Source organism: Ranitomeya variabilis, chromosome 5 (assembly GCF_051348905.1).
Source record: "Ranitomeya variabilis isolate aRanVar5 chromosome 5, aRanVar5.hap1, whole genome shotgun sequence".
Lineage (NCBI taxonomy): Eukaryota > Metazoa > Chordata > Amphibia > Anura > Dendrobatidae > Ranitomeya > Ranitomeya variabilis.
In genome coordinates, this window is record NC_135236.1 from 223,463,986 (window position 1) to 223,918,783 (window position 454,798).

At 44.0% G+C, this 454,798-nt stretch overlaps 1 protein-coding gene across 1 annotated transcript; it reads left to right on the forward strand.

The window, feature by feature from the left end:
- Positions 1-37,056: 37,056 nt before the first annotated feature.
- Positions 37,057-407,294, forward strand: LIPC (lipase C, hepatic type). The gene is made up of 11 exons (XM_077263828.1): positions 37,057-37,102; positions 37,649-37,775; positions 176,681-176,749; positions 294,078-294,268; positions 310,386-310,565; positions 328,456-328,573; positions 374,774-375,007; positions 376,082-376,324; positions 403,376-403,496; positions 404,141-404,350; positions 406,928-407,294. The coding sequence occupies exons 2-11, from the start codon at positions 37,697-37,699 to the stop codon at positions 407,040-407,042; spliced, it is 1,560 nt and encodes a 519-aa protein (XP_077119943.1). The 5' UTR covers positions 37,057-37,102; positions 37,649-37,696; the 3' UTR covers positions 407,043-407,294.
- Positions 407,295-454,798: the final 47,504 nt, after the last annotated feature.

A 454,798-nucleotide genomic window follows, 5' to 3' on the forward strand; every position in this document is an offset into this window, starting at 1 on the left:
AGCGCACTTAGGTTATGCAGCAGGACAATGATCCAAAATACACAGCAAGTCTACGTCTAAGTTGCTTAATAAAAACAACATTAATACTGGCCTAGTCAAAGTCCTGACCAATTGAGATGCTGTGGTATAACATTAAAAAGCGGCTCATGCTTGGAAACCCTCCAATATGGCTGAATTACAACAATTCTGCAAAGATGAGTGGGCCAAAATTCCTCTAGAGCATTGTGAAAGACTCATTGCCAGTTTTCACAAATGTTTGATTGCAGTTGTTGCCACTAAGGGTGACCCAACCAGTTATTAAGTTTAGGGGGCAATCACTTTTTCACACAGTGCCCTGTAAGTTTGGATTTATTTTTCCCTTAATAATAAAGACCTTCATTTAAAAACTGCATTTTGTGTTTACTTGTGTTATCTTTGTCTAATACTTAAATTTGTGATCTGAAACATTTAAGTGTAACAAACATGCAAAAGAATAGGAAATCAGGAAGAGGGCAAACACTTTTTCATACAACTATATATACTCTGTCCAGTATCTTCCCTGTCGGTCACCAATATACAGATTGGTCACCAATATACAGATTGGTCACCATAGCCGGTATTTTTACTCCATAACGTGGCTGAAAATGTGAGGATTCTTAGGCAGCCTGTCTATGTATGTCTGCATTGAACAAGTACACACATCAAGAACTTTGACAGTGTCAACTCAGCTGCTCATTTTGCCCTTCTACTCAAGTAAATCATCTGTTTTCTCTGCAATATGTAGAAACAGAAAGTCTCTTTTGCCTGCATTTATCATTCCTGTCTTCAACTCCTAACCCAGCTGCTCCCCCTCCCACCTACAGGGGACTTTTGCAGTGTCTCATGAGTCATGTATGGAAAATTGACCTCCTGTTTCTACTTTTTAATCACGTGATGTCATAGACCTCATGAATAACAGAAGAATTAACTGGGTAGAAGGGCAAAATTAGCAATTTTAAGTACACAATGCTATATAATATGATGATTGCTGTAAATTAAGAGGATAAAGACTATGAAGGGAGGAGGAGTGCATCTTTAATCAGGGATGTACAGATGAAGAACATGAAACAATGGTGGTTGGCATAATACTAACTAAATACAAGAAGAACGGTTACTTGCACCACATTGAATAGTAGTATGACAGAAATAATACAATCATAATACAATACTGTATAATTCCAAAATTGTAGGCTAAACTAGTCCGATGCCGCCCCCTGCCTGCTCTACCCTGTGCAGATACAGGTGATTGACAGGTCTATGTGCACACAACGTTTGGGCAGTATGAACCAGATAACAGGTTCCCTTTACTATTTTACTAAAATAAAGTTATGGATTGTATTTAAGCCAAAAATATAGAAATAGAAATACAAATCATTACGCTTTTAAAAATTCACTATGTTAAACATAAAAAAATTTTTAAAAAATTATTTTTGCAGGTTTAGATTTAGATGTATCTGTTAAGCAGTAACTTTTAGTAGTTATTCCTGGAAATAATGTTAGTATATTGGTACCTGTCCCAAAGTGGTGTTTACCCAACCGGGACAAAATGAAGAATCATTTGGCAAGTAAAGAAAGCGGTTTATCAGCCATCACAGTGCAGCGTGTTATAACGTTATTTTAAATTACGCAAGTACTTGTATCCTTATTTGAACTTTGAAACTTTATGCGACGGTGGAATGAAAGAGCATTTTGTATGTGCGTGTCCTTGTCTGCTTACACATAAAACATTATTCTGCTTAGAAGCTTCTTCACAGAGCTCTCATACGGGAACAGCTTGAAACATGCTCATTATTTGATTGTCTTTATGAAAGTGCACAAATAAAGCAGGTAAAGCCTTTGAACCCCTGTGGCTATGGTTACCTCCAGTGAAAGATTTTAACAGCGATAAGAGAGATGAAATGCAAATGCTTGCCGCTGTTTGCAAAGGAATGCAGAACATTTGCATCATATGAATATTGCACGCTCAGGCTCCAGGATTTCTATATCATGGCATGGCAGATCTATTTCACACATACATAAATAAGAACTGAAAACTGATTCCGCCTCACGTATATCTTAGCTCTAGTCTTCAAATATCAAGACCAAAAAGGAACTGATTCATCATTTGTGTATTTTAAGTTACTTTTCTTATTCTGTCTTGTGGTATTGGCCGATGATAATTGCACCAAATTCATCAAAAAGGTGCACACAGTTCATTAATCAAGTCAAAAATTTACTTTTTTTCTGTTTAAGCATTTTTGAGACTTATAGAGCAAAAAGTCACATCTTGTTCAACATGTGCAAACGTTTCTGGCATACATATAATCAATAATACCTATAAAGACATGTACATTGCTCAGAATCATCAATAAAGAATATGTTTTTTATTGGATAACATAATAACTAAAAACTTAAAAGTAGACATACAAAAGTCAGACATATAAAATACTAAAGGTAGGCAAGTGATGGTAACAAATTCAATAAAGAATATGTTTTTAGTTCATTTTTAGCCTTGAAAATTTCTATATAGGTATTCTTGAATTTATTGGGGCATTTTGGCCCCTCGTATATAGTGCCTTATACTCATGTAGGGCTTCATGCATATAATCACTCTAGGACTGGGAAGAACTGGAGAACATTTGTGACAAATCTTTCTGGGAATTTGCAAATGATGAATCAGGCGAAAACATCTGGAAAGCTCTAAACCGGACTTACAGTGGTGACCTAAAGAAGGAAAAACAGGCGACCACATATAAAATAGACTTCAAAAAAGGTGCAAATAGAAAGATAAATTTTGTGCAACTAATAAAAAAAATGCAAAACACCAAAAACTGGACACAGGTGCAAATGCAATAATGAATCGGGCCCAAAATGTAGATCTGAAATGGACTATTCTGTGTACATGTTCCAGCTATGTGTACATAGACCAAACATCTTTGCACAACTGAGCTTCTTGATGGAATATTACAAGACATATTCACATACATGAATGAATGCATTATCATGCTATTAAGGCATATATGAAGTGAATGGTACACATGGTTTACTGCAGAGCGATAATAGAGAGGTTTTCTTTATCTTACTACAGTATACTAATTTTCATAGCTAATTTTAAGAATAAGTGGGATTGTTGTACCAATCGAATTCCTTAATATTACATGTATAATTACATGTAAATTAGTCATGGGTGCTTTCCAGGAATGACATACATGGCTGCATGGCATCAGATGTCTACAAAGTTCTGTAGTCTGTGAATGAATTGCAGACATAGGTATTTCATTAAACAAACTGCTGAATCTTCAGGTCAAAGGATTGACAAATGACAGTTATTGCTAGAGTTGAGCAAAAAGATTAACATGACCCTGGTCCTACAGCCACGTCAGTAGGCTGTGGCCACCAGACCAGAACCCAGCAAACCTCTTCTAAACTGCAGGAATCTTTTTGATCACTTGTTTTTTTTTTTACATTTTGAACCAAAATGTTCATGTAATAGTTAATCAGAGGTACAGTATGTTTGTTTAGCAATTATTATTTATTTTATTATAAGAGGGGTGATCTGAGAGGTACTGACCACACCCAGGCTCGGACTGGCCCACCGGAGAACCGGAGGATTCTCCGGTGGGCCCAGGCACTGACACCTGCTGGCATACTAGCCAGCAGCTGCCTAGGGCCCCCACTGCTCCAGGGCCCCCCCCGGCCGCCCGCCTCCCACCCACCCTCCTTGAAGACGATACTCACCCTGCTCCAGCGATGCCTGTCTCGGCGTCTGCAGCTCGTCCTGAATGAGCGGTCACGTGGTACCGCTCATTACGGTCATGAATATGCGCATATTCATGACCTTAATGAGCGGTATCACCTGACCGCTCATGCAGGAAGACGGTGCTGCGCCGGGAGTTGGGACAGAGCCAGAGGGATGTCGCCATGGCCGTGCGGTGAGGGACAGGTGAGTATGAGGGATGGGGATGGGGGGATGAAGGGGGACATAAGCCGGCGCGCCATGCAAGATGGGAGCAGGAGCAGGAGCGGGGGAGGGGGTGGAGAGATAAGCCATGCATACGGAGGATATGAGCCATGCATACGGGGGGGATATCAGCCATGCATACGGGGGGATATGAGCCATGCATACGGGGGGAATATGAGCCATGCATACAGGGGGGAATATGAGCCATGCATACAGGGGGGGAATATGAGCCATGCATACAGGGGGGATATGAGCCATGCATACAGGAGGGGGAATATGAGCCATGCATACAGGGGGGTATATGAGCCATGCATACAGGAGGGGGGGATATGAGCCATGCATATGGGATGGGAGGGAGATGAGCCATGCATACAGGAGGGGGGGTCATTATACAGTATTGAGCATCAGTTGGGATTATTATACAGTATGGAGAACTGTGTGTGGCCATTATACAGTATTGAGCATCATGTGTAGCCGCTATACAGTATGGAGCATCATGTGTGGCCAATAGACATTATACAGTATGGAGCATCATGTGTGGCCATTATACAGTATGGAGCATCATTTGTGGCCATTATACAGTATTGAGCATCATGTGGGATCATTATACAGTATGGAGAACTGTGTGTGGCCGTTATACAGTATGGAGCACTATGTGTGGCCATTATACAGTATGGAGCACTGTGTGGCCATTAGACAGTATGGAGCACTGTGTGGCCATTATACAGTATGGAGCACTGTGTGGCCATTATACATTATGGAGCATCATGTGTGGCCATTATACACTATGGAGCATCATGTGTGGCCATTATACAGTATTGAGCATCATGTGTGGCCATTATACAGTATGGAGAACTGTGTGTGGCCATTATACAGTATGGAGCATCATGTGTGGTGGCCGTTATACAGTATTGAGCATCATGTGTGGCCATTATACAGTATGGAGCACTGTGTGGCCATATTTTTTTTTGTTTATAATTATTGAATATAAAACAGTGTGATCAGCAGTGCTAAATGGCTGTGGTTGGGACGTGGATATGGCTGTGACTAGTTGTGAAATGGGTGTGGTCAGAGGTGTGGCCTAAAATTTGCCGCGGCGCACTACGCGCACCGCAAACTTTATACCTCCTTCCCTTCTTCAAAAGTTGGGAGGTATGGTACCGCATTTGCCAGATCACGGCAAGTGCCGCAAATCCCATAGGGAATGAATGAGGCCGAACGCAGTGTTGCTGTAAGTGATCCGTTACGCGGCAGATGCAGAAAAACTGCTGGATCTGCTGCAAAAGGCGACTTTCACATCAGCGATTCTTGCCATAGTCACTGCCGATAGTGTCATACTCACCAAAGTTGAGGCAGCACTAAAAGTGCCTAGGGCAGCAGAAACTCTAAATACGGCCCTGGGGGGCTACATTATATTCTGTGGGGGGACTGCATTTATACTCAGGGTACTACATTATATTATGGGGGACTGCATCATACTATATGAGGGGTTACAGTATACTCTTTGGGGGGCTGCATTATATTCTGTGGTGGGGCTGCATTATTCTCTCAGGGGACTACATTATATTATGGGGGGCTACATCATACTATATGAGGGGGCTACATTATACTCTATGGGGGGGCTGCATTATATTCTGTGGTGGAACTGCATCTCTCAAGGGACTACATTATATTCTGTGGTGGGTTGCATTATACTATATGAGGGGGGCTACATTATACCCTATGGGGGTGCTACATTATATTCTATGGTGGGGACTGTGTCATACCTGAGGGGGTTGCATTATATTTTGTGGGGTGCTGCATTATATTCTATGAGAGGGGACCGCATTATATTTTATGAGGGGGCTACATTATATTCTGTGAGGGGGCTACCCCAACCCTTGCTATGTAATTAAGACGTGAACTACCTTATATTATACCCTGATATTAGCGCTTTTTACCGCACAATTGGTGGTCTTGTATCTATTTCTATGTAGCTACATAGTGGGCCTCAAGAATGATTTTCTCTGGTGGGCCCAAGGTGCTCCAGTCCGACGCTGACCACACCTTATTTATGTTTATGTATTGTTACATTTGCTTATATATTGCACACATATTCCACAGCGATTTACAGACATTGTCATCACTCATTGTTCCCAGGAAGGGTTCACAATCTACATTTCATATAACTATGTTTTAGGATTGTAGGAAGAAATCCACACAAACATGGAGAGAACATATAAACTATAACTATAAGCAGATGACCTTGGTGAGATTTAATCCTAGGACACCAGCTGCAAAGCAAACCTCGGCGCTGAGATGAACCTGTGAAATAACTGACTAATCTGAGATATGTTGTGAAATGTTATATTATTATTATAAGATTGATGATTTTTCTAAATATGTTATTGATAAAGAAGCGTTTATAAGAAACCATACTGCTCCCCTCCATGGGGGCCTGACTTTCAATGAGAGCAGGAGCGATTGATGGGAGTATTCATCAGCCGGAGCCTGCGCTGTAACAAATAATTTAAAAAATCCTGCATGGGTTTCCTTGTATTTTTCATAACCAGCCAGGCAAAACTCACAGAATAGAGGGATCTCCAAGCGTTTTTTTTAATTATTTAAATAAATAATTTAAAAAACGACTTGGGATCCCCCAATTTTTGACAACCAGCCTTGCTAAAGCAAGCAGGTATTCTCAGGCTGGTAAGGGTCCATGAATATTGCCCCCCATAGTCGAAAAATATCAGCCCTATTCTGGCAATTTTCTTGGCTCTTTCCACTTCCCTTTAGCAGTGGCAGGTGGGGTTCATATTTGCAGGGTTGATGTCATCTTTGTATTGTCCGGTGACATCAAGCCCACACCTATCCAATACTGATCCTACAGTTATATTTGAAATAAATACACAGCCAGAATAAACAGTCTTTTATTTGAAATAAAAAAACACTTTTTATTTAAAAATAACAAACACAGTTATACTCACCTAACACCTATTCCTTTGAATCCTTTGTCTCCTGTAATAAAATAAATGTAAAAAACAACAATATCCCTCACCTGTCCGACATTCTGTCCAATGCCATAATCCATGTCTGGGGAATAATAGTTTTCAACCTGGACGGTGCTAAGATGCAACCGTTCAGCCTGAAAACCACTGATGAATGAGCTGCTGCAAGCGCAGCATCAGTGAGCAGCGGTGACGTCATTGAGGTTACCGTAGGTCACTGAGGCTGCGTTCCCAGTCAGGCCAATGAACTGCGGTGACCTCAGTACCGTGAGAAAAAGTCTCACGGTGCAGAGGCGAGTTCACCGCAGTTCACCAGAATTTCAGTGCCATGAATTTGAACTGCGATGAAATTGCCACTACACCGTGAGACTTTTACTCACTGTGGTGGCTGTGATCTCACCAGAGAGAGGTCACCACAGTACAGCCCGGCTTGGACATAGCCTACGCTAACAGACTCCGCAAACCTTCTTGCCACAGCTCACATTGATGTGCCATCCTGGATGAGCTGCACTACCTGACCCACTTGTATGGGTTGTAGAGTCTATGTCATGCTACCACGAGTGTGAAAGCACAACCAACATTCAAAAGTGACCAAAACATCAGCCAGAAAGCATTGGCACTGAGATGTGGACTGTGATCCCCACCTGCAGACCCGCTACTTTATTGAGTGTGTCTTGATAATTGCATTGAAGGCATACTAAACCGGCATGGCTACCACAGCATCTTGCAGCGGTATGCTATTCCATCCGGTTTGCACTTAGTTGGACCATCATTTATTTTTCAACAGGACAATGACCCCAAACACACTTACAGGCTGTGTAAGGGCTATTTGACCAAGAAGGAGAGTGATGGGGTGCTACGCCAGATGACCTGGGCTCCACAGTCACCAGACCTGAACCCAATCGAGATGGTTTGGGGTGAGCTGGACCACAGAGTGAAGGCAAAAGGGCCAACAAGTGCGAAGCATCTCTGGGAACTCCTTCAAGATTGTTGGAAGACCATTCCCGGTGACTACCTCTTAAAGCTCATCAAGAGAATGCCAAGAGTGTGCAAAGCAGTCATTAAAGCAAAAGGTGGCTACTTTGAAGAACCTAGCATATAAGACATAATTTCAATTGTTTCACACTTTTTTGTTAAGTATATAATTCCACATGTGTTAATTCATAATTTTGATGCCTTCAATGTGAATGTACAATTTCCATAGTCATGAAAATACAGAAAAATCTTTAAATGAGAAGGTGTGTCCAAACTTTTGGTCTGTACTGTATATTAGCCTAAAGTACAAAGGAAATATGTCATCTTCAAGTTTAACCCTTTTAGACATCATTTAATCTCCAACTTGCATAACTATTCACCATAGCAGTAATTTTTACCAGGTTGCCCAAACTTTTGCAAGTCATTGTACCTGCCAGAGTATTGGTTGTGTTGAGTCCTCATCCGTCCCTGGCTTTCTGGAGGTAAGCTTCCAGGTAAATGACACGCAAACAAAGTATTGTGTGATCATAACAGGGAAAGCTCAGGAGCCCGTCTCTGACTCACTGGGCTCACCCCTCCTGTTTATATAGGAATGAGATAAGCATTACAGACATGCGTACAAGCGCTCATATTCTCTAACAAAAGAGTATCTATTCTACTGATAACGTTCACTTCTGGAATGCAGGTTACAATATGGCAAAGGAATGCGTCCATAAAAGGAAATATGTCTACCTTGCTCAAGTTTCTTCATATACGTCTCTGAGTAGAGGAAGACAAAATGGATTCTTCAATCTGATCTCTACAATTCCCCCCTTTGACATATTCCTTTTATAATCTATCACAAATCCCCTTTAACATATCCATATTTTAGATTACCACAGGGCCAAAGACAAAGCCTTTATTTTTGGTATTACACATGTACACGCTTGTATTCAATAAGAGAATCAAATCTAGTATCAATTCTTCCGTTTAACTCTCACAACCTTTTCTTTGTTCTGCAATAAGTATACTAGAATATAAAAACAAAAATTAGTACGGTAATATTAATTAGAATCACTAGAGGATAACATAAGAATAAAGAAGAAAATTTATACTCTTGCATCTATTACACAAAATTTATCTGTGCATACTGAGATACTCTTGAGCACAATCTGGAATAGTACGTATATGACTACAATAATCATAACTATATGTATTATGCTCTGCATAATCCCAGCAACCCACCCGCCGATTCCTCTGAACCAGTTGGCTGGGTTGAGAAAAGAGAAAGTATCAGACCACCAGCTATCCTTATTCTGGTCATTGTCTTTATCATACTGATCTCTGAGTCGTTGTACGTCCTTTAATTTAAATGTCATGTACTAATTTTCTATGATGTTGTACGAATCTATTGTTCAAAGGGGTTAAAGAATTTAGTCTATCCCATGCCTCCGTTGAGGTTAATACTATTAACATCAATGTTATGAGTTTTATACTGCTCTTTTGCAATGGCTTGCATGTATCCATGATGCCTTTCCTTCAAGCTTGACTGATGTAGGTGTTGTCAACAGGACTTGGAAGGGTCCGTCAAATCTTGGTTCAAGAGCCTTTCTGGTGTGTCTTTTTACATAGACTTGATCACCTGGTTCCAACTTGTGACTTCCTTCAATGTTGTCAGGATCTGGAAGGGAAGCAAAAACTTGTGCATGCACCTTAGTTAATTGTTTCTGAAGATTTTGCACATAAGAAGTCAATGACTCAATATTTAACACAAGTTGCTGTGGAAAATAACATCCTAAATTGGTAGTCCTGCCAAACAAAATTTCATATGGAGACAGTTTAGTCTTACCCCTTGGGGTATTGCGTATTAAGTAAAGGGCCAGTGGAAGGCATTCTGTCCAAGGCTTTCCTGTTTCAGCCATGGCTTTCTGTATTTTTAATTTTAAAGTTCCATTCATGCGTTCCACCTTACCAGAACTTTGAGGATGGTACGGAGTGTGTAACTGACTTTCAACACCCAACATTTTCAGTACATTTTGAAATATTTCTCCAGTGAAATGAGTACCCCTATCTGACTCGATCACTTCAGGGAGACCGTAACGGGGTATCAGTTCGGCAACTAGCTTTACAGCAGTGTTTTTAGCTGAAGCCTTCCGAACTGGATAGGCCTCTGGCCACCCCGAGAACATGTCCACACATACCAACACATACTCATACCCATTACTTTTTGGCAGCTGGATAAAGTCTATTTGTAATCGCTGAAACGGATAGAGAGGTCGGACGTGATGCTTCATAGGGGTCTTTGTTGTCTGTCCGGGATTATGTGCCAGGCATATAGCGCATGTTGCACAATAGTCTCTTGCGTAGTTGCCAAAACCTGGAGCCAACCAGACTTGCTTTGCCAGTAGTGTCATTGCATTTGCAGACACATGAGTAGGGTGGTGCAGTCCACCAACTACAATCGGGTACCAGGCTCTAGGTAGACATATTAGTCCATCTTTCTTCCAAATTCCTGCTTGTTCTTCTGCCCCTTCCTTTTTCCACCTGTCCCTCTCCTCTTCTCCTGCATCTTCCTGTGCTTGTCTCAGTCTATCTTCAGTATTTTCTGTGGGGTTTACAGTATGAACCTGCTGTAAGGGTTTGACCGCTGCTGCCTTGGCTGCTTTATCAGCCCTATCATTTCCCCTAGATTCCCTAGTGTCGAGTCTCACATGTGCAGCTACCTTAATTACTGCTACTTCTTTTGTTTCTTGTGCAGCCTCTAAGATCTGTTTGATCAGAGAAGCATGTTTTACAGGTTGGCCTGACGCTGTCATGTAACCTCTAGCTCTCCAGATTACTCCAAAGTCAAACACAATACCATGTGCATACCTAGAATCAGTGTATATATTAGCTGTCTGATTCTCAGCTATTTTTAGCGCTTCAATCAATGCTGTTAGTTCTGCTTCTTGTGCAGACTGTTTCGGTGGAAGAGGTTCTGCTTTGAGAGTTTCAGATTCTGACACAACTGCATACCCTGTATGGAAGTTACCTGTGTCATCTGCAAACCTACTACCATCTATAAACAGCTCTAAATCTGGATTTTGAAGTGGTGTTTCGGATACATTGGGTAAGCCTACCGTTTCTTGTAAAATGAGCTCTGTACAATCATGTGTGTCTGTAGGGAAAAAATTTGCGTGTGGATCAGTGTCCTTATTCCCCCCTTCAGACTCGAGAGGTAGCAGTGTTGCTAAATTAAGAGTCTGAAGCCTAGCAAATGTGATAGTCTGGTAGCCCTAACGCTGGAGCTGAAACAAGGGCATCTTTTAATTGTTGGAACGAAATCTGACCTTCTTTTGTCAACAAATAAGGTTCACTTTTTACACAGTCATACAGTGATTGCATTAGTTGACTGGCATGTATAATCCATTGTCTACAATGAGACACTATTCCTAAAAATGCTCGTAGCTGTTTATGATTTCTAGGCTCATTCATCTGTCTTATTGCTTCAGTTCTTTGAGGTGTAAGATGCTTTTTACCTTGAGAAATGCAATGACCTAGAAAGACCACTTTGATCTGACAAACTTGTAGCTTTTGTCTATTCACTTTACACCCTTCTTTTCCTAGAAAACATAGTAAACTCACAGTGGACCTTTCTGCAGTTTCTAGATCTGGGCAGCAAAGTAGTAGGTCATCCACATACTGCAAAATTACTACCTGTGATTCGGGTTCAAACCTCTGAAGGACTGTTTGTAGGGCATTTGAATAAAGAGTAGGGGAGTGTATCATTCCCTGTGGAAGGCGTGTCCACGCCAACTGTTTGCCCTTAAATGTAAATGCAAATAAATGCCAACTATCTTGGTGTAAAGGAACCGAGAAAAATGCATTTGAAAGATCTATTACAGTAAACACTTGAGAACTGGCTGGTATCTGTGATAGTAACGTATGAGGATTGGGTACAACTGGGGTGATTGGATCTAGAACTTTGTTTATTTCTCTTAGATCATGTACCATACGATATTTGGGCATAGAACTCTTATCAAGAGTTCTCTTTTTGACTGGATACAGAGGGGTGTTAGCAGGTGATTGTATCTCTACCAAAACTCCTTTCTCTCTATATCCCTCTATCTGTTTTGTAATTGCTAATTCCTGCTGGGCACTCACAGGGTATTGTCTGAGCTGTGGGAGAACAGTTCCTGGTTGCACAGATAATTTTACAGGAGAGATATGTAATAATCCCACATCAGTGTCACCCTGTGCCCACAGTGTTTCTGGGACCATTGAGAGGTCTAGATCTATGGTGTACTCTTTTTCTTCAGCATAATCCTCAAAAGCCTGAATTCTGACATATTGTTCTAATGTTTCTGCATCATCAGGGATAGTCAACATAACTGTGCCATCTTCCCTAAAATTGATGTTAGCTTCTAATTTCTTTAGGACATCAGTTCCTAACAGACATGTTGGGGCACCTCTGGCATACAAAAATCTGGATGCAAAACATTTAGGTCCTAATGAGACCTCTAGGGGCACAGTATATGGCAGTGTTCGAATTACCCCATCATAACCCTCAGCAAAAGTTGTTTGTTCTGAAATATCTTCCGGATTTGGAAGAAAATCTTGATTCAAAATTGAGGAAGTTGCACCTGTATCTATCAAAAATGGAATCTCTCTCCCCCCCCACATTCACCTGTATCATAGGTCTCCTAGCTGGTAGGGAAGTTTGTAACACATCGAGTCAATCTGAATCTGGTATGGGACCATCTATGATGGTAGATTTCTGCTGGTTGTCCGTTTGGGGAGGGTTATTTCTGGGAACAAATTTGCCTGACTTTATATCTGCCAACTTCTTCCTGCACTCTCTTTGGAAATGACCTGGCTTTTTACAGTAGTGGCAAAGAAAATTGTGTCTCACTCTTCCTCCTGTATTAGCTTGTGCTATTCTAACAGGCTTACGATTCTCTCTCATATCCATGGCTATTCCTAAACATCGTTGTTTCACAATATTTGGTTGTTCAATTGTTCTCCAATCTGGAGTAGAGGATTTAAATTTTTCTCTGATTTTCGGATCTAGCCCCTCTATTAATTGTTTTGTAAAAAGTCTCCTTACTGAAGCATCAGTCATATCTAATCCTTCATCCCTAAAGCTATTTTCTAGTTCTTGACTATATTCTTCAATACTTTGCCCAAATTTCTGCATAATCACACCTGTAGACCCCCTTTCCCTCTGTTTTCCTCTCATGAAAATTATTAATGCCTCTGTGAACTGGGTGCCTGATGCTTCTGTCTGTAAGGCACCCCCTTCTGCCACTGGTCTATTGGGCTGTAAGTGTGTCAATAATTCCTGAAAAAGTCCGGGGGACATTTTCATTCTACATAATTCTTCCCCGTCCGCCCAGACCCCAGCATGAGTCTGCATGATTTGTTGTATATACTGCGCAAATCTAACTGGAAACTGGACAGGATCTGGTGCGTTATGTAAGAGGGACATACCCTCGGCAGGGGACCAAGGGAAGTATTGCCGTGTGTTATGGTAGTGGGTTGCCATTACTCCATTAGCACCAACTTCTCTAAAAGGTCTAGGTACTACCCTAACAGGGGCAAGTACAGCGCCATATCTAGGTGTACCACAGGCTAGGCAATCATTTCTCCCATCTGGATTTTGTTGTCCACAGTGTGAACATTCCCATCCTCCTACCCCACCAAGATTGGGATACAAGGCTGGAAATTGTTTTCCTCCTTCTGCTCTTCCAGATGGTACAAATGATTGGGCTTTTGGATCTAGGTAAGGTGGCGGGATTATGTCACAACTTTTTCCCTTTCCCATGATCCATTTGGAAGTGTCTGGATCATACTTCCAATTCTCCTCTTTAGCTGTTTTTGAGACCTCTATCATACAATGTATGATTTCTTCCCACCCATTATCTTTGATAATTCCACCTCGTTCTTTACTCAGTCTTTCCCATTCTGTACTGAACATAAGTGCTTCTGAAATTTCCAATTTTCCTCTCACTCTTCTAATCTGACTTCTGACTGCCTTTCCACATCTTTCCTGTATGATATCTGCTGCTTCCACTTGTCCTAAGACGGTTTTGGTCTGTTTATTTCTCATTTTAGCTATTTCTACCCCAGGTGACGTTTGGACAATCACTGTGGTGATGTCTCGTTGCCTTCTCTCCTAGGGAGCTAAAATATCCTTTCAATATTTGCTATTTCTACCCCAGGTGACGTTTGGACAACCACTTCCTCTGTTGGTGGCGTCTCGTTGCCTTCTCTCCTAGGGAGCTAAAATATTGAAGGGCTTGTCTGCTCTGTTTCTTCTAATATGCAGGACGTACTTAAGTGCTATTATGCACACAGACCCAGCAACACCATACAGATCACAAAACTTTCTGTGTCAGTTAGCATACTTGTCCCAGGCTCATGAAAACCGCGTCCTGGGCTCATTCTATCACACCTTATCCAGGGAATGTAGAAACAAGTTCTATAGGAGAGTCAAGCATGGGCGGAGGTCTCCCAGAAGGACGCTACCTCATAACCCAGTTAGGCTGACTTCACCAATAACCTTGTTCTAACAATCGTGGCTTATTGTTCTACGTACTTCTATTCTTCTTTCACAACATGTCACAACCTTCACACTGTTCACACACTGTTCACACACTGTTCACACACTGTTCACACACTGCCAGGGACAGGACTCATAAGTCTATACAATATGGTAACCCGAGTTTTATAGGTATCTACTCACTACTAGACTAACCCAGCGTGACACGGCTCATAGAGATCTTTCGGATAATACAGGGCAGATAAAAGAGAACTAATAATGTCTCTTACCTGGCCAGGTTTTTTTCATTTGCCGTCCATTATCCCAGATCTCCGTTGTCCGTATCCGCAGGTAAATCTCGAGCAAACACTCTCTCCTCAGGTCCCTGTTCAGGCGCCAGAATTGTTGAGTCCTCATCCGTCCCTGGCTTTCTGGAGGTAAGCTTCCAGGTAAATGACACGCAAACAAAGTATTGTGTGATCATAACAGGGAAAGCTCAGGAGCCCGTCTCTGACTCACTGGGCTCACCCCTCCTGTTTATATAGGAATGAGATAAGCATTACAGACATGCGTACAAGCGCTCATATTCTCTAACAAAAGAGTATCTATTCTACTGATAACGTTCACTTCTGGAATGCAGGTTACAATATGGCAAAGGAATGCGTCCATAAAAGGAAATATGTCTACCTTGCTCAAGTTTCTTCATATACGTCTCTGAGTAGAGGAAGACAAAATGGATTCTTCAATCTGATCTCTACAGTTGTATACCTGCCAGAGTGTTGGACGTATACCTGCCGTAGTATTGGATGGATACCTGCTGGATTATTGGATGTATACCTGCCAGAGTTTTGAAAGAATACCTGTCAAAGTATTGACCTGCCGTATGTATTGTACTTTTCTGCTATTTACCGTTGCATCTTAGCATGGCTGTTTTGTATTAAAGTCCCTCTGGGGCTTATGGAGCTAATAAACCTTGCCTTGTTGGGCTAAAAACATTACCTGTGTGAACACTGCCTAATGCTTACCTGAGTGAATCCCTGCAGTATATATACACTAGCCTCAGGGCCTCCTATGTGGTGTACAGTATATGCATCAGTCTTAGTGTCCCCTATATGATGTATACAATATAATTAAATATATAGTGTAGACCTGTGTATATAATATATAGTAAGGTGCTGTGTGTGTATATATAGTGTAGATATGTTTATTTAATATTGTGCTGTGCTTATAGTAAAAAGTGTGGAAAACACACTACATACTACATTCACCGGTACATCTGCACTCTGTATAGTGTATACACAGCTCCATACAATATTCTTTAACACAGCATAGATTGTGGAGCTTTGTATATACTAAATAGTATATAGTGTGTACTCCCCACTACAAATTATATACACAGGCACAATGCTATATACATTACTCCACTGTAAATACTACAACATAGTTCACATATTAGTATTCTCCTGTCCTGTATAATGGGTGTAATTTTCCATATCTGTATTACTCTGTAGATATACACTGCACAGCACCACTTCTCCTGTCCTGTATACTGGGTGTAATTCTCAGTATCTGTATTATTTTGTATATATATACTGCACAGTACCATTTCTCCTGTCCTGTATACTGGGTGTAATTTTCAATATCTGTATTATTCTTTATATAAGTGCAGCGCCCCAGAGTCCTGGTCGTTGCAGTAATGTCGTTCTTCCACCAGGGGGAGTGATATTACATCTGATGGCAATAAAGGAGATCTTCCTACCAGGTATCACAAACCATACACCACACTTCACACTCCAGTCCACCAGGGGGAGCCTTGCTCCTATCTACTAGGGCACTCCTCACAATAGGGTAAAACTGGTGGGTTGGATAGAAAGTTAGTGAGAAGCTGACTGGGCTTTGCCCAGGCAACACCTGTCAGGCAGACAGGGAAAGGAGGAACATGTGAACTGCAGACAGAGGGTCCCTGACGGGTGGGATCCTGTCAGAGGCCAAGACAAAAAGCTACAGAGCTGCACCTGCCCCACGTGCGGCAGCATCCTAAGAAAGGACACGAAGGGAATTGTATTGTAGCGGGTGAGAAACGAAGTCACAGCACAAGGAGATAAAACCAGAAGGAGTTCTGCCCTGTAGAAGGTTGCCTCCTTCTGAGGCGCAGAAGCCGGTGGCCGGAATACCGAGGGAGCAACCGTCTCCAAGCCTTGCTCCAGAGACCGGCAGGACAGTCAGTTCCACGTTGGCTGCCCGACCTTATACCCAGAAGGCACGGTGGCAACTTGTGGGGGCCGGGGCATCTCTAGGGTCCCTGTAAAAAGCCTCAGGCCATCAGTCATATGGATTTGTCCTATCCATACCATCTGGGGGACAGAGAGGAAGACATAACATCTAGAACATCTACAAGAGTTGTGAGGACCTTACCGAGAAGCTCAGCAGGGAGGTACTACAACACACAGGCGCTAGAGGAAGGCTACTGATTTCCACCTGGATAAGGGGACTCTGGATTTGCCTTCAGACTGGCTGAACTCTGCCTACCCTGAGGTCTGTACCCTGGACTGTGGTTACTGAAGTCTTCAGTAAAAGGTAAAGAGACTGCAACCTTGTGTCCTCGTTATTCCCTGCGCTTTACATCATCCACCATCACCATCTACACTTCTGGGAAGCCCTGGGGATACACTTCACCTGTGGGAAGGTATACCATCTAGCTGCCATCACATCTCCCCAGCGGACCCCTAAGCAGCATCGGTCACCCTGACCGAATACCACAGGTGGCATCACGAACATTTCCCCTTTAAAGACCTTTCCCAAAACCATAAAAACTCTTTTCTTTATTGGACGTCCCTCAAAGGGCCACGGAACGTGTCGGGCCACCGTGACATCCCCCGAACAGAAGGACCCGGTACCGAGTACCCCATTGCCCTTACGTGGGGGCGATCCATATATACTCCACAGCACCACTTCTTGTGTCCTGTATACTGGGTGTAATTCTCAGTTTCTGTATTATTCTGTATATACTGCACAGTACCATTTCTCCTGTCCTGTATACTGGGTGTAATTTTCAATATCTGTATTATTCTTTATATATATACTCCACAGCACCACTTCTTGTGTCCTGTATACTGGGTGTAATTCTCAGTTTCTGTATTATTCTGTATATATATACTGCACAGTACCATTTCTTCTATCCTGTTGTTGCAGAGGCGGCATTGGACTTTGGACGTGTTAGCATTGGCTTCTTATTTTCTGTATTCCTATTAGCAAATAAAAATAAAACTTGGAAAACTTGTTTAAATGGGTGATCCCAAATTTAGAATGTATGCCCTATCCTATAGATAGGGGATAACCTTCCAATTGTTTGGTATCTGATCTCTGGAACTACCCACAATCTAGAGAACCAGAGCACTGAAGAGCACCATGTAAGTCATACATATCAAACTCTGGCTCATGCACCAGATCTGACCCGCAGTGTGGTGATATTTGGCCCATGACACCATAATCGCCACCCTTAAGTGGGGCCATTATACTGTATGGAGGACTCTGTGGGGCCCATTATTCTGTATGGAGGACTGTATGGGGCCTATTATTCTGTATGGTGGACTATTTGGGGCCCATTATACTGTATGGAGGACTATGTGGGGCCCATTATACTGCATGGAGGACTATATAGGGGCCGTTATACTGTATGGAGGACTGTGTGGGACCTATTATTCTGAATGGAGGACTATGTGGGGCCCATTATACTGTATAGCGCTTGGTCAACGACTTTGTTCAAGTTTTTCATTTTGGCCCTCTGTGTGTTTGAGTTTGACATCCTTGATGTAAATGGAACTATGGCTGATCATGCCACTACTGCTCCATTTACATGTGGCTCTTCAAATAACTGATTGGGCGGTGGGGAGTGTTATAGTATGTGGGCTGGAAGGGTTTGTGTGACAGGGTATTTTTTTACCAGTCTGACACTGCCTGTGGCCAGTTAATGCATTGTGGTCTGATTTCGGACTTATTTGTATGGATGTCTGAATGAGCCCTTATTGTAAATAATTGAAGATTGGAGTGTGCTGTATTCTCAAAGGATTATTTCAAGCAGCTAGTTCAGCGAGAAGTCTGGAAACCTGCTCTGGACAGTTCTAAGTATATACTGCTAAGGGAGAAGCACACAGAGGGGGTAAAGAGGCTCTAAACAAAGCAGGTGGGTTTGGACCATTGCTGACCGTTAACAGTAAGATTACTTCTGAAGTAGTAGAACACAATGACCTAAATAATTGACTCTGGACACAGACAATGTGTAACACATTAAAATGACCTTCAGTGATTGCCTGTGGCAGCCTACCTACCCTGCAACCACCAGTGCTGAGAATAGTACTGCCTGAATCAGCAAGAGGGACTATGGCCTGTAATAGAATTGTGTTTACGGCAAAAGACATTAATAGCAGCTGTGGCCTATAATGCTGTAATATGGTGAGACATCCATGGCTTAAAACAATAAAGAAGACTGTGGCCTGCTCCTGGAGTCCAGAACATTGTGCAAGTTTGATTTCTGTTCTTGGGCATCTGTAAGCACATATCTAACAAAGGTTACTTTGACTCAGATGATACTGCACTGGGTTATCACTGCACAAAAAAATGTAATTTGACATTGTACAATATTAAGTTATCTTAATCCTCTTAAGTGAGATAACCTCCGGTGACATGTTATCAAGATAATACATTGTGAATAGTGTTGAGCATTCCGATACCGCAAGTATCGGGTATCGGCCGATACTTGCGGTATCGGAATTCCGATACCGAGATCTGATACTTTTGTGGTATCGGGAATCGGTATCGGGATTAATATCAATGTGTAAAATAAAGAATTAAAATAAAAAATAGGGATATACTCACCTCTCCGGCGGCCCCTGGACTTTACCGCCGTAACCGGGAGCCGTTGTACCTAAGAATGCGCGCTTGAAAGACCTTAGGTGACGTCACGGCTTTGTGATTGGTCGCGTAGTGGTCACGCGACCGCTACGGACCAATCAGAGCGCAGTGACGTCATCTAAGGCCCTTCAAGCGCGCATTCTTAGGTACAACGGCTCCCGGTTACGGCGGTAAAGTCCAGGGGCCGCCGGAGAGGTGAGTATATCCCTATTTTTTATTTTAATTCTTTATTTTACACATTGATATGGATCCCAGGGCCTGAAGGAGAGTTTCCTCTCCTTCAGACCCTGGGAACCATACAGGATACCGTCCGATACTTGAGTCCCATTGACTTGTATTGGTATCGGGTATCGTATCGGATTAGATCCGATACTTTGCCGGTATCAGCCGATACTTTCCGATACCGATACTTTCAAGTATCGGACGGTATCGCTCAACACTAGTTGTGAATCATGATAATCTTGCTACATCTCTAATATTATAATATTATCGATTGCTCCTGTGACTCATCCATGAGTAATAAACTGCAAGCTGTTCCATAATAACCGGTCTATACACAATGGTTTTGTGCAACGATTATGCTTTTACCCTCACTGAGAGATTGTAATAATTACAGCAAAACCAAAGAAATGAGACCTTTTTACCACCGGTCACAGCTGCTGGCTCACACGCTGTCATCTGACAACATGGGAACCGCAGCGCCCTAACCGGCAGTAACAATCTTACAGCAGAATAGAGCCGCCAAGGTTTCTTGTGCTGTCACAGATAACAGCATGGGAAACAGCTGATGCTCAGGGTGCAGAACTTGAACAGTAACATAAACTTCCTGGAGAAGCCTGTGTTCGGGGTCTATGCACAGACGCTAGGTGTCCAGTATGAACATCGGATTTTACTCTTCGGGTTTGCCCATCACTATCTGTAATCTTGTAACGAGGAAGACCGGGCTGCGGGTACCTGCATTATGCCGGGTCCGGAATTGTCGAGGCTGCGTCCAGTGTTGCCGGGAAGAAAGAATGAGGGACTGGACAGGTCTCATGACTCGGGGGGCATGGCTAAGACGGGCAGTGAGCAGGAAGTGCGGGAAAGTGCTCTCAGTTCCCCGAAGGCGGTGAGAGCAGAGAGAGGTGTGCGGCGTGCTCCACAGTTACAGAGGCAGTGCGGAGATGGGCTCCGGCAGAGCTTAGGTGAACACTCCAGTGAGCCAGCGAGGGTTCAGAGCACCACACGCCTGGTCAAGCAGAGTACAGAGCTCATGTGGAGGAGCGGATGCCAGTGGCAGGACCCTGAGGTGCGGACCCCATTGTTGTTATATGCATAGCAGCGCACATGTGGAACTACTGCAGTGCTCCCCACTTTGGCTGCACAGATTTATGGACTAGGGGCTCAGCAGACAAAACGGGTGACCGCCAGTTGCCATCAGGACCTGGACCATTATTTGTTGGGATCCATCTGAGGACAACACGGCAGCTGTTGCTGGTACTCCAACTCCCATCAGACTGTAGATGAGGATCAGAGAAGACTACAATAAGTGCCGTTTAACTATAAGACTGTTACATTAACTATTTACTTCCCTTGATTCCTGTTTATTGTTTATTAACTCCCTGCGAGGAGATCATTTTCATACTTTTGTTGAAAATTAAATAATATTGTTAAACAGCATTGTTCTGCAAATCTAACAGTATATTTTGCTTTGACCCAGTTAGATTGAGCTCTTTTTCAGAGTTATTGACATGTGGTCAGGGGGGAAGTAGTTTGTTAGAGAAATAAAAAGATTTCTCCAATAAGATATTGGTGCTTCTCAATATCATCAAAAAGTTAATGTATTTCAGTGCTTCAATTCAAGCAGTGAAATGCATATATTATTTAGAATCACTACAAGCAGAGTGATCTATTTCAAGTGTTTATTTCTGTTAATGTTGATGATTATTGCTTATAGCCAATGAAAATCACAAAGTCATTCTCTCATTAAATTAGGGTAATTAAAAACACCTGCAAAGGTTTCCTAAGCATTTAAAAAGGTCCCTTAGTCTGTTTCAGTAGGCTCCACAATCATGGGGAAAACTGTTGACCTGACAGATGCCCATAAGGCAGTCATCGACACACTCCACAAGGAGGGTAAGCCACAAAAGGTCATTGCTAAAGAAGCTGGATGTTTTAAGAGTGCTGTATGCAAGTATATTAATGGAAAGTTGAGTGGAAGGAAAAAGTGTGGTAGAAAAAGGTGCACAATCAACCTTGATAACCACATCCTTGAAAGGATTGTTAAGAAAAGACAATTCCAAAATTGGGGGGAATTCACAAGGAGTGGACTGCTGCTGGCTGGAGTAATTGCTTCAAGAGCCACCACACACAGCCGTATCTAGGACATGGGCTACAAGTGTCACATTCCTTGTGTCAAGCCGCTCATGACCAATAGACAACACCAGAAGCATCTTACCTGGGCCAAGAAGAAAAAGAACCGGACTGCTGCTCAGTGGTCCAAGGTGTTGTTTTCAGATTAAAGTAAATTTTTCATTTCATTTGGTAATCAAGGTTCCAGGATCTGGAGGAAGAGTGGAGAGGCACACAATCCAAGCTACTTGTGGTCTAGTGTAAAGTTTCCACAATCAGTCAGGGATTGGGGAGCCATGTCATCTGCTGGTGTAGGTCCGCTATGTTTTATCAAGACCAATGTCAGCGCAGCCATCTACCTGGAAATTTTACAGCACTTCATGCTTCCTTCTGCCAACAAGCATTTTGGAGATGGAAATTTCATTCTCCAGCAGGGCTTGGCACCTGTCCACAGTGTCAAAAGTACCAATACCTGGTTTGAAAACAACAGTATCACTGTGCTTAATTGGCCAGCAAACTCACCTGACCTTAACCCCATGGGGTATTGTCAAGAGGAAGATGAGAGACACCAGACCCAACAATGCAGATGAGCTGAAGGCTGCTATCAAAGCAACCTAGGCTTAAATAACACCTCAACAGTGCCACAGACTGATCGCCTCCATGCCAAGTCGCATTGATGCAGTAATTGATGCAAAAGGAGCCCCGACCAAGTATTGAGTGCATTTGCTGAACATACATTTCAGTAGGCCAACATTTCTGATTTTAAAATCATTTTTCAAGTTGATGTGATAAAGTACTCTAATTTACTGAGATAATGACTTTTGGGATTTCATTGACTGTAAGCCATAATCATCAACATTAACAGAAATAAACACTTGAAATAGATCACTCTTGTTTGTAATGACTCTATGTATGCGTTTCACTGTTTGTTTTGAAGAACTGAAATAAATTAACTATTTGATGATATTCTAATTTTGTGGGAAGTACCTATATGTCAAAAAGTGTCTTATATTCGCCTGTGCTATAGACTTATACAAAATTTGTTGAAATAATAGTGACCATTTAATGAACTTTATAATTGATATTTAATGTATTATATTGTTTAAACTTTAAAGTGACTAGAAGGGTTGAGCTTATATGAAAGAAATTCCATTATTTTAGCAGTATCTATCTTCAGTGCTATATTTTTTCTGTATCTCTCCCAAAGGCACACATTTCACACAAATAATCATTACATGCAAATTATGGAACTGTCTCTCAGCATTACGATGATAATTGCTGCCTAGCAATGGGAAAACAAATTTCTAACTGAATACACAGAAAAACCTCATCAGTTAATCGCTTATTAAGTAGTATAGCTAAAGTTAATTTCTCAGAGATGGGCTATTAAAGCGAACATGTCATCAGGTATGGCCGATATAATATACGGCCACCACCTTTCAGGGCTTATCTATAATACTGTAGAAAAGCCCCCGATCTGACCTGAAAGATAAGAAAAATAAGTTTTATTATACTCACCCGGGGGGGCTGTCCAGTCCTATGGGTGTTGATGGTCTGGGTCCAGCACCTCCCAACTTCTTATGATAGCCATCCTCCTGCTTGCTTCATGGCTCCCCAACTTCGCGCTTCTGCGCAGGTGTACTTTTGCGCCCTGTTAAGGGCAGAGGAAAGTACTGCAGTTCTCAGGCACAGGGAAAGGTCAGAGAGGCCCAGCACCTACATACTGCAGTACTTGCAATACGCTGGGACACTCAGTGTTAAAACAGATGTCCATTTGGTTTATTGATGCACAGCATAAACCGAATCTCAGGTACTTGGAACATGCAGCACCCCATGCACTGTCCGGCTTTACAGTACCCATGGTCCTCGCTGGGCCTAAGTGTGCCTAACACGGATTAATGTCCATTAACTGTCCGTGATGACCACACAGGTTCCCGGATAACTCTTATCCTCAGAGGCGTCCTCTCCGGAGGTATACCACAGGCCTCCTCTCTCTGGCTGAACCCACCCATCTCTCCTAGTCACCTGGAAGCCTTCCCAATGTATAGCAACCCTCAGCAGTAGATCTGCTGAGCAAAACAAGCCCAGGCCTCCATTGCAGTGCCACCCACCTTTGTGATACATACCGCCCATTAACCACATGGCCACCCACTATACCACACATATCTGCCAAACCTGATGACAGGTTCCCTTTAAAGCTATGAAAGGGTCAGTCTTAAATGACCAAGAGAATGATAGGTCCTTAATTTTCTAGGATCGTAACCAGTAATCAGTATTTTATTATCATTGGCTATTAGATTGTGATATTCAGCACAGCATTTAAAAATAATGAAATCCTAAAGTTTACTTGCATCGGAAAAGCTAAAAGAACACACTTTTACCCTCCATCTGGTTGGGATGGTGTAATTTTTTTTTAATGGGAAAGAGATAGGTACAGTCAGTTTCAGACTGAGGTGGCAAGACTCCAGCAGTAACATTAGCTTTTGGGGATCATTGTTCAGCTACATGCAAATATTACATTAGCATCTTTCACAAATTTACCTATCTTCTAAATAATAAATTAACTTGGAGAATGAATGATGAGATGCTGTTTTTGTGTACATTGTGAATACTTTTTATATTTTCACAGTAGGCTAATTTAGAAATGTCCCCAATTAATAATTATTTCTTTTCACTGTCAAATCCAATATAAAATATAACTTTTAATATTTATTTATACTAAAAACAAGACACAGAGAAACAGCAAAATAAACATTTTCTCATGGGGTCAGATAAGTAGAAAATACAGCAACAATAATTATTGCAGGTAGTAAGTGATGGGCGAACCCTTGGATGCTCGGGTGCGGCGTGATCGGCTGAACAGTTAAAAAAAAGTCATACTGGTAGTACGATTATTGTCGGCGATTAGAGAGCTACAGTTTCCATGCCATCAGATGCTGTCAGTGTGAGCCAACAGCTGTGACCAGGGGTAAAAAGTTTACCTCTGGTCACAGAGGCGTCGGCTGATAAGAGAATACTACTCCCACCAGCCTACGCCTGCTGCCACTAATAACAGCTAGAGCAGGCATGGCTGATGGGAGTATTCAACAGCCAGCACCTGCGCTATAAATAATTTTTGTTTTAAATTACATGGTGTCTTCCTATTTTTGATAACCAGCATGGCAAAACTGACAGCTGCGGGCTGCAACCCTCAGCTGTCAGCTTTATCATGGCTGGTTATTAAGAATAGAGGGGTGTCCCCATTTTTTACAGCCAGCAAAGCTAACGTAGAAAGCTGGTGGCTGTTATTCTCAGGCAGGTAAGGGGACATGGATATTGCACACCCAGCCTAAAAATAGCAGCCTGCAGCCACCCCAGAAAAGGCACATCTATTAGATACACCAATTTTGGTGCTTTGCCTGGCTCACTTACCCTGTGGAGGCGGCATGTGTGGTCAAGTGCATCAAATGTATCAAGTCCAGCAAATAGTAATAGAAAGGTGTCTATAAGAAGCTTACTAACCCCGTAGTCATATTGTCAGTAAAAAACACCCAGAATAAAGTCCTTTATTTGAAATATAAATACACACCATTTTACAAATGTATTTAATAATAACAGACACAGTTATACTCACCTTACGCCCATTCCATTGAAGCCTTGGTCCCTTGTAAATAAAATAGAAAATAATAAACAACAAAAATACTCACCGAACTCCTGTTCCATTGAAACCCTGGTCTCCTGTAAAAAAAAAAAAAAAGAAAACAACAATATCCCTCACCTATCTGTTGTTCTGTCCCATGCAGTAATCAATGTGTGTGATAATTGACCAAACAAAAGATAATATACTCGGGATCTGTGGAAGCGCATGTAGCGCGAAACAGCTGTCATCCCTGGACACCGCACGGTGGCGCAGTGGTTAGCACAGCAGCCTTGCAGCGCTGGAGTCCTGGGTTCAAACCTCACCAAGGACAACATCTGCAAAGAGTTTGTATGTTCTCTCCATGTTTGCATGGGTTTCTTTTGGGTACTCCGGTTTCCTCCCACATTCCAAAGACATACTGATAGGGAATTTAGATTGTGAGCCCCAACGGGGACAGCGATGATAATGTATGCAACCTGTAAAGCGCTGCGGAATATGTTAGCGCTATATAAAAATAAAGATTATTATTATTATCTCAGCATAGGGAGAGGTTGCTGCAGCTTCGTCAGAAGCAGGGATATAGTTAGGGAGGGAAGATTAACCCCCAAACTGCTTGTGCTGTAGCGATTTCCACTGTCCAACACCACCTTTTTTTTGCAGGGACAGTGGAGGCTATATCTTTGTGCATCAGCTCTGTAGCTTGTTAGGCTGCCTTATAAGGCTCTCTGATAGCTGCATTGCTGTTTGCACCGCTGCTGTGCAAACCAACTGCTTTTTTTAAAAGCAAAAATCCTGTTGCTCCTTTCTGCAGTTATCTTGTTTATTTGTCCACACTTTTGTGTGCAGCAGTCCTTTTTGTTGCTGCCATACTTGTCCTGAGATCATTGTAGGGAGATAGAAATTGTACTACAGTCCTTGGATTTTTTCAGATATCTTCCAGCCACTTGCTGCCACTTATATTGCATTGTGTTACACACTGGGCCTGAGTTGTGGTGCTGTCTCCCCCCCAAAAAAAAAGGGAGATTCAAATTCTCACAAAGTGGATATACGTCAGTTCTGCTAGTTTGTCGTATATCAGCCAGCCACGTTCTGCCACTTACATTGTGTTGTAAAATAAAGTGGGCCTGAGTTTGGGTTCAGTCTCCCCCCAAAAAAAGTGAGATTGAAATTCTCACAAAGTGGATATACCTCAGTTCTCTTAGTTAGTGGTGTATCAGCCAACCACTTGCTGCCACTCACATTGCGTTGTAAAATACACTGGGCCTGAGTTTGGGTTCTGTGTCCAAAAAAAATAAGTGAGATTCAAATTCTCACAAAGTGGATATACTTCAGTCCTCCTAGTTAGTGGTGTATCAGCCAACCACTTGCTGCCACTCACATTGCGTTGTAAAATACACTGGGCCTGAGTTTGGGTTCTGTGTCCAAAAAAAAAAGTGAGATTGAAATTTTCACAAAGTGGATATACCTCAGTCCTCTTAGTTAGTGGTGTATCAGCCAGCCACGTTCTGCCACTCGCATTGCATTGTAAAATACACTGGGTCTGAGTTGTGGTGCAGTCTCCCCAAAAGAAAAGGGAGATTCAAGTTGTCACACACTGGATATACGTCAGTTCTGTTAGTTTGCCGTATATCTGCCAGCCACTTTCTGCCACTTACATTGTGTTGTGTTATACACTGGGGCTGAGTTGTGGTGCAGTCTCCCCAAAATAAAAGGGAGATTCTAATTGTCACACACTGGATATACGTCAGTTCTGTTAGTTTGTCGTATATCAGCCAGCCACGTTCTGCCACTTACATTGTGTTGTAAAATACAGTGGGCCTGAGTTTGGGTTCAGTCTCCCCCCAAAAAAGTGAGATTAAAATTCTCACAAAGTGGATATACCTCAGTCCTCTTAGTTTGTGGTGTATCAGCCAGCCACTTGCTGCCACTCACATTGCGTTGTAAAATACACTGGGCCTGAGTTTGGGTTCTGTGTCCAAAAAAAAAAGTGAGATTGAAATTCTCACAAAGTGGATATACCTCAGTCCTCTTAGTTAGTGGTGTATCAGCCAGCCACTTGCTGCCACTCGCATTGCATTGTAAAATACACTGGGTCTGAGTTGTGGTGCAGTCTCCCCAAAAGAAAAGGGAGATTCAAGTTGTCACACACTGGATATACGTCAGTTCTGTTAGTTTGCCGTATATCTGCCAGCCACTTTCTGCCACTTACATTGTGTTGTGTTATACACTGGGGCTGAGTTGTGGTGCAGTCTCCCCAAAATAAAAGGGAGATTCTAATTGTCACACACTGGATATACGTCAGTTCTGTTAGTTTGTCGTATATCAGCCAGCCACTTTCTCCACTTACATTGTGTTGTGTTATACACTGGGCCTGAGTTTTGCTGCAGTCTCCTCCCCAAAAAAGGGAGATTTAAATTGGCACTAAGTGGATCTATGTCAGTTCTGTTTGTCGTATATCTGCCAGCCACGTTCTGTCACTTACATTGTGTAGTGTAATACACAGTGCCTGAGTTTTGCTGCAGTCTCCCCCCCCAAAAAAAGGGAGATTTAAATTCTCAACAAGTTTAGATACACCTTCTACCTTGTTTTACAGTACCATATAATGGTTGTTATTTTGGTTACATTTTCCCAAAAATGAGGAAGTCTGGTGGAAGAGGCCGTGGGCAGTCGTTGCCAGCTGGTAATGATGGTGGTGGTGGTGGTGGTGGAGCATCTGGTGGTAGTGGGAAAAGCAAAATAGCAGCTAAGGCTCGAGTTGTTGAGCCAGCGTCATCTTCTGGCTACACAAGGCCTTGAAGGCTCCCTTATCTGGGAGTAGGAAAACCACTGTTAAAGCCGGAGCAGCAGGAACAAGTTTTGGCTTTCCTTGCGGACTCAGCCTCTAGCTCTTTCGCCTCCTCTGCAGAAACTTCCAAATTTAAAAGCAGCGTGTCGTCAGTGGATGCTCCCGGTCAGGAACAAGTCGCTTCCTTGTGTCCTTCACCCAAACCAAAAGTGAAGGATGCGTCAGGCGACACTACAGGTTACTCCATGGAGCTCTTTACACATACCGTGCCTGGGTTAGAAAGGGAAATTGTTAACAGCCCATTACAAGATGAATCGGACATGGAGTGCACTGATGCACAGCCACAGCTAGAATATTATGCTGTTCCATTGACTCAGATCACTACATTGCCCTGGCAATGTACTGAGGCAGAATCTGACCCTGATGAGACTATGGTGCCCCGTCCCGAACGCTATAGCACCTTACACGGTGACACAGAGAAAGGTGCACATGACATTGAAGAGGAGGTGATAGATGACCCAGTTGTTGACCCAGATTGGCAGCCAATGGGGGAAGAGGGTGCCGCTGACAGTAGCTCAGAAGCGGAGGAGGATGATCCGCAGCAGCCATCTACATCGCAACAGCTTTTATCTGGCAGGCCTGTCTCAAGCCAAAAACAATTGTCAACCAAAAAAACAGTTTTAGGACAGCATGGCCATCCGGTGAAAGTAGCACAGAGTACAATGCCTGAAAAGGTATTCCATAGTAGGAATAGTGGAGTGTGGCAATTCTTTAACCAAGATCCGAATGATCAGTGCAAAGTTATCTGTAGGAAATGCTCAAAGACCTTAAGCAGAGGGAAGAATCCCCAAAATTTAAATACAACGTGCATGCGTAGACATTTAACCAGCATGCACTTGCAAGCCTGGACTAACTACCAAACATCCCGTACCGTTGGTGCACCTGCTCAGAATGAAGGTAGTCAGCAACGCTATCTTGCTTCCCTCACTGTAAGCCCACCGGTTAGTACACCACCAGCAGCAAATGTGGAGGTATCATCGCAAGGCCAAAGCAGTCAGGGAATCACAAGGTTTTTGGTAGGAAACACTGTATGTAGGTCAACCTCAAGAATACCATCACCAACCCTCTCTCAATCCGTCATGTCCACCACCACCACCGCTTGTTCCACCATATGCAGCTCTCCAGTCCAGCTCACCCTACAAGAGACTCTCATTAGGAAAAGAAAGTACTCATCCTCTCATCCGCGTACACAGGGTTTGAACGCCCACATTGCAAAACTAATCTCGTTAGAGATGTTGCCCTACCGGTTGGTTGAAAGCGAAGCTTTCAAAGCCCTGATGGCCTACGCAGTACCATGCTATGACCTACCCAGTTGACACTTCTTTGCGAGAAAAGCCATCCAAGCCCTCCTCCAGCATGTGAAAGACCACATTGTCCATGTACTGAGGCGATCAGTAAGTAGAAAGGTGCACCTCACAACAGATGCATGGACCAGTAGGCATGGCCAGGGACGTTACGTGTCCATCAGGGCACACTGGGTTAATGTGGTGGATGCAGGGTCCACAGGGGACAGCCATAGTGGGATAGTTCTGTCTAGCCCACGGTCTAGGAAACAGTTGGCTGTAGGCGTTCGCCACCCCTCCTCCTCCTCCTCCAGAAGCAAAAGCTCGTCCACAGAGCGCAGTCGCATGACCACTCCATCCGCAGCTGCCAGTGTTGCACACGAGGTGTCCCATTATGGAACAGCTAGTGGTAAGCATCAGCAGGCTGTGTTGGAAATGAAGTGTTTGGGCTACAACAGACACACCGCGGATGTACTGGCCGAGGACTTGCAGCAAGAAACTCAGTCATGGCTGGGCAGTGTACATCTTGAGGCAGGCAAGGTAGTCAGTGATAACGGAAGGAATTTTATGGCTGCCATAGCCCTTTCAGAACTGAAACACATACCTTGCCTGGCTCACACCTTGAACCTGGTGGTGCAGTGCTTCCTGAAAAATTATCCGGGGTTACCAGCCCTGCTCCTGAAGGTGCGAAGACTTTGCTCGCACATCCGCTGGTCGCCCGTACACTCCAGCCGTATGCTGAACCATCAGCGATTGCTGAAGCTTCCCCAACATCGCCTAATAATCGACATTGCAACAAGGTGGAACTCCACACTGCACATGCTTCAGAGGCTGTGCGAACAGAGGCATGCTGTATTGTATTTGTGGGAGGATACACATACACGGGCAGGCAGATGGATGGCAGACATGGAGTTGTCAGGTGTGCAGTGGTCAAAGCTACAAGACCTCTGTCAAGTCCTTCAGTGTTTTGAGGAATGCACACAGCTGGTAAGTGCAGATGACGCCATCATAAGCATGAGCATCCCACTAATGCGTCTGCTGATGCAAAGTTTGATGCACATTAAGGAGCAGGCGTCTGAGGATGAGGGAAGCCTTGATGACAGTCAGCCATTGTCTGCTCAGGGAACTCTCCTGGGCGAGGTGGTGGATGAAGAGGAGGAGGAGGAGGATGATGGGGATGAATATTTATGGGAGGAGGATGCTTCTCAGGGGGCAATAGAAACTGGTGACATTGCAAGGTCAGGTACAGGGTTTTTGCGGGAGACAGGTGATGTTGATTTGCAAGACAGTGCTCCTCAACCCAGCACAAGCAGTGAATTGACACCTGGAACATTGGACCACATGGCTGAGTATGCCTTGCGTATCCTAAAAAGGGACCCCTGCATTATCAAAATGATGACCAATGACGATTACTGGTTGGCCTGCCTCCTGGATCCACGATATAAAGGAAAATTACAAAATATCATGCCACATGAGAACCTTGAGAAAATATTGGCTACCAAACAAGCAACTCTTGTAGACCGTTTGGTTCAGGCATTCCCAGCACACAGCGGCGGTGATGGTTCTCACACGAGCTGTAGGGGGCAACATGGCAGAGGTGTTAGAGGTGCACAAATCAGAAGTAGCGTTGGACAGAGGGGTTTTATGACCAGGTTGTGGAGTGATTTCGCAATGACCGCAGACACGACAGGTACTGCTGCATCGATTCAAAGCGACAGGAGACTGCATTTGTCCAGTTACGAACTATTTTTCCTCCCTTATCGATGTTCTCCCTCGCAGGTCATTCCCCTTTGATTACTGGGCATCTAAAATAGACACCTGGCCTGAATTGGCAGAATATGCATTACAGGAGCTCGCTTGCCCTGCTGCTAGTGTGCTATCAGAAAGAGTCTTCAGTGATGCTGGTTCAAGACTGACCAAAAAAGGACACGTCTGGCTACCCGAAATGTTGATGATCTAACCTTCATTAAAATGAACCAATCATGGATTTCAAATTATTTTTCCCCACCTTCCCCTGCTGACACGTAGCTTACTTAAAAAATTTCTTGCTTTTGGCCTCCTCTTACTGACTGCTCCAATTCCTCCTCCATTTGCAGCTGCTGAATGTCCACCATAGGCCATATTTTTACCTCCCTAAATGGGCTGACTCCCCCCACAGGGCCGTGGTCACCACGTAGCGCAAGCACCCGTGTGAGTGCCGTTTGCCTGAACAGGTAGGTGTGCCCACTCTTGGGCGACGGCACTGGCACAGGGTCCCTCATACTACAATGAAGTGTCTCTGACGGTGGTGGTGCACAACCAACGTGAGACACACCATCGTAATATGAGGGGCCGTGAGCCAGTACCGCCGCCCACGAGAGAGTGTTCCCCCCTGGTCGAACAGTGCTCTACCGCTTGCAATACTTACCTCTCCCTGCTCCACCACAGTGTAGTCTGTGCTGATAAATCCTTCAATGGCACTGCCAATACAAATTTGTTGAAATGATAGATGATAGTAAAAATATACAGGGGCCCTAGCCTCCATTTAGACCAGTTAATACTTTGCGCCAACTACCACTGTCTGCTACTCAGCAGAGGAGCCCACCCCTGTACCTAGCTATGCCACCTGTTCATTTATGAACTTTTTTTGGCAGACATTTACCTCACTTTATTATTTTGGCCTACTAACTGTGTAAACCACTCCTTACAGTTGTCCTCCACTGAACAAAGCTATGCTGCCTGTGTACTCCTGTTACTAGTTTTGAACTGCATTGAGCCTACTTTTTTATTTTAGGTCTACTAAGTCTGTCTGCGCCACTCCTTACAATTGACCTCCACTGAACAAACCAATGCCGCCTGTGTACTCCTGTTACCAGTTTTGAACTGCATTTAGCCTACTTTTTTATTTTAGGCCTACTAAGTCTGTCTGCGCCACTCCTTACAGTTGTCCTCCACTGAACAAACCAATGCCGCCTGTTTACTCCTGTTACCAGTTTTGAACTGCATTTAGCCGACTTATTTGGGCCTACTAACTGTGTCTGCCTCTCATTACAGTTGTCTTCCAATGCGCAAAGCTGAGCCACCAGTTTACTCCTGTTTCGAATATTAAACTGCATTTGGCCTACTTGTTTGGTTGGGCCTACTAACGGTGTCTGCCGCTGCTTGTTGTTCTCCTCCACTGAACAAAGCTGAGACGCCAGTTTACTCCTGTTTCGAATATTAAACTGCATTTGGCCTACTTGTTTGGTTGGGCCTACTAACGGTGTCTGCCGCTCCTTGCTTTTCTCCTCCACTGAACAAAGCTGAGCCGCCAGTTTACTCCTGTTTCGAATATTAAACTGCATTTGGCCTACTTGTTTGGTTGGGCCTACTAACGGTGTCTGCCGCTGCTTGTTGTTCTCCACTGAACAAAGCTGAGCCGCCAGTTTACTCCTGTTTCGAATATTAAACTGCATTTGGCCTACTTGTTTGGTTGGGCCTACTACTGGTGTCTGCCGCTCCTTGCTTTTCTCCTCCACTGAACAAAGCTGAGCCGCCAGTTTACTCCTGTTTTCAATATTAAACTGCATTTGGCTTACTTGTTTGGTTGGGCCTACTAACGGTGTCTGCCGCTGCTTGTTGTTCTCCTCCACTGAACAAAGCTGAGCCGCCAGTTTACTCCTGTTTCGAATATTAAACTGCATTTGGCCTACTTGTTTGGTTGGGCCTACCAATGGTGTCTGCCACTGCTTGTTGTTCTCCTCCACTGAACAAAGCTGAGCCACCTGTTTACTCCTGTTACCAATTTTGAACTGCATTTAGCCTACTGTAATATTTAGGCCTACTAACTGTGTCTGCCGCTCATTATAGTTGTCCTCCACTGCACAAAGCTATGCTGCCTGTTTAGTCCTTTTACCAGTTTTGAACTGCATTTAGCCTACTTTTTTATTTTAGGCCTACTAAGTCTGTCTGCGCCACTCATTACAGCTGTCCTCCATTGAACAAAGCTATGCCGCCTGTTTACTCCTGATACCATTTTTGAACTGCTTGGAGCCTACTTTTTAAATGTGGGCCTACAAACTGTGTCTGCGCCAGTCATTACAGCTGTCCTCCATTGAACAAAGCTATGCTGCCTGTTTACTCCTGTTACCAGTTTTGAACTGCATTTAGCCTACTTACTTTTTTGGGCCTACTAACTGTTTCTGCCACTCCTTACAATTGTCCTCTGCTGAACAAAGCTATGCCGCCTGTGTACTCCTGTAACCAATTTTGAACTGCATTGAGCCTACTTTTTTATTTTAGGCCTACTAAGTCTGTCTGCACCACTCCTTACAATTGTCCTCCGCTGAACAAAGCTATGCCGCCAGTTCACTCCTGTTACCAGTTTTGAACTGCATTTAGCCTACTTACTTTTTTGGGCCTACTAATTGTCAGCCTCTCATTACAGTTGTCCGCTGAACAAAGCTATGCCGCCTGTTTAGTCCTGTTACCAGTTTTGAACTGCATTTAGCCTACTTTATTATTTGGGCATATATCTGTGTTTCCTCGTCATCCTGCCCATTGCCCAGCCACTGCTAGATGACTCTGCTGGTACATTGACCCAGACCACTACATTCCCCTTGCACTACACAGCCAGAATTTGACCCTGCTGAAAGTCAGGTTCCCCTTCCCGCATACTATACCACCTTACACGGGGACAAAGAGGAAGGTGCAGATGAAAGTGCAGGTTCCTTCATCAGGTGGGGGGGCATACTCATTGGCAACGTCACTGGCACAGGGCCCCTCATAGTATGCAAAAGTGTCTCTGCCAGTGGGAGGCGCCCCCGCCGTCATAAACACTGCTGTACTTTGAGGGGCCCTGTTCCCGTGCCAATGCGAATGAGTGGGCCCCCCCTGCTTGCTCAGGATCACAGCACTTGCAAAGTTTAAATGCTTACCTCTCCCTGCTCCACCGCTGTGACGTATTCCGCGTTTCCTGGGCCAACGAAAAACTTGAGCCAGCCCTACCCCCCACAAATTTAGCCAAATGACCCCAAGTTTTCAATGCCTAACTATTATTATAAAGTAAATTAAGATCGACAAGCTTCAGTAATAAGAATTGATGTTTTTGGCATTAAAATGGGCACTGTAGGTGTTTTCCTGTCCTCCACTCTCTGCCGACTTTGATTCCCCATTGACTTGCATTGGGTTTCGTGTTTCAGTCGGCCCCCGACTTTACGCAATAATTGGCCGATTTCACCCGACCCGACTTTTGAGAAAGTCAGGTTTCGCGAAACCCGACTCGATCCTAAAAAAGTAAAAGTCGCTCAACTCTAATGTTTGACAATCGTTTCTGAACATATTCGCTCATCTGTACTCCTATTGACTCCAATGGCATTCGGCTATGTTCAGCGAATATTGCAAATATGGTAATTGTAATCCGAACCGAATATTGAAATATTCGCTTATCTCTAGTCATGTCTGCCCAATAATCTTTTATCGATGATTCCCTAGTCTCCTAATTTTGACAACTTTCAGCAGCTTCTACCATAGGTATCCCATAAGGTTTACTGAGTTCCTGTTGGAAACCCTCTTTTATTGCATGAATTTGTATCTCGGTAAACAGCCCCAATCTTTGGGTACCAAACAAACCTAACACGTGATTTGTTATATTACTCAACCTTTATCATTGATTCACTGTGTTGTTGAATATGGATTGACTACATCGGTATTGTATCTTCCCAGCTGTCTCCTTAAGAAGCATTGTATGATCTGTTGTTCATTAACATAATTATAAATTACATACTCATAGACATGAGCACTTTAGCGAAGTTGAGAAAAAGTGGTTATATTAACATCATATGATTACTGTGAATTCATCACTGGTTACTATTAAGAATAAAATTTTGAACACCGATTATTTCATGTGGTGGAAAAGAGGCTGGCCTCATTACCTTTTTAATTGTTAACTATGTTTAAGCTACATTTATCCCTGCTGTTGTCAACTACAATGGTAAGATGTTACAGAAGTGGCTAACTGCACAAGTTATAGAATTCTCCTCTCTAAGACATGAAGGAATGGCTGAATGAAATTTATGCTGCTTCAGACAAGATGCAGCTGGCCATACTTACATCAGTAAGGATGAAATTAATCCCTTCATGAACATTCAATCGGCATTGACTGCATCTTCGTGTAGTGGCTTCCATGGCATATATAATCTGAAACAATTATTGACCATAAATTAAAGATTGACATCTTCCATAACTTCCTAAGCAATTATAGGAAATTACACAAGATATAGAAATTGTCTAGAGTTTAAAGCTATTTTATGGGAAAGGTTGAACTCTTTTAATGCCAAAGCCAGGGATATCAGAATGCTGTTAAATAGACAATTGCATTCATTACTGTCCATCTCCCTCCTTTCTACTAATCTATAGTGTTTTATTTATAATGCGTACTGACAATTTCATGTTCCCTCTTTGCAAGCACAAATGTGAATGAAGAGCAAAGTAGCCACCCTACCACATAACTAGCCTACTAGCTTCTGCAACTTCTCTCCCGGTTCCTAGATCCTTCACATATTCTAAGTTTTCATTTTAAAACCTTAAATTGCACCCCTCTCATTGATTCCTCTGCAGCTCCCTATTTTGATGACACCAAGCTCTGCATACTTATGTCTTTGGTCTGTTTTTAAAGAATCCATTAAACGTTATTCCCTTCTCAGCATTTCATGTCTGAAACAAGAATAACTCCATCCAGGAGCCAGTATGGTGGGGCTATGGAAACAAGTGATTTATAGAAGCAATATAGCAAAGCCAAACATATCATGGCACCTAGTGACAGTTATTCCAGTGTCAACCATGAAAAGCTGAGACGGGAATAACTCTTCCAAGAATAACCATCTCTTTAATTTTTTTTTCATAAAGCAATTGTACACATGAAAATAAGAAACCTTGTAATGTATCTTATCAGAGAAAACTGCTTCTTTCTCCTCCTATACTGATCATTCTTTCTCAAAATTCTCAATTCACGATAAAATCTGTATTCAGTGAAGATAGATTCCTTAGGTAGGAAATGACAGTTTTAATTGATAAGATTCTATACAGAAGGGAGAAAGAGGAGAGGAAAATAACTCTGCCTCTTACTACTTCCCATCATCATAGAATTGTCCCAGTAGTAACTGTCATCTCGTATCTCAGTGCTGTAACAATTTTGTCTACACTGAATACTGATTTTTTTAACTCTAGAATTGAGAATTTTGAAAATAAATAAAAATCAGTCTAGGAGGAGAAAGAAGCAGATTTCTCTGACAAAATATATTACCAAGTTTCTTATTTCCACATATACTAATGATTTATTAAATAAAAATGAAAACCACAGTTTCGCTTTAAGAATTCAATTTGATTGGTTTTAAATTGTTCTGCACAGTCAAAATAAGTTAAGAAAAATATGCGCAAACTGCTGCAGTGTTAAGAGTATTTTTTTTTTTTTTTTTTTTTTTAATGCTTAAATTATTCTCTTTATGCTGTGGTGTTTAACACATCTATCAAAGCCTGTTTATTTAACTTGTAGGTGAAAGTAGTATGTGAACTTTTGTTTGTGTCTAGGTTATGGCCGTTTCCCAAGGTAAATGGATTGAACAAACTATTTATCATCCAGCCTGTTTCACGTGACCTATTGCAAGCTTTTAAAATGTGTGACACATTTCATTCTATTTCTCTTCAAAACCAACTGTAGCGTATCCTCCAAGAATCAGGTATTCACGATAGATAGATAGATAGATAGATAGATAGATAGATAGATAGATGATAGATATGAGATAGATATGAGATAGATAGATAGATAGATAGATAGATAGATAGATAGATAGATAGATAGATAGATAGATAGATAGATAGATATGAGATAGATAGAGAGATAGATAGATAGATAGATAGATAGATAGATGATAGATATGAGATAGATAGATAGATAGATAGCTATAGATAGATATAAAGATATAGATAGAGAGATAGATAGATAGATAGATAGATAGATAGATAGATAGATAGATAGATAGATGATAGATATGAGATAGATAGATAGATAGATAGATAGATAGATAGATAGATAGATAGATAGCTATAGATAGATATAAAGATATAGATAGAGAGATAGATAGAGAGATAGATAGATAGATAGATAGATAGATAGATAGATAGATAGATAGATGCAGATTTGTGTTCTTTTTACCTTTTTAAATGAAGTTCAAAGCTGTGTGGTAAATATTTAATAATTAACATGTCTTCTGCCTCCTGTGTAGGTACATAGAGTACAGATATCTCGTGTCAGCAAACTCTTCTCAGTCACTATGGGGAGAATTCAAATCCTCTGGCTCTTTTTGATTTTTCTAGTCCATAAACAGACTGTTGCGAAAAAGCGATGCAAATGTAAGTAACATGCAATTATATCCATTTTACTGTTAATTCAAAATACTAGTACCATTGATATCAACCTACAGAAATGTACATTTTGAAAACATATACTATAGGATTAGCATTAAGATTCACAAACTGCATAGAGTAGGTGACAAAGTAAGAAGTAAGAATAAATATTGTCTATTGCCTGTTTTTAATAATTAACAAAATGTTGTTAAATGAAAATTGCTTGGTAAGTAAATAAATCACCACAAAGAATGTCAGAATATAATGTGAATGTGATAATGATCATAAAAATCGAAATTTCGGCCTATGAAAACCTGTGAAGTCTAAAATTGCTTCAATTAAAATTATATCAAATACTAAACTACTACTACTAGGATCAGCCCTTTTTACATGTGGGCATTATACTCCGTTTTATAATTATCGGAATATTAATAATCACCAAGGAGTAAAGTAAACATATAAAACCATAAAAACAAATGCTGTGGAATTCCTAGGTGATATAGTTAAAGTTAAAGGTACATTTTGTTTCACGCACAACTCAGTTGTTACAGAACTGGGACATAACATGAAAGCTTTTGTCAATTACTTATTGGATTACTTGAAACATTGGTTTGTTTCTTCTTCCAAATAATTATCTGCAGCATTAAGGTATGTAATAAAGTTCCAGTGAAGTGTATCTGACATATAGTGCCAGTTATGATGTCCATGTCTTCACACGGTTCCTGGCAGTTCAACACCACACAAAATGTCAGCCAGAAATAAGAGTGAAGTATACATATTTACACATGCAGCACTGTGCAAAAGTTTTGTAAAGGTGTGGAAAAAAATGCTGTAATGTAAGAATGCTATCATAAAATACAAGTGTTAATTGTATTTTGTCCAATGATAAAAAAAATGAATGACAAAAACAGAAATTTAAATCACATCAATATTGTGACCACTTAAAAACAGCATAAATTTTAGGTATGCATGCACAAAGTTTTTGAAGGTACTCGGCAAGAAGGTTGTTCCAAACATAATGGAAAACTATTTATAGATCTTCCTTGGAAGTAGGGTGGTGCAATTCCTTCCATCTCTTCATGGAATCCTACAGAATCAATGATGTTGAGATAAGGGCTCTTTGGGGCCATATTATCATTTCCAGGACTTCTTCTTCTTTTTTACACTAAAGATAGTTTTAAAGGGACACTGTCACCTGAATTTGGAGGGAACAATTTTCAGCCATAGGGGCAGGGTTTTCGGGTGTTTGATTCACCCTTTCCTTACCCGCTGGCTGTGTGCTGGCTGCAGTATTGGATTGAAGTTCATTCTCTGTCCTCCATAGTACACGCGTGCGTAAGGCAAGATTGCCTTGTGCAGGCATGTACTAGGGAGGACAGAGAATGAACTTCAATCCAATATTGCAGCCAGCACACAGCCAGCGGTGAATCAAACACCCGAAAACCCCGCCCCTATGGCTGAAAATTGTTCCCTCCAAATTCAGGTGACAGAGTCCCTTTAATTAAATTGGCTGTTCATTTATGATCATAGCGCTGCTGCAGAATAAATATGGAGCCAATCAGATGTTCCCCTGATAGTATTGCATGATGGATTAGTATCTGCCTGTATCATTCATCATTGAAAAAAAACAACATTAGTCGACAAAATTCCCAACTCCATTTGCTGAAATGCACTCCCAAGCTTGCAAGAAACCTTATCACTCTTCAGCTCTTTGGAAAACAAAGCGTGTTCTGTTACAACCAATTCACATTTTGATTCATTAGTATAGACCATCTACTGCCATTTTTCTGCACCCAAATTCCTATGTATTTGTGCATAGTTCAGGCACCTGGTCTCGTTTCCATATTTTGCCCACAATTCTTCCATGAAGACCACTTCTGACCAGACTTCTCTGAGCAGTAGATGAGAGTAGCTGGGTCCAACTGATTGCTGCCATTTCTGACCTGATGACCCTGCTGGACATCTTCCGATTTTGAGGGGAAGTAAGCATGGTACGTATTTCATCACCTGCAAGTTTTCTTGGCTGAACACTGCATCTATGGTCCTCAATATTGCCCGTTTCTTGGTGTCCTCAATACTGATGCATTGTTGTGGATTCTGTTTGTGGGCTCCCTCTGGTGGTTACTGCTGGTACTGGGTGACTTTGGTGGGTTGCGGCCTTTGGTTTCCACCTGTCCATCAGAGGCTGGGTGTTTCCTATTTTACCTGGCCTTTCTGTCATTCCCTTGCCGGCTATCAATGTATTCAGATGTGCTCTGTTTGGTTCCTGCCTACCTGCTCCCAGATCTTTCAGGATAAGCTAAGTGCTGATTTTCAGTTGTTTGGTTTTTTGTCCAGCTTGCTTATTATGTCTCTATGCTAGCTGGTAGCTCTAGTGGACTGAGGTTCTCCCCATGTGCCATGAGTTGGCACATGGGTTCTTGTAATCTCAGGATGGTTTTTTTGATTAGGGTTTTTTGCTGACCGCTCAGTCCCCTTTTGTATCGTTCTGCTTTCTAGTTTACAGCGGGCCTCAATTTGCTAAAACTATATATATATCATCTCTGTCATGATCTCTGCAGGCAGAGATCATAGCAAGCCTATAGAGGGACAAGCTCTCGGAAGATGGAACTATACTGACCATGAACTAAGCCTGCCGCGCAACTAGAAATAGCCAGGTAGCATTTCCTATTTATCGCTAGATGCCCAGCTCTGGCCTAAGACCTAAATAGCTAGCAGAGGGAAATATAAGACCTGGCTCACCTCTAGAGAAATATTCCAAAGAAGACAGTAGCCCCCCACATATAATGGCGGTGAGTTCAGATGAAACAACAAACGCAGCAGGAAAATAGTCTTAGCAAATTTGAGGTCCGCTTACTAGATAGCAGAAGACAGATAGTATACTTTCATGGTCAGCAGAAAAACACTAACAAAACACCATCCAGAGATTACCTTAAACTCTGGCATTAACTCATAACGCCAGAGTAGCAATCCCTGATCAACGAGAGCTTTCCAGACACAGTAACAAAACTTCAGCTGTGAACTGGAACAAATAGGCAAAACAAAACATGGACAAAGTCCAACTTATCTAGTAGTAGTCTAGAAGCAGGAACAAGCACTGAGAGGCATCAGATAACATTGTTGACCGGCAAGAAACCACCAGAGAAATGAGCTTAAATAGCGACACCCACTACTGATGGAACCAGGTGAAACAGGAAAGAGGATGACAAGTCCAATTCCACAAGCGGCCACCGGGGGAGCCCAGAATCCAAATTCACAACAGTACCCCCCCCTCAAGGAGGGGGCACCGAACCCTCACCAGATCCACCAGGGCGACCAGGATGAGCCCTATGGAAGGCACGAACAAGATCAGAAGCATGAACATCCGATGCATTGACCCAAGAATTATCCTCCTGGCCGTAACCCTTCCAGTTGACCAGATACTGGAGTCTCCGTCTGGAAACACGAGAATCCAAAATTTTCTCCACAACGTACTCCAACTCACCCTCAACCAACACCGGAGCAGGAGGCTCAACTGAAGGTACCACAGGTACCTCATACCTGCGCAATAACGACCGATGAAAAACGTTATGAATGGAAAAGGACGCAGGGAGGTCCAAACGGAAAGAAACAGGATTAAGAATCTCCAATATTCTATAAGGGCCGATGAACCGAGGTTTAAACTTAGGAGAAGAGACCCTCATAGGGACAAAACGAGAAGACAACCACACCAAATCTCCAACACAAAGCCGAGAACCAACACGACGATGACGGTTGGCAAAACGCTGAGTCTTCTCCTGGGACAACTTCAAATTGTCCATAACCTGCCCCCAGATGTGATGCAATCTCTCCACCACCGCATCCACTCCAGGACAATCCGAGGATTCCACCTGACCGGAGGAAAATCGAGGGTGAAACCCCGAATTACAGAAAAACGGGGACACCAAGGTGGAAGAGCTGGCCCGATTATTGAGGGCGAACTCTGCCAATGGCAAAAAAGCAACCCAATCAGCCTGGTCAGCAGAGACAAAACACCTCAGATATGTCTCCAGGGTCTGATTAGTCCGCTCGGTCTGGCCATTAGTCTGAGGGTGAAAAGCAGATGAAAAAGACAAATCTATGCCCATCCTAGCACAGAATGCCCGCCAAAATCTAGACACAAATTGGGTACCTCTGTCAGAAACAATATTCTCAGGAATACCGTGCAATCGGACAACATTCTGAAAAAACAGAGGAACCAACTCAGAAGAAGAAGGCAACTTGGGCAGAGGAACCAAATGGACCATTTTAGAGAAACGGTCACAGACCACCCAGATGACAGACATCTTCTGGGAAACAGGCAGATCTGAAATAAAATCCATCGAGATGTGTGTCCAAGGCCTCTTAGGAATAGGCAAGGGCAACAGCAGTCCGCTAGCCCGAGAACTACAAGACTTGGCCCGAGCACAAACGTCACATGACTGCACAAAGACTCGCACATCTCGTGACAGGGAAGGCCACCAGAAGGATCTTGCCACCAAATCCCTGGTACCAAAAATTCCGGGATGACCTGCCAATGCAGAAGAATGTACCTCAGAGATGACTCTGCTGGTCCAATCATCCGGAACAAACAGTCTATCAGGCGGACAACGATCCGGTCTATCCGCCTGAAACTCTTGCAAGGACCGCCGCAGATCAGGAGAAACGGCCGACAAAATTACTCCCTCCCTAAGGATACCTGTGGGTTCCGAATTACCAGGAGAGTCCGGGTCAAAACTCCTAGAAAGGGCATCTGCCTTAACATTCTTAGAACCCGGTAGGTATGACACCACAAAATTAAAGCGAGAAAAAAATAAAGACCAGCGCGCCTGTCTAGGATTCAGGCGTCTGGCAGTCTCAAGATAAATCAAATTTTTGTGGTCAGTCAATACCACCACCTGATGCCTAGCCCCCTCGAGCCAATGGCGCCACTCCTCAAACGCCCACTTCATGGCCAAAAGCTCCCGATTCCCAACATCATAATTCCGCTCTGCGGGCGAAAATTTGCGAGAAAAGAAGGCACAAGGCCTAATGACGGAGCAGTCGGAACCTTTCTGCGACAACACTGCCCCAGCTCCGATCTCCGAAGCGTCGACCTCAACCTGAAAAGGCAGATTCACATCAGGCTGACGCAACACAGGGGCAGAGGCAAAACGGCGCTTAAGCTCCTGAAAGGCCTCTACAGCATGAGGGGACCATTTAGCAACATCAGCGCCTTGTCTGGTCAAATCAGTCAGTGGTTTAACGACATCCGAAAAACCAGCAATAAATCGGCGGTAAAAGTTGGCAAAGCCCAAAAATCTCTGAAGACCCTTAAGAGAGGAGGGCTGAGTCCAGTCACAAATAGCTTGCACCTTGACGGGATCCATCTCAATAGAAGAGGGAGAAAAAATATACCCCAAAAAGGAAATTTTCTGGACCCCAAAAACGCACTTAGACCCCTTCACACATAAAGAATTAGACCGCAGAACCTGAAAAACTCTCCTGACCTGCTGGACATGAGAGTCCCAGTCATCAGAAAAAATCAGAATATCATCCAGATATATTATCATAAATTTATCCAGAAAATCGCGGAAAATATCATGCATAAAAGACTGGAAAACTGAAGGGGCATTAGAAAGACCGAAAGGCATGACCAAATACTCAAAGTGGCCCTCGGGCGTATTAAATGCGGTCTTCCACTCATCCCCCTGCCTGATCCGCACCAAATTATACGCCCCACGAAGATCAATTTTAGAGAACCACTTAGCACCCTCTATACGAGCAAACAAATCAGTAAGCAATGGCAATGGGTATTGATACTTAACAGTGATCTTATTCAGAAGCCGATAATCAATACATGGTCTCAAAGAGCCGTCTTTTTTTGAGACAAAGAAAAACCCAGCTCCCAAGGGAGAAGAAGATGGACGAATATGTCCCTTTTCCAAAGACTCCTTTATATATTCCCGCATAGCAGCATGTTCCGGCACAGACAGATTAAACAAACGACCCTTGGGATATTTACAACCCGGTATCAAATCTATGGCACAATCGCACTCACGGTGCGGAGGTAACGACCCAAGCTTGGGTTCGTCAAAGACATCTTGATAATCAGAGAGGAACTCAGGGACTTCAGAGGGAATGGACGACGAAATAGAAACCAAAGGTAAATCCCCATGAATACCCTTACATCCCCAGCTCAACACAGACATTGCTCTCCAGTCCAAGACTGGGTTGTGAGACTGCAACCATGGCAATCCCAGTACCAAATCGTCATGTAAATTATACAGCACCAGGAAACGAATAATCTCCTGGTGATCCGGATTGATACGCATGGTTACTTGTGTCCAGTATTGTGGTTTATTATTAGCCAATGGGGTGGAGTCAATCCCCTTCAGAGGAATAAGAGTCTCCAAAGGCTCTAAATCAAAACCACAACGATTGGCAAAGGACCAATCCATAAGACTCAGAGCGGCGCCAGAGTCAACATAGGCGTCCGTGGCAATGGATGACAAAGAGCAAATCAGGGTTACAGACAAAATAAACTTAGACTGAATGGTGCCAATGGAAACAGACTTATCAAGCTTCTTTGTACGCCTAGAGCATGCTGATATAACATGAGTAGAATCCCCACAATAGAAACACAATCCATTCTTCCGTCTAAAATTCTGTCGCTCGCCCCTGGACAGAATTCTATCACACTGCATACTTTCTGGCGTCTTTTCCATAGACACCGCCAGATGGTGCACCGGTCTGCGCTCCCGCAGACGCCTATCAATCTGAATAGCCATTGTCATGGACTCATTCAGACCTGCAGGCACAGGGAACCCCACCATAACATCCTTAACGGCATCAGAGAGACCTTCTCTGAAAGTTGCCGCCAAGGCGCACTCATTCCACTGAGTAAGCACAGACCATTTACGGAATTTTTGGCAGAAAACTTCAGCTTCGTCTTGCCCCTGAGATAGTGCCATCAAAGTTTTTTCTGCCTGAAGTTCCAAATGAGGTTCCTCATAAAGCAAGCCCAAGGCCAGAAAAAACGCATCCACATCGCGTAACGCAGGATCCCCTGCTGGCAATGAGAAGGCCCAATCTTGAGGGTCACCCCTGAGCAAGGAAATCACAATCCTAACCTGCTGAGCAGGGTCTCCAGCTGAACGAGACTTCAGGGACAAATAAAGCTTACAATTATTTCGGAAATTCTGGAAGCTAGCTCTATTCCCTGTGAAGAACTCCGGCAAAGGAATTCTCGGCTCAGATACCGGAGCATGTACCACAGAATCTTGTAAATTTTGTACTTTCGTGATGAGATTATTCAAACCCGCAGTTACACTCTGGAGATCCATTAGTGTCAGGTGTACACAGAGCCATACAGAGATTAGGAGGAGAGAGAGAAAAAAGACTGCAGCAAGGCAGACTGGAGGAAAAAAAAAAAAAAAAAAAAAAATTCCAGCAGACTTCTTATAACTCTCCTTTCTCAACCTGGGTCTTTAACACTTTATTGGCCGGTCAAACTGTCATGATCTCTGCAGGCAGAGATCATAGCAAGCCTATAGAGGGACAAGCTCTCGGAAGATGGAACTATACTGACCATGAACTAAGCCTGCCGCGCAACTAGAAATAGCCAGGTAGCATTTCCTATTTATCGCTAGATGCCCAGCTCTGGCCTAAGACCTAAATAGCTAGCAGAGGGAAATATAAGACCTGGCTCACCTCTAGAGAAATATTCCAAAGAAGACAGTAGCCCCCCACATATAATGGCGGTGAGTTCAGATGAAACAACAAACGCAGCAGGAAAATAGTCTTAGCAAATTTGAGGTCCGCTTACTAGATAGCAGAAGACAGATAGTATACTTTCATGGTCAGCAGAAAAACACTAACAAAACACCATCCAGAGATTACCTTAAACTCTGGCATTAACTCATAACGCCAGAGTAGCAATCCCTGATCAACGAGAGCTTTCCAGACACAGTAACAAAACTTCAGCTGTGAACTGGAACAAATAGGCAAAACAAAACATGGACAAAGTCCAACTTATCTAGTAGTAGTCTAGAAGCAGGAACAAGCACTGAGAGGCATCAGATAACATTGTTGACCGGCAAGAAACCACCAGAGAAATGAGCTTAAATAGCGACACCCACTACTGATGGAACCAGGTGAAACAGGAAAGAGGATGACAAGTCCAATTCCACAAGCGGCCACCGGGGGAGCCCAGAATCCAAATTCACAACACATCTCTATGTGTGTGCCTTCCTCTCATTTCACCGTCAATACATGTGAGGGGGCAACTATATCTTTTGGGGTTCATTCCTCTGGAGGCAAGTGAGGTCTTTATTTTCTCTGCAGTACTAGTTAGCTCTTAGGCTGGTGCGTGGCGTCTAGAACCAACGTAGGCACGCTCCCTGGCTATCTCTAGTTGCGTTCGTCAGGCGTAGGGCAGCGGTCAGCCCAGGTTCCATCACCCTAGAGCTCGTCCGTTATCTATTTGTACTTTGCTTGTCCTGTGCTATCCCTAGCCATTGGGGATTCATGACAGTATAGCCGGCCCACAAAGTGTTAATTGTTTGGGCTGAAGCAGGAGAAAAAGAAGTGTTTAAGGGAAAATTTATTTATTTTTTTTCTTCCCTTCAGAGTTTTGCTGCCTAGCCCTTAATTGCTGTCTAGCTGCTTCTTACCTCCTCTTAACCCTTGAATGGCTCTGATCTTAGCTGTTTAACATGGATGTCCAGAGTTTGGCTTCCAGCCTGAGTAATCTCGCGGCAAAAGTTCAAAACATACAGGATTTTGTTGTTCACACTCCCATGTCTGAACCTAGAATTCCTATTCCAGAGTTCTTTTCTGGAGATAGATCTACCTTCCTGAATTTCAGGAACAATTGTAAATTGTTTCTTTCTTTAAAATCTCGCTCCTCTGGAGACCCTGCTCAACAGGTCAAGATTGTAATATCTTTCCTGCGGGGCGACCCTCAGAATTGGGCATTTGCATTGGCACCAGGGGATCCTGCATTGCTCAGTGTGGATGCGTTTTTTCTGGCATTGGGATTGCTCTATGAGGAACCTAACCTAGAGATTCAGGCTGAAAAGGCTTTATTAGCCCTCTCTCAGGGGCATGATGAAGCGGAAATATATAGTCAAAAATTTCGGAAATGGTCGGTGCTTACTCAGTGGAATGAGTGCGCCCTGGCTGCAAACTTCAGAAATGGTCTTTCTGAGGCCATTAAGGATATTATGGTGGGGTTCCCTACGCCTACAGGTCTGAATGAGTCTATGGCTATGGCCATTCAGATTGATCGGCGTTTACGGGAGCGCAAACCCGTGCACCAGTTGGCGGTGTCTTCTGAACAGGCACCTGAGACTATGCAATGTGATAGAATTCAGTCCAGAAGTGAACGGCAAAATTATAGGCGGAAAAATGGATTGTGTTTTTATTGTGGTGATTCAGCTCATGTTATATCAGCATGCTCTAAACGCACAAAAAGGGTTGATAAATCTTTTGCCATTGGTACTCTGCAGCCTAAGTTCATTTTGTCTGTGACTCTGATTTTTTCACTGTCTTCCATTTCCGTCGATGCCTATGTGGATTCGGGCGCTGCCCTGAGTCTTATGGATTGGTCATTTGCTAAACGCTGCGGTTTTAGTCTGGAGCCTCTGGAAGTTCCTATTCCTCTGAAGGGAATTGACTCTACACCATTGGCTATGAATAAACCGCAGTATTGGACACAAGTGACCATGCGCATGACTCCCGTTCATCAGGAGGTGATTCGCTTCCTTGTACTGTATAATTTACATGATGTACTAGTGCTTGGTCTGCCATGGTTACAAACTCATAATCCTGTCCTGGACTGGAAAACAATGTCTGTGTTAAGCTGGGGATGTCAGGGGGTTCATGATGATGCACCTCCGATTTCAATCGCTTCATCTACTCCTTCTGAGATCCCTGCGTTTTTGTCTGACTATAGGGATGTTTTTGAGGAGCCTAAGCTCAATTCGCTCCCTCCTCATAGAGAGTGTGACTGTGCTATAGAATTGATTCCTGGCAGTAAGTTCCCTAAGGGTCGTTTATTTAATCTGTCACTGCCAGAGCATACTGCTATGCGGAATTATATTAAGGAGTCCTTGGAAAAGGGACATATTCGTCCATCTTCGTCCCCTCTGGGAGCAGGTTTCTTTTTCGTGGCTAAAAAAGATGGTTCCCTGAGGCCTTTTATAGATTATCGCCTTCTGAATAAGATTACAGTCAAATACCAGTATCCATTGCCATTATTAACTGATTTGTTTGCTCGCATTAAGGGGGCTAGGTGGTTCACTAAGATAGATCTTCGCGGTGCGTATAATCTGGTGCGGATAAAACAGGGTGATGAGTGGAAAACCGCATTTAATACGCCTGAGGGCCATTTTGAGTATTTGGTAATGCCTTTTGGACTCTCCAATGCTCCGTCAGTCTTTCAGTCCTTTATGCACAATATGTTCCGTGAATATCTGGATAAGTTTATGATTGTGTATTTGGATGATATTTTGGTGTTTTCTGATGACTGGGAGTCTCATGTTCTACAGGTCAGGAAGGTGTTTCAGGTTCTGCGGGCCAATTCTCTGTTTGTGAAGGGTTCAAAGTGTCTCTTCGGAGTCCAGAAGATTTCTTTTTTGGGGTACATTTTTTCTCCTTCTACTATTGAGATGGATCCCGTCAAGGTTCAGGCTATTTGTGACTGGACACAACCTACATCTGTTAAGAGCCTTCAGAAGTTCTTGGGGTTTGCTAATTTTTATCGTCGGTTCATTGCTAATTTTTCCAGTATTGTCAAACCTTTGACTGATTTGACTAAAAAGGGTGCTGATGTTGCTGATTGGTCTCCTGCGGCCATGGAGGCCTTTCAGGAACTTAAGCGCCGGTTTTCTTCTGCTCCTGTGTTGTGTCAACCAGATGTTTCACTTCCTTTTCAGGTTGAGGTTGATGCTTCCGAGATTGGAGCGGGGGCGGTTTTGTCACAGAGAAGTTCTAATGGCTCGGTGATGAAACCATGTGCATTCTTCTCTAGAAAATTCTCGCCCGCCGAGCGCAATTATGATGTGGGTAATCGGGAGCTTTTGGCCATGAAGTGGGCATTTGAGGAGTGGCGTCATTGGCTTGAGGGTGCTAAACATCGTGTGGTGGTCTTGACTGATCACAAGAATCTCATTTACCTTGAGTCTGCCAGGCGTTTGAATCCTAGACAGGCTCGTTGGTCGTTGTTTTTTTCTCGTTTCAATTTCGTGGTTTCATACCTGCCAGGTTCAAAGAATGTGAAGGCAGATGCTCTTTCCAGGAGTTTTGTGCCTGACTCTCCTGGAGACTCTGGGCCTACTGGTATCCTTAGGGATGGGGTAATATTGTCCGCCGTATCCCCAGACTTGCGACGTGCATTGCAGGAGTTTCAGGTGGATCGTTGTCCACCAGAAAGACTGTTTGTTCCGGATGATTGGACCAGTAGAGTCATCTCCGAGGTCCATTCTTCTGTGTTGGCTGGTCATCCTGGAATATTTGGTACTAGAGACTTGGTGGCCAGGTCTTTTTGGTGGCCTTCCTTGTCTAGGGATGTGCGTACCTTTGTGCAGTCTTGTGAAGTGTGTGCTCGAGCTAAGCCTTGCTGTTCTCAGGCCAGTGGGTTGTTGTTGTCCTTGCCCATCCCGAAGAGGCCTTGGACGCACATTTCCATGGATTTTATTTCTGATCTTCCGGTTTCACAGAAAATGTCCGTTATCTGGGTTGTGTGTGACCGCTTTTCTAAGATGGTTCATTTGGTGCCCTTGCCTAAGTTGCCCTCCTCCTCTGAGTTGGTCCCTTTATTTTTTCAGAACGTGGTCCGTTTGCATGGGATTCCGGAGAATATCGTTTCTGACAGGGGATCCCAGTTTGTGTCTAGATTTTGGCGGACGTTTTGTGCCAAGATGGGCATTGATTTGTCTTTCTCGTCTGCATTCCATCCTCAGACGAATGGCCAGACGGAGCGAACTAATCAGACCTTGGAAACTTATTTGAGGTGTTTTGTTTCTGCTGATCAAGATGACTGGGTTGCTTTTTTGCCACTGGCTGAATTTGCTCTTAATAATCGGGCTAGTTCGGCCACGTTGGTCTCTCCTTTTTTTTGTAATTCGGGGTTTCATCCTCGTTTTTCCTCTGGTCAGGTGGAGCCTTCGGATTGTCCTGGAGTGGACGTGGTGGTGGACAGGCTACATCAGATTTGGAATCAGGTGGTGGACAATTTGAAGTTATCTCAGGAGAAGACTCAGCAGTTTGCTAATCGCCGTCGCCGCGTGGGTCCCCGACTTCTTGTTGGGGATTTGGTGTGGTTGTCTTCTCGTTTTGTCCCTATGAAGGTCTCTTCTCCTAAGTTCAAGCCTCGGTTCATCGGTCCTTATAGGATCTCGGAGATTCTTAACCCTGTATCTTTTCGTTTGGATCTCCCAGCATCGTTTGCTATTCATAATGTGTTCCATCGGTCATTGTTGCGGAGGTATGAGGTGCCCGTTGTTCCTTCGGTTGAGCCTCCTGCTCCGGTGCTGGTGGAGGGAGAATTGGAGTATGTTGTTGAGAAGATCTTGGATTCTCGTGTTTCCAGACGCAAACTCCAGTATTTGGTTAAGTGGAAGGGTTATGGTCAGGAGGATAATTCCTGGGTGGTCGCCTCCGATGTTCATGCGACTGATTTGGTCCGCGCCTTCCATAGAGCTCACCCTGATCGCCCTGGGGGTTCTCGTGAGGGTTCGGTGACCCCTCCTCAGGGGGGGGGTACTGTTGTGGATTCTGTTTGTGGGCTCCCTCTGGTGGTTACTGCTGGTACTGGGTGACTTTGGTGGGTTGCGGCCTTTGGTTTCCACCTGTCCATCTGAGGCTGGGTGTTTCCTATTTTACCTGGCCTTTCTGTCATTCCCTTGCCGGCTATCAATGTATTCAGATGTGCTCTGTTTGGTTCCTGCCTACCTGCTCCCAGATCTTTCAGGATAAGCTAAGTGCTGATTTTCAGTTGTTTGGTTTTTTGTCCAGCTTGCTTATTATGTCTCTATGCTAGCTGGTAGCTCTAGTGGACTGAGGTTCTCCCCATGTGCCATGAGTTGGCACATGGGTTCTTGTAATCTCAGGATGGTTTTTTTGATTAGGGTTTTTTGCTGACCGCTCAGTCCCCTTTTGTATCGTTCTGCTTTCTAGTTTACAGCGGGCCTCAATTTGCTAAAACTATATATATCATCTCTATGTGTGTGCCTTCCTCTCATTTCACCGTCAATACATGTGAGGGGGCAACTATATCTTTTGGGGTTCATTCCTCTGGAGGCAAGTAGGTCTTTATTTTCTCTGCAGTACTAGTTAGCTCTTAGGCTGGTGCGTGGCGTCTAGAACCAACGTAGGCACGCTCCCTGGCTATCTCTAGTTGCGTTTGTCAGGCGTAGGGCAGCGGTCAGCCCAGGTTCCATCACCCTAGAGCTCGTCCGTTATCTATTTGTACTTTGCTTGTCCTGTGCTATCCCTAGCCATTGGGGATTCATGACATGCATACAGGGAGATCTATCATGCAGTACTATCAGGGATGAATCTGATTGGCTCTCATTCTACAATGAGAGAATGACCCAAAATATACAGTAAATGTCATTAAAAACTTTTTCAGGATTAAAAGAACAAGAAGTCCTAGAAGTGATTTTATGGTCCCTACATAGCCCTGGTGTCAACATCAACTAGTCAGTTTGGGATTACATGAAGAGACAGAAGGATTTGCAAAAGCTGACATGCCCAGAAGATCTGTGGTTAGTTCTCCAAGAACTTTGGAATATCTTCCCTACCAAGTTCCTTTAAAAACTATGTGCACCTAGAAGAATTGATGCTTGATACTATGCTGGAGACAAGGGTGGTCACACCAAATGTTGATTTGATATAGGTTCACTTTGCATTTTGGTAATAGATAAAAATAAACTGTAACACTTCAAGTTATGAAAGCATTCTCACTTTCCACACCTGACTAAATTTTTTGTACATTACTTCACATCTGTATAAACAATAAAATAAGAACAATTTAAATAACTTAACTGACAAAAGTAATTCAACATATAGTGCCACTTTCACTAGAGTCTCTTAATTATTCAACCACCCACCCAACCCCTTGCTCGTTCAAAGTTCATGGTTTCAGGTTATACACACATTCTGCACATATTTTTGTGCATTTTTTATTTATTAATGTTTGTATTTTGCATACATAGGAAAGGTAAAGGGTTGTGCATAGGCTATCCTTTGATAGCAGTATTTTTATTTGCATTTGGTAGCAGCTTACTGCAGAGATGTCCTTCTAAAATATCTTTGAACGTCATAGATAGCATATGACCTATGTGCCACCTATATGACCTAGTTAGTTAAACATTTCTTTCCTCAAAATTAATGACCTCTAGTTATAAAATGACATTCATTCGCTTCTGATGGGATTAAGTAGTACTTTTAAGGGGGTTCCAAGCCCTTCCTCAATTTGTATGATTTTTTAATCAGCATAAAATAGCTAAAATACAAATATAAGGTAGATATAAAAAGTCTGTACACCCCTGTTCAGCTGCTTGGTTTTTGTCATGTAAAAAAACTCATAGCAAGAAGAATCATTTCAAAACTCCTTCCACCTTTAACATCACCCAAGATCTGTAAAAATCCATTGGAAAACAAGCAAATCATTTTGAAAGAGAAAATAAAAATAACAAAATTAAAAGTGTGAAAACCTTCTTATAATTGGGGATGGGGAAATTGTGTTCAAAATTATCCAATCACATGTATATTAAATATTCAGTACACAGATACCATCATTTAAAGTGATTCTGATTAACTCCAGTAAAGTTTACTTTTTCCAGTAGGATTTTCCTGACATTTTTTACTTGCATTTTACAGCAAAAGCCAGGCTTGGATGTTTTTCTTTGTAAGATTGGGCTTTCGTGTAGCCACCCAACCCCACAGGCTAGACATATGAAGAATACGGGAGATTGTTGTCACATGCAGTACCTACTAAAAATTCCTGTAGCTCTTTTAAGGTTACTGTTGTCCTCTCTGTAGCCATCTGAACCAATTTTCTTCTTGTCATTTCATCAATTTTGAGGGATGTCCAGTTCCAGATAATGCCAATGTTGTGCCAAATTTAAGTCACTTCCTGATGACAGTCTTCACAGCGTTTCATGGTACATCTAATGACGGAGATTTTTAATACCTTTCTCCTGCTCCTTGCTGGTATCTTTTAACAATAAGATACCTTTGCTGTGTTGTAAGCCGTTTACAGATCGTGTCTTTTGCTGAAAAATACAACTAAGAAAATGTCAGGAAAATCCTGCTAGAACATGTACACTTTACATGGGGTTAATCAGAATCACTGTAAATAATGGTGGCTGTGTACTGATGACTATTTTACCATGAGGTGAAATGTGATTGGCTGATTCTAAAAACAACCAAATCTCCAATTATAAGAGGCTGTTCACACTTAGGCAACAACATTATTTTAGTTTTGTTATTTTTATTTTCCCCATCAAAATTATTTTAGTCAGCTTCTCAATGGATTTGTACAGATTATGGGTGGCATTAAAATTGCACAAGGTTCTTGGTGTGATTTTTTTACATGACAAAAATCTAGTATCTAGTATTTTAAAAGGATGGTGTAGACTTTTTATTCCCATTATAAGTAACATTAAAGCTGGATAAAGTTTGAAAATGTTTCTTCTTCTAATCATTTTGCTGACTCATTACTGCAGATCTGAGCTTACAAGAGAGTGGAGTGCACAGTGTTCAGCACGGGGAAAGGTCAGGGACCAGCCCAGCACCTTAAATGACCGTCACTGATGACACTTCGTTTTCAGGGAGTACTGTGACACTGACCTCAGCCTCTGCGTCCTGTTCAGATGACAAATCATAATTAGACAGGAAGTGAAAAAAAATTGACTAGCAATCAGTAGTAGTGTAGTTAGGGAATGATAGGAAATTTTTAAAGGAAGTATATTAGAAAATAGCTCAATGATGATGGCATCAAATAAATAGGGATTTAGATAAAATTCAGTTTCACCTTCAAACCACCCCTTTAATATCAACTAAAAATGGAATTAGAAAAAGCAAAATGGAAGCTATGTGCCATAAAATAATTCCAATTTTATTTGTATTTGATTAAATCAATGAAGGCAGATTAAAAATGTGGAAAAAAGGGACAACAGTGCAAAAAAAGCAACCACTTTAGGGAACACAGTAACACAATGGGGGGACAAGCCTCCCCTGGAAAAAGATAAAAGTGAAACGTGCGTCGGGGTATCAGCGCCACTTAAAGGTACAGTACCCATTTACTACAAATGATCTTTTTTCACTCAGCTTTCTTTGCCTAAATCCTCCAATACCAGTAAGGTTTTCCTTAAGGGATAATAACCTCAGACACTTTAATTGCTGCTACTTACATCGACCCTAGACATAAGAATATTTATATTTGTTAAACTACTGCATGTGAGCAAAATAACTCCATTATTGTTGGATTGGGGATATATGGATAACTTTTTTTGGAAGCCGGTTTGCTCCTTAATGATTTTGATGTGTGTGTACTTCCTCCCTGCATTGTAGAACTTTACATGATTTTCTGTATTTAACATATGTTACACCATTGTGTTACTGTGTTCCCTAAAGTGGTTGCTTTTTTTGCACTGTTGTCCCTTTTTTCCACATTTTTAATCTACCGTCATTGTTTTAATCAAATACTAAGAAAACTGGAATTATTTTATGGCACATAGCTTCCGTTTTGCTTTGTTTGATGTATGACTTTTTTGGAAGCGCCGTTTAGGCAGCATAATACTTTTTGATAAAAATTGGGATTAGGACAGAATAGATCTTGGTCTTCTCTACCAGATGTTTTCTTGTTTTGTTTTATGAGCTTGAGGAAGGTTTTGTTAACCAGATAAATAACTATATGCTTGTTAACATGGATCTATCAGATTCTTTCACTTTTTTCATATTTTGCTACATTACAGGCTTTCTTTAATGAGTAATATACATGTTTTTTTCACTATCGAAATGTGAGGGTTGTTAAGTAATTGTAAGGTGTGGTATTAAGTAGCAGCCATTGGATGTAGAGCAGGGCACAACTTTATGATAGCAGAAGGAATACAGCTATACATCACAGTTCAAAAACTTAATTCACAAGGAGGCATCAAGCTTAGTGGTTACAGAGACATAAATGAGGCAACGTGCTTGATGGCTAGTTTGTCAATTTCAATAGTCTAACAGGAGGCAAACACTTCCTAGAACAGAGGTAGGCAATTCTGTGTATGACATTTTACTGACACTTGTATCAACCTGCTGATAATCTCTTCTGCAGCTTTCCCTCCAGTCTGACAGTCTCTTTGCACACACTCACAGTGCTTGTCAGATTTGCTCACTCTGTCACCTCTCTTGGCAGCAATGCCTTGTAGTCACTCTAAAGTTCTGTACAGGTAACGCATTTCATCACACACTAACCATCTCCTTGCCGTCTGCAGCCTGGCACTTCTCTTCCCACATAGTTATGCTCTTTCAGTCTTCCTCTGATGTGGCTGCGTCCTTGCTCTTTTTCTGTGAGATGTTTCTTGAATTTATGTCCAATGAGAGCCATGTTTGAATTTAGTGTAGGGGGCTTGCAAGTATGAAGACCCTTGATGTGTGTTGCGTATTTTGGGCAAAATATTATATCAATACCCCATATATTTTATACATCAATCTTCATATTATTATTTGCACACTTTTTCTATTTTCATGAAGGATGCAACCAGGCCCTTTAATGTTGATTGTGTGAACTGGGGTGTCTGTCAATGAGGGGGTGCACTTGTATGATGCTGGGCAGCCAGCCTGATCTAGTAGTATGGGTGTCATCAATAGGCTGTAAGCCAGATATTTTGCATCACATGTATCATACCGCTGCTGCTGCCTCCCCAGTCCTGTCCGTCTCTCCCTCCGCGCTCGCTCCTGGCTTTTGCTTCTCATGCGCGCGCGCATACCAGGTTCAGTGCTGCGCGTGTGCACTTCTGTTCTTCTGTCGGCACTCCTCTTTGTCTCCTCTATGGTTCTGGAGGACTAGTACCCGGGAGTCGGTCCTCCTTATTGTCCTCTCTATGGTTCTGGAGGTCTGTTACCTGGAACTGCTACCCTGCCTTTAGGTATTTAAACTGCTTCCTGCCGTCCCTCTGTGCCTGGTTATCATTTGTTCCTTCAGGTGTTCCTGGCCGCTCTTAGTCTCTGTGAAGTTCGTTTTCCCTCTGACTTTGGGTTTATCCTGTATCCTGCTAGCCTCTGCGTTCCCTCAGTTCCTCCGCCAGTCTCTGCACTGCTGCAGTTTACCCATCAGTCCTGTGTCTCTGCAGTACTCACCTATCCTGTGGTCCTACTATCTCCGCCTCGTCTTGGTCTTCTCCCAGCCTGGTCCTCCAGCTTCCGTGGCGATAGTCCCTCACGGGCCTGCCCCTAACTCACCCTGTATAGGGGGCGGTCTATCTGGTCAGCTTGTCCGTGAGGGGTTCGTCGTCGTGGTCTAGAGGGTCCACTTTCCGTTTTTCCCTGTTTGAATCATCACACTCACAATAGGACTGCACTCGGATGACATCTGAGTGCAGCCTGATTCTTACAGCATAACAACATGTAACTGTGTGATTGGCTCCCTAAACAAGCCTCATCTGTGGGCATTTTTAATATTACGCAACCACCCCCCCTTCATGAATTTGTAGGTTTGTGAGTGGTTGCTCCATCAGTCTTTTGCACCTGTGCTGTCCCTGCCTATATCATGTGGGTCTACTGCATCCTGCTAGTGCATTGGTAATCTACCCAAGTAAGGCTGTTTCTTTTTCTGTGAGATTTTTCTTGAATTTAAGAATCACTATAAGGACATAATGCTGTCATGCAAAATTTAGTGGAGAATATTGTGTATTTACCTTAAAAACTGCATATGAAAATATCGCCATGCACACACAAGGAAGTTGTTTCATTGCCTTTCCAAATTGTTGAGAAAAAATAATAATAATTAGATTTTAAACATAATTACTAGTGATGAGCGAATATACTCGTTACTCGAGATTCCTCGAGCATGCTTGGGGGTCCTCCGAGTATTTTTTAGTGCTCGGAGATTTAGTTTTTCTTGCCATATTCCCAGAGTCCACCGCACATGCACAGGGAACTGTGGAATTACCGGGGCTCTGGCCTGTCGCAAAATTTCAGGGGAGCCCCGGGCAGCGCCGGACACCTATGCAGCACCGCTGGGCACCAGAGACACCCGCAGCACAGACCAGCAACCGCCGGGCTTGAAAAAGGCTCATTTGAGCCGAAATGTTGCCACAGCATGTGAGTTTGAAATAAAACCACATTTTTTTCACCTTTAAGCTATGGAGTGCTGCCTGCATTTTTCCTATATATCTATAGATAGATAGATAGATAGTTAGATATATCTATAGACAGATCTATAGATAGATAGATTTATCTATCTATTTATAGATCTATCTATCTTTCTATCTATAGATCTATCTATCTATCTACCTATCTATCTTAATAGAAAAATGGAACAGCACAATATCCATCCACAGGTGCACAGGCCTCCACAGCAATCTATCCAGTTTGCTAACATCCAGCAAGATGAAAAGAAGAAGGCAGCACTCCTCAAATAAAGTGAAAAAATGTGGTTTAATTCAGACCCACATGGCAGGCTAAAGTGAAAAAATGTGGTTTAATTCAGACCCACATAGCAGGCGACGTTTCGGCTCGTTCTGAGCCTTTCTCAAGCAATGAATCCAATACAATAGTGAGTATAAATACGTTCATTAATTGCTCGTAATTACTTCATAAGGTGCAAAAAGTAGCTGAATAGCTTTCTATATAGAATTTACTTTTACATCATTTCAATGTGCAATATATTGGAACAATCCATAAAAAGTGCCCTGTGCATACAGTGCTCAAAAATTCAGTGCCAAAAACAATAATTTGCTTTATCATCATTAAATGAATACAGCTGTGTTCAAATCTACTATATAATTGTCTAAGGGTCACTTCCGTCTTTCTGTCTGTCCTTCTGTCTGTCTGTCTTTCTTTCTTTCTGTCACGGATATACATTGGTCGCGGCCTCTGTCTGTCATGAAACCCAAGTCGCTGATTGGTCGTGGCAAAACAGCCATGACCAATCAGTGACGGGCACAGTCCGGCGGAAAAATGGCCGCTCCTTCCTCCCCGCAGTCAGTGTCCGCTCCGTACTCCCCTCCAGTCTGCCCTCACACAGGGTTAATGGCAGCGGTAACGGACCACGTTATGCCGTGGTGTAATGCACTCCGTTACCGCTGCTATTAACCCTGTGTGACCAACTTTTTACTATTCTTGCTGCCTATGCAGCATGAATAGTAAAACGATCTAATGTTAAAAATAATAAAAAATCATTGTATACTCACCGTCCGTCGGCCCCCGGATCGACAACAGGCCTTTCCCGCTCGCGACGCTCCGGTAACCGGTCCATGCTGCGATCTCGCGAGATGATGTTGCAGTCTCGCGAGACCGCTACGTCATCATCTCGCGAGTCCGCAATGCACTCTTGAGACCGGAGCGCACGAGCAGCATCGGTAACCACTTCGCTTGGATCCGGGGGCTCTGGAAGGTGAGTATATAACTATTTTTTATTTTATTTTTTTTTTTTAACAGGGATATGATGCCCACATTGCTATATACTATGTGGGCTGGGCAATATACTACATGGGCTGGGCAATATACTACGTGGCTGGGCAATATACTACGTGGCTGGGCAATATACTAGGTGGGCTGTGCAATATACAACATGGGCTGCGCAATATACAATGTGGCTGCGCAATATACTACATGGGCTGTGCTATATACTACGTGGCTGGGCAATATACTACGTGGCTGGGCAATATACAACGTGGGCTGCGCAATATACAACGTGGGCTGGGCAATATACTACGTGGCTGGGCAATATACTACATGGGCTGTGCTATATACTACGTGGCTGGGCAATATACTACATGGACTGGGCAATATACTACATGGGCTGTGCTATATACTACGTGGCTGTGCAATATACTACGTGGGCTGCGCAATATACAACTTGGGCTGCGCAATATACAATGTGGGCTGCGCAATATACAACGTGGGCTGCACAATATACAATGTGGGCTGCGCAATATACAACGTGGGCTGCGCAATGTACAACGTGGGCTGTGCAATGTACAAAGTGGGCTGCGCAATATACTACGTGGGCTGCGAATATACTACGTGGGCTGCTCAATATACTACGTGGGCTGCGCAATATACTACGTGGGCTGCGCAATATACTACGTGGGCTGCGCAATGTACAACGTGGGCTGCGCAATGTACAACGTGGGCTGCGCAATGTACTACGTGGGCTGTGCAATATACAATATGGGCTGCGCAATATACTACGTGGGCTGCGCAATGTACTACGTGGGCTTCGCAATGTACTAAGTTGGCTGCGCAATGTACTATGTGGGCTGCGCAATGTACTGCGTGGGCTGCGCAATGTCCTGCGTTGGCTGCGCAATGTACTGCATTGGCTTTGCAATGTACTGCGTTGGCTGCGCAATGTACTGCGTTGGCTGCGCAATGTACTGCGTGGGCTGCGCAATGTACTGCGTGGGCTGCGCAATGTACTGCGTTGGCTGCGCAATGTACTGCGTGGGCTGCGCAATGTACTGCATGGGCTGCGCAATGTACTGCGTGGGCTGCGCAATGTACTGCGTGGCTGTGCAATATACTACATGGGCTGTGCTATACACTACGCATACATATTCTAGAATACCCGATGCATTAGAATCGTGCCACCATCTAGTACATATATAAAAACTCACCCTGTAAGGGTTACAGCAAATCACATGGAGGACTCCAATTTTGCCATGTTTGGCGTGTAAAGAAATCTACTGAGCATGCGTTAGTGTCTCATTGCGTCAAGAAATGCTTCTGGACAATGTTATTAAGTGCATGTCATTTTCACATCCACCACATGCGCACTTCCTCACTTCAGAAGTGTCAGCGCCATCTTGGATAAGGTATATCCTTTTCTCTTCCAGCGCATGCGCACATCATAGCTTGAGATGTATCAGCGCCATTTTGGATGAGGCATATAACAGAAACTCATCTTAATACCGCTCACTATTATTCGTTCTTAAAGTAATAACCTTCCAAGCTATCGCAAAATAAGTTCTCTGCGGGTATAAAAGGGTTCCATATACAGTTAGGTCCATATATATTTGGACAGAGACAACATTTTTCTAATTTTGGTTATAGACATTACCACAATGAATTTTAAACAAAGCAATTCAGATGCAGTTAAAGTTCAGACTTTCAGCTTTCATTTGAGGGTATCTACATTAAAATTGGATGAAGGGTTTAGGAGTTTCAACTCCTTAACATGTGCCACCCTGTTTTTAAAGGGACCAAAAGTAATTGGACAGATTCAATAATTTTAAATAAAATGTTCATTTTTAGTACTTGGTTAAAAACCCTTTGTTGGCAATGACTGTCTGCAGTCTTGAACTGATGGACATCACCAGACGCTGTGTTTCCTCCTTTTTGATGCTCTGCCAGGCTTTCACTGCGGTGGTTTTCAGTTGCTGTTTGTTTGAGGGCCTTTCTGTCTGAAGTTTAGTCTTTAACTAGTGAAATGCATGCTCAATTGGGTTGAAATTAGGTGACTGACTTGGCCATTCAAGAATATTCCAGTTCTTTGCTTTAATAAACTCCTAGGTTGCTTTGGCTTTATGTTTTGGGTCATTGTCCATCTGTAGTATGAAATGACGACCAATCAGTTTGGTTGCATTTGGCTGGATCTGAGCACACAGTATGGCTCTGAATACCTCAGAATTCATTCAGCTGTTTCTGTCCTGTGCCACATCATCAATAAACACTAGTGACCCAGTGCCACAGGCAGCCATGCATGCCCAAGCCATCATACTGCCTCCGCCATGTTTTACAGATGATTTGGTATGCTGTGGATCATGATCTATACCACGCCTTCGCCAGACTTTTCTCTTTCCATCATTCTGGTAGAGGTTGATCTTGGTTTCATCTGTCCAAAGAATGTTCTTCCAGAACTGTGCTGGCTTTTTTAGATGTTTTTTAGCAAAGTCCAGTCTAGCCTTTTTATTCTTGATGCTTATGAGTGGCTTGCACCGTGCAGTGAACCCTCTGTATCTACTTTCATGCAGTCTTCTCTTTATGGTAGATTTGGATATTGATATGCCTACCTCCTGGAGAGTGTTGTTCACTTGGTTGGCTGTTGTGAAGGGGTTTCTCTTCACCATGGAGATTATTCTGCGATCATCCACCACTGTTGTCTTCCATGGGCGCCCAGGACTTTTTGCATTGATGAGTTCACCAGTGCTTTCTTTCTTTCTCAGGATGTACCAAACTGCAGATTTTGCCACTCCTAATATTGTAGCAATTTCTCGGATGGGTTTTTTCTGTTTTCGCAGCGTAAGGATGGCTTGTTTCACCTGCATGGAGAGCTCCTTTGACCACATGTGTACTTCACAGCAAAACTTTCCAAATGCAAGCACCACACTTCAAATCAACTCCAGGCCTTTTATCTGCTTAATTGAGAATTACATAACGAAGGGATTGCCCACACCTGTCCATGAAATAGCCTTGGAGTCAATTGTCCAATTACTTCTGATCCCTTTAAAAACAGGGTGGCACATGTTAAGGAGCTGAAACTCCTAAACCCTTCATCCAATTTTAATGTGGGTACCCTCAAATGAAAGCTGAAAGTCTGAACTTCAACTGCATCTGAATTGCTTTGTTTAAAATTCATTGTGGTAATGTCTATAACCAAAATTAGAAAAATGTTGTCTCTGTCCAAATATATATGGACCTAACTGTATGAGCCTTAGGACAAATTTTATTCAAACACCCTGGTATAAATGACGATGCCTTTTCAGGCCACCTCCTGCAACCACTGGTATCCTCGGGAGGCACCTCAGTCTGCCAGTATCCTCACCCAGCCCTTGTAGATTGTGGGGGTCCTCTCTCCTCCTGCACCAGTAGGTGACTTGTATTGTTCAAGATTATTGTACTTGTTTTTTATTATATATACCTCTTTTCAGATGTAAAGTGTCATGGAATAAATGGCGCTATAATAATAAATCTTAAGATATACTTACCTTGTAATGTCTTCACATCCTGTTCCGTCCAGGTGTGTCCGGATCCCAGAATTCCAAGAGGCGGAAGTTCACCGATCGCCATACTGGGACACCCAAGTGATGGGTGTCTCAATATAGAAACTGCTGGTGGTTCCAGCCTCTTGCGCAGTACCACCAGTGGAACACCGTCGCACCACACACACACGCTGTATACGCCGTACGCACCACACACACACGCACACACACTGTATACGCCATACGCAACACACACACTGTATACGCCGTACGTAGCCTCTTGCGCAGTACCACCAGCGGAACTTCGTCGCAAATAAACCACCGCCGGGATCAGTCGCATGATTCACTGACCGCCGCCATCTTTGTACAGGAGGAGCGCATGCGCAGTTTTAATATGACCGCCGCTATCTGTCTGCACAAAGATGGCGGCGTTCTGATTTACTGTGCCTGCACGAATTCTGAATCATTCGGCTGATCCCGGTGGCAGATACGTAACGTGTCTACAGGCAGAGGAAGCCAGTCACATTTAAGGGATTTTCCCATGAATGAAAGTTCATTTTAAAAATTGTCTGTGTCTGACTGTGTACGGAGCATACCACATCTCCTGGGCAGGGGAGGAAGCAAAAGACAATACTGACATTACAGCAGGGGTTCACAGAGGATTCATGTTGTCAGGTAAAATATTTCACTGACTGCTTTTAAACAATATTTTACCTCACAAAATGTATCCTCTGCTATCTCCTGCTGTAATGTCAGTATTGTCTTTTGCTTCCTCCCCTGCCCAGGAGCTGAGGTCTGTTCTGTACATGGTCAGACACAGACAATTTTTAAAATTAACTTTTGTTCATCGGAAAACCCCCTTAAAAAGCAAATATCAGCACCAACATGGCTCCTTCTAAAAAGTACGGCAATGACAATGAAAGGAAAGCAGTAAAGGCACAATGTCGAAGACAACAAAGGGCAAATGAGATTCTTGAAGAGAAATTCTCAACACTGCAAGGCCTGCCCTCAACGTGACATTACTGCCCTCCCGATGTGATAGTATTGGGCCTCCATCTAGTAATAATATAAATGTACAGGGCCATGAAGACTAGGAATCTGTAACTACATCTTTAGCATTTAATTCCTATTTGCACAAAATATCCACAGAAAAACCTGCATAGAAATAATACGGGGTAACTACATTTATTATGTGCTAAGTCAACAGATAGCAAAAAGTAAAGGTGTTTGCATGTAGATCATCACCGGTATCAGGCCCTGAGACATCCTGAACTGTCCTGTATTCTGGGCACTGAAAGGAGAAAGACTGACAAGTAATCCCTCCACCTTGGTGCATTATAGTTTCCACAGCTATTTTACACATTTTATTAATTACATCTATTTCTAGAGAGCAATTTACATATAATTTTGGTTGCAGAAAATAGGTACCTAACTACTGTTGAGAAATGCTTTTAGATAGTCTGTGCAATTGAAGTTGGTGATAACTGCCTGCTGTGTGGTGCTGTTTTTAACAGAAAGCAGCAAGAACTATCCAGTAATTTCCTCTATAATTGGTTTCTAGCTGTGTGCCAATGGAAAAGTAACACGCAGCTTGGCATTGTTAGCCAATTTACAGTAATGCGAGTGGCCCTTATTGATAGCATACTGGTGCTTTGTAGACTGCAGTGAATATGCATTGACTTGAGTTCAGTCTATCGTGGTAGATATTCAGTGTATAAGGCAGACTTTACTTACCGTTCACCTCTCAATCAAGTATTTATTTATCGGAATATGTGCCTGAGCTTTTCATTCACATGCAGGTATACCATGATAGAATGCGAATATTCAAAGCCTAGCAAAACAAAACTTTTGTAACTACAAAAGTCATAATTACAGCCCCATTCAGACATCCGTGTTTTTCACCGATAGAACACAGATCCATTATAATCTATGGAACTGTTCACATGTCTGTGAAGTGTCCACAAGAAAATCTGTCCATTTCATAACCTGAAGCTTTCACATTTTTCTTCACAAGAGCTTAAGCCAACCCCTGAGAAACAATCCATAGCATTATACCTCCTCCACCAAACTGTAAAAATGGCACAAGGCAGTAAGGCACACAACATTCTCCTGGCATACCCCAAACCCAGACTTGTCAGACTGACAAACAAAAAAGTGTAACTCATCACTCCAGAGAACACGTTTTTATGTTTCATACTCCAGTGGCACCGTGCTTTTCACCACGCTATCCAACAATGTGCACTGTGCTTGGTGTGAAGTTTACATGCAGCTGGTTGGCCAAGAAACCTCATGCCATGAAGCTCTCAGTGCACAGTTTTTGTACTGATATTATTACCAGAGGAGGTTTGGAGCCCTACAGTTATTGAGTCAGGAGAGACATTTAGGCACTATACTCCTCAGCACTTGGCGACCAGCTCTGTAATGTTACATGGTTTGCTACCCTTACAGCTGCGTTGCTGTGGTTCCTAACAGCCTTCAATTTTCAATAATGCCACTCACAGCTACATTATATGAACTGAGATAGTGACATCCTCTTTCAGTATTACACTTGAATTCAGTGAACTCTTTAAAATGACCTGTTCTTTCACAAATTTTTATTAATAAAGTCTGCAAAGCTGGGGGTTGGACTTTATACATATATAATAATGTGACTGAATGAAAAATCTGAATTCAATAATTAAGATGTGTGTCCCTATACTATTGTCCATATATTGTATCTCCCATGAGAAAAAAAACGATCAGACGTTGAAATTCTGCATGCCTTATCTTTCTTTCTGTTGACATAATGTTTGGGGAGAGTCCGAAGGCCCCCAGCTGCCCAGCACCTTTAGGTCAGCTACATGGCTATAGGTATATCGCAATGGACTATTTTAAAGAGCAGAACATTTTCTACTCCCGTTAGCCAAGACTAGGCATCCTACACATGTCTGTATCTCCTGAAGTAAGGAATTATTTATGCAGTCCATGGTATGGCTTTTTGAAGACTAAGGAACTTATTTTTAGCTGTTTGCCTTTCATCTTACCTGTAGTCGAATGTTAACGAACCATTCTATTGGTTGTCTTTAAAGAAAATGGATTAAATCCCTACACAATATTTTAATTGGTAATCTACCTTGATTTAGGCACATTAAAATTAGAATGTGAAACAATTAATATACCATGACAAACAAAAAAGCTTATTTTCCAAAACACATAGATTATTGGTTCACCTGCTCCATCGACACCGCCATACCTTTGGGAATTGAGTGCACACATGTGGAGACCATGAACACTACTGGGTGGAAAGCCACAATATGAAGAGTGTGCCCACTCATTCACAGTGGCATTCCTACTACTATCTAGATTTGGATACATTGGAGCTGTTGGATTCTCACAGTGGAACGAGCTGTGTCTCTTGTGGACATTGTCTCAGACATCAATATTCACAGTGAAAGCTGCCCATGTGTGTATTGTATACATGCCGTTTTAGTTTAGTTTCAGCTGCCATTAAAATCTGCTCTGGGACTGACTATTGTTTTGAACTACTATATTGGACCTGTTGATAGTGTTTAATTGTTTTCTGGACTTATAGTATCCTCTTTAATAATTTGCAAAAAGTAACATGATTTTATCTGTCATTTGGGGACTAATAAATGTTTCCAAGCTACTTGATTTACCCTTACTCAGTATTTTATCCAGGGCATTATTCATTGTAAAGCATTGAGTGCTGAGATTTTTTATTTCTATTTGTGGTCTACCATTATGCAACCCTTACAATATCAGGCAATGAATTTGCTTTCTTGTTTGGGGATTGCATCTTTATGAATTCAAGAGGAGTGAAAGGAGTGATAGGCTGCGATTTAACATTCATTTAAATATAATGTGGTAAATAGTGTTGAGCGATACCTTCCGATATCGGAAAGTATCGGTATCGGAAAGTATCGGCCGATACCGTCAAAGTATCGGATCTAATCCGATACCGATACCTGATCCCAATGCAAGTCAATGGGACGAAAATATCAGAATTAAAATAAACCCTTTCTTTCCTTGTAGGTTAATTCTACATGAAGGAAAACAACTAAGAATAATGTAGGATGTATTGGGGGAGGTGGCGGAGACATTAAAGGCACAGAGGTTTAGCCCAATCAAATAGAATAGCAGGATTTTTATTTTTTTTTATGACGTTCGGCGTTAGAAAGATTTTGAGTATGTTATTTTTTATTTTTTTTTGTCAGATATTGATGTTTCACTACTTCCACGCCCTTCACCTTCTTTTTAACTTCTCCCACACTTTCTTCTTCATTATCCTCATCATCAGCTTCTTTGACATCAACTTCTTCACCTTATTCATCTTCTTCTTCATCTTCTACCTATTATTTTTTTTGTTACATTGTTCATATTCTTTTTATTTTACTATTATCTTCTTCATATTCAACTTTTTCATCATATTCTTATTTGTGACAGGCATTCCCGTAGTTGTTATCTATAAAAGTTTGAAGATTACACCTTCCGTTCTGCCTGTAACAACACAGTTACATTTGTCCGCGTTCAGTTTGGCCTGCAGCATCAGGCTTTATCCAGGGGCACCACGAGGAGGAACGGATTCACCCCCATACACTGCTTAGTCTTCTTCTGCTTATAATTTAGATAATATCTTTTGCTCTGATATTTAGTCTTATGCTTAATGTTCTTCTGCTCTTTGTTCTGCAGCCTCTTGTTCTTCTGCTTCTCGGTCTTCCAGGTCGTCGTCGTCTCCAGGGTCGTCGTCTCCGGGGTCGTCGTCATCGGGGTGGTCTTCAGGGTCATCGTCTCCAGGGTCGTCGTCATCTCACTGGTTGTTGTCTCTGGTGTCGTCGTCATCTTAGGGGTGGTCTTCCGGGTCGTCGTCTTTAGGGTCTTGAACTTGGAAATGTAGCAGAAGGTACAAGTAGGCTGAGAAAATGCAGAGAAACAGCTGATGGAACTGGAACTCGGATGGCTACCCGAAGGTCCAAGAGCCAATGGAACTACCGAGGACCAGCTGACGTTACTGGAACCCGGTTACTAAGCAGGAGGTACCCGTGCTGAAAGCACTACCAAGGACCACCTGACGTTGGTGAAACTCAGATACCCAGAGGGAGGCACCTAAGCCAAAGGCTCTGCCCGGAACCAGCTGACGGTACTGGAACCAGGATGGGGAGCAGAAGGTACAAGAGCAAAAGACACTGCCGAGAACCAGCTGACGGTACTGGAACCCGGATGGGTAGCCGAAGGTCCAAGAGCCAATGGAACTACCAAGGACCAGCTGACATTACTGGAACCCAGTTACTAAGCAGGAGGTACCCGTGCCTGAAAGCACTACCAAGGACCACCTGACGTTGGTGGAACTCGGATACCCAGAGGGAGGCACCTAAGCCAAAGGCTCTGCCCGGAAACAGCTGACGGTGCTGGAACCAGGATGGGGACCTATTCAAGCTTGTCTTCCTAGAGCCCCAACTAGCGGTGTTGGAGCAAAGGGTCAGCAGGGGGAGCAGAGTGTAGGCCGAAGCCTGCACTGGAGGCATTTGTAGGTCTGTTGTGTCTGCATGGCATTTGCAGGACACGTTGCCGGCTACACAGCAGGGGAACAGCTGGCGGTGCTGAACCCCACTGACACATTGGCTGGTGTTTTTCTCTGTGCAGCTAGCAGTACCGGGCCCCAACTGGCGGTGTTAGAGCCCAGGGTCAGCAGGAGGAGGAGAGGGAGCAGAGTGTAGGCCGAAGCCTGCACTGGCGGCAGCTTTGTGTCTGCGTGGCTGTTGCAGGACACGTTGCCGGCTACACAGCAGGGGAACAGCTGGCGGTGCTGAACCCCACTGACACATTGGCGAGGTGTTTTTCTCTGTGCAGCCAGCACTTCGGGGCACCAGCTGGCGGTGTTAGAGCCCAGGATCTGCAGGGGGAGCAGAGTGTAGGCCGAAGCCTAATTGAACCAATTTTAAAGGTAACCTTTAACCCCCCCTCAGGGGTTACAAACTAGAAGAGCCACGCCTTATGCAGCAGTAGTGCTGCACAAGTCAAAGGTTGCTCTTTTAATTTTTCTCCTTGCACACGCTGAATTAAACAAGTATAACATTTAGCCCTTTATACAGTCAAACTGTGTTGGAGGCGAGAGTTCCCTTCGTAATGAGACGCAGCACAGATGTCAAAAATCCCACCTTGGTGCTGGGCGCAGCCTCCTGAGAGTTGTTATTTGCTGTACAGGAGTCTGCGCTGTCGTGTTATCCCTTGGCCTTGCGCTGTTAGCGCTGCCCATCTTCTGACATCATTTAATGTCGGCCGTTGCGGTTCGCGATGACCATGAATCCCACCCCCGCAGTGTCTTTACATAGTTAAAACACTGCGGGGCTGGGATTCATGGCCTGGCGCAGTACATAGGTTCGCCTCTCGATCGTGTCCTTACACCTGCTACAGACTGTGCAGCGTCAGCTGATCCCTTATCGCATGCCACGGCCATGAAGCCGCACAGTCTGAAGAAGGCGGAAGGAGATGAGGGACAGGCGAACATATGCACTGCTCATGCCCATCAATCACACCCTCGCAGTCAAAATAAATAAGACACCAAGGGGCGTTGTGTGGGTCAGGGCGGCCGCAGAGGCGCAGCCAGCCAAACAATGATGCCAGAAGACGGGCAGCGCTACCAAGGGGGTTGCAGCGTGTCATTACAAAGGAAAGTCACACCTCTGGGACGGTTAAATGGTCACAGAGGACACATTTTTGACGTGTTCAGTTCCACATGTTCAAGGAGAATAAGTTTATGAGCCACCTTGCACACATGCAGCATTACCGCTGTACAAGGTGGCTGTAAAACATACAAACGCCTGGGGGAGGGGGGACAGGTTCCCTTCAATTTCAGTTCTTGTGTCTGCGTGGCTGTTGCAGGACACATTGCCGGCTACACAGCAGGGGAACAGCTGGCGGTGCTGAACCCCACTGACACATTGGCTGGTGTTTTTCTCTGTGCAGCTAGCAGTACCGGGCGCCAACTGGCTGTGTTAGAGCCCAGGGTCAGCAGGAGGAGGAGAGGGAGCAGAGTGTAGGCCGAAGTCTGCACTGGCGGCAGCTTTGTGTCTGCGTGGCTGTTGCAGGACACGTTGCCTGCTACACAGCAGGGGAACAGCTGGCGGTGCTGAACCCCACTGACACATTGGCGAGGTGTTTTTCTCTGTGCAGCCAGCACTTCGGGGCACCAACTGGCGGTGTTAGAGCCCAGGATCTGCAGGGGGAGCAGAGTGTAGGCCGAAGCCTAATTGACCCAATTTTAAAGGTAACCTTTAACCCCCCCTCAGGGGTTACAAACTAGAAGAGCCACGCCTTATGCAGCAGTAGTGCTGCACAAGTCAAAGGTTGCTCTTTTAATTTTTCTCCTTGCACACGCTGAATGAAACATGTATAACATTTAGCCCTTTATACAGTCAAACTGTGTTGGAGGCGAGAGTTCCCTTCATAATGAGACGCAGCACAGATGTCAAAAATCCCACCTTGGTGCTGGGCGCAGCCTCCTGAGAGTTGTTATTTGCTGTACAGGAGTCTGCGCTGTCGTGTTATCCCTTGGCCTTGCGCTGTTAGCGCTGCCCATCTTCTGACATCATTTAATGTCGGCCGTTGCGGTTCGCGATGACCATGAATCCCACCCCCGCAGTGTCTTTACATAGTTAAAACACTGCGGGGCTGGGATTCATGGCCTGGCGCAGTACATAGGTTCGCCTCTCGCTCGTGTCCTTACACCTGCTACAGACTGTGCGGCGTCAGCTGATCCCTTATCGCATGCCACGGCCATGAAACCGCACAGTCTGAAGAAGGCGGAAGGAGATGAGGGACAGGCGAACATATGCACTGCTCATGCCCATCAATCACACCCTCGCAGTCAAAATAAATAAGACACCGAGGGGCGTTGTGTGGGTCAGGGCGGCCGCAGAGGCGCAGCCAGCCAAACAATGATGCCAGAAGACGGGCAGCACTACCAAGGGGGTTGCAGCGTGTCATTACAAAGGAAAGTCACACCTCCGGGACGGTTAAATGGTCACAGAGGACACATTTTTGACGTGTTCAGTTCCACATGTGCAAGGAGAATAAGTTTATGAGCCACCTTGCACACATGCAGTATTACCGCTGTACAAGGTGGCTGTAAAACATACAAATGCCTGGGGGAGGGGGGACAGGTTCCCTTCAATTTCAGTTCTTGTGTCTGCGTGGCTGTTGCAGGACACGTTGCCGGCTACACAGCAGGGGAACAGCTGGCGGTGCTGAACCCCACTGACACATTGGCTGGTGTTTTTCTCTGTGCAGCTAGCAGTACCGGGCGCCAACTGGCTGTGTTAGAGCCCAGGGTCAGCAGGAGAAGGAGAGGGAGCAGAGTGTAGGCCGAAGCCTGCACTGGCGGCAGCTTTGTGTCTTTGTGGCTGTTGCAGGACACGTTGCCGGCTACACAGCAGGGGAACAGCTGGCGGTGCTGAACCCCACTGACACATTGGCGAGGTGTTTTTCTCTGTGCAGCCAGCACTTCGGAGCACCAACTGGCGGTGTTAGAGCCCAGGATCTGCAGGGGGAGCAGAGTGTAGGCCGAAGCCTAATTGAACCAATTTTAAAGGTAACCTTTAACCCCCCCTCAGGGGTTACAAACTAGAAGAGCCACGCTTTATGCAGCAGTAGTGCTGCACAAGTCAAAGGTTGCTCTTTTAATTTATCTCCTTGCACACGCTGAATGAAACACGTATAACATTTAGCCCTTTATACAGTCAAACTGTGTTAGAGGCGAGAGTTCCCTTCGTAATGAGACGCAGCACAGATGTCAAAAATCCCACCTTGGTGCTTTGCGCAGCCTCCTGAGAGTTGTTATTTGCTGTACAGGAGTCTGCGCTGTCGTGTTATCCCTTGGCCTTGCGCTGTTAGCGCTGCCCATCTTCTGACATCATTTAATGTCGGCCGTTGCGGTTCGCGATGACCATGAATCCCACCCCCGCAGTGTCTTTACATAGTTAAAACACTGCGGGGCTGGGATTCATGGCCTGGCGCAGTACATAGGTTCGCCTCTCGCTCGTGTCCTTACACCTGCTACAGACTTTGCGGCGTCAGCTGATCCATTATCGCATGCCACGGCCATGAAGCCGCACAGTCTGAAGAAGGCGGAAGGAGATGAGGGACAGGCGAACATATGCACTGCTCATGCCCATCAATCACACCCTCGCAGTCAAAATAAATAAGACACCGAGGGGCGTTGTGTGGGTCAGGGCGGCCGCAGAGGCGCAGCCAGCCAAACAATGATGCCAGAAGACGGGCAGCGCTACCAAGGGGGTTGCAGCGTGTCATTACAAAGGAAAGTCACACCTCCGGGACGGTTAAATGGTCACAGAGGACACATTTTTGACGTGTTCAGTTCCACATGTGCAAGGAGAATAAGTTTATGAGCCACCTTGCACACATGCAGCATTACCACTGTACAAGGTGGCTGTAAAACATACAAATGCCTGGGGGAGGTGAGACAGGTTCCCTTCAATTTCAGTTCTTGTGTCTGCGTGGCTGTTGCAGGACACGTTGCCGGCTACACAGCAGGGGAACAGCTGGCGGTGCTGAACCCCACTGACACATTGGCTGGTGTTTTTCTCTGTGCAGCTAGCAGTACCGGGCGCCAACTGGCTGTGTTAGAGCCCAGGGTCAGCAGGAGGAGTAGAGGGAGCAGAGTGTAGGCCGAAGCCTGCACTGGTGGCAGCTTTGTGTCTGCGTGGCTGTTGCAGGACACGATGCCGGCTACACAGCAGGGGAACAGCTGGCGGTTCTGAACCCCACTGACACATTGGCGAGGTGTTTTTCTCTGTGCAGCCAGCACTTCGGGGCACCAACTGGCGGTGTTAGAGCCCAGGATCAGCAGGGGGAGCAGAGTGTAGGCTGAAGCCTAATTGAACCAATTTTAAAGGTAACCTTTAACCCCCCCTCAGGGGTTACAAACTAGAAGAGCCACGCCTTATGCAGCAGTAGTGCTGCACAAGTCAAAGGTTGCTCTTTTAATTTTTCTCCTTGCACACGCTGAATGAAACATGTATAACATTTAGCCCTTTATACAGTCAAACTGTGTTGGAGGCGAGAGTTCCCTTCGTAATGAGACGCAGCACAGATGTCAAAAATCCCACCTTGGTGCTGGGCGCAGCCTCCTGAGAGTTGTTATTTGCTGTACAGGAGTCTGCGCTGTCGTGTTATCCCTTGGCCTTGCGCTGTTAGCGCTGCCCATCTTCTGACATCATTTAATGTCGGCCGTTGCGGTTCGCGATGACCATGAATCCCACCCCCGCAGTGTCTTTACATAGTTAAAACACTGCGGGGCTGGGATTCATGGCCTGGCGCAGTACATAGGTTCGCCTCTCGCTCGTGTCCTTACACCTGCTACAGACTGTGCGGCGTCAGCTGATCCCTTATCGCATGCCACGGCCATGAAACCACACAGTCTGAAGAAGGCGGAAGGAGATGAGGGACAGGCGAACATATGCACTGCTCATGCCCATCAATCACACCCTCGCAGTCAAAATAAATAAGACACCGAGGGGCGTTGTGTGGGTCAGGGCAGCCGCAGAGGCGCAGCCAGCCAAACAATGATGCCAGAAGACGGGCAGCGCTACCAAGGGGGTTGCAGCGTGTCATTACAAAGGAAAGTCACACCTCCGGGACGGTTAAATGGTCACAGAGGACACATTTTTGACGTGTTCAGTTCCACATGTGCAAGGAGAATAAGTTTATGAGCCACCTTGCACACATGCAGCATTACCGCTGTACAAGGTGGCTGTAAAACATACAAACGCCTGGGGGAGGGGGGACAGGTTCCCTTCAATTTCAGTTCTTGTGTCTGCGTGGCTGTTGCAGGACACGTTGCCGGCTACACAGCAGGGGAACAGCTGGCGGTGCTGAACCCCACTGACACATTGGCTGGTGTTTTTCTCTGTGCAGCTAGCAGTACCGGGCGCCAACTGGCTGTGTTAGAGCCCAGGGTCAGCAGGAGGAGGAGAGGGAGCAGAGTGTAGGCCGAAGCCTGCACTGGCGGCAGCTTTGTGTCTGCGTGGCTGTTGCAGGACACGTTGCCTGCTACACAGCAGGGGAACAGCTGGCGGTGCTGAACCCCACTGACACATTGGCGAGGTGTTTTTCTCTGTGCAGCCAGCACTTCGGGGCACCAACTGGCGGTGTTAGAGCCCAGGATCTGCAGGGGGAGCAGAGTGTAGGCCGAAGCCTAATTGAACCAATTTTAAAGGTAACCTTTAACCCCCCCCTCAGGGGTTACAAAGTAGAAGAGCCACGCCTTATGCAGCAGTAGTGCTGCACAAGTCAAAGGTTGCTCTTTTAATTTTTCTCCTTGCACACGCTGAATGAAACACGTATAACATTTAGCCCTTTATACAGTCAAACTGTGTTGGAGGCGAGAGTTCCCTTCGTAATGAGACGCAGCACAGATGTCAAAAATCCCACCTTGGTGCTGGGCGCAGCCTCCTGAGAGTTGTTATTTGCTGTACAGGAGTCTGCGCTGTCGTGTTATCCCTTGGCCTTGCGCTGTTAGCGCTGCCCATCTTCTGACATCAGTTAATGTCGGCCGTTGCGGTTCGCGATGACCATGAATCCCACCCCCGCAGTGTCTTTACATAGTTAAAACACTGCGGGGCTGGGATTCATGGCCGGGCGCAGTACATAGGTTCGCCTCTCGCCCGTGTCCTTACACCTGCTACAGACTGTGCGGCGTCAGCTGATCCCTTATCGCATGCCACGGCCATGAAGCCGCACAGTCTGAAGAAGGCGGAAGGAGATGAGGGACAGGCGAACATATGCACTGCTCATGCCCATCAATCACACCCTCGCAGTCAAAATAAATAAGACACCGAGGGGCGTTGTGTGGGTCAGGGCGGCCGCAGAGGCGCAGCCAGCCAAACAATGATGCCAGAAGACGGGCAGCGCTACCAAGGGGGTTGCAGCGTGTCATTACAAAGGAAAGTCACACCTCCGGGACGGTTAAATGGTCACAGAGGACACATTTTTGACGTGTTCAGTTCCACATGTGCAAGGAGCATAAGTTTATGAGCCACCTTGCACACATGCAGCATTACCGCTGTACAAGGTGGCTGTAAAACATACAAACGCCTGGGGGAGGGGAGACAGGTTCCCTTCAATTTCAGTTCTTGTGTCTGCGTGGCTGTTGCAGGACACGTTGCCGGCTACACAGCAGGGGAACAGCTGGCGGTGCTGAACCCCACTGACACATTGGCTGGTGTTTTTCTCTGTGCAGCTAGCAGTACCGGGCGCCAACTGGCTGTGTTAGAGCCCAGGGTCAGCAGGAGGAGTAGAGGGAGCAGAGTGTAGGCCGAAGCCTGCACTGGTGGCAGCTTTGTGTCTGCGTGGCTGTTGCTGGACACGATGCCGGCTACACAGCAGGGGAACAGCTGGCGGTGCTGAACCCCACTGACACATTGGCGAGGTGTTTTTCTCTGTGCAGCCAGCACTTCCGGACAGCAACTAGCGGTGTTGGAGCCCGGGCTCTGCAGGTGGAGCAGAGTGTAGGCCGCAGCCTGCACTGGAGCAAGTTGAAAGGGAACCTTTAACCCCCCCTCAGGGGTTACAAACTACAAGAGCCACAGCTTGGGCAGCAGTAATGCTGCACAAGTCAAAGGTTGCTCTTTTAATTTTGCTCCTTGCACACGCAGAAAGAAACACGTATAACATTTAGGCCCTTAAGCAGTCAAACTGTTTTGGAGGCGTGAGTTCCCTTTGTAATGAGACGCAGCACAGCTGTCAAAAATCCCACCTTGGTGCTGGGCGCGACCTCCTGAGCGTCGTTATTTGCTGCACAGGAGTCTGCGCTGTCGTGTTATCCCTTGGCCTTGCGCTGTTAGCGCTGCCCATCTTCTGACATCATTTAATGTTGGCCGGTGCGGTTCGCGATGACCATGAATCCCAGCCCCGCAGTGTCTTTACATTGTTAAAACACTGCGGGGCTGGGATTCATGGCCTGGCGCAGTACATATGTTCGCCTCTCACACTCGGGTCCTTACACCTGCTTCAGACTGTGCGGCGCCAGCTAATCCCTTATGGCATGCCACGGCCATGATGCCGCACAGTGTGAAGAAGGCGGAAGGAGATAAGTGCCAGGCGAAGATAGGCACTGCTCATGCCCATCAATCACACCCTCGCAGTCTAAAGAAATTAGACACCGAGGGGCGTTGTGTCGGGCAGGGCTGCCGCAGAGGCGCAGCCAGCCAAACAATGATGCCAGAAGACGGGCAGCGCTACCAAGGGGGTTGCAGCGTGTCATTACAAAGGAAAGTCACACCTCCGGGACGGTTAAATGGTCACAGAGGACACATTTTAGACGTGTTCATTTCCACGTGTGCAAGGGGAATAAGTTTCTGAGCCACCTTGCACACATGCAGCATTACCGCTGTACAAGGTGGCTGTAAAACATACAAACGCCTGGGGGAGGGGGGACAGGTTCCCTTCAATTTCAGTTCTTGTGTCTGCGTGGCTGTTGCAGGACACGTTGCCGGCTACACAGCAGGGGAACAGCTGGCGGTGCTGAACCCCACTGACACATTGGTGAGGTGTTTGGCTCTGTGCAGCTAGCAGTACCGGGCACCAACAGGCGGTGTTAGAGCCCAGGGTCAGCAGGAGGAGAGGGAGCAGAGTGCAGGCCGAAGCCTGCACTGGCGGCAGCTTTGTGTCTGCGTGGCTGTTGCAGGACACATTGCGGGCTACACAGCAGGGGAACAGCTGGCGTTGCTGAACCCCACTGACACATTGGCAAGGTGTTTTTCTCTGTGCAGCCAGCACTTCCGGACAGCAACTAGCGGTGTTGGAGCCCGGGCTCTGCAGGTGGAGCAGAGTGTAGGCCGCAGCCTGCACTGGAGCAAGTTGAAAGGGAACCTTTAACCCCCCCCCAGGCGTTTGTAGCTGAAAGAGCCATCTTGTACAGCACTAATGCTGGAAAAGGTAAACTTAGCTCTTTTAATTATGGTCCTTGCACATGCTGAACCCAACACTTTTGAAATGTGTCCCCTCACACGGTTAAACCGTCCGGTCCGTGGAACTTTCCTTTGTCATGTGACGCAGCACAGCCGTCATTCCTACCCCCTTGGCGCCGTGCGCCTCCTCCTCAGCGTTGTTTGAATCTGTCCCGGAGTCTGCGCTGTTATGTTATCCCTTGGCCAGGCACACTTAGCGCTGCCCGTCTTCTGACATCATTTGGTGTCAGGATGGCTGCGCCTGTGCGGCCGCGCTGGAGGAGATCCCGCCTCGCTGTGTCATCTAATGTAATCACTCTGCGGACCTGTGATCCATGGGCATGAGCAGTGCATATCCTCGCCTCTCACTCCCCTCCCTACGGCTTCTTCAGACTGTGCGGCGTCACGGCCGTGGCATGCTATTAGGGATCAGCTGACAGCGCACAGTCTGAAGAAGGCGTAGGGAGATGAGTGAGAGGCGGAGGTTCAGATATGCACTGCTAATGTCCATTGGATCACAGGTCCGCAGTGGGATTAAATCAGAAGACACTACGAGGCGGGATCTCGTCCAGCGCAGCCGCACAGGCGCAGCCATCCTGACACCAAATGATGTCAGAAGACGGGCAGCGCTAAGTGTGCCTGGCCAAGGGATAACATAATAGCGCAGACTCCGGGACAGATTCAAACAACGCTGAGGAGGAGGCGCACGGCGCCAAGGGGGTAATAATGACGGCTGTGCTGCGTCACATGACAAAGGAAAGTTCCACCGACCGGACGGTTTAACCGTGTGAGGGGACACATTTCAAAAGTGTTAGGTTCAGCATGTGCAAGGAGCACGACGAAAAGAGGCACTTTTTCCCTTTGCATCATTACTGCTGCACAAGGTGTCTCCTTCAGTAACAAACGCCTGGGGGGGGGGGACAGGTTCCCTTAAATTGTTGTGCCTGCGTGGCGGTCGCAGGACACGTTGCCGTATACACAGCAGGGGAGCAGCAGGCATTACTGAACCCCACTAACACATTGGCGAGGTGTTTGGCTCTGTGCGGACAGCACTTCTGGACGGCAACTAGCGGTGTTGGAGCCCAGGGACAGGAGGAGGAGGAGGTGGAGGAGATAGGAGGGATTGACACACACACAGCTGGGGAACAGCTGATGTTACTGAACCCCAATAACAGAGGAGGGACTGTTGGGACTGGCGGGCAGCACTTCTGGACGGCAACTAGCGGTGTTGGAGCCCAGGGACAGGAGGAGGAGGAGGTGGAGGAGATAGGAGGGATTGCCACACACACAGCTGGGGAACAGCTGACGTTACTGAACCCCAATAACAGAGGAGCGACTGTTGACTGTGCGTACAGCACTACCAGGCAACAACTAGCGGTGTTGGAGCCCAGGGACAGCAGGAGAAGCAGAGGAACACAATGTAGGCCGAAGCCTGATTGGAGAAAGTCGAAAGGGAACCTTTAACCCCCCCCCAAGGCGTTTGTAGCTGAAAGATCCAGCTTGTGCAGCACAAAAGATGCAAAAGGAAAAGGTGGCTCTTTTCATTATGCTCCTTGCAAACACAGAACTAAACACTTATAAAATGTGTCCCCTGAAACCGTGAGACCGTCCCGGAGGTCGGACTTTCCTTCGTAATATGACGCAGCACAGCCGTCTGTTGTGAATTTGCTTTTTGCTCCCTCTAGTGGTTACTAGTTTTTTGACTCTGGTTTTTCTGTCATTCCTTTTATCCGCACCTGGGTCGTTACTTAGGGGTGTTGCTATATAAGCTCCCTGGACCTTCAGTTCAATGCCTGGCAACGTAGTTATCAGAGCTAGTCTGCTGTGCTCTTGTCTACTGATCCTGGTTCCAGTTATATCAGCTAAGTCTGCCTTTTGCTTTTTGCTATTTGTTTTGGTTTTGTATTTTTGTCCAGCTTGTTCCAAATCTTTATCCTGACCTTTGCTGGAAGCTCTAGGGGGGCTGGTGTTCTCCCCCCGGACCGTTAGACGGTTCGGGGGTTCTTGAATTTCCAGTGTGGATTTTAATAGGGTTTTTGTTGACCATATAAGTTACCTTTCTTTATTCTGCTATCAGTAAGCGGGCCTCTCTGTGCTAAACCTGGTTCATTTCTGTGTTTGTCATTTCCTCTTACCTCACCGTCATTATTTGTGGGGGGCTTCTATCCAGCTTTGGGGTCCCCTTCTCTGGAGGCAAGAAAGGTCTTTGTTTTCCTCTACTAGGGGTAGCTAGATTCTCCGGCTGGCGCGTGTCATCTAGAATCAACGTAGGAATGATCCCCGGCTACTTCTAGTGTTGGCGTTAGGAGTAGATATATGGTCAACCCAGTTACCACTGCCCTATGAGCTGGATTTTTGTATTCTGCAGATTTCCACGTTCCTCTGAGACCCTCGCCATTGGGGTCATAACAGTTTGCCAGGCCAGTATTAAATGTTTAATGCATTGCAGAAGAGGGATTATAAGAAAGAAGATTCTGAGTTTTTTTTTTTTTTCTTCTTCCCCTTTACCTCAGAGTGGCTATGCTTGCTGCAGACATGAATGTCCAGACCTTGATTACAAGTGTGGACCAGCTGGCTACTCGTGTGCAGGGCATACAAGACTATGTTATCAGAAATCCTAGGTCAGAACCTAAAATACCGATTCCTGAACTGTTTTCCGGAGACAGGTTTAAGTTTAGGAATTTCGTGAATAATTGTAAATTGTTTTTGTCCCTGAGACCCTGTTCATCTGGAGATTCTGCTCAGCAAGTAAAAATTGTTATTTCGTTCTTACGGGGCGACCCTCAGGATTGGGCTTTTTCGCTGGCGCCAGGAGATCCGGCATTGGCTGATCTTGATGCGTTTTTTCTGGCGCTCGGTTTACTTTATGAGGAACCCAATCTTGAGATTCAGGCAGAAAAGGCCTTGCTGGCTATGTCTCAGGGGCAGGACGAGGCTGAAGTGTATTGCCAAAAATTTCGGAAATGGTCCGTGCTGACACATTGGAACGAGTGTGCACTGGCCGCTAATTTTAGAAATGGCCTTTCTGAAGCCATTAAGAATGTTATGGTGGGTTTTCCCATTCCCACAGGTCTGAATGATACTATGGCACTGGCTATTCAAATTGACCGGCGGTTGCGGGAGCAAAAAACCGCAAATTCCCTCATGGTGTTGTCTGAACAGACACCTGATTTAATGCAATGTGATAGAATCCTGACTAGAAATGAGCGGAAAATTCATAGACGCCGGAATGGCTTGTGCTACTACTGTGGTGATTCTACACATGTTATCTCAGCATGCTCTAAACGTATAGCTAAGGTTGTTAGTCCTGTCACCGTTGGTAATTTGCAACCTAAATTTATTCTGTCTGTAACTTTGATTTGCTCACTGTCATCTTATCCTGTCATGGCGTTTGTAGATTCAGGTGCTGCCCTGAGTCTCATGGATCTCTCATTTGCTAAGCGCTGTGGTTTTACTCTTGAACCATTAGAAAATCCTATTCCTCTTAGGGGTATTGATGCTACACCATTGGCAGCAAATAAACCGCAGTATTGGACACAGGTTACCATGTGCATGACTCCTGAACACCGCGAGGTGATACGTTTCCTGGTTTTACATAAAATGCATGATTTGGTTGTTTTAGGGCTGCCATGGTTACAGACCCATAATCCAGTCCTGGACTGGAAGGCTATGTCAGTCTCAAGTTGGGGCTGTCGTGGTATTCATGGGGATTCCCTGCCTGTGTCTATTGCTTCTTCTACGCCTTCGGAAGTTCCGGAGTATTTGTCTGATTATCAGGATGTCTTCAGTGAGTCTGAGTCCAGTGCACTGCCTCCTCATAGGGACTGTGACTGTGCTATAGATTTGATCCCAGGCAGTAAATTTCCTAAGGGAAGACTGTTTAATCTGTCGGTACCTGAACATACCGCTATGCGTTCATATATCAAGGAGTCTCTGGAGAAAGGACATATTCGTCCGTCTTCTTCCCCTCTTGGTGCGGGATTCTTTTTTGTGGCAAAAAAGGACGGATCTTTGAGACCTTGTATTGATTATCGACTTTTAAATAAGATCACTGTCAAATTTCAGTATCCTTTACCGCTGTTGTCTGACTTGTTTGCCCGGATTAAGGGTGCCAAGTGGTTCACCAAGATAGACCTTCGTGGTGCGTACAACCTTGTGCGCATTAAGCAAGGTGATGAATGGAAAACCGCATTCAATACGCCCGAAGGTCATTTTGAGTACTTGGTGATGCCTTTTGGGCTCTCCAATGCGCCTTCAGTTTTTCAGTCCTTTATGCATGACATTTTCCGGAAGTATCTGGATAAATTTTTGATTGTTTATCTGGATGATATTTTGGTTTTTTCTGACAATTGGGATTCGCATGTGGAGCAGGTCAGGTTGGTCTTTAAAATTTTGCGTGAAAATTCTTTGTTTGTCAAGGGCTCAAAGTGTCTCTTTGGTGTGCAGAAGGTTCCCTTTTTGGGGTTCATTTTTTCCCCTTCTGCTGTGGAGATGGACCCAGTCAAGGTCCGAGCTATTCTTGATTGGACTCAGCCCTCGTCAGTTAAGAGTCTTCAGAAGTTCTTGGGCTTCGCTAACTTCTACCGTCGTTTTATCGCTAATTTTTCTAGCATTGTGAAACCTTTGACGGATATGACCAAGAAGGGCTCCGATGTAGCTAACTGGGCTCCTGCTGCCGTGGAGGCTTTCCAGGAGTTGAAACGCCGGTTTACTTCGGCGCCTGTTTTGTGCCAGCCTGACGTCTCACTTCCCTTTCAGGTTGAGGTGGATGCTTCGGAGATTGGGGCAGGGGCCGTTTTGTCGCAGAGAGGCCCTGGTTGCTCTGTTATGAAACCTTGTGCCTTTTTCTCTAGGAAGTTTTCGCCTGCCGAGCGAAATTATGATGTGGGCAATCGGGAGTTGTTGGCCATGAAATGGGCATTTGAGGAGTGGCGTCATTGGCTCGAGGGTGCTAAGCATCGTGTGGTGGTCTTGACTGATCACAAAAATCTGATGTATCTCGAGTCTGCTAAACGCCTTAATCCGAGACAGGCCCGCTGGTCATTGTTTTTCTCCCGCTTTGATTTTGTTGTCTCGTATTTACCAGGTTCAAAGAATGTGAAGGCCGATGCTCTTTCTAGGAGCTTTGTGCCTGATGCTCCTGGAGTCGCTGATCCTGTTGGTATTCTTAAAGATGGAGTTATCTTGTCAACTATTTCTCCGGATCTGCGACGTGTGTTGCAGAGATTTCAGGCTGATAGGCCTGAGTCTTGTCCACCTGACAGACTGTTTGTCCCGGATAAGTGGACCAGCAGAGTCATTTCCGAGGTTCATTCCTCGGTGTTGGCAGGTCACCCGGGAATTTTTGGCACCAGAGATCTGGTGGCCAGGTCCTTTTGGTGGCCTTCCTTGTCAAGGGATGTGCGGTCATTTGTGCAGTCCTGTGGGACTTGTGCTCGAGCTAAGCCTTGCTGTTCTCGTGCCAGCGGTTTGCTCTTGCCCTTGCCTGTCCCGAAGAGACCTTGGACACATATCTCCATGGATTTCATTTCTGATCTTCCGCTATCTCAGGGCATGTCTGTTATCTGGGTGATATGTGATCGCTTCTCCAAGATGGTCCATTTGGTTCCTTTGCCTAAGCTGCCTTCCTCTTCCGATCTGGTTCCTGTGTTTTTCCAGAACGTGGTTCGTTTGCACGGCATCCCTGAGAATATTGTGTCAGACAGAGGATCCCAGTTCGTTTCCAGGTTCTGGCGATCCTTTTGTAGTAGGATGGGCATTGATTTGTCGTTTTCGTCTGCTTTCCATCCTCAGACTAATGGACAGACGGAGCGAACCAATCAGACTTTGGAGGCTTATTTGAGGTGTTTTGTCTCTGCTGATCAGGACGATTGGGTGACATTCTTGCCGTTGGCTGAGTTTGCCCTTAATAATCGGGCTAGTTCCGCCACCTTGGTTTCGCCTTTTTTCTGCAACTCTGGTTTCCATCCTCGCTTTTCTTCGGGTCATGTGGAGCCTTCTGACTGTCCTGGGGTGGATTCTGTGGTGGATAGGTTGCAGCAGATCTGGAATCATGTGGTGGACAACTTGAAGTTGTCACAGGAGAAGGCTCAGCGCTTTGCCAACCGCCGCCGCGGTGTGGGTCCCCGACTACGCGTTGGGGATTTGGTATGGCTTTCTTCCCGCTTTGTTCCTATGAAGGTCTCCTCTCCCAAATTTAAACCTCGTTTTATTGGGCCTTACAAGATATTGGAAATCCTTAATCCTGTATCTTTTCGTCTGGATCTTCCTGTGTCGTTTGCTATTCACAATGTATTTCATAGGTCCTTGTTGCGGCGGTACATTGTGCCTGTAGTTTCTTCTGCTGAGCCTCCTGCTCCGGTGTTGGTTGAGGGCGAGTTGGAGTACGTGGTGGAGAAGATCTTGGATTCTCGCCTCTCCAGGCGGAGGCTTCAGTACCTGGTCAAGTGGAAGGGCTATGGTCAGGAGGATAATTCCTGGGTGGTCGCCTCTGATGTTCATGCGGCCGATTTAGTTCGTGCCTTTCATGCCGCTCATCCTGATCGCCCTGGTGGTCGTGGTGAGGGTTCGGTGACCCCTCACTAAGGGGGGGGTACTGTTGTGAATTTGCTTTTTGCTCCCTCTAGTGGTTACTAGTTTTTTGACTCTGGTTTTTCTGTCATTCCTTTTATCCGCACCTGGGTCGTTACTTAGGGGTGTTGCTATATAAGCTCCCTGGACCTTCAGTTCAATGCCTGGCAACGTAGTTATCAGAGCTAGTCTGCTGTGCTCTTGTCTACTGATCCTGGTTCCAGTTATATCAGCTAAGTCTGCCTTTTGCTTTTTGCTATTTGTTTTGGTTTTGTATTTTTGTCCAGCTTGTTCCAAATCTTTATCCTGACCTTTGCTGGAAGCTCTAGGGGGGCTGGTGTTCTCCCCCCGGACCGTTAGACGGTTCGGGGGTTCTTGAATTTCCAGTGTGGATTTTAATAGGGTTTTTGTTGACCATATAAGTTACCTTTCTTTATTCTGCTATCAGTAAGCGGGCCTCTCTGTGCTAAACCTGGTTCATTTCTGTGTTTGTCATTTCCTCTTACCTCACCGTCATTATTTGTGGGGGGCTTCTATCCAGCTTTGGGGTCCCCTTCTCTGGAGGCAAGAAAGGTCTTTGTTTTCCTCTACTAGGGGTAGCTAGATTCTCTGGCTGGCGCGTGTCATCTAGAATCAACGTAGGAATGATCCCCGGCTACTTCTAGTGTTGGCGTTAGGAGTAGATATATGGTCAACCCAGTTACCACTGCCCTATGAGCTGGATTTTTGTATTCTGCAGATTTCCACGTTCCTCTGAGACCCTCGCCATTGGGGTCATAACAGCCGTCATTCTTACCCCCCCGGCGCCGTGCCCCGGCTCCTCAGCGTTGTTTGATTCTGTCCCGGAGCCTGCGCTGTTATGTTATCCCTTGGCCAGGCACACTTAGCGCTGCCCATCTTCTGACATCATTTGGTGTCAGGCTGGCTGCGCCTGTGCGGCCTCGCTGGCCGAGAGCCCGCCTAGCAGTGTCGTCTAATGTAATCCCACCGCGGGCCTGGGATCCGAGGCCATGCGCAGTGCATATCCTCGCCTCTCACTCCCCTCCCTACGGCTTCTTCAGACTGTGCGACGTCACGGCCGTGGCATGCTATTAGGGATCAGCTGACGGCGCACAGTCTGAAGAAGGCGTAGGGAGATGAGTGAGAGGCGGAGGTTCAGATATGCACTGCGCATGTCCATGGATCTCAGGCCCCCAGTGGGATTAAATCAGAAGACAATGCGAGGCGGGCTCTCGGCCAGCGCGGCCGCACAGGCGCAGCCAGCCTGACACCAAATGATGTCAGAAGATGGGCAGCGCTAAGTGTGCCTGGCCAAGGGATAACATAACAGCGCAGGCTCCGGGATGGAATCAAACAACGCTGAGGAGCCGGGGCACGGTGCCAAGGGGGTAGGAATGACAGCTGTGCTGCGTCATATTACGAAGGAAAGTCCCACCACCGGGACGGTTTTATGGTATCAGTGGACACATTTTATAAGTGTTAAGTTCTGCGTGTGCAAGGAGCTAAACAAAAATAGCTACCTTTTCCCGGCTCCTCAGCGTTGTTTGATTCCGTCCCGGAGCCTGCGCTGTTATGTTATCCCTTGGCCAGGCACACTTAGCGCTGCCCATCTTCTGACATCATTTGGTGTCAGGCTGGCTGCGCCTGTGCGGCCTCGCTGGCCGAGAGCCCGCCTAGCAGTGTCGTCTAATGTAATCCCACCGCGGGCCTGGGATCCGAGGCCATGCGCAGTGCATATCCTCGCCTCTCACTCCCCTCCCTACGGCTTCTTCAGACTGTGCGACGTCACGGCCGTGGCATGCTATTAGGGATCAGCTGACGGCGCACAGTCTGAAGAAGGCGTAGGGAGATGAGTGAGAGGCGGAGGTTCAGATATGCACTGCGCATGTCCATGGATCTCAGGCCCCCAGTGGGATTAAATCAGAAGACAATGCGAGGCGGGCTCTCGGCCAGCGCGGCCGCACAGGCGCAGCCAGCCTGACACCAAATGATGTCAGAAGATGGGCAGCGCTAAGTGTGCCTGGCCAAGGGATAACATAACAGCGCAGGCTCCGGGATGGAATCAAACAATGCTGAGGAGCCGGGGCACGGTGCCAAGGGGGTAGGAATGACAGCTGTGCTGCGTCATATTACGAAGGAAAGTCCCACCACCGGGACGGTTTTATGGTATCAGTGGACACATTTTATAAGTGTTAAGTTCTGAGTGTGCAAGGAGCTAAACAAAAATAGCTACCTTTTCCTTGTGCAGCATTACTGCTGCACAAGGTGGCTCTTTCAGTAACAAACGCCTTGGGGGGGGGGGACAGGTTCCCTTACATTTCAGTTGTTGTGTCAGCGTGGCGGTCGCAGGACACATTGCCGGCTACACAGCTGGGGATCAGCTGACGTTACTGAAACCCAATAACACTGGGTCGTATGTTTTGACTGTGCAGACGGCACTTCAGAGCCTCAACTGGCGGTGTTGGAGCCCAGGAATTTAAGTTCAGGTGGTAGAAAGATGAACACAACAGGAGACCTGGATAACGTAGACAGTCACCTAATTATTTAATCAGGAAGAGGAGTGGCAAATTCCTGCGAGATCCAGGCCTTGTTCATTTTCAGGAAAGTAAGCCGGTCAACGTTATCGGAGGATAGTTGCATGCGACGGTCAGTTAGTACACCACCTGCAGCACTAAAGACGCGTTCCGATAATACACTAGCCGCAGGGCAAGCCAGCACCTCCAATGCATACTGGCTTAGCTCTGGCCATGTATCCAGCTTTGAGACCCAAAACTTGAAAGGTGAAGAGCCGTCTGGGAGTACAGCAAGAGGGCAAGACATGTAGTCTGTCACCATCTGACGGAACCGTTGCCTCCTGCTGACTGGAGCCGTCTGTGATGGTGTAGACTTTTGTGGCGGGCACAGAAAACTGTGCCACAGTTGGGCCATACTGGTCTTGCCTTGGGCAGAGGCACTGCTTCTGCTCCCTCTTTGTGCAGAGCCTCCACCACTGCCTGGACGCACTGAGCTGCTTTGTAATGCACTAGCAGCACTTCTCTCACTTGGAATGGAGAAGATGATGGAATTCACCAGTGTGTCTTGGTACTCCCGCATTTTTCGCTCCCGGTTCAACGGTGTGATGAGGCTTTCTACGTTGTCCCGGTAGCGAGGATCGAGGAGGGTGAACACCCAATAATCAGACATGTTGAGAATGTGGGCGATGCGACGGTTGTTTCTCAGGCACTGCAGCATGTAATCCACCATGTGCTTCAGACTGCCAACTGCCCAAGAAATGCTGTCCCCTGCTGGAGGCGTGATCTCTGCCCGCTCGTCATCACCCCACCCTCGCTGTACACACTGAGTACTGGACAATTGTGTAACTCCCTCCTCTGGACGGATGTCTTCCTCCTCCATTGACTCCTCCTCATCCTCCTCACAAACTGTCCCCTGCCTACGCGTTTGTGAGGAACCACGTGGCGCTGACTGTTCAGAAGATGATGGAAATGGTGAATCCTCATCCTCCACCTCTTCCACAACATCATCCCTTAGCGCTTGCAGTGATTTTTCAAGCAGGCAGATAAGGGGGACAGTCATGCTGACTAGTGCATCATCTGCACTCGCCATCCGCGTGGAATAATCGAAGGGACGCAAAACCTGGCAGACGTCATTCATAGTGGCCCACTCTGTGGTTGTGAAGTCTGAACGGCGCTGAGTGCGACTTCTTTGCGCCTGAAGCAGCTGGTACTCCATTACAGCTTGCTGCTGCTCACACAACCGCTCCAACATATGTAACGTGGAATTCCATCTGGTAGGTAGGTCACATATGATGCAATGTTCCGGCAGGCGGTGTCGGCGCTGCAGCGCCGCAATGCGCGCTTTTGCCGTGCTGGAACGCCGCAAGTGAGCACACTCTAGGCGGACCTTGTGCAGCAGTGCATCAAGATCCGGATAGTCCCTCAAAAAACTCTGCACGACCAAATTGAGCACATGTGCCAGACATGGGATGTGAGTGAGGTTGCCGAGGCCCAGAGCTGCCACCAGATTTCGGCCATTATCACACACTACCATGCCTGGCTGGAGATTCGCTGGCACAAACCACACATCGCTCTCCTGCTTGATGGCATTCCAGAGCTCCTGCGCTGTGTGGCTTCGATTCCCCAAAGAAATTAATTTCAAGACGGCCTGTTGACGTTTGGCCACGGCTGTGCTCATGTCGGTCATAACAGGTAAACGTTCATCACGGGTCCATGTGGAGGTGGACTGTGACGGCTCCTGCAGCGATGATTCTGAGGAACTGGTGTAAGAGGAGGAGTCAATGCGTACAGAATGGATTCCTGCAATCCTTGGAGTGGGCAGGACACGTCCTGCGCCACTCGCACGATCTGTACCCGGCTCAACGACATTAACCCAATGGGCAGTGAGGGAAAGGTATCGCCCCTGTCCATGTTGACTGGTCCATGCATCGGTGGTGAGGTGGACCTTGCTACTGATGGCATTCAGTAGTGCGTGTTTTATGTGTCCCTCCACATGCTTGTGCAGGGCAGGGACGGCTTGCCTGCTGAAGTAAAAGCGGCTGGGCACATTGTACTGTGGGACTGCCAATGACATCAAGTCACGGAAGCTGTCAGTCTCCACCAGCCTGAATGACAGCATTTCCAGTGACAGAAGTTTGGCAATGCCTGCAGTCAGAGCCTGTGCTCGTGGGTGGTTTGATGAGAAAGGCCGCCTTTTCTCCCATGCCTGTACTACCGATGGCTGTACACTGGGCTGGGAGTGTGTGGATGACTGGGAAAGTGGTGCTGCGGGTGGAATTACAGCGGGTCTCTGGACAACAGGGCCAGAGGTTCTTCCACGGCAATCCTGGGAGGAAGCCGAACCAGCTGCGTGTGAGCTGGAGGAAGAGGCAACACGAGCTGAAGAGGTGGTAGCTGCCGCTGTTGGTTGGCCTAGCTCTTCAGTGTGTCTTTCTAACTCCGCCGCGTGCCTGGTGCGCACATGTTTCCACATGTTGGAGGTATTGAGGTTGCTGACATTTCGACCTCTTTTGACTTTGTGATGACACACCTTGCATTTGACATAGCAAATGTCATCTGCAACTGTGTCAAAAAAGGACCAGGCACTGCAAGTCTTGGGAGCGCCCTTTTTGGCTTTTGGAAGAGACATGCTCCTAACGGGTGCCAAAGCGGAGGCTGCAGGATCCGCAGTCTTCCCCCTCCCTCTCCCTCTTTGGGCCGTACGGGGAATCTCTTCCTCAGAGCTGCTCCCACCACCTTCCTGTCCCTCATGCCAAGATGGGTCAAGGACCTCATCATCTACACTACCCTCTGCCCCCAACTGCTCCTCCTGGGTAGTCTCAGCAGCAGAGCACGCACCAGAAAGTGGCACCTGAGTGTCATCAGCGGATGCGTCCTGCGATGTGGTGACCGGAGCCACTGGCCCACCCGCCTCTTCAGAGGAAGAGAGAAAAAGCTGTTGGGCATCACTGCACCCTGCCTCTTCTTCCATTTCTCCAATGCTGCTTGGCTGGCCCCCTGTTTCCAAGCCAAGAGATTCAGAGAACAGAAGTAGAGACGGCTCCTGTCCTGGGATCTCTGTCTGCCTGGGCAATTTGGCAGGTGGTGAAGAGACAGATGGCTGCTCTCCTGTGCTCTGTGTCTGAGAGGATGTGGCACTAATTGAAGTTGATGCATTAGCTGCCATCCATCCGACAACGGCTTCAATTTGTTCTTCACGCAGCAGCGGTGTACGGCGCTCTGCGACAAAGCTGCGCATGAAGGACTGTTCCCTGGTGAAAGTGGGTGCTGATGAGTCACCGGTGCCCGCAGCAGGCACAGAATCCCCACGTCCTCTCCCTGCTCCGCGCCCATGCCCACGCCCACGTGCCTTACTCACTGCCTTCTTCATCTTGGTTGACTGATAAAGATAAGCAGAAAAGTACTAACGGCTTTGTGTGCTTATTCCTGAACAACTAACAGGTATAAGAAACACTAATTTTCTAAAGTGTGGACTAGACTTTAATATGAGCTAATGTGGCCTACACAAATGTAAAGTGGTGTCACTGGTGTGTTTGGTGAACTTTATTATTTATTTATTTTTTTGGGGCTGAACTGACAACAGAGAGAGCTGCAGTCACACAGAGACCGTGCAGACAGCCATAAACGGCGCTGCAAGGCCCAAAAACCCTCCTCTACGTTATCCTATGTAGTGTTTTTCCACAAGTTAGCTGGAGACGGGTGGAAAGACACTAATAGGAATTTTTTGAAAAAATGTGCAGCAGCCTGCACTACTTAAAACAAAAGGAAAATTGATTTTACGGTATGACGCAGTGAAGAACCCTGAGCTGGAGACAACCAGGCTATGGCTGCTCACAGACTACAGGGCGAGCTGCAGTCACACGGAGACCGTGCAGACAGCCGTAAACGGCGTTGCAAGGCCCAAAAACCCTCCTCTACGTTATCCTATGTAGTGTTTTTCCACAAGTTAGCTGGAGACGGGTGGAAAGACACTAGTAGGAATTTTTTGAAAAAATGTGCAGCAGCCTGCACTACTTAAAACAAAAGGAAAATTGATTTTACGGTATGACGCAGTGAAGAACCCTGAGCTGGAGACAACCAGGCTATGGCTGCTCACAGACTACAGGGCGAGCTGCAGTCACACGGAGACCGTGCAGACAGCCGTAAACGGCGCTGCAAGGCCCAAAAACCCTCCTCTACGTTATCCTATGTAGTGTTTTTCCACAAGTTAGCTGGAGACGGGTGGAAAGACACTAATAGGAATTTTTTGAAAAAATGAGCAGCAGACTACACTACTTGAAAAAAAAAAAAAAAGAACAGTATGAGGCAATGAACCACCCTCCCTGTACTGAATACAACCAGCTATGGATGGCCTATGGCTGCACTCAGACTAGAGAGTGGGCTGCACTCACACACACACACACACACACAGACCTTGCAGATCGCTGTGAAAACAGCGCTACAAGGCAAAAGCAAGGTGATTAGTAGGTGAACACAGCGGTTGCTAAATTAGCCTTTGAAAAGCACAAAGAAGCAAATCGCTATCTCTAAACTGGCCCTCAGTCAGCAAACAGCGTCCTGTCACTAACTGAATTCACAGCAGAGTGAGCGCAAAATGGCGCCAGCGACTTTTTAACTGCATCATGACATCATTTCAGCAGCCAATCACAGCCTTGCCAGTAGTTTCAGGCCCTCCATGCTGAACAGGATGTGCCCACACTTGGAATCATTCTCATTGGCTGATTTCGTACAAATTTGTGCAGTTTGAATCCTGGGAACTTCCGATTCCGGTATCCGATACGCGGCAAGTATCGGATCTCGGTATCGGAATTCCGATACCGCTAAGTATCCGCCGATACCCGATACTTGCGGTATCGGAATGCTCAACACTAGTGGTAAAGGGATCACTTTTTCTGCTATCTCACTAGCAATCAAGCAGTGAAGACTAGGGTTGAGCGAAACGGGTCGGCAATTTTCAGAAGTCGCCGACTTTTGGCAAAGTCGGGTTTCATGAAACCGGACCCGACCCCTGTGTGGGGTCGGCCATGAGGTCGGCGATCTTCTGAATCTGGAATCGGAATTCCGATACCGATTCCCGATATGTTTAAGATATCGGGAATTGGTATCGGAATTCAGATTTAAGTGTAAAATAAAGAATTAAAATAAAAAATATCGCCATACTTACCATCTGACGGGCCCTGGTACTAACCGGGAACCTTCCTTCCTTAGAATCAGCCTTCCAAGACCTTGCGGTGACGTCGCGGTGACGTCGCGGCTTGTGATTGGTCGCGCGGCCCCCATGTGACCGCTCGCGCGACCAATCACAAGCCGCGACGTCACCGTGACGTCACCGTGACGTCACCGAAGGCCCTGGAAGGGCTGATTCTTAGGAAGGAAGGCTGTCGGAAAGAAGCAGGGCGTGTCCGAGGGTGAGTATATACCTAATAGGAATATACTCACCCTCGGCTTCGTTCTGGCAGCCTTCCTTCCTAAGAATCAGCCCTTCCAGGACCTTCGGTGACGTCACCGAAGGTCCTGGAAGGGCTGATTCTTAGGAAGGAAGGCTGCCGGAAAGAAGCAGGGCGTGTCCGAGGGTGAGTATATACCTAATAGGAATATACTCACCCTCGGCTTCATTCCGGCAGCCTTCCTTCCTAAGAATCAGCCCTTCCAGGGCCTTCGGTGATGTCACGGTGACGTCGCGGCTTGTGATTGGTCGCGCGAGCAGTCACATGGGGGCCGCGCGACCAATCACAAGCCGCGACGTCACCGCGACGTCACCGCAAGGTCTTGGAAGGCTGATTCTAAGGAAGGAAGGTTCCCGGTTAGTACCAGGGCCCGTCAGAGTGTAAGTATAGCGATATTTTTTATTTTAATTCTTTATTTTACACTTAAATATGGATCCCAGGGCCTGAAGGAGAGTTTCCGCTCCTTCAGACCCTGGGAACCATTGGAAACCCAATGCACTGCATTGGGTTTCGAGTTTCGGCCGACCCCGACCCCGACTTTTTTATAGGATCGGCCGATTTCACTCGACTGGACTTTTGAAAAAGTCGGGTTTCGTGAAACCCGACCCGATCCTATAAAAGTAAAGGTCGCTCAACCCTAGTGAAGACCATACTGTGCACCACCAAAAATTCACAAATTAGCTTATGTTCAACAAATGCAATCACTTATTTACTGAAACAGCTCACTCATCTCTAGTAATTTCATCACCTCTCTCTCACTGACATGCTTGTAAGAAAAAATGTAATGTTTGTTTACATGTTTTCAATGACTTTGAAGACCTTATTTCATTCAGGCTGTTATCACTTATCCGGGAAATAAATGAGGATTCTACTTTTATACCTGTGCGTTGAATAAGTATTGTCCCATCAAAAGGAAAAGTTATTGTTGAGCTGTCTACTTCTGTTAGGGTGTTAATATTTTTATTCAGTCACACAGGTTTATAATCTCAGTGTTATATAAATTCAGAATTGCGCAAATTCCTAGATTTCTAGTAACTTGCGTTTGGTGATTTCGTCCTTCATATTGGATTGACTTGACATTCTGCTTATACTGGGTGACCCTCCTTTTCAAAGCTTATATTGTCCATATTGGCTGTAAAGCATAGTTACTTTACATATAATTACAGGCTTAGTGGATTGAAAAAAATCTAACAAGTTTCATCTATTTATACTGACAAACCCCAGTTGACCCAGAAAAGGGTAAAAAAAAATTACTATTAACCCTTGTGACAAAATCACTGGCAAAGTTCTGGAGAGGAGATATGTTTCATTGACACTATTAGCTTCAGTGATTTGAAACACAGAAGTTTGCTCAGGGACACTATGTGTTGAGAGGAGTTAATTGGCCATTTTAAGGGCTGGGTTTTTGTGGATAACGATAGAGCAGGTGGAAGGTTGTCTATCTTATCTCCACCCCAGAGTGTTGTCTGGGGTTTAAATAGTTGGCATTTCCAGACATCCAGTATTCAGTAGGCCTGGAGAGGGGAACTCCAATGCTATGTGTCCTGACAAGAAAGACAAACCTGTGGATATTGATTTTTCCTGAATGGGCAGAACTCCGCAACCACACGGACTGTGCTGTATGTTATGTTTTGTTTTTCCTTAGGCCAGGAAGGCCTTGCTTATTTTTGCTAACTCTACACGGTCTTATACAGCAACTATAATAAACCAGTGAGAGAATTAAAGAGACAGTGTTCCTTTATCTACCTCTGTGTGCAGCTGAGTGAGCTGATCTACCACAGTTGGTGGAGAATGAGGGCAATTTCCCCAGGAAACACGTGTGATGGCAGTGGACAAACTGAATGTCCAGGGTGAAGATGGCCATAAACCAGGAAGCAATGTCAGACAGCATGGAGGACCTGATTAAGCACCTTGTGAAAGCACAGCAGGAGGCATGTCAGCTGTTTATGTGACATATTCAGCAACAGCAGCTTCAACAACAGCAGCAGCAACAAGACCAGTTCTGACAACATCAGTAGCAGATTGAGTTGCTCACAGAGGGCATTCGTGGGAGACCGTCAGCCCCTCCCCAAGTCCAGATAACGACACATACCTCTGGAAGGTGGTATGGTGAGCAATGCAAAAGATGACCCCAGGGGATGATGTGGAAGCACTTTCAACTGTTTTTGAGTGAAGTAGGTAGCAGAGCGTGAGAAACTACTGCCAGAGCTTTGGGTGGAGGTGCCCCCTATCTAAATGATGAGCCCCGGAAGGCTTATTATGACCTGGCCTTACAAGATACCCAGGAATATGCCACAAAAAACTGAGATGCATGTGGTTATTTCCTGAGGAAGAAGTCATATAGACTTCAAAACGCGAAGAATAAAACCACCATTCCTTGTCTTCAGTATGTCTGGATTCCTATTTATGCAGCAGTGCAGATGATATCCACAAATTTCCTATTTCACTGTTCCTGACATGGTCAGCTGATAATTTGATTGCATGTATATGCCTTAATGAAAAGAAGCACCAGGTGAGCACTATCTAAGAAATAGATCTTGAATGTATATCGAATAAGACCCTATTTGTGCTTCTTTCTCCTGCAGTTTCTTTTGTTGAGTGGGCATCTGGGAGTAGACAAAACTCAAGAATGGATCATTTAGAGGTTCTACTGGCCTGGATGTCACAGAGAGAATGTTAACTACTGCAGGTCCTGCCCTACCTGTCAGCTAACTACTCTTGTATCCTACTTCTTGCGTCCCATAGTGCCATTGCACATTATAGAGATCCTATTTGACATGATTGCCACAGAGCTTTTAGGGCCTCTAGTTAAGTCTGCCAGGGGGCACCAATACATCCTAGTGGTGATGGACTTTGCAACACGGTATGCAGCGGTGGTACCGCTGAGAAACTCCTCCACCAGGAGTATTGTCCGAGAGCTATACTTTCTATATTTTCTCCCGGACGGGCCTGCCAAAGGAGATACTGGTGGACTAAGGAACTCTTATTATGTCCAAAGTGAAGAGTGAGTTGTTTAAGGCTCTACAGATTTCACAACTCTGGACTTTGGTATGCCATCTGCAGAAGGACAGCTGGGTGGAAAGGTTCAACAAGACCTTGAAATCCATGCTTAAGAGGGCTGTGGAGAAAGATGGCCTGGACTAGGATTGCCTACAGCCATACCTGTTGTTCTTTGTCAGGGAAGTCCCACGGGCCTCTATGGCACTCTCACTGTTTGAGCTACTATACGGACTGCACACTTGGGGACTTCTGGATATTGAGAAGGAGACCTGGGAAGAAGAGGTTACACCACACCGGAGCATCATAGTGCATCTTGCCCAGATGCAGGACCAGATCCTAAATGTGATACCGATTGTGAAGGAGAGCCTCCTTCAAGCTCATGAAACCCAGGCAAGGGTCTTTAATCGGGCAGCGAGGCTGAGACAGTTTAACCCTGGAGACCAAGTATTGGTGTTGATATCCACTGTCAAAAGTTAATTTCTGGCCAAGTGGCAGAGGCCTTACGAGGTGATCAAAAAATTAAGTGACGTAAACTACAAGGTCCATCAGCCAGGGAGAAAAAAGCCATACTAAGTGTACCACATCAACATGCTCAAGCTGTGGCGAGACAGAGAACCGGTGGAAGCTACATGCCTGGGGCCAGTCCTGAATCTAGGGTCGAGGATGTCACAGTGACATAAACCTTGTCACCGGCCCAGAAACAACAGTGCCAAGAACTGCTTCACAGAATCGAGACCTGTTTTCCGAGTGGCCAGGATGTACGCAGGTTGTTGAACATGATATTTTGACAGAATCACTTGTTCGGTTTAAACAAAAGCTATATCGGATTCCTGAAGCCGCGAGGTGATCTCCAAGGAGGTGAGGAGATTGTTGAGCCTGGACGTCATCGAGGAATCAAAGAGCAGCTGGTCCAGCTCCACTGTCCTTGTGCCGAAGCTGGATGGAAAGTGGCATTTCTGTAACAACTACAGGAAGTTAAATGGGGTGTCCAAGTGTGACGCATATCCGAAGTCCCGAGTCGATGAGCTCATTGAGATGCTAGGGTTAGCCAGATATATCACCACCCTTCACCTAACAAAAGGGGGCTGTCAAATTTGCCTGTCCCCATCGTAATGCAGATGCCCTGTCCAGACTTCCTTGATTAGTGAGTGAAGGTGCCAAAAAACCTGGCTTTGGGCAGAGGTGGGGGATATGTGACAAAGTCACTGACAAAGTCCTGGAGGGGAGATACATTTCACTGAGACCATTAGCTTCAGTGATTTGAAACCCAGAAATTTGATCCAGCATACTATGTGTTGAGAGGTGTTAATCAGGTATTTTAAGGGCTGGGTTTTTGTGGATAACCATAGACCAGGTGGGAGATTGTCCATCTTATCTCCAATCCAGGGTGTTGTCTGGGGTTTAAATAGTCTGCCTTCTGAGACATTTGGTGTTCAGTAGGCCTGGAGAGGGGAACTCCAGTACTATTTGTCCTGACAAGGAAGCCGAACCTGTGGATACTGATTTTTCCTGAATGGGTGGATCCCCGCAACCACACAGACTGTGCTGTATGTTATGTTTTGTTTTTCCTTAGGCCAGGAAGACCTTGTTTATTTTTGCTAACTCTGTTCTGGCTAATGTAGCAACCCTAATAAACCAATGACAGACTAAGGCTACTTTCACACATCAGGTTTTCAGTGTCAGGCTAAATCCGGCGAATGTTGGAAAAACTGGATCCGGCGCAGATTTTGAAAAACTGATGCGACGGATCCGTTTTTTTGACGGATCCAGCTAGCCTATCTAGATTATTGGATAAAAAAAAATGTGGAGCATGCTCAGTTTAAAAAAACGGATCAGGCTGCCGGATCCGCCTTTTTCCGGATTCGGCACCTTTCAGCTCCCATAGGCTTTCATTGTAGCAAAGAGCCAGAAGCGCCGGATCCGGTGCTTCAGGCTTTTTCGCCAGAGACAAAAAATGTTGCTATGGACGTTTTTTCAAGAAACCAGAAGTGGCAGATTTGCTGGATCCGGCAAAAACCGGACGAAACGCAATGTCATCCGGTGCAATCCGGCTCTAATACAAGTCTATGGGGAAAAAACCTGATCCGGCGGCAACATTCGCCTGATCCGGTTTTTTGAAAATTAGCCGGATTTAGCCTGACACTGAAAACCTGATATGTGAAAGTAGCCTTACCGAGTCAGTGTTCCTTTGTCTACCTCCGTGTGCAGCTGAGTGAGCTGATCTACCACACCCTGTACATTTATGTTGTGTTTTACAAGGAAGATATCTATATCCTGTATTTAAACATGTTCCTTAGCTTTACAGTAGTCAGTAAAGTATTACTTTTGAACTTTGTGATCACATTTACCTGTAAATAGCGATCCTATGTTCCCTGTTGATTCTACCTTTAAACTAGAGCAATATGGGATGGTAAATATACTGCCAGGATGAAATATGCAGCTAATTAATTCTTTTGAGACCCTGCTATTAGAAGTGGAAAGAAAAAAAGAAAACAAAACTCTGAATGAAAATAGAGGAGCAAGAGAAAAAGACTGCAACCTAAAATGTGTCTATACAAACTCCCAGAGCATGGGAAACAAACAAGGAGAATTGGAGCTGCTAACACAGGATGAGAGATATAATGTCATAGGCATCACTGAAACTTGGTGGGATGATTCACATGCTTGGAATACAAGCCTTGAAGGCTACAACTTATTTATTAGAAACAGGATTAACAAGAAGGGAGGAGGTGTTGCATTGTATGTTAGGAAAACTTACAGTATATATCCACCCAGATCCAAGCTTCAGAGACTGGTAGCTCTGTAGAAACTGTTTGGGCAAGAATTCAAGGAGAGAAAAACAAAGGACACTAATGTAGGTGTTTGCTATAGGCCACTCCGACTGTTGTGAATCCGCTTTTTGGGCTCCCCTGGTGGTTGCTGGTGGTACTGGTGACTTGTGTGTGTTTTGCTGTCTCAGTTCACCTGCTCCCATCAGTGTTTGGGAGTTTCCTATTTAGCCTTGCTCTCCAGTCATTTCCTTGCCGGTCATCATTGTAACCAGAGCCTTCGGTTGCATGTTCCTGCTACTAGTCTGCTGATCAGCTAAGTGGACTTTGTCCTTTTGTTTTGAATCTTTTGTCCAGTTTGCAGTTTTTGTTATTCTCTGTAGCTGGAAGCTCTTGCGGGCTGAAATTGCCACTCCTGTGTCATGAGTTGACACAGGAGTCTTAAAGTAATTTCAGGATGGTTTTTGAAAGGGTTTTCAGTTGACCGTGAAGTCCTCTTTTGTATCCTTCTGCTATCTAGTAAGTGGACCTCTCTTTGCTAAATCTACTTTCATACTGTGTATGTCTTTTCCTCTTAAACTCACCGTTATTACATGTGGGGGGCTGCTATCATCTTTTGGGGTATTTCCCTAGAGGTAAGCCAGGTCTGTTCCTTCCTCTACCAGGCGTAGTTAGTCCTCCGGCTGGCGCGTGGCATTTAGGAAGTCGTAGGTATGCTCCCTGGCTACTATTAGTTGTGTGGTAGATTTAGCTCACGGTCAGCTCGAGATTCCATCACACAGAGCTCGTCCGTTATTTTTGTGTTTTGATGTTTCCCTGCCATTGGGAATCATGACATCCGACAGACTGAAGATATGGATGAACTCTTTTTATATCAGATGTCTCTGTTCTCAAAAACGTATGACAGTGTGGCATCATCTTCAGGCACTTCCAAACCCTTGTCCCAGCACAGCATTCTGCTGTCCATACCCCAAGCCTTGGAATGAAAAAGAAAGTTCACAGCTACCCACCCAATGCCTCAGCAAAGTGGCAACAGACTCTGCTGAGTTATTGAAAGTAATAACAGACCAGACAGATCTGTGGCTCTTGCCACTGAACCTACAACCAGGCAGGGTCATGAGTGATAACGGCCGTAACCTGGTGGTGGCTGTGAAGCTTGACAAGCTCACATACATACCATGCTTGACCCACGTGCTCAACTTGGTAGCTCAGCAGTTTCTGAAAACCTATCCAGATTTGCCTGAGCTTCTGGTGAAGGTACGTCATGTCAGCTGCCATTTCAGCAAGTCCCTTACAGGTGCTGCCACTCTGGCACTGTTTCAGCAGAGTATGCAAATGCCAGCTCACCAACTGGTATGCAACGTGATCACGCACAGTTGGCAAGGCTTTGTGAGCAACAGAGGGAAGAAGTTGAATATTAGCTACAACATGTCTGTCGGTATTCTGGTCAGCCTCCGCACAAAACAATCAACTAGTGAACATGGATGTCTGACATCTGTGAGTTTCTCCAAAACTTTGAGGAATCAACCAATATGTTGAGCGGCGATGATGCCATAATCAGCATAACTATCCTTCTTCTTTGTCTACTCAAACACTCACTGCTCACAATTAAAGCTGAAGCTTTGCATGTGAACCAGGTGGAGATGAAGGATGAAAGTTCACAGGCTGATACTACCCAGGACTGCCTTATCTCATCTTCTCAGCACATATTGGGTGATAATTAAGAGGAGGAGGAGGAACATTAGATGGTTGCATGTGCTACAGAGGGTACTACCCACACCAGCTTGAACCCATCTGTTCAGCATGGCTGGGCGGAAGAGAAGGAAGAGGAGGAGGAGGAGGCTAATTGAAAGTCGTCTTCTTGGTGGGGTCAGGGGAGTCTTGCCTGTTGGGAGTCTGATACACATGATTGACTTTATGTCCTGCTGCCTTTCCCATTACCCTTGCGTCATATGCATTTTGTCCAACACTGATTTCTGGCTGTTCACCCTTCTCGACCCACACTGCAAGGAAAACTTTGCATCTCTCCTTCATGTAGTGGAGAGGGCAAGTAAAACGGTGCAATGCCAGAAGACCCTAGTGGAACAAATTAGTACAAAATTTCCCATCTGACAATGCTGACAGCACAAGTCATAGATCTTTAGGCATTTGACCCTCCCAGTGCCCAGGCTCTGATGTGTGGGGTAGTCTGACAAGGGAGGGAAAGTTTTTTAAGAAGGTGAAGGGGAATCTAGCCAAACGTATTAGCATCCTCCTTGATTCCTCTCTACTGTACAACTATTGGGTATTCAAGCTGGTCATGTGGCATGAACCGTCCCACTATGCCTTGGAGGTGCTGGCCTGCCCTGCCTTTAGTGTTTTATCAGAGGGGGTTGTTAATGCTGCTGGGGCCACAATAACAGAAAGGCACATTGGCCTGTCAACTTAACACCCAGAGATAAATGTTTTTCTGCCCTTGCACTTAAAATTGGAAAAAATGTTTTTTGAGAGCTTCCTCTAAGTGTCTTCCAGAGTGTATTGCAGTCCCTCCTAATTTTTGGCAGCCCTTGCACTTACTGCAGGGGCTTTATGAGTCTAGGAGTCCCACTGCCTAACAATTTTAACAAAATGTGTCCTTTTTGTCACATACTGGGTGTATCGGATTCCTTCTTCCATCTAATTTTGGCAGTTCTTGCATTGTCCCCATAGGCTTTTGTGGGTTTCAGAGTACCTCCTTCATAAATAAAGGGGAATCTGTTAGGTCCCCCATGCCCTCCAATCTTGCAGCATTCACTTATTTATGAGTATATTCCCTGCCTAACCATCCTTGTATTACATTTTCCTGTAAAAATGAGGTTTAAAAAAAGAATTTATATTGTCCCCGTTTCCTATGCTAATTATGGCTTTGACTAGTCGATGGGGTGTATAGTTTCCCCAGACTAGTCAGCCATCTTTCCAATCCTCTTTTAATTTGCAGATTTGCAGGAGCTGTTGTCATCACCAGCTCGTGCAAATCTTGCTCACATGTGCTACAGAGGTGCACTGCGCATGACCAGAAGTTCAGAAAATGGCTTCTGGTCATATGCAGTGCGCTTTTGTAGCCGGGAAGTGTACACCTGGCTGCAGAGGTGCAGTGGCGCTGCTGAAATGTGCAGCATGTGTGTGCAAGATTTGCAGAAGTTGACGATGATAATAGCTCCTGCAAATTATGTTATCATGCCCACAGGGGTGCACGCACGATCGCCAACGGGTATCAGCTGATTCTGACACCTGACACCTGGTGGTCCCGTTGCTTTAACCTCTTAAATGCTGAGATCAAACTTGATCGCAGCATTCTGGAAGCAGGCATATGGAAGACAGTCCCTCTGCCCTTGCTCGGAGACCCATCGTTGCCATGGTGACCTGATGTTGGCATGACAACATCCGGGTCAACAGAGCTAGCAAAGTTGCATGATCAGCAATTTTGTCTGTCAGTGCAGTGCTGACAGTTTGCATAGCATAGGAATGCTGCTGCATCCCCATGCAATACAAGCGATCAGCCTGCAAAAGATGATAGTCCCATACTGGGACAAAGTAAAAAAGTTTTTAAAAAAAGTAAGAAAAATTAATTTAAAAAAAAATAATAATAATAATAATAACAATACAATCTAAATATATTGTACCCATAAAAAATATTTGCATGAAAAAAAAAATATAAACAATAAAAGTACATATATTTAGGATTGTCGCATCCAGAACGACCAGACCTATGAAACCGTCCCAATAGTTAACCCTTTTCCTGAATACCATTAAAAAAAGCAAAAAACAATGCTTTATCATTATGCCACTGAACAAAAAGTGGAATAAAACGCAATTGAAAGGACGAATATAAATAAACATGATACCGCTGAAAACGGCATCCTGTCTTGCAAAAAACAAGCCTCCATACAGTTCCATCAGCAGAAAAATAAAAACGTTATAGCTGCCAGAATAAAGCGATGCAAAAATAGTTTTTTCTATAAAATAGTTTTCATTGTGTAAAAGCGCCAAAACATAAAAAAATATAACTGTGGTATCACTGTAATCGTACTGACTCGAAGAATAAAACTACCTTATAAATTTTACCACATGTGGAGCGAACATAACCCCCCCAAAAAATTACCGAATTGCTGATTTTTGTTCATTCTGTTTCCCAAAAATCAGAATAAAAAGCAATCAAAAAAACAACTTGTGTCTGAATGTAGTACCATTATAAACATCAACTTGTCCTGCAAAAAAAAAACCCTCACATGACCCTGAGGGCCAAAATATGGTAAAATTATAGCTCTCAAAATACGGCGATGCTAAAAGCAATGAAAAGCGTTTTTAGTGTGTGACAGCAGCCAAACATAAAAACCCGATATAAACCTGGTATCGCTGTAATTGCACGACCTGAAGAATAAAGTCGCCTAATCACTTTTACCGCATTAGGAATGGCTCGCAGGAAGGCTTGATTCAAATTCATCCTGCGCTCTGCGCTGAACGCTTTCACCAGAATTTCCGTGTAAATCTCTGAAATATGTTCAGATGGGACCCCCAGCAGAAGATTCCCTATAATGAGGCATATAACTAGGATTGCATAAAAGTGCCATTGGCCAGTTTTGTGAACCTCTGAAAAGAAGAACTACTCCAGACGGAGTCCAGAGTAATTCTGCTGCCTCATTATAGTGAATGGATCACTCGTGGGTTTCATCTGAATCATGTCACTCAGAGATTTAGATGGAAAACCCAAAGTAAGTGCTCAGCATAGAGCGCCGGATAAACGTGATCCCACACATTATGGAAAATGTTCCCAATTAAAGCTTCAGATCAATCCTCGAAAAAACAAGCCCCTACTCAAGTCTATCATCTTTTAATGAAAATATAGGGGGTTTCCTAGTTACTGGTAGTACAAAGGCTCTGGAAAAGCAAAATAGCTCCTCGCCCTCCAAATAAAAATTCAGCCAATTCTGCGCTCCAAAATCAAAATACCCCCTCCCTTCTGAGCCCCACAGTGTACCTAAATCACATTTAGCGTCCACATGTTTGGCATTTCCAAAGCGATGAGAGCCCACCTAACTTACAAGAAGCACGAGCTGAGCAGAACGTACTGGTGACTGTAACGTACTTGGCACTGCAACGTATGGGCCACTATGGTGTACTGGTCACTTCAAGGGCAATTAGCAATTTTCATTCAGCAGCATTCATTGCTACACTCGTGGAGTCAAAATCATCACTACACCTGTAGATGAATTCCCAAAGGGGTATAATTTCCAAAATGGGGTCACCTGAGGGGGGATTCTGCTCTTCTAGCAATTAGGGGCTTTATATATGGAGTCTGCAAAATATTCTAGGAAAATCTGCACTCCAGGAGGCAAATAGCCCTCTGTCCCTCCCGATTCTGTCCCTATGGCTAAGCAGTACTATACAGCCACATATGGGGTATTGCAACGTTCAGTAGAAATTGTGGGAGAAATTATGGTGTCATTTTTAACCACTTATTGTGTGGAAATGTAAAATCTGGGGCTAAAACTAAATTTTGGTGGTAAAAATGTAGATATTTTTTTCTTCACTGACCAATGGTATAAAATTCTGTGACACACCAGTGGTGGCAATATAATATAATCACTAAACCCTTCGATGAATTAGTTGAGGGATGTAGTTTGTAAAATAGGGTCACTTATGAGGGGTTCTGCTGTTCTGGCAACTCAGAGGCTCTCCCAGTGGGTTATGGCATGGTAAAATCTGCGCTATAGTATGGCACTGCTTCCTTTCTGAGATTTGCACCGTGCCTGAAAAATATTTCCCGATTACATGGAGGGTATTGGCACACTCATGAAAAAATGGACCTCAGTTTGTTGTAAAAAAAATTCCTATCAGCCCCTAGAAAAACTAAAAACTTGGAGCTAAAACATTTTACTGGTAAAAATTTAATTTATTTTTTCTTCACCGCTCAATGGTATAAAATTCTGTGAGGCATATGTGGTGTTAATATGATCACTGCACCATTAGATGAAGTGAAGTTTAAAAAATTAGTTCACATATAGGTGGTTTCTGTTGGTCTGGCACCTCAGGGGCTCTGCCAATGTGACATGGCACCCTCAAACCATTCCAACAAAATCTAAACTTCAATATGGTGCCTCTTTCCTTCTGAGCTTTGCACTGTGCCTCAAACATCGCATTCTCCCTCATATGGAATATCGGTGTACTCTGGAGAAATTGCACAATAAATTGTATGGTGCAATTTCTCCTCTTACCCTTATGAAAATGCAACATATAGGGCTAAAATAACATTTTTGTGGGGAAAATGTTTTTTTTTTCTTTAAGGCAAAATGTTAGAAGCATCTTTGAAGCACATGATGGTTCAAGGTGCTCATTACACATCTAATACAGTCCTTGAGGGGTCTAGTTTCCTAAATGGGGTCACTTATGGGGGGTTTCCACTGTTTAGGCACATCAGGGCCTCTCCAAATGAGACATGGTGTCCGCTCAGACGCTCCCCCAGCTCCCCCCGCCTTCCAGCGTTGTTATTTGCGGCTGCTTCATTCCAAACGCTGGCAAGGAAACCTGTATATTATGGCAACGCTGGAAGGCGGGGGACCGGGGGAGCGTCTGAACAGCGCAGTGCGCATGCCCAGGAACCCCAGCCCCGCACTGTGCATAATGAATAACACAGTGCGGGGCTGGGATTCAGCAACAGGGTGGCCGCACTGCCGGCACAGGTGCAGTCAGGCACCCTGCATCTGAGCTGTGACTTGACAATGAAGACTGCGCCTGCCCCAGGCAGGCACGCACAGCGCAGGTGCCGGATTTAAGAAGAAACAGCACTCAGGGGGCGGCGACCATCGCCCCTGAAGAGAAGAGTGACGGCTGTTGGGAGATTCATAGAGGAGGCTTCGGACCGCCTCCAGGTACATTATCAGGTTTTTGTGGCAAACTTTAAAACGCTTTATTGAGGGATTAACTGAATCAAAGACTAAAAGAGCCACCTTGTTAGACTGCAGCATTACTGCTGCACAAGGTGGCTCTTTTAGTTTATAACGGCTGGAGGGGGTGACAGTGGCCCTTTAATACACTTCTCAAATGTGGTTTTCAGCACCATAAGGGGTGCAGTGCTTATATTGGTGTCACTTTTGGGCATATATCTTTTAACCCCTTAACCCTCAAGGGTGGTTTGCACGTTAATGACCGGGCCAATTTTTACAATTCTGACCACTGTCCCTTTATGATGTTATAACTCTGGAACACTTCAATGGATCCTGATGATTCTCAGATTATTTTCTCGTGACATATTGTACTTCATGATAGTGGTAAAATTTCTTTGATATTACCTGCATTTATTTGTGAAAAAAATGGAAATTTGGCGAAGATAATGAAAATGTCGCATAAAATACTTAATAAGTAACATTTCACACATGTCTACTTTACATCAGCACAATATTGGAACCAACATTTTTTTTTTGTTTTATTTTACCAAGGGTAACTGGAGAAATTGGACCCCAAAAGTTGTTTTACAATTTGTTCTGAGTATGCGGATACCCCATATGTGGGGGTAAACCACTGTTTGGGCGCAAGGCAGTGCTCGGAAGAGAAGGAGCTCAGTTTGACTTTTCAATGCAAAAGTGACAGGAATTGAGATGGGATGCCATGTCGCGTTTGGAGAGTCCCTGATGTGCCTAAACATTGAAACCCCCCACAAGTGACACCATTTTGGAAAGTAGACCCCCTAAGGAACTTATCTAGATGTGTGGTGAGCACTTTGACCCACCAAATACTTCACAGAAGTTTATAATGTAGAGCCGTAAAAATAAAAAATAATATTTTTTCACAAAAATTATCTCTTCGCCCCCAATTTCATATTTTCCCAAGGGTAATAGGAGAAATTGGATGCCAAAAGTTGTTGTCCAATTTGTTCTGAGTACACTAATGCCCCATATGTGAGGAGAACCACCGTTTGGGTGCATGGCAGAGCCCGGAAGGGAAGGAGCGCCGTTTGGAAGCAGATGGATTGGTCTGCAGGCGTCACATTGCATTTGCAGAGCCCCTGTTGTACCTAAACAGTAGAAACCCCCCACAAGTGATTCCATATTGGAAACTAGACCCCCCAAGGAATTTATCTAGATGTGTTGTGAGAACTTTGAACCCCCAAGTGTTTCACTACAGTTTATAACGCAGAGCTGTGAAAATAAAAAATAATTTTTTTCCCACAAAAATGATTTTTTTAGCCCCCCAAATTTTTATTTTACCAAGGGTAACCAGAGAAATTGGACCCCAAAAGTTGTCCAATTTGTCCCGAGTATGCTGATACCCCATATGTTGGTGTAAATGAAGCGCCCCCAGACGCAGGGCAATGGGGTACTCGGTACCGGGTCCCTCTGTCTCGGTTCTGGGGGATGTCACGGTGGCCCGACCCGGCCTGTGGCCCTGCTAAGGGGCGTCCAATTAAAGGTGTAGGTGGTGGTGGTTTAGGTCGCGGAAAATAACGAGGACACAATGTTGCAGTCTCTTTACCTTTTACTGTAGACTTCGGCATCCACAATCCAGAGCACTGCTAACAGGGCTTGCTGAGACCGGCCGGTCCGAAGGCACATCCAGAGTTCCCTTTGCAGGTGGAAATCAGTAGCCTTCCTACTTGCGCCTGTGTGTTGTAGTACCTCCCTGCTGAGCACCACGGGATAGTCCTCACAACTCTTGTATCTGTTTCTGATGTTCTCTCTCTCTCCGTCCCCCAGTTTGGATTGGATGCACCCGTATGACGGGGGTAGGCCTGGAGCTATTTTATAGGGACCCTAGAGACGCCCCTCTCCGACAATTTGCCTCCGTTGTCTGCTTAGGTGAAAAGGTGAGACAACCAACCTAAAGTCAACTGCCCTGCCATGATTGAAGAAAAGCGTAGAGCCAGTACTCCCTCGGTGTTCCGGCCACCGGCTACGCGCCTCAGAAGGATGTTGCCACGATCTTAGGGCACGACTCCTCCTGGTATTATCCCCTTTGTTGCTGTGATCTCCTTTCTCACTTCTCCACAATATACTTCGCTTCTTGTCCTTTCTTAAGATACCGCCGCAATGAAGTGCAGGTGCGGCTCCGTAACGATCTGTCTCTTGCTAGGCCTCTGTCAGGATCCCACCCCTGACAGGGACCCCCCTGAATCTTTCCCCGCAACACCCTCTCTCACTGGATGTTGCCTGGGCAAAACCCAGTCAGCTTTCTCCTCTAACTTCCTATCCAACCCCCAGTTTTACCAGAGTGTGAGGAGTGGCCTAATACATAGAACCTTTTGCTCCCCCTGGTGGCCGGATTGTGAAGTGTAATGTGTGACTGTGATACCTGGTCAGGTGAACTCCTTTAGTACAATCAGACATACCATCACTCCCCTTAGCGGCAGAGCGACAATACTGCACGACCAGGACTCTGGGGCGCTGCATAATCCCCTGTTTTGGCGCACGGGAGAGCTCGGACGATAAAGAGCACTGTTGTACTTTTTCAACGCAGAATTGGTTGGAATTGAGATAGGATACCATGTCGCGTTTGGAGAGCCCCTGATGTGCCTAAACAGCGGAAACCCCCCAATTCTAACTGAAACCCTAACCCAAACACACCCCTAACCCTAATCTCAACCCTAACCATAACCCTAACCACACCCCTAACCCGAACATGCCCCTACCCTAACCCTAATCCCAACCACACCCCTAACCCCAACACACCCCTAACCCTAATCCCAACCCTAACCACACCCCTAACTCAAACACACCCCTAACCCTAATCCCAACCATAACACTAACCACACCTCTAACCCTGACACACCCCTAACCCTAATCCCAACCCTAATCCAAACCGTAAATGTAATTCAAACCCTAACCCTAACTTTATCCGCTACCGTAACTCTAACCCCAACCTAACCCTAACTTTAGCCCCAACTCTATCCCTAAATTTAGCCCCAACCCTAACCTTAACTTTAGCCTCAACCCTAACTGTAGCCCCAACCCTAACTGTAGCCCTAACCCTAACTTTAGTCCCAACCCGAACCCTACCTTTAGCCCCAACCCTAACCCTAACTTTAGCCCCTACCTGAACCCTAACTTTAGCCCCAACCCTAACTGTAGCCCTAACCCTAACTTTAGCCCCAACCCCAACCTAATGGGAAAATGGAAATAAATACATTTTTTTAATTTTATTATTTTTCCCTAACTAAGGGGGTGATGAAGGGGGTTTGATTTACTTTTATAGTGGGTTTTTTAGCTGATTTTTATGATTGACAGCTGTGACACACTAAAAGACGCTTTTTATTGCAAAAAAATAGTTTTTGCCTCTCCACATTTTGAAAGCTATAATTTTTCCATATTTTGGTCCACAGAGTCATGTGAGGTCTTGTTTTTTGCGGGACGAGTTGACATTTTTATTGGTACCGTTTTTGGGCACGTGACATTTTTTGATCGCTTTTTATTCCAATTTTTGTGAGGCAGAATGACCAAAAACCAGCTATTCATGAATTTCTTTTGGGAGGGGAGTTTATACCATTCCACATTTGATAAAATTGATAAAGCAGTTTTATTCTTCAGGTCAGTACGATTACAGCGATACCTCGTTTATTTTTTTTATGTTTTGGCGCTTTTGTACGATAAAAACTATTTTATATAAAAAATAATTATTTTTGCATTGCTTTATTCTGAGGACTATAACTTTTTTATTTTTTCGCTAATGATGCTGTATGGCAGCATGTTTTTTGTGGGACAAGATGACGTTTTCAGCGGTACCATGGTTATTTATATCCGTCTTTTTGATCGCATATTATTCCACCTTTTGTCCGGCGGTATGATAACAAACCGTTGTTTTTTGCCTCGTTTTTTTTTTTTACAGTGTTCACTGAAGGGGTTAACTAGAGAACAGTTTTATAGGTCGGGTCGTTACAGACGTGGCAAAAGTAAATATGTGTACTTGTATTTTTTTTTATTTAAAGAAATTTATTTATTGGAACAATATTTCTTTTTTTATACACATGTAAATATTTTTTTTTTACTTTGTCCCTGTTTGGTTTTGAGTTCCCGCCGCTGCACAGGGGGAATCTTGAACCACCTACACTGCGGTCTCCCATTCTTCTCCAGCTGCAGTGGAGCCTGCTCAGCGGAGACTTCAGTCCCAGCGTCTGGCTCAGGCAGACTGTGTGCTTGGTTACTGCTGCCCTTCCAGGCTCAGCCATTGTAGCCAGTACTGGTCAGCAGCGAGCAGACGCTTCTGGGACTAAAGGTACCTTAACACTAAACGATATCGCTAGCGATCCATGACGTTGCAGCGTCCTGGCTAGCGATATCGTTTAGTTTGACACGCAGCAGCGATCAGGATCCTGCTGTGATGTCGCTGGTCGTTGAACAAAGTTCAGAACTTTATTTGGTCGTCAGATCGGCGTCTATCGTCGTGTTTGACACCAAAAGCAACGATATCAGCGATGTTTTACACTGGTAACCAGGGTAAACATCGGGTTACTAAGCGCAGGGCCGCGCTTAGTAACCCGATGTTTACCCTGGTTACCAGTGTAAAATGTAAAAAAACAAACAGTACATACTCACCTTCGCGTCCCCCGGCGTCCGCTTCCCACACTGACTGAGCGCCGTAAAGTGAAAGTGAAACTACAGCACAGCGGTGATGTCACCGCTCTGCTGTTAGGGCCGGCGCTCAGTCAGTGCAGGAAGCGGACGCCGGGGGACGCGAATGTAAGTATGTACTGTTTGTTTTTTTTACATTTAACGCTGGTAACCAGGGTAAACATCGGGTTACTAAGCGCGGCCCTGCGCTTAGTAACCCGATGTTTACCCTGGTTACCCGGGGACCTCGGCATCGTTGGTCGCTGGAGAGCGGTCTGTGTGACAGCTCTCCAGCGATCAAACAGCGTCGCTGCAGCAATCGGCATCGTTGTCGCTATCGCTGCAGCGTCGCTTAATGTGAAGGTACCTTAAGTCCTGCTTTTCTCCTTCTGCGCATGCCCAAAGGAAGATCTCTCATTGGAGGTCAGGGGGTCACATGCTCAGGTCCTGTTGCAGCTCCTATTGGTCCACTAGGAATGTCCTGAAGAAGCTACAACTATAAAAGGTTTGCATGGCCGCACGGCCATGTGCTAGTATCAATTGTGTTTGGCTGTTACCAGTGGATACTCAAGCACTCAGTCATATGTGGAGAGTCTGTTTAGCTCTGGGGCTGTACACTCAGGCAGGCAGCTAGCATCAGTGGGGGCAATTAGCCTTGTCTTAGCATCTGGTTCCTTCATGTGTGCGGTTAGCACAGAAGAGTTCCAGAGCAAGCACAACCCTAGTTAGGGTAATAGTTTTCTGTGTACAGCGCGACTCTGTGAAGAAACAGAGGTTGCTTACATTTCACACGGGGTGAGGTTAACCCACGTGTGAGGTCAGTGTCCATCTGCCATTACTTAGCAGCTGGTATCTCTGCACGGTGGACCCCAGGCTACGAACGCACCTCATATTTATCTCTCATTACTCGGTGCGTTCCGCTAGCTAGACTTTTTTATGTAAAATCCATTTTATCTTAGGTTTTCTATGTTTTATTGTCAGTCCATAAAAGTGGCATAATACTCTGAAAACATTGTTCCCAGCAGCAACCTGATAGTCAGAGATGCATCCAGGCAGCTATTCTGTTTCCATTTTATTTGAGTGCTGTTTCCATGCATTTTAGTGACCCTACTAGAGTTTTAAGGAAAAATGGTCAAGTTGTCCATTGACTTCCATTATACTCAGCACTCGAGTCAAGTCTGTCCAAGTATCCGACCTACTTGACTCGAGAACCAAGCACTAGAGCATTTTAGGGCTTGATCATCACTATTTATCACAGATGGCAATTGTTTACTGATAGAGCAGTGATACTATGGAACTCTCTGCCAGATGATGTTGTAATGGTTGATTCACTACCAGTAGTGTAGCTACACGGGGGGCAGAGGGGGCGGTCGCCCAGCACGCCGCGCTCTGAGGGGGTCCACCCGGAGCTACGCTACTATAACTGTATCTGTGCACACAGGGCACCTATACAGTTCCATTCTGCAGCAGAGAAGGGAGAATCGATCTCACTGCTCTGCCGCCGGCCGCTATGGGGCCCCTGAGCAGGCGGGGGGGCCCGGTGCCAGCAGTGGGCCGCCCGCCCATCATCGGAAAGGTCAGCTGTACCGGCATTTAGTCGATACAGCTGATCGCATTGATGGGAGAAGGAGCGCTACGTTCCTTCTCCCATCATCCCCCTCTCAGCGTCTGACGTCACTGACGCAGACACTGACAGGGGGCACCATGACGTCACTAGCCGGCGCCCGCTGTCAGGAGATGAGCGGGCACTCAGAGCTGCGGAGGAAGAGAGGTGAGTATTTATTCATTTATTTTTTATGGGTGCTGCCTTATACTACAAGTGCTGCCTTGTACTACAGGATCTGCCTATGGGGGTGCTGCCTTATATTACAGGATCTGCCTATGGGGGTGCTGCCTTATAATACAGGGTCTGCATATAGGGGTGCTGCCTTATATTACTGGATCTGCCTATAGGGGTCCTGCCTTATATTACAGGGTCTGCCTATAGGGGTGCTGCCTTATATTACAGGGTCAGCCTATAGGGGTGCTGCCTTATATTACAGGGTCTGCCTATGGGGGTGCTGCTTTATACTACAGGGAGTGCTGCTTTAAACTACAGGATCTGCCTAAAGGGGTGCTGCCTTATATTACAGAGTCTGCATATGGGGGTGCTGTCTTATTCTATAGGATCTGCCTATGGGGGTGCTGCCTTATACTACATAGTCTGCCTATAGGGGTGTTGCCTTATACTACAGGGTCTGCCTATGGGGGTGCTGCCTTATACTACTGGGTCTGCCTATAGGGGTGTTGCCTTATACTGCAGAATCTGCCTATGGGGTGCTACCTTATATTACAGGGTCTGCCTATAGGGGTGCTGCCTTATATTACAGGGTCTGCCTATTGGGGTGCTGCCTTATATTACAGGGTCTGCCTATAGGAGTGCTGTCTTATACTACAGGATCTGCCTATGAGGGTGCTGCCTTATATTACATGGTCTGCCTATGGGGGTGCTGTCTTATACTACAGGGTCTGCCTATGGGGGTGCTGCTTTATACTACAGCGGGTGCTGCTTTATCCTACAGGGTCTGCCTATAGGGGTGCTGCCTTATATTACAGGGTCTGCCTATAGGGGTGCTGTCTTATACTACAGGATCTACCTATAGGGTGCTGCCTTATAGTACAAGGTCTGCCTATGGGGGTGCTGCCTTATACTACAGGATCTGCCTTTGGGGGTGTTGCTTTTACTACAGAGTCTGCCTATAGGGGTACTGTCTTATAATACAGGATCTGCCTATGGGGGTGCTGCCTTATACTACAGAGTCTGCCTATATGGGTGTTGCCTTATATTACAGGGTCTGCCTATGGGGTTGCTGCCTTATACTACAGGATCTACCTATAGAGGTACTGTCTTATACTACAGGATCTGCCTATGGGGGTGCTGCCTTATATTACAGGGTCTGCCTATAGGTGTGCTACCTTATATTAGAAAAAACAACAGACAAATATTTCAGCTCACCCTTCAGAAAACATTTCCTCATAGTCCTTGAAAGATCCGAGCACGGAAAGAGCTGCTGCCCCAGCACTCCTGAAGTAATGCAATTGAAGAGAAGATCCAGCTCAGAAAGTATTTAAAGATAAAAAATTATTTATTCCAAAAATTATTAAAAATGGAAACACTGCATTTCGCGTTTCAAACACTCTCGATGTTCTTAGTCCACAGCAAGTGGACTAAGAACACTGAGAGTGTTCGAAACGCATTCAGCTATTTCATGGATGTCCCTCTGTAAATATGTTTCTCGCTGATTTTGACATGCAGTGTTTCCATTTTTAATAATTTTTGGAATAAAGAATTTTTTATCTTTAAATACTTTCTGAGCTGGATTTTCTCTTCAATTACATTGCTACCTTATATTACAGGGTCTGCCTATTGGGGTGCTGCCTTATATTACAGGGTCTGCCTATTGGGGTGCTGTCTTATACTACAGGATCTGCCTATGAGGCTGCTTCCTTATATTACAGGGTCTGCCTCTAGGGGTGCTGCCTTATACTACAGGGTCTGCCTATGGGGGTGATGTCTTAAACTACAGGGTCTGCCTGTGGGCTGCTGCCTTATATTACAGGGTCTGCCTATGGGGTTGCTGCTTTATACTATAGGGTCTGACTATGGGTGCTGCCTTTTCCGATAGAGTCTGCCTATGGGGGATGCATTATACTGTATAGAGTTTGCCTATAGGGGCTGCCTTGTGCTATAGAGTCTGTATATGGGGGGTGCATTATACAATATATATTTGGCCTATGGGGAGTGCATTATACTATATGGAGGCTTATGGGGAGTGCTTTATACTACATTTAGGACTATCTGGCACATTATACTATATGGAGGCAATCTAGGGGGCCATCATACAGTGTGGAGATTACAGTGAGGGGCCATCATACTCTGTTGTAGCCATCAAACAGTTTGGAGGCTACTAAGGGGTCAGTATACTCTGTGGGTGGTACTATACAGTGAGGGGCATTATACTGTGCATAAGAGAGCATCATACTGTGTATAGGGAAGCTGTACAGGGGGGAGACTCGGGACATTATTTGATGTAAAGTGGGCACTTATTGTTATAGGGGAACTCGGGTTGCTGTTACTGTCAAAGGGGCACACACAAGACATTATTACTTTCTAGAGGGCAAAATATGGGTACTGTTTTCTAGAGCACTTGCGCTCGGCATTACTATATTATAGAGGGTTGCTTTAGAATTTAGAGGGTACAGAGAACCACACAGCAGGTGCAGTAATAGGGACATATACAGCAGCAGTATTGCGATATCAGTGGGATGAGGAGTTTGTGCAGGTTGGCAATAGATGGTGATGGCTGGAATATGAGAAGTGAAACTTGTCTTTGTTGTGTTCTCTGCAGACGAGTCCTGGCTGGAAGAAGTTGTGTCGGTCTGGGCCAGATGGAAAAGACCTGAAAAATGAACGATGCCATCAGAAAGAACGTCAGCGGTAAGTCCTTATCTGTAACTGTGCTGTGATCTATTATACAGTACAGACCAAAAGTTTGGACACACCTTCTCATTTAAAGATTTTTCTGTATTTTCATGACTATGAAAATTGTACGTTCACACTGAAGGCATCAAAACAATGAATTAACACATGTGGAATTATATACTTAACAAAAAAGTGTCAAACAACTGAAAATATGTCTTAAATTCTAGGTTCTTCAAAGTAGCCACCTTTTGCTTTGATGACTGCTTTGCACACTCTTGGCATTCTCTTGATGAGCTTCAAGAGGTAGTCACCGGGAATGGTTTTCACTTCACAGGTGTGTCCTGTCAGGTTTAATAAGTGGGATTTCTTACCTTATAAATGGTGTTGGGACCATCAGTTGTGTTGTGCAGAAGTCTGGTGGATACACAGCTGATAGTCCTACTGAATAGACTGTTAGAATTTGTATTATGGCAAGAAAAAAGCAGCTAAGTAAAGAAAAACGAGTGGCCATCATTACTTTAAGAAATGAAGGTCAGTCAGTCCGAAAAATTGGGCAAACTTTCAAAGTGTCCCCAAGTGCAGTGGCAAAAACCATCAAGTGCTACAAAGAAACTGGCTCACATGAGGACCGCCCCAGGAAAGGAAGACCAAGAGTCACCTCTGCTTCTGAGGATAAGTTTATCTGAGTCACCAGACTCAGAAATTGCAGGTTATCAGCAGCTCAGATTAGAGACCAGGTCATTGCCACACAGAGTTCTAGCAGCAGACACATCTCTACAATACCTGTTGAGAGGAGACTTTGTGCAGCAGGCCTTCGTGGTAAAATAGTTGCTAGGAAACCACTGCTAAGGACAGGCAACAAGCACTTGTTTGGGCTAAAGATCACAAGGAATGGACATTAGACCAGTGGAAATATGTGCTTTGGTCTGATGAGTCCAAATTTGAGATCTTTGGTTCCAACCACGGTGTCTTTGTGCAACACAGAAAAGGTGAACAGATGGACATGCCTGGTTCCCACTGTGAAGCATGGAGGAGGAGGTGTGATGGTGTGGGGGTGCTTTGCTGGTGACACTGTTGGGGATTTATTCAAAATTGAAGCCATACTGAACCAGCATGGCTACCACAGCACCTTGCAGCAGAATGCTATTCCATCCGGTTTGCATTTAGTTGGACCATCATTTGTTTTTCAACAGGACAATGACTCCAAACACACCTCCAGGCTGTGTAAGGGCTATTTGACCTAGAAGGAGAGCGATGGGGCAAAAGGGCCAACAAGTGCTAAGCATCTCTGGGAACTCCTTCAAGATTGTTGGAAGACAATTCCAGGTGACTACTTCTTGAAGCTCATCAAGAGAATGCCAAGAGTGTGCAAAGCAGTCATCAAAGCAAAAGGTGGCTACTTTGAAGAACCTAGAATATAAGACATAATTTCAGTTGTTTCACACTTTTTTGTTAAGTATATAATTCCACATGTGTTAATTCATAGTTTTGATGCCTTCAGTGTGAATGTACAATTTTCATAGTCATGAAAATACAGAAAAATCTTTAAATGAGAAGGTGTGTCCAAACTTTTGGTCTGTACTGTATGTTCTGTTGTACTGGTATCTTCCACTGACCATATGGCAGTAATATCCATGTTGGTCTTTATATAGAGATTATCTTCAGTAACAGCGCGGTCATCTGCTGAGGTTCTCCTCCACTATTAAGGTGCGTCACCCAGTTGTAATCAAGGTTACCTGGTTAGGGGCCCACTCAGAAGCTTTGCCCCCCTGAATCAAAACCCTAGCTACGCCTCTGTTCACTGCAAAAGTACAAGAAGGGCCAGAATGCCTTTTTTGAAAAATGTAATATTGCACGTACTTACAGGTACGTACAGGTACAGGTACACGTACAGGTACTTGATTCTTTGGTGGGACTTTAATCCAGCGAAATAGTCTGATTGCCATATTATAACGAGGAGCAATGTTCGTAGTTGCCCAGCAACTCTAAAAATGGCTACCATGAGCAGGCTTGGTGCTAGCCATTCTGTTCATCAAATTCCCTGGCCTTTACTTATTAACCTCTATACAGGAAAATAGAAAATAGTCTTACACCTGGATCCCTGGGCTTTGGTCATAGAGTTGGCTGCTGTTCAGTGCTGCACGCTGACAGGAATGGTAAGCTAGCCAAATCAAAACCAGTCATCAAGTGATTGAAAAGAACTGAAATAAATTAACGTTTTGATGATGTTCTAATTTTGTGAGAAGCACCTGTATATATCTACAGCTTCTGTATATATCCACACTCCCGATTCTGTGTCTTCTGGTGTTTTTGCTATGCTATTCTGCCTGCTGTCCTGCATACCCTGCTGCCCTGGTCCATTCTGATCCACTTGCCAGCTGGTACATCTGGTAAATCCTGTGTCACGATTCCTACACTCAGAGCTCAGCCATTCAATCTGGGGCAGGGGTATGCTGAACTGTCAGGATCATTACAGACAGCTCATTAGTCCAATCTATGGATTGGTCATGCTAAGCTGTCAGTGTGGTGAGTGACAGTCCAGTCACTCAACCAGGGCAAGGACATGCTGTGTTTCCTACAGATGTCTCCAAATTGAAAAGATTCCCAGGCTTTTTAGCTGGTTGTCTGCCTCTGATCACTGCCGGTTGTAGCTTAGCTCAAATGGGGTGCGCTTGCCCTGTTCTCTGTGTTCCTGTATTCAATCTTTGTTGCAAGATCTTGAACCTTGCCTTTGACCATCCATTTGCATTGCCCTTTTGTGCACTACATTCCCAGAATTCTGATCATGGACTGTTACCTGACTATGCCTTTGCCTTACCCCTTTGCTTATGATGAGTCCTCTTTGTATCTGACCCTTGACATCTTGACTTCCCAGGCTCACAGCTAGTCTGTGAGTAGTGACAAGCATCCTATTCCTCGTGCCTAGTCCGTGAGTAGTGATTAGCGTCATACCTTGCCTGCTATGCCATCACCTTTGGTACATGTTACTCCTCCTGACCACTAGAATCCACGTCATCAGGTGAAAAAATTGGTAAGGGACTGAGCTGTAGCTGATGACAGCACACTAGGTTTCAACTGATATATAAGGTTTCTGATTGTCAGATACCCACCAATATGATATTGATGATTATATTCTACTAGATGGTGGCCCGATACTCCGGGTATTCTAGAATATGCATGTCCACATAGTATATTGCCCAGTCACATAGTATATTGCCCAGCCACGTAGTATATTGCCCAGTCACGTAGTATATTGCCCAGCCACGTAGTATATTGCCCAGTCACATAGTATATTGCCCAGCCACGTAGTATATTGCCCAATCACGTAGTATATTGCCCAGCCACGTAGTATATTGCCCAGCCACGTAGTATATTGCCCAGCCACGTAGTATATTGCCCAGTCACATAGTATATTGCCCAGCCACGTAATATATTGCACAGCCACAGAGTATATTGCCCAGCCACGTAGTATATTGCCCAGTCATGTAGTATATTGCCCAGCCACGTAGTATATTGCACAGCCACGTAGTATATTGCCCAGTCACGTAGTATATTGCCCAGCCACATAGTAAATTGCCCAGTCACGTAGTATATTGCCCAGCCACATAGTATATTGCCCAGCCACGTAGTATATTGCCCAGCCACGTAGTATATTGCCCAGCCATGTAGTATATTGCACAGCGACGGAGTATACAGCACAGAGCCACGTAGTATACAGACTTAAAATAAAAAATAAACATATACTCACCTTCCGAAGGCCCGTTGAAGTCCTGGCCCTGTGTGCGGTGCACGCGGCAGCTTCTGGTCCCAGGGTTGGTATGAGCACAGGACCTGTGATGACGTCGCGTCACATGACCGTGATGTCATGGCAGGTCCTTCTCGCAGGACCTGTGATGACATCGCGGTCACATGACCGTGACATCATGGCAGGTCCTTCTCGCATACCATCCTTGGCACCGGAACCTGCCGCGTGCATGGAGCGGTCACCAGAGAGTCGCGAGGAGCGGGAATGGCGGCGGAAGGTGAGTATATAATGATTTTTTATTTTTTTAATTATTTTTAACATTAGATCTGCAGGGAGGAAAGAGCGGCCATTGCCCAGACTGTGCCCATCGCTGATTGGTCGTGGCAATGGTCGTGGCAATGGTCGTGGGCGTTTTGCCACGACCAATCAGCGACTTGGATTCCATGACAGACAGAAGCCGCAACCAATGAATATCCGGGACAGACAGACAGACAGAAGTACCCCATAGACAATTATCTAGTACAAGGCTATGTCCTCAATATCTCAGGCATGGCCAACCCCTGTAACATATCATGTTTTGCAAAAAGTGGTTAAAATCTTGAAAACTCCTGAAAGAGTGGTGGGTCAACTATTTTACATTTGGTTTGCTATGCAGATACAGGGTCCAGAGGAAGAGAAGGTAAACATACCAATCATTCCCATTTTCCTTTAGTCATGTAGCTGTTCCAATGTAAATGGAACCTAAAGAATATGCAGAACTACATTTTTCTGTGCTTTCTGCTTCTTACCACCTATTCGGTAACAGACTTTCTGTGTATCTGATGCATTTTTTTTATAAAGACTGTGCAGCTGGTGAAACGTAGCACTGTTTCATCAAGTTATAGCATGTTATGCGACTGAACAACAAAATTCAATTTCATAAGAGACTACTGCAGATCGATTTTTCAAGAAACTTATTAGTAACAAACAATGAAAGATCCTCTGTAACAAAAATAGTTCAGGGAGTTCCCATTTTGATGTATTAAATCTACTTTATAAGATCTTTGCAGTGAACAGTGCTTTTGTTCAAACAAACAAACAAACATGAAAGGTAATGATATCATGCTGGTACAAGACTGTGCCAAAGGAGTACACTGCTTTGACATTTTATTTCTAATTCCAAAGTATTTATTATTGCAATCCTATATTTATTATGTTAGATGCTGATCTAAAATTTTCATGGTTTATATACATACTGATGATGACTCGCTATTTATTATTGTAACATGGCAATGTCCTAATACTCACTGTTGAAACTGTCAATTTATCTAAGTTATATAATTACGTGCAATGGGAAACATTACTCCAAAGTAACCCAAAGCCTTCTGTGCAGTCACCATCACTGTAATTCCAAATTCATTAAGAGAAGCTGTCAAACTGAAACACTATCACGACTGTTGAGAATTTGTAGTAGACAAGATTTGTAACTGAACTGTATCTATTCCTTGATTTTATAGGCTGAGTAAAATACTTCTTGCTTCAGATAGCTACAGTTGTGGCCAAAAGTATTGACACCCCTGCAATTCTGTCAGATAATACTCAGTTTCTTCCTGAAAATGATTGCAATCACAAATTCTTTGGTATTATTATCTTCATTTAATTTGTCTTAAAAGAAAAAACACAAAAGAGAACGAAGCAAAAAGCAAAAATTGATCATTTCACACAAAACTCCAAAAATGGGCCAGACAAAAGTATTGGCACCCTCAGCCTAATACATGGTTGCATAACCTTTAGCCAAAATAACTGCGACCAACCACCATCAATGAGTTTCTTATAATGCTCTGCTGGAATTTCTTCTTTGGCAAACTGCTCCAGGTCCCTGATATTTGAAGGGTGCCTTCTCCAAACTGCCATTTTTAGATCTCTCCACAGGTGTTCTATGGGATTCAGGTCTGGACTCATTGCTGGCCACCCTAGAAGTCTCCAGTGCTTTCTCTCAAACCATTTTCTAGTGCTTTTTGAAGTGTGTTTTGGGTCATTGTCCTGCTGGAAGACCCATGACCTCTGAGGGAGACCCAGCTTTCTCACACTGGGCCCTACATTATGCTGCAAAATTTGTTGGTAGTCTTCAGACTTCATAATGCCATGCACACAGTCAAGCAGTCCAGTGCCAGAGGCAGCAAAGCAACCCCAAAACATAAGGGAACCTCCGCCATGTTTGACTGTAGGGACCGTGTTCTTTTTTTTGAATGCCTCTTTTTTTCTCCTGTAAACTCTATGTTGATGCCTTTGCCCAAAAAGCTCTACTTTTGTCTCCTCTGACCAGAGAACATTCTTCCAAAATGTTTTAGGCTTTTTCAGGTAAGTTTTGGCAAACTCCAGCCTGGCTTTTTTATGTCTCGGGGTAAGAAGTGGGGTCTTCCTGGGTTTCCTAACATACAGTCCCTTTTCATTCAGACGCCGACGGATAGTACGGGTTGACACTGTTGTACCCTCAGACTGCAGGGCAGCTTGAACTTGTTTGGATGTTAGTCGAGGTTCTTTTTCCAACATACGCACAATCTTGTGTTGAAATCTCTTGTCAATTTTTCTTTTCCATCCACATCTAGGGAGGTTAGCCACAGTGCCATGGGCTTTAAACTTCTTGATGACACTGCGCACGGTAGACACAGGAACATTCAGGTCTTTGGAAATGGACTTGTAGCCTTGAGATTGCTCATGCTTCCTCACAATTTGGTTTCTCAAGTCCTCAGACAGTTCTTTGGTCTTCTTTCTTTTCTCCATGCTCAATGTGGTACACACAAGGACACAGGACAGAGGTTGAGTCAACTTTTATCCATGTCAACTGGCTGCAAGTGTGATTTAGTTATTGCCAACACCTGTTAGGTGCCACAGGTAAGTTACAGGTGCTGTTAATTACACAAATTAGAGAAGCATCACATGATTTTTCGAACAGTGCCAATACTTCTGTCCACCCCCTTTTTTATGTTTGGTGTGGAATTATATCCAATTTGGCTTTAGGACAATTCTTTTTGTGTTTTTTCATTTAAGACAAATTAAATGAAGATAATAATACCAAAGAATTTGTGATTGCAATCATTTTCAGGAAGAAACTGAGTATTATCTGACATTATCTGACAGAATTGTAGGAGTGTCAATACTTTTGGCCACAACTGTATACTGTCTCATTCCTTGACGGGGATTAGCTGCCACTACGTAGCCTACCAAACTTCTTTCCCACTGTCTCTTACATAGCTTATTCAATACAAAACATTATTATATTCAAGGAAATAAAAAGTAGACCCTTTCACCCTTCAATATAGTAGATTTAGGAAGACATAGTAGTACATTGGAAATTAACATTTTGTTGACTAGACGATTTTCCCTTGTTCCAGACCAGGCACATTTTCGGGTTTTATCGTACATCACAAGCTTTTAACTGCTATAAAAAATGTAATTTTGAATATTTTAAAAATGCCTCTGTTTTTGTGATATATGGGGCCTAATTTTTATGTAGTTTTTAAAATCTTTTTTTTTTTAAGTTGCTGATATCGGGGTAAAATATAAAGAAAAATTTAAATACGTGTCTATTTAAAAATGCAATTTCCTTTCCATAGAAATTATTTTTATATATTGGGCATATTTTTTTCACTGGGATTCAGGGATGTAAGCATTTATTCTGACTGGTGGGTTTTTGTTATCAGACTTTTTAATTTATTTTATTTATTATTTTTTCATGAATTTTACACATTGTATAAGAAATGTAGTGGGGGGTATTTATGTACATCAATACATTTTTTTCATTGCTGAATTCCACTGTAACTGTGACTGGCATTGGTATGTCAACTGCTGACTGCAGCAGGTGAGTGCTGCGATTCAGTCCGGATTTGATTTCGGGCTACCATTGGCTTCCTTTCCGATGGGATCGCAGGGAACCAGTGGGTTACTCTGACAGCCGGGGGCCAGTTGAAGACCCCTGTGCCTGTCATGTGATCTCTTTTATGATATTCAACCTGTGGTTGAGTGTCTTTAGAGACAGTGATTTTTACTATGTACATCAATACTGGGATATATCTGTATATAGTACAAGCAATCAGACAATTGTAGGTTCAAGCCCACAAAAGGGACAAACAAATACAGCAAAGAAAAAGAGTCAAATCGAACAACTGTATACACCACCAGAATACTACTGCAACTTACATATTGTGCGTGTGCCTATCAACCCAGGTAGCATTCTGGGCTAGCTTTGTTTTGTCCAGGGATATAGTAATATTTTAAAACAAAAAATACAAATTTTAAATCAATATTCACATGATTTACTTTTTGCATACCTGTTTGACTATTCCAATTTGGCAATCATACACCCCGCAATTATCCTGTGGGCTGTTGCTGGATAATGAGGCTGTGTTGTTATCTCAAGGCATTTGTTGATGTTACGTATCCCTTTTAGGGCAACAGGATTTAATTTTTTTTTAACCAAACATTTGAAAACAAATTATTTGTGCAAATTGAGACATTTAATTTTGCAGGTCGGTTTTGCCACACCTGTTTAAATTGTCAAGGAGACACATATACATGCTGCACCAATATTACGGGGAGGCTGGTGTTGCATTAGCCTTTTTGGCCATAATGTGAATCCTGCCTTGCATTGTGGTTCACATTTTTCCAGGTTTGGTTAAGTGTGGCTGGTAAATTGTGGTAAATGACTAAAATGCTATACTTGTGTCCAAAATGAACGCTAAACTAAAACAAGTAGCAGAAATGTTATTATGAGAGAAAAACTATCCATACCACAGCAAAATATGTGGGAGCCGGTAGCAGCAGCACCACCGCACTTCTGGCATCCACTGTCCCAATTGTTCAACATAAATATTAACATATTATTATTTCATATTAATATTAATGTTATTGATTATTATTGAGCAGGTCAAAACCATGACATTCACAAATCATACTGCTCCTGTTATTCAGCCCTTTTACTATGATCAACAGCTCCCCATAAACAGTATGATGTTCCTTCAACCCCCCACAGAGTATGATCATCCACAGCTCTCCACACACTATAACAGACCCCACAGACCCCATATACAGTATGATGCACCTACAACCCCTCAACACAGTATGATGACCCCCTATAGCCCTTAAAAAGACTCAGTACAATGGCCCCCTCAAAGTATGATTGTCCACACAGTCTCCCACACAGAGTATGATCCTTGACAGTGCCCAACATGGTATGATGGCTCCCACAGCTCGTCACAAAGTATGATGGCCCACACAGCACCCCAAAAAGTATGATCCAACACACAGAAAGATGACATCTATGCAGTATGCTCTTATATACACCATGACAATTCTCACAGTATGAACCCCCTTAGAATCCAACACACTATGATAACCCCCACAGTCCCCAAACAGTATTATGTCCCCTACATCCACATATACACAGTATTATAAAACCCTATAGTCCTCTATGCAGTATGATCGTTCACAGTCCTCAAATACAGAATGATGACCAGCACATCCTCCCAACACAATATGATGGCTCCTACAACACCCCTGACCCATTATGATGCCCCACAGCCCTCAAACACAGAATGATAACCCTCACAGTGTTATCTCCCATAGCCCCCAAACAGAATGATGACTCCCACAGTCCCTCAAACACAGAATGATGACCCCTACAGCCCTAACACAATATGATGCCCCCGACAACATCCCCAACACAGTATGCTCCCCAACATCTCCCAAACACGGAAAGATGACCCCCACAGTATTAACTCCTACAGCTTCCAAACACTGAATGATGACCACCACAGTCCCCCAAACTCAAAAAATGACCCCACATTCCCCCAAACACAGAATTATGTATTAGTTCCTACCATCCTAAAGCACAGAATGATGACCCCCACAATATTATATCCCACAGTTCCCAAACACAGAATGATGACTCCCACATCCCCTCAAATCAACATGATGGCACCCTTAACACATTATGATCCCCCATGGCCCTCAAACACAAAATGTTGACCCCCATAGTCCCCCAAACACAGAGTGATGATCCAAACAGTCCCCACAGAATGATGTCCTCAATTGTATGCGCCCTCACTGACCCAACATTGTATGATCAACCCCACACAGTATGATAGCCCCCACATCCTCTCAACTAAGTATTATGCCCCTGGCTCCCACACACAGTATGACTCACCTCATCCTCCCAACACACCACATTATGCTCCCCCACATCTGCACAACTCAGTATTATGACCCCTCAGTCTTCTCCCAAAGCTTCCCAACACAGAATGATGACCTCTTGTCAGGACTCTGAACATTTTTTACCTTTTGTGCATTACTGCCCTTTTCCAACATGGCGTCTTTGGACTCATGTGCACTTGTCTTCCTGCTATAAAACTCCACCCCAGCCTTCAGTCTGTGCTAGATTATTCTGCTTTACATCCAGCTCCTGATTACTCCCTGGCCTTGCACCTGCACCTGCTCCTGTGAACCTGTGTTGGAGATCCTGCCACTCTGCTCTGAGTTCCTGCTGCATACACCAGTGTTCAGTAATCCTCCTTCATCTGCTGCTCGTGTTACTTCCATCTGCATTTGCTGGACATGTAAGCTGTTTCTGCTCTGCAAAACCTGAGACTATTAATCAGGCCTCCCTGGTTGAGCTAAGATATGATTTGAACTGCCTAATAGCATATCTATCTGTGTCTGGACTAAGTCAAGGATCTATTCGTGTCAAGTTTCCTCAAGTATAACTGTGCTTCATAGACTTTCTGTTTGTTTGCATCTACCTCTGAAGTTTCCTATTGACTGCTAAGCTGCGTTTATTATTTGCACCAAGTGTTGTGGACTTGAGTTTCTCTCTGCACCTGCTTGAATCACCGTGTGATAATATAAACGTTACCACTTATAAAACTGTGTCCTGTTGTCTTGTTCCACGCAAAGAGTCTCCTGAATTATCCCCTATAATCATTACAGGATAATCTAGCCATAAAAAAAAGGAGACTGCTGGAACAATGACTGCAGAGAGCAGATTAGAGCAGGTGTTTTCCATAATTAGATCACTGCAGAAAGATGTGGAAGGTCTGCAAAAGAAGTTTGGAAGCTTTGAACACAATCAACAAGTGTTTGGACAAACTTTGCAGGACTTAAGCAATCGCATGGCAGCCCAGGAAAACAAACTTGCTGGCATAGAGTCCCAGTATTCAGGACATAAGCACGCAAATAGCTGCACAAGTGACTTTACTCTCTGGGCAACCGCCACCAGCTAGCCCACCTAAGTTGCCCCCATTCAGATTTAATGGTGATCGCGACAAATTTCGTGGCTTTGTGAATCAACGTATGCTATATTTTGATGTGCATGCTGACCGTTTTCCTACTGATAGATCCAAAGTATTGTGTGTAATAATGCTACTGACCTCACGAGCGCTCGCCTGGGTGAATACGATGATTGAGTCTCGTGACCCACGGTTAAATGACTTGGATGATTTCTTGGCCGCTATGGCATTAATGTTTGATGACCCTAATTGCCGTGCAACCGCTGAATCTGCTTTGTTGTCTTTACGCCAGGCTAAACGTTCTGTTATTGAGTATGCCACTGAATTCAGGAGATTGGCGGTAGATACCAATTGGGACAGTTATGCACAATTGCCTATTCTTAAATAGGGTCTGTCTAGTATTATAAAAGATGAACTAGCTCGCTCAGAGTCACCACAAGAACTAGAGACATTTATACAGCATTGTGTGCGCATAGACATTCGCCTTACTGAGCGTAGGCAGGAGAAATTTGCTGCATATAACCGTATTTCAAACTTTTCCCTACCTTCCAAAGAGCCTGCAGGTAAAACATCTCGGGAAGTGGAGGAGGTGCCCATGCAAATTGATTCCTTTCAGAGACGCGAGATCAATGAGCGCCGGGATCATCGCCTTCGTGAAAGTCTATGTTTCTACTGCGGCCAGTCTGACCACTTCTTGATCAATTGTCCTAAGTGTCCTAGACGGCCTAACAAGGTGCTAGCAGCAATAGGGGAGTATGACAACTGTGATGATGAATCTGACATCTCTGAATGTAGCCTGCCTTTAAACGCTGTATTCCATTCACTTTCTATGACTTCACCCCCCAAGGAACTGAAGGAAAAGAACTGTCACTGTTCTCTCCCTATTAAGATCCTGTGTTCAGGAAAGTGGATTTCCAGTTCAGCTATAATTGACTCTGGTGTAGGTGGCAATTTCATGGATATCGCATTTGCCAAGGAACATGGTATTAAAATTCAGCAAAGAGCCTCTCCGATTACCATGGAAACAGTGGATGAGTCACCTTTAATCTCTGGGCCTGTGGATCAGGAGACCGTACCCCTTGAAATTTTGTTGGAGTCTAATCATCAGGAGTAACTTTCTTTCTTGCTAATTTCTTCTCCTCATTTTCCTGTGATTTTAGGCATTCCTTGGTTGCGTTCTCAGAACCCAATTATCAACTGGGAGACAAAGGAGATTATCTTTCCAACAAGGAGCAACTCAGCGTTAACAGAAGCTGTCCCTGAGTCCACGGCTACGGAACCAAATGTACAGGTATCTTCTTTACTTCCAGCATATAAAGAGTTCTCTGACCTCTGTGACAAGAAGAATGCAGATCAACTTCCTCCACACAGGCATTATGACTGTTCCATTGAGTTGCTTCCTGGGGCAGATATTCCTTTTGGTCACGTATACCCTTTGGCGGCACCTGAGCTTCAAGCCTTAAAGGAGTATATTGATGAAAATCTGGCCAAAGGCTTCATACGTCCTTCTTCCTCACCAGCAGGGGCACCCATTTTTTTTGTAAAGAAGAAGGATGGGACCCTGAGACCCTGTGTTGACTATCGGGAACTCAATAAGGTAACCGTACGAAACCGTTACCCTTTGCCTCTGATTCCCAAATTACTGGAAAGAGTCTGCCATGCTAAGGTGTTCTCTAAGCTGGATCTTCGTGGGGCTTATAATTTGGTGCATATTTGTCCAGGGGATGAGTGGAAGACAGCATTCAGATGCCGGTATGGACACTTTGAATCTCTTGTGATGCCCTTCGGGCTTTGTAACGCCCCTGCAGCATTTCAACACCTTGTTAATGACATCTTCAGAGATTTGTTGGACCAGTTTGTGGTGATCTATTTGGACGATATACTAATCTTTTCTGACTCTCTACAGGAACATGAAGAACATGTCAAAACTGTTTTAAGACGTCTGAAAGAGAACCAACTGTATATCAAGCCGGAGAAATGCGAGTTCCATCGTTCTGAGATACAGTTCTTGGGTTATATCATCTCTCCCCAGGGGCTGAACATGGAATCTGGTAAGATTCAGGCTATCCTTGACTGGCCGGCACCCAAGAACGTTAAGGAGGTCCAACGTTTTATTGATTTTGCAAATTTCTACAGACGCTTCATTCAAAATTTTTCTGATATTGTCCGTCCCATTACTTCCTTGACAAAGAAGGAAAAGCCCTTTAAGTGGTCATCACAGGCTCAAGAAGCTTTTGATCGGCTGAAGATCTGTTTCACATCAGCACCGCTGTTGATACACCCAGATCCAACACATCCTTTCATTGTGGAGGTGGATGCTTCTGATAATGCTTTGGGGGCTGTTCTCTCCCAAAGAACTGGAGAGAAGGGTCTGCTACATCCTTGTGCTTTCTTTTCCCGTAGACTAACCTCAGCAGAGAAGAATTATGACGTGGGAGACAAGGAATTGCTGGCTATTATTGCGGCTTTCAAAGAATGGAGGCATCATCTGCAAGGAGCTGCACAACAGTTCATAGTGCTAACTGACCATCGCAATCTAGAGTTCCTAAGATCCGCTAGATGTCTTTCTCCTCGTCAGGCTCGTTGGAACTTACTCTTAAATCAATTTAACTTTGTTATCTCGTACTGTCCAGGTTCTCGTAATGGGAAGGCTGATACTTTATCCCGAATCCATGCTGCGGATTCCGTACCTGGAGCTCCATCCAAGACCATTCTATCTGATGCCAATTTCATCGGAGTTATCCACGATCAGGACTTGTGGAAGGAGTGCAAGGAGGCCTATGAAGGTGATGTATTTCTGGCCAACCCACCTGTGGATATTAATCTTGTCTTTAAGGGTGGCATGTGGTTCAGAGATCGACGTATCTACGTCCCGGAGGTCGTCCGTCTGCAGATCCTCAAGTTGGTACATGACTCCAAGTTGGCTGGTCACAGAGGGGGTACAGAAGACACAAGAGTTCCTGAGCCGATTCTTCTGGTGGCCAACTTGCCTGAAGGATACCAAGGACTATGTTCTCTCTTGCGAGGTATGTGCCCGTTACAAGACTCCTCATGTGGCACCTACGGGTCTTCTACAACCATTACCTGTTCCATCCCGCCCTTGGGGGTCTATATCAATGGACTTTATTGTGGAGCTGCCTACATCGGGGGGCATGAATACAATCATGGTGGTAGTTGATCGCCTGACTAAAGCTGCTCATTTTGTTCCATGCACCGGCCTCCCCTCTGCTAAAGATACAGTGAACTTGGTTATACAGAATGTCTTTCGGTTGCATGGGGTGCCGGATGAGATCATCTCTGACCGTGGAGTACAGTTCACTTATAGATTCTGGAAGGGGTTTTGCTCTGCACTCAATATTAATGTCTGTCTCTCTTCTGCTTACCATCCCCAGACAAATGGTCAGACTGAGCGTACCAACCAGACGCTGGAACAATATCTAAGATGCTATGTCAGCCATCTCCAGGATGATTGGTTGGAGTTGTTGCCGTTAGCCGAATTTTCATATAATAATTCTCAGAGCGCCTCTACTAAATTTACACCTTTCTTTGCCAATCTGGGTTATCATCCGTGTATTTTACCTAGGTCTCCAATTAATTCTCCAGTTCCAGCAGTGGAGGAAAGGCTGACTGCGATGAGACAAAATCTGGAGGTTCTGTAGGAATCCCTGACCACGGCTCAAGAACGTTATAAGAGATCGGCTGATAGATTCCGTAAACCTGCACCCATGTTCAATTCCGTGTAGTTAGCAACTAAGAATCTGAAGTTAAATGTTCCTTCACAAAAACTTGGACAGAAATTAATTGGCCCTTTCAAGATCAACGGTATTGTGAGCTCTGTGGCCTGCCGGCTGAAGCTACCTAGGACAATGAAGGTACACCCAGTTTTTCATGTATCTTTACTAAAGCCTGCATCTCCTAATACCTTCCAGGGACGTGTTGTGCCACCTCCGCAGCCTGTGGTGATTGATGGGCAAGAACAATTCGTGGTGGAGGAAATTATTGATTCCAGGATTCGCAGGAATCGGCTCCAATATCTGATAAGATGGCAGGGATATCCCGCTGAGGAAGACTCTTGGGAACCTGTGGAAAACATCAATGCCCAACAGAAGATTTCTCGTTTTCATCAGAGATTCCCTGAGAAACCAGGTCCAGGATCGTCCTGAGGCCGCTTCTAAGGAGGGAGTAATGTCAGGACTCTGAACATTTTTTACCTTTTGTGCATTACTGCTCTTTTCCAACATGACGTCTTTGGTCTCATGTGCACTTGTCTTCCTGCTATAAAACTCCACCCCAGCCTTCAGTCTGTGCTAGATTACTCTGCTTTGCATCCAGCTCCTGATTACTCCCTGGCCTTGCACCTGCACCTGCTCCTGTGAACCTGTGTTGGAGATCCTGCCACTCTGCTCTGAGTTCCTGCTGCATACACCAGTGTTCAGTAATCCTCCTTCATCTGCTGCTCGTGTTACTTCCATCTGCATTTGCTGGACATGTAAGCTGTTTCTGCTCTGCAAAACCTGAGACTCTTAACCAGGCCTCCCTGGTTGAGCTAAGATATGATTTGAACTGCCTAATAGCATATCTATCTGTGTCTGGACTAAGTCAAGGATCTATTCGTGTCAAGTTTCCTCAAGTATAACTGTGCTTCATAGACTTTTTGTTTGTTTGCATCTACCTCTGAAGTTTCCTATTGACTGCTAAGCTGCGTTTATTATTTGCACCAAGTGTTGTGGACTTGAGTTTCTCTCTGCACCTGCTTGAATCACCGTGTGATAATATAAACTTTACCACTTATAAAACTGTGTCCTGTTGTCTTGTTCCACGCAAAGAGTCTCCTGAATTATCCCCTATAATCATTACTAGGGTTGAGCGACTTTTATTTTTATAGGATCGGGTCGGGTTTCACGAAACCCGACTTTCTCAAAAGTCGGGTCGAGTGAAATCGGCCGATCCTATAAAAAAGTCGGGGTCGGCCGAAACACGAAACCCAATGCAGTGCAATGGGATACTATGGTTCCCAGGGTCTGAAGGAGAGGAAACTGTCATGGTTCCCAATGGCAAGGGAACGTAAGAAACATATAAGTAACGAACGAGCTCTCGGGTGATGGAAACTCGAGTTGACCGTGAGCTAAATCTACCACACAACTAACAGTAGCCAGGGAGCATACCTACGGCTTCCTATATGCCACGCGCCAGCCGGAGGACTAACTACGCCTGGTAGAGGAAGAAACAGACCTGGCTTTCCTCTAGGGAAATACCCCAAAAGATGATAGCAGCCCCCCACATGTAATAACGGTGAATTAAGAGGAAAAGACATACACAGTATGAAAGTAGATTTAGCAAAGAGAGGTCCACTTACTAGATAGCAGAAGGATACAAAAGAGGACTTCACGGTCAACTGAAAACCCTTTCAAAAACCATCCTGAAATTACTTTAAGACTCCTGTGTCAACTCATGACACAGGAGTGGCAATTTCAGCCCGCAAGAGCTTCCAGCTACAGAGAATTACAAAAACTGCAAACTGGACAAAAGGTACAAAACAAAAGGACAAAGTGCACTTAGCTGATCAGCAGACTAGTAGCAGGAACATGCAACCGAAGGCTCTGGTTACAATGATGACCGGCAAGGAAATGACTGGAGAGCAAGGCTAAATAGGAAACTCCCAAACACTGATGGAAGCAGGTGAACAGAAGCAGCAAAGTGCAAACAAGTCACCAGTACCACCAGCAACCACCAGGGGAGCCCAAAAAGCGGATACACAACAGTACCCTCCCCTTAAGGAGGGGGCACCGAACCCTCACAAGAACCGCCAGGGCGATCTGGATGAGCCCTATGAAAGGCACGAACCAAATCCGAGGCATGAACATCAGAGGCAGTCACCCAAGAATTATCTTCCTGACCATAGCCTTTCCATTTAACCAGATATTGAAGTCTCCGTCTGGAAATACGGGAGTCCAAGATCTTCTCTACGACGTACTCCAATTCACCCTCCACCAGCACAGGAGCAGGAGGTTCAGTAGAAGGAACCACCGGTACCTCATATCTCCGCAACAACGACCGATGGAACACATTATGGATAGCGAAAGATGCCGGGAGGTCCAAACGAAAGGAAACAGGGTTAAGAATCTCCAAAATCCTATAAGGACCGATGAACCGAGGCTTAAATTTGGGAGAAGAAACCCTCATAGGGACAAAACGGGAAGACAACCACACCAAGTCCCCAACGCGAAGGTGGGGACCAACACGACGACGACGGTTAGCAAACTGCTGAGTCCTCTCCTGGGACAATTCCAAATTATCCACCACTTGTCCCCAAATCCGATGCAACCGATCCACCACCGCATCCACTCCAGGACAATCCGAAGATTCAACCTGACCAGATGAAAAACGCGGATGAAACCCTGAATTGCAAAAGAAAGGAGAAACCAAAGTGGCAGAACTAGCCCGATTATTAAGAGCAAACTCCGCCAACGGCAGAAAGGCAACCCAATCATCCTGATCCGCAGACACAAAACACCTCAAATAAGTCTCCAAAGTTTGATTAGTTCGCTCCGTCTGGCCATTGGTCTGAGGATGGAATGCAGACGAAAAGGACAAATCAATGCCCAACCTGGCACAGACTGCCCGCCAAAATCTAGACACGAACTGGGTACCCCTGTCAGAAACGATGTTTTCCGGAATACCATGCAAGCGAACCACATTTTGAAAAAACAGAGGGACCAACTCAGATGAGGAAGGCAACTTAGGCAATGGCACCAAATGAACCATTTTAGAAAAACGGTCACACACCACCCAGATGACAGACATCTTCTGAGAAACAGGGAGATCCGAGATAAAGTCCATAGAGATGTGCGTCCAAGGCCTCTTTGGAATAGGCAAGGGCAACAACAACCCACTAGCCCTAGAACAACAAGGCTTGGCCCGAGCACACACATCGCAAGACTGCACAAAAACACGCACATCTCGAGACAGGGAAGGCCACCAGAAGGATCTAGCCACCAAATCTCTGGTGCCAAAAATTCCCGGATGACCTGCCAGAGTAGAAGAATGAACTTCCGAGATGACTCTAGTGGTCCACTCGTCAGGAACAAACAGTCTACCGGACAGACAACGATCAGGTCTATCCGCCTGAAATTCTTGCAAAGCACGTCGCAAATCTGGAGAGACAGCAGACAAAACCACTCCATCCTTAAGGACACCAGCAGGTTCAGAATTCACAGGAGAGTCAGGCTCAAAACTCCTAGAAAGAGCATCTGCTTTCACATTCCTAGAACCCGGTAAGTACGAGACCACAAAATTAAACCGGGAAAAGAACAACGACCAACGTGCCTGTCTAGGATTCAGGCGCCTGGCAGACTCCAAATAAATTAAATTCTTGTGATCAGTCAAAACTACCACCTGATGTCTGGCACCCTCAAGCCAATGACGCCACTCCTCAAATGCCCACTTCATGGCCAAAAGCTCCCGATTACCAACATCATAGTTTCGCTCGGCGGCCGAAAATTTTCGCGAAAAGAACGCACAAGGTCTCATCACTGAGCAGTCGGAACTTTTCTGCGACAAAACCGCCCCCGCTCCGATCTCGGAAGCATCGACCTCAACCTGAAAGGGAAGAGAAACATCAGGCTGGCGCAACACAGGGGCAGACAAAAAGCGGCGCTTAAGCTCCCGAAAGGCCTCCACGGCAGCAGGGGACCAATTGGCAACATCAGCACCCTCTTTAGTCAAATCCGTCAGAGGTTTAGCAACGCCAGAAAAACCAGCTATAAATCGACGATAAAAATTAGCAAAGCCCAAGAATTTCTGGAGACTCTTCAGAGAAGTAGGCTGCGTCCAGTCGTAAATAGCCCGAACCTTGACAGGGTCCATCTCAATAGAAGAAGGGGAAAAAATATACCCCAAAAATGAAATTTTTTGAACCCCAAAAACACACTTTGAACCCTTTACACACAAAGAATTCTCCCGCAAAACCTGAAAAACCCTCCTGACCTGCTGAACATGAGACTCCCAGTCATCAGAAAAAATCTAAATATCATCCAAGTACACAATCATAAATTTATCCAAATATTCACGGAAAATATCATGCATTAAGGACTGAAAGACAGAAGGTGCATTAGAAAGGCCAAAAGGCATTACCAAATACTCAAAATGGCCCTCAGGCGTATTAAATGCGGTCTTCCACTCATCCCCCTGCTTAATTCGCACCAAATTATACGCCCCACGAAGATCAATCTTAGAGAACCACTTAGCCCCCCTTATGCGAGCAAACAAATCAGTCAGCAAAGGCAACGGATACTGATATTTGACTGTAATTTTATTCAGGAGACGATAATCAATACAAGGCCTCAGAGAGCCATCCTTTTTAGAGACAAAGAAAAAACCGGCTCCTAAAGGTGATGAAGAAGGATGAATATGTCCCTTTTCCAGGGACTCCTTAATATACTCGCGCATAGCAGCATGTTCAGGTACAGATAGGTTAAACAAACGACCCTTTGGAAATTTACTGCCAGGAATCAGATCTATGGCGCAATCACAATCCCTGTGAGGAGGGAGTGAACCAATCTTAGGCTCTTCAAAAATATCACGATAATCAGACAAAAATGCCGGAATCTCAGATGGAATAGATGACGAAATGGACACCATAGGAGTGTCCCCATGAGCCCCCCTACATCCCCAGCTTAACACAGACATAGCCTTCCAGTCAAGGACTGGGTTATGAGACTGTAACCATGGTAATCCAAGCACCAAAACATCATGTAAATTGTACAACACAAGCAAGCGAATCACCTCCTGATGGTCTGGAGTCATACGCATAGTCACTTGCGTCCAGAACTGTGGTTTATTACAAGCCAAAGGTGTAGAATCAATACCCTTCAGAGGTATAGGGACTTCCAGAGGCTCTAAATCAAACCCACAGCGCCTGGCAAAGGACCAGTCCATAAGACTCAGAGCGGCGCCAGAGTCCACATAGGCATCCACGGTAATAACTGATAATGAACAAATCAAGGTTACAGACAAAATAAATTTGGACTGTAAAGTGCCAATTGAAATGGACTTGTCAACCTTCCTAGTACGCTTAGAGCATGCCGATATAACATGAGCAGAATCACCACAATAGAAGCATAACCCATTTTTACGCCTATAATACTGCCGCTCGCTTCTGGACATAACTCTGTCACATTGCATTTTCTCTGGCGTCTCTTCAGAAGATACCGCCAAATGGTGCACGGGTTTGCGCTCCCGCAAACGCCGATCAATCTGAATTGCCATTGTCATGGACTCATTCAGACCTGTAGGCGCAGGGAACCCGACCATAACATCTTTAACGGCATCAGAAAGGCCCTCTCTGAAATTTGCCGCTAAGGCGCACTCATTCCACTGAGTAAGCACAGACCACCTACGCAATTTTTGGCAGTATATCTCCGCTTCATCTTGCCCTTGAGATAGGGCTATCAAAGCTTTTTCAGCTTGAATCTCCAAATTAGGTTCCTCATAAAGCAACCCTAAAGCCAGGAAAAATGCATCCACATTGAGCAACGCAGGATCCCCTGGTGCCAATGAAAATGCCCAATTTTGAGGGTCACCTCGCAGCAAAGAGATTACAATCTTAACCTGCTGGACAGGATCTCCTGAGGAGTGAGGTCTGAGAGAAAGGAATAATTTACAATTATATTTGAAATTCAAAAACCGAGATCTATCTCCGGAAAACACCTCTGGTGTAGGGATTTTAGGTTCAGAAATAGGAGCATGTATAACAAAATCTTGTAAATTTTGAACCTTCGTAGCAAGATTATTTAAACCTGCAGCCAAACTCTGAGGATCCATCTTTAAACAGGTGAGCTCAGAGCCATTCAAGGATTATAAGGAGAGAAAGGCAAAGGCTGTAATTAAAGCTGAAATACAACTGATCCAACTATGGAGCAAGCATAGAGGAAAAAGGGAAAAAAAAAAAAATTTACAGACTTCTTTTTTCTCTCCTTTCTTCTGCCAATACGTTTAACACAGGCCGGTCATACTGTCATGGTTCCCAATGGCAAGGGAACGTAAGAAACATATAAGTAACGAACGAGCTCTCGGGTGATGGAAACTCGAGTTGACCGTGAGCTAAATCTACCACACAACTAACAGTAGCCAGGGAGCATACCTACGGCTTCCTGTATGCCACGCGCCAGCCGGAGGACTAACTACGCCTGGTAGAGGAAGAAACAGACCTGGCTTACCTCTAGGGAAATACCCCAAAAGATGATAGCAGCCCCCCACATGTAATAACGGTGAATTAAGAGGAAAAGACATACACAGTATGAAAGTAGATTTAGCAAAGAGAGGTCCACTTACTAGATAGCAGAAGGATACAAAATAGGACTTCACGGTCAACTGAAAACCCTTTCAAAAACCATCCTGAAATTACTTTAAGACTCCTGTGTCAACTCATGACACAGGAGTGGCAATTTCAGCCCGCAAGAGCTTCCAGCTACAGAGAATTACAAAAACTGCAAACTGGACAAAAGGTACAAAACAAAAGGACAAAGTCCACTTAGCTGATCAGCAGACTAGTAGCAGGAACATGCAACCGAAGGCTCTGGTTACAATGATGACCGGCAAGGAAATGACTGGAGAGCAAGGCTAAATAGGAAACTCCCAAACACTGATGGAAGCAGGTGAACAGAAGCAGCAAAGTGCAAACAAGTCACCAGTACCACCAGCAACCACCAGGGGAGCCCAAAAAGCGGATACACAACAGGAAACTCTCCTTCAGGCCCTGGGATCCATATTAATGTGTAAAATAAAGAATCAAAATAAAAAATATTGATATACTCACCCTCGGACGCGCCCTGGTACTAACCAGCAGGCTTCCTTCCTAAGAATGAGCGCGTGAATGACCTGCGGTGACGTCGCGGCTTGTGATTGGTCGCGAGCGGTCACATGGACAAGCCGCGACGTCATCTAAGGTCCTTCACGCGCTCATTCTTAGGAAGGAAGGCTGCCGGAAAGAAGCAGGGCGCGTCTGAGGGTGAGTATATTCCTATTAGGTATATACTCACCCTCGGACGCACCCTGCTTCTTTCCGGCAGCCTTCCTTCCTAAGAATGAGCGCGTGAAGGACCTTAGATGACGTCGCGACTTGTCCATGTGACCGCTCGCGACCAATCACAAGCTGCGACGTCACCGCAGGTCATTCACGCGCTCATTCTTAGGAAGGAAGCCTGCCGGTTAGTACCAGGGCGCGTCCGAGGGTGAGTATATCAATATTTTTTATTTTGATTCTTTATTTAACACTTAAATATGGATTCCGATACCGATTCCCGATATCGCAAACATATCGGAACTCGGTATCGGAATTCCGATACCAGATTCAGAAGATCGCCGACCTCATGGCCGACCCCACACAGGGGTCGGGTCGGGTTTCATGAAACCCGACTTTGCCAAAAGTCGGCAACTTCTGAAAATGGCCGACCCGTTTCGCTCAACCCTAATCATTACACCTCTTCAGTATGATCACCCACAATTGTCCAACACAGAATGATGATCCCCATAGTATGATACCTTACAGCCCCCGACACATTATGATGTTCCTCGCATAGAATAACCTCTACTGACCCAACACAGAATGAAGACTTTCACAGTATGATTCCTAACGGTCCCCAACACATTATGATGCACACAGTATTAAACCCCACTGCCACTAACACAGAATGATGAACCCCACAGTATTATTCCTCACAGTCAACCAACACATTATGATAGCCCCTCACAGTATGAGCCCCCTCTGCCACTAACACAGAATGATGACTCCTGCAGTATCATTCTTATAGTACCCAACACCACATAATGATGTCCACACAAATGAATAACAACATTAACAAACACTTCTCACCTCATCCCTGTTTCCTCAGAACACTGTTCCGATCTTTGCTCTGCAAACTGAGGCTCCACAGCAGGTATGAGCTAAAGCAATCATCTTGCCTGCTTTGCTGAGAAACTTAGTGGTTCAGGCTGAATGGTGGAAGATGGAGTCAACATTTCCCTCTTCCACCACTGTATTCAGCAGTTTCTGAATGGTGACGATGCAGATATCAGTGATATCCGGATGGAGGTGGGGAGGAAGGTTGGCTGTGGCATGCAGACCATTGGCCACCACCTCCAGGACTTTTGTGTTCCTGGTCTGCGGGCCGGATAGGAACAGCCAAAGGGCCAGCGATCCTTACTTTGCCCAGATCTCTTTCTTACTAATTTTAATAATATATTATTATAACTATAATGTTATAATTAGGGTTGAGCGACTTTTGCTTTTTTAGGATCGAGTCGTGAAACCCGACTGTCTCGAAAGTCAGATCGTGTGAAATCGGCCGATTATTGTGAAAAGTCGGGGGGGGGCGACCGAAACACGAAACCCAGTGCAAGTCAATGGGGATTTTTTTTTTCTTCTCTCTCTCTCTCTCTCTGACAGAGTGTAAATCAGTACATTCCTCGGACTGTGTAAATCGCTACATCCAAAACGGTAAGATGGCGTTTATACCCCCACCCCCTGTGACACCGCAGAAAGCAAGACAAGACCTATGTCATCACGCTGCCCACACTCCTTCATTGGCTGAAAAAATGGCGGTAACAGCGTTATACGAAACGCAACTTTGGCGCGAAGATCGCCGACCGCATGGCCGATCCCACGCTGGGATCGGCTCGGGTTTCACGAAACCCGACTTTGCCGAAAGTCGGCGACTTATGAAATTGACCGATCCGTTTCGCTCAACCCTAGTTATAATGTTATAAATATAATTATGAGTGGAGATGGAGTCATAATTAATGGGAAACTGTCATAGTGTTTTTGTTACCCAATTTTAGAGCAAAGAGGTGTTGGGGCAGAGACCCTGATTCCAAAAATGTATGGGGTATTTCTACATTCAGCAGAAGTTGTGGGACAAATTTTGTTGCCATTTTCACCCATTTCTCAGTGTGAAAATGTAAAATCTGGGGATTAAACTAAATTTTGGAGGTAAAAATTTTATTATTTTTTCTTGACTGCTCAATGATATAAAATTCTGTGACACACCTGTGGTGTTAATATGATTACTGCAACCCTAGATGAATTCATTGAGAGGTGTAGTTTGTAAAATGGGGTCACCGATTGAGGGGTCTGACATGGCACAATCAAACAGGTCCAGCAAAATCTGAACTCCAATATGGTGTTCCTTCCCTTCTGAGCTTTGCACTTTGCCTCAAAAGTAGTTTTCTACCACATATGGGGTATCGGCATACTCAGGGGAAATTGCACAACAAATTTTGTGGGTCCATTTTCCCCTGCTATCCTTGTAAAAAAAATCAAAGAAATTGGCGCTAAAACAACATTTTTGTGTGAAATTTTTTTTTTTCATTTTCACAGATCAACATTGTAAATTTCTGTGAAGCACCTGTGAGTTTAAGGTGCTCACCACATGTCTAGATAAATTCCTTGAGGGGTCTAGTTTCCAAAATGGGATCACTTGTGGATTGTTTCTACTGTTTAGGCAAATCCAGGCTGTCCAAACATGGCATGACACCTGAAGACCATTCCATCAAAGCCTATGTTCCAAAATGTCACTCCTTCCTTTCTGAGCCCCTTTGTGAGCCCAAAAAGAAGCATTCCATACATATGAAGTATCTGCATACTCTGGAGAAATTGCACAACATATTTTGGGGTCCATTTTATCCTGTTACCCTTTGGAAAGTGCAAACTTTGTAGCTAAATGAACATTTTTGTGGGAAAAAAAGTAATTTTTTTTAATTTTCATAGCTCTATGTTATAAACTTCTGTGAAGCACCTGGGAGTTCAAGGTACTCACCACACATCTAGATACATTTCTTAAGGGGCCTAGTTTCCAAAATGGGGTCACTTGTGGGGAGTTGCCACTGTTTAGGCACATCAGAGGCTCTCCAAACGCGACAATGCTTCCGCTAATTTTGCATTCCAAAAGTCAAATGGCGCTCCTACACTTCAAAATCCTGCCCTGTACCCAAACAGTAGTTTTCCCCCAAAATATGGGGTATTAATATGTTCAGGAGAAATTGCATAACAAATGTTGTGGTCCATTCTCTCTTGTTACCCTTGTGAAAATAAAACAAATTGGATCTAAAGTGAATTTTTTGTGAAAAAAAGTTAAATGTTCATTTTTTCCTTCCGCATTGCTTAAATTCCTGTGAAGCAACTGAAGGATTAATAAATTCCTTGAATGTGGGTTTTGAGCACCTTGAGGGGTGTAGATTTTAGAATGGTGTCACTTTTGGGTATTTTATGTCAAATAGGCCAATCAAAGTCACTTAAAATGTGACGTGGTCCCTTAAAAATGGTTCTGTAAATTTTGATGAGAAATTACTGGTCAGTTTTTCTTCTAACTTCCTAACAAAAAAAGTATGTTTAAAAAAAAAAAAAAAGGTAGTAAAAATTGTGCTGTTGTAAATTAGACATGTGGGAGATGTAATTTATTAACTATTTTGTGTGACACACCTCTCTGATTTAAGGGCATAAAAATTAAAAGTTTGAAAATTGCAAAGTGTTCAAAATTTTTGCCAAATTTCTGATTTTTTTTACAAATAAATGCAAGTCCTATAGAACAACTTTACTACTTTTCGTGACAGTACAATCTGTCACTAAAAACATTCTCAAAGTCAGTGGTATCAGTTGAAGCATTTCAGACTTATTACTACATAAAGTGACACTGGTCAGAGTTGGAAAATTTGGCCTGGTCATGTAGTTGAAAACATGCTCGGGGTAAAGGGGTTGAAGAAGGTTTGAGCTATAACAGTGTTGAAAAATCTCCAAGCCACTCCAGTGGCTTTAGGCACTTCACAAATCACCTGTGCCCCTTTATTTTGGGATTTATTTGTAGCTTTGGAATTCATCTTCATGTCTTACTGATGATTTCAGCACACATAACATTACCTCTCAATGTATAAATTAATTGAATATAATGTATTATATTTATTATAAGAAATAGTTTTATCCTTTTCTATAGAGAATACTTTTGACCCAGAAGCACTGCTTATACTTTTTATGTGAATGACATTATGCTTGTGCTTTTAATTGTACAATCTGCTATCATGCCCTGTGCAGAATCAGAGGTAATTACTATTAAGCATATGCTGGGATAATGGAGTCTATTATTATGCATCTCAATAAATTGCTGTCATTTCTTTATTGAAATATTTAAAAATGAAATTCCCATAACAAGTGTAATACAAAAGGATATGGTGACATGTTGATTATGATTCCCAATTGTTATAGGGCACATTGGAGTACAGCCTGTCATTTCAAAGAATTATTTATTGATTTTCTCTACACGTCAGTTGACAGCAAAGGAATCCCAGTTCAAATCACATTTATTGTGATGTTCAAGGTGGACTGCACTACATAAACTTGAGAGCACAGATTTATAGAGCCTGCTATATAACACAAAGTCCTGTCATACATACAGTCAGAAAGCCATATTAAAGGTTTTATCCTCTTGCTACAATGTAATCTCCTATATATAGCAATTAGTAAAATATACACAGTATTTGATCAGACCACAGGTAGCACTGCAGGGAAATCGAATGCTACTAACAGAATTCCAAACAGATTTCAGCAGTGGTTAAAGTGACGGATTTAGCCCCCCAGTCTGTGTTGTGCTTTAATTATTTCTACTTAATAATATTGTTACACATGTCTAATCCAATAACATCAGTTCAGCTATAGATACCAAATATTAGGGGGCATTCGACGCAAACTAAACAGGTCGCACTGCTCTTTCTCTTTATTTCATCTGAAATTTTGAAACATCATGGCAGCTAATTTGTAAATGACACTATCACTACCACAGTGGGCCATCATTGTAAGGAAAATCTTTTAACATAAAATCACAACTATATGGAAAACAGGAAAGCAAGCTTAATATTTGACTAACAATAGATCTCTATTAGAAATTAGCAAAAAGATCATCCTGGTCCAGTGGTCATATTGATGGCCAATGGATGCCGGACTAGTGCCCTACAAACCTCCTCCTACCTGTCAGAAGCCCCAGCGCCTCTACTGATTAGCAAGCACAATGCAATGTCATGTGTCATCACACCACAACTGTGATGTTGCATTGGGTCTACTAATCAGAAGCTGAACAGGCATTTTGGAGAAAGGTTGCTGGATTCCGGTCTGGTGATCATGGACTACCAACTTGGCAACTAGGTCAGGATCCTGCAAATCATTTTGCTCAACTCGAATCTCTAATCTAGCATGGTATTAGTTTACCACTTTTTCTCCATGTTGCTTTATGTCTTTAACCCCTTAACCCCTAAGGGTGGTTTGCACGTTAATGACCGGGCCAATTTTTGCAATTCTGACCACTGTCCATTTATGAAATTATAACTCTGGAACGCTTCAACGGATCCTGATTGTTTTCTCGTGACATATTGTACTTCATGATAGTGGTAACATTTCTTTGATATTAGCTGCATTTATTTGTGAAAAAAACTGAAATTTGGCGAAAATTTCGCAATTTTCCAACTTTGAATTTTTATGCCCTTAAATCACAGAGATATGTCACACAAAATGCTTAATAAGTAACATTTCCCATATATCTACTTTACATCAGCACAATTTTGGAACCAAAATTTTTTTTGTTAGGGAGTTATAAGGCTTAATATTTGACCAGCAATTTCTCATTTTTACAACACCATTTTTTTTAGGGACCACATCACATTTGAAGTCACTTTGAGGGGTCTATATGATAGAAAATACCCAAGTGTGACACCATTCTAAAAACTGCACCCCTCAACGTGCTCAAAACCATATTCAAGAAGTTTATTAACCCTTCAGGTGTTTCACAGGAATTTTTGGAATATTTAAAAAAAAAATGAACTTTTAACTTTTTTTCACAAAAAATTTATTCAGCTCCAATTTGTTTTATTTTACCAAGGGTAACAGGAGAAATTGGACCCCAAAAGATGTAGTACAATTTGTCCTGAGTACGCTGATACCCCTCATATGGGGGGTAAACCACTGTTTGGGCGCATGGCAGAGCTCGGAAGGGAAGGAGCTCAGTTTGACTTTTCAATGCAAAATTGACTGGAATTGAGATAAGACGCCATGTCGCGTTTAGACAGCCCATGATGTGCCTAAACATTGAAACCCCCCCACAAGTGACACCATTTTGGAAAGTAGACCCCCTAAGGAACTTATCTAGATGTGTGGTGAGCACCGTGACCCACCGAGTGCTTCACAGAAGTTTATAATGCAGAGCCGTAAAAATAAAAAATCATATTTTTTCACAAAAATGATTTTTTTGCCCCTATTTTTTTATTTTCCTAAGGGTAACAGAAGAAATTGGACGCCAAAAGTTGTTGTGCAATTTTTCCTGAGTACGCTGATACCCCATATGTGGGGGTAAACCACTGTTTGGGCGCATGGCAGAGCTCGGAAGGGAAGGAGCGCCATTTGGAATGCAGACTTAGATGGAATGGTCTGCAGGCGTCACATTGCATTTGCAGAGCCCCTGATGTACCTAAACAGTAGAAACCCCCCACAAGTGACCCCATATTGGAAACTAGACCCCCGAAGGAACTTATGTAGATGTGTTGTGAGAACTTTGAACCCCCAAGTGTTTCACTACAGTTTATAACGCAGAGCCGTGAAAATAAAAAATCCTTTTTTTTCTACAAAAATTATGTTTTAGCCCCCGGTTTTGTATTTTCCCAAGGGTAACAAGAGAAATTGGACCCCAAAAGTTGTTGTCCAATTTGTCCTGAGTACGCTGATACTTCATATGTTGGGGTAAACCCCTGTTTGGGTGCACGGAAGAGCTCGGAAGGGAAGAAGCATTGTTTTACTTTTTCAACTCAGAATTGACTGGAATTGAGATCAGATGCCATGTCGCGTTTGGAGAGCCCCTGATGTGCCTAAACAGTGGAAACCCCCAAATTCTAACTGAAACCCTAACCCAAACACACCCATTACCCTAATCCCAACCATAACCTTAACCACACCCCTAACCGAACATGCCCCTAACCCTAATCCCAACCACACCTCTAACCTCAACACACCCCTAACCCTAATCCCAACTCTAACTACACCCCTAACTCCAACAACACCCCTAACGCCAACCCTAATCCCAACCGTAAATGTAATCCAAACCCTAACTTTAGCTCCAACCCTAACTGTAGCCCTAACCCTAACTTTAGCCCCAACCCTAACCCTAACCCTAATGGGAAAATGGAAATAAATACTTTTTCAATTTTATTATTTTTACCTAACTAATGGGGTGATGAAGGGGGGTTTGATTTACTTTTATAACGGGTTTTTTAGTGGATTTTTATGATTGGCAGCTGTCACACACTAAAAGACGCTTTTTATTGCAAAAAATAGTTTTTGCATCTCCACATTTTGAGAGCTATAATTTTTCCATATTTTGGTCAACAGAGTCATGTAAGGTCTTGTTTTTTGCAGGACGAGTTGATGTTTTTATTGGTACCATTTTTCGGGCACGTGACATTTTTTGATCGCTTTTTATTCCAATTTTTGTGAGGCAGAATGACTAAAAACCAGCTATTCATGAATTTCTTTTGGGGGGGGCGTTTATACCGTTCCGCATTTGGTAAAATTTATAAAGCAGTTTTATTCTTCGGGTCAGTAAGATTACAGCGACACCTCATTTATATCTTTTTCTATGTTTTGGTGCTTTTATACGATAAAAACTATTTTATATAAAAAATTATTATTTTTGCATTGCTTATTCTGAGAACTATAACTTTTTAATTTTTTCACTGATGATGCTCTATAGCAGCTCGTTTTTTGTGTGACAAGATGACATTTTCAGCGGTACCATGGTTATTTATATCTGTCTTTTTGATTGCGTGTTATTCCACTTTTCGTTTGGCAATATGATAATAAAGTGTTGTTGTTTGCCTCATTTTTTTTTTTTTTACGGTGTTCACTGAAAGGGTTAACTAGTGGGACAGTTTTATGGGTTGGGTCATTACGGACGCGGTGATACTAAATATGTGTACTTTTATTGTTTTTTTTAATTTAGATAAAGAAATTTATTTATTGGAACAATATTTTTTTTCTTTATTTAGGAGGTTTTTTTTTTTTTTGCACATGTAAATATACATTTTTTTACTTTATAACATTGCCCCAGGGGGGACACCACTATACATTATCAGATCGCTGATCTGACACTTTGCACTGCACTGTGTCAGATCAGCGATCTGACAGGCACTGTAGGGAGGCTTGCTGGCGCCTGCTCCAAGCAGGGAGGAGGAGGTAGGAGACCCTCTGAACAACGCAATCACATTGCGTTTTTCCAAGGGTCTCAGAGAAGCACGCAGGGAGCCCCTTCCCTGCGCGATGCTTCCCTATGCCGCCGAAATGCTGCGATCATGTTTGATCGCAGTGTTCTGGGTGTTAATGTGCCGGGAGCAGTCCGTTACAGCTCCTGGCACATAGTGCCGGATGTCAGCTGTAATAATCAGCTGACACCTGGCGGCGATCGGCTGCGCTCCCCCTGTAAGCGCGGCCGATCGACTATGACGTACTATCCCATCACTGGGAATTAAGTCCCAGGTAACCTCGACGGGATAGTACGTCATATGGGATTAAGGGTTAACAGCTTTTTGGGGAGGACTTGGTAAAAAAAAAGCTGAGGTCAGATGTTACTTTAAAGGGAACCTGTCACCCCCAAAATGGAAGGTGAGCTAAGCCCACCGGCATCAGGGGCTTATCTACAGCATTCTGGAATGCTGTAGATAAGCCCCCGATGTATCCTGAAAGATGAGAAAAAGAGGTTAGATTATACTCACCCAGGGGTGGTCCCGGTCTGGTTCTGGTCCGATGGGTGTCGCGGTCCGGTGCCTCCTATCTTCATCAGATGACGTCCTCTTCTTGTCTTCACGCTGCGGCTCCGTCTCTGGCGTACTTTGTCTGCCCTGTTGAGGGCGGAGCAAAGTACTGCAGTGTGCAGGCGCCGGGTCTCTCTGACCTTTCCCGGCGCCTGCGCACTACGATCTCGGCACGAGTTGAGCAAGTTCACGTGGTATACTTGGTGAGGCTTCCTTTGTCCTGTCTGGTGGACTTTGTAACTTACTTAGCTCACTTTTTCCACCACCTCTTATGAGTCTTGCCCCTTTGGCCAAGAATTGTAGGGATAAGAACCAGTATGCATTCCCGAGGCTGGAACTGCCTCAGCCTCGCTGATCGGTTATAGACCATTGCCTGTGCCTCTTGTGCTTTAAAGAGATGGACCTATATGATAGGCATCGCCTTTGCCATTCTCTCCTGCATCTGGGAGACGTGCACTATGATCCTCCGGTGGGGAGTGACCTCGGGTTCCCAGGTTTCCTTGGCAACATCAAGGAGAACTCGCAGATGTCAACCATACAGGAGCTTGTATGCAGAGAAGCCAGTGGAGGCTTGAGGAACTTCTCTGATAGAAAAGAGCAAATATGGAGGTAGAAAGTTGGTCTCGACTGTCCTTCTCAATGACCTTCTTGAACATGGCCTGTAAGGTCTTATTGAAATGCTCCACTAGGCCGTCCATCTGTGGATGGTAGACAGAGATTTGCCATTGGGCAATCTGGAGGACCTCACACAGCTCCTTCATCACCTTTCAAGGGTATTCCTTGGTTTGTCAAGATTAGAGATGAGCGAATTTGCTCAGGTTCCCTCTATAGCGCTTGCCGAATAAGCTGCAGAGAGAACCTGGCTTCCTGGATCGCGCCAGCCTGATTTTCATGCTCTCAAAAACCGTGAGAAATGCTTCCAAATCATCCCTGAGGGTCATCTTTTGCATGGCTTGTTATACCGTCTTCCGGATGTAGGAGTCATCACCTGGGCTTGAGGTAGTGGCCTCCCACAAACTGCCTCTGTGAGCAACTCAATCTACTGTTGCAGTTGTCGGAGCTGGTCTTGTTGCTGCTGTTGTTGAAGCTGTTCCTGGTGCTGCTGCTGCTGTTGCTGTATCTGTTGCATAAGCAACTTACTTGTCTCTTGATGTGCCAGCTGTTGCTGCTGTTGTGCCAGCTGTTGCTGCTGCTGTGTTTTCACATGGTGCTTAATTAGGTTCTCTATGCTTCTGGGTTTCACATCACAGAAGATGGCAATCTACGTGATACATACTGTATCTCCCTTCACTTGCACTACCAGTGACCCTGTCACAGCTTATACAGCACCATTAATTCCAGAGTAGCAGACATCATCCCTGTCATCATTCGAGATCACAGGGTAAATTCCCTGTCAGTAAGTTTTTTGTGCGTGTGAGTAAACTGGAGAACCTGAAGGAAACCCACACAAAGGTGGTGAGTATATACAAATTCTATACTAACGTTGTTCTTAGTGGGATTTGAACACCAGACCCCAGTACTACAATACTAACCACAGAGCTACCATGCTTGGTTTTTCCAGGGCAAGTACCACAGCATTGGGATATTATTTGAGCTCAGTATTTTTTATTGTCTCACAGAAAATGATGGTGAAGGACATAATGAAAAGCAATATTTTTGAAGGATGTTTAATTAAAGCTTAAATGCTTACTAAAACACCACCTTTTAGATACGCTGTGATAAACTTCGTAATATTGTAGCAATGGATACATGTTCATTTTATTTCACCACTATTCAGTGTAAGCCTTCAATTAAAAATGACCATGTGTCTACTGAGTCAGTCAGCCATATCAAAACAACACATTTGCACCTGGAGAGCGTTCCGAGGGACGAACACAAATCATTTCCTCTGCTAATCCTGCCAAGTAAAAATGAGATTTAAGTTGGATGCGCCGAAAAAAAAATAGTTTTTGAGTGTGCTGGTACAGCAAAGTATTTATGTGATGTTGTTCCTACTGTCTGCTCCTGCCTAGATGATTATAAAGCTGAAGGAAAAGCCTGTGGCACGAGTTGTTTGTCGAGAATTATATATAAAAGTGCTGGAGCATTTAATTGGATAGTATATATGCACATTAAGTATGCCCTTTGCTTCAAGACACACAACAATGGTGTAGTTTAGAAGAACAATAGATTCATATATTAAGTAAGGAGCCATATCAAAAATTGCATTACTTTTTAAGGTTGAGAAGTTAGATTATCATCAGGTATTTCAATGTATTGCAGAATTTGTAGCAAACATAGCATCAAAAATATTTAAAACATGTTGTGCTCTAACAATGCTTTTCTATGGCCAGTAAAAGGGATTGGCAGGAGATTCAGCTGGAGCCGCCACTTTCATGAAAACTTATTTCAAATATCCAGGCAGAGCAAAGAATACTTGGCATGTGAAATCCAGGCAACTCTCCATCTGCAAACATAAAGCTCAGATGATAAAGTTTCTCCTCTGATAAAATGCCAATGTATGTACATTTTCCTTGGGTATTTTCTTGGCTGAGTGATTTCATTCCTTTCCTTTAAGGCTCACTTTTGCAGAAGAAAGTGAATGTATTTTGCAAGTGTCCATAGCAATTGAAGATATTTTTTTCAGTAAACCAAGATAAGTTTCAAGGTGAAATATTTGTGAGGAAGTAGCGTTTATGAATTATTGCAGGTTCTACTTTGATGTTTCCATTCCTTTAATTCAGCCTGTGACAGCCTAGTCATTGCGATAACATTTTTAAGCACTTCACTCTTTCAAGGATAACATATTTGGAGCATAACGAGAAGTTGGGGAGAAGGATCACAGGAAGCTGACCAAAGCTGAAACATATAAAGCAAAGTAAATTGTTCAAATTACTAATTTTATTACTCATCACCGCATGAAAATCAATGAACCAATGTCTTTTTCTTCTTGGTATTAGACCATTTATTTACTTCAATTTTTGGTGGTAGAATAACAGTTAAACCCAGTTCTGTAAAAGGGAATTGAAATAATCAGTTCTTTTGGTATTAAAACCATTAGCTCAAAACGTATACTCACAGATGTGATCCTGAATCCAGATACATTTAGGCAGTTAAATAAACGTGGATTCCCTGTGACACAGGGCGTATATTTACGTCATATGTCGTGTCCTGCCTTTGATGCGGGCTCACACGCTGAACCCGCATCGTTACTGACACATGACAGCTGAATGAATCAACAAAAAAATAAAGTTGCGCTTTGTAGTGCTAAAGCATGTAAATATAAACATGATTTTTAACTTCTCTAACAATGCAATAAAATTAAATCAAAACACTGTATCTAACCCAAAATGGTATCAGTAAAAACATAAGCTCGGGGTGCAAAAACTAAGCCCTCACACAGCCCCAGATCCCAAAAATGAAAATGCTACAAGTCTTGGAAAATGGCAACAAAATTAAAATATTTTTCATACAAATTTCCTAATTTTTTTCACAACTTAAATAAAAAAAACTATACATGTTTAGTTTCTACGTACTCATATTGACTCGAAGAATCATATTGCCAGGTCAGTTTTACAATATAGTGAACATGGTAAATAAAAAAGAAAAAAACATTGTAAAACTTACCTTTTTTATTGCAATTTGACCGCACTTAGATGTTTTTTCTATTTACACCATAAATTGTAAAATGAATAGTGTCATTCAAAAGTCCACGTTGTCCTGCTAAAAACAAGCCTTTATACTGCTATATTGATGGAAAAATAAAAAAGGAATAGCTCTTGAAAAAAGGGAAGAAAAAAGAAAAGTAAAAATAAAGAATGGAAAATGACCAGGTGTTAACGGGTTAATTCACAGGAAAAATATGTCTTCAGTGAGTTCAGACTTTAAAGAGAACCTATCACCTGAATTTGGCGGGCCCTTTTTTCGGTCCGATGGGCGGTGTTTTCAGGTCTTTTATTCACCCCTTCCTTTCCCGCTGGCCGCACACTGGCCGCAATATTGTCTTGAAGTTGATTCGCTTTCCTCCGTAGAACACGCGTGCGCAAGGCAATCTTGCTTTGTAGAAAGCCTCCACTATGAGAAGACAGTTTATGATCTAGACCAGGGGTGGGCAATCCATTTTCCCGAGGGGCCACATGAGAGACTATTGTCATGAATCCCTATGGCTAGGGATAGCAAGGGACAAGCAAAGTAATACAAAATATCGGACGAGCACTAGGGTGATGGAACCTGGGCTGACCGCTGCCCTACGCCTGACAAACGCAACTAGAGATAGCCAGGGAGCGTGCCTACGTTGGTTCTAGACGCCACGCACCAGCCTAAGAGCTAACTAGTACTGCAGAGAAAATAAGACCTCACTTGCCTCCAGAGGAATGAACCCCAAAAGGTATAGTTGCCCCCCACATGTATTGACGGTGAAATGAGAGGAAGGCACACACATAGAGATGATATATATAGGTTCAGCAAATTGAGGCCCACTGTAAACTAGAAAGCAGAACGATACAAAAGGGGTCTGAGCGGTCAGCAAAAAACCCTAATCAAAAAACCATCCTGAGATTACAAGAACCCATGTGCCAACTCATGGCACATGGGGAGAACCTCAGTCCACTAGAGCTACCAGCTAGCATAGAGACATAATAAGCAAGCTGGACAAAAAACCAAACAACTGAAAATCAGCACTTAGCTTATCCTGAAAGATCTGGGAGCAGGTAGGCAGGAACCAAACAGAGCACATCTGAATACATTGATAGCCGGCAAGGGAATGACAGAAAGGCCAGGTAAAATAGGAAACACCCAGCCTCTGATGGACAGGTGGAAACCAAAGGCTGCAACCCACCAAAGTCACCCAGTACCAGCAGTAACCACCAGAGGGAGCCCACAAACAGAATCCACAACAGACTATGACTGTTGTGGAGGGCTGAATGAATAGGCTGAAAGTAATTCTGCTCAAAACTAATATTAACATATTCATTATAATTACAGTATTTTATATTAATAGTAACTGTATGTCTTAATATTGAGCAGAATTGAATATGCTGACATCCCCTATATACCATTTGAGCCCGCACACAGCCCTTTTATATATTGTATGAGCCCACACAGCCCCTATATACCTTAAAGGGACACTGTCACCTGAATTTGGAGGGAACAATCTTTAGCCATAGGGGCAGGGTTTTCGGGTGTTTGATGCACCCAGAATGAGCCCAAATAGCCTCCCTATATATTGCATGAGGCCCACATAGCCTCCCTATATACAACCTGAGCCCCACATAGACTTCCATATACAGCATGAGCCCCAGATAACCTCCTTATATACAGCATGAGCTCGACATAGCCTCTCTATATACAGAATGAGCCCACACAACCTCCCTATATATTGTATGAGCCCCAAACAGCCTTCTATATACTGCATGAGCCCACATAGCCTCACTATATACTGCATGAGTCCCATATAGCCTCCCTACAAACAGCAAGAGCCCTACATAGCCTTCCTATATACAGCATGAGCTTTAGATAGCCTCCCTATATATCATAAAACATGAGTCCCACATTGCTTCCTTATATACATTATGAGCCCCACATAGCCTTCCATATGCAGCATGAGCCCCACATAGCATCCCTATATACTGCATGAGTCCCACATAACTTCCCTTAATACACCATGGGCCCCACATAGCATCCCTATAAACAGCATGAGTCCCGCATAGTCTTCCTATATAGTGAATGAGCCCCATATTACCTCTATATACAGCATAAGCCCACATAGTCTCCCTATATACAGCATGAACTCCACATAACCATCCTTATACAGCATAAGCCCCACATAACCTCCCTATATACAGCATGAGCCCCACCTAGCCTCTCTACGTACAGCATGAGCTCCACATAGCCTCTATATATATATCATGAGCCCCACATAGCCTCCCTATATACAGAATGAGCTTACACAGCCTTCCTATATATTGCATGAGCCCCACATAGCCTTCCATATACAGCATGAGCAGCACATAGCCTCCCTATAAACAATATGAGCTCCACATCGCCTCCCTATATACAATATGAGCCCAAATAGCCTCCCTATATACAGCATGAGCCCCACATAGACTTCCATATACAGCATGAGCCCCATAGAACCTCCCTGTATACAGCATGAGCTCCACATAGCCTCCCTATATACAGAACGAGCCCACACAACCTCCCTATATATTGTATGAGCCCCAAACAGCCTTCTATATACTGCATGAGCCACACATAGCCTCCCTATATACTGCATGAATCTCATATAGCCTCCCTACAAACAGCATGAGCTCTACAAATCCTTCCTATATACAGCATGAGCTTTAGATAGCCTCCCTATATACCGTACAACATGAGCCCCACATTGCTTCCTTATATACAGTATGAGCCCCACATAGCATCCCTATATACTGCATGAGTCCCACATAACTTCACTTAATACACCATGAGCCCCACATAGCCTTCCTATAAACAGCATGAGCCCCGCATAGCCTCCCTATATACAGAATTAGCCCCATATTGCCTCCATATACAGCATGAGCCCCACATAGTCTCCCCATATACAGCATGAGCTCCACATAGCCCTCCATATATAGCATAAGCCCCACATAACTTCCCTATATACTGCAATTAGCTCCACATAGCCTCCCTATATACAGAATGAGCCTACACAGCCTTCCTATATATTGCATGAGCCCCACATAGCCTTCTATATACTGTTTGAGCTCCACATAGCCTTCCATACATAGCATGAGCTGCACATAGCCTCCCTATATACAATATGAGCTCAACATAGCCTCCCTATATACAGAATGAGCCCAAATAGCCTCCCTATATATTGCATGAGGCCCACATAGCCTCCCTATATACAGCATGAGCCCCACATAGACTTCCATATACAGCATGAGCCCCACATAACTTCCCTATACACAAGATGAGCTCCACATAGCCTCCCTACATACAGAATGAGCCCACACAACCTACCTATATATTGTATGGGCCCCAAACAGCCTCCTATATACTGCATGAGCCACACATAGCCTCCCTATAGACTGCAGCAATCCCATATAGCCTCCCTACAGCATGAGCTCTACATAGCCTTCCTATATACAGCATGAGCTTTAGATAGCCTCCCTATATACCGTACAACATGAGCCCCTAATTGCTTCCTTATACAGTACAGACCAAAAGTTTGGACACACCTTCTCATTTAAAGATTTTTCTGTATTTTAATGACTATGAAAATTGTACATTCACACAGAAGGCATCAAAACTATGAATTAACACATGTGGAATTATATACTTAACAAAAAAGTGTGAAACAACTGAAAATATGTCTTATATTCTAGGTTCTTCAAAGTAGCCACCTTTTGCTTTGATGACTGCTTTGCACACTCTTGGCATTCTCTTGATGAGCTTCAATAGGTAGTCACTGGAAATGGTTTTCACTTCACAGGTGTGCCCTGTCAGGTTTAACCCCTTCCCAACCCATGACGCCTATGTGGCGTCATGGAATGATCGCGTCCCTGCAGATCGGGTGAAAGGGTTAACTCCAATTTCACCCGATCTGCAGGGACAGGGGGAGTGGTACTTCAGCCCAGGGGGGGTGGCTTCACCCCCCCCATGGCTACGATCGCTCTGATTGGCTGTTGAAAGTGAAACAGCCAATCAGAGCGATTTGTAATATTTCACTATGAAAACTGGTGAAATATTACAATCCAGCCATGGCTGATGCTGTAGTATCATCGGCCATGGCTGGAAACCCTGATCTGTCCCCCCCCCACCGCCACCGATCGCCTCCCCAGTCCTCCATCCTGTGCTCCGCTCCCCTCCGTAGTCCTGTCCGCTCCCCCGTCCTCCTGTCTGCTCCCCCCGTGCTCCGATCCCACCCCCGTGCTCCGATCACCCCACCGTGCTCCGATCCCCCCCTCATACTTACCGAGCCTCCCGGTGTCCGTCCGTCTTCTCCACGGTCGATCTCTCACAGTGATCAAAATAAAAAAAAATAGTAAATGAACCCCCCCTTTATCACCCCCATAGGTAGGGACAATAATAAAATAAAGAAAATATTTTTTTTTTCCACTAGGGTTAGAACTAGGGTTAGAACTAGGGTTAGGGGTAGGGTTAGGGTTAGGGGTAGGGTTAGGGGTAGGGGTAGGGTAAGGGGTAGGGTTAGGGTTAGGGGTAGGGTTAGAACTAGGGTTAGCGTTAGAATTAGGCTATGTGCACACGGTGTGGATTTGGCTACGGATGCGCAGTGGATTGGCCGCTGCGGATTCGTAGCAGTGTTCCATCAGGTTTACAGTACCATGTAAACCTATGGAAAACCAAATCCGCTGTGCCCATGGTGCGGAAAATACCGCGCGGAAATGCTGCGTTGTATTTTCCTCAGCATGTCAATTCTTTGTGCGGATTTCACAGCGTTTTACACCTGTTCCTCAATAGGAATCCGCAGGTGAAATCCGCATAAAAAACACTGGAAATCTGCGGTAAATCCGCAGGTAAAACGCAGTGCCTTTTACCTGCAGATTTTTCAAAAATGGTGCGGAAAAATGTCACACGAATCCGCAACGTGGGCACATAGCCTTAGGGTTGGAATTAAAGTTAGGGTTGGAATTAGGGCTAGGGTTGGAAATAGGGTTAAGAATAGGCTTGTGGTTAGGGTTATGGTTAGGGTTAGGGGTGTGTTGGGGTTAAAGTTGGGGTTAGGTTTGGGATTAGGGTTGGGATTAGGGTTAGGGTTGGGATTAGGGTTAGGGTTGTGGTTAGGGGTGTGTTGGGGTTAGGGTTGTGATTAGGGTTATGGCTAGAGTAGGGATTAGGGTTAGGGGTGTGTTGGGGTTAGTGTTGGAGTTAGAATTGAGGGGTTTCCACTGTTTAGGCACATCATGGGTCTCCAAACGCAACATGGCGCCACCATTGATTCCAGCCAATCTTGCGTTCAAAAAGTCAAATGGTGCTCCCTCCCTTCCGAGCCATGACGTGCACCCCAAACAGTGGTTTACCCCCACATATGGGGTACCAGCATACTTAGGACAAACTGGGCAACAATTATTGGGGTCCAATTTCTCCTGTTACCATTGCGAAAATAAAAAATTGCTTGCTAAAACATAATTTTAGAGGAATGAAAAATTATTTTTTATTTTCACGGCTCTGCGTTATAAACTTCTGTGAAGCACTTGGGGGTTCAAAGTGCTCACCACACATCTGGATAAGTTCCTTAGGGGGTCTAGTTTCCAAAATGGGGTCACTTGTGGGGGGTTTCTACTGTTTAGGCACATCAGGGGCTCTGCAAATGGAATGTGACGCCCGCAGACCACTCCATCAAAGTCTGCATTTCAAAACATCACTACTTCCCTTCCAAGCCCCGACTTGTGCCCAAACAGTGGTTTACCCCCTCATATGGGGTATCAATGTACTCAGGACAAACTGGGCAACAACGATTAGAGTCCAATTTCTCCTGTTACCCTTGTGAAAATAAAAAATTGCTTGCTAAAACATCATTTTTGAGGAAAGAAAAATGATTTTTTATTTTCACGGCTCTGAGTTATAAACTTTTGTGAAGCACTTGGGGGTTCAAAGTGCTCACCACCTATCTAGATAAGTTCCTTGGGGGGTCTAGTTTCCAAAATGGGGTCACTTGTGGGGGGTTTCTACTGTTTAGGCACATTAGGGGCTCTGCAAACGTAACATGATGCCCGCAGACCATTCCAACAAAGTCTGCATTCCAAAACGTCACTACTTCCCTTCCGAGCCCCGGCATGTGCCCAAACAGTGGTTTTCCCCCACATATGGGGTATCAGCGTACTCAGGAGAAACTGGACAACAACTCTTAGGGTCAAATTTCTCCTGTTACCCGTGGGAAATTTAAAAAATTCTGGGCTAAAAAAATATTTTTGAGGAAAGAAAACACATTTATTATTTTCACGGCTCTGCGTTATAAACTTCTGTGAAGCACTTGGGGGTTCAAAGTGCTCACTACACATCTAGATAAGTTCCCTTGGTGTTCTAGTTTCCAAAATGGCGTCACTTGTGGGGAGTTTCTACTGTTTAGGCACATCAGGGGCTCTGCAAACGCAACGTGACGCCCGCAGAGCATTCCATCAAAGTCTGCATTTCAAAACGTCAGTACTTCCCTTCCGAACCCCAACGTGTGCCCAAACAGTGGTTTACCCCAACATATGGGGTATCAGCATACTCAAGAGAAACTGGACAACAACTTTTGGGGTCCAATTTCTCCTGTTACCCTTGGGAAAATAAAAAATTGTGGGCGAAAATATCATTTTTGAGAAAAGAAAAATTATTTTTTATTTTCACAGCTCTGCGTTATAAACTTCTGTGAAGCACCTGGGGGTTTAAAGTGCTCACCACACATCTAGATTAGATCCTTGGGAGGTCTAGTTTCCAAAATGGGGTCACTTGTGGGGGAGCTCCAATGTTTAGGCACACAGGGGCTCTCCAAACGCGACATGGTGTCCTCTAATGATTGGAGCTAATTTTCCATTCAAAAAGCCAAATGGTGCGCCTTCCCTTCCGAGCCCTGCCCTGCGCCCAAACAGTGGTTTACCCCCACATATCGGCTATCATCGTACTCAGGACAAACTGGACAACAAAATGTGTTGTCCAATTTCTACTGTTACCCTTGGGAAAAAAAAAATTCCGGGCTAAAAATCATTTTTGAGGAAAGAAAAATTATTTTTTATTTTCACAGCTCTGCGTTATAAACGTCTGTGAAGCACCTTGGGGTTTAAAGTGCTCACTATGCATCTAGATAAGTTCCTTTGGGGGTCTAGTTTCCAAAATGGGGTCACTTGTAGGGAAGCTCCAATGTTTAGGCACACAGGGGCTCTCCAAACGCGACATGCTGTCCGCTAACGATTGGAGCTAATTTTCCATTCAAAAAGTCAAATGGCGCGCCTTCCCTTCCGAGCCTTGCCGTGCACCCAAACAGTGGTTTACCCCCACATATGAGGTATCGGCGTACTCAGGAGAAATTGCTCAACAAATTTTAGGATCCATTTTATCCTGTTGCCCATGTGAAAATGAAAAAATTGAGTCTAAAAGAAATTTTGGGTGAAAAAAAGTACTTTTTCATTTTTACGGATCAATTTGTGAAGCACCTGAGGGTTTAAAGTAACATAGTAACATAGTAACATAGTAACATAGTTAGTAAGGCCGAAAAAAGACATTTGTCCATCCAGTTCAGCCTATATTCCTATATTTCATCATAATAAATCCCCAGATCTACATCCTTCTACAGAACCTAATAATTGTATGATACAATATTGTTCTGCTCCAGGAAGACATCCAGGCCTCTCTTGAACCCCTCGACTGAGTTTGCCATCACCACCTCCTCAGGCAAGCAATTCCAGATTCTCACTGCCCTAACAGTAAAGAATCCTCTTCTATGTTGGTGGAAAAACCTTCTCTCCTCCAGACGCAAAGAATGCCCCCTTGTGCCCGTCACCTTCCTTGGTATAAACAGATCCTCAGCGAGATATTTGTATTGTCCCCTTATATACTTATACATGGTTATTAGATCGCCCCTCAGTCGTCTTTTTTCTAGACTAAATAATCCTAATTTCGCTAATCTATCTGGGTATTGTAGTTCTCCCATCCCCTTTATTAACTTTGTTGCCCTCCTTTGTACTCTCTCTAGTTCCATTATATCCTTCCTGAGCACCGGTGCCCAAAACTGGACACAGTACTCCATGTGCGGTCTAACTAGGGATTTGTACAGAGGCAGTATAATGCTCTCATCATGTGTATCCAGACCTCTTTTAATGCACCCCATGATCCTGTTTGCTTTGGCAGCTGCTGCCTGGCACTGGCTGCTCCAGGTAAGTTTATCATTAACTAGGATCCCCAAGTCCTTCTCCCTGTCAGATTTACCCAGTGGTTTCCCGTTCAGTGTGTAATGGTGATATTGATTCCTTCTTCCCATGTGTATAACCTTACATTTATCATTGTTAAACCTCATCTGCCACCTTTCAGCCCAAGTTTCCAACTTATCCAGATCCATCTGTAGCAGAATACTATCTTCTCTTGTATTAACTGCTTTACATAGTTTTGTATCATCTGCAAATATCAATATTTTACTGTGTAAACCTTCTACCAGATCATTAATGAATATGTTGAAGAGAACAGGTCCCAATACCGACCCCTGCGGTACCCCACTGGTCACAGCGACCCAGTTAGAGACTATACCATTTATAACCACCCTCTGCTTTCTATCACTAAGCCAGTTACTAACCCATTTACACACATTTTCCCCCAGACCAAGCATTCTCATTTTGTGTACCAACCTCTTGTGCGGCACGGTATCAAACGCTTTGGAAAAATCGAGATATACCACGTCCAATGACTCACCGTGGTCTAGCCTATAGCTTACCTCTTCATAAAAACTGATTAGATTGGTTTGACATGAGCGATTTCTCATAAACCCATGCTGATATGGAGTTAAACAGTTATTCTCATTGAGATAATCCAGAATAACATCCTTCAGAAACCCTTCAAATATTTTACCAACAGTAGAGGTTAGACTTACTGGCCTATAATTTCCAGGTTCACTTTTAGAGCCCTTTTTGAATATTGGCACCACATTTGCTATGCGCCAGTCCTGCGGAACAGACCCCGTCGCTATAGAGTCCCTAAAAATAAGAAATAATGGTTTATCTATTACATTACTTAGTTCTCTTAGTACTCGTGGGTGTATGCCATCCGGACCCGGAGATTTATCTATTTTAATCTTATTTAGCCGGTTTCGCACCTCTTCTTGGGTTAGATTGGTGACCCTTAATATAGGGTTTTCATTGTTTCTTGGGATTTCACCTAGCTTTTCATTTTCCACCGTGAATACCGTGGAGAAGAAGGTGTTTAATATGTTAGCCTTTTCCTCATCATCTACAACCATTCTTTCCTCACTATTTTTTAAGGGGCCTACATTTTCAGTTTTTATTCTTTTACTATTGATATAGTTGAAGAACAGTTTGGGATTAGTTTTACTCTCCTTAGCAATGTGCTTCTCTGTTTCCTTTTTGGCAGCTTTAATTAGTTTTTTAGATAAAGTATTTTTCTCCCTATAGTTTTTTAGAGCTTCAATGGTGCCATCCTGCTTTAGTAGTGCAAATGCTTTCTTTTTACTGTTAATTGCCTGTCTTACTTCTTTGTTTAGCCACATTGGGTTTTTCCTATTTCTAGTCCTTTTATTCCCACATGGTATAAACCGCTTACAGTGCCTATTTAGGATGTTCTTAAACATTTTCCATTTATTATCTGTATTCTTATTTCTGAGGATATTGTCCCAGTCTACCAGATTAAGGGCATCTCTAAGCTGGTCAAACTTTGCCTTCCTAAAGTTCAGTGTTTTTGTGACTCCCTGACAAGTCCTCCTAGTGAAAGACAGGTGAAACTGTACAATATTGTGGTCGCTATTTCCTAGATGCCCGACCACCTGCAGATTTGTTATTCTGTCAGGTCTATTAGATAGTATTAGGTCTAAAAGTGCTGCTCCTCTGGTTGGATTCTGCACCAATTGTGAAAGATAATTTTTCTTGGTTATTAGCAGAAACCTGTTGCCTTTATGGGTTTCACAGGTTTCTGTTTCCCAGTTAATATCCGGGTAGTTAAAGTCCCCCATAACCAGGACCTCATTATGGGTTGCAGCTTCATCTATCTGTTTTAGAAGTAGACTTTCCATGATTTCTGTTATATTTGGGGGTTTGTAACAGACCCCAATGAGAATTTTGTTACCATTTTTCCCTCCATGAATTTCGACCCATATGGACTCGACATCTTCATTACCTTCGCTAATATCCTCCCTTAAAGTGGACTTTAGACAAGACTTTACATAGAGACAAACCCCTCCTCCTCTCCGATTTTTACGATCCTTTCTAAACAGACTGTAACCCTGTAAGTTAACTGCCCAGTCATAGCTTTCATCTAACCATGTCTCGGTTATTCCCACTATGTCAAAGTTACCTGTAGATATTTCTGCTTCTAGTTCTTCCATCTTGTTTGTCAGGCTTCTGGCATTTGCGAGCATGCAGTTTAGAGGATTTTGTTTTGTTCCAATCTCCTCGCTGTGGATTGTTTTAGAAATGTTCTTACCTCCCTTCTGAGTATGTTTTCCTGGGTCTTCTTTGTTCGAGTCTAATGTTTTTCTTCCCGTCCCCTCTTCTTCTAGTTTAACGCCCTCCTGATGAGTGTAGCGAGTCTTCTGGCGAATGTGTGTTTCCCAGGTTTGTTGAGGTGTAGTCCATCTCTGGCGAGGAGTCCATCGTACAAGTAATTCACACCGTGGTCCAGGAATCCGAATCCTTGTTGTCTGCACCATCGTCTTAGCCAGTTGTTCGCATCAAGGATCCTGTTCCATCTCCTGGTGCCATGCCCGTCTACTGGAAGGATAGAAGAAAAAACTACCTGTGCATCCAGTTCCTTTACTTTCTTCCCCAGCTCTTCAAAGTCCTTGCAGATTGTCGGTAGGTCCTTCCTTGCAGTGTCATTGGTGCCAACATGTATCAGAAGAAATGGGTGGATGTCCTTGGAGCTGAAGAGCTTTGGTATCCTATCAGTCACATCCTTGATCATCGCACCTGGAAGGCAGCATACTTCTCTTGCGGTTATGTCCGGTCTGCAGATGGCTGCTTCTGTGCCTCTCAGTAGTGAGTCTCCCACCACCACCACTCTTCGTTGCTTCTTGGCTGTACTTTTTGCTGTCACTTGTTGCTGCGTACCCTTTTCTTTTTTGCTTGCTGGTAGTGCTTCATCCTAAGGTGTGCCATCTTCAACCTCTACAAAGATTTGATATCGGTTCTTCAGTTGTGTGGTTGGTGATTTCTCCATGGTCTTCTTGCTTCTTTTGGTCACATGCTTCCACTCTTCTGCTTTTGGAGGTTCTCTGACACTTTTTTCACCTTCTGTGACCAGTAGAGAAGCTTCTGTTCTGTCTAGGAAGTCTTCATTCTCTTTGATGAGTTTCAAAGTTGATATTCTTTCTTCCAGACCCCGCACCTTTTCTTCTAAAAGGGCCACTAGTCTACACTTCTGACAGGTGAAATTGGATTCTTCTTCTGGTCGATCTGCGAACATGTAGCACATGCTGCAGCTCACTATGTAGGTTGTCACATCTGCCATGTTGCTCCCAGATCCTGCTGACTTGCTGTGTGCTTTCCTTCTTGTGTAATCTACTCAGCCAAGCTTTCTTGCAATAATGTCCTACAGGCAAAAATTGGTGATGCTTTCCAAGCAGCTGGTCCCGGCTGTACCCAACGATCTTCTTGCTGAGGGAGACTCTTCGCTTTTCCCAGAAGGCACCTGGAATATGCAAATTATCCTCCTCAAGCTTGAATCCCTGGTTTGGTGATGCTTTCCAAGCAGCTGGTCCCGGCTGTACCCAACGATCTTCTTGCTGAGGGAGACTCTTCGCTTTTCCCAGAAGGCACCTGGAATATGCAAATTATCCTCCTCAAGCTTGAATCCCTGGTTTAGTGCTCATTATGCTTCTAGATAAGTTCCTTGGAGGGTCTAGTTTCCAAAATGGGGTCACTTGTGGGGGAGCACCAATGTTTAGGCACACAGGGGCTTTCCAAACGCGACATGGTGTCCGCTAACGATGGAGATAATTTTTCATTCAAAAAGTCAAATGGCGCTCCTTCCCTTCCGAGCCTTACCGTGTGCCCAAACAGTGGTTTACCCCCACATGTGAGGTATCGGTGTACTCAGGAGAAATTGCCCAACAAATTCTAGGATCCATTTTATCCTGTTGCCCATGTGAAAATGAAAAAATTGAGGCTAAAATAATTTTTTTGTGAAAAAAATGTACTTTTTCATTTTTACGGATCAATTTGTGAAGCACCTGGGGGTTTAAAGTGCTCACTATGCTTCTAGATAAGTTCCTTGGGGGGTCTAGTTTCCAAAATGGGGTCACTTGTGGGGGAGCTCCAATGTTTAGGCACATGGGGGCTCTCCAAACGCAACATGGTGTCCGCTAAAGATTAGAGCCAATTTTTCATTCAAAAAGTCAAATGGCGCTCCTTCCCTTCCGAGCCCTGCCGTGTGCCCAAACAGTGGTTTACCCCCACATGTGAGATATCAGCGTACTCAGGACAAATTGAACAACAACGTTCGTGGTCCAGTTTCTCCTTTTACCCTTGGGAAAATAAAACAATTGTTGCTAAAAGATCATTTTTGTGACTAAAAAGTTAAATGTTAATTTTTTCCTTCCATGTTGCTTCTGCTGCTGTGAAACACCTGAAGGGTTAATAAACTACTTGAATGTGGTTTTGAGCACCTTGAGAGGTGCAGTTTTTAGAATCGTGTCACTTTTGGGTATTTTCTCTCATATAGACTCCTCAAAGTGACTTCAAATGTGAGGTGGTCCCTAAAAAATGGTTTTGTAAATTTTGTTGTAAAAATGAGAAATCGTTAGTCAAATTTTAACCCTTATAACTTCCTAGCAAAAAAAAATTTAGTTTCCAAAATTGTGCTGATGTAAAGTAGACATGTGGGAAATGTTATTTATTAACTATTTTGTGTCACATAACTCTCTGGTTTAACGAAATAAAAATTCAAAATTTGAAAATTGCAAAATTTTCAAAATTTTCACCAAATTTCCGATTTTTTTAGAAATAAATGCAAAAATTATCAGCCTAAATTTACCACTAACATGAAGCCCAATATGTCACAAAAAAACAGTCTCAGAATCGCTAGGATCCGTTGAAGCGTCAAAATAGGCTGGGTCATGAAGGGGTTAATAAGTGGGATTTCTTGCCTTAGAAATGGAGTTGGGACCATCAGTTGTGTTGTGCAGAAGTCTGGTGGATACACAGCTGATAGTCCTACTGAATAGACTTTTAGAATTTGTATTATGGCAAGAAAAAAGCAGCTAAGTAAAGAAAAACGAGTGGTCATCATTACTTTAAGAAATGAAGGTCAGTCAGTACGAAAAATTGGGAAAACTTTGAAAGTGTCCCCAAGTGCAGTGGCAAAAACCATCAAGGGCAACAAAGAAACTGGCTTAGCTGAGGACCGCCCCAGGAAAGGAAGACCAAGAGTCACCTCTGCTTCTGAGGATAAGTTTATCTGAGTCACCAGCCTCAGATATCGCAGGTTAACAGCAGCTCAGATTAGAGACCAGGTCAATGCCACACAGAGTTCTAGCAGCAGACACATCTCTACAACAACTGTTAAGAGGAGACTTTGTGCAGCAGGCCTTCATGGTAAAATAGCTGCTAGCAAACCACTGCTAAGGACAGGCAACAAGCAGAAGAGACTTGTTTGGGCTAAAGAACACAAGGAATGGACATTAGACCAGTGGAAATCTGCGCTTTAGTCTGATGAGTCCAAATTTGAGATATTTGGTTCCAACCACCGTGTCTTTGTGCGACGCAGAAAAGGTGAACGGATGGACTCTACATGCCTGGTTCCCACCGTGAAGCATGGAGGAGGTGTGATGGTGTGGGGGTGCTTTGCTGGTGACACTGTTGAGGATTATTCAAAATTGAAAGCTTACTGAACCAGCATGGCTACCACAGCATCTTGCAGCGGCATGATATTCCATCCGATTTGTGTTTAGTTGGACCATCATTTATTTTTCAACAGGATAATGACCCCAAAGACATCTCCAGGCTGTGTAAGGGCTAAGTGACCAAGAAGGAGAGTGATAGGGTGCTACGCCAGATGACCTGGCCTCCACAGTCACCAGACCTGATGGTTTGTGGTGAGCTGGACCGCAGAATGAAGGCAAAACGGCCAACAAGTGCTAAGCATCTCTGAGAACTCCTTCAAGATTGTTGGATGACCATTCCCTGTGACTACCTCTTGAAGCTCATCAAGAGAATGCCAAGAATGTGCAAAGCAGTCATGAATGCAAAAGATGGCTACTTTGAAGCTAGAATATAAGACACAATTTCAGTTGTTTCACACTTTTTTGTTAAGTAGCGTATATAATTCCACGTGTGTTAATTCATAGTTTTGATGCCTTCAGTGTGAATATACAATTTTCATAGTCATGAAAATACAGAAAAATCTTTAAATGAGGTGTGTCCAAACTTTTGGTCTGTACTGTATACAGCATGAGCCCCACATAGCCTCCCATATGCAGCATGAGCCCCACATAGCATCCCTATATACTGCATGAGTCCCACATAACTTCCTTAAATACACCATGAGCCACAAATAGCCTCCCTACAAACAGCATAAGCCCCGCATAACCTCCCTATATATGGAATGAGCCCCATATTACCTCCCACATATAGCATGAGCCCCTCATAGCCTCCCTATATACAGCATGAGTTCCCACATAGCCACTCATATAGAGCATGAGACCCCCATAGCCTCCCCATGTCCAGCATGAGACCTCCATAGCCTCTCCATGTCCAGCCAAACATCCCATACACATGAAAAAAAGACCACCACATACTCACCTCGCTCTCGTTCTCCTGGCGCTCTGCTCCTGTCTCTGGTGCACTGACTCTCCGCAGTGCACAGCTGATGCAAAGAAATGATGTCATCGTGTCAGCTGTTTCACATGCTTATTTGTGGAAGAAGGGGCCGGCAGCATCCTGAAGATGCAGACAGCGGTGACGGCTGGCAAGGGAGTGCATGGTGGAGCCTGTTGGCCACTATTTTAAACCTCTCGGCTGTCTCAGTCCACGGGCTGAATGTGTCCCATGGGCCGCACTTTGACCAGGTCTGATTCCAGACCAGAATTTTTGTCATTAATTATCAATTATATGTTATGTAAATTGGCATTCTTCATTGAGTAAACCACTCCTCTCCAAAACATTTTATTCAGTGGCCATTTTAGTGATATTTAATTGTATTTTAAGTTATTGTTTATCCAGATTTGATATTCAGTAGTTAATTTAGAAATCTTCTAAATCCACAAATAATTACCTTTCTACATTTTTTCCAAATTGTTTAATGGATTCTAGGATTGCAAAGTGTTTACTGGCTCAATTTCCAAATTATTCAAGGTTTTGCCTTTGACCAATGACAGCAAAATGTGCCTGCAGTTCTGATTTTAGTGTTCGATTGTCTGAATACAAAGCAACTTAAATGTTATAACTGCAAAATCTCTAGACAAATAGATATTCTGGAAGTTCTTGGTGCACGTTAGAATGCAGCAATAAATGGAAACGTAACTGTGTTAAGGGAATAATTTACCCAAAGGTAACGTGCCTGGAGCAGAACAAGTTATGCATATTACCTAAAGCGGTTTTACTCATCTGTAAAAAAACAAAACATTGTGCATTTAAACTACAGAATACAATGCCTTAATCAACAGAGACAGCTTCATAGAACAGAAGGTAGAAGGGCCTGGTGCATAAAACTATGCAGACTGATAGCCGCTGTGTGCTAATAACATATCATTATAACATTTTATAAATGAGTCTTATACATTTTACTATACAGTATAGTTGGCAGCATTAAATCCTGGGAATTCAAAATGTTATAGTCTCAAGATAATCAGTATGAATGAAGCTTAATGGTAGCCAATATTCATATGATGGATTCACAGAGCTGCAGTATGTCATAAGCTAGGACGCCATTGTGACTTCATTATTATTAGGGCTTGTGCAGACGGTTGTATTATCTGTCTGAGTACGATCCGACAAAACATCAAATCACACTCAGACCGATGTTATTCTATGGGGCCGTGCACATGTCTGAGTTTGATCCTATATTCGTATCGCACTCGGACATGGAAGTCTATGAGTCCGTGGAAGCTATCGCACTGCACTCAGATGACATCTGAGTGCATTCTGATTTTCACTGACTGACAAAATGGAGAAGGAGGAGAATTTTTTCTGAGAGAATCAGATCGCACTATGCTGACACTCTGATCAAAGTCCGATCAGAGTTTGAGCAGAGTGTGATTTCCATAGTCGACTCGATTCTCTTGGATGAAAGAATATACAGAAGTCTGCACCTGCCCTCAGGCATTTTTATATACAATATTTTTTCTGTAGTTAGCAATTTTATTGCCATTTTTCAATATATTTAGATGTATATATCTATATAATAAAGGATTTTTCCAATTTAAGGAATGTAAAGAAAATGGACCCCAAACGCATTTACATGCCTAAAGTAACAAACAAAGTATACACTCACCCTCCCCAGGTCCAGTGCCAGATGCCCAGTTCTGCTTTGTTGTCAATGTTTTGGCTGCAGCGGTTACATAATGTCAATAGAGAATATAATTGAGTTTAACAGCTGTGCCAAGGTAGATGGTAAGAGCCCCTGAGTTCAGGGTTTGGTTGCAGCAGTAATGTGAGCTGTCGACATGATGGCACCACTGCAACTAGCATAAAAAGTCCCAAGCAGCAGCGGGGATCCGGCAGAAGACCTGGGAAGGGTGATTAACCTGCTCTGTTTGCTATTTGAGGTGTATAAAAGAATTTGGGGTCCACTTTCTATAAAATGCAGAATAACTTTAATAATTTGATTCCAAATGTATTTTGAAGTCATATGTAATACAAATATTATTTTATTTAGATAAGTGTGACTTTTCCAGTGATCTACATGGGGCTTGCAGAAATTAATGCACATCCTACAGCAACACAATTTACATACAGTGGGGAAAATAAGTATTTGATACACTGCCGATTTTACAAGTTTTCCCACCTACAAAGAGTGGAGAGGTCTGTAATTTTTATTGTAGGCACACTTCAACTGTGAGACAGAATCTAAAAAAATTCAGAAAATCATTGTATGATTTTTACATAATTAATTTGCATTTTATTGCATGGTATAAGTATTTGATACAATAGAAAAACAGAACTTAATATTTGGTACAGAAACCTTTGTTTGCAATTAGAGGCCAGACGTTTCCTGTAGTTCTTGACCAGGTTTTCACACACCGCAGTAGGGATTTTGGCCCACTCCTCCATACAGATCTTCTCCAGATCTTTCAGGTTTCAGGGCTGTCACTGGGCAACATTGAGTGTCAGCTCCCTCCAAAGATTTTCTATTGGGTTCAGGTCTGGAGACTGGCTAGGCCACTCAAGGACCTTGAAATGCTTTTTACGGAGCCACTCCTTAGTTACCCTGGCTGTGTGTCTCAGGTCATTGTCATGCTGGAAGACCCAGTCATGACCCATCTTCAATGCTCTTACTGAGGGAAAGAGGTTGTTGGGCAAAATCTCGCAATACATGACACCGTCCGTTCTCCCTTCAGTATGGTGCAGTCATCCTGTCCCCTTTGTAGAAAAGCACCCCCAAATATTTCCCCCTCCATGCTTCATGGTTTGGACAATGTTCTAGGGTTGTACTCATCCTTCTTCTTCCTCCAAACATGGTGAGTGGAGTTGATAGCAAAAACTTCTAGTTAGGTCTCATCTGACCACATGACCTTCACTCATGCCTCCTCTGGATCACCCAGATTATCATTGGCGACCTTCGAATGGGCCTGGGTATGTGCTGGTGTGAGCAGGGGACTTTGCGTGCTCTGAAGGATTTTAATCCATGACAGTGTAGTGTATTACTAACGGTAATGTTTGAGCCTGTGGTCCCAACTCTCTTCAGGTCATTGACCAGGTCCTCTCGTGTAGTTCTGGGCTGATTCCAGACCTTTCTCAGAATCATCCTTACCTCACACAGTTGTTGTCATACGGTTGTTGCCTTCTCACCAAGCTATTTGCCTATTGTCCTGTAACCCATCCCAGCCTTGTGCAGCACTACAATTTTGTCACTGGTGTACTTGGACAGCTCTTTGGTCTTGGCCACTGTTGAGAGTTAGGAGTGTGATTCATTGCGTGGACAGGAGTCTTTTATACAGGTAACGAGATCATGCAGGTGCAGTTGGAGCGCCCCCAGACGCAGGGCCGCGGGGTACTCGGTACCGGGCCTCTCTCTGTCTCAGTGTTGGGGTTGTCACGGTGGCTAGACTCGGTCCGTGACCCTGCTAAGGGGCATCCAATGAAAGATGAGATGATGGTGCGTGGTGCAGGTCGCGATGAATAACGAGGACACAAGGTTGCAGTCTCTTTACCTCTTTACTGAAGGCTTCAGGATCCTCAATTCAGAGCACTGCTAACAGGGCTGGCTGAGACCGGCCGGTCCAAAGGCACATCCAGAGTTCCCTTTGCAGGTGGAAATCAGTGCCTACCTTCTAGCGCCTGTGTGTTGTAGTACCTCCCTGCTGAGCATCACGGGATAGTCCTCACAACTGTTGTGTCTGTTTCTGATGTTCTTCTCTCACAACTCATATCTATTCTGATGTTCTTCTCCGTCCCCCAGATGATATGGATAGGACGCACCCTTATGACGGGTAGGCCTGGAGTTCTTCCGGGACCCTAGAGTCACCCCTCTCCCACAATTGCCCCCTATGTCTGCTTAGGTGATTTAGGTGAGACAGCCAACCTAAAATTAACTGTCCTGCCGCTGTTTGAAGTAATGCTTGGAGCCCAATACTTCCTCGGCGTTCCGGCCACCGGCTACGCGCCTCAGTAGGATGTTGCCTCGATCTTATGGCACAACTCCTACTGGCTTTATCTCCTTTTTGCTGCGATCTCGTTTCTCACTTCTCCACAGTAAACCTCGCTTCTTTTCCTTTCTTAGGATGCCACCGCATTCGAGTGCAGGCGCGGCTCCGTAATGTTCTGTTCTGTTTGCTAGGCCACTGTCAGGATCCCACCCCTGACAGAGACCCCCCTGAATCTTCCCCCGCAACACCCTCTGCCACAGGATGTTACCTGGTTCCAACCCAGTCAGCTTCTGACTAACTTCCTATCCAGCCCCCAGTTTTACCAGATTGTGAGGAGTGGCCTAGTACATAGAACCCTTTGCTCCCCCTGGTGGCCAGAATGTGAAGTGTAAAGTGTGACTGTGATACCTGGTCAGGTGATCTCCTTAAGTGCCATCAGACGTACCATCACTCCCCTTAGCGGCGGAGCATCAGTACTGCAACGACCAGGACTCTGGGGCGCTGCACAATAATACAGGTAATGAGTGCAGAGTAGAAGGGCTTCTTAAAGAACAACTAACAAGTCTGTGAGAGCCAGAATAGAATTCTTGATAATTGGTAGGTGATCAAATACTTATTTCATGCAATAAAATGTTTATTATGTTTTAAGCATAATTTTTGTATGCACTTTAACCTAGTCTTCTCTATCTTTATAAAATTCATAAAAACCACATGTGCATAAAATAAATGTTACGCACTCATAGTATTTTTTAAGACAAAAAAAAGCAAAAAATATGTAATGGAAGCAAGAACAAACAGTCCAGTCTGAGATTTTTGCAGGTTTTTTTTCAGTTTCTTTAATTGTGCTCTAGAACTTTACATTTGTGATACAGCGCCATCAAAGAAGGAGATACCAGTAACGTATCTATTCAGAGGATTATCTTTTTTCTAATTACCAAATACCTCACAATTTTACCCACTTTGAGTCATAATTAGAGATGAGCGGTGTTCGAGTCGAACTGTTCGCCAATTTCAAATTCGAGCTGTTTTGGGCGGTGTTTGAGTCGTTCGATGAACCCGAACAATTTGCTTAAAATTCGGCTGTTCGAGTTTCTGTTCGATAACTGTTCGTTCACAAAAAACGTAGCTTGATTTGCACATTAAAACTGTTTATCATTGTTAATGGATTGTTTCAGTGTATAGTAGGTAGGGGGGGGGATAGATCTGTGCTGAAATAATGCCGATTTCCATGTTTTTTTTCTTTCCCGCATTTACAGAGGGGCAGTGCAGTCTCTCAGCCTATCAGCAGTGCGCACACACACAGCAATGTGCATGTGATGCAGACAAGCAAGGGCATGTGTCATTGGCTGTGTATGTCACATGTCACTCCTTGCCCAATGAGAACCAGCCATTTGCCCCATCGTCACCATTTCCTCACTGCTGCAGCTTTGTGTTAGACGGCACCGCTGCTGCTGTGGGCGCTATACAGTCAAAGAGTCTTTTTTTGCCAGCGAATTTTCTGAGAGATAGGTTTAGGGAGTCGGGAGTTGGGACTAGTTGTAATATCAGCCCTTTTCAGGGTAGGTTACAGCAGTTCATAGCACTGTTTGCCAGGCAGGTCTGAGCCAGTGCTGTGCAAGTGTTAGTCACAGCATTTGGTGTAATCTAGCTCAGCCAATCCGTTTGGGCTAGTAGCATTGTCTGATAGTCATCTGAGTAGCCCGCCTGTGAAGCTAGCTACACCGCATGTGTATCCAATTTTTACGACATCTAACCCAGTAAATCATTTTGGGGTTTTGGGCTTAGTAGCAGTGTCTGTACGTCAGCAGAGTTGCCCGCCTGTTGTGAATTCTGCTCTTGGGCTCCCTCCGGTGGTTGTAAGTGGTAGCGCTGGTATCTCTGAATCTCAGCATTTATCAGGTGTGTTCACTTTTTGCAATTGTGACTGGGCTATTTAGTCTTGCTTCACCCTTTAGTCAGTGCCAGTTGTCCATTGTTCCTGGAGGATTCACATCTCTGCCTGGTCTCTCCTGCTTTGCAGTTCTTTTCAACAAAGATAAGTTCTGGCCTTGATTTTTTGCTGTCCACATGCTGTGGCCTTATTGTTCAGTTCTTTTCCATGTTTTTGTCTTGTCCAGCTTGGTCTGTATAAGGATTTGTTTAGCCAAGCTGGTATCTCTGGAGATGCAGATATACCCTCCATGTCTTTAGTTAGCTGTGGAGTTTTTTTGTATTTTCTGTGGTGGATATTTTCTAGTGTTTTAATACTGACCGCATAGTACTCTGTCCTATCCTTTCTCTTTAGCTAGAAGTGGCCTCCTTTGCTAAATTCTGATTTCAGTCTGTGTATGTTTTTTCCCTCTCCTCTCACAGTCAATATTTGTGGGGGGCTGTCTGTCCTTTGGGAATTTTCTCTGAGGCAAGATAGTTTTCCCTTTTCTATCTCTAGGGGTAATTAGTCCTCTGGCTGTGTCGAGATGTCCAGGGAGTGCTAGGTACATTCCACGGCTACTTCTAGTTGCGGTGTTAAGTTCAGGGTCTGCGGTCAGTACAGGTACCACCTTCTCCAGAGTACGTCTCATGCTGCTCTTAGGCCACCAGATCATAACACCCGCCTGTGAAGCTAGCTACACCGCCTGTGTATCTCAATTTTTACAGCATCTAACCCAGTAAATCGTTTTGGGGTTTTGGGCTTAGTAGCAGTGTCTGCACGTCAGCAGAGTAGCCCACCTGTGAAACAAACTATACTGCCTTTGTATCTCTATTTTCACTGCATCTAATCCAGTTGATAGTTTTGGGCCTAGTAGCATTGTCTGTACGTCAGCAGAGTAGCCCGCCTGTGAAACAAACTATACCGCCTGTGTATCTCTGTTTTCACTGCATCTAATCCAGTTGCTAGTTTTGGGCCTAGTAGCATTGTCTGCACGTCAGCAGAGTAGCCCGCCTGTGAAGCTAGCTACACCGCCTGTGTATCTCAAATTTTACGGCATCTAACCCAGTCAATCGTTTTGGGGTTTTGGGCTTAGTAGCAGTGTCTGCACATCAGCAGAGTAGCCCGCCTGTGTATCTCTATTTTCACTGCATCTAATTCAGTTGATAGTTTTTTGGCCTAGTAGCATTGTCTGCACGTCAGCAGAGTAGCCCGCCTGTGAAACAAACTATACCGCCTGTGTATCTCTATTTTCACTGCATCTAATCCAGTTGATAGTTTGGGGCCTAGTAGCATTGTCTGCACGTCAGCAGAGTAGCCCGCCTGTGAAACAAACTATACCGCCTGTGTATCTCTATTTTCACAGCATCTAATCCAGTTGATAGTTTTGGGCCTAGTAGCATTGTCTGCACGTCAGCAGAGTAGCCCGCCTGTGAAACAAACTATACCGCCTGTGTATCTCTATTTTCACAGCATCTAATCCAGTTGATAGTTTTGGGCCTAGTAGCATTGTCTGCACGTCAGCAGAGTAGCCCGCCTGTGAAGCTAGCTACACCGCCGGTGTATCTCAATTTTTACGACATCTAACCCAGTCAATCGTTTTGGGGTTTTGGGCTTAGTAGCAGTGTCTGCACGTCAGCAGAGTAGCCCACCTGTGAAACAAACTATACCGCCTGTGTATCTCTATTTTCACTGCATCTAATCGAGTTGATAGTTTTGGGCCTAGTAGCATTGTCTGCACGTCAGCAGAGTAGCCCGCCTGTGAAACAAACTATACCGCCTGTGTATCTCTATTTTCACTGCATCTAATCCAGTTGATAGTTTTGGGCCTAGTAGCATTGTCTGCACGTCAGCAGAGTAGCCCGCCTGTGAAACAAACTATACCGCCTGTGTATCTCTATTTTCACTGCATCTAATCCAGTTGATAGTTTTGGGCCTAGTAGCATTGTCTGCACGTCAGCAGAGTAGCCGGCCTGTGAAACAAACTATACCGCCTGTGTATCTCTATTTTCACTGCATCTAATCCAGTTGATAGTTTTGGGCCTAGTAGCATTGTCTGCGCATCAGCAGAGTAGCCCGCCTGTGAAACAAACTATACCGCCTGTGTATCTCTATTTTCACAGCATCTAATCCAGTTGATAGTTTTGGGCCTAGTAGCATTGTCTGCACGTCAGCAGAGTAGCCCGCCTGTGAAGCTAGCTACACCGCCTGTGTATCTCAATTTTTACGACATCTAACCCAGTCAATCGTTTTGGGGTTTTGGGCTTAGTAGCAGTGTCTGCACGTCAGCAGAGTAGCCCACCTGTGAAACAAACTATACCGCCTGTGTATCTCTATTTTCACTGCATCTAATCGAGTTGATAGTTTTGGGCCTAGTAGCATTGTCTGCACGTCAGCAGAGTAGCCCGCCTGTGAAACAAACTATACCGCCTGTGTATCTCTATTTTCACTGCATCTAATCCAGTTGATAGTTTTGGGCCTAGTAGCATTGTCTGCACGTCAGCAGAGTAGCCCGCCTGTGAAACAAACTATACCGCCTGTGTATCTCTATTTTCACTGCATCTAATCCAGTTGATAGTTTTGGGCCTAGTAGCATTGTCTGCACGTCAGCAGAGTAGCCGGCCTGTGAAACAAACTATACCGCCTGTGTATCTCTATTTTCACTGCATCTAATCCAGTTGATAGTTTTGGGCCTAGTAGCATTGTCTGCGCATCAGCAGAGTAGCCCGCCTGTGAAACAAACTATACCGCCTGTGTATCTCTATTTTCACAGCATCTAATCCAGTTGATAGTTTTGGGCCTAGTAGCATTGTCTGCACGTCAGCAGAGTAGCCCGCCTGTGAAGCTAGCTACACCGCCTGTGTATCTCAATTTTTACGACATCTAACCCAGTCAATCGTTTTGGGGTTTTGGGCTTAGTAGCAGTGTCTGCACGTCAGCAGAGTAGCCCGCCGGTGAAACAAACTATACCGCCTGTGTATCTCTATTTTCACTGCATCTATTCGAGTTGATAGTTTTGGGCCTAGTAGCATTGTCTGCACGTCAGCAGAGTAGCCCGCCTGTGAAACAAACTATACCGCCTGTGTATCTCTATTTTCACTGCATCTAATCCAGTTGATAGTTTTGGGCCTAGTAGCATTGTCTGCACGTCAGCAGAGTAGCCCGCCTGTGAAACAAACTATACCGCCTGTGTATCTCTATTTTCACTGCATCTAATCCAGTTGATAGTTTTGGGCCTAGTAGCATTGTCTGCACGTCAGCAGAGTAGCCCGCCTGTGAAACAAACTATACCGCCTGTGTATCTCTATTTTCACTGCATCTAATCCAGTTGATAGTTTTGGGCCTAGTAGCATTGTCTGCACGTCAGCAGAGTAGCCGGCCTGTGAAACAAACTATACCGCCTGTGTATCTCTATTTTCACTGCATCTAATCCAGTTGATAGTTTTGGGCCTAGTAGCATTGTCTGCACGTCAGCAGAGTAGCCGGCCTGTGAAACAAACTATACCGCCTGTGTATCTCTATTTTCACTGCATCTAATCCAGGTGATAGTTTTGGGTCTAGTACCACAGTTTGGCCACTCAGTTCTGCTCAGTTTTCATCCATCGGTTGTTGTGCCAACCACTTCAGATACAGAGTTGCCAATTAAGCACTAAAATGAGTGGCAAAAGGCCTGCTGCTGGTGGAAAGGGGAATAGGCGTGTTGGAAAGGGAAAAAAAGGTTGTGTCCGTGGGGTAGGTGGTAAAGCAACAGTAACATCTGCAGAAGAAAGACCATCTTCCAGCCAAAGTAAGATGTCTACTTCTTTTCGTGGACAATCTGATATGATCCCTTTCTTACGACCATCGCTACAAGCATCGCCAAAAATTCCACATGAGGCACAAAAACAGCAGGTGCTTGAACGGATATCAAGTGCTCGTTCAAGTGGGCTCTCCTCTATGTCAACTTCAACATCACAACTACTCCAGTCCTCAGAGTTGTCACCCCAATCACACTTGCTTCCTCACAGCTCCCAAGTCTCCAGCTGCCCGTCTGAGCATGGGGTAGCACACATGGTTGAGTCTGTAGAGCTGTTTACGCATACTATAGCCTGGCAATCAGAGGTCTGCTCCAGAGCTTCTGTGAATCCAAACGAGGAAATTATCTGCACTGATGCCCAGAATCTTTGTGAGTCGGATCCAGGCCCAGATGAAGAAGGTTCTGAGTATAATGTAGACCCTCATTCCCAAACTGTAACTCCTGTTGGTGGAGACAATGAGGAAGATGATGATGAGACTGAGATACCTGATTGGAACGAAAACTTGACTTTTCGGTCTGGGCAGGTAGAGGTTGGCTCTGAGGACGATGGGTGTGAGAACACACAGGATGATGATGATGAGGTTGTAGACCCCACTTACTGTCAACCCCCAGTCCACCAGTCCATGAGGTCAGCAGAGGAGGTGGAGGAGGATGCTAGTGATGAGTCTGACGATGAGGTAACGGTGCGCCTTCCTGGACAGAGACGGAGTACTGGAAGCACGTCAACAACTGCATCCTCAACCCCAATTGTGCCTCAGACCAGAAGTCGTGGTCAGGTCGCACGGGCTCTAAGCCTTGCATAGCCTGATCATTTTTTGACATTGCAAAGGATGACCCAACTCATGTTGTCTGTAAGATTTGTCAACAAAATCTCAGTAGAGGCCAAAAAATCACTAGCTTGAGTACTTCATGCATGAACCGTCACATGGATATGAGGCATAAGTTGCAGTGGGAAGTTCACTGTGCTACAATGCGGCCTAGTGGGCCGGGTCAACCACCATCTGCCCCATCAAGTGCATCCACGTCCTCTTCATCCTCTGTGACTGTGGGGACAGCAGTCGCACATGGTTTTGGAAGCAGACCTTCCACCTCTTTACCCGCAACAGCCAGTGTGATTGGCAGGTCGTCAGGACATTTGCAAGTGGAAACACCTGTCGCTCTCCGACATTGACACTGCATTTTGATCAAGGCAACATAACATCTCCGCCTGCACCTTCCTCACAGACCATCAGTTTGCCCGGGACACCCTACTCAACTCTGTCTAAGCACGGCAGCCAACCCTCAGTCCCTCAGATGTGGACAAGTAAAAGACCATTTCCTCCTAGCCATGACAAAGCTAAGAGGTTGAATTTCTCCATCTGCAAGCTGTTGGCTACAGAAATGCTGCCTTTCCGCCTGGTGGACACAGAGGATTTTCAAGACCTTATGTCCGTCGCAGTGCCCCAGTACCAGATGCCCATTCGCCACTACTTCTCAAAGAAAGCTGTGCCTGCGCTACACCAGCATGTCGCACACAACATCACCGCTTCCTTGAGAAACTCTGTGTGTGACAGGGTGCATTTCACCACAGACACTTGGACGAGTAGACATGGACAGGGGCGTTACATGTCGGTGACTGGGCACTGGGTAACTACGGCGACATCAGGAGAAGGGGCTGCTGTCCAAGTCTTGCCGTCCCCACGAGTTGCTCGTCGATCCTCTGTATCTAGAAGTTCCCCCACTGCTTCTGCCTCCTCAACCTCCTCTTGATCCTCCACCTGCACCCAAAGCCTGTCTGGTAATGCCACCCGCGTTGTAACTGCGCAGAAGGAATCCTGCACACCTCCTCCCTATGCTGTCACCAGGGCTCAACGGCATCAGGCAGTGTTTACATTGAAATGTCTGGGAAATGTGAGTCACACAGCTGAGGAGTTGTGGTCAGCTCTGGAGACCGAGTTCCATCAATGGTTGTCTCCACTCAACCTGCAGCCAGGGAAGGCCGTGTGCGACAATGCTGCAAACCTGAGTGCGGCCCTTCACCGGGGCAATGTCACACACGTGCCTTGTATGGCTCACGTTTTGAACCTGCTTGTCCAGCAATTTTTATCCCACTATCCCGGACTAGATGGGCTTCTGCAGAGGGCACGGTCGCTGTGTGCTCACTTCCGTCGTTCACATCCCGCAGCTCAATGACTTGCATCTCTACAGAAGTCGTTGGGCCTGCCAGTTCACCGGCTGAAATGCGATGTGCCCACATGGTGGAATTCAACTCTGCACATGTTGCAGCGACTGTGGCAGCACCGACGAGCCCTGGTGCAATACGTTATGACGTATAGCCTGGGCCAACGAGATCAAGAGGTGGGGCAAATCACGCTGCAGGAGTGGTATCAGATCAGGGACCTATGCACCCTTCTGCACAGTTTTGAAATGGCAACGAAGATGTTTAGTGCTGACGATGCCATTATCAGCATGACCATTCCGGTGATTTACATGCTGGAGCACACCTTACACAGTGTTCGGAGTCAGGTGGTGGAACAAGAGGAGGAGGAGGAACAGGAGGAGTTGTATGCGGAAGGGATCATATCTCCAAAGTCAAGAAGGTTGGCAGCACCAAGGCGGCTGGCATTGGAGGCTGGGGGAGAGGGATTACCGAGGGCACATGGTAGCAGCCAAACTGTTGAGGAAGGTGCAGGAGGCAAGGAAGAAGTGGAGGACGAACTGGCGCTGGGCATGGAAGACTCATCAGATGAGGGAGACCTTGATCAAATTTCTGTTGTGCGAGGTTGGGGGGAGAGGGCAGACGATGGAAGCATGATTCTCACCTCGCCACCACCAAGACAACAAGGACTTGGTCCTCCAGGATGGGCAAGACACGTGAGTGCCTTCTTGTTGCACTACCTGCAACATGACCCTCGGATTGTCAGAATCCGAAGTAATGCCGACTACTAGGTTGCCACACTCTTAGATCCCCAGTACAAAAGCAAATTTGGTGAAATAATTCCTGCCATAGAAAGGGATTCACGCATGCAGGAGTATCAGCAGAGACTGTTACAGAATCTAACATCTGCTTTTCCACAAAACACCAGTGGTGCACGTAGTCAATCTCTGAGTTCTAACTTGCCAACCGTGGGACTATCGAGTCATCACTCAAACCGTAACAGTAACATCGTATCTGGTGGTAACAGCAATTTTTTCCAATAGTTTCAAGATTTTTTTAGACCATCCTTTGCAAGGCCACAGGAGACAAGAAGTCTGATGCACAGCCAACGCCTAGAGAGGATGGTACAAGAGTATCTCCAAGTTAACATCGATGCCATGACTGTGGAACTGGACCTTTGCTCATTTTGGGCTTCCAATCTTGAAGAATGGCCTGAGCTCGCCACTCACGCCTTGGAGATCTTGTCGTGCCCCGCAGCCAGCGTTCTCTCTGAACGTGTGTTCAGCGCTGCTGGTGGTGTGCTGACAGATAAGCGCACGCGGCTGTCCAGTGACAATGTAGACAGACTAACATTCATGAAGATGAACAAATTCTGGATCCGCAAGGACTTTTCTACCCCTGTGTCATCTTGGGGAGACTAAAAGCTTGATGATTTTCGAAAATCACCTCACCAACCGTTTTAAAAAACTCTGGCGAAATTGATGCCACTTAATTGGTGTCTGTGGCCGAATTTTTGGAAAAAATGGAGACTCTTTGATTTAGTCTCCTTGCTGAGTTTTACATGACGTTGCCATCATCAATTCCAGGTGGGTGGGGTCGTCTGCAGAGTTATTTACTCATACTATGGCCTGGGATTCAGAGGTCTGCTCCAAAGCTTCAGTGTCTGCTAGTCAGCAGAGTAGCCCAGCCACCCACAGCCTGTTTACCTAAGTACTATTTTTAAAAGCATCTGGCCCAGGAAATCCTTTGGGGCTTAGTAGAATTTGGTGCTACTCAGCAGCGTACTTCACCCATGAAGCAAGCTACACCGCCTGTTTACCTAACTACTATTTTGTAACGGCATCTAGCCCTGGAAATCCTTTTGTGCCTAGTAGAATTTGGTGCAACTCAGCAGCGTACCCCACCCATGAAGCAAGCTACACCGCCTGTTTACCTAACTACTATTTTGTAACGGCATCTAGCCCAGGAAATCCTTTTGGGCCTAGTAGAATTTGGTGCAACTCAGCAGCGTACCCCACCCATGAAGCAAGCTACACCGCCTGTTTACCTAACTACTATTTTGTAACGGCATCTAGCCCAGGAAATCCTTTTGGGCCTAGTAGAATTTGGTGCAACTCAGCAGCGTACCCCATCCATGAAGCAAGCTACACCGCCTGTTTACCTAACTACTATTTTTTTAATGGCATTTGGCCAAGGAAATCCTTTTGGGCCTAGAAGCAATTTCTGCTACTCAGCAGAGTACCCCACCCATGAAGCAAGCTACACCGCCTTCTTTCTTTCACAATCTAACCCCTCGGCTCTGGGGTGTCCACTCTCCCTCCAGCTCTCTCCTTCTCACAGGTGGACTACCGCGTGTTTTCACACTGTGGCGAATCTTTTGGGCCCAGGCATAAGAAGTCATCAAGGTAATGGATAATATGTGCCACCTTACAAACGTCCATGACGACACATTCGAGGAAGCAACTAAACTCCTCAAATAGTGAGCAGGATATGGAGCACCCCATGGGCAAACAGCGATCTGTGTAGTATGCTCCTTCACAGATGCAGCCCAATGGGAGGACACTATTCGGAGGCACAGGTAGTAACCAGAACGCCCCTCAATGTCTGTTTTGGCCATTATTGTGCCCCTTCCCAACTTCTTGACCCACCCGATTGCCTCGTCAAAGGAGGTACAGTACATAGTACTGTACTTGGTTCTGCGTCGATGTTGTCGTTTACTGACCTGCCCCTTGGATATGACAAATGGTGGATTAGTCTGAATGTATTGGGTTCATTTTTTGGCACAACTCCCAACGGGGGTACCACTACATCTTCTAAGGAAAGTGTTCTGAATGGACCTGCCGCCATTCTACCTAAAGATTTTTTTTATTATTTTTTTTGTCAAGATGTCTGGGTGTTGGTAGAGTGAGTTTAGATTTTTACTCCAGCCTTTCTTAACTTTAGAAGGGCATGACATGCCTATATCTGTGTCTCCTCCTCCTTTTACTCCTCCACCTCTTTTCTTTTCACATGACTATGTGTATTTGTGACTTTTCCATGTGTTTGTTGTGTCTTCTGAGCAGTTTGTCAGCTTTTGGACACCTTTTAAGGTGTTTTCTATGTATTTTCCATGTGTTTGTATGTGTTTGTGTTTGCCTGCCATTGGTTTCAATGGGGTTCGACGGTGTTCGACGAACAGTTCGGCGAACATCTCCCTGTTCAACTAACTGAACCGAACCTGAACACCAGGGAGGTGGCTCATCTCTAGTCATAATCTGTTAAAATGTGTATTTGCAGCAGTGCCTAATGTTAGATACTGGGAATAATCACCAGGGAAATGTTATGTTTATTTTTGCATTATGTTCATTGAGTTATAAATGTAAATTTTTTTATTTATTTTTTTCTAATGGTTTATAATTCTAGGTCTTTCTGATGGAGATTCTGGAAGAAATCCATTGCAATACCCCATGAGCAGTAGTCCTTATTCTGCAGGTAATACTATATATTTACAGTATATTGAACTGATATATTAGATGTGACCATTCTTCTATATGGCATTTATGTTCTCAGATGTTTTTTATCATTGATATTGAGCATGGCATGTGTATTGTATATAGGACATGCTAGTAATGTATTGTGAGACACTTTATCATTAATTCTCTTGAGTAGTCTTTCCTTGACTTGTCCATCATGTTTATGGAGTGTTCTCATCTTCCTCTAATAATAGTGACCAGAACTTACTCAGATTGCTGCTGTTTAACCATATAAATACTTTGGTCAATCACTGTCAGCAGTGTGTTGTGGTTTTTAGAATGATGTCACTTTTGGGTATTTCCTGTCATATGGTCACTTCAAATGTGATGTGGTCCCTAAAAAAATGGTTTTGTAATTTCGAACAATGATAAATCGCTGGTCAACTTTTAACCCTTCTAAATTCCTAATGAAAAATATGTTTCAAAAATTGTTCTGATGTAAAGTAGACATGTGGGAAATGTTATTTATTATGGTAATTATTTTGTGTGATATGACTCTCTGGTTTAATGTACTGCAGGAAGGAATAGTGGTACTATTTGTACAGTTGTTAGTAGTATAATTATCATTAATAGAGTGTCCCTACACGAAGAGTAAACTGACACTAAATTACACCATCCAAACGAACACTTAAAGAGAATATGGTAAAATAATGTATGATGTCATATGTCAAATGGGTGAAACTGTAAAAAAGGATATATATAAACATATGCTATGAATTGCATATCAAAGTAATAATCATCCATGTACCATAGACCACAGGGGCGTGATAACTTGGAAAGAGGGCTGACTAGTCTTGGGCAACTAATGCCCCATTGACTAGTGAAAGCCTTCATTAGCATCAGAAACAGGGACAATATAAATGCTTTTTTAAAACTTCATTTGTACAGAAAAATGTTATGCAGGGCTGGATAGGAAGGGAATTTACTCATAAATAAGTGAATGCTGCTTGCGTTGGAGGGCATGGGGGACCTGACCAGTTCCCTTTAAGAATAGACGCTCAATAGCAAAGTACTCAACAACCCCTTTACATAAACCCCCTTCATCTGACACTGCCATTACTAGAGAGCACTTTTACATCTATCATTTGTCAATTTTGTTTTATTTTATCATTAAAATAAATATTCATTTTCTGTCAGTACAGAATGTGTTTCTTGCTCCACTGGCGATATATTTTCCAATTTATTTTACTAGAATCTTTATTGAAATTTTCATCATCAGTTCATTTACTATTAATGTGATGTTTTCAGTTTCTTGTACACTACGAGGATATTTTGAAGAAAATGTATAAAAATCCGAGGTTTTTTTTACAATTACATAAACTTAACATTTTACAGGGATATTCCGTAAAATCATATATATGCTTAGTGAGATAGATACATCCAAGAAAGATTTCTCTGCAAAGTGGTTAGCACTGTAGCCTTGCAGCACTAGGGTGCTGGGTTCCAAGCCCCCAAAGACGAGATCTGCAAGGAGTTTGCATGAGTTTGAAGCCCACACTCCAAAATACATACTGAAAGGGAATTAAGATTGTGAGCCCCAATGGGGACAGTGACAAATATATCTGTAAAGCACCAGAATATAAATGGCTCTATATAAGAGAGTAACATAAATACACAAGCGCTTCTTGTTTCACGATAATCTTACACTATAAACTGGCTGACGATCACCCAATGAATAAGCAAAACTCGCGTTTGTCGGGTGAAATGATCTTTTGTGCCACAATGCGCATTGAATATGCACAGAATGATCTATTAAAGGTCGTCCAGTGCGCATGTAATATCAGGACGGCGTTTATAAAAAGGCTACTAGATGACCGCTGATGAGCAAATGAGCAACGGATCAGCGGTTATTTAGTGCCCAGATCAAATTGGGCAAACGACCCTTAGATTATAAGCATGAATGGGGACAAAATCTGACATGTAAGATTGCAATCCCTATACAGAATAAATAAATGTGTAAGAGAATCCAATTCCTCTTTGTCTTACAGTATTCCAAATGGTGATAATTGCTCTGGGAATTGAAGCCTAACAGCTTGCAGTTATGAATGGGTTAATCAGCGTGATAATAGATATATACTTTAATCATGGTTTGAAACAATCATCATTTCTTGCAGTAGTGTTTTAGCAAACCCTGATCAGTTATGAGAGAGAATGCATTTCACTTGGCAAGGTATAATCCCAAATTCATCAAATGCCGTAATCCCATTAAATATTTGTAAATCCTTCATTTCTATAATTTATGGGATTTCCATATAGAAACCATAAATTACCTGGTCCAGCTTTATATAAGTACTTTTCCTCTTTAAAAGCTTAATTGTTGCTACATGTTTATTTTGTTCATTGTGACTCAGTAATGGCTAATGTGTTTAATGGTATGAGTACACGTAACCTTTTGCCCGAAGGATTTGCATTTCTCTGTTCCTAGGTAGAAAATAATATAGTATAAAAACATGCTTTATCCTTTCCTACAATGACTTGCTATGTACGGTAAGTGCCTTGTTATTCTAGTCATTCTATCCTAATGTATATATATGTACAGGGCTGCAAGGAATTATAGGGCCCCATATTGACAAATCATCTGAGCCCTCAACAGTGGCGTACCACTAATAGCGGCAGACCATGCGGCCGCTATGGGGCACGAGTCGCTGGCTTACATTGCCAGCGCTGGCACCGGGCCCCCACCCTCCCGCCTGACTTTTAACTGAATCCGTGTCCTTGATGCAGATACAGTTGAAAGCAGTGATGGAAGAGATAGCCATCAGCTCCCTTCTCTCCACCATTCTCCCTCTGCTTATGGCACTTTTTTTCAGCAGGTGCAATGATGTCAATGCACCATGACCGCTATGCTGAGCAATACAAACCACATGCTGTAGAGACCAGAGTTTTGGTAGAAACGGGAGAGATGTGTATTTTTTTTTTTAATGAGAACTTTTTGGGGCCATCATTCTATATGGAGGGTTCCTTAAGGGCTTTTCTATGACCCCGCCAAATATTTTTCCTTGTGAGGAGGGGGGGCAATTAGAACTTCTGCTATGGGGCCCCATGATTTCTACTGTATATACACCACTGGCACCCAACCAACTCAATTGCCAGTTCTGATTCTTAATTTTTACGTAAGGTTACATTATTTTGTACGTACAGTAGAGACCAAAAGTTTGGACACACCTTCTCATTTAAATATTTTTCTGTATTTTCATGACTGTGAAAATTATAAATTCACACTGAAGGCATCAAACCTATGAATTAACAAATGTGGAATTATATACTTAACAAAAAAGTGTGAAACAACAAAATATGTCTTATATTTTAGGTTCTTCAAAGTAGCCACCTTTTGCTTTGATGACTGCTTTGCACACTCTAGGCATTCTCTTGATCAGCTTCAAGAGGTAGTCACCTGGAATGGTCTTCCAACAATCTTGAAGGAGTTCCCAGAGATGCTTCGCACTTGTTGGCCCTTTTGCCTTCACTCTGCGGTCCAGCTCACCCCAAACCATCTCGATTGGGTTCAGGTCTGGTGTCTGTGGAGGCCAGGTCATCACCCCATCATTCTCCTTCTTGGTCAAATAGCCCTTACACAGCCTGCAGGTGTGTTTTGGGTCATTATCCTGTTGAAAAATAAATGATGGTCCAACTAAACGCAAACTGGATGGAATAGCATGCCACTGCAAGATGCTGTGGTAGCCATGCTGGTTCAGTATGCCTTCAATTTTGAATAAATCCCCAACAGTGTCACAAGCAAAGCAGCCCCATGCCATCCCATCTCCTCCTCCATGCTTCATGGTGGGAACCAGGCAAGTAGAGTCCATCCGTTCACCTTTTAGCGTCGCACAAAGACATGGTGGTTGGAACCAAAGATCTCAAATTTGGACTCATCAGACCAAAGCACAGATTTCCACTGCTCTAATGTCCATTCCTTGTGTTCTTTAGCCCAAATAAGTCTCTTCTGCTTGTTGCCTGTCCTTAGCAGTGGTTTCCTAGCAGCTATTTTACCATGAAGGCCTGCTGCACAAAGTCTCTTCTTAACAGTTGTTGTAGAGATGTGTCTGCTGCTAGAACTCTGTGTGGCATTTACCTGGTCTCTAATCTGAGCTGCTGTTAACCTGTGATTTCTGAGGCTGGTGACTCGGATAAACTTATCCTCAGAAGCAGAGGTGACTCTTGGTCTTCCTTTCCTGGGGCGGTCCTCATGTGAGCCAGTTTCTTTGTAGCACTTAATGTTTTTTGCAACTGCACTTGGGGACACTTTCAAAGTTTTCCCAATTTTTCATACTGACTGACCTTCATTTCTTAAAGTAATGATGGCCACTCATTTTTCTTTACTTAGCTGCTTTTTTCTTGCCATAATACAAATTCTAACAATCTATTCAGTAGGACTATCAGCTGTGTATCCACCAGACTTCTGCACAACACAACTAATGGTCCCAACCCCATTTATAAGGCAAGAAATCCCACTTATTAAACCTGACTGGGCACACCTTTGAAGTGAAAACCATTCCCAGTGACTACCTTTTGAAGCTCATCAAGAGAACTATTATTTCTTATTTTTAGGGACTCTATAGCGACGGGGTCTGTTCCGCAGGACTGGCGCATAGCAAATGTGGTGCCAATATTCAAAAAGGGCTCTAAAAGTGAACCTGGAAATTATAGGCCAGTAAGTCTGACCTCTACTGTTGGTAAAATATTTGAAGGGTTTCTGAAGGATGTTATTATGGATTATCTCAATGAGAATAACTGTTTAACTCCATATCAGCATGGGTTTATGAGAAATCGCTCCTGTCAAACCAATCTAATCAGTTTTTATGAAGAGGTAAGCTATAGGCTGGACCACGGTGAGTCATTGGACGTGGTATATCTCGATTTTTCCAAAGCGTTTGATACCGTGCCGCACAAGAGGTTGGCACACAAAATGAGAATGCTTGGTCTGGGGGAAAATGTGTGTAAATGGGTTAGTAACTGGCTTAGTGATAGAAAGCAGAGGGTGGTTATAAATGGTATAGTCTCTAACTGGGTCGCTGTGACCAGTGGGGTACCGCAGGGGTCGGTATTGGGACCTGTTCTCTTCAACATATTCATTAATGATCTGGTAGAAGGTTTACACAGTAAAATATTGATATTTGCAGATGATACAAAACTATGTAAAGCAGTTAATACAAGAGAAGATAGTATTCTGCTACAGATGGATCTGGATAAGTTGGAAACTTGGGCTGAAAGGTGGCAGATGAGGTTTAACAATGATAAATGTAAGGTTATACACATGGGAAGAAGGAATCAATATCACCATTACACACTGAACGGGAAACCACTGGGTAAATCTGACAGGGAGAAGGACTTGGGGATCCTAGTTAATGATAAACTTACCTGGAGCAGCCAGTGCCAGGCAGCAGCTGCCAAGGCAAACAGGATCATGGGGTGCATTAAAAGAGGTCTGGATACACATGATGAGAGCATTATGCTGCCTCTGTACAAATCCCTAGTTAGACCGCACATGGAGTACTGTGTCCAGTTTTGGGCACCGGTGCTCAGGAAGGATATAATGGAACTAGAGAGAGTACAAAGGAGGGCATCAAAATTAATAAAGGGGATGGGAGAACTACAATACCCAGATAGATTAGCGAAATTAGGATTATTTAGTCTAGAAAAAAGACGACTGAGGGGCGATCTAATAACCATGTATAAGTATATAAGGGGACAATACAAATATCTCGCTGATGATCTGTTTATACCAAGGAAGGTGACGGGCACAAGGGGGCATTCTCTGTATCTGGAGGAGAGAAGGTTTTTCCACCAACATAGAAGAGGATTCTTTACTGTTAGGGCAGTGAGAATCTGGAATTGCTTGCCTTAGGAGGTGGTGATGGCGAACTCAGTCGAGGGGTTCAAGAGAGGCCTGGATGTCTTCCTGGAGCAGAACAATATTGTATCTTACAGTTATTAGGTTCTGTAGAAGGGCGTAGATCTGGGGATTTATTATGATGGAATATAGGCTGAACTGGATGGACAAATGTCTTTTTTCGGCCTTACTAACTATGTTACTATGTTACTATGTTATATTCTGTACTACCATGCACTATGGGCAAATGATCTAAGGATATATACCTGGTTATATTTCTAAGAGTCCATGTTGCATCATATATAAACATGGGTTCAGTATAGTACTCAGTTATCCATGAATGCGACCAATGCCTTATTTGTACTCCTTTGTTTTTAATCACCTTGGGATATAGGGTTTCTTTAGTTGTGGGTGTGACCTATGTCTAGTATCAGGGGATCCCTTATACATTGTGTGGGGACAATTTATTGGCTGTAGGGTTTATCTAGGGATCCTATGGGCAGTCTTCGGGAGCAGGGGCACCATAACGCTCCCACCTAGGGTGCCATCCCCCTCTGACAGGAAGGTGTAAGCATAGGCACAACACTAGGGAATCCTAGAACACACCAATGTATTTTTGTTTGTTTTTCATAGTGTGTTAATTTGTAGTGTGAACCATCTGCTGGTGGATCTTTAATAAATTTGAATAAAATATATATCTTTTATTGGATTCATATATGATGTCTCTTGCAAAATTTGATACCCTAGACCAATACAATACAAATTCCCACAAACAACATCCAAAACAGTATGATATTCCCCTTAGCCCTCTTTTCAGTATGGTCACCACAGCCAGTATAATGAGCTCCACAGCCCCATATACAGTATGGCTACCACAGCTCCTCTTATACTTTGCTGTCCCCCTTCAAAACTCCTCATTTCATGGCCCAAATGGACATCCCCTCATTTTATAGCCCCGCACAGCCCCTCATTTCATATCCCCACTGCACTGCTTTTCATTTCATGCACAGCCCCTCATTTTATGCCCTACTGCACAGACCCTCATTTCATTCCCCCCTTTGCTTAGCCCCTCAATTTATTCCCCCTATCTGCACAACTTCTCAGTTTATTCCATCTGTACAGCTCCTCAATTTATTCCCCCATCTTCACATCCCCTAATTTTATTCCCTCAATCTGCACAGCCTGTCAGTTAATTTTCCCCATCTGCACAGCCCATCAGTTTATTCTGCCATATGCACAGCCCCTCTGTTTATTCACCCCATCTGCGCAGCCTAATTTTATTCCCCACTATGCACAGCCCTTCATTTTACCCCCCTCTGTGCAGAACCTCTGCTTATTCTCCCCATCTACACAGCCCCTCAGCTTATTCCACCCATCTGCACAGCCCATCAGTTTATTCTCCCCCATCTGCACAGCCCCTCGGTTTATTCACCCACATCAGTACAGCCCCTCATTTTATCCCCCTCTGCCCAGCACCTCTTGTTCCTCCCAACTGCACAGCCCATCATTTTATTCCCATGCTCTGCACAGCCCCTCGGCTTATTCTCCCATCTGACAACCTGTCAGTTTATTCCCCATCTGCACAGCTTTTCAGTATATCCCCCTCATCTTTGCAGCCCCTCAGTTTATTCCCCCATATGCACAGCCCCTGTTTATTTCCCCCAAATACACAGCCCATTTCCCCCTCTGCAAAGCCTCTCAGCTTATTCCACCCATCTGCACAGCCCATCAGTTTATTCTCCCCATCTGCACAGCCCCTCAGTTTATTCACCCACATCAGTGCAGCCCCTCATTTTATCCCCCTCTGCCCAACCCCTCAGCTTATTCTTCCCATCTGCACAGCCCATCATTTTATCCCCCTCTGCCCAACCCCTCAGCTTATTCTTCCCATCTGCACAGCCCATCATTTTATCCCCCTCTTCACAGCCCCTCTGCTTATTCTCCCCATCTGCACAGCCTGTCAATTTATTTCCCCATCTACACAGCTTCTCATTTTATCCCCCCTCTGCACAGACCCTCAGGTTATGCCACCCATCTAGAGATAACTCAACAGAGAAAATAGTACCATTTTAAATAATTTATATACTATGATGTCATATTGTAGATCATGGTACACAATAAAGGACTAAATACCGGACTGCTCGTCAATACAAACAAATATCAGAGAGAAAAAACAAACGATCATATAGCCCATGAGTAGTAAAAAGATACAAATTCTTTATTAACATTTAAAACAAGAGAACAAGTAAAAAAGGGAGAGACCACAAAGTGCATACGTACAATGTACAGAGAACAAGACGGATTGTGTTGACAAAGGTCAATATAAATTATCTTATTTATAGAAAATAGCCATACTTAGTAAAAAATAGCCCAGACCATGTGCCTCATAGTATATATCTCAATCATCTGGTGATCACAAGCTATCTTATGTATGCAGGAAAAGCACAATAGTATTTATAAGTAAAGAGATGCATGCAATGCATGCAATATAATAACAACACGCATACCTCACTTGAACACCGTAGGGACAGAGTATAGGGGAGGCCAGCAACACGCACATCACCCCAACGTGCGTTTCGGTGATGCCTTCATTGTTATTCCCCCATCTACACAACTTGTCAATTTATTACCCCCATCTACACAGCCCCTCATTGTTATTCCCCCTTCAGTTTATTTCCCAATCTCCATTGCCCCTTACCTTATTTTATTTCCCCATTAGCATGTCCCCTCACCTCATTTTGTGCCCCCATCAGCACAGCCTGTCACCTCATTTTATGCCCCCATCAGCACAGTCTGTCACCTCATGTTATTTCCCTTATCAGAACAGACCGTCACCTCATTTTATTCACTCCCATCAGCACAGCCCCTTCACTTGCAGTCGATGCCAATGATTCAATCAGCCATACCTGATTGTCCATTGTCTGTCATCTGTACTGTTCTACTGTCGCCAGTGGAGTTGGTCCACACTCAGCCAGACATCAACGCCCTATCCATCATGTCATTTATAATGTATTACTGCTGCTGCCATGGCTTCTGTTGATTGCCCAATGCTGCCAGACAATCCTTGTCTGTCCCATCCTAGTTTTGTACTTTGTGGTTTTAGCCACTGCAACTGCACAGCCATGCTAGCCACACATCTCCAGACTGCCCACTGTGTGTTATAATGCTGTATTGTACTGCGTCTGAGGCTGCCATTGCTTGTCTTCCCTGTTGTGAATTCCGTTCTTGGGCTCCCTCCGGTGGTTGTAAATGGCACTTTTGTGAATTCTGCCCTTGGGCTCCCTCTGGTGGTTTTGAGTGGAACTGCTGCTCCTTGGGTTTAGCATTAGCAGCTGCTTCCACTGATCGTCTCTCCTGGCTCTGCTATTTAACCTGGCTCTAGTCTTCAGCCAGTGCCAGCTGTCAATGTTTCTTGGTTGGATTCAGATCTCTCCTTGGATTTCTCTGATTGCCTGTCCATTTCAGCAAAGATAAGTCCTTGCTTGTTCTTTTGTTGTCCACTTGCTGTGGGCTTAGTCGCTCAGCTCATGTTATGTTTTTTCTTGTCCAGCTTTTCAGTATGATATATTCAACTTAGCTGGAAGCTCTGAGGAAGCAGATTTGCCCTCCACACCGTGAGTCGGTGTGGAGATTATTTTTGTAAACTCTGCGTGGATTTTTTAGCTTTTAATACTGACCGCACAGTATCCTTTCCTGTTCTGTCTTTCTAGGTAGTTTTGGCCTCCTTTGCTAAATCCTGTTTTCATTCTGTGTATGTTATTTCCCTCTCCACTCACAGTCAATATTTGTGGGGGGCTATCTTTCCTTTGGGGGTTTTCTCTGAGGCAAGATAGCTTTCTGTTTCCATCTTTAGGGGTAGTTAGTTCTCAGGCTGTGTGTTATGGTTCTCAATGGCAAGAGAACATAGCCCAGCAAACATTAGTACTAGCTCTTGGAAGGATGGAAACTAAACTGACCATGAACTAAACCTGCCGCACAACTAACAGTAGCCGGGTAGCGTTGCCTACGTTTTTTATCCCTAGACGCCCAGCGCCGGCCGGAGGACTAACTAATCCTGGCAGAGGAAAATATAGTCCTGGCTCACCTCTAGAGAAATTTCCCCGATAGGCAGACAGAGGCCCCCACATATATTGGCGGTGATTTTAGATGAAATGACAAACGTAGTATGAAAATAGGTTTAGCAAAATTGAGGTCCGCTTACTAGATAGCAGGAAGACAGAAAGGGCACTTTCATGGTCAGCTGAAAACCCTATCAAAATACCATCCTGAAATTACTTTAAGACTCTAGTATTAACTCATAACATCAGAGTGGCAATTTCAGATCACAAGAGCTTTCCAGACACAGAAACGAAACTACAGCTGTGAACTGGAACAAAATGCAAAAACAAACGAGGACTAAAGTCCAACTTAGCTGGGAGTTGTCTAGCAGCAGGAACATGCACAGAAAGGCTTCTGATTACAATGATGACCGGCATGGAAGTGACAGAGGAGCAAGGTTAAATAGTGACTCCCACATCCTGATGGAAACAGGTGAACAGAGGGGATGATGCACACCAGTTCAATTCCACCAGTGGCCACCGGGGGAGCCCAAAATCCAATTTCACAACAGTACCCCCCCCTCAAGGAGGGGGCACCGAACCCTCACCAGAACCACCAGGGCGATCAGGATGAGCCCTATGAAAGGCACGGACCAGATCGGAGGCATGAACATAAGAGGCAGTCACCCAAGAATTATCCTCCTGACCGTATCCCTTCCATTTGACCAGATACTGGAGTTTCCGTCTGGAAACACGGGAGTCCAAGATTTTTTCCACAACGTACTCCAACTCGCCCTCAACCAACACCGGAGCAGGAGGCTCAACGGAAGGCACAACCGGTACCTCATACCTGCGCAACAATGACCGATGAAAAACATTATGAATAGAAAAAGATGCAGGGAGGTCCAAACGGAAGGACACAGGGTTAAGAATCTCCAATATCTTGTACGGGCCGATGAACCGAGGCTTAAACTTAGGAGAAGAAACCCTCATAGGGACAAAACGAGAAGACAACCACACCAAGTCCCCAACACAAAGCCGAGGACCAACCCGACGCCGGCGGTTGGCAAAAAGCTGAGTCTTCTCCTGGGACAACTTCAAATTGTCCACTACCTGCCCCCAAATCTGATGCAACCTCTCCACCACAGCATCCACTCCAGGACAATCCGAAGATTCCACCTGACCAGAAGAAAATCGAGGATGAAACCCCGAATTACAGAAAAAAGGAGACACCAAGGTGGCAGAGCTGGCCCGATTATTGAGGGCAAACTCCGCTAAAGGCAAAAAAGCAACCCAATCATCCTGATCTGCAGACACAAAACACCTCAAATATGTCTCCAAGGTCTGATTCGTCCGCTCGGTCTGGCCATTAGTCTGAGGATGGAAAGCAGACGAGAAAGACAAATCTATGCCCATCCTAGCACAGAATGCTCGCCAAAATCTAGACACGAATTGGGTTCCTCTGTCAGAAACGATATTCTCCGGAATACCATGCAAACGGACCACATTTTGAAAAAACAGAGGAACCAACTCGGAAGAAGAAGGCAACTTAGGCAGGGGAACCAAATGGACCATCTTAGAGAAACGGTCACACACCACCCAGATGACAGACATCTTCTGAGAAACAGGAAGATCCGAAATAAAATCCATAGAGATGTGCGTCCAGGGCCTCTTCGGGATAGGCAAGGGCAACAACAATCCACTAGCCCGAGAACAACAAGGCTTGGCCCGAGCACAAACGTCACAAGACTGCACAAAGCCTCGCACATCTCGAGACAGGGAAGGCCACCAGAAGGACCTTGCCACCAAATCCCTGGTACCAAAGATTCCAGGATGACCTGTCAACGCAGAAGAATGAACCTCAGAAATGACTTTACTGGTCCAATCATCAGGAACAAACAGTCTACCAGGTGGGCAACGATCAGGTCTATCCGCCTGAAACTCCTGCAAGGCCCGCCGCAGGTCTGGAGAAACGGCAGACAATATCACTCCATCCTTAAGGATACCTGTAGGTTCAGAGTTACCAGGGGAGTCAGGCTCAAAACTCCTAGAAAGGGCATCCGCCTTAACATTCTTAGAACCCGGCAGGTAGGACACCACAAAATTAAACCGAGAGAAAAACAACGACCAGCGCGCCTGTCTAGGATTCAGGCGTCTGGCGGACTCAAGATAAATTAGATTTTTGTGGTCAGTCAATACCACCACCTGATGTCTAGCCCCCTCAAGCCAATGACGCCACTCCTCAAAAGCCCACTTCATGGCCAAAAGCTCCCGATTCCCAACATCATAATTCCGCTCGGCGGGCGAAAATTTACGCGAGAAAAAGGCACAAGGTCTCATCACGGAACAATCGGAACTTCTCTGCGACAAAACTGCCCCAGCTCCGATTTCAGAAGCGTCGACCTCAACCTGAAAAGGAAGAGCAACATCAGGCTGACGCAACACAGGGGCGGAAGAAAAGCGGCGCTTAAGCTCCCGAAAGGCCTCCACAGCAGCAGGGGACCAATCAGCAACATCAGCACCCTTCTTAGTCAAATCAGTCAATGGTTTAACAACATCAGAAAAACCAGCAATAAATCGACGATAAAAGTTAGCAAAGCCCAAAAATTTCTGAAGACTCTTAAGAGAAGAGGGTTGCGTCCAATCACAAATAGCCTGAACCTTGACAGGATCCATCTCGATGGAAGAGGGGGAAAAAATATATCCCAAAAAGGAAATCTTTTGTACCCCAAAAACGCACTTAGAACCCTTCACACACAAGGAATTAGACCGCAAAACCTGAAAAACCCTCCTGACCTGCTGGACATGAGAGTCCCAGTCATCCGAAAAAATCAAAATATCATCCAGATACACAATCATAAATTTATCCAAATAATCACGGAAAATGTCATGCATAAAGGACTGAAAGACTGAAGGGGCATTTGAAAGACCAAAAGGCATCACCAAATACTCAAAGTGGCCCTCGGGCGTATTAAATGCGGTCTTCCACTCATCCCCCTGCTTAATTTGCACCAAATTATACGCCCCACGGAGATCAATCTTAGAGAACCACTTGGCCCCCTTTATGCGAGCAAACAAATCAGTCAGCAGTGGCAACGGATATTGATATTTAACCGTGATTTTATTCAAAAGCCGATAATCAATACACGGTCTTAAAGAGCCATCTTTCTTAGCCACAAAGAAAAAACCGGCTCCTAAGGGAGATGACGAAGGACGAATATGTCCCTTTTCCAAGGACTCCTTTATATATTCTCGCATAGCAGCATGTTCAGGCACAGACAGATTAAATAAACGACCCTTAGGGTATTTACTACCCGGAATCAAATCTATGGCACAATCGCACTCCCGGTGCGGAGGTAATGAACCAAGCTTAGGTTCTTCAAAAACGTCACGATATTCAGTCAAGAATTCAGGAATCTCAGAGGGAATAGATGATGAAATGGAAACCACAGGTACGTCCCCATGCGTCCCCTTACATCCCCAGCTTAACACAGACATAGCTTTCCAGTCAAGGACTGGGTTATGAGATTGCAGCCATGGCAATCCAAGCACCAACACATCATGTAGGTTATACAGCACAAGAAAGCGAATAATCTCCTGATGATCCGGATTAATCCGCATAGTTACTTGTGTCCAGTATTGTGGTTTATTACTAGCCAATGGGGTGGAGTCAATCCCCTTCAGGGGTATAGGAGTTTCAAGAGGCTCCAAATCATACCCACAGCGTTTGGCAAAGGACCAATCCATAAGACTCAAAGCGGCGCCAGAGTCGACATAGGCATCCGCGGTAATAGATGATAAAGAACAAATCAGGGTCACAGATAGAATAAACTTAGACTGTAAAGTGCCAATTGAAACAGACTTATCAAACTTCTTAGTACGCTTAGAGCATGCTGATATAACATGAGTTGAATCACCGCAATAGAAGCACAACCCATTTTTTCGTCTTAAATTCTGCCGTTCACTTCTGGACAGAATTCTATCACATTGCATATTCTCTGGCGTCTTCTCAGTAGACACCGCCAAATGGTGCACAGGTTTGCGCTCCCGCAGACGCCTATCGATCTGGATAGCCATTGTCATGGACTCATTCAGACCCGCAGGCACAGGGAACCCCACCATAACATCCTTAATGGCATCAGAGAGACCCTCTCTGAAATTCGCCGCCAGGGCGCACTCATTCCACTGAGTAAGCACAGCCCATTTACGGAATTTCTGGCAGTATATTTCAGCTTCGTCTTGCCCCTGAGATAGGGACATCAAGGCCTTTTCCGCCTGAAGCTCTAACTGAGGTTCCTCATAAAGCAACCCCAAGGCCAGAAAAAACGCATCCACATTGAGCAACGCAGGATCCCCTGGAGCCAATGCAAAAGCCCAATCCTGAGGGTCGCCCCGGAGCAAGGAAATCACAATCCTGACCTGCTGAGCAGGATCTCCAGCAGAGCGAGATTTCAGGGACAAAAACAACTTGCAATTATTTTTGAAATTTTGAAAGCAAGATCTATTCCCCGAGAAAAATTCAGGCAAAGGAATTCTAGGTTCAGATATAGGAACATGAACAACAAAATCTTGTAAATTTTGAACTTTCGTGGTGAGATTATTCAAACCTGCAAGCTAAACTCTGAATATCCATTTTAAACAGGTGAACACAGAGCCATTCCAGGATTAGAAGGAGAGAGAGAGAGAGAAAGGCTGCAATATAGGCAGACTTGCAAGAGATTCAATTACAAGCACACTCAGAACTGAAGGGAAGGGGAAAAAAAAATAAAAAATCTTCAGCAGACTTCTCTTTTCTCTCCTTTCTCTGTCAATTAATTTAACCCCTTTTGGGCCGGTCAAACTGTTATGGTTCTCAATGGCAAGAGAACATAGCCCAGCAAACATTAGTACTAGCTCTTGGAAGGATAGAAACTAAACTGACCATGAACTAAACCTGCCGCACAACTAACAGTAGCCGGGTAGCGTTGCCTACGTTTTTTATCCCTAGACGCCCAGCGCCGGCCGGAGGACTAACTAATCCTGGCAGAGGAAAATATAGTCCTGGCTCACCTCTAGAGAAATTTCCCCGATAGGCAGACAGAGGCCCCCACATATATTGGCGGTGATTTTAGATGAAATGACAAACGTAGTATGAAAATAGGTTTAGCAAAATTGAGGTCCGCTTACTAGATAGCAGGAAGACAGAAAGGGCACTTTCATGGTCAGCTGAAAACCCTATCAAAATACCATCCTGAAATTACTTTAAGACTCTAGTATTAACTCATAACATCAGAGTGGCAATTTCAGATCACAAGAGCTTTCCAGACACAGAAACGAAACTACAGCTGTGAACTGGAACAAAATGCAAAAACAAACGAGGACTAAAGTCCAACTTAGCTGGGAGTTGTCTAGCAGCAGGAACATGCACAGAAAGGCTTCTGATTACAATGATGACCGGCATGGAAGTGACAGAGGAGCAAGGTTAAATAGCGACTCCCACATCCTGATGGAAACAGGTGAACAGAGGGGATGATGCACACCAGTTCAATTCCACCAGTGGCCACCGGGGGAGCCCAAAATCCAATTTCACAACAGCTGTGACGAGGTGTCTAGGGAGTGACAGGAACATCCCACGGCTACTTCTAGTGTTGGTGTTAGGATTAGGAACTGCGGTCAGTACAGATACCACCTCCTCAGAGCTTGTCCCATGTTGCTTCTTAACCACCAGGTCATAACAGCACAGCTGGCCCACAATGTGTTGAATGCATCTCAAAAGAGGGGAAAAAAAAGTTCTGAGCCATTTTTTTTTTCTCTGCAGCCTGTTTGTCTTTTTTTTTCCCCTTAATCTCAGGGTGGTTCAGGATTCTGGCGCTGACATGGATGTTGACGGTTTGTTCTCTCGTGTGGATCAACTCGCTGCAAGGGTACAGAGTATCCAAGACTATGTTGTTCAGACTCCGGCTTTAGAGCCTAGAATTCCTACTCCTGATTTGTTTTTTGGGGATAGATCCAAATTTTTGAACTTTAACCCCTTCCCGACCTTTGACGCCACGTAGGCGTCATGAAAACCCGTGCCAATCTGACCCATGACGCCTATGTGGCGTCATGGAATGATCGCGTCCCTGCAGATCGGGTGAAAGGGTTAACTCCAATTTCACCCGATCTGCAGGGACAGGGGGAGTGGTACTTCAGCCCAGGGGGGGTGGCTTCACCACCCCGTGGCTACGATTGCTCTGATTGGCTGTTGAAAGTGAAACTGCCAATCAGAGCAATTTGTAATATTCACCTAAAAAACTGTTGAAATATTACAATCCAGCCATGGCCGATGCTGCAATATCATCGGCCATGGCTGGAAAACCTAATCTGTCCCCCCCCACACCCACCGATCTCCTCCCCAGTCCTCCGTTATGTGGTCCGCCCCCCTAAGTCGTCCTGTCCGCTCCCCCGTCCTCCTGCCCACTCCCCCCGTGCTCCGATGCCACCCCCCATGCTCAGATCCCCCCCCTCATACTTACCGAGCCTCCGGGCGTCCGTCTGTCTTCTCCACGGGCGCCGCCATCTTCCAAAATGGCGGGCGCATGCGCAGTGCGCCCGCCGAATCTGCCGGCCGGCAGATTCGTTCCAGGTATATTTTGATCACTGTGATATAACTTATCACAGTGATCAAAATAAAAAAAATAGTAAATGACCCCCCCTTTATCACCCCCATAGGTAGGGACAATAATAAAAAAAAGAAAATATTTTTTTTCTTTTTCCACTAGGGTTAGGGTTAGAACTAAGGTTAGGGTTAGGGGTAGGGTTAGGGTTAGGGCATGTGCACACAGTGCGGATTTGGCTGCGGATCCGCAGCGGATTGGCTGCGAATCCGCAGCGGATTGGCCGCGGATCCGCAGCGGATTGGCCGCGGATCCGCAGCGGATCGGCCGCTGCGAATTCGTAGCAGATTTCCATCAGGTTTACAGTACCATGTACACCTATGGAAAACCAAATCCGCTGTGCCCATGGTGCGGAAAATACCGTGCGGAAACGCTGTGTTGTATTTTCCACAGCATGTCAATTTTGTGCGGATTCCGCAGCGTTTTACACCTGTTCCTCAATAGGAATCCGCAGGTGAAATCCGCACAAAAAAACACTGGAAATCCGCTGTAAATCCGCAGGTAAAACGCAGTGCCTTTTACCTGCGGATTTTTCAAAAATGGTGTGGAAAAATCTCACACGAATCCGCAACATGGGCACATAGCCTTAGGGTTAGGGTTGGAATTAGATTTAGGGTTGGAATTAGGGCTAGGGTTGGAAATAGGGTTAAGATTAGGCTTGTGGTTAGGGTTACGGATAGGGTTAGGGGTGTGTTGGGGTTACAGTTGTGGTTAGGGTTGGGATTAGGGTAAGGGTTGGGATTAGGGTTAGGATTAGGGTTAGGGTTGGGATTAGGGTTACGGGTGTGTTGGGGTTAGGGTTGTGGTTAGGGGTGTGTTAGGGTTAGGGTTGTGATTATGTTTATGGCTACAGTTGGGATTAGGATTAGGGGTGTGTTGGGGTTAGTGTTGAAGTTAGAATTGAGGGGTTTCCACTGTTTAGGCACATCAGGGGTCTCCAAACGCAACATGGCGCCACCATTGATTCCAGCCAATCTTGCGTTCAAAAAGTAAAATGGTGCTCCCTCCCTTCCAAGCCCCAACGTGCGCCTAAACAGTGGTTTACCCCCACATATGGGGTACAAGCGTACTCAGGACAAACTGGGCAACAACTATTGGGGTCCAATTTCTCCTGTTACCCTTGCGAAAATAAAAAATGACTTGCTAAAACATAATTTTTGAGGAAAGAACAATTATTTTTTATTTTCACGGCTCTGCGTTATAAACTTCTGTGAAGCACTTGGGGTTTTAAAGTGCTCACCACACATCTAGATAAGTTCCTTGGGGGGTCTAGTTTCCAAAATGGGGTCACTTGTGGGGTGTTTCTACTGTTTAGGCACATCAGGGGCTCTGCAAATGCAACGTGATGCCCGCAGACCATTCCATCAAAGTCTGCATTTCAAATGTCACTACTTCCCTTCCGAGCCCTGACGTGCGCCCAAACAGTGGTTTACCCCCACATATGGGGTATCAGCGTACTCACAACAAACTGGGCAACAAATATTGGGGTCCAATTTCTCTTGTTACCCTTGTGAAAATAAAAAATTGCTTGCTAAAACATCTTTTTTGAGGAAAGAAAAATGATTTTTTATTTTCACGGCTTTGCGTTGTAAACTTCTGTGAAGCACTTGGGGGTTGAACGTGCTCACCACACATCTAGATAAGTTCCTTTGGGGGTCTAGTTTCCAAAAAGGGGTCACTTGTGGGGTGTTTCTACTGTTTAGGCACATCAGGGGCTCTGCAAATGCAACGTGACGCCCGCAGACCATTCCATCAAAGTCTGCATTTCAAATGTCACTACTTCCCTTCCAAGCCCTGACGTGTGCCCAAACAGTGGTTTACCCCCACATATTGGGTATCAGCGTACTCACAACAAACTGGGCAACAAATATTGGGGTCCAATTTCTCCTGTTACCCTTGTGAAAATAAAAAATTGCTTGCTAAAACATCTTTTTTGAGGAAAGAAAAATGATTTTTTATTTTCACGGCTCTGCGTTGTAAACTTCTGTGAAGCACTTGGGGGTTGAAAGTGCTCACCACACATCTAGATAAGTTCCTTGGGGGGTCTAGTTTCCAAAATGGGGTCACTTGTGGGGTGTTTCTACTGTTTAGGCACATCAGGGGCTCTGCAAACGTAACATGATGCCCGCAGACCATTCCATCAAAGTCTGCATTCCAAATCGTCACTACTTCCCTTCCGAGCCCCGGCATGTGCCCAAACAGTGGTTTACCCCCACATATGGGGTATCAGCGTACTCAGGAGAAACTGTACAACAAATTTTGGGGTCCAATTTCTCCTGTTACCCTTGGGAAAATAAAAAATTGTGGGCTAAAATATCATTTTTGAGAAAAGAAAAATTATTTTTAATTTTCATGGCTCTGCGTTATAAACTTCTGTGAAGCACTTGGGGGTTCAAAGTGCTCACCACACATCTAGATTAGTTCCATGGGAGGTCTAGTTTCCAAAATGGGGTCAAATGTGTGGGAGCTCCAATGTTTAGGCACACAGGGGCTCTCCAAACGCTACATGGTGTCCGCTAATGATTGAAGCTAATTTTCCATTCAAAAAGCCAAATGGCGTGCCTTCCCTTCCGAGCCCTGCCGTGCGCCCAAACAGTGGTCTATCCCCACATATTGGGTACCATCGTACTCAGGACAAACTGGACAACAATATTTGGGGTCCAATTTCTCCTATTACCCTTGGAAAAATAAAAAATTCTGGGCTAAAATCTTTTTTGAGGAAAGAAAAATAATTTTTTATTTTCATGGCTCTGCATTATAAACTTCTGTGAAGCACCTGGGGGTTTTAAGTGCTCACTATGCATCTAGATAAGTTCCTTGGGGGGTCTAGTTTCCAAAATGGGGTCACTTGTAGGGGAGCTCCAATGTTTAGGCACACAGGGGCTCTCCAAACGCGAAATGGTGTCCGCTAACGATTGGAGCTAATTTTCCATTCAAAAAGTCAAATGGCGCGCCTTCCCTTCCGAGCCTTGCCGTGCACCCAAACAGTGGTTTACCCCCACATATGAGGTATTGGCGTACTCAGGAGAAATTGCACAACAAATATTAGGATCCAATTTATCCTGTTGCCCATGTGAAAATGAAAAAATTGAGGCTAAAAGAAATTTTGTGTGAAAAAAAAAGTACTTTTTCATTTTTACAGATCAATTTGTGAAGCACCTGAGGGTTTAAAGTGCTCACGATGCTTCTAGATAAGTTCCTTGGGGGGTCTAGTTTCCAAAATGGGGTCACTTGTGGGGGAGCTCCAATGTTTAGGCACACAGGGGCTCTCCAAACCTGACATGGTGTCCGCTAGCGATGGAGATAATTTTTCATTCAAAAAGTCAAATGGCGCTCCTTCCCTTCCGAGCCTTACCATGTGCCCAAACAGTAGTTTACCCCCACATGTGAAGTATCGGTGTACTCAGGAGAAATTGTACAACAAATTTTAGGATCCATTTTATCCTGTTGCCCATGTGAAAATGAAAAAATTGAGGCTAAAATAATTTTTTTGCGAAAAAAAAGTACTTTTTCATTTTTACGGATTAATTTGTGAAGCACATGGGGGTTTAAAATGCTCACTATGCTTCTAGATAAGTTCCTTGGGGGGTCTAGTTTCCAAAATGGGGTCACTTGTGGGGGAGCTCCAATGTTTAGGCACACGGGGGCTCTCCAAACGCGACATGGTGTCCGCTAAAGATTGGAGCCAATTTTTCATTCAAAAAGTCAAATGGTGCTCCTTCCCTTCCGAGCCCTGCCGTGCGCCCAAACAGTGGTTTACCCACACATATGAGGTATCAGCGTACTCAGGACAAATTGCCCAACAACGTTCGTGGTCCAGTTTCTCCTTTTACCCTTGGGAAAATAACAAAATTGTTGCTAAAATATAATTTTTGTGACTAAAAAGTTAAATGTTAATTTTTTCCTTCCATGTTGCTTCTGCTGCTGTGAAACACCTGAAGGGTTAATAAACTTCTTGAATGTGGTTTTGAGCACCTTGATGGGTGCAGTTTTTAGAATGGTGTCACTTTTTGGTATTTTCTGCCATATAGAACCCTCAACTGACTTCAAATGTGAGGTGGTCCCTAAAAAAAATGGTTTTGTAAATTTTGTTGTAAAAATGAGAAATCACTGGTCAAATTTTAACCCTTATAACTTCCTAGCAAAAAAAAAATTTGTTTCCAAAATTGTGCTTATGTAAAGTAGACATGTGGGAAATGTTATTTATTAACTATTTTGTGTCACATAACTCTCTGGTTTAACAGAATAAAAATTAAAAATGTGAAAATTGAGAAATTTTCCAAATTTTCGCCAAATTTCCGTTTTTTTCACAAATAAACTCAGAAATTATCGACCTAAATTTACCACTATCATGAAGCCCAATATGTCACGAAAAAACATTCTCAGAATCGATAGGATCCGTTGAAGCGTTCCTGAGTTATTACCTCATAAAGGGACACTGGTCAGAATTGCAAAAAATGGCCAGGTCATTAAGGTCAAAATAGGCTGGGTCATGAAGGGGTTAAAAATAACTGCAGATTGTTTTTTGCTTTGAGACCCCGTTCCTCTGGTGACCCCATTCAGCAGGTGAAGATTGTCATTTCTCTGCTGCGTGGAGACCCTCAGGACTGGGCATTCTCCCTTGAGTCAGGGGATCCTGCATTGCTCAATGTAGACGCATTTTTTCAAGCGCTCGGATTGCTGTATGACGTACCTAATTTTGTGGATCAGGCAGAAAAAACCTTGCTGGCTCTGTGTCAGGGTCAGGAAGTGACAGAAGTATACTGCCAGAAATTTAGAAAGTGGTCTGTGCTCACTAAATAGAATGAGTATGCCCTGGCAGCAATCTTCAAAAAGGGTCTTTCTAAAGCCCTTAAGGATGTTATAGTGGGGTTCCCCACGCCTGCTGGTTTGAACGAATCAATTCTCTAGCCATTCAAATTGATCGGCGCCTGCGCGAGCGCAAGGTGCTGCACCATATGGCAGTGTCCTCTGAGCAGAGTCCTGAGCCTATGCAATGTGATAGGATTTTGACTAGAGCAGAACGGCAGGAATTCAGACGTCAGAATAGGCTTTGTTTTTACTGTGGTGATTCTGCTCATGCTATTTCTGAGTGCCCTAAGCGTACTAAGAGGGTCGCTAGGTCTGTTACCATTAGTACTGTACAGCCTAAATTCCTCTTGTCTGTTACCCTGATTTGCTCATTATCGTCCTTTTCTGTTATGGCATTTGTGGATTCAGGCGCTGCCCTGAACTTAATGGACTTAGAGTTCGCCAGACGCTGTGGTTTTTCCTTGCAGCCTTTGCAGAGCCCTATTCCCTTAAGGGGGATTGATGCTACACCTTTGGCCAAGAATAAACCTCAGTACTGAACACAGTTGACCATGTACATGGCTCCAGCACATCAGGAAGATTGTCGTTTTCTGGTGTTGCATAATTTGCATGATGTTGTTGTGCTGGGTTTTCCATGGTTACAGGTACATAATCCAGTGCTGGATTGGAAATCTATGTCTGTGACTAGCTGGGGTTGTCAAGGGATACATAGTGATGTTCCTTTGATGTCAATTTCCTCTTCCCCCTCTTCTGAAGTTCCTGAGTTTTTGTCGGATTTCCAGGATGTTTTTGATGAGCCCAAGTCCAGCTCCCTTCCTCCTCATAGGGACTGCGATTGTGCTATTAACTTGATTCCTGGCTGTAAGTTCCCTAAGGGCCGACTTTTCAATCTGTCTGTGCCAGAGCATGCCGCCATGCGGAGTTATGTAAAGGAGTCTTTGGAGAAGGGGCATATTCGCCCGTCTTCATCACCGTTGGGATCTGGATTCTTCTTTGTTGCCAAGAAGGATGGCTCCTTGAGACCCTGTATAGATTATCGCCTTCTCAATAAGATCACGGTCAAATTCTAATACCCTTTACCTTTGCTTTCTGATTTGTTTGCTCGGATTAAGGGGGCTAGTTGATTTACTAAGATTGACCTTCGAGGGTCGTATAATCTTGTTCGTATTAAACAAGGTGACGAATGGAAAACAGCATTTAATACGCCCGAAGGCCATTTTGAATACCTGGTGATGCCATTCAGGCTCTCTAATGCTCCATCTGTGTTTCAGTCCTTTATGCATGATATCTTCCGGAATTATCTTGATAAATTCATGATTGTATATTTGGATGATATTTTGTTTTTTTCCGATGATTGAGAGTCTCATGTGAAACAGGTCAGGATGGTATTTCAGTTCCTTCGTGCTAATGCTTTGTTTGTGAAGGGGTCTAAGTGCCTTTTTGGAGTTCAGAAGGTTTCTTTTTTGGGTTTCATTTTTTCTCCCTCGGCTATAGAAATGGATCCTGTTAAGGTCCAGGCCATTCATGATTGGATTCAACCCACATCTGTGAAGAGCCTTCAGAAATTTTTGGGCTTTGCTAATTTTTATCGCCGTTTCATTGCTAACTTTTCCAGTGTGGTTAAGCCCCTGACCGATTTGACGAAGAAAGGCGCTGATGTGATGAATTGGTCCTCTGCGGCTGTTGAGGCCTTTCAGGAGCTTAAACGTCGTTTTACTTCTGCCCCTGTGTTGCGTCAGCCGGATGTTTCTCTTCCTTTTCAGGTTGAGGTTGATGCTTCTGAGATTGGGGCAGGGGCCGTTTTGTCTCAGAGAAGTTCTGATGGTTCTTTGATGAAACCGTGTGCCTTCTTCTCCAGAAAGTTTTCGCCTGCTGAGCGTAATTATGATGTCGGCAATCGGGAGTTGTTGGCTATGAAGTGGGGATTCGAGGAGTGGCGACATTGGCTTGAGGGAGCCAAGCATCGCATTGTGGTCTTGACCGATCATAAGAATCTGATTTACCTCGAGTCTGCCAAGCGGTTGAATCCTAGACAAGCTCGATAGTCCCTGTTTTTCTCCCGTTTTGATTTTGTGGTCTCGTATCTTCCGGGATCTAAGAATGTGAAGGCTGATGCCCTCTCTAGGAGTTTTTTGCCTGATTCTCCGGGAGTCCTTGAGCCGGTTGGTATTCTCAATGAGGGGGTGATTCTTTCTGCCATCTCCCCTGATTTACGGCGGGTGCTTCGGGAGTTTCAGGCTAATAAACCTGACCGCTGTCCAGTGGGGAAACTTTTTGTTCCTGATAGATGGACTAGTAAGGTAATTTCTGAGGTTCATTGTTCGGTGTTGGCTGGTCATCCTGGGATTTTTGGTACCAGAGATTTGGTTGCTAGGTCCTTTTGGTGGCCTTCCTTGTCGTGGGATGTGCGTTCTTTTGTGCAGTCCTGTGGGACTTGTGCCCGGGCCAAGCCTTGCTGTTCCCGTGCTATTGGGTTGCTTTTGCCTTTGCCGGTCCCTGAGAGGCCCTGGACGCATATTTCCATGGATTTTATTTCGGATCTTCCTGTTTCCCAGAAGATGTCTGTTATCTGGGTGGTTTGTGACCGGTTTTCTAAGATGGTCCATTTGGTACCTTTGCCTAAGTTGCCTTCCTCCTCTGATTTGGTTCCATTGTTTTTTCAGCATGTGGTTCGTTTGCATGGCATTCCGGAGAATATTGTGTCTGACAGAGGTTCCCAGTTTGTTTCTAGGTTTTGGCGGTCCTTTTGTGTTAGAATGGGCATTGATTTGTCTTATCTTTAGCATTTCATCCTCAGACAAATGGCCAAACTGAGCGAACCAATCAGACCTTGGAAACCTATTTGAGATGCTTTGTGTCTGCTGATCAGGATGATTGGGTGACCTTCTTGCCGTTGGCCGAGTTTGCCCTTAATAATCGGGCTAGTTTGGCTACCTTGGTTTCGCCTTTTTTTTGTAATTTTGGTTTTCATCCTCGTTTTTCTTCAGGGCAGGTTGAGCCTTCTGACTGTCCTGGTGTGGATTCTGTGGTGGACAGGTTACAGCAGATTTGGATTCATGTGATGGACAATTTGACGTTGTCTCAGGAAAAGGCTCAACGTTTTGCTAACCGTCGTCGGTGTGTTGGTCCCCGGCTTCGTGTTGAGGATTTAGTCTGGTTATCTTCTCGTCATGTTCCTATGAAGGGTTCTTCCCCTAAGTTCAAGCCTTGCTTTATTGGTCCTTATAAGATTTCTGAAATTATCAATCCGGTATCTTTTCGTTTGGCCCTTCCAGCTTCTTTTTCCATCCATAATGTTTTCCATAGATTTTTGTTGCGGAGATATGTGGTGCCCGTGGTTCCCTCTGTTGATCCTCCTGCTCCGGTGTTGGTTGAGGGGGAGTTGGAATATGTGGTGGAGAAGATTTTGGATTCTCGTTTTTCGAGGCGGAAGCTTCAGTATCTGGTCAAGTGGAAGGGTTATGGCCAGGAGGATAATTCTTGAGTTGTTGCCTCCGATGTCCATGCTGCCGATTTGGTTCGTGCTTTTCACTTGGCTCGTCCGGATCGGCCTAGGGGCTCTGGTGAGGGTTCAGTGACCCCTCCTCAAGGGGGGGGACTGTTGTGAATTCCGTTCTTGGGCTCCCTCCGGTGGTTGTAAATGGCACTTTTGTGAATTCTGCCCTTGGGCTCCCTCTGGTGGTTTTGAGTGGAACTGCTGCTCCTTGGGTTTAGCATTAGCAGCTGCTTCCACTGATCGTCTCTCCTGGCTCTGCTATTTAACCTGGCTCTAGTCTTCAGCCAGTGCCAGCTGTCAATGTTTCTTGGTTGGATTCAGATCTCTCCTTGGATTTCTCTGATTGCCTGTCCATTTCAGCAAAGATAAGTCCTTGCTTGTTCTTTTGTTGTCCACTTGCTGTGGGCTTAGTCGCTCAGCTCATGTTATGTTTTTTCTTGTCCAGCTTTTCAGTATGATATATTCAACTTAGCTGGAAGCTCTGAGGAAGCAGATTTGCCCTCCACACCGTGAGTCGGTGTGGAGATTATTTTTGTAAACTCTGCGTGGATTTTTTAGCTTTTAATACTGACCGCACAGTATCCTTTCCTGTTCTGTCTTTCTAGGTAGTTTTGGCATCCTTTGCTAAATCCTGTTTTCATTCTGTGTATGTTATTTCCCTCTCCACTCACAGTCAATTTGTGGGGGGCTATCTGTCCTTTGGAGGTTTTCTCTGAGGCAAGATAGCTTTCTGTTTCCATCTTTAGGGGTAGTTAGTTCTCAGGCTGTGACGAGGTGTCTAGGGAGTGACAGGAACATCCCACGGCTACTTCTAGTGTTGGTGTTAGGATTAGGAACTGCGGTCAGTACAGATACCACCTCCTCAGAGCTTGTCCCATGTTGCTTCTTAACCACCAGGTCATAACACTTCCCTGACTGGCTAATGTCTATCTTCTACACCATTTTGCTGTCACCAGTATCCACAACTGACTGTCCATTGTCTGCAATTTACACTATTCTGGTGTCACCAGTGGCAATGGCCCAAGGTCAGCCAGTCACCAACTCCCTCTCCATCATGTTACCTATGCTGTATTACTGCTGCTGCTGGGGCTGCTGTTGCTGGTCTAACAATGCCAAAAATTACCTTGTCTTCCCCATCATTGTTATCTAATGTACAGCTTCTGCCTCTGCCAGTGTACAGCCATGCCAGCCACACACCTCTTGGGTGCCCACTGTGCAGTTTTTAGTGCTTTACTGTAATGCTGATGGGAAATGTGTCATGAATCCCAATGGCTAGGGATAGCACAGGACAAGCAAAGTACAAATATATTACGGACGAGCTCTAGGGTGATGGAACCTGGGCTGACCGCTGCCCTACGCCTGACAAACGCAACTAGAGATAGCCAGGGAGCGTGCCTACGTTGGTTCTAGACGCCACGCACCAGCCTAAGAGCTATCTAGCACTGCAGAGAAAATAAAGACCTCACTTGCCTCCAGCGGAATGAACCCCAAAAGATATAGTTGCCCCCCACATGTATTGACGGTGAAATGAGAGGAAGGCACACACATAGAGATGATATATATAGTTTTAGCAAATTGAGGCCCGCTGTAAACTAGAAAGCAGAACGATACAAAAGGGGACTGAGCGGTCAGCAAAAAACCCTAATCAAAAAAAACATCCTGAGATTACAAGAACCCATGTGCCAACTCATGGCACATGGGGAGAACCTCAGTCCACTAGAGCTACCAGCTAGCATAGAGACATAATAAGCAAGCTGGACAAAAAACCAAACAACTGAAAATCAGCACTTAGCTTATCCTGAAAGATTTGGGAGCAGGTAGGCAGGAACCAAACAGAGCACATCTGAATACATTGATAGCCGGCAAGGGAAATGACAGAAAGGCCAGGTAAAATAGGAAACACCCAGCCACTGATGGACAGGTGGAAACCAAAGGCCGCAACCCACCAAAGTCACCCAGTACCAGCAGTAACCACCAGAGGGAGCCCACAAACAGAATCCACAACAGTACCCCCCCCTTGAGGAGGGGTCACCGAACCCTCACGAGAACCCCCAGGGCGATCAGGGTGAGCTCTATGGAAGGCGCGGACCAAATCAGTCGCATGAACATTGGAGGCGACCACCCAGGAATTATCCTCCTGACCATAACCCTTCCACTTAACCAAATACTGGAGTTTGCGTCTGGAAACACGAGAATCCAAGATCTTCTCAACAACATACTCCAATTCTCCCTCCACCAGCACCGGAGCAGGAGGCTCAACCGAAGGAACAACGGGCACCTCATACCTCCGCAACAACGACCGATGGAACACATTATGAATAGCAAACGATGCTGGGAGATCCAAACGAAAAGATACAGGGTTAAGAATCTCCGAGATCCTATAAGGACCGATGAACTGAGGCTTGAACTTAGGAGAAGAGACCTTCATAGGGACAAAACGAGAAGACAACCACACCAAATCCCCAACAAGAAGTCGGGGACCCACGCGGCGACGGCGATTAGCAAACTGCTGAGTCTTCTCCTGAGATAACTTCAAATTGTCCACCACCTGATTCCAAATCTGATGTAGCCTGTCCACCACCACGTCCACTCCAGGACAATCCGAAGGCTCCACCTGACCAGAGGAAAAACGAGGATGAAACCCCGAATTACAAAAAAAAGGAGAGACCAACGTGGCCGAACTAGCCCGATTATTAAGAGCAAATTCGGCCAGTGGCAAAAAAGCAACCCAGTCATCTTGATCAGCAGAAACAAAACACCTCAAATAAGTTTCCAAGGTCTGATTAGTTCGCTCCGTCTGGCCATTCGTCTGAGGATGGAATGCAGACGAGAAAGACAAATCAATGCCCATCTTGGCACAAAACGTCCGCCAAAATCTAGACACAAACTGGGATCCCCTGTCAGAAACGATATTCTCCGGAATCCCATGCAAACGAACCACGTTCTGAAAAAATAAAGGGACCAACTCCGAGGAGGAAGGCAACTTAGGCAAGGGCACCAAATGAACCATCTTAGAAAAGCGGTCACACACAACCCAGATAACGGACATTTTCTGTGAAACCGGGAGATCAGAAATAAAATCCATGGAAATGTGCGTCCAAGGCCTCTTCGGGATGGGCAAGGATAACAACAACCCACTGGCCCGAGAACAGCAAGGCTTAGCTCGAGCACACACTTCACAAGACTGCACAAAGGTACGCACATCCCTAGACAAGGAAGGCCACCAAAAAGACCTGGCCACCAAGTCTCTAGTACCAAATATTCCAGGATGACCAGCCAACACAGAAGAATGGACCTCGGAGATGACTCTACTGGTCCAATCATCCGGAACAAACAGTCTTTCTGGTGGACAACAATCCGGTTTATCCACCTGAAACTCCTGCAATGCACGTCGCAAGTCTGGGGATACGGCGGACAATATTACCCCATCCCTAAGGATACCAGTAGGCCCAGAGTCTCCAGGAGAGTCAGGCACAAAACTCCTGGAAAGAGCATCTGCCTTCACATTCTTTGAACCTGGCAGGTATGAAAACCACGAAATTGAAACGAGAAAAAAACAACGACCAACGAGCCTGTCTAGGATTCAAACGCCAAGTCAAGACCACCACACGATGTTTAGCACCCTCAAGCCAATGACGCCACTCCTCAAATGCCCACTTCATGGCCAAAAGCTCCCGATTACCCACATCATAATTGCGCTCGGCGGGCGAGAATTTTCTAGAGAAGAATGCACATGGCTTCATCACCGAGCCATTAGAACTTCTCTGTGACAAAACCGCCCCCGCTCCAATCTCGGAAGCATCAACCTCAACCTGAAAAGGAAGTGAAACATCTGGTTGACACAACACAGGAGCAGAAGAAAACCGGCGCTTAAGTTCCTGAAAGGCCTCCACGGCCGCAGGAGACCAATCAGCAACATCAGCACCCTTTTTAGTCAAATCAGTCAAAGGTTTAGCAATACTGGAAAAATTAGCAATGAACCGACGATAAAAATTAGCAAACCCCAAGAACTTCTGAAGGCTCTTAACAGATGTAGGTTGTGTCCAGTCACAAATCGCCTGAACCTTGACGGGATCCATCTCAATAGTAGAAGGAGAAAAAATGTACCCCAAAAAAGAAATCTTCTGGACTCCGAAGAGACACTTTGAGCCCTTCACAAACAGAGAATTGGCCCGCAGAACCTGAAACACCTTCCTGACCTGTAGAACATGAGACTCCCAGTCATCAGAAAACACCAAAATATCATCAGCATTGGAGAGTCCAAAAGGCATTACCAAATACTCAAAATGGCCCTCAGGCGTATTAAATGCGGTTTTCCACTCATCACCCTGTTTTATCCGCACCAGATTATACGCACCGCGAAGATCTATCTTAGTGAACCACCTAGCCCCCTTAATGCGAGCAAACAAATCAGTCAATAATGGCAATGGATACTGATACTTGACTGTAATCTTATTCAGAAGGCGATAATCTATACAAGGCCTCAGGGAACCATCTTTTTTTTGCCACAAAAAAAAACCTGCTCCCAGAGGGGACGAAGATGGACGAATATGTCCCTTTTCCAAGGACTCCTTAATATAATTCCGCATAGCAGTATGCTCTGGCAGTGACAGATTAAATAAACGACCCTTAGGGAACTTACTGCCAGGAATCAATTCTATAGCACAGTCACAATCTCTATGCGGAGGGAGCGAATTGAGCTTAGGCTCCTCAAAAACATCCCTATAGTCAGACAAAAACGCAGGGATCTCAGAAGGAGTAGATGAAGCGATTGAAATCGGAGGTGCATCATCATGAACCCCCTGACATCCCCAGCTTAACACAGACATTGTTTTCCAGTCCAGGACAGGATTATGAGTTTGTAACCATGGCAGACCAAGCACTAGTACATCATGTAAATTATAAAGTACAAGGAAGCGAATCACCTCCTGATGAACGGGAGTCATGCGCATGGTCACTTGTGTCCAATACTGCGGTTTATTCATAGCCAATGGTGTAGAGTCAATTCCCTTCAGAGGAATAGGAACTTCCAGAGGTTCCAGACTAAAACCGCAGCGTTTAGCAAATGACCAATCCATAAGACTCAGGGCAGCGCCCGAATCCACATAGGCATCGACGGAAATGGAAGACAGTGAAAAAATCAGAGTCACAGACAAAATGAACTTAGGCTGCAGAGTACCAATGGCAAAAGATTTATCAACCCTTTTTGTGCGTTTAGAGCATGCTGATATAACATGAGCTGAATCACCACAATAGAAACACAATCCATTTTTCCGCCTATAATTTTGCCGTTCACTTCTGGACTGAATTCTATCACATTGCATAGTCTCAGGTGCCTGTTCAGAAGACACCGCCAACTGGTGCACGGGTTTGCGCTCCCGTAAACGCCGATCAATCTGAATGGCCATAGCCATAGACTCATTCAGACCTGTAGGCGTAGGGAACCCCACCATAATATCCTTAATGGCCTCAGAAAGACCATTTCTGAAGTTTGCAGCCAGGGCGCACTCATTCCACTGAGTAAGCACCGACCATTTCCGAAACTTCTGACAATATATCTCCGCTTCATCATGCCCCTGAGAGAGGGCTAATAAAGCCTTTTCAGCCTGAATCTCCAGGTTAGGTTCCTCATAGAGCAATCCCAATGCCAGAAAAAACGCATCCACACTGAGCAATGCAGGATCCCCTGGTGCCAATGCAAATGCCCAATTCTGAGGGTCGCCCCGCAGGAAAGATATTACAATCTTGACCTGTTGAGCAGGGTCTCCAGAGGAGCGAGATTTTAAAGAAAGAAACAATTTACAATTGTTCCTGAAATTCAGGAAGGTAGATCTATCTCCAGAAAAGAACTCTGGAATAGGAATTCTAGGTTCAGACATGGGAGTGTGAACAACAAAATCCTGTATGTTTTGAACTTTTGCCGCGAGATTACTCAGGCTGGAAGCCAAACTCTGGACATCCATGTTAAACAGCTAAGATCAGAGCCATTCAAGGGTTAAGAGGAGGTAAGAAGCAGCTAGACAGCAATTAAGGGCTAGGCAGCAAAACTCTGAAGGGGAAAAAAAAAAAAAAAAATTTCCCTTAAACACTTCTCTTTCTCCTGCTTCAGCCCAAACAATTAACACTTTGTGGGCCGGCTATACTGTCATGAATCCCAATGTCTAGGGATAGCACAGGACAAGCAAAGTACAAATATATTACGGACGAGCTCTAGGGTGATGGAACCTGGGCTGACCGCTGCCCTACGCCTGACAAACGCAACTAGAGATAGCCAGGGAGCATGCCTATGTTGGTTCTAGACGCCACGCACCAGCCTAAGAGCTAACTAGCACTGCAGAGAAAATAAAGACCTCACTTGCCTCCAGCGGAATGAACCCCAAAAGATATAGTTGCCCCCCACATGTATTGACGGTGAAATGAGAGGAAGGCACACACATAGAGATGATATATATAGTTTTAGCAAATTGAGGCCCGCTGTAAACTAGAAAGCAGAACGATACAAAAGGGGACTGAGCGGTCAGCAAAAAACCCTAATCAAAAAAACCATCCTGAGATTACAAGAACCCATGTGCCAACTCATGGCACATGGGGAGAACCTCAGTCCACTAGAGCTACCAGCTAGCATAGAGACATAATAAGCAAGCTGGACAAAAAACCAAACAACTGAAAATCAGCACTTAGCTTATCCTGAAAGATCTGGGAGCAGGTAGGCAGGAACCAAACAGAGCACATCTGAATACATTGATAGCCGGCAAGGGAATGACAGAAAGGCCAGGTAAAATAGGAAACACCCAGCCTCTGATGGACAGGTGGAAACCAAAGGCCGCAACCCACCAAAGTCACCCAGTACCAGCAGTAACCACCAGAGGGAGCCCACAAACAGAATCCACAACAGAAATGTACTCTGTGGGACTAATTTTTTAAAGACTTTTTGACAAACAAATGTTTCTTTAACCCCTTCACGACATGTGATGCCACTTAGGCATCATGAAAGTCACTGCCAATCCGACCTGTGATGCCTATGTCGCGTCATGGCGGGATCGCGTTCCTGCAGGTCGGGTGAATGGGTTAACTAAAATATCACCTGACCTACAGGTACAGGGGGACTTGTACTTAAAAAAAAAAACAGGCAGAGATACTTACCTGTCTAAATGGGCCTCAATACAATTGAGGCCAATTTAGACAGGTAAGCATCTCTGCCAGTTTTGGGGGTTTTTTTTCTTGAATATTGGAGGATTTTTTCCTCTTTTTGTGGACTTGTATTTGAGCCCGGGTGGGTGGCTTCCCCCCCCCCCCCCCCGTGGCTGCGAGTGAAACAGTCAATCAGAGCAATCGTAATATTTCACCAATGAAACTTGGTGAAATATTACAATCCAGCCATGGCCGATGCTGCAATACCATTGGCAATTGGCTGGAGCTAGGTGACCTCTGTGTCACCTCCCCCAGATCTGATTGGAGCTAGCGTCCATGTGATGCTATCCCTCCAATCAGATCTGGAGGGGCAGAGTTAACAATGGCTCCCTGCCTGCTGCCTTCTGCCGATGATAATGCCGCCGCCGATGACCCCGCCTCTGCTGCTGCTGATCACCCCGCTGCTGCTGATGATGATGATCCAGTAGGCTCCCCCACTGCCATCCTCTGTCTGATCCCACCCCCTGCCCCGCAGGCCACCCCCTGCCCTGCAGATCGCCCCCCTGCCCAAAAGATCGCCCCCTGCTCCGCAGATAGCCCCCCTGCCCCACAGATCGCCCTCTTCCCCACAGATCGACCCCTTTCCAGCAGATCACCCCCTTCTTCGCAGACCATCCCCCTTCCCAGCAGATTCCCCCCTGCCCTGCAGATCGCCACCCTGGCCTGCAGATTTCTCCCTGCCCCGCAGATCACCCCCTGCCCCGCAGATCTCCTCCCTGTCCTGCAGATTGCCCCCTTCCCCACAGATCGCCCCCTTCCCCGCAGATCTCTCAGATCACACCCTCCCCTGCAGATCGCCCACCCTGACCCGCAGATTGCCCTTCTGCCCCGCAGATCGCCCCATCCCCACAGATCGCCCCCTCCCCCTCAGATCGCACCCTTCCCCGCAGATCGCCCCTCTTCCCCGCAGATCTCCCCTCTTTCCAGAAGATCACCCTCTGCCCTGCAGATCACCCCCTTGCCCTGCAGATCGCCCCCTGCCCTGCAGATTGCCCCCCTGTCCTGCAGATCGCCTCCTGCCCCGCAGATCACCCCCCTGCCCCGCAGATCACCGCCCTGCCCCGCACATCACCCTCTGCCCCGGTTTTCTTATTAGGGTTAGAGATGGGCTAAAGTGAGTTGGGCTAAAGTGAGTTGGGCTAAAGTTTAGGGTTAGGGCTAAAATTAGGGTTAGGGTTGGGGCTAAAGTTAGGGTTAGGGTTGGGGGTAGGGTTAGGGTTGGGATTAGGGTTAGGGGTGTGTTAGGGTTAGGTTTGTGGTTAGGGTTAGGATTAGGGTTAGGGGTCTGTTAGGGTTGGGTTTGGTTAGGGTTGGGGATATGGGTGTGTTGGGGTTAGGGTTGGAGTTAGAATTGGGGGGTTTCTACTGTTTAGGCACATCAGGGGCTCTACAAATGTAACATGACGCCCGCAGACCATTCCATCAAAGTCTGCATTTCAAAACGTCACTACTTCCCTTCCGAGCCCTGACATGTTCCCAAACAGTGGTCCCCCCCACATATGGAGTACCAGTGTTCTCAAGACAAATGGGACAACAATGTTTGGGGTCCAATTTCTCCTGTTACCCTTGTGGAAATAAAAAATTGTGGGCTAAAAAAATCATTTTATCACACATCTAGATAAGTTCCTTTGGGGTTCTAGTTTCCAAAATGGGGTCACTTGTGGGGAACTCCAATGTTTAGACACACAGGGGCTCTCCAAACGCGACATGGTGTCTGCTAACGATTGAAGCTAATTTTCCACTTGAAAAGTCAAATGGTGCTCCTTCTCTTCCGAGCCCTGCCGTGCACCGAAACAGTAGTTTGTGACTGACCACATATGAGGTATCAGTGTACTCAGGAGAAATTGCCAAACAAATTTTAGGATCCATTTTATCCTGTTGCCCATGTGAAAATTGAAAATTTGAGGCTAAAAAAAATTTCTGCGAAAAAAAAGTACTTTTTCATTTTTATGGATCAATTTGTGAAGCACCTGGGGGTTCAAAGTGCTCACTATGCATCTAGGTAAGTTCCTTGGGGGTCTAGTTTCCAAAATGGGGTCACTTGTGGGGGAACTTCAATGTTTAGGCACACAGGGGGTCTCCCAACGCAACATGGTGTCTGCTAACGATTGGAGCTAATTTTCCATTCAAAAAGTCAAATGGCGCTCCTTTCCTTCCAATCCCTGCCGTGTGCCCAAACAGTGGTTCCCACCCACATATTGGATTTCAGTAAATCAGTGCAATTTGGACAACAACTTTAGGGTCCACTTTCTCCTTTTACCCTTGGGAAAATAAAAAATTGTTGCTGAAAGGTCACTTTTGTGACTAAAAAGTTAAATGTTCATTTTTTCCTTCCATGTTGCTTCTGCTGCTGTGAAACACCTGAAGGGTTAATAAACTTTTTGAATGTGGTTTTGATCAGCTTGAGGGGTGCAGTTTTTAGAATGGTGTCACTTTTGGGTATTTTCAGCCATGTAGACCCCCCATCTAACTTCAAATGTGAGGTGGTCCCTAAAAAAAATTATTTTGTCATTTTTGTTGTAAAAATGAGAAATCGCTGGTCAACTTTTAACACTTAAAATTTCCAAACAAATTTCTGATTTTTTCACAAATAAGCGCAAAAATTATTGACCTAAATTTATGACTAACATGAAGCCCAATATGTTACAAAAAAACTAACTCAGAATCGCTAGGATCCGTTGAAGCGTTCCTGAGTTATTAACTCATAAAGGGACACTGGTCAAAATTGCAAAAAATAGCCAGGTCATTAAGGTCAAAATAGGCTGGGTCATGAAGGGGTTAATTTTAAATTGTGTAATGTATTCCTGATATCTAAAAAAACGGATAATTTTTGGATGGCTTGATACAATGCCTTTGTAAACATTTAATCATTTTGACAATAGAAAATCTGTTGCGGATCCCAAAAAGAGGATAATTTTTTCACTCCTAGGTGAAGAAAACATTACTTCTTCATTTTGAAAACAGCACACCTGTTTTTGCTTCCTAATTGAAAATATAATTGCTGGACAGCTTATGAAAACCTTCTTCGTTTAGAAAAGCAAAAAGCTCCTGAAACTCCCCAAACATGAATGAAAAAGACATGATGAATCCCCAAGTCAGTATGAGTATGAAGATACCAAACATTTATAGTTTTTCTATTATTTAAATGGTGAAAAAAAAGTCAAACTTTTTTTTTTTTAAATGTTGCTTTTGTCGACATTTTCTGAGGCCTGTAGCATTTTCATTTTCCAAGAGCTGGGGCTGTGTGAGGGCTTATTTTTTATTCCCTGAGCTACTTACTAAAAAAAGTTACTGTTCCTTAACCAGCGCAGTAAAATTCATATATATATGATCGGACTACTACAAAGAGCTCTCTGTCACTGCTTTAGGAAGGTATAAAATCTGTTGACAAATGAGCTTCAGAAATGTAGTTGTTTCTTTGTGCTAGTCTTCTTAGTTTGATTTCTGTTGTTTGGTCATGATCATCTATAATCTGAAACTGATAAGTTGCAGCTATATCTTTACCATCTGTTATCTAATTTAACGTGTGTGATCTCCATTTGCATACAGACAGCATATTCCCATTTCCTAATTCCCAAGAGCCCCACCTTACATCTGTTGTCACACATAATACATTCTTTCCACTTTTCACATCTATGTCTGTCGCATCCTAGCAAAATGCAGAAGTGATTAAAAGTGTGATCCTGTTATCTGGATTTGGTATACTTTGAAGGCAGAGCTTAGGGCAAGAACAGCTGCTAGCTAAATGGCACAAGCTCTTAGCTCCTTTTTCTACTACTGAGACTTTCAGCTCTTTTTGGACTTCTTGTCTGCAAAGATTTGGCAGTGACAGTACAAATGACATTCAATTTCCTTTTTATTTTTCTGGAGAGGATTACAATTGAGTGGACTCTATATTGAGAAAATTAAACAATGTAGTAGTATTGCTGATGTTCCAAACGTGCATTACTTTATAGCAGGGGAGCACAACAATTGTCGGTTGAGGGGCCACAATGCCATAATGAACCAATCTCAAGGGCCACAAATCTTTTTAAAGGGGAAGTAACATGAATACATCACGAAAACCACCATCAGTGCATGAATACATCATCAGAATCTTGATTATCGGAGAAGGATTTAGGGAATTTCTGCTCCAAAGAACACACAATAACTTAAACAGAGTTGTTTAGAAACTTCTGATAATTTTATAATGAGAAAGCTTTAGGTTTTGACACTTTTTTAGCTTTAACATAGCCATGAAACACGTTATAAATTGCTACATGTGTGCAAGACCTGAACCATTGTCAGCACGAGTGCAGCACCAGAACCACTGTCAGTACATGAATATAGCACCATAACTACCATCAGTATATGAATGCAGTGCCAGAACCACTGTGAGTGCATGAATTCAGAGCCATAAACACTATCAGTACATGAATTCTGCACCAGACCACCATCAGTACAGGATTACAGTGCCAGAACCACCGTCAATTCATGCTCCCTCACACTGCCCCTCTATAAAATATCCCACACACACACTGCACTTCTCCAAAATATCCAACCCAATTTGCCACTCTGTATAATATCCTCCCATACTGCCCCTTTCCAAAATATCCCCCCACACTACCCCTCTATATAATATCTCCCCGATATAATATCCTCCACATATCCTCTATAAAATATCCCACATATACTGCCCTTTTCCTTACCTCCCCCAAACTGCCTCTTTCTAAGTCCCCCTACCTCACTGTCCCTCGCTATACTATTTCCCCTTTCACAATCCCCTTAAATGCCCCATAATGTTGCAAATTGCTCTATAATGTCCCCCATAATGTCCCAAATTGCCCATAATGTCCCCCAAAATGTCCGCAATTGCTCATAATGCCCCAAATTGTTCCATAATGTCCCAAATTGTCACATTATGCACCCTCATTGTAACACAACCCTTTCCTCCCCCGGTCCACCACCTAAAATAACATGACATTTAATCTTCGGCTGAAAGATAGTGATGAGCGAATGTGCTCGGATAACGTGTTTGAGTCCCTGCAGCTGCATATTTTGCAGCTGTTAGATGGGATCAGCAAGAGAACCTAGAAATGGTCCCTATTGATAATAATACATATAAGTGATTGTACTTCAAAAATAAATGGAGAAAGTAAAGTTTTATTTAGAAGAAACAAAATAAAAGGTGATGAGATGAGAAACAGTAATGCAGTCTTCTTAAACTGTTTTCCGTTCTTGAAATAAAATATACAGTTGGAGAAATAACAAAGTATTAAGAGTTCTGAAAAAAATAATTGTGCAGAATTAGTAAATCAAGGATATATAGTTTTTATCAGGTACATACACAATTATCAACACACTGGGGTTCAGCCTTGTGGAGCAGAGTAAGTCCATTTATAAAGGAGATAACATTTGTGGCATACTTATAATTAATTGATAGACCTTGGACCATTGCTCAGAACATTGTCGGTATTTGGAAAGATTTCATTTAATGAGCTGCCTTGTAAAAATGTAATTTGTTTTGCTGAGAACTTTGCCTTGGCAGAATTTCCAGTTGTTATGTGAGATTTTAATATCATAGTTGTATGTGCTTTGAAATGTTTAAGAATACTTTATATCACTAATGAATTAAGAGAAAGAAATATCTTTGGCATACTGTATGTTATTCCTTAACATAAACCATATGACAGTGGTTTCTAGAACTTCTGTAGTGAAGAATATAGAAATATAAAACTTAAATATAAAAAATTACCATAAACCCTCAGAATTGTTTGCCTATTGTGTCCCCCCATATTCAATATAAGTACTAGTTGTTAATCTTAAAAGCATTACAATATTCAATATTTTTGTTTTTCACAGGCAGCTACAGTACTATTTAAAAGTTTTAGGCAATGTAGTGCTATTCCTGGTGCCCCTGTATGGTTTCCCCTTCCACCTCCATGCAGGGACACTGCTTTACTTATTGCCCAGGCACTCAGCGCGGTCCCTGGCATGTTCCTGCTTCCCGTGTATGCACCAAAATTCTGGCAACACTCTCCCCTGCTCATAAAGGGGCAGCGCACATACAGTCATGGACAAAAATTTTGAGAATGAGACAAATATTAATTTTTCCAAAGTCTACTGCTTCATTTTTTCTAATGGCAATTTGCATATACTCCTGAATGTCAGAGTGATCAGCTTAACAGCAATTACTGTACTTGCAAAGTCAATATTTGCCCAGAAAATGAACTTTAACCCCCAAAACACATTTAAACATCATTGTAGCCTTGCCTTAAAAGGAGCAGCTAACATCGTTTTAGTGATTGATCCATTAACACAGGTGTGGGTGTTGATGAGGACAGGGCTGGCGATCAATCAGTCATGATTAAGTAAGAATGACATCACTGGACACTTTAAAAGGAGGCTGGTGCTTGGTATCATTGTTTCTCTTCAGTTAACCATGGTTATCTCTAAAGAAACACATGCAGCCATCATTGCACTGCACAAAAATGGCCTAACAGGGAAGAGTATCGCAGCTACAAAGATTGCACCACAGTCAACAATCTATCGCATCATCAAGAACTTCAAGGAGAGAGCTTCCATTGTTGTCAAAAAGGCTCCAGGGCGCCCAAGAAAGACCAGCAAGCGCCAGGACCGCATCTTTAAACTGTTTCAGCTGTGGGATCGGACTACCAGCAGTGCCGAGCTTGCTCAGGAATGGCAGCAGGCTGGTGTGAGTGCTTCTGCATGCACTGTGAGGCAGAGACACTTTGAGCAAGGCCTGGTTTCAAGGAGGGCAGCAAAGAAGCCACTTCTCTCCAGAAAAAACATCAGGGACCGACTGATATTCTGCAAAAGGTACAGGGAGTGGACTGCTGAGGACTGGGGCAAAGTCATTTTCTCTGATGAATCCCCTTTTCGATTGTTTGGGACATCTGGAAAACAGCTTATTTGGAGAAGAAGAGGTGAGCGCTACCACCAGTCTTGTCTCATGCCAACTGTAAAGCATCCTGAAACCATTCATGTGTGGGGTTGCTTCTCAGCCAAGGGAATCGGCTCACTCACAGTCTTGCCTAAAAACACAGCCATGAACAAAGAATGGTACCAGAATGTCCTCCAAGAGCAACTTCTCCCAACTGTCCAAGAGCAGTTTGGTGCCCAACAATGCCTTTTCCAGCATGATGGAGCACCTTGCCATAAAGCAAAGGTGATAACTAAATGGCTCATGGAACAAAACATAGAGATTTTGGGTCCATGGCCTGGAAACTCCCCAGATCTTAATCCCATTGAGAACTTGTAGTCAATCATCAAGAGACGGGTGGACAAACAAAAACCAACAAATTCTGGCAAAATGCAAACATTGATTATGCAAGAATGGACTGCTATCAGTCAGGATTTGGTCCAGAAGTTGATTGAGAGCATGCCAGGGAGAATTGCAGAGGTCTTGAAGAAGAAGGGTCAACACTGCAAATATTGACTTGCTGCATTAACTCATTCTAACTGTCAATATAAAGTATTGGTACTCATAATATGATTGCAATTATATTTCTGTATGTGATATAAACATCAGACAAACACTAATAAAAACCAGAGGGCTGCAGATCATGTGAAAATATAATTTTGGTGTCATTCTCAAAACTTTTGGCCATGACTGTATATTGTAAATGAGCACAGCTTGTAGCTGAGAGGCATTTTGTATAATCTAGTACACCTGCAAGATGACTCCCAGCCAATAGCTGAGAGACATCTTATATAAAAGACTCCCTCTCCCCTAGGTAGTTGACTAGCAATGTGTAAAGTCATTAGTGAGTAAGGTGTACTACTAGTGAGTGGTGAGGTGCCCTGGTCCCGGTGTGGCCAGTGTCCTGAACCTATACCCCTGGTCCTGGTGTGGCCAGTCATATATTGGAAGTCCCCTGGTCTCGGTGTGGCAAGCCCTATATCCAAAGTCCCTTGGTCCCGGCGTGGCCAGTCCTATATACATAGCCCCCTAGTCCTGGAGCGGCCAGTCCCTGAACCTCTTCCCCTGGTCCCTGAGTGGCCAGTGCCTGAATCTCAACATCCTAGTGCCAGAGCGGCCAGTGCCTGAACCACATCCCCTGGTCCATGAACAGCCAGTGCCTGAATATTGTGCACCAGTGAGTGGGTGGCCAAACCTCATCCAGTATCCTAGACAAGCGTGTCTGAACTGAGCCAGAATCTGTGTCAATAACCATTCTATAGAGGTGCCAGAACTTACTATTCTGGACAGAAACCTAGCCCTAATCAATGTCAGCGTACATGACCCCTAGGGTTAGCAGCTGCAGTAGGCTCTACCCAGGAGTGGTACCTGGCAGCTATCTACAGCTTAGTCTGTCTCCACCATCAGGAGCTCCAGTGAACATCAGGTAATTGCTTAGCTATGCCCCTTCCTGGGCAGACCCGGCCCTGGGGCACAGTGGGTCCACAAATCCACATGCACCACCGTTGGGTGCAATAGAATGTATTACAAAATAGAAGTGTTAACAGTTTATTGTTATCAGTTAACAGAATGCATAGTGATTCATGATCAAAAGCAAAATCTAAAATAAATCCCTATTTGGCGAGACAACCCTTTGCCTTGCAAACAACATCAATTATTCTAGGTACACTTGCATAAAGTCAGGAATATTGAGGCATTATAGTCAGGTGTATGAGTAACCATTTATACCAAACAGGTGATAATGATTAGTGATGAGCGAGCACTAAAATGCTCAGGTGCTCGTTGCTCGGGTCGAGCAGATTGGTATAATCAGGTGCTCGGCCAGAACAACGAGCCCAATGTAAGTCTATGGGAGACCCGAGCATTTTTACCGCGATCCCCCCCGGGGATCCTTTTAAGGTCTAAAAACGCCTAAAAATGATGGAAACACTGCTCAAATGACACAGGGACATAATGGGGATCACCCTTGGAAGCATTCCTGACTCCTAGTTCACAGCTGTGAACATTTTTTTCCGAGGTTCATGACATTTTTCCCGATGCAACGAAAAACAAACTCAAACGAAACCAAAACGGATTTTGCTGGGAAATATGTTAAGGTACATCCTTTGCAGGTTAATGACTTGCCTGTAAGGCCAAATATTTAACCCCAGACTGAAAATTTCCTCCACTTAGGCTTAGTACAGACGCAGCGTTTTTGAAGTGTTTTTCAACTTTAACATTGCTTTCAAGCACTACAAATGCATTCACTGGGAAATGTCATTGTAACATTTAACAACCCTAGCTGGCCATGTGGTGTGTGACACATACGCAGACCCATCTTGTTTCATTTATGAAGGAGGTACTCTTAAAGTCACAGAGCCAATTTTTACTGTCTCTGCGGCTTTTCTACATGCATTTGCATATTTCCCTTTAGGGATGGGGGCAGTGTTCTGGATCACTGCGTTGAGAAACACGTGATGGTGTCTCCGCGGTGTTGGATGTTTTGATCTCCCCGAGGTCATTCATCCTTATGTTTATATTCTTTTCACTAGGCACTGCTCCTAATAGCCAGTTTCCTACTCCACACTGATGAAGGGCAAATACCCCGAAACAGCTGTCTGTGGATGGATACCATGTTTTGGCATAGGTGGTTTTCCTTTATTGGATGCTGCCCTTTCCGTCGTTGTTCCTTCCCGGTGAAAGACCTGGCTATTCATTGCTTGCATTGAGAAACACGTGATGGTGTCTCTGCGGCTTTTCTACAGGCATTTGCATATTTCCCTTTAGGGATGGGGGCAGTGTTCAGGATCACTGCGTTGAGAAACACGTGATGGTGTCTCTGCGATGTTGGATGTTTTGATCTCCCCGAGGTCATTCATCATTATGTTTATAGTCTTTTCACTAGGCACTCGTTGGATGAAGTGATCAGGAAAAGGGGCATGGCGATGACAGAAATGGGAACGTATATGATAAATAACAGCAGAGGCTATGGGAGGTATGAGATCCAGGATACAGCCTACCATGGTTATTCGTTTATCCACCACCAATTACTGGAATGTGTTTCATGCCCATCAGAAGATCGGTGTAACAGATGCGCATGTTTGACTCGGACTAAAAAATGCCTGTCAAAAATATGTTGCCAAAGACGCACGTCTGTCTACAGTAAAGGGCAAAGTGCAACATGTTCATGAGATGCTGAATTAGAGAAAGCAGATCAGTGTTGGAGGAAAACCAAACAAACTGATGGATGCTTGTGAAAAAATAGGTTTAAAGAGGAGTGCACCGTCCTTAACTATAAACACACCCGTGGCACAAGCTTCTTCATTAGTGTTGAGCGATACCGTCCGATACTTGAAAGTATCGGTATCGGAAAGTATCGGCCGATACCGGCAAAGTATCGGATCTAATCCGATACCGATACCCGATACCAATACAAGTCAATGGGACACCAAGTATCGGACGGTATCCTGTATGGTTCCCAGGGTCTGAAGGAGAGGAAACTCTCCTTCAGGCCCTGGGATCCATATCAATGTGTAAAAGAAAGAATTAAAATAAAAAATAGGGATATACTCACCCTCCGACGCAGCCTGGACTTTACCGCCGTAACCGGGAGCCGTTGTACCTAAGAATGCGCTCTTGAAAGACGCGCATTTTTAGGTACAACGGCTCCCGGTTACGGCGGTAAAGTCCAGGCTGCGTCGGAGAGGTGAGTATATCCCTATTTTTTATTTTAATTCTTTCTTTTACACATTGATATTAATCCCGATACCGATTCCCGATACCACAAAAGTATCGGATCTCAGTATCGGAATTCCGATACCCGCAAGTATCGGCCGATACCCGATACTTGCGGTATCGGAATGCTCAACACTATTCTTCATCTTCACCCATACATATTACCAATAATATCTAAATGTCACAGTCGAAATTTATTTGTTATAGTGTAGCAAACACTGTTAAAGGAATGCCACTAAACGTAGATAACCACTACCCTGGGAAACACCAGATTTCCTCTTTACAAGATATGGACAATGATGGTATTGATGACGACTTTGAAATTTACAACATCCACACCAAGAAGATGAAGATCACAGCTTCAAATGAGGTGCGAAAAAGGCCAGGAATGTCTGGAAAATCATTTTCGCTTGGGCAAACGTTCCCTCTTACTAAAGTGGTACCGAATGATGCATACACAGCTGTCATGTCTATTTAGCGTGAGATGGTTGAAAGATGATGTATTCTGTTTTGTCCATGTCCAGTTTTTGAATGCGAGCAGAAAAGAAGGATGAAATAGCATGAAGACGTGTGATTTTGGTCACTAAGGAGGTGATGTCAGGTACAGATAGGTAGATCTGTGTGTCATCGGCGTACTGATGTTATAGCAAACCGTGCCATTACATCAGCTGTCCCAGGCCGAAGGTGTAGATGGAGAAGAGTAGGGGTCTTAGAACTAAGCCTTGGGGAACACCAAAAGGCAGGGGTCGAAGTGAGGAGGTGGTGTGGGAGTGGGAGACACTGAATGTCCCTGTAGCAGCCTAGTTGTTTTTTAAAGACTCACACACGTGCCATGCCTGGCCCATGTGCTTAACCTCATTGTTGAACGTTTTCAGAAAAGCGACACGGAGGTGACAGATCTGCTAGGAAAAATACGAGGCTCTGCGTACCCATTTTAGAAAGTCAGCTAGAGCTTCATCCACCCTTGCCGTGATTCTGCAGCACTTGCAGCTTCTGGCTCACCGACTGATGTGTCATGTCCTCCCCATGCATTTTAACTCTACACTGCATATTTTGTAAAGGATTTGTGAGCAGAAGGAATTTGTAGACTACCAGCATCAACAAGGCCGTCGGTATTCAGTTCTGACTTCACACATAAGATCTCAGGAGTGGACATGGATGTCAGACATATGTACTATCCTCAAAACTTTGAGGAATTCACCATGATGGTGATCGGCAATGATGCCATAATTAACATCTCCATCCTGCTTCTCTGTGTTCTAATATTAATATTTATAGTTATTTATATAGCGTCAACATATTTACAGTTTCAAACACAACTGTGCTAAGTAACAACAATAACAATACAATAATTAAACAGAAATCAAACTACCCTGCTTGTGACAGCTTACGATCTACACTAAGTAACAACGATAACAATAATTAAACAAAAAAAAAACCTGCACGTGACAACTTACATTCTACAATGAGGTGGGGGAGAAAAAACTACAAGGGAATGTATTTACAGTGATGTATTTACAATGATATTACTGAGGTGTGTCAAAAGTCGTGGAGGCCTGAAGACAAGGAGGAGGAGGAGACCGTGGTCCGTTGTCCTCTTGGTGAGGACATGGAAGTAATGACTGTTAGCAGTCTTGCACGCATGGTTGAGTTTATGTTACGCTGCCTTTCCCAACACCCTCATGTTCTCAAAATTTTAGGTGACAGGCAATACTGATTGTTGACAGTTCTAGACCCACGCTACAAGGAGAACTTTATATCTCTTATTCCAGGGGCAGACAGGTGTACTACAATGTTTGAGGACCATAGGGCCATTCTTGCTGAATTATTTAAAAAATTCCCATCTGAAAACGCTGGCAGAAGAGGTTACAGTTCGTTGGCCAAGCAAGGAGTACAGGTGAGAGAAACACAACTCCAATCCAGCAGAGGCATTGGAACACTGACAAAGTTTGGGGAGAGTTTTCTCAGACCCTCCTATTGCCCTGGCCCTGAGGCGTGTGAATTCTCACAAAGAATGCTTTGTTTGGGAAAATGCTGAGGGAGTACCTTGCTGACCGTACCAATGTCCTCTTTCATTCCTCAGTTCCCTTTCATTATTGTTTTGCAAAGCTGAACACGGAGCATGAACTGTCTCTAATGCGAACGTGTGCTGTACTCACAGTTATGGAGCTCACGGTGCATTGTTCTCTGGCGGTCACTGTGAACATGGCTCCTCACTTTCTGGCAGTACCGATTTTACTGGGGGGAGCAAACGCCTTCGTAATACAGAGACAGAGTATAACACCGCCCAAGCGTTCACACTCTGCTCCTCAGACTTTATATGTGCGCAGTGACTGCCTCTAGGCTGAAGACGATGATGGTGGTAGTAGTAGTTGGAGCATTTAACACAGTCATGAAGCAGCCATAACAACTTGAAAGAGAAGTATTTTTAACGAGATAACACACTGTTCTCCAAACTTGGAGCACACAGATATATGAGGCCTGTCATGGAAATACCATACTGCCAAATATGTGGCTTGTATTTTTAGTTTAATGCAAAATAGTGCTGTATAAGTTGAGTAACAGACAGGAAAAAAGTGGTAAACCGGCCTACAATGCCCAAACTTGGAGCACGCAGATATATGAGGCCTGTCATGGAAATACCATACTGCCAAATATGTGACCTGTTTTTTTTAAATGCAAAATAGTGCTGTATATGATTAGAATAACAGACAGGAAACAATTGGTAAACCGGCCTACAATGACCAAACTTGGAGCACACAGATATATGAGGCATGTCACGTAAATACCACACTGCCAAATATGTGCCTGTATTTTTAGTTTTTATGCAAAATATTGCTGTATATAAGTTGAGTAACAGACAGGAAAAAAAGTGGTAAACCGGCTTACAATGCCCAAACTTTGAGCACGCAGATATATGAGGCCTGTCACGGAAATACCACACTGCCAAATGTGTGGCCTATTTTTTGTAAAATGCAAAATAGTGCTGTATATAAGTAGAGTAACAGACAGCAAAAACAGTGGCAAAATGGCCTAAAATGCCCAAACTTGGAGCACGCAGATATAAGAGGCCTTTTTTGGTGAATTTAAAACACACAAAAAAAACAGTGGCACAAGGCTAGCACACACAACTATGCTACGGATGCCTGACAAACTATGATTTTTAAACTGGCCTCAGTCTGACATAACACACTATATTTTTTTGGGGAGGGTGAATTTTTGGGGAAAAAATTGCAACTAGGTTTATAGTAAAGAAGCTGTAGCAGCAGACAGTTATGGAGCTTTGGGAGGGATGCAGTGGAAGCAATGCACGCACATACACTGCCTGCAGGCCTTGCACTGATGTGGATATGCTGTGCCCTGCCTGCCTAGCGCTGCAATATTGGGACCCACAAATTAGCCCTAAAAAGGACTGTTGGTTTCTCAGGAGTTGTGGATTCAACAGTTGCAGACCTACACTAACTATAAAAACCACGATTCTGACCCCATTTCGGCAGCAGCTCTCCCTACTCTCGCTGAATCCGGAGCTGAATGCGGCGAGCAGGGCGGCGCCAGGTCTCTTATACTCGGGATGATGCTGTGCGGCCAAGCCAATCACTGCATGACCACAACAAAGATGGCTGCAACATTTCATGGCTTGGCAGACAATCCCTGCAGCACGATTGGGTCTCTAAAGTCTGCCAAAAATGCTGGGTGGAGACACCAGTTACCACCAAATAATCCCGGAAATGCTTGGTGCTCGGTGAGTACACCGAGTACACTAATACTCGGGAGAGTAACGAGTAGTGGAGAGCACATTCACTCATCACTAATAATGATAATTATTTCATATGTAGTTTGAAGTACAGTCATTAACTCAAACAGAAACAGCGGTGTAGGAGGCTTAAAACTGGGAGAAGAAAATTGCTACAAAGGGAAGGTTGTGTAAGACAGTTTCATGTCACAGGTCATACACTATGGTAAATGGAAGCTAGGTAGACAGTTAGAGGAAAAGGGTGCTCACAAGAGTAGCAATGTAAATATAATTAGTGAAGCTCAAAAGTTAATGTCTATGTACTCAGCTTGTGAGCTATGCAAGCATGTATTACAATGACATGACTGCTGCTGTTTCCACTGTGAATCACCAAAAAGATTCTGTTTCTAAGAATGAAGTTGAAAAAAAAAACACAATGGCAAAATTGAGGACAGCAATGGGACGCAATGTAGTTATACTGCATTAGCAAGTTCTCTCCAAGGCAAAAATTTCAAAGCAGACCAGGGTTTCAATATGAGTTGTTCAAGCTGTTTTGAAGAAGCACCAAGAAATGGGCAACCCTGAGGACCGAAGACTCAGTGGTTCCCCAACTATACTTAGTGCTTAATTCCATTTGAAAATTGGAAGATATCCACCAGTGCCATCAGCTCAGACCTGCCACCAGCACGTGGCACCAAGCTTTACCCATCCCCTTTACAGCGAGATATGGTCTTCTTGGACTAATTCTGGCCAAAAAGCCATACCCTTGGCATGGAATCCAGGAACTGCAACTCAACTATGCATAAAAACATAGGAAATGGGGTGCAAAAAATAGCAGCAGGTGCTCTGGACTGATGAGTCAAAATTTTAAATATTTGGCATGAGGCAATTTGAGTGTCTACAGACAACAGTGAGTGTCTTCAGTTGGCAGTGAATGGTGCATAGTGGTGGTTTCTTGCAAGTTTCAATTTTCAACTCAGAAGTTGTGAATTGAGCCAGAAGTGAATTTTATCAGTTGTTGAGAAATACAGGCAGATATTTATCTATCATGCAATGTCATCAGGGAGGCGTCTAATTGGCTGCAAGTTTATTCTGCAGCAAGACAACGACACCAAACATACAGGCAATGTCATTAAGAATTATCTTCAATGTAGAAGAAGAATCCTGGAAGTGATCATATGGCCATCACAGAGCCCTGACATCAATGTCACTGTAAGGGCTCATACTCACTTGCGCGAAACTCGGATGAGTCTCGGAAGTTAATACCCGGTGCTGCTGCCAGCACTCACATCGGAGCGTGCGGCCGCATAGGAATACATGCAGCCGCACACTCCGCTCCTCTGTGCCAGGTGCACTGCCGGGTATTGCCATGCAAGACTCATCCGAGTTTCGCGCAAGTGAGTATGAGCCCTAATGCTGATGTTGCGCAGTATGCACAACCTTCACCAGGGGGTGCTGGTGAAGTAAGAAAGGATGCACTCACAGCATTAGCAGCGCAGGCACCCCCAAGTGGCGAGAGAGTGGTCAGACGAGCCGGGTCAGGGGCAGTCAGGAAATGCAGTACCAGAGGAAACAGCTACACATGTGGTCAAGTACAAGTCAGAAAAGTCGGAGCCAGACGGGAGCAGAGATGCCAGAAACGTGAGACAGTCTAACAAGTCAGAGGTCAAGCCGGGTCAGATACCAAGGGGTCACAGCACGGGGAACAAAACACTCAGACAAGTGGGGTAGCAGGAATAGGAAGACATGGGAACTAAGCAAACGGGCAGAGGACAAATCAGGGAGTAATGGGGTCAGCTGCTCGAGCCTGGGCAGGAACTATAACTGATGCTGCCTGCAGACAGCAGTGGCTGAAATAGCCAAACAGATCTCAAAACGAGGCAAAGAAGATTAACCCTTGCATGACCAGACCGGGGAGAGAATAAGGCCGGCGTCACACTGGCATATTGCATCCGATGCGAGGCACAACAAGAGGTGGATGCCGCATTGGAGAGATCGTCACGCCGCCCACTGAATCACCACTGGGCGAACCGGTTACATAGAGAAACCTTGGGGCCTTATAGCGTACATCTATACTCCCTAACAGATGGCTGGTGGGAGTGTACCCACTATTACACACGGAGGGAGCGCCTTCACACAGGCACCAGATCTCTACCAGTTCCTCGGGACACATTTTAAAGTAATACGGTGACATTTTGCCTTACCTGGGAGTGTTCGGCTCTATACACGGTCACGGACTCGTTATAGTACTCGCAAGTACACAGTGGTTATTCCCACCCACGTTCCTGATGAAGGTCCGGTGAGGACCGAAACGTTGTTTATTTTTGCTGGCCTGCATTAAAAATCTTCAAATTAAACAAAAGTTGAGTGCCAAGTTATATATTTATACTATTCACGGGTTGGGCTCCCACTTGTGCACCACTTTTCAGCTGTGCAACGATATATTCACAATATGTGGCCGCAATAGGCGCGGGCGGAATCGCGATCCACCCGCGCCTATTATCTAGTTAACTGCCGCTGTCAAACTCCGACAGCAGCATTTAACGTGTGCTTCCGGCCATAGGGTCAGAAATACACGCACCGTTGACCCCATCACGTGATCGGGGGTCATCAGCTCATCGGCATAACAACCAGAGGTCTCCTGGAGACCTCTATGGTTGTTGATGCCGGATTGCTATGAGCACCTCTATGTAGCAGAGCCGATCAGGCTATGCCAGCTTCTAACCTTCCCTGGAGGCTATTGAAGCATGCCAATACTTTAATAAAAATAGTTTTAAAAATATAAAAGAATAAAAAAAACATAAAAGCTCAAATCACCTCCCTTTCGCCCCATTCAAAACAAAACAATAAAAAAAAATCAAACCTACACATATTTGGTATCGCAGCGTTCAGAATCACCCAATCTATCATTAAAACAAATGGATTAACCTGATCGCTAAACGGTGTAGCAAGAAAAAAAATTGAAACCCCAGAATTGCATTTTTTTGGTCACCATGACATTGCATTAAAATGCAATAACAGGCGATCAAAAGAATGTATCTGCACAAAAGTAGTATCATTAAAAACATCAGCTCGGAGTGCAAAAAAATAAGCCCTCACCCAAACCAAGATCACGAAAAATGGAGGTGCTACAGGTATCGGAAAATGGCGCAAATTTTTTTTAGCAAACTTTGGAATTTTTTTCACCACTTAGATAAACGAGAACCTAGACATGTTTAGTGTCTACGAACTCATAATGACCTGGAGAATCATAATGACACATCAGTTTCAGCATTTAGTGAACCTAGCAAAAAGCTAAACAAAAAACAAGTCTGGGATTGCACTTTTTTTGCAATTTCACCGCACTTGGAATTTTTTCCCATTTTCTAGCACATGACATGCTAAAACTAATGGTGTCGTTCAAAAGTAGAACTCATCCTGCAAAAAACAAGCTCTCACATGGCCATATTGTTAGAAAAATAAAAAAGTTATGGCTTCGGGGGTTAACCCCTTCACCACCTAAGCCTGTTTTCACCTTCATGACCAGGACAAATTTTCCAAGTCTGACCAGTGTCATTTTATTTGGTAATAACTCTGGAATGCTTTAACGGATCCCACTGCTTCAAAGAATGTTTTTTCATGACATTTTGTACTTCACAATAGTGGTAACATTTCTTCAATATGACTTTCGTTAATTTCTGAAAAAAATGGAAATTTGGTGAAAATTTTGACAATTTTTCATTTAATATTTATGTCCTTAAATCAGAGAGTTATGTCACACAAATATTTAATAAATAGTATTCTTCACCTAGCTACATTACATCAGAACAATTTTTGAAACATATTTTTTTGTTAGGAAGTTTGAAGAGTTTCCCTTGATGATGCTGCAAGGTGAAACATGTTGGGATGTTGGGGAGGCTAATGGCTGTTTATTTTTAAAAGCATGCACCAGACTTTGAACAGGGCACGGAGGCACAATATAGATCAATTATTAAGGGTATTGGTGGTAAATAAGCAGCATGCCTGATATGCTGATCTGATGAATGAAGGTGGTTCTGGCAGAGCCATTGATGATGAATCTGCCGATCCTGTAGAACCAGTATAACTAATAAGAAACAAGCAGCATGCTTGGTATGCTGGCCCAATTACCTTACGTTGTATCAGCAGAGCCATTGATAATGAGCCTGCCGACCCTATAGAGTTGGTATAGCTGTCTTTGAAGGACTGCAGCCACTTTAGAAATCTACCTTTGTCTACCAGCAATATAGTAGTGAAGGTAATAGGAAGCCATATGTATAAATAGAGTAATCAGTCCTTCTGATACTGTACCCTGCAGCTTAGAGATAGTATCTTACTAGCACGGGCATGTTACTAAATTTATGACTGACTGTTCTAATCAAGTGTTATGTGTTTTTAAAGAGCGTTTTGTTTCCTTTACTTATTATTACATTATTAAAAGTTAAGTTACATTTTGGAGCCTTTATAAGGGATCTTTATTTGCTTTTTGGCAATTTGGTATAAACTATTGTTTGGGCGCTTGGCATGGATTGGACGGGAAGGAGCGACATTTGACTTTATGAATGCAAAATTTGCTAAAATGTTGACATGTTGTGTTTGGAGAACCCCTGAAGTGTCTTAACAGTGGTAACCCCCAAAAAGTGATGCCATTTTGGAAACTAGACCCTTCAAGGAATGTATCTAGATGTGTAATGAGCAAGGTTTAACCCCCAAGTACTTCACAGAAATTTATAACTTAAATAAAAAATCTAATTTTTTCCCACCAAAATTGTATTTTAGCCCCAAATTTTGCATTTTCACAAGGTTAACAAGAGAAAAAGGAACCCAAAATTTTTTGTTCAAGTTCTCATGGGTACTCAGATACCCCATAGTGATGTTTTGGAACACAGACTTTAATGGTATGGTCTATGGGTGTCATGTCACGTTTGAAGATCCCATGATATGCCTAAACAGTGGAAACTCCCCACAAGTGACCCCATTTTGGAAACTAGTCCCCTCAAGATGTGTGGTGAGCACCTTGAACCCTAGGTGCTTCACAGAATTTTATAACGTAGAGCTGTGAAAATATCAAAATCACATTTTTCTCACAAAAATTTTATTTTAGCCCCAAATTTTTTATTTTCGTGAGGGCAAAAGGACAAAATGGAGCTCCAAAATTGTTGCAATTTCTCCTGAATACACTGATACTCCATATGTGGTCAAAAACTACTTTTGAGTTACAATGCAAAGTCCAGAAAGGAAGAAGTGACATATTGGAGTTCAGATTTTGCTGGACTTGTTTAAGTGTGCCATGTCAAATTGGCAGAGACACTGAGGTGTCAGAACAGCAGAACCCCTCATAAGTGACCTGATTTTGAAAACTACACATCTTAATTAATTCATCTATGGGTACAGTGAACATATTGACACCACAGGTGTGTCACAGAATTTTATACGATTGTGCAGTGAAGAAAAAATAATTACATTTTTGCCACCAAAATTTAGTTTTAGCCCCAGATTTAACATTTTGACAAGGGGGTTTGGGCAAAACTAGTGTAACAAAGAGCACCGAAGTGGTAGTCCGATCGAGCTCACCCACTAAACACAGTCTGTAGACACCCTGGTCCCTTGTACATGCAATCTGGGATGGATTCAGCCTTTCCCCCCAAAAGAGTTACCTTCTCTGTTCTTGTCACAGCAGTCCAGGTGAATAATACTCCAGAAAGACAGCTGTTCTCCAACAGGAAAAAATTTAACTTTTAATAAAATGGAATGGAGTAGAATAACAGAAGAATATACAGCACTGGATTCCTGATCTCTCCCTGACACGCTTTGCAGCTGCACCCACAGCAGTTTGGCAGTGCCCCGTCTGACAATCACATCTGCCCTGGCCAGAGTCCCAGGTAGTTCTGAGGAAGCATCAGCTTCCTCTCCTCTCTGGCTGCAAGTCCAGCCTCCCTGCTGCTGCTGAACCAGCCCCTATCTCTACTGTTGCTTTTCCTAAGCTAACAACAGTAATACATATGGAACATTAGTGAAATAGCACAAGGTTACAGGGCAAACAAAGCACAGCATATTATATCAGGAACAATGCCAACATTACATTACATGACGAGCTTCACATTACAATACAAATACAGCATAATGACACATAAAACACACAGGCACCTAACATATGTACATGAAGTGCACAGGGAGTCACAAGAGAGGAGGAGAGGGCAGTACTATTACATCAGGAACAATGACAACATTACATTACATGACGAGCTTCACATTACAATACAAATACAGCAAAATGACACATAAAACACATAGGTACCTAACATATGTACATGAAGTGCATAGGGAGTCACAAGAGAGGAGGAGAGGGTAGTGCTAATGGAACCGGCCACCTCCTTACAATAGCACGAAAGTTTGTTACATAATTTCTGCTGAATGAAGATATACATCAATAGTGCTTAGCCACACTGCGAGACACGGGAGAGATAGAGCGCTATTTGCCTCTTGAAGCGAAGATTTTCCTAGAATAGCTGGAGGACTCCATATAAAGAGCCTTTAAGGGCTAGAAAAGCAGAATCCCCACTCAAGTGACCCCAATTTGGAAATTATACCCTTTTTAGAATTTATCTACAGATGTACTGCTGATTTTGACTCCATAGGTGTTTTCCAGAAACAAGAAGCAGTGGATGTTGCTGAGTGAGTAGTCTCCTGTACTTTGTAGTCCCCAGTACATTATATAGTGCCCAGTTCATTGTAGTGCCCAGCATATTTGTCCTTTTGTGAAAAACAGTATATGGCTGGGCATCATAGAAGAACATTTTCTTTATATACTTCAATATAGATGTGCACGATTATGTTGAGGCTTTGGCTGTCTTTAGAACCTCAGCTGATGCTATTTCAATATAAGTAGATTAGGAAGGGCACCACTGTATCATTAAAAAATGGTTAAAAAATGGAATAACAGTGCTGCTGAAGGTGAGAAATAGTACAGGGTATTGTCAAATCACGCTACAAAGCTACGCATTTTAGCATCGTACCAATCCTTTTTTCTGGCCATATGTCACGAGAATACTACAATAGAGTGTCCAGAACACTGCAGTGTATGGTTTCACGCAATCCTGCATTGGTTAGAAGTACTTCACCATTGTATTAAACAGTGCATATTTTTCCTTGCTAGCAGTGCAAGGGTTAATCTGTTCAGTTGATGCTCCTGGAGCCTTCCTACTTTGATTGTCTCAGCTGTTTAGTGTTGACAACTTCCCTCTGCTATATATGCTCGCCTCTGGCACTTAGGAATTGCCAGTGTTCTTGCTACCTGGTTCTGGTGTTGGAGATGTAGTTCGTGGTAGGAGTTGGTGTTTGGAGATTGTTCAGGAGAATGTTGTTTGGAGTTTTGTCTGTGTGTACATCCTCCACCTCTTTTATTTGATTTCTCCTTCCTTTAACTCCCCTGTGTCCCACACTGTTGTTTGGTGTGTGTATTTTGTATGATTGTTATTTTCTTTTATCCCGCCCTTCTTCCCTTGATTGTCTGGTTTGTGTGATCCCATACACTTCAGCTTCCCACTACCCTGGGTGGTGGAGAGCACAGATCAGGGTAGATATAGGAGCACAGCAAGGCATGGAACCTGGCATCTACACCTTAAGGAGAAATTTGGGAGACATCGATAGACTAGGGTGCCCATAGTTCTAGGGATCTGGTAAGCGCCCAAACTCTCAACACCTTCATGACACTATAGATGTAGAGCACTAGACAGGAGCAGTTAAGGGACATGTTCACATGTATTTTACTGTACATCACTATTTGTAAGCCAAAACTAGGAGTGGGTGAATAATGCAGAAGTGCTGCCCATGTTTCTATTATAATTTTCTTCTGATTGGTAGACTCCTGATTTTGGCTTACAAATACTGATGTAAAATACTGACCAAATACTGCTAGTGTGAACGTGGCCTAAAGAGTAATCATCACTTTAATTTTAATTTAATAAATCAATAGTACATATGAAAATAAGCAACTTTGTAATATATCTTTTTCCTAGACTGATCTTTACATCTCAATTCCAGGCTGAAAGGTGTAAAATCTGTAATCAGTGAAGACAGATTTTCACATTGCTGAGAAAGTAACTGACAGTTCCTGCTCGTAAAATTCTTTGGAGACAGGGAGGAGGATCAAGGATCAGCCCTAGGCCCCCTCCTCTTCTTTTTGTATACTGCCCCTATTGGACAAACAATCAGTACATTTGGTTTCCAGTACCATCTCTATGCCGACGACACCCAATTATACACCTCTTCTCCTGATATCACGCCTGCCTTTTTTAAAAAACACCAGTAAGTGTCTTACCGCTGTCTCTAACATCATGTCCTCCCTCTATCTGAAACTGAACCTGTCAAAAACTGAACTCCACGTGTTCTCTCCCTCTACTAACCTACATTTGCCTGACATTGCCATCTCTGTGTGTGGTGCCACCATTACTCCCAAGCAACATGCCCGCTGCCTTGGGGTCATTCTTGATTCCGAGCTTTCATTCACCCCCTACATCCGATCACTGGCTCGCTCTTGTTATCTGCACCTCAAAAACATTTCTAGAATTCGACCTTTTCTTACTTTCGACTCTGCAAAAACTTTTTCTGTTTCTCTTATTCATTCTCGTCTGGACTATTGTAATTCTCTACTAATCGTCCTCCCTCTTACCAAACTCTCCCCACTCCAATCTGTCCTAAATGGTGCAGCCAGGATCATATTCCTCCCCAACCATTATTCTGATGCCTCTACCTTGTGCCAGTCATTACACTGGTTACCCATCCACTCCAGAATCCAGTACAAACTTATTACCCTTATCCACAAAGCACTCCATGGCTCAGCACCACCCTACATCTTCTCCCTGGTCTCAGTCTACCACCCTACCCGTGCCCTCCGTTCTGCTAATGACCTGAAGTTAGCATCCTCAATAATCAGAACCTCCCACTCCAGTCTCCAAGACTTTACACGTGCCGCGCCAATTCTTTGGAATACACTATCCAGGTTAATACGATTAATCCCCAATCCCCACAGCTTTAAGCGTGCCCTAAAAACGCATTTGTTCAGACTGGCCTACTGCCTCAACGCATTAACCTAACTATCCCTGTGTGGCCCATTCAAATAACTTAAACCAAAATCAGGTTCCTCGCATCATGTTCTATTACCATCCACCTCTCGTGTCTCCCCTTTGTACTCATAGATTGTAAACTTGCGAGCAGGACCCTCATTCCTCTTGGTATCTGTTTTGATCTGTGTTTCTTGCTATGCTGTAATGTCTATTGTCTGTACAAGTCCCCTCTATAATATAAAGTACTGCGGAATATGTTGGCGCTATATAAATAAAAATTATTATTATTAAATTATTATTATCACCTATAGGCAAAGGCAGACATTCTGCTGCATGTTTTTCCTGAAACAACAATTAGGTCTGTGCACATGTTGTTGTTTTGTTGTATTTTTGTTGCACAGATTTGTTACAAAACTTGAAGAATTTTCTACTACCAGCAAAGTAAATGCGATTTCTGAAATCTCATGCACACATTGCTTATTTTTTCTTGCAGATTTGCAGCATATTAAAATATGCAGCATGTCATTCTTTCAGTGTTTTTGCAGTAGATTTTACACAATGATTCAAAAATGCATAAAAACACATGTATTTTATGTCAGGTTTTTCCTGCCAACACATCAGTAAGTGCAGCAGATTTTCCTGCTGCAAATACTGAATGTGTGCACATACCTTTACACTTTAACCCCTTAACAACCAGGGGTATTTTTGGTTTTGCATTTTCTATTTTTGCTACCCTCCCTCCCTGAGCCATAACTTTTTTATTTTTCCATAAATATGGCCATGTGAGGGCTTGTTTTTTGCGGGACGAGTTGTTCCAAGTGCGGTGAAATTGCAAAAAAAGTGCAATCCCACACTGGTTTTTTGTTTGGCTTTTTTGCTAGGTACACTCAATGCTAAAACTGACCTGCTATTATGATTCTCCAAGTCATTACGAGTTCATAGACACCAAACATGTCTAGGTTCTTTTTTGTCTAAGTGCTGAAAAAAGTTCCAAAGTTTGTTAAAAAAAGCAAACAAAAACTAAAAGTTGCCATTTTCCGAGACCCGTAGCGTCTCCATTTTACGGGATCTGGGGCCGAGTGAGGGCTTAATTTTTGCGCAACAAGCTGATGTTTTTAATGATACCATTAAGGTGCACATATGTTCTTTTGATCACACGTTATTGCATTTTATGGCAATGTCATGGCGACAAAAAAAAAGTAATTCTGGCGTTTCAATTTTTTTCTCTCGCTATGCCATTTACCTATTTGATTATTTTTTTTATATATTGATAGATCGGGCGATTCTGAATGCAGCAATACCAAATATGTGTATATTTGATCTTTTTTTATTGTTTTATTTTGGGGCGAAAGGGGGGGGATTTTTTTAAATTTTTGCATGCTTCAAAAGCCTCCATGGGAGGCTAGAAGCTGCACTTGTCTGATCGCCTCTGATATATAGAGCAGGGCTGCAGTCTTGCGCTATGTATCAGAAATGCTCACTTGCTATGAATGCCGATCACTAGGTGGCGCTCACAGCAATTCAGCAATGACAACCACAGGGGTCTTCTCCTGACCCTGGGTTGTCATGCCAACCTGTCGGCGACCCACGGTCATGTGACACGGGCGCCGATGGGGGGAGGAATGCCACTGTCAGAGTTTGACAGTGGCATTTAACATGTTAACAGCCGTGGGTGAATCGCGATTTCACCCGCGGCTGTTCAGGGCACATGTCAGCTGATCAGATCAGCTGTCATGTCCCGGAAAAGGTGCGGGCTCACCGCTGGAGCCCGCGCCAAACAGGGGGAGGCGTCCAATGACGGACTGTGTATTGTTGCAGAATCTATTGTTTTGCTGCTCTCCCTGACCCCACTCTTCATAGAGTATTATGAGCACCAACTGTTATCTCATATCTCAGTAATGTGAAAGGATATAGATTTTACCCATGATCTGAGAGTGAAAGACCATGAGGAGAAAGAAGTAGATTTCTCTCATAAGATATATTACAAATTTGCTTATTTTCATGTGAACTATCGATTTATGAAATATAAATTAAAGCAACTGTTACTCATACGTGAAATGTATGGTAAAACAAATAACAGCAATGGCTAGGATACATACCAGGTGACATAGTGATAAAATAAATGCAATAAAAACAATTCAAATGACCAATACTAGGGATTTTACAAGAAATCGTTATAGAGCAGTAAAGCAGGTAAAAATGCAGACCACAAACAACAATAAAACTGAAAAAATAAAATCACAAAATGATGGAAGGCATCATAAAAGAGATAGCAATATCACAACAAACTCTATACTAGTTTTCTCTCCTTCTGCTCAAGGAGCCCCTCAAGGGTCATACCACAACCTTTGGTGTGGTGACATAATAATTCCCCTTTTTGTGCATGCAGCTATTTTTTGTGCGTATCTTATATTTTCTCACATGGTTGTCCCCATGAAAATAGTGGATGAAAGTAACCTTATTAAAACCTGTTTCAAACACATACTGAGATAAAGAGAGGAAAATGTGAAAATCCTGTTGCTTGAGTTTTTGTAGTTTATTTGGAATACATCATGCTGTTTGCTTAATCGGTATTATGATAATCAAGCTGAAATCTAAGTTATGTCCTAATTCAAAGTGTCTACAGACACTGCGGGCTGTTTGCTGTTTTTCTTTTCAGTCCATTTATTTTTTTTGGCTTGTGGCATTCATTGATGTTTTTTATGTAAAATTGGCATGTTCCACTAAAATGTTGCAAAAATTGCAGCAAACACATGAAATTACTATAGCGGGGGCTGAAGTACATTTGCATAAAATAAAAAAGTGAACACATATAAAATAGACTTCAAAAAAGCACAAATTAAAAGAAGACTAAGTCGTAAAAAAAAAAAGAACAGGTGAAAAACACCAAAAAATTTACACAAAAACACGCAAATGCAATAATGAATCTGGCCCCATGTTCCAAAAATCCCATGTAGGTGTTGGACCATTGACTTTTCATACACTTTTGGAGGTGCAGGCCCATGTACTATAATGAACAGGGGCTTTGGAGAGGGGAATATTTGAACTACAGTTCAAAAAGGTCTAGAAAGTATTTGAAAAGCATTCAAAGTGCTACTTGATCATCCAAATGCTGTTTTCTCTAGCCAACAACAAATGATTGTGGGATAGTACAACATCAGCATTTGCTTTTCTGGCTTGTATTCTTGCAACATCATAGTTGACCTTTTGTTCTGCTTACAACACAAGTCTTTCCTTACATCTTATACGTCAAAAAATCTTGTCATTTGCTGCACCTGGTGACCCTGTTTGAAGAAATCCTGTTAGGAAAACTCTTAAAAACAGACACATCTAAAAGGAATCAATGACATAAGGCAACTGTCAGGATTATGTCTGTTCTGAACGCAATAAACTCAATGTCGCCCACTTATTCTTCACTTCTAATATTGATTCGACCAGGACTATTGTTAATAAACCAGTCTGTTATTTCAAGACAACATTTTTAATGTATAAATGGTATATTCCCACAGAATCAACGTCATGAATAGCTCCCTCCTCTCCAAGGCCGCCAGTTAACTGCGGCTTATCAGCAAGTAGCATATGTAATGGCCTTCAACATCAAACATGAAAGAGTCTAGTTAGAATACATATCTCTTATACATCTGTGACAGCACTGACTATAGGTTGCTTCTAATGCGTGATTATAATTGTAATGCATGTAATAGGAAAAAAAAACTGTACTGGTAAAAAAAAGTGCAGCATATGTCATAATATAGGGGTTAATTTTTTTGCAATAATTAGTTTTTGCATTGCCATATTTTGAGAGCTATAATTTTACCATATTTCTACCAACAGTCATGTGAGGGCTTGTTTTTTGCCGTTTTTTATTGGTACCATTTTCGGGCACATAACTTTTTTTTATCACTTTCTATTCCGATTTTTGGGAGGCAAAATAGACAAAAAATAGCATTTCAGGATTTTTTTTATGCTGTCTCGCGTTTAGTAAAATTGATAAGGCAGCTTTATTCTTCGGGTCAGTACCATTACAGCAATACCACATTTATGGGTTTTTTTATGTTTTGTTGCTTTTACACAATACAATAATTTATAGAAAAAAAATATTTTTGCATCTCTGTATTGTGAGAGCTATAACTTTTTTAATTTTTCCACTTATGGAACTGCATAGCAGCTTGTTTTTTGGAAGAAAGATGACGTTTTCAGCTATACCATTTTTATTTACATTCGTCTTTTAGGCTGCATTTTATTCCACTTTTTTCCAGCAGTAAGATGAAAAAACGAAGGGAGAAATGGGGATTTCCAGCACATCCATCCAGTTTGAGTAAAATAATCAAAATTTATTTAGAACATTTTAAAAAACAACATTAAAAAGAAAGAGAGAGGAACTCTCTTTGCCTGACGCGTTTCTGGCGCACCACGGCGCCCTTAGTCATAGGAACTAATATGACATGAATACACAGGTTTATATATGACAAGGAACCAATCACAGACATAGCAATTAAATTTCATTGGAAAAAGCTGCAGCTAAATTCACATAACAAAACTTTACCTTATTTATCAAATGTCTTAGAAATACACTAACATCTGTTCTAAATTACCAAAAAATTCATTAGTTGTTCAATATATGTAAAAAAAAAATCATTTTTGTAATTCATACCATGTGGATATTTGGTGTCTAAAGTTAGAATCCAAAAGGCTTCCCGCAGAGCTAATCGCTTCCTCCAATCTCTACCTCTAGGTGACTGACTAACCCTTTCAATGCCAAAAAAGGAAAAATCTGACAGATCTCCCTGGTGCACAGAGATAAAACTTTACCTTATTTATCAAATGTCTTAGAAATACACTAATATCTGTTCTAAATTACCAAAAAATTCATTAGTTGTTCAATATAAGTAAAAAAGATCATTTTTGTAATTCATACCATGTGGATATTTGGTGTCTAAAGTTAGAATCCAAAAGGCTTCCCGCAGAGCTAATTGCTTCCTCCAATCTCCACCTCTAGGTGACTGACTAACCCTTTCAATGCCAAAAAAGGAAAAATCTGACAGATCTCCCTGGTGCACGGAGATAAAACTTTACCTTATTTATCAAATATCTTAGAAATACACTAATATCTATTCTAAATTACCAAAAATGTCATTAGTTGTTCAATATATGTAAAAAAGATCATTTTTGTAATTCATACCATGTGGATATTTGGTGTCTAAAGTTAGAATCCAAAAGGCTTCCCGCAGAGCCAATTGCTTCCTCCAATCTCCACCTCTAGGTGACTGACTAACCCTTTCAATGCCAAAAAAGGAAAAATCTGACAGATCTCCCTGGTGCACGGAGATAAAATGTTTTGTGGCCCCAGAATAACCTGGATTTCTATTCCTTACATTGGCTATATGTTCAGAAATTCTCTTTTTGATTTTCCTAGTGGTATAACCTATATAACAAATATTACAGGCTTTGCATTTTATACAGTATATAACATGATCAGAATCACAGTTGATAAATGATTTTATATTATAAGTAACATTGTGATTTGAAGAAAAAGAAGTTCTCTTATTGTCTGCAAATTGGCAGACATTACATCTATTGCCAGAACATTTAAAGAAACCCTTCACTGATAGCCATGATGTGGGAGTTTTTTTCGGGTGCACCATACTGGGAGATAAAATATTCCCCAGTGTGCAACCTCTTTTGGCCACTACCCTGCAACCATTTTGGAGAATTGTGCACAAAGAACTATCTTGATTGACTACAGGAAGATATTTAAGAATAATCTGTCTGATTTTGTTGTATTGACTGCTGTACGCAGTAGAAAATGTAATGTGCGCTTCAGAAGCAGCATTTACTTTTTTGTTTTCAGAATGTAACAAATTGGTACGTGGAATTTTGGAAACCTGTCTGAATGCATGTTTAATATTAGATTGTTTGTACCCTCTGTCCAGCAGTCTATCAGAAATAATGCATGCTACTTACTTTAACCTCCCTCCAAGAGGAAAATTATGATGAAGAAAAAATACAGGACAAAGATGTGCAGGTGCTTTCATCTAATCCTGCATATTATCCCCTCCAATCAAGAGTCCCTGCTCTAGACTTGTTTCAGACCTTAGTAGAACAGGATTTGAAAAAACTACATGCTGAAACACGAAATACTAACCATCGAAGTAACTTGAGTAAAATTCAATCCCAGGCTGTGAGAGATTTACAACACAATTATGATCTGACAATTCGCCAGTCAGACAAAGGAGGTTGCATAGTAGTTATAGATACTGCATTATACTGTAAATTGATAACATCTATTATACAGGATACCAGCACATACACTTCTATAAAATCTGACCCCACATTGTCTTTCAAATATGATATGACTGATATACTGAATAATGCACAGAGATTGGGGGTCATTGATAACAAAATTTATAAATGGCTGCTTCCGGAACATCCAATTATTCCAATTTTTCATGGGCTCCCAAAAACACATAAAAATGTTTTCCCTCCACCCTTACGACCTATAATCTCTGGGATGGGTTCCCTAAATGAGAATCTCAGTCATTTGATTGATGAATATCTTCAGCCTTTAATCCCAAGGATTCCAGGGTATCTCAAAGACACCTCATCAGTTTTGAAGGTTTTTGACACCTTCCAGTGGTGTCACAATTATTCTTTTGTGACTTGTGATGTCACAAATTTATATTCGTGTATTCCCCACTCTTTGGCTATGACAGCAATTGAATATCATCTAAATAAGTATAGCAGTTACTCAGATTCATTGAAATGGTTTATTCTTGCGTCCTTACATTATCTACTAAAACACAATTTTTTCATGTTCCAAAATAACTACTATATTCAAACCATGGGTGCTCCTATGGGGTCTAAGTTCTCTCCATCTTTAGCAATTTTATTTATGGCATGGTGGGAAGAAATTTATATATTTACGGATGATAATCCATTTCTCCCATGCCTTAATTGGTATGGGAGATTTGTGGATGATATTTTGTTAATTTGGCAGGGGGAGGTGACAAAATTTCCTGATTTTATGTCCTATCTCAATGACAATCAGTGTAATCTACGCTTCACCAGTGGCATTCCTTCAGATGAAGTCTCATTTTTGGATGTTCTCCTTACAGGCAGTAATACAACACAAAGGGTTAACACCTCACTCTATAGAAAAGACAACTCTGGTAACACGATCCTGATGTCCTCGAGCTCACACCCTCGCCACACCATTCACGCCATTCCTAGGGGGGAACTTACTAGAGCGAGAAGAATCTGCTCTAGCGATGAAAAGTTTCATAAAGAAAGTCGCATTATTTCTGATAGACTGCTGGACAGAGGGTACAAACAATCTAATATTAAACATGCATTCAGACAGGTTTCCAAAATTCCACGTACCAATTTGTTACATTCTGAAAACAAAAAAGTAAATGCTGCTTCTGAAGCGCACATTACATTTTCTACTGCGTACAGCAGTCAATACAACAAAATCAGACAGATTATTCTTAAATATCTTCCTGTAGTCAATCAAGATAGTTCTTTGTGCACAATTCTCCAAAATGGTTGCAGGGTAGTGGCCAAAAGAGGTTGCACACTGGGGAATATTTTATCTCCCAGTATGGTGCACCCGAAAAAAACTCCCACATCATGGCTATCAGTGAAGGGTTTCTTTAAATGTTCTGGCAATAGATGTAATGTCTGCCAATTTGCAGACAATAAGAGAACTTCTTTTTCTTCAAATCACAATGTTACTTATAATATAAAATCATTTATCAACTGTGATTCTGATCATGTTATATACTGTATAAAATGCAAAGCCTGTAATATTTGTTATATAGGTTATACCACTAGGAAAATCAAAAAGAGAATTTCTGAACATATAGCCAATGTAAGGAATAGAAATCCAGGTTATTCTGGGGCCACAAAACATTTTATCTCCGTGCACCAGGGAGATCTGTCAGATTTTTCCTTTTTTGGCATTGAAAGGGTTAGTCAGTCACCTAGAGGTGGAGATTGGAGGAAGCAATTGGCTCTGCGGGAAGCCTTTTGGATTCTAACTTTAGACACCAAATATCCACATGGTATGAATTACAAAAATGATCTTTTTTACATATATTGAACAACTAATGACATTTTTGGTAATTTAGAATAGATATTAGTGTATTTCTAAGATATTTGATAAATAAGGTAAAGTTTTATCTCCGTGCACCAGGGAGATCTGTCAGATTTTTCCTTTTTTGGCATTGAAAGGGTTAGTCAGTCACCTAGAGGTGGAGATTGGAGGAAGCAATTAGCTCTGCGGGAAGCCTTTTGGATTCTAACTTTAGACACCAAATATCCACATGGTATGAATTACAAAAATGATCTTTTTTACTTATATTGAACAACTAATGAATTTTTTGGTAATTTAGAACAGATATTAGTGTATTTCTAAGACATTTGATAAATAAGGTAAAGTTTTATCTCTGTGCACCAGGGAGATCTGTCAGATTTTTCCTTTTTTGGCATTGAAAGGGTTAGTCAGTCACCTAGAGGTAGAGATTGGAGGAAGCGATTAGCTCTGCGGGAAGCCTTTTGGATTCTAACTTTAGACACCAAATATCCACATGGTATGAATTACAAAAATGATTTTTTTTTACATATATTGAACAACTAATGAATTTTTTGGTAATTTAGAACAGATGTTAGTGTATTTCTAAGACATTTGATAAATAAGGTAAAGTTTTGTTATGTGAATTTAGCTGCAGCTTTTTCCAATGAAATTTAATTGCTATGTCTGTGATTGGTTCCTTGTCATATATAAACCTGTGTATTCATGTCATATTAGTTCCTATGACTAAGGGCGCCGTGGTGCGCCAGAAACGCGTCAGGCAAAGAGAGTTCCTCTCTCTTTCTTTTTAATGTTGTTTTTTAAAATGTTCTAAATAAATTTTGATTATTTTACTCAAACTGGATGGATGTGCTGGAAATCCCCATTTCTCCCTTCGTCTACAGCAGCTGTTAATCACCGGCAGGTACGGCACCCATCAGTTACATTCATTTGCAACGGTTCTCAGATGTATGTCTCGGCGTGTCAAGCTTCAACCCTTCCTCTTCCCCCCTCCTCCTTTTTCTGAATTGTAAGATGAAAAAACATAGTTTGCCATGTGTTCGTTTTTTTGCTTTTTTTTCAGCGTTCACTGAAGGGATTAACTAGTGTAACAGTTTTAAAAATTGTATTTTTCCGGACACTGCGATGTCAAATATGTGCACTTTTTTGTTGTTTTTTTTTGCTTTTTTTAACATAAAAATGTGTATTTATTGGGGGTTTTTTTTTAGCATTTTGTAATTTAAAAAATATATATTGTTACAATTTTTTGTCACTTTTTTTACTTAGTCCTGCTATGGAACTTAATATTATGTTGTCTGATGCTGTGGAGAAACAGGTTCAGTGGGTGCTCTCGTCCGCTGGCCCGGCTGTCTTTAGCAAGACTGCATGGACCAGGGCTCATACCACTGAACGGCCCGCTCTATCTCCTGGTGGGCAATACACTACATAGACAACACAGGGTTAAGGTAAAACAGTGTGGCAATACTTTATTGAACCACAACACACAATAGCAAACAGAACAATCTAAGCAATTATCCCAACATAGTGCACATGACAGGGTCTTACTCTTCTGTTGTCTCGCCAGAATAATGGTAGATGTTTATCAGAGCTCCGAGGGTCGCTATTCCACCTGTGATATACACACAGAGAAAAGATATTAACAAGCGTAGGGAGATGACAGAGAACAGTCCATAGAGTGCGTACAAGGTCAAAAGCCTGTTGACATGACGTCAGAGCTCCCAGGGTCGCTATTCCACCTGTGATACACACAGAGAAGAGGTAACGACAAGCGTAGGGAGATGACCAAGAACAGTCCATAGAGTCCATACAAGGTCCAAAGCCAATTGACAAGAGAGTCACCACCTGGCTTATCTGACCATCTCTATGGAACCAGGCGACCAGCGGGTCCCAAACCTGGCTTTCTCCAAACATATCCATGGTTCAGAGATGGTCACTGGATCAGATTTGTGTCCTTCCAACCGGAGCTGAAAACCCCTAGGTTGTTTCCTATAGAATCACAGATCAGTGTCCCTCGTGATGGTGCCATGATGAATTGGCTGCAGTCCTTTCTCTTGTCTGTTGGGTGGTTTGCAGCATGTCTGGCTGGTAGGTCTGTGTTACTTCAGCTCCCATGATGTGATCTCCGAGTCTTTTTATACCCAAGGCATGTAAGCTATTTTTAGAATTACCCAGGGTCTTCAGTTCAACATCAAGATAAGGTAAACAATGGTGGTGTGATCATGTACCACTACTTGACCATTCAAGCTATTTGCACTCTCCCTCTCTGCTTTCATAGTCAACAAGTTGATTCCAGAATATAATGCACTATTAGCATATCAGCACACATCATCAATCAAACAAAGCTAAACACACACTATGTACAGTCACTATTACAGACTTAGGGTACCGTCACACAGTACCATTTACATCGCTACGACGGCACGATTCGTGACGTCGCAGCGTCGTATGATTATCGCTCCAGCGTCGTAGACTGCGGTCACACGTTGCAATCACGGCGCTGGAGCGATGCCGAAGTCCCCAGGTAACCAGGGTAAACATTGGGTTACTAAGCGCAGGGCCGCGCTTAGTAACCCGATGTTTACCGTGGTTACCAGCGTAAAAGTAAAAAAAACCAAACAGTACATGCTCACCATCTGATGTCCGTCAGGTCCCTTGCCGTCTGCTTCCCGCTCTGACTGAGATCCGGCCGTACAGTGAGAGCAGAGCGCAGCGGCGATGTCACCGCTGTGATCTGCTCTCACTTTCCGGCCGGCAGACAGTCAGAGCAGGAAGCGGACGGCAAGGGACCTGACGGACATCAGATGGTGAGCATGTACGGTTTGTTTTTTTTTACTTTTACGCTGGTAACCATGGTAAACATCGGGTTACTAAGCGTGGCCCTGCGCTTAGTTACCCGATGTTTACCCTGGTTACCAGCGAACGCATCGCTGGATCGGTGTCACACACAACGATCCAGCGATGACAGCGGGAGATCCAGCGACGAAAGAAAGTTTCAAACAATGTGCTACGACGTACGATTCTCAGCTGGGTGCCTGATCGCAGTAGCGTGTCAGACACTGCGAGATCGTAACGATATCACTAGAACGTCACGAATCGTGCCGTCGTAGCGATAAAAATGCCACTGTGTGACGGTACCCTTACACAGTATGTTAGATAGTATATCAGTTTGCAAGTCTGTCTTCTTGACCCACCAGACACAAACACCCAAATTCACAAGCCAATATACAGATAAAAACTCAGCTCTCCTTGGTTTCCAAAAACATGGTTGTCTGGGAAATTAAGATACAATCTGGGTTCTTCACATTGCTCCCCCATCTTAATTAACCAGACATGATAGGATTCCAATCATCCAGTTTCCTTAGAGCATATTTTACATGCTCCTTACGAAAATAAACTCCATACGTAATTGAAGAGTAACAACTGGTATCCATTGGGTCCATGCATGGCTTCCTCCACATTCCGTAGCTCCTGCATTAAATTCTATTCAATCTGTTGAAGCTGGAACATCTCCTGTAGTTTCCGTTTCTTGTTGAGGTCATATAGCCACTCTGGTCCTCTTCCCAAGGCCGAGTTGGTGGGGTTGGACATAGTAGCTTTCTAAACCTGCTGTGCATGCCCATCACTGGTCTGCTGAGTCTGTCTGTATCCCTCCCTGTGATGGAGGAAAGATTGGTGTGCACTAGGGTTAAGGTAGGGCGAGGTGCTGGTGTAGAGGACTGGAGTGTCCCAAACACTAAGATTAAATTTAATACACCGCACACTCTAAGGGTATCATATGAAAAAAATTTGAATTTATTGAAGTGCTTTTTAGATTTACTATTCAACAGTGCAAAATTGCGACCAGAAGTCAAACTGACAACGTTTCGACTCTTCCCGAGTCTTTGTCAAGTGGTCGCTGAAAAGAACAAAACATATATAAACAATTGTACAACACGAGTATACATATAAAGATCATTATGTTCACAATTGTAGCACACAAAACCCGAGGGAGAGAGAAACAAGAACATATATAGATATATATACATATATACAAGACATAGCATTTTACAGGTATTGCCTCCTGTCACGGGTGAGAGGAATCCCCCCTTGTTGTAGGTGAGAGTGACGATCCGCGTGATTGGAGGTGATCTCATAATAGTTCAAAGGACGGTAGGCACGAGAAGATACCGGGGTGAGGTTTACCTTAGCAAGGTGAATAGTGGTGTAGCACGAAAAAGTATCCTTGTAGCATATAGAAAATCTATAAGGAATAAAGAATGTTAGTAGGGGCTATAAATGTAAGACAACCTAAGGTCAAATATTGAGAAAATTACCTTGCATAATATTTAATTTATAATAGATGGATAGCCCTGCTTAGTGGTACTGTAGATACAATCTGTCAGGAATATATAGGAGGAAATGAATGTATAATAAAACAGAACACATAACGAGTCATGTACAGTGATGGTGCCGAAAGTTGTACCTGTCAAAGCCGGTAAGGGTACTATATGGTATAGTAGTGGCCCAGAATAAATTGCGATAGTCCTATTGTGCCACAGGATGGAACCTGTAGAGGATGCACCTGATTATGGTATGGCCAGCATGGAGATGTAATAGGCAGTACTGTATGGTATTACCAGGGGTGAAAGTAGGAAGTGGTTATAAAGGGTATTACCTTGCGCTGCTGTTAATGTGGGACTATTGTAGGATTTCTCTGGCAATACAGGTAAATAGGTAGCATTAGCTACAATGAGGCTACAGATGGAAGACCTCTGTGGAGAAATATAGTGCAAATAAAATATCTGAGTGCCATCAAACTCTAAGGCATATATAAGTAGTGTATAGAGAAAGGCATCATAAAATGTTACCTTATACTGCACCTAGTAAGAGACTCCACCTGAGAGTACTCTGGCCGTAGCAGGGACAGGATTGTCCAGTTATCAAGGGGGCTGGAGGTAGGGGGCCTCTGTAGAGAAATGCATATTATGAGCCGGCACCCTGGACAATGCCAGGGTCATATAGCATAGAGATCAGTGGGCTGCAAATACATTGGTGGGTCAGGGTATTACCTGGTGGCGCTTGTGGTATCAGCGGCACTCCTGCGCCTTGCTGTGTGAGCAGGTGCTGAATGGCGTCCTGTTCTCGGTATTTGAGCGCGGAGGGACTTACGGCAACGGAAGTGCGTCATCCGGTACCGGAAGTCCCGCCGCCTAGCCTCTGGAGTCAACTGCGCAAGAGCAGGCGTCGTCAAGGGAACGGAGCGCTGTATACTAGTTATAGTAACAGCGCCTGCGCTTTAGGGCAATCACTGGAATGCACTGTGCAAGTGCGAACGTGGTCAGGGAAACACAGCGCTATGTGTAACCTGTAATGATAGCGCCTGCGCTCTGGGATGGCCGCTGGGCTTAAGTGTATGTGGAGTAGGTGTGACACAATGGTAAAAAGTCCTGACAGATTATAGATACGGTATTGGTTAGCTGTTTTGTATAGGAGGGGCAAACCCTTGGTACATATAGAAACCTTTAATGTGGAGCAATGGAAAGGAATGATGGTTAAACCAAAAAAGTGGAAATAAAATGGAAATAAAAAATGAAAACAAAGTGTAAATAAAAACAAAAACAAAAACAAAAATACATAATGAAATATAGTAGAATATAAATGAAATTTGAAAAACAATGAAAAAAACTGAAAAACCAATGAAAAAAGAAAATAAATAAAGATAAATGGGGACATAACGTAGTTTTTTGGAAAAATTGTCTGGACGGTGCATGCACCTTGATTGGAAAAATAAAAATAGAGAATAGACTGATAAAAAAAAAAAAAAAAAAAATATGAAAAAAGAGAAAAAAATGGAAAAAAAATGACAAAACAGAAAATAATGGTAAAAAAGTTAAAAAAATATTAATAAAAAGTAATACAGAGTAATAAAAAGAATGTGTAGAAATAATAAGAATAATGAAAAATAAAATGATGAAAAATAAAATAATGAAAAATACATAGAAAATAAAAAGATGAAAAATAAGAAAAAATAAAAATAGATAATGACCCCCTTAGCGGGGAAGAGGGTAGTCATACCGAATGGAGATTAGACTCACCACCACGTCAGCGGGTCTATAAGGGAAGAAAGAAAACATGTCAATATAAAAGAATTTAGGGTAGCCAGTCAATTTCCCTATTCAAGCCCTTTGGTGCAAGCGTATCAAGCGTATAGATCCAGTACGCCTCCCTGGATCGAAGTAATTTGATGTGGTCACCACCTCGCCTTGGTCTAGGTACCTGCTCTATAACCTGGAACTTGAGTTGTGCTACTGTGTGTCTGGCAGCAGCAAAGTGGGCTGGCAGGGGGAGCCATGTTTTACCACATCTAATCGTGGATTTGTGGCTTGCCACGCGATCCCTTACATGTTGTATGGTTTCGCCGACATACAGAAGGCCACATGGGCACTTGATTAGGTACACCACGAAGTTGGATTCGCAGGTGAAAAAACCCCGTATTGGAAAGGACTTCCCAGTTCGTGGGTGCGTGATACTGTCTGTTCTGATAATGTTGGAACAGGCAGCGCAATGGAGGCATGGAAACGTACCATGTCGGCGTGTACTGAGGAGCTGTTGGGTAAGTTCCGTGCGTGCACTCCCTATGTCAGCCCTTACGATCTGATCCCTGATGTTTGGGGGTCGTCTAGTGCTCATCAGAGCTAGTGTTTGAAAAGAGGGAATACTTGGATAGGCTTTGCCCAAGAGAGGCCAATGTCTCCTGATGGCTGAGTGGACCTTCGGCATGAACGGGTGGTGGGTATGTACAAAGGGAAGCCGCTCCTGTTTTACTTTAGGTGGTTGGTCTCCCACAGGAGCAGAGGACAGTAACCGTTCTTGATGTAATAATGTGGAGGGGTATTCTCTATCTCTAAATTTCTCAGACATAAGGTCAAGTCTAGTATGAAGTGTTTCTGGATCCGACACTATTCGTGACACTCTTTTAAATTGCGAGCGGGGAAGGCTGTCTTTTGTGGACCTAGGATGACAGCTAGAATACAGCAATAGACTGTTACAGTCAGTGGGTTTGGTGTGAAGATCTGTGCTCAATCTACCCAGGGGGTCCTTCAGGACCATGGTGTCGAGAAAGGCTATATGTGTAGCACTGGAGTTCAATGTAAACTGAAGTTCTTGAAAAATAACCGTGTCTACAGATGGAGCGATTCCAACACGTTTACATCTTGGCGACGACGCCCTATGCAAAGAAGGTTCGATTCACACAGCTCTGGCAGCGATTCGTCTGTAGGCTCAACCAGACCACCTTTTTTAGGGAAAGGTCGCAGGGGAGGATATCAGCACGGAGACCAGTCCGACGGGCGCGGAGAAAGAATGACAACACGCAGCCAGGTAAGCCATCCAACCTGGTGATGAACATTTCGAGCCACAACCTGTCCCCCGCAGAACTATCAGTGCTACAGAAGGGTTTATCCTTCTGCCCCACCCCTCACTGGGACTCGTTCCAATTGGAAAAGGACCTAAACAGGTTCTATAGATCTATTAGACTTAAAACTCACTTTGGCTCTGGGGCCACTACGAGTTCAAGTGTCTCAACTTCCTCTGAGAATGTAACAGATTTATCAATTGCCTCCTTGGGCTTACGTAACACGAGCACCTTTTCACCCCCTCACTCATACCATGCGGCTGAAACTGTAATTTCTCTCATTGATCGAGATATTAAATCCCTGATTCATCAACAAAAACTTGGGTTTTTTCCCACTCACACGAACCTCTCCCTAGATGAAAAACATGCCCTTACAGCTTTGCGATCTAATAAAAACATAATCATAAAGCCGGCTGACAAAGGGGGTGCCACTGTCGTGATGGACCGCTCCCTATATCATGCGGAAGTACTCCGACAGTTATCAGATACAGAAACCTATAAGGCTATCCCTAGGGATCCCACCCCTAAGATCTCCCAACGTATACAGGACCTCCTCACCCTTTATCTTGACAACAAAACAATAGACACCAAAACGGCAACCTTTCTAAAAAAAAAACACCCAATTATTCCAGTTTTCTACGTTTTACCCAAAATCCACAAATCCCTCAATAACCCCCCGGGGAGGCCCATTGTGGCCTCTACGGACTCTGTCTTCTCACCTCTCTCAAAGTTCTTAGAAAAGATCCTGACACCCCTCGTCAAGGGGACAAGATCTTTTCTTTTGGATACTAGCCAGTTTTTGGGTGTTATAAGGAATATCCGACAAATACCTGAGTCCAGCCTATTAGTCACCTTGGATGTTCAAAGTCTGTACACATCCATCTCACACGAAAGGGGTATCCTAGCTACCAAGGACCTATTAGATCAATCTGATTTGTCACCTAATTCTATTAATTTCTGTCTAGACCTACTCAGGGTAGTACTTTATGAGAACTACTTCCTATACGAGGATTCGTATTATGTCCAGGCACGTGGGACCGCCATGGGCTCAAACGTGGCCCCGGCGTACGCCAATGCCTATATGCACTCCTTCGAGGAACAATTTATCTATAACAATGAGTCTTTTCTCCAGTATGCAATTGAATATCATCGTTACATAGATGACATTTTCATGATCTGGACAGGTACCCTAGACACACTGAGTGACTTCCATAGATATCTCAACTCCATTTTTCAAGAACTTCAGTTTACATTGAACTCCAGTGCTACACATATAGCCTTTCTCGACACCATGGTCCTGAAGGACCCCCTGGGTAGATTGAGCACAGATCTTCACACCAAACCCACTGACTGTAACAGTCTATTGCTGTATTCTAGCTGTCATCCTAGGTCCACAAAAGACAGCCTTCCCCGCTCGCAATTTAAAAGAGTGTCACGAATAGTGTCGGATCCAGAAACACTTCATACTAGACTTGACCTTATGTCTGAGAAATTTAGAGATAGAGAATACCCCTCCACATTATTACATCAAGAACGGTTACTGTCCTCTGCTCCTGTGGGAGACCAACCACCTAAAGTAAAACAGGAGCGGCTTCCCTTTGTACATACCCACCACCCGTTCATGCCGAAGGTCCACTCAGCCATCAGGAGACATTGGCCTCTCTTGGGCAAAGCCTATCCAAGTATTCCCTCTTTTCAAACACCAGCTCTGATGAGCACTAGACGACACCCAAACATCAGGGATCAGATCGTAAGGGCTGACATAGGGAGTGCACGCACGGAACTTACCCAACAGCTCCTCAGTACACGCCGACATGGTACGTTTCCATGCCTCCATTGCGCTGCCTGTTCCAACATTATCAGAACAGACAGTATCACGCACCCACGAACTGGGAAGTCCTTTCCAATACGGGGTTTTTTCACCTGCGAATCCAACTTCGTGGTGTACCTAATCAAGTGCCCATGTGGCCTTCTGTATGTCGGCGAAACCATACAACATGTAAGGGATCGTGTGGCAAGCCACAAATCCACGATTAGATGTGGTAAAACATGGCTCCCCCTGCCAGCCCACTTTGCTGCTGCCAGACACACAGTAGCACAACTCAAGTTCCAGGTTATAGAGCAGGTACCTAGACCAAGGCGGGGTGGTGACCACATCAAATTACTTCGATCCAGGGAGGCGTACTGGATCTATACGCTTGATACGCTTGCACCAAAGGGCTTGAATAGGGAAATTGACTGGCTACCCTAAATTCTTTTATATTGACATGTTTTCTTTCTTACCTTATAGACCCGCTGACATGGTGGTGAGTCTAATCTCCATTCGGTATGACTACCCTCTTCCCCGCTAAGGGGGTCATTATCTATTTTTATTTTTATTTTTTCTTATTTTTCATCTTTTTATTTTCTATGTATTTTTCATTATTTTATTTTTCATCATTTTTTTTTTCATTATTCTTATTATTTCTACACATTCTTTTTATTACTCTGTATTACTTTTTATTAATATTTTTTTAACTTTATTACCATTATTTTCTGTTTTGTCATTTTTTTTCCATTTTTTTCTCTTTTTTCATATTTTTTTTTTTTTTTTACATTTCTTTCTTTTTTCAATTTTTTTCATTTTTATCAGTCTATTCTCTATTTTTATTTTTCCAATCAAGGTGCATGCACCGTCCAGACAATTTTTCCAAAAAACTACGTTATGTCCCCATTTATCTTTATTTATTTTCTTTTTTCATTGGTTTTTCAGTTTTTTTCATTGTTTTTCAAATTTCATTTATATTCTACTATATTTCATTATGTATTTTTGTTTTTGTTTTTGTTTTTATTTACACTTTGTTTTCATTTTTTATTTCCATTTTATTTCCACTTTTTTGGTTTTACCATCATTCCTTTCCATTGCTCCACATTAAAGGTTTCTATATGTACCAAGGGTTTGCCCCTCCTATACAAAACAGCTAACCAATACCGTATCTATAATCTGTCAGGACTTTTTACCATTGTGTCACACCTACTCCACATACACTTAAGCCCAGCGGCCATCCCAGAGCGCAGGCGCTATCATTACAGGTTACACATAGCGCTGTGTTTCCCTGACCACGTTCGCACTTGCACAGTGCATTCCAGTGATTGCCCTAAAGCGCAGGCGCTGTTACTATAACTAGTATACAGCGCACCGTTCCCTTGACGACGCCTGCTCCTGCGCAGTTGACTCCAGAGGCTAGGCGGCGGGACTTCCGGTACCGGATGACGCACTTCCGGTGCCGTAAGTCCCTCCGCGCTCAAATACCGAGAACAGGACGCCATTCAGCACCTGCTCACACAGCAAGGCGCAGGAGCGCCGCTGATACCACAAGCGCCACCAGGTAATACCCTGACCCACCAATGTATTTGCAGCCCACTGATCTCTATGCTATATGACCCTGGCATTGTCCAGGGTGCCGGCTCATAATATGCATTTCTCTACAGAGGCCCCCTACCTCCAGCCCCCTTGATAACTGGACAATCCTGTCCCTGCTACGGCCAGAGTACTCTCAGGTGGAGTCTCTTACTAGGTGCAGTATAAGGTAACATTTTATGATGCCTTTCTCTATACACTACTTATATATGCCTTAGAGTTTGATGGCATTCAGATATTTTATTTGCACTATATTTCTCCACAGAGGTCTTCCATCTGTAGCCTCATTGTAGCTAATGCTACCTATTTACCTGTATTGCCAGAGAAATCCTACAATAGTCCCACATTAACAGCAGCGCAAGGTAATACCCTTTATAACCACTTCCTACTTTCACCCCTGGTAATACCATACAGTACTGCCTATTACATCTCCATGCTGGCCATACCATAATCAGGTGCATCCTCTACAGGTTCCATCCTGTGGCACAATAGGACTATCGCAATTTATTCTGGGCCACTACTATACCATATAGTACCCTTACCGGCTTTGACAGGTACAACTTTCGGCACCATCACTGTACATGACTCGTTATGTGTTCTGTTTTATTATACATTCATTTCCTCCTATATATTCCTGACAGATTGTATCTACAGTACCACTAAGCAGGGCTATCCATCTATTATAAATTAAATATTATGCAAGGTAATTTTCTCAATATTTGACCTTAGGTTGTCTTACATTTATAGCCCCTACTAACATTCTTTATTCCTTATAGATTTTCTATATGCTACAAGGATACTTTTTCGTGCTACACCACTATTCACCTTGCTAAGGCAAACCTCACCCCGGTATCTTCTCGTGCCTACCGTCCTTTGAACTATTATGAGATCACCTCCAATCACGCGGATCGTCACTCTCACCTACAACAAGGGGGGATTCCTCTCACCCGTGACAGGAGGCAATACCTGTAAAATGCTATGTCTTGTATATATGTATATATATCTATATATGTTCTTGTTTCTCTCTCCCTCGGGTTTTGTGTGCTACAATTGTGAACATAATGATCTTTATATGTATACTCGTGTTGAACAATTGTTTATATATGTTTTGTTCTTTTCAGCGACCACTTGACAAAGACTCGGGAAGAGTCGAAACGTTGTCAGTTTGACTTCTGGTCGCAATTTTGCACTGTTGAATAGTAAATCTAAAAAGCACTTCAATAAATTCAAATTTTTTTCATATGATACCCTTAGAGTGTGCGGTGTATTAAATTTAATCCCTCCCTGTGATGACAGAAAAACGACTGGCACATCCAAACTAGTGTGAATAGGTGCATACCAGGAGCAGCTACCTCCATATATAATATACAAAAAAAGGTTGCACTCTATCGTGCCAAAACACGTCAAATATGAAATACATAAAATATGAATAGCAAAATGGCTTTTTGAATATTAGGAAAAAAAATTTTGAGACGCTTAGCACAGAATTTGGCCAAATAGTGTGAGCCCATCAACCATCGTCAAGGTGGTCTCAATAAACTGATGGGTACCTGACCTCCCTGTCCAAATGTGAACACTTTCCGAAGGCAAATGTCTGTATGCTTGGGCGAATATGGACACCTCTCTCAGCAAAGCCTACATATGGGTTGGCCGGAACCAAGTGTGATTAGATGTAATTAAAAACCAGATGTTGAAGGGAGGAGTGCTCAGTCAGTAAGCTAACATAGAAATGACAGAAAAATGACTGGCTAGCATGTCCAATCCATAGATTGGACCAATGAGCTGTCTGTAATGATCCTGACAGTTCAGCATACCCCTGCCCCAGATTGAACGGCTGAGCTCTGAGTGTAGGAATCGTGACACAGGATTTACCAGATGCACCAGCTGGCAAGTGGATCAGAAAGGACCAGGGCAGCAGGGTATGCAGGACAGCAGGCATTGATAGCGCAAGAAAATGGAGTTAATGTCCAACGATTATATGATAGTTTATAGAATCATAGATCAGTGTCCCTCGTGATGGTGCCATGATGAATTGGCTGCAGTCCTTTCTCTTGTCTGTTGGGTGGTTTGCAGCATGTCTGGCTGGTAGGTCTGTGTTACTTCAGCTCCCATGATGTGATCTCTGAGTCTTTTTATACCCAAGGCATGTAAGCTATTTTTAGAATTACCCAGTGTCCTTCAGTCCAACATCAAGATAAGGTAAACAATGGTGGTGTGATCATGTACCACTACTTGACCATTCAATCTATTTGCACAGTCTTTCCCTCTCTGCTTACAAAGTCAACAAGTTGGTTCCAGAATATAATGCACTATTAGCATATCAGCACACATCATCAATCAAACAAACCTAACATGCACACTATATGTACAGTCACTATTACAGACTTAGGGTACCGTCTCACATAACGATTTACCAACGATCACGACCAGCGATACGACCTGGCCGTGATCGTTGGTAAGTGGTTGTGTGGTCGCTGGGGAGCTGTCACACAGTCAGCTCTCCAGCGACCAACGATGCCGAAGGCCCCGGGTAACCAGGGTAAACATTGGGTTACTAAGCGCAGGGCCGCGCTTAGTAACCCGATGTTTACCGTGGTTACCAGCGTAAAAGTAAAAAAAAAAAAACAGTACATACTCACATTCCGGTGTCTGTCCCCCGGCGTTCTGCTTCTCTCCACTGTGTCTGTGCCAGCCGGAAAGCACAGCGGTGACGTCACCGCTGTGCTCGCTTTCCGGCCGGCTGGCGCTCACAGTGCAGAGAAGCAGAACGCCGGGGGACAGACACCGGAATGTAAGTATGTACTGTTTGTTTTTTTTTACTTTTACGCTGGTAACCACGGTAAACATCGGGTTACTAAGCGCGGCCCTGCGCTTAGTAACCCGATATTTACCCTGGTTACAAGCGAACGCATCGCTGGATCGCTGTCACACACAACGATCCAGCGATGACAGCGGGAGATCCAGCGACGAAAGAAAGTTCCAAACGATCTGCTACGACGTACGATTCTCAGCGGGGTCCCTGATCGCTGCTGCGTGTCAGACACAGCGATATCGTATGGATATCACTGGAACTTCACGGATCGTACCGTCGTAGCGACCAAAGTGCCACTGTGTGACGGTACCCTTACACAGTATGTTAGATAGTATATCAGTTTGCAAGTCTGTCTTCTTGACCCACCAGACACAAACACCCAAATTCACAAGCCAATATACAGATAAAAAGTCAGCTCTCCTTGGTTTCCAAAACCATGGTTGTCTGGGAAATTAAGATACAATCTGGGTTCTTCACAGATGGTATCTTGCCTTTTTGTATTGCACAATAGCACTTTTTTTCCAGAATTTTTAAGTGGTATATGTATTTCTGTTACAAACATTGACTTCAATACCCTCCATCCATTCTGGGGTAATTCTCACCTATGCTTGGGGGGTATATTGATTCCTTCTGAATGGGAGCTTTTGGGGACTAAATGACTTGTTACATTATTGGACATTTTTCTATTTGAGTGATTTCTCACCTGGAAGTATTTATCTGTATACCAGCAATTACCTTTAATGACTTGGACATTGTGGGATGGGATACATGCAATACCTTTACATTCTAAGGTACTGACCCTGGTGCCTCTGTTGATTCCTGAAAGTCACATTTATATATATATTGTCTATTTGATATTGATGATTAATATAAAATTTGATACTAATGATTAATAAAAGTTGAATTTTTTATTCACCTGTGTACTCATTATCCTCCTATATATTCTGTTAATTTGTGGAGTTGGTGTGTGCTCTAATTGTGGGTGTGCCACCATTGTGTGGCACCCCCTGCATATAAAATGCAACTGAGGTTTTTGTGTGCCATATCATTTAATGATTGTAGTTGCATGGACTTTACTATGTACTGTATGCATATACACAAAAAATGCCACCGCGTAAAATAGCTCTTGCTCTTGTACCAGTGGAATACCACTGATCGCAACAGACCACATGGCCACTTTTGAACCCATACGTTGAGGAGACCCCATGCTAAAAGGCTCCCTGCTGTGCCATTCAGTCATGAGTCTGTGTCTCAGTGTAGAAGGTACAATGAAGCACTATATTGTTCCTGCTGTGCATAGCCTCAGTTCACACAGTGCATAGAGCAGCTCATTGGGGGAACAGGGTTAGATGATTAGTTTATAAAACTTTTCTTTATCAGTCAGGACTTGTGGGGCCTTATACTGTGGGGCTGTGGGGCCTTATACTGTGATCGGGACTACTGTGGGGGTCATCACACTGCGTGGGGGGCTTGTGGGGACCATCATATTGTGGAGGGGACTACTGCGGAAGCCAAAATTACTGTGTGTGGGAATACTCTATGTGGGGGACCTATGGAGACCATCATACTGTGGGTTTCTTATTCATGTTGATTGGGGGTCCTGTGCGGACGATCATACAGTGGAGGGCCTGTGGGACCATTATACTGTTTGGAGGGCTGTGAGGGACATCATACAGTGTGGGTATGTGGGGATCATCATACTTTACAGGGGCATCATACTGTGCTGAGGTGCTGTGAGAGCCGTACTGTGTGGGTGGTTGTGGGGGCATCATAGTTTGGTGGTAAAATTATAGGGTCATCATACTGTGTTTGTGGGGGTTACAGTAGGGGAATTTACTCTAGTGGGTATCATACAGTGTATTGGATGCATTATGGAAGCTATTTATATCTATAGGGCAATGAAAGGGGTATCATAAAGGGTGAGAACACTAAAGGGCTTCAGTATGGTCACAGTTACCATGTACATGCCACAAGACATGTCCATTTCCCTGTCTTCAAAAGTTGAGAGATATGCCCTTTTGTGACTGTGCCTATATGCTGTGATTCCACTTACTCTCTAGAATTTTATTTTTTTTTATGAGAGGGAGGCCTAATTTGGACTTTTGCTATGGGGAATGATTTCTATTTCTTAGATATACAAAACATTTGATGGAAAAAATATAAAGTGCATGTAGCTCCTGATGAGATTCTCTCCAAGCAAGGCACGATCCAATCAAGTGACTGCAAAAAAACTTTACAGGAGAATAAACTCTTCCAAAACAATTCAGTAAATCAAAAACTCCCCAAAGATGTAGAGTTTCTTGAAATGGTTTCCTTTTGACTGTTTCAAAAGAAATATATCTGGAGTGTTTGTCTGCTTATGATAGGCACTTGTGACTGGTGTGTACAGTCTCTGGCCAACTTTATAGGACATCAATGAATCTTTTAGTTTGTGGAAAGAAACTGTAATACACAGAGGAAAGATAAAAGAAAATGCAAGATCTTAAAGGGATTGATCATATTTTTAAATTTTAACATGTTTTGGGCTCATGATTTTCTGGCACTTACTAATATATAAGTGCGAAAGTTTCTCCTCATTGCCTGTTAATACAGCTTTCCTCACAGACTGCACAACGCAACTGTCCCACAAAATGGCTGGTGGTGGAGAAGCATGTGACCAGCCTCCTTCAATTGAAAACAGCACAAATAGACAAGCCGTGGGGAAGGCCGCGCTGACAAGTAGAGGAGGAGAATTTGTGATACTTAGATATCAGTCAGTGTCACAAAATCATGTACCCAAAACGATTATTACAATAAAGATAAAGTGAACAACCACTTTAAATAACTCACGTGTCTGGAGATTTGTGTTACTTATCTGATGTCTAGCACTCAGCATGTGCTAATAGGTGGTATCAGCTCCGAAATGATGACGGGTTGTTCATGTTCCCTTTCACACACATTATTGTTCTATTCAGTGTATAAATCCGATTATTCATTATCTAGTGGAGAATTTTAGTTTTGTGCCAGGTAAATGTGTCCTCATAGATATGGTTATCTAAAATCTTTCTCTTTCTGAGAAAAGCGACATGCTTCTAAAAAAAGAGGAGGTCATATCAGTCATGAAATGGGTGAAAGTACAGTGACATATTACATATCTATGTATCCTATACATGCTGGAAATTAGAAGTATACCTTGAATAATATACTCCCCACTGTGAATTAATGTGAATATATGGACAAGGACAATGCGAAGTTCACTTTAGGCATCCAGCATGCATGTATTTTGGGTGCAGTAAAACTTTGGATTGACACAGCTATAGTTATATACCAGTTTTCCCTGTAGCACTTAAAGTCAAATTTGTGTAAATGTAACATTAGGGATATTTTACCAAAATCTAAATTAGCTTAATAATGCCAAGCATCCTGCTAATGTGCAAAATCATATATAAGACACATGTGCCCTGCTCTAATGTCAAAGTGCCTTTTCTGAATTTACCTCGTCAGTGTCAAGATATAAAGAATACATATTCAATTGATCAGCCTATTTTGACAGTCCATTAATAAGAGACAAGGACGAAGGAGTCTTTAATTATATTCATGGATGCATACAAAAGTCATTCAGCAGGAGGAGTGCTGAGTACAGGTTTTCTAACAAAACCCCAGAGCGTACCTTCATATCTTAGAAAATTGTACTGTTTATACACAATTGAGCCACCCCAATTAAAGAGGACGCTTCACTATATTTTTTTTATTTTAAACTATAGGATGTAAAGGAGCTGAATCTCTGATTGAAATTGTTTTTTTTCTACACAATGTTGTGGCAATACGGGTTCCAGAAGTATACAATGCCCAATATGCAAATTTACCATTAAACCAATCGGACGTTAAAAGAGATTCTTCTCTGTGGGTGTTTACTTTTTCCCCTCTATAACACTACTTTTTCCATTCGATAACCCAATCAAAAAAGGTGGAAAAAAGCAAAAGGTCACACAGAGGGTTAAAACAGGCATTTTCAGTGTGATCTGGTGAGAATTAATGTGTCTCACTTCATCACGCTGAGGACTCCTCACTGCCGACACTTCTTGATAATATAGCACTGGGAGAGTAGGAAAGCAGATGCATGGAAGTGACTGGAGCAGTGAAGATAATCGTAGGCCTTTATCAATATAACCCTCTGGAACACCTACAGGCATTGGAAAATAAGGACATTAACGGTATGCTCCGATACCTATAATAAGGCCAGCTGCTCCCATGATAATCTGTATTATTGAACAGCCAAAAAAAGAGCTTTGGTGCCTTTAAATGTACAACTGACAAAAATCACTAAAAATGTATGTTTATCAATTCTAAGGCTAAAAAACATACATATTGGGTAATACAGCGGAAAAGAGAATTTAGGTACTTATTTGCCATAAACCATCCCCATTCTGTCCGTGGAGGTTGGCACCCTATAAGTACCCTATCCAATAACACTAACACTATATGTGGTAATGACCCAAATACATTTTCATCCCACAAAAAAGACCATATGTCCTAAGTGGTGGACAATACAAATTTAGAATATAATGGACAATATAAATAAGCTCTAATGGAGCTAGTGTGGCCTGAATAATAAATGTACTTAGCTTTAAGAACTTCTAGATAATTACTGTAGCATAGTCCCAGCATAGTCCCCATAGTCCTGATGCATTTCCCCCCTCTTCTGGTTATCCAGGGGATCATCAGGGAAATCCCACAGTAGACAACAGATGAAAGGGAGTGGTGCTATAATAAACACATCAGCAGTGCATTGCTCCATGTTCTCCCACACCTCCCAGTTTTCTTCCTCTCCTGGCACTGTAATGACAGCAATCAATAGGCATAAGGAGTCCTCAGCATGGTGAAGTAATCAAGGGGGGCACATCAGACACATCATATCTCACCAGGTAAGGCTGAAAATGCCTACATTGACCTTCTCTGAGGGAGTTTGCTTTTTCCCACCTCTAGAATGCTGCCTTCTTATGATTGGGCAGTGTCATACAGGGGAAAAAGTTAATGCCCCAAAAGAAGAATTAATGTTAACGTTCCCTTAGTTGAAGGATAAATTTTCACATGAGGCACTCTAAATTTCAAGAGCCCATATGTCAACAACGCATTAGAGAGAAAAAGCTAAGTTTTAATCAGTACTTCAACCCCTTTTTAGTGAACCATACAGCTAAAAATAAGAACTGCAGTACAAGTTCCTCTTTATAGCATGGACACAGCCATGCTTCATTGTCCAGATATTATATTGGCTGCAGACCACTCCTCTTTTTAGCCTTAGGACATCACAGAACTAAAGCATTGGCAGCAATTTAATTAACCTTAATGATCAGTAAAATATCATCTGTGGATACCTAAAACTTTGATACTCTTACTAATTATTATTGCAATATTTACATTAATAGCAAATACATTTGCATTTCTATTTTTCTCTTCAAATTTAAGTCTTATTAGATTCTATAAATTTTATGGCCAATCAGAAATTTCGGTGAATGTCACCTTGTCCTGATATGTTAAATCAACTTCACTTTCCAATTAGCTGTAGATGTAGACAGCATTAAGGAATCTGATTAAAAATAAAGGTCACAGAAGATGAAACAATTCAGAATATTCTAAATATTGTATTCTAATAATGACACATGCTAGTTACCTGACTACATTTTTATTACACCCCTAATTAATTTAGAAATGTACTTGTGCATAGTGATTTGCTGCAGGAATAGTAGAAAGTGCTACGGTTGAATTTACGGAAAGTTTAGCATTCTACATATTGTCTAAGATTACAGCTGTTACTTCCTAAAGTGTGCTCCAAGCAATCTTCCAGCTAACATTAATAATCAGTAATAGTTCACACCCTGCAGCTAAACCGTGTAAAATATTGGCTATGGTAATGCTGCCAAACTACTTTACTCTAATGGGGCCTTACAAAGGGGTGTAAAGATCACGGCACAGAGACCCGCCGACAGCTGGCCGGCCGCTGAAATCAGCGAGCCAGTCACAGGTGACACATAGCAGTGACATCATGCATTGCCTATAGTAGGCAGGCCGAAGTCAGCTGCCCAGTCTGGCGCTGGTTACAGAAGAGGATGCGTGTGTCCAGGCTTGTCATCAGGAATTTCAGAGACCCATACTGGCAACATTTTTGGGCTCCCTTGAGACTCCGCCCAGGCTCCACCCTACCTCTGCCTCCACCTCAGCTCAGCCTCTACCCCCCTCAAACCTTACACAGTCCTATCTCCCTCTCTTGGAAAAAATGCATTTCTGCGCCACGTCCTCACCATTCACACATTAACAGTTCCCATCGAACACAATATCACATACAGAGCCATCAGTTTTTGTTTTGGCCAAAAGATTTTTTAAGCCTTTCACCACAACAAGGTAGACTCTTCTGGCAGAGCCCTACTGTACTCTAACCTATTAAAAATTTGTTAAAATACCCAATACTCTTTATAGGTATATTTTTATTTATTATTCATTAATAGAATGTGTCAAATACATTTTTTAAAATGATCAACAATGCCACGTACAGGGGACAAATACCACCGCAGCCTTACCAGACCACATATTGCCACACATAGTATCCGAATAATACCAAATATTGTACAATTAACAAATACCGCCCCACCATGATCAGACCACATTTTACCACTACATAGTGACTAGATAATACCACATACAAGGAAAAAATACCACCACATCATGACCAGACCACATACAGTATTACCACCACATAGAGATGGAATACTACAATACTGATCGTTCATAAAAAGTATAATACTAATTACCATATGTTCCATTACATACAGAAGCTCTGTATATTGTATACAGTATATAGTATCAGTCTACAGGTAATACAGTGATCACCAATGACATTATACATAGAAGCTTTGTATATAGTATACCGGCAAAACAGTGATTACTAGTGACATTATAATCAGGAGCTCTGTATTTAGTGTATAGTGCACAGATAGTACAGGGAACACCAGTGATATTATACACAGGAACTCTGTATATAGTGTAAGTCTACAGGTAATACAGTCATCGCCATTGGCATTATACACAAGAGCTCTATATATAGTACATAGTGTGCAGGTAATACAGGGTCATTATATACAGAAACTCTGTATATAATATATAGGTAATACAGTGATCACTAGTGACATTATACATAGGAGCTCTGTATATAGTATATAGGGTACAGGTAATACAGAAATCATCAGTGTAATTATACCCATGAGTTCTGTATATAGTGTCAGTATACCGGTAATACAGGGATCACCAGTGAGATTTTACGCAGGAGCTCTGTATATAGTGTATAGTTTACAGGTAATACATGACTCACCATTGACATACACAGGAGTTCTGTATATAGTGTCAGTATACCAGTAATATTGGGATCACCAGTGTGATTCTACACAGAAGCTTTGTATATAATGTATATTTTACAGGTAATACATGATCACCGGTGCTATTATCCACAGGAGCTCTGTACATAGTATACAGTGTATAGTGTCAGTGTACAGGTAATACAATGATCACCAGTGACATTATACACATGAGCTCTCTATATAGTGTCAGTGTACAGGTAATACAGTGATCAACACTGCTATTATACCAAGAGCTCTTTATATAGTGTACAGGTAATACAGTGACTCACCATTGAAATTATAGACAGGAGCTCTGTATATAGTGTCAATGTACAGGTAATACAGGGATCACCATTGACATTATACACAAAAGCTCTATATATAGTGTATACTGTACAGGTAATACTGTGATCAGCTGTGACATTATACGCAGGAGCACTGTTAATAGTGCACAGGTAATACAGTGATTATCAGTAACAGTAAAAGTGCCACCATCGCATAGTGAGGTAAGATATGTTTATTACATTCATTACATCAATGTAGGATACTATGGTCTACTCTTCACACCTATGCTCCAGCATTCTATCCAATGTGTATTGAAGGCACTTTAGCCATATTTTTGAGGGTTATAGGAATATGGGAATATAGCCAATATACTAAATTTTTTCTAGTCTCTGTATGCAAGTTTTATTTATGTTGGTACTTATTTGTGTATTTTCAATTTTTGACTACATTGTCTATTAGCATTACATCTTGCTCTTGCCTGCCATCTGGTGGTGCCACTTACTTCCTTTGGCTAATCACCTTGCACTATATTGGCACTTTTTTAACATTGTTTGTCTTTTAAATTATTTCTAATAAAGTATTGTACTTTTAATGTTCATCTTATGCCTCTCCTTATAGGCTCTCTCTGTTGTAGCTTAGAACAGCATTGTATATAGTCCTATTTGGATACTAGAAAACGCTTTGTCCCACTGGACCATATAATTATTTTTGATTATTAAAAGCATCATTCGCTACGGATTCAATGTCTGCTTTTATATAGTGTATAGTGTACAGGTTATACAGTGACTCTACAGTTATCTTATAGTGTCATTGTACAGGTAATATAGGGATCACTAGTTCCATTATACACAGGAGTTCTGTACATAGTACACAGTGTATAGTGTCAGTATACAGGTAATACAGTGATCACAAGTGATATTATACACAGGAGCTCTGTATATACTGTATAGTAGCAAAAAAAGAGAGAAGCCAGCACTGCTGAAGGCCAAAACGCAATATCTAAAGTGCACATGCACATAATAAATTCTGACTGTATTTCAAATATGAGAAATTTAGCAAATAATTGATCAATTATTTGCTAAATATCTCATATTTGAAATACAGTCAGAATTTATTATGTGCATGTGCACTTTAGATATTGCGTTTTGGCCTTCAGCAGTGCTGGCTTCTCTCTTTTTTTGCTTCTCTTTTTTTGCTTCTATATACTGTATAGTGCTCAGGTAATACAATGATCACCTGCAACATTATTCACAGGAGTAGAGATGGGCGGACCCCTGGATGTTTAGGTCTGGTGGGTTCGGCCCAACAGTTAAAAAAAGTTCAAGTTCGGGTATCAGAACAGTACCCAGACCCAAACCCGGACCTCATTCACTTGAACAGGGTGCCTGAACATCCAGTGTTTGCCACGCTTTCATGTGCATGACAAATCAGCAAATAATACTTCTGATCGGTGGTAAAATCATTACAAATGACAGCATGAGCCTGCAGCTGTGGTCAGAGGTAAAAGCTTACCTCCGGTCACTAACGTAGGCTGATGGGACTACTGCTCCCATCGGTCTACACCTGCTGCCACTATAACAGCAAGAGCAGGAATGGCTGACAGGAGTATTTATCAGCCCGTGCCTTGGCTCTAAATAAATCATTTAAAAAAACCACAGTGGTTTCCACTGTATTTTTGATAACCAACCAGGCAAAACTGACAGCTGGGGGCTGCAGTTATTGGTCTATTTTGATCACTGTGATAGACCTTGTCATAGTGATGAAAATAAAAAAATTGTAAATCAAAGATCTCTTTGTCACCCCCTTAGTTAAAAAAAATTGTAAAATAAAAAAAATTGAAATTTTGATTCCATTCTTTGCAGTTAGGGTCGGGGTTAAGGTTAAAATTAGGGTTGGAGATAGGGCTTGGGTAAGGGTTAGGATTGTGTTAGGGTTGGGGTTGGGGATGTGTTAAGGTTAGGGTTGAGATTAGGGTTAGGACTGTGGTTAGGGTTATATTAGAGTTGGAGTTAGATTTGGGGGTTTTTCAACAGTAAAAAAAATTTTGCATCAGGTGCTTGGGTATGCACGGAGTATTGCAGATCTTCTCATGTATTTTGGGGGGTATCTATCGGCCATGAATCATGTGGGGTGGGGATTCAAACATGTAATTTGAGCACCCGTGATATTTGGTGCATACCCAAGCACCCGACGCTCGAGTAGCAAGCACTTGCGCTCAACGCTAATGACGACATTCAATATGATAACCTAATGTTATCAAATTCTGTGTCTTATCTGTGGGCTCAAAATTCTCACTATACCACTGGATAAAATCCATGAGGGGTGTGGTATCCAAAATGTGGTCACTTGTGAGGGGTTTCCACTGTTTAGGCACATCAGGGGCTCTTCAAACGGGACATGATGTCCGTTCTTGATTCCAGCCAATTTTGCATTGAAAAAGTCAAAAGATCGCGCTTTCCCTTTTGAGCTCTGCTGTGCGCCAAACAGTGGATTTCCCTCACATATTGGGTATCAACATACTCAGGAGAAATTGCTCAACAAATTTTAGGGTCCAATTTGTCCTGTTACACTTTCCTGTGAAACTAAAAAAGTTTGGGTCTAAAGTAAATTCTTGAATGCTGCAGCCAGGATCATATTCCTCACCAATCGTTATACCGATGCCTCTACCTTGTGCCAGTTATTACACTGGTTACCCATCCACTCCAGAATCCAGTACAAACTTATTACCCTCACCCACAAAACAATCCATGGCTCAGCACCACCCTACATCTCCTCCCTCGTCTCAGCCTACCACCCTACCCGCGCCCTCTGTTCTGCTAATGACCCGAGGTTAGCATCCTCAATAATCAGAACCTCCCACTCCCGTCTCCAAGACTTTTCACGTGCTGCGCCAATTCTTTGGAATGCACTACCCAGGTTAATACGATTAATCCCCAATCCCCACAGTTTTAAGCATGCCCTAAAAACGCATTTGTTCAGACTGGCCTACCGCCTCAGTGCATTAACCTAACTATCCCTGTGTTGCCCATTCAAAATTTTTACCATAACCAGGATCCTTGCATCATGTTCTCACATGCTTTATGAATTTAATAGCCCTCTGTGTCTGAACTGTTACATTCTTAGGTTGATAACCGGTTCATGCAGCATTACCTGAACACACGATTCTTAGACTATGGCTGGTCTGAACAACGAAAGCAATTGTTACCATCCACCTTTCGTGTCTCCCCTCTTTCCTCATAGTTTGTAAGCTTGCGAGCAGGGCTCTCGTTCATCTTGGCATGTTTTGATATATGTGTTTATTGATATGCTGTAATGTCTATTGTCTGTACAAGTCCCCTCTAAAATGTAAAGTGCTGTGGAATATGTTGGTGCTATAGAAATAAAATTATTATTATTATTATTATTATTAATATTATTATACATTTTTTGCAAAAAAGTTAAATGTTCATTTTTTCCTTCCACATTGCTTCAGTTCTCGTGTAGCAACTGATGGGTTAATAAACTTCTTGAATGTGGTTATTTGCACCTTGAGGGTGCAGTTTTTAGAATGGTGACACTTTTTGGTACTTTTAGTCATATATATACCCCTCAAAGTCACTTCAAATGTGATGTGGTCCCTAAAAAAAATTGTGTGTGCAAATTTTGTTGTAAAAATGAGAAATCACTAGTCAACTTTTAACTCTTGTAACTTCCTAACAAAAAAATTGTTCCCAAAATTGTACTGATGTAAAGTAGACATGTCGAAAATGTTCTTTATTAACTAATTTGTGCGATATAACTCACTGATTTAAGGGCACAACAATTAAAACTTTGAAAATTGCAAAATTTTCAACATTTTTGCCAAATTCCCATTTTTTTCATAAACACAAGTCATATCAAAGAAATGTTACTTCTATCATGAAGTACAATATGCCATGAAAAAAAAACTCAGAATCACTAAGATCTGTTGAAGCCTTTCAGAGTTATCACTACATAAAATGACACTGGTAGGAATTGTAAAATTTAACTTGGTCATTAAGTTCAAAATTGGCTTTGTTACCAGAAGGACAAGGTTACCATATCATTTTTAAAGCACAGTAAACGTTGTAAGAAAAACTAAGCCCAAAAACCCAAACAATTTTGAAATTGAGTAGTTTTTCAATTCCACCCTGTCATGAAATATGAGGTAAGCCTCATTTTTCAATCACTCATACAGAGCTCTGCTACATCTCCTTGGCTTTGTACTAACGTGCTCCAGCCCTGATCCCCATTGCAGCTCCCTTCCTCCCCGTCCCATGCTATACAGCTGTGTAACCTGAGACCCTAGTGTACCACAAAGCAGCTTGGGATAACTGGTTAAAAGCAGTTCCTTAAAGCACATGGCAATCCAATGTCTTTGTGTATCTCAGATCACTTATAATGGCACAGAATACTCATAGAAGTGGGAAACCCACATTTTTGGCATCTACATCGGTGGAGCTACCCACTCGTGAGTTTTGAAACATTGGTGTCCAGCAGGAGCCAAGAAACGGATTTCGATCCAACCAAGCCAGCCAGCCATGGCATGTATAGTCTTAACTGAAAGGAAAACTCGTAAGCAAACCTATGACAATGCTGCCGTCATCCTATGAGCTTCGCAGCCAGAGTTATGGTTTTCAGTCTTTTCTGAAAAGGGGAGTACACTCCATAGCTCCACCCACCCAGTGAGGTCACCCAGGCTCATTTAGACTCTGCTCAGACAGGACAGCATATACCATCCATGCTGGGGACTGAATCTTTGCCTTTGGGAACCCATCCCCCAACGGCGTACCTGTAACTGAATATGTAAGTTCATCTTTTAATCCCTTTATTTTGTAATTATTGTACATATTGTAATTGTCTCATTTTGTAACATCTTTTTATACTTTTGTAAACACTGCCTATTTCTTTTTGGAGTAAAATCTATAAAACTTTACTAGCTTTGTTCTCCTTGCTCTAAATGTATCGCCACGTCCTCCGACTAAGTCAGTGCTACTGATTGGGTTGGCTCCTGACCCAGTATTAATTATAAAATCAGGAGCTGGTGGCAGCGAAGTGTTCTGGGCTTTTTGGGAGATTCTGGCAGTGACGGACAGAGAGTTATAAGTGTATGTCCCACCTGAGAATAGTTATATTGCCCTCACTGCAGTGTACCCAATAGCCAGTACACAGCAAGGGGGCCCTGCTGATGACTACTTATCCTAGGTGTAGTTCCCTGACTGACCTGAGGGTAAGGGGGCACCAGAGAGCTGCAAGTTCCAAACCGGAACTGGAAAGTGGGATATAATAAATCCCCTGATGAACTAGGGGTAACCAAACACCCCCAGTTCATGACAGATTTGTGGTAGCGGTGGGATATACAAATAGATCCCCTTTAATTCATGACACATCCCACAAAAAAGTTGTAAAAGTTTTTCACTACATTACAGAGTACATTAAATGGTGTCACTAAAAATTATAATTTGTCTAGCAAGAAAACCCTATACAACTATGTAAGGCTCTTGGAAGGCAACAAAATAACAACCAAAAATTGACATGAAAACCAATGAGTTAGGCCCCTTTCACACTTCCATCTTTCAGCTCCCGTCACAATCCGTAGTTTTTTGAGAATGCAGGATCCTGCAAAAAAATTAGCAGGATCCTGCATTTTCCCATAGACTTGTATTAGGCCTCTTTCACACTTCCGTCGATACGGGTCCGTCGCAATGCGTCGGGCCGACGACCAACGGACGTTGTGAAAGTTTTGCACGACGTGGGCAGCGGATGCAGTTTTTCGACGCATCCGCTGCCCATTCTGCAGTCCGGGGAGGAGGGGGCGGAGTTTCGGCCGCGCATGCGTGGTCAAAAATGGCGGACGCAACGTACAAAAAAAGTTACATTGAACGTTTTTTGTGACGACGGTTCGCCAAAACACGACGGATCCATCGCACAACGGACACGTGCTAATGCACGTCGCTAATACAAGTTTATGGGCAAAAACCACATCCTGTTAGCACATTTGCAGGATCCGTTTTTTGCCCAAAATGACAGATTGCAACGGATTGCAAAAAACGGAAGTGTGAAAGAGGCCTTAGCGACGGATTGTGACGGATGGCCATCTCTTTCATCCGTCGTGTACTGGATCCGTCGGAAAATAGCGGTCCGTCGTGCGACGAAAACGTTCAGAGGAACGTTTTTTCTGCACGTCATAAAATCAGTCAGTGACGGTCCTGCGCTGTCCGTCGTCGGCTATAATGGAAGCCTATGGACGCAGGATCCGTTGCTGACCGTCACACACAGGAATCCAGCGACGTATCACGTTTTTCTCTCTCTCTCTCATCCCCGGACATTTTATTCCCGGAAATTTCTCCATTGAAATACGACGCATCCGTCATTACACTGGATGCGTCACACACGTTTTTAACTATTTTCGTGACGTCCGTCGATACGTCATTTTACTGCACAACGATGCACAGCAGAAGATGGAAGTGTGAAAGAAGCCTTAACCTGCTGTAGGAAAAACTACTGTAAAAGAAATGAATTATCAAAAAATGTATTTAAGTTAAACTTATTTTTTGCAATGTTTGATAATGTTTTTTGTTTGCTTTTTAACAATTTTCCATCTCACCCTTTTTAACTATTGAAAAATAAAATTCAGAAATCCTGCAATTTTCACACTGTCAATTAAACCTAATATTAGACTTATTGGGGCTGATTCATTAAGACTGGTGTCATACGCCAGTCTTAATGAGGATTGTTCAGGAATAAGATGCACCCAATTAATTAAGAGGAGTATGTCACTTAATAAATTTGACACATCTTATTAGTGTCTTGTGCTTCCATACACTTTACCAGAAATACTACACATGTCAACAACTGGTGTAACATTTCTGTAGTGAAAAATCCAAAAGTATTGATGAATTTGACCACCGGAGCATATCCACACCCTATCCTGACCTGACTCCTTCCATTTAAGGGTGAATATGATAAAAGTTACAACATTTTTGCTCAACTCCAAGTTGTGCGAAAAATGTGAGACTTTTCAAAGTGTTTTATGCCAATCGCAAAATTGCAGATCACAAGACTGAGTTTTTTTAAATAGTGATATAAAAAATAATTAAAAGAAACATTATTAAGAAATGTAAAAAACCACATGTAACAGAAAACGTGATATAGCAATAGGTAATTTTTTGATGACATATTAATTTTAAAGCTGTGCTTTGATTGTTATGGATAATTTCAGGTTTTACTTTGATACCGTTTGAGAAATAAAGCTTATTGTCTTTCAAAGGGGCCACCCTCTACTGCAAAACATAATAAAAAATTGCACTTAGAGGAGCTGAAATGAAAAAAAATAGCTAACTTACCAGACCCCTGCTGCTCCTCCGTACTGCTGCCAGTGACACCGTCATTCTTCCGGTTGCCTTTCTGGTGAGGGGGAATCAGCCCCCCATCAGAAGAGGAGACCAGTACAGCGACAGTGGACAGAGCCAGTAGTACTGAGAAGCAGTGCTGATCTGATAGGCAATCATGTAAATACAAATGATATGCAGTCATTGAAATAATGACTCTTCTGACATATATGAAATATTTATTTAGCGTGAATACTACACAAGAATTTTCTACTGTGCCTTTATTTTATTTGTTCATGGTGAGGCCGCAATGAATTAAACAAATGCACAAAGTCTATAGACTGTTAAAATATTTTCCAGGAAAGTCAAATGAATAATAAATGAAGATTTCAAGCTCACATTTTTCTGGGCAAACATTTTCATTAACTATTGATTAAGAAAAAAATAAATCTTTACTTCCAGGCCAAATAAAGCATAACTTTTAACCCTGTGATTTAAACAACATCTATAGCATTGTACTCCCAGAAGTGAGTCTTGTTTGGTATGTTTATAGATACGTAACTGAATTATGACATTTCACAGTAAGTGAATGTGGACATTGAAAAGTGACAATTATTTTAAAATGATTTGTGAGATTTGTGGAACTGGAAACATTAACCCTTTCACCATAGACAGACTGGGATTGAAATTCAACACACAAATCCATGCCCCCAACACCCTCCACCCATTATTCCAGTTGGGGTCTCTTACAAATATTACTTTGCCTGGAGGAAATTAAGATTTACTGCAAGACCAATATCTCAAATAATACTGCTATATAAGATTAAATAATTAGGGATGAGTGGACCCATGGAAGTCCGGGTTCTGGTACCTGACCTGAACTTTATTCGAAAATTCAGTTCGGGTAACAAAACTGTACCCAAACTTAAACCAGAACCCGAACTCCATTGAAAACAATGGGGACCTGATCTTTTGAGCTCTATCTTCCAAGAGAAGTGCTGTTCGGCGTTTAACACAGGACACCAACTGTCTGGTACGAACCCCAAACATTAAAGTTCAGGTCCACTCATCACTATAAATAATACCTCTACACATGACTTCAAAATACCACCACATATTTACAGAATACTTCCATCATAATAATCATTAAGGTGGTTGTACACACCTGAGTACATTTTTGGCAAGTAGTCCTGCCTGCCAAATCCTAACGGTGTGTAATATACACAGCATTGGGATTTAGCTCTGCTTTCCTACACCAATCAGTTTTCACGTGATCAGATCACAAGTATATGTTTGTACACTTGTGGTCGTGTGCAGACCAGAATCTAAGCTACTTCGCTCAATTTTCGTTTCTAGTCAGTATACTTGCAATCACGTGACAATTGCTTGAACTGGCAAGCAGAAGTGTTTAGATTCGCTAAGCTGCAGTGCTGACAGTTTACTCAGGGGTGTACAAGCCCTATAGCCAACATGATTGTATCAAGAACAATATTAGCATCAATATAAAAGACAACTAATACCACCAGTCCATAACCACATTATTACCAGCATATACAGTAGTGATAATGCCACCATACTGATCATTAACCAAAACCACTGTACAAGGACTGATATTATTACCAGCATACAATGGTAATATCAGTTCCATGCTAGTGCTCTGTAGAACAAATATGCTTATGTTGTACAGATACTCATCAGTGACATTCTCAATGATCATAGTCATTCATTTTCCTTTTTATTTTCTATTTGGCCCAGACCTCCATGACTGTTTCCTCCATCCATAACTCAGTCTTGAAAAATGTAACACACAAACATCTTTGTCTTAGGCTAGGTTCACATTAGCGTTTAAGTCCACAGCGTATCATGTGCAAACGCATGCTTACGCAGCATTTTTTCATCCGCATCATCTTATGCATGATGGCAAAAAACTGCTGCGTGTACATGCGTTTGCATGAGTTTTTGCATGCATTTTTTCATGCATTTGCGTTGTTTGTGCGCATGCGTTCGATATATCCAATGTTTTCCAGTAGCTTTTCCGTGACATCAGACACCTAATGGGCATGTCTCATGGGATTTCCATATATATAGACAAACTGCACTGAAGAAATCCTCGTCTTTGGCTGCTGTATCCTGCTGCAAGATGGATCTTGACATGGAGAGCTTCTATGCTAATCTGGATTTACAATTGAAATTGGCTGTTGCCTTTGCTTTTGCTTGTCAAGAAGAAAGAAAAAGACAAAGACTGAGAAGAAGTCGTCGCTACTGGCAACACCCCATCCTTGAACTCCGAGAGAGCCGTGGAGCCTACCACTCGTTATACACCAAGCTGCGTGCAAACCCTCAGAAGTTTTTTGACTACATGAGGATGTCTGAACGGAGTTTCGATGACTTTCTGCAACGTGTCCAAGGATCCATTACCAGGCCTGACACACAACTCCATAGAGGAATTCCTGCTGATGAACATCTGTTGGTGACCCTGAGGTATGTAATTGTGAAAAACAAACATATGCTCATAGTATTATTGTTAGAAAACTCATGTATAAATTATTTATTTCCATTTTCTGTTAGGCAGATTCCTGGCTACCGGAGATACCTTATCATCTCTCCATTTCTAGTTCCGGATTAGAGTGTCCACCCTTTATGGGATTGTTGGAGACATCTGCAGGGCTTTATGTGACGTTCTGGGTCAAGAATTCATCCCCCAACTCATAACTGAACTTTGGCTTGAAAATGCTGAAAAATTCAAGGACATTTGTAATTTTACTAACTGTGTGGGGGCTGTGGATGGCAAACACATTCAGATTATGAAACCTGCTGGAAGTGGAACTGAGTATTTTAATTACAAAAAATGCTTTTCTATTGTTCTCATGGCGATTGCAGATGATAAATGTTGATTTGTCGCCATGGATGTTGGCTCATTTGGACGAGGAAATGACTCTCAGACTTTCAAAAACTCTGATATGGGCCAATGTTTGTGGAGCGCCCCCAGATGCAGGGCCGCGGAGTACTCGGTACCGGGCCTCTCTGTCTGTTCTGGGGTTGTCACGGTGGCTAGACCCGGTCCGTGACCCTGCTAAGGGGCGTCCAGTGAAAGGTGTAGTTGGTGGTGCGTGGTGCAGTTCGCGGTGAATAACGAGGACACAGGGTTGCAGTCTCTTTACCTCTTTACTGAAGGCTTCAGGATCCTCAATCCAGAGTACTGTTAACAGGGCTGGCTGAGACCGGCCGGTCCGATGGCACCTCTAGAGTTCCCTTTGCAGGTGGAAATCTGTGCCTTCCTTCTAGCGCCTGTGTGTTGTAGTACTTCCCTGCTGAGCACCACGGGATAGTCCTCACAACTGTTGTGTCTGTTTCTGATGTTCTTTCCCACAACTTATGTCTGTTCTGATGTTCTTCTCCGTCCCCCAGATGATATGGCTAGGACACACCCGTATGACGAGTAGGCCTGGAGTTCTTCCGGGACCCTAGTGACGCCCCTCTCCCACAGTTGCCCCCTATGCCTGCTTAGGTGATTTAGGTGAGACAGCCAACCTATAATTAACTGTCCTGCCGTTGGTTTGAAGTAATGCTTGGAGCCCAATACTTCCTCGGCGTTCCGGCCACCGGCTACGCGCCTCAGTAGGATGTTGCCTCGATCTTACAGCTCGACTCCTACTGGTGTTATCTCCTTTTTGCTATGATCTCGTTTCTCACTCTTCACAATAAACCCCGCTTCTTGTCCTTTCTTGAGATACCGCCGCGATGTAGTGCAGGCGCGGTTCCTTAACGTTCTGTCTTGTTCGCTAGGCCTCTGTCAGGATCCCACCCCTGACAGGGACCCCCCTGAATCTTCCCCTGCAACACCCTCTGCCACAGGATGTTGCCTGGTTCCAACCCAGTCAGCTTCTGTCTAACTTTCTATCCAACCCCCAGTTTTACCAGATTGTGAGGAGTGGCCTAATACATAGTGCCCTTTGCTCCCCCTGGAGGCCAGACTATGAAGTGTATTGGTGTCTGTGATACCTGGTCAGGTGAACTCCTTAAGTGCCATCAGACGTACCATCACTCCTCTTAGCATCAGTACTGCAACGACCAGGACTCTGGGGTGCTGCACTTGGATCATAATAATTTCAATTTTCCCTCTTCCCAACACTGAATGACCGCCAATACCGTTTGTTGTGGTTGGGGATGAAGCCTTTCAAATGTGTGCCAACCTCCTAAAACCTTACTCAAGTAGGGAATTGAATCACACCAAACGGATTTTCAACTACCGACTAACAAGGGCACGAAGAACTGTGGAGTGTGCCTTTGGCTTGCTGGTATCTAAATGGCGCATTTTGGAAACAACCGTAAATCTAAAAATTGAGACAATTGATGAGGTTGTGAAAGCGTGTGTTGTTATGCACAATTAAATCCTGGCAAAAGAGCGACCAAACTTAGAACCTGAGGAACCTGTTACATTGCATGATTACCAAGATCACCCTTTGACGACTAGAGTGGAAGTTGCCCAGATGAGGAATAAATTTGGTACATACTTTATTTCTGATAATGGACGTGTGGCATGGCAAGACGGAATGGTATAAGCCACTAAGTATGTACCTGTAATGTTAAAATGTACCTGTAATGTTAAAATGTACCTGTAATGTTAACATTTACCTGTAATGTTTATATGTACCTGTAATATTTGCTGAATTAAATAATAAAATACCTGTAGTAAAACACCTGTTACAGGTTCCCTCAACAATACAATATACACATGTGTGTTTGCGGCGGCGCTTAAAGAGACAAAGAAAACACAGATATTGTGCAAAGAAAATAAACATTTATTTAACAAAAAAATAACTGGGTTTAGGATCGGGGTCTATATGAGGGTGAAATGTGGTGGACCTTGGTGGTGTAGAGCTGTGAGGATTGGGTGGTAGTTAATGAGGAAGGGGTTACAGGGGAATGAGGCAACAAATTGTAGGATTGGATCATGGATGGGACTGGACACATTTGGAGTAGACAACACAGTGGAATCATGGGAATGGATAAACAAACTGGAAGGGACAGACACAAGGAAAGGTAGTGACACATTTGACAACAGAGACACATTGGTAGGTGAGAGTGGAGGTGGTGGGTTCAATTTTGGTAGGGTTGTTTTGCCTCCGAGTCTTCATCCTGGTAAGAATGTTTTTAGTTTTGGACCTTTGTTTTCTTGTTTTCTTTGTTGAAGCAATCCTTCATCTAGCGCCAACACACTCTTATTCTCTTCACTGTGAAGGGGGAAAAACAGGAAAAAATTAATTGTAAAACAATGCACCTACAGTTACAGTTTCACTGGCGTGTCACACCACATTGAAATACTTACCAAAATCATTTCTGGTACGTGGTGTGGCATGGTCCCAATCATGCAGCAGTGATCTGGCCACTTCTTCCCAGAGTCATCGAATCACAGCAATGTTGGAGAGCTGACGATCACGGGTGTCCCACAATGGTACTCGCTCTTGCACAAGGTGAATAAGTTGCTCATTTTCAATGTCATGTTTGGCTTCTTCCCATTGTGGAACCTATAGATCCAATAAAACAAAATAATTTTAAGTAAAAATGGAAAAAAAAATCAATTACAATTCTGATGAAAAGAATACTTACACCACATCTTTCCTCCTGAGACACATGAGCCCGATGACCCTGGGAAGAATAATTTCCACTCGACTGCTCCTGCTCTTCATCAGTGGAAAGTACCTGTAAAGAAATTAGATGATTTAACACAGGTATAGTATTGCCAGTCAATACATACCAATCAGTATAGCAAATGTGATTACATAACCGGTGTCATGTCCACCCTGGGAGCAGTCAGTGCTTCACTTGAAGTAATAAAAATAAACTAGGCACTCAGTCTTTATTTTTATTACTTCATGGTATGGGATCCTACTGCAGCTTATTACTTCATGATGTGCGTTCCTACTACGGCACCTACCTTAGTAGTGCACACTGTTCTTTATTAGTTCTTCACTTGAGGACATGGAAGAAAGAGCAGGCGGCAGGCAAGTGAAACACTACAGAAAAAAAAATAAAACAAAATTTAAACTTGTTAAGAGCCAAACACAATGTAGCCCCCCAAAAATGTACACCAATACTTACATTACAGGCAGTAGTCCAACAGCACAGCAGTCAGCAGAGGACAGGGACAGACGGCAGCACCAGGACAGATGCCAGCACCAGAGACAGCAGCACCAGGAGAGATGGCAGCACCAGGAGACAACCAGTCTAAAGGAAGAGAAAAAAAATTAAGAGACACAGACATTTTCAAAGGTTCTATACATAGCCAGTGTTGTCCTCACCAGGACGGCAGCATCAGGACAGACGGCAGCACCAGGAGAGACGCCAGCACCAGGAGAGATGGCAGCACCAGGAGACAACCAGTCTAAAAGGAACAGAAGTGAGAGAGACAGACATTTTCAAAGCTTCTATTCTTACATCCAGAGTCTTGTGCTTCCATCCAGAGTCTTGAGAGTGATGGACTAACTGTCTCCACACGCCCTTTTATACATCAGTGGTTTTGCAGGTGGTAACATAGTTTCCTGAACATGATTAGTGTGAAGTACGTATTGCATATCGAACGCATGCGTACGTATGTCCTTGCGTACCAATGCGTTCCCATAGACAGTAATGCAGTTTTTTTACGCAATCGTCCACCTAAAATAATGCAACATGTTGCATTCACCGCTCTCCACCGCACACCGTGAAATGACGAATGTGTACGCAAAAGCATGTCCTTGCGTACACCATGTTAAATATATGTAAGCATGACGCCTGCTGATCTATGCGGATCAAATGCTGCGCAAAAAGATGCAAATGTGAAACCAGCCTTAGTCCTTACTAAGCACCCTTTTCACATTCCCCCTCCTCTGCACAAACCAGACAGTGCTATAACCAGTATCCTACACAACAATAATGCCCCCTCTATGCTTTACACAGTAATAATATGGATATTAGTAGCCAGGAATGTATCTCATACATTTTTGGCTACTGAGTAGGCACTCTTCAAGGACATATGAGATATGTCCATAACAAGGAAAAGGTTAAGGTAGGTTCTACCGCAGATTGTAACCTTCATCCACTGCAAATCTGCAATGATCCTACATTAAAATCTGCACGTGTCATTGTAAATGTTGCCAACTATTTTTCATAGATTTTTAATTTAAGAAAAAAACACCCTTACCAACTCCAGGTCAGATTACCAATGCACTAGCAGAATGCCTGAGGCAGGTGCAAAATACTGATGGAGCAACAACTCACAAACCTACCTATTCATAAAGGAGGTGGTTGCCTAGTATAAAAAAATGCATACAGATGAGGCTTGTATAGGACGCCAGTCACACAGATACGTGTGATGCACAGTGTCTGGCTTACAGCCTATTAATGACACCCGTATTATTAGATCAGGCGGGCTGCCCAACCCTATGTAAGCAATATATTGGGGTGTCTGTTTTGTGGGGTGCACTTATATAGTACTGGGCAGCCCGCTTCACCTAATAGTATGGGCATCATCAATAGGCTGTAAGCCTTTTTTATTTAATTTTCCATTCCATCTATAGCTTAAATAAAATCCTGAAAGCTTGCAGTTTTCACTCTTGCCACCAAAGGCTTATAATAGACTAACATTTCCTGTTCTATAAAACTAACTTCTCAATAATTATCTCATTATTATCAACGGTAGGATTACAATGAAAGATACCACTTCTGTTATCTTTAATCACACTTTATTTTTAGTTTTTTTCAAAAATCAATATAGCAATACAAAAGAGATACAGAAAGAAAAGGAAAGCAATGCCACACAAGGTCATAGAATATAAGGCCTAACACAAACAACTGACATTGAAACGCCTGTAGAATGTGGTATGTAAGTGATGGTATGTAAGTCCATTCATGCTTCATCCTACTGTAACATTTATCTAATGCAACTAATGGATCCACAGACATAATATCAATCTAATATATCCATGACCACATGAGTGGAGTATACTTATGTAAACAGGATACTATTACTCATCAAACGGTCCAATCCACTAAGATCATTTAGAGGGAAGGATTAGAAGCCAAATGTAAAAACTATATAGATATGAGCTACATTTATGATTGAGATACCTTTGAGAAGAAGAAAAGAATGAGTTCTAAGAAAAGAAGAGAAAATACAAAACGATCGAAAGATTAGCAAGAAAGTAAAGTAAAAGGAAGAGATAAGTGAAGGGAAAAAAGGGCAGGTGAAAAAGGAGAGAAGGAATGAGGAAAATTATCAAAAAGCTTTAATGTATTAATGTCTTATACCTTATATGAATAGGGATTGAAAGTTAGGTGAGTCTCTAAATAGAATCAAAGACTGCTGTAGCCGTACAAATTTTTCATTTTTCACAGATCTTTCTGCTGACAAATCATCCATATATCATATATGTGATACTTCATGTTACCACTTGGACATGTAAGGGATATCAGCCGTACACCTGTGCCTAAGTATTACTGAACAGGTCGCACTTAGTCAAAATTGGAAAATGCTTTGTCAAAATTGGAAAATGGCACATTTCTCCGTTCCACAGGGCCAACAGAACTCCGACACAGAAAAGAAAATCTCATGCAATTTTGTTGGGCATGTGTACTACCTTGTCAGGAAGTTACCATTTTTTTCCTCTGCATAATGAGCAGTGGATATTTTGTGGGTAAACAGATATGCTTTTTGTATATCTTCCTTAGAGTGCCGTCCTCCCCATTCCCTCTCCTCCATGTATTTACGAAGAATCTAAGTTGCTTGCATTCTGTGTCTAGGAGAGTCTTTGTGAGGGGTCGCAGGATTGCAATTTTTCAGTGGAGGAAATGTCAATTTCCTGGAATTTATGGTATCAAACTCTGCTTGCCAACAGAGGAACTTGTCTCTAACATATCCTGGAGGAAGTTCATTAGACGATATTGGGGTAAGAGGGTTATTTGATCTAGTGAGAATTTTTTTTTTGTCCTTATTGGTCCCATACTTGCAAGGTGGCTTTGAGTAAAAACCCTTGCAATGCTATTTGTATTTTGTCTTTTATTTCAATCCAAGGAAGGTATCTTAGATGTACGGAGGAATACTCTTGTTCCAACAAAACCTATTGTTCAGATTCTAAGTAGAAGTGCCAATCAAGTAAGGGAATCAGCCAAAATTTTGAGCACAACATACTAGTCTAAATTAGATTAACAAAGAGGTGGTACAAGTACGAGAAAAATGTCTAGCATGTCTACCAAGATGGCTATATCCATCACAGAACAAGAAGCACTTCTTCAGCTTGACTCCTCTATGATCTCATTCAGATGTCCATTTTTTCACATAAATGAAAAAAGCAGACACATTTTCCTAATTATTTTGGATCAAATTTTCAACAGTATTTGGCCAGGAAGTCCATATTTATCATCATTGTTTTATCAATTATTTTCTCTTATGCAAAAACTTTCAAAACATTTTCATCCCATTGCATTGTTAGAAACACAAGGCACACAGAAGGCGTAATCTAATTAGAAAAAAAACAGTTTATGTCACTGCTGTGGAGGACTTGAGGAGAACTTGTATGTACAAAGAGGAGGAACATGCAGCAGAGGTAATGTGCAGGGAGGACCAAACCCTTCAGAATCCCAAACCCGGGGCATAATTGTCAGGAGCATGCAGCAATGCATGCTTCCACTTTTCTGGTCAGAGACAAGGAGCAACTTAACTTCTTCCATGTGTGACAGGATCACTATGAAAATGAGGAGAAATGTGTTAAATTACTTGCATAAATGGCAATTAGTTCTTTTGAAACCCAGCCCATAAATGAGTAAAAAGTAAAATCTGTTACTGCAGACCTCCCAAACAGTAAGTCATCAGGTTCTGATGGTTTTCCTGGGGAGTTCTATATGCAGCACATGTGATGTTTATCTCTAGTCCTAAAATCCCTTTCGGAGGAAGCATTTGAAACAGGCTTTCTTCCTTCTTCATTGAGGGACACATATCTCATTGCTACAATCTGATGTTCAAATTATAGGCAAAATCTTGGCAAATTATCTGCATTCATGCATTTTGCAACTTATACATGGTGACCAAACTGGCTTTATGCCAGGAAAATCAACAGCCTTGAATATCCATCATTTGTTTATGGCCCTTCAGACTGTTTATGATAATGGGGGAAGATATGTTACAGTCTCAATAGAGCGGTCTTTTCCCTGGGTGACCATGCATCAGATGGGTTTTTTGGTCAGTATTTACTAAAAGGGAAAAGCTACTATGCAAGTATGGCACACATATGGATAAATGACTATATCTCTGATTGATTTCCCTTGTTTTGATGTACACAACAGGCTTGTCCTTTGTCCCCAACGCCATGTGCAATTGTAAAGGAAACTTTGCATGTCCATATCCATTGTACCCCAAAGATTCAAAGATTTATTCAGGGCTTAATGCATGATAAACTAAGCCTCTATGCAGACGATACTCTTTCCTATCTGTAGGATGACAACCTTTCCCTACCAACAGCATTGAATGTGATTAACTGTGTCCTTCCTGTAGACTTGACAACCACCTCTACGCAGGCCTTTCTTCTACCTTTTAAATAGGTCACCAACTTTTCATATTTGGAAGTCAAGGTATCTAAAATGCTGGTACATTTCTATAACCTAAGCATGTTATGTTTATACAAGCTCAGATAAGGAAAGTCATGACACCAGCTATAATATTAAAACGAGCAGTAGGAGAAATCAGCGCATAAATAGGGTCTTATGCAAGAAACACAATGAGCGTTTGCTCAGATTAAACTAACCTTATTAATCCATTAAGAAGGCATGTAATGTCAGATGTCAGCTGCAGCAGATCCTTCGGTCAGCAAGTGACCATTAAACATCACAGAAAAAGGAATTAGTGGATGGTTTCTGCGCTGCTGAAAGTATTCAAACGTATATCCCAGTAAAAGTTGAAAAAGTGGTGGTTTATTCGACGAATTTCAAAGTACAGAGTTACTTCTTCCTCTGGAATAACATGTGGTCATTCCTGGGGAAGAAGTAACTCTGTACTTCAAAACGCATCAAATAAACCACTACCTTTTTAAACTTTTACCAGGATGTACATCTCAATACTTTCAGCAGCTTGGAAACCGTCCATTAATTCCTTTTTCTTTGACCAGCTTAAACCTAACAGTATTTCGAAAACAATCCTGCCACTTAGTGAAAAATAATATCAGCTGGTTCAACTGGTGGCCTATAAAAAGGTGTCTCATTTCCAAGATGCCACACAAAAAACATCCCATGATGGGTAAAACCAGTGAACTGTCTCAAGACCTTACCAACGTTATTGCTGCAAAATATACTGATGTCTTTGGCTACAGAAAAATGTCTAAACTACTGAAAGTTTCAGTGATCCCTATGGAGGTCATAATCCAGTAGTGGAAAGAACATGACTTCACCATAACCAGGACCAGGTACTCCCTGCAAGATTTGTGTAGAGCTACAGAAAGAATTGGAATCAGCAAGTAAAATTGTAAAAAGAAAACAATAAGTAATGCACTGAACTTCCATTGGTTGTATGCACACTCACCATGCAAGACTCAACTGCAGAACAAAAAGCATATTCAACCACATTTAAAGTTTGCTCAACAACATTTGGACAAGCCGGTGAAATAGTGGGAGAATATAGTCTGGTCAGATGAGACCAAAATAATACACACAGTGTTTGGAGGCCAAAGGGAACTGCATATCACCCCAAAAACACCATACCAACAGTTAAGTTTAGAGGAGGAAACATCATGATGTGGGGCTGTTTTCATTATAGGACACTGGCAAACTTCATGTGATTGAAGGAAGGATGAATGAATAAATATACTGAGACATTCTTGAAAAAATCTGCTGCCATGAACCAGGATGATGGAAATGAAACAAGGGTGATCATTTCAGCAAAGCAATGATCGCAAACAGTCAATGAAGCTCTCAATTGGTTTCAGAGATTGAAAGTAAAGCTGCTAGAATGGCCCAGCCAATCACCAGCCCTGACTCCAATATCAACTTTATGGGAAGAGCTAAAGCTCAGAGTTCATAGAAAGAACCCACATAACCGTCAGGATTTAAAGAGTGTTTTCTCCATAGAGGTGAAGTCTTGAAGCTGTCATCACCAACAAAGGCTTTAATATGAAATATTAATTAAATTACAGTAAGTGTGTTCAATACTTTTTCCCTGTGTCATTTCTCATTATCACACATAACTTCATTTATGAATATCTATGGTTTTGATTTCAAGGCCGTGTAGATTGCATGGGTTGTTAGTGACATTTGGTGAGCATTTTCATGCAAATAACACCTTTAGGAATAAATGTATTTAGAGAATTGGTGACGTGGTCAATACTTAGTTCACCCGCTGTATGCCGGGACTGCCAAGGTAACTATACAAAAAGTATGCTAATATCTGGGGTAGAATGCCCAGATTTTTGTGTTGAATTACCCCTGACTGCCTAATCTGCCCTTCCTTCAGATTGTCCCTGTGTAACTTCAATCACATTTCTTGAATTCCCCCGACAGTTGGCGGAATCAGACAAGTAATGAGGAAAACACAGCACTTCTGGAATTCTGGTGGTGCGCAAGTAGGATAGCCAAATCCGTCAGCTGTGGACACTGCAGACTCTCACACAGCGCGCTGCCACACAGATCTCCTCTATCCAGATGACTGATGAAGGTCAGGTTTTGACCAAAATGTCTAATTTTTTTCTGGAAATTCTTCACTCAATAAAATGAGTTCTTGAACATACCTATAAGAGTGCCAAGTATTTCTATGTCACAGCTGGCGGAATCAGACAGACACAACAGAAGCAGTCGATCTTTTTTCCTCTTATATTATTGTTTGATTTGTTTGCATTCAGATCTGTTGAATGTACACTCTCATTGTATAAATCTTCTGTAAAATGCATATGATACATGGATATATATTTAATTTCTTTTTCTTTGTATTCAGATCCATCCTAGTGGTACACGGACACTGAATATGATTGTGTCCTTCAATTTCTTAGTAAACTTTTATCTGTTTAAAAAAAAATGAACCTGATACTTATCCAACATTACTATGCAGCATACATGCCAGTTCTACAATTATACTAAGAGGAAAATCTTTCTCTTATATAAAACATGAATGTAATGTATGATGAATAGTAATGCAATGTGTAGTTATGATGACTTGTAAGGTAGGTACCCTTCACATTACTGACTGCAAAGCAAATGAGACTGGTCATAGTGAGGCCAGAAGCAAGTGTGCAACATGAAATGACTTTATCTTTTACATGCAGAAAACTTCATACATTATTAATACTCTCTTAGGATTGTTAACCCATAAATAAACAGAGACAGAAGGGTGATCATTTAATGTATGAATTTGCTTCCATATTATTAACAAACAGAGCTGTAGCACAAAGCAATTAACCTTAATTATTAATGTACATTATGTGTTCTCAGAATATCGAGCAAATCTTAATTAACAAGTCATTATAATGAGTTCATCAGGCACATTATATAGGAGGCACAATTTTACTGATATGTGGAGAGAAATATATAATGTATTTATGAAAACGATTACCTGTTATGGCGTCGCTTACAAGAATTTTATAACAGAGGTAAAATCAATAATATTACATGTTTAACCTTTGCCACTAATGCATGATTTTATATCCTATATGCAATTCTTCGATGAGGAAGAAGACTTTAACTCTAGTGCCACCTATCGAAAGTAGCAATCCTAAAAGTCAATATCGACCCTTTAACTTGCCTTATGACTTAGGATAAAACAAGGCTCGGTAAAGGGTTGATATTGACTTTTAGGCCTACGACTTCCAGTAGGTGACACAAGAGTTCAAGTGCTTTTACACTCTGAAGAGGCAATTAGCATACTTAATTTCCCAGAGGAGCATTGCATGGCATATAAATCTCCTTATTCTGACATGCCAGACATGTCACTCTCCACAAGGAGAAACGTTGCCCCTTAGATCCCATACTCAATCCTATGCATTTTCATTACAAGCAATACAACATTCACAAATACTTCAAGGGATTGACTGAGTTAGAAAATTTACTTTTTTAAAAGCACCATTGGGAAATTAAGAGATAAAGGGATTGTTAAGCTAGCTAATTAAAAAAAAAGCTTAGAAGGTTTTAAAAAAGCTCCATACCAGTTGGTCACTGTTCTTTTGGAATTGGTGATTTCATTTCAATAGATCTTTTGACCAATGCAGCCACTGGTTGCTGATGTGGCAAGATCACTTCTGTGGAGCTAAAAGAGATTAAATGGGTGGGAACCCTAGGAATCATTGGCATGAGATGATTTGGGCATTGGTAAAATGAACATTACTTATTTTGCCATTTTATAGCTTATCAAGCCATTTTTTATTTTTTTTTATTGAGTAGCTGGGAAACTCTTTTATAGATGGACAGTCGGCAATTCAGGACCTCATTTTAGCCAGAGTTGAGTATCTCTAGCTCAGGAGGAACTGATGCATCCATACATTACATACATATCACAAGTGGTAAAGCTGCATGGGAACTGAATATTTGCTGAACAGCATTGATAACAACTGACTGATTAGGGATCCCAGAAGTGGAACTCTCTGCAATTGGCTTTTGCTCAGAGACCTTTGTAAAAAAGCAGAAATTTTCAAAGAATACAATCTAGAGATGATGGAATGTTTTGAAATTTGAATTCGCCATGTTCAAGGAATTATTCTCAATTGATTTGTGGAAAAACGCAATACTGTAAAACCTCCAAGGGCCTTAAAAAGATGTATGTGAAACTCTAAGGTTTCCTAGGACGGTGTGAAATCACTTTTAAGCTATTCTACTTAAACACAGTAATGTCAAAATGACCTCAGCGTAGAATCAGATGGTAACTTAGTAGTAACCAATAGGACATTTAATAACACAGCACATACAGACTTTTCATGTTTTTTCTTTACATTAAAAATCAATGGTCCAATAGATTCCTGTCAGTGATTTGTGATCAGGCAGACTATTTTGTGCGGAACACTGACTTAAACTGACAGTGTGACTGTTAGAGGAAGCATCTTCCTGCTGTGATTGGAGTCATGTGCCATATATTCCATAACCCCCTCCGCTTCCTCCCTACTATCATGCCTACTGGAGACAAAGAATGCTAATTGTGGCCTGTGTTTAGTAATATTAATACTCAAATTGCTAGCTCCAGTGGTGCTGCTTCTCCCATATTCTTAGCTGCAGTATGTTTTTTTTTGGTTCACACAACCAAATACATATATAAATTTTGACAGTCTTTGCAACACCAATTGGTCAACTTTTGCAAAAAAGCAGGTAACGAGAAATGCTAGATAGGTGATTAAACGTATGTCAGCATGCTACAGTATAGTTGTGTGTTGTATGATGTGTATGGTTGTAAAATTAGAGTAGTAAAGCAGGTGTGCAAAAACAGACATGCACAGTTAAATGTCTACATTTTTAACCCCTTAGTGAAGGAGCCAATTTTGACCTTAACCCCTTCATGACCCAGCCTATTTTGGCCTTAATGACCTTGCCGTTTTTTGCAATTCTGACCAGTGTCCCTTTATGAGGTAATAACTCAGGAACGCTTCAACGGATCCTAGCGATTCTGAGATTGTTTTTTCGTGACATATTGGGCTTCATGTTAGTGGTAAATTTAGGTCGATAATTTCTGAGTTTATTTGTGAAAAAAACGGAAATTTGGCGAAAATTTTGAAAATTTCGCAATTTTCACATTTTGAATTTTTATTCTGTTAAACCAGAGAGTTATGTGATACAAAATAGTTAATAAATAACATTTCCCACATGTCTACTTTACATCAGCACAATTTTGGAAACAAATTTTTTTTTTGCTAGGAAGTTATAAGGGTTAAAATTTGACCAGTGATTTCTCATTTTTACAACAAAATTTACAAAACCATTTTTTTTAGGGACCACCTCACATTTGAAGTCAGTTTGAGGGTTCTATATGGCTGAAAATACCCCAAAGTGACACCATTCTAAAAACTGCACCCCTCAAGGTGCTCAAAACCACATTCAAGAAGTTTATTAACCCTTCAGGTGTTTCACAGCAGCAGAAGCAACATGGAAGGAAAAAATGAACATTTAACTTTTTAGTCACAAAAATGATCTTTTAGCAACATTTTTTTTATTTTCCCAAGGGTAAAAGGAAAAACTGGACCACGAACGATGTTGTCCAATTTGTCCTGAGTACGCTGATACCTCATATGTGGGGGTAAACCACTGTTTGGGCATACGGCAGGGCTTGGAAGGAAAGGAGCGCCATTTGACTTTTTGAATGAAAAATTGGCTCCAATCTTTAGCGGACACCATGTCGCGTTTGGAGAGCCCCCGTGTGCCTAAACATTGGAGCTCCCCCACAAGTGACCCCATTTTGGAAACTAGACCCCCCAAGGAACTTATCTAGAAGCATAGTGAGCACTTTAAACCCCCAGGTGCTTCACAAATTGATCCGTAAAAATTAAACAGTACTTTTTTTTCACAAAAAAATTATTTTAGCCTCAATTTTTTCATTTTCACATGGGCAACAGGATAAAATGGATCCTAAAATTTGTTGGACAATTTCTCCTGAGTACACTGATACCTCACATGTGGGGGTAAACCACTGTTTGGGCACATGGTAAGGCTCGGAAGGGAAGGAGCGCCATTTGACTTTTTGAATGAAAAATGATCTCCATCGCTAGCAGAGACCATGTCACGTTTGGAGAGCCCCCGTGTGCCTAAACATTGGAGCGCTCCCACAAGTGACCCCATTTTGGAAAGTAGACCCCCCAAGGAACTTATCTAGAAGCATAGTGAGCACTTTAAACTCTCAGGTGCTTCACAAATTGATCCGTAAAAATTAAAAAGTACTTTTTTTTCACACAAAATTTCTTTTAGCCTCAATTTTTTCATTTTCACATGGGCAACAGGATAAAATGGATCCTAAAATTTGTTGGGCAATTTCTGCTGAGTATGTTGATACCTCATATGTGGGGGTAAACCACTGTTTGGGTGCACGGCAAGGCTCGGAAGGGGAGGCGTGCCATTTGACTTTTTGAATGGAAAATTAGCTCCAATCGTTAGCGAACACCATGTCGCGTTTGGAGAGCCCCTGTGTGCCTAAACATTGGAGCTCCCCTACACGTGACCCCATTTTGGAAACTAGACCCCCCAAGGAACTTATCTAGATGCATAGTGAGCACTTATAACCCCCAGGTGCTTCACAGAAGTTTATAACGCAGAGCCGTGAAAATAAAAAAATAATTTTTCTTTCCTCAAAAATGAGTTTTAGCCCAGGATTTTTTAATTTTCCAAGGGTAATAGGAGAAATTGGACCACAAATGTTGTTGTCCAGTTTGTCCTGAGTACGATGATACCCCATATGTGGGGGTAAACCACTGTTTGGGCACACGGCAGGGCTCGGAAGGGAAGGCACGCCATTTGGCTTTTTGAATGGAAAATTAGCTCCAATCATTAGCGGACACCATGTCACGTTTGGAGAGCCCCTGTGTGCCTAAACATTGGAGCTCCCTAACAAGTGACCCCATTTTGGAAACTAGACCTCCCAAGGAACTAATCTAGATGTGTGGTGAGCACTTTGAACCCCCAAGTGCTTCGCAGAAGTTTATAACGCAGAGCCGTGAAAATAATAAATGTGTTTCCTTTCCTCAAAAATATTTTTTTAGCCCAGAATTTTTTATTTTTGCAAGGGTAACAGGAGAAATTGGACCCCAAAAGTTGTTGTCCAGTTTCTCCTGAGTACGGTGATACCCCATATGTGGGGGTAAACCACTGTTTGGGTACATGCCGGGGCTCGGAAGGGAAGTAGTGACGTTTTGGAATGCAGACTTTGATGGAATGCTCTGCGGGCGTCATGTTGCATTTGCAGAGCCCCTGATGTGCCTAAACAGTAGGAACTCCCCACAAGTGACTCCATTTTGGAAACTAGACCCCCAAGGAACTTATCTAGATGTGTGGTGAGCACATTCAACCCCCAAGTGCTTCACAGAAGTTTACAACGCAGAGCCGTGAAAATAAAAAATCATTTTTCTTTCCTCAAAAAAGATGTTTTAGCAAGCAATTTTTTATTTTCACAAGGGTAACAGGAGAAATTGGGCCCCAATGTTTGTTGCCCAGTTTGTTGTGAGTACAGTGATACCCCATATGTGGGGGTAAACCACTGTTTGGGCGCACGTCAGGGCTCGGAAGGGAAGTAGTGACATTTGAAATGCAGACTTTGATGGAATGGTCTGCGGGCGTCACGTTGCATTTGCAGAGCCCCTGATGTGCCTAAACAGTAGAAACACCCCACAAGTGACCCCATTTTGGAAACTAGACCCCCCAAGGAACTTATCTAGATGTGTGATGAGCACATTCAACCCCCAAGTGCTTCACAGAAGTTTACAACGCAGAGCCGTGAAAATAAAAAATCATTTTTCTTTCCTCAAAAAAGATGTTTTAGCAAGCAATTTTTTATTTTCACAAGGGTAACAGGAGAAATTGGGCCCCAATGTTTGTTGCCCAGTTTGTTGTGAGTACAGTGATACCCCATATGTGGGGGTAAACCACTGTTTGGGCACACGTCAGGGCTCGGAAGGGAAGTAGTGACATTTGAAATGCAGACTTTGATGGAATGGTCTGCGGGCGTCACGTTGCATTTGCAGAGCTCCTGATGTGCCTAAACAGTAGAAACACCCCACAAGTGACCCCATTTTGGAAACTAGACCCCCCAAGGAACTTATCTAGATGTGTGATGAGCACGTTCAACCTCCAAGTGCTTCACAGAAGTTTACAACGCAGAGCCGTGAAAATAAAAAATAATTCTTCTTTCCTCAAAAATTATGTCTTAGCAAGTAATTTTTTATTTTTGCAAGGGTAACAGGAGAAATTGGTCCCCAACAGTTGTTGCCCAGTTTGTCCTGAGTACGCTGGTACCCCAAATGTGGGGGTAAACCACTGTTTGGGCACACGTCGGGGCTTGGAAGGGAGGGAGCACCATTTGACTTTTTGAATGCAAGATTGGCTGGAATCAATGGTGGCGCCATGTTGCGTTTGGAGACCCCTGATGTGCCCTAACAGTGGAAACCCCTCATTTCTAACTTCAACACTAACCCCAACACACCCCTAATCCTAATCCCAACTGTAGCCATAACCCTAATCACAACCCTAACCCCAACACACCCCTAACCACAACCCTAACCCCAACACACCCGTAACCCTAATTCCAACCCTAGCCCTAATTCCAACCCTAACCCTAAGGGTATGTGCCCACGTAGCGGATTCGTGTGAGATTTTTCCGCACGACTTTTGAAAAATCTGCAAGTAAAAGGCACTGCGTTTTACCTGCGGATTTACAGCAGATTTCCAGTGTTTTTTTGTGCGGATTTCACCTGCGGATTCCTATTGAGGAACAGGTGTAAAACGCTGCGGAATCCGCACAAAGAATTGACATGCTGTGGAAAATACAACGCAGCGTTTCTGCACGGAATTTTCCGCACCATGGGCACAGCGGATTTGGTTTTCCATAGGTGTACATGGTACTGTAAACCTGATGGAAAACTGCTACGAATTCGCAGCGGCCAATCCGCTGCGGATCCGCGGCCGATCCGCTGCGGATCCGCGGCCGATCCGCTGCGGATCCGCGGCCGATCCGCTGCGGATCCGCGGCCGATCCGCTGCGGATCCGCTGCCAAATCCGCACATGCCATAACCCTAACCCTACCCGTAACCCTAACCCTAGTTCTAACCCTAACCCTAGTTCTAACCCTAACCACAGTGGGAAAAAAAAAATATATATATTTTCTTTATTTTATTATTGTCCCTATCTATGGGGGTGATAAAGGGGGGGGTTTATTTATTATTTTTTTTATTTTGATCGCTGTGGTAGAACCTACCACAGCGATCAAAATGTACCTGTAAGGAATCTGCCGGCCGGCGGGCGTACTGAGCATGCGCCCGCCATTTTGGAAGATGGCGGCGCCCAGCGAGGAGACGGCCGGACACCGGGAGGATCGGTAAGTATGAAGGGGTGGTGGGGGGGTGGATCTGAGCACAGGGGGGGTGATCGGAGGACGGGGGGAGCGGACAGCAGGACGGGGGAGCGGGCAGGAGCACGGGGCAGCGGAGCACAGGACGGAGGGGACCGGACCCCATAACGGAGCGGTGGGGGGGCGATCGGTGGGGTGGGGGGTGGTCACTTCAGGTTTTCCAGCCATGGCCGATGATATTGCAGCATCGGCCATGGCTGGATTGTAATATTTCACCTGTTTTTTAGGTGAAATATTACAAATCGCTCTGATTGGCAGTTTCACTTTCAACAGCCAATCAGAGCGATCGTAGCCACGGGGGGGTGAAGCCACCCCCCCGGGCTGAAGCACCACTCCCCCTCTCCCTGCAGATCGGGTAAAATAGGAGTTAACCCCTTCACCCGATCTGCAGGGACGCGATCATTCCATGACGCCACATAGGCGTCATGGGTCGGATTGGCACGGGTTTTCATGACGCCTATGTGGCGTCATGGGTCGGGAAGGGGTTAATGACCAAGCCAATTTTTACAATTCTGACCACTATCACTTTATGAGGTTATAGCTCTGGAAAGCTACAACAGATTCCTCTGATTCTATTATTTCATAACATATTGTACTTCATGTTAGTTGTAAAATTTCTTTGATATGACTTGCTTTTACTCATGAAAAAATTGGAAATTTGGCAAAAATGTTGACAATTATGCAATTTTCAAACTTTTAATTTTTGTGCCCTTAAATCAGAGAGTCATGTCACACAAAATAATTAATAAATAACAATTCCCACATGTCAACTTTACACCAGCACAATTTTGGAAACATATTTTTTTTGTTAAGAAGTTATAAGGGTTAAAAGTTGACCAGCGATTTCTCATTTTTCCAACAAAATTTACAAAACTATTTTTTAGGGACCTACTTATCATATCTCTCCCACTTACTATCCATAGACTCTCTGTATTATTTTCAGACTTCTCTGCTGCAGTTGCAGAACACATTACTGTCGTGAGCATGTGTCCAATGTTTTAGAGCTTTCTCTTTCTATCTCTATTGCTGAGCAATTTTGGCAATTTGCGCAAATTTAATAACAAATTGTCCTAATTCATCTGTACCTGTAAATTTAATAAGATTTGATTCCCTCATTTCTATTGCATTCATTTTAATTTTTCTGAAGATTACAGATTATGCTTAGAGGGCCTGGTTATAAAAATGAGTGTCCATTTGTATGAAATAAATCCATTGACATCCCGGATACCAGGCAGGCCTGATACAAACAGTGTTTCATGTTAGAAATGGTCTAAAATTGTCATGCTGGGAAAAATAATGGATGTACGTGTCACTTATGAAATATACTTGAAGCAAATAGAAATACAGCTCTCAATGCTTGTCTCCAATGGTTGCTTGTAAGTGGTCTGTATACTTCTTTTCAAGTGCACTTTATAGAAATTCTTGCTGTTATTACTGAGCATTATCCTGCATGTTAGATAAAAATGTCAAGCTTATATGTATGGCAAAAACAATCTCTTTTTAGCCTTTTTATTCATTGGTATGTAATGTGAGATTGCACAATCATATAAATATAATCTGTCTCTACTTCTCTATTTTATACCCATTATCTCTCATTGTATGAATGCAAATGTTAAAATGTCAATGGTAATAGCATATTCTTAAAAATAGGAGAACAATAATTGATTTTCAAAGTGTTAAACCCCTTACACAGACTAATTTCGGCCGAATCAATGGGTTCAGCCAACAAACTAATGTTTATGGTGAGATGTCGATCAGGCATGTCCAATTTCAGAGTACCAATCACATTGTTCCAGCCGATGGCCAATGCGTTAGTCAGCGGCTTTCTCATAGAGAACATAGGAGCTATCGCCTGAAAAATTGCCTGTGTAGGGGAGAGTCAGGTGAGATGGCTGTCGACCAAACGACCTGCAGAAGAATCGTGGGTCAAACAGCCATCTAATGTGTATGGAGCCTTAACTCACATATTGAAGATTTTGTGTACTTTACAGTGTCAGGACATAAAAGACAAAGCTCAGAAGCAAATGTGATCGAGATTGGACAACAATATAATATGTAAGGGGAGACCACCAAAGCCTCTCCAGTGGTCCGATATCTTAAAAAAAGGGGTTTTGTCTTTGTTCCTATAAAAGATAAGTCACTAAAAAATGTTTTGCAGCAGTTTACTTCTTAACAACAACTTAAAGGCGATCTTAAATCTGATGGCTCGCTGACCTCTTCCTCGCTTCACTTATTATTACAAATAGCAGCCGGTAAGGTGATGGGGATGTAGACAGATCTCCACAGCAGAGGGACTGAATATCTCAGGGAGAGCAGAGACAACAGGCCATAAGAAAAGAGAAAAGCACATGAAGTGCAGGAAATTAGCTGGGATGATGTATTGCCACCTGTAAACCTCAGAACCAAGGATACACACAGGACTCCTATTCTGCCTGTATTTCCGGGAGAGACACTGCCACAAGAGAGAAAACAAACTTAGAATAGACTGCAAACTGCACATCAGGGGTCCGAAAATTAATGATAGAATGAATATTGCACCCTGAAACGTAGTGCAAATATATTAACTAAGGATAACCACTTTCATTTGTAAAAAAAAAAATATTTGTCTGCGTAAAAGATGTCCATAGCTTTTAAAAGTATTTAAAAATTAGTTTTAGTATTGATACCAATGTCAGAAGTACTTACAGCTATTCTTCAAAGCTCATAAGAAATTATATTTTATGCTGTTTATTATTCTATTACTTTGGAATTGTATTAAGATTATTTGATTTCAACTTTATATTATAATGTACACATCTAAATACACATTTTCCTTGCAAATTTTATCTGTACTTTTTACAATAAGCTAAAATCTAGAAAACATCACACTTGCTAACTTTTGTTTTTATAAACTTAGAATTAAAGAGGTTGTCCACTACTTATAATTGATGACCTATCCTTAGGATAGGTCATCAATGTCGATCAGACGGGGTCTGACACCCGGCACCCAAGCCAATTACAGCTGCAAGTTGCTAAAGATAAGTCTCTATGAACTTTCCACACCTTGCCACTGGAGTTTTTGCCCATTCCTCAAGGCAAAACTGCCCCAGATCCTACAAATTAGATTGTTTCAGTAATCTTCAAGTTTGACCACAGATTCTTGATTGGATTAAGGTCTGGGCTTTGACTAGGCCACTCCAAAACACGTTAGGTACCTTCACACTAAACAACTTTCCAACGAGAATGACAACGATCCGTGACGTTGCAGCGTCCTGGATAGCGATCTCGTTGAGTTTGACATGCAGCAGCGATCTGGATCCCGCTGTTATATCGCTGGTCGGAGCTAGAAGTCTGGAACTTTATTTGGTCGCTAGATCGGTGTGTATCGTCATGTTTGACAGCAAAAGCAACGATGTCAGCAATGTTTTTACATGGAGCGTGAACGATAAGTGAGTCGCCGTTACGTCACTGGATCGCTCCTGCATCGTTCTGGAGCTGCTGTATTTGACGTCTCTACAGCGACCTAACAGCGACGCTCCAGCGATCTAGTTTAGGTCGGATCGTTGTCTATATCGCTGGAGCGTCGCTTAGTGTAACGGTACCTTTACACTTTTCGCTTTAAACCACTCAAGTGTTGCTTTTACCAGTATCCATTGGGTCATTGTCTTGTTGGTGAACCTACATCCTAGTCTCAAATTAATTACAGACTATATATGCATGTCTTTGCCTGAAAAAGGAAACGCGTAGCAAATAAATACTTTTAAAGCAACAATTCCCTTCTCCCTGTGAGAAGCGCTAATTTTTCACCATCCTAATCCCTATATTTTCTGATTCTTTATCTGGACTCTATGAGAGAGCCAACGAGTGGAGCAGCAGCCAACAGGAGTACATGTCTAATCCTGCACATTCAATAAGCTTATATTGTCCTGTTTGATCTTTGCAAGGTGCGCTTTCTTTTTTTTTTATTTCATCAATGACAGACTGAAACAGGTTTTGCTCAAGAATATCCCTGTATTTAGCACCATCCATATTTTCCTCAACTTGGACCTTTTTCCCTGTCCCTGCTGCCAAAAAACATCCTCGCAGCCTAATGCTGTCACCTCTATGTTTAACTGTGGGGATGGTATTCTTGGGGCGATGAGCTGTTGGTTTGACGCCAGACATAGCGTTTACCTTGGTGGTCAAAAAGTTAAATTTTGGTCTCATCCGATCATAGCACTCTCCTCAATACATTTGGGGAGTCTCCCATATATATTTTGGCAAACTCAAAATGAGCCAATTTTTGTCTGTAAGTAAAGACTTTTTTCTGACCACTCTTCCACAAAGGCCACCTCTATGGAGTGTACGGCTTATTGTGGTTGTATGGACAGATACTCCCATCTCTGCTTGAGAACTCTGCAGCTCCTTCAGGGTTTCCTTCTGTCTCTGTGCTGCCTCTCTGATTAATGCCCTCCTTGCTCAGACTGAGAGTTTTGGTTGATGGCCCTCTCTTAGCAGGTTTGTTGTGGTACCACGTTCTTTCCATTTAATGATAATAGATTTGATGGTGCTCAGGGGGATCATCAGAGGTCGGCATTTTTTCTTTTATAACCCAACCCTGACTTGTACTTCTCAACAACTTTGTCCCTGACTTGTTTGGAGATCTACTTGGTCTTCATGGTGTTGTTTGGTTAGTGGTGCCTCTCGCTTAATGGTGTTGCGGTCTCTGTGGCCTTTCTTTAAGGTGTATATATACTGACAGACCATGTGACACTTAGAGTGCACACAGGTGGACTTCCATTCAATAAGTCTGTGACTTATGAAGGTAATTGTTTGCACCAGAATTTAGGGACTTCATAGCAAAAGGGGTGAATACATATGCACATGCCAATTTTTAGTTATTTTATCCCATAAATTTTACATTATCTCACTTCACCAACTTAGACTACTTAGTGCTAATGTATCACACACAAATCTGATTACAAAAAAATGTAAACACAGGTTAAAATGTAACAAAAAAAAGGTAATAAGTCAAGCCAAGAATAGGTCTTCAATGATAAAGTAGTGGACAACCTCTTTAATGTATAATACCATCAGTATTGTTCCTGCAGGATTGTAAATTGTTCATTTCCTCTTGTCAGAGTTTTATTTTTATTTTTACAAAAAATTGTTTTTTAGAATACAGAGAAGGACTTCGCAAAGCTGTAGAAACTAAAAAAGATCCCAATACCACAAAGGCACAGTTCTTGTTGTACAATGAAGGCTTACGTAGGAATATGTGTCCAGTTATAACTTATCAGTCCGAAACCCTGGAAAATTGTGCCTTCAATGCTACACTTCCCCTTGTTTTAATCGTACATGGATGGTCGGTATGTATATATATTTTTTATTTATTTAAAACTGTATAAAATTAAATTATTATCTCCCCATGACAACAACTTTTCACTTAAAGGGATGCTGTCAGCAAAGAAGGATTGTTCAAACCAAGTACAGATGCTCGGTGCTTCACTGTGGGACCAATCATTTACATAAACCTTCCCAGCTCTGGTCCGCTGGCCTGTCTGTCTTTAGAAAGACTGTGTGTAATGTCCCAAAGTTGTAGTGTATGTGCATTAAAATTTAGCAAAGCTAGCAGTCACCTCATTATGTTTGCCCAATGTTTGCATTTCCCATTGCAGAAAATGTACATGAGAATTCAGTACATAGAAGTGGTTTATATATGCATGCAGTGATGTACTATTTATATTCTGCTATCAGAAGGTTGTAAAGAGTTAACAAGGCAGCACTGCTTTAGCACTGCTTTGCATGTATGGCCATATGGTTAGAACACATGACCGGGTACTCGGCTTGGTGAAAGAGATGACATTTTGTGCACAAGAGTAGTCTCAGAGGAAAGCAGAAGGAGCAGGTAAGGAAGCAGCCAAAGCTCCTGTCTATGAGTAATCACAGCCTTAGCTTCAGATAACTGTGTCCTAAGGACTGTGCATCTAAGCAGTTTTATATCACACAATCTCACAAGTCACCACCATTCAAGCCTCCTAATATGAATGCTACTAGAATCCTGACCAGTTACTGCACCTTCCAGAAGTCTTTATAAATGTTATCAGCAGCAAACGACAAGCTATTCACCAGCAAGGTTATAGGGAACCTATAGTAAAAATTGGCCAAGCAGAGCTCCCAAGACAGGGTCCAATTGTTCTTGATGTCCAGGATGATGAATTTGCCCCTGTTGTCCTTGGCATGAACATTTTACAAAACTGCCTGCAAGAGATGCTGGATGCCCTGAAGCATTAAGTGACTCTGGCTCCATCCAAAGAAAGAGAAGTGATCCAGAGGACCATCTGCATACTTTGTGGACATCAAAAGTTTCCTAGCCCTGATGGAATCACAGGCATGGCCCAGGTGGTGAGTAGATGGATGTCCTATCAAATTTCTCTCAGATACTGAGACGGTGATCTGGTGCAAAGCCCGAATAGGACCGCAAAGTCAAAACTATGATGTCCTGTTGGAACCGATCCCGCTGAATGGTGAAGTGTCTGTTCTGGTCGCACAGAGTCTAGCTACGGTAACCAAAGGGAGAGTCTCTATTTGTTTGCTAAATCTCAGTGATCAACAGGTGAAGTTGAGAAAGTACCATTCTGTCGCCAAGCTGTCAAGAGTGGTTGTTGCAGGCTATCCTAAGTCAAGAGGCGCTTCACTGCCAACAAGGTGCCCAGACAGAGGTTAACCCCATAAAAACTCCTGAAAACCTATGATGGAAAGAGTTTCATGTGGGAGATCAGGACACCCCAGACAAGGGGAGTAGTGGAATTCTGAATGTTGTGAGAGAACATCATCAAGTCTTCAGTAAGAATTCCACAGACTTGGGAATGTGGACATCATCCAGCACACCATCCCGACTGGTTCATGCTCATCTTTCCGGCAAAGATATATGCCCATCCATCAATTGATGTTCCAGCCAGTGAAAACATTAATACAGGATATGAAAGCACAGATGTTATCAGAGAAAAACACCGTCTCTGGGCGGCACCACTTATCTGTGTGTGAACGGTAGAACCCTTAATAGTGTCACCCACAAATATGCCTACCCCATGCCACATTTTTAGGAATCCTTGACAGCCTTAAAATCATCTGCATTCTTCTCAACATTAGACCTGACCAGCGGGTATTGGCAAGTACCTGTTCTCCAAAAGACCAAGAGAAAACAGCCTTCACAACACATATGGGCCTGTTTGTTTTCCATTTTATGCCATATGGACTGTGAAATGCCCCAGGAACTTTCCAAAGGCTAATGGAATATTGCCTAGGTCACAAGAACTTTGAGATGGTCCTCATTTAGCTGGTTCATGTGATCCTGTTTACTGGAACATATGAAGAACACCTGGAGCACATATGAGATGTCTTCACGACTCTCACTAGCTATGGAATGAACGTCAAGCCTGCCAAGTGCCACTTATTGAAACCCAAAGTGCAGTATCTAGGCCACAAAGTGAGAGCTGAAGAAGTGGTTCCAGATCTTGAAAAGATAGCCATTGTCCAGAAGTGGCTTGTCACAACTACTGTCCGAAAAGTCCGAATTTTTTTGGGACCTGCAGGATACTACTTCATCAAATATTTCCCCCAGATTGCTGCACCCCTGCAAGAGCTTAAAACACCAAAAACAAGGAGAAAAAAGTCTATTTGAAAATTGACACATTACTTTATTCAAAAAAGCATTCCAAGACAGGCATATAAACACATACATAAAAACATATAAGTACAAGGTCAAGTGAAAGGCTCAAGTGGTAGAAGACTAGCTCATCCTAAAAACAACATATGGTAGACATGGAAAATGAACCATAAGAAGGTATTTTATAGTAATAAAAAATGCTATGTAAAGTACCAGTGCTTCAGCATTTCATATAGTCCTAACACAATGCATAGTAACACTGGAGTGAGTACTATTAATCTAATTGATGTTGTTTCATAAAAAAAAACTGTTGCAAAGTTAGTTCCCTACCAATTCAGCAATGCATGTATTCAGGGTAAAATACATAATTTAATCAGAGTTCTTACCCATGATCTAACACCATGATGAATCAGTCAGCAGCCGGAACGCTTGTTTCACGTGGGCTTACTCGGAAGTGTCTAAGGCGTGTCCATAAAACATCAGGCCTGTCAACCTAAAGGTATAAGGCCTATACTCTGATTGTGTTTTCACATTATGGAATCTGTTCTAGTGATATTGTTTTCACCTCTGCAAGAGCTATTGAGAAGTCATTCTTCACGTCAGACAAGAAAGAGTCAATTGATCATCTGGACTGAAGAACTAGATGCCTCCTTCAATTATCTGCAGAAAATGTTGACAGAGGCTCCTATCCTTGCATACCCTGACTACAACTGTCTGATTCACCTTTATACCAATGCTAGCAAGAAAAGGCTAGGAGCTGTTCTTGCACAAGTCCAAGATGGTAAGGAGAAGGCAATTGCCTACGCGAGTTGTTCCCTCAGACCAACAGAATGAAATCCAGAGAACTACAGTGACTTCAAGATGGAGTTCCTTGTATTGGTATGGGAAGTGACAGAGAAGTTCATAGACTACTTGGTGGCTACTCCTTTCACAGCCTTCACAGACAACAACCTGTTGTCACACCTGAACATTGTCCGACTGGCAGCCCTAGAACAGAGATGGGCATCAAGACTGGCAAATTACCAAATCAATATCAAATACAGAGCAGGAAAAATCTAACACCAATGCTGATGCTTTGTCGTGGCTTCCTACTTGTAAAGAGCCTGAAGGTGATGAATGGGAAGAAGTAGAGATGCCAGATTTCCACCGATTGTCTGTAAAGCAGGAAGACCATGTTCTGAGGTGAAATCTTTATCCTTTATCTGACCAGCAAGAGCAACAGTTGAAAACGGAGTCCAATGCATCTTAATCCAGGAAAAAAGTAGAGTGCCGAATACTCTAAGGAATTTCCTCACTACAAAGAATGGGCTCCATAGAGACCAGGGCATCTACAGAAACATTGAGTTGAAAAGACTCTTAAGAGAGTGGAAATGGCTATTTTCTTTGAAAGAAAACTGCTGGTTCGAAGAACCATTCTCCCAACTACCCATTAGCGAGTAATCCAGATAGATGAACCAAAGCAAGATGCCAACATTGTCTTGGAAGCCTATCATAACCAATCTGGACATTTTGGTTGCCACAAGACTGAGGCCAACATCCGAAAGAGATTCTATTGAATGGGGATGAGAAATGGCATAGAAAAATGGTGCCATGAATGTACCGCTTGCACATTGAGACCTGGCGAAAGCTCTGACCAGGAAGCACCGCTGCCCAATAGTCACTCATAAGCCATTGGAATTGGTTGCACTGGATTATGTGAAACTACAGCCTACTACGAATGGAGTCTCCTACGCCCTGACTGTCATCGACCACTATACAAAATTTGAAGTGGCAGCGCCATTGAAAGACCTTACAGTGAAAACAACAGCCAAAATCTTCTGGAAGACTTTTGTACAACCTTATGAATATCCAGCAAGAATCCTAACTGATATACAGTACCTTGCGAAAGTATTCGGCCCCCTGGAACTTTTCAACCTTTTCCCACATATCCAGCTTCAAACATAAAGATACGAAATGTAAATTTTTGGTGAAGAATCAACAACAAGTGGAACACAATTGTGAAGTTGAATGAAATGTATTGGTTATTTTAAATTTTTGTGGAAATTCAAAAACTGAAAAGTGGGGCGAGCAATATTATTCGGCCCCTTTACTTTCAGTGCAGCAAACTCACTCCAGAAGTTCATTGTTGATCTCTGAATGATCCAATGTGGTCCTAAATGCCTAATGATGATAAATGTATTCCACGTGTGTGTAATCAAGTCTCCGTATAAATGCACCTGCTCTGTTATAGTCTCAGGGTTCTGTTTGAAGCACAGAGAGCATCATGAAGACCAAGGAACACAACAGGTAGGTCCATGATACTGTTGTGCAGAAGTTTATAGCCGGATTTGGATACAAAAGGATTTCCAAATCTTTAAACATCCCAAGGAACACTGTGCAAGTGATCATATTGAAATGGAAGGAGTATCATACCACTACAAATCTACCAAGACCCGGCCGTCCCTCTAAACTTTCATCTCAAACAAGGAGAAGACTGATCAGAGATGCAGCTAAGAGTCCCATGATCACTCTGGATGAACTGCCGAGATCTGCAGCTGAGGTGGGACAGTCTGTCCATAGGACAACAATCAGACGTACACTACACAAATCAGGCCTTTATGAAAGAGTGGCAAGAAGAAAGCCATTTCTCAAATATATCCATAAAAAGTGTTGTTTAAAGTTTGCAACAAGCCACCTGGGAGACACACCAAACATGTGGAAGAAGGTGCTCTGGGTCAGATGAAACCAAAATCGAACTTTTTGGCAACAATACCAAATGATATGTTTGGCGTAAAGGCAACATCACTCATCACCCTGAACACACCATCCCCACTGTCAAACATGGTGGTGGCAGCATCATGGTTTGGGCCTGCTTTTCTTCAGCAGGGACAGGGAAGATGGTTAAAATTGATGGGAAGATGGATGGAGCCAAATATAGGACCATTCTTGAAGAAAACCTGTTGAAGTCTGCAAAAGACCTGAGATTGGGACAGAGATTTGTCTTCCAACAAGACAATGATCCCAAACATAAAGCAAAATCTACAATGGAATGGTTCACAAATAAACGTATCCAGGTGTTAGAATGGTCAAGTCAAAGTTCAGACCTCAATTCAATCGAGAATCTGTGGAAAGAGCTGAAAACTGCTGTTCACAAACGATCTCCATCAAACCTCAGTGAGCTCGAGCTGTTTGCCAAGGAAGAATGGGCAAGAATTTCAGTCTCTTGATGTACAAAACTGATAGAGACATACCCCAAGGGACTTGCAGTTGTAATCGCAGCAATAGGTGGTGCAACAAAGTACAAAGTTAAAGGGGCCAAATAATATTGCACGCCCCACTTTTCAGTTTTTGAATTTCCACAAAAATTTAAAATAACCAATAAATTTCCTTTAACTTCACAATTGTGTTCCACTTGTTATTGATTCTTCACAAAAATTTACATTTGGTATCTTTATATTTGAAGCATGATATGTGGAAAAAGGTTGAAAAGTTCCAGGGGGCAGAATACTTTTGCAAAGGCACTGTAGGTGCTGAATTTGAATCTGAACTGTTCCAAGAACTGTGTACTCTCTATGGCTGTAAGAAAGTGAGAACAACCGCATATCATCAACAGTGTATCGGTCTTTGTGAGCAGATGAACCAGACTCTAATTGACAGGCTACAGGCTCAGCAGAGAACTGATCTGTCAAAAATCTCTACAATAACATTATCTGTTGTTCCACTGGGTATACGCCTTATTACCTGATGTTTGGTAGACAAGGAAGACTACCAGCAGATGTTGCCTTGGAAGTGGGAGTTCCAGAGACAGCCAACCCTCTTACCACACACTGGTTGTGTCACTCACAGAGCATTAGCGATGACTTGAAAAAGCTAATGTCATTGTGGAAGAGAGAATGAAAGTCATTCGTCAGAGACAGAAAGAGAACAACAACATGAATGCCAAAGCAAAACCCCTGACAGGTTAAGAAGAATCATCGCACCAGCAAACTAGATGAGAAATGGGATACTTGCCCATACATCGTTCACGCTATCTCTCTCCCTGGAGTAGAAACCTACAATATCTCTAAGCAGAATATCTCTAAGACAACCAAATTGGTACACCATAGCCATATGAAGCTTTGCTGACAGATGACGTCCCAGATCCCTCCAGACAGCGGACAATAACAGAGGAGATGGCATTGCCAGCCATCCACCAGATGACATCAGAGCTGATTCCAGGAGGAATCCTGTAGAGAGTGCCTTTCCAGGTCAGGTACCCTCTGTTAGGAGTCAAGTTCCTGTCACTGCACAGGGGGAATATCGAACCATGTCCGCTGCGGTCTCCCATTCTGCATCAGCCGCAGTGGAACCTGCTCAGCGGAGAAGTCCATCCCAGTGTCTCACTCAGTCTGGTATTGTGCAAAGGGTTACTGCTGCCTTTTCAGGCCCTGCTTTTGTACCCTTTACTGGTCTGCAGCAAGCAGGCTTTTCTGGGACTAAGTCCTGCTTTGCACACACTGAGCATGCCCACGGGAGGACCTCTCATTAGAGGTCGAGGGTCACACGCTCAGGCCCTGAAGCAGCTCCCATTGGTCCTCCAGGAAGGTCCTGTAGAGCTGCAACTATAAAACTTTTGCAGGTCCACATGGCCATGCGCTAGTGTAAATTATGTATGTGCTCAGCGCCAGTGTGGTCGTGTGTGCAGTCAGGGACCCAGCTGAAATAAGCCCCTAGAATGCTGGCACCTCCGGCGAGGAGTTTCATATGTGTGGATTCAGGGCTGGCTAATAGCCATTAGAATTCTGGCTCCACCGGAGAGGAGCTGCGTGTTTGCATTTGACTGCATGACCACTGTCGGCTCTACTATGTGAGCTAAACAGGGCACAGCGTTCTCTTTGCTAACGGACTCTGTGAAGTAACAGAGTTCGTTTATACCAATATACTTCACCGCCTTACTTAGCAGCGGGTTCTTTCCTGCACAGTGGATCCCAGGTTGCGAACGCACCTATTACTTCTAACAAATATATTCGGTGCGTTCCGCCAACCCTAACACCCTCTGACAAAACGTCAGAGACACATGCAGAATGCCAAGATAATATGTTTTCTGTTGGATGGCCATTTGGTCCTTGTTTGTGGTGGTCCATCCCACAATCTGATTATCCACAGTGCGATCTTATTGACTCTCAGTCCCCCACTGCATATATTGACTCTAAATCTCTTGAAAATGAGCCCCAATCATATCACAAGTGAATCATTGAGAATATCAGAGAGTGAACAGAGGACTAGTGTTGAGCGATACCGTCCGATACTTGAAAGTATCGGTATCGGAAAGTATCGGCCGATACCGGCAAAGTATCGGATCCAATCCGATACCGATACCCGATACCAATACAAGTCAATGGGACTCAAGTATCGGACGGTATTCCTGATGGTTCCCAGGGTCTGAAGGAGAGGAAACTCTCCTTCAGGCCCTGGGATCCATATAAATGTGTAAAAGAAAGAATTAAAATAAAAAATATTGCTATACTCACCTGTCCGACGCAGCCTGGACCTCAGCGAGGGAACCGGCAGCGTTGTTTGTTTAAAATTCACGCTTTTACTTGGTTACGTGAAGTCCCGGCTTGTGATTGGTCAGGGCGGCCATGTTGCCGGGACGCGGACCAATCACAGCAAGCCGTGACGAAATTACGTCACGGCTTGCTGTGATTGGTCCGCGTCCCGGCAACATGGCCGCCATTAACCAATCACAAGCCGGGACGTCACGGGAGGCTGGACACGCGCCCATTTTAAAAAGCGCGCGTGTCCAGCCTCCAGTGACGTCCCGGCTTATGATTGGTCACGGCGCCATGTTGCCGGGACGCGGACCAATCACAGCAAGCCGTGACGAAATTACGTCACGGCTTGCTGTGATTGGTCCGCGTCCCGGCAACATGGCCGCCATTAACCAATCACAAGCCGTGACGTCACGGGAGGCTGGACACGCGCGCTTTTTAAAATGGGCGCGTGTCCAGCCTCCCGTGACGTCCCGGCTTGTGATTGGTTGCGCCGCGGTCAACCAATCACAAGCCGGGAGGCTGGACACGCGCGCATTTTAAAATTTTAAAATGGGCGCGTGTCCAGCCTCCCGGCTTGTGATTGGTTGATCGCGGCGCAACCAATCACAAGCCGGGACGTCACGGGAGGCTGGACACGCGCCCATTTTAAAATGCGCGCGTGTCCAGCCTCCCGTGACGTCACGGCTTGTGATTGGTTGCGTCTCCCATGTGACTGCGACGCAACCAATCACAAAGCCGGGACGTAATTTTAAAATCCTTAAGGACCTGAAATTACGTCACGGCTTGCTGTGATTGGTTGCGTCTCCCATGTGACTGCGACGCAACCAATCACAACGCCGGAACGTAATTTTAAAATCCTGAAGGACCTGAAATTACGTCACGGCTTGCTGTGATTGGTTGCGTCCCGGTCACATGGGCGGCACGCAACCAATCACAAGCCGGGACTCACGTAAAGGAAAGAAAAGCGCGAATTTTAAACAAAGAACGCTGCCGCTTCCCTCGGTAAGGTGCAGGCTGCGTCGGAGAGGTGAGTATAGCAATATTTTTTATTTTAATTCTCTCTTTTACACATTTTTACATTAATGTTGTTTCGATACCGATACCCGATATCACAAAAATATCGGATCTCGGTATCGGAATTCCGATACAGCAAGTATCGGCCGATACCCGATACTTGCAGTATCGGAATGCTCAACACTACAGAGGACGTGTGCCAGCAAGATACCTTGAATGACTAAGTTAATCCTTTATGTACTTTAATTGGGACTATTAAAAGAGAAAATTGCCCACTACAAGAGACTGTGATACAACACCCCCATGTAGATCCTCCTTTTATAGTTCATAGAGCTAACTCAGGCATTTTTCCACAGGAATGGGGGAAGGTTGGGGAGATCATCTCTCACTGTTCAAGTGTTCAAATTCTTGTATAGCTTGTCCTTCAATATTGGCAGAACAATACAATGAGTAATCAACATATTAACAAACATCAATTGTTCAATTATCCTGTTTATTTGTTTTTCAAGGATACTTGCACAATAAGCTGCACAGCCTGATACAATAGGTAAATGACAGCCTTTCAACAATTCACAAACATCAATTCAATCTACATGAAAAGTCAACATTCAGACTCTTACATTGGGGAACAAAGTATTTAGTCAGCCACCAATTGTTCAAGTTCTACCACTTAAAAAGATGAGAGAGGCCTGTAATTGACATGACAGGTAGACCACAACTATGAGAGTCAAATTGAGAAAACATCCAGAAAACCACCTTGTCTGATCTGGCAAGATTTATTTTGCAAATTACAGTGGAAAATAAGTATTTGGTCACCTAAAAACATGCAAGATTTCTGGCTCTCACAGACCTGTAACTGTCCTCCACTCATTACCTGTATTAATGGCACCTGCTTAACCTTGTTATCAGTATAAAAGACACCTGTCCACAACCTCAAACAGTCTCACTCCACTATGGTGGAAGAAAACCAGAAACAAAATTGTAGCCCTGCACCAGGCTGGGAAGACATAATCTGCAATAGGCAAGCAGCTTGCTGTGATTAAATCAACTGTAGGAGCAATAATAAGAAAATGGAAGACATACAAGACCACTGATAATCTCCCTCGATCTGGGGCTAGACGCAAGATCTCACCTCGTGGGGTCAAAATGATCACAAGAACGGTGGGAAAAAATCCCAGAACCATATGGGGGACCTAGTGCATGACCTGCATAGAGCTGGGACCACCTTAACAAAGGCTACCATCAGTAACACACTACGCCACCAGGGACTCAGATCCTTCAGTGCAAGACGTGTCCGCCTGCTTAAGCCAGTACATGTCTGGGCCCATCTGAAATTTGCTAACAAGCATTGGGATTATCCAGAAAAATATTGGGAGAATGTCATATGGTCTGATGAAACCAAAGTAGAACTGTTTAGTATAAACAAAACTCATCTTGTTTGGAGGAGACAGAATGCTGAATTGCATCTAAAGAACACCATACCTATTGTGAATCATGGAGGTGGCAACATCAAGCTTTGGGGCTGTTTTTCCGCAAAGGGACCAGGGCGACTGATCCATGTGCATGAAAGAATGAATGGGGCCATGTATCATGAGATTTTGAGTGCTAACCTCCTTACATCAGCAAGGGTATTGAAGATGAAATGAGGATGGGTCTTTCAGCATGATGATGATTCCAAGAACACCGCCATGGCAATGGAGTGGCTTCGTAAGAAGCATATGAAGGTCCTGGAGTGGCCTAGCCATTCTCCAGATCTTAACCCCATAGAAAACCTTTGGAAGGAGTTGAAAGTCCATGTTGCCCAGCGACAGGCCAAAAATATCACTACTCTAGAGGAGATCTGCATGGAGGAATGGGCCAACATACCACCAACAGTGTGTACCAATCTTGTGAAGACTTACAGAAAATATTTGACCTCTGACATTGCCAACAAAGGATATATAACAAAATATTGAGATGAACTTTTGTTAATAACCAAATAATTATTTTCCACCATAATTTGCAAAATAACTCTTGCCAAATCAGACAAGGTGATTTTCTGGATTTGTTTTCTCATTTTGACTCTCATAGTCGTGGTCTACCTATGATGTCACTTACAGGCCTCTCTCATCTTTTTAAGTGGGAGAACTTGCACAATTGGTGGCTAACTAAATACTTTTTTTCCCCCACGGTATAAACAATAGCTCATGTCACTGGGCCTACTAAGTATACATATGGCATTTGTAGCATTTCACCCGCTACGGGTCTAGGGGACACTCGCTTAGGTGCGGCGGATGACACTCAGGAAACACGTTTCCTTAAAAGTTCACAGGGTTTATTGCTCCATAAAACATATTGCAACAGGAACAACAGGTAAACAGTCTTATGTCAGACAGGTGATTCCCCAATGTCCATAGTAGAGCTCCGCTCTCTCACGTCTGTGGGCTCACAGACCATGCTATGTCCAGCATGTAGGCTCTCCAGCCTAAAGATGGTCTCTGTGTGTTGTTCAGGACGTCTGTCCCCACGTGTAACCGTCCAACACACAGGCCACTCTGCAGTGTCCAGCAAAGACACCTGGAAGTGTGTCCACCCTGACACACACCCACACACTCACACCATGTGCTACACACACCTCCATTATGTAGCCTGAAACCACACCCAGGAACCCATCACATGATTAGACATGTGGTTCTGACATCACCACAGGTCCTGAAACAAACATAGATAGGCATGGTTATGCCCCTTACCCAGGGGTGAGGTATATGGGTAGCCAGACCCTCCCATCTCTTATAGCTACCCGTAACCCGGACCCAAATATACTAAACAATTCCTTATTGCTTTATGTGCATTACAGAAAACACTCCGGGTTACATCACAGCGACAAGCCTTCTCTGTGATACATACCTCCCGTCAATCATATGACCAGTCGCTATGCCACATATTCCCCCCCCTCTGCCTAAAGCCGTGGGGCTTGGCACTTTCTATTACCCGACCAGAGATCCTTCTCTGTCGCCCCTGACAGTCAAACCGGTCTGTCAAAGTCAGGTCCTGTTACTGAACCCTTTCGTCAGCATTCGTCAACCATTTCCGTCACACCCTTTGATAAAGACGACCCCTTGTCATCTCGTCTGCTACAGGGTCTCCCACGTAAGTCACTCAGCCCTGAGCTAACTGAGGAGTCACTGCCTCTAACTCTTCCTTCAGGCTGGGTACTTCCACCCCTTTGTTTGTCCACATTTTGGGTCGAAAGTGGCCGCAGCAGTCCTGTAAGGCGCCGTCCTTCAACCCTAAACTGCTCCATTTCCTTCAGATATACCATGCAATACTCCAGCAGAGTCCGTATTTTGCTAAGACTCTCCACTGTTCCTACAACGAAGAAGGGAACCATACCCTTTTCTCGGGGTATTTGGTCTTCATGGACACCAGGTATTCTCAACCTTACCACTCCAGACTTATCCACCATCTCTTGCATGGCTTGACCATTCCTTCCAATGACTTTCTTCACCCTAGAAACGGGTACCTGTATTACATCTTCTCGAAAACTCCGAGCTTTCCTTACATGCTCCAGCCATCTAGCAGCTTCTTCATTCCGCAATTGGGCCATCCATTTTGTACGCACATATCTCAGGTGCAGGTCATTCAGGGTAGCTACCCTCTTAGCTGTGACATTAGTCATGGACAGCATCACTAACTGATTAGTTTCTGGGGACCAATTCACCTTACATGCCCCCACAGCCTTCTTGAACTCTTCATGCATAGACTCCCTGGAACAGGCCTCTCTTAGGTCTTCAGTTACGTCTATCATACATTTGAACAAGGAACTCTCCTTCTCTTCAGCTGTCATCTTGTTCAGCTTTCAGAGCCAACTTCCTCTGAACATCACCAGCTTCCAGACGTTTGGCCAGGATAGACACCTGCAGCTCCACCTTCTCCCAGGCTGCTTTATACATTGACTGGCTTTCTTTCAGGCGACCTCTGAGCTCCGCCACCTCTTTCTCTAAGGCACTCACACGACACTCAGCGGCCTGTCTCCGAAGCTTCTATTGCTTCAAACAAGTATCCACAGCCTCTTGGACCATGCTTAGCTCGCTCCCTCCATCCTCTGGATTGGCTGAGCTTTCATCACGCGAGGTGGTATCTACTTCAGGCCCCACTCCTTTGGTGGCCCCCTCCAGCTCTTCATAAGGTGCAACTGGTACCACTTCTTTGCATCCTTTACGTCTCCGGCGACGGGAGGACTTTTCCTTCTGGTGGGGCTCTTCTTTACTGTACTCCCTTACTTCCTCAGAGTCACAGTCACCAGCATAGTCTGTGTCATACCCCACAGTATGGTGAACCCCCAAGTCACACTCTTTCCGGGAGTCAGCTCCACACATTCTATCCATCACACCACTAACAGTCATATTGTGGCACACATTAGGTGACGTCATGTCCGTAAATTGGGACCCTCCACCTTTTTCCTTGGTCACGCCTGACTTAGGACTGTCAACTATAGGGGGTGCATTCTCTGCATTAATTTTTATACACATCAATTCCACAGACACTTCACCCTTTTTCCACCAGTCCCACAGTGCTTCCAAATCCTGTCCTATTACCATAGGACACGGCAAGTTTGGGACTACAGCCACCTCATGGTATGTGGAAACATTAACTGCGACAATGTAGAGAGTGGCTACCTGAAGACGTTTAGTGTCCCCAGGTGACACAGAACTTCCTGGAAGGGTTCCCAGCAAAGACACTTCTCTCCCCGGGTCTATCAACCCCCGCACACACTCTCCATCCAGCCAAAAAGTACACAGTTGTGACTCCTCACTGATTGCCGCCCCTTTTTTGGCTCCGCCCCCTTTTGGGCAAGTGCTCCGCTTTTTGACACCACCCCTGTTCGGGATACAGCCCCCTTTTGGGATTTCACCCCTTTTTGGGCTACTACCCATGTTCGGGTTACCGCCCCTTTTTGGGACTCCGCCCCCTTTTGGGCAACCATCCCCGTTTGGGTCACTGCCCACTTTTATGGACACCACCCCTTTTAGGGACACCCCTCGTGGACTCCCCCACAGCTCCACAGTATATATCTCTTTAGGTCGGCACTGGCCCTTTAAGAGTCTGCACGACCTGGAGCACAAAATTTTTTTTTACTTTTATTTTTTTTCAATCTTCACCAGCTCTTGCTGGCACTCCTACAGCTCCTGCTGCAGACACAAATCTCCGGCACCTCTGGGTGCCGATCACAAACAGCTGCTGCCGCCACTGCAGCTCCTGCTGCTGCGGAACCTCTTGCTGCAACCGCACTGCATGGCTCAACCGCAGACTTCGTGGACCCGCCGATCCACAGCAAGCCGCTTGTCACCTTTGTGGACCCGCCGATCCACAGCAAACTTCGTAACCCCGCCGAGTTACTGCCAGACGCCTTCAGTCTTCATGGCCCCGCCGAGCCACAGCAAGTTGATCAAAGAAGGAAAAAAAAAGAAATACATGGACTCGCCGGTCCACAGCAAGCACCTGCACACGTGCTTTATAGAAAAACACAGTCTCTCACTGACCCCGGTCAGAACAACACAGACTCCGGTCTGTTACACACCCGGCTTTACAGCCCAAACACAATTTCTCACTGACCCCGGTCAGTATAATACACGGTTTTCAGACCGTTACCCGTTGGCAACTTTTACGGGTTCCTGGACACCCCTCGGCCTCAGAGGTGCCCAGACGCAATGTCTCTCTCTCCAATCTGACCCCGGTCAGTACACCACGGATCTCCATCCGTTCCCTGTCATTGCCACACAGGTTCCTGGATCCCTCTTCTCCTCAGAGGTATCCCATAAACAGCAGTTCTCACTGACCCCGGTCAGTATTTACTCACGGTTGTCAAGACTGTCCACTCAGACCAGCCAGCGCTGCAACCTGTGTTCCGTGGATTGTTGCCCGCATCCTCCACCAATTGTAGCATTTCACCCGCTACGGTTCTAGGGGACACTCGCTTAGGTGCGGCGGATGACACTCAGGAGACACGTTTCCTTAAAAGTTCACAGGGTTTATTGCTCCATAAACCATATTGCAACAGGAACAACAGGTAAACAGTCTTATGTCAGACAGGTGATTCCCCAATGTCCATAGTAGAGCTCCGCTCTCTCACGTCTGTGGGCTCACAGACCATGCTATGTCCAGCACGTAGGCTCTCCAGCCTAAAGATGGTCTCTGTGTGTTGTTCAGGACATCTGTCCCCACGTGGAACCGTCCAACACACAGTCCACTCTGCAGTGTCCAGCCAAGACACCTGGAAGTGTGTCCACCCTGACATACACCCACACACTCACACCATGTGCTACACACACCTCCATTATGTAGCCTGAAACCACACCCAGGAACCCATCACATGATTAGACATGTGGTTCTGACATCACCACAGGTCCTGAAACAAACATAGATAGGCATGGTTATGCCCCTTACCTAAGGGTGAGGTATATGGGTAGCCAGACCCTCCCATCTCTCATAGCTACCCGTAACCCGGACCCAAATATACTAAACAATTCCTTATTGCTTTATGTGCATTACAGAAAACACTCCGGGTTACATCACAGCGACAAGCCTTCTCTGTGATACATACCTCTCGTCAATCATATGACCAGTCGCTATGCCACACATTATTAAGAATAAATGCTGTGTTGTCACAGGCTAAAGCCAGGTACTGCACATCTGCCTCCTATTCAAATCAATATGTGGCAGAAATGCAGTACCTGTCCGCTGCCACTATTCCCTCAACCGAGCTGTGCTATGCAGCTCCGTACCTGAGCAGTTCAGGATGCTGCTGACACCAGAAACAGCTGATCGGCAGGGGGTGTCGGGTGTCCCACCCCCACCGATCAGACATTGATGATGAAAACTAACAATAGACCATCAATATCAAACCCATTTAACTCATTAATTAAGGTAGACCAGATGTACTTTCAGATTTCTGAACATATGTGGGTCATTTGTACATACATTTTACTTATACAAAAACACATGCTGCATTTTCCAAAAAAATTTATTATTTAAACAGATGGAAGGCTGCAGGTTCTGATTGAATAGTTTATTTAAAATAAAAAGATATTAAAAGTTAATCAATGACATATATGTATCTTAGAAGTGCCATTAAAAAATGCAAATGTTCTTGCAAATAAACAAACTCTCAAATAATTACATCACCAGAGAAATATTTAAAAAAAAATGAGAAAAAAGTCCCCTAAAATGTTCATACTTGTTTATGAGCTTGAAAATAGATCGGCAATACCTCTTGACATCACTTCTTACACCTTTGCTGTTTGTTTTTAGATTGATGGAAATCTGGAAGCTTGGATTCCAAAGATGGCTTCTGCATTCAAAACCAGTAAAAAGGAGATTAATGTTATCATCGTGGACTGGCTTTTGTCTGCTCATGTGCATTACGCAGTTGCAGTACAGAATGCTCGATTTATTGGTCTAGAGATAGCGGAATTCCTGGAATGGCTTGAAGTAAGATTAACATGAACTTTTTTTTTGTCACTAAAACTGTGTATCAGTGTATGTAGTGTAGTGTGGATGTGTAATATACTCACCTATCATCACCATCTTCTCCGGGGTCCAGTGTTGTTCTGCCTCTCTTCTCATTGATGTCATTGTGCTAGCGACTATCTGGCTCACTGTATTCTCTCTGTGTGAGGCGGAAGTCTCTTACACAATGTGAGCCTATGGATCCTCGTTTGACACTCCATAGACTTAGGCCAAGTTCACACGTTCAGTATTTGGTCAGTATTTCACATCAGTTTTGTAAGCCAAAACCAGGAGTGGGTGATAAATGCAGAAGTGGTGACGTGATTCTGGAGCCGCCCCCAGACGAAGGACGACGGGGTACTCGGATCCGGGTCTCTCGGTTCTGAGGATGTCATGGGGGCCCGACCCGGTCCGTGGTCCTGCTAAGGGGCACCCAATAAAAGGTGTAGGTGGTGATGTAGGTCGCATTAAATAACGAGGACACAGGGTTGCAGTCTCTTTACCTCTTTACTGAAGGCTTCGGCATCTGCAATCCAGAGCACTGCTAACAGGGCTGGCTGAGACCGGCCGGTCCCAAGGCACATCCAGAGTTCCCTTTGCAGGTGGAAATCAGTACCTACCTACTAGCGCCTGGGTGTTGTAGTACTTCCCTGCTGAGCACCACGGGATAGTCCTCACAACTGTCGTGTATGTTTCTGTTCTTTCTCTGCATCCCCCAGATGATATGGATAGGATGCACCCGTATGACGGGGTAGGCCTGGAGTTATTTTATAGGGACCCTAGAGACGCCCCTCTCCCACAATTGCCTCCGTTGTCCACATTAGGTGATTAAGGTGAGGCAGCCAACCTAAAATTAACTGCCCTGCTGTTGGTTTGAAGTAATGCGTAGAGCCCAATACTTCCTCGGCGTTCCGGCCACCGGCTACGCGCCTCAGTAGAATGTTTCCGATCTCGGGGCACGACTCCTACTGGTTCTATCGCCTTTGTGCTGTGATCTCGTTTCTCACTTCTCCACAATATACTTCGCTTCGTGTCCTTTCTTAAAATAGGAAGAAAATAGGAAGGAAACTGTGCGGTCAATAAAAAACCCTATTCAAAATATCCACGCAGAGATTGCTCGAGCCCCCGCACCAACTAATGGTGCGGGGGAAGCAACTCCGTACCCCAGAGCTTACCAGCAAAAAGAAATCACATGTTAGCAAGCTGGACTAGACTCATCATTCACAGAAATCATATTGCAGGCAGATGAGCAAAAAATATTCAAACAGAACTTAGCTTATCCTGAAGAGGCAGAAAACGAGATAATCAGGAGTAATCAGAATAGCACTGAATACATTGACAGCCGGCAACAAGTGGAAGTGAAGCAGAGCTAAATAGGAGCCTCCCTGGTGAATAACGAGGCAGCTGATCCAGCAGACCCGCAGGATAATAAACCAAACCACCAGGGGGAGCCAAAAAACCAAAGTCACACAATACCATCTGTGACCACAAGAGGGAGCCTGAAAACGGAATTCACAACAGTACCCCCCCCTTGAGGAGGGGTCACCGAACCCTCATCAAAACTCCCAGGGCGATCAGGGTGAGCCACATGGAAGGCACGAACCAAATCGGCCGCATGAACATCAGAGGCGACAACCCAGGAATTATCCTCCTGACCATAGCCTTTCCACTTAACCAAATACTGAAGCCTCCGTCTAGAAATACGAGAATCCAAGATCTTCTCCACCACGTATTCCAATTCTCCCTCAACCAGCACAGGGGCAGGAGGCTCAACCGAAGGAACCACAGGCACCACATACCTCTGCAACAACGACCGATGGAACACATTATGAATAGCAAACGATGCCGGGAGGTCCAAACGAAATGACACAGGGTTAAGGACTTCCAAAATCTTATAAGGACCGATAAACCGAGGCTTAAACTTAGGAGAGGAGACCTTCATAGGAACAAAGCGAGAAGACAACCACACCAAATCCCCAACGCGAAGTCGGGGACCCACACAGCGACGGCGGTTGGCAAAGCGCTGAGCCTTCTCTTGTGACAGCTTCAAATTGTCCACCACATGATTCCAAATCTGATGCAACCTATCCACCACAACATCCACTCCAGGACAGTCAGAAGACTCCACCTGACCTGAGGAAAAACGAGGATGAAACCCTGAATTACAAAAAAAAAGGCGAAACCAAAGTAGCAGAACTAGCCCGATTATAAAGGGCAAACTCGGCCAATGAAAAAACAGAGGAACCAACTCGGAGGAGGAAGGCAACTTAGGCAAGGGCACCAAATGGACCATTTTAGAAAAACGATCACACACCACCCAAATGACCGACATTCTCTGAGAGACAGGGAGATCTGAAATAAAATCCATGGAAATGTGCGTCCAAGGCCTCTTCGGGACAGGCAAAGGCAACAACAAGCCACTGGCACGAGAACAGCAAGGCTTAGCCCGAGCACAAATTCCACAAGACTGCACAAAGGAACGCACATCCCGCGACAAGGAAGGCCATCAGAAGGACCAAGCCACCAAATCTCTGGTACCAAAAATCCCAGGATGGCCTGCCAACACCGAAGAATGAACTTCGGAAATAACTCTGCTGGTCCATCTATCCGGGACAAACAGTCTCTCCGGTGGACAACGGTCAGGTCTATCCGCCTGAAACTCCTGCAGCACTCGTCGCAAATCTGGGGAGATGGCAAACAAAATCACCCCTTCTCTGAGGATACCAGCTGGCTCTGAATCACCAGGAGAGTCAGGCACAAAACTCCTAGAAAGAGCATCAGCCTTCACATTCTTCGAACCAGGCAGGTATGAGACCACGAAATCAAAACGAGAGAAAAACAACGACCAACGAGCCTGTCTAGGATTCAGCTGCTTGGCCGACTCGAGATAAATCAAATTCTTGTGATCAGTCAAGACCACCACACGATGCTTAGCTCCCTCGAGCCAATGTCGCCACTCCTCAAATGCCCACTTCATAGCCAACAACTCCCGATTACCAACATCATAATTCCGCTCGGCAGGCGAAAACTTTCTTGAAAAGAAAGCACATGGCTTCATCACAGAGCCATCAGAGCTTCTCTGCGACAAAACAGCCCCCGCTCCAATCTCAGAAGCATCAACCTCGACCTGGAAAGGAAGGGAGACGTCTGGCTGACATAAGACCGGAGCCGAAGAAAACCGGCGCTTCAGCTCCCGAAAGGCCTCCACAGCCGCAGGAGACCAATTAGTAACATCAGAACCCTTCTTGGTCAAATCCGTCAATGGCTTAACAACACCAGAAAAATTAGCGATGAAGCGACGGTAAAAATTAGCAAAACCCAAGAACTTCTGAAGACTCTTAACAGATGTAGGCTGAGTCCAGTCATGAATAGCCTGAACCTTGACTGGGTCCATCTCAATAGCAGAAGGAGAAAAAATGAAACCCAAAAAAGAGACCTTCTGGACTCCAAAAAGACATTTTGAGCCCTTCACAAATAAAGCATTGGCACGCAGGACCTGAAACACCATCCTGACCTGCTTAACATGGGACTCCCAATCATCCGAAAAAACCAGAATATCATCCAGATACACAATCATAAATTTATCCAGATATTCGCGGAAGATGTCGTGCATAAAGGACTGAAAGACAGAAGGAGCGTTAGAAAGTCCAAAAGGCATCACCAAGTACTCAAAATGGCCTTCGGGCATATTAAATGCAGTTTTCCATTCATCACCCTGCTTAATACGCACAAGGTTATACGCACCACGAAGATCTATCTTGGTGAACAAACTAGACCCCCTAATGCGAGCAAACAGATCAGATAACAATGGCAAAGGATACTGAAATTTGACCGTGATTTTGTTTAGAAGGCGATAATCAATACAAGGTCTCAAGGAACCATCCTTCTTAGCCACAAAAAAGAACCCCGCACCAAGAGGGGAGGAGGAGGGGCGAATAAGTCCTTTCTCCAAAGACTCCTTTATATAACTCCGCATAGCAGCATGCTCCGGCACTGACAAATTGAAAAGTCGTCCCTTAGGAAACTTACTACCAGGAATCAAATGTATAGCACAATCACAATCCCTATGAGGAGGTAGAGAACTGAGTTTGGGCTCATCAAATACATCCTGGTAATCTGACAAAAACGCAGGGACCTCAGAAGGAGTGGATGAAGCAATTGACACCACAGGAGCATCGCCATGAATTCCCTGACAACCCCAACTTGACACAGACATTGCTTTCCAATCCAGGACTGGATTATGAGTCTGCAACCATGGCAGGCCCAACACGACAACATCATGCAAATTATGCAATACAAGAAAGCGAATCACCTCCTGATGAACAGGAGTCATGCACATGGTCACTTGTGTCCAGTACTGAGGTTTATTCGTAGCCAATGGTGTAGCATCAATTCCCCTTAGTGGAATAGGGAATTTTAAAGGCTCCAAAACAAAACCACAGCGCCTGGCAAATGACAAATCCATCAGACTCAGGGCAGCACCTGAATCCACAAAAGCCATAACCGGGTAAGATGACAGGGAACAAATCAGGGTAACAGACAAAATAAACTTAGGCTGTAAAGTACCGATGGTGACAGATTTATCAATCTTTTTTGTGCGCTTAGAGCATGCTGAGATAACATGAGCTGAGTCACAACAGTAAAAGCACAACCCATTTTGCCGTCTATAATTTTGCCGTTTACTTCTCGTCAGAATTCTATCACATTGCATAGACTCAGGTGTCTGTTCAGAAGACACCGCCAAATGGTGCGCAGGTTTGCGCTCCCGCAAACGCCGATCAATCTGAATGGCCAGAGTCATTGACTCATTCAGATCTGCAGGCGTAGGGAACCCCACCATGACATTCTTAATGGCTTCAGAAAGACCTTTTCTGAAATTTGCAGCCAGGGCACACTCATTCCATTGAGTAAGCACCGACCATTTCCGAAATTTCTGGCAGTACACCTCTGCATCATCTTGCCCCTGAGAGAGGGCCAACAACGCTTTTTCAGCCTGGTTCTCAAGATTAGGTTCCTCATAGAGCAATCCAAGGGCCAGAAAAAACGCATCCACACTGAGCAATGCAGGATCCCCTGGAGCCAATGCGAAAGCCCAATCTTGAGGATCGCCACGCAAGAAAGAAATAATAATCTTAACTTGCTGAACAGAATCCCCAGAGGAACGAGGTTTCAAAGAAAGAAACAACTTGCAATTGTTCTTAAAATTCAGGAACCTAGATCTATCTCCAGAAAACAACTCCGGAATAGGTATTCTAGGTTCTGACATAGGACTGTGCACAACAAAATCCTGAATACTTTGTACCCTTGCAGCAAGATGATCTACACTGGAGGCTAAACTCTGGATATCCATATCAGCAGCTGAACTCAGAGCCACACCAAGATTAAGAGGAGGAGAGAAGCCAGACACACAGCAGCTAGACACACGGCAGCAAAAAAAAAAAAAAAAAATATCTCCAAGCTTCTTTTCTCCTGCTTCTGCCATGCAATTAACACTTTATAGGCCGGCTGTACTGTTATGATCCTAGTGGCAAGTTTCGCAGGTCGGACTAGCTAAGTAACTGAACAGACTACTAGCTCTGGGGAAGTGGTAACTAGATTGACCGCAAACTGATCCTATCCGCAAACAACTATAGGCAGCCGTGGAACGTTACCTAAAAATCCTAGACATCTCGTCACGGCCTGAGAAACTGACTATTCCTGGAGGGAAAGTAAGTCCTCACTTGCCTCAGTGGAAGACCCCAAAGATATAGAATAGCCCCCCACAAATATTAACGGTGAGTTAAGGGGAAAGCACAAACGCAGAGATGAAATCAGATTTAGCAAATGAGGCCCGCTAATACTAGATAGCAGAAAATAGGAAGGAAACTGTGCGGTCAATAAAAAACCCTATTCAAAATATCCACGCAGAGATTGCTCGAGCCCCCGCACCAACTAACGGTGCGGGGGAAGCAACTCCGTACCCCAGAGCTTACCAGCAAAAAGAAATCACATGTTAGCAAGCTGGACTAGACTCATCATACACAGAAATCATATTGCAGGCAGATGAGCAAAAAATATTCAAACAGAACTTAGCTTATCCTGAAGAGGCAGAAAACGAGATAATCAGGAGTAATCAGAATAGCACTGAATACATTGACAGCCGGCAACAAGTGGAAGTGAAGCAGAGCTAAATAGGAGCCTCCCTGGTGAATAACGAGGCAGCTGATCCAGCAGACCCGCAGGATAATAAACCAAACCACCAGGGGGAGCCAAAAAACCAAAGTCACGCAATACCATCTGTGACCACAAGAGGGAGCCTGAAAACGGAGTTCACAACAGCTGAGACCGGCCGGTCCGAAGGCACATCCAGAGTTCCCTTTGCAGGTGGAAATCAGTGCCTACCTACTAGCGCCTGGGTGTTGTAGTACTTCCCTGCTGAGCACCACGGGATAGTCCTCACAACTGTCGTGTATGTTTCTGTCCTTTCTCTCCGACCCCCAGATGATATGGATAGGATGCACCCGTATGACGAGGTAGACCTGGAGTTATTTTATAGGGACCCTAGAGACGCCCCTCTCCCACAATTGCCTCCGTTGTCTTCATTAGATGATTAAGGTGAGGCAGCCAACCTAATATTAACTGCCCTGCCGTTGGTTTGAAGTAATGCGTAGAGCCCAATACTTTCTCGGCGTTCCGGCCACCGGCTACGCGCCTCAGTAGAATGTTGCCGATCTCGGGGCATGACTCCTACTGGTTCTATCTCCTTTGTGCTGTGATCTTGTTTCTCACTTCTCCACAATATACTTTGCTTCGTGTCCTTTCTTAAGATGCCGCCGCAATGAAGTGCAGGCGCAGCTCCGTAACGATCTGTCCTTTCGCTAGGCCTCTGTCAGGATCCCACCCCTGACAGGGACCCCCTCGGATCTTCCCAAGCAACGCTCTTCTCTCACTAGATGTTACCTGGGCAAAACCCAGTCAGCTTCTCTCTAACTTCCTATCCAGCCCCCAGTTTTACCAGAGTGTGAGGAGTGGCCTAATACATAAAATCCTTTGCTCCCTCTGGTGGCCGGAGTGTGAAGTGTAATGTGTGACTGTGATACCTGGTCAGGTGAACTCCTTTAGTGCCATCAGACGTACCATCACTCCCCTTAGTGGCGGAGCGTCAGTACTGCAACGACCAGGACTCTGGGGCGCTGCAATTCTATTATACTTCTCCTCTGATAGTTCCACTCCTGGTTTTGGCTTACAGATACTGAGGTAAAATACTGACCAAATACTTAACATGTGAACTTGGCCTTAAACTGTGAAAGTCACCTCGGGGTCACGCAAAGTGCAGTGTGACCTGGAGCATCTTAACAAAACGTTACGGAATCCCTTAGAAGGTGGCAGATTTAGGATTTAATGAAATGTACATGAGAGTGCTTCCTTAAAGCCACATCTACATGAGATGAATAACACTTATTATCTAGTGTGAACACAACCTAAGCAGACAAATTGATATCCATGAAGATTAATTGACTTAGGGAATACGTGGGGTGATCTTCAGGAGTTCTCATTTTTTGAGCAGTTTATTTTGTTCTTGAACATGAAATATGTACTGTCGTTCAAATTGGTTAGAAAGTATAGCTCTAGCCAAGTTATACATGAAATAAACTCTGAAAAAATATGTATTTTTTACAAAGCTTAGTTCATCTCCCAAATAGTCACTCACTGTACTCGTATCTGTTCATGCATATTATTTACAACTAGCTGTACTACCCGGCTTCGCCCGGGGTAATAACTGCTGTTAGCAAAATAGAATGTGTTAACAAAAATTTATTCTGCACAAAAAACCACAAAACAAATAGATAGAAATGTAATTATTAAAAGGCAAAAACTAAGCTAATAGAAGCATTTTACAACATATATTTCAACACCAGAGATATTCCACACAGATTTAACTAAATTGGCCAAGTAATGTGAAGTAATCTTCTACTACTTAATCGAGAGCCTTTTGATAAACGACATTCTTAGTTTTTCCTTCAGGTGCAAAGACAAATAGATTTTTGGCTGTTCCAACTCTTGAACAGGCCACATAAAGTTGACCATGAGAAAAGCATGGAGATTGTAAATCTAAGCTAGCTGAAGAGCCCGGCGTTGCCTGGGCATAGTAAATATCTGTGGTTAGTTATAGCACCTCACTTCTCTTATTTTCCCTTCACGCCTCTCATTTTCCTTATCACATCTTTCATTTTCCCCCTCACATCTCTCATTTTCTCCCTCACACCTCTCATTTTCCCCCTCACTCCTCTTATTTTTCCCCTCACTCCTCTCATTCCCCCCTAACACTTGTCATTTCGACCTCACATCTGTCATTTTCCGATCACTCCACTATTTTCCCTCACTCCTCTCATTTTGCACTCACACCTTTTCATTTTCACCTCACACCTCTCATTTTCACCTCAGTATATACATGTTTGTCATCTCCCTTATATATAGTACACCTGTATGTCATCTCCTGTATATAGTATATACCTGTATGTCATCTCCCCTGTATATAGTATATACCTGCTGTGTGTCATCTCCCCTGTATATAGTATATACCTGTATGTCATCTCCTCCTATATATAGTATATACCTGTATGTAATCTCCTCCTGTATATAGTATATACCTGTGTGTCATCTCACCTATATATAGTATATATCTGTGTGTCATCTCCTCCTGTATATAGTATATACCTGTATGTCATCTCCTCCTATACATAGCATATACCTGTATGTCATCTCCTCCTGTATATACTATATACCTGTAGGTAATCTGCTCCTGTATATAGTATATACCTGTGTGTCATCTCCTTCTGTATATAGTATATACCTGTATGTCATCTCCTCCTGTATTAGACCTCGTTCACACGTTATTTGGTCAGTATTTTTACCTCAGTATTTGTAAGCTAAATTGGCAGCCTGATAAATCCCCAGCCAACAGTAAGCCCACCCCCTGGCAGTATATATTAGCTCACACATACACATAATAGACTGGTCATGTGACTGACAGCTGCCGGATTCCTATATGGTACATTTGTTGCTCTTGTAGTTTGTCAGCTTATTAATCAGATTTTTATTTGTGAAGGATAATACCAGACTTGTGTGTGTTTTAGGGCGAGTTTCGTGTGTCAAGTTGTGTGTGTTGAGTTGCGTGTGGCGACATGCATGTAGCGACTTTTGTGAGATGAGTTTTGTGTGGCGACATGCGTGTAGCAACTTTTTGTGTGTCGAGTTGCATGTGACAGGTAAGTGTAGCAAGTTGTGTGCAGCAAGTTTTGCGCATGGCGAGTTTTGCGCGTGGCGAGTTTTATGTGTGGTGCCTTTTGAGTATGTGCAAGTTTTGTGTGAGGCAACTTTTGCATGTGTTGCAACTTTTGTGCATGTGGCAATTTTTCCACGTGTGCAAGTTTTGCGTGTGGCGAGTTTTCCATGAGGTGAGTTTTGCACGTGTGGCGAGTTTTGCATGTGGAGAGTTTTGCGCGTGGCGCGTTTTGAGCGGCGACTTTTGTGTTTCAACTTTTATGTGGCGAGGTTGGTGTATGTGTGGTGAAATGTGTGCTGAGGGTGGTATATGTGTTCGAGCATGTGGTAGTGTGTGGCGCATTTTGTGTGTGTGTTCATATCCCCGTGGTGGTGTGGTGATTATCCCATGTCGGGGCCCCACCTTAGCAACTGTACAGTATATACTCTTTGGCGCCATCGCTCTCATTCTTTAAGTCCCCCTTGTTCACATCTGGCAGCTGTTAATTTGCCTCCAACACTTTTCCTTTCATTTTTTCCCCATTTTGTAGATAGGGGCAAAATTGTTTGGTGAATTGGAAAGCGCGGGGTTAAAATTTCACCTCACAACATAGCCTATGACGCTCTCAGGGTCCAGACGTGTGACTGCAAAATTTTGTGCCTGTAGCTGCGACGCCTCCAACACTTTTCCTTTCACTTTTTCCCCATTATGTAGATAGGGGCAAAATTGTTTGGTGAATTGGAAAGCGCGGGGTTAAAATTTCACCTCACAACATTGCTTTGACGCTCTCGGGGTCCAGACGTGTGACTGTGCAAAACTTTGTGGCTGTAGCTGCGACGGTTCAGATGCCAATCCCGGACATACATACACACATACACACATACATACACACATTCAGCTTTATATATTAGATAATAGCTGGTCACTTTACCAGATGGGGCTGAGGCTTTGAACACAATGATTGAACACAATTGTGTACATACTGCTGTTTCCTTATACATATTTATATAATAAAGGTACAATATTGGTGTTAGTATTTATAAGTACTCAGCCCCTTACCCGTTACTGAAGCACTACAGTGAAGACTGGCTCACCAGAGGATGCTCCAGTGGTGCACATTCTTACAAGATGACCGGCTCCCGCCATAACACCAATCATGAGGTCCAGTTGCAGACTGAAACTCAGATATTTTAGTTGGTATTAAAGGGAATATCTGGAACTATTTTTTTTTCTTATTGTCATAAGAACTTACAGGCAGGTAGTTGCTAACTACTTGCCTGTTGTGCCTGGTGCCGATCTCTGCCAGATCAGAGCGGTCACGGGCTGCTCCTGCCGGAGATTCTGTGGCTTTGGTGATGTTCTGCGTCTCTTCCGCTCTGCATTGTTGACAAGTCATAACTGCCAACATCATACTGATCATGCTGGTTCCTCGCTGCTGAAATGTGGGGAGCCTGCTGTCAATCAGCACGATGTTGGCAGTCACATCCTGATGAAATAGCAACCCAGAAGAGCTGCTCTATTGATGTGAAGCAGCAGAATCACCAACAGAAGTGGTCTGTGATCACTCTGAGCCAGAGCAGGGCAGAACAGGCAGGTAGTTAGTAACTTCCTGCCTGTCAGTTCTTGGTCCCATGAGAAAAAAATAAAACAGTCCCAGAAAACCCCTTTAATATGTCCTTTATATATTTTAATCACATATCTCATGTAACTAACTACCAAATCCACAGGAATTTAAGATAAAATAGCTATTGCTGAAGTGGGATCCATTGAACATAGTTGCACTTTTTTTCAAGGCTCATTATGATATTTGTGGAAAGTTTTTCTAAAGTTTTTTTATAACTTGAAAATATCAACACTGCAATATCTCTGTGGCCTGATTAGTACTGTACTATGTTTATTATGCAACATCAATATTATGATTCCCTATGTTTCGTGTTTTTTGTGTTTTGTCAGGTCTTTTTTAGTTCTTAAAGTCCCTGACTCACCAAGGCCAATGTAGACAATGCCAGACTTGATGATCAGGCGAGTCAGATGCTCCTCATTCATGAAGAGGTAAATGCCTCTTAAACGGGCTGTTTGATTTAAATCAACAAGTCTGCAGTCACTCTACAGTGCCTTACGAAAGTATTCGGCTCCCTGGAACTTTTCAACCTTTTCCCACATATGCATCAAACATAAAGATACCAAATGTAAATTTTTGGAGAAGAATCACCAACAAGTGGAACACAATTGTGAAGTTGAACGAAGTTTATTGGTTATTTCTAGTGTTGAGCGATACCTTCCGATACTCAAAGGAATCGGTATTGGATGGGATCGGCCGATATCCAAAAAATATCGGATATCGCCGATACCGATACCCGATACCAATGCAAGTCAATGGGACACAAGTATCGGAAGCTATCCTGGATGGTTCCCAGGGTCTGAAGGAGAGGAAACTCTCCTTCAGGCCCTGGGATCCATATTCATGTAAAAAATAAAGAATAAAAATAAAAAATATGGATATACTCACCCCTCCGAAAACCCTGGCTGTCACCGCTGCAAGCGTCTGCCTCCGTTCCTAAGAATGCAGAGCGTGAAGGACCTTCGATGACGTCGCGGTCAGGTGACCGGTCACATGAGACGTCACGGACCAATCACAAGACCGCGACGTCATCGAAGGTCCTTCACCCTCTGCATTCTCAGGAACGGAGGCAGATGCTTGCAGCGGTGACAGCCAGGGTTCTCGGAGGGGTGAGTATATACATATTTTTTATTTTTATTCTTTATTTTTTACATGAATATGGATCCCAGGGCCTGAAGGAGAGTTTCCTCTCCTTCAGACCCTGGGAACCATATGCACCGCACACGCCAAAGATGACTGGGAACACTTCCGATTCCGATTTCCGATATCGCAAAAATATCGGAACTCGGTATCGGAATTCCGATACAGCAAATATCGGCCGATACCCGATATTTGCAGTATCAGAATGCTCAACACTAGTTATTTCACATTTTTGTGTAAATTCAAAATCTGAAAAGTGGGGCATGCAATATTATTCGGCACCTTTAAGTTAATACTTTGTTGCGCCACCTTTTGCTGCGATTACAGCTGCAATTCACTTGGGGTATGTCTCTATCAGTTTTGTACATCGAGAGACTGAAATTCTTGCCAATTCTTCCTTGGCAAACAGCTCGAGCTCACTGAGGTTTGATGGAGATAGTTTGTGAACAGCAGTTTTCAGCTCTTTCCACAGATTCTCGATTGGATTGAGGCCTGGACTTTGACTTGGCCATTCTAGCACCTGGATACGTTTATTTGTGAACCATTACATTGTAGATTTTGCTTTATGTTTGGGATCATTGACTTGCTGGAAGATAAATCTCCATCCCAGTCTCAGGTCTTTTGCAGACTGCAACAAGTTTTCTTCAAGAATGGTCCTGTATTTGGCTCTATCCATCTTCCCATCAATTTTAACCATCTTCCCTGGCCCTGCTGAAGAAAAGCAGGCTCAAACCATGATGCTGCCACCACCATGTTTGACAGTGGGGATGGTGTGTTCAGGGTGATGAGCTGTGTTGTTTTGGCATTGTTGCCAAAAAGTTCGATTTTGGTTTCATCTGACTAGAGCACCTTCTTCCACATGTTTGGTTTGTCTCCCAGGTGGCTTGTTGCAAACTTTAAACGACACTTATTATGGATATCTTTGAGAAATGGCTTTATTCTTGCCACTCTTCCATAAAGGCCAGATTTGTGCAGTTTACAACTGATTGTGGTCCTATGGACAGACTGTCCCACCTCAGCTGTAGATCTCTGCAGTTCATCCAGATTGATTATGGGCCTCTTGGCTGCATCTCTGATCAGTCTAGGTAGATTTGCAGTGGTATGATACTCCTTCCATTTCAATATGATCACTTGCGCAGTGCTCCTTGGGATGTTTAAAGTTTTGGAAATCATTTTGTATCCAAATCCAGCTTTAAACTTCTACACAACATTATCACAGACCTGCCTGTTGTGTTCCTTGGTCTTCATGATGCTCTCTGTGCTTCAAAAAGAACCTTGAGACTATCACAGAGCAGGTGCATTTATACGGAGACTTCATTACACACAGGTGGATTATATTTACCATCATTAGGCATTTAGCACAACATTGGATCATTGAGAGATCCACAATGAACGTCTGGAGTGAGTTTTCTGCACTGAAAGTAAAGGGGACGAATAATATTGCACGCCCCACTTTTCAGTTTTAGAATTTCCACAAAAATTTAAAATAACCAATAAATTTTGTTCAACTTCACAATTGTGTTCCACTTGTTGTTGATTCTTCACCAAAAATTTACATTTGGTATCTTTATGTTTGAAGCATGATATGTGGAAAAAGGTTGAAAAGTTCCAGGGAGCAGAATACTTTCGCAAGACACTGTATACACGAGATGGTGGGTACATAGTCTTATGAATGTTTCCTTCACAATTCAAAGCATTTTTCACATAGGAAGGAATTGGAACTCTTTACTCTTTTTACTTTTTCCTCTATATCCACTGTTTTTTACTACTTCACCCCTCATTCCAGCTCGGCCCTACAGTTCAGCTTAGCAAGAGTCCTTTACTCAGCCCACAGTTCCACATGTTCTATCGCCTTAGGGGAGCTACAGTGCCAGTATGGCCAGTACTTATCTTCTCTAATGCTTATGCTCTGGAACTCCGCCCGGGGCACTCTATGCGTCTTGCATACTCAGTCTTCTCTAGACCCGTTACATTGAGTAGTTTTAAAGGGAATCTGCCACCTCATTTTGGCCCTATAAACTGCGGCCACCGCCATTAAGGGCTTATCTACAGCATTCTGTAATGCTGTAGATAAGCTCCTGATGTAAAACCTGAAAGATAAGAAAAACAAGTTAGATTATACTCACCCAGGGGCAGTCCTGGTTCGGTTCGGGTCCAATGGGCGTCGCAGGTCCGGGTCCTGTGCCTCCCATTTCATACGATGTCGTCATCCTTTCTTCTGTTGCGGCTCCTGCGCAGGCATACTGATTTGCCCTGTTTAGAGTAGCGCAAAGTACTGCAGTGCGCAGGTGCTGGGCCCCTCTGACCTTTCCCGGCGCCTGCGCACTGCAGTACTTTGCTCTGCCCTCAAGAGAATTACGCCTGCGTAGGAGCCGCGACAGAAGCAAGGAAGAGGACGTCATTGCATGAAGATTGGAGGCGCAGAACCCAGACCTGCGACGCCCATCGGACCCGACCGCACCAGACCGCCCCTGGGTGAGTATAATCTAACTTATTTTTGTTATCTTTCAGGTTACATCGGGGGCTTATCTACAGCATTACAGAATGCTGTAGATAAGCCCCTGATGGCGGTGGTCGCAGTTTATAGGGCCAAAATGAGGTGACAGATTCCCTTTAAACTATGGGCCTTACTGCTAGGTATTCTCTCCCAGGGTCCATCTCCAGAGAATCACTCAGTCACTTTTCCTCTTTACTGCTCTGCTCCAGATGATTCTCTCTTTCCTTCAAGCTCTACTCACGTAAGGCACACTCAAAGATGCTTCACTGCTCACATTCGACCTTAGATCATTCTCTATGTTCCCAGGGCCATATCTGACTCACTACCAGGAAACTGTCACTTTCTCTTTAACTTATCTCCTGCCACTCTGGGCTAGTCCCAAACATCAACTATTGCTATTCCTGTACTACTACTACTATTGCTACTGTCAGGCAATTCACATTATCAACATTGCTAACATCTTTAACGCACATCACAATTCACATTACAATACTTGTTTCTTCAAGGGGGAACGTGGGCAATATGTATATCTCTTTACACTGACACCAGAAAATCCTCAAAGCATGCAGTGAGTGTGCTGGGAGGATTCACAAGTCTGCAGTCACAGGGTCACTGCAGACTTATCGGACAGCCCCTTTAATGAATTCAGCGCATCTGAGAACTGGCATGCACCTCACGACATTTTAGAGATGGGTGCAAGTTTTCTGATGTAAGGTACGCCACCACTCGACATATATTAGTTACTCCCCAGCTCTGCCCAATTTGCTGCTATGAATCAAGGTCTTAAAGTTTTCAGAATTTGTAATGGGATTTTTCTTTATTTCATGGCAATTCACTTTTTATGTATACTTGGAATCTGTGATTGAATAATGGAAGTCATATATCCTTTATATACATGCCGGAGTGTACAACAAAAACAGAATTTACAATGCAGCTAAATATGTAAACTTGCACTTGTTTGATAATAAGATTAAAAATTAGAGTCTTGACTTATAGGGTCCAAAGCCCACCAGTCTGACATCAAACTATGGGATACTACTACTGCGTCTGTGTTAGCCCCCATTAGTGGTATACACTCGAAAAGGATGCATGGTAGAGCACACATTAGCTCTGTCATCACCATTATAGTCTGAATCCCATTTTCTGGAGGATTTGGAGTGGACGTAAGCTCAGACGGGGCCACTGAATGGGTGCCTAAATGCAATGTGAAAACACCCTTTGGGAACATATCTGAGCAGGGACTGCTCCCCAAAAACTTTCTCCTAACTTATATTATAACTTATTATCTCATAAACAAAATGAGTTGTATGTGATAGAACCTGCTTTTAGCTCTCCTTTAATTACCTAATTTCTGATTGTATGCCTCAAAAATACAGCAACATAAAAGCAGGAGGCAAAATCGAGATTAGTCATAAAGAAAAGCGATATCATTACCATATAATGATATATAGTCAGTGGCTAACAGCGGACTGAGATAACAAGTGGCAGACGTGTGTGAGTCTATTTGATGTCCATCTCAGCACCGTATTTCTTTCCTTCTGGACAGTAATGCACCTGCCAGATTTACTCCTCTCCCCTTACTTTTACAGCATTGTTACCGCAGTAGTTCAGCAGCCATATAATCAGCCTCAAGATGTTCAGCTAAGTTAACTACTCTGCCGCGTGTACTGGTGCCAGCACAAACATTTGCATTGTAAAATATAACCGCTATATTTATTTGCCTCGGCTTCTGCTTCCTCATTTGCATTGGTGACTTGTCATTTTCAGAGGCTTGGAATCACTTTACTCACAAAGGAAATCATAAACAGAGGAAATGATCTTGTTTATACCCCGCATGTCCACGTAGAAAGATGATGGAACGATTTACTCTTTCCGTAAAAGTAGAATATTATTACTATATCACAACACAGCTGGCTCAGAAATGCCCCAGAGAGCAGACAGCTATGTGCAGCTAATATGGAGGATCCCCTTTACTGAGCCTATCCAATAACATATAAGGGAAGACGTATAATAAGAATATTCACATCTATGTTTACATTAGATAGTTCTTGGACTTGTATAAAAAGTATTTTATCTACTGCCTCTTGCTTTTATATGGGTGTAATAATTCTTGTATATTCCTCATATTCTTTAAGGGGTTTTCTGGGAATAAGATATTATAGACTTTTCCTCAGGAGAGGTCATCAATATATCATCCACCATTCTGGTCGGGATTGCCAGAGGTGCACAATGTATTGAGCCAGAACACTACAGCATTTATGCTGAATAGCACAATGCTGTGGTACTGTGGCTTACACCACATTCACTTCAATGGGAACTGCCTGAGAATGGCCACTACACTATGGAGCTATGATATTCCACGTCTATGCAGTATCAACTTACAGTGGCCATAGCTTAAAGTATTAGCCGAGTGGTGCAGTTTCAGACCCCCACTGATCTCATATTCACGACCCACCAAAAGGACGGTAATTAGCATCATACTCCATGATATCCCCTTTAATGATTTATAGTAGAATGTACATTATTCCTTCTATAATACACCTCAAGTTATGCAGAAACTTCCTTTCACATCAAATAGGAGGTGGATTTGCAGTCCCGGGGCTACGGCCAATATGCAGTTGATAGCAGTGGGTTGTGCATCTCCGCAGCACAGCACATCTGGCCACCAACACCAAGATAAGGGGGTGGCATGTGTCGTACCCCTACCAATTGAATATTGATGACCTATTCTAAGGATAGACCACAAATATAAAAGTCCTGGACAACCTCTTTAAAGAATGAATAATAATGGAGAAAAATGTAAGAAATGTTTGACTCTTTGATGTTTCTTCTGCATCCTAAAGACATCTTGTCAGGATGGAGTTATGTGCACATTGGAAACTTTCCTATTTCTGGCAAGCTGGTATAACCCCTTTGTCCATTTGTGAGTTTAAAGTGAATAGGACACCACAATGAATTAAAGGGGTTATGGAGGATTACGAACAGCACCACACTTGTTCATGGGCTGTACCTAGTATTGCAGTTACACACTATTGAAGTGAATTGGGCTGATCGGCAATAATGCACACAACCTGGGGGTAGTTCTAAAACCGTTCCTGGAGAAAACACCCCTTTTTTTTTAATCATGTATGACTTTTACTCGCAACAAAATCTGTTGAATAGTATCAGGAAAAAGGCAATTGCATTTGGGATTCCGCAACACTCTATTTACCAGAACTGCACTAAAAACCCATGAACCTGGCCTTACTGTACAACTGGAGCTGCCATTCATTCTTTCCTGCTGTCATTTTAATTGTACTGCCGCCTCAATAACACACATTGTCCTGTCCTCATCTAGTAGTCTTGATTTCTAATTCATGTTGTTTTCCAGTCATCCATCCAATTTCCTAGAAGTAATGTTCATTTGATTGGGTACAGCCTTGGAGCTCATGTATCAGGATTTGCTGGCAGTTATGTTAACGGATCAGACAAGATTGGAAGAATTACAGGTAATTTCTAATTATTTACTACAATCCTGCAACACAACTCATTGCCATAAACAACTGACAAATCCTATTCACAATCTCGTACTGCATTGTGTGATAAACAGCGTGCTTCCCGGAGTCACATCCAATCACCAGTATTGGTTAAAGGCAAATGCTAGCAATCATTCTACCAAACATAATAAAAAAGAAAAGCATGAAAAAAAGTAGATTTAGTTTATATTACAGCATAGAACCCCAATGGTGAACGATAAAGCTTCATCTCTCTCCTATAATTGCACTTTATGGTTATCTGTCTGTTTAATTATGCAGCTGTTTCGCCTGCTATGCACTTGGAAGAATAGTAGTTTTATGAAGCGCTACATAATTCTACATACTACAGCATTTGACTATTTTACTAATGTTTGTCTCTTTATATATAGATCAGGACACAGAAGGATTTTATTGTTGCTTTGTTTTATTGTCTTTTTCCTGATTTTTATTTTTGTCATTCAGCATTTCTTCATTCAAATTAAAGATAACAAATAAATGAGGAATAAACTACACCAGAACGAAAAAAAATAAAAATTTCTACAGTGGATTGATATATATATAGCAGACTGTTTAAAAAAAACAAAAACACTCCTCTAGCAGACATAGCTCATAATTTAGGACTGTAATTTAACACACGTATTTCATGTATAAAGCACTCCAAATTGTTTTCAAGATGGCCAAAACTACAAAAAAGGCAGGATGTAGGAGAGCACATGTTGTATCTGTAACAAGGTGGCACAGGGTGGTAATCGTGGGCGAGTTCACTCAGTAACAGTCAGTGAGCATCCTGGCACCTTGTACATGAAAAGATAAATAAAGTCCCTTGTACTGCATGTGCAGCATGCACCACAGCACACTCACAGGCTCTGTCAGTTTCCCCTCAGCTGCTGCCATGTCAGCTCTGCATTTATGAACTCTGGAAATCACTTCAGAGACGAGGTCTTTTTCCAACAGCTTAACTTTACTAGACAGCAGCATATTCATCTCACAGACAGCACAGTTCAAACACAGAGACATCTTCTTATCTGCATTCTTCACATCTGCAGCACAGTTCACACAAGGCAACGTTTCCTGCACTTTCCCTTCCTCTGCCATATGGGCAGACTCTAATATCTCTGTCATTTCTCTCTCTTTACTCTCGGCATTCACGGCCATACCTCTTGCCAGTCTCTGTCCTGTCTGCGCTTTCCCTTCCTCTGCCATCTGTGCAGCATCTTTGGACAGTTCGTGTCCCATCTATACCTTCAGCATCACCAGCTCCCTGTCAGCCCCTTGTCTGGTTCCAATAGGGAAAGGTGTCGGGAACGCCAGCTCAACTGCTTCCTCCCCAGTCGTAGGCCTCGCATCCTTCTTGGGGATGGTCCTATTGAGCTGGTGCCCGACTGCACTACTCTTCAGCCGTGGGGCCCCTTACTGCCATCTGCAGACTTATCCCCACAGCCTGTAACTGTCACACTATATGAGTTCTGCCCCTTGGGCATACTGCCTGGGGTCTAACAGAACCAGGAAGTGCTTGTCCTATATCTCACTGCTCTGTGATGATCTGTGCCCCTCCCATCTAGTTAACTCTTTTCTGCCTGTGCCTAAACTAATACTCTTATCTATCCTATTCTCTATCTCTAATATGCCCCCTCTATTCTAATCCCCTATGGTCCTATACTGTCCCTAAGCTTACACACAATATATCACAAATGCATCACATTACAATACATGACACACATTAATGAACATTAGGGAACCGCACATTACATTAGCATTAGTGAACGTGAATAACTGTCAGGGTGCCACAAGTGACACATATGCTCAGTGTTCAGAAGAGAGGAAGCACACGAGGGTCCCTGCCACCTCCATACATATCTACTCCTGGAGCCTGGTTTTTGTGGAGGCCTGAAGGTCCCATATAAAGGGGGGTGGGACAAAGCACTATGAGAGGGTCATTGGATGGCTAGCACAGACACTGAGTGCACAATGGAGTGCATCAAGAGAGTGAACAACACAATGATGGAGAATGTAATGTGGGGGAGCAGCACAATGAAGGAGGGAGCAGAGAGGGGAATTTACAATGCAAGAGAGCACAAAGAGTGGGAGAGTACAAACAGCAGGAGAGGACAATTAAAGGAGAACACAATGAGAGGGGAGCACAAAGAGGCAGTCAAGCACAATAAGGAGGGAGATCACAATGGGGGGAGCAGAAATAGAGGGGAAGCAGCACAATGAGCCATGAGGGGGAGCAGTGCATTGAAAAGGAGAGCACAGTGAGGGGTAAAAGGACAATTTGGGTGCAGAATTACAAAGAGGGAAGAGAACAATGATGGGTACAGTGTGGGGCAGGAAGAACCCAGGACAGTGACAAAGTATTGGCTGGAGACAGGGGGAGAAACAGAGGACTAGAGGGAGAAAGGACACCGGATCGTGGGTAATGAACTGAAGTGGAGAGAGACTCAGTGGCTAATAAATATTTTTAATGGTGGGTTTATTAATTTATATTTCCAATGGGACGTGCACAGTGGCTACACATATAAAATTGGTGTAGAACATATTTATATTCAGAGGGAATGCAACAGTCTGTATTCAGGAGGCAAATATATGTGACATTGATATTTTCAGAGGCATTGTGATTTTTATGACAAACTATGTCGTGATGTGTCAAGGCTGGAAGATGTCAAAATGTAGGACTTACTAGATGAAGAATACACCAAAAAAATGATGACACTTGTAAATATTTATTCTGTATCTATATTGTATGATGTGCAGAGAGAAGTTGAGAGTTACTGTTTCGTTTGTAAATCAACTTATATGATTATGTATAGTATCATCCCTTATTACATAGTAGTTCACCCTTATATTATGGACCTGGTGGTTAGGAGCGCCCGAAATGACCTGATGGTTAAAACAGAAAACCTGGGACAAGCTCTGAGGAGGTGGTAACTCTACTGACCGCAATCCCTAATCCTATCACACACACTAGAAATAGCCGTGGAGCGTGCCTAACTCTCCCTAGATGCCTCTTCACAGCCTAAGAGCCCCCTTAATCCGAGCAAACAAATCAGACAATAGAGGCAAAGGGTACTGAAATTTGACCGTGATTTTATTGAGAAGGCGGTAATCTATACAGGGTCTCAGAGAGCCATCCTTCTTGGCCACAAAAAAGAACCCTGCTCCCAACGGTGACGAAGACGGGCGAATATGCCCTTTCTCCAAGGACTCCTTTACATAACTCCGCATAGGGGCATGTTCTGGCACAGATAAATTGAACAGTCGGCCCTTAGGGAACTTACTACCAGGAATCAAATTAATAGCGCAATCACAGTCCCTATGAGGAGGTAGGCACTGGACTTGGGCTCATCAAATACATCCTGGTAATCCGACAAAAACTCAGGGACTTCAGAAGGAGTGGAAGAAGAAATTGACATCAAAGGAACATCACTATGTATCCCTTGACAACCCCAACTAGACACAGACATTGATTTCCAATCCAGTACTGGATTATGAACCTGTTACCATGGCAAACCCAACACGACAACATCATGCAAATTATGCAACACCAAAAAGCGAATATTTTCCTGATGTGCGGGAGCCATGTACATGGTCAGCTGAGTCCAGTACTGAGGTTTATTCTTGGCCAATGGCGTAGCATCAATCCCCCTTAAGGGAATAGGACTCTGCAAAGGCTCCAAGGAAAAACCACAGCGCCTGGCAAACTCCAAGTCCATCAAGTTCAGGGCAGCGCCCAAATCCAAAAATGCCATAACAGAGTAGTACGACAATGAGCAAATCAGAGTAACAGATAAGAGAAATTTAGGCTGCACAGTACTAATGGTGACAGACCTAGCGAACCTCTTAGTGCGCTTAGGACAATCAGAGATAGCATGAGAGGAGTCACCACAGTAAAAACACAGCCCATTCTGACGTCTGTGTTCTTGCTGTTCAGCTCTGGTCAAAGTCCTATCACATTGCATAGGCTCAGGCCTCCGCTCAGAGGACACCGCCAAATGGTGCACAACTTTGCGCTCGCGCAAACGCCGATCAATCTGAATGGCCAAAGACATTGATTCATTCAGACCAGCAGGCGTGGAGAACCCCACCATAACATCTTTAAGGGCTTCAGAAAGACCCTTTCTGAAAATTGCTGCCAGGGCACACTCATTCCATTGTGTAAGCACAGACCACTTTCTAAACTTCTGGCAATATACTTCTGCTTCATCCTGACCCTGACATAGAGTCAGCAAGATCTTTTCTGCCTGATCCACAGAATTTGGTTCGTCATAAAGCAATCCAAGCGCTAGAAAAAATGCCTCTACATTAAGCAATGCAGGATTTCCTGGCTCAAGGGAGAATGCCCAGTCTTGCGGGTCACCACGCAACAAAGAAATAATAATCTTTACTTGCTGAATGGGGTCACCAGAGGAGCGGGGTTTCAGAGCAAGAAACAGTCTGCAATTATTTTTGAAATTCAAAAATTTAGATCTATCCCCAGAAAACAAATCAGGAATTGGAATTCTAGGCTCTAACATCGGATTCTGAACTACATAATCTTGAATACTTTGTACCCTTGCAGTGAGTTGATCCACACAAGAGAACAAACCTTGAATATCCATATCTACACCTGAGTCCTGAACCACCCAGAGGTTAAGGGGAAAAGAAAGACAAAACAAGCTGCAAAGAAAAAAAAATTGACTCAGAACTTCTCTTATCCCTCTTTTGAGATGCATTAACACTTTGTGGGCCAGCTGTACTGTTATGGACCTGGTAGTTAGGAGCACCCGAAATGACCTGATGGTTAAAACAGAAAACCTGGGACAAGCTCTGAGGAGGTGGTAACTCTACTGACCGCAATCCCTAATCCTATCACACACACTAGAAATAGCCATGGAGCGTGCCTAACTCTCCCTAGATGCCTCTTCACAGCCTAAGAGCTAACTACCCCTAAAGATAGAAATAGCAGCCTACCTTGCCTCAGAGAAATTCCCCAAAGTAAAGGTAGCCCCCCACAAATATTGACTGTGAGTTAAGAGGGAAGTAACAAACACAGGAATGAAACAGATTTTAGCAAAGGAGGCCGAATCTTCTCTAGATAGACAGAGGATAGGAAAGGGAACTGTGCGGTCAGTATTAAAAACTACAAAAACCACGCAGAGTGTGCAAAAAGACCTCCACACCGACTCACGGTGTGGAGGTGCAGCTCTGCACCCCCAGAGCTTCCAGCTAGCAAGGAAATATCATAATAGCAAGCTGGACTAGAAACATAGCATGTACTGAGAAATATATTCAAAAACCAATGAACAGCAAATGAACTAGCAGGGACTTAGCTTCTGCTGGAGTAGACAGGTCATCTGAGAAATCCAAGAGAGATCTGAACCAGTACTGAGACATTGACAGCTGGCATGAACTAACGACCTGGGCAGAGTTAAATAGGGAAGCCAGCAGAAGCAATAAGCGAGGGCAGCTGAGAAAGCCAACCTCAAAGATCAGCAGTTCCACTCAAAGCCACCAGAGGGTGTCCAAGGACAGAACTCACCAAAGTACCATTCACGACCACAGGAGGGAGCCCGAGAACGGAATTCACAACAGTAACCCCCCCTTGAGGAGGGGTCACCTATTTAAGTCTCCTCCGGACTCAGTCTCTTGCCTGGCATCATTGTATCCAGACCTATATGGTCTCCTCCGGATTCCTTTCAGTCTGTCTCATGCAAGAAAAGCTAAGTCCGTTTTGTATAATTTGGATCGTTTGCATTTTTCAGTGTCTTTGTCCAGCTTGCTTAATATTTGATTTTCTGGCTCGCTGGAAGCTCTAGGGGGCTGATATTCTCCCTCCGCACCGTCAGTCGGTGTGGGGGTTCTTGAATGTTCAGCGTGGATGTTTTTGTAGGGTTTTCTGCTGACCGCATAGTCCACTATCTATTTTCTGTCTATCTAGACTAGTGGGCCTCACTTTGCTGAATCTAGTTCATCTCTACGTTTGTGTTTTCCTCTTACCTCACCGTTATTATTTGTTGGGGGCTTTCTATATCTTTGGGGTTCAATTTCTCTGGAGGCAAGTGAGGTCTTATTTTCCCTCTAGGGGTAGTCAGTTCTCCGGCTGGCTCGAGACGTCTAGAACCAACGTAGGCACGTTCACCGGCTGCTTCTAGTTGTGTGTTAGGATCAGGTATGCGGTTAGCCCAGTTTCCACCTCCCTAGAGCAGTATTTATGTTTTTGCTATCTTGCCGGAATATCAGAGGTCCTCTACCACTGGGATCATAACAGTATGCCAGGCCGAAAGAAAATGTTTATTGCATCGCAGAAGCGGGATTAAAAAGAAGTTCTGAGTTTTTGTTTTTTTGTTTGTTGCTGCAGTTTGCCTAGCTTCTTCCATCCCCTTTTTCTCTGAGTGGCTGGAACTCTGCTGCAGATATGAATGTCCAGACTCTGACTTCTAGTGTGGATCAGCTTGCTGCTAGGGTGCAAAGCATTCAGGATTTTGTTATCCATAGCCCTATGTCTGAACCAAAAATACCTATTCCTGAGCCGTTTTTTGGAGATAGATCTAAGTTCCTGAATTTTAGGAATAATTGCAAATTGTTTCTGTCTCTGAAACCTCGTTCCTCTGGTGATTCCACTCAGCAAGTTAAGATTGTTATTTCCTTCTTGCGCGGCGACCCTCAAGATTAGGCCTTCTCTCTGGCGCCAGGAGATCCTGCATTGGTGAATGTTGATGCGTTTTTCCTGGCACTTGGTTTGCTTTATGAGGAGCCTAATCTTGAAAATCAGGCTGAAAAGATGTTGCTGGCTATCTCTCAGGGTCAGGACGAAGCTGAGGTATATTGTCAAAAATTTCGGAAATGGTCCGTGCTTACTCAATGGAATGAGTGTGCACTGGCCGCAAATTTCAGAAATGGTCTTTCTGAAGCCATTAAAGATGTGATGGTGGGGTTTCCTATCCCTACAGGTCTGAATGATTCAATGGCTCTGGCCATTCAAATTGATCGACGTTTGCGGGAGCGCAAATCTGTTAATCCTTTGGCGGTGCTGTCTGAACGGTCACCTGATTCTATGCAATGTGACAGAATTTTGACCAGAGCCGAGCGACAAAATCATAGACGTCAAAATGGGTTGTGTTTCTACTGTGGTGATTCAACACATGTTATCTCAGCATGCTCTAAACGCTTAAAAAAAATTGTTAATCCTGTCGCCATTGGTACTTTTCAGCCTAAGTTTATTTTGTCTGTGACTTTAATTTGTTCATTATCTTCTTACTCAGTTATGGCTTTTGTGGATTCTGGTGCTGCTTTAAGTCTGATGGATTTGTCGTTTGCCAAGCGCTGCGGTTTTGTCCTGGAGCCTTTGGAAAACCCTATTCCTCTTAGAGGAATTGATTCTACGCCATTGGCAGAGAATAAACCTCAGTATTGGACGCAAGTGACCATGTGCATGACTCCTGTACATCAGGAGGTGATCCGTTTTCTGGTACTGCATAAAATGCATGATGTCGTTTTGGGTCTGCCATGGTTACAGGCCCATAATCCAGTTTTAGATTGGAAAGCTATGACTGTGTCTAGTTGGGGGTGTCAGGGGATTCATGGCGATTCTCCATTGGTGTCTATTGCTTCTTCTACTCCTTCTGAGATCCCTGAGTTTTTGTCAGACTTTCAGGATGTATTTAATGAGGCCAGGTCCAGTGCCCTTCCTCCTCATAGGGACTGTGATTGTGCTATAGATTTGATTCCTGGTAGTAAGTTTCCTAAGGGACGACTCTTTAATTTATCTGTGCCAGAGCATGCCACGATGCGGAGTTATATAAAGGAGTCTTTGGAGAAGGGACATATTCGCCCATCCTCTTCTCCTCTTGGTGCAGGATTCTTTTTTGTGGGCAAGAAAGACGGGTCTTTGAGACCTTGTATAGATTATCGTCTTCTGAATAGGATCACAGTTAAATTTCAGTATCCTTTGCCATTGTTGTCTGATTTGTTTGCTCGGATTAAGGGATCCAGTTGGTTCACCAAGATAGATCTTCGTGGTGTGTATAACCTTGTGCGCATAAAGCAGGGAGATGAATGGAAAACGGCATTTAATACGCCCGAGGGTCATTTTGAGTACCTGGTGATGCCTTTTGGATTATCGAATGCCCCTTCTGTGTTTCAGTCCTTCATGCATGACATCTTCCGGAAATATCTGGATAAATTTATGATTATTTATCTGGATGATATTTTGTTTTTTTCTGATGATTGGGAGTCCCATGTGAACCAGGTCAGGATGGTGTTTCAGGTTCTGCGGGAGAATGCTCTATTTGTGAAGGGCTCAAAATGTATCTTTGGGGTACAGAAGGTTTCTTTTTTGGGTTTTATTTTTTCCCCTTCTACTGTGGAGATGGACCCAGTCAAGGTTCGTGCCATTCATGACTGGACTCAGCCCACGACTGTTAAGAGCCTGCAGAAGTTCTTGGGCTTTGCTAATTTTTACCGTCGTTTTATCGCTAATTTTTCCAGCGTGGTTAAACCTTTGACGGATATGACCAAGAAGGGTTCTGATGTTGCTAATTGGTCTCCTGCGGCCGTGGAGGCCTTTCGGGAGCTGAAGCGTCGGTTTACTTCAGCGCCAGTCTTGTGCCAGCCGGATGTCTCTCTTCCCTTCCAGGTTGAAGTTGATGCTTCTGAGATTGGTGCAGGGGCTGTTTTGTCGCAAAAAAGTTCTGATGGCTCCGTGATGAAGCCATGCGCCTTCTTTTCAAGAAAATTTTCGCCTGCTGAGCGGAACTATGATGTTGGTAATCAGGAGTTGTTGGCTATGAAGTGGGCATTTGAGGAGTGGCGACATTGGCTCGAGGGAGCTAGACATCGTGTGGTGGTCTTGACTGATCATAAAAATCTGATTTACCTCGAGTCTGCCAAGCGCCTGAATCCTAGACAGGCTCGTTGGTCGTTGTTTTTCTCCCGTTTTGACTTTGTGGTCTCGTTCCTGCCTGGTTCGAAGAACGTGAAGGCTGATGCACTTTCTAGGAGTTTTGTGCCTGACTCTCCGGGAGTCTCGGAGCCGGCTGGTATTCTCAGAGAGGGAGTGATTTTGTCTGCCATTTCCCCAGATTTGCGACGAGTGCTGCAGAAATTTCAGGCTGATAGGCCTGATCGTTGCCCACCAGAGAGACTGTTTCTCCCTGACAGATGGACCAGCAGAGTTATTTCTGAGGTTCATTCTTCAGTGTTGGCGGGACATCCTGGGATTTTCGGTACCAGAGATTTGGTGGCTAGGTCCTTTTGGTGGCCTTCCTTGTCGCGGGATGTGCATTCTTTTGTGCAGTCCTGTGGGATTTGTGCTCGGGCTAAGCCTTGCTGTTCTCGTGCCAGCGGGTTGCTTTTGCCCTTGCCTATCCCGAAGAGGCCTTGGACGCACATTTCCATGGATTTCATTTCGGATCTTCCGGTATCTCGGAAGATGTCTGTCATCTGGGTGGTGTGCGATCGTTTTTCTAAAATGGTCCATTTGGTGCCCTTGCCTAAGTTGCCTTCCTCCTCTGATTTGGTTCCTTTGTTCTTTCAGAATGTGGTTCGTTTGCACGGCATCCCTGAGAATATTGTGTCTGACAGAGGATCCCAGTTTGTGTCCAGATTCTGGCGATCCTTTTGTGCTAAGATGGGTATTGATTTGTCTTTTTCGTCGGCTTTTCATCCTCAGACTAATGGCCAGACCGAGCGAACTAATCAGACGTTGGAGACTTATTTGAGATGTTTTGTTTCTGCTGATCAGGACGACTGGGTTACCTTTTTGCCACTGGCCGAGTTTGTCCTTAATAATCGGGCTAGTTCTGCCACTTTGGTTTCACCCTTTTTCTGCAACTCTGGTTTTCATCCTCGTTTCTCCTCGGGCCAGGTTGAACCTTCTGACTGTCCTGGGGTTGATTCTGTGGTGGATAGGTTGCAGCGGATTTGGAACCATGTGGTGGACAATTTGAAATTGTCACAAGACAAGGCCCAGCGTTTTGCCAACCGCCGCCGCGGTGTGGGTCCCCGACTTCGTGTTGGGGATTTGGTTTGGTTGTCTTCTCGGCATGTTCCTTTGAAAGTCTCCTCTCCTAAGTTCAAACCTCGCTTTATCGGTCCTTATAAGATTTTGGAAATTCTTAACCCGGTGTCTTTTCGCTTGGACCTTCCAGCGTCATTTGCTATTCATAATGTGTTCCATAGGTCCTTGTTGCGGCGGTACATGGTGCCTATGGTTCCTGCTGTTGAGCCTCCTGCCCCGGTTTTGGTTGAGGGCGAGTTGGAGTACGTGGTGGAGAAGATTCTGGATTCTCGTATCTCTAGACGGAAACTCCAGTATTTAGTTAAGTGGAAAGGCTATGGTCAGGAGGATAATTCCTGGGTTGTCGCCTCTGATGTTCATGCGGCTGATTTGGTTCATGCCTTTCACGCTGCTCATCCTGATCGCCCTGGGGGTCTTGGTGAGGGTTCGGTGACCCCTCCTCAAGGGGGGGGTACTGTTGTGAACTGTGTTTCTGGGCTCCCTCTGGTGGTCACTAACGGTATTGTGTTAGGCATGTCTTGTTGCAGGCCTGAGCTCCAGCTGTGTCGTTAAGCAGCGGGTGTTCCCTATTTAAGTCTCCTCCGGACTCAGTCTCTTGCCTGGCATCGTTGTATCCAGACCTATATGGTCTCCTCCGGATTCCTTTCAGTCTGTCTCATGCAAGAAAAGCTAAGTCCGTTTTGTATAATTTGGATCGTTTGCATTTTTCAGTGTCTTTGTCCAGCTTGCTTAATATTTGATTTTCTGGCTCGCTGGAAGCTCTAGGGGGCTGATATTCTCCCTCCGCACCGTCAGTCGGTGTGGGGGTTCTTGAATGTTCAGCGTGGATGTTTTTGTAGGGTTTTCTGCTGACCGCATAATCCACTATCTATTTTCTGTCTATCTAGACTAGTGGGCCTCACTTTGCTGAATCTAGTTCATCTCTACGTTTGTGTTTTCCTCTTGCCTCACCGTTATTATTTGTTGGGGGCTTTCTATATCTTTGGGGTTCAATTTCTCTGGAGGCAAGTGAGGTCTTATTTTCCCTCTAGGGGTAGTCAGTTCTCCGGCTGGCTCGAGACGTCTAGAACCAACGTAGGCACGTTCACCGGCTGCTTCTAGTTGTGTGTGTTAGGATCAGGTATGCGGTTAGCCCAGTTTCCACCTCCCTAGAGCAGTATTTATGTTTTTGCTATCTTGCCGGAATATCAGAGGTCCTCTACCACTGGGATCATAACACCCCCAGGCCGATCAGGACGAGCCAAATGAAAGGCACGAACCAAATCGGCAGCATGGACATCGGAGGCAACAACCCAGGAATTATCCTCCTGACCATAGCCCTTCCATTTAACCAGGTACTGAAGCTTCAGTCTTGAAATACGAGAATCCAAAATCTTCTCCACCACATACTCCAACTCCCCCTCAACCAACACCGGAGCAGGAGGATCAACGGAAGGAACCATAGGCGCCACATATCTCCGCAACAACGACCTATGGAACACATTATGGATGGCAAAAGAAGCTGGAAGGGCCAAACGAAATGACACAGGATTGATAACTTCAGAAATCTTATAAGGACCAATGAAACGAGGCTTGAACTTAGGAGAAGAAACCTTCATAGGAACATAACGAGAAGACAACCAAACCAAATCCCCAACATGAAGTCGGGGACAACACAGCGACGTCGGTTAGCAAAACGTTGCGCCTTCTCCTGAGACAACGTCAAATTGTCCACCACGTGAGTCCAAATTTGCTGCAACCTGTCCACCACAGAATCCACACCAGGACAGTCAGAAGGCTCAACCTGCCCTGAAGAAAAATGAGGATGAAAACCAGAATTACAAAAAAACGGCGAAACCAAAGTAGCAGAACTAGCCCGATTATTAAGGGCGAACTCGGCCAATGGCAAGAAGGTCACCCAATCATCCTGATCAGCAGAAACAAAGCCTCTCAGATAGGTTTCCAAGGTCTGATTGGTTCATTCGGTTTGGCCATTTGTCTGAGGATGGAACGCTGAAGAAAAAGACAAATCAATGCCCATCTTAGCACAAAACCTAGAAACAAACTGGGAACCTCTGTCCGACACAATGTTCTCCAGAATGCCATGCAAACGAACCACATGCTGAAAAAATAATGGAACCAAATCAGAGGAGGAAGGCAATTTAGGCAAGGGTACCAAATGGACCATCTTACAAAACCGATCACAAACCACCCAGATGACAGACATCCTTTGAGAGACAGGAAGATCAGAAATAAAATCCATGGAAATATGCGTCCAGGGCTTCTTCGGGACAGGTAAAGGCAAAAGCAACCCACTGGCACGAGAACAGCAAGGTTTGGCCCGAGCACAAGTCCCACAGGACTGCACAAAAGAACGTACATCCCGTGACAAGGAAGGCCACCAAAAGGACCTAGCAACCAAATCTCTGGTACCAAAAATCCCAGGATGACCAGCCAATACTGAACAATGAACCTCAGAAATAACCCTACTAGTCCATCTATCAGGGACAAACAGTTTCTCCACTTGACAGCGGTCAGGTCTATCAGCCTGAAACTCCTGCAGCACCCGCCGCAAATCAGGGGAGATGGCAGACAGAATCACCCCCTCTTTGAGAATACCAGCCGGCTCAGGGACTCCCGGAGAATCAGGCAAAAAACTCCTAGAAAGGGCATCAGCCTTCACATTCTTAGATCCCGGAAGGTATGAGACCACAAAATCGAAACGGGAGAAAAACAGTGACCATCGAGCCTGTCTAGGATTCAACCGCTTGGCGGACTCGAGGTAAGTCAGATTCTTGTGATCAGTCAGGACCACCACGCGATGTTTGGCTCCCTCAAGCCAATGTCACCACTCCTCGAATGCCCACTTCATAGCCAACAACTCCCGATTGCCGACATCATAATTACGCTCAGCAGGCGAAAACTTTCTAGAAAAGAAAGCACATGGCTTCATCAAAGAGCCATCAGAACTTCTCTGAGACAAAACAGACCCTGCCCCAATCTCAGAAGCATCAACCTCGACCTGAAAAGGGAGCAAAACATCTGGCTGACGCAACACAGGGGCCGAAGTAAAACGACGTTTAAGCTCCTGAAAAGCCTCAACGGCCGCAGGGGACCAATTCACCACATCAGCGCCTTTCTTCGTCAAATCAGTCAAAGGCTTAACCACTCTAGAAAAATTAGCGATGAAGCAACGGTAAAAATTAGCAAAGCCCAGGAACTTCTGAAGACTCTTCACAGATGTAGGTTGAGTCCAATCATAAATGGCCTGAACTTTAACAGGGTCCATCTCGATAGTAGAAGGGGAAAAAATGAAGCCCAAAAAGGAAACCTTCTGAACTCCAAAGAGGCATTTAGACCCCTTCACAAACAACGCATTAGCACGAAGGACCTGGAACACCATCCTGACCTGCCTCACATGAGACTCCCAATCATCCGAAAAGACCAAAATATCATCCAAATATACAATCATGAACCTATCCAGATACTTCCGGAAGATGTCGTGCATAAAGGACTGAAACACAGATGGAGCAATAGAAAGCCCGAATGGCATCACCAGGTACTCAAAATGGCCCTCGGGCGTATTAAATGCTGTTTTCCATTCATCGCCCTGTTTAATACGCACAAGATTATACGCCCCTCGAAGGTCAATCTTGGTAAACCAACTAGCCCCCTTAATCCGAGCAAACAAATCAGACAATAGAGGCAAAGGGTACTGAAATTTGACCGTGATTTTATTGAGAAGGCGGTAATCTATACAGGGTCTCAGAGAGCCATCCTTCTTGGCCACAAAAAAGAACCCTGCTCCCAACGGTGACGAAGACGGGCGAATATGCCCTTTCTCCAAGGACTCCTTTACATAACTCCGCATAGGGGCATGTTCTGGCACAGATAAATTGAACAGTCGGCCCTTAGGGAACTTACTACCAGGAATCAAATTAATAGCGCAATCACAGTCCCTATGAGGAGGTAGGCACTGGACTTGGGCTCATCAAATACATCCTGGTAATCCGACAAAAACTCAGGGACTTCAGAAGGAGTGGAAGAAGAAATTGACATCAAAGGAACATCACTATGTATCCCTTGACAACCCCAACTAGACACAGACATTGATTTCCAATCCAGTACTGGATTATGAACCTGTTACCATGGCAAACCCAACACGACAACATCATGCAAATTATGCAACACCAAAAAGCGAATATTTTCCTGATGTGCGGGAGCCATGTACATGGTCAGCTGAGTCCAGTACTGAGGTTTATTCTTGGCCAATGGCGTAGCATCAATCCCCCTTAAGGGAATAGGACTCTGCAAAGGCTCCAAGGAAAAACCACAGCGCCTGGCAAACTCCAAGTCCATCAAGTTCAGGGCAGCGCCCAAATCCAAAAATGCCATAACAGAGTAGTACGACAATGAGCAAATCAGAGTAACAGATAAGAGAAATTTAGGCTGCACAGTACTAATGGTGACAGACCTAGCGAACCTCTTAGTGCGCTTAGGACAATCAGAGATAGCATGAGAGGAGTCACCACAGTAAAAACACAGCCCATTCTGACGTCTGTGTTCTTGCTGTTCAGCTCTGGTCAAAGTCCTATCACATTGCATAGGCTCAGGCCTCCGCTCAGAGGACACCGCCAAATGGTGCACAACTTTGCGCTCGCGCAAACGCCGATCAATCTGAATGGCCAAAGACATTGATTCATTCAGACCAGCAGGCGTGGAGAACCCCACCATAACATCTTTAAGGGCTTCAGAAAGACCCTTTCTGAAAATTGCTGCCAGGGCACACTCATTCCATTGTGTAAGCACAGACCACTTTCTAAACTTCTGGCAATATACTTCTGCTTCATCCTGACCCTGACATAGAGTCAGCAAGATCTTTTCTGCCTGATCCACAGAATTTGGTTCGTCATAAAGCAATCCAAGCGCTAGAAAAAATGCCTCTACATTAAGCAATGCAGGATTTCCTGGCTCAAGGGAGAATGCCCAGTCTTGCGGGTCACCACGCAACAAAGAAATAATAATCTTTACTTGCTGAATGGGGTCACCAGAGGAGCGGGGTTTCAGAGCAAGAAACAGTCTGCAATTATTTTTGAAATTCAAAAATTTAGATCTATCCCCAGAAAACAAATCAGGAATTGGAATTCTAGGCTCTAACATCGGATTCTGAACTACATAATCTTGAATACTTTGTACCCTTGCAGTGAGTTGATCCACACAAGAGAACAAACCTTGAATATCCATATCTACACCTGAGTCCTGAACCACCCAGAGGTTAAGGGGAAAAGAAAGACAAAACAAGCTGCAAAGAAAAAAAAATTGACTCAGAACTTCTCTTATCCCTCTTTTGAGATGCATTAACACTTTGTGGGCCAGCTGTACTGTTATGGACCTGGTAGTTAGGAGCACCCGAAATGACCTGATGGTTAAAACAGAAAACCTGGGACAAGCTCTGAGGAGGTGGTAACTCTACTGACCGCAATCCCTAATCCTATCACACACACTAGAAATAGCCATGGAGCGTGCCTAACTCTCCCTAGATGCCTCTTCACAGCCTAAGAGCTAACTACCCCTAAAGATAGAAATAGCAGCCTACCTTGCCTCAGAGAAATTCCCCAAAGTAAAGGTAGCCCCCCACAAATATTGACTGTGAGTTAAGAGGGAAGTAACAAACACAGGAATGAAACAGATTTTAGCAAAGGAGGCCGAATCTTCTCTAGATAGACAGAGGATAGGAAAGGGAACTGTGCGGTCAGTATTAAAAACTACAAAAACCACGCAGAGTGTGCAAAAAGACCTCCACACCGACTCACGGTGTGGAGGTGCAGCTCTGCACCCCCAGAGCTTCCAGCTAGCAAGGAAATATCATAATAGCAAGCTGGACTAGAAACATAGCATGTACTGAGAAATATATTCAAAAACCAATGAACAGCAAATGAACTAGCAGGGACTTAGCTTCTGCTGGAGTAGACAGGTCATCTGAGAAATCCAAGAGAGATCTGAACCAGTACTGAGACATTGACAGCTGGCATGAACTAACGACCTGGGCAGAGTTAAATAGGGAAGCCAGCAGAAGCAATAAGCGAGGGCTGTTATGATCCCAATGGCAAAGGATCTCAGAGATTAAAGCAAAGTCTGCAAACATAAATACCAGCTCATAGGGACGTGGTAACTAGGCTGACCATATACCTGATCCTAGCACAAACACTAACAGTAGCCGGGGAACGTGCCTACGTTGATCCTAGACGTCTCGCGCCAGCCGGAGAACTAACTAACCCTATAAGGGAAAATAAGACCTCTCTTGCCTCCAGAGAAAAGACCCCAAAGTAATACAAGCCCCCAACAAATAATAACGGTGAGATAAGAAGAAAAGACAAACGTAAGAATGAACTAGATTTTAGCAAAGAGAGGCCCACTGACTAATAGCAGAATATAGTAAGATGACTTATATGGTCAGCAAAAACCCTGCAAAATATCCACGCTGAATATCCAAGAACCCCCAAACCGACTAACGGTGTGGGGGGAGAATATCAGCCCCCTAGAGCTTCCAGCGATATCAGGAATCACATTTTGTACAAGCTGGACAAAAATATAAACAATGCAAATGATCAAAAATAAGAAAGCAGGACTTAGCTTATCTTGCAAAGAACCAGGACCTGAAGACAGGAGCAAACAGAAATGAACTGATTACAACGATGCCAGGCACTGGACTGAGAATCCAGGAAGTTTAAATAGCAACACCCAAGGCCTAACGAAGCAGGTGAGTACCAACCTGGTAAAAGACAATCCAAGTGCCAAATCACTAGTGACCACAAGAGGGAGCCAAGAAGTATAGTTCACAACAGTACCCCCCCTTTAAGGAGGGGTCACCGAACCCTCACCAAGACCACCAGGGCGACCAGGATGAGCAGCGTGGAAGGCACGAACCAAATCGGCCGCATGAACATCAGAGGCGGCCACCCAGGAATTATCCTCCTGACCATAGCCCTTCCATTTGACCAAATACTGAAGCCTCCGTCTAGAGAGACGAGAATCCAAGATCTTCTCTACCACGTACTCCAACTCGCCCTCAACCAACACCGGAGCAGGAGGCTCAACAGCAGGAACCACAGGCACAACGTACCGCCGCAACAAAGACCTATGGAACACGTTGTGAATGGCAAACGACACCGGAAGATCCAAACGAAAAGAAACCGGGTTAAGAACTTCCAAAATTTTATAAGGACCAATAAAGCGAGGCTTAAACTTAGGAGAGGAAACCTTCAGAGGGACATACCGAGAAGACAACCAAACCAAATCCCCAACACGAAGTTGGGGGCCCACACCGCGGCGGCGGTTGGCAAAACGCTGAGCCTTCTCCTGTGACAACCTCAAGTTGTCCACCACAAGATTCCAAATCCGCTGCAACCTATCCACCACGGAATCCACCCCAGGACAGTCAGAAGACTCAACATGACCCGAGGAGAAACGAGGATGAAAACCAGAGTTGCAGAAGAATGGCGAAACCAAAGTAGCGGAACTAGCCCGATTATTAAGGGCAAACTCCGCCAATGGCAAGAAGGTCACCCAATCATCCTGGTCCGCAGAAACAAAACATCTCAAATAAGCCTCCAGTGTCTGATTAGTTCGCTCCGTTTGACCATTAGTCTGAGGATGGAAGGCAGATGAAAACGACAAATCAATGCCCATTTTAGCACAAAAAGATCGCCAGAATCTGGACACAAACTGGGATCCTCTGTCGGACACGATATTCTCCGGAATGCCGTGTAAACGAACCACATTCTGAAAAAACAAAGGAACCAGATCGGAAGAGGAAGGCAACTTAGGCAAGGGTACCAAATGGACCATCTTGGAAAAACGATCACACACCACCCAGATGACAGACATTCCTTGAGACACCGGAAGATCAGAAATGAAATCCATGGAAATGTGTGTCCAAGGCCTCTTCGGGACGGGCAAGGGCAGAAGCAACCCGCTAGCACGAGAACAACAAGGCTTAGCCCGAGCACAAGTCCCACAGGACTGCACAAATGACCGCACATCCCGTGACAAGGAAGGCCACCAAAAGGACCTAGCCACCAAATCTCGGGTACCAAAAATTCCCGGATGCCCTGCCAACACCGAGGAATGAACCTCGGAAATGACTTTGCTGGTCCATTTATCAGGAACAAACAGTCTGTCGGGTGGACAAGTCAGGTCTACCAGCCTGAAATCTCTGCAACACACGTCGCAAATCAGGAGATATGGCCGACACGATTACTCCCTCTTTAAGAATACCAGCTGGCTCCGAGACTCCAGGAGAGTCAGGCACAAAGCTCCTAGAAAGAGCATCAGCCTTAACATTCTTCGAACCAGGCAGGTACAAGACCACAAAGTCGAAACAAGAGAAAAACAATGACCAACGAGCCTGTCTAGGATTCAGGCGCTTAGCAGACTCGAGATACATCAGATTTTTGTGATCAGTCAAGACCACCACACGATGCTTAGCACCCTCGAGCCAATGACGCCACTCCTCAAATGCCCACTTCATGGCCAACAACTCCCGATTACCAACATCATAGTTCCGCTCAGCAGGCGAAAACTTCCTAGAGAAAAAAGCACATGGTCTCATCACAGAGCAACCAGAGCCTCTCTGCGACAAAACAGCCCCAGCACCGATCTCAGAAGCATCCACTTCAACCTGAAAGGGAAGTGAGACATCAGGCTGGCACAAAACAGGCGCCGAAGTAAACCGGCGCTTCAGCTCCTGGAAGGCCTCCACGGCTGCAGGGGCCCAACTAGTCACATCAGAACCTTTCTTGGTCATATCCGTCAAAGGTTTAACAACACTAGAAAAGTTAGCGATAAAGCGACGGTAGAAATTAGCAAACCCCAAGAACTTCTGAAGACTCTTAACAGACGTGGGCTGAGTCCAATCATGAATAGCTCGGACCTAGACTGGGTCCATCTCCACAGCAGAAGGGGAGAAAATAAAACCCAAAAAGGAAACCTTCTGCACTCCAAAGAGACACTTTGAGCCCTTCACAAACAAAGCATTATCACGCAAAACCTGAAACACCATCCTGACCTGCTTTACATGAGAATCCCAATCATCCGAGAAAACCAGAATATCATCCAGATAAACAATCATAAATTTATCCAGATACTTCCAGAAGATATCATGCATAAAGGACTGAAACACTGAAGGAGCATTAGAGAGCCCAAAGGGCATCACCAAGTATTCAAAATGACCTTCGGGCGTATTGAATGCAGTTTTCCATTCATCTCCCTGCCTAATGCGCACAAGGTTGTACGCACCACGAAGATCTATCTTGGTGAACCACTTGGCACCCTTAATCCGAGCAAACAAGTCTGACAATAGTGGCAAAGGATACTGAAACTTAACAGTGATTTTATTCAGAAGCCGATAGTCTATACAAGGTCTCAAAGACCCGTCCTTCTTGGCCACAAAAAAGAATCCCGCACCAAGAGGGGAAGAGGATGGACGAATATGCCCCTTCTCCAAAGACTCCTTGACATAAGAACGCATTGCGGCATGCTCGGGTACAGACAAATTAAATAATCGTCCCCAAATCTATTGCGCAGTCACAGTCCCTATGAGGAGGAAGAGCACTGGACCTGGACTCACTGAATACATCCTGATAGTCACACAAATACTCAGGAACCTCTGAAGGAGTAGAAGTAGCAATAGACACCGGCGGAGAATCGCAATGAATTCCCTGACAACCGCAACTCGACACCGACATAGCCTTCCAATCCAAAACAGGATTATGGGTCTGTAACCATGGCAGACCCAACACGACCAAATCATTCATTTTATGCAGAACAAGAAAACGAATCACCTCCCGATGTTCAGGAGTCATGCACATGGTCACTTGTGTCCAATACTGCGGTTTATTTTCCGCCAGTGGCGTAGCATCAATTCCTCTGAGAGGAATAGGAACTTTTAAAGGCTCCAGGACAAAACCACAGCGCTTGGCAAACGACAAGTCCATAAGACTCAGGGCAGCACCTGAATCCACAAACGCCATAACAGGGTAGGAAGACAATGAACAAATTAAAGTCACAGACAAAATAAATTTAGGCTGCAAATTACCAATGGAGACAGGACTGACAACCTTGGTTAGGCGTCTAGAGCATGCTGATATAACATGTGTAGAATCACCACAGTAAAAACACAGCCCATTCCGTCGTCTATGATTTTGTCGTTTGGCTCTAGTCAGGATTCTATCACATTGCATTGCTGGATCGGGGTTTCTATCACATTGCATTGAAACAGGTGTCTGTTCAGACAACACCGCCAGAGGATTAGCGGATTTGCGCTCCTGCAAACGCTGATCAATCTGAATAGCCAGCGCCATAGAATCATTCAGACTTGTAGGAATTGTGAAACCCACCATCACATTCTTAATGGCTTCAGAAAGACCATTTCTGAAATTTGCGGCCAGAGCACATTCATTCCATTGAGTAAGCACGGACCATTTCCGAAATTTTTGGCAATACACTTCGGCTTCATCCTGGCCCTGAGAGATAGCCAGTAGAGCTTTTTCTGCCTGAATTTCAAGATTAGGCTCCTCATAAAGCTATCCGAGCGCCAGAAAAAACGCATCAACATCCGCCAATGCCGGATCTCCTGGTGCTAACGAAAAAGCCCAATCCTGAGGGTCGCCACGCAAAAAGGAGATAACAATTTTAACTTGCTGAGCTGAATCTCCAGACGAACGAGGTTTCAAAGATAGAAACAATTTACAATTATTCCTAAAATTCCTAAATTTAAATCGATCTCCAGAGAACAGCTCAGGAATAGGTATCTTAGGCTCAGACATAGGACTGCTAACAACAAAATCCTGAATGCTCTGCACTCGTGCAGCAAGCTGATCCACACTAGTAATCAAGGTCTGAACATTCATGTCTGCAGCAAAGCTTACAGCCACTCTGAGAAAAAGGGGAAGGAAGAAAGAGGAGAAAAAAAAACAAAACTCAGAACTCCTTTTCTTTTAATCCCACTTCTGCAATGCATTAACTATTCATTGGCCTGGCATACTGTTATGATCCCAATGGCAAAGGATCTCAGAGATTACAGCAAAGTCTGCAAACATAAATACCAGCTCATAGGGACGTGGTAACTAGGCTGACCATATACCTGATCCTAGCACAAACACTAACAGTAGCCGGGGAACGTGCCTACGTTGATCCTAGACGTCTCGCGCCAGCCGGAGAACTAACTAACCCTATAAGGGAAAATAAGACCTCTCTTGCCTCCAGAGAAAAGACCCCAAAGTAATACAAGCCCCCAACAAATAATAATGGTGAGGTAAGAAGAAAAGACAAACGTAAGAATGAACTAGATTTTAGCAAAGAGAGGCCCACTGACTAATAGCAGAATATAGTAAGATGACTTATATGGTCAGCAAAAACCCTGCAAAATATCCACGCTGAATATCCAAGAACCCCCAAACCGACTAACGGTGTGGGGGAGAATATCAGCCCCCTAGAGCTTCCAGCGATATCAGGAATCACATTTTGTACAAGCTGAACAAAAATATAAACAATGCAAATGATCAAAAATAAGAAAGCAGGACTTAGCTTATCTTGCAAAGAACCAGGACCTGAAGACAGGAGCAAACAGAAATGAACTGATTACAACGATGCCAGGCACTGGACTGAGAATCCAGGAAGTTTAAATAGCAACACCCCAGGCCTAACGAAGCAGGTGAGTACCAACCTGGTAAAAGACAATCCAAGTGCCAAATCACTAGTGACCACAAGAGGGAGCCAAGAAGTATAGTTCACAACAGAGGGCAGCTGAGAAAGCCAACCTCAAAGATCAGCAGTTCCACTCAAAGCCACCAGAGGGTGTCCAAGGACAGAACTCACCAAAGTACCATTCACGACCACAGGAGGGAGCCCGAGAACGGAATTCACAACACCCTTATGTATGGTGCCATCCCTTATTACATAGTGATTCACTCGTATTATGCATATTGCCATCTCTTCTAAATAGTGGTTCTTTATTATTAACTATCCCTCTATCGCTTATTACATAGTGTACTCTCTTATTATATTTGGCACCGTCTGTAAATTCATAGTCGTTCTCTTATGCATAGTCATCCCAAATTACACTGTATCCTTTCTTACCTATAGCGCCATCCCAGTCTTACACAGTGTTCTCTTTTATTATTTATAGTACCATCCAGTAAAACATACAGTCCTCACATTATGTATAGCATTGTTTCTTATTACATAGAGTTTCTTCCTTATGTATAGCTTTGTCCCTTACTGCATAATATGCTCTCTCATTTCGTATAGTACTGTCTCTTATTAGAAAATGTCCTACTTTATTATACATAGTGCTGTCTATAAAGGAAAGGACATCACAATCTCTGCCCTCTGTTAATGTTTACAAAATGAACACCAGGGGGATGTGTGTCCAACACATGGCCCATCTTTATGTCAGAAGTCATCTGACATAACACCCTCTTCATCTATCATATGAAATGTCAGGTGACCAGGGGACCACCAGTTTAAGCTGCCTGGCTATCCTTAGTCCAGCCATGTTTGGAAGATAGATGTTCAAATCAAAAAAGGCTTTTAAGACCTTGTCTAGCCTAGGCAAATATTTTGCCAAGGTTAAAAATTAACAGGTGTTTGTAAATAACCTACCGTATTTTCTGGTGTATAAGACGACCCCCAACTTTTCCATATAAAATATAGAGTTTGGGATATACTCGCCGTATAAGACAGGGGTCATCTTATACGCCCAGTCATCTTATATGGCGTGTGCGGTGCGGATGGTTCCCAGGGTCTGGAGGAGAGGAGACTCTCCTTCAGGCCCTGGGATCCATATTCATGTAAAAAAAATAATAAAAATAAAAAATATGGGATATACTTACCCTCCGACGGCCCGCGGCTCTCAGCGGTGCAAGCGGCGGCCTCCGTTCCTAAGGATGCATTGAGCGAAGGACCTTCGATGATGTCGCGATCGCGTGACCGGTCGCGTGACCGTGACGTCATCGAAGGTCTTTTGCTCAATGCATCCTTAGGAACGGAGGCCGCCGCTTGCACCGCTGAGAGCCGCGGGCCGTCGGAGGGTAAGTATATCCCATATTTTTTATTTTTATTCTTTTTTTTTACATGAATGTGGATTCCATGGCCTGAAGGAGAGTCTCCTCTCCTCCAGATCCTGGGAACCATACAGGACCGCTGCCTGCACACACCGTACCCGGCGTATAAGACGAGCCCCGACTTTTGAGATGATTTTCAGGGGTTAAAAAGTCGTCTTATAAGCCGGAAAATACGTGTAGTTTCCTGTAATCTATGTTTCATTCACCGAACATTCAAGGTAAACTAAACTACTTTGTTTAAAGGGGTATGTTGGTAAGAAGTATTTATCACCTCTCCATGGGCTAGGTGATAACTTCAAGACCAGTGAGGCCCCATTGCCTAAACCTTCACAGTGTATTACTTTTGTCTCCCTTTTTATTGGATTACAGGTTGATCATGTGGACTGCCAGTCAATTAATTATCTATGAGGCAGTCAAAGATAGCCAAGTGATGCACCCTATTGTTTCCGGGATTTACATAAAGATTTAATAGAGTTGAGTGTGAATGCTTTTTTGCTACTCCATTCCAACCTCAATGCTGGTGATCAGTGGGGGTCTCAGATTAGTCCTGATCTTGAAATTATAGCCTATCCTTCAGATAGGTTAACATCTCAAATCATTAAAATACCCTTTTAAATTTAAGAATTCTTAAAAAAAAAATAAACTTAACGAATCCAGTGCATTTTAAGGCCATCTGTGCACCAGAATCAGACATGGTGTAGGTTCCTGCTATAACCTATGCCACTTTCTGGGTAAAATTATAGTGATTCTCCCAGACTATGATTGTCCATTCCTCTCCCACAATGACCCGTTCAGATTTTTCTTTAGACAAGAAGCCAGCTTATAAATGTCAAAAGTCAGAAAAACTGTGCATAACTGAGTTGCAAAAAAACAATAGCTATTTCTATTTGCCAGAAATCTGATGTGAAAGCATATAAACGAGCTGTCCAGTGAAAAGAGGTTATCATCTATCTTCATGATAAGTAATAATATGCTGGTCATTGAGTTTCCAGGTTCTGTGACTTGCACCAATTGGCAAATCAGGGTGTTTTTAATGCCTTTTAAAAATTTAACTGCAGCTACATTCATTCTCTAAGGGGCTGTCAGGAAAAGCTAAGCGGAGTTCTTGGCAGCCCCATATGGAATGAATGAAGTGGTGTTTGAGCATACTTACTGCTGCTCCATTCTAACGAGGCTAAAAGGTCCCTGTTTTGCCAATCGGTGCAAGTTCCAGTAGTCAGGCTTCCTGTTATGATCCTTAGTGGTTGAGGATCACAAATTACTCCAGCTAAGTAACAAACATAGGACAAGCTCTAGGGAGGTGGCAAACTGGACTGACCGCAAATCTGAACCTATCCAAACACACTAGAAGTAGCCGGTGAACGTGCCTAAAAATCCTAGACGTCTCGAGCCAGCCTGAGGAACTAACTACCCCTAGAGAGAAAGAAAAGACCTCTCTTGCCTCCAGAGAAATAATCCCCAAAGATACAGAAGCCCCCAACAGATAATAACGGTGAGGTAAGAGGAAGGCACATACACAGGGGTGAAAGCAGATTCAGCAAATGAGGCCCACTAATACTAGATAGCAGAAAATAGAAAAGGGAATCTATGCGGTCAGTAAAAAACCCTTACAAAATATCCACTCTGAGATTTCAAGAACCCCCACACCAACTAACGGTGTGGGGGGAGAAACTCAGTCCCCTAGAGCAACCAGCAAGCGAGGAAATCACATTTTAGCGAGCTGGACCAAAAACATAATGAACACTGATAATCAAAAAATGATCAAACAAAAACTTAGCTTTTCTTGGAGAGACTGGGAGCAAGGTAGACACAAGGAATCTGAAGAGCACTGAATACATTGATAGCAGGCAAGGAACTGAGTCTCCAGGTGAGCTAAATAGGAAACCAACCAAGGATAACGAACCAGCTGATGCAGCCAACCTGCAGAAAGACAACACTACACAGTACCGCTTGTGACCACTAGAGGGAGCCCAAAAATAGAATTCACAACAGCTTCCACCGACAAGCTATCATCCGTCCTGTGGATAGGTGATATCTTATTTTCACGGGAGAATTCCATATATATATATATATATATATATATATATATATATATATATATATATATATACATACACTGCTCAAAAAAATAATGGGAACACTAAAATCCCACAACCTAGATATCACTGAATGAAATATTCCAGTTGTATATCTTTATTCATTACATACTGGAATGTGTTGAGAACAATAAAACCTAAAAATTATCAACGTAAATCATAACTAATATCCCACGGAGGTCTGGAGTTGGAATGATATATCAAAGTGGAAAATTAAGCTACAGGCTGATCCAACTTCAGTGGAAATGCCTCAGGACAAGGAAATGATGCTCAGTAGGGTTGAGCGACTTTCATTTTTTTAAGATCGAGTCGGGTTTTGTGAAACCCGACTTAGTCCAGAGTCGAGTCGAGTGAAGTCGGCCGATTATCGCTAAAAGTCGGGGATCGACCGAAACACGAAACCCAATGCAAGTCAATGGGGAAGCATAGCCGGCAGTGAGTGGAGGCCAGGAAAACACCTACAGTGCCCATTTTAATGCCAAAAACATCCATTCTTGTTTTCTGAAGCTTGTCAATCTAAATTAACTTTATAATAATAGTTGGGCACTGGAAATTGGGGGTGATTTGGCAAAAGTTGTGGGGGGTAGGGCTGGTTCAAGGTTTTAGTGGGCACAGGAAACATGGACTACGTCACGGCGGTGGAGCAGTGAGAGGTAAGTATGTCAAGTTTGCAAGTGCTGTGATCCTAAGCAAGCAGGGGGGCCCACTCGTTGGCATTGGCACTGGCACAGGGCCCCTCAAAGTACAGCGGTGTGTTTGCACGGCGGGGGCGCCTCCCACCAGCAGCGACACTTTTGCGTACTCTGAGGGGCCCTGTGCCAGTGACGTCGCCAACGAGTATGCCCCCCCCACCTGATGAAGGAACCTGTACTTTCATCTGCACCTTCCTCTTTGTCCCTGTGTAAGGTGGTATAACATGCGGGAAGGGGAACCTGACTTTCAGCAGGGTCAGATTCTGGCTGTGTAGAGTGCAAGGGGAATGTAGTGGTCTAGGTCAATGTACCAGCAGACTCATGTAGCAGTGGCTGGGCAGTGGGCAGGATGAGGAGGAAACAGATATAGGGCCAAAGAATAAAGTAGGCTAAATGCAGTTCAAAATTGGTAACAGGACTAAACAGGCGGCATTGCTTTGTTGAGTGGAGTAGCAAACCCAGGAGCAGCAGACACTGTTTTAAGGGCCCAAACACACTAATAGGCCAAATGCAGTTTAATATCTGATACTATAGGCCGAAAGCCATAAGGTTGAAGCTCAGCTTTTTTTAGTTGAGGACAAACACAAGGGAGGAGCAAACAGAGCTATTAGGCCCCATCCAGCAATTTAAAAAAAAAAAAAAGAGCCAGAAGGTGGAAACTCAGCTTTGTTCAGTGGAGGACAACACCAGGCAGGGGCAGACACCGTTAGTAGGCCCTAACCACCAATTTTTAAAAACACAGCACTTAATGAGAGCAAGAAGGTTGAAGCTCAGCTGTATTCAGTTGAGGGCAACACCAGGGAGGGGCAGACACCGTTAGTAGGCCCTAACCACCAATTTTTAAAAACACAGCACTTAATGAGAGCCAGAAGGTTGAAGCTCAGCTTTATTCAGTTGAGGGCAACATCAGGGAGGGGCAGACACCGTTAGTAGGCCCTAACCACCATTTTGTTTTTTAAAAAACACTTAATGAGAGCCAGAAGGTTGAAGCTCAGCTGTATTCAGTGGAGGACAACACCAGGCAGGGGCAGACACCGTTAGTAGGCCCTAACCACCATTTTTTAAAAACACAGCACTTAATGAGAGCAAGAAGGTTGAAGCTCAGCTGTATTCAGTTGAGGGCAACACCAGGGAGGGGCAGACCCCGTTAGTAGGCCCTAACCACCATTTTGTTTTTTAAAAAACACTTAATGAGAGCCAGAAGGTTGAAGCTCAGCTGTATTCAGTTGAGGACAACACCAGGGAGGGGCAGACACCGTTAGTAGGCCGTAACCAAAGTTGAAGGCCAAATGCAGTTTAATATCTGATACTATAGGCCGAAAGCCAGAAGGTTGAAGCACAGCTTTATTCAGTTGCAGCTTCTTTGCAATAATATAAAGAAGACGCGACAGGACAACACTCGGTGGATGCCATATCTGTGTTTTCAATGGAAAAAAACCTTTCAGTTAACTACTTGCAGGAGAAAGTTTTTGTAGCTGGTGGCCAATTTTGGTACTGTACCAGTTTTTGGTTGTATGTGTTTTTGTTTTTAATGTTAAAATGTATGCATTTGATATCTCTCCAGTATTTTCTTTATTATAAGCAAAATACTTATTTTTATATTTTCTGATGTTTTATACCGGAGTGTTCCTCGGGACACGCTTATAAACTTGATAATTGGTTCCAGGGGTACACGGGCAGCAGTGATCTGGTCAGTGGAGGCCTAGTGGAAGGAGGGACCGCAGACAGGCTTCGGAGGCCTAACACAATAAAATGGGATGGCTGTAGGCACTTTAAAATTGGTTCCAGGGGTACACGGGCAGCAGTGGTCTGGTCAGTGGAGGCCTAGTGGAAGGAGGGACCGCAGACAGGCTTTGAAGGCCTAACATGATAAAATGGGCTGGCTGTAGGCACTTTATAATTGGATCCAAGGGTACACGGGCAGCAGTGGTCTGGTCAATGGAGGCCTAGTGGAAGGAGGGACCGCAGACAGGCTTCGAAGGCCTAACATAATAAAATGGGCTGGCTGTAGGCACTGTAAAATAGGTTCCAGGGGTACACGGGCAGCAGTGGTCTGGTCAGTGGAGGCCTAGTGGAAGGAGGGACCGCAGACAGGCTTCGAAGGCCTAACATAATAAAATGGGCTGGCTGTAGGCACTTTAAAATAGGTTCCAGGGGTACACGGGCAGCAGTGGTCTGGTCAGTGGAGGCCTAGTGGAAGGAAGGACCGCAGACAGGCTTCGAAGGCCTAACATGATAAAATGGGCTGGCTGTAGGCACTTTATAATTGGTTCCAGGGGTACACGGGCAGCAGTGGTCTGGTCAGTGGAGGCCTAGTGGAAGGAGGGACCGCAGACAGGCTTTGAAGGCCTAACATGATAAAATGGGCTGGCTGTAGGCACTTTAAAATTGGTTCCAGGGGTACACGGGCAGCAGTGGTCTGGCCAGTGGAGGCCTAGTGGAAGGAAGGACCGCAGACAGGCTTCGAAGGCCTAACATGATAAAATGGGCTGGCTGTAGGCACTGTAAAATAGGTTCCAGGGGTACACGGGCAGCAGTGGTGTGGTCAACGGAGGCCGATTGTAATGAGTGTCTGCCAGTTAGTAGTCAAAAAACAACAAATAAATGTGAATGTCTCGCATTAAAACAAAGACACTAAAGGGTGCAATCATTAGGTTCAGGGGTGGGATCCTCTGCGTTGTTTCAGACCTACTAATTTAGCGCAAAGTATTTACTGTGGTAAATAGAGGACACTGCCCCTGACTATGTTATGTACCATCATACATGTCAACACAATGGTATTGTCAGTGGCAGGTATGGAAGGATGTCAGCGCATAGACTAAACATTGGTGGAAGTGTGAGAGATAACTGTGGAAGTGGTAGAGCAATGTTTGACCTGGGGGTGGGTGAACTCTCTTGTGGCCGGCGGTACAGGCCCAGGGCCCCTCATGTTACAACAGTGTGTCTGACGTTGGGTGCGCACCACCACCGCCAGAGACACTTTATTGTACTATGAGGGACCCAGTACCAATGCCGTCGACCAAAAGCGAGCACACCCACCTCTTCAGGCAAACAGCGGTCTCACGGGTGCTTGCGCCAAGTCGCGATACCACGGCCCCGTGTGGGGAGTTTGGCCATTTAGGGAGGTGTAAACATGTCATATGCCGGACAATCAGCTGCAGAAAATTAGACATTAGAAAAGTAATTCACAGTAGTCCACAGGCAAGAGCTTTTCATAGGAAAGCTAGGTGTCGGCCGGGCAAGGTGGGGCAAAAGATTTTGAAATCCAGTTGTGGTTCATTTTAATGAATGTTAGATCGTCAACATTTTGGGTAGCCAGACGAGTCCTTTTTTCGGTTAATATTGAACCTGCAGCACTGAATACTCTTTCTGATAGGACACTTGCTGCCGGGCAAGCAAGCTCCTGCAATGCATATTCTGCCAATTCTGGCCAGGTGTCTAATTTTGAGGCCCAGTAATCAAATGGGAATGACGGTTGAGGGAGAACATCGATAAGGGATGAAAAATAGTTAGTAACCATACTGGACAAATGTTGTCTCCTGTCACTTTCAATTGATGCAGCAGTACCTGTCCTGTCTGCGGTCATAGCAAAATCACTCCACAACCTGGTCAGAAAACCCCTTTGTCCAACGCCACTTCTGATGTGTGCACCCCTAAAGGTACCGTCACATTAAGCGACGCTGCAGCGATAGCGACAGCGATGCCGATCGCTGCAGCGTCGCTGTTTGGTCGCTGGAGAGCTGTCACACAGACCGCTCTCCAGCGACCAACGATGCCGAGGTCCCCGGGTAACCAGGGTAAGCATCGGGTTGCTAAGCGCAGGGCCGCGCTTAGTAACCCGATGTTTACCCTGGTTACCAGCGTAAAAGTTAAAAAAACAAACAGCACATACTCACCAGCGCGTCCCCCAGCCTCTGCTTCCTGACACTGACTGAGCTCCGGCCCTAACAGCACAGCCGTGACGTCACCGCTGTGCTTTCACTTTCAGTTTAGGGCCGGCGCTCAGTCAGTGTCAGGAAGCAGAGGCTGGGGGACGCGCTGGTGAGTATGTGCTGTTTGTTTTTTTAACTTTTACGCTGGTAACCAGGGTAAACATCGGGTTACTAAGCGCGGCCCTGCGCTTAGTAACCCGATGTTTACCCTGGTTACCAGTGTAAAATATCGCTGGTATCCTTGCTTTTGCTGTCAAACACGGCGATACACGGCGACCTAGCGACCAAATAATGTGCAGACCTTCTAGCAGCGACCAGCAATTTCACAGCGGGATTCTGATCGCTGCTGCGTGTCAAATACAGCGATATCGCTCCCTAGGACGCTGCAACGTCACAGATCGCTGGCGACGTTGCTTAGTGTGACGGTACCTTAACACTACTAATCTGCTGCCCCCTGGAGCTCGTGTGATAACGATCACGTGCGCTGTGTGCTGGGAATGCCTGAAGCAAACAGTCAACAACAGTTGATTGTTTGGTTGCTAATATTAGTTCCAAGTTCTCATGTGGCATAATATTTTGCAATTTGCCTTTATAGCGTGGATCAAGGAGGCAGGCCAACCAGTAATCGTCATCGTTCATCATTTTCGTTATGCGTGTGTCCCTTTTTAGGATACGTAAGGCATAATCCGCCATGTGGGCCAAAGTTCCAGTTGTCAAATCTCCGGTTGTGATTGGTTGAGGGGCAGTTTCAGGCAAATCTACGTCACTTGTGTCCCTCAAAAAAACAGAACCCGGCCTTGCCACGCAACCAATTTCCAGTGCCCCCGGGAAAGCTTCCGCATTAAAAATATACTCATCCCCATCATCCTCCTCGTCCTCCACCTCCTCTTCGCCCGCTACCTCATCCTGTACACTGCCCTGACCAGACAATGGCTGACTGTCATCAAGGCTTTCCTCTTCCTCTGGTGCAGACGCCTGCTCCTTTATGTGCGTCAAACTTTGCATCAGCAGACGCATAAGCTCATGCTTATTACGGCGTTGTCTGCACTAACCAGCCGTGTGCATTCCTCAAAACACTGAAGGACTTGACACATGTCTTGTATCTTGGACCACTGCACACCAGACAACTCCATGTCTGCCATCCTACTGCCTGCCCGTGTATGTGTATCCTCCCACAAAAACATAACAGCCCGCCTCTGTTGGCACAGTCTCTGAAGCATGTGCAGTGTTGAGTTCCACCTTGTTGCAACGTCTATGATTAGGCGATGCTGGGGAAGGTTCAAAGACCGCTGATAGGTCTGCATACGGCTGGAGTGTACAGGCGAACGTCGGATATGTGAGCAAAGTCCACGCACTTTGAGGAGCAGGTCGGAGAACCCAGGATAAGTTTTCAATAAGCACTGCACCACCAGGTTTAAGGTGTGAGCCAGGCAAGGAATGTGTTTCAGTTGGGAAAGGGAGATGGCAGCCATGAAATTCCTTCTGTTATCACTCACTACCTTGCCTGCCTCAAGATCTACTGTGCCCAGCCACGACTGCGTTTCTTGTTGCAAGAACTCGGACAGAACTTCCGCGGTGTGTCTGTTGTCGCCCAAACACTTCATAGCCAATACAGCCTGCTGACGCTTGGCAGTAGCTGGCCCATAATGGGACAACTGGTGTGCAACAGTGTCATCTGCCGATGGAGTGGTTGGCCGACTGTGGTCTGTGGAAGAGCTGTAGCTTCTGCAGGAGGACGAGGAGGAGGAGGAGGAGGTGGTGCGAACGCCTACAGCCAACTGTTTCCTAGACCGTGGGCTAGGCACAACTGTCCCGAAATTGATGTCCCCTGAGGAACCTGCATCCACCACATTCACCCAGTGTGCCGTGATGGACACATAACGTCCCTGGCCATGCCTACTGGTCCATGCATCTGTAGTCAGGTGCACCTTTGTACTCACAGATTGCCTGAGTGCATGGACGATGCGCTGTTTAACATGCTGGTGCAGGGCCGGGATGGCTTTTCTGGAAAAAAAGTGTCGACTGGGTAGCTCGTATCGTGGTTCAGCGTACTCCATCAGGGCTTTGAAAGCTTCGCTTTCAACTAACCGGTAGGGCATCATCTCTAACGATATTAGTCTAGCTATGTGGGCGTTAAAACCCTGTGTATGCGGATGCGAGGATAAGTACTTCCTTTTTCTAACCAGAGTCTCATGTAGTGTGAGCTGAACTGGAGAGATGGAGATCGTGGAACTTGCGGGTGTGCCGGTGGACATGGCAGACTGCGAGACGGTTGGAGATGGTATTGTTTCCGCCGGTGACCTAGATGCAATATTTCCTCCTACAAAACTGGTGATTCCCTGACCCTGAGTGCTTTTGGCTGGCAAAGAAACCTGCACAGATACTGCCGGTGGTGCGGAAAATGGTGGCCTTACAGTGATGGAAGGGATGTTGCGTTGCTGACTAGCTTCATTGGCCGAGGGTGCTACAACCTTAACCCCTTCACCCCCAAGGGTGGTTTGCACGTTAATGACCGGGCCAATTTTTACAATTCTGACCACTGTCCCTTTATGAGGTTATAACTCTGGAACGCTTCAACGGATCTTGGCGATTCTGATATTATTTTCTCGTGACATATTGTACTTCATGATAGTGGTAAAATTTCTTTGATATTACCTGCGTTTATTTGCAGAAAAAATGGAAATTTGGCGAAAATTTTGAAAATTTTGCAATTTTCCAACTTTGAATTTTTATGCCCTTAAATCACAGAGATATGTCATGCAAAATACTTAATAAGTAACATTTCCCACATGCCTACTTTACATCAGCACAATTTTGGAACCAACATTTTTTTTTGTTAGGGAGTTATAAGGGTTAAAAGTTGACCAGCAATTTCTCATTTTTACAACACCATTTTTTTTTAGGGACCACATCTCATTTGAAGTCATTTTGAGGGGTCTATATGATAGAAAATACCCATGTGTGACACCATTCTAAAAACTGCACCCCTCAAGGTGCTCAAAACCATATTCAAGAAGTTTATTAACCCTTCTGGTGCTTCACAGGAATTTTTGGAATGTTTAAATAAAAATGAACATTTAACTTTTTTTCACAAAAAATTTACTTCAGCTCCAATTTGTTTTATTTTACCAAGGGTAACAGGAGAAAATGGACCCCAAAATTTGTTGTACAATTTGTCCTGAGTACGCCGATACCCCATATGTGGGGGTAAACCACTGTTTGGGCGCATGACAGAGCTCGGAAGCGAAGGAGCGCCATTTGACTTTTCAATGCAAAATTGACTGGAATTGAGATGGGACGCCATGTTGCGTTTGGGGAGCCCCTGATGTGCCTAAACATTGAAACCCCCCACAAGTGATACCATTTTGGAAAGTAGACCCCATAAGGAACTTATCTAGAGGTGTGGTGAGCACTTTGACCCACCAAGTACTTCACAGAAGTTTATAATGCAGAACCGTAAAAATAAAAAATCATTTTTCACAAAAATTATTTTTCGCCCCCAATTTTTTATTTTCCCAAGGGTAAGAGAAGAAATTGGACCCCAAAAGTTGTTGTACAATTTGTCCTGAGTACGCTGATACCCCATATGTGGCGATAAACCACTGTTTGGGCGCATGGGAGAGCTCGGAAGGGAAGTAGCACCGTTTGACTTTTCAATGCAAAATTGACTGAAATTGAGATGGGACGCCATGTTGCGTTTGGGGAGCCCCTGATGTGCCTAAACATTGAAACCCCCCACAAGTGACACCATTTTGGAAAGTAGACCCCCTAAGGAACTTATCTAGAGGTGTGGTGAGCACTTTGACCCACCAAGTACTTCACAGAAGTTTATAATGCAGAACCGTAAAAATAAAAAATCATATTTTTTCACAAAAATTATTTTTCGCCCCCAATTTTTTATTTTCCCAAGGGTAAGAGAAGAAATTGGACCCCAACATTTGTTGCACAATTTGTCCTGAGTACGCTGATACCCCATATGTGGCGATAAACCACTGTTTGGGCGCATGGGAGAGCTCGGAAGGGAAGTAGCACCGTTTGACTTTTCAATGCAAAATTGACAGGAATTGAGATGGGACGCCATGTTGCGTTTGGAGAGCCACTGATGTGCCTAAACATTGAAACCCCCCACAAGTGACACCATTTTGGAAAGTAGACCCCCTAAGGAACTTATCTAGATGTGTTTTGAGCGCTTTGACCCACCAAGGGCTTCACAGAAGTTAATAATGCAGAGCCGTAAAAATAAAACAAAAATTTTTTCCCACAAAAATTATTTTTTTAGCCCCCAGTTTTGTATTTTCCCGAGGGTAGCAGGAGAAATTGGACCCCAAAATCTGTTGTCCAAGTTGTCCTGAATGCGATGATATACCATATGTGGGGAGAACCACTGTTTGGGCGCATGGGAGGGCTCGGAAAGGAAGGAGCGCCATTTGGAATGCAGACTTAGATGGAATGGTCTGCAGGCGTCACATTGCGTTTGCAGAGCCCCTAATGTACCTAAACAGTAGAAACCCCCCACAAGTGACACCATGTTGGAAAGTAGACCCCCTAAGGAACTTATCTAGATGTGTGATGAGCGCTTTGACCCACCAAGGGCTTCACAGAAGTTTATAATGCAGAGCCGTAAAAATAAAACAAAAATTTTTTCCCACAAAAATTATTTTTCAGCCCCCAGTTTTGTATTTTCCCGAGGGTAACAGGAGAAATTGGACCCCAAAAGTTGTTGTCCAATTTGTCCTGAGTGCGCTGATACCCCATATGTGGGGGGAAACCACCGTTTGGACGCATGGAAGGGCTCGGAAGTGAAGGAGCGCCATTTGGAATGCAGACTTAGATGGAATGGTCTGCAGGCGTCACATTGCGTTTGCAGAGCCCCTAATGTACCTAAACAGTAGAAACCCCCCACAAGTGACACCATGTTGGAAAGTAGACCCCCTAAGGAACTTATCTAGATGTGTAGTGAGCGCTTTGACCCACCAAGGGCTTCACAGAAGTTTATAATGCAGAGCCGTAAAAATAAAACAAAAATTTTTTCCCACAAAAATTATTTTTCAGCCCCCAGTTTTGTATTTTTCCGAGGGTAACAAGAGAAATTGGACCCCAAAAGTTGTTGTCCAATTTGTCCTGAGTGCGCTGATACCCCATATGTGGGGGGAAACCACCGTTTGGACGCATGGAAGGGCTCGGAATTGAAGGAGCGCCATTTGGAATGCAGACTTAGATGGAATGGTCTGCAGGCGTCACATTGCGTTTGCAGAGCCCCTAATGTACTTAAACAGTAGAAATCCCCCACAAGTGACACCATGTTGGAAAGTAGACCCCCTAAGGAACTTATCTAGATGTGTGGTGAGCGCTTTGACCCACCAAGGGCTTCACAGAAGTTTATAATGCAGAGCCGTAAAAATAAAACAAAAATGTTTTCCCACAAAAATTATTTTTCAGCCCCCAGTTTTGTATTTTCCCGAGGGTAACAGGAGAAATTGGACCCTAAAAGTTGTTGTCCAATTTGTCCTGAGTGCGCTGATACCCCATATGTGGGGGGAACCACCGTTTGGATGCATGGGAGGGCTCGGAAGGGAAGGAGCGCCATTTGGAATGCAGACTTAGATGGAATGGTCTGCAGGCGTCACATTGCGTTTGCAGAGCGCCTAATGTACCTAAACAGTAGAAGCCCCGCACAAGTGACCCCATTTTGGAAACTAGACCCCCCAAGGAACTTATCTAGATGTGTTGTAAGAACTTTGAACCCCCAAGTGTTTCACTACAGTTTATAACGCAGAGCCGTGAAAATAAAAAATCCTTTTTTTTCCCACAAAAATTATTTTTTAGCCCCCAGTTTTGTATTTTCCTAGGGGTAACAGGAGAAATTGGACCCCAAAGGTTGTTGTTCTATTTGTCCTGAGTACGCTGATACCCCATATGTTGGGGTAAACCCCTGTTTGGGCACACGGGAGAGCTCGGAAGGGAAGGAGCACTGTTTTACTTTTTCAACGCAGAATTGGCTGGAATTGAGATCGGACGCCATGTCGCGTTTGGAGAGCCCCTGATGTGCCGAAACAGTGGAAACCCCCCAATTATAACTGAAACCCTAATCCAAACACACCCCTAACCCTAATCCCAACAGTAACCCTAACCACACCTCTAACCCTGACACACCCCTAACCCTAATCCCAACCCTATTCCCAACCGTAAATGTAATCTAAACCCTAACCGTAACTTTAGCCCCAACCCTAACCCTAACTTTAGCCCCAACCCTAACTGTAGCCTTAACCCTAGCCCCAACCCTAGCGCTAACCCTAGCCCTAACCCTAGCCCTAATGGGAAAATGGAAATAAATACATTTTTTTTATTTTTCCCTAACTAAGGGGGTGATGAAGGGGGGTTTGATTTACTTTTATAGCGGGTTTTTTAGCGGATTTTTATGATTGGCAGCCGTCACACACTGAAAGACGCTTTTTATTGCAAAAAATATTTTTTGCGTTACCACATTTTGAGAGCTATAAATTTTCCATATTTTGGTCCACAGAGTCATGTGAGGTCTTGTTTTTTGCGGGACGAGTTGACGTTTTTATTGGTAACATTTTTGGGCACGTCACATTTTTTGATCGCTTTTTATTCCGATTTTTGTGAGGCAGAATGACCAAAAACCAGCTATTCATGAATTTCTTTTGGGGGAGGCGTTTATACCGTTCCGCGTTTGGTAAAATTGATAAAGCAGTTTTATTCTTCGGGTCAGTACGATTACAGCGATATCTCATTTATATTATTTTTTTTATGTTTTGGCGCTTTTATACGATAAAAACTATTTTATGGAAAAAATAATTATTTTTGCATCGCTTTATTCTCAGGACTATAACTTTTTTATTTTTCTTCTGATGATGCTGTATGGTGGCTCGTTATTTGCGGGACAAGATGACGCTTTCAGCGGTACCATGGTTATTTATATCTGTCTTTTTGATCGCGTGTTATTCCACTTTTTGTTCGGCGGTATGATAATAAAGCGTTGTTTTTTGCCTCGTTTTTTTTTTTTTTTTCTTACGGTGTTTACTGAAGGGGTTAACGAGTGGGCCAGTTTTATAGGTCGGGTCGTTACGGACGCGGCGATACTAAATATGTGTACTTTTATTGTTTTGTTTTTTTTATATTTAGGTAAAGAAATGTATTTATGGGAATAATATTTTTTTTTTTTTCATTATTTTGGAATATTTTTTTTTATTTTTTTTTACACATTTGGAAATTTTTTTTTTTACTTTTTTACTTTGCCCCAGGGGGGGACAATACAGATCGGTGATCTGCCAGTTTGCATAGCACTCTGACAGATCACCGATCTGATTGAAGTGCAGGCTGCTTCACAGTGCCTGCTCTGAGCAGGCTTCTGTGAAGCCACCTCCCTCCCTGCAGGACCCGGATCCGCGGCCATCTTGGATCCGGGTCTGGAGCAGGCAGGGAGGGAGGTAAGACCCTCGCAGCAACGCGATCACATCGCGTTGCTGCGGGGGGCTCAGGGAAGCCCGCAGGGAGCCCTCTCCCTGCGCGATGCTTCCCTGCATCGCCGGCACATCGCGATCATGTTTGATCGCGGTGTGCCGGGGGTTAATGTGCCGGGGGCGGTCCGTGACCGCTCCTGGCACATAGTGCTGGATGTCAGCTGCGATATGCAGCTGACACCCGGCCGCGATCGGCCGCGCTCCCCCCGTGAGCGCGGCCGATCGGCTATGACGTACTATCCCGTCAAGGGTCAGATAGGCCCAGGTCACCTCGACGGGATAGTACGTCAAAGGTCACAGAGGGGTTAAGGAACGTTTGGTAGTTAGTCCAGGCTTGAAAATGCATGGTGGTTAAGTGTCTATGCATGCAACTAGTATTGAGACATTTCAGATTCTGACCTCTGCTTAAGCTAGTTGAACATTTTTGACAGATGACTTTGCGCTGATCAATTGGATGTTGTTTAAAAAAATGCCAGACTGCACTCTTCCTATCATCGGATCCCTTTTCAGGTATTGCAGACTGAGCTTTAACCGGATGGCCACGCTGTCCTCCAACAGGTTTTGGCTTTGCCACGCGTTTTGGGCCAGATACGGGCCCGGCAGATGGAACCTGTTGCGATGTTGATGCCTGCTGCGGCCCCTCCTCCACCTCCGCTTCTGAACTACTGCCGCCTGCACCCTGTTTCCCCAATGGCTGCCAATCGGGGTCAATAACTGGGTCATCTATTAACTCCTCTTCGAGCTCGTGTGCAACTTTGTCTGTGTCACTGTGTCGGTTGGTGGTATAGCGTTCGTGGCGGGGCAACATAGTCTCATCAGGGTCTGATTGTGGATCAGTACCCTGAGAGGGCAATGTGGTGGTCTGAGTCAAAGGAGCAGCATAGTACTCTGGCTGTGGCTGTGCATCAGTGCACTCCATGTCAGAATCAACTTGTAATGGGCATGGCCTGTTAAGTGTTTCACTTTGTAAGCCAGGGACGGTATGTGTAAAGAGCTCCATGGAGTAACCCGTTGTGTCGCCTGCTGCATCCTTCTCTCTTGTTGTAGTTTTTGCTGAAGAGGACAAGGAAGCGACTTGTCCCTGACCGTGGACATCCACAAGCGACGCGCTGCTTTTACATTTACCAGTTTCAGAAGAGGAGGCAAAAGAGCTAGAGGCTGAGTCTGCAATGTAAGCCAAAACTTGCTGTTGCTGCTCCGCCTTTAAAAGCGGTTTTCCTACTCCCAGAAAAGAGAGCGTTCGATGCCTTGTGTAGCCAGACGACGAAACTGGCTCCACAGCTCCAGACTTACGTGGAATATTTTTATCCCCACGACCACCTGATGCTCCACTACCACTACCATCATTACCAGCTGACAATGAACGCCCACGGCCACGACCTCTTGCACCAGACTTCCTCATTGTTTTAAAAACTTAAACAAAGTAACTTTATTTGTTGCTGTCAAACAACTTACACGGTAAGCTATAACTTCAGTATGATTTCAATATCCCTTAACAGGTTGGTGAGACCACAAGGAAAATCAGGCACAATGTTACACACTCTGTTTTCTGTGGCACAAAATCACAGAGATGCCACACACGCAGGACTGTCACTCAAGCACAAATGTCAATATTAATCTCCCACCTTTTTTTTTTTTTTTTTTTTTTCCCTCAGGGAGACTTTAGAAACCAAATAAGATAAATTGTTTTTTTCAGGGACAATTTAGAAACAAAATAATAATAAAAAAAAAAAAAGCTTTCTATGGCCCAGTGCCCACTGAGTGAGAGATGGCACACACAGGAATCAGGATCAGGAGTGGCACACAAGCCCTGAGGACAGTATTAATCTCCCACTGATGGATGTAGTGATTTTTTTTTCAGGTAGATTTTAGAACCCAAATCAAGCAAAAAAATAAATAGGCTTTCTATGGCCCACTGAGTGAGAGATGGCGCTCACAGGAGTCAGGATCAGGAGTGGCACACAAGCCCTGAGGACAGTATTAATCTCCCACTGATGGATGTAGTGTTTTTTTTTTCAGGTAGATTTTAGAACCCAAATCAAGCAAAAAAATAAATAGGCTTTCTATGGCCCACTGAGTGAGAGATGGCGCTCACAGGAGTCAGGATCAGGAGTGGCACACAAGCCCTGAGGACAGTATTAATCTCCCACTGATGGATGTAGTGTTTTTTTTTTCAGGTAGATTTTAGAACCCAAATCAAGCAAAAAAATAAATAGGCTTTCTATGGCCCACTGAGTGAGAGATGGCGCTCACAGGAGTCAGGATCAGGAGTGGCACACAAGCCCTGAGGACAGTATTAATCTCCCACTGATGGATGTAGTGGTTTTTTTTTCAGGTAGATTTTAGAACCCAAATCAAGCAAAAAAATAAATAGGCTTTCTATGGCCCACTGAGTGAGAGATGGCGCTCACAGGAGTCAGGATCAGGAGTGGCACACAAGCCCTGAGGACAGTATTAATCTCCCACTGATGGATGTAGTGTTTTTTTTTTTCAGTTAGATTTTAGAACCCAAATCAAGCAAAAAAAAAAAAAGGTTTTCTATGGCCCACTGAGTGAGAGATGGCGCTCACAGGAGTCAGGATCAGGAGTGGCAAACAAGCCCTGAGGACAGTATTAATCTCCCACTGATGGATGTAGTGTTTTTTTTGTTCAGGTATATTTTAGAACCCAAATCAAGCAAAAAAAAAAAATAGGTTTTCTATGGCCCACTGAGTGAGAGATGGCGCTCACAGGAGTCAGGATCAGGAGTGGCAAACAAGCCCTGAGGACAGTATTAATCTCCCACTGATGGATGTAGTGTTTTTTTTTCAGGTAGATTTTAGAACCCAAATCAAGCAAAAAAATAAATAGGCTTTCTATGGCCCACTGAGTGAGAGATGGCGCTCACAGGAGTCAGGATCAGGAGTGGCACACAAGCCCTGAGGACAGTATTAATCTCCCACTGATGGATGTAGTGTTTTTTTTTTCAGTTAGATTTTAGAACCCAAATCAAGCAAAAAAATAAATAGGCTTTCTATGGCCCACTGAGTGAGAGATGGCGCGCACAGGAGTCAGGATCAGGAGTGGCACACAAGCCCTGAGGACAGTATTAATCTCCCACTGATGGATGTAGTGTTGTTTTTTTTCAGTTAGATTTTAGAACCCAAATCAAGCAAAAAAATAAATAGGCTTTCTATGGCCCACTGAGTGAGAGATGGCGCTCACAGGAGTCAGGATCAGGAGTGGCACACAAGCCCTGAGGACAGTATTAATCTCCCACTGATGGATGTAGTGTTTTTTTTGTTCAGGTAGATTTTAGAAGCCAAATCAAGCAAAAAAATAAATAGGCTTTCTATGGCCCACTGAGTGAGAGATGGCGCTCACAGGAGTCAGGATCAGGAGTGGCAAACAAGCCCTGAGGACAGTATTAATCTCCCACTGATGGATGTAGTGATTTTTTTTTTCAGTTAGATTTTAGAACCCAAATCAAGCAAAAAAATAAATAGGCTTTCTATGGCCCACTGAGTGAGAGATGGCGCTCATAGGAGTCAGGATCAGGAGTGGCACACAAGCCCTGAGGACAGTATTAATCTCCCACTGATGGATGTAGTGTTTTTTTTTTTCAGGTAGATTTTAGAACCCAAATCAAGCAAAAAAATAAATAGGCTTTCTATGGCCCACTGAGTGAGAGATGGCGCTCACAGGAGTCAGAATCAGGAGTGGCACACAAGCCCTGAGGACAGTATTAATCTCCCACTGATGGATGTAGTGTTTTTTTTTTCAGGTTGATTTTAGAACCCAAATCAAGCAAAAAAATAAATAGGCTTTCTATGGCCCACTGAGTGAGAGATGGCGCGCACAGGAGTCAGGATCAGGAGTGGCACACAAGCCCTGAGGACAGTATTAATCTCCCACTGATGGATGTAGTGTTTTTTTTTTCAGTTAGATTTTAGAACCCAAATCAAGCAAAAAAATAAATAGGCTTTCTATGGCCCACTGAGTGAGAGATGGCGCTCACAGGAGTCAGGATCAGGAGTGGCAAACAAGCCCTGAGGACAGTATTAATCTCCCACTGATGGATGTAGTGATTTTTTTTTTCAGTTAGATTTTAGAACCCAAATCAAGCAAAAAAATAAATAGGCTTTCTATGGCCCACTGAGTGAGAGATGGCGCTCACAGGAGTCAGGATCAGGAGTGGCACACAAGCCCTGAGGACAGTATTAATCTCCCACTGATGGATGTAGTGTTTTTTTTTTTCAGGTAGATTTTAGAACCCAAATCAAGCAAAAAAAATAAATAGGCTTTCTATGGCCCACTGAGTGAGAGATGGCGCGCACAGGAGTCAGGATCAGGAGTGGCACACAAGCCCTGAGGACAGTATTAATCTCCCACTGATGGATGTAGTGTTTTTTTTTTCAGGTAGATTTTAGAACCCAAATCAAGCAAAAAAATAAATAGGCTTTCTATGGCCCACTGAGTGAGAGATGGCGCGCACAGGAGTCAGGATCAGGAGTGGCACACAAGCCCTGAGGACAGTATTACTCTCCCACTGATGGATGTAGTGATTTTTTTTTCAGTTAGATTTTAGAACCCAAATCAAGCAAAAAAATAAATAGGCTTTCTATGGCCCACTGAGTGAGAGATGGCGCTCACAGGAGTCAGGATCAGGAGTGGCACACAAGCCCTGAGGACAATATTAATCTCCCACTGATTGATGTAGTGTTTTTTTTTCAGGTAGATTTTAGAACCCAAATCAAGCAAAAAAATAAATAGGCTTTCTATGGCCCACTGAGTGAGAGATGGTGCACACAGGGATGGCACACACACGGATGGCACTCTAGCAGAAATGCAAATCTTAATCTCCCACAAAAAAAAAAAAAAAAAAAAACAGGGACTGTCCTACAATTACTATCTCCCTGCAGTAATCTCAGCCAGGTATGGCAGGCAGCAATAGGAGTGGACTGATGCACAAATTAAATAAAAAGTGTGGACAAACAAAAAAGATAGCTGTGCAGAAAGGAAGGAACAAGAGGATATGTGCTTTGAAAAAAGCAGTTGGTTTCCACAGTGGCGTACACACAGCAATACAGCTATCACGGAGCCTTCTAGGGCAGCCCAATGAGCTACAGCGCTGAGAGAAAAAAAAAAAAATGTAGCTTCCACTGTCCCTGCACACCGAAGGTGGTGTTGGACAGTGGAAATCGCTACAGCACAAGCGGTTTGGTGGTTAGTGGACCCTGCCTAACGCTATCCCTGCTTCTGACGAAGCGGCAGCAACCTCTCCCTAAGCTCAGAGCAGCAGCAGTGAGATGGCGGTCGGCGGGAACGCCCCTTTATAGCCCCTGTGACGCCGCAGACAGCAAGCCAATCACTGCAATGCCCTTCTCTAAGATGGTGGGGACCAGGACCTATGTCATCACGCTGCCCACACTCTGCGTTCACCTTCATTGGCTGAGAAATGGTGCTTTTCGCGTCATTGAAACGCGACTTTGGCGCGAAAGTCGCGTACCGCATGGCCGACAAGCACAGGGGTCGGATCGGGTTTCATGAGACGCCGACTTAGCCAAAAGTCGGCGACTTTTGAAAATGAACGACCCGTTTCGCTCAACCCTAATGCTCAGTAGTGTGTGTGTCCTCCAGGTGCCTGTATGATCCCCCTACAATGCCTGGCAATGCTCCTGATGGGGCGGCGGATGGTCTCCTGAGGGATCTCCTCCCAGACCTGGACTAAAGCATCTGCCAACTCCTGGACAGTCTTTGGTGCAACGTGACATTGGTGGATGGTGCGAGACATGATGTCCCAGATGTGTTAAATCGGATTCCGATCTGGGGAACAGGCGGGTCAGTCCATAGCTTCAATGCCTTCATCTTGCAGGAACTGCTGCCACACTCCAGCCACATGAGGTCTGGCATTGTCCTGCATTAGGAGGAATCTCAGGGCCAGCCGCACCAGCATATGGTCTCACAAGGGGTCTGAGGATCTCATCTCGGTAACTAATGGCAGTCAGGCTACCTCTGGCGAGCACATGGAGGGCTGTTGGGCCCTCAAAATAAATGCCACCCCACACCATTACTGACCCACTGCCATACCGGTCATGCTGAAGGATGTTGCAGGCAGCAGATCACTCTCCATGGCATCTCCAGACTCTGTCACGTCTGTCACATGTGCTCAGTGTGAACCTGCTTTCATCTGTAAAGAGCACAGGGTGCCAGTGGCGAATTTGCCAATCCTGGTGTTCTGTGGCAAATGCCAAGCATCCTGCACAGTGTTGGACTAGGAACACAGACTCCATCTGTGGACATCGGGCACTCAGACCATCCTCATGGAGTCAGTTTCTAACCGTTTGTGCAGACACATGCACATTTGTGGCCTGCTGGAGGCCATTTTGCAGGGCTCTGGCAGTGCTCCTCCTGTTCCTCCTTACACAAAGGCTGAGGTAGCATTCCTGCTGCTGGGTTGCAGCCCTCCTATGGCCCCCTCCATGTCTCCTGGTGTACTGGCCTGTCTCCTGGTAGCGCCTCCAGCCTCTGGACACTACGCTGACAGACACAGCAAACCTTCTTGCCACAGCTCGCATTGATGTGCCATCCTGGATGGGCTGCACTACCTGAGTCACTTATATGGGTTGTAGAGTCCGTCTCATGCTACCACGAGTGTGAAAGCACAACCAACATTCAAAAGTGACCAAAACATAAGCCAGAAAGCATTGGTGGTCCCCACCTGCAGAACCACTCCTTTATTGAGTGTGTCATGATAAATGCCAATAATTTCCATCTGTTGTCTATTCCATTTGCATAACAGCATGTGAAATTGATTGTCAAACAGTGTTGCTTCCTAAGTGGACAGTTTGATTTCACAGAAGTTTGATTTACTTGGAGTTATATTCTGTTGTTTAAGTGTTCCCTTTATTTTTTTGAGCAGTGTATATATATATATATATATATATATATATATATATAATTTTTAAGGCTTTGCAGGGTCTGTTATTTACATATAAACTCAGCTAAAATGTCTCATCTGTACAATGTGTTGCTCTCCACACACAGCATAGAGCTGCGAGACGGCCGCCAGTGTAGGAACTGATTAGAATATTGTTAACGCTATATTTACAAAGATTAGCAGTAGCTTCACAGTACTAATCCCGCACAATAATTAATAAGAAAAGTTCGGAAAATATCTAAGAATATCTCTAATGCCTTCACTAATTAGCAATGCAGAATTACAATACTGCTGATTAGTAATTTGCACCATAATATTACAGGATTAGTGGGGGGTTGATGCTACTTTTCCTTTGGTGCAGTAGTGACATAGAATAGCACTGAGGTAACTGCTCGTTAGATGTTCATTATTTTATGTATTCATTTATAAATTCAGTAAATAAGAATAACAGGTCAATCTAGGCACACAAAGTATTTGTCACTGTAATAACAGTTTCATCGTATTATTAAATTTACTGACCAGTCAGTTTGTCACTTGTCAGTAAGATAAATGCAATCTTAAAGCAACCTTAAGTAGAAACATATAGAAAAGTTGGCAAAAAACTAAATGTACCCTCCTGTTGCTATTTTATCACCACTAGCTTCTAAAATGGAACTAAAGGCCCCGTCTCACACAGCGACCCTGCAGCGATACAGACAACGATGCTGATTGCTGCAGCGTCGCTGTGTGGTCGCTGTGTGGTCGCTGGGGAGCTGTCACACAGACAGCTCTCTCCAGCGACCAACGATCAGGGGAACGACTTCGGCATCGTTGAAACTGTCTTCAACGATGCCGAAGTCCCCCTGCAGCACCCGGGTAACCAGGGTAAACATCGGGTTACTAAGCGCAGGGCCGCGCTTAGTAACCCGATGTGTACCCTGGTTACCAGCGTAAATGTAAAAAAACCCAAACCGTACATACTCACCATCTGTTGCCCGTCAGGTCCCTTGGCGTCTGCTTCCTGCTCTGACTGAGCCGCCGTACAGTGAGAGCTGAGAGCAGAGCGCAGCGGTGACGTCACTGCTGCGCTCTCACTTTACGGCGGCTCAGTCAGAGCAGAAAGCAGACGCCAAGGGACCTGACGGGGTTGATGTGAGTATGTAGTGTTTTTTTTTTTTTACATTTACGCTGGTAACCAGGGTAAACATCGGGTTACTAAGCGCGGCCCTGCGCTTAGTAACCCGATGTTTACCCTGGTTACCAGTGAAGACATCGCTGGATCGGTGTCACACACACCGATTCAGCGATGTCAGCGGGACCTCAACGACCAAAAAAAGGTCCAGGCCATTCTGACACGACCAGCGATCTCGCAGCAGGGGCCTGATCGCTGGTACGTGTCACACATAGCGAGATCGCTACTGAGGTCGCTGTTGCGTCACAAAACTTGTGACTCAGCAGCGATCTCGCTAGCGATCTCGCTATGTGAGACGGGGCCTTAAGGGTCAGACACTTGTCCTGCTCATTTCATTATCAGGAGTAAGATAGGCAGGTCTTGGATCCCCACTTCTGTAAAGTTGTGGTTCCTTTAGAAATGAGGAATCCTGCAGAGGGTCACAATTCTTATGTGGAAGAGGGGCAAGATCAACCAGAGCTGGGGCTGTGTTCTATGGCCTCACAGCAGGCCATGTAAATTTGATTTTAGACCTAATATATAAAATAAAGAAAGGTAAAATGTAGAAAATTATCTAAATCTATCAGTCAGGTGGTCCTATCTCAAATGCTAGAAAATAAATTCTAGTGATATCAGGATATCCTTATGTTTAGGTGTATTTAATCAAACATGTGAATAGCTGGGGCTATTATTGAGTTATCTGTGGTAACACTTATGGGGCTATGCTATGCATAAGGTAAAATTAAGAATACCAAGCTGCTTTGTCCAATATAATCCTTAAATGTATGTTTTTTTCATAGGTCTTGACCCTGCTGGTCCTTTATTTGAAGGAATGTCATCAATAGATCGCCTGTCTCCAGATGATGCCAGTTTTGTTGACTCCATTCATACGAACACACAACAACATATCGGATTAAGTATTGGGATTAATGAGAGAGTTGGTCACTTTGATTTTTATCCCAATGGAGGAGACATTCAGCCTGGCTGCCATTTTCGAGACTTGTACAGACATATAGCAGAACAGGGAATTTTTGGTAAGAAGTCATAACTATACGAAACACTAACATGCAATGAAGATAACTTTAGTAAATTGGAATGCAGCACAATTTGGAGTTCTATTTAATTTACTTTTTGCGTTTCATGCAGCACCCATTAAATAAACAAAACATGTAAGCAAATTCAATTAATGCTTCACTACTGCATTCGTGAAGAAACTGCATTTGTTAAAAAAAAGTAGATTTTTTCTATGCGACAGCTGCCCCCTGCAATTAATCACTACTTCCCTGCAATGAACATCAGTTAATTTAACAGACTGAGTAACAAGTGACAACACAGGGATATATACATTAACTACTCAACAATAATGAGAGATAAAGCAGAGACAGACCAACAAGAGCTGGGGGCTACAACTCAGATAAGGTGGTCAGTTTCCAGAGAACTGTAGACATGTAGAGAGGATGAGGAGTCAGGTAAATCTTTGGTAAAAAGTTTAAAACTGCAAAGGAATAAGAAAATAAATATAGCTGTATCTCATCCAAATTGTGTTGTATTTCAAGATTCTTATGCCTTGGTCTTCAAGAGAGCTTTTCCTAACCCTTAGCCAGATGTTCATGTCTCTAAATATTTGCCCGAACAGTATGTGAGTAACTAATACACAGATTAGGTTTCCTTACCATGGTAAAACCTTTCAAAAAGTGAATATCACACTTGATCTAGAAGAGAGCATTTTCTTTTTTTCTTTGAATGTGTGGGTCTCATGACAATGCTACTTAGCAAACAGGACAAGACTTGACATAAACTAAAAAGGATTTGTTGTTTGTTTTTCAAACATTTCAAACTAAAAAATCAGAGGTCTGTAATTCTTGGGTGTCAACTTTTCATATATGAAATATTGTGAGATGTAGAGGTAGCATTGTCATCCAACTCTCCTGTCTGAGGGGGTCTACTAGCTTCTATGCCATATGAGAAGACACCAGCATTTTACATGGTAGTTGCCCAGATGCAGATTGTGTATTGAGATTTAGAAGTCTTCCTCTGAAATAGCAGTTCATAGGTTCCATGCTTTTAGTAGGACCACTTTACTATTAATGTTGTATTTTTATCCTAAGGGTTTACACAGTCTGTGAAATGTTCTCATGAGAGGTCAGTTCACCTTTTCATTGATTCCATACTAAATGAAGATAAACACATCATTGGCTATGAATGTAAAGACATTAGAAGCTTTGAGAAAGGGATGTGCCTGAAATGTCCAAAAGGTGGATGCATTGTTTTGGGGTACAATATCAACAGAGAAGGAATGCGACCTGGACAGAGACTCTTTCTCAAGACACGTTTAAACATGCCATTCAAAGGTAAGTGATGGAGCAGGTGTTGTATTACTCTATCACATTCTACATGTTACATGAAGATACAACTAGCTCTGCCTGAACCTTTGTATTTTTATGACACGTTGTGGTTAGATACATATGTGGCCTCATTCACTGACAGATTTAAGCTGTCTGCCGACAGACTATGTATGCTCAAGAGGAAGAATTCTGAAAGAATGTTACAAACTGCTCCATAAATAACCTTTAAAAAATGATGACAGCGAGACTTGAACTTATTATTTGCTGCCCGAAAATACAGTTTTTCTGGACATCAAAAACAGCTGCCTTTATGCATCATATTTTGTATCTTCTTGTAAATGTCACAGATAATATTTCACATGTACAAGACAAGGGTGGTAGTGTGCCAGCTGTCTCTGAAAAAAAAATTATTGGCTGAAATGTTAATATTCAAAGAGAATTTCACCATATGCTTCAGTAAATGTATTTCAGATTATCATACCGGCAGCCAATACAGTGAGGCAGAATTCATCAAGATGTGGATTCTAGATAGGAATTGGAGTCACAAAGTAACTCTCACCCGAGTGATCTCTGACTAGAGCTCAAATACATATAGCATAAGAGTTAAACCTTGTATCATAGATTTTTGCCATTTACCATTTAAATATAGTACTCATCAAAAGTTTGGATACAGTTATTCCTGCACTTGTTTTCCTTGTTCTTATTGTAATGTGCACACTGTAGATTCAGATTAAAGGCAACAAAACCACAAAGGGACACATGGAAACAAGAAGAAAAGGAAAACTTGGTAAACTAACTAGAATATGTGATAAACCATAGGTTTCTCAAAGTACCCATTTTTATATTGATAACAGCTTTAACACACCATTGGCATTCTCTGAAACAGCTTCATCAGATAGTCATCTGAACTGGCTTTCCAACAAACTTTTCCAGAAGTGCTGAGCACTTTGACTTCACTCTGCACTCCAATTCATCCCAAACAATCTTGATTGGGTTGAGGTCAGATAATTGTTGAGGCCATGTCATTTGATGCAGCATTCCTCCCCTTTTTGGTAGCATAGCCCTGGTGAATAGTAACAATGATCTAAAATTTTGACTTATCACTCCATAGCACTGATTGCTACAGATCTAATGTCTTGTTCTTGTGTGGCATGGCTAAAATAAGTCTCCTCAGTAGTGGCTTTGTTGCAGCAATTTGATCATAAAGACCTGCTTCTTGCAGTCTCCTCTGGTCAGTTGGGATGCGTCTGTCAATTTAGAGTTTCTAAGGCTGATAACACTGACACAGGGCCGGACTGGCCATAGGGCACTTCTGGCAAATGCCAGAAGGGCCGGTGCCAGTGGTGGGCCGCTCAATCCGCCGCCCCCGCCGTCGCATTCAACTATACCGGCGTATAGACGCCGGTACAGTTGAATGCAATGATGGAGGAGAGAGCGTCTGCAGACGCTCCTCTCCCATCATTCCCCGCTCTGCCTCTGACACTGCGGGTGCGCGATGATGTCATATCATCGCGCACCTGCTGTGTCCCGGGCAGACTGCAGCTGCTGAGACAGGAGCAGGAACCAGGAAGCAACGCTGGGCACGAGGAGAGGTGAGGAGAGGTTGTTTTTTTTCTGGACTGTGGGGCCATTCTCGGAGGAGGTGAGGGGAGGAAGAGAAGAGATGTGGGCTGTATATAGTTCTCTGTGGGCTGTGCTCTGTGCTGTATACTGCTGTGGGCTGTATATAGTTCTCTGTGGGCTGTGCTCTGTGCTGTATACTACTGTGGGCTGTATATAGTTCTCTGTGGGCTGTGCTCTGTGCTGTATACTGCTGTGGGCTGTATATAGTTCTCTGTGGGCTGTGCTCTGTGCTGTATACTGCTGTGGGCTGTATATAGTTCTCTGGGGGCTGTGCTCTGTGCTGTATACTGCTGTGGGCTGTATATAGTTCTCTGTGGGCTGTGCTCTGTGCTGTATACTGCTGTGGGCTGTATATAGTTCTCTGTGGGCTGTGCTCTGTGCTGTATACTGCTGTGGGCTGTATATAGTTCTCTGTGGGCTGTGCTCTGCTGTATACTGCTGTGGGCTGTATATAGTTCTCTGTGGGCTGTGCTCTGTGCTGTATACTGCTGTGGGCTGTATATAGCTCTCTGTGGGCTGTGCTCTGTGCTGTATACTGCTGTGGGCTGTATATAGTTCTCTGTGGGCTGTGCTCTGTGCTGTATACTACTGTGGGCTGTATATAGTACTCTGTGGGCTGTGCTCTGTGCTGTATACTGCTGTGGGCTGTATATAGTTCTCTGTGGGCTGTGCTCTGTGCTGTATACTGCTGTGGGCTGTATATAGTTCTCTGTGGGCTGTGCTCTGTGCTGTATACTGCTGTGGGCTGTATATAGTTCTCTGTGGGCTGTGCTCTGTGCTGTATACTACTGTGGGCTGTATATAGTTCTCTGTGGGCTGTGCTCTGTGCTGTATACTGCTGTGGGCTGTATATAGTACTCTGTGGGCTGTGCTCTGTGCTGTATACTGCTGTGGGCTGTATATAGTTCTCTGTGGGCTGTGCTCTGTGCTGTATACTACTGTGGGCTGTATATAGTACTCTGTGGGCTGTGCTCTGTGCTGTATACTGCTGTGGGCTGTATATAGTTCTCTGTGGGCTGTGCTCTGTGCTGTATACTGCTGTGGGCTGTATATAGTTCTCTGTGGGCTGTGCTCTGTGCTGTATACTACTGTGGGCTGTATATAGTTCTCTGTGGGCTGTGCTCTGTGCTGTATACTGCTGTGGGCTGTATATAGCTCTCTGTGGGCTGTGCTCTGTGCTGTATACTACTGTGTGCTCTGTGCTACATATAGTTCTCTGTGGGCTGTGCTCTGTGCTGTATACTGCTGTGGGCTGTATATAGTTCTCTGTGGGCTGTGCTCTGTGCTGTATACTGCTGTGGGCTGTATATAGTTCTCTGTGGGCTGTGCTCTGTGCTGTATACTGCTGTGGGCTGTATATAGCTCTCTGTGGGCTGTGCTCTGTGCTGTATACTACTGTGTGCTCTGTGCTATATATAGTTCTCTGTGGGCTGTGCTCTGTGCTGTATACTGCTGTGGGCTGTATATAGTTCTCTGTGGGCTGTGCTCTGTGCTGTATACTGCTGTGGGCTGTATATAGCTCTCTGTGGGCTGTGCTCTGTGCTGTATACTACTTTGTGCTCTGTGCTATATATAGTTCTCTGTGGGCTGTGCTCTGTGCTGTATACTGCTGTGGGCTGTATATAGTTCTCTGTGGGCTGTGCTCTGTGCTGTATACTACTGTGTGCTGTATATAGTTCTCTGTGGGCTGTGCTGTATATAGTACTCTGTGGGCTGTGCTGTATATAGTACTCTGTGGGCTGTGCTGTATATAGTACTCTGTGGGCTGTGCTGTATATAGTACTCTGTGGGCTGTGCTGTGTATAGTACTCTGTGGGCTGTGCTGTATATAGTACTCTCTGGGCTGTGCTGTATATAGTACTCTCTGGGCTGTGCTGTATATAGTACTCTCTGGGCTGTGCTTTATATAGTACTCTGGGCTGTGCTGTATATAGTACTCTGGGCTGTGCTTTATATAGTTCTCTGTGGGCTGTGCTGTATATAGTTCTCTGTGGGCTGTGCTCTGTGCTGTATACTGCTGTGGGCTGTATATAGTTCTCTGTGGGCTGTGCTCTGTGCTGTATACTGCTGTGGGCTGTATATAGTTCTCTGTGGGCTGTGCTCTGTGCTGTATACTACTGTGGGCTGTATATAGTTCTCTGTGGGCTGTGCTCTGTGCTGTATACTGCTGTGGGCTGTATATAGTTCTCTGTGGGCTGTGCTCTGTGCTGTATACTACTGTGGGCTGTATATAGTTCTCTGTGGGCTGTGCTCTGTGCTGTGTACTGCTGTGGGCTGTATATAGTTCTCTGTGGGCTGTGCTCTGTGCTGTATACTACTGTGGGCTGTATATAGTTCTCTGTGGGCTGTGCTCTGTGCTGTATACTGCTGTGGGCTGTATATAGTTCTCTGTGGGCTGTGCTCTGTGCTGTATACTGCTGTGGGCTGTATATAGTTCTCTGTGGGCTGTGCTCTGTGCTGTATACTACTGTGGGCTGTATATAGTTCTCTGTGGGCTGTGCTCTGTGCTGTATACTGCTGTGGGCTGTATATAGTTCTCTGTGGGCTGTGCTCTGTGCTGTATACTACTGTGGGCTGTATATAGTTCTCTGTGGGCTGTGCTCTGTGCTGTATACTTCTGTGGGCTGTATATAGTTCTCTGTGGGCTGTGCTCTGTGCTGTATACTGCTGTGGGCTGTATATAGCTCTCTGTGGGCTGTGCTCTGTGCTGTATACTGCTGTGGGCTGTATATTGTTCTCTGGGCTGTGCTCTGTGCTGTATACTGCTGTGGGCTGTATATAGCTCTCTGTGGGCTGTGCTCTGTGCTGTATACTACTGTGTGCTCTGTGCTATATATAGTTCTCTGTGGGCTGTGCTCTGTGCTGTATACTGCTGTGGGCTGTATATAGTTCTCTGTGGGCTGTGCTCTGTGCTGTATACTACTGTGGGCTGTATATAGTTCTCTGTGGGCTGTGCTCTGTGCTGTATACTGCTGTGGGCTGTATATAGTTCTCTGTGGGCTGTGCTCTGTGCTGTATACTACTGTGGGCTGTATATAGTTCTCTGTGGGCTGTGCTCTGTACTGCTGTGGGCTGTATATAGTTCTCTGTGGGCTGTGCTCTGTGCTGTATACTACTGTGGGCTGTATATAGTTCTCTGTGGGCTGTGCTCTGAGCTGTATACTGCTGTGGGCTGTATATAGTTCTCTGTGGGCTGTGCTCTGTGCTGTATACTGCTGTGGGCTGTATATAGTTCTCTGTGGGCTGTGCTCTGTGCTGTATACTACTGTGGGCTGTATATAGTTCTCTGTGGGCTGTGCTCTGTGCTGTATACTGCTGTGGGCTGTATATAGTTCTCTGTGGGCTGTGCTCTGTGCTGTATACTACTGTGGGCTGTATATAGTTCTCTGTGGGCTGTGCTCTGTGCTGTATACTGCTGTGGGCTGTATATAGCTCTCTGTGGGCTGTGCTCTGTGCTGTATACTACTGTGGGCTGTATATAGTTCTCTGTGGGCTGTGCTCTGTGCTGTATACTGCTGTGGGCTGTATATAGCTCTCTGTGGGCTGTGCTCTGTGCTGTATACTGCTGTGGGCTGTATATTGTTCTCTGTGGGCTGTGCTCTGTGCTGTATACTGCTGTGGGCTGTATATAGCTCTCTGTGGGCTGTGCTCTGTGCTGTATACTACTGTGTGCTCTGTGCTATATATAGTTCTCTGTGGGCTGTGCTCTGTGCTGTATACTGCTGTGGGCTGTATATAGTTCTCTGTGGGCTGTGCTCTGTGCTGTATACTGCTGTGGGCTGTATATAGTTCTCTGGGCTGTGCTCTGTGCTGTATGCTACTGTGGGCTGTATATAGTTCTCTGTGGGCTGTGCTCTGTGCTGTATACTGCTGTGGGCTGTATATAGCTCTCTGTGGGCTGTGCTCTGTGCTGTATACTACTGTGTGCTCTGTGCTATATATAGTTCTCTGTGGGCTGTGCTCTGTGCTGTATACTGCTGTGGGCTGTATATAGTTCTCTGTGGGCTGTGCTCTGTGCTGTATACTGCTGTGGGCTGTATATAGTTCTCTGTGGGCTGTGCTCTGTGCTGTATACTGCTGTGGACTGTATATAGTTCTCTGTGGGCTGTGCTCTGTGCTGTATACTACTGTGGGCTGTATATAGTTCTCTGTGGGCTGTGCTCTGTGCTGTATACTGCTGTGGGCTGTATATAGCTCTCTGTGGGCTGTGCTCTGTGCTGTATACTACTGTGGGCTGTATATAGTTCTCTGTGGGCTGTGCTCTGTGCTGTATACTGCTGTGGGCTGTATATAGCTCTCTGTGGGCTGTGCTCTGTGCTGTATACTACTGTGTGCTCTGTGCTATATATAGTTCTCTGTGGGCTGTGCTCTGTGCTGTATACTGCTGTGGGCTGTATATAGTTCTCTGTGGGCTGTGCTCTGTGCTGTATACTGCTGTGGGCTGTATATAGTTCTCTGTGGGCTGTGCTCTGTGCTGTATACTACTGTGTGCTGTATATAGTTCTCTGTGGGCTGTGCTGTATATAGTACTCTGTGGGCTGTGCTGTATATAGTACTCTGTGGCCTGTGCTGTATATAGTACTCTGTGGGCTGTGCTGTATATAGTACTCTGTGGGCTGTGCTGTGTATAGTACTCTGTGGGCTGTGCTGTATATAGTACTCTGTGGGCTGTGCTGTATATAGTACTCTGTGGGCTGTGCTGTATATAGTACTCTCTGGGCTGTGCTGTATATAGTACTCTCTGGGCTGTGCTTTATATAGTACTCTGGGCTGTGCTGTATATAGTACTCTGGGCTGTGCTTTATATAGTTCTCTGTGGGCTGTGCTGTATATAGTTCTCTGTGGGCTGTGCTGTATATAGTTCTCTGTGGGCTGTGCTGTATATATTACTTTGTGGGCTGTGCTGTATATATTACTTTGTGGGCTGTGCTGTATATATTACTCTGTGGGCTGTGCTGTATACTACTGTGTGGACTGTGCTGTATACTTCTACGTGGGCTGTGCTGTATACTACTGTGTGGTCTGTGCTGTATACTACTGTGTGGTCTGTGCTGAATACTGCTGTGTGGGCTGTGTTATCTACTACGCGAGCTGTGCTATAGTATGCAGGCTGTGCTGTATACTATGCGGTTTGTGCTATATAATATGCGGGCTTTGCTATATACTATGGGGAGTATATTATATTCTATGGGGGAGGCCATGTTATGTACTATGTGGCTGTGTTATATACTATTGTGGGGGTATATTATATTCTATGGGGGAGGCTGCGTTATATTCTATGGGGGGCTACATTATATATTATGGGGAGGTGGGCTGTATTATATTCTATGGGGGTTACATACTCTGTGGGGTGGCTGCATTATACTCTGGGGTGGCTGCATTATACTCTGGGGTGGCTGCATTATACTCTGGGGTGGCTGCATTATACTCTGGGGTGGCTGCATTATACTATATGTGGGCTGCATTATACTGTATCGAGGACTATGGGGAATACGTTATACTATATGAAGAACTATGGGGTGCATTATACTATGGGAAGTGAATTGTACTACATGGATGACTGTGGCGGTGCATTATACTATATGGAGCACTATGAGGATTGTATTATGCTATATGGAGGACTATGAGGATTGTATTATGCTATATGGAGGACTATGAGGAGTGTATTATACTATGTGGAGGACTGAGCAGTGTATTTTAATATATGGAGGACTATAGGGAGTGTATTATACTATATGGAGGACTATGGAGCACATTATAATATATGGAGGACTATGGGGTGTATTTTACTAAACAAGTAAAATGCTGCATATTCGGATTGTTTTTGCTGGAACAAAAAGCCTTGTTGTCAGCAGCACATTGCCAGTGTAAACTGTAGATGTGCTGCTGAAAACATGATACTGTATGGTGATCTATTAGTGATCGTTCTGTCTCATCATTATTCCTCAGCTGGTGGAAAGAGGCCGGGAAACAAGCGTTGAACAACTTCAGTATTGTCGATCAAACTCGTTTAGCGGCCTGAACTCAGCGCACGTAAATACAACAGAAAGGCTTCTGTGTGATGTGCAATATGTTAGCATTTGGGGACCCATTTTAAACTTTGCCTAGGGCCCCACTTTGCCTAAAACCGGCCCTGCCTACAAGTGTACAAAGATATTATACAGTCACCATGTGACAAGTGGGCCTGTGTAACTTCAAATGCCAGGGCTGAATTTTAGTCCCAGTCCGGCCCTGCACTGACAAACTAATTCTCTGCAGCAGCAGTAATTTTTGGTCTTCATTTCCTGGGATGGCCCTCATGAAAGCCAGTTTCATCAAAGCAATTGATGGCTTTCATGACTGCACCGAGTATTTCTGGATTCACCAATTTTCATGTCTTAAAGGGAACCTGACACCAGGCTTTCCCCATATAAAATATGGCCAGTGTCTTTCAGCCTTCTGTTACAGCAATCTAGAATGCCGTATATATTGTATGTCCCCAATCCAATCTGCAAAGCACAAAAAAACCTTTTGTTATACTCACAGACAGCAAATTCCAGTCCAATGGGCCTCTCTGGTCTTGATTTGGCGCCTCCTCTCTTCTTTTGATCACCATCCTGCTTCCCCGCTTCTTGTGGGTGCACTGCAATGTGCATGCGCCGGCTTTATCTACGGGTCATTGGGCTCTATGGCCTTTTCCCGCACATGTGCATGACAGAACATTGCTCTATAAAGACAGAAATGTAGAAATTTTTGCAAATTTAGCAAAAAAAGAAAAGCTGAAATATCACATAGTCACAAGTATTCAGACCCTTTGCTCAGACACTCATATTTAAGGGTACCGTCTCACAGTGGCACTTTGGTCGCTACGACGGCATGATCCGTGACGCTCCAGCGTCGCTCCAATATCGCTCCAGCGTCGTAGACCGCGGTCACACGTTGCAATGCACGACGCTGGAGCGATAATTTCATGACGTATTTGCGATGTAGAAGCCGTTGGTTACTGTGCGCACATCGTATACAACCTTTGTTACATGATGCGATCATGCCGCCACAGCGGGACACTTGACGACGAAAGAAAGTTTCAAACGATCTGCTACGACGTACGATTCTCAGCGGGGTCCCTGATCGCAGTAGCGTGTCAGACACAGCGATATCGTATGGATATCGCTGGAACGTCACGGATCGTGCCGTCGTAGCGACCAAAGTGCCTCTGTGAGACAGTACCCTAAGTCACATGCTTTCCATTGCTTTGTGATCCTACTTGAGATGGTTCTACTCCTTCATCGGAGATCGGCTGTGTTTAATTAAACTGTTATGACTTGATTTGGAAAGGCACACACCAGTATATATAAGACATCACAGCTCACAGTGCATGTCAGACCAAATGAGAATCATGAGGTCAAAGGAACTGGCCAAGGAGCTCAGAGATAGAATTGTGGCAACCTGGCCATCCAGCCAAACTGAGCAATCGTGGGAGAAGAGCCTTGGTAAGAGAGGTAAAGAAGTACCCAAAAGATCACTGTGGCTGAGCTCCAGAGATGCAGTAGGGAGATGGGAGAAAGTTCCACAAAGTCAACTATCACTGCAGCCCTCCACCAGTCAGGCCTTTATGGCAGAGTGGCCCGACGGAAGCCTCTCCTCAGTTCAAAAGATATGAAAGCCCGCATAGAGTTTACAAAAAAAAAACACATGATGGACTCCCAGACTATGACAAATAAGATTCTCTGGTCTGATGAGATGAAGTTAGATCTTTTTGGTGATAATTCTAAGCGGTATGTGTGGAGAAAACCAGTCACTGCTCATCACCTGCCCAATATAATCCTATCAGTGAAACATGGGTGTGTTTTTCAGCTGCAGGGATAGAACGACAGGTTGCCATTGAAGGAAAGATGAATGCAGCCAAGTACAGAGATATCCTGGATGAAAACCTCTTCCAGAGTGCTCTGGACCTCAGACTTGGCCAAAGGTTCACCTTCCAACAAGACAATGACCCTAAGCACACAATTAAGGCTGGTTTCACACTTGCTTTTACATACGCATGCGTTTTTTCGACGTGTGCGGTGGGGCACGGCGAACGCAACATGTTGCATTTTTTGAAGCGTCAAAAATCAGTCAAATATGCACAAGCATGCGCATGCAGATGAGTGCGTTAAAAAAATCCATTACTGTCTATGGGAATGCATGTGTACGCAAGGACATGCGCATAAATGAAAAAAACACAAAAAAGATGATACAATAGCCAATATATAGAAAATATTAATATAAACTTTATTAGCACACATTAAATACTCCATCACACCAAATTGAAACAGAGAGTGAAGATCGGCACTACAATGCGCTCCGTGTGATACATGGGTGACTGATACACTCACCCGTCACCGCAGCCAGACAAAACACCTGGTATCAATATGTATATGTTAGCCCTCTATATGTAACGCACCAGTAACTATAGCCATTGCTTACTCCATACATAATGCAAAAATGCTAGTTACTTCCGCTATTTACTGGCGCAATAGACAGGGCACACCTGCTTCTCTTTACCCAATAATTCCTAATAGCGACCATATAATAAATAAATAATGTTACCTGTGCCGCAGGGATACCAAGGTGAGGCTGTAGTCCGGGCGAGAGCGTCTGCATGCGCATGCATGTGTTCGATGCGCTTGCGTACTTCGGACTGCGCATGTCCAGGAACTGTTTTGAGACACACTCATTGAGACATGCCCTCCTGGAAATATCGAACGCATGCACATAAAAAGCGTAAATGCAAGCAAAAACGCATGCAAATGCTGCTTTTTTTGCCATCATGCGTAAGCTGATGCGGATAAAAAATGTTGCGTTAGCATGCGTTTTTGCATGCGGTTGCGGATGATACGCTGCGCACATAGAAGCAAATGTGAAACTAGCCTAAAATAACAAAGGAGTGGCTTCAGAACAACTCTGTGACCATTCTTGACTCGCCCAGCCAGAGCCCTGACCTATACTCAATTGAGCATCTCTGGAGAGACATTATTATTATTTATTTATATACTGTAGCACCTTTAATTCCATGGTGCTGTACATGAGAAATGGGGTTACATACAGGGTTACAGATATCGTTAGCAGTAAACAAATTTACAATGACAGACTGGTACGGAGGGGAGAGGACCCTGTCCTTGTGGACTTACATTCTTCGGGATAATGGGGAAGAGACAGGAGGTCGGGGTGCTGCAGCACTGGTGGTGGTGAGGCGGCAGCTCGGGTGGTTGGTGAGGTGGCAGCTCTGGAGGTGGTGATGCGGCAGCTCGGATGGTTGATAACGTGGCAGCAGCTCAGGTGGTTGGTGCGGCGGCAGCTCGGGTGGTTGGTGAGGCAGCAGCTCGGGTGGTTGGTGAGGCAGCAGAATGGTTATTGCAGGCTGTAGGCTTTCCTGGAGAGATGGGTTTTCAGGTTCCGTCTGAAGGATCCAAGGGTGGTGGATAATCGGGCGTGTTGTGAAAATGGTTGTCCACCTACGTTCACCATCCAACCTGATGGATCTGGAGAGGATCTGCAAGGAAGAATGGCAGAGGATCCCCAAATCCAGGTGTGAAAAACTTGTTGCATCATTCCCAAGAAGACTCATGGCTGTACTAGCTCAGAAGGTGCTTCTACTCAATACTGAGCAATGGGTCTTAATAATTATGACTATGTGATATTTCAGTTTTCCTTTTTTAATAAATTTGCAAAAATTACTACATTTCAGTTTTTTTTCAGTCAAGATGAGGTGAAGAGTGAACATTAATGTGAAAAAAATGTCCTTTTTTTAATTTACCAAATGGCTGCAATGAAACTAAAAGTGAAAAATTTAAAGGGGTCTGAATACTTTCTGTACCCACTGTAGCACTGTGTACTTACAATTGTTCATTTGCTTTTCTGCCCAGTTAATTCTTCTCCATTAGGTCTATGACATCATGCGAGTAAAAACTGACATCTTGAATCCTACAGAAATGTAGAAATTTTTGCTAATTTATTAAAAAGGAAAAAGTGAAATATCACATGGTCATAATTATTCAAACCCTTTGCCCCATATTGAGTAGAAGCACCCTTTGAGCTAGTACAGCCATGAGTCTTCTTGGGAATAAAGCAACAAGTTTTTCACACCTGGATTTCAGGATCCTCTGCCATTCTTCTTTGTAGATCCTCTCCAGTTCCATCAGGTTGGATGGTGAATGTTGGTGGATAGGCATTTTCATGTCTCTCCAGAGATGCTCAATTGGGTTTAGGTAAGGCCTCTGGCTGGACCAATCAAGAATGGTCACAGAGTTGTTCTGAAGCCACTCCTTTGTTATTTTAGCTGTGTGCTGAGGGTCATTGTCTTGTTGGAAGGAGGGCAACAACCCAGCAGCAGGACCGCTACCTCAGCCTTTGTGCAAGGAGAAACAGGAGGAGCACTGCCAGAGCCCTGCAAAATGGCCTCCCGCAGGCCAAAAATGTGCATGTGTCTGCACAAACGATCAGAAACCGACTCCATGAGGATGGTCTGAGGGCCCGACGTCCACAGATGGGGGTTGTGCTCAAAACCTAACACCGTGCAGGACACTTGGCATTTGCCACAGAACACCAAGATTGGCAAATTCGCAACTGGCACCCTGTGCTCTTCACAGATGACAGCAGGTTCACACTGAGCACATGTGACAGACATGACAGAGTCTGGAGACGCCGTGGAGAGCGATCTGCTGCCTGCAACAACCTTCAGCATGATCGGTTTGGTAGTGGGTCAGTAATGGTGTGGGGTGGCATTTCTTTGGAGGGCCGCACAGCCCTCCATGTGCTCGCCAGAGGTAGCCTGACTGCCATTAGGTACCGAGATGAGATCCTCAGACCCCTTGTGTGTGAGACCATATGTTGGTGCAGTTGGCCCTGCGTTCCTCCTAATGCAGGACAATGCTAGACCTCGTGTGGCTGAAGTGTGTCAGCAGTTCCTGCAAGATGAAGGCATTGAAGCTATGGACTGGCCCGCCCGTTCCCCAGACCTGAATCCGATTTAACACATCTGGGACATCATGTCTCGCACCATCCACCAATGTCACGTTGCACCACAGACTGTCCAGGAGTTGGCAGATTTAGTCCAGGTCTGGGAGGAGATCCTTCAAGAGACCATCCGCCGCCTCATCAGGAGCATACCCAGGTGTTGTAGGGATGTCATACAGGCACATTGAGGCAACACACACACAAATGAACATAATTTCCTTGTCTTGAGGCATTTCCACTGAAGTTGGATGAGCCTGTAATTTGATTTTCCACTTTGATTTTGAGTATCATTCCAAATCCAGACCGCCATTGGATATTCATTTTGATTTACATTGATCATTTTTATGTTTTATTGTTCTGAACACATTCCACTACGCAATGAATAAAGATTTGCAACTGAAATATTTCATTTAGTGATATCTGGGACGTGGTATCATAGTGTTCCCCTTATTTTTTTGAGCAGTATATACCATATATATATATATATATATATATATATATATACACTATGTTCCAAATTATTATGCAACTGACATTTTTATAGGATTTTCCTAAATTGTTGGTGCAAATGACAGTCAGTCTAATAAAAGTCATCACCCGTTAGAGTATACATCACATTTTATTGAAGAAACCTCTCAATGATAACAGTAAAATCTCCAAAATGAATAAAAACTTAAAATGCACTGTTCCAAATTATTAGGCACAGTAGAATTTCTAAACATTTGATATGTTTTAAAGAACTGAAAATGCTCATTTGTGGAATTCGCAGCATTAGGAGGTCACATTAACTGAATAAAAAATGTATTTAACTCCAAAACATCCTAACGGGCCAAGTTACATGTTACCATAGGACCCTTCTTTGATATCACCTTCACAATTCTTGCATCCATTGAACTTGTGAGTTTTTGGAGAGTTTCTGCTTGTATTTCTTCCCTCCCAGAGCTGCTGTTTTGATGTGAACTGCCTCCCACACTCATAGATCTTTTGCTTGATGATACTCCAAAGGTTCTCTATAGGGTTGTGGTCACGGGAAGATGGTGGCCACACCATGAGTTTATCTCCTTTTATGCCCATAGCAGCCAATGAGGTATTCTTTGCAGCATGAGATGGTGCATTGTCATGCATGAAGAAGATTTTGCTCCTGAAGGCACATTTCTGCTTTTTATACCATGGAGGAAAGTTGTCAGTCAGAAACTCTATACAGTATACTTTGCAGAGGTCATTTTCACACCTTCAGGAACCTTAAAGGGCCCTACCAGCTGTTTCTCCATGATTCCGGCCCAAAACATGACTCCTCCACCTCCTTGCTGATGTTGCAGCCTTGTTGGGACATGGTGGCCATCCACCAACCATCCACTACTCCATCCATTTGGACCATCCAGGGTTGCTCAACACTTATCAGTAAACAAGACTGTTTGGAAATTAGTCTTCATGTATGTGTGGGCCCAATGCAACCATTTCTGCTTGTGAACACTGTTTAAGGGTGGCCCAATAGTAGGTTTATGCACCACAGCAAGCCTTTGAAGGAGCCTACACCTTGAGGTTCGAGGGACTCCAGAGGCACCAGCAGCTTCAAGTATCTGTTTGCTGCTTTTTAATGGTATTTTAGCAGCTGCTCTCTTAATCCGATGAACTTGCCTGGCAGAAATCTTCCTCATTATGCCTTTATCAGCACAAACACATCTGTGCTCAGATACAGCCACAAATCTCTTAACACTACGATGATCATGCTTAAGTTTTTGGAAAATTTCTAATGTTTTCATCCCTTCACCAAGGCATTGCACTATTTGATGCTTTTCGGCAGCAGAGAGATCCTTTTTCTTTCCCATGTTACTTGAAAACTGTGACCTGGCTTAATAGTGTGGAACATCATTTTTAAGTAGTTTTCCTTTAATTAGAATCACCTGGAAAACCAATTATCACATGTGTTTAAGATTGATTTCAGTGATACATTGAGCCCTGAGACACAATACCATCCATGAGTTTATTTGAAAAACAAAACAATTAAATCTTTATGACACTTAAATCCAATTTGCATAATAATTTGGAACACAGTGTATGTATATATATATATATATATATATATATATATATATATATATATATATATATATATATATATATATATATATATATGTCACTTCCGTCTTTCTGTCTGTCCTTTCTTTCTTTCTGTCACGGATATTCATTGGTCACGGCCTCTGTCTGTCAAGGAATCCAAGTCGCTGATTGGTCTCGCCAGCTGCCTGTCATGGCTGCCGCAACCTATCAGCGACGGCCACAATCCGATTAGTCCCTCCCTACTCCCCTGCAGTCAGTGCCCGGCGCCTGCTCTATACTCCCCGCAGTCACGGCTCACACAGAGTTAATGCCAGCGGTAACGGACCGCGTTATGCCGTGGGTAACTCACTCCGTTACCGCCGCTATTAACCCTGTGTAACCAAGTTTTTACTATTGAGGCTGCCTATGCAGCCTCAATAGTAAAAACATCTAATGTTAAAAATAATAATAAAAATAACAAATCATTATATACTCACTTTCCGCCGCCTTTCCCGCTGCTCGCGACGCTCCGGTGACTGGTCCATGCAAGCGGCAGGTTCCGGTGCTAAGGATGGTATGCAACAAGGACCTGCCATGACGTCACGGTCATGTGACCGCGACGTCATCACAGGCCCTGCGTGCCTGCACGAGAAGGACCTGCCATGACGTCACGGTCATGTGACCGCGACGTCATCACACCCTGGGACCGGAAGCTGCCGCCTGCACCGCACACAGGCGACAGAACTACAAGGGTACCCTCGGAAGGTGAGTACCGTATTTTTTGGCATATAAGACGCACCGTCCTATAAGATGCACCCCAAATTTGGGGTGAAAAATGCAGAAAAAAAGATTTTTTATAAGATGGGGGTCTGTCTTATTGTCCGAATTTAAGATCTCTTACCTGAGGGCAGGCAGTGGCAGAGCAGGGTCACAGGAGGCATGGTGGTGGCAGAGGTGAGGTGATGCTGAGGTGCGGTGGGCAGAACGGCGTGCACCTGAGCAGGGTCCAATCCTGCTTAGGTGGGCGACGCCATGGCCTGGTGTCCATGGGGAGGTTGCTGTGGCGGTGGCAGACGTGCGGTCACTTCCTCAGGTGGCAGCGGCCAGGGTCCCTTCCACATTTGAGGTGACGCCACAGCAGTAGTGAAGGAGAGCAGCAGAGCTGGGTGGTTTTCCTGGTGGCGGCGGGCTTACCGGCATTGTGGCGGCGACAGAGGTGCGGGCATGATGTGGCACGGTGAGCTGTATGGCGTGAGCAGGTCCCATCCATATTTGAGGTGAATCCGCGGCCCGGTATTGATGGAGAGCAGCAGCGCTGGTGAGTTACGGTATTTTCCGGTGGCGGCGGCCATCTTGCTGAGGCCGCGCGTGCGCAGATTCACTACTCTGCGTCCCAGGGCTTCAGGAAAATGGCTGCCGCGATCTCCATCTGCGCACGCGCGGCCTCCTGCGGCCATTTTCCTGAAGCCCTGGGACGCAGAGTAGTGAATCTGCGCACGCGCGGCCTCAGCAAGATGGCCGCCGCCACCGGAAAATACCGTAACTCACCAGCGCTGCTGCTCTCCATCAATACCGGGCCGCGGATTCACCTCAAATATGGATGGGACCTGCTCACGCCATTCAGCTCACCGTGCCAGATCATGCCCGCACCTCTGTCGCCGCCACAATGCCGGTAAGCCTGCGTTCCGAATATAAGACGCACCTCCCATTTTCCTCACAATTTTTTTGGGGAAAAAGTGCGTCTTACATGCCAAAAAATACGGTATATGTTTATTTTTTTATTTTTTAACCTGTGACATACGTGGCTGGGCAATATACTACGTAGCTGGGCAATATACTACGTGACTGGCCAATATACTACGTGGCTCTGTGCTGTATACTACGTCGCTGTGCAATATACTACATGGCTCTGTGTTGTATACTACGTAACTGGGCAATATACTACGTCACTGGGCAATATACTATGTGGCTGGGCAATATACTACGTCACTGGGCAATATACTACGTAACTGGGCAATATACTACGTGGCTGGGCAATATACTATGTAACTGGGCAATATACTACGTGGCTCTGTGCTGTATACTACGTCGCTGTGCAATATACTACGTGGCTCTGTGCTGTATACTACGTAACTGGGCAATATACTACATGGCTCTGTGCTGTATACTACGTCGCTGTGCAATATACTACGTGGCTGGGCAATATACTACGTCACTGGGCAATATACTACGTAACTGGGCAATATACTACGTCAGTGGGCAATATACTACGTTACTGGGCAATATACTACGTGGACATGCATATTCCAGAATACCCGATGCGTTAGAATCGGGCCACCATCTAGTATATATATATATAATATATATATATATATATTATATATATATATATATATATATATATATATTAAATATATATATATATATATATATTTTATATATATATATATATATAATATATATACCGTATTTTCCGGCGTATAAGACGACTGGGCGTATAAGACGACCCCCCAACTTTACCAGTTAAAAAATAAAATCTTCTTAAAAGTTGGGGGTCTTCTTATACACCGTATGTCGTCTTATAGGGCCGGTGAATATGTGCCTTTTGGGGGGGGGGGGGGAGTGATCCTGATGAGGACGAGGGGGCGTCTCACAGGAAAGTGAGTATCCCCCATTACCTTATCATAGCGCTGCAGCGTGGGGTCTCTGTGCTGGGAGCGGCGGCTGCTGTGCTGTGGCGGCTCCTCTTCTGCAGTGTGGGGCCTCTGGTGCTGTGGGGCAGTGGCGGCGGCGTATCTTCATGCAGTCGGGGCTCCTCCGGCATCTCAGCCTGGAAGCCCCGCCGGCAACTCCATCGGTACAATGCGGTCAGGTGGCCTCCGGGAAAATGGCCGCTGCTCAGATTCAGATCTCGTCCCGAGATCTCGGGAGACGAGATCTGAATCTGAGCAGCGGCCATTTTCCCGGAGGCAGCTCAATAGGTGCGATGCGGTGGCCCAGCCGCTGGGGGCTGTGCATGCTCAGATTCAGATCTCGTCCCGAAATCTCGGGACACGAGATCTGAATCTAAGCAGCGGCCATTTTCCCGGAGGCCAGCGCATTACACCGATGGAGTTGCCGGCGGGGCTTCTGGGCTTTGAGATGCCGGAGGAGCCCCGACTGCATGAAGATACGCCACCGCTGCCACCGCCCCACAGCACCAGAGGCCCCACACTGCAGAAGAGGAGCCGCCACAGCACAGCACAGCAGCCGCCGCTCCCAGCACAGAGACCCCACGCTGCAGCGCTATGATAAGGTAATGGGGGATACTCACTTTCCTGTGAGACGCCCCCTCGTCGTCATCAGGATCACTCCCCCCCCCCACCCACCATATACACCCGGCGTACAAGGCGATTCCCGGCGTACAAGACGACCCCCGACTTTTAAGATTTTCAGGGGTTAAAAAGTCGTCTTGTACGCCGGAAAATACGGTATATATATATATATATATATATATATATATATATATGTATATATAGGATCCTCCCATGAAAATAAAATATCACCTATCCACAGGATGGGTGATAGCTTGTCGGTGGAAGCCTGACTACTGGAACTTGCACCGATTGGCAAAACAGGGACCTTTTAGCCCCGTTAGAATGGAGCGGCAGTAAGTATATATATATATATTGCTCAAAAAAATAAAGGGAATTATTATATATATATATATATATATATATATATATATATATATATATATATATATAGTACAGACCAAAAGTTTGGACACACCTTCTCATTTAAAGATCTTTCTGTATTTTCATGACTATGAAAATTGTACATTCACACTGAAGGCATCAAAACTATGAATTAACACATGTGGAATTATATACATAACAAAAAAGTGTGAAACAACTGAAATTATGTCTTATATTCTAGGTTCTTCAAAGTAGCCACCTTTTGCTTTGATGACTGCTTTGCACACTCTTGGCATTCTCTCGATGAGCTTCAAGAGGTAGTCATTGGGAATGGCTTTCACTTCACAGGTGTGCCCTGTCAGGTTTAATAAGTGGGATTTCTTGCCTTATAAATGGGGTTGGGACCATCAGTTGTGTTGTGCAGAAGTCTGGTGGATACACAGCTGATAGTCCTACTGAATAGACTGTTAAAATTTGTATTATGGCAAGAAAAAAGCAGCTAAGTAAAGAAAAACGAGTGGCCATCATTACTTTAAGAATTGAAGGTCAGTCAGTCCAAAAAATTAGGCAAACTTTGAAAGTGTCCCCAAGTGCAGTGGCAAAAACCATCAAGCGCTACAAAGAAACTGGCTTACATGAGGACCGCCCCAGGAAAGGAAGACCAAGAGTCACCTCTGCTTCTGAGGATAAGTTTAGTCGAGACACCAGCCTCAGATATCGCAGGTTAACAGCAGCTCAGATTAGAGACCAGGTCAATGCCACACAGAGTTCTATCAGCAGACACATCTCTACAACAACTGTTAAGAGGAGACTTTGTGAAGCAGGCCTTCATGGTAAAATAGCTGCTAGGACACCACTGCTAAGGACAGGCAACAAGCAGAAGAGACTTGTTTGGGCTAAAGAACACAAGGAATGGACATTAAACAAGTGGAAATCTGTGCTTTGGTCTGATGAGTCCAAATTTGAGATCTTTGGTTCCAACCATCGTGTCTTTGTGCAGACGCAGAAAAGGTGAACGGAAGGACTCTGCATGCCTGGTTCTCACCTTGAAGCATGGAGGAGGAGGTGTGATGGTGTGGGGGTGCTTTGCTGGTGACACTGTTGGGGATTTATTCAAAATTGAAGGCATACTGAACCAGCATGGCTACCACAGCATCTTGCAGCGGCATGCTATTCCATCCAGTTTGCGTTTAGTTAGACCATCATTTATTTTTCAACAGGACAATGACCCCAAACACACCTCCAGGCTGTGAAAGGGCTATTTGACCAAGAAGGGGAGTGATGATGTGCTACACCAGATCACCTGGTCTCCACAGTCACCAGACCTGAACCCAATCGAGATGGTTTGGGGTGAGCTGGACCGCAGAGTGAAGGCAAAAGGGCCAACAAGTGCTAAGCATCTCTGGGAACTCCTTCAAGATTGTTGGAAGACCATTCCCGGTGACTACCTCTTGAAGCTCATCAAGAGAATGCCAAGAGTGTGCAAAGCAGTCATCAAAGCAAAAGGTGGCTACTTTGAAGAACCTAGAATATAAGACATAATTTCAGTTGTTTCACACTTTTTTGTTAAGTATATAATTCCACATGTATTAATTCATAGTTTTGATGTCTTCACTGTGAATGTACAATTTTCATAGTCATGAAAATACAGAAAAATCTTTAAATGAGAAGGTGTGTCCAAACTTTTGGTCTGTACTGTATATAATTTCAGTTTTTAATTATACACTAAACATGTTTTAATTATTTAGTCAAATGTATACATTTTATATACATTGATGGGCAAGATGCTTCAAGCAAGATATGTCCCTTTCACACATTTTCTATCTCAAAATGGTATGATGGCTGGAACACTTTAAAAGGTGATCTATTTAATCTATGAACTATGCCCTAACAAAGGAAAATGTAGCTTCTTCGAAATGCTTAGGCCCATTGGCTTCCACAGGCTTCCATACCTCCAGGCGAAGCGACGTAAAGAGTTTATCTCAGTACAACAAGTTATTACCTATCACCCGCCAATTCTGAGATCAGGGCTTTGGTACCACAAGAGTGGAACTCTGCAGTCTTCTAAATAGAGAAGAGGTGCACATGCTCGGTCTCTGCTCAAATAATTGTCTAAGGGACTGCCTAGTGTAGCGCTTGCCTACTTCTGGACATTTAATTGACAATGAATGGGTAGAAGGCTGAATATGTGCACTTCCTCTGTATTTAGGACAGGACTGCAGAGTTCCACTCTGAATTCCAAAGCCCCACTTGGATCGCCAGGTGATAGGGATAACTTGTTGTTTTGAAGATAAACCACTAAACGGGAGGAATTTTTTGGAAAGTATTCATAGTTATTCACTTATCATTTAATTTAGATTTTTAACATATAAGCCCTTATATCGGAATCACTGGGGGTCATATAGATAGACGATAACTTATTTTATTGATAACCCTTTAACACAAAAAATTAAACTGCACAACAATCTTAAAAAGGAAAAATAAACAAGTAATTGATCCAAATTACATCAAGGATGTAAATGGATGTATTGGAGACTCATCAGTATCAGTGACATTATGTTCCATATCTGAATGGCAAGGATATGACGCCTGATAAAACATTGTGTTGGGTCCAGATGCTAAAGCACCAGTATAAATGTCCGCCTCGGCACTTTAATCATGAAAAAACGTAAGTTCTTAAACTACGTTTTCCTGCAAGTCTTGCAAGAAATTGTATTCCGACAGAACAGTACCACTCATAGACCCAAATCAATTAAAATTGGGAATACAGACAATCCTAGGAAGCAATGGAAGCTTCTTCTTCCATCAGGACCATGGATAGCGATGAACCAATTGTTTCTTCCAGATACTGTATAAATAGATATTACAAAGCTATTTGTTTATACAACTAGCACTGCAATATAACCAGAAATTAAATGTATGCATTACAAACCATCAACATGTGGACATCACAAAATAAAGTCTTTGTCCACATTAGAAGTTAAGACAACCAGTTATACATCATATTATGGGTCTAATCTAGAAATACAACCATTATAAGCATCTACTACTTGCTACTACTACGCAGCGTCTACTAATTTGCTGTGTGACCACGTTCATAAAAAAAATGCTCAATATCTTATGTGTGGCTATATTAGCTTTTTCTTCATCATAAGTGGTATACACTTACAGTTGTGAACCAAACGGTTGTGAACCAAACATTTCCAGGTCTGTTTTTTTAAACAGAATCAAATCTCGTAGGCACAACTAATAAGTGGTGCTCAAGTATGTGCCCAAGCCGTACTAAGTAATAGATAAACTTGGCACACACAAGTCACTAGATGCAGTGAAGATTTAATGAATTAAAGTACATGCTCAAAAGCACGGGACTAGCGGTAGATACTGCGTCCGTTACCCATGAATAGCCTAAGATGTTGTGTCAATTCCCGGCATATCCGGATAGTCCGTTACCGAGGGGAATCTCTATCCCCATTATATGACCTATACTCTAAAAGTACTTTACTGAGGTACATTGATGAAGGTCAAAACAGACCGAAACGTCTACTGTATGTACTTTAATTCATTAAATCTTCACTGCATCTAGTGACTTGTGTGTGCCAAGTTTATCTATTACTTTGTTTTTTTAAACAAGCAGAATAAGGGTAAGTTCACACAGGGTGTTTTTGCTGCTTTTCTTTCTGCAGCAAAACCTGATCTTGTTGGCAGGAAAGAAGCTGCGTCAAAAACGCAGGTTTAGTTGTTTTTTTTGGTGCATTTTTTTTCTCTTTGTTCATGCTAATGTCCTTGAATTTTCAGCAGAAAAAAACACAGCAAATAATGATACTTGTCTTTTTGCTGCATTTTTTTCAACACCCATTCAAGTCAATGGGTGAAAAACGCTGAAAAAACGCAGAAAGAAGTGACATGCTCTATGTCCAAAAAAGCAGCAAAACACAAAATACTGATCACACAAAAACCCAATGTGTGTGCATGAGATTTCTGAAATCTCATAGCCTTTGCTGGTACTGTAAAAGCAGCTGAAAATTAGCATAAAAAATTGCAACAAAAACGCCCTGTGTGAACTTACCCTAAGGCTTTACCTCCTTGAAAAATCAGCTGTGATTCCATGCTGTACTGTCTGTATCTTATCTTTTGCTTACTCCCCTAGCCATGAGCAGTGGTATGTTCCATCATTTTCCTTCAGAATTGGCTGGTATAATTTAGAAATCATTGTTTCATCAATGATGGCAAGCTATTCTGGCCCAGATGCAGCCAAACAGGCCCACACCTTGATGCTATACCACCATTGTGTTTCACAAATGGTGTCAGGTTTTTATATTCTAATGCAGTGTTTTTCTTAAACCAAACAACACTTCTCATTTAAACCATAAAGCTCTATTTTTACCTGAAGTGTTCTCAAAAACATTGTTCCAGTAGTCTCCTGGCTTGTCCAGGTGATTTTTAGAAAACAAAGTGAGAAGCAATGCTCTGTTTAGAGAGTCGTGGTTTTTCATCGTTGTACAATGTCCTTCTGATGGCAGACTTATTAACTTTAGCGGATATAAGAGGCATTTAGTTGTTCAGAGGGTTACCTTGGGTTCCTTTGCTACCTCATGGTCTACAATGCCCCTTCCACACGGAGTGATCTTTGTTGGTTGACCACTCCTGGGGAGGGTATTATTCTTGTATTTGCTCCATTTGTATTTAATCCATCTGACTGTGGATTCATGGAGTTCAAACTCTTGAATGGTTTTGTATCCTTTTCAAGCAATATGAACAGCTCTTCTTCTGAGGGCCTCACAAGTCTCATTTGTTCGATCCCTTATACATTTCTACAAAAGTGTTCAGAAGATCAGACTACAATTGACTCACGCTTGATTGTCAACCCATTGATTGAAAATAACAGATTCTAATTTAATCAATTACTTGACACTGCCAATCCTAAAGGTTCACATTTTGCCACTCACAGATGTGATATTGGATGATTTTTCTTGTTTAAAATTCTTCTGTCTAATATTTTTAACTCATTTATTTCATTTGGGTCGTACTGTACCCCTTATGTGATATGATGTAGCTTTAGTGCAAATATATGCAGAAATATGGAAAATGCTGAATTGTTCACAAACTTTCAAGCATAACTGTAAGTGCTTTTGTGGTATGCCATATTAAAGGGTGTTAATTTTTTTTTTTAGCAGTTATGCCTTTTACTTAATCCACCCATTATCTTACATTATAGTATGAGTTACTGTATATTTGTTGTGATAAGTGAACTATGATAGCTTCACAGCACATGTATACAATGTTCTACGCTTACATCTCTCAGTTCCTGAGGTCACATAGCTGTCTACCTTACTCAGCATTCTTTCCTGGAGGTAATATTTCAGTGAACTCAAAAGAAGTTCAGGAAAGATCTTTTGGTCCCTGCTTTGACTTTGAAGATGCATAACCCAGGGTTAATCTCCACTTCTGTTCCTTATGTGTCTGGCCAGCTCACTTTATCTTTATTTGCCTTGGGCAGCGCACTGCAAGATTTTTCCTACCAGAAACTTAATGTACCTGTAAATTCAACCATGTAATTTAGTTTGTACATTGCCTGCAAAGAATAAGAATAAATTATAAAAATAATCATCATATAAGTGGATTTCAGGGAAAGCTGTGGAAATGCAGAATATTACCTATGACATATTTTAAGCAGACGTTGTATAATCAGATACAGTTGTCAGATTTGATGAGTTATGTCTGTTTGTCTGCGTTCTCAACATCTTACCCTCAGCTCAAGTCGTCTGGGTTATGACCTAGATAAGTCTCCATGAGATTTAAAGGTACCTTCACACGAAGCGACGCTGCAGCGATAGCGACAACGATGCCGATCGCTGCAGCGTCGCTGTTTGATCGCTGGAGAGCTGTCACACAGACCGCTCTCCAGCGACCAACGATGCCGAGGTCCCCGGGTAACCAGGGTAAACATCGGGTTGCTAAGCGCAGAGCCGCGCTTAGTAACCCGATGTTTACCCTGGTTACCAGCGTACAAGTAAAAAAAACAAACAGTACATGCTCACCTTCGCGTCCCCCAGCCTCTGCTTCCTGACACTGACTGAGCTCCGGCCTTAAAGTGAAAGTGAAAGCACAGCGGTGACGTCACCGCTGTGCTGTTAGGGCCGGAGCTCAGTCAGTGTCAGGAAGCAGACGCTGGGGGACGCGCAGGTGAGCATGTACATGTAAACTGTTTGTTTTTTTTACTTTTACGCTGGTAACCAGGGTAAACATCGGGTTACTAAGCGCGGCCCTGCGCTTGGTAACCCGATGTTTACCCTGGTTACCAGTGTAAAATATCGCTGGTATCGTTGCTTTTGCTTTCAAACACAACGATACACAGCGATCGGACGACCAAATAAAGTTCTGGACTTTATTCAGCGACCAGCGACATCACAGCAGGATCCTGATCGCTGCTGCGTGTCAAACGAAACGATATCGCTAGCCAGGACGCTGCAACGTCACGGATCGCTAGCGATGTCGTTTCGTGTGAAGGTACCTTTACGTATTCTAATCTGTAAGACGAGCAATTTTGCAAAGACCTTTCTTCTTTCTTTTTAATTATAAAGAGAAGCAGATTTCCCCGAGACTAATACTGTATGCTTGCGTCTAATATAAATATGCGCACAGGAAGCTGCCGCCTGAATCCCAATGTGTAATTCTTTATTGTACCATCTCCTCTTTGTGAGCCAGAAGGAACATATGCAGGCGCCCAGCCAAGCACAGGAAAGTCTCCGTAATTGCTCTCCGACACCTGAAAGCATTTCCATTCTGCATGAGGACTAACATTTATAGCCGTAATTAGTCTGCTGAGGACTCATTGTTACTCCACAAATCAGTAACTGCTACAGAACATTTGTGGTTCTACATTGGAAGATACATTAAGTTCTATCAGATGACAGAGGTGGGAGCCAGGTTCTCCAAGTACAAATTACCAATCTTAGAATAGATGGTCCCGGATGCTTTCCTTGAATTTCCAACATCTTCCTAGAGGCAAAGAATGTTTAATGAACGGTTTTTGTGAACAATGAGTTAAGAAGAGAGTCTTTAATAGGTGACAACAATAGTTTCCTGTTAGTGCTCCAGATGTCTACAGTTTTGACAGGAACTGTTACATTTTCACAAATCCAGAAGAAGCTGGGTCAGCAAAATGGCAGAATCTGATACAAAAATGACAAGCCAGAATAGATCACTTTACAATGCTATTGTAATAAACTAATGACAGAATAAAAGGGTACATTTTAGGATTGACAAATTATTCCAGATTCCGGGAAGAAGAATTTTTGTGTGATTTTTTTTTTTCCACCTAGGACATTTGAAAATTTTCATTATTGATCTCTAATTTACCAAGGGAACTGGGATTGTTATTATTCTGAGCAAGTGACTAAAGGTGGAGTTACAAGTGCTGGATTTGCAACATTAAGGCTACTTTCACACTAGCGTTAACTGCATTCCGTCACAATGCGTCGTTTTGCCGAAAAAACGCATCCTGCAAAAGTGTTTGCAGGATGCGTTTTTTCACCATTGATTAACACTAAGCGACGCATTGTGACGGATTGCCACACATCGTACCCGTCGTGCGACGGATGCGTCGTGCAGTGGCGGACCGTCGGGAGCAAAAAACGCTACATGTAACGTTTTTTGCTCCCGACGGTCCGCTTTTTCCGACCGCGCATGCGTGGCCGGAACTCCGCCCCCACCTCCCCGCATTTCCCCGCACCTCACAATGGGGCAGCGGATGCGCTGGAAAAATGCATCCGCTGCACCCGTTGTGCGGCGGAGACAACGCTAGCGTCGGGGACGTCGGCCCGACGCACTGCGACGGACCGAGCCCGACGCTAGTGTGAAAGAAGCCTAACAAAGCTCTCACATCAAAGTTTTGGTCCTCTTAAAATATTGTAATCATCATATTATATGGCACTGTGCACTTACAATTGCTCATTTTGCCTTTCTACCCAGCTTCTTTCATTTGCTCTATATAGAAACAGAAAGGCTCTTTAGTCTGCAGAAATCATTTCTCTTCAACTGACCCAGCTGCTCCCTCCTCCCCATCAGGGACTTTTGCAGAGACTCATGAGTCATACAGGGGAAATGGACTTCCTGCTTCTACATAGAGCTTAGATGGATTCAGCAAGTCAGTTTTTAATCACGTGATGCCATAGACCTAATGGAAAAGAGAAGAATGAACTAGGTAGAAAGACAAAATTAGCAATTGTAAGTACACAGTGCCGTATAATATGATGACTACATTATATTAAGAGCATAAATCCTTTGATGATAGTGCTCGTTTAAACCACCATCGATTGTTAAATATTTGCCAAGCATGGTTGTTTAGTAGCTTGTGTAGACAGGCACACAGCACTAAATGGTGCGCCATGAATAATCTCTAATAGATCCATCAGTGCGGATAGGCAACGGTTGTTCTTGGCAGCACAAGTCCTGTTTACACATGACAATGCATAGCTGAGAATGATGATCTTTTCTGCAGCATAAGAAATCATTCCACCAGATGATTCGGGTGACTGCAGCCTTTTTATGCCACAAGATAACGTGCAGCAAGCATTCCTACCAATGCTCATTTCACAATAATCTTTCAATGAAAGTGCTTTGCAGTGATTAGTAGTGACTTACAACATCAGCATTAAAGAAGTAAAGAACCTGCACTACAGATCTTACAAACTGTAATATATAGGGAAAGACCTCCTAACTACTATTGTATTGATCATTGCAGCTTACCATTACCAGTTCAAGATGCAAGTAACCAATCACATTGCAGATAAGCAGCTGTTCCCTCAATTATCCGCATCTCTTACAGGAACTAAACAAGATATAACCGACATATCTTTAGAAATGTGAGTATTTCTCTTATTCATTTACATTTTCACCTTCACACAGAAAAAGTATGAAGTAACGAAGCAAAAGACAACTTGTCCAACAATAATGGACTAAGTAATGTACCCTTCAGAATTGGTTCAGTTCTTCATCCAGATTGGGAATGTGGAAGGCTTTTCTGGAAGTAACCATGGTCATAGAGAAGCATGCATCATTTCCAAACAGAATGCAACAAAAACCTATAGACAAAAACTTAGTATGCATCGCTCCATAGCTTGTTAGATCAGGAAATCTTTGTTTATTACCAGGCTATTTGTGAACAGTATGGTGGGCATGACATCAGCATCGCATACAATAGAACTATAGGAAGAACAATTGGTGATGCAAAAAAAATTATATATATATATATATATATATATATATATATATATATATATCAAAAGGCCAGGATTAATCTGACACTGCAGCTCATACCCTCTGAAATAAATTGTAAAAATACAATTTCGAGTTCAAAACTCCATCAGGATGGCATAAAAATGTATGAGTTTTTACAGTTTACAAAATTTTTCAGCACATTGAACACGTTAAAGACCAAGAGCGGAATGCTGATTGTTTTATGTATGTGCTTTATGTTTGGTGGTAAAGTTAAGATGTCTTTTTCTAGATCTGGAGGCATTAAGGAGAGTGGAACCTACACTTTCCTTGTCAGCTTAGACACTGATATTGGAGATCTCATGATGATCAACTTAAAATGGGAAGGCAGTAAAGACATTAAGAGTTTATGGTATACTCTTCAAAAGAAGATTTCTTGGGAGACCCTTCCAGGACTGCTTGTAAAGAAAATAAGGGTCTTAGCTGGAGAGTCACAGGAGAGGTAAGTATATGAAGGGCAACTCGAAAATCCATTTTGAATATGGATAATTAATTTAGTTCAACATATAATAATTCACTTTTATGTCATATAGTTCACGGAGTCATAAAATGGATTCTGCAAATCTTAATATTAATGGCAAATCACTGGGATATTATTAGGATAGGTAGACCTCACTTCTGAGACCCCCCAAATAATCCCATGCTCAGTCCCCCTGGGTATCAAAGTTTCAAAAACCAGACCTTCACCAGTCACATACAGGCCAACACAACTACTACACTGGCTACAGTTTGCAGATTTAAAACATATGTATTAAAAAAGGACATTCTATCGGGGGCATTGCATCAAAGTTTTTATACCAGAAAAGTAGCATAAAATGCTTTAAAAAGATGCAACATTTTTGCACAGTCAGGAGTTGCACAAAAATAGTGACTTTTGTCATTTTCACTTAAGTTTGAAGAAGTTCTACCAAAGTAGGTCCATCTGAGAGGAGCTGGCATGTGGCTTGGCTGTTGCAGCCCATAAAATTCTGCAAAAGCTCAGTTTTTTTGTTTGTTTTTTTACACCAGAAATTGCACTTCTGACAAGACACAATGGAGGCACACCAGATGAGTTATAGTGCTTTTTAAAAAAAAATAAAAACCACACTAGAATAAGTATTCGGGAAACAGTACTGGATCAGCATCTCAGGAAACAGTTTGCATATTGTCTGGTGACTTAAGGCTCCAATACTCATTAGCTGGCTACTGGACAAAATGGCTTTGTCCAATCCTTTGTGCAGCAGCCACCTTAGCTGTCTCTCCCATACACAGGAGCACTTGCTCGTTTGAGCATTCCTATGCTGTCTATGAAAAAGCCATAGACAGACAGATCTCCGGGAGAACAAAGTGATTGGCAGTCCGAAATGCCCAATTAAAAACTTAGCTGACAATCAGTTGACCTTTGCCCCAATACACAGATTGTCTACTGTATCGGTGGTTATCAGCAGGTGCATAAGACTTTAGTCTGTGTATTGGGGGCCTTTAGAGACTGTCCAGTAGGCCACACCTAGTCATGAAGGTCTTCCATGTTTGTACACATACAAAATTGAGATGTGCACCCAATTTGCAAGCACCTGTTCACGATAAATTTAGACACAGGCCTTAATGTACTTTTATTACTTGTCTAACTGAAAAGTTAACACAAAGTGATCATGAGGCACCTTCTTTTAGAAGTAACTTAACTTAGTATAGTCAATTGTAAAAAGTCTGAGCCAGCACTGGCATTTTCAGGCTCCTGCTTTGACCACACTAAACAAAGCCCAGTCATCCCACCAGACATTACCGCACAGATTGCTAAAGGAAGACGCGCCTGATTCATCAAGATGCAGTAGCCTCTTAATGGATCAGGATTGTCTGACAAGTGGTGTGCGCCTCTCCACAAGTCTTACTCCAGTCCTTATTGCCATAAGACTTGTGGCATAGCAAAAGTCACTGTTCGCAATAATTCGACCAGTAGCATTTGTCAATGCCCCCGACTCGCTTACTTTGTTCGAGCAGGGTAAAAATAGCGAGGAAACTCCAATAGTTGGAAAATTTTAGCACAAGCTTGAGTTGCACCAAAAGTTTGCGACTTTCTAAATCTTGTTACACAAAAATACTGATGTAAAAGGTAAATGGGGCTTTAAATGTATAGGAATAACGAAGTTCATCAGTAAAAGAAAAATTATTTTACCCCTGACATGCATGTCAATGCAACGTATCAATCAACCCAGTTTTTGCTCTCAGATGCATTTGATAAAACCCCTGCAAGGGCTAATATGAGGTGTTGGCCTGGAATACAAACCACAATACTGACCTGACTCTGGTGAACTGCTTAATAATAATTAACTGGTTAATAATACCTGGTCTAAAAGTAACATCCAGAATGTTATTTAGGCCTAATGCTTCATGATGAGGTGTATTACAAGTCATTATGCTAGATTAACCACTTCTTTTCGGGTATGCCATTTATTTCTTTAAAGGGAACCTGTCAGCAGGATTGTGCGCAGTAACCTACAGACAGTGTCAGGCTGGCGCCGTTATATTGATTAAAATGATACCTGGGTTGATGAAATCCATCTTGTAGTTGTTTAATCTTTATTTTCACTTTGTAGTTAATGATATGCTCATGCCCCGGGGCGGCCTGTGGGGGGGTCTTCATGTGGTGCTCTGATTAGGTATTCATCTGTATGGCTTCTGACAGGTCACTGATCCTTCAGTGACCTGCCTCCTACTTTACATACTGCATATATTTTTGTGGGATTAGAAAAATATTTACATAAAGCAAAATGGCGCACTCGCCATTACAGTGACCTGTCATAAGCCATCAGTATGAATACCTAAGCAGAGCAGCACATGAAGACCCCCACAGGCCGCCCCGGAGCAGGAGAACATCATTAACTGGAAACTACAAATATAGACTAAACAACCTTAAGACAGATATTATCAACCAAGGTATCATTTTAATCAGTATGATGGCGCCAACCTCACAGGGTCTGACAGGTTCCCTTTGTTCTTATTTCTTTTCTACCTAATACATTTTGATACATTTTTTTCACAGATTAACATTTTGTGCTGAAAACGTTGAGGACTTTGAACTCCATCCTGACCAAGAAAAGAGCTATGTGAGATGTCTAAGCAGACTGAAGAGGAAAAAGTCCCGAAAACAACTTTAAATTATCAAAAGGAGAGAACACATTACAAAATATCTGCTGACATACCGTTATTTCACTAGATAAATCATGTTTAAGCAGATCTGGACAGACCCTTATAAGGCAACTACCACAATGTGTCTGAAGATATTGCTAGCATCTCATTTTCGCGAGTACTTATTAAAAAGTAGACTTCTAGATTTAAAACACCTTTTCATTATCAATATTTTACATCATTTTAGAAACTACTTGAAATAAATGTTCTATTTGAAGGTTTGTCCAATTGATTTTTTACAAATTTGTAATGCCTATATACTCTTGCTTAAAAACAAACATTCTCCTGGGTAAAAATACAAGTTTTAATATCTCCAATAATTCTACAATACAAAAACCCTTCACCATATCTCACAATGGGTCCTCCTTGCGTACCAATATATCAGAAACAACTTAATTTTCTTAATTTTTCCTTTTTTCCTCTTTTATACAAGGTTTTAAGAAACCCACAATATACTATGTCTCCTTTGTTGTATGTAAGGAATAGAACATTTTCTACAACCATCAGTTTCATTATAAAACATTAAAGGGTTCTCATTCCCAAATAGATTACTTCACTTGTGCTGACCCTGAGTTGTAACTTGAATTCTAGAGTGGAAAGAAAAAGTATATACACCTCTGTTAAAATCCCAGGCTTTCATCATGTAGAAAAAAAATCATAGAACGAAGAATCATTTCAGAACTTGTTCTATTTTTAATGTTGCCCACAATCTGTGCAAATCCGTTGAAAAACAAATTCAATCTTTTTCTGGTGGATAAAGAAAAATAAAAACTAAATCACACAATGTGGTTGCATAAAAATGTGCAGCCTTAACCTAATACTTTGTTGAAGTAATCTTTGAGTTTATGAAAGCATTCAGTATATAGAATATATAGAAATCTATCAGCACGGCACATCTAAAATTGGCAATCTTTGCTCACTCTTCCTTGCAGTAGCTCTCCAAATCTGTTACATTGCAAGAGCATCTCCTGTGTACAGTTCTCAGGACCCCCACTCATTTTACCACATGCTTGTCAGAGACTTGATGTTAGTTTTGTCAAAACATAGCCAGGCTTGGATGTAAGAAAAAGGCTTCTACTTTGCCACCCAATCCCACAGGCCAGACATATGAAGAATATGGGAGATATATACAGTACGCAACCATTTCCTTTCCTGAAATTCCTGCAGATACTTTAAAGCAAACCTGTCAGAAGGATTGTGCGCAGTAACCTACAGACAGTGTCAGGTCGGTGCCGTTATACTGATTAAAATGACACCTTGGTTGATGAAATCCATCTTGTGGTTGTTGTTGTTGTTGTTTAATCTTTATTTTCAGTTTTGAGATAATGAGATTCTTGTGCTTCGGGGAAGCCTGGTGGGGTCTTCATGTGGTGCTCTGCTTTCATATTCATCTGTATAGCTTATGAGTCCTGGATGTAAGAAGTGATGGCGGTCTGCGCTGGATTAAAAAGAAAAGCAAAGATAAAGGATCTGCGCTGGATTAAAAAGAAAAGCAAAGATAAAAGACTTCAGCTACAGACGTCACTGGTTAGTCAGTGTGTTAGGCTGGTTTCACATTGGCGTTTCCCTGATCTGCGGACGTCTGCGGACTTCCTCCGTGAAGCCCCGCCCTCGGCCGCACCTCCGCCGCTAGCTCCGCCTACTTCTGCATGCGGCCCGCATGCAACCTGCGTACCTATCTTTAACATTAGGTACGCAGGTCGTGCGGCTGTATGCGGAGGCTGCCACATGCGTCGTTTTGACGATGCAGCGACCAGCGTAGGACGCAGCCTGTAGCATTTTTTTTTTCCGCATCGTCAAAACGACGCATGCGGCAGCCTCCGCATACAGCGGCACGACCTGCGTACCTAATGTTAAAGATAGGTACGCAGGTCGCATGCGGGCCACATGCAGAAGTAGGCGGCGCTAGCGGCGGAGGTGCGGCCGAGGGCGGGGCTTCACTGAGGAAGTCCGCAGCCATCCGCAGATCAGGGAAACGCCAATGTGAAACCAGCCTTACCTGTACACTGTTATCATACACTGTATACTATATACAGAGGTCCTGTGCATAATGTCACTAGTGATCACTGTATTACCTGTACACCAGGGGTGCCGAATAAAATTAATAACTTACACGGGACCTGCGGTATACAGCACATGGGGAGAACACGGGGCCTGAGGTATACAGCGGCACATGGGTAGTACACACGGCCTGAGGTATACAGCACATTGGGAGTACACCTGGCCTGAAGCATACAGCACATGGGGAGAACATGGGGCCTGCGGTAAACAGCACATAAGGAGTACACGGGGCCTGAGGTAAACAGCGCATGGGGAGTACATGGGGCCTGAGGTATACAGCAGATGTGTGGTACACGGGACCTGAGGTATACAGCACATGGGGAGTACACGAGGCCTGAGGTATACAGCACATGGGGAGTACACACAGCCTGAGGTATACAGCACATGCGGAGTACACACAGCCTGAGGTATACAGCACATTGGGAGTACACGGGGCCTGAAGTATGCAGCACATGGGTGGTACACAAGACCTGAGGTATACAGCACATGGGGAGTACTCGGGACCTGAAGTATACAGCACATGGGGAGTACATGTCATGTCGGACGCTGTTCATTCTAGGGCGTTCGACAGACAGTGGTAATTCCGCTTTTGTCCACTATGCGCTCAGTGGCGTCGGCTAGATTTTGTCTAGCTGGTCCGGGGTTAATTTAGCTGGTGCTCGGATTGGAAGCTGGGCCAAGCCCACTGCCTTTAAATAGTTCTTCTGAACATTGGGCGTCGCCGATTATTTGTCCTCTGCTGTCTAAGAAATACGCATCGGCGGAAAACTTCTAAGCTCAGAGGGTGTGGAGGAGGCCAATCTGAGCTTATGTATATCCTCCATGGTGGTTTCTCAATGCATGCTCCCTGCTAAGGTTATTATCGCTGGCAGTGAGCTGACAATTACTGTTTTTGTGGATAGTGGTTCTGCCACAAATCTCATTGATGAGGAGTTTGCGCGCACTTCTGGTTTTAAGATCGAAAAACTGCCTCATCCTATCCGTGTGGTCACCATCAATGCTGCTCCTCTCTCACAGGGGGAGATTACTGAGTTTGTAGCTGAGGTGAAACTCCACATTGGGGTTCTACATTTCGAGCAGGTTACATGTAAGGTACTCAAGAATCTTCCTGCACAGGTGGTTTTGGGTTTTCCATGGTTGTCTATGCACAACCCGGTTATTGACTGGAAAACTCAGGACATAATTCAGTGGAGCGAGTTCTGCCAGGAGAATTGCCTGGCCACATGTGTGTCTGCTGTGACTTCAAGCGTTCCGGAGTCACTTCTGGATTTTGTGGATGTGTTCTCTGAGAAGGGTTGTTCAGAGTTGCCACCACATTGCCCCTATGACTGTACTATCAGGTTTAAACCAGGGGCCAAATTGCCTAAAGCAAGGATGTTTAACATCTCCGGTCCGGAGAGACAAGCGTTAAAGGATTACATTGCTGAAAGTTTGAGCAAAGGGCACATCAGGCCTTCATCCTCGCCTGTGGCAGCAGGGTTCTTCTTCGTTAAGAAGAAAGATGGCGGACTACGCCCATGTCTGGATTTCAGGGAGTTGAACCAGATTACGGTTCGTGATCCATACCCTATGCCATTGATACCGGATTTGTTCAATCAGGTGGCAGGTGCTAAATGGTTTACCAAGCTTGACCTCAGGGGGGCGGACAACCTCATAAGAGTCCGTCAAGGTGATGAGTGGAAGACGGCTTTTAATACCCCTGAGGGTCATTTTGAAAATTTGGTGATGCCATTTGGGTTGACTAATGCAGAGGTCCCCAACCGCCGGTCCGCGGACCAGGACCGGGCCGTTGGGGTTTTTCAGCCGGTCCGCGGCGCCCCTGTTCAGCGGTCACGTGGGACCGCTCATTAGAGAAATTAATAGGCTGCTCCACCTCCCATAGAGGCGGAGCCGCATAATTCATTTCTCTAATCAGCGGTGCCGGTGACCGCTGACAGAGGAAGAGGCTGCGGCACCGAAGACCAGCTGTCCGGGGGAAGGAGCGGGACGCCGGGAGCAGGTAAGTATGACATATTCACCTATCCTCGTTCCACACGCCGGGCGCTGTCTCCATCTTCCCGGCGTCTCTCCGCACTGACTGCAGGCAGAGGGCGCGATGACGCATATAGTGTGCGCGGCGCCCTCTGCCTGATCAGTCAGTGCGGAGAGACGCCGGGAAGATGGCGCCGAGGAGCTGCAAGCAAGACAGGTGAGTATGTGTTTTATTATTTTTATTGCAGCAGCAGCAGCACAGCTATGGGGCAATAATGGACGGTGCAGAGCACTATATGGCAGAGCTATGGGGCAATGGTGCAGAGCACTATATGGCACAGCTATGGGGCAATAATGGTGCAGAGCACTATATGGCACAGCTATGGGGCAATAATGGTGCAGAGCACTGTATGGCACAGCTATGGGGCAATAATGGTGCAGAGCACTATATGGCACAGCTATGGGGCAATAATGGTGCAGAGCACTATATGGCACAGCTATGGGGCAATAATAAACGGTGCAGAGCACTATATGGCACAGCTATGGGGCAATAATGGTGCAGAGCACTGTATGGCACAGCTATGGGGCAATAATGGTGCAGAGCACTATATGGCACAGTTATGGGGCAATAATGGTGCAGAGCACTGTATGGCACAGCTATGGGGCAATAATGGTGCAGAGCACTATATGGCACAGCTATGGGGCAATAATGGTGCAGAGCACTATATGGCACAGCTATGGGGCAATAATAAACGGTGCAGAGCACTATATGGCACAGCTATGGGGCAATAATGGTGCAGAGCACTGTATGGCACAGCTATGGGGCAATAATGGTGCAGAGCACTATATGGCACAGTTATGGGGCAATAATGGTGCAGAGCACTGTATGGCACAGCTATGGGGCAATAATGGTGCAGAGCACTGTATGGCACAGCTATGGGGCAATAATGGTGCAGAGCACTATATGGCACAGCTATGGGGCAATAATGGTGCAGAGCACTGTATGGCACAGCTATGGGGCAATAATGGTGCAGAGCACTATATGGCACAGCTATGGGGCAATAATGGTGCAGAGCACTATATGGCACAGCTATGGGGCAATAATAAACGGTGCAGAGCACTATATGGCACAGCTATGGGGCAATAATGGTGCAGAGCACTGTATGGCACAGCTATGGGGCAATAATGGTGCAGAGCACTATATGGCACAGCTATGGGGCAATAATGGTGCAGAGCACTGTATGGCACAGCTATGGGGCAATAATGGTGCAGAGCACTGTATGGCACAGCTATGGGGCAATAATGGTGCAGAGCACTATATGGCACAGCTATGGGGCAATAATGGTGCAGAGCACTATATGGCACAGCTATGGGGCAATAATGGTGCAGAGCACCAGGGAAACAAGCATGGTGCTCCCACTCATTCTGAACCTATGGTAAGTTGAATCACATTCTCATTATAAATGTCATAATTATATGATAAGTATGCACTAAGCTCCATCCCTCCATAACCCCACCCCCATATGACCAAAGCCCCGCCCCTGCCCCACCCCCACCGGGCCATGGAAAACTGGTCTTGCTTCAAGCCGGTCCCTGGTGCAAAAAAGGTTGGGGACCTCTGGACTAATGCACCTGCAGTGTTCCAACATTTCATTAATGATGTGTTCTCGCATGTTTTGGGGAAATTCGTTATCGTGTACCTAGATGACATTCTCATATATTCTTGCGACCGTGATACTCATTTAGATCATGTCAGGCAGGTGTTACAGCTTCTCAGAGAGAATAAGCTGTATGCTAAACTTGAGAAATGTGTATTTTCTGTTCAAGAGTTGCCTTTCTTGGGTTATATTGTGTCTGCTTCTGGTTTTAAAGTGGACGCCACTAAGGTGCAAGCGGTGCTGCATTGGGAACGGCCTGATAACCTGAAAGCACTTCAGCGGTTCCTTGGGTTTTCTAACTACTATAGGAAGTTTATCAAAGATTTTTCCATCATTGCTAAACCGCTAACTGACATGACTAAAAAGGGTACCAATTTCTCCGTTTGGCTTGAGGCTGCTGTGCGCTCATTTGAATTTCTTAAGAACAGTTTTGTTTCAGCCCCCATTCTTGTGCAGCCAGACGTATCAAAACCTTTTGTTGTGGAAGTCGATGCGTCTGAGGTTGGTGTGGGGGCGGTACTATCACAAGGCTCATCTTTGAGTGATTTGCGTCCATGCGCCTATTTTTCCAAGAAACTGTCGCCCGCCGAACGTAACTACGATATCGGCAACAGGGAGTTGTTGGCAATCAAGTTGGCCTTTGAAGAATGGCGTCACTTCTTGGAGGGGTCGGTTCATCAGGTTACTGTTATTACCGACCATAAGAATTTGCTTTATTTGAAAGTCTGCCAAGCGTCTGTCTCCCAGGCAGGCTCGCTGGGCATTGTTTTTCACGCGGTTCAACTTTGTTGTCACTTACAGACCGGGGTCTAAAAACACTAAGGCGGATGCTCTGTCCAGGTGTTTTCCGGGGGGAGAACCTCGGGAGGATCCGGTACCCATCCTCCAAAAGGGTGTTGTGGTTTCGGCTCTCACTACCGAGGTTGAGGCTGAGATTGCCGAGGCTCAGGAGGAGGTACCATCTGAGCTTCCCATCAACAAATCTTTTGTACCGCTTCATCTCCGCTTAAAGGTTTTGGCGGAGCATCATGATGCTGTCCTGGCTGGCCACCCAGGGGTTAGAGGTACCTTGGAGTTGGTGTCACGTCGGTTTTGGTGGCCCAAGATCCGACAGGACGTGGTCTCATACGTGTCAGCTTGCACCACGTGCGCTAGGGCTAAGACGCCCTGCTCCCGTCCTGTTGGCGCACTACTTCCTCTTGAGGTACCTAGTAAGCCATGGACGGAAATCTCCATGGATTTCATCACTGATTTGCCCTCCTCAGCTGGGAACACGGTCATCTTGGTGATTGTTGATCGGTTTTCAAAAATGTCGCACTTTGTGTCTTTGCCTTCGTTGCCTAACGCGAAGACTCTGGCTCAGGTATTTGTGCAGGAGGTGGTCAGACTTCATGGGATTCCGTCTGACATCGTGTCTGATAGGGGTACTCAGTTTGTGGCAAAATTTTGGAAAGCATTTTGCTCATGGCTGGGGATCAAGTTGTCTCATTCTTCTGCATTTCATCCTCAGTCATATGGTCAGACCGAGCATATGAACCAAAATTTGGAACAGTACTAACGCGTTTTTTTGTGTTTAAGGGCTACATCCTCAATTTTGTACTTTGAGTCAGAGGGGCTCTTCCGGCGTTCCGGAGGAAGACCAGTTAGGAGCACAATTGTCATCAGTCTGGAGGAGAGTTAAACAGCGCCTGTTGAGTGTGGGTGCTAGGTACAAACGTGTGGCTGACAGTAGGCGTGTGCCAGGTCCGGACATGAGTGTGGATGACTGGGTGTGGTTATCCACAAAAAACATAAGACTCAAGATACCATCCCTTAAATTGGTTCCAAGGTTTATTGGTCCATTTAGGGTCGCCGCCGTCATTAACCCTGTAGCGTACCGATTGGAGCTTCCTACGGTGTATAAGATACACAACGTGTTCCACAGATCATTCCTAAAAAAGACCGGTCTTGTGGAAGCGACACCAATGCCTTCTCCAGTCTTGGTGGATGGTAATTTGGAATTTGAAGTCTCCAAGGTGGTTGACTCTCATGTAGTGCGTTGAACTTTACAGTACTTGGTACACTGGCGTGGTTATGGGCCTGAGGAGAGGTCCTGGGTACCAGCCTCGGACGTTCATGCGGATCGGCTGGTCAGTATGTTTCACCGCCACCATCCAGACAAGCCGGGTGCTATAAGTCGTGAGGGCCCTCGGGTCCCTCGTAGAAGGCGGGGTAATGTCATGACGGACGCTGTTCATTCTAGGGCGTTCGACAGACAGCGGTAATTCCGCATTTGTCCACTACGCGCTCAGTGGCGTCGGCTAGATTTTGTCTAGCTGGTCCGGGGTTAATTTAGCTGGTGCTCGGATTAGAAGCTGAGCCAAGCCCACTGCCTTTAAATAGTTCTTCTGAACATTGGGCATCGCCGATTATAGCTTCTGTCTAGTGCCTGGTTATCTCGGTCTGGAGTGGTGAGCTAGGAGTTGGAGTATCGTATCTGGTGATGTATTTCCCTTCGTCTTATTTACTCCTTCCTATATTTGTATTTGTTTTGCCCTGTGCATTTATAGTGTATTCCTGAGTGACTGCGGCTTGGTTCATATTTTCAGTTATCCTTGTCTGTTCCAACTGTGGGTATTGGTGTATTATCTCTTCACTGGGTGGTGGGTGGTGGTTTCAGCCTAGGGTTGAAACAGGAGATAGGGTGAGGTTGGAGGCCTAGACATGCACACCATCAGTGTAAACTCTAGGAGAGGGTCAGTCAGGATTTCCCTAGTCTGAGGGAAATTACAGGGGCCCGGGTTATTTGCTCTTGCCCACCTAGGCTTCCCGTGACAGTATATGTGGCCTGAGGTATACAGCACATGGGTGGTACACGGGGCCTGAAGTATACAGCATGTGGGTGGTACATGGGACCTGAGGTATACAGCATATGGTGAGTACACGGGGCCTGAAGTAAACATCACAAGGGAGTACACAGAATCTGAGGTATACAGCTGTATATGTGTATATAATGTGATGTGTGCATACTTGCCCCGTGTTGTGTATGTCAGCTCCTGTGTCCTTGCTCCCCAATATAATCGGTGCCTGCAGTTGTGCCAGGTACAGCAGAGTTGTGTTTATCTCCAGCCCCCCCCTTACACTACACGTAGGACTGTAGGCAGCCCCTCTGCTTTTTGCATGCTGTGGTTACCCTGTGTTTGCACACTGCAGCCGCACAGGAGGGACACGGTCGACTCTGCTACCTCTGTGTGTACATGGGTGGTCTCCACTCTACACATTGCCGGGCGCTGAGCAGTGACAGGTACACCCCCTTGTGGATGGAGCGGATGCAGCGGCTCCAGTCGGGGGTGGTTCCTGTGCATGAACTCCGGAGTCTCCCTGGTGCAGGCTCACTGACAATGTAGCAGGAGACACAACATCAGTGTTATCTCCGCACAATCTGCTGTCAATCTGCTCACCTGGAGCCGCTTTGCAGGATTCTCCTCACTGGGAAGTGTGTGATAGAAATATATATATCATGTAGATCATGACAGATCATATGGGGTTTTCCATCCCAAAAAAGCAGAAGAGTGTCAGATGTTTGGTGACTGCTGATCAGATGTCTCCACTTTGACCTAGACACAGAACTCAAGTTTAGTTGCTTAATCAGCAGTCATATGAGCATTAATCACAATATTCCATATATGTTTAGATAACCAATGACAGAGGAGCTAGACAATATGGTAATTAACTAACCACCCCTGACAACCCCTAACCACTCCTTTCTATGTGAAAATATAAAACTATGTATGTACAATAAAGTTTCAGTATTGATGGAATGTTGTTCTGTCACAGTTGTGTACAGTCCATTCTTGATGAGCGCTCAAAATACTGTCTAATTGGGAGTGGCCGCAGCACACACAGGGATATATTTATCCAACCCTAATATTTCCACAACATATGGCCCCCAACAGCGAGGCATGGATGAAACGCACGCGGGGACCCACTACTGACCGGAAAGAAGGAGGTGTTGCCGTGGCCTTGGCACAGGGGCAGGAGACTGCGCAGCTCCATAAGTAAGGTAAGAAAATGTTATCATCTTACCTGAAAGTCCCCTGTGCCCAGTCCTTGTCTATGCCTCTTGCCGGTCAGATGTGGTCATCAATTCCCAGGTAGTGTAAAAAGTCCGGAGCCACGAATCCACCCTGGGAGGTGTCTGCTGTGTGCCGTGTAGCCGTGTATGTGTTATGTGTTTGTGTAAAATCCGGGAGAAGGAAGGAAAAAGTGACTTTTGTTTATGGTGGCTGGGTAACAGACAGCAGGAGGTCAAATCGCTGAGTAAGCTATCACAGATTCCCGTGCAAGAGGAAAAGGAACAGGTAGTTCCGGAGCAGGTGGCTCCAGGATCCAGGCTCGGATGGTGATAGTTTTCAGGGGCTGCCACAGATTCCCGTAGCCGGCGGCCAGTCAGGACGACCGGATCGGAGGGTGGTAGATTCCCGGCATATGCGTGCCAGTGCGATTGACAGTTGTCTGTTCCCAGAACGGCCTGCACGTGTCACAGAATTAAAAAGGGCATCTCTCGGATTGTCTATCTGTTTCTGTTTGTGTCATGTACTATTGCCGCTTTAAGAAGCAGAAATAGTTTTCTTAAACTTCCTCTTTTTTCAGCTGAAGCGGAGATATGCATTGTAAATCAAACTGTCACATCTGGTTTTTTCTGACTGTTTTCAGCTGCAATGCTGGCTATGTTATAACAAAACAAGGCATAATTAGAACGGAACAATCAGAGCAATAAATAGTGCTCAGAAGACCCGCAACCAAAAAAACAAACTCGCTCTATATAAATCATTGAAAGAAGGAGTACCAACAGAGCCGTAGAATAATGCAAAAAGTGTAAATATTTATTAATTCACAAGCATAGAAATGCATAAATCCATAATATACAAAATAGAAAAGGGAAGGTTAAAACAGAGTGAGTCCCATGCCGAGATCACGCCAGATAGAAACCCCCATACATATGGTGCTGCTAGGGAAGCAAATACATGTTCAGGCCATGTCACCACTGTGGGAGACCGATGCACATACCACACTGATTAATGAGGGTGACAAGAGGCTGCTTACCGTTACGATGCAGGGGGGCGGTGTGAACCGGGCAGGGACCGATCTGTGGAAGACCCCAACGCGCGTTTCGCAACGCGAATATTTAGCTTTCTCAAGGGGAAACTTGAGAAAGCTAAATATTCGCGTTGCGAAACGCGCGTTGGGGTCTTCCACAGATCGGTCCCTGCCCGGTTCACACCGCCCCCCTGCATCGTAACGGCAAGCAGCCTCTTGTCACCCTCATTAATCAGTGTGGTATGTGCATCGGTCTCCCACAGTGGTGACATGGCCTGAACATGTATTTGCTTCCCTAGCAGCACCATATGTATGGGGGTTTCTATCTGGCGTGATCTCGGCATGGGACTCACTCTGTTTTAACCTTCCCTTTTCTATTTTGTATATTATGGATTTATGCATTTCTATGCTTGTGAATTAATAAATATTTACACTTTTTGCATTATTCTACGGCTCTGTTGGTACTCCTTCTTTCAATGCTGGCTATGTGTAGTTTTTTTTGTGAAGAAGTGAAATTTAAATTGTATCTATCATTTTTTGTGTGACATAAGTGTTTTCAGAAACGTGATTTTAGTGACATTTGATATTATTGCAATGGCATACGGAATAAAAAGAGGAAGTGTGTCTCTGACTGCATTTGAGCGCAGAGATTCTAAAAAAAAAAAGAAGAGAAAAGCCGTTTTAATTAATTTTTTTTTACTCTCTTAAAGGGTCTTTTTCTTTTTGCGGCATTTTAAAGTTTTTTTAATTAAGTTTTCCTCAATCTTCAATCTCTTTACCTTTTTATTTTTTATTTATTTATTTTTGAAAAAAGTTTTTTTTCTTTACTCTTGTATCAAAGTTTTGAGGTTTTGGTTGTGAACTAAGTTTTTGACGGTTTTTCTTATCGTTTTGGGTTTTTCTTAGTGTTTTATATACTCATTTTTAGAAGTTTTTTTTAGTACTGTTTTCTTTTTTTTTTCATTTTTGTGTGTTTTTCATTTTCATTTTTTTTGCTTTTGCCATGGGGAATAAAGTGGCCGAGCAACAGGAAAGTCTTTTTACTTCCTGATGAGAGAACAGCCCCTAGATAGTGGCAGAACACGAAGGTGTTAAGTATGTGAAGATTTTGGAAGGTATAAAGTACGTGAAATTCATTAGAATGGCAGACTTCAAGCTGCAGAATGGCATGACGTAGAAAGGAAAATAAGGGAAGTTAGCTGATGTTAGATTGCTGAATACTAATACATGGTATGAAGTGGCAGCAGAGCTTACATCGTTTAGGTGGTACAGAAAGTTATGTGAGCAAACCAGGAAGTGATTTTTGTGGGTATGAGACAGGAGAATCTGCGCAGTCTGCTTTTAGCAGAATCCATGGTATAGGTAGTTATTTTTGCACAGTATGTGGTGCGCCCCGTCTCTCCCTACAGGGAGAAGGCATAATTGCTCCTCTCTATTATTCTTGTTGTTCTCATCTATCCTCTTTTTTTCTCTGTCAGTCTTTTCTCTCCGCATTCTCTCTCCTTTCCTCTCCTCTCTCTCCACATTCTCTCTCTTCCCCTCTCTATCTTTCTCCTCCATACCCTCCATCTTCTCCTCCCTCCTTCTCCACTCCCCCACCACACCTTTCTCCTCTCTCTCTCCTCCCTCTTCTCCTCACCCTCTCACTCCCCTCCTTCTCCACTCCTCTCTTCTCCTCCCTCTCTCTCCACATTCTCTCTCTCTCTCCCCTCCTACTATTCCTTTGTCTCACTCTTCAACCCCTCCCTCTTCTTCTTCCTCTTTTTCCCTCCTTGTTGCCGGCTGGGCCAACGCCCAATTCAAACAATATGGTGCTTACAGCACAAGGTTCCCCTTCCATGTCCCTGGCACAGTCTAGCCATTGCCAGTTGTGATATCGGGGAAAGAAGGTGCAAGCCCCCCCCACAGTGGGCAGCCCCAGACACATCAGGTAGCAGACAGCTCAGCCCTGGGTGCAGAGGGGGGAGGAATGATATCAGAACGAGCTCACTGACAGATCCTCCGTTACTTCATTTCACAGTCAACAATATTGTAACCCTTAAGGTTTTACATGAACTTTGAAATCACCATGTATTGATAATGTACAGCTTCTGCACCGGTCAGAGCTGCCTACATTCACACCAACATGAAACTATAATCCTAATCCATCACAGCTTCAGCAAGGGGGGAGACATCCTCACACAAAAAGGCAACTTCTAAGTCCAATATCAGTCAGTGTACGACCCCAGTACAAGCTATCACAACTATTCCTCTGATGAAGATGAAGAGGGAACATCATACATGCTGTCCAGTACTAGAAAAGAAACCCACAGGCACCAAGAATGCAGGGGCAGATAGAGGCACCACCATTACACTATGTGCACTGCACTTCAAGTCAGGTGACAATCTTCCAGACCCAGGGATGCATCCCATGCCATTTTACCGAAGAATGTAGCAGAAGCAGTAAACATATACAGCCACCTGGAATGATCTCTGGGCCATGAATGAAAATAGAAGCAGGTGATGCACTCTGGCCAATCATGAAGGAACAATTCAAATTTCCAGCAGAATTAGATGAACACGCTTGGGAGTCAGGGCCACAGCTAATTGAACAACTCAGAGAGTGGGCCAAAGGCAGATTGGCAGGACAAGCCATGACATGAGCCAAGATAAGACAGAGTCTGTAAAGAAGTTTCATTGCAGAGTAATGCAAGTATTCCAAGACTTGGGCTTCACCATTCATGACCAGATACACAGGCCTTTGGGCATGGACTGAGACAGCCAATCAGGAAACCACTGATAGTGGCTAGGCCTAGGAACAGGTCAATAGCAGTGGACTGACCCAGAAAAAATGTTTTATGTGTGCCTAGGAGACTGTTTATTGCCGATTGTCACCAAAACTGCCGCCATTATAGCACCACAAAGAGCGCAAAGAAGGAAAAGGGTGCCATGCTGCTGAGAACGCCAGAAGGGAAGCCAGAGGTGAAGATGCTGCAAAGTGCCGATCAACACACCGGAAGAACCGCTGCAGACTCCATAGAGGAGACACCGACCTCAATAAGGTTAGCAAAGGGGAGAAGCTATGTTGGAGCAGGGGGAAGAAGTGATGGCAGATGCAGCCACAGCCCCTGTAATGCCCCAAGACCTTGGGTTGGATGCAGCTGCCGGTCTCATGGCACCCCCGGGCCTCGCCACGAATGCACCTGCAGGCCCCGTCTTACCACCGCAGCTTCAATCAGCAGGCCGGACCCCGCTGCCGCTACAGTACCCATCATGCCGTTGTCCACAGTAGAAAAAGGGATTGAGTCCCAACCAGGGGTGCAGAAGACAGCCCCTCTCATGGTGACCACTGACCTGGAAGCGCAACCACCCTACAAAGACAGAAGAAGTGTCAAGAGTTACATCTGTGGCAAGTTTGGCCATTTCCAGAACCAGTGCAGGGCACCCACGCCCCCGAAGAGACTGGACCCATGCAATCCAAGAGTTGGTCCAGAGAAACAGGTCAAGGAGGAAGTGCAGAAAGCAGTGAAGTACCCCGTCCATAGGATAGAGGCAAGCAAGCCAGGCCCGCAAGACACTATGCTCCTGACATGTAAAACTTCATCTGCAAGACCACTACCTCAAATTACCCTTAAAATGGATGGCGTTGTCAGATCCAAAGTGGTGCAGCCAGAAGTGTGATGACACCTGTGGAACTCACTGATCCCACCTGCCTATCAGAATCCTCTGTGTCTCGCATGGGCATTGATGGTCAACTCAGACATTCTCAGCTTACAAAGCCACTGAGCGTGTGCACTCAGCCAGGACACTCTATCCTGTCCCAGTTTGTGGTGTCAAGGAACTTCCACTCAACCTGCTGGGAGCGAACCTACTGCAGAAGCTGAAGGCAACCACAGTGTTCCACAAAGATGGGACAGTGACACTTTCTTCATCCCTGACCCAAGAAGAGTCATGCTGGCGGCCCTACAAGAACATTAAGCAACCAATGAGGCCTACTCAAGGAGGTACTGGACGTAGTACCAGAAAGTCTATGGTCTAAGGGACCCCAGCACGTGAGAAAACCTCAAGTTGCCCCAGTACGGGTGTCACTCAAGCCATGTATCCCGTACCCTCATAAGGCCCAGGCCAGGCCTAGAGTCAAGCTGCCTCTGACCAACTGAAGGTCTACCTGGAAATAGGAATCATTGTTCCTCGCACATCGCCTTGCAATACCCCACTTTTCCCCGTCAAGAAAAAGACTGTAAAAGGAGAGCCAGCCAAGTTCAGAATGATATATGACCTGAGAGCTGTGAATGACGCCACAGTGTTTGAAACTGCATTTATGCCGAATCCGCACACTCTGCTCTCAAATGTGCCTGCCACAGCAAAAGTGTTCACAGTGAACAACCTGGCTAACATTTTCTCCAGTGTTCCAGTTCATCCGGAAGACCAGTTCCTGTTTGCCTTAATGCACCAGGGGGGACAACACACATGGACAGTGATGCCACAGTGGGCCCAGGACAGCCCTTCACAGTTCACCAAAGCAATGTCCACAGTCCTCACCAACTGGGTCGCAGAACATGCAGTAACCCTGCTACAATACATGGACAATCTACTCCTTTGTGCAGTTGACTTTGACACGTGTAAAGCCCTTTCCTTGTATCTCCTACTCTACCTGGCGGAGCAGCACTGCAAGATCTCAAAGAACAAAGTCCAGTGGTGTCAGGAAGCGAGTTACGTTCCAGAGACACTGTATTGCCCACCAAACGAAACACCTGACAGATGACCAGAAGACCACAGTGGAGAAGATGGTTCCTCCAACAACTCCAAAGGTGCTACAGGCCTTCCTTGGTCTAGTTTCGTAATTGCAGAGCCTGGATCCCTGATGCTTCAGTCCTAATGCAGCCTCTGTGTGAATACGTCAGCGTGACCCCGTTCCTCCAGACAGATGTGGCCTTCAGTTCGTTCAAGTTAAAAGGCTCTGTAGTCTCAGCGCCAGCACTAGGCCTATCCAACTATGAGAAGCCATTCCATCTCTACTTGATGAAAAAAGAAGGCCTTGCTACTGGAGTCCTGACACAGCTTCAGGGGGGAAAGCAGAGACTTTCGGACTACTTTTCAGCTTGCCTGGATCCAGTTGCAAGGGAAGCCTCTTCCTCCCGCATGAGAGCAGTAGTTGCAGCACACGCCCTCCTGGACAGGACTACTGACATCAGTGGAAAAACCATTGGAAATCCTGGCACTGCATGACATCTCAGCAATCCTCAACCAAACCCAGCTAAAACATCTCTTCACCGCCACGCATCTTCGCCTCCAGTGCTCTCTACTCCTGCCCGACAATGTCACCATCTCCAGATGCACAGTCCTCAGCCTGTCCACTCTACTCCCACTCCCAAGGGGGGATACAGATATGGACCCTCAGATAAAAAGTCTGATCAAAATCTGCATGATACCTTCTGCAGGGATCTGAATTTGCTCCGGACGGATGACCATGATTGCTTCAGCATCATGCAACAGGAAACAGCAGGACTACCCAAGGTGGCAGAAGAGCCACTGACCAACCCAGAGTTGATCCTCTATGTGGATGGCTCCAGATTCGCAGATGATGAAGGAAGATTCCACACGGGATGTGCAGTGACCAGCAATCAAGAGATCCTGTGGTCCAGAAGTCTGCTGCCCAGTCTGTCAGCCCAGGAAGCAGAACTGATAGCGCTGATGAAGGCCTACCAGATGGCAGAAGACAAGACTGAGAAAATGTATACCGATTCAAGGTACTTGCATGGCATAGCACACGACTTCGGACCCATCTGGGCTGCAAGGGACTTCATAACAGCAAGCGGAACAACCGTGAAGCATCATGGAGCCATTAAGGACCTGCTGAACAGACTTCAACTTCCAAAAGTGGTGACAATGCTAAAAGTCAAAGCGCATGGAAAACTGAACACAGTAGGGGCACGAGGCAACAACATGGCGGATATGGCAGCCAAAGAAACAGTCAAGGGAAGACAATATGGAAAAGTGGAAGAGGTCGTAGAGCTGGACGGCTACTACATGACGTCTGAAGACAGGAAACCTGACAAGATGACATCCTGGAATCTGCTCAAAAAAGCTGCAAGAGCAAGCCCCAAAGGACAAGAAGGAATGCTGGATGCAGAAGAGAGCAACACATGAAGAAGGAAGGGTATACTCAATGGACTACAAACCCTGTTTACCTGTTGTGCCCTATGGTGGTCCAGTGGGCACATGGACCCACACACAGATTAAAGACACAGATGAATGATCCGATTGGTGCTTACTGGTTCGCTCCAGAAATCTCCACCCTAACAGCCAAGTTCATAAACAGCTGTCTGACCTGTGGCAAATGCAACCCTGGAAGAATGAAGAAAGTTCCCACACATCGTCTTGCCAGACCACTGTACCCCCTTCCAGAGGATCCAGATAGACCACATCCAGATGCCGCCAAGTGGAGGATTCGAATATGCCCTTGTGGTCGTGGACGTGTTCTCAGGATGGCCAGAAGCTTTCCAGTGAGTGAGGAACCAGTCAGCAGAGACTACTGCAAAGAAGCTACTCTCAGAGACGAGATATGCAGCTCTGGGGTCCCAGAAGTGATAGAGAGTGACCAGGGACCCGCATTCACAGCAAACCTCACATGAGAGATCTAGTCAGCAGTAGGGTCAGACTTAGGCCTACACACTCCCAATCACACTACTCAGTGTTAGGCATACTCCCAGAGGCCCAGAAAAGCTGTTACCATATGAAATTTTGTTTGTGTCTAGTCCCAGGTTAGGGGTATCCTTTCCCTTAGCAGCTGATTATGCAATATGATACTCTGTCTGCTTATGTAATTGAAATCACCAAGAAACTTGCTAACATCCATTCTCGAGTTTTTTTTTTTCTTCATTGCCAGATCCAGATTCAGTGTCCGGTATGCACTCCTAGAAGCCAGGAGACTGGGTGTTGGTGAAAAAGTTTGTAAGGAGAACACCACTCGATCCCAGATTTGATGGTCCTGCTCAAGTGCTGCTGATGACACCAAACTCTGTGAAACTGGAGGGAAGACCCACTTGGATCCACTCATCGCATGGCAAGAAAGCTCCCCTACCAGAAGATGACACCCAAGCCAGAATGATGTTGTGGATGCCCTGCCTGACCGAACAGATGACCTACCTGATAAAGACTACACATCGCTCACTACACATGCTATTGACTAAGAGACTGATTGCAACGAACCCCCGTTAGGGACAGATCTCCTGACCCCCCATTTGCGAAAAGTCTGTACGGAGTGGGGCACAGGCGTTAGGCTTGTGTCAGTTCGCCGACAGCACAAAAGAGTTGCAGCGCTTTGGGACAGGAGGCTAGGATTAGGGCAAGTGATATCTAAGGGGGGCTTGTGATAGAAATATATATATCATGTAGATCTCACTTGCATGTATACTCCTCTATAATCAAATATATACTTATATGCTCACAGCTAATATATACATTATAATCAATGGTTTAAAATGGCTGACAAACTGATATAACCCAGACAGATCATATGGGGTTTTCCATCCCAAAAAAGCAGAAGAGTGTCAGATGTTTGGTGACTGCTGATCAGATGTCTCCACTTTGTCCTAGACACAGAACTCAAGTTTAGTTGCTTAATCAGCAGTCATATGAGCATTAATCACAATATTCCATATATGTTTAGATAACCAATGACAGAGGAGCTAGACAATATGGTAATTAACTAACCACCCCTGACAACCCCTAACCACTCCTTTCTATGTGAAAATATAAAACTATGTATGTACAATAAAGTTTCAGTATTGATGGAATGTTGTTCTGTCACAGTTGTGTACAGTCCATTCTTGATGAGCGCTCAAAATACTCAGTCTAATTGGGAGCGGCCGCAGCACACACAGGGATATATTTATCCAACCCTAATATTTCCACAACAAGTGATGGAAAGAGCAAAGAGCACGTCGGACACAAAACCGCACGTACCTCTTAAGAATTAAAGGACCTGCGGCCAAAAAATGGACAAAGTGGCTGCAGGAAGCACCAGATGCTATCGCGGGCCATATATTGTGTGCGGGCCAGATGTTCCGAACCCCTGCTGTACACTGACACTATATACAGAGCTCCTGTGCATAATTTCACTGGTGATCCCAGTATTACCTGTACACTGACACTATATACAGAGCTCCTGTGTATATCACTGGTGATCCTTGTATTACCTGTACACGGACACTGTAAACAGAGCTCTTGTGTATAATGTCACTACTGATGCCTGTATTACCTGTACACTGACACTATATACAGAGCTCATGAGTATAATGTCACTGGTGATCCCAGTATCCCCTGTACACTGACACTATATACAGAGATAGTGTATAACATCACTGGTGATCCCAGTGTTACCTGTACACTGACACAATATACAGAGCTCCTGTGTATGTCACTCGTGATCACTGTATTACCTGTACACTGACACTGTATACAGAGCTCCTGTGTATAATGTCACTACTGATCCCTGTATTACCTGTACACTGACACTATATGCAAAACTCCTGTGTATAATGTCACTGGTGATCACTGTATTACCTGTACACTATATACAAAGTTCCTGTGTATAATGTCACTGGTAATCACTGTATAACCTGTATACTAACACTATATACAGAGCTCCTATGTACAATGTCACTAGTGATCCCTGTATTGCCTGTACACTGACACTATATACAGAGTTCCTGTGTATGTTACTGGTGATCATTGTATTACCTGTACACTGTCTCTGTATACAGAGCTCCTGTGTATAATGTCACTACTGATCCTGTATTACCTGGACAATGACACTATATCCAAAACTTCTGTGTATGTCACAGGTGATCACAGTATTACCTGTACACTATACACTATATACAAAGCTCCTGTGTACAGGGGCTGGCTTGCACTTTTCAGCCTGGGGGGCAATCACAAGGCAGTGGCCCTCGAGTTTCAGTCGCCCACCTTTGCCCTACTTATCGCTGGCTGCTGCATTAAAGCAACAGAGATAACAGGCTTTAAAAACAGACTTGAACATAGATATATATATATAAATAGAATGGAGCTTGCTGCATAGATATGGGAGCAGAACCAAGCTTACTGCCTACATAGATACTGTAACAGAAGCAAGCTGACTAAATATACACGAGAAGGATGGATTACTACGTAGATAAGAGAGCAGAACCGACCTTACTAGTGAGATATAGGAGCAGAACCGAGCTTACTACAGAGATATGGGAGCAGAACTGAGCTTACTACAGAGATATGGCAGCAGAACCGAGCTTACTACAGAAATAAAGGAGCAAAACCAAGCTTACTACAGAGACATAGGAGCAGAACCGAGCTTACTACAGAGATATGGGAGCAGAACCGAGCTTACTACAGAAATAAAGGAGCAGAACCAAGCTTACTACAGAGATATGGGAGCAGAACAGAGCTTACTACAGAGATAATGGAGCAGAATGAAGTTTACTACAGCGATAAGGGAGCAGAACTGAGCTTACTACAGATGTAAGGGAGCAGAACAGAGCTTAGTACAGAGATATGGGAGAAGAACCAAGCTTACTACAGAGTAAAGGCAGCAGAACAGAGCTTACTACAGAGCTGTGGGAGAAGAACCGAGCTTACTACAGAGATAATGGAGCAGAACGGAGCTTACTACAGAGATAAGGGAGCAGAACAGAGCTTACTACAGAGATAAAGGAGCAGAACAGAGCTTGCTACAGAGATAAGGGAGCAGAACAGAGCTTACTACAGAGATAACGGAGAAAAATTGAGTTTACTACAGTGATAAGGGAGCAGAACAGAGCTTATTACAGATGTAAGGGAGCAGGACTGAGCTTACTACAGAGATATGGGAGCAGAACCAAGCTTACTACAGAAACATGGGAGCAGAACAGAGCTTACTACAGAGCTGTGGGAGAAGAACCGAGTTTGTTACAGAGATATGGGAGCAAAATTGAGCTTACTCCAGAGATAAGGGAGCAGAACCAAGCTTACTAAGTCTACTACATAGATAGGGGAACAGAACCAAGCTTATGGCATGCATATGGTACCAGAATCTAGATTACTACATTGATACAGTACCAGAACCAAGCTTACTGCTTAGATATGGTACCTAGTGTTGAGCATTCCGATACCGCAAGTATTGGGTATCGGCCGATATTTGCTGTATCGGAATTCCGATACCGAGTTCCGATATTTTTGTGATATTGGAAATCGGAATCGGAAGTTCCTAGTGTATGGTTCCCAGGGTCTGGAGGAGAGGAGACTCTCCTTTAGGCCCTGGGATCCATATTCATGTAAAAAATAAAGAATTAAAATAAAAAATATGGATATACTCACCCCTCCGGCGGCCCCTGGACCTTAGCGATGTAACCGGCAGCCTCCGTTCCTAAGAATGCAGTGAGTTTAGGACTTGCGATGACGTCGCGGCTTGTGATTGGTCGCGTGAGCGGTCACATGAGCGGTCACGCGACCAATCACAAGTCGCGACGTCATCGAAGGTCCTTCACTCCTCATTCTTAGGAACGGAGGCTGCCGGTTACATCGCTAAGGTCCAGGGGCCGCCGGAGGGGTGAGTATATCCATATTTTTTATTTTAATTCTTTATTTTTTACATAAATATGGATCCCAGGGCCTGAAGGAGAGTATCCTCTCCTTCAGACCCTGGGAACCATCCAGGATACCTTCCGATACTTGTGTCCCATTGACTAGCATTGGTATCGGGTATCGGTATCGGCGATATCCGATGTTTTGGATATCGGCCGATCCCATCCGATACCGATACCTTTGAGTATCGGAAGGTATCGCTCAACACCAATGGTACCATAACTGAGCTTACTTACAAACATACATATATCTCTATAAACACTGACAAGTAAACACACAGTACGGCAGGGACATTGCTAGGGTTCTAAAAGATCAGGGGTCCAAGCCCCAAAGTGTATGTCTCCCCATCTAACCCCACTATAACCATTTAAAAGAGCATCTATGCATATATAATTGCAGTATACCACTGTTGCTAACCAAAAACATACAATGCAAATTCCAATATTCTCAAAATTACTAATTAAAACTAGTCAATGTCCACCACCATCACCCCTACACAGTGAACACATAATATAATATAATATAATATAATATAATATGACCATTACCTTTACATAACAAAACACTATACAGAGACCAATGACACCACCATACACCTTCTACTACATAATGACAAACAAATTCAGCTGTTACTAAATTAAAAAAAGAAAAAAAAACTACTAAAAAGAGCAATATTCCCACCTCACAGGAACCGTATATTGGTAGATACCTGTCCCGCAGAACACACACGTGAGTACAGTACAGTTATATATAGTGACTTACAGCTTACGATCTTTCTGATTTGGGTCAGTCACTTTTCCCGTCCTTTCCATCTCGCCCATACCTCCATTACCACTTCTCTAGCCACAACTCGTCAGATTAGAACAAAGACACATTTGACTTCTCACATTTCTAGTGATGTCTCCATCTATACCCAACCTACAAAAATTCCCCACTCTGCATGCACCTGAGGCATAGAATACTGACCCAATATTTATAAAACTGAGTCATTACTATGATTACTCCCTCCCCAAAAAATTAAAGTGGCCCAAATAATGTATTAATACCCCCACTGTGCAAAGGCCTGTATTCTCCTTTGGAGGATATAATATGCCATGTGCCCTCTTCCAGCAACAAATACATTTGAGTGCCCATTTCAAGTTAACAATGTCCCCACCCAAAAAAAAATACTGGAACCTGAGTGCCCCTATCAAAACTATTAATGTCCCCATTTAAAAAAAATAATGTCCTGAGTACCCACACAGCTCTGCCTATACAGAATGATGGTCTTACAGTCCCAATACACAATATGGTGGTCCCCAAAGCCCTTTATTATACAATGAGGACCTCATAGCTCCCCATATAGTAAAATGGCTACATAGCCCCTATATACAATGTGATGTCCCCACTGCCCCGTATATATAGTATGATGGGCCCCCCTGCCCCCTGTATATAGTATCATTGTCCCTACTGCCCCATATATGGCCCCAGTTTTCAACACATATATAGTATGATGGCCCTAGTTCTCCCATATATACAGTAGGATAATAATAATAATAATTTTTATTTATATAGCGCCAACATATTCCGCAGTGCTTTACAATTAAGCGGGGACATATACAGACAAATTCAATACAAGTTAAGACAATTTAAACAGTGACATTAGGAGTGAGGTCCCTGCTCGCAAGCTTACAATCTACAAGGAAATGGGGGGGACACAATAGGTGAAAAGTGCTTGTTATTTCAGGTCTGGCAATTATAATAAATAGGGATTTTCATATAAAAGCTGCATGATCCGGTCAGCAGCCCGTGTGTTTAAGTGCAATAGTCAAGTATCAAGTGCAGTTATCATGTGCATGGAGGGTGTGGAGACATATGAATAGTAGGGTGCAGATTTAGAATGACCCCATATATAGGATGACCCCAGTTCCCCCCATATATATAGTAGGATGGTCCCAGTTCTCCCCATATAGGTAGCAGAAAAACTGACTGAAACAACGAGAACTAGTCTGAATAGGTGCATACCAGAAAACGACTGGTATATCAAAATATGAAAAATGGTTGCACTCAATAGTGTTAAAGCATGTCAATGTGAAATACATGAAATGTGAATAGCAAAATGGCTTTTGAAATTTAGGAAAAGTACACATGAGGCGCTTAGCGCAAAATGATGTGAGCCCATCCACCATCGTCTAGGTAATCTCATGAAGCGGATGGGTCCCTGACCTAACTGCCTAGTGTGAACACTTACCTATGACTAATAGGTATAGTATGATGGCCCCAGCCCCCATATATATAGTATGGTGGCCCCAGTTCCCCCAAATATATATTATGATGGTCCCTGTTCCCCCATATATATATATATATATATATATATATATATATATATATATATATATATATATATATATATATATATATTATGATGGCTCCAGCCCCCATATATAGAGTATGATGGCTCCAGTTCCCCCATTTATATAGTATGATGGCTCTAGCTCCCCCATGTAAAGTATGATGGCCCCAGCCTCCATATATATAGCATGATTGCCCCAGTTCCTTCATATATAAAGTATGATGGCCCCAGCCCCCATATATACAGTATGATGGCCCCAGCTCCCATATATACAGTATGATGGCCCCAGCTCCCATATATATAATATGATGGCTCCAGTTCCCCCATGTATAGTATGATAGCCCCAGTTTCCCCATGTATATAGTATGATGACCCCAGTTCCTCCATATATGTAGAATGATGGCCTCAGTTCCTCCATACACAAAGTATGATGGCCCCAATTCCCCCCATATATACAGTATTACAGTATGATGGCCCCAGTTCCCCCCATACATAAAGTATGTGGCCCCAGCCCCCATATATACAGTATGATGGCCCCAGTTCCTCCATATATAGTATGATGGCCCCAGTTCCTCCATATATAAAGTAAGATGACCCCAGTTCTCCCCATATATACAGTATTACAGTATGATGGCCCCAGTTCCCCCATACATAAAGTATGATGGCCTCAGCCCCCATATATGTAGTAGGATGGCCCACAGCCCGTTCATATAACAAATAATAAAGTTTATACTACCCTCATCCTGATTCCTGGCACTGCAGCCTCCGTCTTCTCTACTGGCCTGTAGAGCGGCGCAAGACAATGACATCATCGCACCCCCTGCATGAGCATGCTGAGGTCTCACAAGCCGCGGTCTGCAGCTTATGAGACAGACTGATGCACGTGGCCGTGTCTGCTGCCGGCCCTGCACAGCTGCTGGGGTAGCGGCCCGGGGGGCATTTGCCTCCCTGCCACCTGGCCGTCAGCCCCTGCCTGTGTATAATGTCACTAGTGATCCCTGTACTACCTGTACACTGACACTATATACAGAGCTCCTGTGAATAATGTCACTACTGATCCCTGTATTACCTGTACACTGACACTATATACAGAGCTCATGTGTATAATGTCACTGGTGGTCCCAGTATTACCTGTACACTGACACTATATACAGAGCTAGTTTATAACATCACTGGTGATCCTTGTATTACCTGTACACTGACACTGTATGCAGAGCTCATTAGTATAATGTCACTGGTGATCCCATTATTACCTGTACACTGACACTATATACAGAGCTAGTGTATAACATCACTGGTGATCCCAGTGTTACCTGTACACTGACACAATATACAGAGCTCCTGTGTATATTGTCACTACTGATCCCTGTATTGCCTGTACGCTAACAGTAAATAGAGTTCCTGTGTATAATGGCACTTAGTATTGTGTTTTTTTTTAATTAATGATCAGCATTGTAGAATTCGGTCACCGGTGGTAGTATGTAATCTAGTCATGGTGTGGCGGTATTTGTTCCTTGTATGTGGTATTTGGTTACTATTAGTGATGAGCGAGTGTACTCGTTGCTCGGGTCTTCCCGAGCATAAACGAGTGACCTCTGCGTATTTATGACTGCTCGGAGATTTAGTTTTCATTGCGGCAGCTAAATGATTTACAGCTACTAGCCTGCTTGATTACATGTGGGGATTCCCTAGCAACCAGGCAACCCCCACATGTACTCAGCCTGGCTAGTAGCTGTAAATCATTCAGCTGCCGTGATGAAAACTAAATCTCTGAGCAGTCATAAATACTCGGAGGTCACCCAAGCAACGAGTACACTCGCTCATCATTACTATGTGATGGTAATATGTGGTCTGGTCATGGTGTGACAGTATTTTCCCTTGTATGTGGTCTTAATGGTCATTAAAAAAATGTAAGTGAAACATTCCCTTAAAGCAAAATACATAAAAATATATTTAGATTTAATAGATTAGAGTAGAGTATGGTCCAGCCAAAAGAGTCTACGGTGTCACGGTGGCAGCCTAAAAATTCTTTTAGCCAGCACAAAAGCTGCTGGTTATGAATGTGATCTGCTGTTTGATGGGAACTCTTAATATCTCATTGGTGAGAACGTGGTGGAGAAGTTGAGTTTTTCCAAAAGAGGGCGGTGGGACTGTGAAGGGTTTTAAGGACAGGAGCGGAGCTGGGGTGGAGCCTGGGCAGAGTGTCAAGGGGGCCTGAAAAGTTTGCCAACATGGGGCCTGGAAATTCCTAGTGGCAGCCCTGATCCCCAGAAAAGTTTTCTACAAACTTTGAGGAACATCCAGTTCTAGATAATGTCAGCGTTGTGTCAAATTTAAGCCACTTCTTGATGACTGTCTTCAGTGTTCAATGGTATATCTAATGCCTCAGAAATTGTTTTGGACCTTTCTCCTGACTGATAACTTTAAACAATGAGATACCACCTCTTCCGACAAGCCAACAACCTGCAGCGATCCTCTGTCTGCTGAACCGCCGCATGACCAACTCTACCCTCTCCTGTTGTATCCTCACCCATCTCCTGTGGACTGTGAGCCCTCGCGGGCAGGGTCCTCCCTCCTCATGTACTTGTGTGTGCTTAGTTTTACTCATGTTTATTGTACTTGTCTATATTTGCCTCATTTATGTATAAAGCGCCATGGAATAAATGGCGCTATAAAAATGTATAATAATAATACCTCTTCTGTATTTTAAGCTGATTACTGATCATGGCTTTTGCTGCAAAATGCAACTAAAAGTATAAGGAAAATCCTACTAAAACAACTAAACTCTCTATAGGTTTAATTAAAATCACTTATTATGATGGCATCTATGTAATTACTGCTATTTAACATGAGTTTGAATGGGATTGGGTAATTCTGAACACAACCACATACCAAATAACTTATGCAACCACATTATTTTAGTTTCATTTTTAATTTCCCCCCTTAAAAATTATTTCAGCTTGTTTCTCAATGGATTTGTGCAGATTATTAACAACATTGAAGATGGAAACAGTTATTCTTTGTATGATTTTTTTACATGACAAAACTCATTTTAACACGGATGCGTAGACTTCTATTACTGTGCATTATGTTAATTGGCATTAGCAATGGTCAAAATTGTTTATAATCGTATTCTCGTATTCTTATAATGCAGTTATAATAAAATAATGTAGTCTGCTGTAATTAAGTTTTCTTCACGGATCAGATTATGGAATGGTGGGTAGTGTACATACAACTCTTCTAGGAAAATAAGTCACCAGGGCAAGTCTTGGACACACATTGGGTGTCTAATTAGACGCATTACAGAGTTAAAAGTGACGACCATGATCTAACATCTTTCCCATACTGTCACTGTAGGGAAGTAATAATCTAAAGTTAAAGCTAACTGGGCCACCATAATTATTGTGGGGATCATAGGTTTTATCTAATTGAGGAGAGTGTATCAGGGCTGAATAACTAGTCAATAGATCATATCGAAAGGGACTTTCACACTGCAGTCACTTTTAAAGGTTTTAGGGTTTTTTGTTTGTTTGTTTTTTTACACTATAGCAAGTAAAATGCCAAGACTCTCACAAAGCGCATCATTAATTCAAGAGATTTTCTGAAATTTTGTAACATTTGTACAGGATTAGAGAAAGGCCTAATATGAAGAAAGCATTACTGTTTGACATCCCTATGTGTACCGTGGAGCCCCATACATCAGTCATTGGCACACTGCAGCCGATCACTGGCCTCAAAATTCACATTGTACATACAAACATCACCGAACCGAGGTCGATGATTGGCTGCAATGGTCAGGTGAATGATTTAAGGACATCAAAACTTCTGGTTGCAGCAGAGACCACAAGAGTGGTGGAGGATTTAAAGTTAACCTGTCATGTTCCCAACACTATTAAACTGCAGATACAGTGTTAATAGCTTTTTAATGGTGTCCGCCCACCTTAATGAAAAAGCACGCTAGGGAGATGAACTTAATTCCTCCCTGGAGCCGCCAGCTTTAAGTCATAGAGATGCTTCCAGAGTAACTACAGCTCGGTACACAGTGCGCGGCGCCTGTAAGCATGCCCCGGCACTTTGATAACTTCCTCTGTGCAAATGCACTGGAGATTCGGCTGTGAATCAAAGTGTCAGGACAGATGCCGCTCACTGTGTAGTGAGCGGTGGGTGAAGCCACTCCAGTCATGCTTTTATGACAAAGCTAGCAGCTCATGGGAGGGATAGAGTTAATTTCCTCCCGGTAGCTTCGCTTTTAGTAAGGCTGACAGACAACATTGGAATCCTATTAACCCTCTATCTGCAAATTAATAGCATTGTAGACCTAACATGTTCCTTTTAAAAAGTAATGCCTATTTCTCCATTTTATATAATTTCTTACTCCTGTCCAAATACTAAAGAATCCGCCCCAAAAATCCTTTCAGCAACAGCCACTTCACAGTTTACATACAGGGCAACACTTCCCACCATCTACTGTGCAGGGATCTACTACTGTCACGCACAGTGTAGGACAGACTAAGTGCAACACAAAGGGATAAGGGAAGGGGAACTAAACACCAGGGAAGAAGGGAGTGGAGACCGCAACACAGATCTAACGTCACCCTCTCTGTCCTATCATCCCTATATAGATTCCGCACCTAATACTTAATTCCTGCCTGACCCTCGTGATAAGCCCTGCACCGGGAGTACAGGAGGAGCGCTAGTCAATCCTCACTACTACTAAAGACAACTGGGATAGACAAACGAAACAAAGGAACAATTAGCTTGAGAAGACTCCGAGAAACACCATCGTCCTCAAAATTCCAAAAGTACGATAGCCGACTGCTACTGCTCCAAGCCTCAACAGGGAAATACAAATAGAAAATATCACCCACGCTTGCAAGCTACAAGCAGGAAGTATATCAACACTCAGGTCCAGGTGTGGTGATTAGCACTAGGGGAGGTAGCCACTCATCTGCAAAGCAATTTACTGAGACCTACTGCAGACAGATGCAGTGCAATGGTCTTAAGCCTCTGACACATCCTTGACAGTACCCCCCTTCTACGAGTGGCCTCCGGACACTCAAGACCAGGTTTCTCAAGATAAGAGGTGTGGAACGAATGAACGAACCAGCCTGGGGCGACCGCCTCTGATGCAAAAATCCACATCCTTTTCTCTGGACCATAACACCACCAACACACTAAGTATTGTAGGGAACGACATAGGAGGCGAGAATCTACAATCCTCGAAATTTGAAACACTAGGATTCCGTGAACCATAATTGGGGAAGTGGTAGGCATGAGGGCTCAAGGGGTTCCACGTATCTATTGAGGAAAGACCTGTGAAAAACATTGTAGACCTTAAGAGCCTGAGGTAGCTCAAGACAAAACACTGCTGGATCAATGATGGCGGTTATCTTGTAGGGACCAATGAGTCTAGGTCTCAACTTCCAGGAAGGCACCCTCAACCTGAAATTCATGGTACACAACCACACAAAGTCATTCACATTCAGGTCCGGACCTGGCATGCGTTTACTGACATTCACACATTTATACCTGTCTCCCCTAACCCAGTTTGGAACAGGTAGTGGCAAAACAGGACCAGATGGATGGGTAGGTGGTACTTTAGAACATGTACTAACATTGCAGGTAGACACTTGTTCAACCACATACCAATGCAACTCCGGCCACCAAAAACGACAAGCAAGGAGTTCCGCGGTTGCCTTAACACCTGGGTGGCCAGCAAGTACAGTTATGAAATGCTCTAATTACTTGGCAGCACAATTTAGACTGCACAAATAACCTCCCCGAAGGGCAGGAGTGTCCCCCTGAATCTCCAAAACCTTTCCCTCCAGGTCAGTGTACAAGGCCAAGATGCCTACCCACTTCTGCAAAATTGGGGCAGAGTCATTCAAGCCATACAAAATTACTGGTAAGGACCCCATAGATACAGCAGAAGGGGAACCGTTTAGGCAGTTACCATGACCGTAGTCTCAGCACTTTACAATCTCTCTGGATTGCCAATCCACAATAGGATAATGCTTCACCAACTAGGGCAAACAGAACCATTAGCGTATGGAGACCATTCAGGACATAGCAATGGGTTACTTCATAATGAAAAGACCCCACCTTCAGTCTTATGTTATGAACAATTTGTGTCAGTGTTCTCTGTGCAAGTGGTGCTGAGTCGATGGTGTAAATAGGAATAGGTTTAGCCAAGTTACAGCATACAAAACCATGAGTTCTAGCAAACTCAGCATCAACCATACTGACTCCGGCTCTTCTGTCTACAAGCACAGAAATTTTTTCAGACCTGCTCTCTAGCACCACATCTGCTGTCAGGACAAAACAAAGATGAACACACCCATTCATTATCTAGCTCAAGGCTCCCAAGGGTTAATCAAGTCTTTCTGCTTTGGGATTGCAGGACATGCACCAATAAAATGTCCCTTCCTCTCACAAAAAACCATACACCCCTTTTCTTGCAAATGTCGGGAGAAACATGAAAGGCAAATGCACCTTCCAACTGCATGGGCTCTTCAAACTCCGCACGTATAGGTTCACCCCCGGACCTTTCCTCCAACACCGGAATCTTGTCCTGGAAAGAGGGCTCAGAAGCAGGTGATTTTACCCATCCATCCCTCAGCTGTCTATCCTCCTGAATAGCCAAGGGCATGGCATCCTCCAAAGACACTGGAGTTTCAAACAATGCTAATGCGTCCTTTAACCTTTCAGTGATGCTCTAAAGGAATTGCCTTCTGAGAGACGGGTTATTCCATATGGAATCAGTTGACGACCTGCGGAATTGAGCTATAAGCCTCTACTGAACAATTTCCTTGCTGAATGCGACACAGCCTGGATTCAACCAAGGAAATAGGATCAGGATCATCATAGATAAGGGCTAGGGCCCTGAAAAACTCCTCCGCATACTGCAGACACATAGAATCCTGTGGCAGAGAAAAAGCCCAGGACTGACGTTCCCCCTGCAACAGCGAAATAACAATTCCTACTTGTTGGTCCATCTCCAGAGCAGTAAGGACACAGTTTAAAGTACAACTTGCATGCCTCTTTAAACACAAAAAACTTGTCCCTACCCCCAACAAACCTGTCTGGGAGGGCAATTTTGGGTTCAAGCTGGACCCACTTACCTGCAACGTCCTCCACAATAGGAGCCTGCAGTCACTGCCTTTGCTGCTGAACCTCAGAACAAAGGTCAGTTACCTCCAGTGACAACCTCTGCAGCAACAGGATCCATGAACTCAGCAACAGAAAGAAAAAAAAACACAGAAAAAAAACACACCAAAAAAAACAACACGTGTAAATTTTCTTGTCTTTTACAAACATGTATGGCGGGTAATAATGTCATGCACAGTGTAGGACAGACTAAGTGCAACACAAATGGATAAAGGAAGGGGAACCAAACACCAGGGAAGGAGGAAGTAGAGATGCCTAGATAGATCTAATGTCACCCTGTGTTTTATTATCCCTATATAGGTTCCGCACCTATCGCCGAGCAGGATACCTAATCCCTGTCTGACCCTGGTGATAAGCCCTGCATCGGGGAAGACAGGATGGTGCTAGTCAATCCTCATTACCGCTAAAGACAACTATGATGGACAAACGAAACAAGGGAACACTTAATTTGAGAAGACTCAGAGAAACACCATCCTCCAAACTCCAAAAGGACGATAGCTGACTATAACTGCACCAAGCATCAACAGGAAAATGCAAACAGAAAATATCAGCCGCGCTAGTAAGCAGCAAGCAGGAAGTATATCAACACTCAGGTCCAGGTGTGGCCATTAGCACCGGGGGAGGTGGCCACTCCTCTGCAAAGCAAACTACTGAGACCTTCTGCAGAGATGCAGTGCAATGGTCTGCAGCCTCTGACACATCCATGACAACAACACAGCACAACTGAGTGACCATAAGTGACAATATGCAAAAAAAAATTGATGTGATCCTGATCCTTTAACTTTTTTTAGGGCTAACATTTAAGGTTAACATTTCAGATATTCAACAAATATTTTAGACAGGACAAGTGGATGTCACGGGAAGCCTAGGTAGGCAAGAGCTAATAACCCAGGCCCCTACGATTTCCCTCAACTCTGGGAAACCCTGACTGACCTTTCTCCCAGTTTACACTGATGGTGTGCATGTCTGAGCCTCCACCCTCACCCTGTCTCCTGTTTCAACCCTAGGCTGAAACCTCCACCCACCACCCAATGAAGAGACCACACACCAATACCCACAGTTAGCACAGACAAGGATAACGGAAAATATGCACCATGCCGCAGTCACACAGGAATACACTATAAGTGCACAGGGCAAAACAATACGAATAAAGGAAGGAGAAAATATGACAAAGGGAAATACACCACCGGATATGAAACTCCTTCTCCTAGACCACCACTCCAGACCGAGATAACCAAGCACACGACAGAAGCTATAATCGGCGACGCCCAAAGCCCAGCAAAACTATTTAAAGGCAGTGGGCGTGACTCAGCCCTCAACCCGAGTACCAGCCAGATTAACCCCGGATAATCTGGATCAAATCTAACCGGCGCCACTGAGCATATAGTGGAAGAATGAGGAATTACCACTGTCTGTCGGACGCCCTAGTGTGAACAGTGTCCGACATGACAGTACCCTGCCTTCTACGAGGGACCCCAGGGCCCTCACGACTTATAGGACCCGGCTTGTCCAGATTGCGGCGGTGAAACATACTGACCAGCCGGTCCGCATGTATGTCCGAAGCTGGTACCCAAGACCTCTCCTCCAGCCCATAACCACGCCAGTGTACCAAGTACTGTAATGTGCGGCGCACCACACGAGAGCCAACCACCTTGGAGACTTCAAACTCTAAGTTGCCATCCACCAAGACAGGAGGAGGCATCGGCACCGCGTCCACAGAACCCACCACCTTTTTTAATAACGATCTGTGGAACACGTTGTGAATCTTATATACCGTAGGGAGCTCCAATCGGTAAGCTACCGGGTTAACGATGGCGGCGACCTTAAACGGACCAATAAACCTAGGACCCAATTTAAGGGATGGTATTTTAATTCTTATGTTTTTTGTGGACAACCACACCCAGTCACCCACACTCAGGTCCGGACCTGGCACACGTCTACTGTCAGCCACACGTTTGTACCTTGCACCCACGCTCAACAGGCGCTGTTTCACTTTCCTCCAGATGGATGACAGTTGTGCTCCTAACATGTCCTCCTCCAGAACGCCGGAAGAGCCCTCCTGACTCAAAGTACAAAATTGAGGATGATGCCCGTAAACACAAAAGAATGGAGACTCCCCAGAAGATTCCTGGCGGTGATTATTTATGGCAAACTCAGCCAAAGGAAGGAACGTCAACCACTCCTCCTGGTTGTCGGAAACAAAACAGCGTAAGTACTGCTCCAAATTTTGGTTCATACGCTCGGTCTGACCATTTGACTGAGGATGAAACGCCGAAGAATGCGACAACTTGATCCCCATTGAGCAAAATGCTTTCCAAAATTTTGCCACAAACTGAGTACTCCTATCAGACACGATGTCAGACGGGACCCCGTGAAGTCTGACCACCTCCTCTACAAATACCTGAGCCAGAGTCTTAGTGTTAGGCAACGAAGGCAAAGACACAAAGTGCGACATTTTTGAGAAACGATCAACAATCACCAAGATGACCGTGTTCCCAGCAGAGGAAGGCAAGTCTGTGATAAAATCCATGGAGATCTCCGTCCATGGCCTACTGGGTACCTCGAGAGGAAGTAGTGTGCCAGCAGGACGGGAGCGGGGCGTCTTAGCCCTAGCACACGTGGTACATGCTGACATGTATGAGACCACGTCCTGTCGGATTTTGGGCCACCAAAACCGATGCGACACCAACTCCAAGGTACCCCTAACCCCTGGATGGCCAGCCAGGACAGCATCATGATGCTCACCCAACACCTTTAGGCGAAGATGAAGCGGTACAAAGGATTTGTTAATGGGAAGCTCAGGTGGTACCTCCTCCTGAGCCTCGGCAATCTCAGCCTCAACCTCGGTCGTGAGAGCCGAGACCACTACACCCTTTTGGAGGATGGGTACCGGTTCTTCCCGAGGTTCTCCCCCCGGAAAACACCTGGACAAAGCATCCGCCTTAGTGTTTTTAGACCCAGGTCGGTAAGTGACAAAAAAGTTGAACCGCGTGAAAAACAATGCCCAGCGAGCCTGCCTGGGGGACAGACGCTTGGCTGACTCCAAATACAGCAGATTCTTACGGTCGGTAATAACAGTAAGCTGGTGAACCGACCCCTCCAAAATGTGTCGCCATTCCTCAAAAGCCAACTTGATAGCCAACAACTCCCTGTTGCCTATATCGTAGTTACGTTCGGCGGGCGACAGTTTCTTGGAGAAATAGGCGCATGGACTCAAGTCGCTCAAGGATGAGCCTTGAGACAGCACCACCCCCACTCCAACCTCAGATGCATCGACTTCCACAGTAAATGGTTTCGATACATCCGGTTGCACCAGAGTGGGAGCTGAAGCAAAACTGTTTTTCAGAAACTCGAATGCACGCACAGCAGCCTCAGACCAGGCGGAGAAATCGGTACCTTTTTTGTCATGTCAGTGAGCGGTTTAGCAATGATAGAAATTTTTTTAAAATAAACTTTCTATAATAATTAGAAAACCCCAGGAACCACTGGAGCGCTTTTAGGTTATCAGGACGTTCCCAACGCAGCACTGCTTGCACCTTAGCGGCGTCCATTTTGAACCCTGAAGCGGACACATTATAATCCAAAAAAGGCAACTCCTGAACCGAAAATACACATTTCTCCAGTTTAGCATAGAGCTTATTCTCTCTGAGCAGCTGTAACACCTGCCTAACATGCTCTAAATGAGTATCACGGTCGCATGAATAGATGAGAATGTCATCAAGGTACACAATAACGAATTTTCCCATGACATGAGAGAACACATCGTTTATGAAATGCTGAAAAACAGCAGGCGCGTTTGTCAAACCAAATGGCATCACCAGATTTTCAAAATGACCCTCAGGAGTATTAAAAGCCGTTTTCCACTCATCACCTTGACGGACTCTTATGAGGTTGTACGCCCCCCTGAGGTCAAGCTTAGAGAACCACCTAGCACCAGCCACCTGATTAAACAAGATCAGGTATCAGTGGCATAGGGGGTATGGGTCACGAACCGTAATCTGGTTTAACTCCCTGAAATCCAGACACGGGCGTAATCCGCCATCTTTCTTCTTAACGAAGAAAAACCCCGCTGCCACAGGCGAGGACGAAGGCCTGATGTGCCCTTTGCTCAGGCTCTCAGCGATGTAGTCTTTTAAGGCTTGCCTCTCAGGACTAGTGTTGAGCATTCCGATGCTGCAAGTATCGGGTATCGGCCGATACTTGCTGTATCGGAATTCCGATACCGGGATTCCGATACTCTTGTGGTATCGGGTATCGGGTATCGCAACAACATTAATGTTAAAATGTGTAAAAGAGAGAATTAAAATAAAAAATATCGCTATACTCACCTGTCCGACGCAGCCGGGACTTCAGCGAGGGAACCGGCAGCGTTGTTTCTTTAAAATTCGCGCTATTACTTGGTTACGTGAATTCCCAGCTTGTGATTGGTCAGGTCGGCCACGTTGCCGGGACGCGGACCAATCACAGCAAGCCGTGACGAAATTACGTCACGGCTTGCTGTGATTGGTCCGCGTCCCGGCAATATGGCCGCCCTGACCAATCACAAGCCGTGACGTCACGGGAGGCTGGACACGCGCCCATTTTAAAATGAGCGCGTCCAGCCTCCCGGCTTGTGATTGGTTGACCGCGGCGCAACCAATCACAAGCCGTGACGTCACGGGAGGCTGGACACGCGCCCATTTTAAAATGAGCGCGTGTCCAGCCTCCCGTGACGTCACGGCTTGTGATTGGTCAGGGCGGCCATATTGCCGGGACGCGGACCAATCACAGCAAGCCGTGACGTAATTTCGTCACGGCTTGCTGTGATTGGTCCGCGTCCCGGCAACATGGCCGACCTGACCAATCACAAGCCGGGAATTCACGTAACCAAGTAATAGCGCGAATTTTAAACAAACAACGCTGCCGGTTCCCTCGCTGAAGTCCCGGCTGCGTCGGACAGGTGAGTATAGCGATATTTTTTATTTTAATTCTTTCTTTTACACATTTATATGGTTCCCAGGGCCTGAAGGAGAGTTTCCTCTCCTTCAGACCCTGGGAACCATCAGGAATACCGTCCGATACATGAGTCCCATTGACTTGTATTGGTATCGGGTATCGGTATCGGATTGGATCCGATATTTTGCCGGTATCGGCCGATACTTTCCGATACCGATACTTTCAAGTATCGGACGGTATCGCTCAACACTACTCAGGACCAGAGATGTTAAACATCCTAGCTTTCGGCAATTTGGCCCCTGGTTTTAGCCTAATAGTACAGTCATATGGGCGATGTGGTGGCAATTCTGAAGAACCCTTCTCTGAGAACACATCCGCGAAGTCCTGCAGTGACTCAGGAATGCTAGGAGTGACAGCGGACACACATGTGGCCAGGCAATTCTCCTGGCAAAATCCGCTCCACTGAATTATGTCTGAGTTTTCCAGTCAATCACCGGGTTGTGTACAGCCAACCAAGGAAAACCCAGAACCATTTGAGCAGGAAGATTACTGAGCACCTTAAATGTAACTTGCTCAGCATGTAGGACCCCAATGTGGAGTTTAACCTCAGCCACTAACTCAGTAATCTCCCCCTGTGGGAGAGGAGCGGCATTGATGGTGACATCCGGATAGGATGAGGCAGTTTTTCGATCCTGAAACCGGCTGTGCGCGCAAACTCCACATCAATGAGGTTAGCAGCCGAACCACTATCCACAAACACAGTAATAGGTAGCTCTCTGCCAGAGACCACAACCTTGGCAGGGAGCATGCATTGAGAAACCACTATGGAGGTTATGCATAAACTCAGATCGGCCTCCTCCACACCCTCTGAGCTTCGTAGTTTTTCCACCATTGCGCTTTTCTTAGATAGCAGAGGACAAGTATCAACATAATGACCAGTTTTACCACAGCAAAAACAGGCTCTCTGCTTCCTGAGCAAAGGGGCAAGATGCTTCACATGTGACACCCCTGCGATCTGCATAGACTCCGTGGGCTCACCTGCAGCAACCTCACGTGTACCCACGCTGTCTCCCATAGGCGGCGTCTCTTGCACCCCCTGACGCAGACGGCGATCAATACGGATAACAAGATTCATAGCAGATTCTAGAGAAACAGGAGTCTCATACATCAGAAGGGCTTTTTTAACCCTTCCTGAAACCCCATGAACGAACTGACTCCGCAGCGCAGGATCATTCCACTGTGTGTCTACCAGCCATCGGTGAAATTCAGAACAGTAATCCTCCGCCATACGCTCCCCCTGGCAAATAGCGCGAATTTTAGATTCTGCTAGACCCATTCTGTCAGGATCCTCATAAATGAGTCCAAGAGCAGAAAAAAAACTGTCCACTGAGTTATATGCAGCAGAATCAGATGGTAAAGAAAACGCCCATGCTTGAGGATCCCCGTTCAGTAATGACAACACCAGACCCACACGCTGAGCCTCACTACCTGAGGAGATCGGGCGCATACGAAAATACAGTTTACAAGATTCACGAAAAGTAACAAATTTACTGCGTTCCCCAGCAAACCTTTCAGGCAAAGGAAACTTTGGCTCAGTAACTCTGCCTGCAGATTTGGCTTGCACATTAGATACTACTAGACCCTGTTGCTGAACTGCCCCCTTCAGCTCAGTGACCTGCAGGGACAGCGTCTCCAACTGGTGGGTTATGGAAGTCATGGGATCCATGCAATACAAAAATATGGCCGTTTATAATGTCACGGGAAGCCTAGGTAGGCAAGAGCTAATAACCCAGGCCCCTACGATTTCCCTCAACTCTGACTGACCCTTCTCCCAGAGTTTACACTGATGGTGTGCATGTCTGGGCCTCCACCCTCACCCTGTCTCCTGTTTCAACCCTAGGCTGAAACCTTCACCCACCACCCAGTGAAGAGACCACACACCAATACCCACAGTTAGCACAGACAAGGATAACGGAAAATATGCACCACGCCGCAGTCACACAGGAATACACTATAAGTGCACAGGGCAAAACAATACGAATAAAGGAAGGAGAAAATATGACAAAGGGAAATACACCACCGGATACAAAACTCCTTCTCCTATACCACCACTCCAGACCGAGATAACCAAGCACACGACAGAAGCTATAATCGGCGACGCCCAAAGCCCAGCAAAACTATTTAAAGGCAGTGGACGTGACTCAGCCCTCAACCCGAGTACCAGCCAGATTAACCCCGGATAATCTGGATCAAATCTAACCGGCGCCACTGAGCATATAGTGGACGAATGAGGAATTACCGCTGTCTGTCGGACGCCCTAGTGTGAACAGCGTCCGACATGACAATGGATAATAGATTAAAATATATGTGGATATGAATCGCATGTCATTGTAGACTGAGAAAGGCCAAGCATCAACCATTATTGTGAACAACTAGTGCATCTTGAGAATTTCCTACTTTTCCTTTCACTATCACTCGATCACATTCTGTGAGGATGAAGGCAGAGTTTGATAGGAGGATGGACGATCTGCTGTAACATGAACATAAAATGAACTGTAATATTTTATGATCATCAAACGATGTTCTGAATAGTCAAACCTATTTAGAAATTTCCCAAGCCTGAACATCATTATTCGAGCAACATCATTATCATGCAGCAAATGTGTTCTCCAAGCACTTCAGGGATGCCTTTAAATACATACATTAATGGAGGAACAGCCATAAAGTCACATCTTATAACCTAAATCCATCACATCAAATTCCACAGAAAGATCCCTGCTCCGCGGTATGACTACTCATTAACTTACTGGATAAAGTTGCTCCTGCATTTCAACCTGTACATAATTCAGCTTACCATATAGCCAGATGTCATTGTTATCCATATGACTTAATGACCTGAGTGCAGCCTAGGTATGGGGAGCTGCTGTGATAAATGGAAAACATTATCCTTTATGAGAAACATTATGCAATCATTGCTGGAACCTCCTGCGGATCGAGCCAAATGTAAGGCATTTATTATTTATGTGCTGTTTGTTATGGATTAGGTTGTTGAGCCAATTACTTGGGTTGTTACGGAGTAGCAATCTACAATAAATATGTACAAAATGGAATTCATCCTTCAAGTGAAATATTTCAGATTACGTTATATTTCCGAATCATTACAGTTATCAGAGAGGTGATGATCACCATCCATTCCCCATATGGCAGTAAACAGGAACAGAGTCAATGCCATGGCCAAGACAACGCATCATGGTGCAATGCAATAGGAGGTCTTCCAGGAAATTATGGTTTATGATAGGGCATTCCAACTAAGCAAAAACCACACCTAATGTGAATGGGTGGTGTATTGCCAAGTTTTTAACACTAAGGTTCGGATACGGCTTTAAAGAAGGCTACTATTTGCGATATAACGCAATTTTATTTCAAAGTACAAAATTAAAGGAATGGTATGATTGAATAGTATGATTGCGTACACCTTTGTATATTTTAAGATACAAAGTACATACAGTATAAGGATTAAATTCATATAATGATTACCGTATATACTCGAGTATAAGCCGACCCGAGTATAAGCCGACCCCCTAATTTTGCCACAAAAAACTGGGAAAACTTATTGACTCGAGTATAAGCCTAGGGTGGAAAATGCAGCAGCTACCGGTGAATTTCAAAATTAAAAATAGATGCTCCATACTGTTCATTATGGCCCCATAGATGCTCCACATAAAGCTGTGCCACATATAATGCTCTGCACTGTTCATTATGGCCCCATAAATGCTCCACATAAAGCTGTGCCATATATAATGCTCTGCACCGTTCAGTATAGCCCCATAGACGCTCCACATAAAGCTGCTAAATATATAATGCTCTGCACAGTTCATTATAGCCCCATAGACGCTCCACATAAAGCTGCTCCATATATAATGCTCTGCACAGTTCATTATGGCCCCATAGACGCTCCACATAAAGCTGCCCCATATATAATGCTCTGCACAGTTCATTATAGCCCCATAGACGCTCCACATAAAGCTGCTCCATATATAATGCTCTGCACAGTTCATTATGGCCCCATAGACGCTCCACATAAAGCTGTCCCATATATAATGCTCTGCACAGTTCATTATGGCCCCATAGATGCTCCATAGAAAGCTGTGCCATATACAATGCTCTGCACCTTTGATTATGGCCCCATAGATGCTCCATAGAAAGCTGTGCCATATACAATGCTCTGCACCTTTGATTATGGCCCCATAGATGCTCCATATAAATCTGTGCCATATATAATGCTCTGCACCGTTCATTATGGCCCCATAGATGCTCCATAGAAAGCTGTGCCATATACAATGCTCTGCACCTTTGATTATGGCCCCATAGATAGCTGTGCCATATAAAATGCTCTGCACCTTTGATTATGGCCCCATAGAAAGCTGTGCCATATACAATGCTCTGCACCTTTGATTATGGCCCCATAGATAGCTGTGCCATATACAATGCTCTGCACCTTTGATTATGGCCCCATAGATAGCTGTGCCATATACAATGCCCTGCACCTTTGATTATGGCCCCATAGATAGCTGTGCCATATATAATGCTCTGCACCTTTGATTATGGCCCCATAGATAGCTGTGCCATATATAATGCCCTGCACCTTTGATTATGGCCCCATAGATAGCTGTGCCATATAGAATGCTCTGCACCTTTGATTATGGCCCCATAGATGCTCCACATAAAGCTGTGCCATATATATATAATGCTCTGCACCGTTGCCCCATAGATACTCCACATGAATCTGTGCAATATACAATGCTGCTGCTGCAATAAAAAAAAAAAAACACATACTCACCTCTCTTGCTTGCAGCTCCTCAGCGTCCCGTCCCGGCGTCTCTCTGCACTGACTGATCAGGCAGAGGGCGGCGCGCACACTATATGCGTCATCGCGCACTCTGACCTGAACAGTCAGAGCAAGAGGACGCGAAGACAGAGCGGCGCTCGGCGTGTGGAACGCGGACAGGTGACTATGAGATACTTACCTGCTCCCGGCGTCCCTGGCTCCTTCTCCCGGACAGCTGGTCTCCAGGTGCCGCAGCCTCTTCCTCTGTCAGCGGTCACCGTTACCGCTGATTAGAGGAATGAATTTGCGGCTCCACCCCTATGGGAGTGGAGTCCATATTCATTTCTCTAATGAGCGGTACCATGTGACCGCTGAACAGGGGACGAGCTGCGGCACCGAAGACCGTGGGATGGGCAGGGGGAGCGCCAGGAGCACCGGGACTAGGTGAGTATGTGACACGCTCTCTCCCCCTCACCCGCCGACCCCACCGCCGACCGTGACTCGAGTATAAGCCGAGAGGGGCACTTTCAGCCCAAAAATTTGGGCTGAAAATCTCGGCTTATACTCGAGTATATACGGTAAGTACATATAAGGATTAAATACATATGATTAAGTACATATACTCACATCATCCGTCACCAAGGAGCTTTTAAACATCATCCGTCTGGAAAATCAGAGAAGCAACACCAAGACAGAGAAACCCCTGGAAAATTCACAACACTGCATGGGTGTCCCCACTTATGCAGGTATCACAACACTGTACACATGTAAGTACAGGTACACCAGTTTATGCTTCTGTCTTAGTCATGTTTTTCTGGTCTTATATAGTGATTTGCACTATGTGTAACTCTGGTTTCATCCCGCCCTTCAAGTGGCCAGCTTTCAAGGTGGGATGAGACTGAGATACCATGGAATCATCAGACATGGGCCATAAACCCATAGATACATAAAAGCCCACAAGGGTTAGATAAAACTACCATAGACAGAGGTTAAATAAACCTTAATGTTTTACAATAACAAACAAACTTAAAACTGTTTGTAAACTCAAAGGTCTTCAGACAATAAATAAACAGCTCTCAAGATTGTGTCACAATGAGCATTGTCTGTCTGTAAATGTATGACAAGAAATGCTGCTCTGTAATGATCTGTATGCGTTCAGTATATTTCAAAATTGGCTCAAAATAGCCATTTTTATATTCACATTAGATTGTGGCCCGATTCTAACGCATCGGGTATTCTAGAATATGCATGTCCCCGTAGTATATGGACAATGATGATTCCAGAATTCGCGGCAGACTGTGCCCGTCGCCGATTGGTCGAGGCAACCTTTATGACATCATCGTCGCCATGGCAACCATTATGACATCTACGTCGATACTGTGCCCGTCGCTGATTGGTCGAGGCCCAGGCGGCCTCGACCAATCAGAGACGCGGGATTTCCAGGACAGACAGAAAAACCCTTAGACAATTATATATATAGATTACAGGTGGTGACTGGCATTTCATCTGAGGACAACTGTCAAAAGAACAGTGTGACTAAGACATGCAGTAATTGCTCGAAGGTATGGCAAAAGTAGGCCTTTAGGATATGGCCATGGTAAAGTGACAAAAAAAATTGTCCAGATGAAATGGCACAGAAAATAAGAGGGATAGCACCATGGTATTAAAGTGAACACCTCCTTGGAGGTGTTCACTTCTGATGGGATGAGCAATTTTTGTTCCGCTTTTCATTCTTACAGTAGAAGTTATTCCGCAATTTATGGCTTATACTGTGGATACATTTTAGTTGTGCATAGCCAATATACAATATATTATAATATTCTTAACTTTTTTTTTTAACTTTATGCTGTTTTTGGGTTAATCTAACCAATTCTTCAAACACAGTAAGCACAAAAAAGAATGAACCTGCACAAGGATCATAGTCTCAAAGGTGAGCCAAGTGTGAGGCTCCATTTCAATTGTCACCTGAAGGGGTCAAAGGAATGACTAGGTAAACGCAGCTTTTGGTAAAGTCCATACTATAAATCCGTCCGTATCACACAGCGCTAAACCATAGCCGTGAAACAGAAAAAGCACAGATGTCTTACTTTCTCAAATAAAATCGTTCTTTATTTAAATAATTAAAAAATATACATTAAACAAAAATACAATAACCTTAAACCTCAAATGTAAGGGACTGCTCTGGTACTCATCTCATTATACACACAATGCATTTTTCAGCCAAATAACATTATCAAAAGCAAAGCACTAGAATGTGCACAACCATTTAAGTATACACGTGGTGTCAAAATCCCCACCATATAATAATCACACCAGGTTAGCAACTACCTGGGTCTGCTTCACAAAAGCTCCCATCCCGCAACCTGACTGCTTTTGGGCTTGAACAATCATAGCCTATCATCCAAAGCACTTCATCTCATGTTGCTGAAATAGGGACGATAAGTTGGGCATTATACTTACAGAGTGTGAGATGAGTCCACCAGTCCCTGAGGACGCCCCTGAGGAAGTTTGGCGACGAAACGCGCGTCGGGGTAGAGGGACTGGTGGACTCATCTCACACTCTGTAAGTATAATGCCCAACTTATCGTCCCTATTTCAGCAAATAGGGACAATCGCTCAGGCTTCGGCACGCCACTTGGTAAATATATTTATACGTATCTTTGTACATATATACCCGCACTTTGGTGACTCTGATTGGATTTGAGCTTGTAAAGAAGGACCCGTAGCAGGTTTTCCCCACTTAGGTATGATTTACCAGTGGTAGCCTTTGATATTTCAATAAGGGTTCAGGCCACTATGTATTATTTTTTAAGGAGCATCCATGGTAGCGTGGTGCAATAAGAAGTATATATGTATAGTGCCTTAGACTTGAGTGATTATTTAGTTGCACTGTGAGGTACCTTGTTTTTATTGTTATATCTAAATTTTGTCAATAAAGTTGTATATTTTGCATTCCTTGAGCCATGTTATGAATTCTTATGGTTCTGTTGTTTCATTGAATCTTACGGAATGGGACCAAGCAATTATTTGCTATAGGTCATATAGGATTAATATGTATGCTCGGTTTATTTTTGTCTCATGACGATTAAAATAGAAAAAATGGCATGCACCACAATGTGGAGTTCGCAAGTCTCATTTTGTAACTTTTTGCCTTATTTTCCCCGATAACTTTGCCACTTTTCTAAAAAAAATAAATGGGCAGAGCTTTGAGGGAGAGATTGGGTCCACCAAGAGCCTTAGAATTTATGCCTGAAATGCTGCAGAAGATTTCAGTTTCTGGCTTGAGCTACCCAATAAATATAAACGTTGGTAAGTCATATGCCTAAAAAATGCCTCAAAATTTGCCTCATTCTAATCAGAGATGTGGAAATTAGGACTAGCAGGAGGGAACAAAAAAAAAGTTAACCCCCTTCTTCCCTTGACCATGCAAGTTTCCATTTTTTTCTGCACTTTTGTTTTTTCCTCCCCAAACTTTTTTTTTTTAAAACTTTTCGGTCGATACAGTTGTATAATCGCTTCTGTTTTGCAGGACGAATTATACTTTTCAATGACCCCATTTTATCAATTAACAAGAAAGCAGGCTTTTTTAAAAACATTTTTAGTGTTTTCTATTTATAGCGTAAATAATAAATATGGCAAAGAGGCCTGGCAGTATGATTCTCCAGCTCAGTACAATTACAGTGGTACCAAACAAGCAGTTTTTCTTTTAAGTGGGCAAAAAAAAACCTTGGAAACTCATTTAAAAAAATCCACTTGTGTAGCCATTTTCTGAAGACAATGTTTTCAATTTTGGGTCAATGACTGTGTAAGGTATTGCTTTTTGAGGCATAAGTCGACAATTTTATTGATATCACTTTGTGGTACAGTGTTTTCATCACCTCTCATAGCAATTTTTTGCCAATGTTGCAGTAGCTGAAAAAAAAAAAAAAAAAAAAATCGCAATTCTGGAGTTCATTTTTTTTCTAATTATAGCAGTTAATGATCAGGATCATTTAATATTTTGGTAGATTGGACTTTTAAGAACATGGAGATCCCACATACAGTTGTGTAAAAAAGTGTTTGCCCCTTCCCGATTTCCTATTCTTTTGCATGTTTGCCACACTTAAATGTTTCAAAATCACCAAACAAATTTAAATATTAGACAAAGGTAACACAAGTAAACACAAAATGCAGTTTTTAAATGAAGGTTTTTAGTAAATAAAGAAATCCATCCTATAGCGCCCTGTGTGAAAAAGTGATTGCCACCCCTCCACCCCCATTTAAACAGAAATTAAATGTGGCTTATCATCTTTAGGAAGCGGCAATAAAATTCCATAGCCACACCCAGGCCTGATTACTACCAGACCTGTTCACAATCAAGAAATCACTTAAATAGGATCTGCCTGACAAAGTGAAGTAAGCCAAAAGATAATAAAAAGCTAAACATCATGCCGGGATCCAAAGAAATTCTGGAACATATGAGTAACAAACTAATTGAGATCTACCAGTCTGGAAAAGGTTATAATGCCATTTCTAAAGCTTTGCGACTCCAGCGAACCACACGGAGAGCAATTTTTCACAAATGGCGAAAACATGGAACAGTGGTTAACCTTCCCAGGAGTGGCAGGCCAAAATTACCCCAAAAGTACAGCGACTACTCATCCAAGAGGTCACAAAAGACCCCACAACAACATCCAAAAAACTGCAGCCCTCATTTGTCTCAGTTAAGGTCAGTGTTCATGGCTTCACCATAAGAAAGACTGGGCAAAAATGGCATGCACGGCCAAGTTCCAAGACAAAAACCACTGCTGAACAATAACAACATAAAGGCTCATCTCATTTTTGCCAGAAAACAACGTTATGACCCCAAAGACTTTTCAGAGAATTTGTGGACTGATGAGACAAAAGTTGAACTCTTTGAAAGGTGCATGTCCCATTAAATTTGGCTTAGAAGTAACAGCATTTCAGAAAAAAGGAACATCAAACCAACAGTAAAATATGGTGGTGGTAGTGTGATGGTATGTGGCTGTTTTTCTGCTTCAGAACCTGAAGAAAAACAGAAAACTGAGCCGGAGTATGACTTGAAAACATGTGTGATGTAAAAGCATGCTCACACTGGCCATGGACACAAAACCAAAGAAACAACAATGTGTGCATATACCCTAATAAAAATAATAAAGCAAGTGCATTAAATAACACAGGGTACTTCGTAAACACTGTTTTTGATCAAAAAATGCATAAAGCTGTCCAACCGTGGCAAGGTGTACCCAATTGGGGCAGTAACTACACACTCTAATGTTAAAACCTACCTAGTGTGAATAGTGGCAGAGTAACCGGGTCCCAACTGGACCCCCACCTTTGGAGGGACTATATAAAATGTCCAGCTCAGTGAAAAGGGGGCTACACCCCCTATATAGTCCCTCCAAAGCTGGGTGTCGGGTTGGGACCCGGTTACTCTCTGCCACTATTCACACTAGGTAGGTTTTAACATTAGAGGGTGTAATTAGTGTCCTAATTGGGTACACCTTGCCACGGTCGGACAGCTTTATGAAATTTTTTTTTTTTTAAACAAAAACCGTGTTTACCAAGTACTCTGTTATTTAATGCACTTGCTTTTTTATTTATTTATTTTCATTAGGGTATATGCACAAATTGTCTTTTCTTTGGTTTTGTTTGCTTCAGAACCTGGAAGACTAGCTGTGGTAAATGGAACAATGACATTTGCGGTCTACCAAAAAAATCCTGAAAGAATGTCTGGCCATCTGTTTGTGACCTCAAGCTGAAGCACAGTTGGGTTATGCAGCAAGGTAATGATCCAAAACACACCCGCAAGTCCACCTCTGTGCGGCTTAAGAAAAACAAAATTAAGACTTTGGAGTGGCCTAGTCAGAGTCTGGATCTTAATCCGATTGAGATTCTGTGGCATGACATTCAAAAGGCAGTTCATGCATGGAAACCCTGCAATGTGGCTGAATAACAACAATTCTGCAAAGATGAGTAGGTCAAAATTCCTTCAGAGCGTTGTAAAAGACTCATTGCAGTTATCACAAAGGCTCGATTGCAGTTGTTGCTAAGTGTGGCCAAATCAGTTAAAAGGTTTAGGGGGCAATCACTTTTTCACACAGGGCACTACAGGTTGGATTTCTTCTTCCTTTAATAAAGAACTTCAATTGAAAACTGCATTTTGTATTTACCTGTGTCATCTTTTTCTAATATTTTCATTTGTTTGGTGAATAGGAAATCAGGAAGGAGGCACTTTCACACAACTGTATTTGTATTTGTAAATGTGTTTCATTCTTAAATGAGGAACATGGAAGCAATTTGAACCTTTATATTGTTAAACTTATAATAATTTTAATCTGTAGCACTTTCCCATTGAACATTCAAGAGAATTTGAACATGTGATCATCTAATCACTTGTATTACAATGGCATGTAAAAGTTTGTGCACTCCTGGTCCTAATTACTGCTATTGTGAATAGCTAAGTGAGTTGAAGATTAAATAATCTCTAAAATGGACTAAAGATGACATTTCCTTTGTATTTTAGGCAAAAAAATATATATTTTCTTCTTACATTTTAAAAATTACAAAAAGGAAAAAAGGGCTGATGCAAAAGTTTGAGCACCCTGTATGGTTAGCCCAGTAGCTCCCAATTTTGAAAGTATCACAGCTTGTCAACTCTTTTTGTAGCCAAAGAAAAGCCTTTCAATTCTTGTTTGAGGTATTTTCATCCATTCTTCCAGTTCTGTGAGATTCCTGGGTCATCTTGCATGCACTGCTATATTGAGGTCTAGCCACAGATTTTCAATGATGTTCATATCAGGAGACTGTGAGGGACATTGTAAAACCTTCAGCTTGCGCCTTTTGAGGTAGGCTATTGTGGATTTTGATGTGAATTTAGGATCATTATCCATTTGTAGAAGCCATCTTCTTCAACTTTTTTTTTTTAACAGATGGTGGTGTTTGTATCAATAATGTATTGAAATCAACTTATGAAATGTCCCCCATGCCCTTGACTGCAAAACACAACCCAAAGCATTACTGGTCCAGTCCCATGCTTAATGGTTGGCCAGATGTTCTTATCCTAAAATTCTGTTACATTTTTTCTTTACCCAT

Coding starts and splice junctions, on each gene's coding strand:
- LIPC (XM_077263828.1), top strand. CDS start 37,697: ATGGGGAGAATTCAAATCCTCTGGCTCTTTTTGATTTTTCTAGTCCAT. Junction 294,269..310,385: donor TAATCGTACATGGATGGTCG/GTATGTATATAT, acceptor GTTTGTTTTTAG/ATTGATGGAAATCTGGAAGC. Junction 310,566..328,455: donor AATTCCTGGAATGGCTTGAA/GTAAGATTAACA, acceptor GTTGTTTTCCAG/TCATCCATCCAATTTCCTAG.